Source organism: Hirundo rustica, chromosome 4 (assembly GCF_015227805.2).
Source record: "Hirundo rustica isolate bHirRus1 chromosome 4, bHirRus1.pri.v3, whole genome shotgun sequence".
NCBI classification, from domain to species: domain Eukaryota; kingdom Metazoa; phylum Chordata; class Aves; order Passeriformes; family Hirundinidae; genus Hirundo; species Hirundo rustica.
The window spans coordinates 26,837,248-27,269,137 of record NC_053453.1 but is presented as its reverse complement, the minus strand read 5'-3'; the positions used below and the strand labels follow the sequence as shown (position 1 = coordinate 27,269,137).

The 431,890-nt window shown below is 38.8% G+C and overlaps 4 protein-coding genes across 11 annotated transcripts; 3 read left to right on the top strand and 1 right to left on the bottom strand.

Moving 5' to 3' along the window:
* Positions 1-13,647: 13,647 nt before the first annotated feature.
* Positions 13,648-258,281, bottom strand: DOCK4 (dedicator of cytokinesis 4). Of its 4 annotated transcripts, XM_040062079.2 has the most exons (54): positions 258,170-258,281; positions 168,426-168,509; positions 167,409-167,449; positions 165,068-165,123; positions 162,634-162,730; positions 160,750-160,898; positions 159,322-159,406; positions 157,589-157,740; positions 136,576-136,657; positions 135,906-135,966; positions 133,913-134,045; positions 131,867-131,955; positions 119,128-119,253; positions 102,223-102,347; positions 100,577-100,739; positions 99,973-100,079; positions 99,262-99,418; positions 93,611-93,708; positions 93,428-93,511; positions 93,227-93,327; positions 92,815-92,896; positions 91,825-91,995; positions 90,295-90,487; positions 81,286-81,413; positions 78,973-79,107; positions 74,896-74,994; positions 67,955-68,049; positions 60,451-60,526; positions 58,808-58,908; positions 58,120-58,178; positions 55,887-56,035; positions 54,244-54,329; positions 48,931-48,957; positions 48,669-48,764; positions 47,410-47,470; positions 45,591-45,684; positions 39,665-39,813; positions 38,572-38,658; positions 36,793-36,897; positions 34,876-35,017; positions 34,097-34,263; positions 32,731-32,817; positions 30,957-31,133; positions 29,316-29,399; positions 27,275-27,394; positions 26,773-26,894; positions 26,394-26,514; positions 25,792-25,873; positions 25,460-25,569; positions 24,143-24,310; positions 21,935-22,007; positions 19,438-19,551; positions 17,839-17,900; positions 13,648-14,798 (listed from the first exon to the last, which is right to left on the bottom strand). In XM_040062079.2, exons 1-54 carry the CDS (start codon positions 258,204-258,206, stop codon positions 14,373-14,375), a joined length of 6,075 nt encoding a protein of 2,024 aa, XP_039918013.1. In that variant the 5' UTR covers positions 258,207-258,281; the 3' UTR covers positions 13,648-14,372. The 4 variants fall into 4 exon arrangements, with proteins under 4 accessions (XP_039918013.1, XP_039918015.1, XP_039918014.1 ...); XM_040062081.2 differs by lacking the exon at positions 24,143-24,310; XM_040062080.2 differs by lacking the exon at positions 48,931-48,957 and having other exon boundaries at positions 13,649-14,798.
* Positions 258,282-258,551: 270 nt separating this feature from the next.
* ZNF277 (zinc finger protein 277) lies at positions 258,552-308,460 on the top strand. Of its 3 annotated transcripts, XM_040063166.1 has the most exons (13): positions 258,570-258,615; positions 259,048-259,131; positions 280,451-280,649; positions 283,726-283,814; positions 285,549-285,631; positions 293,356-293,447; positions 294,814-294,924; positions 296,747-296,879; positions 302,772-302,839; positions 304,012-304,108; positions 304,624-304,666; positions 306,762-306,936; positions 308,123-308,460. In XM_040063166.1, the coding sequence occupies exons 1-13, from the start codon at positions 258,573-258,575 to the stop codon at positions 308,313-308,315; spliced, it is 1,410 nt and encodes a 469-aa protein (XP_039919100.1). In that variant the 5' UTR covers positions 258,570-258,572; the 3' UTR covers positions 308,316-308,460. The 3 variants fall into 3 exon arrangements, with proteins under 3 accessions (XP_039919101.1, XP_039919100.1, XP_039919102.1); XM_040063167.2 differs by lacking the exon at positions 259,048-259,131 and having other exon boundaries at positions 258,552-258,615; XM_040063168.1 differs by lacking the exons at positions 258,570-258,615; positions 259,048-259,131 and adding an exon at positions 271,471-271,489.
* A 40,574-nt stretch (positions 308,461-349,034) lies between these two features.
* Positions 349,035-360,584, top strand: IFRD1 (interferon related developmental regulator 1). The gene is made up of 12 exons (XM_040061865.2): positions 349,035-349,364; positions 351,102-351,206; positions 352,145-352,226; positions 352,616-352,740; positions 353,033-353,190; positions 354,553-354,603; positions 354,696-354,874; positions 354,976-355,084; positions 357,093-357,227; positions 357,926-358,054; positions 359,024-359,119; positions 359,886-360,584. The coding sequence occupies exons 1-12, from the start codon at positions 349,319-349,321 to the stop codon at positions 359,973-359,975; spliced, it is 1,305 nt and encodes a 434-aa protein (XP_039917799.1). The 5' UTR covers positions 349,035-349,318; the 3' UTR covers positions 359,976-360,584.
* Positions 360,585-361,387: 803 nt separating this feature from the next.
* On the top strand, positions 361,388-371,524 carry LSMEM1 (leucine rich single-pass membrane protein 1). 3 transcript variants are annotated; one of them, XM_040063577.2, is made up of 5 exons: positions 361,582-362,350; positions 362,964-363,136; positions 365,234-365,365; positions 369,056-369,193; positions 370,932-371,524. In XM_040063577.2, exons 3-5 carry the CDS (start codon positions 365,239-365,241, stop codon positions 371,123-371,125), a joined length of 459 nt encoding a protein of 152 aa, XP_039919511.1. In that variant the 5' UTR covers positions 361,582-362,350; positions 362,964-363,136; positions 365,234-365,238; the 3' UTR covers positions 371,126-371,524. The 3 variants fall into 3 exon arrangements, with proteins under 3 accessions (XP_039919512.1, XP_039919511.1, XP_039919513.1); XM_040063578.2 differs by lacking the exon at positions 362,964-363,136 and having other exon boundaries at positions 361,388-362,350; XM_040063579.2 differs by lacking the exons at positions 361,582-362,350; positions 362,964-363,136 and adding an exon at positions 364,819-364,893.
* Positions 371,525-431,890: the final 60,366 nt, after the last annotated feature.

Here is a 431,890-nt window from a genome sequence, read left to right as displayed (position 1 = left end):
GGCAAGTTCAACAACAGAATTAAAACTATAATACAATCCTTTCTGACCGGCTGAGAGGCTACCACCCATGTCTCTCACAATTCGTTTCTGCCGCTCACCGACTAACACCCAGGCAAAATCAAAATGAAACTTAAAACAAACCGCGGGTTAAACCTCCTAAAACCGGGTAATTTTCCCAAAACCAGTCCCGGGGAGCCGCGATGAAATTAAAATGCAGTGTCCTAAAACTCTCGGGAATCGCCGCCCGCCCGACTACTGCTTTTAACTTAAAATTTAAAAGCGAAAGAGAAAGTAAAAGAGTTCCAAGGAAAGTTTTCCGCAGGGGAATGGGGAAAACCGCCACCCCCCCGAGCCGCGCGGCTTGGGATCCACCCCACTCCTGGGGGATCCCTTTCCAAAATAGGGTCTTCTTCCCGAAGCACCCTTCCCAAAAAGTAAGTGCCCTCACGAAAAGCAACTTACCCCCTCCTGGAACAAGACGAAACCTGGGGTTGTCGGTATTAGCTGCCTGAAGTGGACCCGGTGGGTGCTCCGGGTTGACCACTTCTCCCCCGGGAGCATGATCTCTGAGAGCCGCTACAGCCAGGGGTAGTGGGGCGTCCAAAGATTTCTTTGGCTGTCCGACAGCCTAAATCCGTGCCGCAGGGTCCGCCTCGTGTCCTGAGGGTGGGGGCCCCGCGCTGGGCGCCAGACCGCTGTCACAGTGTCCAATTTGCGCTGACCCACGCGACCACAGGCTAGCTCAGAGTTTCACTGTGGCAACATGGTAAGGTCGGAGCAACAGGCTAAGCGTGCCATTTCCTCCCTGTGGGAACTTGGATCCCACCGTCAGCGACGGGCACGTAGATGACGTCAGCGACCTCGGCAGCTGAATAAAAGGCGGACTCTCCCGAGCAGGATGTAACGTACGTTTATTGAGGCAGAGGAAGCGCGGGGCTCTGCACTCTGCACCTGCTGCCCAGGAGAGACCCTGAGGCCAGGCGTGCGGCAGGTTTTAAGGGGGTGTGGAAACGGTGGTGGCGACAACCGGTCAGCCAGTCACAGGAATCGGGGGGTTTAACCGGGGGTGTGAACCATAGAACTGGGGACCAACCACCAAAATGATGGGAGGGGGTCTCCCGGGCCCCAGCCTATCACTCGACACCCCTCCCGGAGTTTTCTAGAAGCCAGGGAAGGGTCTCCGAGTGACAGACAGGGCGACCACGAGGAGAAAGGGGGGGAATTGACAGCGACAGGTGCAGGGAAGGGATGAATGACAGAAAACGTCTGGTTTTACAGTAGACAAAACAACCAATGCAGAAGGGAAAACCAATGCAGAACACAGGGGTATACAGTGAACTCAACCATTATAAAAATAACTTTAAAATCTTACAAAAATAACTTAGTAACTTAATAAAAACAATTCTCCCACATGGGAGTGGTTTTTTGTTTGTTTTGTTTGTTTTTGGTGGGTTTTTTGTTGTTGTTTTTTGGGGTTTTGTCTGGTTTTTGTTTGTGGTTTTTCTTGTGTTTTTTTGTTTGTTTTTGTTTTGCTGGTTTTTTGATTGGGCTTTTTACCTTTTTTTTTTTTTTTTTTTTTTTTGATTGCTGTGAAATCAGCATAGGAATGTAACTTTTCCCAATTTAGGCTTGAAAAAGTAAAAGGCTATTTATTTGGCTCTTCCAAACTGGAAATAAGTACTCTGAAATCTGTGGAACAGCATCCAGATGAATCCAAACTTTTGCTTTCATAAAGCTATTTTGGTAATCATTCAGTGGCATAAAACAAGTAAGGTTGCATGCAATACTTCACTGGTAATTTATTGAAATCGATTAATTTAGTGTACTAATTGTGCTTTTAGATTTATCAATTTACCTAAGGTTTTACATTTGATGGGTTTTTTTCCAAACACGTGAGAAATGTGTAGATTATAACATGCTATATTGATCTCATTTATTTCTGACAGCTTAGAAAGAATAAGAATTCCTTTATTTTGCCTTTTTTTACTAAATGTATGCTTTATATTAGCAAGCGTTTTTAAAATTCTAGTGTGTACTATCTTGATTTCAAAACACATTACAGAAGTAAAACACAACTATATAGCAATTGTAATTTTATGCTTCAATTCTCCACCACATCCGAGCATTTCAAGATTAGTCTGTTGAAGATGATTGCCTCTGAACTATCTGGTTGTGATGGCTTACAGAGCTTTCACTTTTATCCCAATTATTTACCTGATCATATACACTTTTTTCATAATCTTGTGAGACACAGCAGTCTTAGAGGAAGGAGCTTAAATAAAATTATGTTGGTTGTAATCTGCTTTCTTGATTTGAGAGACAGGTATCTGCTAGGGAGGGGAGGGGCCTCTTTAGGTATGGGGAAATCCAATCCCCTCCCTCTAAAATTATTATAATTTACAAAATTAAAGGGGCTTTTCAGGCAGAGGTATGGGAAAAGGAATAATAGTTCTTTACCAGTAAGTATAACAAGTTGTCCTAGGTTGCAATGTAAGATGTGCCCAAAGTATGTATTCTATCACCATCTACATGAGCTGTTGAAACTAGGTTGGGCAGTGTTTCTCTTGCCCCCTGCCTCCAGACTATCTTCTGTTAATGGCCCATCAATGCCCTGCTGCATGACTCGTAGCTAACTCCCTCCAGGAGCTATCTCTGTTTAATGGGCAATCAAGGACCCATTGCAAGACTTATAAAATTATATCAGCCCATTGTGAGATGCTCTGCCTAGGGGGAGGAGCCAAGCATTCCCACCTGGATATAATCTGGGATTTGGGACAGCGCAGGCAGCCTTACCCACTGGATTCCCAGAGGACAAGAGCTACCAGACCTTTCTATGGGAACACTGCTTCAACAAGACCACTTCATCTGGACTGCCACCACCACGGTGTCAGGTTGTATTCTGACTCTGTCAGTGATCTTTTGTACTATTCCATTTGTTTTGTTTTATTTTACCTTTTTTTTCCTCTCCTAATAAATTGTTTTTTTCTGACTTGGAGTCTCTCGCTGGTTTTGCCTTCAAGCCAGCACACAAGGCAAACAAACAACAACAATTACAGCATTAACAATAAACAGAACCAGGAACCTCAAGGGGCTTTGTTTCACAAAGCCCGGGGCAGTCTAATCTCTTGGGACTCTGAGAGCACCAAGCTGTAACGGTGGAAATCCCCGGGCTGGTGTCTGAAAAGGCAGGATGTCCCCGGCATGCAGGGGGGTGCAGGGCTACAGCGTAGCACAAAGAGCAGTGCTGGTGAAGCCAAGACTCCTGGGCAGGCTCAGCTCCTGCAGGGCAGGCAAAGGAGCTCTGAATTCCTGGGCACACGAGAAGATGATGGTAATCTCCCAGGACCAGACTTTCTGTTGACCGTGGACTTCTCTGCAGTAAACCGCAGCCTGGACATTCTCTCTGATGCCCAGAGCAAAAACCAAAAAAAAAAACCCACCCAGCTCCCCCAGCCCTGTCCTTTTCCCTCCTCCAAAACTCGTGTGATCTTCCCCCTCCTGGCCACGTTTTTTGTGTTGGTCGAGCACCATCTAAGCACCAGTACTTTATCTCTTAGCAACTTATGGGGAAAAGTCTTTAAGACAAAAAAGAACAAACCTAACCCCCAACATCTGCCTAAAGCAAAAATATTTTAGTCCTGAACTTTAAATACTTTTGTTCCCATTCTATGAAGAATTCCAATTATACAAAGAATTTAGTGGGTATTCCTAATTGCATAATCCATAAGCTTACCCAAAACCCCTCTTATTTATAAACTTCTACATTTAAAACAGTCTTTGGTCTGAAGAGACAAAACAAAGCAAAAAGTGAAAACATTAAGTACTGGAAAACTTAAAATATATTTTTGCTTAAATATTTTATAAGGTCATTAAATCATCATCTGTTGTATTTCGTTAATTGGCTCATTCCGTTTCCCCCATGCTTCTTATACTGACAGTTTGTATGCTCCCTTATTAGTACATGCTCCTCCTTCCTTTCCTGCCCCTTCCCTTCCTGTTATCCAGACCCTGCCCACTACTCCCAGATCCTCCCCATCCATCATTGTAATCCCTGCCCCTCTATCCAGAATGTTCCCTGTTTATCAATCATCCTTTGAGGCTCTATTGGACTCAGGAATACAGTCCATCTTACCCTATGAATCCATTGGTTCCCAAGCTGCCTTCTTCTCCCTTTACTTCTCCCATGGTTCTACCCCATTGGTTGTTGGTATGTATCCACCCTTATCACACCCCCCCCAGTCCCCCCTTGATTTATAATCCTCTGAATGGCTGCGTTTGGGGCTCTTTGCCCTTGGATTCCCTCCTGTAATACAGATTGTAATAAACCTGCTGGGTTTATCCCAGGAGAAAAGCCTCCTCTCGTCCTTTGCCTCTGTCCTAGTCAACAGCAAGAGAAGCCGGTGCTTGCAGCCTTGGCTCCTAAGGTTTGGTGTCTCCTGAGGTTTTGCCAAGGGAACGCCATTCCCCACTCCTGCTGCTGCACAGGGTTTGGAACTAGCCAGAGTGACCCCAGCGAGGTGTAACAACAATCATCATCATCATCAACTATTCTTTGACACATTATCTTAATATCTTCATTATCCATCACCAGTATTCTATTTATTCTGAACATACTTAGAAAAAAAAATTTAAAATAGTCCTTTTACAACTCATTTGTGCAAAAACATATCCCTTTTGAAGAACTTAACATCTTTTTGACCTGAATATTATCTGCAATATTTTCCTTTGGGTGCTGAAAACTCACACCACAATGTGCTCAATAACCTATTTGCCCAAGAGCAGCCCTCAATATTTCTGATACATTGTTTATTCACCTATTTTCTGGCTCTACTATGCCATGATTTCTGGCTGGAAATATGCTTAAGGATGGGAGCCTGCCTTTTTTTCCTTGCATTGCACTGTTCTGACTGTACTGTGCTGAAGCATCATTTAATAGGCACTTAGTGAAATGCAGGCAAAGCAGGCGAGGCAGAGCGCTCAGTCTTCCCCTGACTGCTGTATGACCTTGTCAGTATGTTACTCTACAGGCAGGGAGTACATCTACAGAAGGCCTGAGAAGGAGCCACAGCAGTTTGTCTGCTCCAGATAAAAAATAAAAACAACTGCAACTATACCCTTGTGCTGACTGAGTTGGAGCTAGGCTGAGGATTTAGTAGTGAGATTAAAAAAACCCTGTCATTTTCTGTTACTATTAAGTAAATTACTTTTAGTGCCGCTAAACGTGTTATACAAGGACAGCATGGCATGGTGATTCCTTGCCCATAAGATCCTGCCTAACTGAAAGCACTTGCGCACATTTCAAGGCACCATTTCTAAACTGGCTCTGCAGAAGATGGGGAGTCAGGCAGAGTTTGTCTGCTGGGGAGTGTGGTGCCCAGCACGCTCTGGCCGTGCGCTGAGGGAAGAACGCAGAGCGGGTGAGACGAGAGTTGCTCGAGCGCCTGTCGCAGCCTGGGGCCCGGCCGGAGCAGCCCGGCCCGTGCCCCGGAGCAGCCCGTGGCGAGGCCGGGCCCAGTGCCGCCGGCGCCTCACAAGCCGCGGGCCGCCTCCTTCCCCAGCGGCCTCGCCGTCACGCGCCCGGGGCCTCCTCCGCCCGCGCCGCGGCCTCGGTGACGCCGCCGGTAAATCCCCGAGCGTTCCACCGGTAAATCCCCGAGCGTTCCACCGGCCATCGTGGCGTCGCAGACGCGCGGTGGCCGCGGCTCCGTTGATGCTGGGAGCCGGCGCTCAGAGCTGCCCAGCCCGCTCCGGGAGCAGCAGCACGTCCCGCGCTGGCAGCACTGCGCGTCCCCGCCACCGGCTCGGAGGCTCCTGGCCGCCGCCACTGCGCGGAGTGATCTTGTGTGCCAAGTGCCTGACCTCATCACCTTTATTTCCCTTGCCCTGGCCCTTGTCCTCATCCTCGTGCTCAACCACACCCGGGGCCAAGCAGCTCGCCGGGTGCTTCCTGCTGCTGGTCGCCCCCAGCAGGGCCATGTCGTGGCACACGCTGCAGTAGGGAGGCAGGGAGCTCTTCAGCAATAAGCGAAAGCAGTTGCCAGGCGGCGGCAGCTCAGGGAAGCCCTGTGCTGCCACCACCGATGCCTCGGAGCTCAGTCCAGGGCAGGCTGCACCGTGCGGCTGCCCGTGGCTATCAGGCCTGGCTGAGGCGCTGGTGCTGGTACCTGAAGCGACAAACTGAAAGAGATGTGTGTTTAAAGCTTGTTTGCACTTTGCTGTGTGCTGCTGGTTGGCTGGTGGAGCAGCAGAACAGGAAGTCCAGGTTGGCATCTGGCATAGCAGCAGGTGCCAACAGTTCCGATGGTAGAGAGGGGTGAGGGGTCTGGTCTTCCAAACGGGCAAGACAGAGGAGCTGGGGAATTGCCCTGGAAGTCCAAGATGGCAGCCTTAGAGCGATCATCTCTCCATCATCAGACCTCCAGTGGCCCCCACCCACTCGGGCTCGGACCTGGCCCCACCCTGAGCCTCATTTTGTGGACCCTTCAGGAGTGCTGTGTGGATAACTATATAAAAGGTTAAGTTGTCATTTGAAACTTGTCGGCATTATGTCAACAATGAGTTCATAATATTGTTTAAATGAAGTCTCTTTTCTAGTTCAGGTAGACTCCTGTCTCTCTCCTCTCTCTCCCTCTTTTTTTTTTTTTTTTTTTTTTTTTTTTTTTTTTTTTTTTTTTTTTTTTTTTTTTACAGACCAAGGTAGAAATCAGGAATAAACCTGTGGTTTACAAGTCAAATTTGTGTTTATATAGCTGCAATATTTATTCATTTATGTATAATCAGTGTTTCTAGAACAAAGTGTTACAATCCTGTGTTTCACAACACACAGCTAGACTGAAACAGCAAACTCGCCAGATGTTTTGTCAGCCCAGCATACCTTCAGAGAACAGCTTTCCATTCTGCCAGCAGCAGCCACAGCTTTGGTTCCTTTTGTCACCCAACCAAAGCAACTCACCTCAGCAATTATTGCTTGCTGATTAGTTTCAGTTATGTAATCATAGCTGAGATTTTAGCAACCTGTTCTGGAACAGATTTATTAACAATCAATTATGACCAGGTGGAATTTGTGACAGATTATTTTGTTGTTGTTGTTGCTTGACAATATATAGGAAGTCTTCCATTAGATAAATGCAGTTAATGAGCTGACCCTGCCATCTGCTGTCATTTCTGCTGCTGCTTCCACGGTTTAGTGCCTGCTCAGAGTCTCCCAGGTCACTCCCTCTCCTTCAGCTCAGCATGGAATACAAATCTTCCTAATGAGCCCACACAGTGTTAGGGATTTGTCATTCATGCAGTGCCTAGTTTCCTGTAGCACAACTGCTGAAAGCTTCAATTGCAAGATGGGCTGGTGTTACCTTCAGTAAAAACAGCGCTGAACCAGACAGAAAAGGCTCACTGAGAGGATTTGCAAAATTCACCAAGTTTCCCAGTTTTCAAAAGTATAGAGTTGGTGAGAATGATAAATAGCAATTTTGTCTTACAATTTGACATTTTGATTGTTTCTGTGTACTTTACACAGCTGCAGCTAGTTGCAGGTAAGACAATTGTATGCAATACCGTGACAGCTAGTTATGATATTCAACGTACCACAAGTACATCACTGGTGCAGCAATAAGGACACCAAACAGAGGGCAGCATTCCATGGTGCCCATCCATGTCTACACCTCACCATGCCTGAGGCACATACAGAAGCACACTTCCCACAGCAAGATGGAACTCACCCATTTTTCGTCCTTGTGCATAGGGGTGAGGGGCCCACAGAATGTTAGTCTTTGAAGGTATGAGTTCAAGAACTTCCTAGAGAATATAGTTATTCTTCTTTGAACATGGAACCGTAGAATGGCCTGGGTTGGAAGGGACTGTAATTGCCTCATTCCAGCCTCCCGTGCTGTGAGCAGGGACACCTTCCACAAGATCACATTGCTCTAAGCCCCATCCAACCTGGCCTTGAACACTTCCAGGGATGGGGCATCTACAACTTCTCTGAGCAAGCTCAGTTGCCTTCCAGGGCCTCACCACCCCCACAGTAAAGAATTTCTTCCTGACATGTAATCTAAACCTACTCTTTTTCTGTTGGAAGCCATTCCCCCTTGTCCATGATCACCTCCGGTGGTGCACTGACCAGTCTTTTTGTCTTATTTCTGCTGTCCTACCCTGTCACAGGACTGAAGAAAAACAAACAAAACCCTGAAAACCACTTTCTTTTGGTACAAGACAAATACCATAATTCAAATCTACACAAACACCAGAGAAAACCATTTCCCAGCATTATCTCACACAGAGGGGAAAAACCCAGTAAAGCATGTGGCGAAACTACAGAACTTCTCAAAATGCAGCAAACTTTCCAGAAGTCAAAATTGATCTTTATGGCCTAAAACCCAATTTTCTCTCTTTTTTTCTCTCTGCTTCCTCCCCTGTAGCCCCTGTCTGCATGTTCAAAGTAGAAGGTTATGACTTGCTTTGATTTTGCTTGCTTATCATCATGCAGCTCAGGTTTTACAGCTATAAAAAGTCCACTGAATTGTAGCTTCAGGGGGATTGACAATATGTGCTTTAGTTCTGAGACAGAACTTGGGAGGGGGAACTGTAGATGCAGGAAAACTCTCCTTAGCAACATAAAAAGTCTCTCTCCAGTGTCTGCAATCTTTTGCTGAGCTTAATGGCCTGAGAAGAGTGCAGCACAGTAACATTCTGTTGCTTCAACTCCTAATACAGAGTTGAAAAAAAAAAAGTTGATTTTATTGATATGTTTTGATCCTTGTAAAGTGTTTTGTGCTCATGTTAGAACATTTTATTTTCTTCAGATGCGACCAAATTCATTAGGTACCAGCTGCCTTCACCCAGCTACTCTTGGACACATGACATTTCTAAAACCTTGGTATGAATCTTCAGATCAATTTTACTGGGTGTTGTATCTCATCCTTGGATTTACCAAAGCACTGTACTTACAAAGGTGAACAGAACATCTCAAAAAGAAGCCCAGAGATCAGGCCATATCCAGCACACCTGCAGCAAGCCTTTCTCTCACAACACATGGCAAAAAGAGACTGGTGTGGGAGTTCAGATAGACAGCTGGCTCTCCAGGGCACATTCAGAGTATAAGGGCAAATCGTTGCACAAGTTACATCCCTTGAATGTAACGTGGCCCAAAGACTCAGAGGAATGATCTCTCAAATCAGCTTAAGCTTTAAGTGTAGATTCAGCATTTCTTCCCTGCCCCTATCCATGCTCAGCAACCCTACAATGAAACTTAACACACCCACCCTGTGTGTCTACCTGGCATTATTTTCTTAATGAAAAGATCAGGAAACAAGGCAAAGGATTCCCATTTATCGGACATATTGGGACTGAGCCTCACCCTTTAGCAAAGCCTGTTGGCCATTACATACATACATTTACTGATTTTAGTAAATTAGTTTAGTCCCCGTTCTTGAGCTATTGCTCTATTTGTGAAAGCAAACTCCTACGGGAGTAGTTTTATGGGTAAACTTCCCCCTCAGCTTTTCTTCCCAAAGCCCTTGCTTATAGTCCCCCCTGGGAACAGTTGCTGTGCTGCATGCCCTTCAGGCTGTGCTTTTGAAATATTCCCCACAGGAAAGGCAGAAGTAGCTCCTCACTGATGGTCTTTCTTTTGAAAAGCAAGAGGAAGCACTTCAAGGGAAGTCAGTGAGGTCAACAAAAACCAGCAGTGGTGGCAGACTCTCACAAATAAGCACAAATGTAATGCAGAGTTCCTATGTAGAATTTTCCAGCAGTAAAATAAATTGGAATACACAAGTGGATGTAGTTCCAATAGCAAATCAATTATATAAAATCTTTAAATATTTAACCAAAATTTCAGCAGCAAAATTATGAGCTATCAGAGAAGCTATTTACAATTAAATTTTGACATTGATTGGCTCCCTAAAATACTGAGATGTTAATTGCAAAATGCACTGCATCAGTTATGCACCATGGGTTAAGAAAATAACTGTTTAGCAGGGAAATAATTGAATATTTTGTAGAGCTTTGCTATTTAGAAACTCTTTGCCTTTGCAACTCATAACAGTCTTCTCTATCTTCTGGTTAGCCATAGCAAAAGAGAAATCCCCTACCCCAAGGCCTTTGTAAAATAAAAACACCTTCTATTTTGTCAGGATTTCCAGCTTCCCTTCCATTCCCTTCAGCTCAACCAATAGTTAGCTGGTATAACATGCTACAAAATGGCCTAAAGAAATATACTTCATGCTTCAGTTTCAGGTAACATTTCAGTTTCTCCCACCATATCTGCTGGCTGAGTCAAAACACACTTGGATTAATTGTCAGGTCATCAAGGGTTTTGCCAACGTTTTATTTGCACACCTGTTTTTGTTTGTTTGTTTGGGTTTTTTTCTCTCCAACTGTTGACCTTCTTTTCCTTTCTTTTAACACAGTTGTCCTGGGATGAATATCAGTCAATTGAAGAGGAGTTCTGAACTGTGTCCTTAATACAAATTTGCCCAACTGTGCCTGGAAGGATCATGTCATAGGCTGCATCCCTACTGAAGTCTGACAGCCCTAAGCCTGTGAAAACAGACACATCAAGTTCCTTTCTGAGATTTCTTTTTTAAATATTTTTTTTTACACATGAGGTACGCAGTTCTAAATCTTTCCTATTTCTTGAGGTTTGAATAGTTTAGCTGTTTAATACCCAGTGGGGTTTTTTGGTTGTGTTTTTGTTGTTGTTGGGGTTTTTTGTTGTTGTTGTTAATGTTAGCCAAACTAATCATTCTAGTTTCTTCTATGAAGTATATGTCAAAAGCTGAATTAAAATGTCAGTGAGAAGGTAAAGACAAATTAAATTAATAGGAAAAAGGCTTTCTCCCACAGAAACTAGTTCAAGGTCAGAATCTCAAGGGATCCAATGGCTACCATCCTTCCACAATATCCCACCAGATGAGTTTTGCCCTTGGCCAGCATATGTCAGGGCTCTGGCCTGAATCATCAGAAATTCCAGCAACCAGCAAGAGTTCTGGAGCAAAGATCTGAATCTGTCAGCACCTGGGTTTACTGAGACAATGCTGCTACATGCCTCACTGACCACAGTTACATTCAAAACAAGATACTTTTCATCATTTATACCTCAGGCACTGACTCCTGCCTACTGATATGTTTTTGCTCTGTTGCTGTTCTTTTTGCAGGTGCTGTTGGACAATCAGTGGACAGGAAGAATTGTCAGGCAGGAGGGCAAGGTGCCATGTTCATACAGAAGATTTTCACATAGCTATACCCCATTCTGTGTGAGCAGGGCCATAACTGCACTGCCCTGAAACCTTTCCTAAGAGTGGTAATTTCAGCACTGTGTTTCTCTCAGGACACAGCAATTGGCCTGACACAGCATCTGACCTGGGACATCATAGCCAAGTTCACTCACACTATGGAGCTATTATGCCATCATGAGAACCAGTCTGAACTGCATCATTTCAAAGCCAGCCAGCCGAGCTTGAGGATGTTTCATTGGCATCCCAGAGACACCAGCATCTCAAATATGGTATTTGAATACAAAATTATGTCACCTATTACACACACATTGGCTGACATTCAAGCTATTGAGAAGAGCAGCTTGTTCTGATTGGTCTTCCTGTATGAGCTTCAGAATTACTCACCTTCATCCAGAAAGTGGTAAAGTTATATTTATGACTACTACATAAAATTCAAACAAGACCTTTATTTACATTAGGTTTTTCAAGCAGTGGGTATTGCAACATACATAACAAAATTTCATACTACATTTTTTATAGGTAATCAGGTTGAAAAACTGGTCTACAGAATCAATTTGTCAAAACTGGCTAAGCAGGAAATGTCAGCTCGGCTTAAGAGTACTCTGCCAATTTTACACCATTTTCTATCATTCAGAGTATTTCTGATGTCCTGGCTATAAAACCAGAATGCTCATGCAGGTTAATTTACAGTGAACTCTCTAGTAAATTTTACGTTCTGCAGTTGTTCAGAAGAGCATGTCAGTACTCTCCCCACCTTGTCTCACAAAGCAATTACAGGTCCAAATAGGGAGAAAACTCAATCAGGAGATTTTTAACAGAAAAAAAATGCATTTATCAAGACAAGGAGTCAGAATTTTCATTCTGTGTCTAACTGAATTAGAATCTCTCAGTCTGCAGAAAACAAGTTGTACTGTAAAGATTAATCAAGTTCTTTTATTTCATACTAACATTATGTAGCAACTAATATGAGTGTCTAGGTAGCCAGAGACTTTGTGAAATGTTTTGTTGCAAAGCTGACCAGTAATGCAGGTAAATGATAAAGTCATCAACTCTGCTTATTGCCAGAAATAATAATAAAAAAAAGGCTTCAGGAGCAAATAACACTGATTCATACTGTACTGTGCTCAGGCACTAGTCAACAAAATCTATTAAACTACATGGGTGGAAAAAAAAATCAGAGCAGCTTTGTTATCTTACTTGTGACACATTATTTAAATTCCAGGCATTACTTCTTTATGTCAGCATAAATATGTAGCCTTCTACAAGTTTCATGATGTGGTTACAGACATAAAAATGTTATAGTAGAAAGCAAGAGCTAGTTCAAGGAATTTCAGGCTTTGAAATCAGCAAGAATCAAAGCTAAAATTCATTTGTTCCTTTTCAAGTTATCAATACTTTCACTAAAACATAAATATTTTAACATATATTATTTTTTCTGACATTCAAAATTGTAAAGTCAATATGGCAGAATTATTGTTAAAAGCACATATTTACAAATATTCTTTTTTCATACATAAAGTATTTGGCATAATTATAACAATCTTACTGCATACACAACTGTTTTCTTCTTTTTCACATAATGGTACACTCCTTATTAAAATTTACCAATTATGTACAAAAATACCTGAACATTTATTATAGAAAACTTCTATAACTACTGTCAACAGCTTGTAACTGCTGGAGGTTTAATTGAGAGAATATAAAAAAGTGGTCACTTTCTTCCAGTTAAACTATCAACAAATCAAACACAGCTAAGATCAACATGAGCTTCCCAACAAAAGAGGGAGAATATTTTTAACAATATGATTTAAAATGCAGTTCACTCATCTGTTCCCAAGCACATTTAAAAAGTCAATAAAAGAAAGAGGATACAAAACATACACACAGAAGGTGCTTTTTTTTTTTTACTTCCCCTCCACATTCCTATGTCTTGGCATTAGCTTTCCCGAGCTCTTTAGATGCCAGTCACTAAAATACAACCTAAGGCCAAACACCATTCTCAACAATAAAGATGATGGTGATGAACTCAAGCTAAAAAGCAAATCAAAAGCCCAGCTCCAGTGGCACATACACATCCAAGGACCTGTTCAGAAGTTTTGCTAGATTTTTAACAAAATTATTAATGACCTTCACACTTAGCTTTTGAAATGTATGGATTGTAAACCAGCCATTTGTATCTTTAAAAATTGGCTCATTTAGTGAATTGCCTTGATACTAGTCAGTACTGATTCTTGTACACAAGTAAAATGAACAATTAATTTGTACCTATTTCATACACAGATTGTATTTTAGGGTGAACTTTCAAGAACAGCAGGGAGCATTCACTAGAAAACTGCTATCTTAAAAAAAAAACCAAACCCCCAAAACTAAAACAACAACAAAAAACGTATTAACTGGAAGAAGAAAAGTAAATTGCACCTCAAAAAAAAAAAAAAAAAGAAAAAAAAAAAAAAAAAAAAAAAAAAGTGTCAGGTACATACACTAACGGCACAAAGCCTTATTGGGATTCAGCAGAATGGTGCTGTACGCTGAATGAAATACAGGTATTTTTCCATCCTCAAAATAACATAAGCCAAGTGTGTGTTTCAAAAATTCTAAACCACATTCTTACAACAGTCCTCTGCTGTATAACTTTGATTATATCTCAGTTTTGTCACATACATTTGAAATGATCAACCTGTTCATCAGATAAGAGAAACAACTTTCAGCCTACTTGCAGAAACATCCTAGTCTACAGACTACTTTGTTAGAAAGCGTGCATTTATCTCGAGTAGTAAAGATCCAGTCAGTATATTCTGCATTTTGTAAGAAGCATTCAGCTAACTCAGATGAGAGGGTTTTAGATTTTTTTTAAATAAAACTAAAGTACAAATAAGAGCATGTATCAGTATTCACCACCATGAAATTAAAAAAAAAGAAAATTGTTTAATTCATGCTTCCGATAATATCTGGCAACCTAAATTAGTAATTTCATTTTAAATGTGCAACGTAATATTAATAAGCATTTCAAAATTACTCAAAAGAAAAGGTGGACAAAATATTAAAGTGCCTAACTAAATGAGTTTTACCATTTTTAAAAAATATTATTTCTTAAACAGTAAAGAATGTGTTGCAATTAAATAAAAAAGTGGCTTCTCATAGCTGAGAGACTTTGCGGGGCAGAGGCCTGGGCCGGGGAACCTGCTCAGTCCTCCTGCTGCTGTTTTCCAGGTTGTTTGGCCGAACCAGCTGTGGCTTGGGTGGCAGTGCCGGAGGGTCTGCAGCGGGCGGGATGGAGAGGCTGTGAGGTAGAGGAACGGGGCGTTTCAAAGTCCGTTCATACACGCTGTAAGGTGGTGGGGTTTTGCTTTCTTTTCTCACAGGCTCCTCAGAAATGCTGTAGCTTGGGACAGTCACTGCTGGCTCGCTGCCTTGGCTTTCAAAGCCTGATGTTTCTGATGTGCTACATCGGCTGAGCGAAGAGATGCCGCTGCTGTAACTCCCTGACAGCGCCGGGGAGTTGGATATGAGTCCCGAGGAATGATACTCCACTGGAGACGGTGTGAATGATTGCACAGACCCCTGCTCAAAAGAAAGGGCAGAAGAAGAATTTATCTGGCATATAGGAGGGAGAGTGTTTCTGTGCTCAGACTGAAAACATACATAGATACTGTGCATGAAACTCTGAGCTCTGATAAACAGAAATGGTTGTGCCCCTGTTTAATCAAGACCTGGCAAGAAACTGATAAAAAGCTCATTTCAATAATGCCTAGGTACACCTTAGATAGTGGTCATGCCAGTAATTCATATAAGTGGAAATAAAACTGTTTTAAAATGTCATCACACTGTCATAATACCCTGGAAAAATCTGGAAGTCTTTAGAATTCACCCCTAGTTTTCCCAGCTGGAAGTGGAATGCATCACCAGGCTCAGGGCATACCTGGGAGTGTCCTGCCCCCTAACGCCAAAGCCCAGCCACTGCTGCTACTGCAGGCTCTCATATCCCAAATTCAGTTTCCAAAACTTTCCTCGCAGCTTTTAGTGCATTGCCATGCAGTGAAAGTGCATTTACATCATAGCATCATTTCTGAGCGTACCATACAACCAGTGCTGGAGGGTTAGCACAAAGCAGATATTAAGATATGAGCTGCTGCTGGGTGCCAGCCCCCTTCTCTGCTGTTCCTGCTCCCATTTGGGGCAGCAGCAGAATGGCAGGAGATGAAAGCATCACCACCTTTCCTCTCCCTCATCTCCCACGTGTTCCTTAGACATACAAACACAAAACACTATGTGTGCCTCAGGGACAGGGGCCATATGGAAGGCACAGGTGGCCAGAGGTTGCACCAGTAGCCTCACAGGTCAGTGAGGGATGGTGAGGGACCAGGAGCTGAGGGCCCAAGCAGCAACAACTGTGCTGATGATGAATAAAAGGCATGGACAATAAAGACCTACCTAAAACCATTGAGCAGTTATATTCCAGTGAAGCAATTTCAACTGAAAACTGTAAAAGGTTAGCTCACACTTGCCAAGTTAAAATTTTTTTGCAACATATTTAATTATGACTGGAGTCATCTGAGACAATCCTGACTTACTGGCCTCAAGCCTCAGGCTAAAAAAGGGATGGAGAAATCAAAGACAAATTTGTCACTCCTATTTTCTTGTTAGACTGGTTGACGCTCAGTTGCTCAGCTTGAGGTGGGAGTGTGAGCCATGCAACAAAGAACAGGTGTGGAGGAAGAGGAGAGAGGCAGGAGTGTACAGAGCTGGCTGCACTGACTTTATGCTGTTGAGACAATTTTAATTACCCATCTAGGATTGGATCCACAGAACACTGAAATCAATGGAGAAAAAAAATCTTCATTTACAACAGTGGGTTTTGTACTAGGATGGTTTTCTCTGGTAGCACACTGTTAGAAGAAAGGCTAAAGTCTGAGCCCTATATATACAGCTGTGGAAAAGCAAAGTGAGTTTTATTTAAAGCTCAACACCTAGTGAAGAACTTTTTTCTCAAGAACCTGTTTAACTACTTGTTTCATGTTCCATTCATATGTGAGGAGGCTGCAACTGCACTCCTACTCCCACAAACATCCAGGGTAAAGGTTTTCAAATAAATTATGTATATGGCTCCAGTTTCAAGTACACTGGACACTTGGATTAAGCAACCATGTATGAGATTTAGGACCTTTGCTTTTGTCATTCAGAAAAACGTCAAATATGTAAAGCCTGCACGGGTAAGCACTTGGTTCTGGTAAAACAGTGTAGACTACTTTTACCAGCAGCAAGTATCAGTCTTGACACCAAAACAGTCTGGAATTTCATGGATGCTCAAAATGAGATTCAGCAGTTCTCAGAAGTATTTTGGCCCAGCATTCTTCTTCCAAGCAGCAATCCAGACTTTGTAAAATGCTTAAATTCTGTCTAGACCTATAGAAGAAGAATGTTAGGACAAGCTTCAACATCCCTTAGAATCATCAGTACTGTGTCCACTCAGGATGAACAGGAAGGGTCACTCATCTTTGGACAAGACCCTAATGTTATAAAGAACTTCCTAGTAATCAATTAGGGCAAAACTTGGGATTGGTGCTCACTTCAGCAGAATCGTAAGAGGACTGCGGGGCACTCTGATGGCCAGCAGAATTGCTTTATTATGAATTTGGACCACTGTGCAGACACAAGTAGAAATGTTACAGGCTTATGGGAAGGCAAACAGGGCAATGAGTGTGGACTTGTAATTAGAGACCTCAAGGTAAAAGGAAATACTCAGGGCTGCTGTTTTCCTCCTCAGGCAATGTGAATCTCTGCAGTATTAGTTAGGCATTGGGTTGCTGAGGGGTTACTTTGGGAAGGTGAGGGGTTACTTTGGCAAGGTTGCTTCCCTCTGTCCTTCCATCTGAGTGCCTGAAGCACCAGTCATGCTCCTTTTTCTATTTGCTCTCCTTCCATGTTGTTGACATTTCTACCTGCAGAATGATCTCTGCTTCAATGGGGTGGCAGAAGCTATCCCCAAGACAATGTTATGCACTCTGCCAGCACCAGGGTTTGCCCAGAATAAGCAGGCTGCATGTTTGTGTGCTCCAGTGCTGGAGAAACTATCTGAAAACACAGATTTCCCAGTCAAGTTTTCCAGAAAAAAAGCTTATACCAATATGTGGGTACCAACATATGCAAATATCTTGAAATAGAAACCTGCTCGGTTTAGCCTGGATCTCAAATTACTTTGGATATTTAACTGCCAGAGAAGAACCAGTGCTTATTCACAATCTATGTTTAATGCTTCCTACTGGCAGGTATCAAACTGCTTGCAACTTCTTATAACCTTCCTGGCTCAACCTGCAGAGAAAAATGAGTATTAAAATGATTGAAGCAGGGAATACTCTCTAATGGATCCTCTAATCTAACAGCTCTGAATGCTGGAAGAACAAGACAAATGGGTTGCACAGCAGGTTTTTGTGGCACCTCCCCTTCTTCCATATTGGAGACAGAATACTGGATTTTGTACAGGTATAAAAAAAGAGAACATATTATAAACTCAAATGATGTACATTAAATATAAACCATCTACTCCACAACACACAAGATCTTGTCCCACAAAGGCAAATCACTGCAGTAGGACAGTCAGTACCTTCATTGGTGATCTTCCAGCAGGAGAAGGGGAAATGGAGGCTATGTGTCTTGCTGGTGATGCTGTAAAGTTAAAAAGATTTCAGTGCACTTGTGGCATTATAATTTTCACTAAGAAATCTTTTCAAGTGAATAAGAGATCATTTGATACATAAGCATTATCTCTAGTCCCCTTGGCCGATGGCTGTAAATAATTTTAGAGATTTTGTTTATTTTGCTTTGTTCTCTGGATTATCTTGCAGTACAGCCACATATAAAAAACTTCTGCATCTGCCTTTTCTGACAAATTTTATATCACTGTAAATTGATTTATAATCTGCCAAATTATAACAATTTTAAAAAAGAGTCAGTATGACAACTTTTCCCTTTTTGTTCTTAAGAAATATATTATGTATTTGCAAGTCAAATAAGGAAAATAGAAAATGTATATATATAAATACTTATATCAAACATTTACTTCCAAATATACTAGAAACATACCTGGATGCTGCGTTGCTTTATTAATTTTCATATTGTATTTTATGTTGTTCATTTTTGTTACAATGGTTTGTTCTGTACTTTATGTTCCGAGGTTTGTCCCTACCCCTTTTCCCTGTCACTCCTCCCACTCCCCTCCTATGGGCCCTGTCTGTCATTTGGCTGTTCCTCCCACCTTCTGGAGAGTTCGGGTAAGGACATCGAATGATAGAACAGGAGCCGAGGAGGTTCTTCCCTTTATGTTCCCATTGGTTTCTTTGAATGTCCCTCCAACCCTGTTCCACTCCCACCTTATCCCTCACTGGGTGTTGGTTTGTCCCCTCCTTTAGCCCCTTCCCTGTATGTAAGCCCAGGACACAAGGCCGGGCCAGGACTTGGCCTGAGCTGCAGAACTGAGGCAGACGTCCGATTAGGACGGGATAAAGACTTAATAAAGGCCTTGGACTCGCCCTCAGATCAAGTCTGCCTCCCTTCCTCCGCCACAGACGGGGTCTCTCTTACGATAAGGGGAAAAGGCCCCTTGCCACTCCTCCCGGTTTCTAGGGCCAAAGGGGAGTTTTCCTGTCTTGTCGCAGTCTCGAGCTAGCCTGGGCAAAATAGAGCCAGAGGCTCCGAAAGAGACAAGCGATACCTGGATAAACTCAGACACACAAAAATTTACTCAATCCCTTGAGAACAATTATATTTATAGTATCACTTGAGCAGCCTTTCCTTTAAATGGAAATTAATCTTTTGAAAGGCAAAACGGTTATAGTAACAGAAGTCACGTACTTTCGTGATTACTGTGCATTTTCTGGCCAGTAACATACTTTGTGGTTAATGATCATTTCTGATTGCTAACCTCCAATTATCATAAAATCAAAAGATTAAATTTGATCATCCTTCCTCATACTAGCATGAACTGTCTGAGACTGCTCATTCATTAGTGAATGGGCATAGCATTGGAAACTGCAGAGAACATTAATGAGATGAAATGAAAATACCCGCAGAAGTGGTTCTACAGCCTTTCATGTAATAAATCAAATAATAAATTAACCTGCCCAAGAAGTTAAACATCAAACACAGTGGAAAGAATCTAAGCCCTCAAGTACTAGAACTTTACCTGAGATGTCCATTAACTCACCAGTCTGTGCAGGTCTTGGTGGTACAGGAGGAGATATAAGCTTTCCACTTTCTGATGTGTTTCTGGCTTCCTTCCCACTGTCCAGACTCCAGCTGCTGGGGGTGTTGTTTACAGCTGGAAGAGAATGAAAAAACTGTCAGAGGCTTCCAGTTCTCTGGCTTGCTTTTTTCTATGACGGTAAACCCACACAGAATGCAAACGCCTAACAACTCAGTAAGCATGCCTGAAAAGCTCTCGTGATTACATCTGCACTTTCAAAGCTGATGGATGCACCTGGCCCTCAGGTCAGTTAGTGACCAGCAGTGGTGGCCATCAACAGCAGCAGCAGGTGAGATTGCACTCTGGTGCACTGCAAATCCAGCCACCAAGGGAGATAAGCTTGAAACCTGTTAATATAATCAGTTTATCTTTGCACCAGACTCCTACTTAGAGGTTTCCAGGCAGAGGGGAACAGACTATTCATAAACTGTTCCCATTTACTTGTTTTATCTACAGAAGGGACTAGAGAAAGGAACTCGCTAAATTCCTATCGAACCGCCTTCATAAAGCTTTCAGTACTAACATTCTTGTGTTGCTTGCATAGATTACAAATTCAAATTGAAAGAAAATGGAAAGAAGGGCACAAAATGTAGGGAGTAAAAACTGGAAGAAATTAAAAGTGTCTGTACACTGTTTGTATCTCTGGTCAAGGATCTCTGCTTGATCATGTAAATTGACTGTCACCTTGACATGCATAAAAATGGCTGTTTTCTTTGTCTGTTACCCTGATCAGATTCTATGACTTTAACTGAATGATCCCATAAGGTCTGGAACAGCTTTCTTGATAGATCTGGATTATCTCATGTTATCAAGAAGTCACCAGTACTGGAAAAAAGGACAGGGCATTTAACATGGGCAGGAAAGCTAACTTGAAAAACACAACTTTAATTATACTTCCAAAAAAAAAAAAAAAAAAAAAAAAAAAAAAAAGTTGAAAATTTGAAAATAACCACTTCAAACCATCTCATTTGCCTCCCAAATACACCACAAAAAAAAAAAAAAAAAAAAAAAAATCCCTCACTTTAAAAGCCTCAGACCTCTAGCCCTGCCATGACAGTTTCCTTCTTGTTTACTTGTTTCAATTCTGAGTAGAGAATCACATGCAAAGACCCTGTGTTTATTTACAAAGATGAAAAAAAAAAAGCAAAGTGTTGTTGCTAATTGATGGCATCAGTTATCGATATTGTAGCAACTCTGAGAGCTCTCAGGACTGCAACCTCACTAGACACCAGACTTAATACAATGAGTAAAAAAACACTGGTTTCATATCTGAAACAATATCGTTACAATATAACTGCACTTTAGTTGACCCTGGGATCAATGAACAGAATAATCTGTTTTCTAGAGGAACATTTTGCTTTGTTATTGCCAAAATACACAATAAAGTATTTGCTTTTTATTGCAAGCTGTCACCCAACATGATGGCTTTGCCCTCATCCTAAAAATCACCTGGCACCAGACCTAGGTACTTCAAATGCCTGCATCTCTTGACAAGCCTTTTTTTTTTTTCCTGCTAAAGCCTTCAGGAGAGAATACTTCATTTTAACAATTCTGTGATGTACTTGGCTGCATAAGGCCAGTGGAAAAGTTTTGCTATTTCCATGTTAAATTATTTCATATGTTTTTCAGCCCTGTGAAAAATTTCCACCATTTTTTATGTTTTCATAAAAATGTAAGCACAAAAATATCTACAAACCCCAGCTCTTATTAGAGAAAATCTGATTCCTGATCAGCTATTATTACAGTAAATTATTACAATAGTTATTTTCTATACACTTATTTTACTGCATCCATTATTCAGCATTCCACAAATGAATGAAATACCATAACAAAATGATGGAGCATATTATAGATGTGAGGCACATAATGAAATCATGGCAAACAATTACTATGCAAACGATACTGGATTTCCCCATGTACAAGATTATAATAGGCAATTTTTTTTCTATGGAAATGCATATATTTCTCATTTACTCTAATTAAAAACAAAATCCTCAAAATGCAAGAGACCACAAATTGGTGTTTTCAATCCAAGTATAAGCAGAAGCACACTGGGTTGTATTTGGTAAACAGGACTTGTAGGTACCAAACTTCAGGACTCGGTCCGTCTCTTTACCTTCTCTGTGCCCCGTTCTCCAGAAGCTGGCCTTTCCCTTCACATGTCTCTCTTGAGAAGCAGAAAGGACAGGTCTCACAGGCAGCCTGATGAAACCTGCTGCTCCATCATCTCCTCCTGCAAACTTCTGGGCCTTACTTGAGTGCCAATTTCAGTTCTTCCCTTTTTGGTAAAGTATTTTGACACTTAGATTTGTTACCGTAATTTATTTAGTCAGTTAGAATGTTTTGACACTTGGAGATGACAGTATGCACACAAAAGAACCAACATTCTACAGGAACAAGATGGAATAATTGAATTTTCCTTCTTCGAAGATTGGCATGTTGTAGCATTTCCGCTTACCTTTGTCAGAGCCGGGCAGATTGGAATCACTTCGTGGCAAAGCACCATCTCCAATATGATTAAAGAGAATCCTCTGTAAATTGAGAACAGCATGGTTTACACATAACTGCTGTTGTTTTTCAGTAGCCTTTAAGAAAACAAATATATTTTTGTTATTATCCCCCCTCACCCCCTGACCTGCTTAGGAGGTAGAGTGATAAACATCACATAAGAACATAAACAGTTTAATAAAAGTATGTGTATACAGAGAGTAGACTAGTTTTCTGAAAACTGTACACACAGAAATTGGAGGGAGGATTATTATGTACTGAGTTCTGACAGTTTCCAGCATCTTAAAAAACATAATAAAGCTCATTCCTAAAGAGATATCTTAATAGATTACTTAAAAATATACGGATAGTTTTGCAATAATTGCATTACAGAATCAGGATCTGAACAAGATAGTATTCAAGTTATGGCTGTTACCTAAGAAAAGTATTGTGCATTGTTTTCCAACCCTGACTTTTTGGTAGCAGTCTTCTTACTTCTCTTGTGGATAAGAGCCAACTCATACAACATGTTTGTCTTTATTTTTCTTAAAATCCATTTGGTTTACAAATCACAGTAAATATATGAAAAAAAAAATTCTACCATTTATTTCCTTTAGCAGCATTCAGATAATCCATGGGTCACCAGTTTGTCTTGAAAACATATGTACACAGCATACAGTTAATCCTGTAAGTAATCCAGATGTACTTTCAAGAGGAAATGGGAACAGATAAATGTGGGGGTTTTTCTTATTTTTTTTTCCTTTAAAAGCAAGATCAGATGATCTATGAAATCCAAATAAAATCTTATTATTGTGTATCTTTCCAGTGTTCACAGAACACTGTGCCAAGTTGTTGAGGCACTATGCTGTGGTTCCATAAGATGGCAAACGCAGCTGCAAAGTTATCATCATTGATCTAATATGTTGCAGCTTCTTGTTACAAAGTGGGGAACAAATACTTCAGCCCAATTCAACTTCATGTTAAACAACTCAGAGACAAAATGCTTTTGGTAGACTTCGAGCTACAGTAAGTGTGCTCTATGTCATATGAGAGTCATTATGGGTCAGGTAATATCTGTTTTCCTGGAGTTACCATTAAACTGAGGTGGTAAACCTACATACGTACTCTGATGTGACAGAAAGTGTGACCATATGTTCCTGCCTGGTCTGGATTGAGTGTTCACTGCCTAGTAATTCTGCAGTGCACTGGAATGTGATGGACAAGCCTTGAAGTCTCTTTTCTGTTGCAAAGGTAAAGAGCAACGGCTGAAAAAGCAACTGAACTTGGAGGAGACCAAGACACAAAAGCTGAATGAAATACAGAAGTACAAGGACATACTAAAAAGAATGAGATATAAAACCATATGGAAGAACAAGACCAATCACAGGATGTTTAATGACAAGCAAATAAAAACCCCAAAAATGTGAAATTCAAAAAGCTTAATAGGGAGAATAATAGTGCAAAAACTAAGGAGGCTTGTTGACCAGTCAATGACAGCAGGCATTCCTCTTCAGAGTATGGGAAGAGCTGGAGAGACACTGTACAACCATTCAGCCAGAGATCACAAAGCAAGCACAAATGGATGTTGACTAAAAACAGCTGTACGTAACCTTGAGCATCAATTTCAGTGAGGAAGTGGATGAAGTACTGCTGTGGTCTTGTTCTGTGAAGTCCATCAAACTTCCTTAAATAAGGTAGCTATAGCCTGAAAGACTTGAACTTCAGGAATTTGCCTGTGTATCTCATCTGTCCCGTTGAAACACTAATATGAAAATTGCTTTCATCAAGCTGTAACAAAGTAATTCATAAATGGGTGGTCCTTTCCTCTCAGTGTGAAGCTCCAACCAACACTGTTGAAGTGGTGTTAGAACAAAAGGAGAAAGGACAAGGAACAGTTTGAGCAGCTAAATTTAAATTAGAGTTGCAGGTATGTCTAAGATATCGCCTTACAATTGTCCTGAGGAATTCTTTTCCCCTTCTTTATCAGAAGGCAGAGAATCAGGATTTTCTTTCTGATCACAGTCCATTTTTACTGCTGACGGAACAGCAGAGAAAGAAATTACAGCTTTCCCCAGAAAGGTATATCCTAATTTATGGTTATAAGGGCAGAAAGAAACTGTCAGACCTTCTTATCTTTGAAATATACTTCACTGTATGAGCAAGTTAATTTTCTACTTACCCTCTCATGGGACACTGAGGGTAGAGACAGATTGGGAGACTTTGCTGCTGGGCGAGTCTCAGAGAGAGCGGAGACTGGGCCTACGAGCTCCTCAGCCTCCCTTATGCAATCTCGGATAGAGTGGGGGATAGGAGTCGCATTCCACTTGGCAAAGCAAGAGTTTGTAGTCTGGGAGTAAAAATGGGATAATTTTTCTTTGCGGCAAACTGTAAAACCGCTTTATTTAAAGAGCATCTCCTGATATTTCCTGTCTGTTGTTCTGGCTCCACTACCACTGACTAAGTGCCCAGTAGATCTATCTGCTCTAAGTAGTTCCCAAGAACTGTTCTTAAGTCTGACTAAGCCTCAGTACTACTTCTTAAGCCATCACATAATAGCACGAGGACTTAAAAAGAGATTAAAAACTACATCAAGAGCCAATTCAACCAAAGAAACAAGGGACAAGAAAAGAACTAATGAGAAACCAATAAATAATATCTAAAATAAAGCATCATGGATCTGGTTTTTATCAGTAGTAAAACTTCTGGTAGACATGAGAGTGTTGAAAGGAAAGCCTTTAACACTCTTATGTATGTTCTCATCTTTCTCAACTTCAGCAAGAGGCACTGTGTTGTGATGGCAAGGATTAAAACAACAGCTGTGTTTTAAAAGTGTAGAAAAGCACTTTAGGAAAATAGGTCCATTAAGAAGAAAAGATGAAATAAGGATTCAGTATTGGCCAACTTGCCAAGCTCATGTTGAATTTCAGAATGCTCAAAAAATACACATTTCACAGACCTATGTAACAGCATTTTAAGGCAAGAACATAGTACATTCTTTTCTCTGGAGTAACAAAATGTCTATCATTCTTTTCTGAAACTACATTGGAAAATAGGAATTGCCACATGGAATGAGTTATTATCTCACAGTGGCTAGGATTAGCTTTCTCAGAAGAAACAAAGGGGAGCTCAACAAGGACAACTGCCATGATAAGAGTTTTTCATTCTTTGTCTTCTTCCCTAGATGGAACAAATGCTTGTTACACACAAGCGGGCTTTGTTTTCTGCTAAGTCTCTGCATCTCTCCCTCATTTCAGCAAGTAAATGGAAAGAAACAGACCTACACCTAAAGAAATCAAGCAGAAGTGTGATCAAGCACTATGTATTCTATTCACATCTCTTACATCTAAAATATTATAGAGTATTTGCTTATAAAAACATAAAAAACCCTTGAAAATTTACAACAGTGAACAGACACTGAATCTGCTCAAAGTTCAACATGTGCCTTTATTGTCTTCTTAGTTATTTGTGCTCCGAGGATTCCCAACAAACTTCTTACCTGAGAAGTTTCCAAAGGAGTAGGGTAGATGGCACTGCAGGGCCTCTCTCTGGGAGACAGGCAAGAGTTTTCTCGGGAATGCTTATGTTTGTCAGACAACAGAGGAGAAGCTAGAATATAAATGTGTATAGTGATTAAATTCATGCAGTGAAACTCAGACATTTCAATTCTATGCTTATGACAAAAAAAAAATCCTCTGTCTCTAATAATTGAGATTCCTCAAGTAATTGGCTAAATATGATGCCTTGACCAGCAACACCATGCAGAAAGTCAGCTGTATAATGTATCAAAGAGTCATTTAATATGGTTTGTCACAGCAGATGAGCACTGACCTCTGGCACTGGATGGAGCAGAACTGGTCACGTTAGGTGAAGCAGAATGAGTGGAACTCAGGCTTGAGGTAGATGGACTAGGCTGTGTATAGAAGAGACGTTGTTACCACATCACATTTACTGGTTTGGAAAACAAAAAATTATAGCACACTTTTCACTAAAACAAAGAACTTTTAACTTCTTAAAAGTAGGTTATCCGTAATTCAAAATAGCAAATCAGTATAAAGCGCATTAATCTAACTACATAAAGATGTATCAAAAAACAAAATAAATAGAAATGTAAATAATACAGTAAAATAATTACATCACAATGTGACAACAGCACAGAAAAGTCTATGCAAGGTCAAATGACTTTGCATCATAGTCCATTGCTACTTATTACATTCGTAAAAAATTAATGCTCTGATATAAACAAGGGAAAAGTTACATTAAGAAGTTATTTCTAAATGAATGAGTTTAACATCTCATTTAAAGATTTGGTTTTTAAAAGAAATATCAGCACTAGTTATGAGATTTCTGAATGAAATAATAGAAGCATTTTTTTAGCAAATAGCCTTGTAAGAAATATTCTGTACAGTTTGAAGCATGACAGTAGATTATACCTGCATGTTAAAAACTTCATCTGAGCTTTCTGATTGCCCAGTGATGTTGCTGACTTCAGCAGAAGCTTGGGATGACAGTGATGAGGATGAATACCGATTGACAGCTGGGTAACTCAAGGGGCTGTTGTAAGAATAATGAAATATAAAATGGTTAACTCTAATTGTCAGTTATAATTTCTCATGTGAGAACAGCACATGTTTATTAATCTTTAATTGGGGGAGGGAAGGGGGGAGAGAGAGAAAGAAGGAGAGAGAATACATATACCAGCTACTCAGAGCTGAACACAGCCAGACCACACAAGAAAGCATGCACATAATAGTACTCGTGAGTCATCTTGCATGGGTAACAAAAATGTGTCATTACTAGTATTTAACTTGCCTGCGTCGTGGTATTACCCTGGCAGCATCAGGGCTCATAGAAACAGGTATGGAATTCCGGCATACACGAGGACTTCCATTCGGGAAATGAACAGGGCTCGCTTGTACGCAGGCAGGAAATTCCTGGCAAGTAATTAAGAGAAGATTAATTAAAATTAACATAATATCATTAAGCATTTTGTAAGATACAGGTATGTAGACAATTACATATAAATCTAGTTAGATGACATTTTAGATCAGCTTCATCATTAATAAGAAAAATATTTTAACTTTTCACTAATGATAGTAAAATGTCACTATTAGTAAAACATGACTACTTTCCTCCTGCATGGTATGGGAAGTTTGTATTTTCTCTTTGATCTGTGGTACTACAAAAAGCCTACAAGCTGTAATGGGGACAAACAACCAAGAGATGTCACTGTTTGTTGCTTGGGAAAATAAACCAACCCTTAATGCAGTTGAACAGTCTTCTGGTCTATCCATACACCTGCTCACGTGAGTACCTGTATTCCCAAGCTTGACTTCATCACAAAGAACTGATCCACCAGCTTTTTGTGCAGTGGCCTCATGTCCTGTGGCACCACCTTCTCGTGCACTGCCAAGCCAAATTCTAGAATCTGGGCCTGCAGAAAGGGAAAAAATATTTTTGATCCATTTTCTTTAAGCTCTCATCATCAATTAGGATACTGATTAAAAAAAAAAAAATTCCAACAAAATACAAGTTGCCTTAAAAACACCTATCTAAATCTCTGAAAGATCTGTAACCAGAAAGGCCTGAAGGACCAAAAGCACACAAGAGGAATTACCATCTCTTCCCATTCAACTTTCATGAAGATTTCACCTACGCAAACTCAACTGTAATACTAAAAACGACTATGGATAACATAGTGAAAAATCTGACTAAATTTTACAAAGGCAACACTGTTGAAGTGGTGTTAGAACAAAAGGAGAAAGGACAAGGAACAGTTTGAGCAGCTAAATTTAAATGAGAGTTGCAGGTATCTTTGAGATATCTCTTTACAATTGTCCTGAGGAATACTTTTCCCCTTTTTTATCAGAAGGCAGAGTTCTAAACCCTATATAAAAGCCATTTTCTACAAGAACAGTTGTAAAAAGCATGAGACAAGAGCAATGGTCAAATCCACCAGAGACTCTGTAATATATTTGCAATGAAGTCCATGGCCCCTCTATTTTAACTCCCCAGGGACCTCCATAAGTGGTGGCCTGATATATATCCTTGACACAAGGCACGCCAGGCTTCAGAATTACAGTGCTAAAACTTTAATCTTGATCCAATTTGGTCACACGCATTCTAAATATTGAATTGGTTACATGAGGAATCAGATAAACTTAGATTTAAAAACAAAATAGCTACAGTGTGCTGTAATATCTTTGGATGAGAACTCCTGGCTGATGTTTTCAGGCAGCCTGCAAGCGGGCACGCAGCTGTACAGCATCCCTGTCCTCGGATCAGGACTGCAGCATATCCATCCACACACACAGCCATCCCGGCCCTTCAGAATGCTCCATGTTAAATCAGCGGTGGGTGCCAGAGGGGGTTGAACTGCTATTGTTGGAACTCTCGTTTTTGCTACAGTAAGTTATTAACTTATTTGACATTGTAAAGATTAGTGAAATTAACTATAGCTTGAAAAAGTAATATTATAATGTCAATTACTATACACTGGCTCAGTGAAATTCAAATGAGCTCATTGCATCTATTCTGATATATACTGTCTGAGGACCTGTCACTTGGCTGATCTGACCAAAAATGGAATTTTTGTCTTGCCAAATTCCAATGCTGCGACCCTTTTTATTCCAAGTTGGCAATAAAATTTGAAACTTCAACATGCTGTATAGAACAAAAAAAGATAAATACCAGTTTAAAAAGCTGAAATATTAGTAAGATCTTTGATTAAGAAAATATTCAGCATTTCCAAATGGAAACACTTCATATTTGAGGCTAGCAGGTCATTGGCTTATAAATGAATGGAGTAATAACGCAAAAAACATATAATGCATGGAATATTCATATGCCTAATTTGATCACTTTGTATTTATTTTACTGCCTACCTACTCTGCCAATTACCACTAGATATCGTTCATTGCAATAAGATTTTGAATGCTTTTTTTGCTCTTATGGCAAAACTTGTAGTGAAATTACTTTTCTGTAATATTGGTAAAATACAAATAATATACCAAAGCCATCAAATGTTTCAATGAAATAATGCTTATTCTGTAGTAGTGATAAAATATTTTGTGCAAATATTTGTGTATGAGAATGACAAGACAGGCCTCTCACTCAACCTTTATTTTACACAAAACAGTTTGAAGTGATTAAGGGGATTATGGAAAGGACTAGGGAAAAAAATATTAAGATGGCTCAGAAACCTACCTGCTTGTCTAGAAAGTTACTCTCTACTTGGAAACTAACTCAGAAAACACTGAAGACCATAGGGCAATTATTAACCTCCAATATTTTTTATTTTATTTTTAGCTAGACCAGCTGAGAAGGCCATCTTGTCAGTCTTTTCCCCACTTTACCTGCTCAAGCATAAGTTCTCTTAAACGTGTGATCTTCTCTCCATCTTCTGGATGGTTCAAGATATATTCTTTGACAAAGAATGCCTAAACAGAATAAAATTACAAAGTAAAACAAAGTGAGTAAAACCACAAGATTTTGTTTCTCTTTCTTTAAAAAACAAGTTTCTAGGTAATATTTTAAAATGTTTTTTTAAGTTCCTTTGAACTGTAATAATTGATAATACATGTTAAACAAGTAATTAATCATACAGTCACTGGAGACCATAGGCAAAAAAATGTACCCACTAGTGAATGGATAGCTTTAACATTTGAAATATGAAGGTGCTGAATAATTAGAGAGAGGTTTTTCCCCATCAGAAGAAGAAAAAAAAAATTAAAGGGGAAAAAGAGGGAAGAAGGAAGACAGACTCAAGAAGGCAGCAGACGGTCAAAGGACACTTCTTAAAACTTGGAAGTTGCCTGAAGGGAAGGAAGATATTATAAAGACATAGTCACTCTTACCTCAATACCAAACAATCCAAGACTGACTGAAATTTGAGCTTTGTACAGGGCAGAAGGGAAAAGCAAGTGAAACAGGAAAAAACATTTACAGAGAACAGGATAGCAAGAAAGGCAGAAGAGCTGGAAAAACAACAGGTAGACATATAAAGACTGAAAAATGGACATGCAACGAGAAGAATTAGAGAGAAATGGAAGAAAAATAGCCCTCACAATTATTGCTAACAGTTTTGATATTTACAAAACAAATTGCTGAAAGGTCCTAATTTATTATTGTGAGAGGCAGAGGGCAGAAGGGAATCAAAACAAGAACACTGTCTAAGAGATCAAGAATTACGGATAAGGACAACAATAAGGAGCAAGATAGAACCCTTGATATGCTTGTGAAGAATGGAAGCTGTGCAGAGACCCTGAGCTAGCTCTGACGCTGCTAATTCAAAACAGACATAGTTCTGACATGACTGTATTTCTCCAGGGACTCCCTTCATGGTGCTTCACTATGCTAAACAGTTTTGTTGTTGTTTAAAGGCAGTTAAGGAAACATAAAAAGTGTTACTGCTTTGCTTCAGTCTCACAATTTTCATAACACTGCAGTTTTGATGACAGATTCTCATGCTATACCGGACTCAATTTTTTGTAGTTTAATTAAGATGCAGTTTTACCAAATTTAACACTGTTGAGTGAGCACTGAATCTCTCAGGCTTTGAGACAAGTGGACAGGATGTTATTCAACTTGACATTGTTAAAGGAAAAAGCAACAGACAAGTATTTCATAAGACTACTAGGAGAAGGAGAAAAATCAAGTTGGGCTGTAAGAAGTCCCCAGCTCTTTCTTTTTACTGAAGTTTCAAAATTCCACAGATTTTTCAATTTACACCAAAAAAAATTTCCAAAAAAATCACTGAAGAATTCAGGGTAATTGTGAATTGAGTCATCACTGGAGTAAGTTTACAGTACTATCGGCAGAAAAATGGTTTCTTCAATAAACCACATCATTAACATTACCTAACCCAAAACTGCAATATACGTATAATTATAACTATTATTCATATTGTACTTTCAGTCCTTAATTCATACAGAAGAAGCTGCATCTGTACAGGGAAAGAAATTGGATATTTAATAAATAGAAAGTAAATTGCTTACCTCTTGGTATCTAGCAACTCCACCATTAACTGCTGCATCAATGACCCCATTTAGACACATTGTAAGAGGGTTAATGTTCTGCATCTGTCGAGTTTGACACTGACTAATCAGTGTTCTTAACTGCTGGTTCTTATTCTCTAAGACTTCAATTGCATTTTCAAGGGGACTCATTTCCACCTGAAACATTGAGTGAGAAACATTGCAAACAACTTAATCTTCAGCTGAAAGATGAAATATTTTGCAGGTAATTTTTGATTTCTTAATATAAAACAATATTATTCTACATCCTCGAGTAGCTTAACAGGGAAAGTACTTCTCAGCTAGGGGAGATATTTGACTTTATCATGTAATCAATGATCAAAATAAACAACTGTCACTCTTTCATAGATTCATTATCTGACCTTGAGAGATGACCCAGCCCTCGCTGCAACACACTCACATACTTTCAGCCAGTGGTAGAATGCTTAGAATTAGGATTAAACTGTCCTTGGTAACTACCTAAAATGGACTTAGGGTCAGGGAGCTTCACCAGTTTAAGGGTACAGAACTGAGCTGAAGTACTGGTGAGTTAGTTTCCCCATCCAAAGTGAAGTAAACAATGAGATTTCATGGATCAGAAATTTGAGTGCAAGCTTTGAACTAAAACGATGATCAAGTTATAGTCAAAGGCAGCCTTTAGCAGGATGTGCCTCTCATCTCTCAAGAAGGGGAAGTTCTTTCACAGGTATTGTTGAACTGCCAGAAAAACCAGAAGCCGGGTGATGCGAAGAGTATAGGCTTGCAGCTGCTATAATTTACCAAAACACACAAGCACAAATCCGAGTCATGACCTTATACATGCCCCAGAAAAATTATTACAGTTTGCTTTTGGAAATGGTGACTATAATGGCAAAATTATAGTAAACTGAAGGTCTTCATATTAGTGGTCATATTAACCTAGTAAGGACTCAGCAGGAGTCAACTAACAAAACTTCTTATGTGACACAGTATTTTGATTTTACTAAACTCCACCTTTGGTTTTCTACAAGAGAATATCAAGATGGTGAACAAATTACATTTTCCTGCTATTATAAAAGTAAAGCACAACAGAGAAGATTTAGATTTTAGAGAAGATCAACTGTACTATGGTATCTCTATATCTAATGAGATTATTCTAAGACTGGCTTTGAGAAGAGGGATAATAATTCGAGATGCTATACTCCAGGGCTCAGCAACTGACCAATTATTTAGAGAACCTTATAGGAAAAGCACTCCTCCAAATATATCTCAAATCTACTTAAGGATTTTTTAAGTAATAGAACAAGCAAGGAGAGGAAATTCCAGTGTGTCAATAACATTGGATGCTATTCCTACAGGTTCTGTTCAGTAGCTCGTGGCATTTATTATAGTACAGGAACATGGAGAATGTTTACTTTTCAAGGACACTGAAGGATACATTAAGCTATAGATATTATATCTAAGTATTAAATGTTACATGGTGCTGAGTTTTAAGAAAGTAATTTACTGACATTAAATGTTGCCTTTGGGTGCCCATTATTGTTTTTCCTCACCCGTTTAAATGAATCCTAAGGGTGGTTCTTACTAATAATACTTTCAAGACAAGAGAAATCAGACAATTTGATATACTCTGTAAATAATTTTGTTGTAGCCACCTTGAGACCTTGGTCAAAGAAATTACATATGTGTAATAAATCTTCAAGTAGTTCATCAAATATCATATGATTGAGGAAGTAAACCAGTATACAATATGCATTGACACGAGTCTCATACTCACCACTTCACGTTTTTCTACTTCAAACCAACGAGATATTCCAGGTAAACTCTGCACCAAGATCAGTGTGGTTCTCTCTACCCATAGACTCTAAAATACATAAAGCCAATTTATTTCCCTATTCAACTCCATATTTTCCTTAATTATTACCAGTTTCCTTTATGAACACCTTCACTAAAGTAACAGTATACATTAAAATAAATACTAACTAATACTAAATAAATTCCTACCGGAATGTCTATCCCATAAGTCAGTGACATTCACTTTTCTCCTTACTTTCTACGCCCTACTACTAAAGCAGTAATTTCTGCTGATTTTTCAGTCTTTATTATATGTTGTCCCCAAATCTCCAAAAGTGACTCACAACAGAATTAGTATTTTAGTATTTCTTTTCTGATCTAACATCTGAGAAGAACAAGAGTTCCAAAGCAGAACAACTTACAGATCAGAGAGCACGATCAGGTCTCCTTTGAGAAGCCCTATTTGAGATTCCAGAGTGCACAGCTGATGGAATACTCAAATACACGACTGGTAAGCACTTTGTGCAAGAGGTTTGTAAGATGGCAAATCAACACATAGGATAGTGCTTACACAAAATATATTTATAAGCTGTACAGCTAAAACAAAGCCCAAATGTACATTAGAAGACAACAGTGACTCAATTTATCTAATTTATTGCCCGTACAGTTCTTTCTTCTAAATCTATAACAAAAGTATTATGGGATAACTCTTTTTGTCTGTCTGAATGCCAGAATATTTTCTGCATCAGGATGTGCTGCTATTGGGTCAGAATTAAAATTACACCAAAACATGAATTTTCACCGTGACATTTTTATCAGGAGGAACAGAAGGTATTTACCTATAAGGGAAGGAACTATTGCTTTTTCCTGAGACAATCTCCAAGTTCAGAGGTAGTTTTTAGTCTTGGTAACACAGGAACAGGTCATTATGCTGCAGTTCAGTCAAAACTGTCCCTCCCTTGGTCTAGAGAGAGATAACTTTTGGCAGTCCTATCCATACCCCAGACTACCTCCTTAACAATGTTTTCCTATCTGCCAAAAAAACCTTTCTGAGACTACTCTCTCCAGTTCTGACTTGTATATATCACAGATGCAAAACAACAAATTAAATTTTTCACTCCTAGTCACATATTCAGCAAAATGTCTGCATCTCCCATATAGTTTTGATAAAATTTTATTCAAAATATATTCAAACCTGAGATACCAACTCCTCTAGAGAATTTGTTGTGCCATACTCAGCTGAATAATGCAAATTCAGATGATGTTTCAATAAGGCAGCTTTTGTTGGTGTTACAAATAAATCCATACGTTGGTCCAGCAAAGGATCAGCAAAGGGCATGATACTTTACCTTGAATTCATTTTCCTTGTCCTTGGTCCCTTTGTGAAATGGTCTGTCATACCGGAATCGCCAGATGTGATTTACTTTGTAAAAGCTCTTGATATTATCAGGAATGCCATCTCTCTGCAAGACTTCCTGGTTTTCTGGAATTGGTGTCACTGCATAAATCTGCAAATCTATATGTGAACAGTTAAGGCTATCCCACTTTATTCAAATTAGCAAAGCATATTGACTCCTGAAGCATTATAGAAGAAAAATTCTTTAAAAAACGTGCATCATGAAATGCTTTTATACTATTAATGGTTTGGGAAAGGAACCAGAGAGATTTTTTGATTGTTTGAGATTCCTTTGTACTGTTTTGTTGCAAATTTCATCTTTATTTTTGAAATAGAGCTACTTACATGGAATAGTACATAAAAAGGATTTACTTAAATATATTCTTACACAATATGTCATGCCATGCTAACATAATGTTGTATTGTAAGAAGTTGAATTACTGTACCTTGAACTGCTACACCATTATCACAGTAGTGATAGTTCTATAGGTATTTTTAGCTAAAGAAATAATGTCAGTAACATGTCAAGGAATTTTTAAATAGAACCAAAATTACACAAAGAACTTCCAAACATAATAGGGTGAACTGGGACAAAATGCAGGGAAATTCTCACCTACCATTTACTTCAGTGGAAGCACCATGTGATTGAAATTGGCTGTAGGAGTACCTATGTTTTTTTTAAAAGCACACAAAGTGTAAATGCAGAGTATGGCCTTGTGATTATGTGGATACACTGTGCTTCTGCCTGAAAGATGGTCTCATCTGGCTGATTAGCATGTTGCATAGCAATGGCATGTGGGAACTCATTCAACATTCGCTGCTGGAAGGCCTCCAGCCTTTCATAGTCATGTCCTCGGCAAACAAATTCCTTATTCTGAGTGGAATAAGAAAACAAAAAGCAAGAGCAAGTTGCGTGAACATAATTGGGATCCAAACACATGGTCCTAAATATAGATTTTCCAGGCAACTTTTGCATCATTTAAAGAAGGGAAAAAATAAGAAACAAAAGGCAAGAATAAAAATAAGGAATATAGAAAGAACAGGTTACTTAGAAGAAGGAAATTTGATCATATAAGTTATGTTTTATTCAAAAGTCTTCAAAGTTTAATAAAAATCTGAAGGGAGAAATTTTTCTTAGTGGATCAAAGTATGCAATAAACATGATATATCAGACTGTATAAAATATGTAACAGAAATACAACCCAACAAACAGTTAAAACAATGAAATGGGTTCAAAGTCGATTCCTTGAAGAATTAAGAAACTTTGTTCTGATGTTACACAATTCTGAAGAAAAACATATCATAAGAAAATTATAAAGGCATTCAATTTGCCTCACCCTGTAAATGTTGATCAATTATCAGCCTGGAAAATTAAAATGATCCAGTTTTGACAACACAAAGTAAAAGAATGCTCCTAGCGTTGAAGTCTGAGAGTCGAGACTTTCACAGGAATTACTACCAAAAAACCCCCTTGTAACAGTATTATTGTTCAACTACAAATTAAAATGTGAAAGCTTTATTAGTAAATTTAGCTTTATTCCTTCTACAGCAAACACAGCCAGATTTACTAATTGCTTTGCCATAAAAAAATTGAATCAAATGTATTAAGCCTGTCCTTGTTAGTGCTGCAAGCATAAATCTGTGCTGTGTATGTTTAACTTGAAAAATTCATAAGATGCATAGGCACTGAAAGACCTAAGGTTTGAAAGTACTGCACTGTTGTGCAACTCCTTCCACTACTTTTACTCCATCAGCTAAATTCTTTCTGATTAATATTTTCAAACTGGTTTATACAGAAGTTATATTTAGTGATGAATATTAGGTAATATCAAGAACTATCTTCCCCATAAGACTCTTTTTGAGCATTGCTTTTAATGGGGAGAGTTTCATGCTATATTTACCGCTTAGAAATTGTCATTTTCCCTACCACTAAGGCAAAGACAGATCAGCTTTTTAGGCTTCCACCACAGAGAGGAGGTTCCTTCAACACTTATTTTAATTACCACAGGAAGAGGAGCTTGGATTATGATTACAGCTGCTCCATGAATAAGATGGATTCTGTCCTCTTCCCCAGGTTAGAGTCAATGCAGCTAAACTACTGCAGACTGTGGTACAGGAGTACAGTGTAAACACCACCAACATTTTCAAGGGCATTTCAGTAACTTCAGAATTCCAGATTAACAATCAAGAGTAATAAGTTTGTTATTTGTCAGTTTTAGTACATTAATAATCAATGAAATTCAGCATGTGGAATTTCTAAGTCATTAAGGAAAAAAAAAAATAAAGGAACTTGGGAATGTAATTGCTTAGATGCTAAATTGCTGATTATCTCACCACCAATGGCTACTACTTCTGACAGCCTTTCTCTTACCCACCAGCAGAAAGAGAACAGGATAAAAGGACTAAACTACCATGAACCATTGCTATGTGGAACACTGTAGGTGCATGGTTTCCTACATGAATATATGTTTCTGTGGGACTCTAGAAACCTAGTCTTTGTCTTTCCATTAGTCAGGACCCTTTCTTAACCATAAAGATAAAGAATTTCTCAGGATAAGAATTTGTATGTGGTATGAACAAATTTTAACACAGCGAAACCCATTATGAATGGCAGTATTACTCCATTCTGTTTATTTTCATTTCACTTACCCTCAAGAAGAATGGAAACTTTTTCCCATAGAAACCAACTCTGAAAAATTCTGGCTCCAAACGCTGTTGATCCATAATTTTATCATACAGAGATGCTTCCATCATCTGGGTAAGATTGAGAAGAAATGCAATTAGTCTTTTTTGAAAGTGTATTTTTACCATAAGCAATCACAAAAGGGAGTGTCTTTCACCTCTGGGTACTGGAATTGCAATATATATCTGAGCAACAACTAGGACATCCAGAAGTTTCTGAATGCATCAGATTAAGTAATTATACCTCTTAGGAATCTCAAAGTTTCCAAGAATTTTTTAAAAATCCTTTAAAATATGAAGTCCCTATATCAAAGGGGCAAAATAGAAAGACAGTTTGAAACATATGACCGAGTAATCCTAATCACCCAAACACATGGCAGTAATGCGGTCAGTTAAATCAGCTAAGTCTAATTTCCATGTTCAAGACAGTTGTGTCCAAATCATACCAGATTCCAACGATTTAAGCATCAAATACGAGTTCCTTTAAAATGTCCCAATAGCAATTAGCATAATTTTTGATCTTTACATCTGGCTTTTATTTCACTTATAACATAACACTGACATAAAGGGATCTTAATGACAAAGTCCCCTTATTCTGATGATATTTTCAGCAAAGTTTTTAATACTGCGGAAAAAGCCAAACGCAGTCTTAGCCCTATTTTAGACAGCTATTTAGTATGCATATGAAATCAATAGCTGCCTAATTATACTGCTATGAGAATCCCCACACCTCCATTTTTGGATTAACATCAGTGGCACTGGTATAGTAAAATACCTCAAACACAAAACACAATCCGTACAATTAATTAAACATGCATATAAAGTCCTAATTTTATTCAGATTATGATAGCCAGTTTGCTTTTGCTTATAGAGTTCTGCCATTGACATATCAAAAAATATATGGAATAAGCAGATAACAGAGTCCTGCCACACAGCTCTGTGTTGAGAATTTTGCATAATGTTGTTAAGCAGCTCTGGATTAAAGGGACTTCTCTGTCCTAGCAGCAAGCATCCTACATGTAAAAGAAATTTAAAAGGGAAGCTGTAATACAAAATTGAATCCATCAGAAGCAGGTAAGAAAAGAAGACTCAATCTTTAAAATACACTATCTGAAAGAATGAAAAAACAATGCTTAGAGTCCTAAAATGAAAGAACCAACAAGACAACTGTACCAAGGAAGAATCATTTTTACTATGTAATATTCAACAGACCATATATTTAAGCAGTAAATTTAAAAAAAAGTAAAGGTGTGGATTGCTTGTGGCTTTGCTTGCAATTACAACTGCAAAGACATGCTGCTGCTCCTAGTGAAGGACTGCACAGAGCACATTCCCTGGGTAAACTGTAGGAAACTAATGAAAGTGAATTTGTATTATTATTTTTCTGCATAAACATGTACAAAAAGGATGCTGTACAGGTACAAATATTGGAAGAACATTAATTTTATAATAAAATAAAGCAACCTGGTCTACTGGAAAGTGTCTAGCAGCAGGGCTGGAACTAGATCATCTTTAAGGCTTCCAACCTAAACCATTCTACACAGATAAGATTTTCTCAGTTTTCTTCAAAAATCTCACACTCCTTTTCTATAATCCTTATTGTAGGAAAAAACCCTCAGAGTAAAAAATAAGATTTGTGAACTAAAGACCATTCTACAGTAAATTTAATTTTCTAAGTAATATTTCATAACCTAAATTAAAAAGCTTTTGGATTCCTAATTGATGAAAAGTATTCAAGTACATTACCCTCATCTTGCTGAGGTTTCTGTAGTCATAGTAGCTCTCATACTGTTCTGCAATTTTCCTGCATAAGATAATGCCATTTTCCCAACACTGCAAGCAAATAAAAGGTGTTCAGTAATTCAAAGCAACTGTTTGAAAATTGTGATTTACTAGTGGTCTGTTCTATCTATACTAAGTTTTATTACTGAAAATATTTGAACAAACTGTCCACTAAACATGCTGATAGCTTCTGAGTAATACCGATGAATTCCTTGAAAAATGAAAAATATATTTAGAGATCCATTTAATTAATTATTCTTTTTGCACAATGCACAAAATGTAAGTCATTGCAAGAGTGATGGACGCCTCTTTTGACACTACATGAGATGGATTCAACACTATGATTTTTACATTTTAAAATTGTACTTTTAATACGTCTTCCTTAATTTTTTACGTTGTACAGCACATCATTGCACCATGTAAGTTCAGCTATATAATATAATTACAGAATTGTTTGAAAAACAAGATGATCATCCTTTTGATTACATTTATTAGGCTTACATGGATTTTGCACTATCTACACAAAATTGTAATGCGTTGCTTGTTTGTCAGTAAGATGAATCAGAGCACTATATGTATATAAAATTTTAGACTACAGGATAATTACACTTGCTTCATTCAGAATAGGCAGTTGCAGTAATGACAATGAACTGTCATTACTGAACACCAAACAAATTTTTTCTTCGTTTTTAAGAGATACTACATGGTATTGTAAGGTGTAAACACAGCTCTAACAATGCTCAGTTGGTCACTAAGTGAATTTCATTAGCTTTATAAGGCTCATTTTCACCACCTTTAATTTGGGGAGAAATTATACCAATTTTTTATAAAGTGCTTTGACAGTTACAAAGCCAACTGCAATGCAAGTGAAAATTATTCTTATATATAAGTGGGGGATTTCTAGGATACAACCACAGTACCGCATTGCTACGTAACTGCCTAATCAAGCAAGGACAAACACTTCCCTCCACACAAGAAAAGAGTGCAACCCTGGAGCTAATATCCTAAAAGGAATAAACTACCCTTCTCAGATCCACTCAAAGTAGGACTATTTTACCTTTCCCCTGTCAAAGTTTTGAATGATGGTCAGATGGAGACACTCCTTACGCTGCCACTCTGTTTGCATGGGGTAGTTGAGAAATTCCCTGAGCGGCCGATCAGACCACTCCAGCAGCTCATCGTACAGCAGGAGAGTGTAGGCAGCCTCTGCAAGACAAGTTACAGCATGGCACTTACCAACACCAAACAAAACAGACAAACAGTCTAGAGATGTGAATGCTTTTCTCGAGAGGCACCTTTTTAATGGGTAATTGATTTATTTTGAGTATTAGGCAGATGGTAGTGGTTGTTTTGGACAGATTTACCATCTAAAGCTGTAACAAAAACAGCTTAAAATTTTCACACACAGTTTAAAGTGGACTCACAGGGACACTTCTTCTGGAGTCTGAAAATACGAAGGAGACAGAAATTAAGTAACCATTTCCTACTTAGCCCCAGTCTTCCCTACTGCTAAGGAGATACTCTCAATGACTGTCTGAACAAAGGACTGGAGGATGAGGAACATCCATAGTGAAAGAGGAAAGAAGACAAGACTGTGGACACAGTCCAAAAGAGATCAGGGCTGGGAAGTGTAGGGGTTTTAGTATTAATTTTCTTTTTGTGGGAGAGAGAGATTAGGAGAAAAAAAACAAAGCAGGCTTAAGCTTAAAAATGAACAAAAATAGTTTTATTAACATACACTAAAAGAATGAAAGAAAATAAAGTTGAGAAAAAAGGAAAACGTAAACAGAATGACACTTTAAAACACACTTCTCTCCTCTTGCAAATTATTAACTTTCTTATTGAACAACATAGAAAGACACAACTTGGGATTTTCAGTCAGTTTCATTATTTAGACATAATCACTCATTAATTTAGGAGAAGAGTCTTTCTAAGATCTTTTCATGAAGACATTTGCCACAAGACAAAATAGTCCAGTGCTCCCAATGTCACACATCTGCTGCCACCCGGAGTTTTCGCAGACTGTGATGTTCTATCAGCAAAGCTTCTTAGTGTATCTGGGGTATTATTTACGAATGCTTCTTCTGATCTAAAATCATCTTTGTCTCAAAGGTTGAGACCTCCCTTTAACCCAGGAGTGGGGGTTTCAAAGTTCCCAAATAAATCTCAATTACATCAGTCCTTAATTTTTATTAGAATAGCATTCTACCCAAATAATACTAAGATGTTGCAAAGAACAGTCCATTTCTCCATAATTCACCTTAGAAAAGTCCAGTTAAAAATGTCCGCGTCTTCAATCCTATTCCAATATTATTAGTTCTTTCACTTCTAATCTAACTGACTTCATGTAGTGTCTATTTCTATGTACTTTCTAGTTTTCTTTCTTTTTTCTCTCAAGGAAGAATTGTGCTTTAAAAGTTCTATGTTGCTAGAAAAGGGTTAAATCTGTTCAGGCTTGCAAAAACCACGCAAGGCTTCAGGAGGTGAAGAAAATACAAAGCTGTGCTGATGGAGGAAGCTGGTAGATGTCCTTTTTTCCACCCTTCGGTCTCATCCAGGGCGGCTCAGCTCGGAGTTGTTACGGAGCTCCAGGCTTTCTTTCCTTGCTGCTAGCGGCGATTAAGCTGGGCCATGTTTTGGCCCCTTCTGCCGTGGTCTGAGCACATGGCCCTGCACTGCCAAGCCGCAGCTGCCCCTCTCCCCTGCCCACCAGCAAGGGAAAGGGGCTCAGCCGGCCCAGGCCCTCCCTGTGTGGACAGCAGCCCTCAGAGACCCGGCCAGGCCACCCAAAAGGGCAGCAGGGCCCGACCCCAGGCCCGGCCCAGCCACGATGTCACCTCATGGCTGATTTCCAAAGCGAGAGTGTGACTGATCTCCTGTTTCTGTCCCATCTGGGGGACGGCAGTTGTTTCTGCCCATCCCAGGGACGGCAGTTGTTGGGGGCTCCTTTTTAGGAGCTTAAATTCCCCGGCATTCAGGTGGTTTTAGAGTTCTGGCCCTCTGCAAAGCTCTGTGCCAAACGCAGGAAAAGACGGAGTCTTCAAGGTTACATGCTTCGTTTATTAGTTCTTATCTTACAATTTTCTCAGTGTCCAAAAGATGTTTGCCGTGGCTCGGACATCTGGTGACTCCCCCAGTCCCAGGGTTGTCCTTATCTTTTATACTAATTGCTACGTATTCTTTATTTACTATTTATTACCAATGTCTATCACTATTACTAGAAAGGTCATCTTTACTCTGACCCAATCCTCACTAACTACTTTGTGCCAACGTCACTGCAGAAATGGAGTGCGGGAACAAGAAGGAAGAAGAAAGGGACAACGCCCTAAATTCTCCATTTTGCCCCATTCACTTCAATGCCAAGAATCCCAAACTCACTGTTTTTTCACCCTGTGATATACTAAACTACTATTTTTACACTCCTGTGGCCTGCAACGCTTCCTACAGTGCAAGAAGCCTCTCCCATGGACTGAAATCAAATCCAGTGTCTCTCTGAGCTCTGGGCTCTGGGCTGGTGTCCCAGACCCCCCTGTCCAGGTCCCTGACCCTCCAGGGCAACCAAAGGAATGCCCTGGACTCCAACAATCTCCAGTAGTTAGTTTTAAATGTCCCCTCCAAAGTTGCATCAACATTTCCCATTGGTCAGCTTAGCTGCCAATATCCCGGCTAGCTTTTTGATAGGTCCTTGTTCTCCGCCTCAAACCACTCCACGGCTAGGCCAGGGAAAAAAGTATCTCACGTTTTTCTATAACTAGAAAACAAAATTGTGCCAACCCATGATAGGAAGAAAACAGGGAGGCAGATGTGTGCTTAACAGAATCCACTCCTTCCGTAGAGAAATAAATCCCTGATAGCTGAGCCTTACCAGCTGGCTGTAATGAGCATTTTAGAAGCGCAATATTTTTCTTTTTAATTTTTAAAATTTTATTTAGTTTTTGGTTTGGCAGGAATCAAACCAATTGTTAGTCTCTAGTCAGAGAGCTGTGCAGTAATCTTTACATTAATCTGTAGAAATTATCTGGGAATATAAAATTTGTTATTATTTTTACTCCAACTTCAGGAATGCTTCAGAAACAGTACATTAAAATAATATTAAATTAATCTTTTTATTGGAAAGTCAGACTTTGGTAACTTACAAAACACCAGAACTACTACTAGCTATGACAATTCAATTTGGCTAACTAAGCATATGTATTATATATTTCCAAGTCAGTATTCACAGTTTATGTTTCCACTCAGTGGACAACTTTGCATGAGTGGGTCAGTACAAACATGGGCCATGTTCTGGAGATGTACTGCACTGGAGAAAGAAGTTCCTTACTGGACTTATTTTACTGCAGATTTTATAGGTTGTACATAAGGAAAAAAAATAACAACAAAGTACTAAAGTACTTTCTGTGCTAAGTTAAGTTTGCTCCAGACAGCCATATCCAACTTCTGCCTCTGCCACATGAATTCCCGTAAGACAGGTGACTTAAGCCAAACTCTGCAGTATTTTTTCTAGCAGTATTGTTCCTCTACACATCCAGCTAAGAACCTGTGGATGAAAAACATCACTGCAGCAGATATTTGTGGGAGAGTGCCTTGAATCCTAGTGTTGTAAAATGCTAAGTGTGGTGCAAAGTGATGCTGTGCTGATACATTCATGCAAGGAAACCAGCTCAAGTTGCACAGACAACCTTAAGTCTGGCATCACACTCAGCAGCTCTCAGGCTGCTTGACTGGTAACCACCTTTAATCACAGTTTCAAGCTACATTTCTATACTCGATCCATGAAGCACATCTATATAACAATTTTAAAAGTCCATAAAGCTAATAACAAATCCTTCAAAATCATAAGGAAGTAAAAGATAGCAGAACATAAGTAGATGTTCAGGATAGCTCACCTTGACCTTTCCTTTTTAAACTTGGCATCTAAGTCCTTCACTTCAATAAAATTTTGTCTGCTGTAACCATATAGTTTTTTCAAACTATTATAAATTTATACAAAAGGTTTCTAAAATAAGAATGACCATACTGGATTAAAAGTTTGAACAGTCCTCCAGCCAGCATCCTGTGGCCAATACAACAAAATACTGGTAGCTCAGGGAGAAGTCTGTAACTATTGACTTGCACCAAAGCACAGGAGAGATAAATAGGGTTGATTCATGACGTGGAAAATTCAATTTATACAGGAAATATTGAAAACACTAGCTATTTCTAAGGTGGATAGGTAAAAAGACAGTCTCATTACAGTTCTCAGGTGACTGAGGGGACACAAGGAATCACTGCATTTATGTGATGCAGACTCAAGAGAGGTATATTTATAGCTCTGAGTGTTGTGTAAAGAAAGATTTGAAGTAATGCTTTGTATTAAAAGGATTTTTTTTTTTTTTTTTAAACAGAACAGTTTTAGAAACAGTCCAGTAAATCATACTGTGGAAAAGAGAGAAAAACCATTTCATTCCTAGGATGAAACTATGCAATTAGCAGACTAATGCTGCAACATGTAGGAATGCTGCTAAAGTATCAGACTTATTTTCCTAATCCCAGATTCTCTAGACCAGCTGATTTACAAAAGTCTGTATTGTCTCTGATAAGGCAATTGACTACACAAGTCTGTTTTCTAATTAGGAGTGTGAGACAAGTCTTACTTAAGGCTCTTACAGAAAAAAAAAGGGAAGCAGTGAAATCTACCACAGCAAAGAATGCCAAAATCACACACTGATAATAAACACATTGGAAATACAACAAAATCCTGGAAATAAATTTTGGGCAAAATACTGTTAAAAATCAGAACAAATGGCAAAACAATTTAAAAAATTAGGTTCATACCACAGCTGGAGGTAAACTGGACACTTAATAGCACCCAGTACATAAAGGGAACTCAACACTGCTCAAAGAGTTACTAAGATCTGCTATGCAAAACAATAGCCTGATACAAAAGCCAGCTGTGGCAAAGATACTTCTCTATAATCAAAGTTCTCTTGAGACTCAATATTGCCAGGTCACATGAGGAAATTAAAATCTCTCCCTAACATATCCTGCTATCCAGTCTACATTTAAATCCATGAACTGCAAAGGGAGTGTGGAAATTCCAAGTAAACAATCTTTCTAATGGATAGCAGAAAAGCATAAGGAACGTTTGCTCTGACACCAGGTACCTGTAAGCTGTTTACTAGAGACCTCCAGCCAACTAAACTGCTTTTAAGAAGAAAAAAATCTAGAAATTTTGAACATATGTAATTGCAAACACTTGGGCAAAGATGGAAGTATTACAAGGTCAGTAAATATTCTGGCAAAGATAGTGTGATTTAAAAGGATACTGATTTTATCTTCTCCAGCACTTATTGATGGCATGTAGTTCCCCAAATGAAGTGCATGTTAAGCTGTATAAACAACAGCCATGCACAATATCTTCTTATTTGTTCATTTAAAAGATAGCAACCAGCTTTGGCAAAGAATTAGAGAAATCTTGAACAACAATACTGCAAATGTGGTATGTGAAGATTTCGAAAGACATCATGAAATTGCAATACTTGTCACAGGTTTTAGGGTCTCTGCCTCATCATGAGTAAGTGATATGGGTTTTCCTTTCTGTTATTTTTTTTAAACCAAAAATGAGGTTCTAAAACACAGCTGCGTGGAAACACTTCACCAAACAGATAGCCAGGAGCATTACAAAAAGTGTATAGGCTCAGATACCACTAAATGAACTCATAAAAACTTCCTCCAAACTTTACTCCTTTGGGATGAAAAATGACCGTATCACACATTTACTGCTAGTGGGTATCAACAGAAGTAATTTACATTTGCCATGGCTCAGCAAATAATAGTGCTGTGGGGCTGAAAAAAGCAGTATTTTGAGACATCAATTAGGCAAGGAAACTCAGCTGTTGCCTAGGTTGGTGTGTTCTGCACTGAGGATACAGTATATAGGGTTGCATAAAACTGCAAACCACATACCAGTCCTAAATATCTTTTCCTAGTTTGTATTCAGTTACCTGTGAAGTTTTGTGCTTTCAGATGTAGGTCATAGAGCTTATGAATATAGCGAATATACATCTCTTCCTTGTTCAGTTCAGTCTTGTAAAAATTCTGAAATAAAATTGAATTTTGAAATAAAATGTAATAGTCTATATATTTATAATAATGGTTACAAATAAAATACTCCAAACATAATATGCTAGAAATACATGCATAGATTTGATTTCTTAACATATAACTGCTGTTTGTTGCTACATGGATAAAATATGGACTGCGATACCATCATTCTTAGTTCAAAACATTCTTTATCTATTTACAAGTCCTAAGTATGAAAAAGTTACAGGAAGAGGAGCACAAACCTATAGCACTGTTCACAAGTAATGCCCCATTCACAATGGACATGCAGCTGAAGTCCTCCTGCTAGACATACTCCATGTTCAGGATAATCTGCTCCGGCTAATAAAAACGTGTAGGCTAGAAGAGTCTAAGCACTAGTTCTCATTAGCAATTAACAATTTCTGTTCTATTATTTAAATTGCTATTTTGAACTCCAAGCAGTTTTTCTCCTAATGTACAGTATTCATATTCTGTGCCACCGTTTCCTAAATTGAGTTATTATCAAGGAAAAACGGTAAGAGGGACACTATGAAAACATAAAAATAAAAATTTTATAAAGAAAATATTTTTTAAACTGTTTTGAGAAAATTTAGCACTTGTGTCTCTGTGTTGTGCAAGAGTATTAAAAATTTCTTGGAAAATTATTAGGATATGAAATCCACCTTAGCCTGTATGAGTCTCTGAAAATCCCATTAAAAAATAATATGGTGTTTTGGGATTTTTAAATATTTTAATTTTCTTTTTGCACAAATCTTGGACGATTTGCTAATCATAGATTAAAAACTCCTTAGGGATGAAAATAATCCAGGTGCTTTAGAAAATTCAGATCAAGCCAGATATTTTGACAGCAAGGCAGCTGCTTTGTGGCTTCATAGTAAATATCATCCCTATTTAAAGCACTGTTTTCCTTCAGAAGAAATTCTTTGTTCTCTTATGTATAACTGCTACTTAGAAGTGATACCAAATTGTTACACTGACGTCAAAAATGCAGAATTACAAGTCAGCTTGTTTTTTTTCCCCTCTGGCTAAAAATACAGCTTTTCAAAAGATTAACCATGAAAATGGAAAACTTTCCAAGGTTAACAGAAGTCAACAAACTTGTCAATGGAAATGGGCCAAGACTCAAAATGCATCTTGAAAATAAAAATGAGATCTTTTTCATACTACAATTTAGCACTGCTGGTTTGTGGTAATGGTAAGAGCATGACAACAGAAGGTCTTCAGCAGCATTTCTGTCTCTTCTACTGGGGAGAGAATAGTCAGCCTGTAGTATTCACAAGAAATTCCATATTATATGCTATAAGAGCCAACTTGCATCAATTATTGGGGAAGAAAAGAAACAAGAGGAATGTAAATTTTGTTGGGCTTGGGAGAGGAGGGAAGGCGTGTTTGTTTCTACAAACTCAGAGACTAATTCAACTTGGAAAATACTTAGCTGAAGTTTATCCAGTAGGAAGAGACTTAAAACTGAATAAAGCAGTCTTGGAGACCTTTCAGAACCAAGCTATGAAATGCCAAGGAAGACTAACTCCCTACTTTATTGATCTCAGCCTGGAAAAAATAATCAGTGATCCTAACTGTTGTATTACTCTGTCAAATTCCACTCAAATTGCAACAAGAAGCAAAGTATGTGCAATTCAAATGTGTATCTGTATAGTAGAAAATGTATGGTAGAAAATGCTCAACTGAAATCAAAAAGGGAAAGAGTATTATACAAACCAAAAGGCTAACAGTGCAGCCAATCTTTTTGCCATCCACTTCTCCCATTTTCATGCAGTCCCTGAAGCAGAAAGTAATGAAAGTCAAAAGGAATGCTGTTTACCCTTTTACTGTGAAGCACACCTCAGAAAACAGACATATTTGACTTGGCAAGCTGATTGAAATGATGGCATTTGGGTGAACAGCTGACCCAAGTAGCTGAGAGATTTCATGCCTCCTTTTGAAGTACACTGAATACCTCAATTTTCAAGAAAGTCAACATTTTATTTCTGGCTCTGTCATTACTATGTGACCTTTTTTAAATCACACAGGGGAAAAAAGTAGCCAGTATAACCATGCTGAAATAAAAGAATAAGAGGCAGAATCACCACATAGTCACTACAAGAAATTTAGCATAACTCTAAAACATTCTTGCATACATGAGCTAAACAATTGCCCCAAATACTCTCATAGCTAACAGCACACCACTGTTTTGAAAGAGTCCTAGAGGTTGTAATCCAGCTGATCCCTGAAGAGAAATAGCAGTGCCATGCTTCTAGAAATTAAGAGTTCAGTCTCTTTTGTAATGAAATAGCTTTCCTTTCAAACTATCAGTGATGACAGCAAGTGTAGTACTAGGTCTCACCATGTCTCCCCATGGAATCAGGGAGAAAACCTTACTCTTAAGCTCTAGAAAGCGCTGCAGTTGGTGCCAATAAGGAGGACTAAGCAGAAATGTGAAGCCTCTACACAGGCTCACAATTGACTGGGAAAATTGCTTTTAGTCTTGCACTCCTGAAAGAGAGTATATATATGCCTCTTATTTCTCCTTTGATCATGTGGTACAGTCAGATTTGAGGTGTTCACCCAGAGATCGTGTCTTTGTATACATACTTACTGTGCCAGCTGACACTACAACTAAGCATGATTGACATAGTGATAAGAATTTTACATATTGTGTAAAACAACTGTCAGGTGATTAGTACTGAGCTCTGCGTCTTCAGACAGAATTGAGTCACCAACCTACTGCCAAAAATTACTACATTCCCTGACAGGAAACTCAAGCACGCCATTGCATTTTTTACACCGTGGGGAGTCTCCTTGTTTGTTTTCATCTTGCCAGTCGCATTTTCTTGTTGACAAAGCAGCTGCTGTCAGAGATCCTGAGCACTTACAGCTGATGTATCCATGTGTAGTCACCGTTTGAGCAACATAACTGTATTTGTTTCCTAATATTTCAAAGATGCCAACCCTACCTCTAAATTGTGATAATCACTCACCTGTAGTCCAGGAGCCTCTCCATGAGGCGAGTCACTGTGGCAATTAATGAAACGCCACTTTCCCTCCATGTTTCCCGCTCAATTTTCTTCAGCAGACTGAAAAAAAAAGAAGCCAGAAAAATGTCACTGTTTATTTTTAACTGTTACTATGACAACCTCTCTGCTTTTACCAGTACCTTAACACCTTAGCAACATCTTTGATAGCTAGATTTTCTTTTACAAACACCCTCCCAAGAAGCACAATTTGCAAACAATGTCTTACCTAGGATAAGGACCAAAAAGTGGAATTCTAGTCCAGGAAGCATTGACAAAACAAACGATTTTTATATTAGCTGCATCAGGATAAAATATATCAAATACCTAGTTTTCAGAATACATTTAATATCCCAAAGACTTAACACAACTCTTCCATAAAATTTATTTATTCACTTCATGCTGATACGTCAGAAAATGTGGAATTTAAAGGTGTTCCTAGAAAAGAATATTCATCAGCTCAATATACCTTCTCAATTTTTTTAAGATATTTTTCCTTTTTTCCTCCCTTCTCTAGTATTTCAGTATGCATGAAATTTAAGAATAGAGGAGGGGTTTTAACAAGATTATTCCCCCTCTTCACTTAATATTTCTTTTGGAGAACATACTATCATGCACATGTACAATTCCATTAGCTTAAAATGTCATAAGATTATTTTATTAAAAACTGTTCTGCCAATGTAAATGCAGATTACACACTGAAGTGAAAAGATTTCAAAATGGTAATGTAAGTGGAGTTGTCAGTAAAACTATACTTAATATAGTTTTCTTTATTATTATTATTATTATTATTTATATCAATTTTGCTACAGGCCTCTGTTTTTCATTGCTTAAGTTTATCAAATATTTATCATTTAGGCATGAATTCCCCACATTTTCTCTGTAAGAATGAGCAAGGAAATATTTATCTACAGAGCCAGGTTACTTTTATGCTTTGGTGCAGGAGATCAGGTGGGTGACATATCCATGGAGATATTTCAGCAGTCTCCCTGAAAATGCACTGTTATGGTTTATTTATAAGCCCCTGAAAATTCCCACATCCATATCCTTAGAGCTTTTAGAGAGTGGTTAACAGCATGTCTGAACTTTCTGTCTGCGGTGGGCAAGCTGTCAGTGCCACTGACCTTCATCTACCCTGAGCATGCTCAGTCCCTAAAAACTCCTACGTCCAATTTTCAAACCTATAACAGCGCTCAGGAACTCCTACATGCCAACTGCACTAGCTATACACTCCAGCTCTGCTCCTTACAGGCTCAGGGGTGTCACAGATGCAATTCTCCAAGCAAATTTGACCCAAATGAAGCTGTGCTCTGCTGGAACTGAGGAGGAGATACTGATCTTCATCCTGCACCTTTATACAAATCTTAAATTCACTGCTTCTCTTAAGGAGGCAGTCAGATGTCTTTCCCTCACAATCAGAAGCTGGCTATCTTTCATTGCTAGCACGCAGATGACAAGGTCGTCCTTAACCAGAAAATGCTGAAGCACTAAGCCGGCACCTCTATTTTCCAAACAAAATACACAGGCTACCTTAATTCACTTTTGAACCCCTTATGTTCCTTCTAGTAGAAGTTTTTGTGTTTAATAAGAAATAAGAGTAGAGTCTGTCACATTATTAAACCTTGATTACTGCAGGGATTTTTTTGCTTCTACTTCTTTTTAACCCTATGTTAAAAAGGAACATTTCAACCTACATTCAACAAAATAATTACCAATAGTTCCTCTAGGAAAACAATAGAAGTATGACTTCTCTTTCAAAACAGATGGTTCTTATCTGCATTTGACTTATGCATTTTCTTTAAAATTGCATTGGCACATTCATTATAAACACACTATTTCTAAAAATGAGTTAAGGAGATACTTTCAAAGTACTTATACAAGCTGACATCGATGTGGTCAGTTGAAAAATTTTAGAAGAGTTGCCTTCTGATGCATGCCTCCCTTTCCCCCCACACATTTCCAGCACAATGCAGAGAACAGTCAGAATGAAAAAGCTACGCAAATGTATTCTGGGTAAATCTAGGTAGAATTGAATCCCTGCTCTTACAGATCCCAAAGCATAGCCAAGATGCTCAGCTATCTTATACAAAGCACTTAAGGGGGTTAAACAACAAAAGGAAACTATAAAAATGTTTCTGCCTACCCATGCTACTATAGCCTAACACCTGGGCTCACCTGAACAATTATGGTTTGCTTTGTTTTGCTTGGTGGGGGGAAAGGGGGGTGTATTTAATTATTTTTACTCTTGGGTACCCCAGGAGTAAGAGAACAGTAATTGAGAGGACCAGAGTTCTCTGGGGATGAACAGCAGGCTTAGAACAATGTCCAGGCTAGCTCAATCATGTAAGTAAATTGGATTTTTTATGCCTAAACCACAGCATTATTCTGACTTTTAGCTCATGGGCAGCTAATCCTAGAGGTGTCTTAAAACATTTGGATGCCTGTTTTGCAGTCTAAAAACCTCTCTATAACCAGAGGTTCCTGGAACGAGTCATAAAGGCTCTGAAAAGACTCATTCCAGACAGAGTCTAATGGACTGGTCAGTGCTGAATTCAGTCATGCATATGGAGAAGAAATCGGGATGACTGAAGACAGCAGAGGAAAGGTAGCAGCCATCACTTTTCATATAATAGATTCATGGTTGGAGAAATCACCCAGAAACTGGCAGAACTCAGTTATAAATGCCTGCTCAGCTGAATGTCAGCTACAATCTCTTCAAAGAGAAGCCTCATTGCCAGGCCCCCAGCAGAACTCCTTAGTCCAGGTTTTGTGCTTCAATGTGGCCACTTAACTTCCAAATCTGAAATGGCTGGTCTTAGGCCAAACTGAAATACAGCTACAGAAGTAATAAACTGGCGGTATCCATTGGATTCAGAAGAAAGACCTACTTGAATATATACCTTGGCTTCTGAGGATTTTATTTTAACCACCAACTGTTAAATAAAGTAAAATCATTCTTTTCCCTGTGCTAATTAACTCAGGAATTCAACTGCAGTATTAAAGTGTAAATGTAGATCAGAACAGCTTTCATACCATAATTGCAATGGATAGCAATTGCAACATCTAGTTTCTAATGAAAACAAAATGTTCACTACTTCATGCTTTGCAGCCCCTTCAAATGACATCAGGAGCTAATCAGTGAATGGCCACACTCCAGTCCCTAGAAAGATGTTGATTCAAAACAAACAGCAGTCACCTTCCCCCTCCTTTCTCTTTTTATTTGATATAGATAACTCTATTGTAGGCAGCAAGGTCTAATCACATAATATTTTAGCTATCTCCAGAGATGCTTATGATTTATCCTTGCAATAGATGTTCAAAGGAAAGATGTAGTGATTGTCTCCGGGGGAAAAAAAAAAAGCAGTTAACGTGGGAGTGAAGAGATTTAAATTCATTTTCCAATTCAGACAAAATAAACAGCATGACAAAACCTGAAAGTGTCACACTGGCTGCAGTTCTCAGGCTATATTCAAAAGTAGGTGTGTGCATCTCCGTAGTTCCCAGTGATACCTATCAAAAGCAACCTAATCTTGAGAAAGACCACATAATATTGCAGCATTTTCTTTCATTAAAGACTAAGAAACCACTGTTTGCTACAAAACTGTATCACTGTTCCAGTTTTTGGGTACCTGCTACATCTCTGCCCCTTCAGCCTCAACAAGTCTGTTTTCTTGCCCTGCATAAAGAACCTAATGTTGTTTAGTTTAAACTACCCATGGAAGAAATAAAGAAACCCCCAAAATCTCAGGCTAGCCAACCCTGTCTCCTGCAGGCAACTCCCCAAACTGTCCACCTGATTTTCATCATTTTTCTTCACATACCCTAGAACAATATATCATCCTCCATTTTAGAGTAGTATCTTCTACAGGCTCTCCTCTTGAGAGGTGGTAATATGTATAGTCAATCAAAGTAAAAAAAAACTAATCATAAATACTACTTTCTTCATTAGCTGGGAGTGAACTTGAGCACTTACTCTGAAATTTCCCAGTGCTTAGTTTTATCTTCTGTCATACCATGACAGAAACCACAAGTATACTGATGCTGCGAGACATTTTGCAATTTAAATTGCCATGACTATGTTGTCAGCATTTAGATTTATAAAAGGCTCTCAGCATTTTTCACTGTATCATGTTTAACATTCCCCAGTTGAAATCTAACTCAAAACCATAAAAAATTAGGAACTGTATTTGATACTAATATGCTTTCTTATAGAATTTTAAGTTATTTCGGTGATAGACACCCTGATGTACTTTACACAGGCTTTGTTTTATAATTAGAGCTTTTCCTTTAATGACTTAATTTTACAGTTAGAATGCTGTATTACTAAATTATTGAAAACATGTTACCTTTTATTATCTTTACTCAGATTATGAAAATGTCATGAATAATTACAGGAAAGTTCTGTTTTAGCATACTGTACTGTTGCTTGCTATTATTTATTCAATTCCATACTATACTGCCTAATCTCTCTACCCACTTTTGCTTCTATACATGATAAATATTTAGGAACTCTATTTTTTTAACTTGGTACAATTACAGATTATTAAGTGTTTGCTATTTTCATACACCAATATCTGAATCTTGTTTTTAACTCAAGAAAAGAGAACTAAAATAATACTTAGAGAAGAGAGTTATTCAGAAACCATATAAATGGGGAAAAAGAAACAAACAAACAAACATGTATTTAGTAGAACCAAAGAAAACATAGCAGCTTGGAATTCTGAAGAGGAACAATACATCTACTAAAATAAACACATCAGAAATAAGTGAAATCTTTCACTTTGGTGGAATTGAGCTCTGAGGAACAACAGAGACAGAGTCCAGTTAGTTATTTTGTATCTGTACTCTGTGACAATCATTTATTTCAGTCAGTGGAATAATTTATGCACAACTTTAGGGACTTCAGCATTATCATGAGCTTTTCCTAGTCAATTTAAGTGACATGTCATTCATTAAAAAACATTAAAAGCTTAGCTAGTAATTTATCAAAAAAAAAATTTAAAAGAAATAATCTTATCAGAATAAACACAATTGTTTACAGCAAACAAGAAATCAACAAGTGACATCACTCAGGAGTACAAGCTCATAGCAATAGAAAATCACTTATTAAATGTTTTTTGTTGAATTGTCATGCCTTCTTTTCAAAATGCTCCATCTGAGTTCTACCTGCACCCTATGCAATTATGAAGCATTTCCTGCTTTTCTGATTTTAAAATTAGTAGGTAGAGAAAGAGAATGTTCTGTGATATAACAGATTTAGCATTTCCCAATTATAGGTGCGTGCAAGAAGTACTGCCAGACTTTACAGATGCTATACAACATCATTAAACATTTTATTCTTCAGGTTTTAAGGAAGCAACAACAACAACAACAACAAAAACAACAACAACAACAAAAAACTACAAAAAAAAAAAAAAACAAAAAAAAAACAAAAAAAAAGAAGAGCATCACAATTGGTTTAACCATTACTTCTCTACAATGACATTAGAATCTGACACAACCAACTGAACTCAAGGAATTAGAAGATAAACATATTACTCACATACTGTTGAAGAGTTCTCGGTATGTTTCATCACCTTTACCTTCTGACATTAGGCTGTCCAGTTTGTCAATCAGCTTTGCTTCCACCTGCAACATATAAGTGTGGTGTAAACAGCTCCTTTTTCCTTTAATGAGATTAGAGAAAACAGAGGGAAGATCTGGTTTTATGTAAGGGATTTTGCTAAATGCATATTTTAGAATTATTGGTCAATCATGTGATGAGTCACTTCATCTCTTTGAAGCTGTTATAATTCTGAGGTTTGTAGGGCTTTCTTCTTCTTTGGTGGTTTTTTGGTTGTTTTTTTTGGGGGGAGGGAGGGAGCTAATTTAAATTGAGCAACGTGACTTTAAAACTACAGGCTGAGTAGCATTTGCTGCTGCTAAGGCAGCTATCTATTTATGGAGTCAGAGGAAAAGCACACAGCCCAAATAAACTGCCTGAATTCTCATTGCAAGGCTGTAAGCACAAGTTATTTTCTTAGACTGAAGTAAAAATATCATCTTTTCTGACCTGCACCCCATTCTTTATAATTTTATATACATAAGTGTCTGCACTGTTCAGAATCCTTGGGAGCTCAGACTCTCCCAACACTCCTACCTACCAGTGTATTTCATTAGAAAGCAAATTTCCTGGACTTACATATTAGCTATCAAAGAAACTTGGTGGTTAGGAAAATCGGATGGCTAATGATTCCTCCAATGGATGTTTTTACATGCATTGATTTCAAAAAAATATAGAGCTGATGCTACACTGTGCAGCAGAGTATATTCAAACCTCCTTTTTAACAGTAATATATTGACAGTCACAAATCTAGGGGAGAAACCAAGCTTTTGTCATTATTTTATTACAGAATAAATCTATTACGATTTACACATAAAACCAAGCTGTAAGGACAGAGAAGCAGAACAAGTGGATTTTCTTCCTTCTCGCTCCTTGATAACATTTCTGTGGTGATTTTTAATAAGCTTATATATTTATAGTGAAAAGCTACCTACTTACATCACATATACTACTCTGTTTTTAGTATTTTGGTTTGTGTTTTAGATGCAGCTCCCACCCTAAGCATTCTGATCACCTGGGAGTAATTAAAATACTTCTACTTTCCTTCATTTTGAAGCAGCAGGACAGAGGGCACTGAGAATAGTGTGAGGCAGTCTGAAAGAACTGAGTGGGAGATGAGGGAGCAAATGGCGCTCTTGGTCATTCCTTTCTAGCCCATTAAGAAAGTGTTTGAGCAACAAGAATGCTTGGATTTTACTGAAGAACATCTGATCTTTTCCCATAGTAACCAGAAGGGAAGCTGGTTAAATCCTATCTAACCAGCGGTCTGTTCCACTTAAAGCAGAGCTGAAAAACCACCACAACAAACTTGTCGAGAACAGCTCAAGTTCTGTTCTTCACTTCAGCAGGCCATGGATTTTATTCCTCATTTCACAAAACTAACATGATAATATTAACTGGAGAATCTTACTAGCACTGCAAAGAGAAAACAGGAAAAGCCCTTGTAATCCCTCACCAGCAAGCAGAGTTGTGGATACCTTCTCCACCCTGAACCACCAATGGAACTCCAGGTTCAAGTCACTAGGACTCTATGAAGTGCTTGATATTCAGCTCTGTTTTATAAACAGCTTCACACAAAGTACCTGTTTAAAGTTGCCACTTCGCCTTTGCTCCCAATCCATCATGTCATGGAAAATAGGAATCATTACATTCCTCAGGTCTGGCTGAGGGATCAAGGTCACTTCCAGGAAAGGGCCAATCAATGCTGGAATAAAGTGAAGCTTGTGCTCCCCTAAAATGAAAATGAACATAAACTTGAAAGTGAATTGGGTGTCCTGTGAGTTATCAAGCAAACCAAATGCTATCTGAAGAATGAAAAAATAGCATTTTACAAGCCTGTCCATCACAGCATGGGCTATAAGGCCAAAAAGTGAAAGCTATAGATAAAAGAAGAATATAAAGCCAACATAATTTATCAGGTTTTATTATACAATATTGAGTTCAGAAGTGACAGTGGGTTAGCTGTATCTGAAGTTAATCCTCCAGCAAGAGAACAGAGCCAGACAAAGCACTCTCTCTGCATTTCATTCATATTTCACAGGAATAATTTGGTTTTTAAGCTCTACATCCTTGTGTTTACAAAATGGTTAACTGCCTGATATTCTGTGCTCATCAAAAAAAGGTGCTTTGATTTTTACCTGCCTTTAGTTTTGCAAGTATAGAAGTTGAAATATGTGTTTCAATTGCAGGAAGATGAAAATATGACACAGCTGTTCTTAAAACAACGTGCTTTAAAATCAGTTCTAAAACATCTATTACCTCACCACATTCCACTTAAAAGAAAATGAGGTTCTTGTCAGAAAAGCTAGAAATGGCATTCAGTAAACACTGACCACTCAGCTTCAGTTTTCCACAAATAAGACTTCTGATATCCTCAAAATTAAGGGATTGTGAATCAGGATGCATTGTTTTTCCAAGCTAGGAATTAATTTACATCCAGCCTACCTCTGGATATTCCAGTGGGCATTTACCCCTCCCTTGCTTCTCTGTTCAGTGCCTGAGTTTTTGCAAAGGAAAACAAGAACTCCGTTTTCTGGAAACATTCTAGAATGTTTATCCCTATGAAAGCAAGGTGACTGTAGAAGGATCAAGGCTTATCATACAATGACTCTTACTGCTCCAAGAATTGTAAAATGCTGACTAGCATAGCATCAATTGAAATAAATATCCTAGCATTTAGTTGGACATATCACCAGGTGAGCTCCACATTGTGTCCCACAAAACTCACCCCTACTGAAAGGTATCATCTGCCTGCATCCCAAGGTTCCATTCAGCAGAGAACAGCATGAGTGGGGAGGTGATGCACACTAAGGTGTACGTGCAGGAAGGAGATGGGACCTGGGAGTATCCTTGATATACCAGTCTTGAAATACCCAAAATGTATCCATGTAAGGTAGAGGGATGTCTTAGTGAATCAGCAATACTACATATTAGTAGTAAGTAAAATATGCTACTTATCAGATGTTAACAAGAGATTAATGCGAAAATACTTCTTATTTTGAATATGTCTCTCTAGTACAGGCTGAGCTGAAAGACCAGCTTTTTGCATATACTGCTGAGAAAGGATTGATAGAATTGAAATGACAGTATCTCAGGAATCATTGATGATGGTTGCTTTATCTTTAATAAGCCATCTGATGAAGTGAATATTGAATAAATGAAATATCAAGATGAAAAACGTTGTGTCCAAATTGTCCTCATTTTTTATTTTTTCCCAAACAATGTTCAGCTGCATTTCTCTGATTTCAAACAGTTTGCACAATTATTGCTTAAAAATATAAATGTGTTCCTAAGTTTATATTCGAGCATGTATTTTTGCCATGTTGTCCAATGTCTCATTTATACATTAGTCACTGACTTGTTTAGGCCTTTATATTTTAGTGCAACTAAGACTTCAGAGAAGATGATGCAAATCCAGGATCTCAGGAGAGCTTCAGAACTAAGACATATCTTACTTTGACAACAGGACTAAAAATAAGAACATAAGTAAATAAGTACATAAGTATATTTAAGGCATAATAATTCTGCCCAAAAGGAGTAGTACTTTCTTTCTTAATTTTCTTTGATCGTATTCTCTCAGTTCCCTATGAAGAAATAGAGATGGGTCAGCTACTGTATCAAGGCATAGAAAGCTGAGTTTAGCTATAAAGAAGAGAACTACAGATGACAAACTTTTTCCTAAACTTGGATCAAGTCTTTAAGTCTTGAACATAATTATCAATAACTTGTCTGTCACTGGGAATTATATATAATAGGTGAAGAACTAATAATTTGCTTTCATTTTATGAGTTACTGATGATGTGTTTAATCACTTACCTAAATTTTGCCACATACTGAAGATTTCACATCCCATTGTTACCCTCATGTCACCATATCTGCAGTGTATTAAAAAATAAAGCAAGAAAGTGAAAGATAATTTAAGAAAATCAAGTTCATATGCCATTCTATGATATTATTCAATTAAATGTCTCATTTGTCGTCCACAAGAAACAACTTTGAAAGTGCTTATTTCTCCCAAGTTTTTTTGCTCTTTTGATTGTACCCAGCTACAACTGGATTCCTAAGCCCAGGTTTATTCAAAATATTGTCAAAATGCTACACATCAGTAACACAGCTGTGAAGCAAAACCTATTTTTTGCCATAACATGCTCCAGTTCTCTCTCTGAGAACAGATAGTTTTGCTCTAGCTTAAAGAAATGCAATTAATCCATACAGACAATAGTGCAGTGCTTGGCAGAAACACCTGAACAAGTGTGAGTTGACTCATGCGTTCACTGGCAATGAATGGCTGCTTTGCTCCCAGTGTCTGAACCAGTTTAGGCACTCATATGAAGGTTATTGGCTCTGAAGACCTGTACAAAGGGCCAGAACCTACTCTTGTTCTAGTCACTGGACATACTGTTATGTTTTTCTTTTGGTGGGTCCTTTTGTAACCTACAGTGTCTTGCATTTTGAGAAATTTTAAATCTGTTACAGTTTTCTACAAGCTGATAACAATACTTACTTTTCTAAGACCTTTTTCTTCTTGGAAGGTGTGAACATCTCCAGTTGCAGACATAACTGGTTTATAAAAATGACAGCAAGAAAAAAGTAGGAATCCCATATCTACAATAAGCATATGGCATGTGGTTATTTCATTTTCTCAGTACAATTTATGACCACTCAAGATGTAAAATTTCAAATCACAGCCCTAGTTTCAGTCTCAACTAATTACTCAAACTGCTTTTGACTAAATTTCTTTGACTCAAAATAAACTTTTCACCAAGCCCAAGATGTTCCGCAGAAATACATCTATTTACATATCCTACATCTCGAAATGTAAAAGTTTCAGACTTACAGATTGTTTTTTTTCATCCCTCCAAACCAAAACTCCTTACTTTTGGAAACTTCCATTTGGGTATGTTTAAATAGAAAACTACTAAAGTTATGCCTTTTAAGTCCAAAACCCAAAATATTCTGACACCTCAAAAGCTATCACAGAACAGGACAGGACTGACATTCTCTGGCTGTATAACACTATTTGCAAGTCTCACATGCTGCAGTTTTCAATGGACAAAACAAAAGCCAGGCTTTGTTAAGATATTGCAAATATACAGAAGTTTTGTGCTCATGCTTTATGAATTAGATGTTGAATATTCTACTTAAAAGACTTAGAGATAAAATTAAAGTGCAATACTAAATACTGTAACCCAATTTTAGATGCTCCATGACTGGAAGTGTACAGGGAGCCCTATTCCAGACCCTGCAGGTCCGCAGGACAGCAATAACATTGCTAATCAAGTTTAGGGAACATAGAGGCCTTGTCTGCAGGAAATTCTTTTATCAGTTTTAGCCTTTGAACGTACATAAATTCATAAAGAATAGGCTTCCTCATGTTCACTTAAGTAGATAAATCTTCATTCCTGACAATCTATCTAACAGGAGTCTGGATTTTCAGAGAAGCATCCACAACCCTGCTGGAAGTCAGCAGGAGCTCACTGTCTTCTCTAGGAAGGAGATTCTGCACTTTCCATGATGCAGCAGTTGGACTAACATTTCTTGGGTGGGCAGAATATTCATTCAGGTTTGTTTCCATGGAAATGTGTCTTTTCAGACACATTCCTAAATCTTCTCATCTGAATCCTAAAAGCTTAACTTGTAATTCACAGTTTATTATAAATGCAGTATCTCACTATAAGGGATATGCACTAACATCTTTAACTACGTTCATCATGAAGTGTCATAATTTTCTAATTTTAATTATGCACTATGTTAATTGGTCTGAGAGAAATTGCAAAAATTTAAATCTATGTTTTACATAAATTTGCATTGATTAAAAAAATGAAATACTTTTTCTTTCTGTAATAACTAAAAAACCCAGCTAAATAATTTCATTAGTTTTTATGATCCAAAAAATTACTATGCAAAAATCCTAAATAAGCAGTCTAACAAAGAGGCTCAAATAACAAAATTAAAAAACAGATTAAATTAAAAATAACTCAAAGCACTAATTTTTAAGATAGTCCTGTATTTAAGAAAAAAAGATCTCTGAGCACTTGAAATTGCTGATTTAGTACATATTCTAGCTGCTTAGATGCTGGAGTTGCGTTCAATGACCACCAAGCCACAGGATGATGTAGCAGCTATTGCATCTATCATTTACTCTACCTTGTAATCAAAGTTTTCATTTAAGAAGTTTTTACGAAGGGCATCCGAAAGGTACAAGACTGTAGTAATGATCACACTGGGAAGAAAAGAATGAAAAAGACAGGAGTTTTCATTAAGTGGAAATTCATATTTAATGCTCAAAGCAGGACAATTTTCCAGTGAAGAAACAGATGTAGCATGTCTGGTGGCATTAAATACTACATTTTCAACATATCATATAGATACTTAACAGCACCTATTGACAGAAAACATGCCCATTAAGATAATAAGGCGTGCTGTAAGAATGTGCACTGAAAACAGACATTCTATATAGAACAACATTATTGATTAGAACCAATCATAAACTTTGTTCAGAAAATAATTATTATTTCAGATTTATTACACACCTTGTCTTAATAGTATTAATACACACAGTTGTACAATCTGTTTTCAGCTTTCTCGGTATTGAAAATGTGAGAATATAGATTATAAATATAAAATATCTAGTAAATGACAATATTCAACATTGACACCCCTATGGACAAAAATCTTTTTAATGACAACAGATAAATGCAAAACTGCATGAGCTCTGTGAGAAGGATCTGCTTCTAAAGATCTCTATGCTGTATGTTGTAGAAAGTCATACATTACCCAACATTTACACCCGCCTGAATTATAATAATCTATCTCAAATAAATATATATGACCAAGATCCTTTCACAGTGGTTGTCACCAAAGGTCAATGATGGCTTTGTTTATTGTAGTAACCAACTTTGGTAATCTATAGAAATAGACCATTCTATGAGATTATTTAAATACACCTAATTTCAGTGGTTCAAACCTTAAACTAACCTCTGCAGCGCTCTTGTCTGCCAACATATTTAGTCAAACTAACAATCCATATAAAGCATTAAATTATTTTTAAAAATCATCAGAAGCAAATACTTACAGAGAGAAAAAAAGATAGACACAGAATGATCTTTTTGCTGTTATGTATTTTACAACAATCAACTGTTTAAAGATCATCTGTGAAAAAGGTAATATCTACACATTTCATTTAATTACCATCTGTCTATTATTAATACATTTAGATCTTCTTTGAACATAGTTTTTGACCTGCATGCTGTTACAATGCTAAAATATGTTTCCCTTTCTATATTTTGGAGTCAACTTTTTTTACTATTTTTTTCAATGTATTCAAGACAAAAAAAAAAAAAAAAAAAAAAAAAAAAAAAAAAAAAAAAAAACCAAAAAACAAACCACCACCACCCACCACAAAAAAAACCCCAAACACCAAACCAGCAATACATATATTTCAAGGTTACAATATGTTTCATTTTTACAACACCAAAGAATTAAATATTAGCCAACTCTAGGAGGTAAACTATATTTTTCTTCTAGCACTTTTGACAGCTTTCACATTTATAAATATAAAATGACTACGTATAATTTAACATATTAGTAGTTCAAATGGTTGCTTCTATCCTTCTACTTCTAAAATTACTGTCCCTGCCAAACTTTTCCTTCTTGTTTGATGTGCCTGAACACCTGTAACAGCCAGTTCTGAGACTGTTTTTGAAACAGTGCTTGAGTTTCCAGTTTCATGTATTCCTATTCCATTGCTCAAGTGTATTTTCATACATTTTATTTTCTTTATTTTCTATCCAAGTAATGTTCCATTGGTACTCATTGGTAAGTTAACCCCACTTTTTCACCAATGGAGAGTTACAGACTGTGTACAGCACTCGCTGTTGCAGCGTGGAACATAAAGTGAAACATTAGTAAAATGCAATAGAAGCAAAGTTAATAATCAAGGTGTGGATAAGAACAGAGCCCTGTCATTCTTGTTGTTGTGCATGATTTAATTTAAGGTCCATATGCTTTGCAAAATGGAAATCGTTTGTATATATCAGGAAGACATTCTGGTAGAAGTCAGCTTATCAGAATTATTGCTATATGAAATTTCCAGACAAGTCCAAAGTAATAAATCCCTGAAAAACTGTACTCAAGAGAAAAATCCACAAGACCCATAACCACACTGCCAAGTTTACCTTACATAGTTCTATTTATGTCTGAGACAATTCATTTCTTCCTACATTCTTCAATGGCAGGTGAAACTGAAGAGAAAGATCTGCTTCAATTCTTATGAGGTGAATAACATAGACATCTTAAATGCAACTTTTAGAAAAATTTTTGAAGCATTTTCCTGAGATAACAGAATAACTGCAATGCAAGTATTTCTTCCTATAGTGAACTTAGCTCTGGTTTAATTTATTTGGCAAGCCAAAGATATGATGCAGATAAAAAAAAAAACACTCCCCCCCCCCACCCCCCCCCCCCAAAAAAAAACCCACCAAAAAAACCCCAACCCCACACCAAAACCACAAACAACCAAAACTCAAAACACCAGATGCAACACACAAGGTTGAAGACATTGTTTTTTGACCCACCATCTGTTATTCTGAATCTACAACAATCTAAAATCAGGTAGAACAGAAAACAAGATAAGGTTGGGGATGCTCATATACAAAGAAGCAAAAAATGCACAAAGCAGAGGCAGCAGCCAGAGGACAGCTGCCTGATTCGGTACAGTACGCAGCTTCCAAGTTGATTCCCAGCCAGCGATTTCCAAACAACAACAACACTCATTTGAAATCCATCTGAGTATCAAACTATAAACTACGGAGTTTGTGACAAGACTTGCTTTTCTTTCTCTTACCACCTGCCACATATTTGTTCAGAATGCCTGTTTTACAGGAGAAAACCCTCTGCTTTTAGCTACTAAGTTATTCTGGACTCATAAACAGGATACTAACCCAATGTCTGGTAAGGCCGTTGTTGATGGAATGGCTTTTCCATCAAAGTTTCAGAGCAAACCCGTCTGCAATAAGCTGTTTGAAAAATCCAGAAGTTCAACAACTGTTCACTGACTGGGCTATGCTCTGGCAACTTGGCTTTTGCCTGGGCAGCCAGTGGCAGAAAATGAAAGCTTTCCTTTTCCTTGCTGATATAGCACAAATGTGTAACATTAGCTTCTCATTCCATTCTCTGCTGTTTCAGAGTGAAATAATCCTGAACACAGAGGTATTCAAACAGAAAAGAAATTCTTTCATATTTCATAAGGAAATGAAACAAACCTTGAATCACCTATGTGTATGTATCTATTGTTATATGTTTATGAGCATATTTATACATGCATGCCTATGTATATATGTTTTTTGTGAAGGACTGAATGCCAGGTTCAGTTGCTAGCAATATTTTGGATTACATAAAAGCAAAAATGTTGTTAACAACACTATGCATTACATAAAAGCAGGAATTTTTGTTCATTGTAGGAGTCTCAGACTCCCACACCATGGAACCTAACAGGATTCTTCAGAGCAGCCATAATGATGACATTAATGCTGATTTGAGGTCTCCCCTTACTGTGTATTACATCTGAGTTACTTTTATTATAATAATATTAATAATAATTAAAAATGTATTTCCGCCATTACTGAGTTTGATAACCAAAAGGATTCTCTGCTTGAAGTCCTTATGCCCAACTGTCATTAGATACATTTGAAATTTCAGTTTAAGCAACATATTATGTAAACATTACTTTACAGATCAATTATTTTACTATAAAAATAATACTACTTGTACATCTATTTTGTATGGTTATAGTATTCAAATTGAAGATTGGATGACCTAGCATCTCTACCATTAAGCAGAATGCTGAAAGGATATACATAGTTAATTACACAGATATCTTGAAAATTAAATCTTGCATACCAAAAGCAGCAGAAAATTAGTTCTTTGTTCAATAATGCATAGGCATAGTATGTTATGAATATCAAAGATTTGCTCAGTAAGTAATTGAAACTCCTTTGCTCTCCAAGTCCCTACTCAGCTATTAATAACATGACATACCTGAAGTTCAGCTGAGCCTGTTAACTGCTCTTAAAAGATGCCAGGCAATTAAAGTAGACAAGTCATTCTTTTCCTAACATTTAGGTAACTGAAGCCAGTGACCATTACACAGTGATTTCCAGTTGAAACTGTGAAGGTCTTCTCCAGAAGCTTCAATTTTAGTCAGACATATTTTGCTACAAAATTTAGTATTTCCCTGTGGGGCTAGGCAACTGATTCAAACATCTTCCTCTATGATGTGGTGCTCCTCTGCAGATACAAATAGAAGCTAGATACTACCTAGTTGTTGTAGAAAGAAAGTCTACTCTGAGAACAAAAGAAATTAAAATTATATTTTCCATAATAAACATAAAGTCATATTTGTCACTCAGTAGTAACATTCACATTAGAAATATTAAATTACCATAAGTAGTTATTTTGCTTTCCTGCATGTATGCTGATTAGCTCAGATATTACAGTTATGAAGCTTTAAACTGAGTTATTTTTATCTCTTTGCTCAACTGTTAAAAGCTAAGGATGTTTTTTGCATGTTCTCTTTCCATTACAGAATACAATTCAAAAAATCTATTTCTCTGCTTCAGTGCTAAGTTTGCCTTTTTATATGTTATTTCTCAAATTTTAGAGGTCAATTGGCAGTTTATAATGCTAGCCATTAACACTTTCACACATTGGGCATCAGAACATTCAGAACTATAGATCATACATGTGTCATCACGAAACATCTTAGTTTCTGGACAGTTACAGATTTGACTTCTTGAGCTCATAGTATCTTCTGGTTTTGGTGTTTTTTGTTTTTTTTTTTTTAATTTTTTTTTGTTTTTTTTTTTATTATTTTTTTTTTATTTCTCAGACAGCATTCAGGTATCAGATGCTACATTGCAACTAGAAAGAAAAAAAAACAAAAAACAAAAACCCTAGCAGCCAGAGGGCAATAATATTTTTATATGTAAATATTGTATATTCTAAGATTTATGGCATTTTAAGACATAGAAATATTTCACGTAATTCTAGTTCTGCATACATAAGTAAGAGGGGGGGAAAAAAAAGTAATTTCTCCCCCAGGAAAAACTTATTCCTTGATTATATCCTTGCTAAGACTTATTTCTTCCCTAGGCTCAGACAGACTAAATCTCTCTTCCTGTAAAGATCAGACAGTTTGAATTCTTATATCACTCTCGGGACAGGGAGAGAAAACCAGTGCTGCTGTTGAAGTGACTGCAGTGATGGGTGAGGCTCCCATGACACACACACTGCCTGACACACAGAGCTACTCTCACGAGTGAAAGGCCAGACAGTTCAGAAGGTGGCCATGGGACACAGAAAATACAACACTTGGTTTATTCCTGGGAAGCAGAAGTCTGAAAAGACCCAGACTGTTACTGGATCACTTAATTCTGCTCTTAAAAAGATGGGCTAGACCTTCTAGCTTTTTCTTTTAGACATGAATGGAGCAGAGAGTTGAAGAAGTTTTGCCTTCAGCTCTGAAGAGTCTCAGATCCGTGGAAGTGCTCTGACTTGATGAAGTGAAGCTCAGGAAGAACAGCTCACTCCTCTTTGTGGGGCAGGCAGTGCCCTATTTTTGTATCCTGCCTCTCGGCTCTTTCCTTTGCACTTAAAGATTTTGGACTGAAACAATTCTAGCAAAGCTACTACTCTGTGCTTTTGAACACCTTGAGGAAGCTGAAGGAAGGCAGCCACTGCCATTGCAGTGAGCAACACAAGGTAAAGGAAGAAGCTCCCATGCAGAAAGCTCTGGAAAAACTAGTTATTTGAAGCTGATGAGAAGCAGATTTTCCTTTCTGCTGCCTCAAAAAGGAACAGAATAGGAGCATAGGAATAATGAGGCTTCAGCTTTCACCACACATCGAAGTACACCTGGTAAACCCTCTGTTCCACAGCAAACTAGCACTTTCTCCACATGGGAACAAATTCCTAGCCAAGCAGTTATTGAAAGCTAAATTGATAGATGTGCTTATGGAAGTGCTTATGCAATTGTGTGTTATCAGGATCAGTAAGCTGGTCTGATGAGCTCCTTGTGGCCAATTCCCACCAGCAGTTATTGTCAGCTTCTGCCTGTCTTCTTTGCCTGACAGAACTGGGCATAGACTCACCTCCTAGATGATCAGAATCAACATGACATGGATTAATAAAGGGACAAGTGTGATGGTTACTAAAATACTGGAGAAGAAAAGTGTTCCTTTTGCAGAGCTTGGTATCATCTGAATATCACCAGCCATGTACCACATGCCAAGGTCGTTCCTAAACCTTAGTTTTGTATGTGTCAGCTGTTGCAAAGCCATCTGCCAAGCCAGCTGTTACTGGAACATATAAAAAATTCTTAGATTATTCATTCTGTCTAAAAGTTCCTATTTTTTTACTTCTTTCTTGTGTTTCACTGTTTATTTCTTAAGCAGTATTACCAGATGCAGGCTGGTATCTGTCATACCTTATTAAATATCATAAATATTATATATTTATTTAACATATCAGAAACAATATCAGAAACTAACAATCATATCTATTCTTAGTAACTTTTTATTTTCTGGAATTCAAACTTGAAAAGATAAGCAGCACTGAGGTAATAAAAATTAACAAAAATTTGTTTCAAGTCATGACAAAATTCAAACAAATATTATTATGCCTGCATACCCACACACACATAACAGTTACAGATCATAAACACAAGTGTTATTAAATTTAATTGTGCCAATAATACTGCTACTAGTAGTATGTACAGCACTACAAATTTAAATTCTCCTTGAAGCCAGCAGGCACAATGCAGACTAAAATTGCATTTTAACCAGGCATTGCAATGCATACCATGAAAGTTTAAGTCAATCCTTCATTCTGGATTCCTAGGTCTGCCCACCACAACGCCTCTCCTCTGCTGACATTGATGTTTGTGTAACTGTGCTGCTGGTTTATCTGATCTAAAGCTATGACTGCAAAAAGGATAGGTGGTGATAGAGCTGAAATAAAACATAATTTATTATTTCAGACCTGTCGTAATTACTTCTTAGAAATGTTGGGAACCTGTTTCTTTAAAAACAAGGCCTGAGCAGAGAAAGAATGACTGATGGGCAGGTTTCATCTGAAAATCTCACTAAGCAGTGCTTAGAGCTTTATGTGACTGCTGCCTTGTGCTGTACCTCATTTCCTGATTTGTGATTTTTGTGACAAGCACTAAATGAACAAACATGCAAAAGCATCATTAACAATATTACAGTTAAAAATCTCTTCTTGAGAGCAACAGATCTTTACCAACTCAGAATTTCAAGAAAAAGAATTGAAAAGACATTCCTTAAAGACTTGTCATTTGTTACTTGGAAAACACAGCTGTTGATGCTTTGCAGCTTTATTCTGTAAAAGTGTTTCTGAGTTTCCAGTTATATGTGCTTACTAAAATTCAGAACAGAAAGAGGTACAGATTACATCATAAATTTGTGGTATAAAAGAAGTCCTTAGATTTGAGATCTTAAATTAAAAGAAGAAAAACTGCAACCAGCATTATAAAAAATACATTGTATTTTTATTACATACATCATATAACTTCATTTTTATCATGATCTGTGAATACTACCCATACTTTTTAATAACATTAAAAATACCTTACTTGTTTGCAACCAAACGCATCACTGTCCAGTCTTTTGGAAACATCTCTGGTCGTATTAGTATCCGAAATACTGTGAAAATCTGTAGCAGGAAATCCTTTGGAAGGAAAAGAGGTAGTCATATATCTTTGCTGCTTTAAAAAGAGCAGTGAGCTTCAAAAATATTTTAACCCAAGAGAAAAAAATCATTATAGAAATAGCAGAATTGCACTTATTTTCACCATAGATAAACCTCTGAATGCTCTTTTTTATTACTTCCCAAGAATTTTCAAATAGTGATTTAATCCTTTCTTCTTAAAATGATGAAAATAATATAATGTGCCATTTGATTGACAGCAATGCATAAAAGAAATGTCAAAGATGCATTTGGTTTCCACCCATACACTTCCACGAATGTGATGTTAAGAACAATTTGCAAATCAAAAAAGCACTTTACAAACACCAGAGAGTTCAGAATATCTCTTTAATCATGACACGTTTTCATCACTTTCAAGATTCATTCTAAGAGCAGCAGAGAGAGAGTGTAAGGACAATTTTGTCACAGACTTGACAAAGACCAGTGACTCCAGTAGAGATGCCCAGGACTCATAACTGTTAGTGAAGCTGGCTGGCTGTGTGCAGGTCACTTAACCTTTCTGCCCCATTTGCTGGATCTAAGAAGACAGTCAACCTGTGAGCTACTTTGAATGTAGAAAGCACTGCCTGAAAGCTTTTAGCATTATCATCTCCTGTGGCATGTAAGTCACTAATAAATAACGCAACTATTCCTCTCAGCACTTTTTTTTTTTCCAGTTTTTCTTTTCACAGATAGTATTAACAACAAGGGACCATCTTGATTATGTATGGTACTGCCAGTATTCTTTCAGTATGAAAATTGAGATTCTGACAACACAAAGAGCATGAGGCAAGTGATATAAACACATCTAACAGAATCAGTGCAGTACCTGACCTTGAAATGTTTGCTATTCATTCTGCCCATATCGCTTGTAGAGAGTTACCCCGAAACACCGATGAGATGAAGATACAAATGATTTTGAACACCAAAATATATTCTCAAGTGCATTTATCACAGTGTAGATGACAGGCATTGCACAACAGATGTCTTTCATTAGAGAATCACTGTAAAGGGGGACAAATACCAGCACTGGGTAAAGCAGATGAGATCCCCACACCCACCCACCAAAGAAGATTACATAAAAGAGACAACCTGTCTTCTGAGCAACATGCCAAAAAAATTATCTGTATTAAAGAGTATAAATGATACTGCAGATAACATACTGTTTGAATGGATGTGACCGGCTTTACAGATAAACAAGTACCTACCTCTAGGAATAACACATTTATTCCAGGCCATTTTTCTATAGCTTTGCACCATGTACTTAAGTGCCTTTTTATTTTGCAGAGATTACCTCCCTTCCCTGTGAGTAATCCCACAGCTCTGTGCCATAATCCCAACAACATGGCAATATCTTGAATGTTACTGCATATCACCTCACAATAACATCCCAGATTCTTCCACATTCCCTCTTTATCTGTTGTCCAGACACAATACATGTTGCTGCTATTAGAGATCTCCACCACCAGCGTACTGCTGAACTGCAGAGGCCAAATGGCTGTTATTGGGAAAACATAGAACCATGCAGCGGTTCGAAGATTTAAAACCCAAGGGCTGTGTGAGGTATAAACTTAGCACCTTTGAGATACCTTGTTCAAAAGTCATTAAAAATAACAATCAGAAAGGAAGATCATATGTACTTCATTTCTTTGGGTAACTAGGCTAGAATCAGAATACAACTTTTATTCCAAGCAAACTTTTAAACAAAGCAAATGTAGACACTGGCATTAAAATTTGAATCATTAATACTAGGCTAATTATTTCTAATTTCCACTGAAAAAATAGAAAATTGTGTCATCAGTGTAGCAATATTAGATGCAAAACAGAGATTTAGTAACAGATTTTAACATTTAAAAACATTTTTGCCAGAAGTATAAGTGAGCTAACATTTGGTTGGTTGAGTATAGATCAAATTAATGCCTCATATGTCTTCTATCTTAAAAGACAAAAAGGAAGCAATTTTGTCCTTTTACATACTCTAAAATACCATCTCTGAATATTCCTGCCTAGTGTACATAAGATCTATTCCTATTTGTAAGATAATGCTAGATAGTGCTATAAGGTTTAATACTAATTCACACCACTTAAACAACTTCACACCTGAAGGATGGGATGCCATCCAGAGGGATCTGGAAAAGCTCAAGAAGTGGGCAGGTGGAAATGTCATGAGTTTTAACAGGACCAAGTGCAAGGTGCTGCAGCTGGGTCAGGGCAACCCCTGCATCAACAGAAGGCTGGGGAAGGAATAGATCCAGAGCAGCCCTGCCAAGAAGGACCTGAGTTGCATGAGAAGCTGGACATGAGCAGGCAAAGTGCCCTCCCAACCCAGAAATCCAATTGTATCCTGGGCTGTGTCAAGAGCAGCGTGGCCAGCTGCTCAAGGGAGGGGATTCTGCCCCACTTCTCCACTCTGGTGAGACCCTACCTGGAGTGCTGCATCCATCTCTGGGGCCCCATCACAGGAAGGACAGGGACCTGTTAGAGTTCAAATGAGACTACCAAGATGGTTAGAGAAATGGAGTACCTTTCCTGTGAGGAAAGGCTGGAAGAATTGGGATTATTCAGCCTGGAAAAGAGGAAGCTGCAGAGTGACCTAATTGAAGGCCCTCTAGTATCTCAAGGGAGCCTGCAAGAAAGAAGGGGAGAGACTATTTAAAATGGCATGTAGTGACAGGACAAGGGAGAACGGCTTCCAACTGAAAGAGAGTAGGTTTAGATTAGATATTAGGAAAAAAGTCTTTACTGTGAGGCACTGGGACAGACTTCCCACAGAAGTTGTAGAAGCCCCATCCCTGAAAGTGCTCAAGGCTAGTCTGGATGGAGCTCTGAGCAACATGGTCTAGTGGAAGGTGTTCCTGCCTGATCTTTAAGCTTCCTTCCCATCCAAACCCTTCTATGGTTCTATGATTAAATAATGTAATATCACAGTTTGGTTTTCCTCAAGCAGCAATATTTGCTCAATTAAATTTTCAAACTGTGATTAAGTGAGAAAGAAGCACAGCCTCCTGAAGGACCAAAGGAGGACCATCTATTCATTCAACCAAGAACTGCCTTTCTTTGCACATTTCTCAGTATGCAAAGCAGATCAGACTCTTCATTGGGTCTCTTGGGATATACCTATAAAGTATTTTGGGTCAACAATCCACTTTGAAGGTAATTGCATGATGTTCCATTGCTTTGATTCACACTGTAGGATTATCAGGCTACATGGTATCAAGGTTTTGTAGATCATCCAGAGTGCCAAATGCCATTAAGAAAAAGGATGGTTTCACAGTGAGCTGTCACTTCCTGGGCAACTCATCCATCTCTTGGCCAGCTTCTTTCCCAGATCCCCTGCTTCACTGCTTTCTTGATCTACATCAGAAGCCACCTAAATGAGTGGTTTTAGAACTACCCCTCTGCTCCAGAATTCATCCTTTCAGAAGTCCCATATGTGACTGGATATCCATGCAGAGCAGGAGGAGGATGGTGGCTAGAACTGAGCTTCTCCACCAGAGACACTCCCCATGTGTAGAACTGAGCTTCTCCACCAGAGACACTCCCTGTGCATAGAACTGAGCTTCTCTACCATAGACACTCTCCATGCCTACAGACCTCACATGGCCTATGTCCCATGGGCCAGAGAACAGTGGAATAAACTCCATTTGGTATTAGAGCTTGGCACTCACCTTACCCTGCTCAAGCTCCTAGAGCTGGAAAAGAGGGATGACAGAACAAGACTTACACCCATCCCTATGAAATACATTTTCCTTCATCAAAAGTCTATTCTACCACATCATGTAGGGTGCACTGCCAATGAATAAAAGCTAGGCTTTCTGGTAGGTGCTTACTTGTTTGTCTTCCTTTATTAAGTAAAATCCCAAACATTGATCAAAGCCACCTTGCTGTGGTCAAAGCTGCATCATGCTAACATATACTGTTTTTTGCATTCACTTTCCCACAAATCTCCTATTTATAACTTCCACTGTTACCTTTTGTCATAAATTATATTTGAGCTTTTCCACAGCAGCAAATATCTGCCTACAAGGGTGACTCTGTTCTATAAATTACTGTAAAATATATTTACTAGAAGTAGAAAGCATTTTGCAATATACAAAAAGAGCACACCTTTAAAATAATATTGAAAGATAAAAGGAACCATTTAAAATTACTATCCTGTTGAAGTCAGGGTTTCAAAAAGTGAATGAAGTATAGTGCTCAGTTCTACCACTTAGCCATGAAACCCCTGTCAGTTCTTATATACTTCATTTGCATGTTTTCAAATATAAAATGTTTTTCCTATCTTTTGCTTTGAGTGGAAAAAACCTTTCTTAAAAAACTGACAAAAGAGTCACCATGTCCATTACTTAGATACATATATTTACAAAATAGAGGAATATTTCCATAAGCAACCACTTGTTAAAGGCATCACTCAGATGCATGTCACATAAATATGTGTGCATGTCATTCCTTCAAAGTCTCCATTTTTCTTTTGTTAACAAGCTGGAAACAGCCTTTAGTAAGTTTGGTATAGACTGCTAAAAAACCCCAAAAGCTGAAAAACCTTCTTTCCTTCTTTGCAAGTACTTTCACGAGTGATTTTTTGTTTGGAGAAGTTGTTTGGTAGGTGTATTTTTATTAACTGCATCACAAGTGTTGTGCAAACATGCATTCATGCAAGTACTGACATAGTCACCTTGAGAATTTCTGGCAGAAAGATGAAATGTCATGTGGTATCAGTACCTAATCATTTAGTATAGATGGTTATTGTAACCAGAAGTAGCTAAAGCCAAAAAGCAGAGCACAAAGCAATTCAAAAGCCTAAGTTACACTCCCTTGTAAGTCAGTCCCTTGTAAACCTCCTATCAGATTTGTAACTCATAATGTGTCTTCAGGAAGACCCAACTCACTTTGATACCACTGACTAGGAACAAATTGAGGAGTCAGAAATACAGCAAGCTGGTGGTAGTTCTCACTGAAGTTTAAATCCTAACTAGACACTGGATTAACTAAGGCTACTCTTTCAGCTTCTAAAGCATCTCAGGGAAAAAAAAGTCTTATCACTGATATTTACACCTTTTGAATTTTCATTAATCCTTACTGATATAATTTCCTAAGATATCTTAAAGCAAAGAAAATTCCACACTTGGCAATCAAAGCAGGAAAGTAAAAAGGGAAGTAGCAAGAAGGTTTAGATAGCCTAGTCATACACAGTCACCTCATGATTAACAGCAGTGTCTGTCTCACACACTAGCTCTCATCTTTTCCTCTTGCCCTCAGTGATATTTGATATTTCCAAGTGAGGGGAAAAAACAATATATTATTTAAGATTCAGAAGAGAAGGAATGCTGCACTGATGATGATCAGACAACTACCACTGAATCACTGGTTGAGCTGATGCTGATTCAATGAGATCTAAATGGAAATAAACTCTGGACTTGAGTTCTTAAGACCTCTGTTGCGATAGCTGATGGCACCAGCTACAGCTGCTTTCCATATGTCTCTGCGTAATAGTAGGGTATGTGCGTGGGGGGAATTTAAATGTGTCAAATCAAACACCATTCAAGCATTAATTCTTGAGATTTTTCATATTCTAGAAGGAAGAAAAGCCTGAATAAACTCAACACTGTGTTTCACAAATATATCAAACAGAAATAAAGCCTGAAACCTCTATGAATACCTGTTCAGAACTCACACAAAAGGTAAAGTGTTTCCACTAAAAAAATATCCCACAATATTTACTAAAAATTGCATAAGGATATCAACTACGTTAGGTGAAAATAGATGTTGTATTGCCTTTATAAAAATCATTCACCCTATACAACTCCTAGATAAGTGCTCTTGATTTATGATAACTTCTCAGCAGCATTTTCTATTTGTCAAGATATGACAAATGACCACCTCAGTCAAACAAAAGGCACTCACAAATGCTATGCTCACTTCAGCTCTAAGCAGCTATCAGGATTAAGTAAATCTGAAATTTTACCATAACTAGACTCCCCTTTTCAGGGCAGCACTTAATATATCAAATGGTAATTAAGGAGTAACAGCTAAAATATATTATCACATTAGGACATGATTACTGGCTGAATAATGTGCATAGTGATTATTCAAGGTTCTTTGAGTGGATCATATTTGGTACTATATAACTTATATACATTTATGCAGGAAATCTTAACTTCAAGAAAATTTTTTTTAATCCCACCCCTCCTCCATAAAGGAATTTAAAATGTTGTATCTCCACAAACCCATTAACTCAATGAATGAAACTGGTAGAAGTTGCCTTAAAAGACCGCTGTAGCTACTCTTTTCTATGATTGAAATGAGCAGACAGACTTTGTAAGTCTGACACATCTTCCTGCCCATGGATGTACTGCACAGCTAAGAAAAATGAAGAGTTAGTTGATTATGTACTTCTCAAGCTGCATATTTGCTATTGCCATACATAATTTAATGACTGAAAAAAATAAGCAAGTATAATGAGCCAAACATAAAATTCCCCAATTGCCTGGCAGTAAGACTCAAACAAGAGTAACGTAACATTAGACTGACACCATCTTTAAAAGAGGTTTGGAGGCTAACTTCATGGCTTTAAAGCAATTTTATAGTTCTCTCCATCCATATTTTCTCTGCCATCATTTTGCTGTAGAAGCAATAACAGCCTTGCCCCTCTGTAAGAGTGGACTCAAGTTCCCAAGAAAAGCTGTGTAATAGTTAGCTGATCTGTAAAACACATTGCATTTAAATAGTGAAATGATTCATCAAAGCACAGGGATATCTTAAAGGGAAAAAAAAATCAAAAAGAAATAAAAAGGTCTAAGCAAGTGTAAACACAATTCTGTTACTCACCCTCAGATCTTCCTTTGTGTTGAAGCTATCCAGAAGCTGTTGATAATGTCTATCAGTCATTTGTCGCAAGAGTGACAACAAACAGGAGACAAATTCCCCCTGTGCAGATAAGCCAAGAGGAGAAATATTATAATGTTTTCTGCACTTGAGCTTAAACTCGTATATTATAAGCACTTCAAAATAATTAACAAATGGAAGGAAAATGAATCTACAATTAGGCTTCGACTCCACATTTTGTGAAAATGCATTGATTGCACTTCCTTCCCATTTAAGGAAATATTTTTCCTGAAATGGAGTTTACTTGCTTAGAAAAATCTATTGCAAACAGTTCCAGCAGGGCTAAACCACTAACATTTTTATTTGTGATTTGTTTTCCTTGTATCTGTTTTTAAACAAATTACTTAGATTGCTACAATTACAACCTCTTTAGTCAACTCAGCTTTGAAACAAATATAAAAAAACATATTTTGTAAGAATTCTGGGAAGAATGCTATTGTTTTCCTTTAGGGTAGAAATTAATTGAATTAGCTGGGAATTTTTAAAAAACATTCTGTCATCTCAAAAACCCAAGATCTGTCAAAAAGAAAACTCATTTGTAAGACTGAACAAACTTCAAAAACATTTTGATCAGAAATTTCTTTGGGTTTGCAGAAGAATTTCTCATTGAAGGAGCAGAGAACTGCACTGGGTATCTCCAGTTAGCAGTCAAACAACCAAGATATTATAGCAAGGAAAAGTTTCACCCTGTTCACCGTTTCCTGTCTGCTTATTCACTTTTGGACTGGGAAGAAACACTGAATGGTCTCAGTCAGGTCTGACTGCAGAATGGATGAGGACGGGAAAGAGTCAAAGGTCTGGTTTGCATAGCAATGCTTAGAAAGAAAAATTCTGAAATCCTACAAGCTTGCTAAAAAAATTGGAAATACATTTTTGCCTGTATCAGGAATGGAGAATGAGACTGAGAGAACAGACAGGTGGTAACAGTACTTTAAAAAGGTGTCTTTCATTAGTTCACCAAGTCAAATTTTAGTAAGATTTTCTTCCATCTTTCATTAAAAACAGAAAAGAAGATTAAAAGAACGAAGTATGTTTTCACAGGAACGGCAGTTCTGGATTTTACCTTTGAAGGCCTAATCTATTTGTGATTATACCTGATACACTTGATCACGTGTGAGGAGATGGCTTTCACTGGCAACATGGCGATACTTCTACACTGAAGTAATGATTCTAAATTTCTTACTTCCCTTTGTTTTACAGTAAACATAGCATTCAGAGAAACACAGAATCACAATCTCAAAACAATATCCTAAGGCTACAAGATCTCTTAATATTTATGCTCTGGGCATAAACATAATGGTTATAGCCACTGTCTTGTAAATATCTGTATACCAAATTGCTACCTTGAGTGACAAAATCCCTTTCCTGCCTAGACATTTTAAGCAGTCCTTTTTTGTCACCTTTCTTCTATGTTCCCACATGTGTTTCAACTTATGTAGTAGTACATTAAAAATCACAACCTGTTATAGAGAGTTGTACTATTCTAGTTGACAGACAGATTGGTGTTATAAAAGTACCAACTTTAGCTAATTGTTAACTGACTTCTAAATCTGAGCTTTTAATTTGAATGTAGGTAGGTAGACAGGCTGGTTTTTAAAAAAGCAATGCACATTCAGCTCCATTTCTTGAACTCAGCTTAAAAATGTATGTTGTAGGATTTCTGCAAGTGTTGGCCACAGGCTAACTTTCAAATTATGCACAAAACCAAATTCCACACACATAACAACCTTGATAAAAAACATTTAGGGTCCAATTCCAGAGTCAAAAGTCAAGCCAAGCAGTATACTACAATCACTTAAGTAGATTATTTAAGTAATTTTTTGTGTCTTATTTAAAGAACATAATTATTAAAATCCATGGAGCTTTCAATTAAATTGCATTCATTTAGGTTCTCAGGGACTGAATTTTCAAGATCTGAAATCAATTAAAGTTCACTTCAATTGCACTGCTTTCTGACAATTCTTTATATGCAAATGCATTTTTTTCTTAAGGAAGTCCAAGCGTCTAATTCAGTGACAAACCGAAGCAGAATTTCACTTTCACCATTACATTAAATCCAGTGTTTGTTAATGCAACATCTGTAACACTGACACCCTGAAGCCATGTCTGCTTTGTGCTCAGCTTAAAGCATACCACCCATCTTGCAGGCTCCCACTGAACAAGACTAATCACTGAAAATTAAATGGTATCCAGGTTATCAAAGCTGCTTGAAAGAAATGGTGGAGTCATGGAAGCACAAAGCCCAATGCTGCCTGATTTGATGCTGTTTCTTTGTCAAGAAGAAGACCACACTCAGCTGGGTTTGGGACTACTTCCATAAAGAAGACTATGTCTCATTCGAAACTATGACAGAATTTTATCAAGTGTGCTCCCATGGTACATCTCACAAAGAACTTTTTATGACACACTCAGTTTGAAATAATGGTAAGATACTGAAACAGACTCTACGGCTGTACTCACATTGAGTACTTTATCATACATGCTCTACAAATAGTTCCAAGAATCTGGCTCCATGTGCTGCCAGAAGCGCGTACTGCAAGATATTTCTACATAAATGTATATAAGTGCCTTATGCCATGCTGTGAGTCACTTCCACATTAAGTATTCTTTGGGAGCCTGCAGTGACAATAACAAGGCTTTTCTGATACATAAAAGAAAATCTTGCAACTTGAAAGCGCTTTCAGAGTCTATTTTTTTGATGGCGCAAAAGAATTAGGCTGTCATGGTGTTTAATGGAAACTTAATCTGCAAGCATGGGGATATTTCATAAGAAACCAATAAGATCAGAGCTTTGCTACACTAACAGTCTAACATTACCACCTTTTCTTGAGCTTAGATTTTCTTGTGGAGGCCTGATATATGTCACACGGCACACATGTGCAATTTTGTAATTTAAAGAAAAAACCTCCCAGACTCTTAGATGTATATTGCTGTTGAACCACAGTAATTAAAGCACGATGCTATCTTATTACAGAGCTTGGTCAGCTCCGTAAAATACTCCATATACAGTCTGCTCTCTCTGGGTCTAAAGTAAAAAAGAAAACAAGCAAAAAATCCTCGACAACACATTTTTCTCTGCAGCTATTAAATGCTCTTGAAATGTTTGATCTCAGAGGAAATTCTAGTTTGAAAAGCAACCCCCTATTCATTAACAAAAACTGTTACAGTGTAAACACTGAGCAATTAATTTATTAATGTATAATGAGATGGTAAATCACTCAGCACAGTATGTTTTCTGCACAAAATGTTAACCCCTCACATCTTGGGGTCACATCCCTGGCTATATTAGAACCAATTTGCCCTTGAAAAGCAAAGTGAAAACGTTGCTGCAAACAAAGCAAAATAACACTTCATTTCATTTGATCAATGCTCATCACATACTTTTCTCTAAATGTCTGCATTTCAACCTTCTAATTTCCATGAGTTGTTCTAGCAGGTTCACCAAGACATCATTTGCTAATCTTCTAAATCTATCCTGTATGCTCAGCTTCATGTGACAAAAACAAAGCTCAAACGCTCAGCCCAGAGAACAACAAAATACCTCTCAAGTAATAAATTTAGATTAGTACAAGTTATCACAAATTCTGCAGGCATCTTTAGCATCGTTTCATAATGAAAAAATGTACGCATTTTTGGAACTATTATTGATTGATACTCTTCTATTTTCAGGAATTCAAACTGAAGAAGAGTGACAGAAAGCTATTATATTGCAAACAAAAGGAACATACTGAAATCATTACTAACCTGAAAGTCTCAAAAGAAATGTTATCTTTTGGACTTTTTTTTTTTTTGCTTTGCTTTGGGTTTTTTAGTCAAAGTCTATAAATAAACTTAATGAAAAAAAAATTACTATTTTCACTAAAAATGAGTGGAATGCAAGAAAGCTTTTCATTGTCCTCCTCATTTTGTTTTTTATACACAAAGTCTAACACTATGAATTACAACATAAAGACAATATATTGACAAATCTAGTAGTCCAACCAGTGACAATTGTGAGCTCTTTCATTGCAAGAAACTTACAGTCACATCTTGAAATTGAAGGCGCATAGCAGAGCCTGATGGTTGTGGTCGGCTGGTGATCTCTAGTATTGTCCTTAACAGAATATCTAGCAGACTGTTTACAATCACATCAATTTCTTCCAGGACTGATTTTTCCTTAAAAATTACAAAAAAGAAAAAGGAAAGATTTTAAAATAGAAATAGGACCACAAGCATAATTCCTTTGATGTAGTTTTAGAAATAAATTTCTGTTTCACTATGAATGCTACATTCAAGAAACAAGGACTATTCTCTAATTCAGATATTTTTAAATTCTATTAATTTTTCTCAATTTTTTCAGTTTTCCATTAATTACATCACAGAGGACAGTTACAAGGATGACTTTGAATATGTAAGTGTTCATCAAATTAACATAGCTCTATTTTCACTTGATGTTTAGAAGAAAGCAGTAAATAACATAAAAAAACTTTTTGGGAAAGATTTTTATAGGTAACACTCATATCTTCTGGGGACATTGCCAAGAAAATCTTAAAATCCAAAAAGCAAAATCCTCTTTTACACTTTGAAACTATCACCAAAAATAAGCAGATGGTGCTCAACCTTCAAGACCTGCTTCATCAGTAAGGCTCGGCTATGTGGCTTCCCAGCAGCTGAGTAGCACAAATTAGTCATTTATGTGAGCCCTCAACTGCTTGTACACAACATCAAAACAAAGGAATCAAAGTGTTCACTGCCAAAACAGACCACAAACACCTCAGTTACCAGCCTGAAAACATTTGATAAAGTCAAGTTGTAGTTACTTCTCCTTTTTAATTCAGATGGAAATATGTTTTTCCTGCTTCAAGACTGTTTTAAGTCTTCACTGCAGCAGGAACCATGATCTCAATCTGAGCAATTTTATCCATTGTTTAACATGACTCTTCTTCACAGAAAGAAACACTTTGTAATCAAATGCACACAACCAAGCTAAAACTCAACTGACAAACAAATAGATCAGCTTTGCTGACAATGAGGTGTAGGAGTGATTTGGGTTTTTTCTTTTGCTTATTTTGTGTCCTAGACACGCTAAAGCATAGGACTTGTAACTAAACCCAAAATTCCATTTTGGACTCAAGTTGAATCTAGTGTCAAGCCATGCTCTCTGTCACTTCATCTAGCATCAAAGAACTGTTAAACTGGCTTCTTATGAAAACAGACAGTACACAGTATATTTAGGAACTGCATCCACCATGAGGACCCTTCTCTTTACTACTACAAACAACTTTTGGAATGAGCAACAGCCTTATTTTTCAAAGCTGCCTTACTGCAAATTCACTTGTTTCTTCAATCTCTAAATTATCTTGATTATAATGGAAGGACTGAAATTCTGTACTGATGTACCAAAAAATATGCCAAAGTCACCAATTTGTTAATAGTCTCAATTACGCAAAGAATACTAAAAATAGTAGCTGCATATCCTGAACATTCAGGAGAGTTTTATGTAGATATTAACTTGTAATTGTATACATCTCTGGCTTGGTGACTACAAATGGAAGATATCCTGAAATTCAGACCAAATATGTAAACCCCAATCCAAAACCACAGCTCTGCTTTAGTATCTATCACTTTATCTTGTGATGAGGTTTTATACTCATCCAGGAGCAGCTGGAAGGAATCTGTTGTTACAGTGCCAAAGGTGCAAGCCACATCCATATTAAATCACTGACAAAACAACTTTAATTGCTGAAAATGGTAGGAAATGAAGAAGCACATAAAGGAGTTCTCACTACTGCATTACAAGGTATATGTATGCTGGCCTTGACAAGAATGTATTGCACTAATTACTGACAATGCTTAGTTTTAACTGTCTTATATCCTATTGTCTGTCAGAACCTATCATCACCTTCCCATTTTCAGTACACCTGTATAAGGCAGCTCTCACATGCAACTTTCACACATTAATTCACCAACATCAGAAACTGGACAACTTTATCAACTAACAACCAAGTGCAATCCTCCTCTCAATACTTATATCAATCTCTTTACCTATATCAGCTCTGTGTCCCCTAAGAATATACAGCCCATAATAAAAAATGCCCCTAGAAGAAAGCAGACCTTTCTTTCCAACACAACACTAAAGAAGTGCAAAAGCCTGTCAGAACACTATATGTTAGAATTAAAATACTCATGCATGGAAAGAAAAGGGTCATGAAAAAAATCAAAATGACAGGTTTATGCAGATTCATTACAGAGAGAACTCTTTAAGATGCTCTTGGGCTAGGTCCAGCTTGTGTCATTAAATGTCACAGAGACATATAAAGAAGTTCAAGTGGATGTGACATGGTGTTTACTCACTGAGCTGTTCTTCTTGATGAGGCAAAATATGTTGCTAAGGATACGAGCACACATTATAAGGTCCTTCTGCTCTTGTAAATGCATGTGTAGATGATGTAAAACTACTGGAAGAAGAATGCATCGAGAATCTGGAAAAAATGAAAAATTTCATGAATAGGAGCTTCTCACAGAGTAATTTAATTTTAATACAGATACAAAATGTGCCTTCAGTCCAAAACTATTTCTGATAAGCAGAAGCTTTTGCTTGCTTTAACCAACATTTTTGATAAGCAGAAGCTTTTACTTCACAATCATAAGCAAATGTTTGAAGAATTAACAATATGCTGGAAGTCACTATGTTGCATCATGGATGAAGAAAAACACTACTGTGTGGAAAATTCTACATATAAAAGAAATTTTAAGCATTTATTGAACTGTCATCCAAAATTAATTTAAAAAGTAGAACAGTAATAGCTGTATTCAAAACAATAAGCTCTAGTGTTCCTGCCATGTGACAGGATCCATTTATAGCCAAGGTTACAACAGACTTCATAAGAAACTTGTTATTTTACAAAAGAGTTCTACTTTACAGACTAGCAGTAGTATTTTCAGATTTCTTTTAGAATTTTCACTTTTCCAGATTCCTCACTCCTACTGAATATGAGCAACTTAGACTATTGATGTCTACATAAAATGATTTGCCTTTCCACTATTTCATTTATTAAACACAGCTCTTTGGTGTCATTTGCAGTCCTGAATTTGCTGAAAATAGTGCAAGAACATCATTAACATGCTACTTATTTCTGCTTCCTTTCATTACAATTAAAGACAATATTTAATGGGAAAACCCCTAATACTTACACTTGTGATAACACTTCAAACACCTATTCACAACTTGATAAATGGGAAGGATATTCCCTGTTTTCATTTTGCTGTTGTTTTAAAATCTTTTCCATAATTAAGAAATCATATTCCCGTAGAAATGTACTTGAATAATTTCCTCTACTAAAATGTTAATGATTATGAGCTGCATTATAGAAATATATTAATCCACTCCCTTTGTTCATTTATACACTTACATGCTAAAAATTGATTTCTCTATCTAAAAAAATTACTCTTTTAAAACAATTTTGCCAAGCAAGTATTGTTTGTGGATTACACTTTGTATAAACACTTTTCCCCCCTCAATTATTTCCTCTATTTTTTCCATAAGGGAGAAAAAGATACATTTATTCTGAGATTTTACTTGTTTAAATTTTCTTTCACTTAGTGAAACACAGCACTAATCTTGTTGCTTTACTATTCCCTTGTTTCATCGTCTAGTCATCTATATAACAAAAGACAAATCACATGGACGAGCCCATTTGTACGCACTATTGTGGGTTAACACAGTTTGGGTTTTAGTTAAAGAGAAATATGGAATATTGCCCTGTCAGGACCTTGGAATTGCTTTGGAAAGGACAGGGACCTATGAGAAGCTAATTTTAGATACTGACATATGCTTTGACCACTGAGAATGTTGAATACGACTTTGGAAAATGCCTATATAAATCTTGAGTGTGTCCAAGCCAGGTCCTTTTCCTTCTGGCCAGCAGCAGATAACAGCCTGCCCCAGCAGCCGCTCCAAGGAGTGGCCCGGCCCCTGCCCCTTCCCCCTCCTGGGCCGGGGGAGAGTCGGCTCAGGGCCTGGCCGTGCCTCCAGGCCCAGGCTGGCCAGGCCCCTGCCCCTTCCGCCTCCTGGGCCGGGGGAGAGTCGGCTCAGGGCCTGGCCGTGCCTCCAGGCCCAGGCTGGCCAGGCCTGCTCTGCTTCCCATGTTAGGTGGGGGAGTGGCCCGAGGCCTGGCCGGGCTCCATCGGCTCCTGGCAGGAAAAGGGGAAGCTGCAGTTTAACATCAACTCATTTTAAAGCCAGCCGAGCTGGGCCCCCTGATAACAGCTATGGGCCCGGTTGGGCTGAGACCACCCCGACTGCCACTGAAAGGTGGTTAGAGCCCTGCCCCTCCTCCTCCAGTGACTCCCGGGCGAGAGCGGAGAAGTGATGGTGGGGGGGGACCGGGCTGATCTGAGGTGTAGCGGCAGAGAGACTGCTGCCCAGCAGAGATCACATAACCATCGCAGGCCTGAGCAGATTTAACCTTTTTCTGGCAAAACGAAGCTTCCAAGGCCTAACTTTTCCATGAGAGAGAGAGGAAAGAGACAGAGTGGAAATAGGAAAGACACAGCATGAAGTCAGTGGAGCAAGAGTGAAAGAACTGATAAAGACTATTGGAAGAAGGGATTGAGGAAGTCACCATTTTTAGCTGGACTTCTCTAGTGTAAACTATGGAGAAATGGACCATTTCTTGTAATATCTTAATGTTGTTTGGGGGAATGCTGGTTCTAGTCAAAGGCTGTGGATTGATATAATTGAGATTTAATTGAGAATTTTTAACAGAGTAAGCCCCTCGCTCCTGGGGTAAAAGGAGGTCTCAGCCTTTGAGACTTAAGATGATTTTAGAGAGAAAGTGATTTCAGGCCCTTTGCTCCTAGGGTAAAAGGAGGTCTCTATTTCTGTTGAGACAGAGATGATTTTAGAGTAGAAGAAGAGAATTCTTGTTTTATACTAGAGGAAACGTTCTTAAATGGTACCCCAAATACACTGAGAGGCCCATGAGTAGCCAGGGGAAAGGCTGTTAATGGATGGGACTGCACAATCTGCAAAAATTCCGGGCGTTTGCAGATTTGTGACATTGGGAGCCACCAGACAGTTTTTGTCTTGTGGCAAATGTCTCCATGGGACGCTATAGAGACTCCTCTCCCAAAGTTATGAAAGATTATGTTTAAATGGTGAAACTGACTGAAAATCACAAGTTGTGTCTCTCTATGTTGCTTGTAAGAAAGTGAACAGTTTGTAAGGGGAGGAGAAGTGTTTTGAAAGTTTCATTTGATTCTTATTTTCCATTTTTTTAGTGTGTGTTAATAAAACTAATTGTTTTTCTTTAAGCTTGAGCCTGCTTTGCTTTTCCTCATCCTATTTCACAGAGAAAAAAGAGAGTAAACACGAAGACCACTACACTAAATTTGGCAAACAGAATTTGGTGAGCATGAAACCACTACAACTATTTAAGTATATTCTTATTTCTTAAATAAAAGCTTGCCTGCTCTTTTTAAATGGGTGTTTCATGCTTATTATTTATTCAGGTGTACCTCTGTATCTTCCCACTAAAGCAAACAGTAAACAAAGCCTGTAAGGCAGTGGGCAAATGACCATCAATTGAAAACCAGTGATACAGAAGCCCAGCACTGGGCAATAAATAGCCTCTCTCCAGATGCTGCTTATTTCTGCAAGTGCCTCAGCAAGTTTTCACCTGGACTGGCCTGAGAGTTCCCATCTGCCTGTAGATCACAAATGGGGGGAAGTGTCCCAACAAAACCAAGGCAGTATCTTCTTTTTCTCTACCTCAGAACTTGGCTTAGGCAAGTGTTGCTCCCGGTGTTCTGAGATGTCAGGTGTGCCCAGCTACCACTGACTCATCCACTGACAGACTCCTAGGGTCAAAGGGTAACCGGGTGTGGAAATGGCAAATGTGGAGACCTGTGGTTGGAAAAGTGCCACCTTCTGATCCCCACTGATAAATCTGCTTATTGATTCCTGCCAGATGAAAAAACAGAGCCCATGCCTTCTGATGAAGCAATAAAGGAGGACTTTTCCATTTGTATAAAAAAGATTTAGCCCCTAGATTACAGGGGATGGCTCCTTTTCCCTGCATTCTCTTAGGCCTTGTATGTACTGAATTCTTGCCTATCTGGCAATCCATCATCAAGAGATAAGATGAAAGGTTCACTGTGTAAACCAGCCTGTGATTCTGCAGTTGGGGTACTTTGCTGGCAAGCAGGTGATAGAAAGCTCAATCCAATCACTACTCAACTCCACAACTATCACAGAGCAGTATTAGTATCTCTTTCATACATTTTGTGTATGAGCATGGTTGTTTGGGCCCCAGGTCGTCAAATCCCTCAGTCCAGAAGGTCAGAAGGAACCAGGAGCAGCCCTATGCCAAGGAGGTTCTTCTTGGTTAACTCTAGATAGCTTCCTGATGAGCCCACACAGCATTTGGCACCTAACCTGAGGTTCCATCTGCTCTGTACACTGCTTACACTAAAGTGCAGCATCATGAATTACATTTTGAAGACCACATATCTAGCAGCACTTGACTTGTAAATAGCCAACTCTTACACATGATGCGGCCTGAGGCATCTCAAGCAAAATTGAGCATCCTCATTCAACTGTTTCAAGTATTCAATTTTTGCAAAAGCTTCATAAAGTGATCAGAAACTGTTTTACCAGACCAAATGGACTAGCAAAAAGCATCTTATAATGACTTACAACTATACATGGGAGGCAGTAGTGCCAGTTATTGAAACAACCACCACATATAACAAAGCTTTAGATATATTCCTTATAAGCCTAGAATCTAAATACCCCTCTGTCTTGATCTGTTTAGGTGGAGAGGTGTAGTGGTATTACAGAAGAGGAGAGCTGGCTCATTCACCTCTGATGCAAACCAAGGACTAGATGAGAAAGTCTAGAGAATATTTGTCTCAGGTTATTCTTTTTCTTGCTAATTGTCAGCTGCAATGTCAGCCACTGGATATAGAAAAATTAATGAGCACAAGAAATGGTATAAAAATCAGAACTCTGAGCCATCAGTCACTGTCCTAATTTTTCTTCTATGCAGGAGGTCAAATTAGCTGACTGTTTAAAATGCTAATACTTGCCCTTTACAAATATTATAGAGAAAGACAAGAAAAAAATCATGACACAGAGCTTTTCAAGTATGTGCTTGGCCTAATTAGAAAGTGGGCAGTCTTAGATTCTGGGCAATCCTTGTGACTTTCCTATGCAACATTAACATTTAATACACAGCACATCTTTCCTCCTTAATTTCCATATAGTGGTAAAGCATCTGCAGAGACATGCTTTCTTCAGTCTAGTATATTTTAAGGATTACTTTCAGAAAGATGATATTCATTTCAATTACTATATCTATACAGATGGTTAAAGCTTCAGCCTGCTTGGAAAAATTTAACCTTTTAAGCAAATAAAGAGCATTCTCCTTGAACAGTGAGAAACAAGGAAGTAGGTTCTTGGTTTTGGTAGTTTTACCGGACTTATTCAATTTATGCTTCCTTCTTTGAATGAAATACTGGACTTAAGGGTGTCAGGAGAAGAAAATGCTTAAGCCAAAAAAGCAGCTATCACTCCAATTCCAAACCCAACACCTGTTCTCTGGCTGCATGGACATGTCACTGTTCTCAGAAGAGTTAGTAGCGAAACTAACTCAAAACTTGTAGACGGGAACTGTTTTCAGTTGAAAGGAAAAAAATTGCCTGTAGGGCAGAAGGAAAACACAGGCATGGCTCAGAAACTTCTCCTGTGGCCTAAAAATAAGCCACTGATCAAAAAACATAATTTGCAGACTGAATTTTTGTATGCAATATGCATCTATCTCTACGTCCACAGGTGTGTACAGAATTACATAAGCACAAACAATGCCAAAGAATAGTAAGTACATTGCTGTGGAAGGCAAATTAAGCAATATTAATTAATCTGAAAAAGAACATGGAGTTCTTGAAATCAGTACAATGGATCAATGTGTAAACCCTTGATGTTTTGAAAAGATTTACTCTTTTTTCAAACCTCTGTTAATATGTAAAGTTTAATGCATTTTAAGTAAACTGAATTCAGGATTTGTATGAACACTTTCAATAATGATAGGCTTTTTGCATTTTTATAGCAATCAATTAGCTTGCAGTGATTACTGAGATATCTTACAAGTCTCATTAATGAGAAGATTTGAGTCTTTTGAAAAACAGTGGAATAAGAGGGAAATCATAATACCTACCCTCTAGAATTAAACCTCCTTATCAGTTAATGGCATAATTTCCTGAACTTGCTCATTACTTTTTTTCATTCCCATAGGAAGTCTGACATGTAACAACGTATTTTAAACAAGGCAGTTCAAAGATATTAAATTATTTTTACTGATTGTGTCAAGCATTTGTCTCTCAATGACTACTGAAACATAAGGTTTCCTAAATGTACCCTCTCCTGTAATATACAGAATGCAATTCTCAGATGAATTATTTCATTCAATCTCAGAACAAAAACAAAAAGATAATCATCATGTTTCTAATCCATTAACTGTGGGGTCAGTGTAATTAAGGAAAACAGTAAAGCAAAGAAAAGGAATAAGTTACATATAAAATAATCACTTTAACATATGAAATTATTGGGATTTTTCCTAGCTTCATAATATAACCGATAGATCTATATAGTGTAAATGGTCATAGAATTAAACCTCTATTTGCTTGAAACAGTTTGCCTTACTAAAAGGAAGACTCTTATGCAACTAACCTTGCACAGAAGTCCACATCCTCATATTTTGGGAAAACCCAAATTTTCTTGCCATCTAACAACAATTTTCATATGGTAAAGAGCTGCACCACAGCTTATGAATTAGCTAAGATACAGGCTTTATCAATATGAGGTTTTCTTTTTTGTAGGATTTTACCTATTAATGTAATGTCTGTACTGCTAACATATTGTACCAGTGATGATTCCAAGAAAACATCCCTTTTGGAAGACAAAATCCAGATGTTCCACTTATGCATCTCACATTTTCACAGCTCTTGATTTTGCAAGCTCAAAGCAGTGCCCTTAGATTAAAAAACAATTGGAGTTCAGTCAATTCCTGTTTAACCACATCAAGGACATGGTTGAAGATGTGTTTCTCTGTTATCGGGGCTAACTCTTCCCAGCTAAATGGATTTAACTCTTCCTCAAAGGAAGCTATATTAATATTTAATGCAAAAAAAGAAAGCAAACAAGCATGCTAGACTACTGACATATGGGAAGTAACAAAGTTAGACATTCTTCTGGTTACAGGCATATGTAGATCATCAGTTTGGGCATTCTGTAAGTATCCAGAGGGATGAGTCCAAAGACCAAAATATTCAGGAGGCTGGAAGAAGGGTCACGAGTAAAAAAATACTGATTAACTTTAGTGGCAGGGAAATTGTCATCTATTTCATTGTAGACAGCCAATGAAGTTAGTTCCAGATAACAGAAAATGCTATCTAAGAAGTCCCCTCCTTATTTTCAGATGTTTGAATAAATAGTTATTGCCTATGTTCCATTTACTTCCAGTGCATTAGCTAGCACTGTGGTTTGCAGCATTCATTATCTTCATTTGGGAGACAGAAATCAGTACTTTTCACAGCAGCAAGCCAAAACTTCCCCTCAAGATGTACAGTTTACTCTACACATTAGCATAATATAGTGCAGTATTTATTTTTCCCAAGAAGATTTTAATAGGATTTCATTCTAGGCATGGACTGAAGGAAAATCTACTCATATTTTAGTATTTTGTAGAGATGAAACATTGATGGCAAAGCTACAAGATGCTGATCTCCACAAGACCCTTCAACCCAATGATGACCAAAATTATACTGTGCAAGTGTTTGTCTGAGTTTCCTATAATGGACATTGGGAGCTTATATTACTGCCTGATGTTCTTCACATCGGTTTCCCTATGGTCTAAGGAGTTTTTATTTTATATGTGTACAACCCTCACTCCTTGCAAACTTTAATGTTTTCCTTGCTTTTAATGCCAAACCAACTTCTTAATAATGAAACGGGATTTCAATAAAAAACCTGATTTTTTTTACAAAAGAAAGCAAACATTAAAAAGTTGTCAAACAACAGAAAGTAGATTTACAGTTCCAAGAAAGTCCCCAAGAGTCCCTTACATAGCATTAAGTAATTCTAATTAGGTTCATATAATTGGATCACCGGGTTAGTCTGACCTGAGATAATGGGAGGAAAATGGCAATGATGCTACCTGGTCCCTAAGTAGTCTGGAAAATGAAAAACATAAGTGAGAGCCTCCTTAATATTGCTCCATGAATATGGCATCATCTAGCCAGAGATGGAAGGTCCAATCAGTCGGCGGTAGGGAGAGCTAAGTGACCCTTCTGGAGGGGACACTGCAGGGCGTCCCAAGGGAAAGGGTAAGTTGTTTTCACAGCCAGAATGGAGCCAGTTAGCCAGGATGCAATACTCCATACCTATTTCTTTCAGCTCATATTTTTAAAGCAGAACAACTTTTTAAAAGCTTTTTAAAAATATGCTCAAAGAACTCTTTTTTTTTTTTTTTTTTTTTTTTTTTTTTTTTTTTTTTTTTTTTTTAGTATCCCAAAGTATTTATGCATACACTGCTGGCTTCTGCAGAGCTTTCATCATTGTAATGTGTTTACCTTGAATGCTTTAGATGGTAAAAGTTACTGTTCCTACTGAACTCCATCAGCCAATACCCAAGTAGTTCTCATGGCTACTAGTGAGTAAATAAAGACTTACTAGAAATCTTTAAATATCTTTCTTCTATTTTAATTATTTTATTTCAAAATAACTTCATCTCAGTTTAGTATGTGATCACTTCTGTGAGTTTCACCTAGAATAGAAACCAAAAATGCTGCGATTGCTACCATTCAGCAGTTTTTTCTTCTGTACAGGAAATAAATATGCTGTTATATACTTTATGCACCAGGAATCACTAATCATTTTTGTGGCACTTTTATGCTGCATTAAGAAATGTAGGATCCAAAGTGCTGAATTAGCAAGAATAACACAAACAAGAGTTAATGGGTAAGTGAGAGTCTGTTTACTGAACTGATCCCAAAGAAGAAGAAAAAAGGAGAAAAATAATTTTAGCAAAGTTTTTTCCTTGTAATTACTTAAAAAGCCTAAGGCAAACTTAACCAGCATACTGCCAGTAGATTAAAAAAAACAAACATATTTTTAAGTGTCTTTGCCTCTGATAAACAAATCACTACATTCAAAAAACTGTAATTTTGTAAAGGAGCAGCTTATACAGAGCAGTGCTTCAAGAATTGTCCCTTAGGAACACTATTCCCTTCAGCACATGCTGGTCTACATACAAAGCACACAATGTGAGCTCCTCATCTGCAGGCAGCCCAGAGGAACGTTACCTGGGTTAGTGTACAGGTGACTCTCTACAGTTTTCCCAATACTCTGCAGTTTAACAGCTTGAAGGGATTCATCCCCATGCATGACTGTTGGCAAACTGCCCAAAGCATCGTGAACCAAATTTGCCACTTCTCTCACATCAAAGAGCTTCAAAAGTTCTGAGTACACGGATGGGAACGAGCTGAGAAACACAGCCTGGAGGAACAGGGCAAAAACGGACAGTCAGAACAGTTTTGACACTTATAGAATTTAAATAACTGTAGAAATGTATGTAACTCTAGAGAAATGCCTGGTTTCAAGAGTAGCTAACAGCTTTAGAAACAATCTGTTTTTCAGAATGAATAGCTTCACATTCATTAACGAACTTACACTTGTGACTGTTTCCTTTAAGTAATATCTCATGATTGTTAATTTCTCCCAGGACAAAGAGAAAGTTCAACTAAGAACAAAAACACTTATTCTTTAAATAGACTTATGTCTCTGTGAGAGAAAATTTTTAAAAGGATGGCAGAATCTAGCTTATATGATACAAAAAAAAATATTTGTGTGGAGTTGTTTTGGTTTACTTTGTTTTAAGGTAATAGCCTCTATATCTTTCATTTTTCAAATGCTGATTTTTTTTTTTTATTTTGGAGTGAGATAGAACTGGTAGCCTTTGTTCCCTTAAACAACCTTTAAAATGGGTTAGAAAGTCACTGATGAATATGAAAAGGAAACACTGTTAAAATAAGGAGAACACTACCAGAGAAAAGAAGCTAAAATTGACATTCCCTTCTCTAAATCCTGCTGATTGTGAAAAACTACTTACACACACCAGTGGCAGAACAGGCTAATGTGAGTTAAAAATACTGGAAAATAATTTTAAATGCAGTTGTTTGTATCCTTTTGCTGTCTTTTGACTCCAGCTGCTTATAGGATATGAGATGGAAGAACTACCTTTCCAACTCTGTTCTCTCTGATTTGTCATTTTCTTGGCGGAACAGTTTTTTAAAGCAAATTGGAAAATATAAATTATTAACAGGATCTTAACCATCTCTGTTTACAGGAACATAGGAAGAAGATAGTATATTTATGAGCATTTAATGTAGAGAGTTGTCTCCTGTGTTTTGCTTCACACTTTAACACTAGGCCATTTTTGTAGTCTCAAATGAAATAAAGGTATCATCTGAGTATTAAACCATATGGTTCATCAAGACTTAAAAATTTTCTGTAAAGCATAAAAACTCTGTTAGTAGTTTTTTGTATGGCTCAAATTCTTCAGTGTCAGTGTGGTTAAACTAAGCAGTAGAAAGACCAAAACAGTGAAATTGTTTTATTTGTATCCATCAACATAATTATTATAATTCAGAATAAAAAATCAGGTTTAGGACTATCTATTCTAAGCATATTTAGAAGGTGCTGGTATGAAAATCTCACACTGTAGGATGTGAAGTTGAAAATGCCACCTTGCTCTAGCAAAAATACGTTTTCTTTCTGAACAGGCATACTTTTTATACTGGATGTGGAAAATGGCAACAAGCAAGAAAACTTACTTGTAGTTGGGATAAAGCACTAGTTCCTTTGCTCTCTTGAGACAGGAAGAAGCGTACTGACATAAGGAGTTCTTGAATACAGCAGCGAAATTCCTCCTCATTTTGTCCACCAGTAGCAATAGAGAATAATCTTCGAGATTGAACAATGTATTTAAAGATATATTCCTGTGCCTATGAATGCCAGAATCAGAGGTAACTCACAAAAATGAACATGCTCATCTCCAAACACAACACATGCAATGATTATATCATTCAAATAAAGAAGAGTCTGAAACAGGATCCCATTAATTAATTTTGGTAAATCTCTCTATTGAAACACTAACAATATTTTAATTAAAAAACCAAACCAAAACAAACGAGCAATAACTCAACACCACTTTCGCCTTCCACCCTCACCCCCGCACCCCCAAAATAAGCTTAAGTTGCAAAACTGTTGGAATGCAAATTCAAAATACTACCCTCTCTTATTAGCAAGACACCAAAGTTCATAGCAGCATAGAAAAATACAGAAGGGATATTTTATTTCCAAATTGTAGCACGCATCCCAAATGGGATTATTGTGTTGTATAGCTCAGCCTGATGGCGTGTTAAGCTCTTCTGATGTTACAAAGCGGGGCAACGAGAACAACCACAACTACCATAATCAGTAGAATTCCCTGGTGTCAGGAATGAACCATTGGGTCAACATGTGTGTCTGCCACTTAGATTCATGCAATGGATGTCAATGCCATCAGTGTAATCTATATTTTATTGCTTTTCCTCATTTGGTAAGGAAGATAGAGACTAATGGGGTAGTGGGCCTCAATGGTCAACTTACTGACAAAAGAGAATAATGAATAAGATGACTACAGTGAAAGTCTGCAGCTCTCTAGAACTGGTACTACTGTTCCATCATTTATATATATTCTGCTTCATTCCCTAAGTTAAACCTGTGTGTACTGTGTGAATACATCATTCAAATATATATTTTGCTTCAACAATTTTTATTACCTTCAGTACTTCCTGTATGTGATCATGAAGCTCCACCTCAGTGACTCGATCAATATGCCACTTCAGTACTTTTATAAGATCTCTATAATAGCACATCAGAAAGTATTATAACACAGAAGTGGGAGAAGAGTTATCTTTGCACATAAAATGCAAGCCAATAGCTGTTGTATGAGAAACACTGGCAAAACGAAAAATATATGACTAGATTTCACCAGACTCAATAGTACACTTAGTTTTAAGTCTGCTGAAGAGCACCTAGTAGATCTCTGATGAATGGCCAATAATACCAGCATTAAATATGCAGTAGAATGATTTCAACAGGGAAACACCATTTCCTTAACCTAATGATTGATTCTTTTAGTTTAGTAATAACTGTCAGTATTAAATCAGATAGAAGAAGTACAGACTTCACCTGTATGCAAGTGCTCCTGCAAAATGACTTTCAATGTAAGTGTCCATTACTGGCTTAAAGTGGTGAAACTTGCTGTCCTGCAGCAAATTGATTATGTGAACCTAAATGTGAGAGAAAAAGAAAAAAACCACAACACTTTTTTTTTGTTTGTTTTACTTAGCTTTTAACTAGTGTTAAGTATAATCACAAAATGAAACTTACCAAGCAATCAAATACTTTTGATCCATATTTTTGAGAATTTTCATCTAAAATCCCAAATAAAGTGTCTAGTGTATCTTGAAGAAACTGATGGGAGAGAATAAAAGTGTTACTACATAGATATTTCTGTAACATGAAAATGCATTATTTCCCTCATATCATCTAAAAGTATAAAAAGGTATATACCTTCACTATTTCTGAACCATCAATTTCTTTTAATTTTGAGAGGCAACCTGCAATTTTGTCTGGGTGGGTTCTCCACTTTAGAAGGTCAAGCATATCTCCTGCAAAAACAAAATGCAAGATTAAAGTTGGAAGCAAAGCAGCATTTAATATTTTAAATTTTAATATTATAGCCCATTCAGTAAAATTTGGCATCATTAAAACAAAAGAAAACACCTCCAGATTTGCTGTAATATGATTTTCCCAACAACACGTTTTCATTCCACTCTGTAATTGCTCCAGCAAAACAGACAAAAGAATATGCTACTGGGTGACTAAAATCAGTCTCCTGTGGCAACTCTACCATGCAATCTTATTCAGATACTATCTTAAATTAAGCAATTATTTTACCCTCTCTCATCCCATTGAAGGATGACTTGCAGAGTTACTCTCTGAAAGCTAGAAACAATCTCCTAATGACTAACTTGAATGTATTTGAAACACTCACGTTTCTGTCTTTTTAGAGAACAAACACGATGCCTCTAAGATTCCACTTGATTTAAAAAAAAAAAAAAAAAAAAAAAAAAATCTCTTCTGGAAAATGAACTATTCTGAGCTAAATGTACCTGAGTGTGTCCAAACTTCCTCCAGTTTTAACTCCTTGTCTTTCAGCTTTCTTAACCAAAATGATAACTACATTACAGATAAGATTACAACATTAGCAAGCTCATACATCTGTTGTAAACACCTGACATCTGCGTTCTAGAATTTGAGAGTCTTTTAGACATATTTATGTCACCAATATGATGCTTCTCCTGTTTAACACTATCCAGCTCCCTGGCTAGAGAAGAATCCCCCAGGAATCTCCACTAGTGTATCCTACTTTTTCTACCATTAGATTCAATCTAATTTCTGTTCTTTCTTCTTAATTATTTAAATCAAAGTTACAATGCTTTGCTGTATCATAATTTGATTTTGTCCCTCTCAACTGATGAGACCTTTCAACAACATATTAGCAGAAAATTGTCTCAGATTTTAGTGAAGTTCCTCTCATCTCCACACCCTTCCAGTCCTTTAAAACAGAGATAAATCCCAGAGATTTCTTCAGATCTAGTAGCATTTTCCATCTGCTCAGGAAGGGAATTCTTTCCACTATAGTGCAACCTTCCACTTCAACTTTTTTATTTGTCTGTTAGAAAATTCTTATTTGTAATCTATATGTTTTCTCACGTGCTGCATTATTGAACTGCTGCATTTCCTCTCAATAATAAACAAACAAAAAAAAATTGAAAAGAAAGATTAAGAAGTTTATTCTGGCATGATTCGTCTTTGATAAACTCATCTTACAGCTCATCTGAATTAATACATGTTGATTTTTTTAATCTTGTAAATACCTGCATAAAATTCATCATGGACGGATGGCCATATTAACATATCTGCCCTTCCATCTGTCTTAAATGTAAGTTCTATATTTAATAGTCTTTGGACACATGTTACTTCTTCACAGATGTACTAAAAAACCCACCTTCCTATAAGATTGTGAATTCCTTGCTCCATACCCTTCAATATCCTAAAATAGCTTTGCAAACTTGGCTTATTTTTCAGCAGCTTTTCCTTGCTTAACTCAGACACATCTGCAGAGTTCCTTTCAAGATGTATTCAGTAAAAGCTACACATATTTTTGACTGTTGAATTAAATAAATCCCAAATCCCTTTTATATTCAAGTTTACTACTGCCACACTTTACTGACCAGCTTTTCAGAAATTCTCAGTGCCTAGTGGTTTGGAGCAGAAAACCTCAATCACCATCCAACCCTCCCATCAGTTCAAGCTAAACACTGCCCAGCAGCGTGTTAGAAGGAGTCAGCGCTTCTGAAGTGTCTTCAGTAGTTATTAAAGTAAGAAGTTAATAGCACTTTTTCCTCTTGGTTCAGCCTCCTTTTGGCTGCTTTCTACCACAGACTGTTTTCACACTCAAGTAATACTTGAACAACACCCATCGTTGTGTCATCTCTTTCCGGTTTGCTCCAGGGAACTTCCTCTATACCACAAAAAATGAAGTAATAATTTTTACTTTATTAACATTAAATAAACCTCCACCTATATTCAAATTTTGCCATAGGTGCTAATGGCAAACAACCAACATAAGATTCCGCAAATATTTTGCTGCCTAAATTGCTTTTGCTGGACACAGATTGTTTTGATGCATGTATGTGTTACATTTTTGTTTCGCTTCAAGTTGTGTTGGCATGGAAAAAAGAGATCTTTGAGTCACACTGAGTGACAAAAAGTCCCACACGTACTTCAGAGACACATCCCAAAGATCAAGGACAAATGATAGGTCTTATTCTTTCTGTCAGGAATTTTTAAGAAACAAGATTTACAAATCCAGTGAACTACATTTGTCTTTTGGATAATTAAACGTACTTCTACACTTTAAGCCTCAGCTCAAGCTGATGAGTAGCAAGACTAGTTGAGACTGTCAGCTCAGAGCAGGAAAAACACTTCTTTACAGGTTTGCTGGAGAAAATAGTTGACATTCAACATTAGGGATTTGTTGAGGGATTTAAAAAGAAAAGGCAAATGTAAGACACTCATTTCAACGAAGTGCTAAGGAGGAAAGACATTCTAAGATAACATTAGTGAACAGCCCAAGCATAAATGATATGAATAGAAAATCTGACATGTGAACCAGAAGGGGAACGGATAGCAGTGTCATGTAGTAAGAGAGAGGAGAATATAAAATTGTCCCCAGAAATAGTCCCACTAGGAAATCATCGTTTTGGAAAAGGGAAAAAGTCACTGGTGACAAATTATTTTGCTAAAGAATAAAAATATTTCCAATGCATCATCTTCAAAATAATCAAGGCCTGTATATTTTAAATAGACTATACTTGACCTATAATCCTTACCAAATAAAACACATCCCTTCTCAAAACCTGTAATTTAAATCTGAAGAGCTAGGTTTAATAGAAGGTTTAGAATCACGAGTTAAGGAAGTGGTTTGGGATCATTTTCCATCTCTCTCATGTAAGTCCTGAGACATCAGAAATTGGCTTGTTATGACACCACTACACTTCAGGAGGAAAAGACTGAATTTCAGAACTGGCAGTCAGCACGTCACTTTCAGCAGGCTGCTTCTGTGGTCACCAACACTTCTTCTGAACAAGGGTTACTCAGAAAGCTGCCCAGTGCCACTTTTGTTTTATTGATTCACTGGTTTGTTTCTTTTTAAATGTAGCTAGAAGGATTGCACCTCCGCCATGCTGTATGGTGTTATTGCTCTGCTGCTGATCAGCTGCTGACCAGGGATGAACCGATCAGTGCTGAGAAATGAGTGGATGCCAACAGCTAAAATATTCAGACTTATTGGAAGACTTACTGACTCTCTTGCAGCAAGTGATCCCTACTATATGTCAAAAAATAAGACTGTTTTGGCAACGGCTCAGTAGAAAAATAGTATGTTCTCTTTCACTCTTTTGGGGTTTTATAGAGTAATGAAAAATAACTACCCATCTAAGAATATAATAGATAAAAGCTAGTATACTTTTTGCTAATAGTAACTGATTAACTCTACAGGAGAGTTAAAAAGTGAAAAGTGAAGGAAAAACTAACTAGTTGAAAGATTAGATAAGGATGCGTTCTTAGCCACGATGAATGCAGAGAGTCCCCTGGTTAGAAGGTCTCTAAAAATAGTTTGGAAATAACCCTAATAACCCCTCCAAAGTACCCAGAGTAAAGAAGTTATGGATCCCAACAACTAGGAGCCAGCCTCCGTCCCCCAGTCCCCATAATTTTAAAATGCATGAGAGCTGATGGCATGTGGGAACAATCAATGAGAGAATGACAGCTGAGTAAAATTTCCCAGCAAGCGAGTAAAGCTGCAGCCTAATTCAGTCACACCCTTTACAAGTCTGGGTTTGGGGTCCTTCCCCACCCCATAGCCAGACAACAGAATAATTTTCAATTCATTTTCAGACTGGACATTGTTGTTTATAAACAACAGGTGAATCTCTGAGACATTCAGAAAAATCTCCAAACTTAAAAACAAATTAAAAAATAAGCAGCAATTTTCAAAAATACCAATACAAATGTTTACTAAAAAATTAAATACACAGATCTTTTTAATCCTGTATTTTTTAATACATAAGCTACATTCTCTCAGGGATAACTGAAGTAATGCTCACATGACCAAATATCCACATGCTTTGCTCTATGTTCATTTTCTGAGCATGCAATAGATTTTGGCAAATTTTTGTTTAAAAGAATGGGGATTTGGAAACTCACCAAGATGAACTTCCCAAAGAAGATCCTTGGAGAAAATATGAGCCTGTCTATTGAAAATATTTCCACCCTCTGAAGTACTGCTGAAATAATTGTTAACTCTTTCAGAGCTGAAAAGGGGATCAATATTATTCAGATATTCTACACCCTCTTACTCAGAATATGGTTTAAAAAAAGGAGGAAATTTAATGCCCTATGCCACACATCTATTTACATTAAGTACAAAATAACTCCTGAACTGTAAACAAAAGTTAGTATTAGAACCCCAGACAATAGGGCAACTATTTATCAGTGAGACACTTTTATTCATGTGTAAGTACCAGTAGATTCATGTAATTTCCTAAATAAAGGCCTTTAACTGAAGCAAATTTAGTGTCTGATTCCCTATTAGCCACCTTTGGGAAAATCTTTCATTGAGTAACTTTCATTACTAAGGTAATTGCTATGACAATACAAAATGGGTGTGTGCAAGGAAACAAGCCTCTTACTGTTTACACACAGTTCTCTTTTGCACACTTGCTATTAAAGGATGAAAATTAAGAGCACTATTTCAATTTAAAAAGCTGCTCTAGTTTTTGTAAGACATCGATAATCAATTTGCAAGAAGTTAGCAATTTTATCATAATACACAGAGGATGGGTAAAGTCACAGATATTCACACACAAGAGAGATCAAAGAAATATTATAAAATTGTGGTTCTAGCAAAGAATGGTCAGAAACACATTACCGAGAAAATACACAATATTTAGGAATTTTTTGAAAATTGTTCCACAGTTTTTTTTGTTTTAGTTACAGGTAGTTCAGTTATGGCAGGTAAACAAGAACCTCTAGAATTTTATACATAATGCTGGTTAAGAAATTTACACAGAGCACTGGTAGAGAGTGTAAACACATATACTTAAGTCTGCTGCTCCTTATAGCCAGTGTATAAGACTGTTTTAAGTAGCAGTAAATGTTTGTTGGTTTGAAGAGAAACAAAAAAGCAATATATGCCTAATTAGAAACAAAGTACTATAGCCTAAAGCTGACAATAAGTATTTCATAAAAACTCTACAACAAACAGTTTGAGAGGTTTTATAAAGCAGCTGGGTTCTGATAGTTGATTCCAGAAGTGCTGCATTTGATCCAATATCACAGTCATCTAAAAAGCATTCTTGAACTACTTAAAAACAGTGGTTTATCATGATCCATTTGTTTCCATCTGGCTTAAAAAAAAAAAAAAAATCATGGGGGGAAAAAAAAAAAAAAAAAAAAGAACAACAAAACAACAGTTCATAAAATAGATGGAACATAAGCTATTTTTGAGTACATCCATGCTTGCTTGGCATGGAAAAGACTAGCTATCACACACATTTCAACTCATTGTGTTTTAAATAATTAACATATCCTACCATTTTGTGTGAGTTTAGTGGAGCAGAGAAAGGATGTAATCCAGAAGGATTCTTTAGTGGCTTTTACTGCTTGGCTGTTGTTTCCTAGGGATATTCCCTTGGAAAAGGGGAGTTTGAGGTAGCGACCAGAATCCTGAAGGTTTGCATTTTCTTCACACTGTGAAAATAAACCAGTAAAAATAACTGTACTGCACAAAACAGTTGACCAAATGTCTAAACTATATGAATCATTGTTTCTCTGTCAGAAACTGAAGAATTTCCACTATGCCTCCTGCAACTTTGGTTTTAGAACATAGCATCATATATTGACATTGAAACTTAACAAATTTGCACAGGTTACATTAAATGATTAGCTACAAATTTTCATGATGGAATCTAACATATAAAATCTTCTGAACAAAGCGACAACTCTTATACGTGGAAAGAGAATTCCACAAAGTTAAAATAACTTACCTTTGTGGAATTCATTATAACACAATGTGATATAACAGTAAGACTTAGGAAAACCAGTGCACTGAAACACATACCTAGATTCAATTGCAGTTTATATCAGGAAGGTGAATACTAAACAATCAGCAATGGATATTTTAAAGGTGACAAGATCATCACTCATTTGGTAATCAATACAGACTTTCTCAGCTTAATGTCTCTGGGCATTTAAAGTAGGTTCCAGTGGAATCATAACAGCTAATGACTGCTAATTCAAATTACCTTGTGTACAATTAGTTCATGGGTGCCATCTGGAAGAGTCCTCCCATTTTCCTGCATCAGAGGCATGAAAGAAAAGCCAAACAACTTCTTCTCACCCTTTTCTTTTGCTGAAATGCATATATAAAGATAAGACCATACTTTTTAGACAAAATAAATGTATACAATGCAACATAAGAAAGTATACTGGATCTGCAGCTAGTCAGACAAAGATTATGTTGAATTGTTGCTCTGGTTTGTATATTGTCTCTTGTAATGTTCTTTTTTTCTCACTTTAAATCAGAAGGGAGTATTCTGAAATAATTTAGGATATATTAACAACAAATAATGTAAGCCACCAAATATGCAATCTTACTAACGTACAGAAGTTTATTCTCCTCTGTGGAACCTGTTTCATACCTAGGAACGCAGAATGTGGAACAAGTCAGCAATTTTTACCTCAAAATTATCTCTAAAATGTTTCATAATGTTTCAAAAATTTCAGAATTTTCTAAGTAAAAAAAGCATTACAGAGAAAGTTCTTGCAGCTGTCTTTTCCCTGAGGTGATATGGGAGCTCGTGTGTTGACTACAGCCATAATGGGGAGGACTAGCAGAGCACCACTTACTGGAACAGTGCCGGAATTCACAGCGGATATGAGCTCCTCTGAACTTATCCACAGGAATAGGAAGTTTTAGCAGCTCAGCCCATCTGGGACAATTGTTATGATAAAGCACAAAAGAATGGTACTCGCTGGCTGGTGGCTCTCCAGAGCCAAATGAGATAAAATCCTAATGAAGAAAAAAATATGATTAAAGACAGATTAGTTCACTGGTAAAATGTTATCAAGGACTGCTCTTCCAAGGAAGACTATTTAATGTTTACATTCATATCATGAATATCACATTTGGTACATTGTTCAATATCTTATAACCCTCAAAAACAGTAGCACTTTTTTTCTTTATATTTGCAATTAGAAAATTAGAAATGGCAAGAATGATTCACATAATTTAGGACAGAAGTGTTAAACAGGGTGCACTGGGTGATCAGGGAGGCTTTAGCAATACATGTGTTGTGGATTCCCATGACACAACATGGTCCTGCCAATGTTATCCCCCAGCAACAAAGAATAGAACTGAGACCAGAACAGCCCAGGGTCAAGATCTTCAGTCATCTGAAATAAGCCTGTAACCCTGTTTACCAACCAGTGATATGTCCCAGCATTAGAAAATAAATGTGGATTCTGTGATCAGGAAGAAAAGTGTTGGCTGCCTTTACAACACCCATGATGGACTCTCTGTAGCAAGGCAGAATAATGGATTTGTCTAAAGTCCTGACTTGGGGATATCTATTAATTCTCTGTGGGAAAGGTAGGGTGTAGCTTTTGCAATTATAATCTCAATATCTTTTATTTGTTCAATTTATACACACACACACGTCTGTGTATATATATATAAATGTATCTATATTGCATGCCATGCATGTAGATGCACAATTTCACTTCAGATATGCAAACACGCAATTTGAACCAGCTATTTGTGCAGCCTTTCTTCATTGTGTTACCCCACAGCCCATGAAATACATACGAAAATACTACTTTAAAAATTAAAAACAAACAAACAAAACCATAAAAAATGTGTGATGAAAATTTTGAATGTGAAATCTTTTTAGTACAGAAAAATTTTGAGAAACAGTCATCTATTAATAATTAAAATTTAAGCCATTGCCTGTTTGTAAGCTGTCACCAGCAGCATACAATAAAATTTGAAAATGAGAAGGAACACTATTTTTTTACTGACACATGGTGCTGACTTCTGCAGCGAGGATCCCTGATTTATTAAAATCAGAGACAAAATTAAAAATTATCATGACAAAAATTATCAAGACAAGCTGTTCCATGTAACACAAAAAAATGCATATTTCTAAGAAGAATTCTTAGGAAATACAAAATTCTCCCAAACTTCATCTTGCTTCAACATTTTCCAGCATCTTAATGGAATCATTATTTATTTGGTTGGCAATTTTACGTGTTTATTGCAATAATATAATTTATCACAGAAGTAAAACAAAGACACATTAAGATGTTATACAGACATTTTATAAACATTTTAAGCAAATACTTTATTTGGAAATGGAAATACTTATAATACCTAAAGACAGCAAAATATATTCTTTCCAATGCATTTTTCTACTCTTCAATCAATGCCTCCAAGACTTACATCAGAAAACGTATCAAAATTAACTACAACAAGGAAAAGCATAAAACAAAGATACCTTTAAAATTTGACCACTGCTGTCCACCACATGCATTGTCACTTCCACATTTCTGGCCACACTTTTCCCTCCTTTCTCAAATTCTCCTCTTTCTACAGTGATATATAAATCATTCCGCATTTCACCTATCAGAAAAAACAAACAAACAAAACAATGTGTCCAAAAGTCAGTTTACTTTTGCTTTTAGTACTTAAGTAGATTTTTATTTTATCTTACAAAGGATAGTGCTACATCCACAACTTAGCAGTATTTTTGGATTTTAAACAATAATTGTTTTTGTAAACCAAGAAAAGCAAAAGACCTTCATCCCTGTCAAAACCCAAAGATTATCTGCCATACTAAACCAATTCTAAGGGCTTCTACTCATCTGTTAGATCTGTTTGGTCTTTTCATTGCCCCCCTCTAGCTATACTGTGTCTAGTGCCACCTCATTTAATTCTTCTTCTAATCTAAGCCAATATTAATCTTTTACCTGTAATCATCACAGTTCTCTGTTTAACTGATTACAACTTTTTTCTACTTAACCTTAAAAAGAAGTGTATTATTTTGCAAAAGAAAAAGCCAATATGTTGGTGTTCCTTCCATTAGAAGGACAATCTTCCCAGATTGTGAGCATTCAAATTTCTAATCTGAAAAATCTCAATATATTTTACATTAATAAGGCGTTCCAAAGCTCATAAGGGAAAAGTTTGGTTAGTTAGCTTATTTTTTGCTTGTTGGAAAGGCTTCTGAGAAATTAGACTCTTCATCATGACATTTAAACTACAAATTCAATACAGAGACTACCTTAGTACCACATGGTATCTACAAGTACTGCTAGCATATTTAAATTGAACTTCTTTGCAAGTTCATGCAGTATCACGCTAAGTAGTCTGTCAGAACATAAACAGACCATGTGGACAAGATCAATAGTAATTTTATTTTAGTTTCAGTTGACACAAATTGCAAAGTTTAATGAAAAGAGGAAAGAGTGGTTGCAGCAGGGACAGGACAGGCAAAAGCAGTACTGGTGGTGATAGAAGTGCCATAGTGGGGAAGCTCCTACTATGTTTAAAGATGCTGAATCTATTTCTAAACTAATCCAGCTCTTGACAAACATTACTAGAATACTTTGAGTAACTGGACTTTCCTTGTGAAAGGCAGAACAATGAACAGCATCATAATTAGGAGAATTTTTGAAAATTCTTATTTCTGGACTTTGTTGAAACAGAAACTGAGAACATATGTTTTCATCTAGAGAAATGCAAACTTAGTGAAAAGTTTATATTTTAATAAGGCGGATTTTCACTCAGCACCGCTGAAATAAAGTGTGATAGTTTAGTATATTTATGGGTGTGCCATGTAGAAGGCAACCATAGGATGTGTACTTGTATCGTGGGTAAAATTAATCATACTATATGTAGCATAAATAATAAATGCATCTACAATTTCTACCTTCATTTCAATGTGTAAGTAGAATTTGACTTGATTGAACTTTCTACAATACCCTCATGTTTCACATTCCTTGTATTTTACTGCATGCAACTTTCCAGTCATTTTTAAGTAACAGAAACAATGATCTTTCTATAGTCATCTAATATTTTTATAGTGTTATTACATCACTGATAGTAATAATATTATAAAAATAATATAACTTTGAAGGAATAATTAAATTCTTCATCCAAAGCACAATCTAAATGATAGAAAAATTTAAGAAACTGCCATGTCACAAATCACTCAAGACCCATGCCCATAAAGAGGGGGGGGAAATCTACTACTGTATTACCTTACTATCAGTTACCTGCTGAAACAATCATGGGCAGAGGCTAGAATACAGCCAGAAAGAATCAACAGAACAAATACTAGATTTGTCTGAAGTCAAGGATGAAAGAGCTGAATTACTAGTGTGTGCAACCACTAGTCTCTGGTTCCTGGTGGGAAACAGGTTTAAAATAAGCAAAAGGTGATGGTTATTCAGGTGATGGACAGCAAGATGTATAAGAAAAAACAAACAAACAAAAACAAAACAAAACAAAAAAACCCCAACACACAAAAGCAATCTCTAAACAGAACCCAAACACAACCCCAAAGTTTTCCAAAGGATGTTATGAATGTAAGTAACATAAAAGGATGAAAGGAAAGGATGGAAAAATTGTGGAAAAAAGATCAGTTACAGGATATGAAACAGGACTCAGGAAATCCTCTGAGTTGAAAATAGCTGGAGGCAGGGAGAGCATCAGGGGGTAATTACCATACAAGCATATGTGCATACTCAGCTTATACTTTTCCTTCAGATTGCCTTGCAACAAGGATCCTCAGCTAGATGGACCGTTGATCTGAATCTGTAAAGCTGGTCTTATTATTTATTCAAGTAACAAAATTAAAACCTAAAAACTCATTAAGACTACCATTAAAACTACTCGATTGTGATTATTTCTACATTGCAATACTTATTCATTATAGAAATTTTATATGTTAGAATAGTATCATTACCAAAAAGCTTGCAGCATATGTTGGGTCCTTGCTTAGCATATGCACATACTGGGCTTAGATCTAGCTAGTGCTGCCTGCTGGTCCCTTTCAAGTATTTTACATTGAGAAAAAATGATAACACACAGTATTCAGAAAAAGCTTTGTTATAGAGATGATTTGAGCAAACACTTGTAGGTGCAGCAAGATCTCTTTAAAAATTAACTTGAATCCTACATGCATTTGTGCTACATTATTTTCATTAATCAACACAGATTTATTTCAGTTTTCCACGGGATCTTCACAGAAACATACCCATAACTGAATAAGCATTTCCACCACAAATGTAATGACTTACCCTAGGTGTAACTCAGTGAAAGCTGTAAGTTTTCCTTTTTAAATAGAGTAAACTGTATGGGGCTTAAATGCAAATGAAAATGACAGTGGAACAGGATGCCCTATTACCAGAAGCGTTCAAGGTCAGGTTGGAAGTGGTTTTGAGCGACCTGACCTAGTGAAAGACATTCCTGTCTATGTGGTACAGGCAGAGACAATAATCTTTAACTATCCCTTCCAACTCACATCAGCCTACAATTCTATACAAAAAAAAATAGGTGAGCATTTTTCAAAGAAGTAATTGGGTCTCCATAGAAGTGAAGGAGGCTTTTAAAAATTGTGTTTCAATGCATTTCAAGTTTGTTTGATTTGACTTTTTTAATCCAAACCTGTTGTATTTTACCTTTTTAACTGCCAGAAGAAATCAAATCACAGTGAAAAAAGACAGAGGTGTAGGATGTACTTTCTCAAATATTTACCGGCTGTTGTCCTAACAGAGCCTTGGCAGAATTTGTAATCAGTGTCATGAAAAGATAGTTCAGGTGAATCTTGCCCTGATCTCTCTCCATTCAGGAAGCTCTGCTCTGTTTTCAATGTCTTGAAGAAATTCAAGACACGTTGGTCATGTTAGTGAAAGAAAATGCCCTTTTTTTCCATTACCATACACGGCAAATTAAATCTAAGAGGAGACTAAGCCTCTTTTGCTATATGAGGGATAACCATGTTTTATACAGAAATTAATAGAAAAGCAGAGGGATATGATTGAAATAGACTGGAAAATTAATTTTTAAAAAAAGTAAACTCTGGACTATGTATCAAGTATACAGTCTGTACCAGGTGAATTCAACATCAGCTTTCTTTCCTCGAAGTATGTGGCATATCTGGCATTTTATAATATCTAGAGAAATGCAGGGTTCACTGTGAACTTGCCTCCTGTTTGGAGGGACACATATATTTCACTATTGATTTAAAACACTATCATTACTTGCAACCAAAGTACAAGAAAACCAACTATATTGAACTTGCACTGTTCAGCTATGATGCGGGAACCGAAAAAGCAGAGGACTTTTACAGTGCTGCAATAAGCTTACATAGACAAATGGCTGAAACAGAGTTGAATTTTAGGCCTTGAAATATTTGGAGCACAAAATGTTTCTGAGCTGCACAAAACATAAAACAAACAACTATTGTATGCTGTAAGGTGTACATGTAGTGTTTATTGATTGGCTCAATTGGCTCAAGTGGACGCTTGTAAACTTTTAGCATTAGCCTGTTGGCTAAAAAGCTTCTAAAAGGCCTCATAACAAAGAGAACTTTGGCTCCTGTTGTTATGGTGTAACATGAGTTTTACCATCTTTTACGTCTCTGCCTTCACTGAGACTGAATAAAATAAATAACAATAATAAGAATAAAGAATAAAATAAAAAAACTAGTGGAACACCTCACCCCATCCTGCTATGGGTAATTAGATCCAACATTGTGAGATGTTAAGAACTTTACACCATGTTCCTGACAAATCTTTAGCACAGTATTTGAATAAATGTATTTACAAGTATAAGTTCATAAAATAAAAAATTCAACAGGTTTATAAATACCAAGCACAAAGCCTTATCAGAAAACAGCTGCTGGTAGAAAAGAAAATGGATTTGACAAGTAAGTGTCACTCTGGAAAGAAAATTGGAATAAAAACCTAGAAAAAGAAATTTGGACACCAAATTTTTGCATTATTTCACCATTGATATAATGGCCTAGAGATATCCTAATCACTTTAACTTACTCATTGTAAAAACACCATTTTTCAGTCTTCCTTAACAGAAATTCTCACTCCAAAAATTGAAATTGTCTGTTTAAACTAAGGGCATTCTTTTGTGGCCCCACTTCTCATTAAAAAAAAATTCCAAACCCTCTATAAAGCATTCAAACATCAGCAAATCATTGAATCTGTCTATATTCCTTTAACTGCTTTTTTTATTTATGGCAACTATATTTACACATTTGATTATAAGAATATTCACCGTTTTTTCTGTGGTATCTTTGCCTTCTCCAGTACACCAGACAGGTTAAACCAACTTCTTTTCACTTTCAGTGCTGCAATTACCATAAGCAGCACTGAAAGGCCAGGTCCTACTGAATATCAGAGTTCTGAGGTAGACTTCGGTGAGTACAATTGGTATTTTCAGCTAAACTATCCGCATGACTTAAATCTTATAGGCGTGTGTGTACTGAGACTTTTTACAGTGCTATCTATACTTCACCAAATATGAGGAATCAACATAGAAATAGGAAGGGAACATTTCAAATAGCACAGTACGTCAGATTTAGATTACTGGTTGAAAACATACCTTCAGAATTAAATCTCAATCAGACAAGAGGCTTTAAATGTGATGAAAAAGCAACACACTAACTCCAGCCCATTTCTGTGTTGAGAAATACAGTGTCTCCTTTTCCAAGCTTGTTTCAGTGAAAACATCCAGTGGATGTTTTCAGTATGAAGTTTGGTACAAGAATAAGCAACTGAAAACAGCTTTTGATGTGTCAAACCTAGCTCTACCTATAATGATACTGAGTGATATGAAAGATCTAGACCACTTGAAAGCATTTGTTTCAAAAGAAAGGGCAGCTCATTTCTCCCTGTTCTGATGCAGCATTTCCACTCCCTGGCCCCTGTTATGACAGGTCACTTTCAGCTTTCTGAATTTAGGGCATCCAGAGCATGAAATGAACCTGCAGAGAGCAACATCCAGTTCGTAACATTCTTAGCCAGAGTCAAACCCCACTGTACATCAGCTTTGTCTAGGATTGTCAGTTTTCTGGGTAGGAAAAAACTATCAGATAGTGAATCACACACATTTAAAATCACTAAATATTTTCTGTGTAGCTAAATCACCTAGGTATCCTTAGAAAACAAAGACACTTCTAAAAGGAAGATTACAAGCTGAGTCAACAGAAGCTGGAGAAAAGCAAATTAAAGAAGTCATGTGTTGCATTTCTGTGTTATCTGAATGATTTCTCTGCTTAAAAAGCTGCTTATCTTGGTAAAGATACTTTCTAGACACTATTTCAAGAAAAAAAATGAGGCTAACATGTTGCAACTAGCATAGGTAAGACAGAATTGTACATTGGGTGAGATAGTAAAAAACAAAGAAGAAATTAAAAAAATGGTGTTGATCCCTATGAGAGTGGGAAATAATCTGCTGTTTCTTGGAAAAAAAACATGTAAGTGTGAGGATCAAAGCTTCTAGGGAAGCTGTTTGTTCTTCTGACAACCATGCAACTGAATGTGTTGAAAAGGGGTACATTCTGTCCTAATTACAGAAGTGACCCAATAAACCCAACACTTTGGGACTTTGGGACAACACTTCTTAGCACTCTATGACTTCACTTTTTCACCAAAAGTAGGCTGACAAATTGCTACAAAAGCTTCTAGCATTAAGTGTGAGTTAAAGCCATATGGAAACTGAATTTCTACAGAATTTAAAACAACAGAAGTCAAGCTGCAGTGGTGTGAATACAGACATAACTTTTTGACGTAGCACAAGCTTTCAGTGCCCATTCTGCATGGACAGCCACTCTGGTACGTGAATTTAATTGTAAGTGAAAGGTGTTGAATTGAAATGTCTGGGTTGCTAAACAGAAATGTGTACAGCTCAGCATTGGCAGTTCCTGCCTCTTCATATGGTTCTGCAAATATACTGCAGCTTTTGATCTGGCAAAAATATCTTGAAAGCACTCTCCATGGGCTAGGAGAGGAAAAACTCCAAACCCACCTTGCCCCAGCTGTAGGTGCTTACCAGGGACATTATAGCTCAATAATTTTGACCTATGAAGAAACAAAAGCTTCATGACTTCAATCCAACTAGCAATGAATTGTACAAGGGCAGAATGGGAGCAAGGGATGGAGACCTGATCAGTGTCAATTACATAAGTAGACATAAAAAAGACAAAAGTCTACTATTAGGAACAGGAGGAAAGGGCAATTAAAGTCAAAAACAACCACAAAAAGATGGCTGGAGGACACAGTTAAGGGGGGGTCAGCCTTCCTCAACCTGCTAACTATAAACTACAAATATTAAATAAGCAGTAAAGAGAAAAGAGCCAGGAGTAATTTCCAGGCTGGAGACAACAATGTGTGCTCAGGGTCCTATTATGTCCACTGCACAGTTTTATTATGGGATGGCTCTGCAGGCTCCTTTTTCGTCATAGGCTGGAGGCTCCATCATCACTATCAAGGACCTGTGTACAAGCACTGGTCTCCTGCTGCTCCCAAGTTGGACCTATGCGTAAGCTGCTCCCAGCTCAGAGAGGCTTAACTGCTCCCACTGAACCTCAGGTAACAGGAACAACACAGGTAATCATTGGTGAGGAGAAGGTCAGATCAGTACAAGTGTCAGGAGAACCTTTGTATGAATGTATCATTTGTACTGTTATTTTTATAGAAATATTTGCGCCTAACCTAAGCATCAAAGCAATGATCTTTCATCACAAAATTGTTTTTAAACTTATACTGACAAAGTTGTGAGTTGCAACTGCAATACATGTTTTATAACAAGACATTCCTCATATTTCAAACATGTTTAGAACTGCAGAATCTCTTGTAGCATATTAACATGAAACAAGGTTTTCAAGCAGAAGATAGCTGTCAAAGATGAAAGGTAGTGTTTTTGTTAGAAACAAGCCTTTAGTTTGCCAGTTATCCTCAAAAAGCTTTCTAGGGAAATAAATTTCAGTTTGATTGTTTAGTAGGGTAACAAAACACAGCATGACTGTATTTGAACAAGCATCTCTGAAAGTTACTGCTGTCCTGATGACAGCCACTAATTGAAAAACAGGTATAGAACTCACTAGGAGCTTTTCTTTGGAACTGCTTTTTTGAAAGCTTTGCTCAGAATTGTAGGTCCTTTAGAACCATTAATTGCAAGAGAGTAAAAAGCATAATTTTGTTTAGAAGAAGTTCCTGTTAATTTACATCTATGTAAAATACAAGCTAATGAGACGTTGTATACTCTAAACATATCTTGAATAGCTCTTAAAAAAAATTCAGTTGTAGGCACTGAAAATCTCTGGATGTTGCACAGATGAAATGGTATTAACCCAGAATGTAAATCTTGTGGATGAAAAACATTTTAGAGAAAAGATCCTTACAATACGGTGTAGAATGAGAAAAGAGCGGTGTAGCAACTGCCAGTGGGAGGATATTTTAGGGAAGAAAAAAAAAAAAAAAAAAAAGCAGGGAAGAAAAAAAAAGGCAGAAGGTGATTTTAACTTTTAACTGGGGAGAGGGCTAAAGAAGCTTAGTAAATCTTTCCCTCTCTCTAATCCCTTTCTGGCAGTTGAACTTTGATGACTTCATAGTCCAATTTCCATGCAATGAGCTGGGACATCTTCAACTAGAGCAGGTTGCTCAAAGTCCTGTCCAATCTGTCCTTAAATGTTGCCAGGGATGGGACATCTGTCTGGGCAACCTGTATTGGTGTTCCTACCCTTTTCTAAAAAAATTGATGCAATGTCTCCTTTTTTTCAGTCACCGGGCACTCTGCATGACTGCCATAACTTTTCAAACATCATGGCTTGGCAACTACATCAGCCAATTCACTGAGGACCCTGGGATGCATCTTGCCAGGTCACATAGACTTAAGTATTTTCAGATTCCTTAGGTGGTTACTGTTTTCCTACAGTGGAGGGAACTTTGCTCCCTTCAGTCCCTGCATTGAGGTCCACTGATTTGAGAGTCTGAGAAGAGCGACTTACATTGAAGACTGAGGCAAAAACATTGTTGAGTACCTCAGCCTTTTCTTCTCATCTATTGAGACCAGTTTACCAGTCATGTTCATCACAAGGACTATGCTTTTCTTTTGTGGCTGAAATACCTACAGAAGTTCTTATTTTTCTTTGCATTCCCTTGCTGATTTCAGTTCCAACTTTGCCTTGGCCTTCCTGACCCTATCACTACACAACTGGGCCAACTCCCAATATTCTTCCCTGTTCTTACTTTCACCACTTCTGCTGTTCTTTAGTTTGACCAGCATATCTTCACTCAGCTATTCTGTTCTCTTGCCTTCCCTTCCCTTTATGATTTCTTATACATTTAATTTAAAAACAAAAATTAATTTAAAAAAAACAAGTTAAGCAATCTAGGATTATTTGTGAAAATTGTAATACAGAAGGATGCTATCTGAGAGAAGGGCATTCTTAAGGACAGCAGCTCAGGAAGGCACACAGGCATGCTGCATTTCACAAAAAATTTCATCACGGCAGAAAATGAAATCCCATTATTGAAACAATTTCCTTTTTGTTTTGCATTTTAGAAGATATTGAAAGACTGACTGGCTGCTTATCAGGGAATATATTCAACACTTTTAAAAAGGGGGGCAAATCTCATTGGCATGCTTGAAGCTGCCAGGGAACATGTTTGAGTTTTAAAGACTGTGACAACCACCAGTCTGTCAGCTGTCTGTTCAGTGCTTTTTCCCCACAGAGCATACCTTCACTTCCTCATTACTGAGACAAAGACCAACCAAGAAAATTTTGTACACATTCACAACATTTTTGAGTTATATAGACACGACTCAAGAATAAGAAAATGTTTTACTTGGTGCTTAAGTACATACATAAAAAGAAAAACTCTGAGACTGGGATCTTCTGGGTGATACTTGACAAAAAATTATTTGGGGCAGGTTGTGTATTTAATTATTTAATTTAAGTATATTGGAGGAGATGGGCAGAAAAAATTAAGGCAATTTCTAGTATTTATATACTAGCAGCTAGTTTATATATTATGACTGGTATTCCTGTTTATATATGGGAAACTTAATTAAAACAATTCCGCATATGTTAGGATTTTGGGATTGGTCACTTTGTGAATACCACTGCCTTTTTATTAATGGATGAGGCAGACTTGGGCATTTAAATCAGAGATGAATAAACTGATTTTTTTCGTACTTTCTTCAGTTACTTTCATTTTTTAAAAAATGTTATCAGCATTTTCAGCTTTACTGTAGAAACATTCAACAAGCCCTAAGACACACTCACCAGAAAATACGTGATTAAGCAAATGAAATGCCCTTTACAAGGAATTCTCAAAAAATACTTTCACATTTCAAATAGATTGTACATCTACCAGGTAATGCTCAATTGTTCAGTGCCTTTTTTCTCTTCCTTTTAACAGTGAGATGTAAAATAAGTTGTTTTACAAGTTGTTGTGCTGAGTAAAAGACTTGCAAACTTTTTTCAACAAAAGAAACTTTGACCTGTTGACTTTGTCTAGCTTCAAAATAAAGAAAATATTTCCAAGAGAAATTTGAAAGACTTTTTATTTTTACAGAGGTAGAGCATTCACTTGTTAGCTTGCCAGTGTTACTTACCTGGTTTATTAAAGAAAAACTTCCAAGCCGTAACTATCCTTGCATACACTTCCCATGCATCACTGCTACTAATTCTATACTCAGTAGAAAGCCAGCTTATTCTTCAAATACTATAAACTGCAGAATACCCTTTTCCCCATTCTTCATTTTGAGATATCAAGGGAAGTACAGTTAAATTCTGGCTTGTCTTCCCTTTCCATAGGTTTTTTTTTTCTATTTTTTCCTTCAGTTTCTAATGAACAAAAAAATAACAGAGGAGATGGAAAGGAGAAGGAAAACAATACACAAGTGCAAGTTCCTTGTCTAACCAAATATGTCACATCTTTCTTTCCTCCAGTGACTTGTAGAAATGTTAATTCCTTCAACAGACAGGATAAAAAGTTTTTTAAAAGTATTAAAATAAGATTTGAAATGCAGAGGATATTCCTCTTAGAGTACTACAGTTTTGTGAAAGGTCAAAATGCAGGGTGTGTCTTTGCTCATTTATTGTTTAAACATATTTTGTGTAACTAATATATCCAGTAGCAGAAGTTAAACTGTTTTTACTTCATATAGTATAAAGAAGTTTGGAAAAATTCACTCCACTGATCAAGGGAGAAAAGTTTAAGTGTGTCAGACATAGATTTCTTCCTAGAATCAACAGCTCTTCACTAACTCCAAGCTCACAGGAAGATACAGACACCATGATGAAGACACATATTCCATAGCTTCCTTTACATTTTTGCTCTCCAGAATATTTTTCTATGCTTTGAAAGAATGAATGCCTCTAGTCAAAAACTGCATAGTTGAAAATTAATGTTATCACAAAGACAATATTTTGTGAGATCATTTGTATAAAAAGACAAAGATTCTACTTCTAGTTTTATTTTTAACAGCTTCTGAAAACAGTAAGAAAGGTTGTGAGTGTGTACTTGCACAGGGAAAGACCTTTTAGTAATCCAGATGAAGGCATGATTAGTACATTCACTAGCTTTGAAGTACAGGATCTGATGAGATTGAATTGGACAGCAAAAAAAATCTAATGAAGTTAAAGGGTGACAAACATAAAGCAATGCAGATGTAACGGTAAAAAAATGCAGCTACTTTTCCTAAATTAAGCATGTGAAAGTTTGACGTAAGAAACTTAAAAATGCAGCAATATCCCAGGCATCTCATTCTATCTGCTAAATGAGCAGAAATCATAAAAAAGAAAAAGACAATGTTGAAACAAAATGCAACTTTTAATCTTGGAAAAATAAGTTTGAATGAAAGAAAATAGTGCAGCTACATGTAGAGTCTTTTACAATGCTATTTGTCAAAATTTATCACAGAATTAGAAAAGGATCAAAAAATTCCAGGTAAAGTATTACAAGCCAAGACTTCTCTAGTCAGGACCGACTAGCCCACCTCTAGATACCAGTACAGATACTACACTAAGCTTATGAACAAGATAAATTGTGGTCAATGTAGAACCATTGTAGTGATGCAATAATTCTTTAACTTCTTCTAATATCACAAGAGTTCAATAATTTAGATGGACAGAAAAAAAAATTAACTCTTAGCCTTAAATTAAAGCATGTGATGATCAGATAGCAGCAGTGGTAATGGCACCAGTTCAGATCACAAGCTGAAGAAAGGATGAATGTAGCTAACTGATATCCACCTGTGAAAGTCTTTTGATATGTCAGTCAACAGGCCAATTGTTTATGCACCGAAGTATGTTTTATGGACAAAGACATTTTGCTGTCCTCTGTAAGTCACAGAGCCTTTCAAAAATCAAATCCATAGCTGTTTTAAGTAAGAATTATCTTGTATTACTATAGACAAAACTGCACAGAGGAAGTTTGTAGGTAAAATTCCAGGAAGTTAAGGCTTGGACCTCACTGAATTGCTTAGAGAAAAAAGTATTCTACAGGAAGACAATGAGATATCTTTATGTACTAATGTCTCACACTGATTGGAGTTTGTCTTTGAATGTACCAAGTAGTTAAGACAACAACTACCAGTAAATTACCAGTAATAGACTTAGCACTGTTAAGAACAATATAGCTTGAATGAAGTAAAGCAGATATAATAATGCAGTTCTGATATGGAATGCACAACAAAGCACCTATACATATGCTTATTAAACAAAAGTTTAGTCTGTTTACAACTGGGAGGCAGAGCTCTGGGCATCTAGTGAAGCCAGTTAAGTCCTCATTTAGACAAACAGCTCTGCTGTGGTTTATTCCAATTCTAAAAACTCCAGACAACATATATTAGTGATCAGGCTTATTTATGGAAATAGATATTTTCTATTTGGTGCCAAAGAACATGTACATGCACATTTATAACACACGAGCATGAACAGCACTGAAAGCATGCACAGGTGCTCTAGGTCTAATTTGTCATGGGTTAGTACAGTTTGATTTTTTAATTATAGAGGAATGTAGAATGATTTTCCAGGTCAGGACCTGGGAATTGCTTTAGAAAGGACAGGGACCTATCAGAGTGTTAGTTGGAATATTGGCATCTGTTCTGACCACTGAAAATTGTTGGCTACAACTTTGGGAAGTACCATATAAAACCCCTTGATTTCCTGTAGGTGGGCCTTTTCCTTCTTTGGCCAGAAAGAGACAGGTAACATCGAGCTGGGCCTGCTGCTCCCCCATTTTGAGGAGGAGCTGCCCTGAGGCCTGGTCGGATTCCATCGGCTCCGGGGAGGGGGAAGGAGAGGTTGCTGCTTTACAACAGCTACTTTCTCTAAACTTCCCTGGAGCAGGGAGAGATCTCTGCCGGGCCCCTGATAAGAGCTATGGGCACCATTTAGGCTGAGGCTGCCCCGATTTACACTGAGGGCTGAGAAGGCATTTTTGGTCCTGCCTGGTTTTTTTTGTAATTCCGGACTGCCTGGGTGCTCTGATCTCTGATGTTTCTGTGAGTTCTTCCTCCCTCACCTCACCAGCGAGGCCTTGAACATCTAACACCATGAGCTACAGAGGGAGAGAAGAGACTCTGGGCAGATTTAACCCTTTCCTGGCAACATGAAGCTTCCAGAGCTTAGCCCTTCTCCGAAAGAGAAAAAAAGGGACAGAGTGAACATAAAGAACAACAGCATCAAGTCAGTAGAGTGAGAGTGAAAAGACTATTGGGACAGAGGGTTGAAGAGTTGGTTGTTCCATTCTTATTTGAGCCATGGAAATGAACTCTATATTTAGATTATTCCTTTAAATCATGGGAAAGATATGCATTTGGGGAGATGATTGCTTAGATTTGTGTGTGGATTTGAGCAAAGGTGTTTGTGATGGCCTAAGTAATATTAATCCTATAAGATGCTTGAAAAGAGATAAAGATGAGAAGCCCTCTGTGCCAGTGAAGAAGTGAAAAGATATGTCTGTACCTTGAGATGAAGAATCCTTTGCCTTCAGTTATTCATCTTTAAAAACTAATACCCCAATATGCAAAAGTCTAAGATCCATGACCCATAAGCAGCTTGGGAACGTGCTAATGGGAGGGGTCACAAAGGCAGGTTTCTCCGGGCGGTTGTTTTTATGACAGTTTAAAACCCACAAGAGAACTGTTCTAGGTTGTCAATAGGCTCCATGACTCTAAGAGAGACTCTTCTCCTAAAGAATTGATAAAAGACTATTGTCAAATGGTGAAACTCTCTAAAAATGACAAGCTTTGTCTCATTATATTATTTTGTAAGAAAGTGAACAGTTTTTAAGGGGAGGGAGGAGTGTTTTTAGAGTTTCATTCTGTTTTGTCTTAGTTTTTTTTTTTTCCCAACTTTTTTTTTTCCATTCTTTTAGTATATGTTAATAAAACTATTTGTTCATTTTTAAGGTTGAGCCTGCTTTGCTTTTCTCCTAGTCTCTCTCCCACAGAAAAAGAGTAAGTACTAAGACCAGAATTTAGTGAACATGAAACCACTACAATACTGAACTACATAAAATAGCAAAACAGCTGGTGAAAGTATGCGTAGAAAAAGGGCTTTCACCTTTCATTACTTAGTACATAGTGCTCCTCAAAAGTATGCTACATTTGTAAATATCAAATGCTAAATTTTATGTACTAAGTAATGATGTGGTTCACAGGAAATGGGTGAACACAGAAACACAGTGCGCAAGCACAGCTATCCTTCAGTGTTGTACAAAGCTTCCTGAGAATATTGGCTGTATATCTGCAGACAAATAGTAGAGTGCAGGAATAGAATTTACCAGAGCTTGCATGGACTTTGCCCTGAAATCCTAGTCAAACCTAGAAAATACATATTGGTTATATTCAAAAGTTGACACTTTCACTGCCTGTCCTTCTTTTGTTGGCTGGAATAAAGTGAGTTATCTATTTCACAGCCTTTTTGAATCATAGCCATCTACTTTTTTTCCAGCCATCTACTTCATTTCCTAAAACACTTGATGTTCTTCATTAAGAAATTCCAAGGGTCCAGGATAGTGTATTTTGTGGCTTCAGCCTGTCAAGCTGCAGTGACAAAAAAGCATTACGCTATAAAAACATTATTGTCAATTCTGGTTTGGCATGTATGCTGATCGCAGTTACTTTTCGCAGCAAAGCCTCCACAGAGAAAAGGATTGATATGACAAAAAAAGAAGGTCAGAGAGAGTTTAAATACACCAGAATAGGAGAGAGACTTAAAATATGGCATTTCTAAGAGATACTGCAGTTTAGCAGCATGAAGCATTTCTTATTGAATAATTCAAGAGTCTTATTCACAACACTAACCTAGTGCTAATTTGCCACAGCAACACCCTTTCAACAAAAATATAAAATAAGTTCTAATTAATGACCATTTCTAGTGGCAAAAGATGAAGTTCTCTAATTTATCTGTGAACAAAAAAACAACACTAGATGAGAAATAAAATGAAAGGGGAGCTTTGAAATCAAAAAGCATTTCAAAAGCTAGGTTGCTGAGGGCATTTCAGGGCCTAGGGCATACCGCTTTGATGAGTCCTTGAAACTCATCATTGCAAGACTGAGATGAGTATTTCTCTTTAGGAGAAATCCCTTCTACGCCAGTAAACACAGAATTGCACATTATTTAAACTGATGCATGCATACACTTGGACTGAGCAAGCAGTATACCAGAAGCCTCTTTTTTTTCTTTTTTTTTTTTTTTTTCTTTTTTTTTTTTTTTTTTTTTTTTTTTATTTTTTTTTTTTAACTAAAACAGTCAAAGTGAACCTGCATAATTCTTCGAGTCAGGAAACTCCTTCAGCAGCTAATTACACTGTACTCTGCTATAACATGTTTTTTAAAGTTTAGTACATCACATCATTTCTCAACTGGAAAATGAGGGGTGGGAGATCTATTTATAGAACATAGCAAATTTGATAACACAGAGCAGCAGGTCACTAAATCATACATCACTGGAGAAGTGATTCCTAATGGGAGTTACAGTGTGCTCAGTAAAACTGCTTCCACTGTTATCTACAGACTATCTACAACATTTGATCGAAATTTCAAATCAAACAGTAAGACAACAAATAAAGCCTAGCTAATAAGCCATAAAATTTCAATTGAATTGCTTTTATTAGGCATATATATAAAAACTAACTTCAAATTAAATGGCACCTGACTTAATGCATTTTACTATTCTAAATACTGCAGTCATACCATTTTCATTGTAGTGCTGAAACTATTTTATTAACTTATGTTATGTGCATGTTTTAAGTGACCAGTAGTGCTGATCAAGGATGCAGGACAGATGTTTAATTGGCAGTAAGCACACAAGAGTGAATTCTCAGTTGTCAAGTTTCAGGCAGAAATTCAAGAGGAATACATGCCCACAGCAAAAGCTGAGTCTCATTACTGAGTTTCAAATGCCTATTTAAGACCTCCTCAATTAGTGAAGTATGAAAGTTTATTTATTCTTGCCTCAGAACCTTAGTTTACTTCTGATTTAGGTCCACGGGAATGCAAAGACAGATTTTATATGAAGAAGATAGTCTCTATTAAAAATCTGAAAATCATGAGGATGATTAACAATTGAGAAATTTAAGACTGTATGCATGGACTCAGCTGAAAATAAGATGTGAGCTCCTCCCTGCAACATTTCTCAGCTGCAACATAACGCGACCATCATGCCAAACTGATCTGCCTGAAAGTATGCTTTTCCTTTAAAGAGATATTTGCTTCCTAATTTCCAGCAACTCATTGAACTTTTAAAAAAATTCATTTCAGAGATGAAGCTATAAATTGTTCTATGATATTCTTCCTATATTTGCTTCTTCACATTCACACTGACACAATCTTTACACCTTCCTTCACATTGTTTTAAGTACTTGCATATTTTGTCATATAATATAAGCAAAATGAAGTCCCTACATCTATATTATTATACATTTCCAGTCATTTACAGTATTGGAGACCTCATGAAAACAGGAGCTGTACAGTACCAGAGAAATTCTGTGAGTCTTTACTCAGAAAGCTACCAGCGAATAAGAACAAAATGATCTGCTGTCTATCTTTTTACCTGCATAGAGCTCATCAGTCTTGCACTCAGTCATCTTCACTTCTTCAAGTGAGGTTCCATCCCTCAAAAAAGGTTGCTATAGCCATATGCTTTTTGACAATGGCATAGTAACTATACAATGTAATGTAATGGGGCCACTGAGACACAATATTCTTCTATCTTTATGAAAAAATGGTAACATAAAAGTCTTGGAAACTGTTTAAGAAGTTTCAGAATACCACAATCATTTGAAAACCAGCTGAAAATCAAGTAATTTCTCATAATTTCTTTGTTTTATTGCTTATTAGGATAGTTTTATATTTAACTTACCAGGCATTATAATATTGGAAAAACCTAGTTTCCGTGTTATGGATACTCCATGGGTAAATCTGGATGTATACTCCCTCCTAATTTGTTCTATGTCTCCATGAAGCAACTGAAGAGAAACTGCCAGACCTGAAAATTAAGAGAAAAACAATGAAAAATTATACATTCAAACAGATTATTATCAGTACTTCTTAAAAAATTTATATATTTGCAAGTATATATGAATTATTGAGAATAGAAAATTCAGAGGAAGTTTAGTAATAACAAGCCAACCCACTTCAATTTTTAAGTGTATTTGCAACATCCAAAAATCAGTAAAGACTTGAAAACAACTACCCATGAAAAAGCATTAGCAAATTATTACTGATGTGTAATTGAACCACAATGACATGTGTGAAAATTATCTCAGTAGGGATGGGCTAATATTTTAACTAAAAAAAGAACTAGCAAGAGGTCAGTTTTGAGAAATTTCAATCAGAGTATTTGCTACCATTTCAATTTTTCACTTCCTTCAACACAGTCTTGCCTTTATTGACATGCAAGAAGTGCACATACAATTGTCCCCAGCTATGGGTGAAACACAGAAGTTTTATCACAGTGTGTCACTTTATATCACCTGATATAAAGTTATAAAATTTATTCATCCAAAATCTGAAGAAAAAAATTCTAGTAAGTTAATATAGAATAATCTGTGTTCTTAGGAGCAGTAATTTCATAGTGACTGAAGTAACATTTTTTTTCCAACATTCCTCAGATTTAATCAATCACAGAATCACACTATGTTTGCTGGAAGACATGCAAAATGCAAGGGTGGCCATATAATAATTTTCCAATTTTATTCCTCTAGAACCAAGGAAGCATAACTTCTTCCACCGCACCTGCAGTATACAAATCAAAGAGCGTGCTTCATTACAGTTGAGATTAACAAAAGCAACAGGCACGCCTTTTGCTTATTTCAGATATAATCACTGAGGCAAGTGTCAGAATGATACAGCTTGTAAAGATTAATCTTGCCTGGCCTTCAGCGTTACTACAGCATATCAGCGTTACTACAGCATATCTGTACAACATACAGATCAAGGAGAAGATAAAAGCAGACTCCTTGTGTGCACTCAACAACTGGAGATAAACAGACAATTCCAAAGAAGACTCATAACGAACTTGAGATTAAGCTGAAGCAAACAACACATACAACACATACTGAACAACAAGGTCATCAGTCCTTTCGGCATTGAAAGAAACTTTCCCTACAATCATGTTACTGTTTAACTGAATAAATTTACTTGAAGTCTGGCAGCTCCAAAAAGCAGGACTCAGAACTCTGTACTATATACTGCCAGTCCAGGCTCCTGCAGATCAGCTATCTAATTACCATGACAACTTTTATATTTTTCCTCTTACCTACGCTTACATTTTCTTATTTTGGCAACTCCAGAGAATGTGATACTCTGACCAAACTTTCCTTCTCATGAAAAACAGCTTGCCTACACATCTCCAACTGGGTACATAAACAAATCTGACAAGGAAAAGCATTCAGGGAAGTATTTTCTATTTTAAGGACTGTATTTAATGCCATGGATATTAATTATTTTTGTAGGGGAATTTGTTCTATGATTATTCAGTGAACAACCTTTAGGAAGTAGTGACAATTATTATTTGGGCAGGTGAGAAAACAAACCACACTCTGGCTAGCTGATGGCATGGAAGCTTGGTATGGTCATAAAGGCAAAATTCAGGTTCTGTGAGACCGGGTGAAAGTTTTTCATTGCTGTATGGGAAGAGCTGGCTGGGTATAGCTCCCTTATAAATATGTATACTTAGCTCACCCCCAATTTTCCTGCTTTTATATTTTAAGAAATTGTTATACATACACATGTATAATCATGCCCTCATATGCCCCTATTGCACTGTTTCCTTGGAAACCTGAAAAATCCATTTGCTGTTGTTATAGATCACATCTACCACAACAGCATTAACCAGATATTGTACACTGCTTGGTGTAAAGTTATTGTGTTTTATAAACAAAGGTTGAAGACCCCAAATCCAATTTTCTTTCAGTACCAATTTCACAGATTTCCTTGAAGAATTTTATTTAACTCTAAAATAAAAAAAAAAAAAAAAAAAAAAAAAAAAAAAAAAAAAAAAAAAACACCTCATCAATGGCTAAACAGTTTTAACTTGAGAAAAAAAGCTATCTGTCAAGGATTTGAAGTACTTGCTTCTGCAAGGCAAGAAAGATATAGAGCTCTGTATTTCATGGCATTCATTGTTAGAAAAGGAAGAGTCATCCTTATACATCCAAAAGCATCAAGAAATTTCTCGGTGAACACACTTGGAACACAGGTTAGTCATTTTACCTATAGTTTCGATACATCTTTGGAATATAAGTGGCAGGCACTCCCCAACTTTTCAGAAAAATGAAGAACACTGGATTACAGACACCAAAGTTACGTTAAAAGGTTATATGGTGTAAAGACACCAGTAAATAGGAAAGAGTGAAAGTCAACCAGAATGGAAACAAAGCAAGGCTTCACAGGGGAGGAAACCTGATGGACTTCCAAAAATCAGGTCTTCAAGTTAACAGTTTTACCACTGAAAACCAGTTGCCAAAGAAAGGGAATTGACAAGAAGGGAACTAATAAATCCAGTAAAAATGCTGAAGCTGGGAGCACATGGACCTTACACAATCAATTAAAAGAATGCAATTCCCAGGTAAACATTCAGATCGCTCTTTCAAAGCTCCGCTAATTTTGCAAGGCACCCAGGCTACCCTCCATCAAGGACCTAAAATCCTAAGAGGCATACTGTTAATGAGGTGTGATACCCACATTACAGAACAGGTTGCCTGAATTCCCAATGATTTTTACATTCAGGATGTTGAGATGGGCAAAAGGAACATATTATATATGAAAGGGTTTCCCCTAGAACTGGTTTCATTCCGCTCTCAAGATCACACTATTTGATGACCAATAATCGGCCACTGGTGAGCTGTTCACAGGCCTCTGATATCATCCTATGCCAGTACTTCCAAGGTGTCAGTATGGTCACATCTTTACTCTTCTGTGTTCCATTTTAGTCTGAGTTTATAGATTGTTAACTCTACACTGAGTAACGAAATGTTACAGCTACTTGTTAAATGCAAAGCATATATACCGGGGGGGGTACACCACACAACTGCACACAACTAAGCAAGAGCTATAATAAGGCAGATAAAATTAATTATTTTGTCATTAGAGATATACTTTTACAAGTCAGAACAAATCTTCAGGCAGGGCAAGACAAGTCCAGTCAGACAAAGCCAGCTAGGTAAAGAGGACTTGGTGTCAGTTAAACACAAAGCCTGTGGTCAGCAGCCACAGCAATCCTATATTCATGGCTTTATGAAAATGCAATACACTTGCTAGAGAAAGTAGACACCCATCATGACTAAGGAACCATGCAAATATGACAGAAATCAAGGGAAAAGAGATATTTTAAAAAGACAGAATAATTCACATTTTATGAGTGCCTAGAGTTTGTATGCTGATTATAAATTGAGCTACTGGAATATCAATAAGCATTAACTAACATAATTTAAAATATACTGACACATCACATTCAGATTTTCAGAAGGGTGCAGATTTAGCTTAAGAGGGACTCCCTCAGGCACATTGCAAATCAGAGTAGATTGAAGAAGAACTCACTAGTTGAAACTAGACATCACCCTCAAACTAAAAGAGAGGAGCTTTAGACCAAATGTTAGGAAGAAATTCCTTATAGTGAGGGTGGTGAGTCACTGAAAAAAGAAGCTTAGAGAGATTGTGGATGTCCCATTCCTGGAAGTGTTCTAGGCCAGGTAAAATTGGGCTCTGGGCAACCTGATCTAGTAGTGGGTTGCATTCCTGCACACAGCAAAATCATTAGCTTTAGAAAAAAATTAGAGCATTTTGTGACGAGAAAGCCATTCACAGACAAAGCAAAATAGAGATCTGCAACACGCCACCATACACTGCATCTGACAGTGGTTGTTAGGACCACTACACCATCTATGATGCCTGAGAGCCACCAAAAACTTCATAAATATACATTTTCCATTTCTAGAACATTAGGAGCTAAAACATAACAATGAAAATGATTACCCAGTCTCTGAAGGACTGGCACATTTTCTTTAATAAGGTATGTAGTCTAGCTTTGTCCCCTCAGAAAAAAACTTCAATTAGCTCCCCAGTGGTAATTAAAACATTTTGTGTTAGCTATTAATCTTTATTTACCCCAGTTTTGAAACCACTACTACAATACTCTGTAAGGAACTGCAAATAGATACACTTTTATTTCTTTTGCAAGCACATGAAATTTCTTACTATTAACTTGTACTAAATTTTAACACAAGACAGATTATTTTTATCGTTCAGATGAAAGAATACAGAAAATTGCCAAGCTGCTGAATAAGCATCCCAGATTTTGTTAGATTTGTCATTTTACCTTCAAACAGCTTTTGTACTGCATTATTGATTTCTGCACTTAGTTATGACAAAAGGCATCTGTTCATTATGCTTATAGACCCTTTATTTGCATTTGAGCTTCTGGGGGGAGGGGAAAGAATTTACATTTAGCTTCTATCTACTAGCAGCAGAGAATCCTAGATCATATTAAGAAGAAAATGCCTTGCAGCTACTCAGGAAACTGATAGAAGAAAAGAAAACAAACCTCAGACAGAATGTTATTCAGCACTGTTTGTGTTTGGCATCTGTCCAAATAAAGCTACCTAAAGGTGTTAAAAGCATTCTGAGGGCTTACAGATGTTCCCATTTCCAGTAGTGTTTTAAGTGCAAAGGTAAAAAGGTAAAACCAGTGGATTTGCACAAACAAATGGTTTACTGATTTAATGTGATCTGGGACAAACGGTTGTATAAATCTTGGCCACAGAAAACTCTTACGTAGAAAATCCTACGAACTACAGTCTGCGAATAGAGAGATAAAAAAGGAGAGGTAGATTCAGTCCTTGATGGCCTTTTTGAAGACTTCATTCTGATTCATTTGAATTATCAAATGAAACTCCAAACTCCTCTTTTCCTCAGCCTTAAATTCTGGGGTTTAACTCGGTAAAAAAAAATAACGCACGAATGCCATTGCAACATTTTGACAGCTTTCTTGGAGCTCTTGCACTCAAGACTTTTGTCAGAAATGCCCTCAAGTGTATAAAGTAGGGAAGTTTTTCTTCTTCAAATGGAACAGAAACATTTAAATGCAAATGACATTTATCTGTCATAGGAAAAGTGGCTTGAAATTTCTTTGCAGGGTAGGTGATAGAACCTCAAGTATTTCTTGCCAGACTTACCACAGGATGAAGGATAAAGGACCAATAGGCTAAATCACTATTATAAGCATCTAGTCTAACTACCATAAAAAGACAATAAAGATTTCAGAAATAATGTCTCCAGTTCTTGCCTCAGCAAGCCCACTGCTGTCCTTCTCTATTAACAAGTCATGGGGCATGTTAGCACCAATTGGCATATTACAATGTTATATTGCAAAGGTGAGCCATTTTGCACAAAATTTTTTTAAATTGCATTTTTGCAAACTGCAAAAATTAGCTAGAATATTATGGAGTGTGCAAAATACACAATTGTGCAACTATAAGTGGTTTATATTGTTTCTAGTGCAAAAAATAGACAAAAGGTTCCAAGGAAACACTTGTTATTTTCTCCCTCATGAAGTGTAGCTCTTCATGCAAACAGAACGGTATTAGAAATTTAGCTATTGGCATTCCAATTATGTGTCTTATTCCAAAGGAAACATGTTTAATAAGTACCTGAACAAAATGTTAAAAATCAAATCCCCACCAACATAAGAACCTTGGTAACAATTGTAAAGAACTTGTAAATATATTCTTTGAAGAAGTTAAAACCATGCATATTCTATAATCCATTATTTGAAATAATGTAGAGACTTTTTATTCTTTTAGTAGATTAAATGAAGGAAGTCAACACTATCCAACAAGTAGAACAAATTTTTGGAAAAGGCTTACAAAAACATAATGCAACTCCAAGACAGAAATATGAACCAGCTATTGTTATTAGCTAAGAAATTCTGGGTTTAAATTGAGTGCCACTTGAATCATGTACAACAATGGCATGTCCAGCAGGACCAGGGCAGTGACTGTCCCCTGCCCTCAGCACTGGTGAGGCCACACCTTATATTGTGTGTTCAGTTTTTGGCTCTCCATTACAGGAACGAAACCGAGGTGCTACAGCTTGTCCAGAGAAGGGCAACAGAGTTGGTGAAGAGTCTGGAGCACAATTTTAATGAGAAGCAGCTGAGGGTGCTGGGGTTGTTTAATCTGGAGGAAAGGAAGCTAAGGAGAGACCTTATCGCTTTCTACCACTAACAGAAAGGAGGTTGCAGTGAGGTGGGAGTCCATCTCTACTCTAAAGTTACAAATAATAAGAGGAAACAGCATTGGAAAAGGCTGCTCAGAGAAGTGCTTGGGTCACTATCCCTGAATGTATTTAAAAGACCCACTTGGCAGCATGGGTTAATGGTTGGACTCCATGATCTTAAAGGTCTTTTCCAACCTAAACAATTCTATGATTCTATTATTGCAGAATTGACTTGAACAACAAGTCATAGGTTCTACTGAATAGAAGATCTCTCTGACAGTATCACAAGTCATTCTTCACATTTTTCATTCTTCTCTAAAAGCAAATCTTTTAGCAACACTGAAGAAAACAACATGAATTTAACTCTATCACACCTTTATCTCTTCAGGGCGAAATGATAGCGGAACAACACTTTATTTGCAAAATGATTTATATGTGTAATCATTTGGCTTTAGCATGTTTTGAGAACAAAAATGAATGTCTTAATTCACTGTATACTTATTGAAGAATGTAAGAGTAGTTTTATTATTTTAAATGTATTTCAAACAGCAGCCTTCAGTGACAACTAATTCTTAAACACCTCCAACTAGAATACACAATCTCCTTGTCACAAATCCAAGATTAAAAATGACAGATTTATTAATTGTCCTAGAACTAGAGTCACTAAGCAAATGCACTTGCTGTTTAAATATTAGTGATGTGAAGATAAAAAATGCATTTCAAAGCAAAGCTGACACCTGAGAACCTTGTTGATAAAATACAAAAGTCAGAAATCTTTTCTGTGATTAATTACATGCCCAGGAGTCACTTAAAGTTATGTACTTCATTCCATTTTACTTTTTCTGTGAAGTTCATGTTACTGCTCCTGCTATCATTCCTCCTCATTGTTTCCCAGTCATTGCCCCAGTCAATTCTCCACTGTAAGCCCATGCTTTCTTTTTGGCTACAACTCATAGCTGTTTCTAGCAAGGAACACATATTTAGTTTCCCATCTGAGATTTCTTATGCTGATTCACGGGAAAAAGCTCTCCTTGCAGCAACTCTGAGTGTGGTAATGCTGTGAACTGCTGGGGTAGTGTCACGCAAACAGTCACATTACTTCTGGTATCTAGAAAATACTTTAAGCTACCACAGCTCTATTCCTAGAAATATTGTAAACTTATACTGAGCTACCAATTCCCCACTGTATTTGATCTCTTGTAGCTTTTCATTACACAAGTGTGAAAAAATGATGCTTCTTGATTAAGGGGCCTCTGCAGTTTCTCCCCTGCATGATAAATAATGACTCTAACAGGCTTCCTGCTCCAAATCAAGGAATTTGTTAGCCAAAGCTTACTTTTTGTCTAATAGAAAATCAAACAAAGTATATGTTACTTTAGATCTCTCAGTGTTTGACAGTAACCATGGAGAAATTATATCAGAGTGCCAAGGGCCTGCTGAATGCAGGTAAATATGCATGAGAAGACCCCAAAGCACACATCACCTTTTCTAGTCATCTCTCTTCATTGTCATATTTGTCCCAGAACTTGCATCTTGTCAGATGAGTTCATGCCGTAAGCTGGTCTACCTCATGTGTTTTCTCACCAAGCCTTATATGGCCACTGAGCCAGACTGAGACTTAGTGGCAACTGACAGGTATACTGCAGAAAAAATGTCCCACATATGAGATAAAAATAGTTCCTTAAATCAAAGGATGTTCTATGAAACTTACTTTAGATTGGTTGTATTAAAATTAAAATTATTTGCCTTTGAATGAGCAACCTCACTGAACTTCAAAAAAGTTCGATCTCACTTTGAGGTGGAGTCCTCAGGAAGTGATGTTGTCCAACACCCACAGAAAGAGGAACTCACCTCAAAGTGAGATCGAACTTTTTTGAAGTTCAGTGAGGTTGCTCATTCAAAGGCAAATAATTGCAATTCAACCAATCCAAAGTTAAGTTTCATAGAACATCCTTCCAGCCTAACACTGTATGATCTGACAAACACCTTTCCTCCTTAAGATGACAGATTGTCTTTCCTCATGATAGTATTGTTAGCAAACGTCGGTCAACACATGGGCTTCAAGTCCCCCGTGCTTCAGTCAGGGCATTCTAGTTTCAAGCACTCACATCAATTAAAGTTAATGTATAATTAACAGTATTTCCAGTGGAGTTGCAAGGTAAGTTTGGCATTGCCACCACAGAATACACCACACTGCATTCAGTAAAAATGCAATTAGGTCACATCACTCTTGTCTAGTTCATCAGAACATCCCAAGATAATGGCACAGGGAAAGACTTCCCCACTATATTAGTTATTTTCATGGACTCCACATGAGTTCAAGGCTACAGGGCAGCTAGATGTGTTTATACAATTTCTTACATTGGTAACTTAATCTCTATAGGACATGAAAAGATTTTTACTTCCTTTGCAGTCACAACTGAAAAGCACATGTATTCTCTTCTCAGCTCCCAAGAATTACTTCATCAGTCACACGCAACTTTTCAAGGCTTGTTTCGAGGAAATCCTAATTGGCATTTACAGAAAAGCTTACATTTCAGACTATTAGGAGCTTAAAGGGAAAAGCAGAGCAAAACAGAATGTCTTGCACCCCCTTAAAAGTAAGTCATTCAGTCTTTCTTTTCATAGGAATGTGAAGAAAAAGAAATCTATAGTGCAATTCATCGATATTTAAATACGATTTTTATCAGGTAACTCACTGGGGAGAACATTCATTATATATCATGAGATCCAGCCTTAAATCTCTCCTCTGTAGGATTTGGTACGAGGACATGAATATAGATCACACTTAAGACAATTATGCTCTGCTCAGAAGGCTTTAGAGCCACTTTCACTTTCCCCATGGTATTATGAATATTTTCAGATCATATACAAAGTTGAATAGTTGCTGCAGGGAAGTTGGAGAAGCCAAGCAATTAGCATGCTCATCTGGGACATGCAAGACTGACTGAAAATCCTTTTCCAGATCAGATCTCTGATTCTACAGATACAAAAATAGAAATGTGCTATTTTCCTCATAAAATTGATGCAATTAAGTGTGAGGTCTATGCAGGAATAGTAGTTTTTCCACTACCTTTTGCATTTTAAAACAAAGAAACCAGCTTCTAATTAAAAAAAAAGGAAAAAAAATTATACAAAAAAAGATAGATTTTACAGCCAGCTCTGCTTCAGATATTACCGAAACCTGGTTTGTGTTATAATGACATTCCACAAATACCAGAAACTCAATATAAGAAATAACAATGCTACTGAATACAGGAAAGGTTGTACAATTTGGCCTTTGCAATACTGATTTGATTTCCACCAGGCAACCAGGTGTTTTCCAGTAACGTGATACCTCACACCAGTTGCAAAGACTAGCAGTGAATGGGAATTGCATCCACTACCTGCTACTCCACTCTGTTAGATTGGAAATTCACATATAAAAGACATTCCAGTTTCCACTTCAGCAAAGAATACTAAATTATCCATGAGAGTATGTCCTTCATTCCATTCCTGCACCACTGAGAAGAGGAAAGGGGATGAACATCTGTCCCCTGCTCCTTTTTGGGCTTTATAAACAAGTGGCAGTCATTTGCCTTTAATTGATCCTTTTTAGACACAAGCTGAGAATAAGATGCAAGAGGATTCTGTACTTAAGAACGTCATGAGTTGAAGCAGAAAAAGCAGGTTTTTGGTAGTGGGAGGTTGAGTGGCAAACAAAAATGCTATAGTCTGTCACTATGTATTTTACATGCAAGACACTCAAAGTATATTTTTAATTCCTTTTTAAATTGCTACAAAAAATGGAAGATTTTTGTTTCCTGAAGAATATTATGAACTAACCAATAAACAATTTTAGCTGGGGGGATACAACAATTTGTGGGAACTAAAGTGTGTAAAATCTCCTGACTTGAAAGAAACTGTATAGGAATATGAACAGGGAACAAGCATAGAGAACAGACAATAGTCTGAAGCATTTTTGCTGGGGTTTTTTTAACATGCTTCCTTTCTAAGTCTTTTCTAAGTATTTAAGGTGATTTGAAAAGAGCAAGTGTGATATAAACCAAAATAATCAAGTTTTCCTACATCTGGCTCACACCTACAGCAGTTCCTAGGGGACAGAAAAGACCTTTCTCTACTGTAATGCAAGGTGTTATCCTTTTTTGACAATAACAAGGTGGCAGCCAAAGCTAATGAGGCTCCAGAACTAGCCACACAACACTATCACAGAAAAAAACAGCAAAAAATAAAAAGTAGTGAAAAATAAAAAGTAGTGTAACAACAATATTTTTCCATGGGGTGTCAGCAGAAGTATCTGAACACATTGCTAAAACCTTGCAAGTGCTTTTTCAGGCTGCTAAGGAGTCACAGGAGAATGAATTTCATGTGTTTGATATAAATAACCTTCCATAGTTTATCTTTCACTTGGTTGGTACTCCAAGTGGCATTACTGCTCACTTCCTCTTTCTCTCTCCAACCTTCACATCCACTACTGGAATTCTGTGCTGCTCTTCCCTCTTTGCCTCCCTTACCCTGACAATCCTTTTCAAAATGTGACTAATCTTCCATTTTCTACCTTTAGCTTCCAGCCCCTGAAACATGTAAAAAAATTCATGTGCCACGTCTTTCATGTTGAATATTCACATAATTAAGAGTATTCAAATTTATCCAATGCCTCTTAAGAACTGCACATTTAACTGTGAACTCTTATCTCATGAGAGAAGAATGGGATTAGCAATGTATCACAGAGTAAGCACATATTGCATGGACAGTCAGAACAACCAAGAATAAGTGTTTTCTTGATGAATATGATTAAAATATTTAAGAAGCCAAACATTAAACTTACACAGTAATGTATCCTTCTATTTTCAGTATATGATTTTTATACTTATTGTCCAATAAGATCCATGATATTCTATAGCTTAGATATATGTATATATGTGGCTAGACTCCATATGAGATAATAATCAAATTAAAAATGGCTAAAAAACTTCAATCTTGATAAATGAGCTTTTATGTGCTTCTTGGTTATCCACTAAAGATGGTTAAATATACATTTTCAAGATTAACTTGATTTCAAGCATAATGTTTAAGAAGCCTGCAATGTACAATATAGTTAGTTAAAGAAGCATGAAGTCTACTACATGAAAGGCATTGCAAATACAATATATGGGAACCTCAGAAATGAGATTTTTCTATGGTCATATTTCAACTAATTGACATTTCACAGGGAAAACCGATATTTGAATACAGGGACAATAGACTCATAAACCTCAATTTCAGGTTTCAAGTTTGACTCCCACCACCCCTCCCCTTTGAATGACAGAATTGAGAAGAAGTTAGCAAGTTGACATTAAAAAAAGAAAACAAAAAATGCAATTTCAACATCTCCTGTGAGTCAAACCACCTGTGAGTCACATAATAAAAAAGGTCAGTTGTGTCCCATTCCTCAAGTTTCACACACAGATCTATTTCAGACAGTTCCAGTAACATACAGCTGACCATGGAGGACTATAGGTAAATTCTTAAATTACAACTCTGCATCTTGCTCAGCTGAATGAAAAGCTACCAGTAGGAATGCAAATTGTACATTCATTTTTTTCTGAAGTATAATATATAGTTTTACTGGTTTTGGCCATCAGGGGTGGGGTGTGGGCATGTCCTGGTTGCTACTCTATACCAGCTACATCACTGATGGTGTGGAAGTAAGGAACTCTGGCTCCCAGGAAGGAGAGGTGAGGCTTTAGGTCAAGAGAGTCTGGAGGGAGGGGAAACTCATCCATCATTCTTGATTGTTGTCCAGGCCCTCGGTGAGCATTGGCACGTGAATCACCCTCTTTTGTACACTTTTGTTAGTAATATTGCTGCTGTTTCTGTTTCTTTTTCTTATCTCATTGCTCTTTCCTGTACATTGTTTTCAGGTCACCTCAGGATCTCTGCCTTTCTTATATCCCACCAGAGGGGGCAGGAGAATGGCTCATGTTTTCTTTTTAGAGTACTAAACCAGGGAATACCATTCCTAGAACACGACAGTAATGTCCATGGCCAATTTTATACTCCTGATGTAAACGTAAAGCAGAAATGTCAAGCAATATGGATCAAAATTGGGATCAAAATATGGATCAGCTCCAGAACTGAACAAAAATCCAGCAAACCGTAGCTGCTAAGCACATAATAAAAGTTTACATTGTATAGTTCCTTGAAGAAAATTTAGGGATTTTTTTTTTTTTTTTTTTTTTTTTTAATTTTTAAAAGGGCACATGAACAGTAGTATTGTACATTTTCATCTGACTATTTTTCTCTATGAGAAAAACTGTTTCTTTCATAGATGTATAGTGCTACTTCCTTTGTAAACTAAGGAACTCCTAAGAATGTGAGCAGAACGGTGGCAAATTACTCACCTGCATTGGAGCCTGTCAAGTTGTAACGTGCGTTCAGCTTTTTAATGATATTTTCATGGATCTGATACCAGTCACTCTCTGTGTTGCACCTAGAAAAATAATAACTTTCTTAATTCTGAAATGGAAAACAAGTTTATCAGACCAACTTCACAAAATATCCCTATATGACTCCTCTTTAGTTCATGAAACAAATAACAAAATAAGAGCTAACGAAGCACCATGAAACTGCCTGTCTCAATGGAAAGAGTGCCCTTACCTTTTGAGAAAGGCACCATGAAATACCTGCTTTGTGTGGCAAAGGATAGGAGAAAGATAGGAACAATTATGCTGAGGAACTCAGCCATGACCAAGTTTATTTCTATATAGATCTACCCTTCAGGGCTTATCCACACAGAAATCTATCTTGTGACACACCAAAGACACAGGACTCAGAGCTGGTCTTAGTAAAAAGAAAAATCTGTGCTATACTGATGACCAAAGTTTTAGCTTTCATATTTTCCAGTTTCTGTACTGCATTAGTGTGTGACTCTGAACTTCATATACAGTGTTAGCAAGTTCTCTTCACAGCTTAGTTAGATAAAACAATCCTTTTCTAGCCTGAGAACCAAGAACATCATTACAGCCTCAGGCTCAAAAGCATAAACAAGAGTGAATTGAGGAGGACAAACTGGGAGGATGGGACTTCATAACCTGAAGCTGTAATTAGACAATTAACCCCAATAAGTAAATGGACCAAAACCTATAAAAGTATGAAAACTCACGACTGGTTGTCCCTCTTGGGTTGAACCACAGCCTGGCTCTTATACCAGCTCTTATATAGCTGGTCCAAGGTGTATCCTTTAAAGGCCTTTTAATAAATACCTACTTTATTCCTTTAACATTGTCTAGCCTCTGTTCCAGGTAGCCTCTCTAGGCATCAATACACTTCAAAGTTAGTTAAAAAGGTTGTTATCTTCAGGAGGTAGTCAATGAAAGAGTAAATTACATTTCAGTATACCTTTAGAAAGTAGCTGGTTTCCCATAAGGAAAACCTGACTATGTTCTAATGATCACTTTTCAAAATTTAGACTTGAGTTAGCCTTAGCATTAAATCTGATTTCTAGTGATAATTTTCTTCCATTGTTTTTGTTACCTTAAAACAGGCATTTTTTTAAAAAAAACCCAAAGCATAATAGGCAGACAAACCTAACAATTTGTTAACCAGGAGTAAACATTTATCTGACTTCAGTGTTCTGGGAATCTAAATAAGAGCCAGCTCACCTGTTCACTGTTACACTAAGCTGCTTTTCTGCAGACTGATTTCAGGAGTTCTAACTCACCACAGATGGAGACAGAGAAAAGACACCCATGCCTTCAAGACTTGAGTGCTACCCCTGGGAAGGGCAGAACATGCATATGACAATATGTGCCCCAGGCATGCAGTTAGACTTGACCACTCCACAAAACAGTTCTTACTATAATGTCCAAGATCAGCAGGAAATTACATGCATTGAGTTGCTACTAGAGAATTGAACCTTCTTCCAATTGCTATCAGTGAAAACCCACTATCTAATCAAGCATTCATTTTTAAACCTACTTTTAATTTTTCATTCCCCAGCACTAAATGCCTCCTATAATTTTGTTATTCCCATTATATTGTTGCTTCATTTCACAGAAAGATACTCTGCCTGCTTTTTTTTTTTTCCCTGTAGCTAAAACGTACTTCCACTAGGTGCCTTGGCAGCACAAGGCACTTAAGTAAGTCCTAAAACACCTTACGTTCCCATAATAAGAGAGCTCCAGAATAATGTGAAAAATGCCAATAATACACAAATACCTAAAAAGATGTAGCCTTTATCTTTAATATTATCCCACTTTATAAACACACCTGTAGAACTAGCCAAAATTTCCACACTATGATAAAAAAAGCCAAAAAACCCAGCAACTGGGCATTTTTGGAAAAGAAAGGAGCTAGAGCTATTTAATCACATTGTACTTAACACCACTGATTCTAATGCAAAATGACTTGAAGGTACTCCCAAAAATTAAGACAAAAACATTTCTTACATGTAGACTTTTAAGACAAGGTCATCCTTTGAATCTCCTGCCAGCAAATCTGCAATACTGAGGACTGCACAGCCAAAGGGCCGTCTATATTGTACATTGCAGGCATTTTTCTTTTCTCCAGCTCCCATTCGTCCTGCCGAAAAAACACATATTTATTTGATGCATAGTCCACGGAAATGTGTCTCTCCAAACCACAAAAAGGAGGCAGCAAGCAATGCAGCTCAGATAATGCCAAGTATACTCTCACTGGGAACCTGGTCCATCTCTATAGTTCATTCAGGTAGCAAGTGATTCAGCAAATCCACTAAGTATGTGGTGATCTTGAAAGGTCTCAGACCAGAGGTTCTGCTCATCCCCTCACTCAACAAACACCACTTTGTAGTACCCAATCATAGAATCCTCATGACACTATCAAATTAAATTTAGAATTCAGACATGACAGTGTTCAACAATCGCTATCTGGTAAGAGTTATTTTACTGTGGCTGTTGCTACCCATCGTTTATGTGAGAGGTGTTGTGATTAATCCATTACAATTTGGTAATCAAATGCTGTTTCCTTATTGGCAACTGGAAAGCAAGGAGATAATTGACCAGTTGCAGAAAAATAAAGAAGGAGAGATGAAACATGGGGACAAAATATGACAAAGGGCAGAAAAAACAATTTATGGTAAGGAAAGAAAGAAGGCAGTCAAGGGAAAGAGATTTGAAACAAAATATTTTTCTAGCCTTTTCTATTTGATTTAAATACAATTCATCAATCTTCTCACTGTGTTCCTGGCATTTGAAACGGCCCCCTTTCTAGCCATTTTATTCAAATGTGCACTAGCAGTTATGTATCTTTCCCACCAAGTCTTAATTTCTGACAAAAAAACCTATGGCTTCAGTTGCTGCAGGGCAATGTCTCCTCCAAATATCCCTATGCATCACAGCAGCTTGAGGAGCAATTGTTCATTTTCACAGCACAAAGCAGATAAATTTTGTTTTAACTTTTTAATATTTCAGTGGTTCACATATAAACTTAGCTGTGAATATATTTGAAAATTATATGACTGGAAATATCCTACTCTTTAATATTTTTAAAACATTTATTCTTCTAACTGTACTTACATCAGAATTTACTATATCTTTTCTAAAACCTTGCCAAAACCCCAAAACACTGCATTTTGATGACATATCAATTTAGCATAAAAATGCAAGGAAAATTATTTCTCACGGCTGTAAAATAAAGTTAATTTTGTAATAAATTGTTTCTGAACTCAGCACAGGTTACAGCAACTATACTTCAAAATGTCTTTCAAAAATAGGAAGAAAATTTATATTTAGTACTGCACTGACACAACTAGAGGCAGTTTACAAAGAAAACAATATATCTAAGAGGTCAGAAGCAGACCCAAAGATTATTGTTTCACATCAGTACAGCCCAGAGGACTTCTTAAAATAAGTACCTAACACAAATGTACACTTTTCTTCTCCTCCACTTTTATTATAGAGGACTTGATATTGGTCTATAGGATCAGAGATTGAAATTTTTATGAAATACTGTCCATTTTTTTCACCTCTCCTCCTTTTAAAAGGAGTCAGGGAGGAGACTAAATTCATCTGAACAATATCAGATATACACCAGATATTATATACAAATGAGGTACACTGAATGTCCAGACAAGCTTTTCAATGTTCAAAGGATGCTTGAAATTGCACTTTAGAACAAGAATGGACTCCCCAATGACAACTACATCTTCTTAACACAGCTCATCTCTGACATTTTCATTTTGTTTTGTGATTGTAACAAAGTATACTGCATCTAAACTCAGCAGTATACTTGATAAATAACATAAAACAATGCTGAGAAATCTAAGCAATTCTTTGAATAAAAACCAGGCATTTTCTTTCCCAAAAATTTGCTCAAAAATCTAGCTATTATAACAAATCGAAAAGCTAGCCCCAAGCAGTTTTTTTGCTGCCATACATCCAACAAATATAAGATTATACCTACCTATTCGGATAATGTGCACAGTGATATAGATGTCCTTCCTGAGTTCACTGCTACCCAAATCCTGCACAAGACCAGAAACTCATTATTTATGACTCCTGATTAAAATACAACATTTAAAGAGACCTGTACACACTACTTTCATTGCCAGTGACAAATGAACAGTGAGTTCATTTATACAGCATTAACAAATGCCTTCAACACTTTAAACTGGGCATCATGCACTCAAAATGAGTGTCCTAAAATATCCTGGTTAGAATTTGCTGTAATGTAGCAAAATCAGTGGGAGGGCACAAGAGACTTGCTGTGTGCCTTGAGCAGTAGTGAAGCATTTGTGCAATTCCAAATATTCTGGAAGTACAGAGCGTGCTGCACAAACAATCATTTGGGTGCAAAAAGTACAAGGAGGAAACAACTGGTCCTTGTTGCACAGAGGACAACTGGTGCATATGCCTACATGGAAGTTCAATGAGTGTCCCCATACTGCCATAAAACATTCAGATTGGGGCTTCACCCATACCCTTCAGCGCCTCAAACCAGCCTTTTGAGTTGATGTTCAAAGCAACGTACAAGCTCAGGGAGCAGCTCTGAGTCAACGACACAATAACAATTTAACCCAACTTCTTTTGTCAACATCCAGCACAAAAAAAGATTGAGACTAGGAAGAACTCACCACAAAGAGAGAACAGTGTCTTTCAGGCTTTTCTGGACATTTTGGCAAACCATTTCTATTCAGTCTTAAAAAAAATCTTTCACTGTAAGAAAACAAATATGACAGATATGTTGAACAACAGTACAGCAAAAGTAGATCTCATTTTGATCTTATTTCCAGATGCAACCTTCCTCAAGATAAAAACAAATGAAATAATTTCTTTCTGAAAGTCTCATATATATGAATGGAAAAAAAAAAAGGGGAAGGTGAAGGGTGGTGATTAACTCAATCACTTAAGAAAATTACTAAAAACTCAAGAGAAAATAGAAGACTGACTGTCATTTGGAAGAATGATATTGCACATCCTAGTACACAGAGAAACACAAGCAATAAAATCCATTTATCCTAGAACTAAAATTAGATGTGTAGTAAGTTGGTAGTAATTCTTGCTAAACAAATGTCAACGTTGCCATGTTTGTATTCAACCAATATTCTTTTTCATATGTAGGATGATATTTGTAGGAGACATTTTTCTTATATAACTCTGTTAAAACCTCTCACTACGGTACATTGATTTTAGCAGTTTTGTAAGAGTCTTGAAAGTTCCAGCAGGGCAAATTTAATTTTTTAAATCCTGTTTTGCAGTCTGCTCTGGGGTGTTAAATGCTGTAGCTGATACAAGTATTAATACTGCTAGTAGGGAGATACAGAGAACTCTTATTTCCAAATAGAAGAGGGCATAAAACCCCACTGGAAATGAAATTGTTTTTTGAAATATTTGCATTAGACAGTAGGAAACTCTAAGCAAACCTGGCAATTCATGCATGGCAGTATTATGAAAAAGCCAACCTTCCATGCTTTGGATAATTTTCTCTAAGACACAGCCTCGTAAGCAGTGTAATAATCATATATCTCTGTAGTGAGAGATTTGGAAGATGGGAAAGGCAAGTAAGTGTTATAGACATTTCCCTTCACCCTCTCATCCCCAGCCCTAGCTGGCCAGACACATTAGTCTGGATGTCCTGTAATGCTCAAATCAGAAATAAAATTTCCTAAGTAAAACTATATTTTTCTCTCAGCTGTATCCACATCTTCTGCTTATTCCGGAAGCTAAACATGGTTTAACACTGCTCTGTATCAAGTATAGCTCTTCAAAATGTGGCTGGAAAATCACTAGAAATGTGTTGGATAAGATCCATCTCAATAGAGACTAATTAAATCTTTATTGCACCAACATTTGCCTTGTAGAAAATCTGCATTGATCATTCACAGAATCAGTCATTCCCATTAAAAGGGACCTCAAAGGGCCTCTGCATCCAAACTCCTGCTCAAAGTGGGGTCAGCTATAAGGTCAGATTAGCTTGCTCAGAACTTTAGCCAGTTGGGTCAAGAAAACCTTCAGTTAAGGAAACAAAAAAGGCTCTCTGAAAAACCCATTCCAGTGTCTGACTGTCCTCAGCTTTTACTTGACATCCAGATGCACATTCTCTTGTTTCAGTCTGCATCCCTTGTCTCTCACTGTCCCACCATCGATGTTATTGATCTTCTCGTAGGTAAATGGGTGTCACTTTTTTTCTGAGTTTTTTAAAGCCTTTTGATTGTTCATAAAATGGAGTCAGACTTTTTAGCTACTGTACAATATTAGGAGCAGTTTCTACCTTTTCCCACACATGTAACATAAACAAATCCTTTGTTTTTCATTCTCTGTCCTTTGTTTGCATATTTCTAACCTGAAAACAATTGTAACTGACAGTTGGTCTGGCCATTTGGCTGAGGGGTGAAAACTCCAGAAGCCAATCCACAGCCAGACCCACAAATGTATAAAAGGTAAAAAATAAACAGGCAGAAGGGCTCTCAGCCTTGGCTCAGCCTTGAGCTCGCTCAGAGGAACTCTCTGCCCTGCGAAATCTCTCATCTCCGTGTGATTGCTTTGCATATCCCAATCACAAATGGGGACAAACTTTTTACTGGGGACTGTTGCCATAGGACAAGAGATAATGATTAGAACTAAAAGAGGGTTGATTCAAACTAGAAATAAGAAAGAATGTTTTCACAATGGCAGTGGTAAAACACTGGAACAGGTTTACCAGTGACATAATAGATGCCCCACCATAGAAATACTTAGGATGGACAAGGTTCTGACCAGCAAGACTCCAAGACTCTATGATCTTGGAGGACTTTTCCAGCCTTAATGATTCTGTGATAATGTCTCAGCTTGTTGCAGAGGAGCTAAACTAGATGACCTTTAAAGGTCCCTTCTGACCCAAAACGTTCTATGCATCTGTGATTATTCTGTGATTTAGCTCCCCTCAAAACTGCTTTTTCTCCAGTCTGAACAAACTCCACTGCCTTAACCTGACCTCCCAGTGCAGGAGCTCCTACCCACAAACAATGTGAGGCCTTCTGCTGAACATACTTCAGCTCACTAATATTGGTCTTGTACTGAAGGACTCAAAACTGGCACGGTCTGACCGATGCTGAGCAGGGGATGATCACTGCCCATAAGTAACTGGCTACGTTCTTATTGATGCAACCCAGGATGTTGTAACACTCAAGAACACATATCTTAAGAGCTATTTCTGGAGAACACTGTGTTTTTATGTGTCAGCTATCCAGGCTGAACGAGTAAATATTTAAGATTCTCTTACTGTGATTCTTTGAAAACTTTTGTGCAATTTTCAGCTGTACAGCTATTTTATCAGACACCATAAAAGGCAGAACCTAAGAAACAGCAGAGTGGAGCTCACACATCAAAGTACATGAAAACATTTCCACACCAAAATGTTATTTTTTTTCATTCACCTTTTGTGATAGAGCAAACTTCTTCAGGTTAGGTCTCCATGAGAAAAATAAAATTGAGCTTTAAAGACTGTTTACGTTAGTGTATTTTTACAGAGAAACAAGTTGGTATATTGGTGTTGATTTACAACTGGTTTCAAAATAATTATGTCCTTTCATTTAGAATTTAGCTAATTAGCAATATTGGAAAATACAGTAAAAAAAATATATAGCTTTGTTTATAGGTCTCACACAAAATTACTGTACATTGAACAACAATTAGTAATTATATTGCCAAAATAGCTAAAGTCTTAGGAACCCATTATGTGTGGCACCATGCCAAACTGCATACAAATAAAAAAGCCCGCTCCAGCAGCAACACAGCTTCTGTGCACTTGGTACATGTCAGTAAAAATTTGGCCAGTAAAGGTGATTCTGAATTTCATCCCTTTATCTTCAGTCTACATAACAATTTGAAAATAATACATACATGCACATCACATTTCACTATGTTTTTGACTTTAAAACAAATGCTAGATATGTTGGTTCAAATAAAAATACCATTCATAAGCTATCTTCTAGTTTACCAGGTGACTGGGAAATATATTTAACTGTGAGTGTATTCTGCATTAATTAAGTTCATGTTCCACACAAAGGCACATTTTTTGAAAGCTTCCTATTCTCTATCTACTACAATATGAAGTTTTCAAGCTCTGCTTATACTCACAGATCATGAGATTATGATTCACAACACAACTAAAAGCCAAAGACTTTTGTGATTCTACAAAGAAATATACTGATTACAACAGATATGTAATGGTTATGCAGATTTACTTTCCTCATTTACATTTGAAATTTTGTTTCATTGAAGCAGAGGACCCAGTGGCAATGAAAAAACTAAGCCAAAACCAGCAACAACAACAAAAAAACTTAATCCTTGCTCAGTGCTTTATGATAGCTTTTTTTTTTCACTAGAAACATATGAAGAACCAGTTACAACTCAGATTCAAATGGTTATCTTTGAACATTTCTAGGGAGCAGATACAAGCAGTCAGACTTCTAAGATTACAAGACAAAAATGGCAATGTTATACCTTTGTACATAGAGCATGGGTATTTATATATCATTTCAAAGGATTTCTGTAGAGACCAACAAGTCAGAAAAAGTGCTAAGGAAAGTAAATAGCCTTCAAAACACAAAATAAAGACAGACTTGCCAAGATCTGAAAGCCTGGCTTCAAACACCAGTAAAGATCTCAGAGGGTTAAATCTAGAGCTAGTATCTTACTGCACATCAGTCAGCTACACATACATAGATACAGCAAATACACACAGCAGTACCCCAAAACAGAAATACCTTTTCTTTGTATTAAGACAATTTGATTTTAGTTGAGACTGCAATGATTTTGTCATGATCACCAATCTTGCCACTTGAACACGTCATACACATTTAAACTCAGCTGTCTTCCCACTGATAATAAGGAAATAACTAATGCTGGAGAGATTAATTTAAGAAGGTCAACAAGGGATTTTTGTACTGTAACTTCTCATGTATTAGCAGAGTAACAACATGTTCCAAATCTGCAGGCTTAACAGATGCATTTTAAAGGAACACGGCTGAAAACTGTTCTATTTTCATATGTGACCCCTATTTCCTTAGTATTAGCAGGAAAATATTATCAGTCACATGGTACCAGTCTAGACAGACTGCTTGCTCTGTGATTTATAAACACACCATCAAAAAAAAATCTGGCCAGATTTATACCACATGGCATATTCTTGTGGAAAACTATGATATGAAATAGTCATAGTTCTTAGTACAGCTCCACTTTCAGACATCTTTATAAATGCTCTCTACTTGAAAATAGGTTACAGCAATTTCCAAAGTGAACAATGAGGAGCAATAAGAGAATTCTGCCACATAATTTACCACCTCAAGTTTATTACATTCCAGAACACTGTCAATGGATGTTCAGTAGGAACTTGAATCTGAATTGACTTCATTTACAGCTAAAGGATAAGTGGTTTTGTAAAACCCAGGTCAGACAAAAAAAGTTACCCCCATGCTTAGTGGTGAAATACTGAGGAATGTTGTACAACATACCAGAAGTTACTGAAAGATCACAAAGCCTGAAAGTATATCCTTAATCAGGGTATAACTGAATGATAAATGTGTCAACATGACTTAGCAGTACCACCTGATCCACAGTAAGTCAGGTCCTGTATTGCATCTGTTATGTACTTAAAAAAAACATTCCCAAATTTCTAATGTAAAATACAAGGCAATAAGCAAAGAAGGACAGAAAAGAAAGAATGAGTACTATAAAAATGTCAGCCAAATTCAGATAAAGATCAAAGCAAAAATGCTAACAAAAAACCCCAAACAATATTATGATGGTACATCGAAGCTTATCTTTCTGTCCCCTAGCCATGCTAACAATGTGAGGGAAGAAGAAGAAAAAAGCATTCAGAGAAGGTTCACAGATGATGCAGGGGAGCTCAGTTTCCATTGGCTAGCTGTACTGTTAATAAGGAAAGGAGATAGCAGAAAAGGAGACTGGAGGAAAAGTAAAAGACTTGCATGGTTAAATGAAGATCCTCTTCTCCTCCACTTTTACCTCTTTATTAACCAAAGACAGCCTTGAGAAATTAGGTTTTACTAGAGATTTTATGAATATAACCTATATTATTTTAGATATTTGCACCTGTATTTTAAATGAAAGATGGTATCATTCATTTCTTAAATGAGCTAGAAAGCAGTAACTTTAAATTATTTTTCATGATGTACCAGGAGTCAGAGGAAGATGACAGTTTAAAGACAGAACACTGTTTTTAAGAATCTATCAGCAGGTATTTACAGCTAAAGAAACAACATATACCAGAAGCTGAAGCCTTCACTGATCTTAGTCTGCCACCACAGATAAACATTTTTGCATTACAGCGTTACCAGTACACAGACCTACAGATCCTTTAAGCTGAATCACAGTCTTGATTATTATCCTAGTCAATGACTGAGCTAACAGCATGGATAGAAGCAGATTTACAGCATCTTCTCCCAAAGATGGAAATTAAACCTGAAGGGAGCAGGAGAAACTGGTAAAGTGAAGGAAAACAAGACCATTTGAGAAAATTCCCCTTCTTCCAAAAACCCCCTGTCTTCCTATGTATTCTATGCCATTTGGAGATTTACAAGCAGCAAGCCTGTATTCTGTGTCAGTCCTAAAATGCCTTTTGCTGGTAGTCAGTGTGACCGCAGCTTGCAACTGCAAGTGTTCTTTGCGAGATGATCCGTAAACCAACTATATATATATATATATACACACACACATATACACCCCACTGGTGTTCAATATGGGTACTTAAATCTGGTGCATACATGTCATGGCTGGTACATACTGGCACATACTACTGTTTCAGCACTGCATTCATTTCTGAATGTAGCTAATTGTTTAAGTTCCACCAGCCACATGACAGGTCACACCTCTTCCAGTGTTTTCATCATCACATTTAAAACCAGCTATTTTTCCTGTCAGTTTTCAATTTCTACAACAGAAACAGTAAGCAGGTTATTTGTTAATGCATAAATGCAGCGTAATTGATACCACAGGTTCTTCTTGGGTTGGTTTGTCTGCTTTAAAATGTGCTATCAATAGAAGCTCAGATCAAAGATTACATAGGCTAGCACCCTTGGTCCAACTACAGCAAGTAGAAGATATTTGAGAAATAATCTTTAAACAATGGATAAGAAGGTGGATTTGTTTCACTGAATATGGCTCCTCCTGAGGGGAACTGAGCTACATCATGAAATACAACAACTTTCTAACACACCCTCACTCTTGGGAGGGCTTACAAAAGATATAAATAAATAAGGCTCTGTCTACCCATAAAATACAAAACCAAACCTTCTCAGAAGCATTTGATTGCTAGACTACACTTGTGGCTTTTTTTAGCAACTCATTCCTACTGTATCTACCTCATTTTACTTATTCACAAATGCCATTTGTTGTAAAGTCACACGCAGCACCTGCCATACACAGGCTGAATAAGAAAGTCTAGGCCATCAGGCCAAAGAAACACAATTACTGAAGCACCAGCTCCTCAAACAATACTTGTACTAGCCTGAATGAAAATGTTAATTCTCTTGCAATTCAAGAATGGCCAGTATTTAAAGAGCAATTTATCAGAAGTGTCTCATTAATGACAAAAAATATAAAGCATTGAAAAAAGTCAGATAAAATGAATGATTAAAAGTGCTGTGATTTAACCCCAGCCGGTAGCTCAGTCACCAGCTCACTCCCCCAGAGTGGGGTGGGGGAGAGAATCAGGGTAAAATTCAGAAAACTTGTGGGTTAATGTAAAGGCAGTTTAACACATAAAGCAGAAACCACACACACTTTCCACAGGCAGGCAGGTGTCCAGCCATCCCCAGAAAAACATGGCTCCATCACAGGTAATGGCGAGTGAGGAAGACAAATGCCATTACTCTGCCTCCTTTCCTTTTCTTCCCCCAGTTTTCTACGCTGAGCACGACATCTTATGGTGTGGGATATCCCTGCACTGGGGTCAGCTGTCCTGGTTGGATCCTCTCCCAAGTCCTTGTGCACCCCCACCCCCCCCACTGGCAGAGTGGGGCGAGAAGTGAAAAAGGACTTAACCTTCTGTAAGTTCCACTCAGCAATAGCTACAACATCCCTGTGTTACCAGCACTGTCCTCAGAACCAGACCAAAACACAGCCCCATACCAGCTACTGTAGAGAAAATGAACACTACTTCAGCCAAAATCAGCACAAAACAGAAGTATTACTAAAACAATTAGAACCTCTTACAAACCAGGACAAAGTGTTTTGATCCCCTGGTGTGGTGGGTAACCCAAAATATTATTGCGTTCCTGTGGCAAGTACCATCTTGGAAAGCCTCAGATGCCATTTTCCCTTTGTCTCCCTACATGGTCAGCGGTGAGGGCCACCATCTTAGGAGGGGCTGTTACCCGGCCAATCTGGGTATCTCTTTGTTCCAAAGATTCAGCAATTTTGTGCCTAGTGATTATTTACTGTTATTTTTTTTGCCTGTCACTATTCCACTTGTTCGTAAACGGCTATTTTTTTCACTGATACCCACCCACATTTCTTCCTCATTGGTAGAAAGGGACTGGTTGAAGCTAGGGGGTGAGGGGGTAACTAATTATAGAGTGTGCGCCTCTTTAAATTGTCTTAAGCCAAGATACCCAGCAATGAAGATTAATCTGTAGAAAATATCTTCTTACAGAAACTACCATAAAGCAAAAACATATGGCAGGAGGATACAGTTGTGTCAAACATTCCTTTTGTACATCTTCCCACTAGATGAATCCTGTCTGCTTATCCTGTTGTTGTTGACGAATATGTAAAACTGAGTTATGAGCAGAATTAGTCAATTGTGAGAGAGAAATAAGGCATATTTGGTACTGATATTAGTATCCCTGCCCATGGCATGGAGGGTGGAACTATATTATCTTTTTGTTACCCTTCCAATCAAATCTGTACACAACTGGTAACTGAAAATTTAAAAAAGTTGCAAAGGAGAAACAGGACAGACCTGTAGAAATATTTGTAACATATCAACCCACTGAATTTGAAATTTCTCATTGGTCCTGGTATGTTTCTGTGAACAGTTTCGAAACCCAATACAGATTTCAGGTCAAAACCTGAAATCAGACTTAGGAAAATGATAGAAAAGACAAGTAACCTTGAATATCCATGGGATACCTAAGAGGCTCAAGTTTCTGTGTTTGATTATGGAATGCTGATTACATTAAGGGTCAGTATAATCGCTATAGTGAGCAACTGTTTTGCCGTCTAAAAGAACAAATTACAATGTAGTGAACAGGGCACACTGACTGACTGGGCCAGTGCTTCAGTGTTCTCGCCTCTGGAGGATCTCCACAGTAGGCAGTTCAAGACAGTATTCTCAAGCAAAGAAGCAGAATTCAATTGAGGCACATCCTTCACTTTTTCAGTCTGACTGGGACCAAGAAACCATCTTTTTGCTAATCTCCACTGACAATTTCCACTCCAAAATATCTCCACATGTAGGATCCAAGCAGAAAGACTTTTATACTAAGCTACTACTACCAAGAAAAGGCTAACAGCCTCTATATGGACTTTACTATATTCCTGCACATAGGAATTCTTCTGCTCACACTGAGCAACTGGAAAAAATTATGCACATTTTCTGAGGGGAAGCGCTTGAAGTTTCTGGAACTTCAGGCTTCATTTTAAGGTGCTTTTTTTTAAGCCAAATTGCAGCCGCACTAATAGATTCTTGTCCACAAGAATGGGCATATTACCATGTATCTTAGAGCTTGTAACAAAATAATTAAGCCTGCTTATATAGCGTGTGTATATATACATATATCAATATATAGGATGACATAATTTAAAAAAAAAAAAAAAAAAAAAAAAAAAAACCAACCACATTCAGAAATGTATATACCAAGTTAGCCACCTAAAGAGTTGTGCTTATTCCAAATGCACAAAAGATTGGTACAAGAGTAGTGGCTACTCTCTTGTCAAAGTGACCTTTATGTTTTCTTTAAGGTGTTTTAACTTTCCTGGTAAAATTAGTACTAACTCTTGAATAAGCAGGAAGTAAATAAAACTAGGCTGGTTTTATTTTGCTTCTAAGGAGTAGCAAACCAGAGCAGTAAGTGACTAAATTAGAATGGAAGACTCCTTTAAGAGTCTGCTAGCCAGAAAACCCAAGATACTTCATCTCTCCTGCATCTATGATGCATATATATATATATATATATATATATATATACACACACACATATATACATACATGCATTGATTTTGTGTAATTCACTGTAGCACAGTTTTAATAAGATTAGATATTTTTGTGAATATGGCACAGGAAATTGAAAACAACACTGAACTACCCTATGCTGTGATCTACTAATGGTGCAATCGTGCTTTTGTGGAAATACTGTAACAGAAAAGTAGCCCTGAGCTAATAAATTGCTTCTGACTCCCATGGATTGTTCCTTTTACCAAAAATGCTGCTAGTTCCTTCAGCTTAAATCCCTACCCTGTTTACAGGCACGCTTGCATCTAAAAAGTCAGGATCCAAGAGTACCTCAAGACAAAAAGTATCCATGGATAATGTGGAGGTATCTGAGCAATAATTTCCAAGGAACAATATTAACGAAGTGAAAGTTAAACACACTAAAATGAGTATTTTAAGGCAAAAAGGTAGTCTATCACCTAATTATAAATTTAAAATTTTAGGGAGCTGCTAATATAAATAATTCACATTGCTGAAAAAGTACAACAAAGTCCAGTCTGAACTCTGCCTTTAGTCATTGCTCACACCTCCCCAGAAAGTCTGTGCTATTAGTACCAGGAAATTATGTCTGAGTTAAAACACATCCTTAACTCAAAAATACCACATAAAGTCTTTTTTTTTTTTTCCCTGAATGATACTAATTCTCACAGATAATGTTAGAAACAAACCCCTGTCTTTATGCAGGGTTATTTATTAATAGAGCCTCTGAATTTCCATGACATTCAGAGATACAAGACTTAAATATCAAACAATCAAATATAGAAAAAGAAACCATATGCAGAATCAGAAAATCTTAGTACCAACTAATGTGCATGCATGCTCATATATAATTTTTTTTCTCCATCTCTCTGCTGCTTTTGTACTTGAGATAGATTGCACCATTTGAAATTATTTCCAAATCTGGACTTAAAATGTCCTCACAATCATTTTCCAAACTTCACTTGTTCTCATCTCTGATGTGAGAATAGAATAAAGAAACAAGAGTCTGAAAAGAAGATAGAATGTAATAACAGACTCACACATTGTAGACCTGGGCATCCTGGTAGACACCAAGCCAAACATAAACCAGAAATGTGCCCTTGCAGTACAGGAGGCCAATGATATCCTGGGATGTATTACAGAGTATTGCCAGCAGGCTGAGGGAAGCCTTTTTCTCTACTCAGCACTGCTTATACCACATTTGGACATGATTAAGGGACTGGATACAATGCTCTGACAGCTGGGACTGTTTAGCTTAGAGAAGAGAAACTCAGAGGGAATCTTATTAATAAATTGGAATATATCTGAAGAGAAGGAGCAAAGAGGACAGTCAAGCAAATTTCAGTGGTTCTCAGTGTGGCAATGGACATAAACTAAAGCACAGGAGGTTCCCACTAAGCATCAGGGAACAAATTCTTTACTGACGGATTGTGTCTGAGCACTAGTAAAGGTTGCCCAGGGAGGTTGTGAAATCTCCATCCTTGGAGATACTTAAGAGCCATCTGGACATGATTCTGGGAAACCGCTCTAGAGTGGTTAGACCAGATGACTTCAGGACTTTTCTTTCAGCCTCAACCCTTCCATGCTTTTGCTATTATGTGTAAGTACCACATTCAGGCAGCCGGGTCATTTGGGTCTTTATGGAAATATGGTTTTTTTACAGTCTTTTTCATCTCTCGCCTCTGAAAGTTACTAACTGCCATGATATAACATTCGGCCACTTGTCTACTTGCCTATAAGTTCGAAATGACTATAATTAATGAACTATCCCTCACAACAACATGTGACATGTTTTTTGTGAGCCAGAGGTTCAAGTTGTACCTTTTTACCACCTTCTGCAGCCTCGCACTGAGTACCCACTGACAGCTTCACAAATATAATCTCCATCTCCTTTGTGGTCTAGAGTTCAACATGACTTAGAGGCAACAAAGAATTTGAGTCTCCTGCATTAAGAGTTCTGATATCTGGAGTACTGATTCTAAGCAAACTAGATACTGAAAGTCAAGTGTAACCCATTTCTGTGCTTAAAATAATATAGAATCTTTGAGCTCCTGTACAAGAGACCACAGGGATATATTTGAAGGACATCTTGGGTTGTCAGCAGTGAACCTTCAGGGTAGAGAAAATGTATTATTAGCTTGATTCAAGAGGTATCCAAGCCCTTCCTTGCTGTTGTTAACAGTAATAGTGAGTTGCACAAACTTTAGTTAGAGTGATGATTAAAGTCACGTTCTTTGAGATGAGCAGTTCTCAGACTTGAAGATATTAATTAAGGTTGAAAAATATATCTTTAAACATTCTCTTACTATACCAAAATCCTTTTACATTACAGTAGAATAAGGGGGGAAAAAACTGACAGTATGTTTTTTAAAAAAATTAAAAATTAGAACACCATGTATTGAATATTTTGACTAATGTGGATTTCAGCTTTTGGCAAGTGTTTCCACTGAATTCAATGGATAACAAAACTGAAATAAGAAAGGGATAAAAAGATTGATGATGTGGATGCCACTAAAAGGTGACGTTGAGAATACAACAAAGGAAAGGTAATCTTATCCTCTGGTATGGTTTGGAGTTTACACAATCATCAAGGACATAATCAAAAGCTCACCAAAAAAATGCAGTTTGCTTTCACTGGTCTTGGATAAACAGCCTATTCTCTTTGTGCTGTTTAAGAATCTCTTCTCATTTGAGGGCAATATGATAGTTACAAACAAGGTTGTTCAAGGTGATAGAAAAAGGATTAGCATGCCAACTTATCTCGCCACCCCACACAGATGGGGCTAGAGGCATCAGTCGTTTCTGATAAGATGTTCATATCATATTGACACAGACACAAAGCATCTATCAATGAAAGAAAATTTTAACACACTCCATTTTATTGAAGTGCTGCCTTGAAATTTTCCCATTAATAGTACTACTACTTGGAAAAAAGAAAATGGTTTAGAATGCTACATAAGAACTATGGGTCACATTAAAGATTTAAGAATTTGTGCAGCAGTATGCTGGCATAAGACAGAAGAACAAACTCTACATAAATGTAAAGGTCAGCAAAGCGAACGGGACTCTGAGCAGATGATGATGCGGCATTCTTATGCATGCTTATCAATGCCGAGAACAGGCCACAGTCTGAACTGAACAAATGTAGGCAGCAGCCTTAACACCTCCTATTCCTTTTTTCATAATACACTACCCAGTGTTGCTGGAGTTTTCAAAATTCTCCTTAAAAAACCCAGGCAAGATCTCTAGATGGTAATGTGCAACATACATTGATACAGTCTTATGGCATCTACACTGGAAAAGAAGGAATTTCAGAGGACATGGGGATAACTTGATTTTTTGAACATAGTCATCTGGTAAATATTTCCTTTGAGCTTTTTTGCCCAACCCCCTCCCCCCCCCCCCTTTTTTTTTTTTTTTGGTAGCAGCGGAATATTCTTATAGCAACAAATAAAGGTAACACAGCCTCAGTGAATAATGCTCATTGTCTACAAAACAGCTAAGCTCTTACTTTTGTCCCTTGCCACTTGTTAAAATGATTCTATTAGAAGTTAATAAGTGAGATCTTTCCAGGATCTGATTTCAAAAGAAAAAAATCAATGTATTTTTGATTAAATGATTGGTGTTCTTAGAGCTCCAGTGTAAATGCCCCCCCTGGCTATACTAAGGTCATCACTACTGCAAAAAAATGCCATATTGGGTAGCTGATATTAGTACATGTGAACAGAAAGCACAGACTGTCATCAGATGTCCTTTATTTCTCTGAAAATCTGCCACTGCAAAACTTTTAACTATGTAATCCCTTGAAGTACATATCATTGGCTTTTTATGTGTGACCTTACTGCTGAAAGAAAGGTTTGTTTCATTAACTTCAGTTCGGGTGAGATAAAAAGGTATCCCCAAAGCCAACAATCATCACCACACTCACACTCCTCAGTACTCTAAATGCTGGGACTCTATATATTCCCCTGCATATTCCCAGAAATAGAAAAACTTCTAAAACTTCACAAATAATACACACTACAACTGATTTATAAAACAGCCTATAAAGAACATCAGAACACAGGATTGTTGCAGTGTGCTGAAATGTTGCAAACACACATTTCCAGTATTCCTTTTGTGCTGTAACAATGGCGTCTCTCTTACCTAAAATCATTAAGTGTTTCTCATATTAAATCAATTGCACTCAGGGTTCTATAATCCCTTTGAACTCTGAAATCATTTTTGCAATGTGATTTTAGTAGAAACAATTAAGTCCCAAAGCACAGTTGATTTACTCTGTTCCACAGAACTTTCCCTCATTCAAACTATGATCCTGTAGTATCCATCTTACATACACTATTTTATGATCTATATGATCAAGTTAAATAGAATTTGGTGCTTTTGAAGACAATTTTCTGATCATCTCCACATTATGATTCACAAGCTAGAGCAGTCTAGCTGTGAATCCAAACTAAACATATGCTACTGCCACTCAGTCCACACAACCGCAGATTTAGTCCACAGTAAAATCCTTAAAATATTTATACACGTTAACATTGGGTCTAACATGAGCTGCTGCTCTACAAATCCACTCCTACCAGCTGGCACTACTTGCATAAGTAAACAGAAGTCTTAGACTTTCAAACTGTTGATTTGCTTACAACAAAATAAGATTATATAAAAACAAATCTTCAAGGCTCCATACCAAATTGGTAAGTCCTTCTGATTTTTTCTTGTCTCAAACATCTGTGTAACAAACCAGATTCCAGAACAGATTTTATAAAAGCATTTTTTTAACAACACAAAGTACCAATACAGATCCAGGTAGAGTATGTTTGAGCTCATATACTTCAGGAAGAACTATAAGTAGACAGTACAAGCTCAGCAGTGGCCAGAAAAATAGTACTGAACTAAAAGACAAACAAATCTCAAGAGATGTGACCACAGACCTCTTTCATTTTCCAACTACAGTAACAGAACCTCTCTACACCTGCATATGCTAAAATGCTTCCTTTTAGGATTCTATACTAGTGAAATTAGTTCTAAAATTTAAGTATCAGCATTATAGTTTTTTACTTTCTTAACCAAAAATACCCAAGGAATATACAAACTGGGCTTGTGACCTTAAATAAAAGAGGAACAGAACTATAAGGTTAGAAGACATAACAGCACATAAACCAAAGAAATTTACTGGGACAAGCCATATGGCTGTACCATGTTAAAGCAGCGCCGTTCACAACTTGCTCTAACCCCACTCAGGGGCTGTTACTGCTCTAGAACAGGAAACTGCAAAGCAGAAGGAAGAAGAGACAAATGGAAGATGATACAAAAACACACCAGGGAAAACCCTAGGAACCATCAGGGGCTGGCTTCAGCAGTTTATTGTTAATTTAAGTGACAGCAAAAATCATTCCTAGCAGCTAGTTTAGCCACAAAATGTGGATATACATATATGCATACAAAGCAAGGAAAATTAGCATGCACCAATTAAGTAGAAAATGAATGACTTGCAACTGTAGTCTTAATAAGCAGAAGCATATCATGACTCAGATTTAACTACCTGACTTAAATATAGGCAGTTTTCTTGCTTCCATACAAGTAGAATATTCATGTACAAAAAAAGCCTTTTAGAGTGTGAAGACACACATTAAACAATTATTTTATATAGGAACAATCTGCAAAATAATATTTATTATTATTTTTTATTAACAACAAGGAAGTCATAGATTAACCTGTATTTTATTATTATCCCTAACTTAATACAACAGGACTGTCATTATTGTAAATGCCAACATATTTAGAAACGGTTATTTTTAATAGCAATTTCCAGCAACAAAAGAAAATCTGGAGAAAAGTACAATCTCATCCTGTCCCAAACAAATGGAAAGGGATCCCAAAAGAGTATTTAACTCTAGCACTGTTGATAGAAAACCGTTCCTATTGCCCAAAGTGGGTGCTGATCTCATTAGGTAAGGTGTAAGCAGGGCATAACAGCCCCTACCAATCCAGAGAAATCTTTAGCCAGAAATTTGGAAAACAAAAAAAGCTTCGAAGCATCACTGATTTTTTCTGTCCCTATCTGATACCAGATTTCTGCTCTGAGAAAGTTACTAATGCATTTCAAAATCAGTTTTTTACATCTCATGAAAAAAATATTATCAAATTCCCAGTATATGTTGGAAAAACTAGGAGCATTTATACATGCTGTCAAAGATGAAAAATTATTTAATTGAGAATAGCTACAAATATAATTAATTGTTCTTTTATTCATAGAATAAACACCCCTTAAGGTGTGTTGCAACACACCTTAATAAAGATCATATAATGATGATCTATTCAAAACACTAAAGGAATACTAAGATACATTATCAAAACCGGAATAACTGTTAAATGATTTTATGGCTTTAATGTCCATCTCTTTACTTATTTTAAAATATGCTATCCTAAAAATGCACTGGTAGGTCCCACAATGAGAGCACCAATGTTTATGTTTAACTAGGAGAATATTCCTTAAACATATACATTGCCCACCACAATGTATCTTTCCTATTCCTAATTAAAAAGAAAAAAAAATCAACACGTAGTGAAAAACATTGAATTTGTACATATATATCTCACTTATTTTTGATCGACTACCCTAAATCCTTTGCGAATATTTAAGAGCAAATTCAGAGTGCTTATCCCTATAGATTCCACACTTAAGGGCTGATGTCAAAAACTCAGATAACTAATACTGAGAATTTATATCCTTTATGATTTCAATATCAGCTTTTTCTGAACCTGAAGCCTCAAATTTTACTGAGATCTAAAGTAGTGAAACAGAACACAAAAAAGTTTTCTGGATGGATTCAGATCAAAATTACTTCAGGGTACACTGAGCAGCTCTTCAATCAATACTACCTATGGCTCCTAAGGAGCTGTCCAAAATTCCCTAAAGAAGATGCAGACATTTCATCAGCTGAATTGTTTTCTAGGATTTACTGACTATAACTAGTTACTGATGATGCAATTCACACAAAGATCCTAAGTTTAGATGCCTTTGGATCTGGATTCCAACCCTAAAGTCCATTGATTCATCATGAAACCTTCTGAAATCAGACAAAAAGGAAAGCATTGGCCTATTGTCTTAATCTTGGCATCTTACCCGTGACTGCAGAAAGATAGATCCATCTACACAGATTCCAGAGGTGATGGTGTGTCTGCTCCTCCCCCTGCCATCCACCTGAAGACATACTTGTACTTTATTTCAGGACTAATTCATGTCTAATGAGATGTGACTACTTAGAGAAACAAAAGATAATGAAGCAAATGCTGAATTTAAATATAAAGCACATCAGGGATTTTCTAAAATTTATTTGTCAAATAAAGAGCAACAAACTGCAGTGTAGGTGAAGAATAGATTTATATTAGTAGGTGTGTTTCTTCTTTAAGAGAAAAAAGGCCCATATCCAATTTCTTGCTCTGCTTTGAATATTAACTCAAACTTACACTTCCTATCTGCCACAGAATCTGAACCATCTCTTTAGCCACAGCAATCTGCATTAAGATATTTTATAAATGTAAAAGGAATTAAAATTACTACTGTTCTCCTTTTCCTTATCTGCTTGTCTTTACAAAGACAAACAGTACCTACATTGCATCATGTCAGAATTCACTTTTGCCAATACTTACTAAATGTAGTTCCTGTGGCAAAACACATGGGTCAGAAGAACCAGAGAAAAGTTTTGTGCTGACATTCAGGCTCATAGCTTTCAATTTGATATCTAACTTTTTTTTTCCTACTTTATACATCTATATTCTTTTAATCTATTCTTAGCATGTAATGATACTGTATTTTCTTATTAGATGCTCAATTCTGGTCCCACTAAGACAAATGCAAAAACTGTTAACACACTGTGCTTTCTCTTCATACCTTGGTTTGTCTCAGTTGCTACAGGATGCTATTTTTAGAGAACTCTATAACTGTACAAGAAAAAGTTTTACCATCTTTCATTGCTCAATGAATATTTTCTAAGTCTGATATTTTCCTAATATTGCATGAGTAAACTATAGTTTAAAATGGGCTAAGGACAATCCTATTCTTGCACTCTAATACAAAGCTCAGCTATTGAATCATATATTCCCTATGTTATGAAGTTATGACTTTCTTTTTTCCTTATTTTCCAAAGCATGGATTTTTCCACAGGGTTTTCTCTTGCACCAGTCTGGACTGGAAATACTATTCCTTTTTGGATAGCATTTCTCCATCTCAATATCTACAACTGCTATTCTGTTTACTGTGATACTTGAACAAATATTGCTGTTTAAACAGTTGAATGTATAAAACTGATAACATAAAACAAACAAACAAAAAGCTGTGGAAAAAGATATCCAATCAATTTAAAAAGTAACCAGACAACCTTGCTTCTAGTCATCCAATCTTTTAAAGCTGCTATTTTAATTGTATATAACTGAGGTTAGAAAAAATAGATTTATTAGCGATAGATATATTGATATAGAGATATCTTACAATTGCAGGTCCACCTGAGAAGAAGCTAAGTTAGTTTCAAGACATTCTATTATTAAATCTGAATTCTTTACTCTCTCCAACTGAACTCCTTAAGAGGTGACTTGCTTTATGTTAATTTATATGAGGTAGACAATGAACATTCTATTACATTTGAACAGTCTCGCTAAAGCAAACAGGATTACCCACCTGAGGAAAGCTTGGTACACATACAGTGCTTACAAAATTTAACATATAAAGCAGCAAAGTCCAAAGAAATAAAGCCAAAAAAATTCTAATAACACAAGCAATGGTTTGAGGAAATACATTTTAAGTCATTTATATTAATATACTTCTACCTTTACCTGTGCTAGTAACAAGTTTCATCTGTTCTTTTCATTACAGTTTTCTACTGGACCACAAAATGAAGACTTCGAAAACCAATGGACAAATGACACAACTAGGTTGTGACAGATCCTAAGGTGTTGCCACACACAACTTTAGACCTGTACTTTTGCTAGAAATGAGCAAAAGGGTCTACGTATTCAAGCTCCTCAAGTCCACTGCTGTCCATAGGCTTTGGCATCATTGCAGGGCATGAACGGCGGGGTCTGGGGACACTGTCTCCTCTCATACATCATCATTCTTCTGAGGGAGATTGTTCATTTCAAGCATGCATCAGCAAGGGCCTGAAGATCTCAAACATCCCACCCATTTGTATTGAATAAAAATTATACATTGTCCCATACAGTTGTGCACCATGACCAACCAGCTTTGGTTTAACTCTGTAATAAACTGGTCACTTCCATGTCTAGTCTGGACAGGTCATGTAAGTACCCATCTTGAACACCTCTGCATCCCAGAGTTCATTCTGTGATACAGATATACCTTGCATTTAATTTGTTTTTGTGAAAGCTCTTTTAGGTTTAGCTTTTCCAGTATGTTGAGCAGTTTCTGCTTGTTTCTTGGGAGAGGTTTTTTGTTATGTTTGTTGTTTGTTTGGGGTTTTTTGTTGTTGTTACAGAATGGCATGTTTCTTTGATTTGCAGATGGTGCAAACTACCTTCACAAAGCTTATCCTATCATTCCCTCCATGTCCTAGAAGGCATTTTGGATTTGTAACAACACATTTCTTCAAGGTTTGCCAGTAATGGGATGAGGAAGTTCACCGCAGCTGAAAACAGACACTGAAGTCAGGAATCAATAACTAAAGGTCAGATCACAGCAAGCATGTGCGAAACAGCTCTAGATTTTGTGCTTTCATGTAACATGAAATCCAATCCATTTGCTTTCACACCACCACCACTGCCTTAACCTTGCTTTCAGCAATCCATATCATCCCAAATTGTTTTCTGTCAAGGTCTGCAGCTCTCTCGTAAATCTATCACCTGCTGTGGCATTCATTGGAGTGAACACAAACAACATGTCTTGATGCACATTTAATTCTCAGAAACGACAGGAAACTCTATTTCGGTGACTTACTGTCTGAAGTGCAGGCCAGAATGAAATGTCAGTATTTAGTAGCTAACACTGTAACATTAGCTGTGTATACATGATCTCACTAACCGCAAAAATTAATGTACTCAGTATATCCTTCCTTCAAAGTACTGGTTACTGGTTACAAAGCACAGACATAATTTTGTCAAATTCAGCCCAGCTTCCAGGCAGTTTATTCCATGTAGTTCCCCAAAATCCTATTGCCATATTTAAGACAACAACTGTAGAAAGGACTCAAGCTGGAGAAGTTCACAGAAAACTCTCTCCTGTGGGAGGGCACCCAGGCTGGAGGAGAGGAAGAGTGTGAGGAGTCTTCCCTTGGAGGAGGAAGGAGTGGCAGAGAAAATGTGTGACCAACTGACCACAGCTTCTATTTCCAGTCCCCTGTACTGCTAGGGTGGATGAAGGAGAGAAAATTAGGAATGAAGTTGAACACAGGAAGAAGGGACAAGTGGAAAGGAAGATGTTTTAAGTTTTGGATTTATTTCTCATTATCCTACTATATGATCAGTAGCAAATTCATTTTCCCCATGTGAAGTCTGTTTTATCTGTGACAGTAATCGGTGAGTGATCTCTCCCTGTCCTTCTCTTGACCCTTGAGCCTTTTGTTCTATTTTCTGTCCCCTGTCCAGATGAGGAGGGGAGCGACAGGGTGGCTGTGTCTGGCTGGAGGCCAGGGTCAACCCACCACACCCATCACCACTGCACAGCCATTTAATGGTTCAGACTTCCTGGCATATTCCTCAAATGGAACTTACTGAATTCTTGCACTAACTGTACTCTCCTTCTGTGCTCATATTTATTAAATGCATAGGGTTTCACTACTAATCACTCCCGAGTTTTCTCTCTCAGTCAGAATTCTGAAAATAGAAGTAGCTACTGAATATTTTTAAAATCAAAGGTTATCAGGTCTCTCATGGAATTTAAACTCTAGGATGGATTGATTTTGACAGTTTCACTGAAGAACCAGCACCTTCTCATAGAAGTAAAGCCTCTTCTTATAAAAAATATGCTGAAGTCACTGACTAAGGGCAGCCTTCCAATCTCATGTACTGAGGAGAACTCATAAATATTACCGAGAAAGCAAAAGTTCAAAGTTTTGAATGAGCACTGATTAGGAGAGATGAAAATAGGGATACTGAAAATTGACCATTCTGTACGCATACACATATATTCCTATGGGGGGGGGGGGGGGGGGAAAAAAAAAAACCCACAACAACAGACAAACACACACACACCCCTCCCCCCCCCAAACTGGAAGGTGAAATAAGTAAACAAGACAGAGATGTATACATTTTTGTAAACCTTAAATTACACTACAAGTCATTAGACATAACAACAGAATTTCAGAAGGAAGCAAAATATTCTCATGAAACAAGAACACCTTACCCTTGTTTCTAAATGTGGAATTTGTTACCTGGATCAAAAGATAGAGTACTTATTGTAAAACCTACGTAAAATCAGTATTTAAATAGAAATCATATGGTACCTGATGGGTCGATTTTCTTTACTATCAAAGAGTGAAAAGATTACTTCCAGTTCCTCTCCCAGATTGGAGCACATTAAACTCTTCATCTGAACAAAAAGATGGTGGCTGCTAGCTGGTACTGGTGTGTCTTTTTTTCGATGGCGATGTTCCATCTAAAAATACCATAAAAACAGTGACCAGTTTGAGTCAATTATAAAATTCTCAAAACAAAGAGGTAAAAAATATGTAATGCAGAACTACTTTCTTAATCCAAATTAGTATCTTTTAAAATTTAACTTGCATTTTTTCCTTTCACATCTAAGAAGGAAAACACAGGGAATTTACTTTACCAGTGTTACACTTCATCATAGTTATCTCTAGGAGAAAAACAGTAATCTCTAGAAGTTTGTCTCTTTTTACTCTGCAAGTGTGGAGCCACTTTAAAGCCTTGCAACATAGTATTTCTTAGCTGGTTTAAACAGTTAATGATCTGATATTCCAATATTCAAACACATTAAAAAATGCTTTTGCAGAAGACTAAATACAAGTATTTTAAACTGGGGAAAAGCAATCATACCCACATTTTATGATCTCCAGTAAACTGCTTTATACAAGCTAATAAAGTGTCTTGATTTGACTTCACAGTTTATGCCTTCTGCATTTTAGTCACCCATTAACAGAAGGACAATATTTAGTTGTACTATCCCTCTCTTACATTTCTAAGCTGTATAGCCTTCATAGTAAGGTTACCTTTTTTCCACCTTTTTATTCTTCAAAGTACACTCCATGAGTCCATTACTAGTTTTCTGGGTTATTTTTCCTCTGTATGTTTCTTATGATTAATGATTCCTCACCATATTTCACCTAATGTTTCAGTATTACATACGACTTTGAAATTACTCAAAAGTATACTGATTCTAGCACAAAGAATTTAATATTAGGCTTGACATTACAAGTTAACCATACAAGTAAAATACAAGTTAAACATTATTTTAAAAAATACATAATTATTCCAGGTCCACAAAAAATTGTAGCAATGATGTGTTTGGGAGGTTGCATTTAAATATAAAAGTTATCATAAATAAAATTCAGTTTAAATACAAGCTTAGTCATGAGCTCAGAACTGTGTATTTTTAACAGCTGCAGTACTTATGAGCCAAAGCCTACATAAATGAATTGGCAAGTTTTCCTAGACCTCACTGGAGATTTAATCACAATAAGAAATATCAGTGCTGGTTTTAGTAAATCAAGATGGGCTTTTACACCCAAAGGAAAGCTTTCTTATGCAATTTAACTGCTATTTACATTAATATATTAGAAAGTACCAGGAGCCCAGTATGATTAATTGTGACAATATTATACCATTATTATATTTCCATAAAGCTTATCTAGACTAGCTCATGAGCCAGGTAAAGCTCAAATGGTAAAGAGTCCCATAAGCTTTTATTGATTATTAAATTCATATTAACAGTCATAATTTTAACGGTACATCAAAAACTAAAATTTTTAACAAATAACATTTGCTACGCACGTGTGCACACAAAAATTTGATATCGAATGAAAGAATCTCATACAGATGTAGAGATGACATAGCCATAAAATAAAAAATCTTTCCTTATAGTAAAACTCATTACACAATGAAATGCCGATTTGTTGGATCAAAAAAGGTACTTCTGCTTAAATAGAAAAGAGTGGCCATCAAACAATCAGGACATAATTTGTTAGCAGAAGTACCAGATATTACATTCACATACCAGCCTGAAGAGCTCTGTAATGCTGATGTCTTCAGGATCCACCATAGCATATTCTTTTCTTGGAACTAAGTCAAGTCCCAGCTGTCTGTATGAGAAATGGAATAACAGCAAGTAGTTTCTACTTTCAAAAGAAATAAATTAACTCAGCATGTGTTTGTTGCTTATTCCAATAAACAATGCACGTGTTAATTGGTACTCTACAATTAGCTGACTTCGGTTTTGTTTCAATATATTTTGGCTGTATCCACCACTCACATCTGACTCATCCCATTAGACTGTTTTCCCGCAATTTTTAAATCTGTTTCGCATTGTGGACAATGCACAATGGACATTATCCTTCGTATTATTGTGAACATTTCAGAGTGAATGCACTAGTACTGTCAATGTGAATAACAACCATGGAAAGGCAGATGATAAGAAAATCCATCAAGTGCCAAAACATCAGCTTATTTTCAGTTTGAACTGGAGGGTATCAAAGATACAGTATCTGTATAACCCTGTAACTGCTGAACAAAATAAGGAAATTAGCTTGAATCAACAGGATTACAATTTATTTCCAGCACAGCAGCAAGCAATAATGTTTAAGAATGCATAAGGATACCTAGGTAGTCATACTGAATTTAAGAAAATTCAAAAGATTAAATTTTTTTTCAAAAATATGTTTTGAAGAGCACGACCTGTCCATATCAAAAGCCCTCACAATTAATTCTTTTCAGTTACTGCAAAACTCTAAGTGGACAGGTAATTATACACTTAATCACAACTCTTTCGTTCTGTTAGGTATTTATGCTTTCAGGCAGCTGTGGAAACCCTGGAAATTCAGTTAATTCTACTGCTGAATATTGCTTCCTTTAGTTAGCATTTAGCTGTATAAATGTATACTAAAGAAGACACTTCAGAAACAGCACCTAAATGCCAGAGGGTGTTTTAACCATTTTCTTGCTTAAAAAAAAAGTAAGATAATACCATTTGTGTTAGCTCATTTCAGTTATTCATATTAAAGGAAGATGCAGACCTCAGTAGCTTAGAGATGCCCAAGTAGGAACTAAATTGTGCAACCAAGTTAAAAAAAAGAAGCAATGTCAACCAACATAGTTCCAGTTAGAACACAAAGCATATGTTACATGCATCAGCCAGGTATCATGTGTATTAAAAAGATGTAAAATGCTGCTTCAGATATTCCAATGCAATTCTCCTATAGACAGTACTACTGCTACGTAAATTACACTGACATTAAAAAAGCAGGATAAAACAATAAGCCACTTTTCACTGTTAAAACATCGTGGACACAAAAACAATGAAGGAGGAAGTCCATTAAAAAAAAGGTAACACTTGTTAGAAATTTGGTTTTTATTTCAGCATTCTACAATCAGTCTAAAGAACTGGCTTTACAATTTTATTACTTTTCATTTATTTATATTCACTCACTCGTTGCCCCAGTCCAGACGAGCAGTGATGTGTCGCTTGACATCCTTCATCCGATCATGGGTGAGGTGGCCAACGAGGACCTGCCTTCGCAGGTCTAGGATTTCATTCATTATGTGCCACAGCCGGTGAAAGAGATCCCCCTCATTCCTCTGTGAGATAAAAACATGATTGCCTCTACATCACCTGTATAAGCTGATAATCCTAATAAATTATGAGGAAATTAGGAAAACCCTTTTTCCCCTTACCTAGTCTTTTATTCCTCATCACACTGTGACCATTATACCTGCATGTGTGTGTATATAAAACAATTTCAGACCTTGCCACAGACCTTGTCTCAGCACCACACCCATGCCAATATTCCCATCCAACCCCTCAGTCTCACGTTAACCTAATCCAATGTACATGACAGATATGAGAAAAATTCAACAAAAAGATGTTCATGTGTTTCATGACACAGCATTGTTTTATTCCAAGAATGTGTTCATTCTGTGCTGCTGTCTCATCCAAACTGAATATATCAGTTTTTGAAATCATGTATTTCAAGACTATTTGAACTCATACAGATAAGGGGTAGAAAAAACAATAGCTCTGAGCATTCAAACTCTGAACCACAGTGTTAATTTCTTTTAATTTTCCCTTGCATTGATATAACTCTACACACTACCATCTAATCATAAATAAATAGTATCACATAGACAGAATCTTGTCCAGACAGTTGTTCTTTATCTAAGTGTGAAGTAGGAGAAATTATGTGAATATGACTGCTTTGAAACCACATCTTCCTACTCTAATTATATACCAGCTAAGGGCATAATGATTTCCCATAAACAAATCTCTGTTCTGGAAGAACCTATTAACTCTTCCTTCACTAATTGTAAGTAGTTCACTAATTTTAAGTAGTTTTTTTGAGAACCTTTAGCTTGAGAAAATTACTACAACTTTCACCTGTGTGATTCATCACACAAAGTTGAAAAAAACTCCTATTATGATTTGTTCTGTTAATTCTTGCCAAAAACCATAAGCCCTTCCCTTTTCCTTATTCCTATGAATAAAAGGCATAAAAATAAGTTCAGCTACTTCTGCTGCATAAGGTAAACCTAAAATTCATTTAGAAGTATCATTACTCTCCATCAACAACTTTTATATTCCAAGCACTCAGAAAAATTGCAGTTTGATAAATCTGCTCTTTTTACTTCACATTCATTTATTTCATAAGCTCACTGAAAGGGCATTAATTTATTGTTTGTCTTGGCTTTCTGTCTGTCTTCCTTGGAAAGGAAGAAAACCAGGGTAATTTTGAACATGGGATAGGAACAGCAGTGAAGAGAAATGTCAAAAAGAGAAACAACTGCTGTAACAAGAGGGAAATATGAACACTATAAGTAAAAGAAAACAAAGGGAAAAAAAGGTCATAGAAAGAGCCCTTGAATTAGAAACGAGAGACAAACAGGATTCTGTAGGAACATTATAGAGAGCTATACTGACAGTGTGTTTTCACAATTTTCCCTCAGACATGAATATATGGAGCTTTCATTTCTGCAGTCAAAAATCCAAGCTGAATAAACAATAATTCAGGTGCATCTTTGGTCCTGGTATCCAATAAGCTCTATTGAAGCATATTTTTATTATAATATTTATGTTATAATAAAAATATTATAATAGTAATTATTATTATTAGATTTCATGCAAATATGAGAGACATGCTAATAACACTATGAAGCTCAAAATGAAATTTCAAGGTATTAGCAAAACAATTAAAAAAAAACCCGAAAGTTTTGATTTTTTTTTTTCTGAAATATATACTTTAACTAAACCAGAGCATCTAAACACTGCACTCTTTGAGATGAGATTATATATCAAAGCAATATTATTCAGGGTACTTGCCACATAGAGTTGTTTCCACATTGCCCCCCAGTCTCTTAGAGTTGATGTCATTTCTGTAATAACAGAATCTTCTGTTGGAATAACCATTTCAAATTGTCTGTAACATGCAGAAGAACACATGATATTGCACAAGCATTACTAATACTATTGCAGTTACTAATGTGTAGACTTCCTACCACCAACAGTGATATCTGTCAACCTACATGAGCACTCCTTCAGACCATGGCACTTTTTATTTGTATATTTATTGAATCCCCATGGAAAGCCTTTAGGTGAAAATAGTTTAATCCCCATGCAAAGTCTTGGCCCTAGAGAAGTCAAGGTGAGCTTTTTACTACAACATAAGCATACCAAAAATTACTTTCACAGCAGAATAAATCTCAGTTTCCAAAGGAATCTTGTCACTTCAGCTTTTCATGCCTGGATTCCTTTTTTCATGATATCTTGTCTCTCTTACTAAATTAACGTAACAATGTGACAGCTCTTGGCCATGATATTTAGCAGAGAACATGGCCTGAATGGGAAACAAACTAAGAAAGGAAATTGATGCAATAAAAGTTGAACTCCATGCAAGTACTGTCATGGTGTCCACTAACAAAAATTATTCTGCCTTTAAACTTTATTTTATTGTGATGGCTTACAATTTTGTTTCATTGAACCTCCAGTTTTAGCTACTACTTTAAAAGGAGAAGATGATCCTAGGGCATGACAAACCACACGTCTGTAACTTCATAGTGAACAACAGGGAGTTTAACAGTAACATGGGGACATTTTCACCTGTGAAAATGAAACTTGTTTTAATGTTATTACAATCGTCATCATTATTTCTGCCCGTCATGAATAATGGATCTCCAGCACACTCATTCATGCTCCCAAAACAAAGGTCACTTCATGTTCAGGCATCCATATATTATGAGAAATGTCCTTACCTAAACAGTTTTCAAACTTTTTTGTATAATTCTCTACTAATAAACCCAAATAAAGGATACAATATGAACAACTAAAAATTAAGTAAAACTGTGGGAAAAAACTGTTTAGCTAAGATCACTGACAATTTTTTAACATTTTAAATTTTTAGAAGTTTTACCATTAAGGTAAGTTTTACACACTTAAAAAAAAAAAAAACAGTCTGTGTTTTCTTTAAGTCAGACAACTTGAATTCCTAAAAAAAAAATTTAAAACTAATTTTAACCAATTACTCTGGTTTTTATCAACTCTTCTAGATGTGAAAAGACATTATGTTGCATTGTGCTCTGTGTTATTTATTTTCATACTGTATTTTATGTTATTTATTTTTGTTGTAATGGTTTGTTCTGTACTCCCCTGTTCTCCTGAAGAAATATTATGTTCTGAATTTTGTCCTTGCCCTTTTTTCCCTGTCAATCCTCCCACACTACTCCTGCGGGCCCTGTCTGTCATTTGGCTGTTCCTCCCACCTTCTGGAGAGTTCAGGTAAGGACATCGAGTGATAGGGCAAGAGCCGAGGAGGTTCCTCCCTCTATGTTCCCATTGGTTTCTTTGAATGTCCCTCCAACCCTGTTCCACTCCCACCTTATCCCTCATTGGGTGTTGGCTTTTCCCCTCCCTTAGTCCCTCCCCTGTATATAAGCCTGGAACATGAGGCCTGGGTGGGACTTGGCTGGAGCTGCTGAACTGAGGCAGGCGTCCGATGCGGAAGAAATAAAGACCTTGGACTCGCCCTCTCACCAAGTCTGACTCCTTTCCTCCACCATTGACGTGGTCTCTCCCGTGATAAGGGGAAAAGCCCCTCCACCGCTCCCCTGGTTTCTAGGACCCAGGAGAGTTTTCCTGTCTTGTCTCAAGCTAGCCTGGGCAAAATGGAGCCAGTGGCTCCAATAGAGACAAGCAACAACATCAGTTGCTATCAAAAATAAATGTTAGCTCTCCATCACTTGAAGAAGGAAAAAGGAAAAAGTTTCTCTATTCATTTACAGGTTCAGTAAAATATTTTGCCATTAAACTGATACATTATTTTAACTTCTTTTTTTTTTTTTTTTTTTTTTTTTTTTTTTTTTTTTTTTTTTTTTTTTTTTTTTTGTAAAATGGCAAGTGTCTACCACAGTAGAGCTGCTGACCTCAAAGAATAGAGCTTATCTTAAACAGCAGGTTAAAGGACAGCTTATGTACAGAATAATTTCCTCAAATTAAGGCAATGCCATTTTCAAGCCAAACCTAATTGTTTCTCCTTTTCTCTAGACAATGCAGACTGATATTCCCAATTGTATTCAGTGTCTTTTCTGGATATAATATTCCAATTTTATGACCATGAAGGAGTACCAAGACTGCTATTTCAAGTTCTCTGGCAGTAAACTGAAAGCATCATAACTAAATTATCTACTTTATAAGCAAAAGATTTTTGGCACAAGTAACTGATCATATTTAAATATTTGAAATCAGAACATTTCACACATACCCTTTGTTCTTAACACATGCATTCTTCAAGTGAATGTAGTTAGATGGAAATATGCCCTGAAAAATAAAAAAGTTTCGGTAAAAAAGTCCCCTTACATGAGTTTGGCATTCCATTTAGTATCATTCAATATGCAAATGCATGCTGAATTCAAAGTCCTCCAAATAATTAACAAAAAACACACACAAGGAAAGAATGCAATAAATACTCAGTATAGCTGTAACAAACTAAAATGCCATATTCAGTACAGATTAAATTCTTCAACACTTCAGAAAACTAGAAGAGAAACATATGTAGAACATGCAGAAGGTTGTTTGAGAGTTGCCTTATGGCAGATGGTTTTATTCATTATTCCCACCTTGATAAGAAACAGACCAGCTGTGGGGGATAATGTTTCATCAACCACATCTTAAAAATAAGGATTTTCAGATAGGGATTTTTAAAATTAAGCAGAATAAAAGAAGTTAACAACATTCAATCAAAATGAAGTCAAGTAAAGAAAATCAAAATAGAGTCTCATGTGGTGGCTACTCTGCCTGCAGTGCACAGGAAAGTTGTGGTAGATGCCGGTCAAGGAGGCGGTGTCTGCCAGGAGTGGCACTTTTCCAGCTGTTTGAGGGCTCCCCACCATTCTCTTGGACACGCAGCACTGCTGCAACCATCCTATTGCTCTTACAGCACACTGACCTTCACAGATCAGAATGAGCAAAATGAAGCAAGTCAGCTCCAAGCCTCTGGCTGGGGAGATAATACACTATAGCTCATGCAGCGAGAGAAGACACATATATGGTCTCTTCATAATAAGCACAGCTGCATACAGCTTTCCTTTGTGATCACGTGTCCCATTTTCTTTTCACACAGCCATTAGACCTTCAACAAAACCAAATCTACTATGTAGAGGCAACTATCCTCTTAAATGCTCCTACTCGTGTAATGCAAAGTAGTTCAGGGGAGCATCTCCCTGGGACAGCAGGACACACGGCTTTGCAGGTGTAAGGATGTGTCAGGGAACAGGATGGCTGCATCTGCGCACTTCCTCCAGACCCAGCTGCCACAGATAACTTCTTCGAGTCTCAAAGCCAGCAGAATAACAAGAGAAGAATCTTGACAGAGCAATACCAATAACAAGAGGAGCTACAAGGTGCTCTTATGATTTTACTTTTGGAGAGACTCCCTTCAAAAATCCAGTTCAGAAAACTGTTTGCATTCACACTCTGAAAACAGAGAATATGTATCATCTCTTCACACATCAAGTCATGTTTAGAAAACCCATTCATAACTTCCATCACACATTTGACAGACCACAAAGCAAGACTGACAGCATGCATGTGGTGAGAATTGCAACAAAAGACACAGAAGATGCAATAACAAACCTCAACTGCTCATGTCTTATAAATCAAACTGTAATATACATCAATGAGGTCAAAGTAGTAAACATCAAATTACACTCTGTGGTTAAATTTATTGTTTGAATTGACCTGCCATATAAAGAAAGGAAATTTATGTGATTAGAGACCACAGGCCTTGGCACAAAAGGCCAATGACTTGATATGAGCCCCTAGAAACTTTTCAAAATTATTTTGTATGTGCCGTTTTTGCAGCAGCAGAATCTTGGAAATGAGGACAGAAAAAGAAGAGCAAAGCTTAAGGCTAAAAGATCAACAGATAATTTTAGATCTATCTTTCCAACGAAAAACAAAACCTGGGGTTTTTTTAAGAAAACAGAAAGACAAATAAGACAAGTAAAGCTTATACATACAACACGAATAGACACTGAAACATAAATTTCAGTAACTCTTCAATGCAGAAGAAATAAATCAGTGAAGTCTGGTCTAGAATACTATGTTACTATAGAAATCTACTACACATCAAAGAAAACCAAAATGAACCATATATTTTACATGACAACACATATCTTTTATTCAATTGATACTCTGCATGTGGCTCCTATAAACTAGCTGTCTCCACCAGCTGCTCTAAATTAATTCATAGCATCAAGAAAAACAGGCACAGTTTAACCAACTTTTCCAACAGTGTTTACAACTTGTATTCTCAGTAGTCTTTTCCCTTCAACTTAGCTTCCTCTGAGTGGAAAATCAAAAATTCGGAAATGAAAGAAAATTCACCACTGGATTTGTAAAGTGTATCATCCTAATATATAGAAGCATTTCAGAAGGGTAATCCATGACCAAATCTAATTAAAGTAGTACCAATAATATACCTTAACACTAAGCTCTGGATTTCTTTTAAGAGTAAATATCATACACTTAAAAGCCGATTATTAACTTTTAAAAAGTAAATATACATTTTTGCCCAAGAACGCAAAAGTGCAATTGACCTTTACCTTAACATTGGGGTTTTTTAAGGCAAATCCTCTGTACCAGCCTGTGAAGAAAACACATTTTGCTTTTTAAATTGTGCCAGTCACTTACATATGTAAAACAGATTTCATCTTTCTCTTTTGGACTGACATGACAATTCCACAGTGCTGTCAGACTATATTAATTTAAAAGATTTTCCATACCTTTCCAAATGAAAGGTATTTCATTTAAACCAGTTCATATTCAGATGACTTCATTCACACAATTTCAGGAATTACTCTTTAACCCTGTACCTCTAAATGTTTCTAACAATGTAACCACACCAGTCAAAACAGAAATCGTTTCTTACCAGCTGAAAACATTTACAAATCATTTCTGGAGTTTAGGCTCTACATCTATCAACCACAAGGGTATACAAAATTCATAATATACGTGATTCAACATAATAGATCCTATGCCTTCTAAAAGAAGATTTCTTACAAGTTTAACCATATATAATCCTGATATGATATTAAAAAAATACCCTCTATGATCCCAAAATATAAAAAAAATAATGTGTTGATTTTTATGTGTTAAGGAGGCAGATTATAAAAAGAAAATGCAACTTTATTTCTCTGACACTAGCAACAGACATTTGCTAAAATTATATTTGCATTCTCTAGCGCAAAACAGAGGTAGAAGAGAATGGTTACACTGCTTTAAGATTTAAAGTTTTGACTTTGAACTAATTTGAAAATGTCTTGATGTGCCTCAGAAATAGCAAAAAAGCAGAAGACTCATGAGAGACTTCCTTTCCATTGTAACTCTTATCCTCTGTAAATGTTTATTAAACAGAGAGATTAAATAAAAATTAATGTACTGCAAATTAATTATAGATATTAGAGCTCACTGGAACTGTGGAAAAGAAATTAAAGAGGCCAAAATGTATTACATTATTGACTTCAGCAATGTGTTACTTTAAGAAAATAAATGTATATCAATGGGGTTCCAACCATCAATACGTAAAACTTAATTATCACTGGAATCACCTGTGAACTCACCATCACATTTCTCTAATATTTGAACGGTGTCTCCAATCTCCAGTGATAGGCCATGTGGGACTGTCCCTCGAAAACCAGCAATTACTGCAAAATATAATGTTTCAATTACTTACAACATTAAAATATAAATTATTATTCCTATTGTTAACAAAATAGTACATTACCATGAGAAGTTACATGTTAGAACAAAAAGGCTTACTCAAATTCAATAAGCTGTGAAAAAAGTTAAAAGAAAGAATCATTAAGCCACTTTTATGAACAGAAAATTCCGAACACAGGACTCAGGAAAAAAATCTAAACACAGCCTTACGATACATGAATGGAAAGTTTGTACTGGAGAACACTATTAGCTAGATCATAAGTACCCCGAAGGACAGAAAGCGTTTTATTCCAAATGCTTACACTAACACGCATCAGACCTCAGAATTTTACAAGCTGCAAGTGCCAATACGTGCCAATATTTTTGGTGCCATCCATACCACTCACACACCATGAAAAGAAAACCTTATTTCACATTTACTTAATGGATGCTATAGACCCAGCACTCCATAAAATCCCAAATGTGAGGAAATGGTATGGGGGTGGAGGCCCCTAAAGCGTGTTGTTCACTCCAGTACATCAAGTGCTCACTAAGCTTCCCCTGCAGCTTCACCAGAGCCGTTGAAGGGAGGTCATGAGCCCAGGCTGGGACAAGAGCCACAGAAATGGAGCTGGAGATAAAACGTGCTTCAGAAACAAAACATCCACCAGAGCAGTGATGTTTTCAAATACTTACAATAGCCAAATATTAAGTCTTATATTGTTACTTCTAAAACAATAGACATATTTTTTCACTTAGAATCGAAACAGAATACCCAAAAGCCACTCAAAGAGCTCGCCCCTAAAAATCCATTAACATGCTAGATAGCAATTCAGCTATTCAATCCTGTTCTTACTATACTTGAAATGCTGAATTAAAAATTCAGGCTATGAGACCAAGCAATAGTGCTTTTGAGTCTCTGTATTGTAATCTTCTTTCAGAGCTTAATTTTGAAGGGGAAGAGGAAAATAGCCTATCCATTGGGGCATGATGCACAAAAAGACTTTGTAGCCTAACAGCATTCTTACTGCTGTCAAATATCTACCCATCTAGACAGAAAACCCCAAATCTCATAGGAAAAAAAGAACCACCACTGAGAGGCATGACAAGAAAACTTCACATAAAAAAGCCAAAAGGATATGCATATATGCAAGGACATATATAAGCTCTTGCCTGCTGTTGGAGGTCTACCCTGCCACAAGCAGACACTACACTCAAATATAACCTGTCATCCACCATCTGTGCCTGCCACATTGTTCATCAAAGGCAGCAGGAGAGATTAGCTGCCAGCAACCACAGAAACTGCAAATTCATTTGTGAACCTTTGGAAGAAAGTTCCAGATTTTAAGAGTAAACCAACAGGGATACGGTTTATGCTATAAGACGACATGTTTAAAAATGCACGAAAAGTACATTTTTACCAAATCCTTCTTCAGAAATTGAAGACTTCAAAACTCATTATATTCACTCATCCCTCATGAGAAAATCATCACTGTGCTTAACCCACAGTCTTTATCCCTTTGAAAAAAATCCTGTGAGATTATATCCCTAGACAGACCTAAAAGCTTGATACAACATGAGACCAGTATTCATAGCATTGAACTTCCTCAAGAATGTGTATTGATTCAATCTCTGTTTGTCTTGGTGCTACTCCTACTCTTCAAGTTTTTTTACACTGAACTGAATACTGTAAGATATGCAGCATAAAATAAAAAGTTACTTTGGTTCCACACCATGATCAAGTACACCATTTTTAAAGTAGCTTAGTAGCAAGACAGCATTAGTACAGTGAGAAAGTTTGTCTAAGAGTTGAAAAAACCCAAGAATTCTCAATTAATTATTTCACAAAGATCTGAATATTAAAACAGTTTATTAACTATTAAAAAATAAAAAGCAAACTCCCTGAATATCAGTGCAATATACATCTAAATTCCACTGTGGCACTGGAATGACAGAAGTCACTCTTGTCAACTTTCTAGTTTGAAAGAAGCAAAATTTAAATATGAAGCCTGCCAAAACAGCATGTACAGTAACCAAAATAAAATTAAGGAATTAACTGAAGAAGTATGCAAAACCAAACCCTCGTCTGTTATTAAGGTTGTGAGATGTCTTATTTTTAAACTCCATGAAATAAAAAAATGACAGTAATTTTCTCCTTAAGAGCCAATATATCCTGTCACATTGGTATGATTTGACTTTTCTGTGACATTCAGTTTTCATTTCTTAGTTACTAGAGTTGTTAAAGATCTTTTTCTCTTCTCTCTTTTTTTTTCTTTTTTAGTAAGTCTAAAGGAAAAAAGTTTCAGGACAAAAAGAGATTGAAATCTGACACAGTGTAGAAAATAGCTAGAAATCATTTCAGAACATGTATAGAAGAACAAAATTATACCTTGAAATATCTTCTAGAAGGATGGCCTGCAGAGTACCAGAAAAAGAAAGAAAGAAACGAGGGCATTATCTATATCTCCAAGCACATTCACCTGATACACTTGAAAAACTCTCCCTGGATTCTTATGGAGTAAGGTCAGGCTCAAAACAGGTACCCTGTGGTGCTTAGCAGTGTCATTCAAAGTAAAATAAAGAGCATTGAAGAGCAGCAGGGGACTTAATGAAAAGCATAGGAAGCAACAGATAAACTTACCTCACAAGTGTTTACTCAGCTAATGTTGTAATTATCAAGTGATGCTGCATTACCCAGGACTGAGACAGAAGGTGGCCATCATAACAATTGTTATAACAACTGGTAACAAGAGATGAGGGCCAAAGTACTCAACAACCTGCTTGCCTCGGTCTTCAGTGACAACCTCTCTTCACACTCTCCTGGAGTGGATGGACAGGAGGATAGGCACTGGGGGAGCAAAGTCCTTCACTGTGAATATCAGGTTCATACCCATCTGAGAGACCTGAATGTTCCCTGTCAATGGGGACCTGAGGAGATACATCCCAGAATCCTGAGGGAATTGGCTGATGTAGTAGTAGACTATTGACAAGAACATGTAGTGATAGGACAAGGGGGAAAGGCTTCAGACTGAAGGAAGGTAGGTTTAGCTAACAGAAGAGAAAACAATTCTTTACTGTGAGGGTGGTAAGGAACTGGAACAGGTTGCCCAGAGAAGTTGCTGATGTGGAATCCTGTGAACACTTAAGACAAGGTTTTGGATGAAGCTCTGAGGAACTTGGTCTAGTGAAAGTGCCCCTGCTCACAGCAGGAGGGTTGAAACAAGATGATTTTTATGGTACCTTACAATCCTTCTATAATTCTGTAGATTTTATAAAAGTCTATAGAGTCTAGATTCATCCATACTATGATCCATGTCTTTTTAGTTTATCTGTGCTGTATATATGTGAATAAACTATAGGGAGGATAAAAATCAGCTAGGATATAAGGTTCTTAAGCAAGCCACAATATAAATTTCATGTACTTAAAACTTCTCACCCTTTTCTCCAATGACCACACTGTTTTGGAAAAGCAGATGCTCCTTAATTTTTTCTTCTAGTAGTAGTAAGCATATCATTAACTGTGAGAGTCAGGAGTTTTCTCTCGCACAAAGTCTGGTACCGGGGTTAAAAGATGAACGAAACTTGCAGATTTTTGGTCTTTAGAGATGTTTATTCAGTTTCTTATCTCAAGGTCCGCACGCCGCTAACACCTGGTTTAACACGCTGGAAAACACAGCTGGCAACAACGCCAGCCAGAGAATTCCAAGGTCTGTTAAAAGTTTCTAGTCCAATTAACTCTTAAAATGTAATATATTTACAGTTTAATGCCAATAATCGCTTATTCTAAACTTGCAATTTCTGCATCAAACCCGTTCACCAATGTCTCTGTGCCACTGTTACAGCAGAAAATGGAGTAGAAGAAGAAGATGAGACACCACCCAAAATCCTCCATCTTGCTCTCATCTACCACCATACTAAAAACCCCAAACTACAAATTTTCACCCTGTGACAAACTAAGCTACTATGTATTTCAAACCTTTGTTGCTTTTCATTCATCTCTAAGTGTTGGAAGTTTTTGCCATGGACTGAGGTCAAAGGCAATGCTTTCCTGGGGTCCCCCAGGGTCTCGGACCCCCTCAGGGCAGTTCGAGGGACTTTCCACGAGCCCTAGACTCCAACAATTAACCACTCTGCAGCGACCATGACTTAAGGTGTTATTAACCTAACTAAAGACCAGAACAGATTTATCGTACTCATAGAACTGAACTTTTTTTTATATAAAGCATTCACTGACCCATATGCATCATATATGTCCCATTTTAATTCTTCTAACAACAATAGCTGTTGTGACAATTGCTTTTTCTCTCTTCTATTGCAACTGTATACCAGAGACCTTGAAAAGGAAGATGGACAGGAGAAGAAAAACCTATTCTGAAACCAGATCATTTACCAATACCTGCAGTCTTTACAGATGGACTGTCATATGCACGTCCCCAGGAAGCTATGTATCAAAACCACATCTAGATACATTTTTTTGTCATTGTAGTAGCTGAAGGTCATATAAATGTCTATTTCAAGCACAGAAACAGTGATTGATGTTCTCTTCAGTCACCTCTCAGCCACAGGAGAAATATGGAACTCCACAATAAAAGTTTGTAGCAGGATATGTCCTCAGAAATATTTTAGAAACTGAGTTCAAATACTGCGGTCAGGCAGCTTTATTAAATATTTTCTGGCTGCCAAAGGATGCTCAGATTTTAAGAAAGGAAGACAACACAGGATACAAAAACCTAATCTACGCAGAAGGGGAAATCATATGGTGAGAACTGTAGCAACATGCAATATTAAAGCAACTTCACTTTTGGTTTGGTTTGCCCCGAAGTTCAGCTTCTCAAAACAAAATTCATCTTTGTGCTCTCATTCAAAATCTCTGGTTGGATGTGCTCACTGTTTGACAGTTTTACATATGAAAGTGCTTCGTGTGTGAAAAGATCCATCCAAGCCCAAGGTCTTAATTAACGATGTGGCGGGGGCTTGGTGCAGCTTCTGCTTATCGAGACTGCTGACAGCATTGCTATTCTAAAAACTAAACCAAGATATTTTTCTGCTTGCAACTACTGTATACAAGCCTTACCTGCAAGTTAGCATTAGAAAGAGGATTTGAGGCATCCACAGCAAGCCAGTTTTATGGCTTGCATGACTTTATGTTTACAAGATGAAAATGTCTCCCCATAAAGAGTGTGATGTGACATGGTGCTCAAGATGCCTTTGTCACAAGTTAGAATTAAGGTCAACACCACAAAAGGAGACACACATTACATTCAGTTCTGGGTTGTGTGGCAGTACATACACCCCCACATATAAAGGGATGAGAAGTCATAGCTACAGCAACTACTCAATGTTCAAACATGAGCACTTGTATGATAAAAGCATACTTGGGTTTCACATAATAAAAAACAGTCCTTCAGCTGAAGAGAGAAGAGTAGGGAAAAGATGTGAGGTAGAAGAACGTAAATTACGTTAATAATTAATTACTGCTTGGCCATGTTCTGCATGCAAAATGCTTGAATAAAAAATGGACGCTAGTTCAGTGCTCTAAGTCATGATGCCCCAATTAAGAGAGGTGGCATATAAAGCACTCAGAAATGTGGTATGTACACACTAGAGGATCAGATTTGAAGTGTGGGAACATGGTATCAGAGGGACTGGCTTTGACATGGACCAAGATGCTCTGATAGAAAAAGAATCAATTAACTGGCAACAGGGGTGGTTGGCCCACTTCAAAAGTTTTGCTTGGGGTTATATTCTTAAAATTTTTATGCCTGAAATAACTGGAAATCTGCATATAAGAACTAATGAGGCAGACATTGTTGTTCTTTTCCTCCTAACAGATGGCCAGAAGCTATTATTGATTCCAGATATTATCTGCTATAATTGAAATCAGGTCCTCTTGGTAACAAAAGCAATTTTTAAAGTTCTTATTCTGGACTTAAAAGTGCCATTCCCTTAAGAGATTGAGACTTTCAGAACAACTATTTCAAGAGGTTTTGCTTGTATTGAACAGTTGGGGAAAAAAAGAAATAAAAAGCTGAAACAAATGAAATTGGGATGTTTCATTACGAAGTTATCATATTGGTTAAAACAGTCATTAATATTGTATTTTGACTTGATGATGGAAAACTGAACTTGCTTTTGTAGGCAATGACATGCATATATTACCCTTGAGGAGGGTTCTGATTTAATGGTCTTTTTGCAGAAATATAAAAACCATCCTTTGATATGGCCTTGCACATAGTAAATACAACAGACATTCTGGCACTGTGAGCAGCTGCAGGAAGTGCAACATCATCTTCACGATGGTCATTATTGTCAACAGCTGTCCCAAGCATATCGCTTGTAAGTTCACATCCGAAGCTACTGACCACTGGCAAGCAATGCAAGCATCCAATAGTACAGCTCTCAGCATTTTGTGGCACAGGGATCTCCTGAGACAGACATGGTAAAAATAATTTAAAAGTAAAAAGCAAACAAAACAAAAAGGCCAGACATGGTATTTTCTGTGTTTAACAACCATGGATGCATTTTTCTTCTAAGAATTTTCCTAACTAGGATGGATTTATATGCATCATAGTATCAGTGTCCACAAACTCACAGTAAGCTTTGCAGTTTAAGTATGCTCATGCAAGAAAAAACTCTTCCTTTCATTTCACAGTGCAATTTCTTGTGCCCTTGTTCTTGTGGGAAAGTTTGAACAAGAAATCTCGTCACCCTCTCTCTGCCATACTTTTTCCAGGATGCAGCTTTACTCCTCCAAAAGAAGCTGGAAAATCTATCCAGGTTCCTAAGTAGGCAGGATTACTAGCAGCAGAACCACATGCAGGCATGCAGCTTTGCTAAAGCAAAATGGCCAAAGCTGACTGTAAAAGGCCATCATGTGCACTGAGCTTTGCCTACATATGAATTGATCTGGATGGAGTGGAACTGATAGCACAGCTACATGCTCATGCTTCTAATACAGAAGTTAATTCAGGCATCTGTTCATAATGCATTGTGCTGCCTACAGACACCCCAGCAGGCTTGCTGCAAACCAGCAACAAGCTAATGAAGACAGAAAAGAGAGAGTGAGCGGGGTGGGGAATCGATTTCATCTCCTTTCAATAAACACAATACATACAAATGTTAGTTTCAATAACAGAAGTGATCCTTAAATCTCTTGCAGATTACTGAGGATAAACATTTCAAATTTGTATTGAAACAAAAGAATGTGAGTTCTCTTGCCTGTGTACACCAAAATTAAAGGGATCAAATGCATAGTTCAGATATGACAGCTCAGTGTGATTTTTGAACATCTCAAGTTCTCCTCACATGCCGCAGTCAGTTTTCTTAAATGATGAGAGCTTGCATGGAATTTTCCTAACATGTATATTTATTGAACAGCTATTAATGAAAATATGTCAAGACACATGAAAAATCACCAAAAAACTTTGCATCAATATCCAAGTATTGAAAATACTGTGTAAAGTAGAATATATATAGAAAACTAGTCTTCTGTTGCCTGTGAAACAAAAATCTGGAATTCCTACTGCTAACAGCACTGACTACCTGTACAGATAAGGCAAATGTCAAGTCTGAAATACACAAAGGACATGGAGCTGCAACAGATCGTATTCCCTCCTGTGCCCAGCTCAACATTTGAATTCAGCAAGGTAATCACTTTCAAATCCCTGATTACAATGCTGCCAAAAACCATAGGACAATTCTTACATAGATAATCAGTTTAGTGTGAATGAATGCTTGTCAAGCTTTCTTCATCCTGCCTCTCAGCTACAAGCAGGCACGTTATAATCTCTTTGATTACGGCTCGATCAGCTCTCCTAATATCTGCAAATGATTTTGTTTACTCTTTGCTTTGGGTGCCTGTCCTAGGGTAACTTTATGATGCCTGTATCCCCAATTGTCTGTTCTGTTTGTGCTGTATATTGAGTCCTGTGCCTTTAAGACTGGTTCTAAGAGCAAGGAAAAGCGCGGAGTTTGTTTTAAAAAAACTGCCCGACTCCTCCACATTCTTCTGCGGACGGGGTGTTCGGCGGAGGCTTGGAGAGACTGCAGGACAGAGATCTTTTTTTTGCTTTTAGTTAGTTTCAGCTAGCTAGGGCAGAGAAGTTCCCTAGACTGTTTTTTTTTCCTTTTTCTTGAAACTGTTTAAACCTGCTCTAGACTAAAAACCCAGGGGAGCACTGGGGGCTGCACCTGTGGCCCACCGGGGTCTGGACCTCGGCATTTTCCAGCAGCGCCGGAGAGACTGGGACTGAGGAGAGGCACTAAGAGAGAGACGAGCTACACCCACGGCAAGGACTTTCTCAATTTGCCATCTCACTTCAGAAGGAGAGGTTTTATTGTTCCATACTATTCATTCTTTATACTTGTATGCACTTCATTTGTTTAGTAAAATAGTTTTTTCCACTTTTCTCCAAAGAGGGTTTTGTTTTTTTTTCCGGACCAGTTGGAGAGAGGAGCCACGTGGGTTTGCTTCCTTAGAGGGATCCTATACAGGGGTTTTCTCCCAAATTTGTCCCAAACCAGGACATATTCTCTACTGGCGCCCAACGTGGGGCACGAAAGAGTAGAAAAAACTTGTATTGATTATTATTAACTGCATTTTTTAGTTGTCCTTTAAGTGGGGATTAAACAGTCAGTAGCCATGTTGCTTCTTAAATTCCTAATGTCTCTTAAAATAAAGTCTTTTCTGCATTTCTGTTCCCTAAGCTTTTTTAAGGTTTTAATACCTTTCTGGTCCCTAAGTTTGTTTTCTTACCCAAAAATAGCTCCAATATTGTCCCTAACATACAGCTTTTACACTAAAGATGCACAAATTAAAATAGTTATTTTGCTGAGTTCAGTAATTATAGTTTACAAGAAGCTTATAAAGATACTGGAGTTTGTTCTGGGTATGTTCAGTTTATAGTTTTTTCGTCCTACCCTGCGTCCTAGTTCCAGCAGCATGTTTTAAGGATTTATCAACAATTGCACCCAGTTTGTTAGAAGAGGAGTAAGAGATGAGGCTCTTCAGCCTCTTCTTTCCTTCTTCTCTTTTAAGTCAGTTACATCACTTTTGGAGAAAGTTCAGCATCTCCTGAATGTTAAAGACCCCACCTCCCTAATATTTCACCTGGTGACTTTCCTCTATATAGTTTATAGCTTTTCTAAAATGAGTCACACACTGCTAAACACTGTAGAGCAGCAAATAAAAGCAAGGGAGCAAAAAAATAAATCAGTCACTCAAGCTGCAGCTAAACCAGACAGTGAGGCTAAGACACCAGCAGTTGCTGCAATAAAGAAAGAAAAGAAGCACACGGACAAAACCGATCAACCAGTAGACAATGATTCAGGTGAAAGATCCTCAATGCCTCCTGACACCCAGTCAGGAGTCAAACCACCCGACACACAATCAGAAGCTGAAGCAACTGATAATACACAGTCAGAAGCCGAACCAACTGATACAAAATCAGAAGCCAAATCAACTAGCACAAGATCGGGAGTCCAACCAACTAGCACACGATCAAGAGCCCAACCAGCTGCTACAACATCAGGAGCCCAACAAACTGCTGCAAGAGCAAGAGCCCGACCAACTGCTGCAAGAGCAAGAGATACTATTGAGTCCTTCTCCCTGAAGGACCTTCATAGCCTAAAAAAAGATTATACTCGACGACCTGATGAATCTATAATTAGTTAGTTAGTCCGTCTTTAAGATGCTGCAGGCGAGGCTACAATACTAGATAGCACTGAAGTGAGACATCTAAGATCCCTGTCACATGATCCAGTTATTGACCAAGAAATGATGAAGGGGGCTAGTCCTTGCAGTCTCTGAGAACAGGTCCTGAGAAGTGTGGCACAAAGATATCTGTGTGCCGACAATCTCTATATGCAGCAAACCCAGTAAAAAACCATTGAACAAGAGATCCAGCGCTTGAGGGAAATAGCAGTAGCAGAGATTGTCTTCTCAGATGACATAAACACTAAGAACCCCAACTTAGTACCATGTACACCTGTGATGTGGCGAAAACTTGTACGACTTAGGCCACAAGAATACTCCTCTGCTTTAGCAATAATGAAGCGGGATGAAACAGAGGAGACCGTGCTTAATATAGCAAAAAAACTACGAACATATGCAGATGCTGTGCATGGTCCAACACATGCAAGAATTGCAGCTCTAGAAACACAGGTGCGGAGATTAGCAGACAAGATAGAGGAAAATCACAAAGAACTCAAGCAGAACATTCTCCAGATCTCTGCAGTACAAGTTAAGAGCTCTGGCACCACACGCAAACGTTCCCTAAATAGAGAGGGAAAAAGCATCCCACGGGCTAAGCTGTGGGTCCTCCTGCGTGAATGTGGAAAAAACATAAAAAGATGGGATAGAGAATCTACTGATGCTATAACACAACAGCTGCATGAATTGTTAGATAGCAAGACTATGAGAAAAAGTTCCAGCAAGAAAGAAGCAGCTCCAGTTACCCAAAGAAATAAGGATAATCAAGCTTAGAAAAGCCCTGCCTCTAGCCAGGTAGAGGCTAGAGAAAACCGTGTTTTTTAGACTGTGTAGATTCGTTAGCCTGGCACATCAGAACCACAAAAATACGAAGCCTTAGTTAACACTAGTGCACAGTGCACATTACTTCCATCAAGACATGTGAGAGAAGAATCTGTTTCCATTGCTGAAGTGACAGGAAGTTCACAAGATTTTACTTTAGTGAAGGCTAATGTGAGCCTGACTAGAAATAAGTAGAAGAGACACCCTATTGTGACTGGCCCAGAAGCTCCATGCATTTTAGGCATAGACTTCCTCCAAAATAAGTATTTCAAAGACCCAAAGGGATTTAAGTGGGCATTCGAGATAGCAGCTGTAGAGACAGAGAGTGTTAAGCAGTTGAATACCTTGCCTAGACTATCAGAAAACCCATCTGCTGTAGGTCTTCTGAAAGTGGAAAAGCAACAAGTGCCAATTGCCACTTCAATAGTGCATCGCCGACAGTACAGAACAACTCGAAATGCTGTGATCCCCATCCACAAAATAATCCGTGAGCTGGAGACCCAAGGGGTGGTCAGCAAAGCCCACTCACCCTTCAACAGCCCCATCTGGCCTGTGCGCAAGTCTGACAGAGAATAGAAATTGACTGTAGACTACCGTGCATTGAACGAAGTGACTCCACCGTTGAGTGCTGCTGTGCCAGACATGCTAGAACTCCAGTACGAGCTGGAGTCCAAGGCAGCAAAATAGTACGCCACAATTGACATTGCTAATGCCTTTTTCTCCATTCCTCTGGCTGCAGAATGCAGGCCTCAGTTTGCTTTCACCTAGAAGAGCGTGCAGTACACCTAGAACCGACTGCCCCAGGGGTAGAAACACAGCTCCACCATCTGCCATGGACTGATCCAGGCTGCACTAGAAAAGAGTGAAGCTCCAGAACATCTACAGTACATCGATGACATCATTGTGTGGGGAAACACAGCAGCAGAAGTGTTTAAGAAAAGAAAAAAAATCATCCAGATTCTCCTGAAAGCTAGCTTTGCTATCAAGAAGAGCAAAGTTAAGAGACCTGCTCAAGAGATCCAGTTTCTAAGAGTAAAGTAGCACGATAAAAAGCGTCAAATTCCCACTGAAGTCATCAACAAGATCACAGCAATGTGCCCACCAACTAACAAAAAAGAGACACAAGCTTTCCTTAGCGCTATAGGATTCTAGAAGATGCACATTCCTGAGTACAGCCAGATTGTGAGCCCTCTCTACCTAGTCACCCGCAAGAAGAATGATTTCTACTGGGGCCCTGAACAACAACAAGCCTTTGCCCAGATCAAGCAAGAGATCGCTCATGCAGTAGCTCTTGGCCCAGTCAGGACGGGACCAGATGTAAAGAACGTGCTCTACTCAGCAGCCGAGAACAATGGCCTGTCCTAAAGCCTTTAGCAGAAAGTGCCTGGGGAGACTCGGAGCCGACCACTGAGATTCTAGAGCCGAAGCTACAGAGAGTCTAAAGCCAACTACACTCCAACAGAGAAAGAAATCTTAGCTGCCTATAAAGGAGTTCAAGCTGCCTCAGAAGTAGTAAGGACTGAAACACAACTCCTGCTGGCACCTCAACTACCAGTGCTGGGATGGATGTTCAAAGCAGAAGTTCCCTCTACCCACCATGCCACCAATGCCACATAGAGCAAATGAATTGCCCTCATCACTCAGCGCGCCCGCATTAGAAACCCAAATCGCCCTAAGATTTTAGAGATAATTACAAACTAGCCAGAAAGTGAAAACTTTAGTCTCATAGATAAAAAAAAGCAAGAACAAGTGACACGTGCTAAAGAAGCTCCACCATACAACCAACTGCCAGCAGAAGAAACACGCTATGCTCTTTTCACTGACAGTTCCTGCCGCATCATTAAAATGAAACGAAAGTAGAAAGCAGCTGTATAGAGCCCCACACAACAAGTTGCACAAGCCACTGAAAGAGAAAGTAAGTCAAGCCAACTCGCTGAGCTCAAAGCTGTTCAACTAGCCCTAGACATTGCTAAAAGAGAGAAATGGCCAAAGCTCTACCTCTACACTGATTCGTAGATAGTAGCCAATGCTCTGTGGGGATGGCTGGAAAAGTAAAAAAAAGCCAACTAGCAGCGTAAGGGAAAACCAATCTAAGCTGCAGATGAGTAGAAAGACATTGCCACTCGAGTAGAGAAGCTACCTATCAAAGTCCGTCATGTAGATGCCCATATCCCCAAGAGTCAGGCTAATAAAGAGCACCAAAACAACGAGCAAGTAAATCAAGCTGCCAAGATAAAAATGTCAAAGATAGACTTAGACTAGCAACACAAAAGAGAGTTGTTTCTAGCTCGATAGGCCCATGATGCCTCAGGCCATCAGGGCAGAGATGACACCTATAAGTGGGCCCAAGACCGAAGAGTAGATCTAACCATAGACAGTATTTCTCAAGTTATCCATGACTGTGAGACGTGTGCTGCCATCAAGCAGGCCAAGCGAATAAAGCCGCTATAGTATAGCGGGCAATAGTCCAAGTATAAGTATGGGGAAGCCTGGCAGATTGACTACATCACCCTTCCCCAAACCCGCCAAGGCAAGCGCTATGTGCTGACCATGGTGAAAGCCACCACTAGATAGCTAGAAACCTACCCTGTGCCTCACGCTACGGCCCGTAACACCATCCTGGGCCTTGAAAAACAAGTTCTTTAGAAGCATAGTACCCCTGAGAGAATTAAGTCAGACAATAGAACTCATTTCAAGAACAGCCTCATCAACAACTGAGCTAGAGAACATAGCATTAAGTAAGTGTACCATATCCCCTATCATGCACCAGCTTCAAGGAAAATAGAAAGATATAATAGACTGCTAAAAACCACCCTAAAAGCACTGGGTGGGGGATCATTCAAAAACTAAGAGCAGCATCTAGCAAAAGCCACCTAGTTAGTTAACACCCAAAGTTCCACCAACAGAGCAAGCCCTGCCCAACCTGAGTCCCTACATACAGTAGATAGAGAGAAAGTCCCAGTAGTACATGTAAGAAGTTTGTTAAGGAAGACAGTTTAAATCAATTCTGCTTCAAGTACAAAAAATCCCATCCGTAGGATTGTCTTTGCTCAGGGACCAGGCTGCACATAGTAAGTAATGCAGAAAAATAGAACCACACAATGTGTACCCCAGGAAGATCTAATTGTTAAGTGAGAAGCGTGTGGAATTATCACTGTGTGCTAAATAGTACTGCCACCGTATGTAGCTGTATATTGCATATTGTTTTTATATAGATGTATGTGTGTGTAGAGCTAGAATATATATTAGTTTTAGTAAATTAACGATATGAGGATACAAAGAGTAGAATGTCCTAGGGTAACTTTATGATGCCTGTATCCCCAATTGTCTGTTCTGTTTGTGCTGTATATTGAGTCCTGTGCCTTTAAGACTAGTTCTAAGAGCAAGGAAAAGCGCGGAGTTTGTTTTAAAAAAACTGCCTGACTCCTCCACATTCTTCAGCAGACAAGGTGTTCAGCAGAGGCTTGGAGAAACTGCAGGACAGAGATCTTTTTTTTGCTTTTAGTTAGTTTCAGCTAGCTAGGGCAGAGAAGTTCCCTAGACTGTTTTTTTTTCCTTTTTCTTGAAACTGTTTAAACCTGCTCTAGACTAAAAACCCAGGGGAGCACTGGGGGCTGCACCTGCGGCCCACCGGGGCCTGGACCTCGGCATTTTCCAGCAGCGCCGGAGAGACTGGGACTGAGGAGAAGCACTAAGAGAGAGACGAACTACACCCATGGCAAAGACTTTCTCAATTTGCCATCTCACTTCAGAAGGAGAAGTTTTATTGTTCCATACTATTCATTCTTTATACTTGTATGCACTTCATTTGTTTAGTAAAATAGTTTTTTCCACTTTTCTCCAAAGAGGGTTTTGTTTTTTTTTCCAAACCAGTTAGAGAGAGGAGCCACGTGAGTTTGCTTCCTTAGAAAGATCCTATACAGGGGTTTTCTCCCAAATTTGTCCCAAACCAGGACAGTGCCTTAGGTATTAGGACTATATATTAAAAAAAAGCATTAAAAGTAACAAGTGATGATGGTACCTATTTGCTGTTGAGAATGGCTGCCCACCTGGAACACCAAAGTTGGAACAATTCAGCATGCATCACCAGTGTCCCTGTCCTTGCAGGTATGAGATTTCATTGTTTTCCTTCTTCTATCAAATATCTAGTTAAGCCCTTTATATTCCTTGAAATCCTGCTTGATATCTTTTTATGTCTCCATCTTCTCTCTGCTAAGAGCATTTTCTTAGTTCTGGAACAAGGAATTTAAAAGTAAAAAGCAAATAAAACAGAAAGGTCTTTACAAATCCAGAAAATCTAGTACAACTTAAGAATTTATGAATAAATGACACAACTCTTCCCATTAATTTGCTCAGGAATGTCCTCTGCTGAGAAGGAGTGTCAGTATAAAATCTACCAGAGACATCATGGAAGAATGCAAGATGGACTCCAGACAAACAGGTGTAATTTTCATGCATTTAATCAAGTTATGATAAAGGAACTAGTTCAACCGGTTGAACTGGCCGCAAACTAGTTCCTTTATCATAACTTTAATTCTTTACTGTAGAGCTAGAGATGCAGTATCAATGCATTAAGACTACCATGTTAAATAGGAAAGATTACCTGTGAATTTTCTTTTATTAGTTGGAAACAGCAACAACTTAAAAATCCAGCTAGCAGAAAGGAGTAAGTGAAAAAAGTAGGTTATGTTCAGATTACATCTGTAAGAATAACCTCTTTTAGATAAAAATAACTATGACTTTTATTAAGACTAATTATCTCCAAAGTTCTAATAATTTTTAAACTTTGCTAAGTAATTGCCTTAATTATTAAGAGCACAATCAAGGAAAAGGGTTACAACTATTTACTTGGAAGAGTATTTATGTTTCATTCATAGCCTTTGAGGAAACAAAGTTTCTGAGCAATATCAACTTAAACCAGCAAGGGGGTTTCTAACTTCCAGTTAAGCAAGGGAGGAAGAGAGAACATAGCCACAAGCTGTATTCAGGTTAGAATTCAAGACAAATTTCTTCACAGGAAGGGTTGTTACACATTGAAAAAGAATGCCCAGGGAGGTGGTGGAGTCACCATCCTTAGAGGCATTTGAGACTACTGGACAGAGCACTTACTGCCCTGATCTAGTTGACAGGGTGGTGATTGAGCTAAGATTGGACTTGATAATCTTACAGATCTTTTCCAACCTAAACGATTCTGTGATGTATCCACAGATACATATCTACCAAAGCCAACAAAGCCACGAATGCCATATCTCATAACAACTCTTTCGTACATTTTGTGCTTCATTAAAGTTCACCAAAACCTCCAAAAACTTAAGAGACACAAAGTCCTACATTGTTTCAAATATAGACCTCTGGTGTAATTTTGTATCTGCCAGAGGGTTTGCTGGCTACATTTCATATCCCTGCAAAGCCAGCAGAAACTGAAGCAGAAAATTAAAAGCCTCATTTGATAATAAACACAGGAGTTATCTTCCAGAAAACAGTTAATTTTTTTCAGAATATTAGGATGACAATTATTTCAAAGAAGGCCTTGAATACAAGAGTGTGTGCTTACAACTGAGCACTGAATAATAATGTCAGAACAGTGGCTATGGTCCAAAGTCTAATAACCACACATTTCCCTATTCTCCTCTTTCCTCCCCAAAATCATTATAACATGCTTCTCTGAACTCAGGGGACATAATTTCAGAGCCCTGAACAAACCATGCAAACAACCACTGTGCAAGCTGCAAGAATTACTCTTTACCAACTATGAGAGGCACCCAAGAGGAGCACAGGTACACTACAGTGCAGTTACTCAAAAGCTCCATGTGCTTGCTATTAAAGACTTTGGTAAAAGAGACTGGCTTCCCCTTAAAATTGCACTGTTTGCTCCCATTCAAGTAATAAATAGCATTCCAGGAAGCCAGAAAAGCATAGCATAAATTTTCTTCACGAATACAAAAGACAGGACACCTTTCTCTACAACAAAGTCAGGTCTGTCAATTGACCATAGAAATGAAACACTTTCCATGTATTGTTCACTGTCTTGTATTTCCTGTGGAAGAGCATGGTTTAATTCTATATTTGACCTGCCATCAGTGGAAAACAGTTAAAAAAAAATCAATCCAAAACAAACACACTAGAAAACTCTCACACGCACAAAACCAAAGACAAAACATAACAAAAAAATCAACACATCCTGCAATTTTCAATGACATTGCTTTTCAGCTTGTCTGGTATTGCATTTCAGATGAGTTTTAGTCTCTGTTAAGCTGCATTTCTCTGATATTCAACCATATCATTATAAGTGTATTTTAAGTACTTTATTTTATCAATAAGACTTCTGTTTACTTTGAATTTAGCCTCCATGCAGTGTTCTCTATAGCATTTTATAACTAAATAAATTATTCTGCTTTTGTAAACTATGAACCTTTACCACATTGCTACTTACAAAGAACATTTATTAAATATAATTTTTGCTGCAATTGAAAAAATATTGCAATATAGTATTTTTCAGAAATGAAACAAAAACCTTTTCAACTTATGCAATGAGCAAATTGTGCAATTTTGCTAAAATGAAAAATAAACTGTAATTGTGAGCATCTGTAGCCTGTCCCACAGATCAGCCAATTCTACGTAGATAAAAATATAAGAAAATATCCTTAAAGAAAGGAAAAATTGGCAAGGTGTGGAATTAAGTGCAGCTAAGGAAGAGGATCACAAATCACTTACAAATACCCTGGCATATGTTTTATCTTAAGTGAGGCAGAACTTTCTTGATTTAGTGCAATTGAGAGGCATTTCAACTACACTGGAATACAGCTATCAGGACTAGTAAAACAAAACTATTTCCTCCTGTGAAAATCCTCAGAGAGAGCTGAATGCAAATTTAAACATCCCACTCTGGCTTTAAGCTGGTTTATTAGGTTTAATGGTTGGAAATAACCACTGCACTTTTCAGCCTGATTTCAACAGCTGAGCCAGCAGAATTCAGTGTATCTAGCCCTGCAGGGTTTCATCACTAATCCATAATCTCCATAAAGTTAAAACTTCAGGGATATTTAAAGAAATCCTACAATTATTTTGAAATGTGTGACCAAATTGAAATGTAACAAGCGCATACACTTATTTCCACAGTGAAAGCTCAAAAAACTACCTGGATGTATAATTTTAACAGTGTTTATGTGGCACAGTGCATTTTGGAAAATCAAAGTGTAGGGTCTTCTCAAAAAGTCAGAACCTCCACTTTTTGCTCATGCTTGCTTAAGAATAGTGCCTGTTACTCTAAAATTAATAGTGAAGAGAGTTTAGGTTCAGTTGGCAACTGCTTATAAACTATTCTGTTTGATGCGATGGAGGAAGGAAGTATATGAGCCAAGAGTTGTCTTTAAATATTTATATTACAATTCATTGGTTCATCTGAACTTTTATCCATTTTTTTAAGAGTATTTCACAAGGAAGATAGTTCTTTTGGTTTTTAACACCTTGGAAGAGTCACTAAAAATACCTGCCATTGTAACAGTTCTATCCTTCCTCTAGATTTGGCACAGAAACAAGGAATATATTCAGATACCACAGGTGCAGAAAAATGTGAAAAACAAGAAATGTAAGAAATGAGTACTGTGAGACACACACTATCATCTGGCACCATAAAACACTTCCTGAGTGGAACTAATCACAGTTTTATCACAGTTTTGACAAGCAGTGCCAGGCAAACCAGACACAGGGACTTCCTGTCCTTAAGGCATTTTTCAACCCTTCTCCAGTTGAAAGAACATACAGGACTCTTTCCTGAAACTTAAAAACTCTCTTCTGTACCTAAGAAAAATTTGCAGACGCAGGTAAAAAGACTTTTGTGTCAATCCACTGTCTGCCAGTGGGTTAGAAACAATGCTGAAATAAGCTAACACAAATTAAGGAGATTTGCAATCTATCCACTTAGCCACTCTCCACACCATTAAGCCAGATGCCACATGTTTGTTTAAGCAGTGAATCAAGTTACAAAACTCAGAGAGCTAAAGAAAAAGACACCACCAAACTTCACTTGAAAGTGGCATCGACAAGACAGGGAAAGAAGGGAAATGAAAAGTCAAGGCAAGACCTTCAGTAAAGAAGTGCAGAGCTTCCTCCCTAGGAGGGACCATTCCCAGGGAGGGACAGCAAACGAAGCGCAGCTCCAGGGTTTACACTTGGCCACCGTGCCACAGAGCGCCATCACAGCGCATCACACACACCTGACAGAATTAATACACTGATTTTAAATCAATCATTTTCTTAAATACTGTGAGGTTTTTCCCTACAACAGCCTCCAAATAGAATAACATAGACCTCGTGGGATTTATCCAGGAGCTAAAGTAAAGAAAAGACAGAACTGCATTTTTCTCCCATGCTTGAAAAGACTTTCTGAAAAAGAATATGAATCTCATGCAGATATTACTGTCTTGCTTCAGCCTGATAGTTTTTCAGTGTCTGTACTCCACCAACCGGTTTCTGATATCAACTTCAGCTTCAGTAGCAAAAGACAGGTGTTGAACACTAGTAAATTAGACAAACAGTATACTGCAAGGTTGTTTTTAAAAGTGAGTGAAACTAGCCCTTAGGACTGATAAGATGAACATTATGTGGCATGTCAACAGAGATTTCTTTTTTAAAGAAAAGACTTCCAAAGGCACTGAAAAAAAATCAGTTGCTGAGATGGAAACCAAATGGTGAAACTGAAGATGGTTAAACAAAAACATATTTAAAAACAGTAACTTTCTTTAGTCATTGCTGACTTTAGAAAAACTGTATGATTCAGTATTTCTGCATTATTCTCTTTCTCTCTCAAAAATTCTTTTGACCAAAACTCTGAATTTAAGAACTCAAGACATATATATAGATATATATACACACACAGTCAAATATATACGGACTTCTACATCTAAATGTGCACAAGCCTGTGGGACTGAAGGACACTCATCTGTGAGCCCTGATCTTCAAGGTCCATTCCAACTCTTAACATTCTGCAATTCTAAGAAATATTGAATCCCTGGGGCACCATACATGAACAAACACTGCTTTGGATTTGGTTCAGCAGTTGGGTTTGATCCACATCATAATCCCACTCACTAATTAAAACAATTACAAGTGTGTAAATAATCAACAACACACCTAGCCTGTAATGGGCTTGCTTTTCCTAACAGCAAATTGAAGGGACCAAATCAAAGAAAAATATAATTTTTCCTTGCAGAAAGAAAGTAGGAGTAAAAAGAGCAGAAAAGGACTTGCAGCACATTACACAGTTAAACTGGAGGAGGGAAAGGAAAGTAAGAAGCACATCAAGGCTTGCAATTTGCTTTTAACTTTCTTAAACAATTTCAACTCACTTATTAAAAATATGCTATTTATTAACTCTAAAATTAGCACCCAAATTAAAAGGAATCCCTTTTCCACTTCACTAGGATTGCTTGAAAGGTCAGCCAATAATCATTGCTGGGCTTGGACTGAAATTCATTATTTCCAGCCAGTAGTAATGTTAATGGCTATGATAATTACAGTCATTGGTGGTTTGGTTACTTATTGTGCCAGAAAGAGATACCATTATGTGGCCAACATAATCCTACCTTATCCTTGAAGGTTTGCATATAAACCACAGAAAGGAAATTATATATGAGCAAAATCAGTGAAGTGTTATGGCTTTTCATACTTGTTTTCTAAAAGGCATGGAAATTAGATTATTTAAGATTCAGTCTTCAAAAAGCATGGGAGACATCAAGTGAGCCAAAACAGAATATTCCTGCCCAAGTACATCTTGTGGAATTTACAGCCTTTGCATTTTAGCTGGATTAGACATGAGAAGACACACTATGAATTTTATTTGGAAATACCCCTAACAATGCTTCACCTTTTCCAAAAGTTTATTTTCATCTTACCTCTATAATTTCTGTTTTACTGTTTCAATTCCTTACCCTCCCTTTCTCATTTTAAGGACAGAAAAAAACACCAACACTGGCACGTAGAGTGATCAAGTAGTGATGAACAAATTAGAATTAAAGAGATCTTTAATTAATGCCTTTGCAAAAGCAGCACACTAGTGCCTGGGACACAGAAAGGACCTGACCTTAAGCGTGAAGATTCGTCACCACTATAAATACTGATCAATGGAATTCTTGTAATGTAGGGCAAGTACATGCCAAAGACTAAAATGCCATCTTAACCATTCAACCTTCCTGCTTGCTTTGCCCAGTTCGGTTTTTGAAGGTACTCCATCAGGACTAGGGATTTACATTAAATATTCAGGGTTGACCTGGTTTCATCAAAGATAGCCCTATTTAAATCTTGTCTGGTTAGGACTAGGAAGTGGAATTAGGCGACAGGACAAGGGTGTTCTGGGTTTTCTAGTTTGGGGTAGGTTTTCCTCCATCAGTAATGCTTAAAATATATTTAATTTGTTCCAAAATTATTGAAAAAGAAAAGGTCTCCAGTTTTAGCAATACAAAAGTTTATGCAAAGTAAAAATCTGGAATAGTTCAGATTGACGTATTTCATCTTATTCCTCATGAATTTAGGGTAGTAGTAAATGAGAAAGAAGCCCTCTGGTTTTGTCTTCTCCCTTACTAAGACCCTGGTTTCCATCTTTGGAAATTAATATAGCACTTCATAGTTTTTGTTTTTGTTTTTTTTTAAACTATAGAATTACTAATGAAAAGGAACTGATAATTTATTAATTATTCATAAACTACAAGACAGGACACATGTAGAATCATATTTTCTGATTCCTACTGAAGTAGCTTGAAATAGCAGCACTAGGGGCAAAAGTGCCACTTAGCTTGAAAGGGACCCTTAGGATAGAGTCCAAGCATAAAATATACTGTAATGTATCCATACACACTATACGGCACCCATTTCTCAGCAGGCTAATTAACTCCTGCCTGCTTATACACAAAAGTATCTAATCTTAAATTTGTTATCAGGAAAGGTCTTTCATAGTTATTTTGGTGTTTCTTCAAGACAATACACTCTGCCATTCAGCCACAAATATCCAAATGCCAGAGTGGCTATGGTTCATGTATGTGGGTTTTACTCTTCTTGTACTTCCAGTATACTTAAGATGACAAAAATAAAGACAACTACCAGACTCTGACAAAGCTGTGGTGACAAAAAGAATATTCTGGCAATGACATACAACATTCTGGCACAGGACAAATGTCTCCAGTTTAGTCTGCCCCGGCATTCATAATATAAGGCTGACACTGGGAGGATGGTACAAAACCCACCGCTGCTATATTTTGTCTGATATAAGTTAGAAACTTAAAACCATGAAAACAAGGCAGTATTCTCTTACATAATAAACAATAAAAAATAATAAAAAACATCCTTCCAACAACAACAAACAAAAAACTAATAATCAAAAAAAATCAAGGAAAATGGGAAAAAAAAAATCAAGGAAAATTAAAAAAAAATAAAAATCAAAGGCTCATTATGAGAAACTGTGCATTATTCCCAGTAAATCAAAAAGTAGTAACATAAACACAAGTGCTGAAACTACTGCATCCTGCAACTGAGAATTCACTGAAATTCCTAATCTCATTATAAGACTCTAAAGTAGGTCATAGCCAGCTTAAAAACTGAGAGAAAGCAAAGAATAAGGGGTAATAGTACACAAATCACCCTCTTTGCGAAACTGATACTTCTTCCCCCTCCCCCCTTGATTTTGACAAAGCCTCAAATCCACTGTCTCTACAAACAGAAAAATATTTATGAACAGACCACTAAAAACATATACTAATAACAAACCATATGCTTTTAGACCATGTCTAATTAAGCTAGAATTCCTTCAGTAATTATTTTTTCTTAATTACTGATTTACATCTGGCAGTGTTATCTTAAATGCTCTGATTAGAAGGTATTAAAAAGATGAACCACATGATATAGAAATCCTAGTTGAAAATATAGACATAATTATAAAACCCTTTTTTATCCCCCAACAAAATTATACTCTCATAACTCAGAAGAATTTGATCTTACTTTTGCCCAGAAGTATGTTAGAACAAATTTCAATAAAATTATGTTCTTGTGAAAAGAAGAAAATAACAGTTATTTCTTTTTGAGTAATAATTTTAAGTAAACATTGTGCAGCCAAGTTTATCTTAACATTCACATCCTGAAAATTATGGGTTTTGGTAAAACAAAGAAAAGATTACCCAGGAATGAAAAATGTCCACAAAGTGTCTGGCTTCATTACATCACAAACTGTAATCATAATTTTCAGTACTTAATATGCTTAACATTTAGTAAGTTAAATAATTAAGTGATATTTGTCTCCCCCCTATATCCAACAAGTTAACTTGGACAAATTTAGGATAACAGAAGCTCAAAACAGTTTTGTTTGGTCCAAGGAAAGGTCAACACTTGACAATAAACTTCTCCACTATAAGTAAAATTCTTATAAGCAGCTCCAAATCATAGTCTGAAATTCGAAAGACAAATTCTGATAGACAACCAGCAGCTAGAGATCTTGTTTCCAGCTCATAGTTTCAGATTTCACCCTGGGAATAAAGTATTGCACTCACGATATATTTAGTTAAAAGTGAAATGCTACTGCATCAACTCTGCAGTCAACACAGCATATCAATCTCATTCCAGATTATTATACCCAAGAAATAATCTACCTCCTGCCAAACAATGTTTTCTTTACTTTATTTCTTTACACCCTGTTTTAAAAACATTTTCAGATTTCAGTACTTCACATTTGCAGGGCTTTGACAGAAAAAAGACAAAACGTATGTGGTTATAGGAGGGAAAATTATGCTGGATACAATACAGTGACCAGGTGAAACTACGTGTGTTAAAACTTGAGTTTTGTTCTCTTGATTTTAAGAGCCTCCATACTTGCATTTATTGTCAATTTACAGTCATGTTTTCAAATATCTGCTTTGTAATCAAGGTAGTTGTATGTAACGAAATCTTTCAAACCCAAATTCTACCTAAGGTGCTAGAACAGAGCTTCCTGTTGTAAAGGGGAAATACTTCAAGACAGAGTAAATGTTGTAAATTATTAATGTAAATTCTTCTAAATCTTGGTCTCAGGTGAGCTGAAGTGGAGGGATTTGGAAGAAGCCACAAAAGGAAGTGGAAGAATTGAGAAATCTGAAGAAGTTGCAGAAGAATGATAGATGCGGATAGGAATGAGGTTTTCAAACACTCCAATGTAGGCAAAAGAAAACTAGCACCAGAGAAGTTATAAAACTGAGGCAGGGAGGAAATATTAAAATATTTTACCTGGGAGAAATGGAGCAATTATGTGAGAAATCTTTTGGGAACATACATATTCCTAAATATCCTTTCAATAGAACATTTGCCTAGAGAGGCAGCTGTAAACATTCAGTGCCAACAGAACGGTTAGAACAGCATCTTTTCAGGACAGAATTCTGAGAATATAAGTGTCCATCAAATCAGAGATGGCTTCTGGACTCGCTTTCACAAAAGAGCAGAATACAGATAGCCCACACTAGGCAAGTGCAGCTGAAACACTGGATGAATCCACAATAACCTAAGAAACCCTGAGGTTGTCATTCTGAAGTGACACCCAATAATGCTAACATCACACAGTTGGATTTTGATATTTATCGAGGCAGAAGGCTAACTCCTGCCATAAAAGAAACGGCAAAGGACCTTAAATCTGAAAAGAAAGCAGAGGTGGTGAATTCAGAAATACTGAAAAAAAAAAAGCATTTTAGTTTCGGCTTTTCAGACTTTTTACCCCAAAGGAAATCAGCAAGGGTTAACATTGTTGGGGGAGCTGGGGGGGGGAGGTGTTTGTTTTTGTGGGGTTTTGTTTTGTTTTTAATAATATTGTCATTTGGTCTCAGAGAATGGGACTAAGACCAAAAGAATCATTCCATGTAAGCCATTAAACAAGGAGCAGATTGTTATGATTTCTGGATTACATTGACCATTTCAAAGGCGAATGCCCCTTCTGACTAGGTACCAGCATCCCCTTCTACTTCAAAACATTACTAATGTCTCTCATTTAGGCAGCGGCCAAAACAAAATACAGTCACCATAACATATTCGACAGATTTCAGTATGAAGAAACTTGATGGTAATTACTGTGCATGAAAGCCTCAGTGTTGCAATTTATCACAACAAAAGCACTGCAATAAACAAAAAATTGGTGACGAAGGGACACTACAGAAGTTTGCAACTCCTGAAAGTTAATGAACTTGTTAGTTTACAGTTGTACAAAGCAACAAACTAACCTAAAGGATCTGTAATTTACACAAACAGATGAATTAAGGATATTAATTAACATTATGATGAGTCAGAGACTAAGTGTCAAGACGTGAAGGAAGGAAAAATATTTAAAAGGTAAGAAATAATGTTTCTAGAAGAAAACTAATTAGCAGCTAATATATCACATTGCAGCTACCTACCATCCTGAGGGGATTTCTGACAAGCTGGAAGGGGAAAATGAAAGAAATCCTCTGGAACAGATCTAGGGCAGCATTCTAGGTCAGTATGCCAAGAGAAGCAGCACTGCTGAGCACAATGCTGAGGGCTGAGCAGCAGTGGCACTGCAGTCTCACAGCTGCCACTGCGTGTTGCTATGGGCACAAATCCCACACAGGACTCATCCTCCAAACCCCATAGACCCATTTTCCCAACGCAGCTGCAATAAAAGTGTTATTTGGGGGAAAAACTTAAAAGATACTGTGAAAAATGTGAAGAAAAGTTGTAGCTAAGATTCTCCTCTCCATGAGCAGGGAAGTGCTTCCTAACTTCTGTGAATTACTGCTTTTGAGCACATCGGAGGCAACTGCCCGGAGGTGGGACAATGCTTCACTCTGATTACTCGAGCCCACCATGATGATCCTCCCGCCCTCATCCTCAGCAGCTAGCAGGGCCCTTCAGTCTACCTTAACACAAGTGGTGGGACTTGAGCATCTCCTTTCAAAATAGACAAATAAAAAAAAAAACAAGGCAAATCAAGCATTTCAGAAAGACAGCCTAAGTAACTATAATTTAAAAGGCTGATACACAGTTTTAAGATAAAAGGAAATAATAACAACAAGAAAAGAAAATAAAGCAAAACAACTCCACCCCAAACAACCAAACCCTCCCCACACACGCAAAATTCCCCCAAACCCCAGCAACCAACACAACCCTTCCCACAAGATTTCCAGTAGTATCTCAGTCCCAAAGGATGACAATCCATTTCTTCGATTACCTCCCCCATACCCTTTTCTAAGCATGTGTTAACTGTTTGTCACATTACACTATATTTTAAACTCAAGATGACTGAACAAATTATGCTGCCATAAATATAACTGTCAAAGTTAGATAGGCAATTCCAAACTGCTATTTTTTTCCAAAGAGAAAAAAAAAATCAATTTATCCTAGAGATCAGGCTAGACATCCCAAGTAAATTACAAATATCTACATCCCAGAATAAACATTCCAGAAAAATCTGAAGTAGCAATTACAAAATAATTAACTACTTCATTTTAAAGGACTAAAGGACATCAACTAGTATCTACAAAGGTATTTATTATGCAAAAAGCCTTCAGTTAAGACAAGCCCAAAGAAATTATTCCAACATCCAGAAGGCCCTAGTCCACAGCTCAATATGCACATAGCACAGGGGTCCAGAGAGTTTTGTTTCGTTTATAAAAATACATAAAACAGCTTAATTAAAATACATGAAAGATATTAATTATAAAGTTCAGGGAGGAAAAGCAGGAATCAGCAAACTCAGGAGTGGCTGCTCATCAACTTAAACTGATCTCAAAGTGTTTGCTTATCTAAAAATTCAGTGTTTGAACCGCTAGTCAAAAACGTGAGTCTCTAAAATGAATATTGTTTCATTCATCTGACAGACCTGCAACAAAGCATCATTCTTAGTTACTATACCTGGATCAAACATGGTCACATGTCCACAGTCAAGCAGCCTTTGTGATATCCCACTACTAAGTGGCAAACTGCTAAAACATTTAGTATTTTTAAATTAGTTAACTAGTATTTTTTTTCTTAAAACTATTACTTAGGTACACATGATGGTTTGGCTACAGTTATTCACCCAGCTGTTTTACTTTTGAACAAACATTCTGGGAGTTTCCAAAATAATTTCATGTAAGAGACAGAAACAGGAGGTTACCATAGGCAAAACAAGTTATTTTGCTTCCTAATTTCCAGCTGTGGTATACTGTTTGTGTCTCAATTAAATATCGATACCATACCCAGGACCAATCTTCCAAGTCTGCAGACCCAAGTGGAATACGGAAAGTGAGCCACCACAAAAATAAAGAGAAGTTTGCATGTTATTTGCTTATATCTTGTGCTGGTTTTGACTTGGACTAAGTCAATTTTCTTCATAGCAGATTGTATGGGGCTGTGTTTTGGATTAGTGCTGAAAACTGTGCGGATAACATAGGGATGTTTTAGCAATAGTTGAGCAGAGCCTCTCCCCCATGCCACCAGTGAGGAGGCTGGGAGTGCACCAGGACTTGGGAGGGGACACAGCTGGGGCACACGTGGCATTGCAGCCACTGGTGCTCACATGGTGCAGACATAAAGCTTTTATAAAATGTAACTTTAAATAAGCCTCTTTTTATTCTTCCTTAGTAAACTGACATAAGTATTCCTGGAGAGTTCCTACTTAAATACCTTATACCCCCTGTAGTTACTGTAAATGAGGCTTTAGCTATTGAGATAACAGTCCATTTAATGCTCTCAGGACAAAAAAAAAAAAAAAAAAAAAAAAAAAAAAAAAAAAAAAAAAAAAGTGAATCCCTCCCTTAATAACTACCTTATTAATGAAACACAAAGTTCCTCTACTGCATAACAAAGTACCAAGAAATCAAACATGGATATAAACCTGAACTATTTCAATGTATTAAGGATTTCAGATCTTGAATTCCTCCAGTTTCTCCAAGAAAATACAGAGATTTGAGGTCTGGCAAGAGAACACCATTAAGAGTCACTAAGAGTATCATAACTGCATAAAATTCAGCAACTATGGTGTATCCTGTAAACCCCACACTCCATTGCTGATCTTGATTATCTCAAGACCTACACAAAAATGTAGTACAAACATCTATTAAATATGCTTACTGAATATACCTTCAGGAATAAAGAAATAAAACTGAGATAGAAAGCAAGAGATCAAAAAGTAGAAGATCAGACTGTGCAATTATTATAAACAATTAACAAAGGAACAAAAGTAGACATTGCCTATTTAAAACCCCAAAGTACAAGGAAGTACAAAGGGACTTTCTTCACTTCTTAAAATTTCTTAAAGGCTTCTGCAAAACAGCAATGAGGATAAGCATATTAGCTCAAACCTCAGAAATTACTGAATACACAGAACAATCTGTTACAAAACTAGAAATACAGAGCAGCAAATGTTATCTGCAGCTTAAACATACAAGTATCAGCTTAGAACAAAAGATCTCTTTTTTAAACAGTTTGACACCTCCTCTCTGATTTTATTAAGCATGTCTTGTGTTGATAAGCAGGGTTGCATGCATGTTCTCAACTTACCACTCTAGCTTTCTGATTAAAACTTTTTTTGCTATTCTAGACTTCAGTACTTTTGATCTCTTAAAAATGTATGGTTACTCCAATTTTAATAAGTTATATATCCTCAGAAAGATTTTTATCTGCATTAAATACTGTTACCCCATGTTGAGGGTTAAGTTTCCTATAGAATTTTTCCCCTCCCCAAGTTGCTAGGAGACTAAATGCTGAGTTCTTAACCTGGACAAAAAGAAGCTGATCACTTAGTTTGGGGGAGGGAGAAAAGCCCCTGGAGAGAGCTGGGGGTGGGGGGTCGCGCGGCTCTCGGCTCTCGTCTTCTGGGGAGTATGGATCAGAGACTGCTGGCTGCTGAAGTCCACGGTTAACGAAGGAGTCTGGCCCTGGGAATTCTACCATCTGTTGGAGCGCCCAGGAATTCAGAGTTTTCTTTGCTGTCCCGCTGGATTTTGGGTCAGCCCGGGTCCAGCCGCTGCGACTTCTCCGGCACTGCCACCTCTGCCTGCCGAGGACACCCCCTGCCTGCGGAGGACAGTCCACCGCGCCCGGCTTCCAGCCATCAGCGCCGGAGCCGCCACCGTTTGCCCTCGGGGTTCTTGGTTCTGTTCTACTATTGTTATAATTGCTGTTGTTGGTTTTTTTTTTTTTTTTGTCTGTCCTGTTATATTTACTAGTAAAGGACTGTTGTTCCTTTTTCCCCATAGCTCTGACTAAAAAGTTTTCTTTTTAATCTTCCAAATTATAATAACATGGAGGGAAGGATTTGAATTCCTCCTTTCCTGGAGAGGCCTGCCTCTCCTTAGCAGACACCTGTTGTTTCAAACCAAGACACCCCAACAAAGCCTAGAGCTCTCATCCACTTTCTGTAGGTCACATTTATCAAGAAAAACACATTTATTCCTAGAAATGGCCTTTGCTCAGGATAAAAAGCTTGAAAGTAGCTATTCTTTATATTGACAGATTTGTAGGAAAGAAAAAAATAGAAAAAATTATATTCATGCAGCAGATTTATTCAAAATTTACTACACTATGATGAAGATTGCAGGTTACAAGACCAGTTACAATTATTTCCATAGTGCATTAAACTGTATTATATTACCTGGGAGCTGATTTGTTTTGAAGGACTTTTAAAATCTTTTTAATTCATCCAATCACTTGTAGAGGAAATTCAAGTTATTCCTGGAGATGCATGAGATTACAAGACCTGGTTTCCATTTTTTTTCCTCTAAGATTTCTAGATAATCTCCAAATTTCATCTTGTCTAAAGCACCATCTACACATCTGGTAACAAAACTACTCAGTTCCCAAGTAGCTCTTGGCTTATCTATCATTTCATATCGTCCCAATAATAAAACTATAAACAACCATTTTAACTTGATTTCTGACAAGAAATTGATCTGATTCACTGATCTACCCTCCTTCAGTCTTAGTTGTGACATTAGAATTCATGGCTGAAGGCACTACTCTGGCTGAAGGCAAATCACCATGTCAATGGATGTGTTTTCCACATTTTTTCCTCTGTTTTCAAAAGAGCCGAAGAACCCTATTCAATTCTCATAGCATAATTTTTCAAATACAGTTTTAACTCATATTATTCTATCTTCAAACAGAAAATAAAAACTACAAAATAACCACGGCATATTCCTTTGCTTTCCATTTGTACCAGGCTTTGAGTGTCAAATAAGCACTATAGTTTTATACATAATTTGACCATTAAAGCATTCTTTGTCTTAGTTTCCTTTTTTAGTTACTTTTGTCATCATCTTTATAAACTTTTATAAAGTAGTGCTTGTGGGAAATTCAAAGGTTATGGATACATCTGGGACACCAAGAGAGGTAGGAGAGAGGAGGTTAAAATAGAAGCTAAAGAGGGGAAAGGTTACCAAGGAGAAGAATGGAGGTAAGAAACATGAGATAGAGTCCTTCTCCTTTTGAAATCCTAGACTCTTTATATCTCGCTTCTGAAAGGACATAAGGACAAACCATCACACTAAGACAGTCCAACAGTGCAAGAGGTTGCTCAGGAAGGTCCCAAACTAAGTTTTCAAGGCTACCAACTAGACAGAGTGCTAAGTAACCTGGTCTTATCTCACAACTGATGCTGCTTCAAGCAGAAACTTGGACTAGAGACCTTCTGAGGTCCCTTCCACCCTGAATATGCTGTGATTTATTCTGAGTTCCCAAGCTGAGTTTGTGAATACGTTTCCAAATCATGCATGAAAAGGATAAAAAAAACCCAAACAAACAAGCAAGTAAATTCTGAAGAACTCTTTTACTATGATTACAGCCTTCTTGCCTGTTGTCATGTTCGGAAGCAACATTAAGGGTGATCTGCTCGATCTTCAAAAGAAGGAAGAAAAAACTACTGTTCAGTATTCCCATAAAATCCTGTTTCCTTTAAAAGCTATTTTATTGTACATTTTGTACCCAGTTCAGATGAGACTATAGTGAATATAATTTGCATATAAACTGTGATATATGTCCTAAAGTTAATTCGTGTTAATAGGATATAAACTGTAATACAAACCACATAAATATAAGTTTGGTATAAACTAGCATGTTAGAAGTTAAGTTTTGTTTAAACTAGCATATTGTGAGTTAACTCAGGGGAAGGTGGCTCAACCAAATACAGGAATTTCTCTAGCCCGAAAAGGCATGGGAGGGACACGAGGAAAACATGATTGGAATTACCAGAAAGGGGAACGAGAAAAATGCCGCTGCCGGGAATCCTTGAAAGGGAACAAAAGGCGACAGAAAACGGAGATGATAGCCCGGAGAACCAGATGATTACCTCAGATCAATATCTAGATCGTCTCTGCCAGAAATTAACATCTCCACACCACACCTGGACCCAACCATTAACAGTATTGTCCTCCTCCGCCGACCTATTCAGACTCCCAGAACCAAAACCTGCATGATTAATGAAGATGCCTCGAAGGAAGGACCATCAAAATCCCGAGCCTCTCTCCGTGATCCAGTGTATAAAAAGAGACTGCTGCAAACCAAAAATGTGAACTTGGGGGATAACAGACTGGCAGAGTGTGTTATCAATTGTTCACCCAGCGGCGACCCCGGGCTCGACGCTGTCCTTTTAATTGTGGCTGTCCGAGACTGTTATTCTGTCTCACAATAAAATTCCAAATTTTGATTTATCGATTTTGGTCTATCTTATTTATAACAAAACGAAGACAAACTTGTTTAGATAAAGCCTGAAGCTCTTCTGCTCTTCAGAGCACTCTTTTGCCTGAGCCCTGCCTTCGAAGACGGAAATGGGAATTTCTGATGAACCACTAGAATCAACAGCACTCCCACATCTTGCTCATGTACATCTACCTGAGCTGTAAACACTACTGTTATTGACAGAACTGGTATCCAAAATGACAAAGATATAACAACAGTCTGACTACTGCAGGCTACCTAGGAAATCTTAAAGATATGTCCAAAGCAACACACAAGACCTTCCTCTCCACGTAAAATCAAAATATAAATGGTTTGCAGAGGAAAAGAGTTAAAGGCAACATACAAGCTATTTGGATCTGCACTTTACTGCAACAGAGCATATACATTACACACCAAATTAGGAAGATGTAAATAAAAATTATAATAATAAATGGTGACAACTACATTTTTAGAAAGTATGGTACATCCTGAATTAGCACAAAACAAGCATAAGCACAGCCTTCTTGTGGAAAAAAAAGTAGTCTCCAAAACAACAGAGAGGTGGATAAAATCACTGCTGTTTTAAAAGTAGGACACTGAATGACAAATTCCAGCAAGTAGAGCTCGAACCATATATCTGGGCTTTAGATTTCGGTTTTGCATAACAACCAAACAGAACCACCTTTCACCTCACTTTACTGTAGTTAAAAGTGTACTAAAATAAAAGTAACAAAAGGAGAGACTGCATCTATTACCTCAAGGGCAGGATGGGAGAAAACACATTGAGAGAGTACCTATCCCACAAAAACCATGAACAGAACAAAGTATCAAACATATGCAATGCCTGAAAAGCAGAAGGTCCTTCACTATAGTAACTTATAAGCTACAAATAAATATATGTATCAATTTGGTAATGGCCTGAGTCTGGGAAACTGAGACAGCAAGACAGCAAACTTAATCACTAGAAGACTGATGAAAAATAGGCCCATTAAGTAAAGTGTTTCATTCAAGTTTAACTTCCTTTAAATCAAACAAACCCAAACACGAAAAACCACTCCAAGCCCCAACACCCCACCACCACCATCCCACAATCATCAAGTTGTATCTATGAAAACATACAAACAAAAATCAAGGATGGTAACAAGGTATTTCCCAAAAAGCTGGATATTGAGGAGCTGAACCTGTTTGCATACAAAGTATACAAAGAACTGTACATCTTAAATTCCTACAGTTCTACGCAGAGTGGGCTGTTACACTGCCCAGCAGTCAAGCAGGAGGGGGAAAAAAAAGTAAGTCTTACTTTCTCTTCTACCCAAATTACTCCTCAATGAAGAATTTACATTTTAAGTCTCTATTTTAAGTGAACAACAGTTATGAAGAAAAGTTATCCATTGTGAATTCCTCTACCAATGAAAAAATTATACCTTGCAGTACACAACAATGTTTTATCCAGTCTAGTTTAGATACCAGTCAATAGCACTTTCCAGGGATGATTGATTACATATACCCCATTGGAAAAAGCTGTGCTGTTTAATCCCAATATTGTGTATTTAATTTCTAGTCACTAGTGACACAGAAAAACTTCCATCCATGAGTCTTGTTCTTTGTAGTACCTTCCTGCTTTGCACTGCCAGCCATCTTCCATCAACCTTCACTATCCCTCAGGTGAAATTCCCTTATCCCTTTTTTTTTTTTTCCTCTCATTATGTCTATTGAGACAGGGCTGATGAAAGCTGCTCAGCTCATGCAGCACTTTCCACTACAGCAGCTCTGTCCAATGCATACAGATAATGAATGCAAGGGAAGATTCTAGAGGCAATAATTTCATGGGACTAAGGAGTCTTGTGGGGAGACTGGTAACACCAGTTACAAGCAATTATGGGGAGAAAATAGGACATAAAGCTGGAATAACAAATAGCTTAGGAGCCCTCAGCAACAAGAAAGAAAACCAAACAAAAACTAATGATAAAATGAAACGCCCTGGAGTCTGAGCCCAGACTATCAGACCCCTTTGAATTTCCTCTGGACTCAGCCCGATGGCAACTTGAATGGAGAGAGGCAGCTTCAATCTGTTGTCTGAAAAGTAATTTTAATAATAATAATAATAATAATAATAATAATAATAATAATGGCATCCACTCTATTGGAGCAAATCTGACCAAAGCAGTAACAAGGGGCAAAAGGCAAAATGCCAAAGGCGTGACCTAGAGTCAGACAGGGGCATTTATACACCCTGCTGTGGGGTGGGGAGTTAAAGTGTGGTCTGAGGGAAGAGTCCAATGGGGGACAACAATTAAGAATATTAAAATTCTTCCACCAAAAATCAACTTATGGTAACACAGAGAACTGAGAACTTTCCAGTAACAATCTGCATAGAGAGCATGTCAATAAACCTTTTGCTTATGGCACTGAGAACAGGGTTTCCCAAGGCATTTTTCCAGGATTCTCTTCTTCCCCAGGGAAGCTGCCCTCTACAATAAAATAGGGTTTACAAACTTCATAATAAATCCTGAAAAGGCTTGAGTAAACACAGCTCAGATTGATCCAACTCACCCTCTCCATACCTTCAACTCACAGCCTTTTATTACCTGCACATCGAAACTTCTGTGGCTGTGCTGGGTTTTCACCAGACTGCACTTCACCATAAATCAAAAGCATCTGCTGAGCCAGTTTCAGACCTGCAGCAGACTCTGCTTTCAGCTCAGTTGACAGGGAAGGTGAACCTCAATTCTTAACTTGCATTTTTATTGCTATAATGTCACTTCTTTCAACTGGACATTTACTGCAGGCCCACATACATCAGTGTGTTTTGAGCAGTAGCGTTTGTCAGTTCTGCACTTGGTGGCACCTCCTAAGCAAATGGATTTCAGAGATGACTGCCACCACATAAACTCCTTGCAGCATCTAGTGCCTAATAGAACTGTAAAAAATAAACCAGATAATGAAAGCCCAAATTGTCAGCTTGTTCAAAAAAGAATCCATGCTCATGGGATTAAGGTGAGGCATAAGCAGAGTAATAGACTCGTCCAATCCCTATCTCACTTTGAAACTGTAAATCTAATTTACTAAGATTAACTTTCAGAACAAACCCACACGTTTAAACAAGATAGGCAAACTACCTTGGAATATGCAAATTGATCCATTATGGAATTTGCATAAAATCCAAAGGAGAAAAGCTATGAAACATTTGGCACTTATGCTTTAATCCCCATACTGTCTCCCCTGACAGGCAGAGAAAAGGCCCTCTTCAACTCATCACAAAACTCAGCATTATTAATGACCACCCACCTCAGAGACACTTCTGTGGAGAGGATTTCATAGCTAACATTAATATCTGGGCAGCAAATCACTTTTATTTCGTTTTTCTAGTGTAGTAAGCCCCAGTGTACCAATTACAATTGCCTCACAGTATTGCAAGTCTAACATTCCCAGACATTATCTCATAGAAAAGAAATAAAAAAGTAAAGACAAGAGAGTGTGGAGAAAAAAGAGGTTACTTGCTGCAGTTATATATTTCTGTGTACTGTTACAGCATTTAGCTGAATGGAACCTGAATCTTTAGCTGCTAACAATTCCTAAGTCACTAAGTAGTGAAAGCACTTCTCTTCTCTTGGTCCTGTCTGAACAAACACCACATGCAAAAGACATTCCTATTTTTTGACTACTTATTCTACCTGGCCCAAAGTAAAAAGAAAAGCCACTCTTACTTCTAACTGCACATCCTCATGTGGACAAACTTGACAGAAAAAGTTCTCCTTAGGAAGAAATAAAAAGTCTACTAAAAAATTTCCTCTCATGGTAAGTCAAAGAAAAATAATCAGTGCTTCTCTGAACAGAGAGTACATTTCAATCCCCATAACATTAAAATCTTAGCAACACAGACTTCTTCAATATTTAGGGGAGTGTGTGCCACTAAGAAATTCTGTTCTCAGCCATTAAATATATGCAGATCAAGTAAGCTCTCTGTATTCCTGGGGAGTTTTCCCATGTCAGACATGCTTATCTTGAAGGTCTGAATTACAGAGAGAGCAATTTAACTTGCCACATGCACAACAAAATAAAAAGTTTGGTAATTTCAGTCTCCAGAACGCAGAAATGGAATAAACTTCTAAAATACCTAAGAAAAAAATAAACACATAAACTGGTAGAGCACTGCATTAAACATGAAAATCTGTAGTTCACGTTAAAAAATTAAACATTCTACTGAAGGATCAGAAGATACAATTTAAAAACTGTGAACCATACTGCTTAATACACTCCTAATTTTGAAAATAATGAAAATCAAATAGGATTCTTTCTAGTAGATATTAGATTGTTTCCTAGAGCTGAAGAATGGTAATCAAAATGAGTATGGGAAATCTGGTATTGAAATGATTCAGCTACCACTTTATTTCTCAATATTAAACACAACTTGGAGACCTTGGGTACTTTTCAGATTTATAGGGTCTTGGACACCGTACATACGCTTGATTCTGTTTCATGTGAAATTTCCCAGAAAAGGGGAGACAAATGCAGTCAATAACTCAGTGTGAGAAACGATCTGCACGACTGAACCCTGTCCCACTTTCCAGCAGAAGTAGGTTAGCTCAGCTGTCAGTAAAACCACTGGGCCCTTTCAGGGAGACTGCTTGGCACACAAAATGGTCCTCACCTGTCTTCAGCACTTAAAAGCCAAGCCAGAATTCCATAAGTTATAGAAATTTCTTATATAAAAATAGTATTTTAATACTATGATTCATATCGTTATCATTTTATGAGAATACTTGAAAAGTATTTTGAAGCATCCTCCTAACCAAGAGTAGTAACACATAATACCAATGCAAAAGTTTGAGTTGCACAAAATGCATTTATTTTTTAATAATTCATTTAAATAAATATATTTCAGACGCAAAAAGGAAAATTACGTTAAAATCCGCAATTTTTTTTTTGTATTAGCAGATAGCTTTTACTAGAGTAGAAAGTTGTCAGCTCTTGGAATGCTGGTGAAGTGTTACCCACACCAGGTACTGGCAACAACAAGCAGGTACAGCATTAATGAACTGTCTTCCCTCAATCTTCAAATCTCACCATGACTTAAATACAATTCCCTAGTCTGCTCACAACAAACCCAACCTGAACTAGTACTGATGCTTTTAAACCCAACAGCCTACAGTCCCATGCAACATTCCATAGCTGACCCTCCTTTGAGCAGAGTGATTGGACAAGATCATCTGCAGGTGTCTTCCTGCCTTTGCTTTCTATGGATCTGTGATCTTTGAGGAAAGCACAGCTACAAGTCAGAATGCTGTACACATCTGTACAGATGGGCTCCTTTAACCAAACTGTATACCTATTCAAAATCAAACAAAAACCAGAAAAACCTGAGTAACTTTACTATAAGAGGAATGAACAATAGACATTGAAAGGAAATGGCAGGCCACAATTTTACTTCATCATGGCAGAACAAGAATCCAAGTCAAAGCTACAGCATTCCTAGCAAGGTGTCTCCTAAGGATACCATTCTTTTGACGCAGTCAGAGCCCTGGCTAGGGAAAGATGATCTCTTTCTGTTGACATAAGGTCAATTAGCCTGAAGTACTAACCACACTAGAATGTACAGCTATCATAGGTTCAAAGCTGGAACAAACCCAACTTTCAAGAAAGAATACTTTTTAGACAAACAGAACAGCTGCTCAGTCTCAGTTTCAGTTATCAGGAAAATTTCTTGATCAAGAAAGCATGTGATTAAGTAATTCACAGAGTAAGCTTTCTTCTTTTGTCCTGAAGAGGCTTGATATCTGAAACGTAAGTTGGAAGGCTGCCACTACCAGCCACTGGTATGCTCCTGAGTCTAGTGATGATACCAATAAACTTCATTCTCTCCTTTCCCTACACCTTTTGTAGAGTTACCCATGGTCAGCAATGTTCTGCTGCTGCTAAAGGTTTCAAAACCACAGAAAACAAAGTCAGATATAGCAAGGGAATGTTCATGTTGACTGGATGAGATATCATGGAGGTTTTTCCAAACCTACTATACTTCAAGCATTCAACTAACCTATTGTTTTGAGAAGCTTTTCACAGAAAGCTGATATTTTCTCTCTCTTACCAAATTAAGGTAGAAAGGCAAAGGAGGACAAAAGCAAGTCGTCTGAATAAGTAACTAGAAGCCAGTGGGAGTGTAATATTTTTTAATTCAAGTTAACATCTAAACCATTTGTTAAACACATTCTACTACTGTAGTGTGGTGACCTGCATTTTCAGTGTCTTACTAGCACCAGCTTCCACTGCTTAGTAATAAGTGATAGCAATTCTTACTCAAGACAGTAGATGCTCCTTATACAGCTGAGGACAATTATTAGTTCCAGAATTCTTGAAAATCTTCTTAATAATAAAAAAGGCTGCTTGTCTTTCATCAACCTCCTAATGATGAAAGAGCCTAATTTAAAGCAATAATATTTGACAATCAGTGAATTCTGAGAACAAAGCATGCATGCTTTCCAACAGTTTTAAAGAATACTACCTTACTGAAAATGAGTATACTATAAGACTTCTGTACTTATGTTACATACATATTTGAAAAAATATTAAAAGAGTATCAGGTCTCTTACAAACATTTCTATAAATTCAATATAAACCTTTATAAAATAAAACAGCAAAATATTTCAGTCATGGCCTATATCTTATACATTCCTTCTGCTTTCTCAAACTGGTACCCATTTGCACTCCTTCAAGGTTTAAGTCATTTGAAAAAAGAAAGACAAAATTTAAGAACAACTGCTGTAGCAATACTAGTCCAAAGAATGTTGTGCTCTTTTACTTCCGTTTATCAAAATTCCTATTGACAGCTGAAGAGGGTACGTTTAGATATAAAGACGCCACAGATATTTTTCAACCCTTGAACTGTTATACCTTACTGCTGCCTCATTCCAAAAGGCAGCTGGCAGTCTGGTCTGCTTTCTCCTGCCAGCCAGGTACACTGGAGCTGCTCCCCTCACAGACATTATTGTTATTACAGGAACTTTTCACAACAGCTCACTGAGACTTTGTGGGAGAGTCTCCCTGCTCCCTCCTAACGATCAACTCCTGCTCATCAGCTCTATATCAGAAATCTCAGTAAATTTCTTTATCTGCCTCTTTAAGTATGCAAAGAAAAGGTAGTAGTTTAATTGAGTAAAACAAAAAATTCTTATGCACAAAAGTTGGAAGACATGCTCAAAACTCTATTACATTAAGTACCACATGAAGCCTAGATGATTATATGCTATAAAGTAATTTCTAATTTTCAAATGCAAAACAATAGTTATGTTCTGATGGAAGGAGGAAGTGGACACATCAGCTACAACTGTTCTTGGCAGCAATCATTAAATCCCATGCCTAATCTCAGACTGTTTGCATTTTTACTGCTAAGGTTCCTTAAAAAAAAAAAAAAAAGTTTCTAAGGGCCTGAAACTCAATCTGTAAACCAGCTGCTAAAACAACTAAGCTTCATTTCAATTAAATGGATTTTTCAGCTAACTTCTTGCTAGCTGGGATTTTGAGTCGTAGGAAGATAATTACATTTTTTCCATATAGGACAAGGGAGGAGCTGGTCAGAGGAAATGTCACACTTATGAAAAACAGCATCTAATTTTTGTAGATTGACAGGGATGACTTCACAGGCCTCTGCATGAGACCTACAGGCATCCATAGCTTTAATGATAAATCAAAAAATCATAGAAAGGGCATTAAAAAAATCTGCACGTGTTCTGTAGTGATACTCTTACATTCATTTTTTCCACATCAATCAATTGCTGTCCTTTTCAACAGAACACTAAGCTAGTTCAAATACCCCATTCACTCAATAGAAATAATATACTCCATAGTTCACTACCATTGATCTGTTGTAGATTAACAGTCATTATGCAATTAATGGAAAAACAGATATATTAACACTGGGCTACAGAACAATGATGGCTTCTGACTGGATCTTTGATATAATTCAACAGTTCTGTAAATTAGAGTAATTTGTTGTAGAATTAGTGTATCTTCACTGGCCTTTAGTGCTAGCAGTGCAGTTTTATGAGAGATACTCTACAAGCAGCTGAGGGCTTTATTTACATTCATAATTTACTTCTATAGTAATATAGTATATGATGCTTTTAATTATCACTTAAAGTTTTAAAACAAACAAAAAACAAAACAAAACAAAAAAAACCAAAAACAAACAAAAAACAAAACAAAAAAAAAACCAAAAAAAAAAACAAAAACAAACAAACAAAAAAAAAAACCACAAAAAAAAAACAACCCAAAACCCACAAAGCTTGTCATTCCAAGAATTAAGCCAAGAGCAGCAAGTTGCTTTTGTGTAATTCTGCTGAGTTCTCATTTTGATTTATTGCTTGTGCATGGAGATATGTAAAGTGGGGGATGCACTTCACATTTTTGATTAGTGTTAATTTCTCCCTTGTGCTAGCAAGGAGAGGGGCTGCAGCAATGAAATGATCCTGACAGCAGCAGTAGCAGCTGGGGCCATGGCAGCAATATCCATTCTTCATTTTCCTTCTCTTCCCTCCAGAAAGGAGCCAGGTAAGAGCAAGAAACTTCATTCCCATTTAAAACAGGAGGCTTATGATCCTGTTCAGATTGGTTTTGCCCCCAGAGGAGCCCACAGCAAGGAGTGCTCCAGACCCTACTCTATAAAATGAAAAGCTCTGCTGGGAAGGAAAAGTAAGACACATTCTGCAGAGCCAGGGAGTAAAAGAAGGACAGATAGAAAAGGTACTGAAAACAAATGGAAGGTGAGGGAAAATGAGGGCAGTGGAGTCAAAGAATTTTCAATGGGTTTTTATTAAAGAAGCCACAAGTGTAACAAAAAGGGACACTGAATACTCCTGACAGCATCCACCAGCTTCTGAAAAACTGCAGATTACCAAAGCACAATGACCAGTCACGCCCCACTTGCCCATGCAAGCCTCCTTTTCAAATTTCCTCCCCCATCCGTAGAAGTTGGCAAAAAACCCCAGAAACATGCAGTGTGTTGGAGTATCAAATATTAGGCAAAGGCCAATGTGTCACTAAGTTCTGCGAGAGACCGCAGGCTCACTCACAGAGGAGCTTGTGGACTTCACAGGATAAGGTCCCCACAGCACCTGACTGTACAGCCTCAGGCATGAGCTGAGGTACACCAGAGACAACAGAGCATCCTCCCTTTTTCCACTAACTGCGATGGGAGTAGCTGGGGAGCTGAGGCATCCTGATCACCTCCTGCCTTTACCCCACAATTCTGGGAACCTTTCAATCTATAACTCATATTTAACCCATATACAATACTATTAAATTTAATAACTCAAACAAGACATTCCAACTTATTAGACACCTCAGGCGAAGAAAAAATGTAGATCACTTTATGGAAAGTTAACTAAAAATAGGAGAGGAGAAGGCCAGTGGAAAGTATGTCTATTATACTCAATTACAATCAGTGGATGATTTCCAGAAACTAAATTTATTATGTGTAACTAAGCATTTTTTGAATGATTCCTACATTGCAGATGTTGCTTCAGTTTCTTTAAAGCAATAAATTACTTCAGGTTTGTGGGGGGTTGGTGGCTTTTATTTTGAGTGTGGCGTTTTTTCATTTGTTTGTGGGGGGTTTGGTTAAGTTTAGCTCAAAAGGGCATTCAGTCTTTATGGCTGCTGTGTTAGTGGAAGTGTATTCTAGCATACAACAAAAGGATGTCTTCTACTATAGCAGGAGGCATCCAAGAAGAAGAAAGAAGCCTGTCCTCAAATCTGACTAAAAAGCTTAAAGAACTTTAAGAACTCTGCTGATTTCAGCTTAAAAAAAAGTAAAAAATACTTGTCAATATGAAACACTGAGTATATAACACAGCAATATCGGTTCTCTGAAACTAATCTCATTTCTGATCTCTATCTCAATTGCTTAGTGGCTAAAAACTGAGAAATTAATGGAAGCGATTTTTTTTCTTCAAGGATTTATGTGTTTTATCAGCCTGATGCTAAAGGAACCCACTATCTACACTGCTATGCAAATCCACACTGACTGAAAAGCCTCAAAAGGCTCAGGGCAGCTCTTTACCTATATATGCATTGTATAAGGAATGCTGAGCATTACTTTAGTAATGCAGTAGGAAGGGGAGCAAGCACACCTTCTACATCACTTCCATTTTCCCTAATTGGTTATGATACAGGCATACTTTTTAATAGCTTGTAGAATATAGTAATTAGGTGATATTTATAGGTGTTTTCCACATAGAACTTGCAGGACTATACCAGATTTTCTTTCTCCTTTTACAACATTAAATGAGGACTAAAAATATCAAGGAAGTTTTGTTTCCAGATGTTTAATTGCAAACAGAACAAATGAAAGTCATACACACTATGAAAAAGCTTTTATAGAAGTATGCACACACAGAGAGCGTGGGATCAAAGTAGAAGTAAACACATTAATGCAAGTTCCCACATTATTACAATATACTGAAATGTGCGTGTATCCAATCTCCAAGAGCTGAACTACCATTATTGGAATACTACTTCAGAAATTATTATTCCCTAAGGACTCCATTTAGAAGGTGAAATACATTTTGAGGGTTTTATTCTACACCTCTAGGCCTATGACCAATAAAAAATGGCAAAGCATCTCATGTTAATGGATTCTTAATTAGTCTGGGATGCACAAAAGAAATTTAACATAAGAGCAACTCCTAATTCTAAACTTTAAAACACCAGAGAGCTTCTCAAACGCAGCAGCAATGTGTGTTCCAGTGTCACAGTAAATATGAAAGCTAAAGACTGAAAGTTATAACTGTAGAATTCTCTTCTGCAGAACAGGAGAGATTTTCAAAAAAATAAAACATCAAACATAAAAAAAAAAAAAAAAAAAAAAAGCCCCAAACCCTCTACATTTATTTTGCAACTATTTGCAGCAAAATAAACTATATTGAGTAATATTTATAAACTTATTGAGGCTTTAAAAAACATAGGAAGATGAACAAAAAAAACCACCCAAAACCAACATTCTGAGTTTTTCCAGAAAAAGGATCCACTTTTTGGTAAATGGGGAATAGTAAGAACCATTGTTGACCCAGAAGCCATCTAAACAGAAGTACCACATGTCCAAATATGACTGCGGCCACATGCTGCAGAGCAATCCAGAACTGACTTGCTTCTCATTGCCATGGACCAGAGGCAGGAGTACTATTCCATATTGTGTTTCAGTCGGATAAATGGAAGCACCACCTCATTCTACTGACTATTGATTACTTGTGGTCATACCAGTATCATCTAACATAATATGCTGAAACAAAATTTAGGTTAACATACAACATATCCATGACAAATGTTGGTACACCAAAACATCACACAAAATAGAAGCCCCCTCCACAAGCTGTACCACTGTACCACTCCACTACAAATCTGAACTACAGCACTCTTTAACACTCTTCTGTGCTAAAAGGTCTTCCACAGTACCAAGCATGACGTTTTGTTTACTGTGATCCCAGCTTTTTCCTCCATCACTGCTAAAGCAGAGTACTATATTTATTTGGCTACACTGTCTTTGAGATCCCTAAGGGAAGTGAAGTATTGGTGGGACACAGGGATCTGAGCTGATCAGTTTAGCTACACCCAGTCTGGGTCCAAGAGACAGAACCATGCAACATTTCCTCTCTACAAATACGACAAGAAAGAACACAAGTCAGGAAGATGAAAGCATTTCCCTGGTAAGCCTTACTGAGAGGAACCGGCAAAGACTGGAAAACATTGTGCTGCTCTAAGAGACAGCACAGTAGTCATTTTACAGCTAATCTACTGTGCCAGCAGAGCTCAGGGTTGCAGCTCCCTCTGCAACAACAGAAAAGAAAAAAAACTAAGTAGAGTAACATTGAGTTTCAAATTAGACTGGCAACCTAGTGGAGCAAAAAAAAAAAAAAAAAAAATTGAAAGCCTTTAAAGAAGTCAGGGGTACTAGTTTAATTAAAAGTGGGGGTGGGTTTAAAGACTAATTCAAATAATGTAATAGAATTATTTATACTACAGTATTTTGCTTAGCAGGAAATACTCTTTTCCCATTCATTTCTCTCTGCACTTTTCTTCCTTTAGACCAACATGCCAAAAATGAAGACCTAGCACATTGAATCAGTTAGAATTTCTACATCTTTGAAGAGCATTAAGTTACAGGCAGATACAATTAAATCTTAACAATTCTGATGATGTTCCAGCATGAATAAACTTAACACTCTCCCATAAGTTGTTTAAATTACACATGTGCGCATTTGCATTTACAGCAGCCAGATCAAAGTTATTATATCCAGTTTCAAACAAAGGGTTTATCTTGTTGCAGCAGCCCTTGCGTTAGAGTGTAGAAATGAGCCGAGACACACACATCTTGTTGCATACAGCATGAAAAGGGTCCTGGTATATTCTTTACAGCTCATCTATCCTGACTCCAACCCTTCACTGACTCTGGCTGCAGCAAGCTCCTACTGTAGGTTTCCCTTGCAGCCTCTGACTGCTGGTTATTTCCTGCTAAACTATGACTGCATGTATTGGTTTGCAGACTCTGACTGCAGGCTTTTACCTAGCTAGACTATGGCTGCAGGTTCCAACAACAGGCTCCAACTGCAGGCCCAGACTGACCTCACAGCAAGGAGTCTCTCTACTCAGGATCCTTCTTCATGATTCTCTCCTTCCTCAAGGTTCTTCCTCCTCCTCCATGAGCCTCCCCTCACTAGCTAACCCACTCCCTTTTATCACACATATCTTTATTGGCTATAGCTGTTACTCATCAGGGGTGAGGCTGTATTGGGTAATTAACACAGCTGTTACTTATCAGGGACAAGGTCACCTGTATTCCCTTCTCCTACATTATCTAGCATTTAAAGATGTTCTGGTAGATCCTTTTTGTAATCCCATCTAAGCACAAGTTTACTTATTGCTAGCAATCAACAAAACAAGACTCAAGTGAGCCATTAGTTTGGCTGCTCCTTGCAACTTACGACTTGAAGCTAGTCATCCACACAAGATCTCCAGAAGAGCAATGCAGCCACTAGCAAGTTTAAAGCTAAGGTTCCACCTCTTGACTGTAATTTTACCTTTTTATTGTTATTATTTGTACTAAAATTGGAAACATTCTATTCAGTTTATACATCTGGAAGTGTTACATCAAGCATTAATGGAATTAATAAAGGCAGGCTGTGCAGGGAGACAGAGAAGAAAAAGTAAATTCTCCATACTTCATGGGAATTGAACTTGAAGGATTTCTGGAGGTTAAACAGAAAGGGACAAGTAGGAATATGAAAACAGCAAAAGCCGAGGGAAGAACATAACTAACACAGACTGGTAGGCATAAACAACTCAAAAATTTTAAAAGTGCTTTGAATGAAATGTTATCACAAATGCAGGCTGTGATGTTATTTAAGGAGAACTGATTATTTTTCCTCAGACTGAAGTAACTGAAGTTGAAATTATTAGAGAGGAAACAGTAATCTCAATTCTCATTAGCTAGCTTTGAACACCTCAAGAGCTACAGAAAGCAATGCTGGAAACTGCTGATTGCAGTTCTAACAATAATTTTAAGCAAAGCTGTGGGCAGGCATAAAAAGCATTATATGATAATCTTCAAAATGTTGCAATAATAAATAGGTTATAATTCTTCTGCAATCTTTCTTTTATTATCTCAGAAACCTATCTTCTTCTGCTACCTCAACATCCTATAAACAATAATGATTGTCTTAACATCAAAGAAGTTATATCAACATCTCATATTTGTTATGTAAGTACTAGTCCCAGACATGCCATTTAATCACCTGATAATAATATGTGACATCAAGGTATCTACAGCAGCATTAACAGGTATCCCAATAATTCTGTTTCCTAAGAATTCTTGCACAAGTCTTGTAAAAGGTGCTTCAAGAGACAGCTAAAAGTAGATTTGTCACATTTTAAACCATCCCATCCACATTGCAAAATAAGAGACTGAGATGGTGGCTCAAAAGTCTTCAGCACATAAAAACCACAACCAGGAAAAAAAAAAACCAAACCATACACACCACACCAACAAACAAAAAACAAAACACTGCTTAATAGCAGTAGGTTTTGAAACTGTATTTACTTTAAATAATTTTGTTAATGTTACTTAAGATCCTCCAGACTGAACTAAAGCAGTAAAGCAATTTAATAAAACACATATAATTCTAGGAAAACATAAGGTATCAAGTCAGATGTCTGTATTTCTTAATACTAATCATACAAGTCATCTAGACATGGATGCAAAATAGAACAAAACATTTCTTCCTTTTACAACCAATTTAACCTGGACCCCTTCAATCCAGTTTATGCTGTCAGCCTTGCTAGAATTTCTCATAGTCTACGAAACATAACCTGAATGCACTATTAAAGAATTTGGATATTTTAATATCTAGTGGTTTTACTGAAATCTTTCAAATCTTCAAACACTTGCAAGCTGCATCAATTACAAATTCAGATATAAAGAAATGCCATAAAAAAAAGTTAAATCAAGTTTTAAGTTCCAAATTACTGAAAAAAAAAACCCAGTAAAATAATTTACCATGAGTTTTTCTGAACATGAAGCACACACTAAGTACATCAACTAATTCAGATAACACTGTATGTCTTCACAGAAATATGAGAAATTGCTACATCCAGACTCCCAACTGTAACCAAGAGCTAATTCAGCAGGATTTTTACATGAGCCACATGTGAAAGATTGCATGCTTTAACTATCTGGTTTTAGTGTTCCTTCTAGATGACATACACATTACTGTTTTGTTTTGCTTCTTATTCATCTTCACAGTAGTGAAGTTCACAGTAGGAACCACAGGCTGGAACAACAATTCAACCAGCAAATGAGATCCAGATGACTCTCAAAATGTTTGATAGTGGTTTATAAGATGCCACAAGATTTGGTTTTATGTGCATCACCACATGCAGAGATACAGCTACAGCTGTGATCGCAGAAAACAAGACCAATTCTTAAAAGAACAAACATACTTTACATGCTTACCTCAAAACATAAATAACGGCAATACAGCCATGTATTTTACTCCTGAGACAGTAGCATAAGTGTTGTCATAGAAAAGTTGGAATTATACCCAATATACTACATCACCTGCTTCCTCATTTCTAACAAGGAATTGACAATGGCAGAGGGTAGTTCTACAGCTCTCACATAATTAAGAAAGGGAAAACATGCAAATACATATTGAGACTGCAGTTTGTCTTAGGAGAAACTGAAAAGCCTGTCAACTTAGACCTGCAGCTGAAAACTAGATAACTTTTGAAAATATTACTATAATGGAAGAAGTGGCTTTAGAGAGGCTGATTGCTTCCATTAAGCTTCTTCCACATCTAAAAAGAAAATCCTTTAGTGCCAAAAGTGTACCTTCAAAATAAATAGAAGCAGTTGGTAAGCGGAAAAAGAAGACCACATCTAGTACAGACCTATCATAAGCACTTAAATCCTTGCAAAGCCACCTCTCACCAAAAAAGGACTTTTGCAGGAAACATAAAATAGACCCAGAGTAGAGTTTTCCATGTTGTCTACCTACGTTTCAAAGGTTGGAATTGCTGCTTTTCTCCCTCATTCACTGGTATTTGTGGTTTTTGTTCCATGTCAAAATTCAGCAAAGCCCTTAAGAGTACCAGTACTATTTAAGTGTTTTGCCAAATCATGTCTCTAAAAGCTGCAATTAAGGATGAAAGGTCAGTGGTACAATCCACACAGCTTGCATAACTAACCAAAAAAACCCAGACATGTTGAGATTTGATGAAATATGATTAAGCCTGTCGGGAAGAAGAATTTGGTCTAAAATATGAGTGCTTCTGATAGTCTACAAAATTAAATACTTTGTGAACCAAACAATGAATGGGATGGGAAAACACAGAGAAAAGAGTCAAGAAGAAAAAAAGAGAAAAAAAAGGCAATGAATAATGAATTGCTGGAGTAAGTAGAAAATCCTGAAGAGAATTACCTTACAATGACAGCAACTGGGGAGCAGTGGAGACGAAAGAAAAGAGGTACAGCCAGTGACTATGTCTTACAGGTCTTCTCTTAGTTTTGGTTGGGTTCTCCCGGTTTTTGTTTTAAATACTAAGCATCAAAAGATGGGGGTATTTTTAATACCTGATTTAGACTTATTGCCATAGCTGTTTATTAGGATTACTATTTAATCATTGATGTTTCAATACATGGAGAAAGACAGGACAAGTTTTAGTTTAAAGTTCTAATTTGTATTTTGCTCTTAGCACAGAAGAAGCTTCCTCTTTTTAATTCAAGTTCAAATTCCACAGGGGAAGCTCTAACAGGCTCTTGTGGCAGAACAGCCATTTACAGAATTTAGAGAACTAAATTCTAACAATTCTAATTCTCTCAGACTTTAAGACAAGCGTGAACAGTTCTTTTAAAGAAAAAGCACCAGCAAGCAAGCCAGAAAAAGCTGAAGGCTGAATTATGCAGGATTCACTATGTAGAACTAATAGCAAGATGAGACATTTAGGATTTGAACATTTTCTTCTTAGATTTTATAAGACAGCTAATAAAAGATCTAGAGAACATTTTCAGAGACACAGTCAGCTTTCAAGCATCCCAGTAAGTTTCCCTGTTACAAAGTAATAATGGCAAGGGAGGCAGAGCGAATGATGCCAGGCCTGGATTAACAGCTGTATCACTTCCAGTACCAGCATGGATCTGGAAAATTTACTACCTGCTTTGACTATAAAGCTGAGCTAGTTTTATGCAGAACCAGCTCAGTATTAAGAACATAATCCTTGAATTGCAGCTGCTGTGGACTACAGGCTGCAGAATCCCCGAGTTCTCATGGTCTGCCCAAGCACAGCCAAGGCATGTGAACTCCGAGGCGCACAAGTTTCAATACAGCTTTATTCACCAGGGCACCGTGACAGGTCCCTGCTGTCCCTGTACACTTGCTGCACCCATGCAGAACCTGAGCCCTGCAACAACACTTCTTTGATTTGAAAGTCACTTCAAGTCCTTTGCGGTTAATGGTGGTGAATAAATCCTGTTAAACATGATGCAAATATTGCAGTGTCACTTAAGTGTTCCTGTACGATGGTCCCTAGCATTCCCTACATACTTAGGGTATACCCATTTTACTCAGTCCAGTTAAAATAAACAGTTACAGAAATGTTTTCAGTCCAGAGACTTCACTTAAGGAGGAACAAGAATATTTCAGTGCAAGATCCAGGGTGAGTCTCCTGAAGGTGGCATCTTTCAGCTGAAGTCACAGCTAAGTAGCTCAACTCATTTCACAGCCTGCCCTCAATGTGTAACAATCACTGCTGTTAGGCAACCTCCTCATCTCCGTAGCCACGGGCTACAACACACTACCTGCCTGAAAGATTAAGTGAAGGAAGACATTGTAAGAACAGACTAACATAGAAAAAAATTGGGTTTGAGGATTTTTAAGTTGTTATTTACAATACACTATCAATAACTTCTTCTGACATTGAGAAAATGGGTCTTCATCATGACACGTCTGAGATTCATAATAGAAGTTTCAGCTAGCAAGAGAAAATTAATATGATTTGATTTTTCATATCAAATATATTAGAAGCCAAAGAAAAGCTTTCCTTTTCAAGCCTTTCCTATCAGCTGTAGACATGGGCATGTAAAGGAATTAGTGTCCAAGGGGCCTAGGCAGAATTAGGTTCCATTAGTCTATATCTATATAAGCATACTGCAACGTCTGCTCCACATTTACACATCAGTAAAGAAGATGATTATGCAAATAATGAGAAATTATACATACACATTCAGGGAAGTATTTCTCCAGTAACTTTTGCTCTTCCATTTAAACAGTCTACTTAAGAAACACACCACATAACAAAGACACAAACTAAAGTATTCATTGTAACACAGTATATATTTAGGCAGCTCAACAGTTAACCACACAGAATCAACAGTCTGGATTCCTGCAAGCATAGAGAGAATCAGCTTCGAGGGGAAAAAAAATAAAAAAGGTTGATTTTCCACAATAAGTTTCTGCTTGCATAATTCCAGATATTTATATGAGAAACAATAAATAGCAATCATTTTTCAGATAGCTCCCAATGTAGACAGACCACTCTAGAATATTTGAAGCTAACAGATGCTACATTAATATTTCAAAGAAGGGGAAAGGACTTCACGTACCTAAATGGCTGGAAAGCTGATTCAGACTGAAATTTAAATAGTAGCAATTGCATGGTCTTTCTTTCAGAGCCCTGCATTTTAAAGCACCTATCACAAATCATATTTACTCTAAAAAGAAGAAAAAAAGAATCCTTTTTTTTTTTTTTTTTATGCTTTGCAAAAGACACTCAGCAGAGCCATTCAAGCCCAAGCACGTGCTTACAGTTGTGTTCAGTGTGGGCTGTCCATAGGCCTTATCCTAACAGAAAATCTGACCCTGAATGAATGTCATTTTTGATCAGCAAGTGACCAAATATCAAGACTCTCTAGACCAATTCCAAAGTCCAAATCCTATTCTGAGTGAAGATAAGAATTTGACAGGTTTTTAAGTTGGTGACGGAGAATGATGAATTCCACTCCTCTTAGTGTTCAAAGTCTTCCTTATGTTTCAATAGTAAGAGACACATAACTGGAATCTGCTTGGGAAGGGCTGGGTTAAAAGCTCAAAGATGTTTATATCCACATGAAACCAAGTATACAGTCATAAATATTTCACACTTCTTTGAGGCAAGGTCTCTCTAAAATTATTACTTTTTAAATCACATTAAGCAAGTTTTTACATAAAAATTGAAAAAGCTAGATGAGGAACACTAAGCACTCAGCGTTTAAAATCCACATATATATATATATATATATATATATGCACTGACAGGTTCCATACCCAGATTTCCCTGCTCCTTAATCCAGAGCTAACCCATCTGCCCAGCAAGGTGTCCTAAAAAGCCCCAGCAGGGAATCTGTGGATTTGCCAAACAAGTGGTTTAATATACCAGAGACAGTTGCTTATTTGGGTTTTTCTTCCAAGTAAGTTGAATGAAGTTTTGAGACATCTAACAGCCCCAAGGGTGCCTGAGGTGAGGCCCTGGCTGTTGGGCAGGCTCTGGGCTGTGCAGACACAGACAGTTCCAACCCATCCGCTCAGGGTGTGGCCAACCAAGCTCCTTGGGCACAATGGTTCTGCTGCCTCAGGGAAACAAATCTAAGAAAGGGCAAAATGCCTGAGGGAGAGGGGAACAAAATGAAAGAAGCACCCCATTCAGTGAAGGAATGGGAGGAGGTGCTCCAGACACCGAAACAGATATTGACCTACAGACTCTGCAGCAGACCATGGTGAGGCAGGTTGTACCTCTACAGCCCATGAAGAATCCCCAAACTGGAGCAGGCAGACATGTCCTGAATGAAGCTTCTACCCAAGGAGAAACCACACACAAGCAGGCTGGCTGTAGTCTGGGGCAAGGATGCACACTGGAGCAGTTCTTCAAGGACTGTACCCAGGAGAGAACCCATAACGGAGCAGTGACAAAGTGGAAGGAGCTGTTATGGACTTATTTAGACCCTTGGCTAGCCACTGCCCTGCACTGCTTGGGAAGATACAGGAGCTGGGAATGAAGGAATGCAGTTGACCTTGGGAAGGAAAGGGGGTGACTGGCAAGAGGTTGTACAGCTTTTGTCTTCGTTTCTCACTCTCATACTCTATTTTCGATAAGCAGCAAAGTGGCTTTCTCCGAGTCAACACTGTTTTGCTTGTACCATTAATTCCGAAGTGGCCTCTGTCTTTGTTCTCATCCAAAAGCTTTTTGCATCTTACATCCCTCAGGGCCTGCTTGAGGTTAAGAGTGGGAGCAGCTGGGAGGGTATCCAGCACCCATCCATGGTCAATCCACCATGCTAATATATTGTTAGTATCAGTTTTCTTGAAATACTAACTCCTCTGTATGACCTACCTGAACCAGTTTTTAGCTGCTTTCATCTGCTATATACATAGAACAACTAAGATTCTGTTAATATTTTCCTACTGCAGAGAATAACAATTCTGAATATTGTAACGGACATATGACTTAAATGATGCGATAGAAAGCATTATTCAGGGTTACAGGCTAAATTTTTACTTCATGTAAATGTCTCAATGCACCCATCATTTAACTTTATATAGAACTTAATGTACGCCTAAATATACTTGGAGAAGCTACTTACTTCAAATTATCTTTTCTTGAATTCTTTCTCCATTATGGAAATTATGTTGAACAGTCAGTTTAGACAAGTTAGCCATGACTAAATATTCATTTAAATCCTTTTAGCTCAAACTGGTACAGAACTTGATCATAAGAACCAAATCCTTTTTTAAATACTCCACAACCCCCAATGTAGTTAGAGACTAATTTCTTCTCTGCAAGTACCATTCCCAATGTCTCAGTAATCCTTTACACGAAGCAGTTTTTGACCTTTACCCTGCTGTAATCTCGCCAGCATCTTCTTCTGAGAATCCCTTTTGTTTGTGGACACACAAGAAAACCATATTCTCAGACAAAGGCAGAAGAGACAGGGAAACAGGGATTTTGGGTACGCATGCATTCACACACACATCAAGCAACAGGAAGCAATCTTCTGCACAAGCATTTTATTTAGAAAGACAAACTGCAGAAGGCAGAAGAATAATATATAATGTGTAGAATTTGCAGAAGAAAAAGGATATGGTTCAGTGTTTCCTTTATTTATTAAATTTCTGCTTTGAATCCAAGCTTCCTTCCAATGCCTTCCTAATACTTTATTCCCCAATCCAGCTAGACAGCAGGAAGAAAGTCTTCAAGCATCAATAAAAGAAATTTGTTTACAATTAATGTATTAAGAGGTATTCAGTTCTTTCATAATGTTAATACAGTGACAGAAAATGGAGGAGGTGCTTTTGGATAGCCATATATCAAGTGTAACAACACTTAGTTCACATTTATAACCAAGTAGACCTTTTCTACCATTGGCTCCTTTCATTTCCAAAATAACTATTTTAACTTTAAAAGAGGTTCCAGTGAGGATCACTGAAGAATTGATTCAAAACAATAATATATTGAGGCAACTCCTTATTAACTTTTTGAAGTAGCTGTGCATTTCTGATTGCTCCTGATGCACACACATACTCTACCCCAAGCAGGCAGAGAAAGAACAGCATGAGGTCCTACAATTTATTTCAAAGAAAGATTCTAGAAACATTGGAAAAAAACTGAAAACCAGTGAATTGCAATAAGCATGCCTCATAGGAAGTGTTTCATAGTTGGTCTTTTTGTTTGTTCCTGCTTTTCTACCAGAGCAGTTTCTGTTTAGGGTATCTTCCACTTGACACTTGACGTCATCAAGAGTGCAGTAGTGTGGAACACACATCCTAATTTTCAAACTAAGCTTTAAACCAAGGAAAGCCTTTCTGGTATTTGTCAACCTTATAAAATCATCTTTTAATTTCTAGAGCATAACTGGTAACTTTGACATTTCTTCATAAAAATAGTAGACGTTTCTCATGCATTTAATTCAGCATTTTGATATTTACAAATATCTAAGAATTCCAGTAGTTTATGGCATTTTTTCTTTCCAAAATCTTTATTCAATTATCTTCCCACATCAAAAGAAGTATCCTTCCCTTGCATTTTTATTTAGCTCAAGTGTAGTAAGAAACCCTTGACTTAAAGCCAGAGTTCTGTCTATCTCATCAATTCTTTCAATCAATTTCTTTAATTTTTCTCAAGAGCAATTTTTATTAATATGTTCATCTCCAAGTCTTATGCCTCCAGTTAGCCACATCAGAGATTGTAACTTTGTTTGAATTTGCCAATAATTAGTTTAGTCTTTCACCCACTACTGAATAAGCAGAAACTGTTTGGTCAGAAGGAACTAAGTTCTGAAGTACTTGGAATGGAATTAGTACTCAAGGAAAAAAAAAACCAAAACCCTGAGACTGAAACCATGTATGCCAGAGAACACTCCACCAGATTTCTCAATGTCAATGTTGCCCCTTGCACAATGTTTGGAGCTGCTTTGAACTGCACACATTGTTGAGTGCTCACCAACTGGCACATCAACAAGGCCACTGATGCTCAAATATACAGCTTATCACCAACATATCTCAGAAAATACAGAAAAAATTGTTTCACAAGTGGGACAGGTAGATTCTAGACAGACAAGAGAGAAAGCACACCAACATTCCATATTTTAAGCCACACTAGCATTTGTTTTGTGAACACTATTATCACTTTGGTAACAGCGACCCCATATTAAGTGAGAAAATTAACATTAAGGGGGACAGAGAGGAGGTGTCATAGGCATAATGAACTTGAACAATCTTGTTATTTCCTGTACTTCCATGTTAATTACGTAGAAGGAGTAAACAACAGCATTTTTCTGAGATTTTTCTTCAGACTAGCCACTGACTCAGCTGTGGACTGATTTAGTGCTTAACTGCACACTCTTTACATTTTGCCTTGTTTTCTGTCATATGCACAATTATTCTGAATTTGCATATTCATGGAAACCTTATTGTAAAAAGCAATCCTGGTAGTAGGAGAATGAGTTCTGTCCCAACAGCTTCAGCTTTTTCAGATTGCAGAGACTGTCTTCTGAAGGAAACAAAATGAAGACAGTAAAAATATGCTTACAAAAATTAAAGTGATGCACTTTTTTTCTACTTTCCCCCCTTACAAGCTCATTTTCCACAGCCCTTTCAAAAAAACAAAGGACTCCAGTGCATATGAACATGGTTATATGCTCCAAATAGGATAGGCCACATTTACGAAGAACACAGGAGAAAAATGGTTTCTAAAAATACTTTGGTTTCAAAATGTGCCAATATGGAAAAAAAGGAACCAGCACTCTCAGTATCACTCTCTGTGAGGGAGTAGGAAGACAGAAGAAGTATTTCATAATCATTACAGAAGCTCATTACAGCTGGGGGTTGATCTGCATCCCCAGCCTCCCTTCTCTCCCAAAGAGCTACATTGAAATGACAGCCCTATAGCTGCATTCTCTACAGCATGAAATTCACATTTCACCTGATTTCAAGCTAGATTTCTTCAATATGACATAGCACTTCTGAGCACCCCATCATGATACCTGGGCAAATAACTTCTATTGCCTTGCAATCTCTCATACCATGATAGGTTTCTATTATGTCTGCCTCTCTCCTCCTAAGGTGAGATGCTCACCATTACCACTGAGCACAGGCCCTAGACACAAAACTTCTCATGAACCTATTAGCACACAGACCTATATATGAACTGGGACAAGCAACATGACTGCTACTCAGAGGCTATCAGTAGTTGCTGCTTGGAAGATAGTTTTTCACAGCTTGCAATTACTGCACTGCTACAGCAAGTCCTTCTTTCAGGTCAATTTTTCCATACAGTCACACAAGTGACTCCATAGCGATGGCTGTGACTGTCCAAGCCAGGCAGCCAACATTAACACAGGCAGACATGCAGTGGGCACTGCTGCGCTCCTGCCCCTGTTTTGCTGCACTGTCTCATGCTCTGCTGACTTCCAAGTAATGCAGCAGCTGCTGCATTTTACTTACAGACATGTTGCCGTCTCAGGATACCTGTTCCAGGCAGCAATTTTGAATAGCACAATATTCTGCTTGATCCCAGACTTTGGTTTTGGAAAAATAAAACTACCTGATGACTGACAGGAAGCCATTTCTCCATGGTTTCCCAGAAGAAACTCTAGAGAGATGGTATTTTTGAAGTATTTCTTTGTCTATTTTCTTGAGCATCTCTTTTGATTTTATTTCACACATGCAGCCAGACAGAAAATAATTAAGGAGTTAAACTAAGGTATAGTGGGTATCTTCCTCCCTCTCTTCTCTAAACATTTTCTAAATAGGAAGTTAAACCCATTTTTTCCCTGTCATGGACTGTCATCTGAAAAGCAAGTAGTTTGCTTTCATATTTAAATTTCAGTCTTGAATTTTTAACCTAATCTAAGATCTATAATCTCTTACATATTGAGATTTTGAGAGTGAGCCAATCCATTATCAGGTAAAGATTTCCCACATGATTAGTTTACAGTTTCCCAATACACAGAAACACACAGAGAAGTACCTTTTCCTAATTGTATCCATGCCTATTCCTGTGCAGAAAAGTAAGTTTTGTCCTGAACAGTGAATTTACACAAAAGCCAAAAGAAATCCCACACTTTGCCATCTGCCAGTAAAGCATTATTGCCCATACTAGCCCCCACTAAACCACGTGTGGCAGAGTACCGTGTGTGTGGTACTGTCTACCACAATGAAGGCACAGTAGAAAACTAAGTCATGTGAATTTGAGATACCTACCAAACATTGAGTGACATGGTGCCTTGCATTAGAGTGTGTCAGGGAATGGGTAAGATCTATATTTTCCAATGCATCGGCAGGAAAGAGAAAGCCATTATCAGAAAGTTTGTCTAGAGAACTGAAGAAGTACCTGAAAGAGCACAGTAAATAGTTGCTCCATATAACCCCCCAAATTCAACACTAGCCATTGCTTAGGACCAATCCAAGTGCCAGCTTCCTAGTTGTGAGCAAACTCTCTGAAGAGGCAGAAAAAAGTTCACATTTCCATAAGCCTTCTATTGAAGTAAACTCGTGAAATAAGGAAGATAGTCATAAAGTCACAATATGCTGTGATTTTTATCTATGACTTGATTTTACCTTGAGGGCAGAAGGACAATTGCACACTTGTAATTTAGTATCTAAATACAGGAAAGCTCATTCCTCTGTCCTGGAAAAAAAAATCTTTATCTTGCCAGAGGGTGAGAGAAATAGTGGTGAAGTATCTAGAAGTAAGAGAATCCACCTACAGCAAGGTATTCCTACTCATAACAGCAACATGTTTTGTCAGTGAAATATGAAAAAAGCCAAAGAGAATATTTCCCTGGAGAAAATATCTCCTTGCAAAAGCTTTCTTATCAATAGCCAGAAAGGGAAAATAATGTTCTATGAGGACTGACAATATGGAGACCACAGATTCTTAGTTTAGCCAAAGCAAATTTAAGATTAGAGCAGTACAAAAGTATTCCAATGAAGGGGTAGAGAAGGAATTGTTTCCATTGAAAAATAAAGTCCCTAAAGAGGCAACACGGTACAGATATACAGCATAATGAACAACACAAAAAAAGTAGGTCAGGAACATCTATTCAACATTTCTCATTAAATTAGAAGTAGACAATGCAACTAAATTAAAACTGGTAACCGAAAAAAAAACCCTCTTTATATAGAAATACTTGTTTATACAATAACTACCCTGTCTAATTACAAGAAACAGAAGGCAAGCATTTAATAAAACTGACCCCACCAAAAAAAAAAAAAAAAAAAAAATTTGCGAGAAGGGTCCTCAACAGCATAAGATGTAATATTTAAAATTAGAAGTATTTTGAAAGAACACAAACCCCCAGGCTCTAGGTGATAACAATTACCCTGTAACAAGCAAGCACCCTTTCCCCACTGGTAGGTCCTGTGTCTCCCAAGGAGCTCTCTTCACACCTCCCACTGAAACAGACCCCGGCTTATTAGAAATTAAGCACTTCTCCAATTAAAAATGCAGTTTCCATATACCTAGAAAGAAAGTTTACATGATCTATCTGTAAGAAATAATTTTCCATTGTAAAATTTTCTTGTGTGCAAAAAAGAAAAAAGCTCATTTCTTTTTTAGGATGTCTGAAATAGAGGTAGTTTTCTTCCAGCCCAATTTTATTTACAGTCAATAATAGTATTATCAATGATAAAGAATTTTATCATATACACATTCTACCTCAACTTTTCAATTTCCATTTCTTGTCAGCACCTAGGCTGAGAATTTTGTTTTATTTTTTTGTGGTGACTTAGTCAATTTTTTCTAATTATAGATTATTAAATTGGTGGTGGAGTGCTAGGGCTCACAATAAAAAAAAGTTGCCAGCTATTCTTTTTACCTTCATTTAATAAAAAATGAACACTGCCACACCTATGTAATTTATTAATTTAACTTGCAATATGGTTTCATTAATAGCTTACAAACTTTCAGGGCAACTGAGAAACAGAATAAACACAGCTGAACAAGTCAAGCCTTTCAAGTTTTCAGCCTTATACTATTGATGTTTAGGTCACAAATTGAAGTATTTAGAGTTTTTTACATGTTAATGTGTAGAAGTGAAGCAGTCTGTCTCTAAAGTTCTGATGGACAATTACTCTCCTGAGCTCCTCCTACACCCACCTCGTACTTTCCTGATTTTGGTTAATTTAATTTACTGCCGTAGCCAAATCTCTAGCCCAAGAGCAGCACACAAAGTAGGTACAGGAACAGTTCAAAGTGATCAGACACAACGCTTAACTCACCTGCAGAAAAATAAGGGGAAGGGATTGTTGCATATGGTAAGGTTAAGCTGCTCGTATCAAACAGAAAAACTGAACAGTTGAAAGATATTCAACTGAACAGCAGGAATGTTAAAGAAGATATTACTTTGGGAGAGTTATGTGCTGAGATTCATTTATTATGCATTACACTAAGTTATCATTTTCATAAAACCAAGAATTACATATCTCAAGTGGCACAACTTAAACTGTTCAGCGGCAAAATTTGAAAACTACCTCCTTAATACGTTTTATAGTACATTATATTGCAGTCCAGTCAGTATTAGCCACCACTCTCATGGCTATGAGTTACATGAGAATTCATAACATGAATTTTTCACTTCCTATATCCCAACACATCATGAATAAAACCAGCTCTCTATTCCACAGATTTCATTCCTTACATTTTTATTGCCTGGCTTGGTCTTTCTCATCTTGCCAACTGTTTCTTTAATGTTTGTCTTTATAAATTAAACACACTCAGTTGTCAGGAGAAATAATGCATACTAGAAGAGCTGCATTCACAAACAGACACTCAAGAAAAACTGTAGAGAAAGTAAAAAGAAAATTTTGCCCTTACTCAAAAGTTTCATCCTCATGGACACCAACCTCACAGCTTCTACAACATAAATAGCAAAAATAGCCCCATAATTCCCAGGTCACCTAATGATTCGGAGAATTTGCCATATTGAGAAGTGTCATTGAGAATATCTCATTATTGCAGAATTCAGAGTTTGAATTTGTTCCATTTGTCATGGAGACTCTGCAATCGATAGAGAAGTAGAATAGTAAGGCCTCTAAAACTTAATTTGAGAGCCACTATTCTAGATGGCAACAAACATTTAAGTAATCCATCTCAGTCTTCTGTTACTGTTTATAGTCTTTGATATTTGTTTTCTTTTCCTTGCATGCAGAGTGTGTGAATGCAAAAGCAAACATACATTAAAGAAGTTGCTGTATGTAAAGTGATCGCTTAATCATGGAAACAAATATAATGGGAACAAGAGAGTGAAGTTTCACCCAGAAGAGTCCAACAAAAAAAGCAGTGGATAAGATGATGTGTTATTTCCAAAGGGCCTTAGTCTACCAAGTTACTTCTTTAATTTAAGCTTGGAAGCTTTATGAAAAAGCACGTCCTAGTTCACATAATTAGCATGAAATCACATATTAAAGTCTCCTTTTAGTATTTTCTTCTATTCTGGTATTGTTCTTTGCATTATAACATGCCAAAAGATTGAATGTTTTCTTTCACTCAATATCCTAGAAATTGCTCAGTGATGAAACCTGAAAATATCTTCCTTCCAAGAACATCTTCCACAGCAGCTCTTAAAAGGGAAAACAAAACAAAAAGCAAAAAAAAAAAAAACCCCAAAACCAAAAAACCCCACCAAACAAACAAAAAAACCAACCAACCAAAAAAAAACCAAAAAAGTTTAATACTTCCCTCCATATATATGCTCAGCTCATTATCACCATCACACATTTGATGTTACAAAGAGGACTATAAATAAGACCAGACCATAAAACACACACACACATATTTACTATAATTCAAAAGGAAGTTTTAATGTTCTACAGTATATGCTATAAACCCAAGTAAATTTATCTAAATGCTAATTTCCACATTTGAAACTAAATCCTTTTTAGGAAAAAGACATTTCTCATTTTCAAAGGAGAAAATGAAACCTAAATGGCTAGGTAAGGCACTGTTTTGTTGTACCCAAGCAGCGCATAAAAAAATCTTTAAAGTATAGACTATAAGAAAATAATGCAATGTACTTCTTTCTAAATTAATTAAAAAATTAGGTACAGAAGCTGTACTAGGAATTCATCTGATATCAACCTACTGACATCCTGACCTATTGAAATTCACTTGAAAAACTAAAATTCTGGTGAATATCATAAATTCATTATAGAAATAAGGAAACAGCTCCCAACATAGCTAAATAAGTGCAAACTTAATTGTGATATTTCCTTTACTGTTCTTATAATTTGAAAGTTACTGCTGTTCTTTTCTGACAGGACTAGCCCAAGTATTCAAATCTAGTCAAAGCCCTTGACTTTTTTTTTCCAAAAAGTATTACAAAAGGATTCAAGAACTGCTTTGTTCAAAGAATAAAGGCACAGTAAAAATAGAATGGGTAAGTTTGGTAAATGGTTTAAATATTATCACCTGAAGTTACATAGTCTTTTAAAGAATCCATCATTCTGTCTTTCATCTCATTCTTCTTTGCTAGCAGAAGCAGAGAGTAGAGATATACCTTCAAAAAGTACATTTATAACTTTTACATGCTGACTTATCAGATCTAGTGAAATTTTTAAACATTAAGTAGCATACCATTCAATAAAAATGAAATATTTATTCTCTTCTCCTTCCCTGCTTTATTCTAGTACAAATGTCTGGTTTCATAGTCTACAGAAAATGTACTTGTTTTAACATGAATAAACATTCAGTCACTGTTCAGGACTTAGCCATCAGCACCCCAGTGAAATAGCTGTTTTGCCTCTGTGGAGCAAGGGAAGCACAGCCCAGCCTCAGCCCACCATGTGAGGAGGTACAGATCTGCCACTCAGTCAAGTCACAGACACTGTTAGCTCAAATTCAGACATGCACGTTCCCCTCAACCCTACATCTTGTGGAGGACTCAGGAAATACAAAAAGAGCCATTGAGCAGTGAGAAAATGGTCTAATTATTCCTCACATTTAAGGGTACACCACAGAAAAAAATGGAGGCTGGCAGTGAAGACTGACTAGGTCAGGCAGAACATATTCAGCTAATAAATTAAAATGTGTTTTTACCTGTGACGTAAATGACCACATTAAGAATTCTCCCCACCACTCCATTCATCAAACATCGACCAAACAGCTCCAAATAAGAAAGAAAGTTCCCTGTTCTATGCAAAGAAGCATGTGTCCCTGTCCATGCTCAATCCTTTTAAAAACCAAAAAGCCTTATGGCCATAAATTTTTATCATACAAGGGTAAGTTTACCACAGGAGAAGCTCAAGTTAATGGAACCGTGCCTGTATACAGCAGCCAAGTAGTTGACCTCAATTAACTCTGCTACTTCAAAATATGCCTTTAAAAAAAGCAATTGCCATGTAAATACAATGGCTCTTTGCTATCCACATACAGTTGAGGTTTGTTCATAGCAATAATTTCAAAATAATAGGCTCCCTGGGTAAACATTAATATGATGAATCTTATGCAGTGATCAAGTACTTTTGACAGAAGGGAGCTCCTCCCTGTGAGTCAGGTTCCACGGCATCACAAATCTTCTCCTGTCATTCTGACCAAAATAATTCACTTTCTGCTGAGCAAAAGTCAAAGCCTTGCACTGGAAGTGATTAAGCACAGTTAAAATAGGACTGAATAACAAAGAATCACTCTTTTTTTCTCCTTCTATTTTGCCCAAGTATCCTATACTCTAAAGTTAATTTTAAAAATAGAGAAAGCCCTATATTTAGCAGTTTATCTCCAAATAATTACCACTGATATTTTTTTATTAATTATGATGTTAAAAAGCTATCACTTTTTTTTTTTTTTTTTTTTTTTTTTTTTTTTTTTTTTTTTTGAGGCATGTTGTTTCCAGACATTCCAAAAATAGGGACATTAGCACATACAGTTACACAAACTTAATAAAGGATAAACTTCTTCTACTTATACATTGTAAAAAGGGAAGAGAAGAACACAACAAAAATATACCAAACTCTGTATACTGTTTTGATTATTTAGCAAGCAGATACTTTCACACACAACTGCATTTCAAAACTCCATACTGCATATTATTTATGCTTTATCTCAACCATGACATCCAGAAAGTCCCTTTCATATGAAAATATAAAAATTAGAAGTTTAACTTATTACTTTTCCATGAACCTTAATAGAAACAAAGATATTTTGAAGGAGTAAGAAGTATCTCTCAATTAACTGTCTGAAGTAACTTCTAATATTTCACAAATGTAAGGATAGAATTTTTTTCCTAGGCTTGCAAATGAGCATACAAAAGGATCTGGTGATTTGCTGTGTGTCATAAAACAAAACTGAGGAACAGATAGAAATAGAATACAGTTTCCTTATTCTCATCCGAGGCCCTGTACACTATGGCATAATTACTGTGGCTAAAACTATACTGCAAGCAATTTGTGGCTGACAGCAGCCAGACATTAATTAAGGGACATAAATGAACAATGCAAATCCCACAGTGGAAGTCCCTAAAATACCTTTTTTAATCCCTAAGGAAATTTATTTGGGTTTTCTCAAAATTGAAAAGGGCAACTAGAGGTTTTGTCTCCATTAAATATTGAAATAAGAAGCCTTTGATAAAGACTTTAAGGTTTCAATATTAATCATAAACAATATGATTCTATACTTGGTCTACAGTTACCCGGTGTCCTGAAGACACTCTAAGGATCTCCTCCTAATCAATTCTATACAAGCATTTCATTTGTAGAGAGGAAATACTTCAAACCCCTGAAAAACCCGCAGGTTAATATTGTACCAATACTTAGATACAGGCACACCAAGCCCCACCATTCCTGGACCTTTGTTTCAGCCACAATAACATCTGACAGGATCCTGCCTGAAGTCTTTTCCTCAGAGCTGTCCTTTAGGAGCTCTGGAAATGGATATATAATGAAGTCACGCTCTTAGCCCACCACCCAGCACAGATGTGAGCACTCCGGAAGGAGCAAGCTGTCCAGGGCAATCCTGAAAGCCAACTAACATCAGCTAAAGCAGAACTGAAGAAAGCAGCTGTCCCATTGCATCTTCTGCACTGTGATTGCTGGGCTGCAGCATCTACTGAAGACATATCAAAAAGATGCTTCCCCCACTTCAACATGAAAGTAATCTTTAAATCACTGTTTATAAATATGGGGGGGAAAAAAAAAAAAAAATTGATCCTACCAAAAACAGCTTCTTTACCTGGTCTGTATTATTTACTGAGTGTGCCAACAGAGAAAAAGGCATTGAAATTTGTCAGTGACTGAGGTAAAAATCTGGTCTTTATTTAGTGTGCAATCAGGAATACTAGATGTTCAGTGATGCATGCATCACCTTCCATGGACACACTCAAAGCCTGGGGCCAAGACAGTGTGGGCAGAGGTATCCCCACATGCCTGAGGGCCACCTCTAAGGTCCAAGATCAGACAAGCAGGATGTTAGGGAGGTTTTGTATCTCAGCTGTGGAAGGCGTAACCATGTGCCACAGACCATGAGCTACAATTCAGCAAACTCCCCTACAATCGTAAAGGGCATCTATTTCTACATGATAATGCAAATATTCCAGATTATTTTATCTTCCAACCATACCTTCAATTTATTTATAAATTCAGTAGCTCACTGCTGTGGCAAAGCAAAAATACCTTACCTAAAATACTTAAACTAGAAGTACTTAGTTTACCAAGCTTTCCTACAAATTCAGTTAAGAGACACAGAAACATCCTCAAATAAAGCCCATAACATGAAACAACCCAAGAAAATTCAGTGAAAGCATTACTGAATAAAAAAGCCAAAACTGAGCTAAATGACAATGCAGGAGGAGATTGTAAGAGATTTAATTGCATCAAACACTGTCAAGGACCACAGAAGGGCAATCTCACTTAAAAGGACTTATTTTTTGTCATTCATTTCCATCACTTCAGAAAAAGCAGATAGATGAGAACAGAAACCCTTGTTCTATATGACAAGTACAACAGAAATGCATCGCATAAACTCTCCCAATGTAAAGACTTACACAAAACGTACTTAAGCAAGAGATTTAAGGTTACCTTCACACAGTATATTTACCATTACTTTTGCGGTAGTTAAATCAGTTCAAGTGTGTACATAAAACACATCCATTTCTGAAACCCTACAGTAGGAAGATAGTTTCTGTGGCAACACAGTAACTGTGGGATGCTTTGGGGGGAGGTTATTTGTTTTTAACAGATGGGAAAAAATATAATGCTGTTCTCAAGCTTAAGTTTCATTTCAGATTTGCTTATATTAAGCCTTAAGGCAGAAATCTGTGATAGGACTTTTTATAATTTTATATTTTAATTGAACAGTGTAAGGCTTGTTAAAATCAGCTTAATCACGTATGATGAGACTAAGCAGGAATAGCTATGGCTGATCATTCCTTAGGTACTTCTCATGATTTTTTGAAAAAAAAAAATTAAATAGTTGAAGATGTGCCAAAGCTTGAAATTTATCATTAAGGCATCCCACATTTAATAAAATACATTTATTCCCATTTAGCATAGCACTAGTCATTTATCTTACCTAGTAGAGTTAATAGCTTCAGGTGCAGAAGTCTAGGAAGAGATTTATGGTCTATACAGTGCAGATTCTGAAACAAACCTAGTAAAAGTTACAAGTTAAACAAACGTGTACAGGCACGTACCTACACAATATCCTGCTACAATATAGTCACTGCCCTGCTAGTCAAGAGGGGAGCACGGGTAGTGTCCTCCTGGCCTTCAGTAAGGCCTTTGACACCATGTCTGGTAAGACTGTCCTGCAGAAGCTGATCAAGTGCAGGCAGGATGAGCCAACAGCAAGGTAGATGAAAGCTGTCTGGATGGCCAAGCCCTTGGGTTGTGGCCAGAGAGCAGTAACCAGTGGCACAAAGTCAGACTGCAGGCTGCTAGCTAGTGGTGTGCCCCAGGAGTCAACACTACATACAGCCCTGTTCAACACAGGCAGAGCAGACTCTCAGCAAGGTGGCTGATGACACAAAACTGGAGGGAGTGCATCTGGGGGGACCTCAGCTGGCTGCAGAAATGGGCTGATGGCAACATCCTGAAACTCAGCCCTTTGCAATGGGCATTACAAAGCCCTGCACCTGGGAAAGAACAACCCCAGGGACCAGTATATACAGGGAATGGGGGCAACTATCTGGAAAGCAGCTTGACAGAAGTATCTGGGAGTCTCAGTGGACACCAAGTTGAACACAAGCCAGCAGTGTGCCTTTGTGGGCACAATAGTATCCTGAGTTGCAAAGCACTGCCAGCAAGAATGGTGATCCTTCCACTCTATTCAGCACTGGGGGTAGCCACACAAGAAACAGATGGAACCATACCCATTTCTGGGCTCCACAGGGCAACTGACATGAACATACTGGAAAGCACCCAACAAATGGTCACAAAGATGAAAGGACTGCAACAAAGAGTTGAAGAAAACTTGCTGCAAGAATGCTGGTAAGCCAGGTGTAGTAACTGCATGTTTTAACAGCTTTGCATAATTACATTCTTGTCAATATTCATTGACCATAAAACTTTATATGACATGTAGTAAAGGAAAGAAAAGAGAAAGTTGCTGACGTCCAACTTATGCTGAAGGCCAACTTATGCTGACATTTCTTTGCAGAAAGTGGCAGTGGAAAAAAATAAGATAATGGAAGGAGATCATCAACATCCATGGGTTGGAAGGAACCTTAAAGATCATACAGCTCCAATACCAAGAGCATAGGCAGGGATGCCACCCACTACACCAGGTTGCTCAGTCCCCTCCAGCCATGCCTTGATGACTTTCAGGGACAGGGAATCCACAACTTCACTGGCCAACTTGTTCTGGTGCCTCACTACCTTCTGAAAAAAAAAAAAAAAAAAAAATTAAACATCTAATCTAAGTCTCTCACAACCTTAAGCCAGTCCCCCTTGCCCTATCACTATCTGTTTGTGTAAAACATCACTCTCCCTCTTTTTTTTAAGCCCCCTTTATGTAGTGGAAGACTGCCCTGAAGTGACCCCAAAGCCTTTCCTTCTCCAGGCTGAACAACCCCAGCTGTCTCTGCCTGTCTTTGCAGGAGAGGTGCTCCAGCCCTCTATCCATATTCATGGTCTTCCTCTGGACCCACTCTTACAGGCCTGTCTGGTGTTGAAGACCCCAGAGCTGGCTGCAGCATTGCAGGTGGGATCTCAGCAGAGTAGAGAAGAACATCTAAATCCCCTCCCTTGACCTGCTGCCCACAGTGCTTTTGATGCAGCCCAGGATGCATTTGGCCTTCTGGGCTGTGAGCACACACTGCTGGCTCATCTCCAGATTTTTAGCCATGAGAATCCCAAGTCATTCTCTGTTGGGCTGCTCTGAATGTCTTCTCTCAATCTGTACAGGGTAGTAATTTTTCTTAAATGATACTGTATTTATTTGCTGAGGTAAATGGATACTTGAAACATTTAAGTTCTACTATGATTCTGAAAAATCACTTTGCTTTTAGAGTAGATCAAAAATTTAAGACCGCTTCCATGCTTCATAGGAAGAGTTTTAAATCATTACACTGAGCACTGTCTACTGTAACAGAACAATTTTTCCCTGCAGACAATTTGTAAAAAAAGAGACTGGCATTTATTCCTCCGTAAGATAATGGCACTCTCATATCTTACAGAAATATTGGCACAGATTATTAAATCGAGACAGGAAAGATCTTTAACAAGGCTCATCTCTATCACAATTCCTCTTTTTAAAATACAAAGACCCTATTTCATTTTGTCAATCATTTGAATCATCATGGGCACAAACAAGTCCAGTACAAAAAAAATTACTGTACTATATGTACATTGACATAGCAAGAAATGCTAGACGCATTGGAAAAAAGTCACTACAACTAGTTTTGAAAGCTATCACATAGCAGTTTATTCTCTGTATGGAGAGAAATGGAGATAATTTAATGTTAAAAACAGATCTCCAAGCTCTTCTTCAGGAGTTTTAGAAGCAGTCATTAAAATTAACTGAGAAGACTGAGTCTTTATAGCTTGCAGTAATTATTTCTTTTCACTAGCTTGCTTTTATGAGTTAAAGTGTTTTTGATTAACATTACATTCATTAATATATAAAAAAAATCTATTTAGGCAGGAAAGAAATTGTCTGCTAATTACGAGAGAAGCTGCCAATTAAATTATAACACTTCATCAAAATTACTCATTAATATATCTACTTGAAGTTACACCAATAATTGTTTTTCCAATAATCCAGTTTTTACTATACATTTATTACATATATATTGTGAATTATTAAAAATAACTGCTATGAAAATAAAATTTCTTGGGATGGCAAAAAGACAAGTTCTTCCCTCTTTTTCTCTGGTTTAGGTAAGGTCAAGTATTTTCACTAGTATTACTTCAGGCTGACATTACAGAACAATAGTCACTCCACCTCTTCCACACCCAAATGCATTGAGACTAGCTGAAAACTGTGACAGCCTTTAGCGTTATGTGAAACATGGAAAGATGGCCACTTCTCATAAGAGTGAGACAACCCCTTAAAAATCTTTTTTTTCTCCTGTGCCAGTCAGCCCTGAGGCTTGACTAAGGCACTAACCTACTAAACTCCCTGCTAGCCCAGCATATCTGTCTTCCATCATTTACACTACATGATGCACAAAAACCTCAGCCCATATATGTGTGTATTGTACAGTCAAGTATGCAGTGAATGTTAATCTAGAAATAATTATTTGGAGTTTATACAAGTGTTTTGATGACATATTCAAAGTGTTCTCAAGTTTAAGTCTCGGGTTCTCACATCATGACTCGGGAAGTTTATATTTCTGAACTTACTCTCAGCAATTACCTGGGGCAGTCTCAGGCCTCAGGTTATCCACTGTTGGATGGAGCTCAGGTAGCACTCAAAGTATACTTTACACCAATCCACTAATGCTTTGTGACTGCAGGAACAAGGAATTCCTACTGAAGACAAATATGGTCATTTCAAGCCATAAAAATTTGGTATCAATGCGGGTGGAGACCTCAAGACCGAAATAAAGGCCATTACTTCTATCACAATGGAGCCTGAAGTCCTTGGGACTTAAGCATGCTAGGTACAAAAATATATTTCATTACAGCTTGTAAGCCACCACTGTTGATGTCCTGTAGGAACTTGAAAACTATTACATGAAAATAATATGCTATACTTAAAAATTTGAAGCCTTCCCCATTTTTGCATCAAAGGATATTGCAAATGCTTTTCTTAATACATGTAGGTATTAGGAAAAACTGTCTTTGCAGCTCCTTTCCACCACCTCCCAAGCTAGTCATGAGAGGATGAGAGGTACATGTATGTCTCAGCATTTGCCAGGCAATCAAAAACTTCAGAAAAGCAACAGGAGTCTGTCTCTATTAGACTTCAGCTCCTTTATACGCACCAGAGAGATGAGAGTATGTGGATGAAAAATAACTGAACAGGTTAGAACAAGGAGTCCTCGACAGCATCTGTCTGTTCATTAGACTGTTCTCACTTCCTCTCCTGAAGCTCCGGCCTGAGATGGTTCTGCTTTTGTAATTCCAAGCTTTGAATTCCTCAAATCAGTTTCACTGTCTTCTTGTCACCAACTCTCTCCACAGCAACCTGCTGCAAGGCATGCAAGAAGAGCTTGAAGAGGAGAGTTGGAAACATGGAGGCAAATTGGGGATTAACCAAGGAAGATGTTACAAAAGGGCTGAGCGCACTTGCTTAGCTCAGGATGCAAAAAGCAGTAGCAATCCAGGGCTTCAGCAGAACACAACATGCCTGCACAGAGTACAAACCAGAGCACTCACATTCTCAGCCTGGCAGTGCCAGCTGCACATAATCTCATCACCACTGTCCTCTACTTTATAATAGCTTCTGATATTGAGGCTTCTGGTAAACCACAGACAACAGGTGACATTCCTAATTCAATCATCTTGCCACATCCATGGGCTTAAGCAGAGTAAGAAAACTGCCAAAGGCAGAAAGCTCCCCTATAGTCAGTCCTTCCTCTCAAAGCCTACTTCTGCTGCCCACTAAGTCTTCTCTCTCAAATAATTTCCCTGACAGTTTCAATCTCCCATTCTTACATGTCTGTGCTCTGGCTTCATCCTGCCAAATGCAGGTGTTTTCCACCATTTTTCCTCTTCTATCTGCTGCTGCTTTGTATCTCCAAACTACATGCAGAGTATAACACAAAGTAATGGATGTAGTTAATAAAGAAGTCTCAAGTCAGGTGAAACACCTGAACCTCAACAATAGTAGACTTCAAGGTCTCCTTTTATCTATCACATTCAGAAATAACTGTTTCATGTTAGAAATAACTGTAGAGCGTTGCTCAAAACCAACAGGCCTTTTGTGTTCCTATGAGTACAGGGAAAAATCTCTAATTTTCAAGTCAAATGGGAGAACAAACAGGTTTTCCATATAAACGCTTAAGGACACAGAATCTCAGCGCTATCTGAAACACAGGATAGCATCAGCACCTTAAAAAACAAACAAACAAAAAAGGACAAAAAACCAAACAAACATGAGGAAAATACACAATTAAAAAAAATTAAGGCAAATTATTACTCTCAAAAAAGCAAGTGCTTCTGCAGGGGATATATACCTCATTGAGCCTACAAAGGAACTTTTCTAGGATTACTGTAACAAATCTAATAATATATGGAAGTACTGTAGTCAGGAAAAAATTCTGGTCTTGCTGAAAACGTTAATTTCAATCCTGCATTACTGATATAATCAAAATCTTCATGTCAAGCAGAAACATCATTAGGATATAAGCACATTTTAAAATTACCTCAGGGTGAGTGGACATTTTTGAAGAAATTCCAATTTTACCTTGTCGGTTTTTCCTTACCGTCTGCTTGCTCCCTTTCCAGCAGCTGACAAGCTTCTAGTCTGACTGATAGCAATGGGTAATCAAAGTTTGGTTCCTTTTTGGAACTACAGATCTCTGTCACAAAGTCTGCCTTTGTTAACAAGGCCTTTCTAGGTCCATACTTCATAGAAGCTAAAATACTGACCCAAAATAAATGGCTTGACAGCACCATTTCCTTTTTTGTGCAATAAGTATTTCCAAACACATCAGTCCCTATTCCCCTCTGTGATGGGTTGACCCTGGCTGGAGGCCAAAAGTGCCCACCTAAGCCACTCTATCATTCCCCTTCTCAGCTGGACAGGGCAGAGAAAATAGAAGAAAGGGCTTGTAGGTCAGGGTAAGGGACAGGGAGAGATCACTCACCAATCACCATCATGGGCAAAACAGACTTAACCAGGGGAAGAATTCATTTAATTTATTACCAATCAGTTCAGAGAAGGACAATGAAAAACAAAACTAAATCTTAAACACCTTCCTCCTCACTCTTTTCAGGCTCAATTTCATTCCATTTTCTCTATACCTTCCCCCAACAGCTTAGGAAGACAGGGAAAGGAGGCTGCAGTCAGTTCACCACATCTTGTCTCTGCTGCTCTTCCTCCTCAGGAAGACCCTCACGCACTTCCCCTGTTCCGGAGACAGTCCTTCACAAACTTCTCCAGAGGCTGCAACTCTTCACCAACTGCTCCAGTGTGAGTCCCTTCCATGGGGTGCAGTCCTTCAGGAACACGCTGCTTCAGTATGGGTCCCCCACTGGGTCACAAGTCCTGCCAGCAAACCTGCTCCAGCACAGAGCTCCAGCTCCACTCTCCACAGGATCACTAATACTGACAGGAACCTTGTGGAGCCATGCTCCCACATGGGCTTCCCACAGGATCACAGCCGCCTTTGGGCATCCCTCTGCTCTGGCATGGGTTCCTCCATGGGCTGCAGGTGGACAGCCTGACTCACCAGGCTCTGCACCACGGTCTGCATGGGAATCCCTGCTCTAGCACCTGGGGCAGCCCTCCTTCACTGACCCTGTTGTCTGCAGAGCTGCTCCTCATGTAATCTCTCTCTGGCTACAGCTGCTGTCACACAGCAACTTTTTCCGGTGTTAAATACATCACCTCAGCAGCACTACCACCATCGCTGGTGAGCTCAGCCTTGGCCAGCAGTGGGTCTGTCCTGGAGCAGCCTGGCATTGGCTTTGCCAGACATAGGGGAAGCTTCTGGCAGCGTATCAATGATCCACCCCTGTACCATTAGGAAAAGCTGACCACAAACCAAATCCATCCTGCCCTCAACAAAATGTTGGCCATTCACACTGAAGACAATCTGTAGCAACAAAGCTAATTTCACTGATTATTCATGCACCGAAGACTCTTCTGGGTCTCGAGAACAGCTTGAGAACCAAGACCACTCTTTCTCCAGACTACACCAAAATTATCAGTAGCTCATGTATAGCATATTCACATCATAGTTAATGTAGCATAACAAAGTCAGCTGTCAAATCTTTAAGCCAGGATAAGTCTCAGTCTCTTTCTCCAGTAGCACTGCCTAGGGAATAGCAAAGAATACTGACACTCTTTCTTCTTTCAATAACCTAACAAGGTAGGGCATAAAAATGGTCAGATCTCAAGCCCAACTGCTACAACCTAATTGCTTTTGACATTGATAGCATCTCTTATCCAAATACCTGACTGAAATGGTTGTAAGAAATAAGACAAAACTAGCATTGCCTCACAGAATTTTCAGACACGTGCATTTATTTTGAGAAACAAGGCCTTAAATTTAGCCACAAAAACATAACTTGGCTTTATGTTGGTCACTCACAATGATAAATTGAAAACAAAATGTTAGTTTTTCCTCATTGCCTTTTTAAACTCTTCCTAGCAGATATGTGTCGAAATCTATCCAGGCTAAAGCCCAAGTATGGTGAACATACAGCCAGTTTAAAAAGAAGTATATCTCTGGAGCACTTGAATGCTCTACCAACACTTTCTAAGATATATCAAGAAAAGCTGTTATTAGTCTTATTCATATCTTAATCCAGATATTACTACTTCAGACTTGCAGTGGCACATTGCTGGCATATAGCAATCAACTACTTGTCTGTACACCATTGTGAACAGAAAAAATAATCCACATTTGACCAAAAAAAAAAAAGGCACAAAAACCCACCAAAAACCAAAAATGAAACAAAACCAGCTGTCAGCATGTGATTTGCACAAAGGTAATGTTTTCCTTAACCCATCTTTATAATATACAGTTTCACCAATTGGGAAGCAAAAACTCTACAAACAGGACACACAGAAATCTTCCTCTATATCAGATGACACCAAGCCAGACATTTATCCCTACACTTGGCTCCAAATGCTCGCAAGTAACTAAAGAAAATTGTTCCCATGTGTATTGTTTAGTTGTGCTGTCTTTCTAATGTGTTGAAAACAGAATACTAGATACTAATCACTAGATGTTGAACTGGTTTGTATTTTGTTGTAGGAATCTTTTGTGGAGTTTTGGGTTGGGTTTTTGGTTTTTCGTTTGGTGGTTTTTTGATTTTTTTTTTTTTTGGAGGGGGAGTGGGGGTTGGGGGTTTTTTACACAGTCTTATCATGTTGCTTTGAGGGCTTGTTCCTTGGTAGATTCTTTTACAAAGAAGGGCAGGAAGGCAAAGAAATCAATGAACACTGTCTCTGAAGTTCATCTGCAGTACCCTAGAGATAAAAACCAAAAGAGAACAGAAATATTTACAGTAGAAAGCTAAGAGTGAGAGCTCAATTATTCCATTTCTGTTAAATAAATTATCTAAACCAGTAAGATATGCTCAAAGAATTCTTAATATTTCTGTTGAAGCCTCTATAGCATGACAGCTTAGAGGAAGTTAAATTTCTTGATAACACTGACTCACCTTAACTTGGACCCTCATGACAACCCTCTAGGATGTCAGAGGGACCTGCAGACAGTACAGTGGCAATCCAGCAAACTTCTCAGTCCCACACCTACACAGAGCCCATGCAGGCCTTGACACCTCACACCGGAATCTGCACAACCACATCCTGATGCCAGATCCCCTGATGTTAACAGACCAGTTACCTTCTTAAATGGTAGAACATGTAGGCTTTCAAACTCAGGCTCTGTGCCTCCCAGACCAAAGTTACCCCTTCAGCATTGCCACGTTACTAATCAGTCTAACAAGTAATATTGCCAGATTACAAAAATCACACTCATCCAGACAATGCTGCAAGTATGTGCATAGCTCACTATATTTAGATCAGGTTCACAGCCAGTGTCTGCTCAGTCCACTTTTTTCTCCTGCCTAAACCACCAGCAAAAGACAATCAAGTAACCTTTTGAAAAATGACATCTATTGTAGGTATTGCAGAATGCAAGGGAAACAAACACCAAAATAAAAGTGAGGGCTCATCAAGAATTTTCACAGCTTCTGCAGTACCTTCCTATCCACTCCACTAGACCAAGCCTGTGGGAATATGGGAACACCAAATGCAGTCTTCAGATGCAAGAGAGAAAAGCAGGAGACAACTTACTCTCTATGACTGATGCATTTTTTAAAGTGCAAGACAAAAACCGTCCATTGGCATTTATATTGGAACAAGGAGTAATTTATTATTTTTCTAGTTTAAAATTTAGTGCACCCAAATCACTGCATCATTGTTATATCTCTTGACAAAAATGGGACAAAAACTTTGGAAACCAACAGCAGCATTTAACACAGTGAGAGGCCACAGAACAGCCACACATTTTTCCTTTAGTTTTCATCAACCAACCACAGACGTAAGTCCTGAACTATCTCAGCTATGTCAGATGAAACAAGTACACAAGCTTTCAGTCAGCAGTGACAGCCTGCTTTTCAGCATACTGTTTTACAAACCAGGCACTGAGGTCATGTAATTTGGATGTCATCAATGAGCAGATCAGTAGTAGATGTGGGAATGTAACTCAATACTGAAGATTCCCCATTCAGCACATCAGTTACACTGGGCTACTAAGGGATTCATACTCAAAAGCATTTACCTTAAGGTCCCAAAGTCCTATTTATGACCAGTGTTTCCTTTTTCTTCAATTTTGCATGTTGAAACGATATGAACAAAGACAAAGAATTTAAGTTGCCTGTCTCGACAGTTAAAGGAATATCCATACACTCCAACCGTACATCAGCACTACCTGAATGTTTTCCACTGAGGACAAGCACCAAGCCCATGCACACCAGGAAAGCTACAGTGAGACTGAATACAACTACGTGGCTGCCACTAAGTCTTGCAATCCAAAGTGTAGGAGTATGGTTGGGGAAGGCAAGCGTGCAGGTGCAGAAGGCATCATCCTCTGTTCTTTTCCAACAAGCCCATGCTTGAATCGCTGATGAAAATTCAAATGATTACAGGAGTTACAAAGACACCCAAGTGGTCTACAGTACCAACCTTATCCACCAATTTAATTTCTTTTTATGAAAGGCAATGGAGATGCCAGAAATTGAACAAAACCTACATTTGCAAAGGGAATGGAAAAACAGAAGCAGGTGGTCAAGTAGCTAAGCTGGCAGAGCATTTGGATGGTAGCCGAATGGCCTGAATTCGGTCTTTAGTAAGGTCACCAATGTCTTCCACTACACACACAGCTGCATCACTTGGAAATTTAAATCATATTTATGATAAGAAAATGGAAAGCACTTTCAAACACCCATCTAAGATCTCAGAAGTGAACTATGTAAGAACAGATATTTAAAACATTCAACTACAATTATTAATTTATTATGAAGCATTTATTATTTTCAATAAAAAGGCCATCAGACAAACACTATATGCATTCATCACACTTTTGCTGCGCAGTTCATGATGATACAGACTCAACTCCTATCACTCTCTGCCACAGCCTTTTGTGATGATATTTTGAGCAGTTCTGGTACACATGTACTCACACACACTTGCCGTGTTTTCTAGCTAAGAGTGCCTGCCAGCAGACTGAAGGCTCACTCTACACAGAAGCCTATTAAAAGGGAAAAAAAAAAAAAAAAAAAAAAACAGAAAAGAAAAAAAAATTCCTTCAGTCAACCTTAGTTTAACAAAAAAAAAAAATCACAGTTGCTCATCACTTCCTACACTTCTTATCAAATACATACTCTTCATTTTATTTAATAAAGAGTATTTTTTAGTACACAAGTTCTACTAGTCTGTACTTTACTGAGGTGAAGTGAGGTCACACTGTGGGGAATGCTAGTGTATTGTACAGCAAACAAAGCACTTTTAATGCCAAGTGAACATGTCATTTAATCAAGATAACTTTCAAGTGGTAAAACTATACTTACAAATGAATTCAAACTTGATTCCCAGCAGACACAGGACACTGACAGAATCCACTACCTTGGTAAAAAAGCATGAACATCTTACAGATAAGATCTGCAGTGCCTAATTCTTTCAACATCTACCACTGTCTCTGCTATTTGTAGGTCACACAGTGACTGAATCCTCAAGCTGCAGCTGAATGCTGCCTATTCCTAGCAAATTCACTTGCACCTCAGTGGCTAGAGCACATAATACAGGGAACAGCATTACCCCATGAGCTCTCAGTTCAGTCACTTCTTTGGTCACAATTAAGTATTGAGCCAAAAGTTTCCAAGGAGCCTTCTGGAAATGAGAAACTGTATATTTTCAAGAACAGCTCGTTCAGACAGCAGTGAGCCCTGAGCCAGAGGACGAGGACTTTTGATTAGCCCAAAGCTCATTAGCAACATTTAAGAATCTCTCAGAGTTGTTATCTAGCAAACTAAAACCTGCATGACCTACAAACTAAGATAAAGACAACTGATTACAGAAAGCTCAGATCTGAGGTCCTTACTTAAAATCACACAGCTAACATGATTCCTTGAATCAAGCACTGCAAAACCTTGACATAGTCTCGTTTCTGAAGTGTACTTTAGTAAGATCCAGTTAGCACCAGAAGTAATCTTATGTGTATGGTTTCCAAACCACAATCCCTGACAGCACATCATCCAGAAACACCCCCCAGATCTGCTTCCCCCGCTGTCTTTGTTCTGCAAGTTTTGCAGCAAACCTTAATTACAACTTCCCTACTGGAAACAAGCAACAGATGCCACAAAACAGGCCATCAGTGGAGAAAAAAATGTTTCTCACAAACTTTTGCACACTTTCATATATTTTTCTGTTTTACACTCTAGTCCTAACTCCTCCTTACTCTCTGTGCCTGACTACCAGCTTTTTCCTCTGTAAGTTCATTAGTAAACCCCGACAAAACCACATGGCCGTTCTGACCTCTCTGCCCCTGCCTGTCATTTCACTTGCACTCCATAATCCCTCATCCAGTCTCTTCTGAAACCCAGTACCTTCAATTCTCTACTGGGTCTGCCAAGCCTAAATTTGTAGGTACACGTGTCCAAGTCTCCCTTCATTTCCAATTGATACTACTATAATAACCTGTTTCCATATTTACAAAAAAAGCCCCTACAAAAATACAAATAAAATACATACTTAACATAAGTGTTTTCAGGTCACATACTTCATGAATTATAGTAGTTCACCTTTGCAAGAGTAACATGCAAAAGGTTTCTAGGTAAAAAACAGTTTGCAAGTAACCACAAAACAATTAGCATTAGGTCTTGGGCCTGTATCTCCACACAGCTATGCAGGTAAATTTCTTTTTCATGTTACAAGAAACTTACGCTAATTTTGCCTGAAACTGACACTGTACAGAAAACATCATATTTGGGAGAAGCACATGGATAAATTGAGCAGGGGGAGGGCTAGAAGTTCTGCTTCTAAGTCATTATTGTAGGAGATGTTAGAAGAGCCAAGTGCCAGAAAAGCCTGCCAAGTGCTATTCACCCGCTCACGCACGAGTGTATAATGCTGCCTTGAAGAGAGCTTGACATGAGATTACAAAGCAAATTCTGTGAAATCCTGCTCTATCTCTAAGCTGGTGGAATTCGAGGTATTTAAATCAGGTATGCTACCCTGTGTGCGTGCTGCAACATCTCCCCCCGGCCGCGGCAGCGCTCGGGGCGGGATCTGAGGCGCCGGCATTCCTCTCACCGCCCCAGGGCCCCCGCGACATGCCACAGGCGGCAGCGGGGCCTCACACGCTCCTGAGTCAACACCCAGGCAGAACACTATTTCTTTGTAGCCAGCACAAAATAACTAATTCTAGGAAAAAGTCGAGGTATTTTATGGCTGAACTACGCGCTGAATTTCTGGAGCTGAAGTCCTCTAGAGAGGAAGAAAAAAATGACTGCATCATAGAATTACCCTGTCTCCAACCTTTGTAACTAAAAAGAAGCAAAGCCAGACCTGCCCGAACAGCTTTCCTCTTAAATATAGATCTGAGGAGACCAAGTCATTCCTTTCAAAACCACTTTCATATTTTATCAGGAAGTTGTCTTTGTATCTAATCATACGTAAAGAAGATACATCCAACAAAGACTTCCTTTGGCAAGCTGATAGTGCAGATTTGTTTAAAAAAAAAATAAAATAAAACTAACATGTATACAGATGTAAAGGCTAAGGGTTATCTAAACTGTCTTTGCAAAAAGCAATAGGAACACCAATGCCTGATAACAACTATTTGCCCCTCAAATTTTAAAGGTACTTCAACAAATCAAGACTCCGTGAGAAAAGTCAATATTGACATTTTCAGACAAGTTACATATTTTATGATCAACTCTTTATAAACAGAACCCTGGATATGAGCCAAACAACAATTATCAGATATATGATAACTCCTTTTTTTTCCTCCTCACCTCCCAGTTCATGGTGATAGGGCTGAACAGCAGGGAAACACAGATTCAAAACCCTGTGTGACGAGTGGTCAAAAACACATTTAGTAGTTGAAGGTGACTGACAATTTGAAGAAACTGAAAAAAAATATATACAGAGTTTATGTATCTTATTCCAGTTCCCATTCTCATACATTTCTGTACATTAAACACACCCACTCCCAGAGGGTGTTTTAGAATTTAAAAATGCTTTGAAATAGTAAAAGTCAGTTCATAACTAGACTAATTTAGAAGAGGAGAAGACACCCAAGAAGATGCCTCCAGTATGATATTACATATGTGATGGCCCAGCTTTATAGCTACCATACCAGAAAAATTGTAAAGATGCTGCTTCATCTTTAACCAACACTGAGCAATCTGGTACCCCATAGATCTTAGGCAAATCAAACAATTCCTCCTGTGTTGGAGGTTCTTGTTATGTATCCAAAACTTATTTTAGTACAAAACAAACAATGCATAATTAACCAAAGAATATTTTCCTTAAGCTTGAGTTGTAGTTTTCAGACCTAAAAACCTGACAGACAGAAGTGAGACAAATGAGCTCGGCGACAGGGGATAAGAGCCAGATGGGAACATGACTGTGGCACTGTGGAACGCTCAGGCACTCCAGTGATGGTTTCCAGAAGAGCTAACACAGAGACAGCCACAGCAAAGAAGAAATGGGACAAGACTAGCAGAGAGTTGGAAGGAGAAACTGCCAAGGCCTTTTCCTCAAATTTATTCCCAGATCTATGCTGACTGAAGAGGCAATGGCAATGCTTAAGAGCCATCATTTTTGAGAAGCAGCAATTTTCATTATTCTGAGGCTATTCAAGGTCTCATAACAACCACATTATTATATGTCATCAACATATTTGTTATAAAGTATTTGTACAATATCAAATATTTTTGTAAAATTGTCAAATATCAAATATTTTTATTCTATCAGGCACAACTGTTCATTTCTTCTTTTGCATATTTTGAAAGTACTTAATGTTTACCTGTTTATATTCTGAACGCAGCAGTAGGACAAAGACCTCTCATAACAATGTTAGAAGTATGACATCTGTGTTATTTATGTATCACAGAACTTCTGATGTACATTTACCAGATATCAGTTCTGTAACTTTCTACCTTTATGGGTAAGTTTTGTTTCATGGCATAATTTGACTAATTTTACCTCCACAAAATTGAAATTACACCTTCAGAGTTTTTATTTTCTGATTTTGTGGCACTCAAACTATTTTAACAGCCTGCTAAGGGGTCACAAAAAATCAATCTCAATTTCATGTCCAAAACTGCTCAGACAGTTCTACTTGTTGCAAGGAAGACAAAGGTTGAGATTGCGAAAACAAGTAATTGCTCATGAAGTAGCCTCCAGACTGAGAAAGCACTTACTGTGCTTGGCAGTAACTTAAATGTGTAAGAGTTTTATAACTAACAGTGGGTTCTGTAAATAAAACACACATGAATCCAGACCAAACAGCTAGATAAGATGACATACAGTTTATCTATCAGCTTGTTATTTGTTCCTGCCCCGTGAAAAGTGTCATATATTCTCAACAGGCCAACTAGATTTCTCATTAGGTTGTGGCTTTCTGTTATACCTCATGTGATGTGCCTGCAGGCACACGGAGAGCACTGGGGTCCTGCCATCTCCTCTACTCCCAGCTGCACCCTCCCTCACCTCCCCCCCACACTGGCACACTTACTTTGGCAGACAATCCAAACCCAGCTAGAGGTGCTGATGCAGTGTAGATACCTCCCTGTCAAAAAAGTGATTAGTTTCCAGCCAGATCAGTTCTCTCAAGTGCTCATCACAGAAGCTGCTACAAAGGCATAGGGGGAAGCACGTGGCCAGATCTGGGACCCACTGGCCATTGTCACCCTGGTCCCCAGACAATTACATTCTGCTCAACAAAGTTTTACCACACACATATACTCAGGACAATTTGCTATTCTGAGTTTCCTGGATTACTTTAACATTCAGTAGTGTAGCTGTGCATATTCATATCCTACACAAAACTTGCTGTTTGTAGTCTGCGGAGGGCTTTTAAGGTTTTGCATACGGTATGTAAAAGAATAAATGGCATTTTACAGAGGTCATTAACAAGCCAAACTTATGATGGCTCTGCAAACAAGAAATCCACTTCATCGACTAACCAAATGATCCTAACTCGCTAGTTTAAGAGTCCATTCAGAACATATCAGCTAAATAGGTTTATTCTGGACCCTTGCCCCTCTGAAAAGAGGCACCTCCTCACCAGTTCCTTTCTACTTGGTCACTGTTTTGCTGGGGAACTCAAAAAGAGGCAAAGAACACTGATAAAAACCACAGATCTCTATCAGCTGTACAACCACATTTGAATGTCAATTATGATGCTGTTAACTGGCTGCTCTAAAAGACAGCTAGAGGCAATATTTATCAATATAAATCCAAACATATCTTTGTAAGAATCATTATGAAAACCTATGCAATTTCTCTAATGTTGCAGCTGCACTTTTCCTATTTACTAGATTACATTTTTCAGATTAGATTGGGAAAACAGGGACCAACATAATTTGTGCATGGTTAATAGACAGACTTTATCTCAGCCACCTTTAAAACTGGTGCTTTTTAATACACCTATTAAATACACATTTTTGAGGCACTGCTATTTCAAACCCCTGCCAATTTGGCAGAACCGAGCCATTGCAGAAGTGAAACCAAGAGATGCTTTCTTCTGTATGCAAATACATTAAAGCTCAACAATTTTCAGTCTTAAAGGCTTCCCCAAGAATTTTCTGAATGTAAACAAGCAAAAGTACACTTAAGCTTGAAGATACAAAAGCAATGGATTCAGTCCAAAACTGAAAAATAGAGAGGTAGCAGCAGCAAGACTGACACCACTCATCCTTCATGCCACCAGGAAGCCAAGGTTTTTCATCAAGAGAACAAGTGTTATATACTACTTCTTAAAGCATATTATAATTGCTTAGGTTGAGATAAAGCTACTATTCATATTTTTAAAAACAAACCTATAAAACAATTGTGTTTTCTAGAAGCAATCACTGACAGCAGCTTAAAAGAAGTAACACTGCAGGCAATTATGGAATAAGTTGTTTTCCAGTCACCATGGGTGAGGCTGAAGAGTCTGTTACCTCAGATTCCTCTGAATATTGCTTACCATATTACATTTCCAAACACTATCTCCAAAGAAGATTAAACTCTAAAACCAACAGCTGTCTCACATGCAAAAGCACCACACATTTGCCTGGAAAAACACGTAGTATTCTGATATTTTACATATTTTCAGCAATTCTTACAATGCTTTTTTAATTAATTGGTGGAAAGAAATTATTATCATTATGATAATTATAATTTCATTTCATAATAATCATTATGAAAAGCCTAACTTGTCCATTGTCTTTTTCATATGCAAGGCTTTTGTCTTCCAATTCAATCTGAAAAAAATTATTTAAAATTTAAGTGATTGAATTGAGCTTTCCAGTAATGGAAACAACCACAGAATCTGTAACTTGAAATGCTTACTGCTATCACTGACATATTTCACCAAGACAAATAAAATGGCAAAATATGTGCAGGCAGATACAGCCATCTTTACTTAACCAATTTAACATGGCAGGCAATAGGAATAAGCCCATTTGTTCAAAACAGCTGAGAACTCAGAACTACATCTGGCCCTATGAGAAAAAGGTCTTGGTACTCCAAATGGAAAAGAGGTTATCGATATCATTTTGGCTCAACTTATAATGAGCTAGTAGTTTGTTTTTTTCTGATAGGGATAGGTGGCAGAATAAAGGTTACAGACCCGGTAGAGAACTGACACATGCTTCTTACATTGAAACAGAAGAAGAGGGATCTTCTGTTTTCCACCTTAGGACAAAAAAAAAAAAAAAAAAAAAAAAAAAAAAGAGGAAATTCTAAGTTTTACAGACCAAAAAAAAAGGAAGGAAGCTGGGGGCAGGGGGAGAATGAAGAGGAATAGGGAAGAAACAAATAAGTAAAGAATGTTGAAGAAGTTTCCACTATTAGCCATGAATGACAGCAGCTCTGCCAACTGTTGTCCGTGAAATTGTTTCAAAAATACAGACTTATATTTCTTCTTTATCAGAGTAAGAGAGGAAACAATCTTAACACCAGAAGGAACACTTCTATGCAAAGGCACAAACTGTATGTCAAGCTCTGTGTTCTCTCTGTACTAAGAGGCCTAGTACAGATGTGAAGAAAGGAACCATGCAGCCTAGGAAAAGAGGCATATTCCTTGAAGATACAAAATATTATTCAATTTTATTTTTTACAAAAACTACCACTATCTCTATCCTGATTAGCATCAAGCAGTGTACCTCACAGCTACACCTAAAAATCTGAGTGTTCCTCATAATTGTACCTATGGAATCAGTGGTTCATAGCGCTACCTCTGATGACATTTAAATTACCCCATGCTATATTTTTCTCCAGAAGATAGTTAAAGTCCAATAGCCACCTTTATACAGGGCTTTTCTCAGAAAAAAAATTATTAGTCTTTATTTTATGAGTAACATCACCCAAAGAAGCATGACTGCTACTTCATGAAGGTACAACTACTGCACACTTATACAGTGTATCACATAACTCCTGCTTGATCAAGGATCAAGCTGTCACCCGTTAAGGCTTCTATAACAAAAATAATGAAATAATACAAATTTTGCAGTTATCCCATGGAACAAAATAAAGCATCAGAAGTACTGGTGTATCCTGTCCCAACCTGCCCAACATCTCATACATATTCACCTCACTGCACTACTCTGGAGAAAAGTTAAATTAACAGTTTATGAAGTAATCATTTAATTTCTGCACTGTAACCTGTAATTTCAAAGAGTTGCAAAAGAATAAAACATCATCCTTTTATGCAGTAAATGATTTCTGATAGTAAAAGAAAATGCCTTGCTCTAAAAACAACTAAACAGAATTCCATACTTTCTATTACATAAGAACCCCTATTGTGCAGTTATAGTCTCTTATCCACAGCGTATGTAGATTCCCGCTTACTCCGTGAAAGCTATTCACGAAAATGCATCAGTATACACCTTTATAGTTAAGGACTCATTTTGTATTTCTAAACAAAACTCTGAAATCTTAAGTTCAGTGCAAACAATAATAAAATGCAAATCAAGAAATCCCAAGCAAGGGATTTCAAAGGGCACCACATTTCTCCTCTCCTGCAGAAAAGACTGAACAAGCACATGATTTAGTTACTGACTGCAATAGACCAGCCACTACCTACTTCCAGAGCCTTGAAAGCACAAAAACAAGTACTTGAAATCCAGCAACACAAAAGAAAAGCAAACAAGAAGCAAAACTGAAATAAATTTAAGTTATTCCTCAAACACCTTACGTGAGTCTTGCTAATTAACAACCCCATTTTCAGTTTTATTACCTCATCTACTAGTGTGGTTTTCTACACACAGACTATCAAGGAAACAGATTTCATTGTATTAGAGACTTGAGTAAACATACCTTACTTTTAGTTGTAGTAACTTCAGTAGTTACTATTAAAGTAGATAAATAATTGCAAGTGAATCCGAAAAAATAGGTTGACTTGGCTCCTTAACTAGAGAAATATGAAAGGTGCAATCAGTATCAGCACCTTTTTCTGATAATAAATATAAGTAAAAATATTGAAAAATCCATATTTTTTCTACAATAAGACTTTTGATTTTTTAATACTGCAAAAGTAATTTTACCCTATTTTCTTACTCATAAAAACAAAAAAGAGCAAGCACAATGCATGACATTGCAAAATCCAAGCTTGTTTCTTTGTCCCTATAGCACTGGTGACTTTCAGAGCTGCACTGTTTGCAGCTCTCCTATTCACCCATGAGCATCTGGAAGTAGATCAGCATTATTTTTAAACAAAACATTTCAGGTGTCCAAAAATGCAAAGTTGACAAGTTCTCATATCATCTTCAAACTATAACTGGGAATTTAAATTCTGAATAGCCAGAGAAATGCATTATGAAGAGAAACTGCAAACAGCTCACTTTGGTCTCTTGTCATTGCAAAGACCTGAAAACCACATTTCTTTAAATACACAAATGCAAACTAATGGTGCATCATTGTGGCATCCAAGCATCTTTGGTTGCTTATCATGCACTGCTTCTCATAACAAGATTTGCTTCTGCTAGTGAGTAGAGTTCCTAAATTTCATCTCTCAAACCTGTCAAACAGGGTGCTTCCAACAGTCATATGAAAAAAAGGAAATTTGGGAGTCAGTGTGGCTGACAAACGGAATAAATAGCATCGAAGAGAAGTGCCACTCAGTAAAAAAGCATAAGCAGAAATCATCAGCTGACAAATACAGGATGGAAGAATGACTGTCTAGACAACCTTATTCCGGAAAGGGAGCTGAAGGATTGATTAGCAGTTCCCAACTGAACATGAGTCAGTGCAATGCTACTGCAAAAGGAACAAATGTCACACCAGGAATGACAAGCAGACAACACACAACCCCTAAAGCACACACAAAGATTCATATGCTTTACCTGATAAAGATCCCCTGCCCAGTTTTGAACACAGATCAATTGTTCATAGATAAGAGCATATCATTTACATAGAAAGAATTAAATAACTGGAGATTTCATACAAGGAAAATTCTTGGCAAGTCTTCATATACACATAATGATACATTCAAGAGGAAAACTGGTCCAGTGCTAAACACTTACTAGGTAGTGAGATTGCTAAGCACTGACTACAGAAGTTGTAGATGCTCTGCTATCAGCATTTTAAAAAACATATTGGCAAATATCATTTAGAAGTGACAGCTAGAGTTGACCTGGTCTTGAGAAAGCAGTAAAGATTACATCTCTCAAAACTCTTCCTAAACATTTTCCTATATTCCTGTTGGTCACCTTCAGGGGGAAAAAAAAAAAAAAAAAAAAAAAAACCAACAAAAAAAAAAAAAAACCACAGTCCTCTGTATTACATAATGCTAGAGACATTTAAGACAAATTAAATGCATGTGACAAATAATTAAAAAGAGACATTTCCCTCTAGATTAGTAACCTGGCTTCCAAATCACTGGGAAGTGTATGAGGGTCACCTTAAAGTCATTCTGCCCAGATCCTCATAGACAGGAAGAAAATTAAGAAAAGAAAAGCAAAGCAAAAAGTTAGTCAGTGAAGTACAGTTACATTAAAAAAAAAAAAAAAAAAGTTACACCACAATGGAAAGTCTCTCAAAACTAAAGAAATTAAGTAACATTTCCCAGGAGTGCAAACTGTCTGCTCAAAGTGCCTTGTCTCAGTTACTGAACATAATCAAGTGTCACAAATGATCCAAGCAGTCAAATGTTCTCCTCAGGTTTTTCCCCAATCCCAAAACTCAAATTACTGGGAACTTTATAGACCAAAACCTACACTGTGAATTACACTCAGAAATGAACTGGGAACTACAGACCATCATAAAAAAAATATTGTACCAGGCTGCAAACATGAAACCAAATTTTATACTGAAGTTTCCTTTCTGGGGTGCAGGTAGGGAAGCAAAGAGATGAGTCAATGGCAGTCACTCTTGCAGCAGTGCAAAAAGCTGCTGAGATCTGCATAGTAGGAGTCCAGTCACCAATTACGGCTTCCTTGACAGAGAAGTTCGTGACTCCATCACATGTTGCCTGAGCATGCAGAAGCCATCACAGATTGCATTGGCCTATGTTTGATTTTTTTTTCTTAAATCTTTCTCCTTTTCCACAGGGAGAACACATCCTCACCTTCAAGGCTTATGTCATCTACTTCACCATTGTTCCATCACCTTTTGGATAAATCCAGCCCAGCTAGTAGCCTAACAAGTCCAACAATGAGAATGGTGCCAAAAAAACCTCAATAGAGCAAAAGAGGAAGAAAGTGACATCAGTATACAGCTAACCATGAAATAACCTCTGCCTTCAGAAATTTTCCTCAGTAGATGCAGATATGTAGTGAATAGAAAAAAATTGGGCCTCTGAAGGACACTATATAACATGTTCATGAGCCAGCTCTGAGCTGTCCTTAGGAGATAGTGAAGACATTCAAAACATCACAAATCTATAAGGAAGTCTACAGATTTTTGGAGGCAGCTTTTTAAAATCCATTTTAAAATCTTGATTTAGCCTTATTTCAAAATTTTACCACCTAATTTGTTTAACCTAAGACTAGTCTTATGAACAAAAATTACTTAAGAATCTCAGCTTCATATTCTGCACCCCAACAGAATACAGCATTTTTTTTTTTTGTCCAAAAGCTGCAGGTTGAGATAATTCCATCTTTAAAAGATATTGAAAGTTGCTGCTTATATAAAAGACTGAAAAATATATCACCTTTATTTGACTGACATACTAAATTGATATAAAAGCCTCCATGGCAAATGTGTCAAAAATGTTCCTACAGAAAATGTGTGGGTCTTTGCTATCTCAGCTAGCTAAAACTCAGGGAGTATTTCATAATGGACTCCCACTGTCCTAGTGAGGCAAAGGAAGCACTGGTATCCTGTCACATGTTTTCTTGGAGCCCCTTGGTACCTCACCTCCACTTGCTTGCAGGTGACCAGCCCCACAAACAGTATCCAAAGCAAAAATCAGCCTTCAACTCCTCCCTAGTTAAATGAACCCACAAATACATTATGCCCTGCCTCAGATCTAAATAGTTATTTGGACAGCTTGATAGAAGTTTTGGACGTAGCTCATTATTAGTGACAATATTAGTCCAAGACAAAAGTACAAAATTAATTCCACGTAGAAATGTGAGGCACAATTCATGGAGAAGAATGGAGGAAATAAGCTCGATTTAAAGGCCTTATTTGTACTGTCTGAAGAGGCACACAAGAAAAGCTAATTAAGTGTTTATGCTTAACAAAACACATTATACCATGCTATTGACAGAGATATTGTTGAGCTAAACAAACCAAGTTCATTTACAGTAAAGTCAGCTTGCAGTCAAAAAAGGGAATGCAGCATGGAGATAAGGATATCTTTGCTATCTTTCAACAGGACTGCTAGCAAGACTAGTTTGGCTGCAACTCAGAACAGGACACAAGCCAATTGATTTGGCTTTTGTCTATGTGCAAGTCAATACTGCTCCTGTGATCAACTAATAGGCCCCTTTTTCCTCCTATGAACCTCAGCTTACAGTACAAAGTCATTTGAACCTTACACTTCTCCATCTATAAACTAGGAGATGCCCAAAACTTCATGCCCCCCTCTCAGAAAGGCACATTTATGGCTTACCCACACTAAAAACATCAGTAACTCTTCCAAGCTGAAATTGTGAAACTGGTATATTTTGCTGTACAGAATGACTTCAGCACCTGGAATACCATTCTGCTTATAAATTAGGCGATACATTCAGCAACTGTTTTTAATTATTTTCCTTAATTAATCTTTCCACCCTAATCCAAAAAAATGCCTTCCAGAGAAAGGCTGAGAAACTTTGTGCTCAGTGAAAAGTGGTAAATTGCCTACTTTGCAGAGAATTTAAATGCACCCTTACAGATTCAGGTAAATCAGAGAAATTGGATGATATGGCAATATGCAGATCTGGTGAGACAAAATAAAAAATTAAAAAAAAAAAAAAACAAACAAAAAAAACCCACACCACCACAGATATCTTGAATATAGAGGATGAAACAGAACTTGTATCTTTACTCCAAACAGCAGCTACAAGGTAATTATGTAATCCTGTGATTTATTTATTACAGCTAAAAATTTCCAGTATGCACCAACCAGTAAGAGTGACTTCTGAAAGCTACACTTACTGGTTTGCTGCCTGCAGAGCATCCAAAGCTAGGGCAATCTTAAATGACTTATTCTAACAAAGGGTTTGATTATTGTTCTAAACAATATTGGTCATTGGTTGGACTCCATGATCTTGGAGGTCTTTTCCAACCCAACTGAATCTGTGATTCCCTTGGGTTCCAAGTTCACATAGATCAGCATACAGTATTTACGTAAGTCAACTCCATTTGACATCTACCAGATTTAAACACTATTAACAGCAAAAAGTAGCCTTACCTCTCCTACCCTTTCATCAGCATACTTTGTACTAAATATTCCACATAACTGACCACAGGATCCTTCCTACAATGTCATTGCTGGTTTGATACCACAGCTGAAGGTGTGACTCAAAACATACGCAATTTCAAAGTGAAATATACTAGCTTAACCTTCTGTTCTGAAAATACAGATATCAAAACCCAGACAAAGCAAGTTCTCAATACCAGAAATATTCCAGTGTTTATTTCACTTTTAGTATCCTGAGGGACAGCAAAACTGACAAAATCTATAGCCTCGGAAATAAAAACACAGAACTGTAGTACAAAAGGTGGCACATAAAAGTATAGTAGTGTTCTCCTTATAGCAGCACAAATGTCTACCATGAAATGAACTAGCAGTGTGTCTGCCTACTAATAAATGAACTCTGAGTTAAGCAACACACTCAATGAAAAATTCAAATAGATATTATCAACGGCTAGCAGGCAGAAGTTGAAAAAATTGTAGAAGAGAAGACTGTGACTGTACCAGCTACCCCTCAAAGTGGGATCAGTCAGGCTGTGCAAGTGAGCAACAGCCACCTGGTTACCAGCAACCCTTCAGTGCAACCAGGTGGCTGTTGTCTGGTTATTCATCCATTTTGGCATCACAGTAGAGATGTGCAGCACACAACATGTGCTGCAGAATTCAGACTGAAAATGCAGCAGATGATGTCTGATGTTGATGCAAGTCCTGAGCTCTTTGTATAAAGGATACGTATGTTTGGTACAACTAATCAGGATTCTCAAAGGGTTTTCCTAACACAGCCATTTTACCAGAGCAGATATACACACAAGTATTAAAATAGTTGTTTGGAAATGTAATAATCCCATCAGTAAAAAAGAAACTACATAAACTGGTCTGTGGTGCAAAATGCAAGTTTGATTTATGAGGTTCACTTTATATAAAGTTTAAATAATTATGCAGCAAGATACAACCCTTTCTCTTGCCTCCCCTCCCACGGTTATGTAGTACAATAGCTTACAGGGTAATTGGGTGTGAAGATTTTGCAGACAGCACTCATCATGCAGGTAAGTGAGCACACAGCATAAAAAGCAGTCCAAGAGAAAAAATTAAATTACTTTAGGTTAGTATTTCAACATTTTGCAATAGTCATACTGAGCTATAATATCATTCCCATCCTAGGGTACAGAGAAACCAATTTGAACAGTGGCTTTTTGTTACTATCTTGAATAGCCTTTGGAAGCCAAATCACAGAAAACCAGGAAATTAATTTAAATAAGAATACGCATCGTTTTGGTGACTATATTATATTTGCACAAATAAAGACAATCTTTGTAGTGGACCACATTTTCTGGTTGATCCAAAGGAAGCTCTCTATTGAGAAAATGCAACTGTATCTCTTTAGCAGGAGTAAGATTTCAGTGACACCCAGCTCTGGTAAGCAAGGCAGGGCTGAAGAGCAATTCACCTCTAAGTACCTGAAAAGGGTTAGTAAACGTAGAAAAGCTTACTTAAGGGATATATGTTAATTTTTTAGCAACGATGGGATAGCTATTCAAACAGGAGAACACTGTTTATCTGCCTGTTTTCAGTATAAGATAGTGATTTTTAGCTCAAATATGAGGGGGCGGGGGGCAAATGCTTCCGTTGTGAAATGGCACAGTAGGATCAAAAATAAACAACAAATAGACGGAGACGAGGGCTACAGCTTGAAATACTTGACTGCTAATATCCAGCATGCCATTCCAGAGAGTCCCAGAGTGGTTTTTAAGCCTCTTGCCCATCCTCGTAAAGAAAGGCGGGTGGGCAGGACTAATCAATATCTTGCAACCCAGCTGCGACCTGACAAATAAAGAAGTCAAGGAAAAAAAAAAAAAAATCCCACCGATGATTTGTGTAATTTAGCATTCGGAAGACGGCAACATCTGGGCTCAACTCCAGATGGGACGGAGCGGCCCCGCGCTCTCGGCTCGCCACAGCGCTGGTACACACACAACACAAAGGAGGGCTCCGCGCTCCTCCCGCTTTTCTCCAACACGAACAACTCCGCGTTCAAATGCGACGTACGCGCACGGGGAGCTGCGCGCTGCGCCGGCGGGTCTGTACAACAGTTCAGCGACACCCGTGTCAGAGGGGGCTATTGTCCGGGACGAGCGGCCGGCGCTCACCGGGTGTTGGCGTAGGCGGTGCCAAGAAAAATAAAATCACTGCGAGTCTCTCCGACCGCTCCGCAAGTCAAGCCCGCGGACTTCGGAGCCCTACACTGGGCAGAGGGGAACAAACAAGCGCGGCAGCGCGGCTCCCCACAAGCGACACTTTGTCTGGTTTCCAGTGAAGCAGCGACAATACCCCCGACGCGCGAACAATGCCCGCGGCCGCTCCTTGCCGGGCCGCCGGCGGACACCGTCTCTCAGCGACCCATCGCTGGGTCGCCGCTCCCAGCGATGTTTTCAGGCTGCTTTGTTCCCCGTAAAACGCCAACCTTTTCACCCAGCGCCGGCGTGGAAAACCGAGCGCCCGCCTCGGAGACTGGGGACCGGCCCCTGCCCCATCCCCTGGCAGCGGCGGGAGACGCCGGAGCCGCGGCTCGGGCAGCGGCCGCCCTTTGTTGTGCCCCCGGGTAAGGGGCCGCTCCCTCGCGCCCCGACGGGACCTCGGCCCCCCTCGCAGCACTCACAAGCGCAGGGCGCTGCCTTCGCTCCAGCGGGAAACAGCGGCAGCGCCCCGCGGGGCGAGCCCGCTCCGCCCGGGATGCGCTCCCCGCCGGCAGCGCCGCTCCTCGCCCCCGCGCTGCCCCGCTCGCCTTCTCTTTCACTCACCCACGCCGTACTTCTCGTGCTCCGTGGGTATCCACATGCTCGCGGCGTGCGAGCGCCCGTTCCCCCTGCCAGCCCCTCCGCCGGGAGCGGCGGTGGCCGGCGAGCGCGTCCGCTGCCCGGGGCTCCCGCCGCGCTCAGCCGCGGTTGCCCGGCCCCGGCGGCGAAGGCATTGTTCGAGCGGGCGGACTGACTCAAGGCGCTCGCCGCCAGCCACTTATATTCCCCGTCCCGCTGCACGCCGGGGAACGTAGTGCCTCGATGCAGCCGCGCCCCTCGTCGCCCGCGGCCGCGGGAGAGACTACGAGCCCCGTCCGGCCCCGCGCTCCCCGCCGGGGCGGAGCGGGGCGGAGCGCGGCTCCCGGGGGCCGCCCCGCGCCGGGGCGGGCGGAGCGGCGACGGCGGCATGGCCGCGTCCCGCGGGGCTGCGGGGCCGCCGGAGCGGGGAGGTGAGTGCGCTGCGGGAGGCGTGGGGGTCTCACACTGAGCTCCCCCGCTCCCCTCCGTTCCGCGATCCCGGCTTGGACGGTGGGACGGGGCTGGCGCAGTCATCCCTGGGACGGGGAGCGACGGACGCGTGTGGGGCAGCCGGGGGCCCCGGGGCCCGGCGCGGTGGGGCTCGCTCGCCGCCCGTCGGAGTGAGGCTCCGCGGACAGCCCCGTAACTGCTCCCGCTGGTTGTAGGGACGTGAGTGGCTCTGGTCCTAGCGCTGCCAGTCCTTCCACGTTTGGCACACGGAACTGTGGGGACAGGGAGAGTTTCCGACAGCGAGTCGAGGTGGGGAGGGAGTTGATTCCGGCAGCGAGCCAGAGCGGTGGGACGTGGAGCTCATGGTCCGGGGGGCATTTTGGCTTCTCACATAAATCCGTTTGCCAACACAGACGTACACAGAGATAATGCAAAGCAGGCGGTGCACAGCGAGGAGCACGAATGGACCGTGGGGAATTACTGCAGGGATGAACTAGGTACCGTAAGCAGCGAGAACAGCAGGGTTTGTGTCCTTGTCGAGAAGTCTGTATGTCTGCACCCTTCTGGAAGGAGCTTAGCTAGAGCTCACCGTGGATAGACTGCGAGAAAGCGTCAGGCTACCCTGCTCCTTTTAAGAGAAACCTGTGTGTTTTGAAGCAGGAGCAACAGCTTTGGTTATATCTTCTGGTCCTGTGGAAAGACAGAGAGAAAACTGATAACTATGCTGCTTTGCAGGCCTTACCAGGTACAAATTGTCTCTAAAATGAGCATGTCTGGTTTTAGAAAAGTGTTTTCAAATTAAAATATTATTCTGAAGTGGTATCTAGAGATTTTATGTGTTTATTTTGTTTCATATTTTATTCATTCATCTGAATGAAAAAAACAGTTGAACGTTTTCACGTTTAAGAGAAAAGAGTAGCTTTCAGTTCAGGTTGGCTTTTAACTTTTGCTGTCCAGTCATTGATAGTGTGAAGGACACAACGAAAGGAAGTCACGTGCAAGCAGGCAGTTTCAAACCTGGAGTTAGAGCACTTTTATTCTGTGTTTGAGCCTTTGATAGGGAGTGGTCTATTAAGTGACAGTTGCATTGTTTGTCTAGTGTGTACCTTTATTCTATTCCTAAAAGTAATATCAGTTTATGCTAGTAGTTAAAGCAATACTCTTGCCTTATTTCTGTGTTGCAGTACGTTGTCATGAACCTCACATGTGAAAAGCCAGACCTTTTTAGAGCATTTCCACACTGGTGTAATTGCACCCGAGGCAAAGCTGTGCTGTTTAAACTGTTGTAAAGAACACGTGCCTGGGTCTGTGCAATTCTTCTGTGTATATATAGGTCTGTGGACTACTGGAGATGATGAGGTTACCCTGGGGTTTTTTTCAGATAACTCTTGTAATGACATTGGCACCACTCCAAAGGAAAAAACAGAAATTTTTTAAGGAAAATGGAAATTCAGAGGCCTATGCTGTTTTCCTTTTACTAAGCAGGAACACTCGTTGAAATGACTAGTGGACTTTCTCTCTTTGCTCCCAAACTCACTTTGCATCCCCTGGAAGATCATTTGGAGTCTTTAGGTAATGAAATTTGTAAAAATCACTGTTGAAAATCAAAATAATAGGTATCAGGCTAAATTAACTTTTATGTCAGCCTGTAGACTTCCATGTACATCCAGGCATTTCATCTCCCCATAAGACAGGTCTGCCAGCATGCTGGCTGGGAGTCATAAAATTTTACCCTGCCTGGTAACTGTTGTCTCTCATGTTCACCATGACTGACTTCAGCATTAACAGTCTTCCCTTGGACAAAGGCACGAGTGCCCAATAGCTCAAACAGCCTTTTCAAAATTATTTGTCTCGAACACAGTCACTTAGGGTCAAGAGATCTTCAGAGTATAAATCACATTGTCTGTGGGCAAAGAAATACGCCACCCTAATATTTATTATTTCTCTGCCTCTGCAAAAAATCCTTATTCGTTCAGAGGTGTAATTTCTACAAAACTATTCTCTCTGGCAGCATCTTGTACTTGCATGTGCACCTGAGGTGTGTCACTTACTTGGAGGCAGCATATAGGAAAATTAAATAATATACTATTTCCTGTTTTGCTGATTCTATTTATAGGAAAGCCTGTGTTTTTGTATTCTAATCCAGGATGGTGTTGCATTCTAGTTAGTTCCTTCCAGCAGCCTTCACCAAGTGGCTTTTAATAAATACATCACTGTCCACAGTACAGTTTGTTCAGTCTGCAATAATTATGCTGCATATCAACACTTCTTACAGCATCTGTCAAAGGATTTTAAAAGGAATATTTTTTCTGAAAGTGTGTCTTTCATTGTTTCATCAGCAGTCTGACAGTTATGGTTTCCTACTTAAGGTCTTCTTGTGCTCAAGTGTTTTTGAACACATATTGCTGGGGTGCAGTATGTCCAAGCACAACATGTTATTCTGATTCCTTCCATGTCTCTCTCTTGTACGCCATTTTTAAGAATACTCAGTTTACTCTGGGAGACAAAAGTTTGGCTGGTCTTGCACTTGTCTACTTTTTGTTTGTTTGTTTTTGTTGGGGTTTTTTGGGGGGAGTTGTTTGTTTTGAGGTTTTGGGGTTTTTTGGGGGGGGGGTTGGTTTTTTGTTTGTTTGTTTGTTTGTTTGTTTTTGTTCTACCTAGAGGATACTTCAGTGACAGCTGGTTTGTTCCTGATAGTACAGCCATTACTTCTTTTGCTCAACTTTTAAGTTCTGTTAGGGATGCTATTAGAGCTGCTCAACACAGTGGACTCTGGAATGCAGGGTTTTCTCTTTCCTGGTCACTGAAAGGCAGTCCCATGTACTCTCAGACCCAAAAGATTTCTCCATACGGGTTACTAGATGTGTTCCTCTTTAGATTTGCAAGCACTCCCATGTTCACAGGCCCCTTTGTGCATCAGTGTGGATTAAGTCTAAGTCTATTTCTGGACCTTGTGTCGCTTACCCAGCCACTGGCTCAGACAATAAGGGTGGGGAATGTTTCCTAAATTACGTTCCCAGGTTATCAGTAACTGCTGACAATTGTGTTACAGTGACACAGCGGCATTTGCTACTCCGAGCTACATTACAGGGTACAGCGCTTGGGACACCTTAGGCAACACTCCTGCGTGCATCAGGGTAGCCCTGCTGAAGGACTGATTAAAGAGATTCCCCAGCAGCAGCCCCTGGGAAAGAAAGGGAAACCTCTTATTCCCTTTTAGCTTTCCCTTCCCTGAGAGAGCCAGGCAGTGAGGGAAATAGCAACAGCACAGTGTATGTGGCTGTGCCCTGCCTTTAAGCCAGTTCTCAAGATGGAGGGCAAAGGAGGATGGGACTTTTGAGTCCTACTTGGGGTGGCAAAGACTGATCAGGACTGAAGTGCACTAGTGAAAACACTGCATGCACCCTCACTGCCTGATTCAGAAGGACAGATGCATTCATGGATCCCTTGAACATTACCATGTCCTGCAAACCTCTCTTAATTCTGTGCTTGGGCTCCCTTAGCCTGCATGGAGGTTTCCTCCTTTTTGCTAGCAACTTAGTGTTGGCTGTCAAAATTGATACACGCATTGGCCCGTGTCTCACATGTACCCCACAGTCATGAATCCCTCAAATATTAGGATAATGTCCGAGTTTGTTGGGTGGACTTTGTCTCCAGGCACCCACTGTGCTCACAGCTAGACCCTGGGTTCCTTGCATCTTGCCAGACACAGATCTTCTACTCACTGGCTACTGCAGTTTGTACATTGCTACCAAATTACATATAGATACATCGTGGTCCCTCCAGTTGATGTTTCCTGGACCTCTAGACCTTGAGAGCTGCAGCATCTTCTGCAGTTGCAGGCACTTAGACTTTGCAGCAGTATCACACACAGAACAGAGGGTGAATTACACAAAAGAGTAGTTAAAGATTTAGTAAGAAGAAGGAAAAGAGGTGATTAGGTGCAGGGTTTGATCAGAGAAGCTTACCCATTGTTTAAATACAACTTACCCCTTTTACTCTTTCCTCCACTTGCCATCTCCATTGCCTGGTGCTTGCCCCCCTGCCCTTTTCTTTCTTCTTTCCCCTCCCCTAAATTTCCTAAATTACTGTAATGTATACAAAATGCCACTATCGCCTTCTGATCCCATCCACAAACACCCTTAAAAATACCATAGTACATACGATAATCACACATTTCCCCTTTCATATCAGTGACAAAAGTTCATCCTGACCCTCTTCAAGTGTATGTGAGTAGCTCCTTTTAATGCCATTAGTTCCCATATTGGCAGAGATGACTTACTGTCTCTGTTTTCACCTGCTCATTAATATTTGTGTGTAATCTATCGCTTTCCTCATTATTTGTTGTTTCTTTTATACTGAAAAGTCTTTAACCAAATAACTGATGGACTAGATGCCTTCCCAGCCCCTGCTTCCTTATGCTACCACTCCTATTCAGATCAGACTGAGTGCTTCACCTCCTTCCTCTCTAAAATATCCACAGCATGCATGGTGGTGAGTGGGGAGCTGCTGGCTGCTTGTGTCTGTGGGTGAAAACTGCAGCAAGGTGACACAGCAGCCATCGCCCCGAGCACACAGCTACCTCTTCTTGTTTCTTCATTCACAAGAGATCCTCAGACCTTAGCCTCATGAGCAGCCCACATGTATCTGCCCATTTCTGTTGCATGGGTTTAGAGGTTCATATCCTCTCAGTACCCTTCCTTGGAAACCCCCACCAATTCCAAGTGATCACACATGTGGTTGCATCCTCAGTTGTTTTCCCACAGGGCACTTTCAAGCTTGCAGAATACCACCAGTGATCTGTTTCTTGGGTTAAATCTTTGTGTGCAGTAGAGGATTTCAAGACCTGAGGCTTCCACCGTACTACAGATTTTGGGCAAAGAGAGAAGAGATTCTTTTTACTAGTAGGCATTATAAGCTCTGTAAAGGATGCAGATTAATCATTGTGAACTGAACAATTAGCAATTACACCTAGAAGACAGGTTCACTAATTAGTTCTGTGCAACAAAATTTATTTTAATATGATTACTTGAATGGACCTTCTAAAGCAGTATTATTTAAAAATGTTTTAAGAGCCTTTTTTGTGTTTTTTAATTAAAAATCCAATCTCAAAGTAATTTTAAACATTTACCTGATAAGCAAATGGATCTTTCGGAGGACTGGAAATTATTAAATTATTGTTGTAGAATCACCTTTTATGTGCTTCTCTGCTTGAAAATTAAAAAGGCAGAATCCTTTCATGTCACTGTTGCAGTAATATTTTAGTGTTTTTAGCCTTCAAATCACATTTCTTAAATACCTGACAATGGGAGAATATACAAGTGAAACTAAATATTTCATTAAACATGTCATAATGGCTTAATAAAATAAGTGATGGATTGTATTCGTTGGTAATAGAGATCTGAAATGCCCATGATTCCTGCCATAATTTTACAAATAATAGTGTTGCAAATGTGCAGTGTCTTTTATCTGAAGAAAAGGGGCATCCCCACACCTCGGCATGAATGCGTAATTTCTGTTAGCACAAGGCGTAGGATATTTCCCAAAAATACCCAATAAAGACTTGCTATTTGGTTTTCTCTGAATTCAGAAAACTTTCATAGCTTAAAAGCAAAGATGGATGGCCTTTATCTTTGTGTTTCATTCTAGTTGTCTGAGCCAATTCTAGCCTGCTCAGTAGGGAGTAAAGACTTTGATACATGAACAAACTACCTTATATCAGCTCCTCTATACTCTAACCAGATCTCATTTAGAAGTGAGTTGCTTCAGACTGCCTGGTGAGCCGGTACACTGCTTAAACATGGTAACTTGTTTGCATCTTAAAGCCTTCAAGTTCTTTGAAACCTCTGCTCAGTCTTTCTGTTACGTGCAGTGGAGCAAGAGTGAGTGGTGTTTCATCAGTCTGAGGACTGATGAAGACCTTTAAACTGTTTCTGTATTGGCAAATATCTGATTCTTACCCAAAAAAGCTTTTTCATCACTTGAACAAATAATAGATGTGGGCATGCTTTATTTAGATGTAGAGGTATAGGCTAGAGAGGTACTTCAAATGTTTTGAATGTTCTGAGTGTAACACAGATGCCAGGATAATTTGTAATGCCTATTGAAACACCTTGTTCACTGCTTTGTTTTTACTGGGGGGGTACTGGTCATCTGGAAGAGCACTGAAGTTGTAGATTCTTGCCAGCAATGATGACTGCCCCAGGAGGTGCCTGTCATGAAAACAGGTCTTAGAATTCACCTTTCGAGGCTTCAGCCAGCTTTCTTGATGAAGGGATGTAGTGTAGGGTCTAAACTAGCATATGGTTGTGTATACAAACAGTGGGGAAGGAAGAAAAAAACTTAAGTATTATGAAATTACAAACGTTAAGTATTTTAACTTCAGTGTAGGTTAAATTTTTCTATCCAAACAGCCTTCATAACCTTTCCCAGCCCCGTGTGCTTTCTTCCACCATGTCCTGTCTTGAAACCTCTGCTAGAACTCTGCAACTTTGTGCGACCATTTATATCCTAAAACTGCAGTTGTTCCCAGTCTCTCTCTGAGGTTTTTGCTTCACATTCTCCTCCACAAACTCCCAGCAGGCTGAAACCAGGAGAAAAGCCTGAAAGCATTTGAATGTCTTTCTGTGGGCTTTTTAAAGTAGCTTTAAATATTGCATCAATAAAAGCCTCACACAATGCAGGAAAGAACATGACATTCAAGAAGCAGAGGAAAAAACTGTGGTGAGTTTTGTACAAATTTGAAGCAGGTCTGTGCCTCTGAAGAGCTGGGCACATCATCCTGACCAGTGTCTCACTGAAATCAGGGAAATATATTTGTAAAAGTCTGGGTTCTTTGCAGAGTTGTTGTCTACAGTACTTAATTACAGTCACTTGAATGGGAAAAGACTAGTGTTCAATGACCTGATAATTGTATTAAATAATGTATTAGTCAGTACCACTAAAACCAGACTGAAATTGTGCTGTGGCATCCCTGCCTATGGCCGGGGGCACGTTGGAACTAGGTGCTCTTTTAGGTCCCCTCCAACCTGAACCATAGCAATGCATGTTAACTTTTAAGGTTTCCATAGGAAATGGTATAGCTCTATAGCTGCAATAGTCCAATCATTGATCCCAAGACTGGATTTTCCAGCGGGTGTTTCCATGATTACTGCTTTTCCATGATTACTGTTTGCCATTCTGTCTGGGTATTCTGCTGTAGTACACCTTTAAGTTAGAAATTGTAGTAGGTGTTTTGTCAGTAGCTTTGGTGGTCCATAGACACTTGCCTGTGCTTCGTACTGTGCTTCTTTAAACTTTCCTTTTGATATTTTTGCCTTTTGTTTTCACTGGACCATGTCTTCCAGTTGGTCCTTTTAAAAAAAAAAAAAAGTGTATTTTTCTCTGATTTTTATGACACAGTGACCAGGGTGAAATGGCCCAGCTGTCTGTGTTTGATTCTTGTTCACTGAGATGTCAACCTCCCGTTTGTCTTCAGAAACTCTGTACCCAAGGAGTAGCTACTTGCCCTGTGTAGTTGTAGCAGATTAAGCACCTTTTCTTTATCCCTCTGGTACAGAAGCTCTAGAACTTGACATCTGTTTCAACCTCATGATTTTTTGAGGTATGTTGTGGCTGTGTTCACCTGAACGAATAGTAAGGCACAGTAGATAAAGGTGCCACAATGCCTGCAACTATACTGCACGGTTTGGCATTTCTGCTTTGGATTACATGAAGTGAGTGTTCCCACACCAAACAGCCCCTTGGTTTAGACCCAGGCATTTCCATTAAGGCTTGGAATGTATTTTTCATATACCTGGGCTCCAAACAAATCCTGTTCATGTGCTCTGAAATTGATCTCTAAACCCAGCCAATACACAAAGCAGCTGGAGAGTGATGGGGGCTGCCAGACTCCTGTGTGGGTCAGAGCTGTGCTGAGATGCAAGAGGAGAGACAGGACTGATGGGCAGCGTAGGGAAGCTTGGCACAGCAGCCTCCCATCCAGAGCCTCGTGCCAAGTTAGTGGCATGTGTCCCAGGGTAGCCTGTGAGTCCCATGGTGGAAGTGCACGGGGCTCAGAATATAAAACCAGCAGTGGTTATGAAACAAATGTGTGCAGTTCTAAGTGATACTGCTGTCAGAGGAGCATTTTGCTAGCATTTGTCTTGACCAGTGTGCCAGCACCGAATTTTATTATGACTCCATAGTGCATGAATAAATGAGGTAGAGGTATTTCTCTAAAGACCGATATGTAAAAAAAAAATCCTGCTGGAGATTTTAATTTGATTTTGTCTTTTATGGAATGAAAACATGCAGTCTATGTTATTACTGTACTAATTTAATATTCATGAGCCTGCATGTATTTATACAGTTAGCAAAATGTTGCCTGAAAAATATAAACAACTTGTATCACTAATTCAAACATTCTAATTCTGTTTCTTGATGAAGTTAATTTCAATTATTGTATCATCCATGTACACAAGCTACATTAGCAGTATCAGTAAGATTGATATATACTTAGGAAGTCAAGATCTGTGTTATATGTTTAATGAATGCATGGAGGACAGTATCACAAAAATAATTATTTCAAATTCAGGTACAATATCAGAATAAGCTCACAGAAATTTTATATAGCCTGCTGTGAGATGTCTCTGGGATCTATAAGACATAATTATTTGAGCCCTGACTTAAAAATACTTTCAAAATAATTTTCAAAAATTTATGTGTAAAGAGTATAAATAGTGGATTATTTGAAGTACAGTCAAAGCTTTGTTTTCCTGAATCATGATACCAGTTAGGCTGAGCTATGTAGATTCCCATCACTGCACACTATAATGAATTTTCCTTTTGAGCCACTATTTTTTCCAGTTTGAGTACCAGTTAACGGAGGTTTGATTCTAAAAGTGGAAACAACTTATTTTGCTATTCTCCATCTGGAAAAGCTCCAGTTCACTGAGAAAGCAGCAACAGACCACAGAGGTTCTAACATCACAGGACCTCTTCCTCATACAGATTCTTCATTAAGTACAACATTCACTTCATTCAGCCTGGAAGGCTCTCTGTGTGTCAGGAAGCTCAGTGAGAATATCTGAGAGAGATTTCAGCCTGTTCTGTCAGTATGACACCCACACACACAAGGATGCCAGAAACGAGACCTCTCAGAATGCATTTTGAGGTTAGTTCTAGTTTATATGAGTCTGAAAAAATTAAAGTGATATTTAAAATAAAAGTTTTGCACTATTTGTAGTTGTTTTTTTCACATAGTTGCCTTTTTCAAGGGAAGTCTACCAGTGGAAAATATGTAAAGCCTGCAATGCAAACGTTTTAGTTCGGAGCATGGTAGAAATTCCCATCGTAATGATGTGGGGGTGTCTTACAGGAACCACTAAAGCAGGCTTTATGTTTTTAAGGCAAATCACACAGCCTTTCCTTTAGTTACAGAGTGTAAAGTAAGTGTTTAAAAAGACCACGAGGCAATTCTTTTAACATCAAAAGGATAAACGTGCTTGGAAATTGAACCCTGTTAGAGGAAAAGAACATGTGACAAGAAAAGGGACATCTTGTAATAAAGCATTATTGATAACTATTAAATGATCATGATAAAAAGTAGAGAGTAAAGTAATTAACTTGCTTTACATAGCAATGCTGGCATAGAAGTTACTAGGCTCAGTACAGCATTTGTTAAAGGCACTACAAAGATAATTGTAGCAATGAAGTATTACTATCCATATTAAACACATTATTAAGACCCCTCCTTTCTGGGAGAGCTAAGGCAGAGTAAATGTAAAGTAAGACTTGCCTTTTTCCAGTTTGCTGCTCTCTGCAGAGGGTTAAGCAGAACGGTGGCAGTGGTAACATACAAAAGTACTACGTTTGCATATATGTTTTTTTTTTTACCTGTGATGCCTTTCAGTATGTATTTTTTAATGTTTTTAAAAGATAGTCTAGATCACCTTGACACAAAATTGTACTTTTTTCTTCTTCTTCTGTTTTTCCCTAGGAATTTGCATATGAAAATAGCAGAAATTCAATCTTTATTCCTTAAATTTCTACAGCATTGTTTATGCTTTGTTATGATATCTTTGGTATGCCTTTGTACTAAATAGCCAGTTTAACAGAAAAAAGCTGCTGAGTTTTGTTAGATAGATCTGGGTGATAAGCACAAAAGAAGAACCTGGATGGTCACTTTTGTCCTTCCATTTCAAATTCTTCTGTTGGATATTTCCTTCCTCTTCTTGTAACTCAGCGTTCTGAGTTTCAGGCTACGTAATTACTTTGTTAATCTTTCCAGATAATAGTCTAGGGTTTAATCATTGCTTCTAATCCCTTATTTTAGTATGTAATAGGGATCTCAGCTCTCTGTGTCTACCAAGTCATGTGATCACGCTAAACAAGGAAAAGTAAACAGAAATTTTGTTTAACAGTAGTCATAAGAAATCAGAGAAGCTCTAAAAAGTATAATAAAATTATTCAGTATATAATTCTGAAGCAGATAAATGTTGCTTCATATTTGTGACCAAAATACAAAACCCTGAATTTAGTTACACTAATGTAAGTCTGTGTCATTTACCCAGGAATGAGGCATTAGACAGCTCTGAGCTTGTAATAGAACCTGCTGTAATGTGTTAAATATTTATAAATTGCATATTAACATCACCACTTAAATATTGTTATGAATACTTATTAGGGTCACTTTCATTAGTGTGTGTGTGGGCATGTGTGTCCCTCTGTGTGAGAACAGTAGGTTTGCTCTCGTCTTTACAGATGTGGGGGTTTGTCTGGGCTCCAGCCGAAAGACAACAAGCAGTGGCATGTATCTGCTGCTGAACTGGACAATAATGTAGTCTATTATTTAAACATGATCTTATTGGCAAGCACATTGGTTTTGTTTTATTAAAATTCCAGCACTTCTCATTTTTATTAATCACTTTCGCAGTCCTATTCAGTTGTGTTCTGATGCCTGTGCTGCGGTACCCATAGCAACACTTGTTAATGCTAATGAAACTGCACCATCCTAAGCTCCCCGACAGAGCAGCCCTGTTAAATATGGCTATTAAGCACAGTTGTATTTCTGTTAGTTCCAGCTCCCAGCAGACACCTGCTCTATAGAAGATCTGTTCTGAGTTATTAGGATTTGGTAACTTACAGCTTTTCTTAAACCTGTCATTTAACTGGAATAAAATTCTCATATTCCTAGACAGCAAATGCTACAGAGTATGTTCAGTTTCTGTAAAACTGACAAGCTTTAGCTGTAGGATTAAGTGTTCTTTTGAAGTGCTCATTTGCATTCAATGAAAAAACAGGCAGGGTTGAGACCGATTGATCTTGGGGGAAGCTAGGATGTGTTGTCCCCTAGAGCACGTGGACATTTTAACTAAATATCATTCATAGTGTGTTAACAAGCAGAAGTAATAGCTAAATAATTCCTCATGAACTCAGACTTAATTCAACTTAATAGAAGTACTTGAGGGCTTTAATATATCGAGGTAGGAGAAGATTATGTACATTGATTCTTCTTTCACAGGGAAACCTATTTGCATGTAATATTGGTGAGGACCATGACAGGGTGTTTTATGTTCATTATTCTGAGTTTTGGCTTTGAATACTGTTTATTTGGCAAGTCATTAGTCATCCATCTTTTGTACTCTGGAAAACAAAGGAAAAATCCAGTAATCAGTATAAAATTGCTTCCAAGAATATGACCACAAATTAGGAAATGCTGCTGTGCCAACAAATAGATGCTGCAGTGCCAAGGCTGCAAACCAGGGAAGCTGTCATGTATGTATTTTGAGTGTCAGGCTGATCCTTCTCGACACTCTTTCATCATCTCAAAAGCAATTGATTCCAAGACAAAGCTTTAAAACTGCTCCTTTCCTAATGAGTCTTAAATGCAGCACTCTTTTGTGCAGAATTACTTACAGGAATACAGGTTGGTTCCCCAGTGTACTCTCTGTAGGGGTTTGGTCATTTTGGCTACTAAATGCTTTTGCCATGTAATCAGCGAGAACTTGGGGGAGTGTGCTCAGCCTTTTTGTTTTCCATTCAGCATCTGTGGGGTTCCTAGTCTGGAGTGCCAGGTTTGCAAGGTGTCTTTTGTTTTCCTGTCATTCTTTCTTCCCTTTGTTCTTTGCATGTCTAAAAACCTGTCTTCTGTTCATTATTTGGACTCCTGTATTCACCACTATGTCTTTGTTGTGTTCATTTGTGCTTCAGGATCATTTCAAGTTCTTGTGCTAATCTCATAATATTAACCAGCTGTATTAATGAGATAATAAACCAGATTTGTTGGTAATGAATTGATCCATTCAACTATTGGATTTAATTAGAAAGACACTTAACATTCCAGCAGATGTTCTTATTTTGTTTCATTATCCTTGTGTTACCAACAGTGGGACATTTACATTGTAAAGTCCTCAGCCTAAGGCCTTGTTGCTGTGCCGTAGACTACAAAAAATGGCAGGAGACCCATAAATATGTCTTAAGCAAATTTGTAGGAATTGCTTTTTCATAATTTCAATTCTCAAACTTTGCATTGCCTTGAATTTTCAAAGTGTTCTTCATTTAATAACAAATTAAATGTTTTAAAATAGTTCAATTTCTTCTTCCATAATTGGAAACCCTTGTCTTTGGACTGTCCTCCTTTTCCTCTGGTCTTCTGGCTCTCATTCCTTTCTATCTAGTGACAAAGCTTCAGAAAGAGGGATGTGGGTGTCCCTGTCCTCGGCATTCCCTGCAGACTAGCTGATGGAGTTCCTCCTCATCCTGCTGGCTGCCTGCTGGAAGAGTCTGCTGCTCCCTGAGCTCCGGCGCTTGAGGCACGGCTGCAGCTGGCACCTCAGGGCCAAGCTGTGTGAGTCAAGAGTTCTAACAGTGAAGGTACCTCATTTATCTGAACCCACATAGCTCCACTTTCCAGTTAGAGAATGTAATTTATGCAGCAGTGCTCAGTTTGTCCCCAGAGCTAGTCAGGGCAGATAGTTCAGATGTGCTACCGAGTAGCATTGAGCACAAGAGCTCCACACTGCATTTAGTGTGTTAGGTGTGCCCATGCTGACAACAGTGGATTCTGCAAACTGAACCCAGAGCTGAGTGTCCTTGTTAGGAAGCAATGATAAAATTTTAGTGATTTCTTTTCCCTTGTGCGTAATGCCTTTGAAGAAACCTTGCACACTGTGGCAGGCTTCTGCTAAAATTGTATGAGACAGCTGAGGCTATAAAGCTGAAAAGAGAGGAGGAAGTTGAGAGGAAGGTTCTGTTTCACCTTACTGCTTCTCACTGTGCACTCCTTAGTTTGCGCCTGCCCTTGCTGGACTCTTGTGGGAGCATTTCCAACATTCTTAAGCAAAAAGAAAGGAAGGAATAGTTCTTAATGGTAAAGAGTTGAATTGAGTCATCAGAGGATTTGGCAAGCCTGGGAGCCCGCACAAGCAGAAGGGCAATGGTAGATGGTTAGGAGTGGTGGGATAAGGTGGAGAAAGGCAGGATAATGAGACATCATCATTTTGTCCCTGATGAGAAAACACTTCTCAGTGGCAGCAAGCGGTTACGCTGGCTAAACCATCTCTGGGGACCTTGCCTTTCAAAACTCCCATCCAAATGTCAAATCTTTCCTTCCTTTTCTTTCTGATAATAATATCTGTTGTATTGGCCGTAAAATTGCATGGCATATTGCTTTGTGATAATTGCATGTGTGATTGTGCAGGTGGAGTACATTGTGTGTTCTGCTGTAGTCTGTGTTATAACTGTGTGGGTGTAACGTTTACTTAATTGTGCAAACGAACATTGGTTTGGAGCTTAGAGTAATTGTATTCAGAAGTAAAAATGTTCCAGTAAGGAAAATTAATCCATTTTCATCTTGTTGTTTCACTAGCTGTGAAGATTAACTAGTCTATATTATAACAGTTCTTAAAATAAAATAAAGCCATATAATTTCTATAAGAGGCAGCCTTTTTTTATTTCCTTTTTTTTTCCCCACTGTTGTGATGGTATATACAGTCCCTGTGCAGGGATCAGAAAACTATTTTACTGGGTGCTTTATCCATTATCCTGTGGGTGCTTATAATAAAAACAGTGCTTATTCTAGTTTTGAAAGTAAATTGTTTTCTATACCATCTCATTCTCAAATATCTTCAAAGTATTTATTTTATTTTCGCCTGAAGAACTTGGTATACTTCTTAGTTTTAGTTTTCAAAGAACATATTCCTCTGTTCTCTTCTTTCTACTGATCTACATTTTTAGCTCTGAATTAGCTGTTAAAGACCATAGTTTTCTGTCCTGTTAAAGGTTGAACAACATGGTGTCAGCTGCCAGTTCTATGACTGAGAAAGGGATTTTCTTAGTTCCTGAGTTCAGAGGGTTTTCTGTGAAGCCTTTAGAATATCTCTTTGCATAACAGTTATGCTGTTTTTTCTATTGGGTAGAGAAGAAAAACTCAGGGGCAACAACATGATTCATCCAAAACTTAATGGCTGGGTTTTGTAGGGCTCTCTTCTCTTAGGGAGTCTCATGAGTCCTGTGCTGTGTCATCACAGACATAATAGGATGGGTATATTTTGCTGTTAATACACCTTTTTTTTTTCCCCTAAGTGGTAAGCAGTACAGCCAGCTGAAGCATTGCAGGAAATTTCATGTTACTTGAGCAAATTGTACCCAATAAAGTGCTATTCAATGTTAACAAATGCAGAGTGACACACAGGAGTGAACACACAAAGAATATGACCACTGTCTTGTGCATTAACACCTGATTCACAACGTGGGAGACTTTGAATCGATGAAGAGAATGCAGTGGTTAATTCAACAATCCTAAAAGCAAGTGAAATACCAGAAATAAAAAGTAAATAGAGGAGCTGATTTAGAAACATTTTTTTTTCTACTCTTGGACATTTTCAAGCTACCTCCTACCACAGTCCATGAAGGGTCAAGTAGAACTAGCCTCGAGTTGAACCAGGGCATCAAGGAATAAAGGACCATTACAAAAACATGGAACGGTCATGCAAGTTTTTGTAGGTGTTGAAAGACCAACAATTTCAAATAGTGCAGGAATAAGTCAATGGAAGGAAAAAAAAAAAAGAAAAAAACCCCAAACTATTTAACTGAGGGGCTCATATAGCCTTTGACTTAAACTCTCCATACTCAGACTTCTGGAAGACTATTCTATTTGTGTCATCACTGTTTGTTTGCCCTATTTTTATACCCTTCCTAGGTATTTGCTTCTCACCCTTGTCAGCCAGGGCACATGAACTAGAGGGATGTTTAATCTGTCCCTGTAAAGTTATTCTTGTTCTAGTACATTCTAAGATAAAAGCTTGCTACTTTTCCCTCGTTTTCAAGTGTGTCTGCATGTAGAAGTCTTGGAGTCGGAGAATGCATCTGAGAGTTTTTATTTCCCTGTTAGCCCTGAGCTGTGCTATAGTTATCAGCTTTATTCAGTACCTGTAGCCACTCTGCTTCAAATATGGAAACAAAATTATCAGCTTTTGCAGAGATTTCAATATTATGGTTAGATTTATTTGTACTGTTCTGAGATTTGTGCTACATTAGTCCAGTAAGTGCTGCACAGCTAAAGGCTGTGCATTTGTTCAACTCTGTGCATTTATTCTCTTGTTCAGTGTTTTTTGTAGAAGAGGAGTAAAAACACACTTACATGGATTCCTTTTTCCTTTGCCCCTTCTTCTAAGTGCCTTCGAAATAAATTACATAAGTTTCTGCATTTGCCAAACTGCTCTGGTAGCCTAAAGTTACTCTCTTTTAGTATTAGCTACTCTGGGCAGCAAAAAAAAATCTTTACCCTAGTTTGTTCCTTTCAGCAGCACATGACTAGTCTTAAAGACTTAGTGGTTCTGTTTTCCAGCCCAAGCAGTTGCTATTCACAAGTACCCTTACTAAATAACTGTATCGTCTCCTTGTCTAAGTTTCATACCAGTTCCTGCCATACACACCTGTCTGTTGAAAGTTGATTTCTTGAGGCAGATAGGTGCTTATTTATTTGGATTTCTAAAGGTTTAAGTAGGTCACTGCAAGAGACCTGTACCAAAAATTAACAAAAAGCAGTGTTGCTGCTTATTGGGTACAGTTGAACTGGCTGATGAAGTATCTTCTTAGTTCACTTGGCATCAGCAATTGCAAAGGAAATTAAGTTCTACTTTTCTCAGTAAACATGGTTTAATGCTTCTTCAGGCAACAGAACTGACTAAGAATGGACAGAGCTGGAGTCTTGCAGGTACCATCAATTTTGCTTGGGAGATTAGACCCTTTCATGTGGATTGCTCTAGCACATAGTATAGTCACTGCTGTTGTTAAAATAGGACAAAATGGAACAATTTCTGCAATGCCAGTTTAATAAAATTTTGGAGGGAAGGGAATGGGCTGAAGTGCAGATAAAATTATGAGAAGAAAAGTGTTAGATTGTGCACAGCAGCTGCATTGCTCCAGGTAATACCATGCTCTCTGTACTGCCATCTTTCCACAGGGCTTCGTTTTATGGGATAGACTGAATTCAGAGTAACCCAGCCATCAGTCTTCAGTCAAGTCAGTGCCTTTCCAGGAAGTTCTGTTTTTCAAAAGTCCTAATTAGAAGCCTCAAAGTTGTGCAGGGTGGTTCCAGGAGCAGCATAGGGCTGGTAAAGCTGTGTTTCCTATGGTTTTATACCCTTTACCACCTGTGGCTTCCAGTAGCTCCAGCTTACCCTCAGTTCCATGGAGCACCCCCATCAGGGAGCCCATGCCTGCGCTGAGGCTGCCTTGGAGCACTGCGTGTCCACGCTGGCGGGGTGGGGCAGGGCAGGGCAGGGCAGGGCAGACACTGCCGGGCGGGGCAGGGCAGGGCGGGGCAGGGCAGACACTGCCGGGCGGGGCAGGGCAGGGCAGGGCAGGGCAGACACTGCCGGGCGGGGCAGCGTGTGCTGGAGGACAAAGCCTCATTCCCCTCCGCAGGCCTTTTCCTCTGCCTGAACACAGATTTGTCACAGAACTTACAGGGGCTTCCTACATCTGTCTCTGAATGGGATTCTCCAGCCCTTCTTTGATTATTTCAGAGTCTTGGTAGAAGGCAGGGTAGAGCACTGATACATTAACATATTCCCCTAGGAAAAAAGCTAAATTACTGTGATTTTTGGAATTATTTTTCAAATTTTCCATGTGAGCAGGTTACCAGCCTGTCAGATTTACTACATTTGCCAATGTATAACATATATATGTGACTTTTATAGGGTGAAAGTTGCTAATTCTATCTGTTAAGTATTAATTAAGGCTCCTTTAGCCATGCGTATTTTAAAATTCATGTGTGACAAAATAACAGACTTGAGAGAAGGCCCTTCTCTTCATTCTTCAGATATCTTTGGAAACTGATGCCCAGGAGGTTCCCTCAGAATACCAGGAGATAGTTCTGCACTGTGAGGGTGTCTGAGCACTGGCACAGGTTGCTCCGGGGAGGTTGTGGAGTCAAAGCCATTTATTTGCATGTGGTCCTGGGCAGCCAGCCCGAGGTGATCGTGGTGAGAGTCCTCCTTGGCCAGATGACCTCCAGAGGTCCCTTCCAATCTCATCCATTCTGTCATTCTGTGAAATTTCATTTTTCTACAGAGGTGTTTATGTCACTGCAGGAATCTGGAGACACCAAGTTTATTCTCCTGCTGCACAAGATAACTTCATAATACAAGAGTCCAGGACACCCATGTTTTCAGTTTTCAACTTCAAGAGGGCAGGAATGTGGGGAGCTTTTTTCTATTTATTTTTTGCAAACCAAAATTGACATAGCTAAAATTGAAGATACATGTTGGAATTGGCATTTGCTTCCAAAATAAACCCTAACCCAAAACTGAGGTATGATTAATCAGAGAAATTAACACCACTTTTTTACTTACTTCTGGACAGCTGGAATTCAGTTAGGCTAATGAGGCCAACTGTTGAACTCTCTTGGTCAGTGTTTCTTAATGAATTGTACTAATTTATGCCAATGGAAGAGGTTATGAATTTAGACTAGTGTTGTTGAAATGGGGAACATACACATATAACCCCAGGACAACATGGGGCAGTGCCTCACCTCCGTTTAGGGTCACTGGAGGAACCCATGTCTGACTGGTACAGTATGGTACAAACACGGGCCACTGACCTTTCCACATGGAGCGTGGCTGCCCCTTCCTCAACATCTATACAATTAGAAAGTGTTCCAGTGGGCACAGGGGTCCGTGTGGCGGTAATCTTTATCAAGGCTAGTCTTTCGTCATAGAACAGTAAATTAGATGTTAATGGGGGGAAAAGGCAAGACAAATTCATATCTTCAAGACTCAGTCAGAAAATTATAGAAGTATTCTGCAATAAATAAAAGTATAATTAGGATGATTAACATGCAAAACAGTTTGTGCTTTACAGTCAAAATCCTTCCTGATATTCTGAGCAACATGGCTCAGGGAGCCAAAAAGAGAGTAGTTTCTGCATATCAACAGGTAGATAGATTAGATCGAGAGAAGAAAAGTAGGTTTCCCATCTGTCCTGGTTTGGGACAAATTTGGGGGAAAACCCCTGTATAGGATCCCTCTAAGGAAGCAAACCCAAGTGGCCCGTCCCTTCAACCGGTCCGGTAAAAAAAAACCTCTTTGGAGAAAAGTGGAAAAAACTATTTTACTAAAGAAATGAAGTGCATACAAGTATAAAGAATGAATAATATGAAACAATAAAACCTCTCCTTCTGAAGTGAGATGGCAAATTGAGAAAGTCCTTGCCGTGGGTGTAGCTCAGCTCTCTCTCAGTCTCTCCTCAGTCCCAGTCCCTCCGGCGCTGCTGGAAAATGCCAAGCTCCAGGCCCCGGTGGGCCGCAGGTGCAGCCCCCAGTGCTCCCCTGGGTTTTCAGTCCAGAGCAGGTTTAAACAGTTCCAAGGAAAAGGAAAAAAAAACACTCCAGGGAAGTTCTCTGCCCTAGCTAGCTGAAACTAACTAAAAGCAAAAAAAAGATCGCTGTCCTGCAGTCTCTCCAAGCCTCCGCTGAACACCCAGTCTGCAGAAGAATGTGGAGGAGTCAGGCAGTTTTCTCAAAACAAACTCCGCGCTTCTCCTTGCTCTTAGAGCCAGTCTTAAAGGCACAGGACTCAATATACAGCACAAACAGAACAGACGATTGGGGATACAAGCATCATAAAGTTACCCTAGGACATTCCACCTCTTGTATCCCCATACCATCAGTTTACTAAAGCTAATATATACTCTAGCTCTACACACACATACATCTATATAAAAACAATATGCAATATACAGCTACATACAGTGGCAGTACCATTCAGCACACAGCGATAATTACACACGGTTCTCACCCAACAATCAGATCTCTCTGCGGTACACATTGTGTGGTTCCATCTTTCTCTATTACCCACCATGTGCAGCCTGGTCCCTGAGCAAAGACAATCCCATGGATGGGATCTTCTGTACTTGAGGGAAATGGCAGTGGTGGAGATTGTCTTCTCAGATGACATAAACGCTAGGAACCCCGACTTGGTACCATGTACACCTGTGATGTGGCGAAAACTTGTACGACTTGGGCCACAAGAATACTCCTCTGCTTTAGCAATAATGAAGCGGGATGAGACAGAGGAGACCATGCTTGATATGGCGAAGAAGCTCCGAACATATGCAGATGCCGTGCATGGTCCAACACATGCAAGAATTGCAGCTCTGGAAACACAGGTGCGGGGATTAGCAGACAAGATGGAGGAGAATCACAAAGAACTCAAACAGGACATTCTCCAAATCTCTGCAGTACAGGTTAGAGGCTCTGGCACCACACGCAAACATTCCCTAGATAGAGAGGGAAAAGGCATCCCACGGGCTAAGCTGTGGGTCCTCCTGCGTGAATGTGGAGAAAACATGAAAAGATGGGATGGAGAATCTACTGATGCTATGACACAATGGCTGCATGAATTGTTGGATGGCAAGACTATGAGAGGAAGTTCCAGCAAGAAGGAAGCAGCTCCGGTTACCCAGGGAAATAAGGATAATCAGGCTTAGAGGGGCCCTGCCTCTAGCCAGGTAGAGGCTAGGGAAAACCGTGTTTTTTGGACTGTGTGGATTCGTTGGCCTGGCACATCAGAACCACAAAAATATGAGGCCTTAGTTGACACTGGTGCACAGTGCACATTACTCCCATCAAGACATGTGGGGGAAGAATCTGTTTCCATTGCTGGGGTGACAGGGGGTTCACAAGATTTTACTTTGGTGGAGGCTGATGTGAGCCTGACTGGAAATGAGTGGAAGAGACACCCTATTGTGACTGGCCCAGAAGCTCCATGCATTTTGGGCATAGACTTCCTCCGAAATGGGTATTTCAAAGACCCAAAGGGATTTAGGTGGGCATTCAGGATAGCAGCTGTAGAGACAGAGGGTGTTAAGCAGTTGAATACCTTGCCTGGACTATCAGAGAACCCATCTGCTGTAGGTCTTCTGAAGGTGGAAGAGCAACAAGTGCCAATTGCCACTTCAATAGTGCATCGCCGACAGTACAGAACAACTCGAGATGCTGTGATCCCCATCCACAAGATGATCCGTGAGCTGGAGACTCAAGGTGTGGTCAGCAAAGCCCACTCACCCTTCAACAGCCCCATCTGGCCTGTGCGCAAGTCTGACGGAGAATGGAGATTGACTGTGGACTACCGTGCCTTGAACAAAGTGACTCCACCATTGAGCGCTGCTGTGCCGGACATGCTGGAACTCCAGTACGAGCTGGAGTCCAAGGCAGCAAAGTGGTACGCCACAATTGACATTGCTAATGCCTTTTTCTCCATTCCTCTGGCTGCAGAATGCAGGCCTCAGTTTGCTTTCACCTGGAGGGACGTGCAGTACACCTGGAACCGACTGCCCCAGGGGTGGAAACACAGCCCCACGTTGGGCTCCAGTTAGAAGTATGTCCTGGTTTGGGACAAATTTGGGGGAAAACCCCTGTATAGGATCCCTCTAAGGAAGCAAACCCAAGTGGCCCCTCCCTCCAACCGGTCCAGTAAAAAAAAAAACCTCTTTGGAGAAAAGTGGAAAAAACTATTTTACTAAACAAATGAAGTGCATACAAGTATAAAGAATGAATAATATGAAACAATAAAACCTCTCCTTCTGAAGTGAGATGGCAAATTGAGAAAGTCCTTGCCGTGGGTGTAGCTCAGCTCTCTCTCAGTCTCTCCTCAGTCCCAGTCCCTCCGGCGCTGCTGGAAAATGCCGAGGTCCAGGCCCCGGTGGGCCACAGGTGCAGCCCCCAGTGCTGCCCTGGGTTTTCAGTCCAGAGCAGGCTTAAACAGTTCCAAGGAAAAGGAAAAAAAAACACTCCAGGGAACTTCTCTGCCCTAGCTAGCTGAAACTAACTAAAAGGAAAAAAAAGATCTCTGTCCTGCAGTCTCTCCAAGCCTCTGCTGAACACCCCGTCCGCAGAAGAATGTGGAGGAGTCAGGCAGTTTTCTCAAAACAAACTCCGCGCTTCTCCTTGCTCTTAGAGCCAGTCTTAAAGGCACAGGACTCAATATACAGCACAAACAGAACAGACGATTGGGGATACAAGCATCATAAAGTTACCCTAGGACACCATCATAAAATTTCTTTAATAGTAAGCAGAGCACTTGTGTGTGACTGACTTGGTGTCCACTGGGAGTTTAATTTGAGACAGACACCTGAGAACTGTCCTGTGCTAGCCTCCCACTATCCTTGGAATCAATGCAGTCAACGTGCTTACAAGCATCGAACTCCTCAAGTGTTCCATCCAACAAAACCGAGACCCAAACAGGTTTTACATGTGCTGCCTAAAACTACTCCAAGAGCTGTACATTTATTTTCTTAGTCAAAATTAATTTTTATTTTTATCTCTTTTAGATACTGAGTGTGTTTTGGAGCCTCTGTCTCTGCCAGAAAGTCCAGGTGGTGTTGATGCAGTAGAAAGTTCTCCCTATGTGCCTTGTATTTTCTGCAAAGAATGCTATGTCTTAGCAGAACAAAACCAGCTCCTGAAGCACATGATTATTGAACACAAGCTTGTCATAGCAGATGTGAAACTGGTTGCAGATTTTAGAAGGTAAGGGTTATATAATTTAAAGAGTGTGTGTATGTGCAGATGTTATTGAACGCTTTGGAAAAGTAGAGATCATCTTTTTTAAAAGACTTTGTGGGAGGATTTCTGCTAACTTTTCTTATGAGTAATTTGCTGCTAGACTGTAGGGTTGTTTTCCTATTTGCTTTCCTCTCCCTAGTGCCTAGATGTTGCTGGAACTAGGGAGCTCAGTTTTAGAATACATGGCAATTCCTGTGTTTGACAGTTTTTTACATATCCTAGGGACTTCTCAGGTCCTGTCACTAATCAACAAGTTGTGTGCAAACCAGAGAGCTGGCTTTTAGCAAAGCCCATTCCAGATAATCAACTCTCCTAATTTGTGTTTTCATTTGTGTAGGGCAAGACTATTTCTACTCCTCTACAATGCCCTAAAGCTGTGTACTGTACACAGAAGCTGCTCAGTACAGGTTGTCTCACATTCTGGGATGAAATTTGTGCTACTTTAAGGACAGTATTTCTTCATCAAAATCCCATTTAAGTATGCTTTACAGTACTGTGATCTACATACAACTGTGAGTCCTTCTACAGCTGTGTCATTGCTCATTTCACCCGGGTCAAATTTGGCTTTCTCTCTCTTAACTTCCTCCAGTAGCTGGCTTGTAACTTCAGAGACAAGGTACTTGCTTGGCATTTTGCTTTCCAAAGTAATGTATGGGCCAGGAGGAAGGCTAGACAGTACCTGCCAGTCTGTAGATAGTTCTGCTGTAGTATTTTAAGTGTTAGATGGATAATTTCTCAATTAAAATGAGTTTTCAGTAGGTCTTCTGTTACTAGTTAGTCAAAGACCTTTGTGTCTATCAAGACACAAAAAAAAAAAAGCAAAAAAAAAAGCAAAAAAACCAAAAACAAAAACAAAACAGTATAATTTAGGAAGAGACGTGTAAGCCATATAAATCCTTAATCAAATATATGAGCTTAACATTCCTTAAAATTGAAAACTGATGGTAGTTTTTGTTTGCTTTTCTGCTGAAGGCAGGCAGAAGGACAATGTACTGTTCTTTGGAGATAGTACTAATATCTTCGGGTGAGTAAAGGAATCGGAGCCGCTCAGTCATGGACCACCAGTCTAAGCGTGCTTGGGGGAATTATTTTGCATTAATAGAAATGTATTTTAAAATCCAACCCTTCAAAAAGTGCCCATTTAGATTCTTTTTGCTGCTAATGCAATTGGAAGGTAGCCAAATCTTATAGAAAGTGGCCCCAGGATGTGAAATGATGGAATAGTTGCTCTAAAGTGTGCTTTCTCTGATTTGCTGTATTAGTAAAATAGTTTAATACTATGCACATAAAATAGAGTATATTCTGAAGTGTTGAACTGAGGTGTGAAAATACAGAGATCAACTCTGTAAAGACAGCATAATTTTTATACTGAGCAATGAGTTACAGCCAGTCTTAGGAATACATTTCTTGACAGAGCTGCAAGAAGTGGATAATCCAGAAAAGACCAATACTAATGGAAATTTTTTTTCTCTTCTTTTTAACTTTGAAGAATAAAGATAAGTTGACATAAGGGCGAGGGAAGAGATAAGGGGAATAAGCTTCTGCTTCATGACTCAACATCATCACTCATTCTGTCTCACTGGAAGTATCACAAGGCATTGGTTTTATCTGGTCATTGATTATTTGGGTTAAGTCTTATCATATAAAATCCCTTAACTGTAATTTCTGTGACACAGTTATGGGCAGGTGAGTTTGTACCAGTGTTCATTTCTCTCAGTGCAAGGGACAAACATTTATTAAATGAGCTCTTGAAATCTCTCTATTGGCACATTTTTGTCCTGGAAGCTCCAGGATGAATTAGTCACTCTTTCAATGTGCATTGCAAACAGTGGAGTAGGTAGGGGGAGAACTAAAGAGTCGCCTCTCAATTCCTGACATCTGATGATGCTGCTGAATGAGCCTCAGCCACACGTGCTGGCTTCACTGTGCTCAGCTGTCTGCTGCACCAGAGGTTGGTCCTCTCCATGTCAGAGTCAGCAGAATAAAAGCTGTGCTGATTCCTTGGCTGCTGCAGTGTAAGTCCTCAAATATATTAGGTGAGATGGTAGAGGCAGTGTGAGCCACTATAGGATGTGATAGCTGTGACAAGTAAATTTACAGATTGCATTGCAGCTATTTAAAAATGCTCTCATAAAATTATATCTGATTTTTTAATTAATCTTTTCCTAATTTGGTGGCATATAAGAAGAAGCAATCATTAAATAGCCTTTACCTTACCAACTCTCACATGATTTATATCATACATGAGCATAAATTTAAGCAAGCACTTAAACATTTTCAGATTATTTTTTATAGTAAAATTCTGAATAATTAGCACAAGAGTTGCTTGGTTCCCTTCATCATATAAATGAAGTGATGATTTCTTCTTGGCTAGACAGTAGCTTCCTAGTTCAGTGGAAATCTAATCTCCGTTGTGTTCTGTTGATGCAGCTGTAATACCAACAAAGATAGTACAGAATGTTTTTTAACAACTGTTGTTGATGGGTTAAACTTTCAAGATGTGTTCAGGTCTTTTCTTATTCTGTCTGTTGTCTTACCCCCAGGTGTTCAGGGACTTCATTTTTCTGTCTTTCTAGTTGTCTGCCAAGCTACAGCTTTCACTGTAACTCCACAGGAGACCTGCCAAAACCTCACTTCTGTCAAATCGTTGTTTTTTACTGAGTTTCAGCTTCCTGACTGCATCTTGCAGAACACAGGATACAGTATTTTGGGAATTTGAGAATGTTCTGTAATACATCTTTTCAGTAAAGATGCATCTGAGTGGCACTTCCGTCTGAAGATGTGAATAGGTCACAGTGTTTATGCAAAGCTTGGTGCAAATCTGCTTATTGGGTTCTTCACTTTGACAGCATGGTTAAACCCAGTTTAAGTGAAACTGAATTAATTTCATAAAATTCAAAAAAAGGGACACACGAGTTAAAAAAGGAAACAAAAACACTTAAGAATTTAGAGCATAAAAAAACAAGATCTAATAAATTTTTTATTAAAAGTTTTTTTGGTGTTGCCTTTTTCACTGATCATCTCCTCCTTATTTTTAAAGCTACATCTTGTACTGGAAGAGGAGGTTTGCAGAACAGCCTATCACAGACTTTTGTAGTGTGATAAGAACAAATTCAAAAGCTCCATTAGGTAAGTATGCTGCTTGCTTACTCTCTGATGGGCAGATCACGTGATAATTTCTGGCATATACTGCTGCTTTGATCAGCCAAGTGTGTCTGACACTAGGTCAGAAAACCACAGAAGTAATGTTTAACTCTTAAGCACATATTTAAACTTGCCTTTTCCAAGGACTACAGCAGTGCTTCAGCTCTGTGCTGAGTGAGGATGAGCTCAATACATGCTTAAATGCACTGTGAGCTGGTTGCAAATCAAGGTCTGGAGGCAGAGCTGCTCACGTCGTGCCTGGGGAGACATTGGTACCACTGCATAAAAAATTAGTGATTGATAAAAAATTAGTGACTGTCCTTCCAAAATGATGAGACATTCCCAGTGAGCTGCCTTTTCTGACTTCACCCTGTCCACCACCTGCACTGGTGCTGCTAATTCTTCTTGGACATCAGGGCCACAGCCCCGCTTCCAGTCCCCTGCCACAGTGCTCCCTGCCCCAAGAGTGTCAGGAGACGTTATCTTCACAGAAGCCTTACAATTCTGCTGTTTTCTGGGCTCCAACACAAGTCTGAAAACAGAGATCACTGTTCTGCTGCATTGATATGGTGGCACATTCCATCACAGGGACAGAGCTGACTGTGTGAAGGAAGTGTTTTTCTCAGAAGTAGCTGATGCATTACTGTGGCTTTCCTTTTCTAACAGAAAAACACAGTTTACCTAAAATAGATAAGAACTTTAAGGTTTTTCTGCATCTTTAATTTTCAATGGAGACCTTAAAAGAGAGGAAACAATGCATACAGCTGGTGTAAGAGATGGTTAGAAAGTGAAAACTGAGTACAAAATGGATGAAAGTAATTTTTTTAATTATTCAAAGTAACTTTAAGAAAAGTAGCCCTAGAAAACATGACAATCACTCCAAAAACCATAATTCTTTTTCTCTTACAAACACTTGCCACTCCGTTTGGAAACTGCAAATCAAGCATCTGAATAGCAGAATTATGAAATATCAGTGAGCCTTCTCCCTCTCTCTCTCTCTCTCTCTCTCTCCTTCTCCCTTCCTCCTCACCCCCTCCCTCCCCCTCCAGAAAACTGTTCTTATCTCAAGCCATTTTCTTTTGTATTTTTCTACGTGCTGAGTAATTTTTATTCTTTTGAATAAAATTTGTTGTTTTTTTCAATTGGATATGACCATAAATAGTAAAAAGGTTACAAAGATAAAATATATGTAGAACATATAAGTAGAAATGGAAATTAGGCAAGTCTCAATGTATGGTACTGAACAGTTGTGTATATCCAGGTGGAAAAATATTTGATGGTAAAAGGTAATGTGATAGATCAGAGCAAGGGGAGGATAAACCAAATTATGATAGCTACTGAAAACTGACAATTACTTAGTGAAATAACTGATAAGATAAAATTGAAGGTGATTTCATATTTCTTTCATGCTGACTTTAATCTTTAACCAATATAAATGCTAATTGTTTTATGTGTCCAGAAGAACCATTATAAAAATGAATAAAGCTGGTAGCGGAGAAAAGCTATGCAAGACTTTTGCCTTCATACTCCAATATAAATATGCACAAATATTTAAACATGTTTCATTAAATTATGAAATTAAAGTAACTGACTTTTATAGGTTTAAAATCACATTCTTACATTCTTAATGTATTCCAAAGTCTTAGCAAATTATCTGCCAGTAATATTCAAAGCAGCTGCAACTTCCCAATCCTTACTCACTTTCTAATCTCTTAACAGAGGAACAGGACAATTATTTTCTTTTATGTGATGTTTTACCAGAAGACAGATTACTTAGAGAACAGCTTCAGCAAAAGAGACTGGTAAGAAATTACCATTGTTTCATTTTTTAAGGTAAACACTCCAGTAGAATAATATAAAGTAACTTAGTAGGTATTTTAAAGTGAAAGCTTTTTTTTTTTTTTTCGCTAGATGGCAAAATTCTGAAATTTTTTTAAGCTCATTTCCCTAGCCGCTGCACAAACATACGCAAATCCCCTGTTTAAAGATTTTTTCCTTGGGATAAATTCACAGGTTGTATGTCAGTGTTCCACACAAGTAGAGAATACGCCCAGAACACTGAAAAATGTTGAGCGTGTTGAACATTTTTCTTCTTGCAAGGATCTGCAATGCATTGACACTTCATCTTTCATGTAATAATATACATCTAGGGAAATTAGCAAAATAGAACTCGGTGTGCGATACTGTGGACAGAGAAGGTCATACTTACCTACAAAATCCTTGAGCAAGTTGTTTTTGTGCATTCACGCTCTTTCCCGGATTTCATTAATTCAGTCTCTTGCTCACAAGCACCATGGTGTGTCAGTGGAGGAAGTTCTGGCCAGTATTGTTTCTGTGAGATGCAAAGGACAAGAAATGCCAGCTCTTGAGTCCACATGAACCATTCTGGTTCTTCTTGCCTGATGGCAGCCTAGTACTTCGGACAGACCTTGCTGAACTTCAGGCATTGAATGGATGGTTCTTCAAGTTCAACTCATGCTGACCAGCTTCCAGGAGTCTTAGTCCAGATTGTTGGCCAGTGGGGTTTTTTCTGTTTTCTTGTTTGAGATACACATCTGGAGTCTGGTTTGGCTGTTGGGCTAATTTAGAAATGAATGTTACATGGTACCTAGCAGCCTTGTTGACAATCTCCTCATGTTAGGGTGCAGGGTATTCCGCTGGAGATGCAGAATACGCCGTATCTGTACTGTGAGATGTTAGAGTGCAGGCCTTATGGTCTTTACATAAATACATTCCTCAGTTTAGTGCTGGCAGCTGTGTCCTGGAAATTGTCAACACAGGTCTTTTAACTCTTTGTTATGCTGTTTCTTCTGATATGTTTCTATTACAAGTTTGTAAATACACAGCATGCAAATAAAGACACATTAAGTGATAGGCATTCAGAATGAAGGAGAACCTTACAAAACACAAATTCTAGACCTAGGGAAATTGGGATTGACAGGGAAAATCCAGTTGGTTCAGCTGCTCTGTGAGCGCTATATTTTGCTGGCAACAGTAATATTCTTCAGCTTGAAGTACATGACTAGTGAATCCCCAGAACTGGAGGAATATGTACAAGTCTTACACAGCTTTCCATAGGATCCCAGCCCCTGCAAAGGAGAAATGTGGTAGTTCTTCCACTGGAGATTTCACGTGGAGTTTGAGTTGCCCGAGCTGAAACCTGCATTCCTATGTAGGCCCATTGGATTGGCATGGACTCAGAAAAAAACTGATGCACTCATGCTTAGCATGCTTCCCTCCCAAAGCTGTCTGGGATCAGTAAAAAAGGTTTGTCTAGATCAGTATCTTACCCTTGACAGCAGCTAAGTGTCTCTGGTATGTGCTGTCTTCTGATCTAGTGGTGATTCTTTCCCAAAATACTCACTTAGTCTCCTGAAATTGGCAGCTCAAAAATTTCTGAATTCAGCAATATGAGCTTCCAGCTCTGAACCCACGAAAACTTGCAGCACTCCCACTATGTGCAGAAGTGAGTTGCGCAGCTTGACCACGCACTGGCAGAGAACATCTATTTGGTCCTTTTGAACCTGTCATGTCACACCTGGCAGGTTTTTGTATTAGAAGAGGTAGTGAAGAATTTGTCCTTGGTATTATCCAAACGATTCATGATTTGTCTCCTGACTTACCTGCCTTACATTATGTCTTTCATTAGTCCTGTGCTGGAACGCACGCTCGTGGCAAAGAAGGACAACATCATCCTGGGCTGTATTAGGGAGAGCGTTACAGTCAGGTCAAGAGAGATGGTCCTTCCACTCTACTCAGCACTGCTGAGACCACATCTGGAATGCTGGGTTCAGCTCAGGGCTCCCCAGTACAAGAAAGATATGGACTTCCTTGAGCAGCTCTGGTGCAGGGTCACAAAGATGTTTGAGGGACTGCAACATCCTACATACAAGGAGAGGCTGAGACAGCATGGACTGTTAAGTCTGGAAGACAAGGCTCACAGGGGAACTTAGTGATGTATATAAATACTTGATGAATGAAAAAGGAGTCAGATTCCTCTCAGTTGTGCCCACCAACAGGATAAGAGGTAATGGGCACGAATTAAAAACAAGGAAATTCCCCCTGAAAAAAAAAAAAAAAACACACTTTTTTTTTACTGTGAATGTGGTCAAACACCAGAACAACTTACCCAGAGAGACTGTAAACTCTTCCCCAAAAAAACACGCTTTTTTTTTACTGTGAATGTGGTCAAACACCAGAACAACTTACCCAGAGAGACTGTAAACTCTTCCCCTGTGCAGACTGTCAAAAGAAAACTCAACACACTCCTGGGTAACCAGGTAGAGGTGACCTTGGTTGGGCACGGGGGTTGGACTTTTTGCTCTCAAGAGATCCTTTGCAACCTCAGTGATTAGGTGATTTGAGGTTGAGGAGTGCTGTTTGGTGGTCCTTCAAAGTGCATCATTACTGCGCTTCTCTGCATCTTTTACAGTTTTCAACAATCCCTTTGGGTTTGTGAAAGACGTCTTGAATTTTGCATGTGGGCATGCAACGTCATATTTGTTTCCCAAGTGTATATCATGTTTGTGGCTTTGAGGGAGGAAAGTGGTTGTGATTGAGCATGCAGCTGATGTTTTTATAGAACCATATTATTAAAAACAATATCTGCAATAATTTGGACTGTACTTTTTTGTTTTTTAAAGGGCATTTGTTTCTGATTTTGTTGTGTTTTGTACTATGGAGTTCTGTACCAACTAATCCTTTTCTACACTGCAGTGCCAAGGGCATGAAGAGTCTGTTGGCAGATGAACAATCTCATCTGCTCTGCAAGTAGACATTTCCTCAAACTCTGGAATGAGTGGAGAATTTAGCCCAATTTAGCTGGGTTTGTTAATAGAGTAGTTAAATTAGGAAAGAAAGAAATACTCATGCTTATTATGGTGCAAAATAGTTTGTTATCACTGTTTTGAATATCAGAATTGTATCCTCAGTTTTTACAGAAGGATTTGTGAAATCAAGCTGTAGCTGTAGTTGGGGCTAATGGAGTCACTGCTTTAGTTAGACCAATAAAGTTTATTTTTTCATTTCCTTTTGCTGCAATCTGAGCATTGACTTGCAAGTTAAATAGTTATTTTGCTTTGTAAAGCCTTTTACCTCCAGACAAGTCCAGCAATTAAGAGTGAGCTGGCAAATGGGCTCATGTGAGTTGCATAGAATAAAGACCAGAACTATACAACTTCTGCTGATTTTTCTGGGGCCTTTGAATCCTAGCTGCTGTCTCCAACAGCAAACAAGGACAAATGCTGTCTTTAAATGTGCTGCCTGAAGCATTTCATTCTGCAGTTTTGAAACTCCAGTTTAGGAATATTTCAGGCTGTATTGCAGCAGGGAGCTAGCCAAGGTGGATGTCATGCAGAGACATAATGGTGACTGTGATGTATTGAGAGAGGCCAAGGAATGAGCCTGAAGTAGGTTAGAGAGCACAGCTTGCTGAAATAGCTGGCAGGGCTGGGAAATACAAAAGAGATACGGTCTTTTGGAAAAACACAGTCTTGACAAAGATTTTGTAGTTGTGGAGCACTACCAGGCAAGGAAGTCCTGGCAGCAAAACTAGAGATACGTGGAGGGGCAGTGTCAATATAAGCCACCTGGGTGTTTTCTTTAAATAAAAAAGTAACATCCCCAAACCTATTTTTGGAAATACATACTTTCTACAGCAGCACTGACCTTGTCTTGCTGTCACTTATACAGCTATTCACCTGTCATTTGCCTGGTAGTTTTAGGTGAAGGGGCTTCTCTTTCTCCCAATATGTAAAGACCCTGAAGAGGAGTCTTCACCAAAACTGCAAGCTGTACCAGCTTCCCAGGAAGAGCTGTTTTTATGATCCCCAGTTTGTCACAATCTTAAGCTGAGACAAGGTTCAGGAGGTTGAAGATATACACTGGACGGGATGGAGATGTTAGTCCAGCTTAGTGTAATGCAACATCAGAAGTGCTTACTGAGTAGCATGTTAAAACCTAGTTCTGAATTCTGTAGGCCCTTCTTTGCATGTGTTGGGTATTTAATTGCTTTTCTCAAGCACGCTGGAATCTTGCCCATCCTCTATCAGTTTATGAAGACTTGTCATACAAGTCTGACCATACAATGGTCAGAAATAGTTTGATCTGATTCCATAATGACTGTTTGGTAAATTATGTCAGGTCTAAATACATTCAATGTCCAACCTTTAACCTTTTCTTATTCTTTGCTGATCTTGGTTCTTTTGTTTTAAATGCATTTCTTTAACAGTTGTGACATGATTAGACTGAAGCCCTGCACATTCCAAACATTCCTCTTTACCCCTGTTTGGTCTCTTGCTACATTGGATCTATTCTCCTTTTTGTTGTTTATTTTGATGTACTTGAGGTGGGAGGAAGTCAGTTTTTGCCATTTCATTTTACTGTATTAGGCCGTCTCCATCTTCTTTTGCTTATCTTTCAAACAAACTTCACCTTTCTTGGTGAAGGCTTGGCAGCCTGTGTATGTGTCTAATGTAATTTCAGCCCTCTTTTTCTTTCAATAAATCTTTACATAGTTAGTTTTCATCATACCTTGAAACTCATCCTCCTTTCAATTGACTCACCTTCCTGAAAGAGCTGTAAGAATGTTTTCTACATCAGAGTCACAGTACCCTTCAAAGTCTGTCATCTGACCTGTCATTGATTACAGCCTCTTCATGAGTAGGTTTTAGCCTGTATCACTTCAGTAGCTGAGTGAACTCAAGAAGAGGAGCAGTAGGGAAGAAAGGAAGAACCTAAGAGCAAATGGGACCAGCAGCTAGAGGAACAATCCCTTATACCTGTCCCAGTTAGTCATTCCAATGTTCCTTTTGAACCCAATCTCTGTGGAGTAGGCTGAAATCAAGGGTGAGGTACAGGAAAAAAAGAAGGAAAAGAAAAGGAAAGAAACAACTTTTTTAAAAATTGCTTCGGGTGTTTTTGTTTTGGTATCAACAATGAATTAATGCTGACATCCCCAAACATTCAAGGAGGTTGGAAGCTGGTGCAAGTATTTAAACAAATTGCTCATTTCCTGCCTCATAACGTCAGTTTCTGCTTGACATGCATTACCAGGATGTCTCTGCTCAGAAAAATTTCCATTTTATGTAAGTTATTTTAGTTGCTCTTCTCCCTTTGGAGCCCTAGCAGTGAAACAGAGGGTTGGAAATGTATGTAGGGAAGAAGAGCCTTGTTGCTTTTGCTGTATTTGATGTGATCTGGTGCTTTTAATTCCTCATGTGTCCAAGTATCAGATATGCTTTCTGGTTTGGAAAGTTCCCAGTAGCAATGAAAGTTGCAATATTTCATAAAAAGAAGAGTCTACCTTGGAAAATATTTTTTAAACCTTGTTGAGTAAATTGGTAAAGCAACAATGGTGGGTTAGTCGAAGTTTCTCACCTGCCAAGCATGGTGGTATAGGAGGAAATGGGAAGGGTGAGAGTAGAGTAGCACTAGATTCGTCTGTATGGAGAATACAGTATTCTTCTCCTTCCTCCTCAGTCATAACTAAGAGCAGCTGCCAACAAGGGCTTCAGTAAGCCGTCTGGAGTTAGGCAGACAAATAGTGCAGAAAACTTTTTTCCCTCCTAATAAATTAAAATCAGGAAGCTACATTGGGTTAATGTTTAATGAGAGTGGGGGTGTTCAAACCCTTTCTAGCCTCATGTTTTAGTTGTGCACAATCGCTTTTGATTTCCATTCAGTTTGTTTCCAGTGTTTTTTACAAAGTGTATAAACTGTGTTTATGATGGTTTCAGATCCAGGGTTAGCCAAACAGGGTCAAACATGCTGCTGAGTGGAGAGAGGGGCAGCTCCGCGTATCAAAGCCCCAATTTCTACTGCTGTGCCATGGGACATCCGCTGCCCACGTGGAGCAGTTTTAATTGTATCTCTGCTGAGGGGCTCTGACAAGTTGTGCTCCATTCATCTCTTTCCAAAGTCAGCCCTGAAAAATAGGAATTTACATTTCTGTGACTTGATATTTTGCATAATGCAACAGGACATGAGCAGATACGGCCTAAAATGTGAGTAGGTGCTGCTGAGTGTGATTTCCAACATAAAATGTACACCTTGTAGTACAAAAACAAACAGAAAAACCCCAGCACCTGTATTTTCAGGGTAACAGACACTTAGCTCCAGTTCCCAAGTGGTGTGGTAGAATATGGGCCCTGGAAGGAGCCGTGGCACAGTGTCCCCCAGCCAAGTGAATCTCAGGTCATGCATTCTTGGCAGACATCTTACCACCCCACTGCCTCTCACTGGGTGTAGCATGCTGCTTGTGTGGAAGAGAAGCAGACAGCACGTTTACTTTCTCTGTGTCAGCCTCCTGTCATCTCACAGTGGGCAGCAGGATGTGGTGTGGTACATCCACACCAGCCCATCTGCACTGCAGGACACACTGGGGCCTTTCATCAGAATAGCTCAAGCTTTCCTCTCAACTCTTTTGGGGTTTAGGGAGTGTGTCTTTCCTTTCTTTTATCTTTTTCTTTCTTTTATGCCTTCTCTGGAGTTTATCCAACAGGCAAAGCTGAATTCAGGTGGACCCTATGGACAAATTTGGGTGTTAATCCACATAAAAGGCTTACTAGTCAGGTGAGAAACACAGAGTTTCACTGCAGGTTCTAAAGAGATAAAGAGATTGAGAAAATCCCCTTATAAATTGTCAGGATCCTGAATGTCAGAAAACAGGCAGTAGCACCTTTATGTTGCACAGAAATTAATTCCTTTCCCAGTTATCAGTATTTAAAACACAAATACAGAGTAGTACGTTGCTAGGCTGAAAATATGCTAAGTTTTAATCCAGACATTGATTCTCCCATGTCCCAGATGATTATGGCCTTTCCATCTGAAGTGCACAGCAACTGCACAATATATATAGCTACACTGCTGCTGTTACAGCAGCAGAGACAAATCACCTGCTGGGTGATTTTGTTGTTGTTAGGAATGTGCACCAAGTATTGTAAAGTGTCTGACCCAGCCTGTAGCCCTACCTTAAACAGAGCCAGAGTGAAGGCTGTGACCTTCTCCTTTTCCCTGGGTTTGGTTGTGCACAGCTTCTTACAGGAACTGCCAGGGCTGTGTCCTGTGTTAGGAAAAAGCCTTCTAGTTTGCCTGCAATTCGACACATAGGATTGAGTTGGCCATTCCACTGGGCATTAGGTGGTTACCCATAAACCTTCTCATTGATACCAGAGGTAAACCTGAATCACAGGTAGAAACATTAAACTGATATGTTTTATGCAGAATTATTTAAATAGCTGCATAAGATCTCACTGTGGATTGTATTTACTTCCATGCACCGTGTACGTAGACTTAAAATCATTTTACTGGGACTTAACTGGGACACATACTTCCTTTGGAAACACTTGGAATTTTTGTAAGAACCCACACTGAAAACATACTAACATCTGGTTTGTGCCAGCAGCACATTTGAATTTTATGGGTTCACTGTTATCAGTAAGGATAAATATGTCTAATAAGCTTATGTGATAGAATGATTTTATGATTATGTTTTTTGTCTGAATAATTATATCTTTTTTTTTCAAAGAGAGAAATTCTAGAACAGCAACAACAAGAGAGATATGACACAAGTTTTCATAGTATGTGTATGTTCTGTGATCAAGAATTCACAGGAAACAGGTTTGTTTATTGCCCTATTTGCCTTTGTTTTATTTTTTGATATTAACTCATCATCTTTGTTTTCATTGTCATTGAACCAATTAATGCATAATGGTAGGACTCAGAAGATAGAATTAAATTCACAGTATAGTTTTAAGTATTTCTTTCAACTGAAGTACCATTTTAAATAGATCCTGTCCTACTTCTCAAACCTTTTTATTTATTCCAGTGCAATTATTTCTACTACACAGTACACTGGAGTTGGGAATGAACCATTTTAAAGGGAAACCTTTTTTTGGCAGCTGTTTTAATGACAAGGACAGCTGTGTAAGCCAGTCTGATGGTTAATTTTTTTTTTTTTTTAATCCAGTTGTATGTTTTCTTATTTAAAGCTCACCTAACTAATATGAATTTGAACATCAAATAAAAAGAGGAGAGGAAAATTAGAGTGAGAACAGAGGGCTTTACAGCATCAGTCAATTGCAAGCAAGAATTGCCTTGAAGTGCATGCTCCAAAGAAACTTTGTTTATTCAGAGTAAATCAGATTCAGTTGGAGAGGCTGAGGCTGTTTGCATGGGTAGTTCCGGTAATCTGGAAGGGTGGAAGCACCCAAGGTCATATTCCTGTAGGTCATCCCAATGTTCTCTGAGTGTTCCTCCCTATTGACTGGTGACAGTAGAGGAACTTCATCCTCTGCTTCCTCTTGGGTCTGACAGGCAGAGTGAATGTTCGAGAATCATGCCTGGACAATGGTAAAGCAAGTGTCAACATTTGGATATTTCTTTAGTCCCCGAAAGCAGAACCTGAGGCATATAGAGAGGTTGGACACCTAAGGAATTAACCAGTGTATCTCTGTTCGAAGAATATCTTATTTGAACATCCATTATGTTTATTTGTGTACACTTTTGAATGCCATTCATGTTGCTAGTGCTTATGAAGCAATATTGATGTAAAAGCACATTGCATCCAATTATTTCTGCTCTGCTAACCAGCATAGAGAAGTCTAACAAATGGCTTTTTAGAATGTTTCTCAGGAGGGTTGTTTGAAATGTGGTTTACTTATACAGGGTAATGAATGAGCTTTGCTAACAGTGAGGGTCAAAATAAACTATACTGTAATTTTCATTTAAAGGATTATATTTCATGCATGCGGATGGAGCAATTGAAATGTTATTGAACATTCAGCAGAGCTGAAAATGAAAAACTTCCTGTTACAATAAAATTACATTCTTTTTTCCTAGCAGTGGCAGCAAGACTATTACTGTTTATTTAACATTGGTTTTTATAGCGTTTCAGAGCCATTGGTGTATTTTAAATCACTAATTGAATAATTCTTATATATATATCCAAAAATATGTAACATTCCATTTGAATTGTCTTTTGTAGATCTGTTCTTCTCAATCATATGGCAAGAGAGCATGCCTTTAACATTGGGCTGCCAGATAACATTGTGAACTGCTATGAGTTTTTGGCTGTATTACAGGGGAAGCTTGACAAGTACGTGGAGTTTTGTTTGTTTGTTTTCAATAAGCTTGGGTTGTATTTCTTTTAACTTGGACATAGTAGGTAAAAATGAATTCCACATTTGTGGCTTGTTAAGAAGAAGCAAAAAGAGTTTGTCAGTTTATTGTGAGTCCTCTTGGAAGTCTTTTTGTTGACTCACTGAAATCTAATTCTTAACATTTCATAGTATGAAGTCAAGTGCTGTGTTTCAGTTATATGTTGCACAGTTTGACATCAATGACAGCACGTGCCTTTTCCTCACAGCTGTTAGCATTAATGTTGTCTCTCATAATGACAAACTTTTTGCTAAACATCTCTTTAATCACTGAAGAGTCCTTGTCTTCATTTGCCTCTATCTACCATTACTGTTTATGTTTGGTCTCTCCCTTTTGTACTGCTTACCGAGTAAACCCAGAGCAGAAGGGGATAGATGCATGTTAACTTTTTCCAGAAATGAAGACATATTAAGAATGCCTTTCCTTTTATCATTGGTGTTGCCTAATGCACTGAATTACCATGCTTACTGATAATTTGCAGCTCTGCTGTTTATCAGTAGTAAAACCTGAGGCTTTCTCTTAGAGGCAGTTTTCTCAAAGCTGATCCTCTCTGTAGTTAATGCACATGCTGAAATTGTGTCCAGAGTAGTGAAAGGCCACTCTCACTACGGCTAAGAATAGACTTATTAGCTATGCTAGTAGAATAGTACCTGAGAATAAATTACTAGAGGAGAAAAACCTTGTTTCAGGCAAATAAGACTACATTATGTATGCTGACAGAAAGCCTTCTGTACTCTTCGTGGGAGTGCTTTTCTCAAGTAGAGGAAACATTTTGCTGTTAGCAGGTGGAGCAAAGCGGATATTAAAATTCATAGATGTATTCTGGCATCAGACCTATGATTCACCAGCAAGGCAATCTTGATTTGAAGTCTGCAAGTGGAGAGAGAACTCAAAACTTCTTAAATGTCTTGAAAGGCAAATGATACTGAGAATCCTGAATTCCTGCTCCACACAAAACATCTGAGGGGAATCTGGAACTAAAACAGTTTTATAATGCTGATCTAAGGCAGTGCATATACTTCTGTTTTGTTTGAATTGCTCTGGAAGACATAGTGTGGTAAAATCCTCACTTATTAATTAATGTTTTCACCTTCTAGAGTAATGTGTATATACACCTAAATAATATCTTCATGTCTATGTACATATATGCATGTACTTCTGTGTATGTATGTCTATTTAGGAATTATATATACTTCTCTCTGTGTGTGGATATGAACTTACTTAATTTTACTTCTTAGGATTTCAAAACCCATTGACCACCCTGGCAAACTTTCATTTACGTTCCATGTTGAGGTAGAACTATAAAAACTTTCTGTTTAACTAATTTAAATTGTTTCACAAGATAAGCAGTATGTTGAGAGTTTGGTTTTTTTCACTCTGAATTACAAAGAAACAGTTACAGGAGGATTGGATGTCAGTGTAAGTCCATGCTGAGTTACTGAGCTCACACAGTGAGCAATCAGCAGCCTTTCTGTGCCTGTTTTGGGTAATCAGACTTTTCTCCCACTTTGCATATGGGGCAAAGAGTAAACTTTTTTGTTACCTATATTTTTCATTTTCTGTCGTTGTTATTTCTGTTTGATTGACTCTACTGTGATCTAAGATTATCTTATTATCTATTTGTATTTTAATTAGCTTTCTGTTTCTTTTATTTTGCTCTGACTTGCTTAGGTTAATCTTACTATATATAAGTCCAACTTATTTAGGTTTATTATTTTGTACTATTTTCATTTTAACATATTGACCTGTTTATACCTTAGCTTGCAATGTTTATACTGTGAAAAAGTCTTCAGAGACAAAAACACACTTAAAGATCACATGAGGAAGAAGCAGCATCGCAGAATTAATGCCAAAAATAAAGAATATGACAAATTTTATATCATTAATTACTTGGTAAGTAGTTCTATGAATAATTAGCAATTGGCTAAAAAGTTACAGACATTTTGTAGTTAAAAGTGAATAAATCCAAACTAGCAATTAGTATAAAGGTCAAAAATCAAGTGAAGGATTCTTAAGAAGTGTGCTCATTTGTGGTATGATATTTCGTATAATTGTTGAACTAAGCACTAGTAAACATTTTTTGTTGAGATTTGATTTTGAGAGATGCAAGAATGTAGCTTGAGACACTAATCATCATGTCATTAGTACTCAGTCTCTGCTTTAAAAACAGAAGGGAAAGTGAGATAGAGCAATGAAGTAAATGGAGGTCTAATTTAAAGCAAGTAGGCTTTGAGCTCGTTTTCTTCAAACCTTACGCTGGAAGTGCTCTTCAGAGGGTAAATTAAATGCAAAGAGGAGGAAAATGAAACACAGAGATGAAAGAAAAACAGTTAGTTTTTAGGCTCCAGGTAGGTGTATGTTGCTAAATATTTTTTTATCTCAGACCTTTGAGAGTGTGTGCATATGTATGCAACAGATTTTCTCTTGCTACCTTCAACTTATGAGTATAGGAGCTGCTTCAAAAGCTGCTATGTTCTGTCCCAGAAATATCTGTAGTTCACCTGAAGTAGTCTTTGTGCCTTCTACTTGTGCTAATATCCAGGTTATAAATAGGTATTCTTGACTGTTTTACCTACTGTTTAATTTCTCTCCATGGGTGTTACTTTAATACTGAGAACAAAAAATTTGTATGTTTAATGCTCTGCCAAGTCCCTTTTACCCAAGACAGATTAAGTTCCCTTGGTGATATTTTATATTTTTCTTTGAAAGGTCAATGATTTGAGACCTTGGATTTTTTTTTTCTAGATATTCAAATTTCACAACTTTGAAAACTGACCTGCACAGTGAGGAAAAAGTTGTGAAGCTATGTAAGGTAGATGTTTTTAGATCCTCAACAGAACTGAGCATTTACTTATCCTTTGCAAGTTAGCAGATTTTAATTTAATGTAATGGTTTTAAGTGATTTTAATTTTTTTTTTTTCTCTGCTTGTCCTGCACATAATATTATGTTTTCAGAACTTGGCTTCTTTTTAAACTATCTTTTGTTTCTTATTTGCTTTCATTGTTCACATTTTAATCTGTTCCATCTTAGATCATGAAATTGTGCTAGATGACAACCCAGAATCTCTGAGAACCAAGAAGTAACACTTGAGAAATTTGAGAGACATGCAGGGAGGTCATAACATGAATACAGGCAATGGCTGCACCATGTTAATAAGCAGAATATACCAAGATATAATAGCAGATATAATAGCAAGGCTAATATTCACATACCTAACCTCTTTCCTCCAGTTGCTCCCAAACTGGTGGCCTTGCCCATGCCTGTCACCTGAGAATGATCTGTGGCCTGTGTGCTTCCTGAGCCACATCCAGGCGTGGTGTGAGTGGTGCTGCTCGCATGGGCACAGAGCATGCAGACTGTTTAACAGTCAGGGCCACGGTCCCCTTTGCCTGTACCTGGGATTCTGGCCAGAACTTTGCAGAGTGCCTTCACATGCCACAGCTTGGATATTGGTCATCGTGTAGCATTACTCAGACAGTTCTTTCAGGTTTTTGAAATTACAGACAATAGTAAATATAACTCAAATAAGCTATGCCAAACCATCAAAATGTTTAAAATCGGGCAGTGGGTACTGTGTATGCAGGATCTGTGCCAGCACATCTTCTGGGACATACTTGAATGATCACAATTCTTTGTCTGGCTCTGCATGCTCGGCTACAGCCACGTTGTCTTTCTACACATTTTCAGTTGTCTGCGCTACAGTCTGCTCAGGGGACTGTTTCTGCTCAGCCTTTCTGATCCTTCAGACTATACCCACATCAGAATTTCTGACATTTCTTCTTTTAAAGAAAGAATTTTTTTAAAAAAAAGAGATTGAAAACAGACTAAAAACTCTGTCTTAAACACCTACTACATAGTTCACTATAAAAATGTGTATTTACAGACAGGAAATTTTTGGGAGTGTTCGTACATAAGGGAAAGTGTTTGCTTTCCAAACGGGCTTCGACAACTCCGATTTTTTCTGCACAGAGACAAGAAGACAAAAAGGAAGAACCTCAGTTTGTTCACTAGGAGTTCAGTAGATTGGCTTTTACATTGTAAGGAGGAAATATTCTGTACTGCACATACGTACTCTACAGTAGATTATATTAAATGTGATAGGATGGGGTTTTTTTCAACTGGAGTCTATATTCAGTAAATTCTAGATATTACACAAGATCTGCTTTTTGTAATGACTCAATGTAGTGATTTTGCTTCCTCTCCCCTGACACCTCACAACATACGAGAATTTTTTTTAATGTGTACTATCAAGATTTAGTCATTTTTACCGACTGTTAGAGAAGTCTGTGCTTCACATTGCTCTAGCTATCTAGGGGATTATACAGTTTCAAAGACACAAATATGGTTTACATATCCTATCTGAAATGATTCCTCAGTGGATTTTGAGGTCTTTTGTCTCTATTGTGTAAGTGTGGAAGATTATACCAATCCTACAGAATGGCTTGAAATGTTAATTCAGAGGGATGAGCTGGTACTAGAGTACTGAGCAACAATGTATCCATGATATATAGATGTAGAATTCCTTATTTTTCTTCAAAAAGAACTTCCAACCTAATTTCCTTTTTTCTCTGCTTGTATTATCCTGTGGCCCCATGACACACCTTGCACTAAGAGCCAAGTGAAAATGGAGAGAGAAGAACTGTGTAATCTGTGGTGCCTGCTGGAGGCCAGAAAGAACAGAAGGCAGCATTAAAGCTCTCTTATTCCCAGAGGAAATGAGGCAAACCCAGACTGGCAAGGCCTTCCTTTCTGTATTCACCTGAATGTTACCAACAGCACTTTTAGATATGGAGTATCCTTTGTAGGAAGCCCAGATGTTTATTTTCAAATTGACTAATGGCATGTGTCTACGATATGTGACATCACTGTAATTAATACACTTATAACTAAGCTAGGCAGCTGAAATATGGTACCTACTACTTACTAAAAAACTTGTTTCATAAAGCCTTTCTTTTCCTCAAAGATAAAAAGATGTTGTCTCCTTATTGCCAAGCTCTAGGTCATCACTATTATCTGTTGGGAGACAGGGGAAGAATATTTCATTATGGGAATCACTACTTATATTTAGCCTCTTTTGATTTACGTGGTGTGCATTTTGTAAAATAGTAAAGGGAAGCCCTTCATCAGCTGGTGATGGTTCAAGATTTAATAAAACCTCCCAGCTGGGGAATGCTTCATATTGAAACTCATCCAACGTGGATTGACTAATGTTGGGGTAAATGTAAATTACCCCAACAGCAGCAATGTAAAACAGATAACATAATTCAGATGATCACAGCAAGACAGGTGAGAAGAAGGTCAAGAGAAAATGTGCAGGAGAAATCAACATATGTTTGTAGTTTCTGAGCTCCACAGGCCTGGAATTCCATTTGCATGTAGTTTGGGAGCTGCTCTTTAGGGAACTGCTTGAGATACCAGCTGTCGTTTCTAGTTTCTCCCATCTCTGCACTTTTTTTCAGGCTGAGGTGTGTTGCCTCAGTGAGACACACAGACTTTCTGCCTGTAGAACTGCTCTCAGGTTAAGGTAAATTGCCAGTTAGGCATTTCGTCTCTCTGCATTTAGACTACATTTTGGAAGAGGAAATAATCAAACCACACACATTTGCATGTTGTCACTTTCCTATAGGATCATCCTCTCTGTGAGGTACGCAGAAAGTATTTAAAAGAAAAAGTTGTTTTTTCTTGAATATATAGCAAGGTCTTCAGGGTCCTTTTAATTATGCATTTTCTAGTGTTTGAACTATTAACAATGTCAAGTCTCATTTTTCTCTGGTTTTGTTAAGAATTTCTTAGGAATCTCTAGAGATCATTCCTGGCAGCTTTTGCATCTTGGATGAAAAAGCAAAGAAAATTGAATACTTAACAAAGGCACCCTTGGTCCCAGAGTCCCATCAAGCTGGAGAACTGAAAAGTGTTTAAAAAAAAAAATAAAATTAAAAAAAAAAATCTGAAAGATTTTTAAGAATGTAAAATGTTTCAAAGAACTCTTTTCCACCCAATTGCTCAGATTCAGTCTCTTGGCACTTTTATCACAGTGTTCTTAGTTATCCATTCACCATGCAATTTTCCAGTGATACAAGACCTGGTTACCTTTTAGCTTTTTCCTTTCTTTTTTTTTTCTCCTCTGAATATAAATAGATGAGGGAAACAGATTCATCTTACAAGCTCCCCCTCTGCCTTTTTCACAGAAACACCATTAAAAACATCAGCAATAACAAGGCTCAGGCATGCTTTTTCCCTTTCACCTTCAGTTAAAAGGTGAAGCTTAATATTGGCTGCTGTTTTGAACATACTCTCTTAGGCTGATATACTTTGAGCTGGTAAAAGGAAAAATGGTGAGCATTCGTCTTAATTTTGCAGTGGCTTTGAGCCACTATCTGCTCATTAAGGTGTTAACATCAGCTGACATAGGAAACTATTGTGCAGCTGGGAGAACATGTGGTGAGAGATGTTAATGGCTTCGTGTTATCTCACAGTAATGGTGACAGTAATGAGTCTCCCCTCTCCCTCAGAGAGATTACACACTACACCATGTGGTATCACTGAATTATATGATGGCATTATGGTTAGGGCTGTCTAGAGACAATTGTTTATCATTTTCCTGATAGACACTAACAACTTTAAAAATTCTCATTAAGTTGTTAAATGATGAATATCTTTCCCTTCTTTTTCCAAACACCTGTAAAGGCAATAATCATACTTGTTACTAAGGATGCTATTAAATATATTTATTACTAGGAATATTTTAATAAAATCAATTAAAGGATTATCTTTTTACTAGATTTTTTTTTTTTTTTAATGGGAACAAGGTCATCAACTGTAATCTTTGTGAATGCTCCACAGCCATCAAAAGTACAGGTTCAAAAATACTATTCTGGTTACTGGTGGTTAGTTTGCTTGGGTTTATTTTTAAAGATAAGAAGAATCCAAGGAAAGAAAAACACTAGCTAAAGATCACTGCTGGTATTTGAGCAGAGCCCTTGAGCTTTTTATTGCCTGTTATTTATATCTCAGTCATGCTGGGAGTGCTTGCCATTGTGCTGAATGCTGCACAAATGTATTGTGATATACTTCATGCTGAAGGTCTTTAAGGTATAAATAAACAACACAAAAGGTAAAAGGAAGAGCAGAACACCGTGAATAGATGTGCTTACGTTCACGTCTGAGAAGAGGAGGGAAGACAAACTGGAGTCTGTCTCAGAGGTCTGTGCCCTGGCTCTCAGTGCCCTTCTGGAGCACTCCAAAGCTAAGCTGACACCGTGTTTTCCGTGGCACAGCCTTGCACGAGGCACAGGCACCCACTGGTGTAGCTGTGCCAGCCGAAGCCTCAGGTGAGACAGCTGCATTAAGTAGCACGTGCTGCTTGAAAAACAAGGTAGGCAGATTGGATTTGAGCAAGTGTGAGGGCAGACCTGAGACAGTGGTAACAAACCCACCTCAGGGACACTTTGGAAGTGTTGCAACACTGGTTTTCTTGAGAATTCCGTGCCAAATCATCTTCCTCTAAGATACAGTGTGGGAAATGCCCTGTTAAAAGACAAAAATAATTCTTATTTTAAAAATTCTTAGTAAAGCAGTGTTGTATCACACTGTTTTACTCACAGCAATACTGAAGTGATCCAAAATAAGGCATTGATTGTGACTTCTGAGATGTTCATTCAGTTGGGTGACAATGTGTGATGAATATCAAGAAATGTTTATTTTATTTTATTTTATTTTATTTTATTTTATTTTATTTTATTTTATTTTATTTTATTTTATTTTATTTTATTTTCTCCCCCCAGGAATTTGGAAAGTCCTGGGAGGAAGTGCAGTCAGAGGATGACCGGGAATTACTAGATAACCTAGAAGAGTAAGAGTTACTTACATACCTATTACACAGACTTGCATTATCTTTTAAAGCAGATGCAGGGGAAATGCTGTGCACAGTTAGCACACAGTTTAAACTCATTTAAGCCAATCAAATCAACTCCAATTTGTCCTCATTAAAAACACTTCTCATCAATGAGAGCGGTAAACTTCATATTTCAACCACAAGCCTGTTTTTTGTTTCCCTAGAGCTCAAACAAGAGCCTTCTGGGTTTGTTGTGATGTAGACAAAAGGCATACTTTTTAACTTTTGCACTAGAAAACAGTCAAACTGCTTTTGCTCAAATTTAAAAATGAAAAGTAAGCATCAAAAATGTCAGTATGAAGAAGAAATTGTATGGAAAAAATTGATAAAAAGATAATAACTAGAAATTAAAGAAGGATTTCAAAGGAAGCCTCTCAGCAGTGCTGATTGTGGGCAAGATCCTCCTCCTCTGCATTCTTCTGTGGTCCAGGCCCTCAGATCACTGCAGTGGTGGTTTCCTTGGCCATAGAAAATTGAATAATCAAGAAGTAATTTATGGGTATCAATGTCCCTGATCTTCCTGCTTCTCTCTGTGACTTGAGGTTAATTTTACTTGACTCTACCTGGTTGCAATAATAGTTCTGTCTCTCAGCAGTGCTAGGATTTAAATGGATATTTTGGTAAAATGTTCTCTGTGTACGTGTCTAAATGTAGCATAAGTGAGTAATTAATATTTCATAAGTAAATAACACTTAAAGTTAGCTCTGCCTGATGATTATGACTTTGGCTGGTGAATTGAAAGATTAGAAAGGTATACAAGAATTTTAGAAGACCTTAAAAAATAAATACTGAAAGCAATATTTAATGACTTGCCAAACTGGATAGAAATTGAAGTTAGTGTTCTGTTTATTAGTGCAGACAGTTTCAAGTAGGATTAAATGCCTGTCTGCATAGAAATTACCCAATATTAACTGCTCAGTTATTCTCAAACTTGTAATTTTTTTAGACTCTACACCATATTGTAATCATGTATCCAGCTATAAATCCACAGTCTTTTCCATCCCTTTAAAATATTCAGTTTCTCTGGGTTTATTTCTAGTGTTGTGAAAGCAGAATCTGAATTGCCACTTCTCAAAATGGCTCTTCTCTTTTCCACAACTAAATGAATCTTTTTGACTTTAATTCGTAAGAGATTGGTCTGACTGGGAAGAGCATCCTGTATGTGCAGTTTGCCTGTTTTGTGAACAACAAGCAGACACCACAGAAAAACTGTATCTTCACATGCAGGTAAGACTTATTTTAAATAACAGGTCTTTTTCATCACTTTGGAATTAAAAATTGTGTTTGTAACATCTTTATTAAGGTCAAATCAGCCTTTGCATTAGAATGCCCTCTTCAGCACAGAACTAAAGTACTGCATGCACCTATAGCATCTGTTCTTTAAAACATGCAGAGAAGTCAAGCTTTACATTAAGAGTATGACTAGCTATTACTTGTGAGTGTACAGACTGCTACAGGCAGTAAAGAAACAGCATCTTCGATGTCATAGTGGTTTTGTGATTTAATATATTTTATTGTTAGCATCTGTGATTCAGTTTTAATAAACTGTTTAACTGTATTAAATATAAATATGAAAGTTTCTGATGAACCAAAACTTTTGGGGTTTGTTTCATGCACTCATGTTCGTGTGTCTATATGCATATGTCTGTGTCAGCCCATGAAAAGCTGAGCTGTTTTTACCTTGGAATAGTAGAAGTAGTGGAAATAAGTTTGGTTTTTTCTTCCCTTTTTTTTCCCTCCAGAAATCACATGGATTTTACTTTCCTAAAATAAAGTCAGAGCATGGTGAGTAAGAGGTGCTGTAATTGTCAGCATTTGCCACTAGTGTGGAGAAAACCACACCATAAGAATAGTGGAAAACAAGTTTATCGGTTTTATTTTTGTAGAGACATTTAACTTTTCCATTATGGAAACTGTTTCTGCTAGCTTACAAAAGCAAGCCAAGAACACTTTATTTTTATGGAACTGTTGTTACTGCCAAGGATGTGTGCTATTTTCTTTAGACCCTTAGGATTCTTTTGCAGGGTAGCTTTTACAAATACCTGCTCTATGAGTTCCAGGTCTGGCTGCTGGAGACTTGGAAGTACTATTATTTTTATTGTTCTTCTTGTTATTATTATTATGCTTGTTAATGCTTGCTTGCAAGCTAGAGGCTTTGTTTGGCCAGTGTTTGCTTTCTGCTGTAGATTAGAATCATTTAGGTTGTGGAAGACCTTTAAGATTGAGGCTAACTATTAAGCCAGCACTGCCAAGTGCACCACTTAACCATGTCTCTGAATGCCACCTCTACCTCTAGGCATGGTGACACAACTGCTTCTCTGAGCAGCCTGTGCCAAGGCTTGACAAGCCTTTTGGTGAAGAAATTTTTCTTAATATCCAGCTTAAATCTCCCCCTATCACTTGTTACCTGGAAGAAGAGACTGACCCCTAGCTAGCCACAGCCTCCTTTCAGGTAGCTGTGGAGAGCAATTAAGTCAGTCTGGAGCCTCCTCTTTGTTTTTCTGCAGGCTAAACGGGGGGGCAGTCCCTGCTCTGGTCCTGCTGGCCACACTACTGCTGCTACAGGCCAGGATGGTCTTGGTCCCTGGGCACAGCTGGCTCATGTTCTGCTGCTTTCACCAGCACCCCAGGTCCTTTTCTACCACACAGCTTCCCCCAGCCTGTAACACTGCATGGGATCGTGTGACCCAGTTGCAGGACCCAGCACTTTACTTCACAGACATAATACACTGACATCCTGATCCCGGCTCATCACTGACGGCCCTGGCTTTATCCCTTACCCCCTTCAAATCTAGTTAGAAACTGTCTCAATGAGCCCTGCTAACGCCTGTGCAAGGATCCTTTTCCCCCTCGGACACAGGTGTACCCCATCTGTCACCAGGAGGCCTGGGGTTGTGTTGACACACCCATGATCCAAAAACCCCAAATTCTTCCGGTGGCAGCAGGCTTGGAAGCAGGTATTGATCTGCTGGCTCTTCCCGTTTCTTCCCTCGTTATTCCTTGCAACTGGAAGGACAGAGGAGACTGCTTGTGCTCCTGATCCTTTAGCCAGTCTTCCCAAGGCCCTGCAGACTCTCTGGATTGCCCTAGTACTTCTTGTTGTAGCTTCATCACTGCTCACCTGAAAAATCACTAATGTAATTACCCATGAGGGTAGGAAGGTTTCTCCTCACACGTTTAACCTGATCCCCAAGGAGGCAGCAGACTTCCCCTAAAAATGAGTCTGGTTGGCATTTGGGCCTTCATTCCCTCCAGCAGGGAACCTTCTATGACAGTGACCTGTCTTTTACTCTTTATGGGAGCAGGATTTTTTGCAGGGCATAGGCTGACTTAACCTCTGTGTCACCTCCATGCTGGATGAGGCATTGTGCTCACCAGTGTTGGTTCCACTTGCAGGAGCTCACACCTCTTACACCTGGGGAGGCAGGGCGGTCACAGAGGACACAGGTCACTCGTCACCACTGCCCCTGTCCCTTAAGTCACTGTGCTCAGACAGGCAGAGGGAGGGCAGGGAATCCTCCAAACCATGCATCCTGTCTGCCTGCTGGGCCTGTCCCAGGGAAGCCAGGGTACAGTGCCAATAGTTAGTCTCTCTCTCATTTCCCAATATTCTTCAACCTACTTACCTCCTCCTGAAGCTCTGTCACTAAGCCTGAAGACTTAGACTGAGAGGAAGCAAAATGTTTGCACTTTTTGCACGAAAAGGAGGGTTGGTTTCCCAGCAGCTAGGAATAAACACTCAGTTAATTTGCTAAGATACAGCATGCAGGCAGTGCTGTCTTCAGTAAACTCTTATCAATCCTTATGCTCACTCCAAGAAAGCATTTTTAAATTAAGACTTAATGTTGCCCAAGCGCTTGTCTGCTACCATCTCTCCCAGGTCTGAACTTCTATCAGCAAGTAAAGCTAGTGAATTTCATCAGAAGAGAAATCCATCATTGTCGTTGTTACAACTGCCAGGAGAAATTTGAATCCAAAGGAGGATTGATAAGTCATATGGAAGAGACTAAACACATTGCATTCCTGCCAGCCAGGTCTACATGGGATCAACCACAGTAAGGGCAAATACGTTTCTTCCAGCATTTATACTTTTACTTGATAATTTCTGTGAAACAGTGATGTCACCCTGGTTTTTCTGAGTTTTTTAAAGCCTTCTACTTGTTTATAAGATGGATTCAGTTTCTTTAGCTTCTGCACAATATTAGGAGCAGTTTTCACTTTTCTTACACATGGTAACATAAACAAACCTTTTGTTTTTCATTCCCTGTCCTTTGTTTACATATTTCTAGCCTAAAAATAACTGTAACTGACAGCTGGTCTGGCCACTGGGCTGAGAGGTGGTAACCCCAGAAACCAATCCACAACCAGACCCACAAATGTATAAAAAGTAAGAAATAAACAGGCTGAGGGCTCTCAGCCTTGGGCTCTCTCTGAGGAGCAACTCCACCCTGAAAATCTCTTGTCTCCATGTGATTGCTTTGCATGCCGCGATCACGCAGTAAGTTGAAAGTTCTGGGGTTTATGAATACAACAGTGCCCTGAGCTCCCTAACACTAATGGCCCAGATAAAATAATAACTGGTCTCAGAGCTACTCAGAATCAGAAATTTCTATACAGTCTGAAGATAAAATGGGATACTGCTCTTCTAGTTGCTTCCAGGACGCAGTGTCCCTATACATGGGATCTGCACTTTCAAGTCACTATGCTAGAGAAGTTTGTTCTTGCAAAATTGTTCTAGAACCAAGTCAAACCCCTTCTTTCGCATGTCTGATGTTGATATATGCATGATGTCTACCTAACTTTAGGCATTAAAACAAGTTGGTTGTTTACCTATCGTTTTTTCCATGGAAAATAGAGATTGTAACAAAACACTGGTTCAGACTCTAAGTAGACTGTATGGGCCCAGGGAATGATGCTCTCTACCAGGTGGTAGAGCACAGGGAGTGTTCTAACTCAAACACCTCAGTTCAGCATTTGTGGAGGGACAAATATGGATCTATAGTCTCTTTTGTAACATGATATGGGTGAGGAAATAGGAGGAAGGGCTCATCTGTTGTCAGTTCTTCTCTGTGACTCTTCTACACTGTGCATACACTGCACTGTGCATTTGATTTTTTGGGGGTGCTGTTTACTGTCATTCCAGACAACCAGACTTGCTTATTTTTCCTTTTTTAAAATTCTTATCTCAGCCTCTCAAAAAAAATGTGTGACTGTCTAGTAATCATGTCTTTTTGCTTTCAGGTATTATTTTCCTACCTATGAAAATGATACACTCCTGTGTACGCTGTCAGACAGTGAAGATGCAAAAACTGAGGATCAAAGTGAAGAAGTGCCTGTTGTAAGCGAAGATATATCCAGTCTAAAAGCTCTCAAACAGAGCAGTGTTTTAAACCAGCTTCTGTCTAAAGAGAACAAGAGTCAGGAGAAATTTTGACCTGGAAGTACAGTGGCTGATCTTTAGTGCAATTTCTGTAAGACAAAATAAAAATACATTATTTCAATACTATTGGAATACAGTTAAACTCACAAATGTTATTATCACTGGACAAAGTGAATTCTAAATAAAAATTTAAGTGTTATCTTTGTTAGTTTTTCTTCTTTTAAATTTCAGCTTCATTTTAAAATTGAATGCTCAATTTTCTGCTAGGGTCTTTAAATACAGTTAGTACATTAGTGTTACTTACAAATTTTTCATCTTTTTTTAATTTTTCCTGAATTAATCAGAATATGAGTTCTGTTTTAAGACCACCTTGTGAAAGTTGAGAACAACTGAGACAATGTGTAAAGCCAGTGAGTAAATCTTCTATGTGTTATTGCCGTTAGAGAGCAGACAGAAAATGTAATTCTTGGTCTGGTGTGTGAAAGAAATCTTGCTAATTTGGAAAATAAAAATAAATCTGTATATCTCTATTATTAATCACCAGCATTTAAGACATATGCTGCCTGTTCTGAAAACTATCTCAGAAGCATCAGTAAAGCTCTGCTTGCCTTCTGAATATCTGACTGCATGAAAAGTTGCTAGTCCAAAGTCTAAGAAAGCATAGCGATAATTGGAATATTGGTTGCATCAGAAATCCAAAGAATTTAAAGTAGATTTCTTGTATGGTTATGAACTGAGGTGTTAAAGAATGACTTAGGGAATTGCAGACACATAATTAAATCAAAATTAAATCCTAAAAATCTCAAGTCCAGAAAAGTTGCCATATTTCCTTTTAAAGTTCTCAAAGTGGCAGAAGGTCTTCAGCATGTCCAGAAAGAATCTCAAATCTTGATAGGGTAAAGCTTCTCAGAGATAAGTCCTGCTAGAATGATCCAAACTAAGTATTCCTGGAATGTTAAGTAGCTCCAGAATTCAGGTTTAGCTTTCCATAATATGTATAACCTCTTTCAAAAGTGTTAGTACATTCTTTTTTCTTCTTCAGGTCAGTGTTAGAGCACTTGCTGAAAGAATTGAAGTCTTGGCTCAGTGCCCTTCCCTGCCTGAGAAGATTCAAAGCTGTAGCTTTGCCTTTGCACAGCCCTTGTTACCTGAAATTCCTTGCTATCAATAAGACTTGTTGTTGTCTGTCTTTATACAATGATTGTGAATTATAAAGCAGTCCCTGGGAGCAGGGGCTAAGGTGCAATCTTTAGCCATGTTCTGCTAAGCTTCTGTGTCCCACCTAATTCACCCTGCAATCTTATTTGCATCAGTTTCTGTTCATTTGCATTGAACTGGTTTTTCTCCTGCCATTACACAGCACCCTCTAGCACCTCTCTGCTTTCTCTTTCATATTTTTTCTTAGGCCCGGGTGCTCTGGAGATAAATTAGACAAGCAGGATACTGAAAATGTACTGAGTAAGACAGATCAGCACATAACTGCAGAGTGAAACAGAGACAGAAGCAGTATCTGACTCTGTCAAGAGGAAATGGGATAGAAGATGTGCAGTAGGTGCTGAGAATATAGATGAAGAAGGGGACAGGTGTAGTCATACGTTTGCATTGGTACAAAAATTAAGGAGGAGCAAACACAAGCCAAATAATTTTTGAACTAAAATGTCCTGACCATCTTAAATAAGTGACAATCTGTACTCCTTGCATTTGTAAAATTCTTAATTTCATACAGTAATTGCAATGGCTGTTGCTGGTTTTTTTACCACTTAGTTCCTCCAAGCAGTTATTTTCTTCCTAACTTAGAAATTTATTTCAGTCTTTGCTTTTTAGTCAGATTTTTAGTTGAGGAAATAAAGAGTTTATGGGGCTTACATTAGTGATGTGTGTTGAGCAATGGAAAAATATCAGCAAAAGAACTATGGCAGCAGCAGCACACAAATGAGTTTTATGGCAAGCCCATCTCAGGAGGGCACATTAAGGGAAACATAAAATTTTACTGATATATAATAAAGTGAAATGGAAAAACATTTCCTAATCATAAGGAATGTGATGCTGAGTCACTCAAATCCCTACAAAATGAAAACAATGTCAGAAATATGAAATGACTGCTGTTCTGGTTCTAAGAGAAATTTGAAAAAGCAATTTTTCAATGTAGAATTAAGAGACTATCTAAAGAGAAATTGTATAAATAACAGACTGGTTGTCTATTTTGAGTAAAGAGAAGAAGGGAGTTAGGAAGAAGTAGTGTATAAATGTTCACTGGAAATATCAGGCACATGAGGTATCAGATTAGGGTTGAGCTTGTTATTTCAGTTATGAACAGGCAACAAAGTAGGTTTAAATCTTTTGCAGTTTCACAGAGAGGGCTGGTTATGGTTTCTAGAGTAAAAATCAAGCATTTTCATTTAGCACATTGATGCTTGGCATTTTGCTGGAACATATTTATTTGTTCATATAATGCCCACATTTTTCTCTAGGCATTCTTGTCCTCTTACATGTTTTAAAACTGAAGTTATTTTTTGTCAAAAATAGAGGACACAGTAATGACTGCATACAGTTATTAGGGGCAAATATGGTCTTTAAAAAGAGGAGTATTTTTGGAAGAATCGCAACAAAAATAATACAATAATCCCTTAATTCTTGGAGTGGACAGAGTTTGGGTTGGCAAATGCACTTGGGAGAGTCACAGCAGGAGAATGAGTACTTCTAATTGGCATGAAAAAATCTATACTACTTTAACTTCAATGAACATTTCTTACAATAATTCTTCCTAGCTTAGACCTGGAGTCCTTACACACACTCACTTTTCTGTGTGTAAAGCCAAGTTTAGAAGGACCTGGTTTAAAGGAAGAAAAATGCTGTGTCCTGGTGACTGGTAATCCTTCCTTCCCTTTTTACAAATATCTTAATTATATCTTTGATGCTTCTCCACACTCAGTTTAGTCTGACAAGTCTGTGCAGACTTAATCTGACTTACGGAGTTAATGGTTGTTGGCTTCCATTTAAGACACCATTTTTCTGTTTTCTGTCTACATTTGTTTGGCATGCTGTGAGAGCTGTCAGTGTCTTCTCTTAGCTGGCTAAATAGTACCTGATGTGAGAAACACCAGACTAAGTCTTTGAAAAGTCTCTGCTGTTGTCCTTTCTCGGTGTCATCGCTGCCTCTGAGTTCCAGTCAGATCTCTACTAGCAAGTGAGGTGTTTGTTAAAGTCTTTCTCTCTCCTTCTTCCATTTAACAGAGTGTTTGACCTAAATCTGACAGGAGACGCTGAACTTGGAGTAGAAGTAAACAAGGTTACCAGTGTCCATTCTCAAATTCAGGTCCAGAGCAGATGGTGGACACAGGCCTTGGCATCATCTACTATCTGCTGCCAGTGATCAGCAGCAAATTTCATGGCTTTGCTCATGACTTGATGCTGTATTAAATGTTCTTTATCAAATGCGTTACTTGCATTTTACTTAAATGTATACAGAGGTTGAAGAGAATCAAAGATCCCTGGAGAAAAGCGTAATTTCACACTGGCAACATGAAAAATACTTTGTTTCCCCAGGAGGTCTTGTTTAGTCAGGATGCTTTCTGAGGCGTAGTTACAACAACTGAAGCATCTGTTGGTCAAATTATGCCCTTGTCTGCCTCTGCCAGGTATGTCAAACTTGGTTAGAGAACAATTGTCACATGCAAGAGGTAATCTGTAGCCCGAGAAGGAATTACTGCTTCCATGTAGTAATCATTAAAATCACCTGCTATAGAAATATATGCAGCAGTGGTTGCATGTAAAATTAATCCCTTTTCTTCATGAGCATTCAATGTGCTGTTCTTCCGAGTGCAGGTTTTTGTCCTTTCCACAGGAAGTTTTCTCCTACTAAGCTGTGCTCAATTTGACTTCTTCCACCAGGAAGAAATTTTTAGTTGCTTCTTGAATTGGATTTTACATCTTTTGCCAAAGTCTTGCTCATGAAGATGCAGACAGAGTAACTATTTTAGAGATTAACATGTAACCCTTTAGTTAACATCACATTTGACATTCTATACCCCTAATAAATTCACTCTCTCCATAAGAAGAGCAGGGGAATTAAGGATATTTACAAATAAAAATATGTAAGTTGTGTTTGCATAAATTTAGATAGAAATAAAAGTGTTTTTCTTCCACAAATGTACCTTGGAGCACAATTCTCTCCATCTGGTTTACTATCTTGAGACTGAAAAGCTGACTATGTGTAGATTACATAGGGGTCTAATGTCTAACCTTGTGTTACAAGCAGTGAATGTAGACTGTGGATCCTAGAGTCATTCAGCTCACCCTAAAGAAGTGCCAGTGGCAGATTTCTAGTGTTACTGCTAGAATGTTGATATGCTGCAATTGTAATTCTCAGTATAAACAAACGCTTCAAAATTTCACATTTGGAGGGGGTCATACAATGCATTTGTCTGTCACATCACATCACATCGCATCACATCACGTGTGTGTGGAGTGAAATCCCTCAGAATAACGGAAGGCAGACTTTTGGTATCACCTGCAGTCACAGCTTCATTGAATGTCAGGAGACTTACTTTATATTTCTATGCATTCTGGAAATAGCAGAACAATCTAGGAATAAATAATGCAGGAATTGCTAATTGCTCATTAAAGAATCTGTCTTTCTAAACTGCCTGCACAGCTTTGTAGAGCCAAGCACTGCTTTAACCTTTAGGTGGTTTTTAATTTAGGCTTCAAATTGTACTGAGGTAATTTTGTTACTTTTCTGTGCATATCTGTCTTCACAGCACTTATGGAAGTATTGCTGTGGATCTTCACAAATATTTGACCTGTTGTAATAAACTTGTTTTTGTTAGAATCAAGGTGTAACGAAGAGCAAATAAGCAAGGATGGAATTTAGCATTTATGAAGAAGGCTCATGAACATGTGAACAATGCTTGCCTCCTGTATTTTTACAGTGATTTGCCATGTATTCTTTGACAAATATTGTTACTTCCCTCTGCCTCAGTTTCCTAAAAGCAAGATCATGATTATATGATAACAACTACTAGGAAGAAAACCTATCGAAGAAAGGATTCCAGTGTATGCATGCAGCTTACCTGCATTAGTTGGGCTTTCAAATTTGAAATGTTCAGATTTCAGAAGGTCACTAGATCACAGTCAAAAGGTTTACTCATTCAAGAATAAGAAGAAACTTAATATTTGGATTCCATTCCCATAAGGAAACAAAAGTTGAACATTTTGAAAATTACATTTTTTTAAAAGAAGGGTTAAGTTCTGAATCAGATTTTCAGAATATTTCTGATTTGTCTTTAGCTGAGGTTTTCAAGTAGAGGATGTATATTTTTAAAAGATCCTCTGCTTTAGTCATGTTACAGATCTTCCAAGTGTTCAGTTGCATACTAAGGAAAATTGTTTTCCTGTAAGAAAAACATGACTGCATAGCATAGAGTGCCCATGGTTGGCAGAGATGAGAGAAGATGTCCATTGCTAGACTGCTTTAGCCTTAAAAGGTATAAACCCATGAGTTTGCTGAGATTAAAGAAAGAAAATATATTGCAAAATACTGTGCATCCCTGAATTCATTTAATTGATCCATTGCTTTATAAACTATTTATAAACTGCTGTTTAAAATCCTAGCTCTTTAAGAAGGTTTCAAGTGAAGTTTAGTAGTTTTCTCAAAAAATATACATGTGAAGTAGATAAGATTTCTCAGGTTGGTTTAAGCTTGGTATTGCATGTACCTTGCTTTTCCTTCAGTGTAGGAAAGTTTGTCATTAAGACAGGACTTCTTTCCACTATTAGAGCTGATACTTGGATATTTTCTTCCTTGAGTGAAAGTGAAACGAAAATGAAAGTTGCTGCAATGGTACTTTTGTTCACATTGTCATCTTAACCGGAGGCCTGAGGTTTTTTAATTTGCCTTGAGCCACTCAGACAAACAGTTACATTTCAAGTAAACAATCTGTGAAAGGACTGATGCTGGGATCCATGCTTCAATGCATGGACCATTTCCCCATTGACACTGGATTGTCCCTAGGGATCTTTAAAGATGAAGGAGATGTTCCTAGACTTTGGTGACACTAGGAAAGTTGTTTAAATGGCCCTAATGACTGATTTGAAACCAGTTAGGTAGGATTCCAGTCAATATCTAAAATAAACATCAGCATCCTGTCAAGAAAAGATTTCCTGCTGTTTAGTTTTGTTTCCAGTTGGGGGAAAAAAAAAAATCCTTAATATATGTGACAGTATTTATCCATTAAATTTTTCTGGGGCTTTCTGGGGCTGATTAAAAACAATACAGTTCTGGAGTCTGCCCTCTCTTGTTTCTACTGATTTATTCCTCATCTCTTCCTCTGCCACCTTCCCTCACGTTACCACTGTCCACCTCCCCGCTCCTCAGTCTTACCTTGCAGTCTTTCATCTGGAAGCTAAACTAAATCTTATTCCAATATTATTCCAAGCTAAGGATTTAGTAGAGCAGAATACATGTGCAGAATGCCTCCTCAGCAGACTAAGGGCTTTGCAGAGGCAGGGAAAGATGGACTGGTTAAATGTTTTGGTGTTCTCTAGTCATGAAGTAAAAGGCAAGAACATGTTTTCTGCATGTGCATGGGATGATCTGTGTAAAATGCAGTAGTTAATACTACTTGTCTTGCAAAAGGGCTTGTATTAAAGCAATAGTGATAAAATATGTACTAATCTATTGGACATAATATTTGAGCATAATATAAACAGATGACTGGTGTCATCTGTTGTACAGGCTGTAAATTAATGCTCTGGTGGCTACAAATAGTAAAGGAAATCTGGAGTTTTAGGGTTTTTTTTTCTAATTTCAAACAATCAAATAGTATTTTATGTCTTCCTTTGAGAAGACTATATCCATTCAAGAGATTTCAACTTTTTGTTCAGGTATTTAGGGTAGACGCTGCTTGCTGCTATCATTGAATTTAGATAGAAATTGAATTGGTCTGTTCTTGCTGAGACACATGGTGATAAGGCAGCCATCTGTTTAAAAAGGGGCCCAACAAATCTCATTTTCAGTGACTGAATTAAAATACCCTTTATCTTTAGCTCCTTTCATTCTATTAATATGTTTTATTAATTATTTTTCATTTACTTCATTTTTTTATCACGTTATGTGGAAGACAGGAGGCTTAGAACCTGGAAATGGAAAGTTAAGAAAAGGCAGAAGCCATGTAATGGCAATACAGCTTGAGATGCGGGATTTCCAGATATGTAAAAGGCCTGCCAATAAATGCATTTTTTCCCAGAATAATTAGAAATCCTGCAAAAATCTGAAATTAATTTTTTGTTCTCTGAAATTAAACTTTAGTTCTCAGGAATGAGAGACATTGAGAATACTTAGCACGCAGAAATTATTAGAAGGCCCATTTAGGAAGTAGATGTGGCTTGTTTACACTTGAATACCAAGGAATAGACAGACCACCAGAAGAAAAACCTCCCAGACCTTATGAATCCTTCCTAGAGATTTTCCTTCCCTTCCCACCCTCCTATTAGTCCTGATGTCTCAAATCTCCTAGAAGATTTTGAGGACACTTGGTTTCCCATGGTTTCAGTGGGAGTTGCCAGGAGAAGCTTTCAGATTCAGTCACCCAATGTATTCACTCCCATTGCAGACTGCTGCAGCCAGGAACTGCAATATGCCACACTATAAGATATTTTTCCAGGGAGCAGTGCCTGTTTTTGTGACAAAGAGCCACACAAGTGCTTGCAAAGACACCAAGAAAGGGAAAAACACTAATTTTCTCCCCTTCCATCTCCAGCAGGTAACTGACATCACTTCTGTCCCATGCTGCAGACCACTGGCAACTTGCCTTGTCCAAAATTCCCCTTTTCCTGTGGTGGTGGAAGGCAATGACCTCCCCATCATCCAAGGACAGCCAAAAATAGGAAAAATCCTCCCGATTTCTTCTTCCAAGAGCACACTCTTTATATTCACCCTTCTGTGTTTTGAGGCAGAACACACATTTTTATCCCTGCCTCACCAGGCCGTGTAGGGGGTTGCAAGCAGATGGTTCACTGTCAGGCTCCAGATTTCTTTAATCCCGCCTTTCTCTTGAGGGTATTAGTTAATATGCCAGCTAAAAACACAACTAGAGCACTACTTGTTTTTTGTTGGTTTGTTTGTTTGTTTGTTTTCCCAATGACGGCTTATATGTAAGTTCATACATATGCACAGATTATTTTCAGTGGAATCTCTGAATTTCATGGTTATATGCAAGTAAGGTTTAGAGTGCTTTAAAACAACTAAGCAGGGTTCAACTTACTGGGTTTTACTCCAGTGACTGTCTGGATTTTTTGCTATTTGCTGAAGCAGGAATTGTCCCTCCAGGCTAACTGCCCTCAGCATGGTGCTTTAGACCCGTGCCTGTTTTGGTACCACATTCTTCTTGTATCTCTTTTGTGGCAAAACATCTATGAGACTTAAAAATGTTTAGGATGAGGCTGCCTGTGCAAAAAATGCTTTAAACATTTTTAGGCAGAGGAAGGCATCAGACCAAGTCCCCACTCCCTGCACATCTGTACTAACTAGGTTCTTGGATAGGAATTCCTCCCACAGCATGAAACCAAGCAATGAGCATATAACCATATTTTAAAATCAGATGAAAACAAGCTCCAGGGAAGACTCTGAGCTCCATATCTCACCTAGGTGGAATTTCTGAAGGTCCCATATAGGTAACTATACGCTAGAGAGCATGGATGCAAACTTCTTTTCTGCTGGCTGCCTGATTCCTGTGCTGACTGGTTTGGGCTTTGTTTTAGCGCGCTTGTCCCTGTGGGCTAGGCAGGGAATGCAGGTGGCAGCTGGGGTTCTGCATTTCGCGGCAGGGCAGGTACCTAAGAGGTGCCCCAGCGTCTGCGCTGCTCGGAAGGCGGCCGCAGCCCCTGCAGGTGAGCAGAGTGGAAGAAGGGTGCGCGGAGCAGCCGCGGCACAGCGCAGTGAGCAGGGCTCCCTGCTTCGCCTCTCTGCGGCACTGCACGGTGAGTTAGTAAGCCTCAGTCTGGAGCTCGGGGCATCTTTTGTTTCGACGCTGTTTAACTTCTCCAGGTTCTGCAGGCAGTTGCTGCAAAAGTAGAAAGCACACAACTGCCACAAGTTTGGCATTATTAGACTAACAAGGTGCGGAGGTCCCTCCTGTCCTTTTCTGGGTAGCATTGCTGTTCTTACTTGAAATTGGTTTTGTCACCAGTGACAGGTTGCAAACTACCTCGCGTTTAGAAAGTTGACCGCTTTAGGCTCTGCATCCATTACTGTCACTTAACACATTGAGAGAAATGTAGAAACAGCTGCTTCCATGCAACATGCTACAAACTTCCTATGAAAAAATCAGATGTGATGTTTTGACAGCAAATATTGCTTAGCATGCAAGGCAAGTTCTACCTGAGATAGGCAAAACCACTGTCACTGAAGTAGAAAAATTGAAATGTGCCAGATTCCTGGGCTGACAGGAACAGTACAGAGCAAGAATATTCAACCCTCTGTTTTTCAGGAGGCACAGACACTTTAGAATCTTGTGACACACACAGAGGAAGGATATGTATTTGCTTTTCTTGGTCATGTTGGAAGCTGCCAGCCACCGGAGCAGCTGGTAGGAAACCACAGACAGGACTCTCAGAAGAAATGAAAGGACTGAGTATGTCCCAGTTTCTAGTTAATGAGAATTAGAGGGTTTGTGCCAAGATACATTCAGTCTATAAAAGTTACATATAGACTACAATAGGTAAATGCTGAGCTGAAAGGACAGGAAGAGCTGTGGGGCTGAAACCCCTGTACCCAGCTGTGCAGTGCTTCATCTCACCATTCCTGCTACATTGCTTTTTTTAATGAAGTAAATGTTCACAGAGATATCAATCTGGGTCACTGCACTCAAATCATTCTGCAAGCACTTCAGCCCAGTAATACTAAAGAAGAGCTCAAATGATTTTGAACCACTGATACATCTGATGATCTTTTATTCATTATTTTCTGTGCATCATTGATTGTCTCTTTTGCTTGTTTGCTCAGAGGGAGTTCAATTGCATTCAGGAGCTGAAAGTTTGTAACATCTGACAGTTGGTCTGGAGGCATCTCCTGGCCTCTGGGAGATTAATTTCAGAATGTTAAATGTGCATATTCACTGCTTTTCAGTGATCTGCTAACATCCAAAAGGTAAGATGTGGAATCTGAACTACCCCCACCCCGCAATGGTTTCTGCAGGCAACGCATGTTCAGAGTATGTAGGGGCTCACCACAAGTGTATGCTTACTGGGGGAGGCATTTGGAGCTTGTGCCCTCAGCCATGCTCCCTTTAGTGTCTAGCATTTTTATATTTTGTAATTAATTTCCTGGGAATACATTTTAGTCTCTGACTATTCAAAAGGTTTTCTTACAGGAAATCAGTTTGAGGGTTTGAGAATGCTTTTAGCAAATATTTGTGTTTGTACTCTGAGTAGCAAATCAAGCACATACATTATTATCTGCTGGTAGTTCTTTTTTCCTGCAACAGCCTCATGGACCACTCAGCTCATTTTTGTGAGGACATGCCAGACAGTATCTCTCCAACTTGCTTGAGTGCAATGCAATTTAACATGGGTCAGGCAATCTTAGAAGAGCATACAAGGCCAAGCAGCTGCATTTGTTCTTCTGGGAAATTGAAGGGAATTGAAAATTTCTCATTATGTTTGTGCCTTTCTATTAGAAAGGCAGTTTATTCCAGGCTCAGAAGTTTGCTACCCAAAACTTCTCTGTTAGCACTTGGCTTTTTTTAGTGAAAGACTGGAGGGGAAAAAGGAAGACAGAAATGCAGTTGTATTAGATAAAACTGCAAATAAAAGGGCAAAAGCAGCCTAATACAATGTTATGAAGCAACATTGTGGTCTTTTCTGAACAGTTTACAGAAAGATGCTGGAATTCAGTTCCTCATCCACTGTAGTGTCTTCATTTACCAGTATGACTACTTCCTGCATCAGGACAATTTGCCAAGTAAGTTTTCTTGCAGAACAAATTTTGAGAGTTTCAAAACCACAAAATCTATTTATCAGTCTAATCTATGGATATCATTCTAAAAAACCTTTTTGTATAAATGGTGTTCAGCCGTTTCTTTTAATACGAAGAAGCTTATCTTATCCTAGTCAGGTTTTCCATATGTACAGCTTGGCCAGTATTTTATATCAAGGGCTAAATTATCAAACAAATGTAAATAAAAAATAAGTGCTCTTCCTGAGAGAACTCCCTGAATGTATTTCACATGTTGAAAAATAAGATTAATGATAGCCTTTCTTTCTACAGTTGAAGGAGAAAAAGATGAATTTATTTGTAGGACTGTTTGCATATGAAAAAAGTATTGAGGGAATGATGACATTAAAGGAAAAAAAAAGAGGAAAAAAAGGGATTTACTTCTATTTGTTTCTGCATATTAACTTCTGGCTTTTTTTTTTTTTTTTTTTTTTTTGACAAGTGTCCTGTGACTCCATGTCAATACTCTTTGTCCCACACTTATAAGCACCCCCATATGCTAAAGAGTTCTGTCGTGGTGTTGTGTTCTTAAGGAATAGACAGGATCTCTGGAAACCATAGCTCAGAAGAGCCCTGTGGGTATGAGCAGTGATTCCCCAGACTTGGTCTGGGTGGGATGACTAATGATTCAGTAGGCTCTTACTAAAAAATATTTGGAGGTCTTGTTGTTCCATTAACCAACACAAACAACATTCCTACATTCTTGTTATTGCTTCCCTCTCCTTCTTTCACCTTGCATCTTAATCATATTGAAGTCCTGGGCTCTGAGCATCAGAAACATATCCATGTGTATTTGTAGAGTTCCAAAATATCACAAGCACTTTTTTCTGCTTCGGCTTAGGTCTTGTGTTGTATAAAAATATATATAATAACCTTAGCTCCCAGCTCTTTCTTTCAAGCATTGGGCAGATATGTTCTCTCATCCTCCATGGCAGTTATTATCAATTTATAATTAGACTCAGCTACTTCACTGTAGAATTCTATATAGTTTTCCTGTTGGCATGTAAATAATACTCTCTTAATACTCTCAGGAACCACACCATTCTCTCCCTGAAGTACTTCATTAATGTATTACCCTCATGTTTCCTAAGACAGACCAATTCTACACTCTTATTCTTACAGGAGCTGTTGGATTCTCCTAAAGCAGAGACCTGAGGATAGCAAAACTGTAACATGGTCTAACCCTCAAATTCTGGAGTCAAATACAAACCTGTGCCCTTGTAGGGCAAGTTGTTATCCAGAAGAATTACTTGGAAGTCAATAAAGCACTTGTCTTTGAGGCTGTTAATTGGAAAGGGAAGCAAGAACTGTTCCCACAGTTTCCAGCACTATGCTTTGGTGCACCTAAGAGCTGAGGCAGCAGTGCTGGTTGTGAGGATGAGAAGCATTTCTTCAGCTCCTTGAATTAAATATGCTAAAATATTCAAATATAGTGACAGTAGAGCAATATACACTGTAGGTATATGGCAATAAGCTTTGGGCAAGAGGGAAAGACACCATGCACCATCATGTGAGAATCCCAGGCACACTTCCAGGATCAGGTGAAACCTCCTCTCCATTTTTGCTCACTGTGTGTCTGCTTGCAGTGACTGTTTTAGGATATGATACTGAAAACTTTTTTCTAGTACCAAAACAGATTCATTTGCATTCACATGGGATAATGCTCTGCAGTTGTTACTAACTAGATGCTGAATAGCCTCTTCGAAATAGAGGTATTGCTCAACAGGAGCAGAGGAATTTGAATGAAAACTCATAGTTACCCAGTGGGAGTGAGGAATCATTTCTAATCTTCTTTCTGCAATTTCTATGTCACTGAAGCACACGGGGTCTTATATGAATCTTCCATTATCTGTGGAGGAAATATCCTTGCTACTTTACAATAATTGTGCTATCCTGCAAGGAGAGCTGTGAAACCATGGCTATATTTTTAGGCCCTTTAGTCAAACACTTTTTTCTGACTTGACCTGGGTCTGCTTTGAGTTTAATTTGGAAACCTTTCCAACTCAAAACACATGGGAGTGCATGTCTCTGGCATCATGGCAGAGAAACACCACGTCACCTCCACCGAAGAACTTTTGGGTATGCTAGTATGCCTTGCAGACAATCCTCAAGCTGTGCCAATTGTTTTATGGTGCCTGCATTTTACAAAAAATGTGCATATTAAAACTGGGATGGCCATAAAAAGATGTCTGTGTTGGGGAAAGGACAAGGTAAGGCCTGCTAGAAGTTTGTGCCAACTAAACATCCTTGCTTTAATCTTCACTCACAGTAAGAGGGTGTGAAAGGGCCATTCCAGAAATACCGCCTCTGATCCCTGCCTACAGACAGGGAGGAAAAAGGTTAAACCCTAACTTGTCAAGTCCTTTTTAAGAATCATTCATATACTAATCCAATTGAGCAGTCTCCTCTGGTCGGAGACACAGAATGATCCACAGACATGAGAAAAAGCCCTGATAACTGCCCAGGGCTGCATTTAAAAGTTCATGTACAACAGCACGGCTCAGTTAAATCCTCAATTACTGTGAATGCCCTGAAAATCTGGCATTTCCAGCTATCAGACATGCAAGTTAGGGGCTCTGCACAGCCTTTTGCAGACTGCTGTTTTGCAAATCAGGCTCTACAAGGCTAGAAGTAAGCCAGGAAAACAAGGGAGGCAAGGGGCAGCCTGGATGACTGCTTGTGAAACCCTTTGCTGGAAACAGGCTCCATGCCAACTTCTTCTTTTCTGTGGTGTTTCCCTTTCAGGTTTGAGTCCACTCTCTACCTCTGCCTCTTTTGAAGATTTTTTTTATTTCCTTTGAACATTGCGTTCTTGCTTCACAGGGAAGCAGAGCCATGGGAGCACCAGGAAAAAAAAAAAAAAAAAAAAAAAAAAAAAAAAAGGGTGCATTTGTAGCTCCATAATACGGAGTTCAGCCCTCTGACTTCATTTGCTTTTGGATCTTCACACATATTCAAACCCCTCACAACCCCAGTCCCTGCTGACAGCAGTGGGTTTGCCAGTTCCCAGTTGGAGTGTTAGAGGTATTGTTAAGGCATCATCAGTATCTGTAAGAGAAGACAATTACTTTGAAACCTATATAGCAATTGGGACCTAATTTCCTTAAAAAGATGGAATGACATTATGACATTTTTTTCTTTTTTCCTTAAAAAATAGGATCCCAGCTTGATAATGCCTAAGAAAGCTCTGAAACACTTGCTGAGCTGGTTGAAATAGACAAGCCTAAAATAGATTCTCTACAGGCAGTTACAGGAACTTGAATCTGGAATACTGATCAGGTAAACTGTTGGAAAAACATGGTGACGTACAGCAGTGTTACACAGTCTAACCTGTCCCGTCACGCTTCAAGTAACAGCCCAAAACAGCCAAGTGCCCACATTAGTGTTAGAAGGAGGCACTTTTTTTCCTGTTTGAAGTAACTTTGTCATATCTCAGTCTGTACATCCACACCAGGAAAAGAAAAGGAAATCGAAACCTTTCTTAAGCCAAATCTCCCTCTGCAGAGCATCACACTGTGCCATTGGCCAGCCCAGACAGATCCACCCGCCGCTGCCACCTGTCACCAGCAGCTCCCTGGGTCAGGTCATCCTCCTTGTAGCACCAAAGGTTGGGAACCTTTCCAGTCCCTGTCAGGGGCTATTCCACACAGAGTACAAAAGGCCTTGTCCAGGGCTGTACCAAAGCCAAATCTAGCTCTGAGTTTTTCTTTGTTTTCTCAAGAAGGAGAGTCTGACACTTCCCAGCTGGCACAGTGGAAGATGCACCATCTGAATCCGGTTGTCTGCAGCCACGGCTGTGTGCTAAGCTGCTTGTGTTTTCAGACTTCTAATGTTAAAAAAAGACTATAGTCTTTAGTAGACTATGCACCAAAAGTGTCTTTCTTTGGGATTAGTATGTATTTTGTAGCACATTTTCAGGAGTAGAAAACTGCATGGAAAGTGGAAGGTATGCAACTGCCAAGATTTCTCAACAGAGCAATCTGGGGAAGAGCTTTATGAAGATGAGGAGGAGAACATGGTCCTTCATGGCCAAGCAGAGACCACTGCCCCAGCAGCTTCCTCAGTTCAAAGCTGAATCTCAGGACAAAGGCACACACAAGGCACGAGGCAACCTGACCAAGGCACCGTGACTGAGGCTGCCACAAACTTCTCTGAATCATCAAGATCTCTGGAAACTGGCAGCAAAAACACATAGACAGTCAAATAAAATAAACATATCATAACTACAGAGACTCAGAGACAGCTCAGATTTAGGTGTGTTAAACCAAGTCTTCTCAAACTGCAACAAGGGAGAAGCTGATCTATCTCTGTTTCACGGTACAAACTTCAGAAGACAGGACAGTGACAGCTGTTTTAAAACATCTGTATGTCTGCAGAAGTAGTTTCAAATAATTTTTCCTTTGGGTGAACAATTACAAGACGGATCTAATAATCTACTATGATATATTTAACAATCTAGTTCCTGTGTGTTCTGCCCTTTCAGATGGTCCAGTTTCTTTGTAAAATGAGGTATTTTAACCCTGGTCATAGACAGTGTCACACAAAAAACAGATCATGTTTTTCATGTCTGTAGCATCATTTAATTACCACTAGAATTACCATATATTACCTTATACTGGACAGTATTTGAGAAAGCTTAAAATCAAAGAGAAAAAGTCTAATCTTCCATGTAAACCACTGTCACTTGAATAACTAAACTGCACAAATGTAATGCTGATGGAAACCCAGAGCAGAAATCAAATCAGTTTTAAATATGTGCAACTCATTCCTTCTGTTCTGCCAAGTCATCATCAAAAGAGGAACACAGAGACACACAAAATGATTCATGCAGGAAATCTAGAATACTGCAGAATTCATCTGATCTCTGTGCTGTGACAAGCTCATCCTAGTTTCATGTATTTTATTTTTAATGCAAATTCCTTTCAAGACACTGCTTTTGTGTTTTATCCATGTTACTTGGTATGTAGCATGAGTGATATACCTTGACACAGGCAAGATTTAGCAAATACAGGACAGTGTTTCAAGAGTTACGCATTTCTGCATTACAATCCTTCAGGCTGGGGATGTCTGTGCTGCACACTCTTTACACAGGAGCCAAGTCTACATCAAAAAGAAGAAGAAAGAAGAAGAAAGGAGAAGAAGAAGAAGAAGAAGGAAGAAGAAGAAGAAGGAAGAAGAAGAAGAATATATTTCAGCTTGGTGCTTCTTGGTACCTCACCGGGTTTTTTGTCTACCCTCCCTAATCATTTGTTATTGCTACTGCAGTCACTGAGGCCATTGGTGGCCTGAAAGTCCCCATCACATTTTTACAGGTTTTGAACAGAATCCTGCAAAAAGAGAAGGAGATCAGAGTGGTTTGTCATCAGCAACTAGAATGCTTGGGGTTGCTGGGGGTACAGCAAGTCAGGGCTGCCCCCTACTTACAAAAGCTGATGTCTGGTTGCAAGGCACGAAAAGACCACAGGTAATGAAGAAAATGTAACTGCACCTTAAAACTGGTATTTGCTGGCATCAGTGTCTCATTTTGAATTTCAATGCACTGTTATGGAGAAATCAGTAAGTTGCAAGGCAGGGTCTTTCTGGGGGTATTGTTGTGTGTGCTTGCTTAAAAGTTGAGGGATGGGGGAAGCACTCGCTTGACTGGATACAGCAAAGCACGGTGCCAGCTCCCTGCTGCTGGCCTTCCCTCTCAGCACTGGCAAAAAGGGAGCTGACACAAGGGTAGGCAAGAATGTGTTATCTTAAAGGACAAAGCAACGTGAACTTCCATTGCTTTAACAAAAGTTTGAAAATAATTCTGCTCATGTCTCAATGTGGCAGGTTTTTGCAATTAAAATCTTTTTTGTGAGGGTAACTTTACACTCTGTGTTAGGGATCAAAAGCATAAAAAACATAAGATGAATGCATCTGAATAAGACAGAAAGTAAGCAAAAGTTGACAGAAAGTAAGCAAAAGTTAACAGAAAACAGAATGGATTTTAAGTAGCATGTTAATCCACTTCCACTCCATGACTACAACTTATTGGTTGGTTTGACAGCACAGAAAAAAAAAAAAAGCCCAATATTTTTTAGAAACAGTACAAAGCCTTTCAAAAGGTTTTCAGAACTTTTTAATCCTACTTTGGTTTTCTGACAATCTTCCTCAATTAAATACTTCCTCAGCATCAAAAATGTCAATGGTGCTCTCAGGAGAGTTCTGTGGCACTTCTCCTTCCAACAACCACCACAGTGTTGCCCACATCTTTGGGCAGATTCTCTGCCAAATCCTGGAGGTTTGCTCAGCAGGAGAGAGAGGTATGAGCAAGAAGCTTGGCTTTTGTTTGTCTTAGCTTTTTGGGTCATCAGAACTCCCCACGGATATTTTTTCCCGTAGGTTTTGGTCTCCCTACTCCTTCTCCCCTTTAGTATCTGCCTGGACAACGCTCACTGCTACCTTTACCTGCACTAATGACAGTAAATTTGATTTTAAAACTTCCTAACACTGCCAATATGGAAGTGCCTAATAGGTTGGGTGGTTTTGGGTTTTTTTGTTTGTTTGTTTTGTGGTGTTGTTTTGTTTTGTGGGTTTTTTTGTTTTTTGTTGTTGGTGGTGGTGGTGGTTTTTTGTTTGGTTGGTTAGTTTTTTTGTTGTTTGGGGGGGTTTTTTGGTTGGTGGTTGGGGTTTTTTTGTGTTTTTTTTGTGTGTTTTGATGTTGTTGTTGTGTTGTTGTTGTTGTATTGTTGTTGTTGTTGTTGTTGTTTTCCTAAAGTGCTTTTATTTCCCCTTTTGGTCTCACAGCAAGTTTTGCTGACTGTAGTTTATGTTAACAGTAAGGCAAAAAAGATGGTAGGAAAGGTCAGAAACTCCAAGAGATGGAAGGACACAACAGTGACTCTATTAAAAGGGTTCTTTCTGTTTCAGGCAGCCACACCGTGCCTGAACAAATAGGAAGCTGAAGATAAGTTAGAGGACAAAAGGAAGGAGATTACAAAAATAAAGGCTGTTTCTCCTTGAGGATGATCTCATATCTGAACAACTGAACTCTCACTTCCTTGTCCTTTGTCTTCTGCTTCTTACCAATGTTGGTACACAGAAGCCAGGAAGGAAACAGAACAAAACTATTTTAGAGAGATAATGTTATTTGCAAATATCTGGGAACGCTAGTAGGAATCACCATTTTTCTTATTTGTTAAGAGGTTTTCAAAAATATCTCCTTAGCCCAACCTAAAAATTAAGGAAATATCTAAGGAAGGTTAGTTTCTTGTGGTTGTTGAAAAGTAGCAATAGGTACTCATGGCAGAGCAGTCAGCTAACTAGGACTGCTTCCACACAAGGGAGATGCATTTCAGGCTCTGCTAAAACAAGGACTGAAGCCACTGATTTAGGACAGTTTGCTCAGGACTCAGTTCCTGCAGCTTGTTTTGGCTATGGTGGTACCTGCATGGCTGCACCCAAGCTGGTTACCCAAGCAGGTGTGAGCAGAGACAGAAGTGGGCTGTGCAAGGGGAGGGCTGAACTGCAGCATATGTGCACAACCCAGTTGCACCAGCTGATGGTTTAACAGTGGAAGAAGGTCTCCACACAGGCTGTGTAGCCAGGAGCTCTGCTCCCAGAGGTAGCAGTCGGTGTGTGCCAGCCTTGCTGCTCCTGCTGCTGCAGGGCTCTCTGCTTGCCCCAGAAATAATGAAGTGGTCCCCTTGAAAACGAAACCCCCAAATATATGGTGTTTCTGCATATACTTGCAGGGGATTTATAAGTAGCTTTAGCCTTCAGAGTTTGGAAGATGGAAAAAAGATTGAAATATTCTGGGACTTAGTTGCTAGATAACTCACACACAGGGCTCTTTGGGCTCTTTGTTCTCATTGTCAAGGGAAACTAAAATAACTCCAGATTGGAAACTAAAAAATCCAGCCATGTCAAGCAGCTTATGACATGACCATAAACAGAGAGCAATGCCTTGCCAGAGAGGTTGTCTTTGCTCTTCTGTGGATCCATGCCATTCCACAGCAGCCCAAGTCCCTGCTCCCCCAGAATGCTGTGATGCAAATGGCAAACATGGGCTTGCAGCTCCTCAAATTTTCAGGCAGTGGTATTACCCAAGCTGGAAGATTGAAATGGCAAGCCATGAGTGAAATTAGTATATTGAGGTAGAGGAAAAGCATTCGAGATGACTTAAGTGCCATGCATAAGTAAGACACCATTCTCTTTCTTCTGCTTAGCAATTATTTTTCTTTATACTCTATTTACGCTGTATTAAGTATTTACAAGAGATCACTTTAAATCCCCTTTGCAGTCAGCGTGTGTACATCAAGACTCATGCCTATTTGCTGCGGCTATATAGCCAGGGAAACACACTGTGGATAATTGCTGCTGTGAAGGTTTTGACTGAACAGGTAAAAAGTACATAAGTGCCTTTATTAAAAAAAGCCATTTTTCCATCTGCCTTCTCTTACATATGCCCAACTCAAATTCATATGCTAATAGCTAAGAATGCTAGCATGTGCTTGAGAAATAGGTGTTAAGCTGGGGAGAACCAAGTGAATTTCATGTTTTGTAACTGGAAAATTACTTTCTGCTCGTATAACGAGCCAATGTATGTGCAGTGTCTGCGAGGCACAGCGTGCAGTGTGGTACTGCACCCTGTTGGTCTGTGGCGTTATGAAAGCCCAATTGCATTCTCAGTACAATGTGAGGCAATTTCTTTTATATTAAACCTTTATTTCAGACAAGCTGGTTTGAAATGCAATGTAGGGACAGGTGGGATAAAAAAAGAAACTCATCCCGGCAGAGAGAGTGTGACCTACAAAAGTGAGAAGACAAAGTTGTGTTAGAAAAGCAGCTGTGATTGAAGTGTTCTCACTCACTAGTCAGTGTGTGGAAGCAACAAAAAATAATCAGCAAGTGAAGAAAAGGAAAGCAGGCTTTCATGTTACTTACAGAGAAGCAAGAAGGATGTTTTAAATCATTAGAAGAGTGACTCAAAAGTGTGGCTCATGTGGTTTAGTTGTCTACAAAAGAGTGAGTTCAGGAGAACAACATTCTGGGAACTTGGTGCCAAAACTCAAATTCCAGAAAAGGTAATGAAGAATGTGCCTGATTCAGACTTATTTCCTGAGTACATAACTACTGAGCACATTTTAACTCAGAAAGATGACATCAAGGTAGCTTCCGAGCAGAGGAGGAAGAGCGGGCACCCTGGAAGGGGGCCAAGGCAAAGGACACAAGTGCCAAGGGTCTGGCAAGCTGTAGGAGGCAGCATGTATATGCAGAGTGCCATCTTGAAGTAGACAGCAGGATTAGGCACGCCACATCTTACAAATCAAGCCAGGCAGAGAGGTCCAAAGGCAGATCCTTGGTTAGGACACTCCTCTGCAGAGAAGCCTTGCCCATGCACCCTGCTGATCATTTGGTCATATGCTCCTATGCCATTAGCTGTGTTTCACAGCTGAGCCAGGAAACAGCGCATACTCATCGGGTAGTCTTCGCCCAAGCGGCGTGCAAATCTAACTCATCCTGTTGAACCACTGACTCAGTGGTCACACAAGACTGTAATTTACATATGTCATTGGTCTTAACCTCTTTCTCCACCCATTCCTACAGGTTACCTGTGTTGTGCCACCACCTTCTTGGAGAGGACTGCCCAGGGAATGCAGAGATCAGCCAGGGGTTGTCATGTCCTTGCTTGCTCCCATGCTACTGCCCATCCTCCCAAGCACAGAGAGCTCCTGGTCCTGCCTGGCCTTTTCTTTAATCACTCTTGGCCTGAATGACTCACCCTAAGGCTAAATAGGATAGAAATAAGCACTAAAGATAAGCAGCTGGTTACCATAGCTTCTGGACTAGCACCTTAAGGGAATGGGGTTTAGGATCTTCATTTGGTGAAACCAGAGTCTTTTAATAGTTGTTGACAGCAGCATTTTATATCCAATGCATTGCAACAATATCAGAAATTATGCAGAGATAGGGTTTTTTCTCTTTAAGACACAAGTTTCAGTGACTCTTTGTTTCGTTAATTCCTTGGAATTTAAAATAGGGTGCAGTACAAGCTGCACATGCCTGAGCATCCAAGTACCTACTTGTCACTTAAGTACGTGACTTGAGATGATCTGCTGCAACTTTCCTTGGGTGTTGGATTCCAGGTAGGGTTCCTACTGGTACAGCTCTTCTGTAACACACCCAGCTGTTCCTCTCCTCACCTCTGAATGCAAAGCAGCCCTCGAGCTGGGCAGCTTTGCACAGTGATTAAACCAGCCAGGAAGAGCGTTTGTGTCAGCAGCTGTGATCCGCTGTTCTCCAAAGCTGACAGAGCTCAACACACACATACAGGCAGGAGCCATGCCTCAAAGGCTGCATGTTTAATTACTAATTTCTATGAGACACCTCAGCCTTTTCTTGCTCTCATTTTCTCTTGCACTTGTGTGCAGGCCCCAGCAGGAGACAGCTTCATCCCAGCAGCCATTTTTCACACAGTGAAAGAGAAAGCTGACACCACCCAGGCAAGAGGCAAGGAGGGAGGTGAGAGCCAAGCACCCACCCCAGCTCTGGCTTCATGCACCCACTGAGATCAGCTGGCTTGGGAACACTGCCAGCAATACACAAAGAAAGCCAGGGCAGCGAGAAGGCCACAGCGTTAGAGCAGCTGTCAGAACCACCCCACCTTAATCTGCAGAGGGGAACAGCAAATTCAGTGTGAGGTAGAGCAAGCTGTGGTGAGGCTCACATGTGCACTGCAGCCACAGAAAAAAAACCTCTCAGGAGCCCACCTGCCCAAAAGAGCTGGCTGAAAGCTGCTGGACGCTACAGGGCTGGCCGTGCGCTGCCGGTGGAGACTGACAGGCACAGGGAATGGGGACAGCGGGAGAGCAGGCACAGCGCACCAGTGCCTCTGGGCAGCCCCGGGGGCTGCTGAGCTCCCACACCAGCCTGATTCAAACACACACCTCTTCACCTCCTCGAGGGCAAGGTGCCTTGGATCATTAGACTCTCAAAGTGACAGACACACGGAGCCTTCTTCCCAGTCAATACCCCAGGAGCCACAGCAGGAACCTTTTCCTCTTGCCCACCCAGCAGGCACCAGCTGGCCTCGCAGCTGGAGGCAGAAAGAAAAAGCAACTATCACTGCCAGGCCCAGCCCAGGGCAGCCAGCAGGATTTCCCTGTGCTCTCTCCCGTGCTTTCGCAGTCCTGGGCCGTGTGTCTCTCTGCTGCCAAGCCGTGCTCACCAGGGCACTGCCTGCCGTGGCACCCACCCACCAGCCAATGCTGGGAAGGGTCAGCACACCTGGAAAGTCCCCTGAGAAGTCCCCCTTGTCCGCACTGAACACAGAGTGCATCAGCTCCTCCCACCCTCTGTAATCAAGAGTCAGACAGGACTTTACATCTTCCCACACTACGAGCTGACTGCAGAGCACTGCCACTCTGCTGGGCTCACACACAGGAGATGGGACTTTGGGACTTAGCTCGGGGGCTTCCAGCTACCCCTGGGGCAGTTTGGGTATTCGAAGAGTCTTGACAGAGAACTTGACAAGGGCCAACACCAATAATACCGTACAGTTAGATGGCTGAGCCCCTGGCCTTTCCTATGTGATACCTGTACCTGTCCACTCACCAAACACCACATTTATTGGGTTCAAACTAAGGGTAACAGCAGGTATCCGAAGTGCATAAAAACAGAAACAAAGCTTCTGGGGAACTCCCCAGCTCCGGCTCACTTCTGCTTTAGCAGGTGCAAACAGCAATATTCTCTGTCGCCTCGGGGCTGGATTACAGGCAGAACATAATGAGTTCTGTGGATTTGAGGAATGGTTTAACATGCAAGGAACAGGCAAGACCTTCAACACAGGAACAGAAGACTGGAAATGGTGATCCAGCATCAGAGCTCTAGCCTACTACTTTTGAAAAAGAGAAATTTTGATTTTCATTTGAGAAGCTACCTGAGACAGGCAAATTTGCTGAAGAGCAGTCATAAATATTGGCACATTTCAAACCACTGAGAACAGGCTTGCTCTTATCTGTTTTCAGTGTTTTCCATATATTCATCTTGATGAGATATTTAAGGCTGTCTTTTCTTCCTGTGTGAGTAAATCCCTGTCTTTCTGTCCCCCTCATAACAAGTAAGAATATCAATTGCTCATCCTACTGTTCAAAATGAAAAGAAGAAAAAAAAATTAACTCTATTAAGCTCATTATTGTATGGTGCCACTCATCCCCAGTCCCTTGACAATGAGAATATCAAGGCGAAGTTTCAGCCACTTCATCTTCTTCAGACCTCCCTAGAGATGTTATTGTTATGAACACAGCCCTTCTTGCTTTATTATTTCACTATAACAATGCTGCAGCAGTGCAGCCAGCCAGAGGGTGACCTCCTTGAAGATTTGTAGGAAAATCTGGAAAAACCCTGGATTTTTAACAATTCAGGGTTTTTCTCCCTGCATTACACTCACCAAGTACTTCCCTGGTGGTGCCAGCAGGCTTCATGTGGCAGGCAGACTTTGCTGGGGATTTGCTCAGGACTTGTCACTGGGATGGCTGAGAGAGGCACATTGTCCCCCAGGAGTGCTGGCCCAAATCTCCGTGACAACAGATTTGGAATGGAGACCTGGCATGCTGAGTGACAGAGGGTCAATGCAGCAAAAAAAAACCCAACCAAAACCTAACCAAAACAGAAGGGTATTGGGGGAGGAAAAGAGCAGCTGGAGAAGAGATCAAGGGGCATCTTGCAGCATCTTCGATCATATTGCAGTTCTGAGGTCACTGGCTCCATGTGCTGGGGCTTTTAAAACTATGTTGTAAGAAGCAATTGCCATATAGAAAAACAGCAGCCAAGTCCTGTGTATTTCCATCTGTTACTGCATTTATTTTTACTGTAATAAAGAAAAAAGAGAGCAAAAATACATTTCTTGCCTCATGTATCTTGTGATACAAAGTCAAATTGAGAGACAAGAAGTCTGGTAGGCAGAAAAAAGGAGAGGGTATTGAGTCCAGTTCCTTATGATCCATTTTTCAAAGTAATTCACTTTTAGCTCTATTTTCTAAGGAATTGGAGTAGTATAATTGGAGTGACTGCCTCTCCTCTTATCTGCCTTCCCACTGTGCAAAGACTCCTGAAGCCATCCTGCTACTTTTACCAAATCTGCCAAAGAAGTAGAAGTCTCAAAGATATTTAGCTCCTACGAGGATCAAAAAATGCAGGTGACTGGTAGAGAAGGCTGAGGAAGTGCCCCGGAGGAGGAGAGGAGAGGGTAGCTCAGCCCCCCTCCACTGCAGGAGGCATGGCTCCGCTGCGTGAACAGCAGCGCTCGCTGGCACAATGGGCAGCACACGTGGAGCTCTGAACCCCACAGAGCATATGCTGCCTCTTGGGCTGCCAAAAATATAGAGGCATGAGAGGAAGATGAAGCACCACAGCGAGGAATTAGTGAAAACACGATGTACAGAAATGAGGGAAAGAGTAAGAGATACAGCAGAAATCTGGCCAGATTACATGAGAGTGAGTGCAGAGATGGTGAGCAGGCAACCAGGATGTGTGGGAGAATTATTTGAAACGATCAGTAGGAACTAAACTTTGTCCATAGAACAACCACTTGGAATTAACTCTTGTGTGTTGATGTAACTGTGTGCCTGGAAAAACTGCTGGTTTGGAAAATATGGCAACCCTGGTCACTTCTTTAGATGGAGTAGAGGTATAACAGAGTCAACAGCAAAACAACAGTTGCCCCATTAGTAAGAAATACCTTCAGGGAAGGGTGAGCCTGTTGTTCACTGAGCCTATCTCCCATTTCCGTCCTGGGATCAATGCTAAAATTACTGAGCAGCGTAAGTGCAGTGGAAACACTTTGGAATGTGCTCTTACCCTCACCTGGAGAGCCAGTGCACTCGAATAGGTGCGCTTCCAGCATTCCTCCTGTTCCACATGCACACACACAGCTCACTGAAATGATTTGTTCAGACTGTGATCCACCTGCAAATGCTCCCAGGCATCTGTCTCTGACAAAGACAGGGGGAGTTTTCCCACAGGTATGTCTGCCATTTATAGTAGTTATGAAAAGACAAATAAACCATAAATATTTTATATTTTCTGTGCACTTTAATTCTCACCCATTCTTTGAGAAAGCAATAAATCTGATGTTCACTACTGTAAGCCGCCTTGAACCACACCAGACACCCTCCCACCACCATGGCTGTCACAGTGCACTCCCTGTGCTCTTCCTGCTCATCCTGTGCCTCTCCATGAATTCTATATTAGGTCAGCGTTGTCTCTAATGAGTGCTAATTCCTTTTCTTGCCCACACCTTCTTAATGTGACAGATGAACTAGGAAGGCCATAAGTAGAGCAAAGAGAAGTGCATCCTTGGTTATCTTATTCTAAATAGCAGTGATATCATAAACAAAGTAAGTCCAAATTCTGATCATGGTTATTCTTCAGCAGATTCATGAGAGCTAGTTGTATTTCACATGGCAATTGATAGTGGAAATAAAAAAATAGAGATTTACAGATAAAAATTAGTTCATTGCATGAGATAGGTGTTCCTACAGAACATTTTATCGAGGAATATTATTTTACTCCACAACGCAAAGAAAATAGCTCAGCTAAAAGTTTGTTTTACATTTCTGAGGTTTACATTCATTTATAGAGGAAAATATTTGCTGAGCATAAATGACTATGCTCCAGAGAGTGCTGTGCACTGCCAAAACTTTTTTGATCCCAAAATATTTTGTTTTGTCTTTTCATATGGAAACCATTCTTAACTCCAGAAACCTGGATGCCATATTGGTAGGCTGCCAGCCAGGGTAAACCAAAGATATTCTGTCCTTGGAGTGGGAAAGATACACGGTTCGCAGAAGCTCTTAGGGAGAAAAAAAAAAAAAAAAAAAAAAAAGTCAGCATCAGGAAGTATCTTGGCCAAGAGGAACTTGGCAGAGCAGAGTTTTAGCTTTGCTGAGGGACTGTGTATGCCCATTGAAACAGTAACATCTGTGGAGGAAGGGCAGAGCACGGGGATACAATGCAGTTTTATGGCAGCACTGCTTAGTCAGGGAAAGGGACTCCAAAGGGAGCTGATGCAGCCAGCTGGCTGGCTGATGAATGGAGTAACGATTGTGGAAGAGATCAAAATGCTATCAAGTGCTCCATCTCTCCCATAATGAATTTCTGAAGCTTGCAGTCAAAGTATATAGGTGTGATGTCAGGAAATATCGAATGGTTTTTTTCATCCTTAAATCATTAAAAATTAATTTGAACTCACAAGCAAACCAAAGCAATGGCAAAACTCTAAAGGATCTGAAATTCAGCATGCATGAAGGGAATACAGAGACAATACTGGGCTTTTGTTCACAAAATAAGGGCAGAAATGCAATGTATTTTCTATTACTATGATGGATTCTCACTGGATTCAGCTGTGCACCTCATGGAGTCGCTCTTTTTGCAAAGTACAGCAAAGCCTTTTTTTTTTTTTTTTTTTTTTTTTCTGTGAAATGTGTTGAGTATGCAGCAAAAACAGCACCTAAAGATATTTATTTGTTTGATTGTTTGTTTCTTTGTTTGTTTGTTTATTGTGCAGGTTACTGAATTTCTTATTTTGCCTTTGCTGAACTCCAGGAGACTTATTAATTTTTCTTGCGTTTACCACAGTTACCAAACAACAGCAATTATAGGGACACTGTCAGGTGATCCGTTCCAGAAGTGTTAATTAAAAACATTTCTAACCTTGCACCTCTCCTTGAACTTTCATGGGTAATTTCCATTGTTAAAGCATTAAGCATTTACCTGCTTAAACCCCCAAATGCTCTCTTTTTCCCTACTCTGAAAGAGGCTTTCAAACAGCAGAGAAATTACTTCAGCAAAACCATAAAATTCATTGCAGAGTCATTATGTCAAATGCCTACCAAAACACAGAGAAATATAATTTTTTCTTATGCTTTCTAATATCCTCGTGGATGTTACATCGGCATTACAACAACGAGCAAGGCAGTTCCAGGGAGCATTGAAATTTCCATCTGGCAATGGTCCTTCTGGTGTGTATTATCTTTTAAGATGCTTTCTTGGCATCTACCAGCTGCCTTCAGGAAAATTTACATGCTATTTTCGTTTGTTTAATTTCTCTTCCCTGCTAATGTGCTTTTGTTATTACCGTGTGGAATTTATTAACTGCGCCAGGAGATGGCAGCAATGGAAACCACTGCCTGCCCTCCATTCAGAAATGATCTCTCGTGCTGAGCAACAACAACAACATGATTATCAACACACATTTAAAATTTGTTTTGAAAAACCAAACAAAGCAGTCTTCACAGTTGTAGACACTGAAAGATATGTGGGGGAAAAAACCCAAACAAACAAAAAAACCCAACCTATGAAATGTGGGAGGAACTATGGGATCCCTTCCCAGGATGTGAAGGTCATTTTTTCACCATGTGAGTTGCAAAGGCCACGGATAGACGTCAATAGATGAAACTGTTGGAAGGCATGACTTTCCCAGGCTACCATGACCAAAGAGGTCTGAAGTAGCTTTAATTCATCTGATCTTTATGGCACAGAAGAGAAAGGTTTTGAGTCCAGAGCAGAAGAGGACTGGGGAGAGTCTGCAAAAATACCATAAAGATCAGAGATGGCATTTGGGGCTGCTGGACTTTCACCCATGTCTCTGATTTGGTGAGAAGAGGCACAGGGAGCAAGCTGCTTTAACTGTTCTCATAAAACAGGTGAAGGGACATGCAGAGCCAGACAGAACATCTACTTAGGAGAAATGAGGGTTTACACAGGCAAATTACCATACATATTTCCCACAGGACACGAGCATTATTAGACCTGTTACAAACTCTGTCAGCAACAGCTGAGAAAAAAAGAATCTTATTTACCCTTCTAAATACAGACCAGTCTTCAGGGCAATACAGCTGCTAAATTTACTGGCATGGATGCCTGTGTTACAGCCAAGATTTATCACACATGATAAATGCAAAACTGTCTCAGCCTCAGTTACAAGCTTTTGTTCCAAGCATATTATTTATTTATTGCCCAAAATTAAGAGCATATGGGAGAAATGAGCTTCCCCACCAGGGGCAATGTTTGTGTGCCGCTGAACAGGAGTAGTGGAGCTGGGGGCTGTGGCAAAGTCCCAGTTCTGCCCTGGTCAGCACAGCTAGGACAACCCTGGGCACGTGTCCCCATAAAGGGTTAGGAGGCAAAGGTTGCTAGTTATGTACTCTCCCAAAAAGGAAGTGGAGGGGTGAGAAAAGACACAGCTCCTTGTCGTGCTTCTTGTCAAATTTGGGGCTGTAAGTTGTCTTGCTGCCTTTGTGACTGAACAGGAGCTCCCGTCCTGGAGAAATATGTGCTTTCATCATGAATGTCTCCTCACAGAAAAGTCTGTAACGTTAAAGCTTTGGCTAATTGCTTGTTTTAATGAGACAGATAACACAATAAATCATGTTTATGGAAATCAATCTGTCCTGCATTGCACTCTTTCCATTAGGGAGAAATCAGTTGTGACTACTGGAAACAAATGATATTCTAAGGTTTTATGGGCCTTGCTTGAGTTAAAAAGTCTAATATTGCCAGGAGGAACACATGGGTTTTGTAACTATAAGCCACTTCAATCATGGTATAGACTTCCAAGCAATTTTGCCTTCTGTAAATTAAAGATCCACAGCCCTCAGAGTGAAGGGAGCTTTATGGCAAAAAAAAATCTCACTTATACTGCCCAGAGATGTCCCCTGTACAACCCAGGTCAGTGATTATTTTGATGTAAAGCAAAACAGTCTAAAAGAAATGCAGATCAAAAGAAGCCTTCTTTAGTTATATAAAAACCCGTAATTATGAGGTTAGCTGATTTTCAGAACAAAAGATCACAACCTCTGGGTTTGTTCATAGTTGAATATACTTTGTGACTAAGAGCACATGAGGAAGATGGACTTTTGCACCTCTAATTGTTCCTGTGGTTAGTTTGTATGAGAAGCACCCTCTCTTAAACACCTCAATTGCAATTATGGCCTATTACTACCTGTGTTAAAAATTTTACAACAAGCTACAGTGAGTATTCATCCTACGTGGGTCTATAATACTCTAATATGTAAATGTGTTTCTCTTCCTTATTTCTAGCTCCTCAGTTGCACCAAAAGGCAACATGATTTATATTTTCAGCATGTTATCCTACTGGTCTTAGGTACTTTTAAAGTAAAAAATGGAAGGGAAGGTACATACAGCATTAGTGGTACGTTGTTGATCTATAGGTTAATGCGTCATTCCTCCAGCTCTAATTATATAACATACAAATAGACTAGAGAGATTTGAAGATATTTTAATAATTATAGGTATAAATATAAATAGAAAAATGCCTTGATACAGGAAAAGGAAAATCTGCCCTCTGAGCAGATTTTTTTAACGCTGACCAAAAAGGTCCTGGAGAGGTGTGGCATCACAGAGAAGCATGGAGGTCCTGGAGAACAGCATCCCGAGGGGCCTGCTCGGGCTTTTTTGTTCCATCGGCTTTGCCCTGCAGGAGGAGGAAAGGAGGAAAGGAGGAAAGGAGGAAAGGAGGAAAGGAGGAAAGGAGGAAAGGAGGCTTGTGAGCTCCTCCCCTCTCCTCGCTTCAGTGTGGGTGCTGGCTGCCTTTATTGGTAGCAACACAGAGCATTTCTGTGAGTCTCCTTTAAAAATGACATGCCCTCTGAAACGCCTGAATTTAGAAGCAGATTTATTATACAGGCTGGAATAGTGATAGGCTCTCACCAGTGTCACCAGGCAAAAGGGAGCTTTCTCTGGATTCAGTAGTGAAATCTAACAACAAAAATAACAACCACCACCAACCAAAAAAAGCCCACGCCAGAAACCCAATAAAAATGACACAAATGGAAAAAAACACGATACCATGACCTTGTCCTGCCTTGTCACTTGATCAGCTTTCATAACCACAACAGTAATCTCTTACAAAATACAATACTGCATTGTACTGTATTCTATCTTGCAATAGCTTATCTTTTCCATGATATCCTTGTTCATACTGTTTCCAGTCCTGACCCCCACTGTCTCTGTCCTAGAAGTAGCAGAGAGACCAGCGGAGGGGAGCTGCTAGATGTCGGGACACCCCTCCCAGGCCTGATCCTGCCCCCGCCACACGTGCAGGCCGACGTCCCGACCCACACGGCCTTAGGCTGGCCCCAGCCCCATGCAGGTGCCTGATGGCTGGGAGCAGGGCTGCCAAAGAGGCAGGCAAGGTCTGAACAGGGCTTTAGTGCTGATCTTTTGGAGATGAGGATTTGGGCCTTAATGACATTACTGGCAGGTGTGATGAGGTGTTAGCATCAGTCTGACTGGTTTAAGGCGCTGACCTCAGGGCAGAGGAATGCTGCCGGCACTACACATTGTGATTACCACCTCAACAAAGCAGCTCACGAGGGAGGCACCACATCTCTGGATATTTCCACTGTGTCTCTGCTACACTATTCACAACACTCTCATCATGGGGCATTTTGAGCCCCCTCAGGGATGGGGGTGCAATCCTTCTATGCTGCTGCCTGCAGGGGCGGCCATCAGAGGTGATGGCATGGAGGCCGCAGGGGAATCTCTGTGTCTGCAGGCATATTGTCTGTTTGAGATGCCACATCCATGTTCCTCAGTGCATGATGAAGGTCCAGCAGGCACTGTGATCAGTATTTTTAACTCTTATATGAGGAAACAAGCTGCTGGAGGTAAAAGATCTCACCCATGTGGAGTCACACATGCAAATACTCAATATGAAACAACTGATGCAGGGACACATATTTTCTTCTCTTTTTTTCCTTTTTTTTTAATTTTTTTTTTTCCTTTTTTTAACAGTGTTTTCTCTTTCTGTTTCTGTCTTAAGATTCTTTTGCTGGGAATAATCAGGAAGACAGCATGTTTTTTACCCAAAGACCTCAAATGAAATTTGGTATTTCTGACAGCAAACGTGCATGTTCAGAAAGTTTCTCTTGGGGATGAATAGTTACACACCACTTCTCATGATAAAATTCTGCTTTTCTTAAGCAACCTGAAAAAATTGCTCACATGCCATAGAAAAACCTTAAAAAGATGGGGACAGCAGATGCCCAACAAGACTAAGAGTTTGTACTTCTGTGTCCTCAGGCCTGAAACATGCTCGAGAGCAGATGAAATTTGTGTGGCAGATAGGCACATCAGTGCAGTGAGTGTGCCAAGCATGGACCCAGACCAAGGTGACAAAGCTGGGACATGCGGCACAGGCAAGTGACGTGGCAAAAATATTGCGGCTTGTCACGTGTCACTGAGTAGCTGGTTGTGAAAGACACTGTTTAAACAAACTGTTGTGTACATTTCCATGTCAGTACCCGTCTGTCCAGATTCTTAATTTTAAAATGCAGCTCTTAAACATATTTGAATGAGTCATTATTTTTGGCCAGCATTGACTGTAACTGGAAAATCTAAACATTATTGGCCTGTACATCCCTTGTGCTCCATAGATTGCACAGCAGTTTTTCATATGGGTTGCATCCTGTTTCTTCTCTGTCTACACCCTCTTTTCTGTTTGCGTCTGAGAGTATTCTTGTTTTGTAGGAAAGAGCTCCCCATCTCCTGCTGGATACATACTTTCCTCCCCTCAGTGCAAAAGCCCTCCTGTATAGTTTCTCTTTGAGCAAATGGTGACTACTTAGCATTGGCAATTCGGTTCCGTTAATTTTGTACATCAGCGCTTGAAATGGCAATGCAGCTTTTGAGTCCTCACCTTTGGGAGGTGGAGCCAGGGCCCACAAAACCCCTTCACACCCATGTCTGCTTATTTATGTCTGCCTGTAATAGGGTGACTGCACAACATGGCATTCAATCATTTACAGAGTATTGAAAGAATTTTACAGACATCCTTGGGCAGGGATTGCCTGATTCTGAGACCAGTCAACCAGAAAGCATTAGTTGGAGTCTCTAGCGTGTCCTGTGCTTCCAACAGCAGTTGGAATAGCTCACATCTGAGAAAGTAAGTTGATGAAATCATTGAGAATACCTGAGTCTTCTCAGTTTAAGTCGAAAGTGTTCAAATAAATCTATGAAAGAGAAGGGGAGCAGGATGAAAGAGAGGAGACTTGTGGCGGCCATTCGGAGGGAAAAGGAGACAAGGGGCACTGAACCACTTGAGGAAGGAGAATTATACCCAGATGCAGGTGGGGTATAAGCCCTGGAGTGAGGGAGGCTGTGGGTCTGACATTTCTAAGTCTGAAGAGATTTTAACCTGCTAGCAGTGCTAACTCTTTCCCGAGGGAAAAGTTCTCAAGAAAGCCACTTCTCACAACAATCTTGGCAAACAACTGTCCTTTCCCAAAACAATCCTTCTCCAGGTGGTGTTTTGCTGTTTCACTAGTTTCACCAATGGAATTAGAGAGGTGTCGCTCCTAGTCACCAATCATGTTAAGTCTGTATTGGAATACCTTATAAAAAGTGGTAAGAATTAGACAATAAAGCCTTCTATACTCTGCCTTCTGAAATACTTGGAGTCTTTCATCTTTCTTTCACGTCCTACAGCGACAGGAGGGTGTGGAGACAGTGAATAGAGAGACGAGAAGGGAGTCATACATCCTGTGGGGAAGAGAAAGGCAGGAATGCAGAAGTATCTGGAATGTGCCAGGATTTTGATCTTGAGGTAACCATAAGGCATACAGCCTGTAACTTCCATGCTTGGACTTTGGTAGAACAAAAACCATGTAGCTATCATCTCTTTTGATACCACAGAAAAAGACCAGGTCCCCCTTCCTTGGAAATGACCTTTGCCAATTCTTTCCCTGTCTTGCTTAATCAGCTCTCTGCAAGCCAGCAGTTGAAACAATCTTTTCCCTCCAACAATGAAACACTCTCATATTTTCAGTTTTTAGTGTAAAGAGGAGCATGAAGTCTGCATATCATTCAGAGTGTAGAGCATGAGCTTTAGCAGGTCTCAGCAGCTTTGGCGTAACTTGCAGTGAGAAATCACCTTTCATATAAGGAGCAATTAAATAATAGTCTTTCAAATAAGCAGTAGTTGCCAATAATGGAATGGAAAAAGAACTGCAATTACATGGTAGATGGTAACAGCCTTATTGTTACATTTCCCTCCATTTCAAGAAAAAGAAATATGATTAAGAAACAATACATTTCAATACTCATTATTTGGGCAGCCTGGTAAATGTATAAGCAACAAGTGAGTGACTATGCAACACAAAAATGAGGACTTCTGACAGGAATTTCTTGCTCTTGAGAGGAAGCAGCCTAATGCTGCCACTAATTACCAGGACACCAGAAACAAGCAGTTGTTGATGGAACTTAAAATTGCCATGTAAATTGGAAGGTGGTGTCTTTTTAAAGGAGGTTTTAAATATTGCCTAGGAAGAATTTATTATGAAGTCCAGGATGACAGAAATAAAGTAAGAATTAATAACCCATGGTAAAAGATCATGGATTTCAGGATTTAAAAAATTTTCAGTTGTCAGCTAGGGTGTTACTGAACTCTACATCATGGGAAGGGAGGAAGGAAATACAATACAAGTTTCAGGCCATTTTGAAATAAACATAATGGCAATCTATTTCAGACAGGGTACTTCCAACTGACAGACAGATGGGAAAGCTATCAATAACACTTAGGAGAATTCATTTGGAATACTGGTCATCTATGTCCAAGAAAGAAGAATTGCCATGGGAACCAGTGCAGAGAAAGACTTCAAGACTGGTCAGGCGACAAAAAACAACAGCACTGAAACCCAGATTCATGCTGCTCAACTTCAGGCACTTCACAAAGGCATATAAAGTAGGAGCACAGTCACAGGGTCTCCTGTAGTCAATGGAGGGAAATGGGCACCTCCAGTCATACAGCCTACCTAAGTTCTGACTTGGCTCCTAAATTAGATAATTTATTTAAATATTCTAACTACAGAGAGAGCATATTGCTCTAGGGAATGTGCATGGCATCCTGAAAAACAGAGGGTCAGAAAGAAACCAGCTGCTCCCAGAAGTGTAAACATCACAGAAGAGGTCAAGGTGAGGCTTAGCAGCAAGACAAACTGATATGTGCTAGGCACAAATAAATTTTTCTGATAAATGGAAGGCTGATCTTTGGAAACAGCTTTCCATATGTAGATGGGGGGAATAAGATACTTGCCTAGAATTAAAGTGCAGCTGAATGTGTTCATTTAAGAGGATATATGATGAACATACCTGAAAGAGCAAACGTTTGGACTGGCAGACACAAAAAGTTCCTAACTCATCTGTTTTGCTATGCTGTTTTATTTGGACTTTTTGCCACTGAACACAAATAGGACTAATCCTTTATACTGGCATAAAAGGACTTCCTGTAAAATTACAAGTGTTTTGAAAAAGAATTACTGGAAGGTGCTGCTGCCTTGTCACTCTCCATCTGTATCAAGGGGAAGGACTGAAAAATCTGTTTCTTGGGACCGGAATTGCTCAAGACCAAAACAAAAAACAGCCACAGCTGAGCAAGTGACCTGCACTTAGCAAACTGAGCAAAATGCTTGCTGCCCAAGGCAAGGAAGGCCAGCTCTCCTTTGTGATGAGCAAATGCATGGCAAGGTGCTGTTGGGAAGGAAAAGAAATGCTATCGCACGCTCCCAGTTGTCACTGGCACAGGTGACATGTGTGGTAGGGTGTACAGCTGACGGCAAGGTAGGCAAGCTAGTGTCTTTCCACTTTGTGGTTGTTGCAGCAATGGAAACTCATTGTCCGGGGACCAACCCCACGTACACGCCTGAAGTGCTTGAAGCATGCAGTTAAAAGTGTCCCAGCAAATACAAACATGGACTATCGATCATAGCTGTGTATTGCCAAAAGGGTGGGAGAGCACTGCCAAGGGCCTGGCAAACAGAGAGAAGAGAACATGGGAATGTAAGAATAGAAGAATTTTGGAAGCAGCATTGGCAGAAATGAGACTGGAGTATTGTCTCCTGCTATTTAATCCTTCCTAATTTTCAGTGGAATGAACCTCTATGCACATTGGCAAAAAATGATGTGGCAGAAACAGAAAAATATCAGATTTTCCTACACTCATATGAGCTAACCAGCTGGGTCAACAGCATTCTAATGCAATAGTAACGTGTGCTTAAAGAAACAAGTCCCCTAATTCTATGCAACCCTGGTATTTTGAAAATAATTTGGAAGGATGAAAGTAATTTTGAATTTTATGTTTGAACCTGAGATTGTGTCTAAAATTTTATTTATTTATTTATTTATTTAATTTAATTTCATTTCAGAATAGCAAAAAGTAGCTGGTTTTCCTGAGTAATTCTTAGCATGAACTTAGTGGCTGATATTAGGAAACACAAAATTTTGCAAGAGACAGAGAACCAAGTGAAGCAAGACACAAACTGACAACGTACAAGGCCTTATGAGGCACGAAATACATAATTTTACAACACAGTTTTACAATAGCAATTACATTCATTATTCAAAGTCATTTGTTTGCTATGGCTTGCCCCAAAAGAAGCAATAAACTAGAGGCAAATATAGAGTCACGTATGGTTTTTTTGTCTAAAAAAATGTGTTAATCCTTATTCCAACAAAATTTTACTAGCTATTGCAAAATGTTTGCAAGGGCTTTATGTTTGTCAGAGTCTTATCTTTCTTTTTCCATGGGGTCAGTTGCTCTGCAATGCTGTTGCTGTTGTGGATAATGTTTGTGGCCAGTTGCTATTGGCATTGACAGTCAAAGTTCAGGCAACCAAATTTAGACATGAAATTAATAATGGTATATGTACCAGAGAGCCTAAGTATGCAGTTTCTGCATGACTTACTAGGAAAAATTCTTACTGAGGTCCAAGAAAGCTTGGCATGAATAAATCATATATGTGGAGTAAAGGATCTGCCTCAGAAAATGAAGGTAAGTATCAGTATAACCTGGATAAAATGAGACAAAATATCTGCAATATGAATGCAGCTGAAACCCCCTGCTGTGGAAAGCCAGGGTAGTGTGCCACTGAGGATGTGCTCAGCTGTATAAATACGCAGTGTTTCATAAAGTCCACAGAAATTGTTAATTTTAAAAGGACTGTAAATTCGAGTGCAATATATATGCTTCTGGCACCATACATATAGTGTGAACGGTACCAAGGCTGTGAAGAGGATTTATCTGTGACCACTAAGCACTTTCCTGATTTACACAGTTATGCCTCTGTCTCAGCAGGCAGGTTTGCTAAATCCATCTGCTCACCATAAATAATTGAACTTCTTCCCTGGCTGCTTTATTTTCCCTTCAAAATGTTCTCTGTGTGTCCATACACACAGGGCTGCTGAAATTAGGGAAAAAGCATGAGCTGGTATTGTGCCACCTTACAGCTTTGGACTTCAGCCATCTATAGACATCATGTGCTTCCCTCAGTGTCTGAAGTTAATCCATCAGCTAAGACCAAAACTCCCTCAGGAACTAATAATAGTGACTGTAGCAGTGAGCCTGCCATCACATTTATTTTATTCTGGACTTGAGGTTCTTGGATGTTCTTGAACCACAACTGGTCAGGCTTCCAAAATACAAGCAAGAAGACAAGAGGTTAATAATGTAAGAAATCTGAAAAGACCTCCGATATGGATGGTGTGTAGTTTTTAGCACAGTTTAATACTCCTGAAATGTGTCAGGAACTGCTTATCCCTCCAGTATGTGTTCCAGCATTCAAAGGGAAAAAAACCTGCAGCTCTTGGCTACTGCTGCCCATTAAAAAATCATGTCACTTGCAATTCCTATCTCAGAAACAAGAGGAGTTCAGTGAGAACTGATCAGATAAGTCTCACACATACATCTGGAAGTACATGTATTCGTCTGAGCACCTTCCCAGTGAAGACCTTTCCTTTCTAAGTCTTACTTTTTTCTCCCAGGACACAAAACTGGGCGCCCCACCTATGCAAGGGAAATGAATGAGTTTCGTCTACCTGCAAAGTCAAGTCAGTCCCCAAGCAAGCATTCCACTGTAGCAACTGTAGCCAGAATTGAGGGGGCTGTGGCTGTAATTTATCATAGGCAATTTATTTTCAGCAGTGTGAGTACATGTCAGTGCTGACAGCATTTGTTGCATTAAGTGTTCTAGAGAGAGGACCATGGCACTGCTTGGAGGCACACACTCTGAAGGCCTGTCAGTGCTGGTAGGTCATTAAAAACACAGGCATTTTGCAATATTTGTTCAGGGAATGCCTTAGCATGGCTGATTTTCTAGGTTTGGATGAGCTTGGGATCCTCTTCTGGGTTCAAAGACAGTCATGGCTTAAGGACCAGTAGAAAGGAAAAAGAAAATCCAAAGAACTTGGTATGCCAAAATAACAGGAGCATTGTGTCTAAAGAGAAAGAAAATACGCTCATATGAATCAAGGATCCATACGATTCCCTCAATTCTGACTTCTTTACAACATCTAACAGCGTACAGAGAGTATGCCTGGCCATGCCTCCAGTTGGTCATAAATTATGATGGTTTACATGTCTTTAAAATAAACTCTGGCACACAAATACTAAGCCACATAAACTGAGTCAGTCACATATGTATGTCCCTCAGCTGGGGTGAAGTTCTTAATTAGACCTTTTCTTGTGGCCTTAGTCAGCATTAAGCTGCATGTGCTCAAAGGCAGCTCGGCCGCGGTGCAGCTGAGTGACCTTGGATTAGAGTGCTGCATGAAAAAGAGCTATAAGAATTGAGGGCCACCTACTTTACTCAAGAGCTGTGCCTACATTGAAGGACTCTCCTTAGTCCTTGCCTCAGCTAAGTTATGGGTATGGCTGTGCCTGGCCACACACACTGATCCAGACCCTCACCTAACTGAGATCATCTTGGATCCTTCCCATCACTGTGGGCTCGTCTAATGATGACCAGACTGGTGGCTGCTTGGTCCTGGTTATTGTCACTGAGCCTGATTCTGACCCTGACTCACTGGCTTGGCTTCTCTGGCTGGGCCTCAGATCTCCTTGTCACTGTGTTTACTGGGATGTCCCTGGTGATCTGTACTCTTGGCTGAACTTCTAGCCACCATCAGAACTGATTTGCTATTCTTGTTTGGGTGCTGTGGTAATTGCTAGTGAAGCCACTGTCATGCACGCCCTCCCCTATCAGCTTGCCTTGCTACTCCATAAAACTTTTCTCCAAAGGGTGTCACCTCTCACCTACCACTGCTATCATTGGTGCCACTGGGACTGTGACACTCCTGACATCAGTAGTTCCAGCACAAGCCAGACAATAGGAACACGGATTGCCGACACCATGTGATTCTCCTTTTAGCCAAAGATTTTTGTTAGAAAGCTGCCTTGAGCCAGCCTATTGGCACCATGCGTTCCTGCCAATAGGATAAATCAGGAGAGTGGGCAAGAAGTCAGCAATCAAGACAAAGAGTCTGTTCTGTCACTGACGGAAAAACTAAGCAGTGATACACAACTCCTCTTGTGTGACCTCACTTAACTGTTGGTCAAATAACCAGAGAATCTCAGTAACCTGGAGACATGTTTCAAAAGCCCAAGTAAAATGCAAAGTGATCACAAACCCAAAGTGGTCACAAACCCAAAGGAGTCACAAGTTCTTTGTTTTTGTCAGCTTTTGTATTTTATTCTCGTTGTCTAAGTCTGGCAACAGCATTTCACATTTTTGGTGCTGATTTTCTCACCTCATGTGCAGCATTCTCCCATCTCCCTCTCCAGGGTACTAGCTCCACCTCTCCTGGCAGGACCATCTTCAAGTATACAAGGGCTACAACAGTTAATTCTTCCAACCCCACCATGAGGTACCACTGGTGTTGCACCTGAACTGCCACAGAGATATGCATAGTTTAGCACATTATTCAGACTGTCACACCTGCAAGGATTTCAGCATGAAACCAAATCCTTGCTGGCAGCCTCAGACAGCAGTTGTGGGACACTGCTATAAGCTGAAAGCAGAAATTTCAATTCCGTTGAGGCCAGTCTGCCTGCATCCCAAAATCAATCTGTATATTATGAGGGTGAACACACAGGAAATAGTCAGGACACGGCTGCTCTCACTCAAGCGGTGTTGGCATCTCGCAGCTCAAATACTCCCATCATACAAGTTTGCTTGGCTCCTATAGGGTGTTGGAGTGTGTCCAGTGCAGCTCCCTTGTTGTAATAATATCTTGTGTACCCAAGGGTAGTTTTGCCTTTTGCATTTAATTGCCACTCCTTTGCCAACTTACCTGGAAGGCTGTCCTTTGCTCTAACATTTCATCCTGAAGGAGAAAAACTAGTGCCCTTGAGACATTTATGAGTTGTCCTGTGTAGATGCAGTACATACTGACTTCTGTCTCTTCTCTGCTCTTCTTAAACAGGATTCTAAAAGATCTGGCTAAACCTTTTCAGAAATTTGAACCCCCCATGCCCAGGGAATCGTTCACCAGGAGTCTTACGCTGTGCAGCAATGGAAAATATTGGGCACAGGTACAGCCAGCTCCCATTTTCTAGAAATAGACACTTCTAGCATTTCCCAACCCAGCATGCACAAATGCGTCACTAACCCCTTTGTTTTTCATGTGGCATGTATAGAGAGTATTGTTATGGAAGTTTACCTTTCTGGAAGTCAGTGTAAATGCATTTTGTACACAACAGAATTCAAACAGCGTAATCACGATTGTGTCTTATGTAACCTTTCAGCATGTTCTGCAAAACTGCCTTCCCTTCTTCAAACACTGCAGTTCTGATACGGCCTGTCAGTGAACATTCACAAACATTCAGAGCTCAGGAACATAAACCAATCTCTGCTCAGTGGACAGGAAAGCTACTATATTTTTATTAATTTATTTAGTTATTTAACATTTAGCAGAGAACATTAAAAAATTAGATTTTGATTAAAAAACAAATAAGTCTCTAAATTGGAAGATACAATTGCTAAAAATCATTTCTGCATTGGAAGAAAATCTTCTATGAAGTAGTAAGGCATCTATCCTTCATATCTGTTTTTAAGTGACAAGGTACTCCATGGTTTTGGGTTCCTCGGTACAACAAAGACAAGGAGCTACTGGAGAGGGTCCAGTGGAGGCCTAGAAAGATCATTTGGGGTCTGGAGCTTCTCTTTTATCAGGAGAGACTGGAAGCTGGGCCTGTTTAGTCTAGAGAACATTGCAAGGGGATCATATTAATAATGCATGTAAGTATCTGAAAGGTGGGTGCCATGAGGATGGTGCCAGACTCCAGTGGTGCCCAGTGACTGGATGAGCAGAGCCCATACATTAAGACAAGAAGTTCCCCCTCAACACAGGGAAGAACTCTACAGTGTCAGAGCACTGAACAGGCTGCCCAGGGAGATTGTGGATTCTCCACTCAGGGGACATTCAAACCGCACCCGGACACGCTCCTGTGCCACCCGCCGCCTTGGCAGGGGGGTTGGACTGGATGATCACCAGGTCCCTTCCAAACCAAAGCGTCACATGATTTTCGTGAACCTTTCCGGCATCCCCCGCCTACACGGCGAGCGCTGCCGGCGACGGCCCCGCACACCCACAGCGCTGCACAGGGCCCAGCCGGGCTCGCCCTCCCCACTGCCAGCCGCGCACACGGCGCCGCGCCGGAAGCGGAGCCCCGCCGGGCACGCGGGGGCCGCTCAGTCCCCCGCCCCTCGCGGCCTCAGACGCCCCCAGCACCGCCCCTCGGCTGGCGCCGGGGCCCGCCGCTCCCGGCGTGCACCGCGGCGCGACGCGCGAGGCGCCGCTGACGTCCCAGAGCCGCCACTGGGCAGCGGCGAGCGCGTCACGAGCTCGCGTTGCTGAGTCAGCGGCCCACCGTCGCGACGCCCGGCCATTGGCTGCAGCGGCGCCGGGCCCCGCCCCCGCAGCCCGGTGGGGCTATAAAAGCGGCTCAGGCGCCCCCTCCGCGCCTTTAGCCCCGGGTGTCTGAGAGGAGAAAGATGCATCGACTCCGCTCACGGGCCTCCACGGGGATTTCTGCCTTTGCCGCCGGTTCGTCCTCCGCCTGCTCTCGCCAATCACCTCCGCTGCCCCGGCCCGAGAAGTCAGCCTCGCAGAGGCGTTGGAGTAAAAAGCGCTCCTGCTCTTCCATCGGCTGATTGTCGCTGATTCCCGGGCGGGGGGGAGCAGAGAGACCGAGACCCGGAGAGGGGCCGCGGGAGCCGAGCCAAGCGCCGCTGCGACCATGCCCAAGCCTAAGAAGCGGGGGAGCAACCACCAGCGCGGAGCCGGTGAGTGCGGCCGGGCCGGCGGGTGGGGGCGCGGAGTCTAGGCGGCGTTTCCCGTGGCCGGGAGAGGGCCGCCCTGTCGGGCGGTGCCCCGCCTCCCCGCGAGCGGTGGGTGAGCAGCAGGACGGGCGGGCGCGGCCGTGGGGCTCTCGCCGGCCGGGCCGGGGCCGGGCGGGTGACAGGAGACGTCCCTGAAACCGCCACCTCACGCCGCCGCGCGCATGCGCCGGGGGCCGGCGGGCGCGGCCGCGCTGGCGCCGCCGGCGGCGGCGGGAGCACCCCCGGGCAGCGGCGGCTCGGACGGCCCGGCCGCGGATCCGCCTGCTGCACCGCCGCCAGCTGCTGTGCCTGTGTGTCACCGAGTCGTGCTCCGAAAAAAACCCCCTTAAAACCCGAGTCGTGTCTTAAAAAAAAAAAAACAACACCTTATTCTTAGCCTAAAATAGGGTATTGTTTTATAAGCGGTCTTCATGCAAATGCGAGAACGTGCGTGTCTGAGGTGCTGATGCTTGGGGTAGAACAGAGGTTTTCTGGAGTGGTGAGAAATTGCACTTTAGGCTAACATAGCTGTGTGCAGCGTCGGTTTCTAATACCAATGTTCAGGAATTGAGCAATTTATAGGGTTCTTCTGCAACTTCTCTTATTTTAGTTTGTAAAGGGTTTGCAGTCGTTCATGACATTTCTGTTCAATTCCTCTTTGATAGCAGCAGCAAGAAGGTGGCCATGTGAGAGCTATGAGCTTCCGAGTTTGTTCGCTCACGCATTGGCTGGTAGGAGTTTTTTGGGTTATGGTTAATGATACAAGTGGATACAGCACAAAGCACCAAAACTTCCGGAGTGTGACTAACTTCACTGGAAAGCACTTGGACACTGATCCAACTGGAAGCTGATTCTGCCTAGATAAAAATAGTTTTCTGGTAGACTTGGTAGTCAGGGAGCCTGCCTGAAGCTGGTTAGCCCTGTGTGCAACCTTCTAAATAATTTAGAAAAAAATAGCTGAAAGAACAGATCTCAGGGTTCTGTAAATGATGATTTGAGAAGTATTGGAGAAATAACAGATATGAAAAGGGAGGTGTGAACACTGGTAAAAATACTACTTCTCTTCAAAAATTCAGAAGCTGTTGCACCAAGGCCTCTTGGTCCTGAGAGGAAAAACTTCTATACCCTATTGAAACATTTGATGGTCTGGCTTGTCCTTTTAATTCAGTAGTAAAAGAGTTGGACATTGTTGATGCTGCACATACTACACTTAATCCCATAAATCCTGCATTGAACTGGGTTATATATGTTTGCCTAAAGGTTTAACTTACACTGTCTTGAAGTTCCTCAAAATTAAAAAATAAAGACTATATGGCAGATTTTTTAGGTAGCTCATTCTAACAGTTAAATGAACATAGACCAATTTTTAAAGCATAGAAATGGAAAACGGCATTAACATGAAGTTGATTGTAGAAAGGTCCTAAAATTGCAGTAGGGATTCAGTCAATATCTAGAGTAGGAATTGGACCAATACTAGGTGGGCCCCTCCTCACTGTTGACAAATGATCTTCCAGAACAGAGCCAGCTAAGCCTTTAAAGTAAGTGGGAGTAAAGGAACCAACAGAGGATGGAAATGTTCTTTCTGTGTTTGGGTCAGGGAGAGTGAATCTGCTCTGGGAGGGTTCAGTTCTACTTTTGGTGCTCAGATCTTCCTTTTCCATGTGAAAAATGATGGAACTATTGTATTCATCTTTCCTTAAGGTGGTCAGACCAGAAACGTGCAGCCTTTTAGTGATGAAGATGCTTCAATTGAAACTATGAGCCACTGCAGTGGCTTCAGTGATCCTGCTAGCTTCACTGAGGATGGTAAATTCTTTTATTTATATCTATTAATCTTTTAAAAACAAAAAACCTGAGCTGATTTAGTAGTTTTAAATAGTAGACTGTAAGTGATACTGATGAAATAATGACATTACACTAATACTGATGGTTAATCCAGTGGCTATTGTTTTTGTTTGGTAAAGACTATACTCCAGGTCTCATGAGCCTTGTGAAACTACCACGCTCTTTTTTGTTAGAATAGAATATACGTGTAGAGAGCGGATATAGAGACAATAAGAATTTTAAGGTGAATTATAAGACATGAATTTTCATGGTAGTTGAAGTAGTAAGAAGGGCAGGAGTGTGTAAGATGGGAAGAGTCACATTTGCTTGTTTTGAGCTAGATTTGTGCTTTATGTCCTTTGCCATCTTTTCTACCTGGTCTGCTCTATTGTGATTTTGTTGAGAGGAGAAGACCAGAAAGCCTGCTACAGGGGGATAAGCAGGGAGTCATCTCTGGTTACGTGCTGCTCTTAACTGAGCTCCTGTTGCAGAGGTGTCTGATGTCATATAGGGCAGGCTGCTTTGACTCACTGCATCAGCTGTGACCATCTCACTGTCCTCCAGGGATAGAAGTAGTGGACTGGATGAAAACGTGTTGTTAACAGGATTGGCTGATGGTCATCAGATGGAGAAGATTTATGTAAGACCTGATTCACACCCTCATTCATTCTTGGCACGTGTGAAAAGCAGATCTATAAACAGCCCAAATGTATCAGTAGGACAGTTTTTATAGAAGTATTTTAGGGCGCAGTCTGTTGTAGTGGGTTAAACACCATTATGCTGCTGTGATACTGAACAATTCTGTAGCTGTTGGCTATGTTAAGCTGCTTTCTTATTAGTGTAAAAAACTTTGTGTTGGAACAACTGTGTCTGCTAATGAAATGTGTATCAGTAGGACTAAATTATTTCTTCTGGATTAGGGCCTGAAGTTGATGAAGAAGCTACTCAAGAAGACTTGGAATACAAGTTGAAGGGATTTATTGATCTTACGTTGGACAAGAGGTATCATCTGCTTTCTCTGATTTAATTAGGAAAATACACATCAAATATGTTTTTATACTTACTGACATTTTTACTCTGGGGAGGACTTCTGGATCTAAAAAACCCTTTTTCTTTCTACCAATTTTTTAGAATGAGATTGACTTTCCTTTCTTAATATATTGAAGTAGGGTGACTTTCTTTCCAGCCTGCAGTATTACCGTGAACTTCATCTCCAAACAAAATTTTGCTGTCCTTGAGTAAGGAGGCAACTCAGAGCATTTCATTTCTTTGTGGTACTTCTGTGGATTACTCTACTGTTGGGTGCAGACAAATAACAACCACCGTAAAACAAAGGTGGAAATTAAGCTGATATGTGCTGATTTCAGGAGGTCTTCCTTCTCTCTTAACAGTGCAAAGACAAGACAAGCAGCCCTTGAAAGCCTGAAAAGTGCATTTTCTTCTAAAATACTATATGAATTTATCATGGAGAGGAGAATGACGCTAACTGATAGCATTGAGCGCTGCATAAAGAAAGGTAATAAACATACATGCTATTAGGAAGCAGTAATCCCTGTGAAACAGCACATTGTTTAAAGGAAATTAAGATTGTGAATGTTCTCTAGTACTTTACAGAGTGCTTAATAATTTAGGTAACATTACTTTTTAAATTTAGGTGTCACATTTTAACTGTCCTAGGAAATTAACTGAAATGATCTTCTATCTCTTGGTTTCTGAATTTCCACTCACATGCTTTCAGACTATTATTTTTAAAAGATTAAAAGAGGAAAGCAGTGCAAAAGGAGTAACATCACTGTGTTAATCCCTAGGTAAGAGCGATGAACAGTGTGCTGCTGCTGGACTGGCGTGTCTTCTGTGTGTGCAGATGGGGTCAGGAATTGAAAGCGAGGAGATTTTTAAGACCCTTGGTCCAGTTCTAAAGAAGATTGTCTGTGATGGAACAGCCAGTATCCAAGCCAGACAAGCTGTAAGTACGAGGTGTTTATTTGCCAGGCAGGGACAGAGGGCTGCTTTTGCCCAGCTTGTTGTGTAATCCAGAACTAAAGGTTACCACACTAGTGTGTACTCTGAATGTTGACATATGCCTTGGATGATGCGTAGCAGTTTTCACTGGCTGAAAAAGATCCACCTGAAGGACGAACATGATTCTCTTCTTCAGCTTTTATATATACTGCTTTGTGAAGTGTCTGAACTCACTGTATTGCAGCTTCCTCACTGAAGTTCTGGGGGCTGATGTTGGGGTCCTAGAAAACATTTTCCCACTTTCCACTGAGTGATATATCCTTCTTGTATTAATTTTTTTTATTCTTGAAATTTAATTTTATTCTTAAATAACAGAGGACTGTTACTTAAGCATTTGCATTTATTTATGGTAAAATCACATATAGCACATCTGGAAACTACATAAACAATACAGCCATATTACCAAAGGTATTTTTAAGTTGCTTTTGCCCAGTCATCTCATCTATACATCAGTGGTATGTTTGAAATAGTGAGAGAAGATTGTCCAAAGCTCTTGCCAGAAGTTTTACTTTTTCTTAAATTTAAGAACACTTTTAACTAATATTCTCCAACTTCCCTTTACCATAATGTAGTTGGCTACTCCTGTTTGGGTCAAGCTATGGCACAACAGATACTGTCAGCTGCAAAAAGGAGCTAGTATTAGTTCAACAGCAGTTATTTCTACAGACAAACAAAAGCTATTAAAGTTTGTCTGTTCAAACGTAGTTTGGAGTCCTGTGTGGTTGGTGCAAACATCACTTTCAAATATTTTTTCCCTTACTCTTTGTAAGAGAAATTGGACCAGAATATGGGGCGTAGGGAACATATCTGGAGGAGAAGCTGGAAAATTCCAGGAAAAGGCTTTTCAAGGGCGGAGTTGTCATGCTATTTAGTTGTAAATTGTTTAGCTTCCCCTTCTGTGGTTAGAAGGGGAAAATATTCCCACAGCTGTAAATAAATATAATATTTTTATCAGCATAATTTCTCCTTGTAAATCCTAGTGAGTTTTAAAGTCAGTGGGTGAAAAGAATGCAATTTGTAGTTTCTTCAAGGGCTTTTTAAGTTATTTTAAAATAATAATACATGAGAAGTGAAGGCTTGTGAGTAGCAAATGCTGTAAAATTATCCTGAGAGTAGTTGGGAATTGGGAGCTAAGTATTACAAGGAAGCTGAATTAAACAGGATTGGAGACTTCTAGACTCTCAGGGTTTTTATCTCAAGTTTCTGTTACTCTAGATGTTAAATTTCAAAGGTCCCGAGTTTGAAAGTTTTGTCATCTGTAACATTATTGTCAAATACTGACACTTTTTTTTTCTTTTGTGTCTAGTGTGCAACCTGCTTAGGGATTTGCTGTTTCATTGTGACTGATGACATTACGGTGAGGATGATTGATACCTTTCAAATGTAGTAAACTGACCAGGTGAAAATGTGACTCCTAAACCACTTCCATTATATTTTTCCCTTGTACAGGAACTGTACTCTACTATGGAATGCCTGGAAAACATCTTCATGAAGGCCTATCAGCGAGATAGAGACACTAATGGTGTATCAAGTACCCATAATACTGTGCTTCACGTCAGTGCTCTCTTAGCATGGACACTGTTGTTGACCATTTGTCCAATGAACGAAGTGAAGAAGAAAATTGAAATGTGAGTATCTTTCTTGGAAAGCACAGTTTGTAATGACTTTAAATGCAATGAAACAGTGTCAGTAAAATTTAGATCTTAATGGAATATGACTTACTCCTTAGGCACTTGAATAAGCTTCCAAGTTTGCTGTCTTGTGATGATCTCAACATGAGAATAGCTGCTGGAGAAACGCTAGCGCTTCTGTTTGAACTGGCACGTGAAACAGATGCTGTAAGTGGATGTCAGCAGTTAAACCGTCTTTCATCAGGACATTGATGAGACAAATTACTTAACCTGTGTTGCACAGCACCCCAGATCTCAACAAATAGCAAATAATTCCATGGTTTATGTTCTTTCTAGGGAATTTCTAGCCTCAGTCTAAGTGGGTTTAGCAATAATTCACAGCTATTATTTTTTACACTTAATTTCTATATTGCAAAACCAGACTAGTATAACAAAATGCATCAAATACTACTTAATAGCAACTAGAGGTATTGAATGCAAGATTTTAAATCTAAATCCAACACCTGCTTTTAAAGTAGAATAAAAAAGATACCTCTGGAGAGATTCCAGGATGAAACAGTATTGTTTATTGCAGTGGGAACATTCATCAGATGCTTATGTGGACAAGTTTGAGTCATTCACAACCTGCACAATTCTCTCACAGACAAAAATCTATCATCAGGTAGAAAACATGTTGACTTCAAGTATTGTTTTTTCAGTATTCTTACCTGGGTAATTTGAGAAGAATTACTCGTATTGCATGATGGTTTCACAGCATTTGACTATAATCAGTTAAGAACTAGGCAATCATTTTAAGGGAGGGATTTTTAAAGAACTGGCACAAATTTTGCACAGATATCAGTAGTACTACATTTGGTGAGATTTCTTGGAGTTTTCTTTTGAATTCGATTAGGTGCAAGCTGCTCAATGTTAACTTGGACACAGCTAAAGTTGTCTTTACATTCTTTAATATGCCTTATTAATTTTCAGACTTTTTTCTTGACAGCACGGAAGGAAACAGCCTCCCTCTGCTTGCGCATGGCACAGTTTGGGAGAATCTCCTGAAGGGCTCCCAACTCAATCAAGGCTGCTGCGCTTTGCCAGAATGCTGTCTAAAGTGAAAGGATAACTCCACTTGAGTCAGGAATCATGACACACTAGCACAGCATAGTCTGAAAAAACATTAAGGCTTCTGTATAAATGCAAACAGTGTGGATTTGAGTCTCTTGGCTATGGAAGTTAAGTTTGAAAGGAAGAAAATTAATGGAAACCACAACTTGATCCTTTATTTGGTCAAGCTGACTGCAAGTAATTAAAATCTTAAAATGTATTAACAAATGAGGCTGTATTCACTGTAATGTCTTCTGTTCAATTCAGGAAATGCCCCTTTAATCATGACAGATTATTCTCACTGAATCCTTAACAATCAGTGCAGATTAAAAGTACTTGATGTATTTGCCTTTGACCAGTTCCTTTCAGAAAGCATGCAGTAGGCTCATGCTATTCAGGTGACATGACAAAACATTCAGATTTTAAAAAACCCACAAACCACAAAAACTTGTTTTTACGTAAGTTTGCATACATTCTTACTCGTCCAGGTGAACTACTGCCAAATTATTAAATGCAGTGGAAAAAATATTTATATATACGTAAAGCACATGTTAATTAATATCATGAATAACACTAAGCTATTTATTACAGTTTACTTAAAGTGTTTTGTTAAACATTAAAAAAAAAATACAGCATGCTTCCTAATTTCCCATTCCATACAAGACTTGCAGCTAAATATTCTGTACTGTCAGTCTAATGGTGTCTCATGGTTTGCCTCCATCAGTATGAACTCTGTGCAAACAACTTAAAAGTGCCCTGAGCTTGTTGGCTGGAGTAGTTCAGCAGATCTGTGAAACAGTTTGAGTCCCTTGGAATTATGGAGTAGAACAGATTGGCAAGTGTATATGCACACTGACAGAGCTGAACGGTTCACATGGCTGACCAAAATACACTTAGTTAGTGCCCTTCCTGGTAAACTGGGTGCTATGGCTTTGTTCTTGCTGGTTTCAGTGCTGCAAATGGAACTGCAGAAGTGTTCTATGTCTTTTTAAATAAAATGAGAGGTTGTAGAGATCTACGTGCCCAAAATTAAAAGAGGTCTGTTTTATTATTTGTGAGGAAAGAGGTTAAGGCCATAAAATAAAATCTAAAAAAAACCCTAAAAAAATATTTTTTTGTAACCTAGGATTTCTTTTATGAAGATATGGACCTTCTAACAGAGAAACTAAGAGCTCTGGCTACTGATGGAAACAAGCACCGAGCCAAAGTGGATAAAAGAAAGCAGCGATCTGTCTTCAGAGACGTTCTACGGGCTGTTGAGGTGATTCTTTTGTCTTAATTATAATCTAGACCTTCAAAATACATAGTGTACAATTCAGTGAAAACAATTTATTATTAAACAGAATTACTGTTTCAGTGGAAGATACAGGAAAAAGCTATTTTAAGTGAGACTTCATAGTCTGATCACATATGTGGAATAGAATTGCTTTTTTTAGGAATGTTAAACAAAGGTACTGGGAATAGTCAAACATTGTGGAAGCTAAGGAGAAGGCTTGGCATAAATTGAAGTTACCTTTAAGATTCTGCCTGTAGAATGATCTGAGTCACCTATTAGCATTTGTAACATTCCATTATCCCAAATGTAGCTAGCTACTCATACCTCTACGGCAGAGACTAAACAAAGCTTACAGGCTGACTTAAAAGGTGACTTCTGCATTCAGAACTTGTTTTCCTGGAGATAAGTCCAGTTCTTGAACTAATTTTAAAATTGAGAGTTTGTTTTTTAAAAAGCTTTCTAATCATGAAGAACATCAGCTTCAAGTTCTACATGAGATTTAGGTGTGCATCTGCTTTATGAAAAAGTACAGTCTTTAGCATATGTATAGTATGTAGTATGGAAGGTTTTGGCATACCAAATTTATCAGTGAAAATATAGTTTACCGAGATGTATAAAATTCCTAGTGCAAAAGACTGTTTAAATTAAAATGATAAATGGCTTTTCCTTTGATTTTTGTATAGGAGCGTGACTTTCCTACAGAGATGGTGAAGTTTGGACCTGAGCGCATGTATATTGACTGCTGGGTTAAAAAACAAACTTACGAGACGTTCAAGGAGATTCTGGGGTCGGGGATGCAATATCATTTGCAGGTAAGCTGCTCTTTGACACTCCCTCCCTGTCTGGTTTCTTTGGTATAATTTAGTCTGAGTTACAAAATCCTGAGCAGAACTTAGTGAAGTGATGAGCTTTGCATTTGAGATGTTAAAAGACAGCACTTAAAATATTAATTACTCTGAGCTACAGCCGTCTGGGTGTAAGCTGCTTCTGAGTTGTAGCCTGGGTGTGCTAGCTTAGTAATCAGCTTCTCCAAGAAGTAGGAAATGTAAGCTGAATATCTTTTTAGCTTCAGGGTTTTTTTCTGAATCTTTTTTCTCTCTTCTAGCAGAGTGGTATAGTTGTCTGACTACTATAAAGCTGTATGCCTCCACCCTTCCTGTTCAAGCCTGTAAAAGAAAGGCAAAGTGTTAGTCAAAAATAATGAAGACAACTTGCACCCAATGATGAAAGCATTCCAGAAGAGAAGGCATAAATCTTTATCTCCTTTCTGGGAACTGCTTGTTTATTAGTCATCTGTTCACATGTGTAAACAGAAGCTGGAGCTGTAGCTTAGGAATATATGCTCTCAAATTGCTGTGATTGTCATGGGGTGAAAATCTTCAGTCCTGTGTTAATTGAATTTCTGTGTGACTGGGTGAGCTCAGGCATGTAGCAGGTTTTTCAGTTTTTTCAAGTACTGTTACAGATATTTTAAAGCTGGTGTGTTGTGAAACTGTACAGGTCTCTTCTGCTGCCTGATTTTTCTGTAAAACAGAACAGTCTCATTTGCTGGGACAAAAATGGCAAAGGAGGCAGGAAGAGCTGTCTGTCTTCTCAAGGAAGCAGATCTTGCTTTTATTAGCCTTATTCTGGTTAAAGGAGGAAGTGTTCTTTACTTAATTGCAAAATTGGACACAAATCTTGGTATTTCTTACTGGAATACTTGATATTTTACAGTAGTCAACCTTAGAGGCTTGATAATTAGAGGGGAAACTGATCATTTGGTGTGTTTCTCATTTTAGTCAAATGACTTTCTTCGGAATGTGTTTGAGCTTGGTCCACCAGTAATGCTGGATGCTGCAACTCTTAAAACAATGAAGATATCCCGTTTTGAAAGGGTAGGTTATTGCACCTTATTGAATTTTCTTTACTTCCTACTCTAATTACTCCTGCACTTCAGAAACTGTCATTGTTACGCTTGTCACTGTAGTTCTAAGAGTGCTCCTCATATTGTCCGGAATCAAACCCAGCCTTACTTGTATGTATCTGTGATCTCTTAGAATTTCCACTAGGCATGTGTCTGCTTCTGTATTTTTTCCAAGGGGTCTGGAGGTTGATGTGATTGCTGATAGGTACTAGATTCATGCTTCACACATGTGAAACTTGGTCTCTTCTGAGATAACACGGTTTTGGGGAGGGACCTACTGGAAACAATGGAAACAGTATCTTTATAAAGCCAGTATCCCAAACTCTGCAGTGTGAAATGGGCTCTGGGAGGTTGACCTTGTTCTGTTGATTGTGAATGCATTAATCTGGCATATAATTTGGGGAATGGTGCTATCGCGTTTAATCTGGGGGTAAACATATCCTATGTGGTATCTGTTTGACGTTCAAGATTGTCTGGCTTCCAGAACTGCTCATAGTTCAGCCTTTCTTATACAGGCCAAGTTTCTTTTATCTGTCTGTGTATATGTATATATATACACACTGTAATTAGCCTTTGGTGCAAAGATAGCATACTACAAATTTCAGAAGGCCTAATCTTGAAGTTTACTTCAAAGATTAATAAAAGGATATTTTCATCTATTTTGTTACATGAAAAAATGCTGAAGGGCATAAGCCTTATGACAATGTGTAATTATTTTTTCTTTTTTTATTTTGTAGCACTTGTACAACTCTGCAGCATTCAAGGCTCGGACAAAGGCTAGAAGTAAATGTCGTGATAAAAGAGCAGATGTGGGGGAGTTTTTTTAATTCCCTTTTCAGTGGGGTTCAGTATTCATAATTCAAATTAATTTGTAACGTTTGAATGTATTTTCTAACTTCTGTAGTCAGTTTGCAGTTGTGCACTGGTTTGTTACATGTAATGTAAATACAATGCATGTTGTTGCTTAGTTGCATATACATTGTATATAGGCTGGCATAACATTTGGTACAGGGATACATTATAATACTATACATTAGCCCCCCACTAGCTCCAAAGGTTGATTATGTTGTAACTGATCTATTAAATGGGGTGGATAACTGTAGTCAAATACTGTGTGTCAGATTCGATTCTTTATAAAAAGGTTAGATAATTCATTGCCAAGTGTTCTGGTAAGAATGTGCTAATACGAAAAGATGACCATGTTTGTGTGTAATTATTTTAGTAACTTTTTAAAACTCCAGTGGTAGATGGATGAGAAATTCCTATGTAAGTATAACTTTATTCTGACAAGGGACTATGAAGTTCAGTAACTTCCACTGACAGTCAAGTACTGGATGACAAATACTTGCCTCCATGTAAAATAAAAGCAAGATTCTTGTGAAATTCTGAAATTGAATATTTAAATTTTTTTTAATAAAAATGTTAGAACATAATAATGTGTTATGTAATAAAGACACTAAAACCTACATAGCTGGAGCTTCTGAACCTGAAGATCTGTAAAAGTGCTTGTTAGAATAAACATTCTTAAAATGTTTATCACCAGATGAAGTAAACATTGCCTTGAAAACAACACTGCCCCCTGAAACCTCTTGCCTGCTTTGATAAGGGAAAGTTGGGTTTGGGGTGGAGTGGGTTTTTTTTTTTTTTCCCTCCCAGTTTCTGATTATAGCTGAACCTGTTCCAGAAAGTCAATGCATACTAATGAGTTGTACTTTCTACTTTGCCCTGTTTTTTTTCCCCCCCTCAAACAATCCACTATGTAAGAACTTGTTTGGCTTGCAAAACTGAGCACTTGGACTACACCAAACTGTAATGATGAACATGTCAGTGTCATACAAGTGGAAAATCCCCATATCTTTGAATGAGGTGAAGCCATGTGTCTGTACTTACCTGGCCCGAGACCGTGCCCTTTGAGCTAGACTGTTCCCTTGAGCCAGTTGGCATTTCCTGTGGCTTCTGCCTTGGTGTCCTTTGCCAGACCCTTTTGGTAGCTTCCTGTCCAGAGTTTGTACAGCACCTCCTGGCAGCAGGCCAAGCACGTGGTTGCCCTTTTCCCTGTTACACTGTGGTTGCTGCCCACAGTGACCCGGGTGGCTTCCAGGGGTGTTGCAGAGGTGGCTTTTCTGCAGCCATCCCTTGGGTTTGCAGAGCTTTTCAAGCTTAGAACTGGAGAGGCTGGACCCTTCTCTTACAATTATGTTGGGGTCAGGAGTTTTTGGGGTATGGAAGTCACACGGGTGTTTTGTGGGATTTTTGGTGGTTGTTTTTTCTGGCTTGCTCATCCTTATTTGGAGGGAGGACTTCTAGGAGACTCCTGCAGAGAGGGAGCAATTCTGAGCAGCGGAACATATCAGGGTGGGAAATAGGAGTCAGGTGATTTATTCTCTAATCTTTCCTGAGAGATATGTTTGTGGGCTGTTTAAAGGGATTCAGAAATTTAGACGTGGAATGGCTTCAGAAAGGATTTGTTGTTTTGCGCTGCAGACCCTCTGTCTGTCAGCTGCCTGTCAGTACAGTGTGCTGTAACACTGCTTTCTGCAATGTCAGCAAGGAATAAGATCAAAAGAATGGTTAGCAAAGGAGCAATTAGACTATTCACCACCAGTTCATCAGAATTGATTTTTCTACACCTAAGGATGCCAGACAAATTAGACTACCTAATACTGTCCCACTTGAATTCATAAAGTATTTGGGAGAAGGGGGAAAAGACCCTGGTTTTTCTAGTCTATGACTTTAAAATACTCATGACCGCAATACTGTAGATATGACACTTCTGCATAGCAAACTGGTTACTCATAGCTGCAGTGTTGTAGTATGACTTCAGCATAGTAAATGCATTTTAGGCCTAAGAGGTTTGGCACTAACCAAAAGGTTAGTGAAATACTGATCATCAGAAGCAACCCTCATTCTCCATGATGGGATATTATCATGATTCCAATATAATAATAAAAAAGAGCTGTGTATGTGCTGATTTCTGTTTTGGCAGGTTAATGTAGCAAAGTGAGTACCCTTAGCCAAGCTGAACTCTAAATATAGACTGAAAGGGGCAGTCTGTTTCACAGCTATCTTTATGGGTACTGCAGGACTCGACAGGTTCCTATGGGACTAAAAGTAGAGAGGAACTGCAGAACAAGTTTTCTTCGCGCGATTTTCACTGGCTGATTTCTTCCTTACTGGCACATTACCTGAATGTAATTATGTTGTAAGTAATGTTTCATTTTCCTGTTTTTTAAACTTTTAGACTTTTTTTCCTTTTTTTTTTTGGTGAAGAATTTTCAGTGTGTTCTCATTCTAAGTTTTTGGGTTGGTTTGTTTTTGGGTTTTTTTACCACAATGAATTCGGAAGAAATTTAAAAGTTATATTGGGGAAAAAAATCTTTAGGCAAGGTTAAAGTAAAAGATAAAGTCAATCCAAAGGTCCCAATATTTAGGGACCTGTCCCAAAGGTTTGTTGGGAAAATAATCAATACTTTTGCCCAGTGACACTAATGTTTGTGTCCTTTCTCCTTTGGCATGTCAATGAAATCAAATAAGGGTAATATAAACTTTTTTGAATTAACAATGGTAATCATCACTGTGTTTAACATGTGCCAATACTTAAATAATTAGTAGTAAGTGTGGAAACATATAATTCATAATACTAATGAATCAAAATTACTCACATTTATTACAAATCAAGTTGTTAAGAAGAGTCTTCCCTGAAGCTGCAGGGAGTTATTAATCAAAATAGAGAAACAACTGCTCTTCAGAATCTAAAAATATCCAAAAGCCTTTGTGCTCGAAGTGGTAACTTTCAGCACACTGTTCAAACCCAGGCTCCGTAATGATTGCGTTGGCTGAGGATGTGCATGTGGGGAGACAGCAGAGCAGAGGCAGCTCTGGTGGGGACGTGGGTCACAGACTGCTGCCTGGTGCCACCTCATGTTCTAGAGGAAGGACAGGCATCTATCCAGAAGTTACTCCTGCACACCTAAAAATCATATACTAGGTAAGGTTAACTCCTATTATGCCAGCTTTACTACATTTTCTTTGTACTTTGAAGCATTACTTCTGAACAGAGGAAAAAATAAGTTGTAGTCTTTTCTTATGGGCTGTTAAAAAGAAACATGAAAGTGTCCATATAGTCCTGTCAGTTTCCACGAGGAGGAGAACAAGCCCCGTTGTCAGGATGGGTTTCAGTGCTTAGTCTTCTGGCTTACTGAGGCTCATTGAATGTCTGCTTTGTGGTGTGCTTGGATTTGGGGGAATTGCAGCAATCTTCTGCATTTGGTTTGATGAGGGAAGGAGTGAGTATTTTCTGCAAACAATCAGGGCTCAAAATTTTAGGTTTTTAATTAAAGTGTTATATTAAGAATCTGATGTCACCCTGGTTTTTCTGAGTTTTTTAAAGCCTTTTGATTGTTCATAAAATGGAGTCAGACTTTTTAGCTACTGTACAATATTAGGAGCAGTTTCTACCTTTTCCCACACATGTCACATAAACAAATCCTTTGTTTTTCATTCTCTGTCCTTTGTTTGCATATTTCTAACCTGAAAACAATTGTAATTGACAGTTGGTCTGGCCATTTGGCTGGAAGGTGAAAACTCCAGAAGCCAATCCACAGCCAGACCCACAAATGTATAAAAAGTAAGAAATAAAAAGGCAGAGGGGCTCTCGGCCTTGGCTCAGCCTTGAGCTCTCTCAGAGGAACAACTCTGCCCTGCGAAAATCTCTCGGCTCCATGTGATTGCTTTGCGTATCCCGATCCCATTCTGGTTATACTGAGTTCTATGTTCCTTGGAGAGGAAGAGAAGGCTCAGAAGTATGTCAAGAGGACAGTTCAACCCATCTAGGATTCAGAAATCACCCTTAGGTGCTTAACATTATTTCATCAAGAGAGGTTTGCATCCCACAATGTGCTGATTTATGTTGGCAGATAAAATTGAACTTGAGAGCTTTATAAAATACTAAATGGGTAAGAGCATTCTACTCCAAAATTAAGCTTACCTGTGGGAGCTCCCTCCTTACATTCACTAGTAAGAAAAATGTACATTTAGGCTGTGTTTCTAAGGTGAGAGAGGCGTATCGTAGAATAAGAGGGATATTACCTGGAGGAACGTATTTTTCTTCAATGATTACAGAGGGAGTTTTCAGTGACAATCGGAGACAAATGTGCCTGCTTAGAGTGTCTGCATCTCCTTATGGCTAGAAGTATAGTTTGTTTCTAGAAGACATTTTTGCAATCAGGGTAGTGTAAAGAAAAGCAAAAGACTGATGGGGAATAATGTGCAATACATAGAAGCTGCCTTCCTAGGTATGGCTTATTTTCTGTATATAATCTTCCAAAACTGTATTTGTATTAAGAATCATTCACTGAGTTCATGCACCTAGACTGAGAAAAAAAAAAAAAAAGATAATTACTAATTGAACCTCATCCAGTGCCTTTTTTATAGCAAGGGGTATTAGTCTGAAGGAAAAGATTTTTAAATTTGTCCAAAACTGTGTTAAGTAGAATTGCACTACAAGACTACATTTTTGTTCCATTTTTCACAAATAATAACTTCACAGTGATATTCTAAGGTGTATAACAGACACGTACTCTTGTTTCTTATCTCCTACATTCATACCAGCTTTCGCTGTCTTATCTCTCAATTACTTGATACTGAAAGAAGAGGACCTGAATTACATCCTTTCTGGAAGTGTTTGGCTTTCACTGTGGTCAGGATCTCACACCACCTCTTACCAAGTACTTACCAAATCAAAGGGTAATATATTAAATCGGTACCATTCAAATCAAAAGTATGATTCAGAAGTCAAACTGACTTTTCTCTTTGTTTCTTTCCCCATACATACATACGTGTACAAACACAATGTTAAAATGAAATGTTTTAATCATCAGAGGTTTCCAAGGCAAAACAAGTGCTATGTATTGAGTTATCCCTGCCTTCAAGACCTAGTAAGTGTACTGGTCCTTCAAACCTCTGTTTTTTAAGGATCTTAAGGATCATTTAGGCTGCTCAGTATTTTCTTAGAACAGAATACCAACTGTTACAAGTTATTTCCCATAGCCATGTGTTAATTTACCTTTTAAATTATTTCTATTAGAGACAATGGAGAGGCCATCCCTGGAATTTAACCTGCCTGATACTCATGAAGAAGGAAAACTTTATGTGGTTGATTCCCTAAATAACCTAAACAAGCTAAATGTTTGCCCAGCTGAATCCCAGCATTCGCTAGGTATGTATGATAGGTGATCTGTGGATTTCTGTATATACAATCCATACTGTGCATCACTGATGTCAACAACCTAATAGGCCAATAGGTATGCCAAGCTCTGTACTGAAAAATGTAAGAAAGAGATTGAAAATGGCATAATTTAGACAAATCAGACAATGATTTAGCTGTCCCTGCTGAGTATTTCCGCTTTAGGTTCCTGAAAATGCTTGCATTTAGTTAGGGATTTACTGTCAGACCTGAACTTATCTTCCATTTCAGTTGGGATTTATGAAGTGATCACTTGCAGGATAATGTCTCTAGTAATGCCCAACATACACCTGCTAAATAAAGAGCATCATAGCTCTTCCCAAGCACTAAAATTCATATATGGCAATAGAAGCACCTGAGAATTTCTGTTCATTCCTTTAAGATGCATCTCCTAAGAACTCAAACCAGTTAGCTGAAATATCCTGTGAAACCTTTAAACATTTTACTTTCCAGACTTTCTTTACTTACAGTTTCAGTTATGGCTCCTACATTTCTACTGGTTTGATAAGGCTTTTGCCTTTGATTTCTCACAGCAACAATAATATTTTCACCCAGTGATAGCTACAATTGGAATTCTTTGTGACCTGAGAATATGTTAAAACCTAGTGCTTTTCACCAGCATTCACATAACAATATTTGAGTCTGCTTTTATTCCCCTAATTGTAGTGGCAGATTTGAATGAAGAAATTCTTAGATCAATAGCTATGTCGAAATGTGTTTTGAGTGGCCATAACTTAATCATGCTTCTAGTTACGAGTCTTTAATGTTTTCACATTACTTATGTTTCCAAGTCCCCTAACTTTTCCTAATCCAACTAATTAGAGTAGTGCTGGTTTCTGCATGTAACACAAATATTTTAGACATAAAGTACTAAATTTTCATGTGCAGATTATCTTGATATTGTCACTTCTACACATAGAAAATGAGACAATGGCATACATTGATTTTAATGTTAAAGAAACTCCTTTCAGTGTGACTGTTTTGCTTTCTTTTGCAATTTTATTGGACAGTATTATTTACTTTTTGGGTAAATATATAAGGTTCTGTGGAAACATATGTGATTCTCTGAAATAACCACATGCATGCCCCTCCCTACATTTCAACAGTAAAGAAATGGTAGCTTAATAAGTATTCTATTCATAAATTTTCAAAATCCTTTGGTTCTTTCTGGGATTATTCTTTTAATGTAGTTTTTAAGCTAGGAGAGTCTGTAGATATCTCATCCTGTCAGATACCTTACTCAGCAGCATAAAACTCTGATTCTCTTGCCAGAAAATCAAAGACTTGTCAAAAGCTGTTTAAAATGTATATATTGTTTGGTTGCTTCAGTGGGAGCCATGAAGTAAATTCATGTTTTAGATGGTAAAATGTTTGCAATGTTTGCAGTTTGACAAGAATGTGTGCTCACCAGTTCCTCACAACACTACAGCCTGGCATGTTCAGTTGTCTCTGCCCACCCAGGGACGCCAGTTGTCGGGCGCTCCTTTTCAGGAGTTTAAATTCCCCAGCATTCAGGTGGTTTTAGAGTTCTGGCCCTCTGCAAAGCTCTGTGCCAAACGCAGGAAAAGACGGAGTCTTCAAGGTTACATGCTTCGTTTATTAGTTCTTATCTTACAATTTTCTCAGTGTCCAAAAGATGTTTGCCACGGCTCGGACATCTGGTGACTCCCCCTGTCTCTGGGCTGTCCTTATCTTTTATACTAATTGCTATGTATTCTTTATTTACTATTTATTACCAATGTCTATCACTATTACTAAAAAGGTCATCTTTACTCTGACCCAATCCTCACTAACTACTTTGTGCTAATGTCACTGCAGAAATGGAGTGAGGGAACAAGAAGGAAGAAGAAGGAGACAACGCCCTAAATTCTCCCTCTTGCCCCATTCACTTCAATGCCAAGAATCCCAAACCCACTGTTTTTTCACCCTGTGATATACTAAACTACTATTTTCACACTCTTGTGGCCTGCAATGCTTCCTGCAGTGCAAGAAGCCTCTCCCATGGACTGAAATCAAATCCAGTGTCTCTCTGGGCTCTGGGCTGGGGTCCCAGACCCCCCCTGCCCGGGTCCCTGACCCTCCAGGGCAACCAAAGGAATGCCCTGGACTCCAACAAGTAAAAAGCATTCATTAGGCAGAGTGAACTCAGACCCCTTTTGAGACCACTATTGACAACTTAGGATGCCTGGCAGGCAGCAGTAGCAGGCCCTGCCCATCCCTATTATTCTGATTAGCAAGCAATATTGGTGCAGACACGTGGTGCATTTGTTTTGAATGCTAAGGGAATAACAATAGAACCTCAAAGGACAAATATGAAAATATTTCAGCTTACTCATGGACAGGAGCGTGTTAAACACAAAATGAAGAAAAACAGAGATATTCTCAGAGATCTATCTACTCAGTGAATTGCTCAGCCCTAGGTAGAGTCATTATTAAATTGCTGTAATGGCATATGCAACCTTTCCTCAGCTTTATCACTACAGGCTCAGTTGCAAAGACCTCAGAGACTTCCGCCAGCTAAAACAAAAACATGATCTAGAAATACATTTCTCACAGATGCACATGCTACTCTCCCTTTCAGAATGGCAAGACAGCAATTACAGGATAAATTACAGTAATTTGCATGTAATTTTAGTATGTATGAGACTGACACCAAACTGAAATTACATTAGCTTCCTCCTCCCTCCAAAGCAAAAAATAAACCCAAATCTTTGTAAGTTATTACAGTAGTATACAAATTTAAGATTAAACAAATCTGCCTCCAGTGTAAATTTTTTATATTGGCATTCATTTCCTCATGGTGTTCATCTTTGGGGCTTATTGACACCTCACATTGATTGCAATTGTTTCTATGAGTGAAACTACTGACTTTCGCTACATATGCAACACATTCTTCAAAAAGCAACAAACTGGCTTGTTGAGCTGATTAAATTTCAGTATTGCAAGTGCCCTTCCTTTTCTCCTCAGTCTTTCTGTGCTTAAAGGACAACATACATAATCTATAGAAAAATCTGTTCCATTTTTGACAACTAGTAGGATAGGTAACTCATTTTTTACTGGAATGAAACAAAAAATTCCTGAAGATGAATATTGAAAATATTTGTTTTAAGATAAAACAGTCAAGACCTACATTCATTCTATCCAACATTAGGAGTTTAACTGAGATATTTACTTTGGGAAATTAATCATCCCAGGAATACTTCTCATTAAACAGACAAGCATATCTAGAGGGTGAATGTGTATGATGAATCTATACCTTGGTTTTCAATATGAATTTCACTTTCTTCCCTTTTGAAAAGGTTAAATGCAATCAATCCCTTACAAATCTGCCTGATGAAAACTTCATTGCAACCTTTGTACACGTAAAACAGCTGTAAAACAGGTCAACTTGGGCAAAACACTGTATTTCAACAATAGAAACATTTTTGTTGAACATGTTCTAACAGCTATAAAAGATGTATTTTTTTAATACATTTCCAAATTCAAGCTGAGTTCATAAAGTTGATTTGTTCCCTTTTCATGAAATGTCACAGGAAATAAAATCGGTTGGCCTAATATATAATGTATTCTGCATAATTTCATGAAACCAGAAGCATTTTGTCATGCTTATCCCAACCAACCTTAAAAAACTGTATCACCAAATGATTTGTCATCTCTTAACAGATGAGGAAGAGAACACTGGTGGTACTGGAGAAAGTATGACAAGGATCAACACAAGAAACCAATGTTTGTTCTTCATCACCTTTATTCTTACTTTGATCATCAGTTTGGCACTTGTTTCATTTGTCATATTCTTAATATGTAAGTAAACCAAAGAGTGCTTCTTAAAAATGTAGGGCCAATTGGAAAAAGAACTTTGCTGAAATGTGTCATGGTATCTTATAACATGCCACTCCTGTATTTGCATGGTCAAAGGCTTTGGCTGGTTCTGGGCACTAGATCGTGGTCCTGAGGGCAGAAGCAAAGGCAAACAACACTCTCTTAGAGCTAAAAGGCACAATTTTATTCTTAGTACTAAGGATTTGTGAGCTTCAACAGCTATGAAGAATTTGTCTCAGCAGCATCATACTGTGTTGCTAAAATGCTGACTGGAAATGAAATCAAAATTTAAAGGTAGTTATATGGCAGTGAGATACTTTGTCAATGTGCCTTCCATTCCTTTCCAGATAAAACTCAGTATTTGGGTCATCCCACTGACATTCCGGGCTAACATTTAAATTAGGCTACCTGAAGGAAGACCTGACCCTTTGTCATCAAAATACTGACTGGAAATTTATGTGGAACTGAGAAAGTCTTAAGCATAAGAAAAAGAATTGGACATTTATAAAGATTTGCATGTAGCATTGAGTCTGTAGACACAATTACTGTTCCAGTTTTTTAGGACTGATCAGATGGGCTTAGCTGAAGACGTGGCTGCTTAATGGAACCCTTGTCATCTTGGGGTTTTCTGAGCTAGTAATATTGAACAGAATCTGGGGTACATTATTTAAATTTACTAGTCTGTTTTGAAAGAATTGAAACAGTTATGAAAGCACGATTTTTTATATCCTGTAGTAGGGAATTTGCTGAAACATAGCAAAAATCCTGATTTTTCTTTTAGGCCAGGAAATTCTAACCCTTGACTAAATTTTCTTACAGGAACTCAAAGAAATATCAAGCAAGTAAAGAACATAAAGTAGATTCTAAGTGACATGATTGTAAAATTCTAATTGAAATACCTCATACTTGAATTTCAAGTTTACTTAACATGGAGCTGCTAAAAGTAGAACCTTAGTATGAAAAAATTAATATTAGGTTGCTCTGGTGGAAAAATTATAAACTAAAGTGAAAAACTTTCTTACAAGAATTAAAGCAGTTTCCTTGGGCTGAGGTTGGTGGAGGCCTGTGGTTTTTGAAACTGATTTCCAGTGGAGTTTCAGTTTATGTTACAATATTTTATTTTTTATTTATATATATATGTGTGTATGTATATGTATATATAGTGTGTGCTATATAATCTGACATGTTTGCAAATCACATGCATAGATTCATTTAATATTGCCATTATTACACTTAAGCTTCAAAACCCATGGGTAAAATTTTTTAACTTCAGAAGGCCAAAATAAAAATAGCTCCAAAAGTACATATTAGCATGCCAGAGGAGGCTGGCCTGTGTTTGCAAGAATTTTTATTCAATTTAAAATAAAATACATGCACATACCACAAATTGGATCTTGAATCCCCTAAATAAGACATTCCCCTGTTGGACGCTGATGGATATGCTCCTGAAAACTGCAAAAATTATCTGAGCCATATATGATTTTATTATCCTGCACTAAACTAAAAAAAGAATCCAGCAAATAAGCAAAAAAAAGAATGTAGTGAGCAGGTAAACCCACCAGATGTATAACTCCTTATTATTAGGTTCTGCTGTTGTTTTCCTGCTTAATATTTTTAGTCATTATAATTCCTTACAAAGTCTCACAGGAATACGTGTGAGGGTAGTGATGCTCTTGACTTAAATGTTGCTAATTTAACGTGGTACATTTTCCTTTTCAAGTTCAAACTAGAAATGAGGTGGACCAAATATCAAGCAGACTACTATCTGAAAAGAAGAACATAGAAGAGCTGAAGAAACTTAACAATATTATATTAAAGCATCTGAATCAATCTAGAATTAAGGAAAAGCCTTCTGATCTTTATGATTTACCTCTTTATCCTCTTTACGCTAAGATCAAAGTCCCTGGAGAATAAATCTTCTTTGGAAAGAAATCAGCATATTCAAAACTCAGATATTTTCACATATGGCACACAGGTTGCTGAAACATGGTTGCTGAAACATTGCTGGAAAAACCAACTGATTGAAAAATATTACCAAATAGTATTTTATCCTGTTTTATGTGGACATAGATTTGTAATACTAAGCCCATATGATTCACAATAAACAATGGATTGTCAGTTTGGGGCAAGACTTCCAGATTCCCTGTGCATTGTAAATCACAGGGGTAAGGGCCTAGTTTTACTTCAAATATAAGTGAATGATCACAGAAAATCACGAGTTCTATTCACATGATTCCAGCATGACCTTGTTCACTTAATCGTTCTTCTGTTACCTTTGTACAAGCTTTCTGTCGGTTTCTGTTACTGTTTATATTTAAGGATAACTTCAGATTTTATAACTTATAAATAAATCCATTTCTGGTCTAGAGTTTTGTGGTTTTCCCTTCTGTGCATCTAAATATACTGATATACTAGTCTTTTTGTGGCAGAAAAGCAACAAAACAACAAAACCCCAACAAAACAAACCTTGAATAACAACAAACCCTTTCATAAGATGCCATAGTCAGCCCAAATTTGTATTGACAGAGTGAGTGTCCTTTCATGGAAAAAGTGTTTAGAGGTGTCTGGTACGGTCACGGCATCATCACGGCCGCTCTGTCTCATAGCAATGCCAATGCACTGTACTCACAATTTCCAGGTGAAGCCCAAGTGTTTTTCTAAAGTGATGTGGGGAAAATGCTACATGTTCTTGCATTCTCCCTATAGTTGTTGCTGGTCACCATCAGAGAAGGGCCAGATGAAATATGATTGGAACCTTCATGGTTTTAATGTCGAGCGATACCGCAGAGGCCAAAAGGAGCCACCATCTCTGAATTTACACAGTTGTGGAGGCAGACCCCAGAAGGTGTGATCACATAAGGGACTGCTGGGTGGCTTTGTCATTTTTAGTTTTCAGAACCTTCTACTGAAATATACATTAAGAAGGCACTTCCATAATCAAGCAATAAATTGGTTACTCCCATCATGATGGTGGAATGGCAGCTGACACTATGGAATATGTCCAACATCTTCTCTTTACTTAAAGTTCTCATTCTCATCCAATTCTTTCTTATCTCTTCTGGACAGTTTTACAAAAAAAAGTCACCAAAGATAACAGCTTGCGTTGCAGTGTTCTTTTTCAGAATCCATGATAGTCCTTTCTGTGATGACTACTTGACTGTCTGTAACAAAGTGAGGAACTAAGTCCAGGAGAATTTCTTGGTATCACTCTACCTGGATTTGCCCACCAATTGTATTCCTGCTATTACGAGTGCTTTGCTTTGCCACCACTGTTTTACATCACCTTCTTTCTATTTCCTGATTTTTATTTTCCTGATGTATTACTGTCAAGTTATTCACATGAAAATGGTGAAGATTGGTTTCAAGAGTTTATTGCTCCTGCTGTTACTTCCCAGCTGCAATTTTACTTATCTCCTCTGGACATCACAAGTAGTTTTTACAAAGGTGACCCTAATACAGCTATCAGAGAATGATAAAAATAAGTGCAGAAAACTTATAAGGAAAGGAACCCTCAAAGTCTAACCCAAACATCTTTCTGTAAATGCTGTTAAATGATAAAAGAAAAGGTATCTTAAGACTAAAATCATGATACCTGCAGTGTTGCTTCTCTTTTCCTCTCTGAGCTGTCACTTGCTTTTTAGTGACAGTATTAATTTCTCATCTCTTGCACTCCCATTGTAACTACTGTAACTGCTCTCAAGCTCCTGCCTTGCATTGACACACATCCATACTTGTGACCCAGGGAGAAACATTAGTATTTGGCACTCAGTGTATCTCAAACTTAGATTTGTCCCATCCCTCATTGCAAGTGCAGTTATCAGAGCAGTCTGTGGTCCACAAGAAACTGACACCAAGAGCCAACAGACTTTTTTTCTGGCAGGAAACTCTAAATAAAATGTGTGTTAGAGTGACAGTCCCCAAAGAAATGAAAGTTTCCTCATCTCTCTGATGTCCTCAATTATTCTTAATCTGGTTGTTCAGTCAGCACTCATAATAAGTCCACTTTTTCTGTCTCTGCTATTAATTAGAAGTGGTGTTGTTTCATTCCATGGTTTCATCCTGCAACTGCCCCAACTGACCTCAACTGCCCTAGACTTATGACCAGCTGAGTCATAACAATATACAGGCATGCTCAGTATCATACAGGACTGAGGCCTCAAATCATCCTTTTCATTTTTAATTGCTTCTTCACTTGCAGTGGTCAGCAATTAAGGTCAGTGACTGAAAAAGTGCAAAGGTCCAATGCTGATCCTATTAGTGCTGCTGAAACACACCTGTTGTTGGGAGATACTTGCAGACACAGAGGATGTGGGGTAGCAATGCTTGTGGCTTCCTTTGGCTCCTCAGCTCAAGTTAACTGTAGTTAACAATATCCATTTACTGTCAGAACTGCTTCTATGTGACATCAGAGCAAGGGTTGACAGCAGAGTGCCACAATCCCTTCATCAACACTTTCTGGAGGACCCCCTACAACTCCTTTAGGGTAACTTTTCTGTCTAATCTACTGACAGTGGAGTAGTCCCAAACAAACCTATACTTGACTCTTAAAACCTCCTACAAACCTGACCCTGAAGTGAATTTCAGCTCAGTTCATAGGCCTATAATCCTTATCTCAGATAAACAGCTAAGTAAACGACAAGCTCCAAACTGTATGTGACGTAACCACTGTGCTGTATGTGGATGTTTCAATGTCTCCTGCAGACATGGGTAAGATCTCTGTTCCTGTATAGCTGCACATCTCAAGAGCCTCTGCAATGTCTGGTATTACACTGCAGGAAGATGATCTGACAGCTTCATCTTACAGTAGTCACAGCTGCTCTTGGTAGTACTGCTTCTTCCATTTTTCTCTTATTTGCAGGCTGTAGAGGTATCTACCCAAAGTAATTCATTCACCTTCCAGTAATTCCACTGTAAATGAAAAGAGTGCACAGAGGGTTCAGATAGATTTAACAGCATGCCACTGACACTCATCTGCTGCAAGTACTATCATTGCTGAAATGACAACATGGTTTCAGGAATTTTTCTGCTGAATAAACCTGGGCAATATTAGGAAAATGCTGGTAAGCAAAGAGGAAAACATAGAATACTTAACCAATTATACACCTCCACTTTCCATCAAAGGCATCATCATGGCAATCCCTGAAGGGTTGGCTGAATCTTTGGGTTGTTAGGGAATATCAGTAGACAAAGTACTTTCTTGCCTAGGTTAACTTCCTGAGAAATTCACTCCTTTGTTCCAGATATCCACATCAGCCCTTGTTCTTGTTAACCTCAAACCATGAGACAGTATCTGACTAGAGAATAGTATCTGACATTATCTGTGAGGAGAATATACATTAGTAAATAGTAGAGGGTAAGCTGGGGCAGGCATTTGCTTGCCTGTCTTGGGATCAAGTTACCCTGAGAATATCAGCTTGTACTTGGCCTTGTGCTGCTCTAGAATGAAACAGCTCAAGCTCAATGTCTGCAAACAGCATGTAAGAACTGAGAGAAAAACATCCTTTATAGACACTTGTCCATGTCAAAAGTTACATAAGTCTGAATGGTGGGCACCTTCAACTGAAAATGAAGCACAGACAACAAAGAGGGATTCTGAGAGACAATCAAATCCATCCTTCTGCCTGATAGCAGCATTCAATTTACTCAAACCATTCCTGACAGAGGCTTGTCTATTCACGTTTTAAAATTTTCAAAAAACAGACTGTCCACAGGCCTCCTCTTCTAATGTTCAACTGAATGAACTCGGTTCTATTTTTCCTAAGTCCAACTAAAATTTTCCCTGATGAAATTTAAGCCCATTATCAACTGACCAATTCCTTGTGATCATGAAAAATACTTTGTAGCTTCCATTTTTTCTTTCATTTATTTGATATTATACTAACTGCAAAGCAATTTTAACCTTGAGAAAGATTTTTGCCCTCTGAGATACTTGGAATTTTAATCTAACATTTATTCTTGAAGTCTAGTATGAGTTCAGTTCATGTGGTAACATGAACTTTGTTCACTTTGTTCACTGGTAACAATACAAAGCTGAACACGAGTTATAGAAAACAATAATGATAATGTGTGAGCTCTGAATGTGGAAAAAGAGAAGAGAAAATACCAGAAGTGGCAAAAGGGCTGTCACAAGTTTGTTAGACCACACGTTCTCAAAGGTGATGTGCTGTGCATGGCACACAATCCAAATTGTTCAGGAACCCTAAATATGGTCAAGATATTTGAAAAATGAGCATGAGAGTGGAATAATGTTGAAAAATACAAGAACTATTGTCAGAATACAAAGTGTATGAAGAACAAAATACCACTTCATGGGGTTTTGAAGTCTTTGAAGATCAAATATTTACTTTTGTTTTATCAAAACATGTTTTATGAAATTTCACCCTGTCTGACTGGAGTTTCTGCTCTTGAAATACAGAACCTACCCCACTGGAAATGGTAGCAAAGCAATGTGCTCCATGAAAGCTTTACTGTTTTAAAAATATCTATTTTGACAGACAAAATTGCAACTGATTCTAATTAGAAATCTGATTAAGCAAAAGCTAGATAAATCAAATGCCAAGTAGCAAGTAAAAAATAGATTTATGTTTTAACTAGTAACTGAAAATCTCTTGTCCGAGAAGATGCTTAACTTGATCTTCTTACAGGCTGCTAGTATAATTATCTTGCAGATGTTGGCGAATAATGAAAGTTGGATCAAAACCTTAGATCTCAGCCCAGTGCTACTGGGATTCAGAGGATTGTTCTTTTCAATTAAAAAAAAAGCACATTCAGTTCATTATGTTACTGCTCTTATTTTCCTGACAGATTAACAAGAATACTAAGATTTAAAGAGAGGGATGGAGGGGGTGAGTGTACTGTCACTTCCTCTGGGATACATAAGAAACAATAACACTGAGGCCAAAGAACTTAGTCCTATTCAGGAACCCAATCAATCTTAGAATTTAAGAAAAGGCTTTTATAGACTCTGTTTCCGATCCTTTCTCTGGTTTCTGGGCCACACTTCAGTGATTGAAATGCTGTCCACGATTCACTGATGAGCCAGCAAAACCCCTGAATGGTAATGAGAACCTTCCAGTAGAAACAGTCACAGCACAGCACTGTTGCTAATTTGTCACTGTGAGGCAAACCGCATTACACACAAGGGTGAAAGGACAATTTAAAAATCGATTGCCTGCCAGTTTAAATATCTATTAATAATTATGGGTTTGCTTTTGAGTTCTGCACTGCTCATTTAATCGTAATATCTTCCTCATCACATAACTGACTTTGGAAAACAGCGTCTGTCTACAAGGTGACACGAAATGTTGAAACTCCCAGACATCCTTTACTCCTCTCAGCAAAAGCTCATGGATAATTCATTAACTTTCCATTTTGGGGTTTTGGGGGGGTTTTAAGCTTTAGTTTTTTTCTTAAAGCAACTCTGACATTTTCTTCAGAATAAGTCTCCCTGAGTACTTAAAATTATATGAGTGGATATTCATCATGAATTCAGGTGATAGGACAATGAGTAATGGGTTCAAACTATAGAGAGAACATTTAGGTTAGACATACAGAAGAAATCCTTTACTGTGAGGGTGGTGGTGAGGCACAGGAGCATATTGCCCAGGGAAGTTGTGGATGCCCCATCCCTGGCAGAGTTCAAGACCAGGTTGCACAGGGTATTGAGCAACCTAGTCAAGTGGTAGGTGTTTCTGTCCATGGCAGAGGGCTGGAACTAGATGATCTGTAAAATCCCTTCCAACCCAAAGCATGCAATGATTCTATGATCCTATATGTAGGCAATAAGAAAAATATTTGTAGTGATTTTTTAACGGAAGGTATGAAATGAATTCTATGTCTTTTCATGCATTTGGATTGGTGTGCTTGAGCTTGTTATGGACAAATCAGTAGCCAATTTAATATGAAGTAATTTTATTTTGCCATTTTAAAAATAATAACAGTCTGAAATAGCCACAATAAAAGAGACAACCTCGATCCCAGGTTATCGAAGTTGGGTGAACATAGAGGCGGTCACAAATGAACCAGTTCTCCCCCTTTCACAATTGCCTCGATCCAGTGGTCAGGTTTTATACAGCTTTTCTCCCCTGAGGCAGTTTTATTGTTAGTTGGTATCTGAAATACATATTCATATGTTTTCTTTCTCTGGCCACTTGGTCCTGAATGCTCCTTCCCCGCAGAGTTCGATGCCTGAATGAGGTTCCGAGAAATCGGTATTTGGATGCTGATGGTGACATTTCTGGGTCTTCCTCTTCTAGACTGGCATTGTGTTAATCACCAGAGGAGGCAGGTGGCTCTTCCTTGATGGATGGGACATCTCCTGCTTCGCCATTCCTTTTGGTTGCCAATCTGGGCTTCGCCCTGCTATTGTCTGGAGTCTCTACGGTTGCAAATCAGTCTTGGCAAGCAGGAGAGTTTCCACAGCTTGGTGGAAACCCTCTGCTTGTAATACAGTTTATAGTTTTTAACAGATAGAACACAAATTTATCCCAAAATATCTATCACAAGCTGATGTTTTGATCTGAAATATCTTTTAGGTTGCACTTCTTGCACAGATATGATGAATCAATGCATAGCAGTGTCCTCTCACACCTGGCAGGCGCACAGGCTAGCTCAGTTCTGCACTGCCACAGCGAGGATCGGTCGGGGTTACAGGCAGGACAAGTAACCTCCTCCCGGTGGGCTCTTGGTTCCCCACACCAGCGAGTGGACCTGATGGAGTTGCGACTGTGGCGACGGAAAAAGAGTCATCTCTCTTTAGGCAGGGTATAAGGTAGTTTATTAAGGGGAGTCTGGCAAAGAGCTCCGCCTCAGACCACTGCTGCCCAGAGAGAGCAGAGATCAAAGCTTGACAGCCACTTATAAATGGGGGAGGGCTGACAACAGGTCAGCCAACCAGGGAACATGGGGGTAGTAACAGGGGTGTCAACCTTTGAACCACTAACAAATCACAGGAGGGTAGGAGGGGATTCCCCAGGCACCAGCCTACCACTCAACACCTCTCCTGGATCTTTCCAGAATCCAGGGAAGGGTCTCGAAGTGACAGACAGGGTGACCACGAGGAGAGGGGGGGATTGACAGGGACAGGTGCAGGGGAGGAATGATTGACAGAAAACGACTGGTTAAATAATTAACTCATAAGAGGGGAAACTATTACAGAACACGGGTGTACAGTGGACTGAACCATTACAAAAATAACTTAAAAATCTTACAAAAATAACTTAATAACTTAATAAAACAACTCTCACACCACTACATCAATGCATAGATTTGATGAATCGATGCTCCAGCTCCCGGGGGTCCTAGTGTTTAGGACCTGGCTTGAAACTACATTCAGCTTCATATGAAAATCTGCAGCAGGAGGATTCCCAGCTATGGGCACCAAGTCCGCTCGCTGAAGTGCATGGGCAGTGAATGAAATCCAGGGAACTGATTCAGCACCTATAAATAAATACTGATGGACTCACTAAGGCCCTCTCCTCGAGGAAGTGTGGTACTGACAACACATCGAGATAAACTGATAAAAGAGGAAAGCCTCTGGAATTTGCAAGCTCTTCCCTAATGCTGGTCACATTTTCCGTGTCTTCCGCAAGAAGCAGGCTCCAGCCTGCGCAGATGCTTCGGGGCCTTTATTCAGGCACCTGTGCAGAGCAGCCGCCATTCCCGGCGGTGCGCTGGAAACAGGCCTCTCTCCATCGCCCTCAGCAGCGCCCGCCATTGCTCCCTGGGGCTGTGGGCACCCCGGGGACCCCCTTGGCACCCCCTTGGCACCCCCCTGGCACCCCCTTGGCACCCCCTTGGCAAGGGCGGTGCAGCTGGAAGGGGCGGGGAAGGTGCGGCGGGCCGCGGCCGGGGAGCGGGGGCGAGGGTAAGCGAGGTGGGGCTCTGTGGCCCGCCGGAAGGGTGCTGGGCAGGTGGTCAGGCTGAGCAGCCGGGTTTCTTCAGCGGCTCTCGCCTGCTTTCTTTTCCAACTCCCTGCTACCAGCGCTAATGCCTTTTAAACGAATTCTGAGATGCCTGTTGCTATTTTGATGGAAGCTTTCATGTAATCACCGGGCTTGCAGATGGAGAAAGAGCAAGAAGGCTTGGCAAAACTGCAGCTGATCAAAAACAGCTTGAAGAGGGAGAAATATGATCTAGTACATGTGTAAATATGTACCGTAAACACGTACTAGCGTCAGTTTGCCTTTTGGTATTTGCAATCCAGTCGCTGCTGACTCCATTACCCGAGGCTGGTGGAGCTACTCTGCTGTGGACTACAGCGGTGAGCTCAGGGGAGTCATGGTCAAATCAAGTCTGAAAAGGAATTAAACAATGTAAGTGACCTTTGAAATGTGCCCATTTCAGCATTCCCCTTTGCAGGAAGGAGGGAAGGAAGGAAGGGAGGAAGCAAGCAAGCAAGAAAGGAAACAAGCAGGCAGGTGAGGCCTGCACTGGAAGATGAAGATGGACAGAGGGATCATGTCTGACAGTCCTGGAAAGCATGAACATAAATATATCTGCTGTGGCCATGTATGGGGCACAGCTGGGGTAGGCACTGTCATAGGGGGAACCTCATCTTGGAGGTGGGGAATGGACATTTTTAGGGGCAGTGAAGCCTGTGGTGTGCATGGGGGAGGTCTGTGGTTGGCCCCATGGGTATGTGAAATGCTGCCCCGTCTGGGGGCAGACAAGGCAGGAGCCCTGCCCATGCTCAGCAAGTGGCACTGGCCAGGCCTGGGAGGTGGGGTTATGTTTTCTGTGGGGTGGCTAACTTGGATCTGCACTAGTCTAGTCATAATCATTTTTTTTTTTTCCTTTAGATAAAGTGAGATTTTGCCAGTGACTGGAGTGACCATTCACATGCCATGGAAAATGTCCTGCTAAGCCTGTTATAACAATCACCGACATGGAGGCACACATTTTGGCACATGCATTTAGGCATAGGCATTGATTTGGAGGAGATACAGGCCCTCTGGAAAATTATCACAAGGGGCGATTTTATATCCATTATCTATTCACTCATTTTGAGATGCAGAATTTCTTATGCCACTTTAAGAACCCTTCCCAGTACACTAAAGGGCTAGTAATGATGAATCCAATTCCTTCAATAAATGTCCTCCATTGAGTCTTTGAAAACCGATATAGTCATAGACAAAGACCCTCTAACTAATTAAAGTTAGACAGTGGTATGTTTATTCACCAGCGGGCAGCACGGGAGTCATCTCCGAAAGGCGTGGCCGCTCTGAACAAGGCTCTTTGCTCTCTATTTATTTTCCAAGATTTTACATACAATGCATATGCATAACCCCAGCACCTCCCATCCCCGCTCTGTATTAAAATGAGGCTATTCGTCCTTCACGCGTGCGCAGTTCTTCTCCTGAATTGGGTCGGTGGTCTCGAATTGGGTCAGTGGTCTCAAAGGATGAAGTCAGGAGAGTCTTCATCAGGTCTCTGTGACCCTCTGGCACTGTCCAAGGTCCCCTGCTTCGTGATTGATTAATACCAAGTCCAGGTGCTGGCCATTGTTCTTAGTGGTTTCAATCTGTTCTTATGATGGTTCACTTAATCCACTTTTTCTATAAATAAGCTCATAATACAACAGTTAGCTCTAGCTTGGGCATCTAATAATCATTAACCTACCATTTACTAATCTAACTTACATCTTGATCAATATAAATTTCTTCTAACCCTTAGCTAGAATCTTAACTCTTTAAAATCATGTCTCACCATTATGCTTTATGGACCCTTGCTACCTTTCCCTTTCTGTAAGAATCTGTGATTTGTAGTATGAATTTCTATCGTTCTACTGATATAGCTACACTACCTGTCTCAATATATTATTATACAATACTTGCCATCCCAAAGTAGCCAACAAACTGCCTCTTTCTGCTCTTGAAAGGTGTAGTTAAACACTAGAGAGTGAACTGGGTCTGTTCAAAATGGGCCAGTCCTCTCATTTCTGAGAGACTGCAGTCTCCCCTGTATTCAGATTTTCTCCTAGGGGACCTCTGGTCTGGGCTCAGTCCTCTCCGGATCGCTGCCATCTGACTGATTTCTTTGTTTTGAGCAATTGAAACCTGTTGCAGCTTAAAATATTTCAAGACAAACTCTTGCTTGTCTCCTTGAACCTGTCATCCTAGTATATAAGGAATTGTAACTAGTATTTACAGTCAATTTAGCTATCCATCTTGGCAGGAAGTGAAGCATCTTTTTTGTAAGAGATGTGATGCTTCTGTGCATCTCAGTGGAGAATTCTTTTTCCATTTAAAGTACAGCAGTCTTCACATTTTTGCAACCACAAAAGCATTGCATAGTGTAATTGGAAGGAACACTTACTCTTCCCAAACTGATACAGTCTTCTATCCTTTACTTAGGAATAACAAGTACTAATACCATTACTTGGCATGCAATAGCTATTTGGAAAACTTTCCATCCAGGTTTTTCCTGCCAGCTCCAGGTGTCTTTGACAAGTAAAAAGTCTTTATGGTAGTTTCCAACAATTTATGTTGCATAGCTTAATTCTAGTTCTTTGTTAGATATCTCAAAAAGCTATGGGGTTTCTCATTTCTAATTATGTTGCATAGCTTAATTCTAGTTTTTTGTTAGATATCTCAAAAAGCTATGGGGTTTCTCATTTCTAATTAAGTTACCTCTTCCTGGGGGATTCTTTTATGAGTACCACAGACTGTACTCCTCACCTGCTGTTAATTTCTTGCCAGCTATCATGCACTGTATTTTCTTGTTCCTACTGCAAAAACGTCATATGAAAGTCACAGAATCACAGAACAGGTCAGGTTGGAAGAGGCTGCAGAGGGTCATCTGATCCAAGCTCCCTGCTCAAGCAGGGTCATCCCAGAGCACATTGTACAGGATTGGGTTGAGATGGCTCTTGAGTATCTCCAGTCGGGGAGGATCCACAGCCTCTCTAGAAAATCTCAGTGCTCAATCACCCAGACAGTAAAGAAGTTCTTCCTCATATTTAGGTGGAACTTTCTGTCCATCAGGTTCTGTCCATTACCTCTTGTCCCATTGCCCGGCACCACCGAGCAGAGCCTGGTCCATCCTCTGACACCCTTCCATCAGAGACTTACAAACATTGATGAGGTCCCCTCTCAGTCTGCTGCCTCCGCTGAGGCGTAGCGACCTGGTTCAGGAACCACACGGCAGCCACAGCCAGGCTGCTCGGGCCACCAGCTCACAGACACCAGTGTGGTGGACGGCAAATGGCGTTTTATTAACTGATTACATCGGTTTATAAAACTTCTGTTTGCTACATCACTTCCGTCTGCTTACGTTACAAACTACGTGTTGCTTATCTTATCAAGGACACTAAACAACTAAGTGTTGAGGGAGGGGTTCTGTCTACCCGCACAACGCGATATCTTCCGACCGCCTGTCCCTAATCTCCCGCATTAGTCATATCTTCTCAACACTGAGCAAGCCTAGCTCCCCCAGGTCTCCTTGTGAGAGTGAGGCCTTAGTACCTTACTCATCTTTGTAGCCCCACACTGGACTCCAGGAGCTCCATCTCTCTCTTGTCCTGAGGAGTGCAGAACTGGACACAGCACTCCAGAAGAGGCCTCCCTAGGGCTGAGTAGAGGAGTAGGATTACCTTCCTTGTCCTGCTGCCAGTGCTCTTCCTAGTGCACCCCAGGACACCACTGTCCTTCCTGGTCCCCAGGGCACACTGCTGGCTCAGGGACAGCTTGCTGTCCACAGGATGCCCAGGTGCTTCTCCACAGAGCTGCTTTCCAGCAGGTCAGCCTCCAGCCTGTGCTGGTGCCTGGGGTTATTCTTCTCCAGGTGCAGTCCTAATTGCTGACACTTCTACTTTAAACATTTTCTTTCTCCAATGTATTTTTTCATGTAAATGGTACAAGGTTAACAGTAGTCGCAGAGAGCTACATTTAAATGCCCTGTAATTTGAGAGCTGTAGCCTTCACTCAGGAAACAGGAAGCAGTAGCTAGAGTCTCCTTATGCCTACCACAGGATACTTGAGCAGTCTCTTGTTGAGCTAGTGGACAAAGTGGGAGAGGAGACAATAACACAATCACTGCCATTCTTGTCCTGTGTAAACCATGATTCATCAGAAGTGCTCTAAACACCTGAGCAGACTGGTACTGTAGGACAGAGTGATGCACAAGCAACTAATTTCTGACTTGTGAGCTAGGTGCTGACCACTATTGCCAGGAGAGGCTATTTAGATATTCAGGAACATTTTCTGCTGCAAAGGTGTGCTTGCATACTTCCAAAGTTACATAGCAAATTAGTTGGAGTTTTGAAGATCTCAATTTTGAACATAGATTAATGAAATGACAGCTGGTAGGTGCTGGCAAAAAGCTGCATGATGATAACATTCGTCATTATCAGGATAAGCTAAATAGTGTGAGACATCTAGTGATAAGAATCAGAAAATGACCTCATTTGGTTTGGTTTGGTTTTATGGTGGTGTTTTGCTGTTGTCGGGGTTTTTTTGTTTGTTCATTTGTTTTCTTTGTTTGATTGTTTTGTGGGGTTTTTTGTTTGTTTGTTTGTTTGTTTTGGGGGGGTGTTGTTTTGGGTTTTCCCTCTTCCCTGTCCCCTGCAAGGGAAAACAGTAGGAAAAATCCTACCAGGATCAATGGGCACATGGTTTTATTGTTCTAACTGTATGATGTAAAAAGAAGAGAGCTTCTTAGTCCTATTGCTCTTACTACTGATCAAAGCTGGATCTGAAAACCATTTTTTTCTCTTCTAAGGCCAAAGGAAGCATCTTGCTCACTTTGGAAGAGGTGGGAACGAAGAGGATACTCCATAGGTGTGCAAGACTTTCCTGGCGGCAAATAGGAAAAGGTGGTAATAGCAATTGCATTTGCCTTTCTTTAATCTTCTTCTTTCTGGAAGTTTCCCCTGACTTGCATTGGCATTTCAGTCTTGGTGACTAAAACACAGAGCATCCTGACACAGACAATTGCCTGAACAAATACAGTGGGTTTTGGCATGGTTTGCGCTGGAGGATACACCTGAGTGGGGATGAGGGGTCCCTGTGAAGCAGAGGAAGGGAAGCAGTGACATTGATTGGCAGATCTTCCTCAATTTTTTTAAGCTTTTCAGTTTTCCTTTTTCATTACAAATCACTGAATTGAAAACACAGACGTAGAATTCCTCTATATTGAGATGTATTTTTTTGTGGAGTATATAATGTATGACGCCTTCAAGGAGAGTTTTGTACAGCTTGGCACATTCACCAGTTTGTGGGGGGGGGAACAAACAAACAAACAAAAAAACCTATCAACAACAACAAAAACAAATCAAAACAAACAAACAAAAAAACCACTAAAACAAACAAATTAAAAAGCCCCACCCCACCCCCCCCCCCCAAAAAAAAAAAAAAAGAAAAAGAAAAAATCAAAAAACCCCAACCCACTGTGGTAGTAAGTGCTGGTAAAGGGCTTGCAGTGGGAAGGTTTAAAACAGGCATTAAGGGGAAATCTGAGTAAAGCTTTTTAGGAGACAGTACATACTTTTCCCACTAGGTGGTGGAAATCTGCCACCATCCAGAGCTTTAAAAAACAGGAAAATACTCACATAATTATGAAGGGCAGGCTGAATTAAGATAGAAAATAGCTGTAATAACAGCTTATGATGTATCGATTAAAACGAGTTCTCTGCCTGTCGAAGAGACAATCATAGAAAATTATTCTTAATGTTATCCCCGACACAAAGGCAAGAATGTCAGTTAGGGAGGTTTTCTGATGTTTTAGAAAAGGAAATGAAAGGATAATTTAATCTAAATGAATTTTCTCACCCTTTACAGAAGGACTTTCATCTGTAATTTCAGACCCTAGGAACTCAGGAAACAAATCTATCATACATTTATTTATCTTCAACTGACAAAATATATTTTTTAAATTAGCAGTTTTAATTAACATGCATCATAGATCTCTCACAGCTCAGGACTTGCTGCCATGTAAACATTGTTTCTAAAGGTTGTCCTCATGGTGGCAGTAAAACAATCATTCACAACAGATTTGAAAACCACACCATTTTATGTTGTTTTTGGCATGATTCATGGCTGGAACAGCAGAGACAAAGCAGATGCTCTGGTGCTAACATCACAGAAGGAGCAAGGCTTCGGGAGTTCTTCTAGTACAACACCAACAGACAACTGTTGCTGACTTTATTCCATGCATTTTTCTTCAAAGCTACACCCAAGCCATACCTGACATATGATTCATGTTTTAAGATGAAAGCCACTGTCACAGTGTTCAAAGACATTGAGGACATATTGTTTTCACTGAAATTTATGGCTCTTATGGCACATCTCAGAGGTGAAGTCATCAACACACCATTTTGGAAAAAAAAGAAAAATTATCAGATACCTTCAGCTACTGAGATGCAGGTAATCAGTGCTCTTTTGGTCCTGCCAGTGAGGGTCATACCAGCTCTGGTTCTTCATGGCATTGCCAGGGAACATGATTTTGCCATGTGATCTCTGTCCTTGGCCTGTCTGATCTCTGAGCAGCTTCCACCTTGCATGGGTACCCGCTGATCTGTGTGGTGGCTGTGGTTCTTGCTCTTACCATGAAGAGGTCTTGCATTCCTAAGTATGACCAACACCATTTTCCATCTTCTGCCATCTTCTGAAAAACTTGCCTCTGCACTGCTCTTCCATGCTGCTCTCCTTTACTCCCAGAGTCAGACCATGACTTCTGGCTGTGGTTTATGTAGAGATGTTGCAAGCAGGGAGGCTGTGCAGAGCTAGATTAGCTTCACACCCAGCAGCCTTGTAGCCAGAGTGCCAGTCCTTCTGTCCTCACATTGGTATGCCAGGATACCTGGGTGCATTTCCTACCTGATTGCCAGGCATTAGTGGAGCATACAGTGGTTATTCTAAAAGTAGTGTAACATACTCCTCAATGAGTTAACCACTCATGGACTTGCATCGTTACTGAAGCTGATATATGTTTTTCTGAGGGGTTTTTATGGTGGTGTTGTGGATTTTTTGGGAGGGGTGTTGTGTTTGTTTGTTTATTTGTTCTGAGAAAAATACTGTGTTGCTGCTCAACTGAGGTCTAACCCAAGTGTTCTGGCTACATATACTCCAAGATTGCACGCCCAGGTAAGACTTGACATGCAATGCTGTAGTGATGAATGACAGCAAATCTCCAGTTAGCTAGCAAAACTTAGGTGTGATCATAAATAGATTACATTTCTCCTGTTAATTAAAGTTGGGGTTTTCTTCCCCAAGTGTTTTTTATGGACCACCGATAACCACAGCAAATAATACTGTGTTGAAATTTCTAATAAAGGAGATGGGTATCCCCTTTTTATGTGATTTCTGGAGTGTCATTCAAAAAGTTAAGTTTTTTGAAGAACTCAAGATAGCCTCATTTTCTATTCTGCCTAAATATAAGGAGTGGATTTTCTGCATTCCACAGGTCTCTCTAATAGTTTCCAGAAATCTAGTTTTCATTAAATGTTGCACCTAATTTTAGACCTCTCATTTTGAAATGTTATCTTTCACCCTCAAAAATATAGGATCACTTACATAAAGGTTATTTTAGAAGCTTCTATTACACAGGATCGCATTAGCAATCCAAAACATTTCTTCTCTATGTGGTGACTTCCAGCCAGGACAATATTATTAAATTGCAGGAATTACAGTACTTTTCTTCAAGTTTATTTGGATGAGAGATGGCTTCTCTGGGGGCACCTTAGAGCATCCTGTCTGTATGTGTGGGAAATGTGTTAAGGAGAGCGAGCCAGACTCTACAAATGAGTCCTTGGCAGGATGATGAGAGACAAAGAGCATAAAGTGCCACGAGAGGGGTTCTCACTGGATATAAGGTGGAAATTTTTCACGAGGACAGTCAGGTACTGGTGTGGGCTTCTTAGAAATGTTGCACTCTCTCAGCCCCGGAGTTTTTCAAGAACTGTGTAGATAAATCTTAAGGAACTTGCTTTGAGCTCACAGGTAACCCTGCTTTGAGAAGAAGGTTGGACTACTCCTGAGACCTCTCCCAATCCTAGTTATCCTATGATTTTGTTTATTCAAATTTGTTGACATTATTAATTCCTACCACAAAACATGTGTTCAGTGCAGTAATCTTTGGTTTGATCCACCACTGAGAGGTGACACCACTACCAGTAACTCTGATGGCCCAAGGTCAGTTTGCCAGGATGAAATATTCCCAAGAGATTGTGGATCACTGAATTCAACATGGCATCAGATGATTTGTTGGAAAGTCTGCTTAGGGATTTCTTTAGCACTGAAATTGTAACTCTGAAGAGAGATAAGCAAAACAGCAATCTGAAGAAATTGGGTTTTTTTATCCATTCTTGTATGTCTGGTGTGATTAGGTAGCTCCCAACATAAAGCAGTTGCTCAAACTACTAGTGGTGCATATGTTCCCTTTCCATGTGCTATTTTTAGTGTAAGCTCTTTGTGGTAGGTGCTGGGGTTTTTATCTTTTATTTTGACTAGAACAAAGCAAATTCAAATTCAGATGGTCTTAGGAATCATAATAAAACAAATGATATTCAAGTCAGACACACGTACAATACATCCACACATCCGTGGTAATTGGAAGATGTTGTAAATTCCCTTAGTGCAAGATTAGTGCAAGAAGGAGAAAGAAAGCAAGGTAAGCAAGATGCTTGGAGGACAGAGCACTTCATATATGAGGGTACTTTGAAGCCAGTCACTCTGGCTGGCTGCTTCAGTGCTGTGGCTTTTGTAATTCGTACCACTAGGGCAAAAAATGATTTTCAGAGCTGTGAACTGGAGAGACAAGCAAAGGACAGGTAGAAAGTGAGAAGGAAACTTGATGGAGCAATAATTGTACTCTCCTAATTCCTATATTCTAAATGGCTGTCCATGTGTGAAAAGGAAAATTATAATACCTGCTTAAATAAGAGTATGAATATGGAATTGAAGATAAAAGTATGAAATGAGTCAGTAGTAATAATAATAATAATATTACAGTTGTATAATTTGTGTGCATGCTTGTGTTTTCTGAGAGGCTGACAAGAGTGTTTTATGCATGAGTGGAACTAGTAGAAATCTCTATGTGTCTGTGAAGATCATTGGGAAAAAAAAAAACATCTAAAAAGTGAAAAGTGAAGTGATCTATTAGTACTCATATCTGGATAAGGAAGCTAATGCTGGTGCACCAATACCTTCCCTTCTAGCATTTTCCGATTTCTGAATGTCTGAAATAGGAATCTTAATACTCTTTTGCCACAAGTATTTTATATTACACACAGACATATATGCATGTGTACGGACATGCCCAAATGCACACATGTAAACTGTATTAAATTCACATGAAACTAAGCACATAAAATAGAAAAAATTTAAAAATTCTATTTTTTCCTCTAAAATGCCTTAATCCTTACAGATACAGTTGCAAAAACAGATTAAAAAATCCAGAAATGTAGGGTCATACAGATGTAATATTTCATCTTAACACGTACTTTTAAAGGAAAAGTTATCACATTTAATCTTGATTTAAAAAATGCTTTTATCCAATCAGGGCAATTTTACACTAGTCTGCAAGATTGCTTGGTAAGCATGAGACAAATTCCAAGTGTTAAGCATTATGTCTGAAACTGAAATGATGGGAAATTGCAGACTGAACCTCTTATAGGAGAAATCTTCCTATATTTCAAGGTCCAGAATCACATAAATCCCTTTTTAGACTCCCTAAATTTATGATTAAGAGAAATGGTTTCACCTGCTCTTTTACTGAAAATATCCCCATCTCAAATTTCTACCATTTTTCTTTCTACCATGAAGCTGATTTGAAGATTTTTTTTTCTCAATTTAATAACCAACATGATCTTAATTTTACAAATGAAGAGAAAATCCTGAACCCACAGACAGCAAGAGTACTTTAACCTGTTCACAGGTAAGCCAATGGGGTTTTTTTAATGAATTCTCAACAAATATTAATGATAACTTGAAACTTTTTTGGTACATATTGCTGTTGTGTAAGATCACAGTCACCAACCATCATGCAAAGCTAGGACAGATATGGCTGCTGATACCAGTTGCTTAAATAATGAGGGCAAGATTGCATCAAGCCTTCTGTAAATTTCTGTGGTGGTGAGAACTACCCTTTTTTCCTTTGTTACATCCGAGTCAGTAAAAACTTCTACTCGTCTGAGCAAATAGCTTCCTTCCTGTAACGTTTTCCTCATATGTATATGAATGGGAGTTTTGCCACTGATTTTAGAGTTTTCCACCCAGTTATGTCTAGAACTAGGTGCAGGTATGTACCTGGAAGCTCCTGCAAACTTGCCAAGTGACTGAAGCTGTATCTGTCTCCCTGTGGCTCCTGGGAATGTTCATTCTGCCTGAAATACTGTATTCCCTACATGATAGAGGAAAATGTCAGTTGAGGCAATGTACATAAAAAGTCCTCAACTCCTTGCTGAGGATTATGAACTAAGAGCTGGATCTTCCATATCCTGTTAACAATGCTCTGCGTTGCTGACTATATATTTTTCTCATTCTTGTGTTCTGAATTTGTACATGAATCCTGAACTATTCACTCTTGATATGAAGTGCCCAGTTTCACAAAAAGGACGGAGAATATCCCTTAGTGCAGATTCCTTGTAGCCCTGTAAAGACAGCACTCAGTTGTGTGTGTGTTCCTGACAGCCTGAAGCCAAAGAGCTTAATTTGGATTTGCCTGCCCTGCTCCTCGGTCCCTGGGGAGTGCAGAGGCACGGGGAGTCCTGCTGCCTGCTGGGCTGCAGGGTGAGCGCTGCCCCGGGTCACAGCTCCCCTGGCACCTGCAGCAGCAGCAGGGAGGGAGATTTCCAGGCTTACCCCAAAAGCTCTGCCTCAGATCTGCCGAGGGAAAGTATGACTTCTATTCTGGACCGCTGTCCTTGGCCGACATTTACAGTTTCTTAAGACACCCCATGGCATGAGAGCTATAAAAAAAGAACAGTGTTAGAGGAAAAGAGAAAGAAAATGGGTCCAACAGCAAAGGTGAAATGAAGAATATGACTCTATTACTGGGACATGCATGCGAAACAGGAGCAGATCAATTTCAGTCTAGCCCAAATTGTTTAATGCACTGTCAGCTCTCGTGTCAAATATTAGCATCATTCACTCCTTAGAAGAAAACTGGTACAAGCAGCAGGTTTCATCACGTGAACAGACGCAAACCAAACTTTTGCAGTACTTTCTCGGTGCATGTTCTCATCTGATAAAAATATTCTGCAAGACCTTCAAGTCCTGGAAGACCTCCAATCACTTTTGATGTGATTTTTTGAGAAAGTAGTAATAATAAAAATTATTTTGATTATATAAATAATATAATTCTTCAGATCTGAAACTTGAATCTTTGTCCATTTTCTGCTGTTTTGAACTCCAGAGCATGTTAAAAATACCTTAAAATGTTCAGTGCTGAAGAGAATGTTTCAGCATTCTGAAATCTCACTTGGAACTATAGTTTCAGGCTTCCATTTTATTGATATCTTGCCAGAAATGATTTCATAAAGATTTTTAAAGGTTTGAAATATCCAGATCTACATATGATTGTAAATTAATTTTCTATTGGAAGTCCTGGAAATTATATAATGTACTGTTACTTGAATCTTAAAAAAAAAAAAAAAAAAAAAAAAAAAAAAAAAAAAAAAAAAAATCAAGACAGGCTGAGATTTATTCTACTTTTAAAAAAGTGGTATTTTGGTATTATGGGATTTTTATGCAAAACTGCATTACACCTTATTGGCTAAAAATGATTAAGTGTAGTAATATTAGAATGGGATGTTGAGTCAGTCACAGTATGTGAACTGTTACAAAAGAGAGAAAATAGGCATGAAGAACAACTTAGCTGCAAATTATTGCTTTACAGTGTTTTACCATCTATGACTTTTTATGCAGAAATAACTTTCTAGAGAAAGTTATATGAAAGTTATGAGAAAGGAACTCAAACACTGTAAGCCTAGAAATGCCTTTTGAATTTTAAACAACAAACAAATTAAAAGAGCTGATTCAGTTTTATATTTTTATTATTTCTCCATGCCAACTATCTCTAATTTGGCGGTTTGAAAGATCTAAAAATGTCATGCATAGCAAAAATGTCATGCATAGCAAATATGCTGAGACACCTCAGGCTGGATACAAAGGGCATAGTTTAATTGAAATTCTATTTTTGGTATCAATTCCTGCTTCCTAACAAATGTTGTGAGGAAAAAGCTGTCCTTACACACCAAAGTTTCTTCCTTTTTGATGTATCTTCTGACTTCAGTGGCAGTTAGGTGGCAACTGTCCAGGGACAAAGTTCTTCCTCAAGCACTTCCACTGAGTACAGTTCACACAGAACAGCCATAGAGATGCCTGTGGAGTTACAATAAGTAGGGTTCCCTGATTATGTGTCAAATAACAGGCTCTATTTACTTTGCAGCAGTAACATCTAGAGTAATTCCCCTTTTATGTGCAGAATTACTGGAGTTACACTGAAACAAAAGTAACAGATGTGATCTGGGCTTTGTGATTTTAGTGTGTCTATGAAAAGACTAGACTTGAATAGAGAGGCTGCAGACCAAAGAGATAGCTGTCTATTAAGGAATGGTGTTGTGTTTGTTTTCACTTTAGAAAATTTGGGAAAGGCATAATTATATGTGATAAAAAATCCGGTCTTTTCTTTACTGTCCTGTGTAAGCTATAGTCATTTGGTGAGTTCAAACGGATCCTGATCATTACCACTTTATGCTCACACCATGCAGATCACCTTGGGAAATGCTGAGGTGGGAAGGGTACTCCGAGTAATATAAACCACATTTGGGCTACGTAGTAGAAGAGAATGTCCTGTAATAGAGGAAACATCTCCATATTACGATATATGAGTTTGAGGTTCGTGAGATGGGGAACATATATGGCTATGAAAATTCAGAATTTTAGAAGCATATGACAGGCTTAAGCAGGTGAAGGGGAAACAGAAATATAAACGGTTTGTGTAATGATTTTTGCAAAAGTAGAAGAACGACTTGTAACAGCATAACTTGTTACGAAGAAAGAACTTGTAGCAGTGCACATAGAAATTTAGTTGCTAGGTAAAAACTATTAAGATAAGATATATATTGTGAAAATTCAGGAAAGCAGGACTTAAGTATTGTGAGAAATTGATAAAACAGAAAGTTATGGCTTGAATCCAGCAAAATTGGGCTCCGAATCTTTGGCAAGAACAAAGTGACCTGAAGAATAGCCAAACCTCCACTGCGCCTGCCAAGAAGCAAAGGTCAACCAGCAGACACCTGAGGAAGATGTGTCAGCCTTCCTCCCAAGATCCCAACTCAGGACCACCAGGAGGCATGACAGCTAATTAGAATACAAAATGAGAGAAGGCAGGGAATGGGCGGGTGGGGAGGTGTGGGCCTGTGGGGTCCATGTGAATTTAAAACTGGACCCTGTCTTGGCCAGGTACACGTATGCTGGAAAATCCCCTATGTGTCCCAGTTGGAATAAAACCTACCTGCTTTACAATTTCTAATTGTAAACTCCTTATTCCTCAGCTCAGTTCAGTTGTGCCATTCTTCCTCAGGAAAGCATTAATCACATTTTTGTAAGCAAGGAGAACAGATTACAACACTTCATATTATTTTCTGTATTTTATTGGACACATAACCAGTAATCTTAGGAGCTGATCCCTGGTCACATCCCAGTGTCCTTTATACATCTGCCTTCAAAGAACAAGGATATTCAGGGAAAAAAGTTACAAATTTGATATTTTTCTGGTAGATGTCTTCAGTATTTAATCACATTAGGAAATTCATTGAAATACATGATCATCTTAGCAGACGCATAGATAACAGCTGCTGTCCCTCACACTATCTGGTCTGTGTGACAAAAATGTAAGTGTCTCTAGTAGCAATTAATGGTGATTATGCTGATGCTTATTCTATTTAGAGTTACATTCTGTTTCCAATAAAATCTTTCTGAAGCTGCAGAATTAGAAACTCTTTCTACTACTTGTATGTAAGCATTCATTCTCTGTGGTTATATGTAGTATTATTTGTGAATTTTAGTAATGATAAAGTTGTAGGAATGCTTGAGAAATGGGTCCTCTTTAAAATTTCTTTTCTGTTACATATTTTTATACATGAAAAATAGTTTTGGCTTCAAAATCTGTATATAAATCAGGTTAAACATTCCTGTGTTTGTAATTCTAGAGAACAAAGCAGTCATTAGTTTGTCTGTGATGAACAAACATGCATGGAGGTTAGAAGGAAACGGTTTTCAGTAAAAAACCCAAACCGTTTTTCTTTTCTTTTCTTTTCTTTTCTTTTCTTTTCTTTTCTTTTCTTTTCTTTTCTTTTCTTTTCTTTTTTTTCTTTTCTTTTTCTTTCTTTTCTTTTTCTTTCTTTTTCTTTTCTTTTCTTTTCTTTCTTTTCTTTCTTTTCTTTCTTTTCTCTTTCTTTTCTTTCTTTTCTTTTCTTTTCTTTTCTTTTCTTTTCTTTTCTTTTCTTTTCTTTTCTTTTCTTTTCTTTTCTTTTCTTTTCTTTTCTTTTCTTTTCTTTTCTTTTTTCTTTTCTTTTCTTTTTTCTTTTCTTTTCAAAAAAAAAAAAAAAGAGGGAGAGATGTCAGTATATTGAATGAATTTATAGATATTTTAAACTCTGATTATAGCATTAAATTATTATTTTTTTCTTTCCTCTGAATGTCAGTCCACGGATGTCAAGTTACATTTTGAAAATAATACAGATCTAAATATTAAACAAGTATACAAGAAACACAAGGAATAAGCAAGTACTAGTTAGAGATAGTTATCATCAAGTGATGTCCAGGATCCCCAAGGGGTTAGATTTGCTCATCTCCATGGCTTTTGTGGGCCACATTAGATCAGCCCAGGCTCAGCCTGGGTACCTGAGTAAATGTAGAGACCAAATTTGGATAGCTGAGCACTGTAGCCTTCTCAGCTTTAGACACAACTCTTAAGTGTCCAGTGACATGTATCTGGCACTGAAATAGGAAAACAAAGAGCTCTGGCAACATTATTTTAAAGCAATACTTAAGAATCTTTCTTCTTTTGCTCAGTCAGTTATACTATTTTAAAAAGTTCCTACCGTACTGGAAAGGATTTAGTCCAGCTGTCCTGGCTCAGCTCCCCAGGATGGCATAGTGAAATAAAGCTGAATCTCCTTTTTGGTCTACTGAAGCAGTTTTGGAAGTTCCTTTGTTTGCTTGGCCTATTTGGATACTGATCCAGATTGTTCAGATGTATCTTTTTAGTCCCCTGCTTAAGACAAATTCATTTGTCTGTTTGGCTACTTACACTGGCAGAGTGCCCCTTAACCAAAGAATATGTAGGACAGTCTTCTACTAACTGAAATGCTTTTTGAGTTTCATTTTAGCTGGCTTTGTCTGAGTTGCTTGTGTCCTTCTGAGCATATAAGGAAGAAGAGGGCAGGGCTCATGTGCTTCAGTACAAAGCACATGACAAAGTTGGATGCTCCTGGTCCTCATCCAGAAGACAAGGAACCATACATACCTGAGTATTTCAGAAAGCAGAGTTAGAAAGCAGCATTTGTATTCAGATATTGAAAGAGACTGCAGACAGAGACTGCTACCAGAGGAGCAATCTAATATTGAGGGAATGTTTATTAGGTGCTCCAGAACTGAAAACCAATCAATAACAGTACAAAAAGCTGCAGGTTATCTTAGCTTCTCTGTCCTGCTTTGTACATGCTTGTTTTGGTTTATTTTTACAAAACAAAATTAGATTTCAATAGCATTAACAGCAGTTGCAATACCTGTAACTTTTCCTTATTGCCCTTTGAATAGGATAACCACTGCCCTTTAAAAGGCAACTGAAAAGTATAAGCATATAATTAATGCTTAATACTTTCAGTTGCTATTGCTTTCATTTTTTCCCTTCACTGTCTGTGCTTTGATAAAGAGAACAAAAGAATTTTAATGGTGGTCGACAGTAAGCAGGCTTCAGTAGCAGAACTGACAGATTATAAGCAACTATTGAATTTCATATTGTGACAGAGCTGTGTTAACAGTTTTAATTTTCAGAGTGTGTGCGCTGCATCAAAATTAAGCCAATAGCTTTAAAGAACAATTCTATTCTCTTCAAGTATTGAAGGGAATTCTGGTCTGTGGGCATCAGTAATATTCTGACTGTATCTATCTGACAATCCCAAACTTTTAAAGTGCTTTGTCACCGAATGGGTTCTGCAGTCTTGTGCTCCTGTGCTCCCCATACACAACACCACCACAGCGGTATAGTTACAGCTAGGAAACACAGGCATGTGAGATAAACAAGGCTTGCAGGGAAAGGTGGCATCTCTTATCAACAGACTGGATACAGCTGGAATACCTGAGTGTGCCACAACTTAACTGGAAAAGTCTGAGTACTGATCTGAGGAAACTTCAATTGACAGAGGTGACTTAATCTTTAAGCAGAACTGCATATCCACCAACAGGCTTCAGAGTGAAGCCCTCCTACAGTTTTAACCTACACAGAGAAGAACTTTATCCTGGAGCTCTGCAATGACATTCTTTTCTTGATATGGAGAAGAAGCCTAGGTAGATGTTCCACGTCCCATGTGTGTGTCTAACATGGTGAAGTATTCTATCTTCTACCTTGTGTTGACTCGGCAGTTGTGGTCAAAATGTTCACCAAGTCATCCCATGGACAGCATAGAAGAAATGCCTATCTGGGTCCCTGTGATATATGTCCTAAAGTTAATTCGTGCTAATAGGATATAAAATGTAATACAAACTACATAAATAGAAGTTTGGTATAAACTAGCATATTATAAGTTAAGTTTTGTTTAAACTAGCATATTGTGAGTTAACTCAGGGGAAGGTGGCTCAACCAAATACAGGAATTTCTCTAGCCCGAAAAGGCATGGGAGGGACACGAGGAAAACATGATTGGAATTACCAGAAAGGGGAACGAGAAAAATGCCGCTGCCGGGAATCCTTGAAAGGGAACAAAAGGCGACGGAAAACAGAGATGATAGCCCGGAGAACCAGATGATTGCCTCAGATCAATATCTAGATCGTCTCCGTCAGAAATTAACATCTCCACACCACACCTGGACCCAACCATTAACAGTATTGTCCTCCTCCGCCGATCTATTCAGGCTCTCAGAACCAAAACCTGCATGATTAATGAAGATACCTCGAAGGAAGGACCGTAGAAATCCCGAGCCTCTCTCCGTGATCCAGTGTATAAAAAGAGACTGCTGCAAACCAAAAATGTGAACTTGGGGGATAACAGCCTGGCAGAGTGTGTTATCAATTGTTCACCCAGCAGCGACCCCGGGCTCGACGCTGTCCTTTTAATTGTGGCTGTCCGAGACTGTTATTCTGTCTCACAATAAATTTCCAAATTTTGATTTATCGATTTTGGTCTATCTTATTTATAACAGTCCCTAAGAGGTGGGAGCTTCTGACTTCTATCAATATAAAAACATATCTGAGCCTGCCCAGAAACAGGCATTGAAGTATGCAGGATACATTATTGTAGAAAACCTTATACTTAAAATCCTGGGTCTACTATGGCAACTTGGCAGTGACATAGAGAAAAGAAGTCATCACACATTCTCCTGGTCTTCAATTTTAACCATAGAGAAGTTTTTCTGTTTTTAAATATCTCTGCAAAATATTGAAATAAATAGAGGACAGTATTGTTCAAAGATTAATTTGCTGCTGAGATTGTTTATGCAAACTATATCTTCTGCTGAGTAGTTTAATGTTCTAGTGAGTCATATTGCAATTACATGTTTCCCCTTAGTTAGATGACAGTAATTAGCTATGCTACAGGAAATTGCCTAAATGGAAAATTTTATGTAAGCTTCCTAAAAATTTATGGAATATATCATAAAAATGGTTTTTCTATGCAGCTGAAAGATATAAGCCTTCTCTTTCACCCCTATTTTGCACTGTTTTAAACCTACTGATTTCAGGAAAGTTATGCATGGTTTACCCAAAAATGGCTTTTATCTCCAAATGAGAACAGAATCAGGTTACTGCTTCTGTATCAGAATTTGTAATGAGGCAACATGTTGCTTTCTTTGCAATTAAAAAAAAAAAAAAAAAAAAGTTAAAAAAAAAAAAAAGTTAACACTGTTACTTGTGCCTTGGTGGAATAAAAGCATTAGCAAATATAGAGTGTGATCTCCCATCTCTACCTGGGATCTCATCTATTCAGTTCATGGAAGATTTTCATGTACATTTACTTGTCCTAGGATTTTAGATATAGCTATTAAAGTATTTTGCAACATCTTCACTTTTATTTGTGGACAAACATACAGATATACATACATACATTTCTAACCACATCCTTGAAAGGACAAGAAAAATACACACACAGTTCAGTGCTGATAGGGCTGAGCAACTTATCCTCATATGGAACACATAAAGATTTAAAAAGAATTTTAATAACATAAATTATTGTAATTTACTTTTTAAACTAAGGTCTAGTCACAAGATTTTTTTTTATTTTAATTGTGTAAATTATAAGTCTGTGATACTCTGTTTAATGTAAAATAAAAACAGTCTTAATAAACTCAGATTTAATTACATTTCAGTCAGGAAGCAACTCATGGATTTATTTTTAAATCCTAAAAGGATTGAAACTATGGAAAAGAAAAAAAAAAAAAAAAGGGCTACAGCTTTGAGCTATAAGTTCTGCCTCTTATTTGTTATAAAAAAGGAAATGGTTGGATTTCTGTTTTATGAGAAAGAAACCCAGTAAGTATGGTGACCAATGCAGAGTACAAATTCTGAAGCCATCAGTATAATTGGTGGATGCAGAAAGGCTAAGGTACTCACTTTAATGCCTAATTAAAACTTCTGCAAAGAGAGTTGAAAATGTAGACATGGCTACAGAAAGTACAGGGTAATGAGTGGAGCATCAGGTCAAAACCAAAAGAAGTTGAGTCCTTTCTTCATGAATACTGCTGTGGACTCTGGGAGGTCAGTGCAGAGAAAGATAAAACACACTGATGTGGGCTCTGTTTACCTCTTATCTCTGTTACTTCTTTCTTGTTCCCAATGCCTATCCATGCTACACAACTGCAAGAGGGAAATCTTTGTTTTCTGTCTAACCATTCTTAGAATGTGCCATGGAAAGTACATTTTGAATCTCATTCATTCATTCTCTGAGCATTACCTTGGTGCTTCCTGTGTTAATGCTGCTGTGTTAGTATGCATTCAGTACACTCATTTTAAAGCTATTGCATATTATATCTTAGGTTAAAATTCTCACATTCTGTTTTTTTTAAAAAAAAGAAGAACATAGACTTATGCTAGTAGCAATCACATTTTAGCACCAGAAAATTTCCATCATCTGAAGTGGTAAAAGGTCCCAAGTGCTCAGAATAGCAAAGTTGCACTGTATATTATCCTTTAAAGACATCTCCTAGGATTTTATTTTTATTAAAGTTAAGTATTGTTGTTCCTATTTTAATAAAGACCTAATGCTGGTAATTGTCTAATGCAAAATCTAATTTTGATTCTACTAGAGCAGAAGGTGTTTTTTGTATGATATATCTGTCAAAAAGGACACCAGTCTTTATAACTTACTGGTTTTTGAGGAAGAAATGACAACATGAAAATAATACAATCAATGAAGATACCTTTTTTGTGGTTCCCAGATGTTCTTTGAGCCTTTATCTGGCAAATCTAACTTTACTAATTGCATTCCTTCTGCAAAGCTTGTTTTCTAAACGTTTTTCTATGTTTAGTCCAAGGCCACAGGTTTTGATAAAGCTAACCCAAATGTGAGAGCACAATTTCTATTTAGTTCTTAGCAGAATGTCTTTTTGCAGGTCACCATACAATCTATTTAAAATGTTGATGTTTCTTGCTCTGGAATAATTAAACTTATTCAGTGACAGATTCTAAATTCATCTAAATTCTGCTTGGAAAGCAGCATGAAATATAGTCAGAGAGTCTTCTTAAGTTCATATACCAGACCCTATCTGTGAGGAGACACAGAGCCTACCTAGTGTTTTGCTAATTTCTTACTGGCCCCATAAATTCATTATTTATGTGGTGGTGTGAGAATTGGTTTTATTAAGTTATTAAGTTATTTTTGTAAGATTTTTAAGTAATTTTATAATGGCTGAGTCCACTGTATACCCCTGTGTTCTGCATTGGTTTTCCCTTCTGCATTGGTTGTTTTGTCTACTGTAAAACCAGACGTTTTCTGTCATTCATCCCTTCCCTGCACCTGTCACTGTCAACCTCCCCCCCTCTTTCCTCGTGGTCTCTCTGTCTGTCACTCAGAGACCCTTCCCTGGCTTCTAGAAAACTCTGGGAGGGGTGTCGAGTGATAGGCTGGGGCCTGGGAGACCCCCTCCCATCATTTGGTGGTTGGTCCCCAGTTCCATGGTTCACACCCCCGGTTAACCCCCCGATTCCTGTGACTGGCTGACTGGTTGTCGCCACCCCCGTTTCCACCCCCCCTTAAAACCTGCTGCACGCCTGGCCTCAGGGTCTCTCCTGGGCAGCAGGTGCAGCGTGCAGAGCCCCGCGCTTCCTCTGCCTCAATAAACCTACGTTACATCCTGCTCGGGAGAGCCCGCCTTTCATTCAGCTGCCGAGGTGCTTACATCATCTACGTGCCCGTTGCTGACGGTGGGATCCAAGTTCCCACAGGGAAGAAGCGGCGCGCTTTGTCCGCCGCTCTAAATTTACCACGTTGCCACAGTGAGACACACTGAGCTAGCCTGTGGCTGCGCAGGTCAGCGCGAATTGGACACAGTGACAGCGGTCTGGCATCCAGCGCGGGGCCCCCACCCTCAGGACACGAGGCGGACCCCGCGGCATGGATTTAGGCTGTCGGACAGCCGAAGAAATCTTTGGACGCCCCGCTACCCCTGGCTGCAGCGGCTCTCAGAGATCACACTCCCGGGGGAGAAGTGGTCAACCCGGAGCACCCACCGGGTCCACTTCAGGCAGCTAACACTGACAACCCCAGGTTTCCTCCTGTTCCAGGAGGGGGTAAGTTGCTCTTCGTGAGGGCACTTACTTTTTGGGAAGGGTGCTTCGGGAAGAAGACCCTATTTCGGAAAGGGATTCCCCAGAGCTGGAGATTCCAAGCTGCGCGGCTCGGGGTGGGTGGTGGTTTGCCTCATTCCCCCGCAGGAACCCTCCTCAGAACTCTTTTACTTTCTCTTTCGTTTTTAAATTTTAAGTTAAAAGCAGTAGTCAGGCGGGCGGCGATTCCCGAGAGTTTTAGGACACTGCATTTTAATTTCATCGCGGCTCCCCGGGACTGGTTTTGGGAAAAATTACCCGGTTTTAGGAGGTTTAACCCACGGTTTGTTTTAAGTTTCATTTTGATTTTGCCTGGGTGTTAGTTGGTGAGCGGCAGAAATGAATTGTGAGAGACATGGGTGGTAGCCTCTCAGCCGGTCAGAAAGGATTGTATTATAGTTTTAATTCTGTTGTTGAACTTGCCCAATTAAAAATTTTAAAAGGTGAGCTCAAAAGGTTTGTCAGGTGGGTGTTCCTGCACTTTCCTCACATGTCCCCGGAGCAAATTTACAGCTCCAAATTTTGGCAAGCTGTGATTAATAAAATTAATAATTTGGCTCTCTCAGGGGACAAACATGCCTCAAAATTTCTTAATTTGGCTTCGCAGCTTTCAGCTGCTGTTACAAAAATGAATAAGAAAGTGCAGAAACAGCCAGACCCAAGACAAACTGCCCCCTGTTCTCCTTGTCCCCCTGTCCTTTCTCCTCATCCCCAGAAGGGAGTCCTTAAGGGAGCAGCAGGAGTTCAGCCTGCCAGCTCAGGCTCCCTTAGGAATCCCCGATCCCCCCACCCGGGCAGTCCTAGCCAGATTGCTCGGGGCTTCTCGGTCAGCCCTGGCCGGGCTGCTCGAGAATTCCACCCTTCCCCATTTTCCCCAGTTAACAGACCCTGAGTTCGATTTAGTTTAGCTGAGGATTCCACACCACAAAATGGTGTCCCCAGCCCTTGTCCCCAAGATGGAGGAGACCGCATGGCACAGTCCTCCCCATCCCCCTATCTTCCTTCCTTCAATCCCTTTCTTCCCGCCCTTGATAAGCCCAACCCCTTCCTCTCCTCGGCCCCTCCTATCCCCCAAAAGACTCTGCCCATGCCTCCTTCCTCTTCAAGGACTCCACCCTCAGCTCCTCCCAGCTACTCCTCCCACAGGAACGCCCACATGACATCATTGGGTTCCCAAACCACGCCCCCTGCCGGAAGACCTGCCTCCTGGGCTTCCGGTTCCCACGCTCCCCCTCCTGGTTCCCACGCTCCCCCTCCTGGTTCCCGTGCTCCCCCTTCTGGTTCTCACGGTCTGGGCCCGGAGGGGGCAGGGCCAGGGCCTGAGCCTGCAGGGATGCATCAGCCTTCCCCTGTTCCCTCAGTGTCCCCAGTTGTCTACAGGGGCTCCCGAGGAGGGCACAATGTTTGAGCAGTCCACCACCCATTTTCTCAGGCCACCATCAGAGACCTCTGCAAGGCACATCGGGATTATGGGCGGGACAGCCCCTATTTTAGGGGCCTGCTCCGCTCTAATCTCGAAGCTGCTGTTGTCATCCCAGCTGACCTTAGGCAGCTGCTCTCCTGCCTCCTGGACTCCACAGAGTTCAAGCTATGGGAGGCAGCATGGAGACAGCTGCTTAGGGAGGCCTTGCCGAGTCTCCTCACAGATCCAGAGACTGCGATTGATGAAAATGGGAATGCCCTCACCCTGGAACAGCTCATGGGTGAGGGAAGGTGGACGGATCTGACAGACCAAGCGTCGGGCATCCCAATCAAAGCCCTCCAGACCATCAGGGAGCATGCGGTCACAGCCTTTTTCAGCATGGTGCCAGATGGCCCAGTCATTCCATATTATAAGATCGTGCAGGGGACCAAAGAGGCTTTTACTAAGTTTGTGGAGCGGCTCACCCGAGCAATTGAAGTCCAAGTATCAGAAGTGGCCATGAGAGAAGGGATCCTAAGGGAGATGGTGTTCGCAAATGCGAACAATTTGTGCAGGACTGCAATTCTTAGTCTCCCTTTAGACCCTCCTCCGACCATCCAGGATATGCTCCGGGTGTGCCAGCTCAAGGTCCCCTACATGCAGGGTAATGACCAGGACGCCGAATCAACAACACCTAGAGTAGCTGCAATATCTGGCACCCAGCAAGAACACATTCGCAGGCCGTATGCTCCCCAAAGAAACAAGTGTATCATCTGTCGGGAGCCGGGACACTGGGCCAATAATTGCCCACTGAGGGACGACATTGAACTGTTGAAAAAGAAAAGAGGGGGAGGCGGGGGAAGTGGGAGAGTGGGAGGGACGGGAGATAACTCCCGTCAGTTAAACTGAGGGAGGAGCGCAGGTCCGCCCAGCGTGGTGACACAAATAGGGCGGACCAGGCAGTGGGAGGGGGGAAAGAAAGAACAAGCGCCGATGATACGCTGCCCAAAACCGAAAAAGACATTTCCACTGGACGTGACACACCTAACGTGACTTTCAAAACTGACCATGACTTGTCAAAACATATTCTAATAACATCTTCCAAGAAGGAACCTTTCAGGTTGGAGCTCACCAGAGCCTTGCACCTGAAAAGCGTGGATTGGACCTTCCTGTCGGTAAACCTAAAGGAACAAGGTGCCTGGCCAGTCCAAGGGAAGGAACTTGTCGTCATCGGGGATTGTAAGTACACCCCGCAAGAGATCGAGATTCTCCCGGGGATTTTAGTCAACAACCCTGAGAGTCTCGTTCTCTGGCTGCGATGCACCCATCCACCGAACTTTCTCCCAAAAGGTCAAGTAATCGCACAGATCATCACTACCCGGGGACCAAGGAACATATCAACGGTCCCGGTGGCTTGCCCTGTGCAACCCATCACTGAAGAAAGGCCCCGGGTAGAATGCAAGTTCACGGTGGGCAGGGAAACAATGAACATCACAGCTCTTCTGGACACCGGGGCAAATGTGACGATCGTGCCAGCCCAGGATTGGCCGTCACATTGGGCTTTGCAGGACGTGGCTGGACACGTCCAGGGTGTTGGAGGGCTTCAATTGGCAAGACAGTCAAAGAGCGTGGTACAAATTAAGGGGCCAAAGAGGCAATTGGCAAATATTTGCCCTTTTGTTTTAAATTATAAGGAACCCTTGCTTGGAAGGGATCTCATGGCTCAATGGGGGGTCAAGATTGACATACCCTACCCCTCAGTGGATATTTCCACAGCAACCATTGAAGAGCGTCCCACCAAAAAACTAAATTGGCTCACTGATAATCCAGTTTGGGTGGAGCAATGGCCGCTTTCTAAACAAAAATTAAAAGCACTCGAGGAGCTCGTGGAGGAGCAGTTACGAAAAGAACACATAGTAGAAACTGATAGCCCTTGGAATTCTCCGGTTTTTGTGATCCAGAAACCGGGGAAAGACAAGTGGCGCCTCCTCCAGGACCTCCATCAAATTAACAATGTGATTGAGGACATGGGATCTCTCCAACCGGGAATGCCTTCCCCAACTATGCTCCCCGAAAATTGGAAATTAGCTATCATTGACATCAAGGATTGCTTTTTCCAAATTCCTCTTCACCCGGACGATGCCCCATGTTTTGCATTCTCGGTTCCCACCATCAACCGAGAAGCCCCAAGGAAGCGCTATCACTGGTGGGTACTCCCTCAGGGGATGAAAACCAGCCCAGTCATCTGCCAGTGGTATGTTGCCTCCTTGTTGTCCCCTGTCCGCGCAGCCGTGGGACAGGCCATCATCCATCATTATATGGATGATGTCCTGGTGTGCGCCCCGACTGACGATGTGCTCACACATGCGCTTGACCTGACAATCAATGCATCGATTGCTGCAGGTTTCGAGCTGCAGGAGGAGAAGGTTCAACGGATGCCACCCTGGAAGTACCTCGGGCTGGAAATCGGCAAGCGGACCATTGTTCCGCAGAAATTGGCCATCAAAACAAAGGTAAGTTCCCTCGTGGATGTCCACCAGCTGTGTGGGGCTTTGAACTGGGTAAGGCCCTGGCTAGGTTTGACCACCGAAGACCTAGCTCCCCTTTTCAATTTATTGAAAGGGGGAGAGGAGCTCAGTTCTCCTAGGGCCCTTACCCCAGAGGCGAAAAAGTCTCTGGAAAGAATTCAGGACGTTATGTCCTCAAGGCAAGCTCATCGATTGGACCCCGAGCTGCCTTTCAAATTTATTATATTGGGAAAGTTGCCGCACCCCCACGGGATGATCTTTCAGTGGAAAGACATCCCGAAAAAGGACCGAGACGGGAAAGATCCACTCTCCATCATAGAGTGGGTCTTCCTGAGTCATCAGAGGTCCAAAAGGATGACCCGGCCGCAGGAGTTGGTGGCTGAGCTGATCCAGAAAGCAAGGTTCCGGATCAGAGAATTGGCCGGTTGTGACTTTGTGTGTATTCACATCCCAATCGGGTTGAGATCGGGCCAAATTTCGAAGTCAATGTTGGAACACCTGCTTCAAGAGAATGAAGCTTTACAGTTCACACTGGATTCCTTTACTGGGCAAATTTCAATTCATTGGCCTGCCCACAAAATCTTTAATCAGGACGTCAAATTTGTATTATCATTAAAAGAGGTTCGCAGCAGAAGGCCACTCAAAGCCTTAACAGTTTTCACCGACGCGTCCGGAAGGTCCCACAAGTCAGTTTTGACTTGGAAGGACCCTCAAACTCAGCAGTGGGAGGCTGATGTAGCTGAGGTGGAAGGATCACCTCAGGTTGCTGAGTTGGCCGCAGTCGTTAGGGGCTTTGAGAGGTTTCCCGAACCTTTCAATTTGGTTACAGACTCCGCATATGTAGCGGGGGTGGTGTCCAGAGTGGAACAGGCCATCCTTCAAGAAGTGTCCAACATTGCGTTGTACGATTTGCTTTCAAAATTAGTTAAGTTAGTCTCCCACCGAGAGCAACCTTTCTTTGTGATGCACACTAGGTCACACACTGAATTGCCGGGGTTCATCGCGGAGGGAAACAGGAAAGCAGACGCCCTCGCTGCCCCTGCTGAGATGGCCCCCCTGCCGAACATCTTTGAGCAGGCAAAACTCAGTCATCAACTTTTCCATCAAAATGCACCTGGCCTTGTTCGCCGTTTCCACCTAACACGGGAACAGGCCAAGGCAATTGTGGCTGCATGTCCATCCTGCTCCCAGCATGCAGTGCCAACCTTGCATGAGGGGGTTAACCCCCAGGGGCTGAGGAGCTGTGAGGTGTGGCAAACAGATGTCACTCATTTCCCACAATTCGGCCGCCAAAAGTATGTACATGTGTCCGTAGACACATTTTCCGGGGCTGTATTCGCTTCTGCCCACACAGGGGAGAAGGCAGGGGATGTCATTAAACACCTCATCCACGCTTTCTCCTTCCTGGGCATCCCGAAGGAACTCAAAACTGACAACGGCCCGGTGTACAAGTCCAGAGAGCTCTGCAGCTTCCTGCAGCAATGGGGGGTGGAGCACAAGACCGGCATCCCCCACTCCCCCACAAGTCAAGCCATGGTCGAGAGGACCCATGGTACCATCAAGAGAGTTTTACATCAACAGCAGCGGGTCCTCAAAGCAGAAACACCAGCAGTCAGACTGGCCAGGGCGCTTTTCACCATCAACTTTCTTAATTGTTCCTTTGAAGGTCTCAATCCACCAATCATAAGGCACTTCGGGGCAAGCTCCTTGTTCTCCATCCGAGAAAGGCCCCCGGTCATGGTCAGGGATCCTGAGTCCGGAAGGACGGAAGGGCCACATGACCTGGTCACGTGGGGACGTGGATACGCTTGCGTGTCCACCCCCACGGGACCAAGGTGAATTCCATCCAAGTGGGTGAAGCCCTACGTTCCTAAGGGCTCAGGATCCAAACCAGTCATCAGTCCGCAGGTGGCAGACGCAGCGTGGAGGCGGAAGAGGAAACAAGGGCAACATCATTGCGTGGAGTTTCCTTTCCCCTACTGTTCCTGCCCTGAATAACTTTGTGTTTAGTGTTTTTTAGTTTTAACATAGCAACCACCCAGACCGGATTCCCCGCTCCGAGGAAATTCCACCTAACCCTCGGAGCCCTGATATCGCTCAGCCTGTGTCTCTCTGTCGTCGGATGTCTGGTTCCGCAACCAGAAGCAAACGTGTGGGCCACCCTGGCGAACTTGTCATCGAAAGCCGAGGACGTCCACACTGCCATCCGACAGATGCGAGAGATGGTGACAGATGACTGGCTGAGCGGACTCTTTACTAACTGGGGAATCTCCGGCTGGGCTTCATCCATCATAAAGACTGTGTTGCTGTGTTTGTTTATTTTGTTGTTAATTATGCTTGCGTTCGGTTTACTTAAAAGGATATTGTATAATTTAATTTCTGCCACCACACACTCCCCTTCAGTCAACCATGTCATCGTGCCAACTGAGGAGAGCCCTGAGGAGGAAGGACTGGCGTTGGAGGAGGTGCCTCCTGGAAGAGGCCCCGGAAGAGGACGGGGAAGATCCGGATGAAGGAGAGCATGGACTGGGTTACCCAACGCAGCATCACTGACCTCCCTCCTCCGTTCCAGTCCCACTCCTCTTGAAAAAACAAAAAATGGGGAGATGTGGTGGTGTGAGAATTGGTTTTATTAAGTTATTAAGTTATTTTTGTAAGATTTTAAAGTAATTTTATAATGGTTTAATTCACTGTATTCCCCTGTGTTCTGCATTGGTTTTCCCTTCTGCATTGGTTGTTTTGTCTACTGTAAAACCAGACGTTTTCTGTCATTCATCCCTTCCCTGCACCTGTCGCTGTCAACCTCCCCCCCTCTCTCCTCGTGGTCGCCCTGTCTGTCACTCAGAGACCCTTCCCTGGCTTCTAGAAAACTCCGGGAGGGGTGTCGAGTGATAGGCTGGGGCCCTGGAGACCCCCTCCCATCATTTTGTGGTTGGTCCCCAGTTCCATGGTTCACACCCCCAGTTAAACCCCCCGATTCCTGTGACTGGCTGACCGGTTGTCGCCACCCCCGTTTCCACCCCCCCTTTAAACCTGCCGCACGCCTGGCCTCAGGGTCTCTCCTAGGCAGCAGGTGCAGCGTGCAGAGCCCCGCGCTTCCTCTGCCTCAATAAACCTACGTTACATCCTGCTCGGGAGAGTCCGCCTTTCATTCAGCTGCCGAGGTGCTTACATCATCTACGTGCCCGTGGCTGACGGTGGGATCCAAGTTCCCACAGGGAAGAAGCGGCGCGCTTTGTCCGCCGCTCCGAATTTACCACGTTGCCACAGTGAAACTCTGAGCTAGCCTGTGGCCGCGTGGGTCAGCGCGAATTGGACACTGTGACATATTTAAAGAGACTCTATATACTGCTTAAAAAGATTTTCTGGGATACCTTTTTTATACACAATGTCATCTGTGGATCTGCCTATAAGTAATCTGGAGGGACTAACAGTATTAAACTTTGTGCATTTAAGAGCAGGATGTCTAAAAGGAGAAAACTAACATTTTTTAAGTCATAAAATTATGTTATGTGTTGACTACACTTGAAAGAGCAGATAGAGCTCTAAATGTCTGGTTTAGTGGCTGCCTCTATTCTGACCATCCATCCTTTTTTCTGTTGTACAGTCCAAGCGTGATATTGCAGCTTGGTGAGGGATTAAATGATTTATGGGAAGGAAATGATTCAATGAAAGCAGACCTATAAACATAACCCCACTGATGAAAACAAAAGTGATAATGATCAGTGAATTGCAGCAGAAATGGTGAGTGTCCTGAAAAGATAGAGCACTTTTTTCTCTTGGGAGAATGAGTTTCTTAAAACTACAGTGACAGTTCCAACAGGGGATAACAGGTGTAGAATTGCCTTGGTTAGGTCTGAGCTAGGCCTGAGTGTTACCAATCTCATATTACCAAAAATTGTAGTAATGAGAGACAGAGATTATGTGGGAAAGAAAAGAAAAGAAAAGAAAAGAAAAGAAAAGAAAAGAAAAGAAAAGAAAAGAAAAGAAAAGAAAAGAAAAGAAAAGAAAAGAAAAGAAAAGAAAAGAAAAGAAAAGAAAAGAAAAGAAAAGAAAAGAAAAGAAGAAAAAAAGAAAATAAAGTGAGCAGGCTAGCTTTATGTGACTGGTCTTTTCTGAGGAGAAAAAAAAAAAAAGTGGAATTAGCTCAGAGAATTTGGGAGCATTCCTGTTCAACATTTAAACATTTAGAAAATTGGTTTATTCGCAGTGAAGGGCAATAATTATTTTTGATAATGACAAAGACATAATTCCAGAAGTAATGTACTATTTGGTGTTCTAGTACAGCAATTGGAAGTAATTGATAAAATTTGAGACCATGCCAAAACAGACTGTTGGTAAAAACTGTGTTTTAGATTATAAATACTTAGGAATTAGATATTGGAGTGCTGAATATTTATTGCTACTGCTGCTCATGCCTGAATGTTTCATTTTCTTTTTTTGTGTGCCAGAAAAAGACAACCATCTTTGGGGGGGGGGGGGGGGGGGGGGGGTGGAAAGCATCTTCTCCTGATTTACACCTCCAGAGATTAAAACTGCACTGTGATCCTGGTCCCCAAGTGGACAGACTGATCTTCTGTAGAAGCACGTCTTTGACTTTCTACCCTTTCCACAGCATTGACTCTATAAGATAAGACTTGTGCATTGATCTTTTTACTCACACAGATCTTTTTCAGAACAGATGTGTGCTGTAAACAAGCAGATACTCCCTGCAGGATGTGGGAATTGAAATTATTTTGTTTCTTTATGCTTGCCAACACTGAATTGAGAATTAGCTTGAATAACTCACACATTTGTTTTGTGGTGTTTTATTTGGATTCACCTACCTTCTGAAGGATAGGTTGTTCTTAAGCAATGCGGTCTCTCATCTTCAATATTTTAATGGAATGAAGGGAGGAGAGGAGAGGAGAGGAGAGGAGAGGAGAGGAGAGGAGAGGAGAGGGAGAGTAGAGGATAGTAGATGTAGCGGAGAGGAGAGGAGAGGAGATGATCTTCTCGTTCTGCTCTTCTCTTCTCTTCTTCGTGCGTCTTCTTCTCGTCTCCTTCTCTCTCTTCTCTTCTCTTGCTCTTCTCTTCTCTTCTCTTCTCTTCTCTTCGCTGCTCTTCTCTTCTCCTTCTTCGCTTCTCTTCTCTTCTCTTCTCTTGCCTTAGGGGCAATCAGGGTACTAAGAGAAAAGTGCAGTGCATCACTGTAGATTTTCCTCTCTGAGACTACATGGTTTCTTAAAAAAGTCTATTAATCTTCCTTAGGCAGACGTTGCATCTTCAAGAAGCAGTCTGAATACCTAAATTTCTGAGAGAAGTCTTTTCAGTTTGAGTCTTGTTAATCTAGGTGAAAATACAGACCAAAAATGACCAAACAGGGGTTCTCAGAATTTTGAGACAAAGATTAGTTTTAAGAGAGACAATCTTGTGATACAATGCCATTGGGAAAATCATAATAGAGATGTGTCAAGAAGAAAGAATGTTGTATATGACTAAATATTTACCTGGAGATGCCACCTGGATGCAAGGAAGAATAAGAATTTAGGAGATTGAGTGCACTCATGAGCTCATGGCTGATCAAAGTTTGAAATTTCTCTGTAGTGCTTTGAGATGGTTGCAGTCTGAAATGGCAGATAACCAAGCTCATAAAAGATAGGTGGATCATTACACTTTACCTGAATTTTGAGTATTTATTGCTTTGGGATTTAATCTATAATTAGTCTAATCTACAAGCAATCTGATCTGATCCACATCTAATTAGATACCAGTGTTTTGGAGAGACAGGAGCTTTTTACAATGTTGCATTATGAAATTTAGTCTGAAATTTGGCATATAGTTTTCCAGTCTTACACACTTCAAGATGGAAAAAAAGAACTCCAGTACTAGAAACTGACCTGAAGGAAAGGAGGTGTAGTGGGAGATAACTGCTATCCTGATGTTTCTTTTTTAACTAGAATGCAATGTCAATAGGTATATTTTTTTTTTCCTTGCTGTCTAAGCAATAGTTTTTACATTTTCTGCTAGTTTCACGATCTAATTGTGCTGAACTATTTTCACCCTCTAAGAACCACTGCAGTAAGTGTGGCTGAAACAGTTAATCTTCCATTTTTCATTAGAGAAAATAGCCAGTGCTGGAGGTGGGTGGTTAATGTTTTCCTCAGAAGGCATTACATAGTATTACAATAACGATGCTGTTCACACTTGAGCCATTCTGAGGTTCTGACCAGGACAGAGCTGGGGCACAGATGGATGCAATTCAGTACTCTGGGCTGAGGCAGTGGTACGAAGTTGAGGAGACCTTCTGGAAGGTATAGAAAACAATACATCTGCATTTTAAAGATGTCTGATTGACAGCTGTGCTTACAGGTCTACTTTATGGAAAATTGCATATTGCTTGCTGCTCTTAGCTAAGCATGGCAGGATTTATGCAGGAGTTTTCTGCTTCTGCTGTCCAGTAAGCCCTGAATATTTGTTTTGGAGAAAGACCTTGGAGAGACTCTTATATTAGATACTGTCCTGTGATATAATTTTTACTGTTCTGTCTTGTGAAAGAAAGTGATGCTGCGGAGAAATGAGCAGCTTAATTATTTTCCAGGAGCATATAACAAAAGTACTTCATGATGTGGAATGTCTGTTTATTTCCGCACATGGTTTGAGACATTGACTTTGAGCTGAAAAACTTCTGAGTCAGCTTAGGACTTTTCTCTGTGTCCTTGTGCACAGGAACTCCTGGGATGGGTGGGACAGTGAGAGCACTAACAGTGTAACATTACTTGCTTAAAAACTCAAACACCTCTCAGCTGAAAGTATTCTGTAAAGGGCTCTCAGATTTGCAGCCTGATACTCTCATTAACAGGGACACAAAATACTAGCATCCACTGATAATTAATGCTGGCAAAAAAAAAAAAAAAAAAAAAAAGGAGTATTAGTTCAGTACTAGGCTTTTGTTACTTGATAATGGAATTAGATATAAATATTATGTGATTCCTTTGCTACAAGACAAGGGAATCTAGAGCCCACAACAGTATCTTTAATGTCCCCTAATTCTGATTAACAAAACTTGTTCAGAGCAGCTGTATGGAAGCACAGGATCTTTCCACAGATGGCCTTTGCCTCCAATAGCATTTCCAAGATCTATGTGGATAATGGAAATCTAAAAAGTGCATTTTTTTCTTTTTTTGCCACAGAAAGTGAAAGAATTAAGTTTATTCTGTATTGTCAGACGATAGCTGTGATAGCATTTTCCCTGCTCTTGCATTTATGTTTCATACTGAAAATAGGCTAAACATCATATTCACCACACTCCAGACCAGACCCCAATAAATCAATAGAACATGCTATGTGAATCTGTTTTGAAAACTGACAAGGGGTGGAAGGTGTTTATATTTTTAAAGTAAAAGCTTATAATGGTTAATACTGGATTGCATAGTACACCATCTGTCAAAATTATGTAGGTACTCTTTTTCAGGTTTTTTTATATTAACCATCTACTCTCTATACTATGAGTTATAATCTTTTAGTCCATTTTATATGACACAAGCAGTTCTTCAGCATATTAAGATTTAATAGAAAAACATGCTGATGCACAGAGAGGAGCACAAGGCCTTTTTATGCTGTGTTTGAGGCAGAATATGAATGAGCTTATTTTTTTCCTGGTAGATTCTGTGTTGGATTCAGTGTCAAAGGCCTGATTCTCTTAATTCTTTAAGGAGAGGAAGAGGGAGAATGTTGCATACAGCCAGTTAGAGATGCTCAAACTTTAGTTGAACTGGGAGATCAACTGTAGGACTTTAAATATTGGATTTTGGAAATAAAAGCATCCTATAATTTTTAAAATGATTTTTTTTTTAATTTACAAAAACATTTTACTCCCAATTTTATAAAAATGTGCTTGTTTTTCATGGATTTATTTTCAATAATTGCATACCTTTGTAGCACAACAATTTGCTCAATCTGAGGGAGGGACTAGGGGCTGGAAGTAAGAGTTTAGGTAACTAAGCATAAGCCTGTGTTTCTTAAAGAGGATGCCAGAACCTGGATTGCTGCATGTCTGCAGAGGTGGTCAGAACCCTGCAGGATCTGTGGTAGCCCCTTGGATGACTCCAGCCTCAGCCTAACCAGGAACCAGAAACTGAGCTTTCTCCCTCTCTTCCCAAGAGCAGCTGATATCAGAAGGCTGTGTAACACAGCATTTAGCACACATGAAGCTGACTGGCTGAATTTTGAAGCACAGATAATACCTGTTTAGCAGCTGAGACCTGTTCCATGTCTCCCTCCAACTTGAAGCATGAGAGATGCGAAAATTTTATCTCCCATCTCAAATAAAATTAAATAAAATTTAAAAAAAAAAAAGAAAAAGTTGCAGTTGCCTGTGGGTTGCTGTGGGTACTGTGGGTGCCTCAGTTTTGTTCACTGAAACTGCAGACATCTAGAGAAAAACTCAAACTCTGAAGCTTTGTGACGGATCAACTAAATGCAACTGCAGAAATGGCTCTGAAGTTGAGACCTTCTCTTGACAGGTGATGGTCCAGATTCTTTGTCTCTGCACCTAGGATTCTTCCCCTACACCTAATGATGTGAAATAAAATACAGAAAATATCAATCTGGGCTTTAGTTGCAATGAACAGAGCCTTAAGTTCTTCTTCCAAAATGGCTTTGCTAATCATCACTTCATGAGACTCATGCTCATCCCAGCTCCTCCAGTGCTAGTCTCATGATTTTGTTGCACATTTATACTGGTTTAAGAGGGGTGATGGATGGTGAAAAGAGCACCACTGCCCTTGTCACTTGGTGGATACATAGACTTTACTGTCCATATTCTCCCTCTGGATTTACCTGAAATCTCGTCAGATAATTTTTATTAAAAATATACTTACAGATTCATCAGTTGTCAGCAATTTAGGATGTCTCCTTGTATGTATAAGGTAGCTGATTTTTTTCCCCTAACTTCTGTTCTTGGAATAAAATATGTCTAATATTGTTCCCCTTCACTTGGAAGTGAGAGTTTAAGCCACATTTTTTCTTAAGTACTGGGAGCATCAATCACAGAATAGAGCAGAAAGTATGGAATGCTTACTTGCTTGTTTCTCTTTGCTCGCTGTGGGAACAATATCAGTGGAGTAGAGAAAGGATAATTCAAAGAACCTTTTCAGTAGCTTGAAGTAAAGCTCAGGTCTCAGAGCCTCTGTTAATCATGCTATAACTTTTTTCTTTTTATTTAACCCATCACCTCTTCAGTCACAGGGGCATAAAATGGGTTGTCATTACTGTCTACCTTTTTGGCTCCAAGGCAAATTCTTTCCATGTTTCACAGAACCTGTTTCTGTGCTCTCAAGATCTACATTGCAATTTGGGGAAATGCGACTCTCCTGCAGATTCTTTCTTTGGTAAAAGCAAAAGCATTTTCATCTTTAAAGGTAACTGCTGTACACAACTGTTCACTTTAATGTAACTCTATTTGAACAACCTCTTTTGCAGATAAATCTAGCACCTGTGAACAGTAAAAGAACAGCTGTGATGAAGGTTATTTTTCATAAAATGTCATTTTGTTATGAGGTAGGTCTTTCCTTTATTCTATAGCTTGAGTTTAGAAGGACTTCTATTTTGTCATTTCAATGGTATGATTCTGAATGTAGATGGGCAAATAGTTTCAAACTGGCTTGTTGTGTCATATAGTTGCTGCTCTGGCCAGTTGAAGAAATGTAGTTTTTATTGTGCTTGGGATTAGAGTCTGCTATTAACTGGCAACTGTGAACTGTAGATGTTGGTCTACTACTCTGCTCACAGCAGGGCCTGATGGGGAGGGTACTGTTCAAGAAAATGGAAGATGTGGTCCAAACTTCTTCATGAGTGAAAGAGGTTTCCATATTGGTCTTTCACATACTACCATCCTGCTTTCACTAAGAAATATATCTCACTGTGATTTAAAAAGAAAAAGAATAGCAAGCCCTGCTCTGCTCTTGGTAACAGTATTTTTAAGTACCAAATCTTGAGAGAACGCCTTAGCCTCTGCTGCCTCTGTGGGTGAAATCTAGTTCAGGAACATAAACTCTGCAGAGGTAATAGGATATTGGATTTCCTAATCTGCATTTAATCTTTCTTGTCAGTTTTAGATACCCTGTTGCTTACAGGGTGGCATGGCTAAACTGAAGCAGCTGCTGCAAATCCAGACAGCTCTGTTTTCCCACCTCTGCTCCCTTCTTTAATCTGTGTGCTGCAGTTGTCTCTCAGTTGGCTCTGGTGTGTGTCTGGTCCTTCAGAGAAACAGTTCCAACTTGCTGCAAGCTGGTTCCATGAACTACCTTACCATGGCACCAGACAAATGACAGCTTTGGGTCAAGTGCTCAGTCTGGGGAAGGCAGTGGCACTGCTGCCTCTTTTGGCAGCAGGTAGATATGAGACACCTTTGATGTATTCCCAAATTTCTCTTTTGTGCATAGGGGGTTTTGAATTAAGTTTCTGCCATGCCAAACTCTAATTTCAGCTATCCAGACTAGGGACAACTGCACCAGTCATATATTTAATGAGAATGTGCAGAACCTCTTGCATTATCCAGATAACTTACCCAGGATGGTTGCTGTGAATATCACTGACACGCCTGGATGTGTCACAGCCTCTGCAGTAGTTCTGATGTGCCCAGGATACAGCACATTGACAGAGACTAAATATGGACAAGGGCAAGAGACCTTTCATGCTTTCATGACTTGTCAGAGCTAATGAATCTGCAAAAAATGAATAAGCAGGAACAACTCCCCTGCTAAGACTTGTTTTGTTGTTTTTGTTTGTTTGTTTGTTTTTTAATGTGGCACCTCTTTGCTGTAAGAGTGTGCAGCTGCACTTGGGAGACCCATGGCAACCTGATGCTTAACCACACAATATATACATGATACAGGAGAAAATAAATTAGAAAAAAAACCAGAAAAATTATATTTCTCTATATCCTTCTAACCTCTTGCCATCCTCACCGTAGAGAAATACTTTTAGAGAAGCATTTTTTAAATGAAATAAAGATAATAATTTTGAGGGGTTTATGATTAAGCAATCGTAATCCACTGTAGGAATCTAAAACTTTTAAATATACTCTATGTCCTTTAAAATATTCACATATTTAAATTATCTGGTATGGGTCTTCATGCTAAGATGTGCTCTTTATTTCTTGTTTTAATGAAAGCCAGAAGCCAAGAATCCCAAAATCTGCAGATAACACTGAACAATTGTATTTTCCAAGGAATGGTGCCATGCTAATAAATGGATTTGGCTTTTAAAACTGGTTTGGGAAAAATTCAAATCCTACTACAAAAAGGCATAAATGATATATCTGTTTAATTCACCTGATTTACCTGGTTTCTTAAGGAAGGAAACATGGTCACCTGACCAACACACGCATGGTGTTCTTTGTGTTACCTTTATTAGTCTTGTGCTGTGCTTTCATTTTTCTCAAGATGGGGCAGTGCCAAGCTGAAACAGGCCCAGGTCGTAGTGATGTTCAGAAGGACAGCCTTTTTCAAGCCAGATTTTTAACCTGATCTCAGAAGGCAGTTGTGCAGGAGGAAGGAACTCCAATTTCCTCTATTACTGGCTGATACCAACCAACACTCAGTTAATTTGTTACCCCCTTCTGTCTGATCTGCTCTAGTGCGACTCCATTTATCTCTGACATTAGATCCAGGATTACTCCTTCAGTGGTCCCATTTTTTTGCTGTTCATAACACTGAATTTTTTAAAAGTCTGAAGTAAATAATATTTTTGTGTGGCTTGGTACTATGATAACTTTGCAACATTTAAATTAACTTGTCAGATTTACCAACCACCTCCTTTATTTCTGAAGATTTTGTGATGTGAGATAATAATTTAGTTCTTACATCAGCAGCAAGTTTCACTCTTCTAGTTAATGAGTGAAGAATTATGTTTTCACCTGCTGTGAAGTGGAATATTTCCATTTAATCCCGAAAAGCAGAGGGCTTTACAGACAGCAAGTGTCTGTCCTAAGACTGACACTACCTGAAAGTATCTTAGAGGAGGCATCTGAAGTAGACAAATGCTTGGATATAATGGCTGCACAGGAAAAAAGATGAAAAGTAGTTTTCATTAGGGTAAAGAAAACTTAAACAAGATTAAAACTGCAAAAACTAGTTGTGATTCTGATCACTTAACTGTAGCCTCAGAGAAATGGAATCACCATGAAGAGTCTTTGGATGAGCTCACTAAAGCAATAGAAGTTTCATCTATCCTAAAGGTACATCTGCAGTAGGATTTATGGTATATTCATTGCATAATAGCCTGTTCTTTTGTGGGGAGAAGAACATCCTGGGTTTAGTGAGCTGCTACATTTTCAATCAGCGAGTATATCAGAAAAGTGGGTTTTTTAATATTTGTTGTCTTGTTTCAGTCTCGTAGTTTTTTATTACACTCCATTTATTCTGAAGTGATTGGCAGTTGTGTCTTAGAATATAGCTACAGTACAGCAAAATTAGATCAGTGAATATAATAAACAATACTGCATCTAGGGGTTTAGGTCAGACTGAACTACAAGTAATCCATCTTATGAATGTATTAAGTTATTTTATGCTTGCACATAGCATTAAACATATTAAAATTTGAATTGTGAGGTTTGCAAAAAAAAAAAAAAAAGAGAGAGAGATTTTAGTGAGTAATGGAAAAGAGAGACTGAAGTTCCCTGGTTTTCTACCCACATAACCCTTATCATTAGGTTTTATCCTTAGTGGTCAGTTTCTGAAATCATGGGTTACCTCTTGATCCCTGCCATGCACTTGGAATTTTTAAAATTATGCATTTATAAATCTATGTCTGCCATTAATGTCAGGCTGATCTTACAAGAGTCTGAGACGGCTTAAAAAAACTGCAATACTGCACTCACTCCTTTCTGTGATTGAGTCTTTTCAGTGAAATGATGTTTCTTCTAATTTTTGTGGTGTGTCTACTAAGATCAATAGTACTACACATGTGGAAATTGATTCCTGCTTATGTTTTTATTTTCAGGCGTTATCTGTGATGCTTTTACAGTTATTGATTAAACACACTTAAAGCAGTTACATTGACTTTGTACTTCTGTAATTTTATTAACTTATTTTTTTCAATTTTTCCCTCCAAGGGAGTAAATTGATTTATATGAGCATGCTGTTAATATTATAACTCCTTGTCTAGCCCTTGGGTTCTAATGTTTTTTAAACACAGTACAATTATGGGAAACATTATATTGGAATGACAGTATAAATCATCCCCATAGGAGTCTGAGCAGTCTGGGGAGTTAATCGCATAGAGCCCTGCTGAGGTAAATAAGAACAGTAATTTGAAATAAATAAAAGACCAGTGGTGCTAATGCGGGTGTCTCAAGAATATCATTAAGTTTGTAATGGAATTGTTTACTTGGCATAATGAGACTTATGTAGTGTAATGCTGCTGCTTAAATCATAACTTTATAGTTCACAATCCTGTCTCTTTTCTTCAGAGGGTCTGTCAGGCTGGCCGTGTTTCCACATCTGTCCTCCAAGCCCCAGCACCTGGCTGGAAAGCACATGCACATGTGAAATGTGTTGAGATTCTCTAGAATTCTGGTTAAATTTAGTCAACACATATTGAAATTCAGGTATGAAAATTTGCCAGTGGGGATAATATTTTTAATTTTTATTTTTCTGTTTCTTACCATGATCAGAGTGTTAGAAAAGCTATGGAAATTAGGTAATGAAAACAGTTTCATTTGCTGGTCATCCATATCGAGTGAGGGTCCAAAAGGGGTCTTACACTGCTTTGTGCTTGAGCACAGTGTGAATTTGGCAACTGGGCAATCTGATGGTCCTCTTCTCTCACAGTAGCTTCTTCACCAGTAATTAATTCCCATTGATACTCCAAGATAGTCTCCCTTACTTGACATGAAGGGAAAGTAAAGTATGAATTTAAAATACAAAATGAAAACAATTAATCTGAAAAGGAACTACTCTAGAGATTTTTTTTTTTTCAATCTTTGTTTTTAATGTGTACAAATTACATAGTAGAAAATACTTCAAAAATGTTACTTTTTCATAGAAAATATATTCCCTTAGAATAAATTCAGCAATATCATATGAATAAAATTATAGTTAAAAAAAAAATTAAACCAATATATCTTTGAGTAGAAATTGATCTTTCACAAGATTTTTTTTTTTAGATGGTAGGGAACTTGTATGTAAGGCAAATTGTATAACTGAAAACATCCAAAATGAATGTAAAATATTCATTACATAAACACAGCCTTTAGAACACATTGTTTTAAAAATTAATAGTATTAACTATTTATTGATTTCTGAACCAATCTGGGAGCAGGATTAGGATTGTGCAGTCTGTTACACAGATTCATGTGCTGCAAGTATAATATGGCACTACTTTTCAGTGATAGGAATGCTATCAGTACAAGGTGTAAAATTTCAGGGGAAATGCTTCTCACATTGGGGACTTTGGTGCATCTTGAACTTGGAATAAAGCAAATATCAGACTTTTAGAAGAAGACTTTTAGAAAATATCAAGGACATGTTTTAAAAATGATAACATTGCATACTCATACTGCATGTATTAAATGCTCTGATTCACTATGAAAAATCTCTACTCATAGGAAAAATGTCCACAGTTTATGTGTAGCTCTCTGTCACTTATTCTGTGTTGGTAATAAAAATTTGGAAAGAAGAAATACATGACGCTAATGACACTGTATTGTTGAACATTGCAAATCCTGTAAGTAATCGTGGTACAAACAATGTTCACGAAGACCATGAAAATGTATAGGAATTTTAGTTTGTTTTGCTTCTCATGCTCTGTTAAAAAAAAGAAAACATAAGGTGAAATTAGGCTTTCGTTTAGGCACTTCCATAACTTTTCTAAGTTGCTGTTTATTCTGAATATAGCATAATGAGCATGTATTCTGCCTTCCAAAAAATGTCTTTCAGAGGCAACCTGTGAGGCTACCACATGGGCCGTCTCTGTGGTAGCCTCACAGGTTGCCTCACTCCCCGCCTCTTTTTCAATTGCGTCTATGACCACGCTCTAAGCAGGGAGCAAATGTAGCTCTGGCTCGTGGCCAGGCAGCGCAGCCAGGTTGTAGAATTTTACGCTAACCTTGTCCCAGTAGCAGAGAGTAAAAATAGAAGAAGGGGTGGTGTCGGGGAACATGAGTGACACCCATCGCAGGAGCAGCTTAAAGTCCCGCTTAAGGATGGGGGATCCGTGCTTGCTCAGGAGGCATAGAATGGTTTCATAGATGTCTCTCTTGTCAGACTTGTCCTGCCCCATACTTTTAGTTCCCCCGGCTCACCTGTCACATCGCAGCATACAGGCAGTTGTGGGCCCAAACGCGGCTCTCTCACCATCATGATCAGTTTTGGAGGCATTGTCAATTGCTGTCAGGTAGCTGGTCATTCTCTCCTCACGCAGGGCACCAATTAGTGATGATTGATAGAGAGATGGGAAGACTGATTTGGTGATCAGAATTAGATTTTACTCAGGTTTCCCAAAAGCTTATATGCTATTTCAGGAAGGTTAATAATTTTCCACTACAATAATCAGGTTAAGAAATCATACAGACAACTCATACATTCACAATATGTTTTGCTTGCAGAGGGTTGATTGAATCTCTTCCTGTAAGCATCTGTAACCATCTCCTGTAATCTTCAAAGCTCTGTTTGTTCCTGCCATGGCATTTTGGTTATCACCCAGCCATGTTAATTAAGTCTGTTTTACTCTCTGTCTTGTGTATTCCCACGCCTTTCAATAGACTTTGTCCTTGCTCTGGAGGCAGAGATGTAGAAATGTAAGGTTCACCCATAAAAAGTTTTTAAGTGGAACTGCTGAGACTCATAGTGCCAGTGCTGTATGAAGACCCCGTAAGTTTGTGAGACTTGCTCAGGCAACTGGCTGGTCTTCAGAGATTAAGTGATTCTTGATCAACACTGATACAATGTGTATTAAAGCTGCCTAGGTGGACACCTTTTTCTTATTATTAATCCCTCAAGGAATCAGGAGTGATGGTTTTTGGAATCTGGTATCTATAGCTTCTCCACATGCTCAAGCTTACTCAAGGAATCAGCACTGTCTTGTTATACCTTTAATCCTATGTGGCTGATAGCCTAGGTAAAATTTCATTTCTATTCCCTTAACAGGCCTTTCATCTGTCCAAGAAAAGTTACCTTTTTTTTGATAAGAAGGTCTTCTCTAGTCTTAAAATGGCATGTTTCTGTGACAAGTGAGAACTCATTTGACTGTATAGAGAATAAAGAGCCTCTCTGAAATGACCAGTCAGAAGAAGCTGTGATCTATTACAGTTTTGCTTATGGTCACTAAAAGTTCTCCGGCATTACAGTTCAGTCAGAATTTAAGTGATCTGAATATCAGTCATAAAATATGAGTATCAGACAACACACCCCAAATTGAACACTGGATAAAACAGATCATTCACTTGGTATTTATCAGATGATTCAGTCTCACAAGGAAACATGTATTTATTTTACTGCAAATGTTACATAAATGGTGGCCAGACTGGCATCATTCAAGAGAGGAAAGGTTGACTTTTGTTCCTCCTTGGAACAGATCCTCGATGACGCTAAATTTCATCTTCTCATTCTCTGTCTTTTCCCTGAAAGTTTTTATCCATTTATATGTTGTTTTTCTTTGCCCCTTGAACTCCTAAGGATCGTTATCTCAGTAATCCTCTGTTTGTAGTTTTACCTTTCTTATCTTGCCTGGCTTCACTCTGCAGATCCTCTCACTGCTCTTTCTCACATTGCAGTTTGCTTAGTGCTTAGAGCTAAGGTTCCACACCCAGCTGTATTGGAGCTGTGGTCACAGGCAGCTCTGGCCGTGGGGCAGCCTGAGGCGTGCTTAGAGAGAGGTAGAACTATGTCAGTGTAAAATACCAGTGCATTTATAATCGCTAACGTTTTCCATATATATCAGTGTGTTAACATTCTCAGCTCTACTCCCAACACACCATAGCTCTGAATGCATTGAAGATTTTACTATGTACTTTTTCAAGGAACGAGTTTCTGAATCATAAAACATGCTCCACAAAAATAATTAAATTATTCCATTTTTTTGAGCAAGTTTGTTTTTTTTTCATTGTAGCATTAAGGAGAAAGTATGCGATTGAATCACTTCTGCATTAAAAAGTGCAGCCTTTTAAGTGCAGTACTCCAACTAGAAATCCAGAGAACACTGCTGTTTTAAGGAGGCTGTCAGATGTGGAGACGATGAAGGAATGGGGTGCAACATCAGAAGGCCTATTCCCAAAGGCTTATTTATCTTCCCCTAGAAATTTCTGTCTTGTTATTTTTATTGAGAAGCATTTCTAGGTAAATATAGAAGTACATAGAGCTTTTATGGAAAATAAAGCAGAGTTCTACTTAGCCCCTACACAAAGTGTGAGCTGGGAATTTTTAATTTTTTTAAAATTAATATTACTATAATTTTTATTATTGGAGGTTAGTTTTGTTTGTTTGTTTTGTTTTGTTTTTTAATTGGCAATATGGAAAAATGGACAGGTGGGAAATGAAAGTCTTATAGCTGTGGATTTTCAAGACAGGTAGATTACATTTCCTGATCAATCTGTAAAATGTAATATGTGTAAAACTTTACAAATAAAATCACTGCAGGCAAATTACAGTTATGACTTTCAAAATCTGGCATAGACCCTGGCACCTAAATTGTTGCTTTTCAGTGATACTTACCAGAAATACTGAGTTGCTGATTAGAAGGGGTAGAGTTTTTTCTTAAGCTCAATCACAGAAAAAGATTTCTTTTTTTCCTTGAATGTGTCAAACTGATTAAAATGAATTAAAACGGTTAAAGAATAGTGACATACTTTAATTAGAGGCATGAGTTAGAAGTATTTTAACCACAGGGAAAGTTCAGAGCAGATTTTTTTTTTCTAAATACAGAGTATATTTGCATGTGTAGGTCAAAGGGTGAAATAACAGATGAAAAAAATGTAAACTAATTGAAGTGCAAATGTAAACTCATTTCTGGTTGTTGTTTCTCTACAGATTGTTTTGCATTGTTAGTTTATCTAGGCACTAATGTGGAGCTAAGATGAGATTTATGTTTTCATGAGCCTAAAATAGCCTCATCAAATTTGCTGTTCTGAGGGAGAAAATAGCAGAGTTGACATAATGAGTTTTATACAATTCCTTTCCTGATGTTTCCTCCATATTTTGCCATCATGAAATATGAAAGAAAGTGAGGCTTTGGGCCATAATAATCCATGCCAGTATTTTCAGACCAATAGACAGTTCTGTAGATATTAAGAATCATTTTGTCTGGGAACCCAGACAAAATTCAAAATGGCTTTAATGTACCTCTGTTGGCATTTTTTTAGAGTCCAATATTAATGTACAGTTGAGGCCATTTAAAAAAATTTTTGACACCACCGTTTTGGTAACCCCTTTCAGATACTTCCTGTAGTCTGTAGTTAATGCCTCTCAGCAATCCTCTCCTTCTTGTCAAACTTAACAAGACTTTTTCCCTCAACTGCTCTTTGCAGTCCATGTGTCCTCTGCCTCATGAGCCCTCTCCTGTACCTTCTCTAGTTATTTTAATTTTCTGCACAAGCCAGGTGGTACAAAGCTAGATCCGCATGTGCCCCACCAATGCCAAGCACAGGGAGATGTTGCCACTTCCTGCAGTTTGGTGTCCGTACTCCTCCCACCGTGTGCATTATTTGCTTTCTATGAGTGCACTCTACTCAGGTTTGTGTACAGCCTGAGACCCACCACAATGACCCCAGAAGCTTTTCAGCAGGGTTGCTCTTCAGTCAGTTAGATTCCAGCTTGTCTCTGAGATCTCTGTCTCACACGATGAATGGATGTTTCTTTTGGCTTGATCCCCAATGTCGTATCAAGCTAAAAGTGATATTTTTGAGAAGCGAATTTTTCACTCAGTGTCTGTAATAATGTAGAATTAATATCAAGTGGTACTTGAAAGACTTGAAGTACTCTAGTGGCAAATAACTTTGTAGTAAGTGTTTCCAAACAAAATCTTTGGCCAGAATTTTCCTCTTGGTTGTAATCTTTTATTGCAGAATTTAGGAAGTTTCCACTTGCAGAAATGGTGTAATGTAGTAATGAACAAGACCTGCCTTAACTTGTTTTCTCTAAATTTGTTTGAATTTGACTTCGGTCTAATTTTATATCAGGTATGATGGATCCTATAAGGAATTTGGAAAAGAGCGGAATTGACCAAAGGGGTCCCAGGGTGAGATGCAGATTGATTAATAGTTACAGATGCTTGCAGATCTCTGAAGTTACTCTATATAAATAAAGCACTTCGATATTCAGATTTGCAAATTAAATCTCTGTTCATTTCACGTGGGTTTTACTACTTTGGAAGAAAGAGGGGAGAATAACAGTAACCTCCCTTTTTTTTGGAAATATAACCATGTTGACTGAATTATACCTTTGCTACTATGAAATGCTGTTTACTAGCTGACAGGAGTGTATCCCTAAGACTTCGCCTATTGCTCTTTTGTAGCTTGGTTACAATTTCACAAACTCATAGAGGCAAACTCACAGCTGTTCAAGCCCATCAAATAAGTGGTTTACAAGAAAAGGCATAATCAGTAGTATCAAGTATTTTGTCAATTATATTAGCAACATAAAATTAAAATGATGACTACTTGACAAGAGATTTTTTAAGGTACCACATTTGCATAATGCATGTCTTTTCATATTATAGAAAGCAATGAGACATCACAGAAGGAATATATCCATTATTCATGAAATTAAATAATCTGACTAGCATGTGGAAAATAAGACTGAACTACATTTGAAATTGCTAGAGTGATTTTTTTAAAATACATGCAATTATTGTTTGTTGTTTTTTAACTAATCCTGTTTCTTCAGTCTGATTCATTATATGAATTTGCAGTTAGAAAATTAAATATCTTTTCATTAACTTCAGTATAATTGACACCTTATATGACTCAAGACTGCTGAAAGTAAGCAATTCAGGCTGAATTATCCTGTCACATCTGTGAGACTGAATAGACAAAAACATGGGTCATGACAATTCACGTTTACTGTAGTGCACGTGGCTTCTCCAGAAGCCCCTGTACTATGAGTATAGCTGTTGACTGAGGCTGCTTATCAGAAATATGTAGGTTTCAAAAGGCAAAAGTAATTCGTTTGCATTACTTCTCAGAGCAGGAATAGTGACAAGGTGTAATGATCAGCGGAGGAGACAAACAAGATTAGTCCATACCTGCTTACCAAAATGGCATAAGCAACAACTACGTGACAAAAAGCAATGCCCGAAATTTGGTTAGCTCAAAATGCTTGAATCTCTGTGGGTTTTTTGGTTTTTTCTCTCTTTCCAGTGAAAAATTGCAAAGAAGCATCTCTGCTGTTCAGAGCAACAGCTCTAAAGCTGTAACTTGCATCTCTGAAATGCAGATATGGTGTTGCATCAATTCCACAGCTACATCAGTTCCCTCTCACAGCTGCCCCAGTCAGAGGTTAGAACATCTCTTACCATATTCAGGCTTTTTATATCCAAGTCTTACATATCTCAACTTAACCAAGTTCCTTTTTATTTCTGACCCTACAACTTTATATTCTTTAAAAATAATGGTGGACTTTGCAGACTGTTATCTAGTAATAGTGACACTGTAACTGGTAGTGCTAGTCTGAGATTGTAAGGAAATGGATGCTTATTAGTATAGGTAATATTTGTTAATTGTTTTATAAGGTAGAACATTCTGTAGAGCAATGAAGACTTTTCTGACATTGGTCTGAGCAAAACCAGGGATGCTGATAAAAGTGTTGATTAATACATAGTTAAAGGAGGAAAATAAAAAGATAATTAACATAAATTTATGGGAAAATGGCATTGTTATTTGCAAAACAGATTCTTCCTAAATAATTTCATATTTTTATATCCTACCAAAGATAATCTTTAATCTTTGCCTTTACTGTTAACTAACTTTCTCATTGACCAAGCTCAATTTGATCTAGGAAAATGCTGAGATTCTAATCAGTGACATGATCAGGGGTCTTTAAGACAACCTGGACAGGACAGAATCCTTTGGAACTCACTTTAGCTTTGTGGCCTGTTACAAATGGATTAGAGGTCAAGATTTTTAAATTTAGTACTATTTAAATGTATATCTTACTGTGATAGATACTATTATGATTCCATTATAATTAAAACTGCTTCTGTTGTATTCAATAATAGAAGCAAAATTTTAATTTTTCCCCCCAAAATCTCTAACCCGAGTAGCAGTTTTATAGATGCTGTCTGCTGATCTCATTATCCATGAAGAAACATACTTGAAAAAGAAAGAAAAGGTATTTGCTTTACAGAAATGAAGATGATTCACTATGGATTCTGTGGCTAAAACAGCTTTCCATGGTAATTCGGTATAGTATTATATAATGCAAGAGAAACAGGACTGCTCCAGCAGTCCTGAGCGATAAGGACATTTAAAATTCAGCTGGTGCTCCTCATGACTGCTGCAAACCAAATAAAATTTGATGACAAGCACTAGGGGTTTATTACATTGGAATGGAAAACCTTATGGATAATATTTATAAAAAATATTATATATTATTTCTTGCATTTCTAAGAACAAGTGGCAAGAAACATTCAACTTTCCTCCTTTGTATCATTATTTCTTGTCCCTCTATAATATTTTTATTCTTTTCTGATTCCAATTATTAAAATCCTTTGGTTGTCTCCTCCTGCAGATGTCCCTCCCAACTTCGTTTTCTAATTGTTCTTCTGACTGTCTTTGCACGTGTATGTTCTTTATGTGTTCTTTCACTTAGTGAGTCAAGATTAGTGTTGTAAGAGACTAGCTCAGTGATAGACAAAAAAATGTTGACATACACTCTTCTCTCAGCATCTTTGCAGTATCTAAGACTGCATTGTTAACTGTCACAGCACACTGAACTGCAGTTTTAATCTCTAGATTTCTTTTTGGTGAGATGTAAAGTTAGTTTAGAACTCAACACATTGTTCCTTTCTGCACACATTGCCTTGCATTTGCCAATACTTAATTGTCAAACCTGTTTGACATACAGACTTACTCTGACTCTCTGAGGTCCTCTGGACCTCCTCCCCTTGACCTGCACTATCATGAGCTTTCATTCTGCATTCTTCAGTTTAGAGGAAATGAAAGCTGGGGGTCTTACTTCAAAGTAGGTTTAATGTTTCTGTAGGAAGCATGCTTATCTTTCATTTACTCTCTTGAAAAATCAAGTGGTTTTTCCAAGACTATACATATTTTGGGCACTGATAAATGCTCGTAACTTTACATTTACTTAACAAAGTATTTTTCCCTGAAAGTAAGAAATTAATATGCTTTGGAACATTGCGTCAAGGAAAAAAAAAATACATTTTGCTTATGTAAAATGTTTGAATTCATGTTTCAGGCTACTCATTTCTGACCCTAGAGAAGTGCTTCAGTTCCTCCCTTTCCCTGAAGAAGACTTGAATTCACAGGACATAACTCCTGAAGAAGGGAATTTTTCCTTATTGAAGGAGTGCTCACAATTTCTACTTGAAATTGTTCCACTTTTAAATGGAATACTTATATATTTTTTTGGGCCATAAGGGTCCATAAGGAGAGAATGTGTTTTATAAGGCAAGGCTTTGAGCTTAGTGCCCTATGATTGGATTGTTTCATTGTTTTCTGTCAAGAACTGTGTTTATCTCCTGCACTGGTAGAAATGTGGGGGTCTGTTGTTTTGAGTAGCACTGACGGATTTAAGTCCATGTGTTTGATTGAAATTCCACTTTAGACACCTACATTCTTCTATGAAGCAAGAGTTTAATGCTTCCTGACATAGACAACAGCTGAATGAGTGTTTAGGAATTTAAATTTTGAGCCCTGGCACTGAAGACACAGAGTGGAGATACCAAAATTCTGTTTTGCATGCGTGAGTGGTCTTTGGGGCTATTTATAAGCTTATACTATTTTTCAATTTAGCTCAAGCATGTGATTTGATTAATTAGCATTAGATGTTTTGATTCTTCTACCTAACTTCAAGTTTGAGACAGCTCTTGTGAACTCATATTCTTTCAGCATATCCCACATTGTATTTCAGGTTTCCTGTCTTATTTCTATTTAAATCAATGGCTATAGGAATAGGAATGTTCCCATGCTTTATTTGAATTATGAGAAATATGATTCTCTGATGTTAAAGAAGGAACAGATTCCTTTGAACTCCTTTGGATTATTTGGGGTTTGCTGGCTTCCAAAGCTCTTAGAGCACTTGTTTCAATGTTAGTAGATTTAGTCTTAGAAGTATCATTTTCTAACGGGAAGTATTTGTTTTCTCACCATGGAATATGCTTCCTGCAGTTCAGGGTTAGGTAATAAATACTCCATCAATCTCATCAAGCCTATGTTTTCATTTAGATCCATCTAGTTAAAAAGGAAAGGGGTCATGTAGACATGTGTGTAGTAGGCTGCCAGCAGTCAGCTAAAGTAAGATCATAGAGCATTTTAAAAGAAACAATTTCTGGATTATTAGCATGGATAATCTGGTTAAGATTTTAAGATATATTCATACTGTAGAATTGTAGCACTCTAAGTAATTGCACTTTACTGTTTTGAGTCTAGTCCTTACCAGGAAAATAAAACAAGTTTCCTGGAGTATCAGTTTTAGTTCTGGACTGGGATTATTTTATGCTTACTCACACACTAGTTTTAAATGTAATTTAATTAACCTAATTCCTTAAAAGTTTGAGGATTTAGCTTCTGACATATTCATGCTCTTGCAAAAGTAATGTTATGACTTATAACTCAAGGTGGAAAATCAAAAGTTCCTCTGAAATTTCTCAGTACCAAATCATTTTAAAACATTTTCCATTTAGGAAACAAAGTGTCTGTTTTATACTCCTGATTCAACATGAACTGAATACTCTGGGTTTCGAAGCTCTTACACCTTGTTCCTGGAGTGGGAAGATCTGTGTTTCACCAGACAATTTTTCCCTGGCTGTGACTGAAGGCAGTGTGACCACATCTTGTGTGAGGGCTTCACCTGAGATCTCCCTTGCAAGATATGTCACACCCTAACTCACACCTGTATCAACATCTGCACCCCTAAAATGAGATTACTGCCTGGGAGAACAGACTGTTTGGGGTGCTACAGAGCCGGTAGCAGTCAGCATCCTCTGGGAGGTGCTAGTGCTTTACAGTATTCCCGGACTGTATGCTGTGGGACCTACCCTCCTAAGGAGGCACTGAATGCTGTTTATTCATACACAGCTTGGGGAAGAGGAGCAGTCTTGAAAAACCTGTCTCAAAAGCATTATACTCATTATATTAAAAGCATTAAAACATTATATTTTTTCCTTCTATTTCACTTCTATTTATGGCACCATTACAGTACTTAGAATGGCTGCTAAAAAAAAAAAAAAAATTAAAAAAAAAAAATTGAAGGTTTTTTACCAAAAATCCCAGTTCCTGTGACATAGATGTCCATCTATGATGATATAGATGTCCTTCTATGATGATACTAACCAGGAAAATCATCTCAGTCATTTATATTTATCCAAGCCTAGATGTGCATACTTTGTTTTTAATGTGCAAAATTATGACCGTGATGCAGCAAAATCATGATCCTCTGCTCATTCAGAGAACAAATAATGTAAAGAAAATAGACTTACAATGGCTATATCATATTTTTCTTGTCAATCTATCACATGTTATTTAAGTTTACTAAAAAGAAACATTATTGTAGTGATGCCTTGGGAAGGTTGACCTGAAACTGAGCCTGGACAGAGCTAGTGAATAAAGCAGGTGTATATTGAAAGACCTTTAGGATACACCTTGGGCAGGACAGGGCCTGACCAGGGCTACACCCAAGGTGGACTTAGAATGGTCACAAAATGGCTAGCTGGTCACGAGATCTTACATTTCTATACGTTTTGGTCCATTTGCATACTGGGGATTAATTGCCCAATTACAGCTTCAGGTTGTGAGGTCCCATGCTTCTTGTTCCTCCCTTCAGTCCACCATTGTTTATACAGTTGGGCTGAAAGTTGTTTTTCAGCAGGAAAAGGATTTGTTTTGTCTACCTACCCTGGGAAGAGAGCTTACTGACACTTAATATCTGAGTCTCAGAACTACACCCCTAGGCTGCACAGAGTCTGAAAAACATGAAGGCTGAAGCTTAAGGCATCAGTAGCATCAGAGCATTTTATTTTAATTTTCTCAGTGTAAATAACTCAGATAACTACTGTGGCTACTCAGTGACCGCCCTCTGTACACTCCCTGCACTTGCTCTGGAGGTCTCTGTCTGCTCCAGGTGGAATAGTTTCTGAAGCTATGCTTACATGGTTCTCCCCTTGACATTATAAAGCTCCTACTGTCCTTTTTTCACAGACTAGTAATCAGTTTTGTTTATGTGGCAAACCTGTAGTAAATGAAAAGAAAAAGAAAGAAAGGTTAAATTGAATTTTGGCATAGTTCTCTTTTTCATGCTTTTGTGAATACTCACAAAAAAATAACAGACCTCAAATAATTTCAGGTATTTGGCTTCTTTTAAATCAGCAGTAAAATTTATAGTGAAAGGATTTTATCTTAGTATTATTGTTAAGTTTCAGGCTTTAATCTAACTTGTAGTAGCATAATGGTCTTGGGTATCACAGTGTGAAGTTGAGTCTAGCTGCCTTTCTGCACGTGTTGGTTCATACTTAAGCATTCTACCAGGATAAGTCCTGAAGATGCATACACAACCTTGTACTCATCCTCACCTGTCCCAGGTGGGCTCTCAGAAATACAGATGGGAAATTTTAAACTACATTGCAGCAACATTGGACAGAATCCCAAGTCAGCCTGCACTCAGAAAATGCAGCCGGAGAAGGTGATCATAAGGTAGTAGGTCTGTGCTAGGTTTGTTTACAATAAGAAGGTAAAATTTCATGTCTAATTTAATTAAACCAATGGTATTTTGTCAGGGGCTTTCCCCGACATTCAGGTGTTTTTAGAGTCTTTTGCCCTCTGCAAAGCTCTGAGCCAAACGGAAGAAAGAGACAGAGCCTTCAGGTTCTGATTTTTCAAGGCTGCATGCTTCGTTTATTTTTTCTTATCTTACAAATTTCTCAGTGCCCAACAAAGGTCTGTGCAGCTGCTCGGGCATCTGGTGACTCCTCCCGAACTGGGCAGTTGTTATCATTTATACTAATTGCTACGTATTCTTTATTTATCATTATTTGCCAATACCTATCACTTATATTAAACAGGTCATCTCTACTCTGACCCAATCTCTGTGAACTACTTTGTGCCACCGTCACTGCTGAAATGGAGTGAGGGAAGAAGAAAGAAGAAGCAGGAGACAATGCCCCAAATCCTCCATCTTGCTCCCATTCACTTCAATGCTAAAAAACGAAATTTACTGTTTCCTCACCCTGTGATAAGCTAAACTACAATCTTTCACACTCTTGTGGCTTGCAATCCATCCCACAGTACAGGAAGCCTTTCCCATGGACTGAGATTAAAGCCCATGTCCCTCTGGGCTCTGGGCCAGGGTACCAGACCCCCCTGTCCAGGTCTCTGACCCTCCAGGGCAGCCAAAGGAATGCCCTGGACTCCAACAGTATTTGAATTCTTAAATTTAACCACTAAAACATGTTTATTTCAGAAATATTGTAGGCACAAGAAAACTTATTTGAAATGCATGCATCTTTTTGGTCAGTATAATCCAGTTTGTTGCTGTAATGCAGAGATTTGTCATGCTCCTGCTTTCTGACCTGCTTCTTCCATTTTTATTGTGGTCTCAGATTGTCTGTTCCATCAGCTGAAGGATTGCATTTCATGGGTTATCACTGTGAATCTTTGACATTTTAGCAGCTGTTGCAGAGGCACACCTGAAGCAGGGCATTTTAACCTTCCAAGAGATTGAGTCACCATAATAGATAATCTGTGCATTCATGAATTACAGTCTTCAGCTTCATCAGCAGATCACATTACAGTGCTGACTGCTACAATGAAGTTCATATGCCCTTCAATTGTAAAGAGTGGCTTTTGTTTAAGTCTAAATTACACACATGCACTCAAGACTAGCTTGAAATCTAGCATGTCCTGTACTTAGGTGGAATAGCACTTGTGATTTAAATACAGGCAACAGTCCTCAGATTTTTTTTTTCCATTTCATAAAACAAAACTTTGGAAGTGCTAGGCAGTGGAAGTCCCATCTTTTGTGAAGATGTGAACTGAAAATCATTAATTTCTTTATATCCCAGATATTCTTAGTTGCTAAACACTTATCCTAGCCAGAGCAAAGCACTTTTTGCACTTCTGAGGGACCTGTGTGGAGAGCTTAATCCTCTCTTTAGAGATACTGGAGGAGGTCTCTTGGGTCAATAAAATGTGACCTTGTGAAGTTTCCATTTGATGATGACTCTGGTGGTGACACAGGGTGGTCACTGAACTGCAACACCATCTGGTTTGCGTAATGTTCATGCTTCTCCTTGACAGAAATAATTCAAAGTGCTGAATTTAGAAAGGACTGTTGGAGGAAACTGTCTCTTCTTTTTATTTAAAGGAAATATCCTATTAAATTATCTGCTTTATATGAGATACAAGTCAGATAATTAAAAAAGAAACTACATATGAATGTTTGCCATGGGCAGAGACTACAGAATCAAAAGCTGGGAAAGAGAAAACTTGGGGTTGCAATGAAGAGAAAGACAAATTATGGGAAAAGGTGAAGTGTTGGGACAGCTCTGGGAGAATGACCAGGTGTGTAAAACTGGAGAAATAAGAGGAATTGGATTTTTAGGGGATAGAGGTCTGTTGTCT

Coding starts and splice junctions, on each gene's coding strand:
- ZNF277 (XM_040063166.1), top strand. CDS start 258,573: ATGGCCGCGTCCCGCGGGGCTGCGGGGCCGCCGGAGCGGGGAG. Junction 293,448..294,813: donor CAAGAATTCACAGGAAACAG/GTTTGTTTATTG, acceptor TGTCTTTTGTAG/ATCTGTTCTTCTCAATCATA. Junction 296,880..302,771: donor TTTATATCATTAATTACTTG/GTAAGTAGTTCT, acceptor TTCTCCCCCCAG/GAATTTGGAAAGTCCTGGGA.
- LSMEM1 (XM_040063578.2), top strand. CDS start 365,239: ATGGAGAGGCCATCCCTGGAATTTAACCTGCCTGATACTCATGAAGAA. Junction 365,366..369,055: donor TGAATCCCAGCATTCGCTAG/GTATGTATGATA, acceptor ATCTCTTAACAG/ATGAGGAAGAGAACACTGGT. Junction 369,194..370,931: donor ATTTGTCATATTCTTAATAT/GTAAGTAAACCA, acceptor TTCCTTTTCAAG/TTCAAACTAGAAATGAGGTG.
- DOCK4 (XM_040062079.2), bottom strand. CDS start 258,206: ATGTGGATACCCACGGAGCACGAGAAGTACGGCGTGG. Junction 31,134..32,730: donor AAGTAGAAAAACGTGAAGTG/GTGAGTATGAGA, acceptor TCAATGTTTCAG/GTGGAAATGAGTCCCCTTGA. Junction 27,395..29,315: donor GAGAACTTATGCTTGAGCAG/GTAAAGTGGGGA, acceptor CCCTTTCTGCAG/GCCCAGATTCTAGAATTTGG.
- IFRD1 (XM_040061865.2), top strand. CDS start 349,319: ATGCCCAAGCCTAAGAAGCGGGGGAGCAACCACCAGCGCGGAGCCG. Junction 351,207..352,144: donor TGCTAGCTTCACTGAGGATG/GTAAATTCTTTT, acceptor CTTCTGGATTAG/GGCCTGAAGTTGATGAAGAA. Junction 357,228..357,925: donor ACGTTCTACGGGCTGTTGAG/GTGATTCTTTTG, acceptor ATTTTTGTATAG/GAGCGTGACTTTCCTACAGA.